Source organism: Elgaria multicarinata, chromosome 7, assembly GCF_023053635.1.
Source record: "Elgaria multicarinata webbii isolate HBS135686 ecotype San Diego chromosome 7, rElgMul1.1.pri, whole genome shotgun sequence".
NCBI lineage: Eukaryota > Metazoa > Chordata > Lepidosauria > Squamata > Anguidae > Elgaria > Elgaria multicarinata.
Genome location: NC_086177.1, coordinates 46782713 through 47359428, shown reverse-complemented (window position 1 = coordinate 47359428; position 576716 = coordinate 46782713). Strand labels below are relative to the sequence as shown.

Below are 576716 nucleotides of genomic sequence, written 5' to 3'. Positions count from 1 at the left end.
TTTGGCAGTTGTGCACAAAAAAGTACATACTGCAAGGGAGGGAATTAATGCACAAATTTATTTAGCGCATTACTGTGAAGGAACCACCAGGCTTGACTCAGCTATTTGCCGGCTGGGGAAAGGGGGGTCTGGCTCGGCCCCTTCACTGCCACTTTTTAACCCTTTAGGAGTCTAAGCTCTCAAGGAATGACACCACACAGGAGATAGGGACCAAACACTTTTATTCTTCACACAAACACACTTCCTTAAGGGTCCACACATTGAAGGTAAACACGTAAGAGGTTTTGGAGAAAAACACTGAGAAAGGAATGACACACTCCAGATAGCAGGGACTAATACCTCACCCTTTTCCACACTCAGACCAACTGGATTCGCACTCACTCCTCACTAACCACCCACCAGCCGTAACTCCGGCAAGGTCCCTTGCCCACTTGTATCCAAACCGATTCTAAAATTAAACAAACACTTAACACTGCAACTCAACCTCTGTTGCTCACTTCGACTCAGCTCCATGCCACTCGAATTAGACTCCTTCCCTCAGCGGCCATGTGGGACTTCTGCCATCCAGCCAGCCTGACCTGGATGCTCTTGCTCACCACGCACACACCGGACTCCTGACACCCACAGGAAAGAGACCAGAACCTTGGGTACCCAAGTTTTTATCTCTTTCTGGGACCCCTTTGTCACCAGACCCACCCTGACCAATTGAAACCCCCTAGCAACCCACACCTCACCCAAAGGGAGGGGAATACTCCCAGACATTGAACAGCTGCAACTTGTTACTCTCCCCTGGTACCAGCCTGGAGAGGCGTTATCAGATGCCAGACGCTTCTTGCAAAAGTGCGGCCTTGGCATTTAGCTTGCTACTCCCTTCTGGACACAGAGAAACCCATTTCCTTCTCTCCGGGATAATGCAAAGATGTTTTCTTAAAGGGACCATGGGCCCAACCCATGACAATTACTGCGAAGGAAAGTTCTGCTCACTTTTATTAAAACACATGAGCTTTTGTTTACAATAGACTAGTAGTTATTCTGGAAAAAGATTTTTAAAACACTAAAAAGCAAAAAAAAAAAAAAGCTTTAAGAACATTGTGGGGCCATTCAGAAGACACCTTAAACCATGGTGAATAAGGCTTTTTTCTTTATTCATCGTGGTTTAAGGTGTCTTCTGAATATAGCCTTGCTTTCTGGCTTAACCACCATTGTTAAAACCATGGTTTAAGGTGTCTTCCAAATAGGGCCTGTGTGGGTCTGGGAAACCTTGCTTTCACAGAGGTCATCAGCATTATCCAATCAGATGCTTGTAATGGTGACACTGCCAACTTACAAAATTGGACAGCAATGAAGATGTTAACTGGAAAGAGAAGCAAATCATTAGCTGGTTATCAGTTTGAGGATAATTTAAGGTGATAGTTTTGACTGGGGTTCAGGCACACTCAAGGAAACGATTGTCATGTGACAGTAGGATTTTCTCAAGAGTGGCGCCTAAGGCCAGTTATTTTTTTAGTATTTAAAAACTGACACTTTAATTTATCTTGTTTTTTAGGTTGGATAGCTAAAATATGTCAGCCCTTTGCTGTGTTTACTACTGTGCAGCATTAACAAATGGGGGTTTTTTTTCGACAGTACTGCCTTTAAAGAGCTTTAAAGCACTTTGAATATGTTTTGAAAACTGTATATGCAATGTGTCCTGGGCCCCAACAGTTGTCAAAACTGTTATAAAACGCTTTAAAGCACTTTAAAGCAGTAGTGTAGATCCTGCCCTGCTTTTCTGCCTGCTATGTGTCTGGTTTTTTAAAATATTGCTTTTTATGTACTTTGAATGACAGCCACCTTGAGAGTTTGATATGTTCCAACAGATGGGCCAGGAAATTAAAATAAATAAATATGAACAGTAACATCCCAATTGCAGCATGTGTGGTCTGAAAATAGTAAAAGAGGCATGCTGGAGAGGAATGTAAGCATCCCAAAATGTTAGAGAGGTGCACCTTTGCTACTGAAGCGGAAACAAAAAGTCAGTAACTTCACAAGCCTTACCTTTAGCACAAGTTGAAAAAAAATGTTTTTGTTTTATAGGTATCTGTGAGAGGTCTGAAAGGAAAGGATAATGGAAGACTGCCAGTGTGTGAATCAGAGAACCATGTGACAACCCTCAAAGTGGTGGGATGTAAAATGACAGAAGACTGACATGTTGCCTAGTTACCTTGATGCATTAGCAGCTGCTGTCAGTTAAAATACGTTATACTAGGAAAATTATACAATTAGAGTAGCAGGCAGAAGCATAGAATCTTGCACAATCTTGCCCTCCAGTAACATGAAGAAAAACATAATTCTCTTGACATGAAACAGCTGTTTTTCAAGGGGTAATAATTCCAAGTTACTATCTTATGAGCAGCCTCTATTTATTTGACATTTTGTTCGACAAAATTAGATTTTGTTTTTAATTGCAACTGAACACCCCCAACTTTATCTTTGGAATACGTCTGAACAAGTGAGAATATTTAAGTCTTTTTGTATATAACCACACCCTATTTTCCTATAGAATGGAAAGAGATTTCCATCCAATATTGCTGCTAACAGTACCCTACCAATTCTATGATATTTTGCAAAAGTCCCTGTTTACATACAATAATTAGTATTGCTGTATGTCATTATATTGCTCAGCTGCTGCCACAAATGAAGGTGCTCCCATTTTATTTCCCTTTCTCTCTCTCATTTTCTGACAAGCTATTGGCCAAAATTGTTTACTGCAGAACCTGAATCTGACTGGTTGTCATCTAACTTCAACTGTAGCTTTGTAGGCACATCTAGTTTCTGCCATCTGTTCTTTTCAGGTGGTCGTAAAATATCATTTGTGAAATGTTCTTTCTTTTCTGACACCTCAATGAATGAGCTTCTAACAGCACTCAACTAGAAAGTCTTCTTTCTGGAAACCAAAGTGCACATCTTGCCCTTCTCAGCTGCTTAAAAAGGTTCATGGTTCCTACAGCTTTCTTCTTTTTTTTAACAATCATGTGCTAGCAATGTAATAATAGCTACAATGTTTGATAATTTCTTAGTATCAACAGAAAAATCTCAAAGAGCTAAAGTAAATGCTTAGATGGACTTTTTAATCAGCTGATAACATTATCAGTGTGACTTTGTTGGCACATGACCAGAAATTCCAACAGTCTTATTCATTTTTGTTGTCAGCAATTTCATACTTACAAGTCAAACTGTTGCATGGCAAAATATCTCTATGCAATTTATAGCCACAGTCATTCCAATAAGTGATGGTAATTTGAGGTCGGTCTGGGGGTAGGGATGTACAAGAATTTTGTTTTAGTTTATTTAAAATCTGAATGCAAGGACGAACACATTTTTGTGTGTACAAAGCTTGCATACACCAGAGTTTGCAATCACATTTGCAAAATGCATTCAAGAAAATGCACATTGTGGGGGACAAAAAAAAGAGCAATCAAATTTTCAGACTTTGGTCCATAGAAGAAAGATATGCATTTGGATGCACATTTTTTAAAAATGTGCCCCAAAATGCACACTTTCCCCATTCAAACAAAGCTTCCATTCACAAATTGGAATGAGGTAGAATGAGCTTCAAGGTGAAACTCAGAGAACCATAGTGATCTCAAGCTTCACTGATTGTCCCATCCTTAGTCTGGGGAAGTTGAAATATGACATTAAGGCCAGTGAGGGCAGCCAATGTGGTGTAATGGTTCAAATGTTGGACTGTGACTCAAGAGATCCAGATTCTAATCCCCTCTTGCCCATGACACTCACTGGTTGACTTTGGGCTAATCACAGATTCTCAGACTAACCTACCTCAGAGGGTTGTTGTGAGGATAAAATGGAAAGCAGAAGGAACATGTAAGCTACCTTGTGTTCCTTACAGAGAGAAAAATAGTAGGATATAAATGTAATAATACTGGAATGAATGAATGAATGAATGAATAAAATATTGCAATCATTCCCAATGTATATGTGGTGGGATTGAACAAAACTGTTTTCTGCCAAACATTGATGTGATAGATCGTTTTCATCTTTAAGAACTAGGTTAATCAGGTGAGGCTAGATTACTGGAATGCATTCTACGTGGGGCTGCCTTTGAAGATTGTTCAGAAGCTGCAGCTTGTGCAAAATGTGGCAACCAGATTGATAACGGGGATCAGAAGGTTCAAACATGGACCGACTCTGGCCCACTTGCATTAGCTGCCTGTATCTATCTGAGCCTGATTCAAGGTGCTAGTTCTAACTTATAAAGCCTTACACAGCTGAGGACCACAATATCTGATGGAATTCCTTTCCTGACATGAACCTACCTATATATACTATGTTCAACATCTAAGGTCCACCTCCAGGTGCCGTCTCTGAGGGAGGCTCGAAAAACAGCAACAAGGGAGAGGGCCTTCTCTGTGATGCCCACCTACCCCCATTACAGAGAGATCTCCCTGATGAGGCCCAAGTGGCACCAACATTTCTATCTTTTCAAGTTCAAGACTTCTCTTTTATCAGGCGTTTAGCAACATGTGATGAGCTTCACCATTCCCAGAGCTGTTTTAGGTTCAGCTGACAACTTGAAATTGTTTATCGTTTTTTTAGATCTAAGTTTTTGTGTGTTCTGCATGTTTTTATAGTTTTAAATTTGGTATATCATTTTTAATTGTTTTAATCTTATGTAAACTGCCCATAGACCTTTGTCTATGAGGCAGTTTAGAAATGTAATAAATAAATAAATGAATAAATCATCATCACCATCATCATCATCATCATCATCATCAAATAATAAATTTCTAGCCTAGCCTAGACATGCTAGACTTCCTGACATGCTAGTCTTCCCATGTGTGGTGCCCCCACCTACCCAACAGGGCAGTATTCAATCATAAGCAGACATCCCTCCTCCTCACCCAAACTGAAGGAAAGATTTTACCATGTGATCTGCTAATTGTGTGGGCAAAACTAAACTCTCAACTAAAGGGAGCATGTCTGTAATTTGGAGCATGCACTGATGCACATGTGAATTTCCGGAGTGACCAGCTCCAGTCCAGACACTTCAGTTATTCTGTGTCTGCAGAGATTTTCTGTCCCTTAAAGTAAATGAAGAAGGGTTTGCTAGACACTGGATTAACTGGTGATGATGTATTTGCTTATGCTGACACTACTCTATTGAGCATTTTCATAAGAAGCGATGTGTTAATTTTCAGTCATTTTCCATCTAGTGAGAACACATTTTTGAAAACCAAGATGGCCAGAATCTCTTAAAAAAAACTTAGATTTTGGATGATTAAATAATCTGAAATAATTGCAACAGCAGCAGCAGGAGAATCCTCCTGACAGCTGTTGTCCTTATGTCTGACCTGCTGGCTTCTGGCTGGTCACTGTGTAAAATAAGATACTGGACAATATAGTCTTGAGGCTCAGCACTGGGCAAAAGGCAGGATACAAATAATAATAATAATAATAATAATAATAATAATAATAATAATAATAATAATAATAATAATAATTCCTTTGGTCTGATAAGGTTTCTCCTTATGTTCTTAATCATAATATTTTGAAAGATTATGGAAATAATATTTTAAAAGAATTTCATTAATATAATCTTATGAAACAATATTCTCTAGCCATTTGCAACTCCTTTCCATTTTTAAAATTTCTTATTAAAGGCTATGACTTTGGCATTTCACTCTGAATCTCAGTATGCAGTGAAGAAAATGGAATAGTCAAATGTCAAATCCCATGTATATTTCTAGACTGAGAGAACATTACAATGAAAATACTTTTTCAGTACCTGTATATAATTTAAAACTGGGTTAGGGAACAACTGCATTTTAAATTTGGCATTAAAAAATACAATAAACCATGCAAAAATTGAAGGCATTATTACTTTGTATTTAAAAACAACCCAACTTTAAAATTAATTTCAAGAGGAAAAAGTTAATATTTTTTCTGTTAGACCACACACATCCATTTAAAAGTTATCTTTTAAGAAACATTCACATTAATACGAATAATCAAATCACTGTACAGCTGTGCTAATAGCAAAGGAAGCACAGGAATTGAATACTGATAGCAATAGTTTTTCATAAAAGGGAAAAAAGTTAAATAAGGATACATTCCCAATATTTTAAAATATCAATTTAAATGCAAATGTGCAATAAAAAAAAGACTAGCTTCCATCTAAGGAATCATGGAACGTGTTCACTCAAGCAAATCACATGTAATAATAAGATACCACATTTGTGATGGGTTCTGAGATGGATTTAACTTGAGAGGTGGAGGTGTTTAAGATCCAGGCACCAATTGGTCACCTTTTAAAGCCATTATATTGCTGGATAAGTCATAGACAATGTTGATATTGAGTCCTTTCTAGATATCAGAAACGCTGAAAGAACCAGATGATTTAGAGCAAATGTTTTGGTTGCTATGTGGATGCTTCTGAACAGTGTCACTTACATGATGGTGCGGTGGCTCAGTGCTAACATACCTGCTTTGCATGCAGAAGGTCTCAGGTTCAATCCCCAGCTTCTCCAAGTAGAACTAGGAAAATGTCCTGTCTTGAAACTAAGGGTGTATGGATTTTGTTAAATCCATTCTGTCTGTGTTTTGTGGACTGTTGGGCATTTTTCATTCCATCTTTCATTCATTGACGGAATCAGTTTTTCAACCAGAATTCCATTTGACTTGCACTAATTCACATTAGTGCTAATGTGCACTTGTGCAAATATGCAAATCCACATTATTTACTATGCCTTAACTAATGTGAATTGGTACGTTCAGTGTGCACTGGCACCAATTTGAAATAGCACAAGTCCTCACCAAAAGTGAAAACTGGTCCGCAAGTCCACGGAATCCATGTGACTCAGAAAAAAGCCTGTCTGCTGTAGAATCTGCAGGTCCGATTCATAGAAATCAGAACTCATTTGAATCCATTGCCAATTTCTCTGACATCCTTACCTGAAATCCTGGAGAGCCACTTCAAGTCAGTGTTGACATACTGGGCTAGATGGACCAATGGCCTGACTCAGTATAAGGCAACTTCCTATGATTATGGCCATATCCTTGTAAATGTTCGTGTCTTGTTGCAGAATTACCAGGGCATGAATTCTTACAATGAATTGTATCCCATGGTGGCTTTGCAATTCTGTTCGCATAGAATGGGAAAGCGGACTTTTGTTGCAGCCCACTGCAAGTGGTCGCAAAACAAGAACAAGAAGGCAGGCACAGAAAAAATCAAACAAGTATTTATTTATTTATTTATTTATTACATTTTTATACCGCCCAATAGCCGAAGCTCTCTGGGCGGTTCACAAAAATTAAAACCACAGTAAAACACCCAACAGTTTAAAACACAATTACGAAATACAGTATAAAAAGCGCAACCAGGATAAAACCACACAGCAAAGTTGATATAGGATTAAAATACAGAGTTAAAACAGTAAAATTTAAATTTAAGTTAAAATTAAGTGTTAAAATACTGAGTGAATAAAAAGGTCTTCAGCTGGCGACGAAAGCAGTATAGTGTAGGCGCCAAGCGGACCTCTCTGGGGAGCTCGTTCCACAACCGGGGTGCCACAGCGGAGAAAGCCCTCCTCCTAGTAGCCACCTGCCTCACTTCCTTTGGCAGGGGCTCACGGAGAAGGCCCCCTGTAGATGATCTTAAGGTCCGGGTAGGTACATATGGGAGGAGGCGTTCCTTCAGATAACCTGGCCCCAAACCGTTTAGGGCTTTAAATGTCAATACCAGCACTTTGAATTGGGCCCGGACCTGGACTGGCAGCCAATGAAGTTGTAAAAGGACTGGCGTAATGTGAATATAGTAGGATATATAAAAACAGTCACAGCGCTGAATAATAACCAAACACTTTATTGTTATTATGAAACTATACTATTTCCCCATGTAGCATTTATGTAATATTTTAGAATGTCCAAAGCACCTCACATACGTGTCACAGTATTATTCTTGACCATAATATGGAAGTCTGATTCACCACATGGATCAGACCTATCACTATAGGTTGTATCCAATGGTGGCTTCATGGAAAATACTTCTACTCATGAAGGCAAGACACCAAATTTTCACTGATTGGGGACTGTCCAGAACACTACAGTTCTAAACTTATGGATTTAAAAATCATAATCAGATTTTAAAATGTGGAACATCCAGTCGTAAAAATGCCAGCTGAAGCCGATGTTCAATACCAAAACATTTCACAGTTTAAAATCTGTTTATAATTTTTTTAATCTATACATTTGTAAACTGGATGTGCTATCGTTGGTCATTTGTTTTGTTTTGAAATACAAAAATAGGCAAAATCAAATAGAAAAGCTGAATGTAAACTATAAAAACAACTATAGAAACAGGTAACACCAATAAAACCTACAGCCTACATGGAAAAGGCAGTGAAAACAAGTGGGTCTTCAAAGCCTACCTCCAAAAAGGGAGCCTGACAAACCCCAGATGGAACCTTATCCAGAGGCACAGGACCACCACCAAAAAGGCCCTCTCCCTTTTACCTATCTAGCAATGGGTTCAAAGGCTTATCTTCAAAGTGGCAGGACCAAATAAAAATATAGTACCATGTTAGGATTCTACTGAAAAAGCAGAGCTTAGATCAAATCAATGGACATTTCCCCCCAGGTTTATTTTCAGTTGCATCTTTCTTTTCTTTTTTGTAATGCGGGTCATTTGATATTATTTTGTGTACTGACAATATCTCTGAAATTATATTACAGAGTCTACTGCTTTGACATTTTCATCAAACCAGTAATAAGGCTTGCATATCTTAAAGAGCATATGTCTTTAAAATGATGTTCCCAGTAAAGCAGTTGCTACAAGCTGTTAATCATCGGTTAACAATGCAGCTATTGCTGAAATGTCTCAAGGAAAAGTTCAGTAATAATTGATAAATAATATATTGGTAGAGAGAACATATTTCAGCGGAATTGTTGATGATTGGAGCAATCGAGCAACTACTGTTCCTGATTTACTTTGCTTCTGCGTGTGGAAGCTATATGGAGCTTTTCAGTTGCTGCTGATATATGTTTCAGCACAAAGTCACTGTGCTAGCTATTAAAGGCATTAATTGCTTAATTTTGAATTTTCTTAGTTTACTGGCAACTGCAATCCAATCTTTAAAGTTAATATTTTGGAACTCAAGTGGACTTTAGGATCGCCACCTTAGAACAGCCAGACTGCAACACTATACAGCTCTAAGTCCCATTGGTTTCAGTGGAAGTACTAGATTGGATATTCATTAAACAAAACACCTACGGTTTATGAAACAATGTTAAGGCTCTAGAGCGTTCAACCAAACACCAAAGAGCAAGGAAATTGGGTGTTAAGGCTCACAAGCCTTAATGTTACATCCTCCCTAAGGAGGCAGAAAGTGCAAGTGAAATTCTCATTCTTCCATGAGGACAGGATGAAGAATATGATATGCAGAGGTAACTGTGGGGTTGTGGAGAACTGACGATGAACAACTTAGGGCCACCTACTTTTCTTTCTGTCCCCATAGTTCCCTGCAAGGCCCAGCCAGTAAATTAAACCAAGGAGTGGAAAGTGGGATTCCATCAAGGAGAGATCTGAAGACCAGGTTGTCATGATTCCAAAGGAAGATTGAAAGAGATCTCTCCTAGAATCCAGGGTATAGAATTCAGCAAAGTCCAAGTGGAGAAAATTAATCCAGGCAGAGAGTATAGAAAATATTTTAAAATGAAAAAGTGCTGTGAAGCCCAACCTTCACCAGTGAGCAAAAATTCCAGGAAAATTGGTGAAAAAATCTTGATCTTATGAATGTTAGAATAACCAACCCCCCAATTACCCCTTTATAATGGTAGAATGCTTCCCTCCCCTGTCAAACTTTAACTAAGGATGCATGGTTGTAGTCCTTAAATATACTTTATGTGCATTTTGTTCGATATATTTTATACATATATTTGCATTACTTGTATTTGGGTAAAGACAACACATGTCACACTACTTCAGTGGTTGAAAATATCCAGGTGTTCTTGCTTACATTTTCACACCAGCCTAGCATCGTGGGGGTGGGGTGGGGAGGAACATGTTCAAGCTTTCAAACACATATCCAACAAATGTGATCTATAATAAAACAGGCTTCTGAACACAAATGATGATGAAGAAGGAATTGCATGTAGTTAAAAAACAAAACAAACAAACAAAATGCAACCAAATCCTGAACTGGGGCTGCATGCACAATGCACCTTACTAGATGGGGACTCTATGTACAGACACCAACAGATGTTCAGTGTTATCAGTTTGACAGTGCCAGTCTAGCAGGAGTCTCCTGACACAGCAAGAGCCAGGCATACAACTTCAAGGATTCAATATGGGTTGTAACCAGCAATAAAGCCCTTGGATGAGACCACTCCACCACATAAGGATCTCTGGATAGTGTCCAGAGGGTTTACAACATTTCTGAGGTGGGGGGTTGGCATGGGAGTTGGCTACTGTTGCAAATATGTTGTAAACAAAACCCCAATAGAGACCTTCCAGATTTGTATCAAAGTGGCTGGCATAATAGTTTCTTCTATGTTCAAATGCAATTGCAGTCTGGCAATGAAACAGCATTTACTTTCTACCTTTTATGTTAACTAAAATAACAAGGTTTGGTATACATATAATAAGATGTTTGGGATTAATTCCAACTTGCATAGAATAAAAAGATGTGTTATGCACATCAGCTAGTATAATTTGCTTGTTCTCTGGGATGCATTATGAAATATTGGGGGGGGGGAGAAAATGCATTGATGACAAAAATAATTTATTAATTAAAAATAAAGACCAAACTCTCCTCCTTCTCCTCCACCTCCTCCTCCTCCTCCTCCTCTTCTTTTTAAAGGAAAGTTGTTCAATATATTGTAAAATCAATTTTCAAAGTTATAGGCAATTTTCTCTCTTCTAAAATCTGTACTTTTGTCTTAAGACTTATTTGTGCAAGATAAATAATACTTTCTTGAACTTTGGACAGAATCCATGGGTGTACTTACACACACACACACACCCCACACACACACCAATTCCTATCTGCCTTGCCAATTCCCTTCTGCAAGTGTTGGGTCCCACCAATTGTGCTGTTCAAATTGGACCCAACACTTACACAAGGGAGATTTATTGCTTCCTACGGGAAGCCGTAAAACTAGTGGAAATGTTTATTTGTAGAAGGGGACAAGTTGGCAGAGCTGCTTTATGCAAGCTCCATTGACCTGCCTCCTTCCAGAAATGAGTATTTCCCACTGTTTTTAGGTTGCCCCGGAAGTGCTAAATCACTGTTGCACAAGCAGTGGGAGTCAGTTGCACAATGCAGTTGAAGGAGCTGAAGAGAATTAGTGGGGGCATAAGTGTTCCATTGGATTCTGACCTTAGTGTTAAAATTTATGGCTAAGTCTAATAACAATGGCTAGTGACTAGTAACATGCAGAAAACAAAGAATCCACAATGACTCAAGAAAGGGGATAAGAGTGCATGTTTCCAGCTCCACACATCAGGACAGATGAAAAGCACATCCCTTTCCAGACCATGCACTATTCACGACAGTGGCTGCACATGACAGATCTTTACCTGACCTGCTCAACCTATCTGTTGGGTGTGGTGAGCAGTGTCTAGTCAGCATCAGAAATTATACAAGAAGCCCTGATTCCTAAATGTAGATATTTTAGCCAGTAATTCCCTGTATGGACCATTTTGTTGCATGCATGGATTCCAGTCCAGCAATAGGCACATAAAGATGTTTCTCTAATACAAAATTTGTAACACAAAGATATTCTACAGTGCAGGAACACCTAAGATAGATTTACTGTCCATCTCCTTCTGGATGAAACATGAAATCAAATCATCCTAGATAAAAAGAATTGTGCTGCCATCATAGAATAGCGTGTGTTGAAAACTGTCAATGCAATGTGACTTTTTCACCATCAGTTTCTCATAATGAAGGGTTTTTTATTGTGAATGTGTCCCCAAGTTGTCAGCTTTATTTTTAAGTATGTTATGAAGAATAATGTAAAAACCAACTATTTGACAGAATATACACAACCCAATCTGAGCTTTTGCAATAAGATATACAACATATTTAAATAAAGAAATAAAGAAATGTGAGCATGTGAAAGTTTTGCAATGAGATAAGACAGGGAAAAGTGACCTCATAGTGCCTTTTTATGGATCATACAAGATGATATAAGCACAACTTTCCTAGATCAGAATCCGTGCAAACAAAAGGTTACCAAATAGTCCATCTTGATAACTGATCAATTAGGGATCTTATTATTGGAGTTAGCACCTCTGTGCAGTAGATACACCCAAATACATGCATGTAGTCTGTAGAGCAGGTGTGGGCAAGCTTTTGGGGGCCCATGGGCATCCTTTTTGGCCCATGGGCACATTTGTAAAAAAAAAAATCAAACCTGTGGGCACATTTGTTGGTTTGCGCTGTGGGCATTTACTTTTGGGATCCCTACTTTTCTTGTGCCCTGTCGTGATCAGGCCTGTTCCCCTTAGTGTACGGGGAGGGACTTTCAAGCTATCAATCGGAATCAGATTCTGAACTAGACACCTACCAGCTGACACAGGAAGTGGGGGAGGAGGTTTTCCCAGGCTCTTCACCAGCCAGGGAAAAATATTCACCGGACCTTATCAGCGAAAACCTTAACAACTCGGGGTCTGTGAGAGCTCAAGAATCCTCTGAGGAGGAAAGGATTTCTGAGCTGACCGATCTTAAAGTCCGCAGCAGATTGAAACGGGTGGAACTAAAAGAAGGAGAGAGGCAATCAGCTCACCTAGCTTCGTGCCAAAGGCTTCTTCAGAAGGCGCCTCCTTGAAGTTAAAGAACTCAGCGAAAAGACCTTCCCTTTTTGCTGAAAGCACAGTTTTGCCTAGAGGAAAGTTCCTAGTGTTTAGACTCTCTTCAGGTGCAAAGAGATGTTAATTGGCTGAATAAAGTTTTGTGGATTACATGGCAGACGTCTTTATTGTCTTGCATTGAGTGGGAAGGCTTTGAAACACGACATGCTCAATGCTGTCGATGCCCAATTTTCTTCCCTACCACTTGCCTAGATTCCCAATTTTCTATCTTACCCCCTTTTTCTTTTTCACCACCCTGACTCACCTTCCTCACCCCAGCCCATGCACCTTTCCTAGCCCCTAACCACAAATCCCACCTCCACTCCCTACTTCACCTAGATCAGGACTTCATGCTTGCTTCTTGGGGCTTCCTCACTGCAGAGATGAGGCTTTGGTACTGGAAATGAGGGAGATCACAGTTTGAGGCTAAGGAAGATGTGCTGTGGGGAGAGTACAAGGGGTTTTAGGAGGATCTTCCTTTCTTGACCTCTGCAGTAGAGCAGTTGCACATCCCACTGATACATATGTGAATTACTGAATTGTCTTTTGCTATGTAAATTTACTCAGTTATTAGAGTGATAAAATAAACCAATCCAATGAATTAATTCTTCTGTTCAGCCATTATTGGCATTTAGTAATCCTTTCCATGTATAGGAGTATCATGTCTTTCCCACAATATTTTCCCTAGAATTGTAGACTACTCTTGATTAGTCTAAATTGTTTGGCTTAAATAGCAGAAATTTATTCATTGGCTCAATATCTCAAACAACATTTTGCTTCTCCACAATTGGCACTGATGTTGCCCATTGGCTTTGATAATGAAATTGTACACCTGTTCAAGAATAAGCACCAGATTGTTAATGATTCTTGGCCCTTTTGCTGTCAGTAATTTCCCAACCATATTTCTCTCCAAATTGGTGGTGCGTTTTTGTGTTTGTCAAGAATTGTGAGTCAAACATTTCTAAGACATACCATATAATTCGTTACTTCCAAGGAAATATATATATACGATTGCACTGTAAATAACCTTTCTTTTAGTAATGAAACATTAATAAAATTCAATTTCATTGGCAATATACTTCATTGGGAATGTGCAGTTCAGGATTATTTATTTGAATAATTGCACTAGTGTAAAGCCCCTCCTGAGGATCAAGGTACTAATATGGGGAGGGGGGATGAGCACAACATCACTGTTGGCTCTAGTGGATTGAGGCCCTGATTCATTTTCCAATTTGTGTAAATGGATCCTTATCCAGCTAGAAATATGTGCACGAACCTGCTTTCACATGAACCATGTCAAAAGGATTCCATAAACCTTGGAACTAGTAGTACCCATTCAATCTCAGGTTATTTAAATAATACCACACACCCACACATGTCTCCTCAGAGATAAGTGCCATTGAGTTCAGTAAGGCTTTCTTCCAGGAAAGTGAGTATAGGGTTGCAGCCTAATTCTGGCTAAATTGTTTATATAGGTCTTTAGATTGTGGTATGATTTAAGATATAAAATGTCTTCCCTTCTCATTGTTTGCTATCAGTAACAGAACCCAGGATGATTAAATATGTCTAGTAAACCCAGACATCATAAAAATAAATGAGGACAACTCAGCATGACAGTTACATTATGAGAAAGACTATTCTCTCCACAATAAACTTTTAACACGATAAAGAGACTCTTCATCTTCACATCTTATAGGCTAAAAAATCACTAACAAATAACTGAAATTAAACTTAAATGTAGAAAGTTCCCATTGTCTTGCTATGCCTATTTTATTTTATTTTAAAGCAGAAAATATTTTTTCAGGGTTGCAGTCTGCCACTCCAATTTGGGAACAAATCGCTATGGAGGCATAGAATGGGCAAATTTATCTTGCAGACCCAATTTGGATCAGAGCCATAGCACTTTGGGGGATGGGGGGGAAGAAGAAGAAGAAGAAGAAGAAGAAGAAGAAGAAGAAGAAGAAGAAGAAGAAGAAGAAGAAGAAGAAGAAGAGGAGGAGGAGGAGGAGGAGGAGGAGGAGGAGGAGGAGGAGGAGGAGGAGGAGGAGGAGGAGGAGGAGGAGGAGGAGGAGGAGGAGGAGGAGGAGGAGGAGGAGGCACCATTGACTCCAATGGAGACTTCCTCATGCACGCACACACCCATAGTTAGTGGTAGAATTTGGGGGAAATGGGTGGGGAGATGTTTAATTCCTAGGGTGCCATGGTCAGGGCCATGTACACTTACACAGGAGTCAGCAAAACTATCACTCATAGCTACAGTATGCATGATTAGGAGAACGCTCAATTTGGCCAAAGCTACAGTTTAAATACAGTTTTGCACAAAGGAACATTGTTACTTACAGTGCATATTTACATAAAGACTTGGAAGGTGGAATCTGGGATTCAAAGTGGAATCTGGGAGAGTAGGTTTGTGTAGTATGTCCACTTATGCAATAAAAAAATGAAGAAATGCACTGTAAAGAAAAGAGGACACAAATATGTATGAGCATTTCTGGAGAAGGGAAAGAAAGCCTTCTCTCCACCCCTTCTCCCAGTGACCTGATACAGATGCCTCTTTCTTCACTGCTAGCAGTAGCAAGAAAAGAGTGGTTTATAAGAGGATCTCTGGGGGAAGGGGTAGAAAGTACAGGTGTTGTGGAATTTAGCAGTGGTGATGGAACCCTCAGACCAAGACTGTGCATCCCTGGTCTACACTGAAAGCAATTCCAGGATTTCAGACAGAAGTATTGCCCATTCCTTACCTAAAGATGCCAGGGATTGAACCTGGGAGCTTTTGCATACCTCTGATCCATGATTCATTCCAATTAAGGACCGTCATCTGTTGTTGTTGCTCTTCTTCTTCTTCTTCTTCTTCTTCTTCTTCTTCTTCTTCTTCTTCTTCTTCTTCTTCTTCTTCTTCTTCTTCTTCTTCTTCTCCTCCTCCTCCTCCTCCTCCTCCTCCTCCTCCTCCTCCTCCTTCTCCTTCTCCTTCTCCTTCTCCTTCTTCTCTTCCCCCCCCAATGCTTCAGAAACTGTGGTACATCATGTTAGATCATAATTTCAAGTGAGGCATTGTGGAAAACATTTCAGCCCACTCGTTCCAAAATAGCCTCTGCTGCCAGCTCATCACAGTAAGCCTGCAGCTACAGAGAAAAGGAGAAGAAAAGTCTCAGTTTGGTCAGTTTTGACCATGTGGAAAACAGTACCAGAACTATGTCTTAGAATCACTTATTGATACTTACTCAAATTGTTCTGTCACTAATGATAAATACCATTTGTGGGATGATAGATAAAATTATTAGCATTGGTAATTAAATTGGCAGCTCTTTAACATTGCTACTAAATGGCATAATCCTGAAGAGGCAATATGCTTCCTAAAAGAGTTTTTAAATGTTTTACAAATATTTGAGAGTAGAGGAGGAAGCATAGAATAATGACACGAACACAAGAGCTTGGATAAACTAGGGCCTCTTTATTTAAATATTGGTAATTCAACCCTCCCAGGATCTGCACATGAAAGTGCAGGAATAATTTCTTATCTCAGGCCACTTGCCTATAATAAAGGATGATCCACTCTCCAAAGCAAGGAGTCGGCCAAGCCGGCTCCTTCCTTATTTGACACTTTGCAAGCGTGGGGAGACCGCCCTACTAAACCCCTGCCCACTGCCATAGCAACAGTGAGTAGGTGAGGACAGGAGGGTCTCCAAAGGCATACCATATCCTGGCACTGGGGCTGCATAGCCCCCAAGGAGCAGGCCGTCTGGTTATGCCAATCACCATAAAGGTGCCAGAGTGCTCACCGTCCCTATCTAATATTTATTTATTTATTACATTTTTATACCGCCCAATATCCGAAGCTCTCTAAATAAATAAATATAGCCAATTCCCGCACATATCCCTGCCACAAATCAACCTAATTAATCACCCTCTCACATAAGACCTGCAGTATGGAGTAGGCAAAAACCATAAATGGAAAAAAAATCCGACTCAGCCCTCCCTCCAAAGAGAGCAACTGGCTAATCCCATACTAGAAGAAGGTTGAGTGGGTGGGTGGGAGCCAAAATTGAAAGAGGCCGATGCCTTGGGCATGGCTGCCTTTTATAGGGGCAGCCCCTGCCCTTCCTCATGCGGTCCCACCTGGTACCACGTCGGATGCCTTTCTCCTGCTCCTCCCCCGCCTAAACGGCTGGTTTCATGCCCAAACTTTAGCTGGGTGGAAACCGGATTTTCAGTAGGCCTCAGAAGGGAAGACATCTCTATCTAGTAAACGCCTCTAGCGAGGCAGTGCCAGTGTTTCTATATATTCCAGAGAAACACATAGCCCTTTTGTGATACACTGTGCATTTTCCAGCACCAGAACTTCAGTTGTGCTGGCAGCAGCGATAAACCTACAACCACACAGGACATTTGGCTGGAAACTTACCATTTTTCTCTGTGCGTGATTTCTCGATCTAAACTGTAAAAACAAGGATCAAAAACCTAAAATGCCTGGGAGAAGATGGATGTTTTCACCTGGCTTTGAAAAGATTACCATTCCATGAGGAGGCCTTCAGTAAGCAGGGCACCACAACAGAGAACACCCTCTCTCTGAACATGATTCAGCAGGGCACCCAGAGGAGGGCTTCCAAAGATGACCTAACAATGAAAATATGACTGATCCAAATATTTCAGCTAATTGAAAATTACTTGGGTGCAAATCTATGCATGTTTAGACATAAAAAAGTCTTACAACCCCCAGAAATATGTTGACAATTCTTTTTTTTAATTGGTTCCAGAGAATAAAAGATGTAGAATTATTATTTGTTTTAATCCCTTATGGACTTCAAGGACATAATTTAAATTTAGGCCACAGCTAGACCTAAGGTTCATCCTGGGATCATCCAGGGTTCACCCCTGCCTGAGCACTGGATCCCCTGTGTGTCACCTAGATGAACAGGTTTGACCCCTGGACGATCCAGGGATAAACCTTAGGTTTAGCTATGGCCTTAGTGAGGAGAGTCCATGCTACAGTTTGCATTAAAATATTCTGGTTCTGAATTCAATAAATGATTGTTAATTTTGTCTGGGGGATCTTAAGTACATAAGAACCCTATTGGATCAAACTAAAGGCTGGTCTAGTCCAGCATTCTGTTTCCCACAGTGCTCTTCCAGATGCCCTCAAGAAGAACATGAGCATAGTGTCACTTTCACCATCATGTTCCACAGCAACTGATGTTTGGACCTCAACTTCCTCTGATACAGAAGGTAATATATAGCCATCATGACCAGTAGCCATTTATATCCCCTTAGGCAAGGTATAGTAATGTTCATCACTATATCTTGTGGAGAGAATTCCATGGGTTAACTATGCACTGTGTGAAGAAGTACTTCCTTTTGTCTGTCCTGAATCTTCCACAATCTGGCTTCATTGGATGAGCCTGAATTCTACTATTATGACAGAGGCAGAATTTTTTTTATACAACTTTATAGAGTTGTATAAAATGCATAATTTTATACAACTCTATCATTTGCCCCTATACCTGCCTTTTTTTTCTAAACTTATCAGCTCTAAATGTTGTAACTTGTCCTCATAGATCAAATGCTGATGACACCATGATAAATCTATGGCCAGTGGAGACTGGTGGCTCCAATGTCAGGAGGGCAGAGAATCCACTCCAGGTTTCAGTCAGAACCAGTCAGGTCACCATAGGTGTGGTCAAGGGGTGTGCTGGGTGTGCTCAGGCACACCCTCATGTCTCAAGCAATAAGCATCTCCTCAATCCTCCCCTCCCCTCCCCTGCAATGGTCCTTCCACAGTCAGACAAGCCAAAAGTGTAGTAGGGCATCAGTGTCTGCAGTGTTGAATAAATCATTGAATAAAAAATGTCCTTTATGATGGAGTATTCAATAAGTGTTCACCTTTTTTTAAAAAAAAAATATCCTTGGGTGCATACCCTAATGCAATGCGCTGCGCATGCCTACGAAAGTCACTTTGGATAGCTTTTTTAGAGTTCTGACTGGTTATGATTGAAACCTGGAGCAGATACACTGACCCACCCACATCAGAGCCCACCAGCCTCCACTGTCATGACATAAGTGCATAAGCAGTGCTAATTTGTGCCAAATGTTACTAAGCAATACTGCCTTTCAGAAATCTTTGCTAATGATGTCAAGACACCAAAGTTCTTTGGTTCTATCCAGACAGACAGTGTGATATGGCTTAGTCCCAGGTAAGTGTGTATAGGATGGCATTCTATGTCAGTTCAAACTAGATCTTACTGAAATCAATGGAGCAAATTAGTAATAACTTGAGTCAGATTGATTTCAATGAGAACTAAGCTCAGCCAACATTTTCGATACTGTGCATATCTTTAAAGTCCTAAATGGCTTGGGACAAAGACACCTTACAGACATACACTCCTACCTATCTGCTAAGGTCACTGTGTGAGATACTTCTGTGTATCCCACTACTGTCTGAAGTACAATTAGTGGGAACAGATTGAGTTGTGACACCCAAGATATGTAACTCCCTGGCCTGGGAGATTAATGTAGCACCCATAGTAGCCTTTTTGTTGGTTTTGTTTGTTTTAGCAGGCATGGCCACTGTGTAATTCTCTTCACCCCTTCAGGGATTATGACATTTTTTACCTGTATGGTTTTTAAAAATTATTTTAACGTATTTTATGTTGTATTAAATTTTATGATGTTAACCATCTTGAATACTTCGCTTTTGACTTGCAGATGTAGGATCTTAAAATCCCCAAATAGATGCATAAAGAATAAAATATGACAAGCAGACAGGAGATGTCAGCTGTTCGTATGTATAAGTTGCATTCTTTGTTTTTGTTAGAGAAGCCATTTGAACAATGATAAATTAGCATTTTTGTTTTTGTTTTTAGGCAGTACAGATGGCAGCTTTAAATACTCAGCAAGTTGAGAAAATTCAGATCACATTTCTGGTTTTGGGTAGGGGGGAGGGGAATAAAAGATGTGCACATCTTCATATGGAAAGGATGCGTGTTCACCTAAAAAATAAGGCACACTACCCAGCCTCTGTTCTAGACAAGATTGGGATTAATGACTGGTTTTAAATTAGTTTCTGTAGCAACAGTAGAAGACAGTCAAGATGAGAAGGCTTGTGCTTATTAAAGACAGGCAGTGAGGGAACAAAATTTTGTCATTCCTTCCATGTTTAATCCGTGTGTGTGTGTGTGTGTGTGTGTGTGTGTGTGTGTATGTATTGATTGCAGTGATGGGGGCAATGCCATTGATTATGGCACATGAAATGTTACCTAAAGGCAAGCAGCAGAGACTAATGCACTATCAAGTATACCTTGCTAAGGAGACTGTGTTTAGAATTAATATGTCATTTACGGAGGGAAATACCAACTACGCTCTTAATGAAGCAAAGGAAATAGCATCTAACATGTTAGATTGCTGTCAAGCAATTGAACTGTCTACTCACCTTTCTCTGTACCTTGAGAATTTGATGCACAGTGTCGATTCCCTCTCTGAGAAAAATCCTGTAAGTTATCCTTGGGGTTTTGTTTTTTTTAAAAATAAAAACATAGGTCAATGCATTTGCCAGTATTAAGGGTTTTTTTCTTAAAACTGTGACAAGATTCCCTTTGTGACACCTCCTCCACCTTTACTGTGAATGCTGATAATTTCCAGATTGCCACTCTTGGGCAGGATCTGCACTACTGCTTTAAAATGGTTTAGAATGGTATTGACCACTGTTGGGGGTCATGACACACTCCATATACAATTTAAAGTGTTTTCAAAGTGTCATATCCTGCTTGGTGTAGATCTGGCATTGATATCCATTTAACATCACAGCTACTGATGAGGGTAGAAGCTGAAATGTTAGTTGTATATATACTTCCTGCCTCTCCGGACACACAAACAGGATGGCAGGAAAAGTCTTCTAGAGCTTCTACGAAGATTTTGTAGGTACACAAATGACTTGGGAGTGGGGAGCGAAATGTTATGCTTGGGGGACATGGCTAGTGTACAGAGCAGTAGCAATACCTTCCTGTATGCATATACAGCACTTCCCATTCAAATTATGAAATGATTTGGCACTGATCCATTGCCAAAGTACAAAATACTCATACAGTGGAATATTAAATGTTATATACCTTGCAAAAATATATTATTTGAAGTGTTGTTTATGTTTATAAGACACAGAATAATTTAATTGGGGCTCAGTTTGTGTTTTGTTGCTTGGTCAAACTTCATGGGGGAAAGGGTCTTTCCTGTAAATTTGAAGAAATTTAGTTTTTATGCTACCATTTCCCCCTTATTTTTCATTTGGAAAATCTTCTCTATTCTTACTGGTCAATGATAAACCATCCTCTGTAGTACTGAGTGCTTCTCTGGCAACCTACCAAATTCCCAAAGCCCACATGCAATTTGCATGTAAATGTTCATTAGAATTTAATCAGGGAAATGCACACAGGTTTTCTGTTTATTAAGTTCTATAAAGAACAAACAGAACTGTTGCAAACACACAGAAAGGCAAATTATGTTTGAAAACCTTCAAGAGGCATAGACACTGGAGATAGACAACCCATCTTATAGTTTGGTTTGCTGAAAGCACAATAGACATGAAAGGCATGGTAATGGGCAGAACAGTTTGAGAGTTATCATTAGAAAAGTTTTTTGTAATTAGCCTTTCGGACTTTAAAATGTAAACATTTGCCCATCATACCAGTGTAGTGTAGCAGTTAGAGTGTTGGACTGGGACTGAAGCAATCTGGGTTCTAGACGCCATTCAGCCATAAAGAGGACTTTGGGCCAATCACTGGCTCTCAGCCTAACCTACCTCATAGGTAGGAATAGCTGAACTTTCCCATCATTGCCTTATGTGCCACTTGCCGGACCCCCACTGCCCATCTCTGTTTCGTGCAAGGGGCAAGCTGTTTGTGGGTGCCCAGCGAGCAGCATGGAGCATCCCACTGTCCCACAAGCCGCCATTTTCAGGAAATCAAAGGTAAGCTGAGTCGGGCATGCTCAGGGGGTCCATGGACTGGTGTCTGGGGGGCTAAGGGGATGGATGTCTGCTAGACTGCACCCCCCTGGATAACATCCCTACTCACAGGACTGTTCAAGAGGAGGATCATGTACACTACCGTGGGTCCCTTGGAGGAAAAAAGTGGATATAAATGTCACAATGATTTTTTTATTATTATTACTGCGCCTCCATATGGTAAAAAGAACCATTTGTTTCCCAATTGTTTGTTGGGATGTGGTTCTGCTGTCAGCTGGTACTTCTTTACAGTGTAATGCAAAGGGGGTTCAAGATTTATCACCTTATCCGAAACCCTGCTGGCTCATGCTGGTCAGGTTGGAAAGTGGAGAAACTTTTTTTTTTTTTTTTTTTTGGTCTGTTCTTTTCCCCCTAACAGTAGTTTTGCTTTAAAAGCAATCCCTCCCATTGGTTAAAAGGACAAGTTGTGCCCCAGCTCCAGGCTGGTCCAGCTCAGGGTCCCAATCCTTGGGCCCTTTGGGAGAATGAGGGGAATTTGGAACCGGATGATCCAAGGCCACCTCCACCACACTACCCCCAGACCACCACTTAGCAGTTTACATGGGGACACCTCTACCTCAGCCTACCCCCCTTCAGCAAGCTAGATCTGGAGTTTAGGATTGCTCTGTTAGGAACACAATAATAAAGGCCAATTCAACCATGCAGAATCAACTGAAACATGGTGCAGCTCTTCCTCAATGTGCAGGCTACAGTTGAGGGACTCTGTTAAACAACAACGACAACAAATTGAGGGGAATAATTCTACCGTGATTATATATATTTTCATCTGCAGGATTTATTTTTATTTATTTTACAAGGGAGGACAATCAAACCTGCAGTCCTCCACCTGCATACTAAACCTTTGCACACCAGCTGCTTGCTGCCAGACTACCAGCTTCTGCCAGAGTTCTGCTGCAGAGGGAAGCACACCTAAGCCTCCACACACACACACACACACACACACACACACACTTTTAAAAAAAAATCTGAAAGGCGTGAAGAAGTAGCAGCAGAAGCACTGATGCAGCTATTTCAGCACTGAAGATGCATATGGCTGCTGAGTGAATTCTAGCACCCCACGTAGGCTTAGAGATAGTAGCATCACTCGGCTGTTCCAAGTACTGCTATCTACTCAGCACCTCCACATTAACAGTCCTGCTGCTGCTGCTGCTGCTTTTTGATCCCCTGGGTCCCCTTTCCCTAGTCAATAGCACTCCGCAGCAGAACTTGGAAGTCCACAGCAAAGTGCTACATGACCCACTGCAGCTACAAGCCAGGAAGATGCTATTTACACATGCCTTAATTCAGGAGGGGGCAACTGCAAGGGTGTGTATCTGGGGGGGGGGCATTTTTGCCTCAGGAACCAATCAACCCCCTCCCCCTGCACAGGCTGCACCCACCCACCCCCACTTCCTCACATTTCTTCTTTTTTTTATCTGAAAAATTGACTCTGTAGCATTCCATAGTGCAACAAGGGTTTTGTAGCACCACACCGCACACTTGTTCTTTCACTTCATAGAGCTGCTTTTGTGGTCTAGTGCTTTTGCACTCTCAGAAGTCCCATGTTTCAGAAGTCACATGTCTCAGTGGTCCTTCGCGATAGAAATTTACTGGAACTTTATGCTCACAAAAAAGAAAATTACTTCAAATCAGCAGCACCTTCACATGTAAACACCAAGGGGTTTTTTTGGGGGGGTGTCGGTGGGGGGGGGGGGGTTGAACAGTGACTTGAGTGAGGTTTTCTGTCACTACGCCCTGCTCTATATTGCATTTTCAACTGCCTGCAATTTCTTCTTCTATAGCCAATCTTTTCTTATTTCTCATCTCTTAAGATATCTGCCTTTTTTCTTCTAAATATATATATTATTTCTAGGCAGCCTTTAAGGACAAGAACCTTTTGTTGTTGTTTTAAAAATAAAACCAATAATATTTTATGAATAAAAAGCAAGTTAACTTAACAGAAAATGCCCACTGAAATGACAAAATAAGTATGTTTCTCTGCTGCACAAAGAGATCCTAAAGGCATTCAAGGAGCAACATGAAAATGAGCTTGTGGGCTTGAGAGAAGGCTTGCATTGCCAGGCAGTTAAAATGGTTCAAGGCCCACTGGACACAAAATGCATTGACTTAGAAAAAGGAACCCATCACCCCTGCCTCCACCACCACCACCACTACGCACATATAAACTTCATCTTCTCTGTCTAGTTAAGAACACATGGTAAAAAGTCTGGCTACAGCTAGATATTGCAGGGATTTCAAGCAGTTGCTTTTAAACATAAGAACACTAAAAAGGAAATCCGTTGAGTATTTTGAAAATTATCTCCGAATAAATGGCTGCTCAGCCAAGTGTTTTACCAGCCAGAGAGCCAGATACAAACCCAGAGGCAATTCTAAGGGTGGCTTCATAATTGCTTGAAAATTTTGCCAAAGGGACAGATGCTATTTGTGGAAATGCCTCTGTTCAGAAGGTAGCATCTGGTTCTCTTTCATTCTCGGTAAAAACACCACATGAGTTGATGAAATTTATTGGCTTCATTTTTTTTAAGCCCCCTTCATATTATAGGCATGGAGCTGGAAGGAAGACATCATCAATCTACCTAACTCCTGCTTTAGAGAGAATGCCTTGCATCTAAAGTACTCGCCAAATGTCCCTGCACAACTTGTGGAGTTCAGGGGGGGGGGGGGGGGAGGATTAAACAATTTTGCCTTCACCTAATACACTCTCTCTATATATGTATATTTATCTTTATTACCACTTAGCAAATCCATTTCCTGTCCTCAAAATTACTATGTTCCTGGTCTGGGAATTGTCCTACTGAGTTTCAAAAGTAGTTAGAACATAAGAACCTAAGAGCTGTGCTGGATCAGACCAAAGTCCTATCTAGTCTACCATTCTGTCCACAAGTAGCTGACCAGCTGCCTTTGGGAAACCCATAAGTAGAACATGAATCACGGAATAACATTGGGCTGGCAGAATGCATGATGTTCAAGTTTGCCAGGATACTGTGAACATCATCTTGCTGCTTGTCTCATGCCCGATCCCTGTTTGCATTTGTGATTGCTGCTCACTCTGCATGAATGAAAAAGTTGCGTAAATTGCACTGTGGGTGAATGGGAGATTTGCGCGAATTCTCTAATTTACACAAATTTCCTCCATAAACTAAAGCAAGGCTAATTCCATCTAATAAGGAAATATTCACAAATGAGGAAATGAGGAAATCAGGAACAAGAAGAACAGAAGCACTTAATTGAAAGTTCATGAATATTTTCGGCAGATGCATGCTCGCATTCACATTCAGGACTTCCCACTCAGGTTTCCCAGCAATTGGTGCACATGGGTATACTGCTTCTGATACTGGAGGTACCATAGTAAATCATAGATGATATCATGTAGTTGGGCTTCTATTCTTGTCTGTACCCAAAGGAACTTTATTGGTATGGAAGAGACTTCACAGATGATAATGTGCAAGTGGCAAGAAATAGGCAGACAGCAGTTCTAAAGTATAAGTAGGCTACAATTTTTATTTCACTGATCGCCTGTGTTATAGGCGATCAGTGAAAAGAACATTCCACCATGTTAAGGCCGAAATTGGGGGTGGGTCATTCTGACGTTCATAAAATGGAAAATGTTTCACCAATCTTTCTGAAACGGAGACCTGCCAGAAAGAAATGCTGTTCTTACATACCCTGCGTGTCTCAAGAAGATTTGTGAAATATTGAGGGCAGGATGGCAGTTCAATGTACCAAAATGGGGAAAACCTCTCTGGCTCAAAATGGCTCTTTTCTATTTCCGGGTGGCAACGATTTTTTTGCTCACTAAAAGCTCTGAACTGGGACCCTTACCTTTCAAACCAGTGGTGGGATCTTGTCCCCCTGTCCTTCTAGTTGGTGGAATGGCTTTTCTTTTTTCAAAATTCGCTTCCATGGTTTTTTAATGAATATTTCTTTGCCCCATTAAAGTGAATACAGACTCATAACTCCTAAATGGAGCATGCTCAGTAGCATCACTCTCCCCCTCCCTCCTGTCTCAAATAGATTGGAATGTTGGAAATAAGATGGCTGCCTGGCTGAAATAAGATAGCCGCCTGGCTCATTTAGGAGCCATTTCTTTCTGCAGATAAGCCAAAGCCCTGTCTGGGCCCTCTCCACAGTGCTGTGGAGGCCAGGGAGGAAGAGTGAAACTATCTGCCATGTTTGGAGGGAGGCCCTTCCCTGGCCTCCAAGGAAAAAAGAAAACCTGGCTGGCTCAGGTAGGGGTTTGATAGACTTTGTTGTGTGTCTGTGATTGTGAAGAGGGAGGGGTGTGTGTGTGTGTTTGAAATGCTGGTGCATCCTTCTTAATTCAAAGTAAAGAATATATGGCAAATTTTTCTTTGGGGTGGCAGTTCCTCACCCAAGCCTCTTAAAGTTTAAACTTTATGGAAATAAATATTCAGACTAGGAATGAGAGGAGATTAATCCTGGCCTATCTGCCATGAGTTTAAACTTCTTCAGGTAGTGCGTGTTTCTTTAAAAGGTGCTGAACTACATTTTAAGCTTTCTTTTATAGATTTGTGTGTGTGTTGGTTGTACATAGAAAATATTTTCCTTTCTCTGTGTACCTGCTTCTTATAAGCTAAATCTGCTGCTTTATGTTTGTATGAAAGGAAAATGTTTTCTAAAATATACATCCATGAATCTTATACCCAAAACATTACTTCACATCAGAGAAATGGTTAAGGGACCTAGTTTTTGAAACTACCTGGCACTCTCCAGTTGCTGTAGACTTAGATTCACAGAATCATAGAATTCAATGCCCCTCAGTAGTTGCAGTAGTCCAGGGCATATAGTTCTCTTCATCCTCCTCTTCATTTTATCCTCACAATGACCCTGTGAGGTAGTGTAGGCTGAGGGAAAGCCGGGAAGGAGGGGCATAAGGAATTACATTTATATACCGCCCCATAGCCTGGGTGTATTTATTTATTACATTGATATACTGCCCCATAGCCAAAGCTCTGCAATAAATACCTAAATGTGTTGTTAACAATGATCTTCAGTTATTGACATAGCAAGAAAATACAAGCAAGGAAGCAACATTTGGTGATGCCTTTCATCTGGAAGTTATGTGATATGTGGGTTATCAAGCAGTTATATGAAAAATGCTAGATACTCTGATCCTTGGTTTAAGTGGATTCTTTAATGTCAATATAGTAAAAATTATAAATTTTAGTGAATTTTTTTAAATAATTACACTAGAGTGTCATAATTTAAATTTTTTAAATAGTGTAAATTGGGAAATTATTTAAAAAATAATTTTTTCTCCCCTGTGTGGGTTCTTTGATGTCTACTCAGGGTCCCACTACAGCTGAAGCTTTCCCCACATCCCATACATTTATACGGCTTCTTTCTTGTGTGGTCATCCGTTACATAAAGCCATGAAATTCAATAAACAAAAAACCGACGGTTTACAAAACAACGTTAAAGGCTCTACAGTTTTCAACCAAACTCCAAAAAGCAGGGAAATTGGGAGTTAAGGCTCACAGGCCTATAAGGCCACATCCTCCCTAAGGAGGCAGAAAGTGCCAGTGAAATTCTCATTCTCCCAAAGCAGATATAAACCATGAGGACAAAATGGAGAATAGGATATGCAGAGGTGACTGTGGGGTTGTGGAAAACTGATGATGAACAACTTAGGGCAACCTACTAATCCTTTTTTGTTTATTTATTTATCTATTTAATACATTTCTATACCGCCCAATAGCTGGATCTCTCTGCTCTTCCCCAACCTGGTGCCCTCCAAAGGTGTTGGACTACAACTCCCATCATTGCAAGTCAGTATGTCCCATGGACAGGAATGCTGCAACTTGTACTCTCAAACATGTGGAGAGATGACTGTGGGGTTCTGGAAAACTAATTGGGGAATGCTGTTCTAGAGCAAGGGCAGGCAAAATGTAGATCTCTAGATGTTTTGGCATTCAACTCATAAAAGTCTCTGTCAGCATGGATAGTGATCAAGAATGCTGTGAATGCTGTGACTGCAGAGGATTTTTCTTACGTGTTCAGCAGTGGGAGATCAAAGACAGAGCTACCACCTAATAGATTCATGTGTAAGGAAGGATTATTTTAAAAACTATTGATGAAAATGATTTTTGTCCTCACCGTAACATGGGAGTTGCAGCGCAGCACATCTGGAGAGTACCAGGCTGGAGAAGGATGGTTTATACTTGGATCCTATATATGTCTTCTCAGAAGCCAGTGCCACTGAGTTTACTAGGGCTTCCCCCCAAGTGGTATAGGATTGCAAACTAATCTCATCTGAAAGGAGTTCAAGACACCCAAACTAATCCTTTTCTGTTCCTCTGTCACTCTGATGAGATGATGTATTGTGGAGGGATTGTGGGGAGTGAACAGTATATTTTGTATGAACACATTTTAAGAAAAAAACATTGTTTCTTTGAAGGGCAGGGTAAAGCTGAAAGTGCCAGCCCTTGCTCTGGTTCTACATCTCCAACAAATAGTGCCCCTTCTGTTATCAATCGTGCTGCTCTATGCGAGATGTGTGTGAGAAAAAAATATTGCACAGCCCCTGTATTTGGTAAGGATATGGAACAGCATTCCCTATCCTGCTGTCCCAGCTTTTTGTCCCAGTATGGGACATTCTGACTTGCAATGATGGGAGTTGTAGTCCAACACCTTTGGAGGGCACCAGGTTGGGGAAGGGCTGCTCTAAACAAAAAAAGAGAAGTAGGTGGCCCTAAATTGTTCGTCATCAGTTTTCCACAACCCCACAGTCACCTCTGCATATCCTATTCTCCATTCTGTCCTCATGGTTTATATCTGCTTTGGGAGAATGAGTATTTCACTGGCACTTTCTGCCTCCTTAGGGAGGATGTGGCATTATAGGCCTGTGAGCCTTAACTCCCAATTTCCCTGCTTTTTGGAGTTCGGTTGCCATTGGCCATGCTTGTTGAGACTGGTGGGAGTTGAAGTCCACAACATCTGAAGGGCATCAGGTTGGAGAAGGCTAGCCTAGAGATATTCTTAAGCAGCAGGTCACATTCTAGACCACACTGGTTGACATCTGGGCTACCCTGCTTGAAGGAAGCCTTGACCACATTGGTTTGAGTCTGGACTGTCACACCAGCCCTCCAAACACAAGCCAACTTGCAGTCCTTCTGTGTGCTATGCCAGAAAGCAAATATGCAGATTCACGGTTGAAGATTTTGAGGACTCTTATAAACCAACCAATTGTAAATTATTTAATTTTTAAACTTTTACTGCAGTAACTGCCATTTAGATTTTCTGCCTCAGGCACTAAAATATCTTGGCCTGTCTTTGAGCATGAAATATAGAATATGTTATTATACCCATGGGATATCCTGAAATGGCTTTTGGATGTCCTCATATGGCATATTGTCAATTTAAGTGTGCATTTTTGGAATTCTTTTGGCTGGCATTGATAGCAATTTCTAGTTTGTTTTTGCTTATAGCAGCCTTTCAGAATGCTTTGCTTTTCAATCTAGAGCTTGACAATCTTGACTCTTTTAGCTTTTCTGTTTATTTATTTACCAGATTTTCTTCAGACCTCTATTGTTTCTATGAGACTTGAGGGGTTGTTTTGTTTAGTGGTGGCGGTTGAGTGTGTGTGTGTGTGTGTGTGTGTGTGTGAGAGAGAGAGAGAGAGAGAGAGAGAGAGAGAGAGATTGTTTATATTATGAAAATCATCTGGGTTTATTTTTTCGGTTAATAATTTAATTACTAAGAATCTTGATTTTGTTTGGGATTTAGGCTTCCTCCTGTGGCACAGCTGAAGGGCCGTTAGACTGCAGTAAAATAGGGCAATAGAGCAGAGGAACACTTATACTGCAATTTTATACACATTAGGTCAGATATAATTCCCACTGTGTTCAGTGCCATTTACTACCTGGTAAGTATGTTTACGATGGCAGCCTAAGAGTACAATCCTGTACCTGTTTATCTAGAAGTAAGCCACAGAGGGCCAAACTAAACATTTTTTAAAACTTTTTTTTTAATTATTTACCTCAGTTTTACTTACCTTCAGGTGAGCATGTGTGGCCCCATTTGGATCAGAACCACAGTGCTTGGGAGCATGTGTTAAACCTTCCCGCACCCACATGTTTTTCCCCTGAAATTCCCCCATAGGGGGGAATAAAAAAAGAAAGAGAAACCTTACATTGAGTCCAATTGAGACTTTTTTCTTCTTTCAAATCCCCCACTCTAGGGCAGGGAAATTTCCGGGGGGTGGGGGGAAACACAGGGGAAGATTTAATTCCCCTTCCCAGAGCACCATGATCCCGATATGAATCAGGGCCACACATACTAAAGGTAAATAAAGGTAAATAAAACTATGTGCGATTAGCTTGTCCCTGTATTCAATAGGACTTTCTCTATGGTAGGTGTGTAGGATTGCAACCTTAATGGAAGTAATACATAGAAACAAAGCAGTTGTAGCAAGCCAATCTCCAGTGAGGCAGATGTCAAAGGATGCTGTAGATCCTTGCCCCAAAGATCCTTGCTATCTTCTTGCACAGGTTTTCCCTGAGGTGTGACGTAGCCAGTTGGAGTTATAATTTTATTGCTGAGTATTTGATTGTTATGTTTTAGTGTTGATGTGGTCATTATGTCCATGGCTTTGAAAATGTTGTAGGAAAGTGGTATATAAATTTGCAAAATAAATAAGGGAAGGATTGTATTGCAGTGGTAGAGCGCACACTTTGCATGCAGACAGTCTCAGATTCAATGCATGTGAGGCTGGGAAACTCTTGTTTGAACCCCTGGAGAACTGCTGCCAGTCAAAATATACAACTCTGCCCTGGTTGGATTAATAGCCTGACTCAGTGTAAGGCAGCTTGGTCATGTTTGTTCAGCCCTGGTGCTTGTTGTTCACTAGCAATTTTACACTACTTGCTATTTTCAGTCAATTGCATCTGTATAAATACTGCTTATGGATTCATCTCCCTGATAAAAGATGGTCTTCTTTTCACTTGTAAAGGATGACTTTTTTTGTTCTTATTTGATTGTGTTGGATAACATTTTATCATATTTTTTGTATTGATAGTCCTTGCTAAAGCTATAATAAATCGAGAGGAGCTAAAAGAAAGGGAAACATCTGAAGACACAAAGCAGAACTTGCCCATTGCTAAAGCATTGACCTGGGCAGAGGGCACTGGAAATGTTCATAAGAATTTACAGGCTATGGAAGATATGCTTCCCTTTTTTGTAAGTTGTCCATCATAACCATGCAAAGCACTCCAGAGGTACCTCCAACAAACAAGGCAACTGGAAGAACTCCATCCACATGTCCATACACTATATTGTATTACAGGGATTTTGCTCTGAGAAGACATTGCCTTGGGTTTGGGTTAATATGTTTATAGAGCAAGCCTTGTGATCCACCAGAAATCAAGCAGAAATAATGTCTGGAGAAAGCTTGACTAAAAGCCAGTATGCTATCCAGTACACATGAGATCACCTTCAATGTTACCCTCACAGGAGTTTCACACACCACCACTGAGCATCACATTGATGTTTATGATGCTAGGATGGGAATTTCATTCTGTAAAATAAGTCTATGCTCCAGGTGAAAGGTTAAGAACTCCCCCCCCCCAACATTCCTTCATGGCAGATTCTACGTGCATCTTAGACAAAGGAAAAACTTTCAACCAATCAGTGTTGAATGTAAGCTGTGATGTATGAATTGTATTCACCTTACCTTGTATTGGCAATGTAACCTAATTTGTTAACAGAGCGTGGACCAGTAAAGTCCATTAGAGATAAGAGCACTGACCAATTATGTTACTAACAAGTGATGTAACCAGAGCCTATATATTCCAGAGGATCCCTTTGTTCGAAGAGCTCTTAATTTGCATTTCCCGCTGGAGCTCCAATGTTGCAACATTTACAAATAAACTTTAACTTGCATTCTCCAACCCGGTGTGTTTATTGGCAAAGTATACACTGAAGGAGTGGCCTGTCCAGCCCTCGGTTTTGAGGACTAACATCAGGAGATTTCAAAGATATAGCATAGAATAATCCACCCCATCTATATATTTTTCTGGTTTATACAATACACATTCAGTGCTGTAAGCAACTCATGACCAGGATATTTAAGAGATCGTCTGCCCACCCACCACCCTACCTGCTTGTCAGATCCTGCACTCATGACAAGATACTCTCCACATATCAGAGGGCTAGTCCATGATGGCTCAAAACAGGGCCTTTAGTGTCACAGCCCCCACGCCCACTCTCTGGAAGTCGCAACCAATACAAATTAGACAGGCCCCAACCCTTCTAGCTTGTGGGTGCCTACTAAAAAACTTACTTGTTCCAACAAGCTGTTCCAGAATGGTGACCTTGTTTTCCTTATTGCCATGCTATTGTCTCCTCTAAGTTTTATACAGTATTTAACTGTAATTTTATTGTTTGTATATTGCTTAGAATTTTCTTTTGGATGCAAGTGCTTCATGAATATCACAAATATCATAATATCCTTCCATGTGACCAAGACAGAAAAAGCAAAATTGCTTTCCCCCTTTCCCTCCTCCCTTTATATAGTACTTCAGCATGTAATATGAACTCTACCAGCAAACTAGGGCATCTCCTTTAGGACAGGCACTAGGCAAGATAAACAGTAATCTGGTTCATTTCCAATCTTTTTGGGGAAAGACTTTGGGATTAGCGATTTGTCTTCCCAAATAAATTGTAACTAGTATCTGTTCAGAAATTGCTTCTTCCGAATTTTGAAGCATTTCTCAGCTAGGGTCAGGTTTGCCCTGGCCTATTCCTTAATGGTTTATTACTTCTTTAATGCTAAACTGCTGAGTTTACAGGCCATTTATTCTGCAGCCACCATTTCCCCTTTTGATGTAGTGGTGGTAATATCACCAATTTTGAGGTAGATCTGTGTTTACTGTTCTTTTAAGTTTTTAAATTAAGTACAAGGACCCTATTCAGAACTGGGACCTGAGTCTGTGTACTCTTCTTGAGCTATCACCTACAAAATAAATGGCTTGGCTTGAGCACAGTGTCTCTCCATTAGCCATTAGACCATTTCCAGGACAGACACAATAAGATTCCATTAAAGTGCTCACCTAAATAGGGTATTACAGTGATAATATATAATGCCAGCAGAGAAGCCATAAAAGGCAGAGTTATTTCACTCTATATACAGGGCATCTTGAAGAAAAACCCGTGCCAAAGTCATTCTGCAGCTGTGTAATGCACTCAACAAATTCTCAGGAAGACGTTCAGAGATTCTCAGTCTTATCGTCACCGTAAGCATCTCAAGTTAAATACTATTTTTTTGTTAGTGCAATTACATAACAAATGACTAGACTGAACTCCTGCATGTGCTGTTTCATTAAAAACATTAGAGGCAAAGAAATTCATCAGTCAATTTTCCTTTATCCGCTAACAAAGAAGGCTTTTAATTCAGAACTATAAAATGAAAATTTGTATTGGATAATCTGTCTATGCATTTCTATTAAAAGCTAGTAGCATTTCCCTTCTAAAAGTATACTTTTGTATAATGTCTACAATTCTGGAATTCCTTAATTTTTCACACTTGATATTCCATTAGAAAAACCTATTTGAAATAAGGAATAGGGTAGCAAATATATATCACATTTGTGATTTTTGCTAAGATAAGCAAATCGAATATAAATATTTATATTGGGCACTTCCCAAGTAGCTGCTCCTAGAGCTTCCAATCCAAAGATATTCCATCTTTTTATCCTTAATGGATTTTCTGCAGAAAGAAAAAAGTCTGGAAGAAGTGGTGGAAAAACACGGAGAGCTACAACTGGAAAACGATGTTATCTTGATTCCCTTCCCACAAAGATTCCCCATCTGGAAACACACATTCTTACAAAATGTTTTTTTTAAATGTTTTAATATTTTGATATTTTCATTGTTGTATTTATTGTTTCAGTTGTCATTTTATTTTGTCAGTTCTTGTTTTAGGGATGTTTTAATCATGTATATTATGTTTTTAATCAATTTTGGTGTTTTATATTCGCTGTTGTTCCCCACCTCAATCCAAGTGGAGAGGCGGGTAAGAAATATATTATTATTATTATTATCATTATTATTATTATTATTATTATTATTATTATTATTATTTTTATTATTATTTTAAGTTTTTATTTGGGGGCTTTTAAAAATGATTGTTAGGCAGCTTATGCCTTTAATGAATAAATAAATAAACATATGACACACACAGCCCAATTTCTCTAAATGGATTATATTTGGCAATGCAAATTACAGGAGTGGGAATCCCAATCCACATTGGTGATGCAGGGGTGGTGGTGTTTAGTGACCCCTACCAACAATAACAACACTACCACTATCCCACAATAGAGTCCCAATCCAGATGGTGATCCTTGTCCTTACTTTTGAATAAGGGATGGGGTGTAGGGAAATGGGTTTGCTGCTAGGGCCTGGGCAACTGACAATTCTTTCTAACAGGAAAGAGGGAGACAATTATTATTATTATTATTATTATTATTATTATTATTATTATTATTATTATTTATTGCATTTTTATACCTCCCAATAGTCAAAGCTCCCTGGGCAGTTCACAAAAACTAAAACATTTCAAGATCCATTTTAATAACAGTAATAATAACAATGATAATGCTAATAAAATGCATTTTTAATCTGGAAGGCGTTATAATAGATAAATGAAATTATTTGTAAGTTAACTTATAAAAGGTAAACTAATGCTTTCTGCTGTTGGGTGATAAGCTGCAGAATTGATCAAAGTGAAAGTGATTTTTTGAGATGATTATTTTTCTGTAAATATCCTTTCACCTGCATGCCCTTGAATCACTAAAAACTTGTATTTTGCAGCTGGAGGCTAGAGTTATCTTGATTATTTCAGAGATTCGTTACGCCGCTGACTCCCCACGGTTCATCAATTTGTCGCTCGATATATGGGATCAGACAAATGCTGCACACATTTTAGGACACATCAGAGCAAGTCATGTGGAGTGTGACCAGCATGTTTCATAGCAAAAGCCAGATGGCACTAATGTAGAAAGACCTGACGGAAAATGATGGTGATTTAGAAGAATGGGGTAACTTTGAAACACAATTATCTCTGCATTAATACAATATTTGTTTATTCTGTCTGTAGAATATCTTCCAGGACATTTACAGGACAATCCTACACATGTCTACTCAGAAAGAAGTCCCATTGTATGCAGTGGTTTTACTGCAAGGGAAGTGGCTATAGGATTGCAGCCTTAGGGAACACTCCTAAGCAAGGCCGGCATCAAGGGTAGGCATAGTTGGAAGCCTGCAAGAGCTCTGTGGAGTTGCTCCTCCTCTTAACCATTGCAACCTGCTTTTTTGTCTGCTCCAGCCCAGTAAATGATGGTTATGAGAACACTGCTACTTGCTTAGTGGTAATTAGTAGTAATGATGACAAAAAGAATGAGAAGCAATTGCAGCTGGTGACAATGGTGATGAGATGGTTTATTGCCCAAGAGCTTGCTAAAACCAAGTGTGTATTTATACTAGGGATGTGCTCTGCTTCTCTTCGGTTCAGAGAAGCAGGAGCGAGGCAGCCTAATTCGCCTCTGGAAAAGGCGGAGGCGAAGAGAGTCAGGGGGGCTGCGGATCGAGGTGAAGAGGATCGCCTCAATCCGGAGCTTCGCCTTCAGGTAAGTGGGGGGGAGGGGGACTAATCTGGCGCTGCCAGCGCCGCCATCCTGGCGGCGGTGGCGGCGGCAGCGCCAGGTAAGGGAGCAGGGAGGAGGGACGCTTACCTTCCTCCATCGCGGGCTTCAATTGAGGCCCCGGTTGAAGCCAGAAGTGAAGGCCGAGGCCTCTTCCGGCTTCAACCGGGGCCTCAATTGAAGCCCACGACTGAGGAAGGTAAGGGGGTAGGGTGGGTGGGTGGCTTATCTTGCGCCACCGCCGCTGCCAACATCCATATAGTGACGGTGGCGAAACCGGATCTCGCTCCGCAGAACGGAGCGGGAGACGGGCGGAGCAGCGCGAAGAGGATCGGGCCACGAAGCGGATTGGGGGGTCCGTGCACACCCCTAATTTACACCTGTTTTTTGTTTTGCGCTCATAATTCCTCAAGCACAGAATTTTCTGGGTGCTTTACATGACATCATCTTCCTGCACTTTGCCCCTTCTTATCCAATGCTATTTCAGAATGAGAAAAATATGGTATTTTCTCTGGTTGTGCCATGAAAGTGCCAGCCTGTGTACTTGTACCATGGCAAAATGAGGAGCTGTGTGTAGGTGGTTGCAGGGGTATGGTTATGATGTCGATGGGAGTGATGTTGACAGAGTAGGTGTCATCCCACCACACCTGCATCCTTCTGCCTTCTCATCATTCCATATTGTTTACCAGCCCAATGGAAACCCGATGGGATGACATGATAGTATCGTGATGTTCCAGCATGCCACCATGCTGTGATGCCATAAATACAGAGACATGGCTTTTGGTTACATTCTCTGATAGAATGGCTGGCACAGCAGCATTCCAGAGAATGTAGCCAAAAGACACATCTCGGGGGAACATTTGTTTGCTGGGGTTAATGTCCATCCATACTGTGTGGCTGTGTCAATCATAATGCAGCGACCAGTAACCTGTGAGGGGAGAGAAAGGGGCAGGTACCACAGAGATAGTTGCTGCATGATTACGAGATGATCCTCCCTCCATGAAAATATAATAAGCAGAAAGTAGTAAGATAAAAATAGCCAGTGTACAGAGGCTGTGCTTGAAAAAGTAAAAACAGCAGTACAGTAGTGGGATAAACTGATTGTCAGCACTGAGTTCCAAAGAAGGGTAGCTGAAGGGCCATTGGTTCCCCTTCTCCATAGGCAGAGTTGGGATGTTGAGAGGTGTAGAGAAGGACTATATTATTGTTGTCTTTTACAGTGCCTAATGTTTCCTAAGAGCTGTACAAATATTTAAAAATACAGTTCCTGCCCACAGGATTATAAATATAATGGACATATTATAAAAGGAGAAGAGGGCGGGGGGGAACAGGAAATCAGTCAAAGTCTGGCACTAGTTCTTAAAGTTGCATAACGGCTCTTGAAATGATCAGCTAGAGTGGCAACAGCCCAGGGTAAGGAGAAGCCATATGGCAGCTGGTCTCTCAGCTGAGGTGATGGAGTGGGGCCCATTTCCCCAATGTTTCCTCTTCTGTAACCAGCTGCCAACAGATGACAGTTCAAGGAGGGAGGAGGAGCCAAATGACATGCTTATAATGAAATATGTAGGGGGGAAATGCAGATATAACTGTATCCCACTTTTCGCTTCAAGATGAGTTTGCAACACCTTTTTATCTTGACAGTTGTTTGATATATTTCTTTTTATTGTTGCATTCCTACTTTGACCTTTACTATTTGAATATACAAATATTCTCCTTTTGGTATTGTACACAATTTAGGTGACATTTGTAGAGAGTGGAATTTTAAAAAATTGGAAATACATAAGTATTTTTATTGGGTTGGATCCAACTTCATCACTGGGTCTGCAGAACAGATACCGTTGGCAGAATGGGATTTCCACCTCTTCTCCTTCCCCCTGCAGCTCCCCTGTGCGACCTCCAAATCTCATCCGGGGAGTCATATGAATAAAATTTCAGGCTGTAGCCCCAGTCCAGTGACTCTAATATGATCATGGACCATGTGAGAGAACAGGATCTTTCCAGAATTTTAGGTTGCTGTCTATGGGTATAATCCAAGTTTTCTTCTACGGGAATTTTCAACTTCTCATGTGATGTGCTACTTGATTGACTACTTCATCCACCATGATGACACCATCTGGAGATATCCACTTAGAGCTGTGAAGGCCTGGAAAACACCCAGAAAAAAATTCCCCCAAAAGTGATCCCTCCTTTTTCCCTTGAAGATTTTGTTTTCCCCGACCAAAAAAAATGGAAAAATGTGGGGTAGGGGAATGAAAGAAAATGGATTATGTTTTATTTTAGCATGATGAATAAAATGTTTAAGACAAGGTGTTCATATATTTAGTTCTCCAAATGGTTTCTAAAAACTATGTACACTATCAGATTATTACAATTTCTATGCACCAAGGACAAGCAAGTCCTATGTTGCAAAGTGAGACTACAACTCTCAAATGCAAGAGCAAGATGTATTTCTGCCTTTAGGGGGCACTGCTATTGAATCAGAGACTGAAACTGATAGTGATAGCTATAGCTCAGAAAATGAGTCTGATTAAATTTTATGCATATTCATTGAATCCTCCCCCCCCTTTTTTTCCCCCCTCAGTTCTTTTTATGGGAATGAGTGCTTTATGTCTGCTTGACACTGTTGAGGACTAGCAGAGACATGAATAATTTTCTTTATTACTACTATTGATAGTTTCTTCTGTGTATGGTTTTGTTTTGTTTTTTAATTGCCTGCTCCTCATAAACTGGCAAAACCAAAGAGGTTCCTTACAGTTCAGGAGCTTGTAGCTCTATTTATTATCAAAAAGAAGTAAAAAAAAATAAAAAAGTAAATTCAATTTGTAATAATTGTTTTAATACACTGTACTTTTAATATAACAAATGTGATAATTTTATGTCAAAACAACTTGTACACAATTACATTTTATGTTCCTAAAGTAACAACGTGACTTTCGATCTGTAAAAAGTGCTACTATAGCATATATATATATATATATATATATATATATATATATATCATATATATATATTTCAAAAAACAATCTGCTTTTTCCTGGGGGGGAAATGGGGGGCAGGTTTTTTCCCCATGGCTTCATAATTTCCAGAAATTTTACATTTCTATATCCACTATCTTTTTGTTTTTAAGGAGGGGAATGTCTATGGAGAAAAGACAATTGGGGGGGGGCAGTTGCTGCCCATAACAGACATTGATAGGCCTGGGCTCATGGGCCCCCTGCACTGACCCTAGTTCCTAGTTTCCTGGATCTACCCCCCAGAACCTTGTGTGTCCATTGGTGCAAATAAAAGGATTTTTTTCTTGTCTTATTTGGATGAGAAATTAATTGAATGCCTTGGCTTACTCTGAAATGTAAGTAAAACCTAGTAATTACTTATTGCATTTCCATATATAGAAATAAATCAATATATACAAATTTAATGCAGATTTCCATTCTATGGGCCCACATTACAAACCTTTTACATGCCTAAGAACAACATCCCTGCTTCCCATGGCCTAGATTTAATTTTTCATCAGAATTTCTTGCCTTAGCTAGAAGCTAGATATCCAAAATGTAGATAAGTTAAGAGAACTTGGCTTAAATATTACCAGTCTATAATGTTATATTTTATTTTTATTATTATATGACTTTAGCAAATGCTCACTCACTCAGAATGTCACTATCTTCATCATTGTCATTAATCAGTCAGAAACGGTTCTGATTAACTGAAAAAAAATAGCAGTCCACCATTCAAGTTATTCAACAACAACAGTTTATTGCAGTCAATAGACCATTCCAGCAAATGAAAATTTTACATACAAGCAAACTGAACATACCATTAACTATTAAAAGTCAGGCGATCATAGAAGATCTAAAAGAAATGGCCAAGTTCAAAAACTTGGCCACTTGCTCAGTGATTGATTTGTCTATATTACAAAGTAAAAGAGACGTTAATAATTCAGTTGGGTGACCAGGATAAGATTGTAAAATAGGGTTTAGAAGATCGTTTCTAGCCCCTAGATAAAATCTACAAAACAGTAAAACATGAGATACAGTTTCCACTTCACTATTGTTGCAGGGGCAGCATCTGTTGAGCACTGGAATTTTATTAAATCTGCCCTCCAGAAGTTTGGAGGGAAGGACATTAAGTCTGGCTAATGCAAATACTCTCCTGTATTTAGGAATAGTCAACCAGCGTAGATGTGGCATCCCATCTTTACAAAAAGAAGCTATTGTTATGAGCAACAGAAATCCACCTTGCCATGTGATTTGTTATCAATAAAGTATATTGAAACCCTATAAGTAAATATAGATGTATTTTACTAAAGCTTTAGAAACAGCATTAAAAACCATGCAGCATTTTAGTGATAAACCTGAGCCATCCTTCGACATTTGCAAGCAGTCTTCTTCTTCTTCTTTCCCCCCACAAGATGCTGAAAATGAGTTTTTTAATAACGTAAAAGACCTTGGGACTCAGCCACTGGGCAAATGCTTAAAATTACCAGGAGCATAATGTTCAGGGGAGCAGACGTTATTATAATAAAAATGGAAACCACAGCAGGCAAAAGAGCTTCTGAAGATGCCATGTTCCTGTTATTCCCCCTTCTGAACTCCTAATAGGTAATGAGAGGAAGGAGGGGAAAGACGTATTAATATTTAATTAGTTTTGATCCTGAGAAGTACTTAATCTTGTGCTAATGAACATATTGAAGCCAATTAACAATCTCTCTGGAACCATGCACAACAGTCCTTCAAACGCAGCTCTATAAATCTTTCGCTTATATTTGTCATGGCCCACACTGTGCCAGTAGTTTCTGAACAGATATCACCAATATTTGGGATAATCCATGGGAATTATAGTAAAAATCAAAACTGCTATAATGTGCTCTGGATTAATTATAACCAACACCATTTCCCCTCATGTTTAGCACCTGCATGTGGTACTCACTATGTGTTTTATCTAGAATATCCATGCTAGCAGTTATTCAATGTTATGTACATAAAGTTCTACGTATTCAAAACTGTAAGGTGTCAAAGCACTCAAACAAATAATAGCCACCTAAACCACATGATTAATTTCAGTGCCCATGAGAGGTGTTCAACCTAAGAAATGCCCTGTGCAGGTGTTCAGCCCATATACATGAGCGTTAAATGTATAGTGTTGCTCAGGGTATGCATGTAAGCCCCACTCCCAACTTCCCTACATGTCTGGTTGCTCTGTTGATCTTCAATGTTGAGCATGAAGGTCTGTAGAGGGGTTATAAATGCACCCTGATAAGGCAGGGTTCCCAGTCGCATTACAGGAAGGCCTATCAATGTAATCATCAGAACATGTTTACAATCCCCCTGCAGACCTTGGCATTAAACTTGTAAACATGTAAAAGGAAGCCAGGTGCATAGAGGCATTATTGCTTGCGTGCCCCCACTCCCACCCCGGCAACAAACACTTTTTTTAGCCTTCAAGAATGCAGGCTACATGCCTGCATAAGATTATAGTTAGGTCAGAACTCATCATGGTTAATTCCTTGGAGGTACTTCAAGCATTATACAGAAGTGGCAACAGAGGAAACAAAGGTGACTTGTGATTCCTCTTTCCTTGCTTGGTGTGGTAGGGTGTTGAAGCTTCACATGATGATGGACGTTACACATTGTAGTGCTTAGTACAATAGATACCAGATAAAGCATTCATGCTTCTCCTGTTTCTGGTATTGGCACCAGAATTTTTAGCCCTCTTGAGCAAGACACTCTCAATAGGCCTCCTCCAACAGTGAGTCAACCTTCTAACTGCCATTGTCACCAGGTCCTTTGCTCCTCTTCCTCTTTCTCATCATTGCTACCATTTGCATCCTTGACAGGCAGAAAGCCAGTGAGCAAGTAGGCACTGGGTATCTACTGCTCCTCCTTCTCACCACCAACATTGTCTGGCCCAGAGCAAAAGACAGGTGAACAAGTAGGTTGCAATGGTGAAGACGAAGACCAACTCCAGGGTGGCCTTGTCAGTGGGCCCCTGGTGGCGTATGGGTCCTCACCAGGTGCCTGAACATGCCTAACCTTGATGCCAGTTCTGCCTGTTATCATTTCTCTGTAACTTCCAGAGTTTCTGGAATTTGGAATTTGGAATGAACAGCAGGGAGGAAAACATTTTATAAAAGTCCTGCCACAATGGAAGAGCCACAATGATAAATACTCAGCTCGGTTGACTAATGCTCTGATGCCATTAATGACTGTTTGCTCCTTCATGTATGCTCCTTTAAAGTCAATATTGAATAAACAAAAAGGCCATACAGCATATAAGTCTATACAGCATTCGACACAGCACCAAAATTAGAGTGACCATATGGAAAGGAGGACAGGGCTTCGGTATCTTTAACAGTTGTATAGAAAAGGGAATTTCAGCAGGTGTTATGTGTATGCATGCAGCACCTGGTGAAATTCCCTCTTCTTCACAACAGTTAAAGCTGCAGCTGCCCTGCCCTATTTTGTATCTGTTCATTCTATTGGTGTTTTTTTTCTTTTAACATTTAAACTGCATGTTCTCCATCAAAGTTTCACCAATCATTCTGAAACGTTCAGAGTATTTACAATGAACACCTTTTTCTGGCATCTGAAAATTTCAGAAAGTTTGATCAAAGTGATTCCCCCCCCCCCCAGCATCATTTAACAAAGTGGAATCCATTGTTTACTAGTGATACATTTTTGCATTTCTTCTTAAAGAATCCTTCATCAGCTGCCATGACAGAATGAAGGAAAATGCATAGAATCAGAGTACAGCTCAGCTTCATTATTTTCAGATAAGCTAGAAGAGACCTACAGCATTCGAATAATCAGGTTGGCCATATAGCAGCCCAATCTAGAATCCATTGAAGTAGAAATACTTGAACTAAGCTAGTTTACTCTCCCTAGAATAAATAAGCCTCAATCAATTTAAATCCAACTGTTTTGTTTCCCTTGATGGTGGATCTGGCTGAACCAATACTGTTTCCCCCGTGTGGCCACATGAAGGATCCACTGGATTTAGTTAAACTATGACTTATGATACTTTAAATTTGGATAATGGTAAATATATTATTCTATATTTACAAACAGAAAAAATATGCAAGTATGCTCATCCTACTGCTCCCAAGACAGACCTCTCTTTATTATGCAGCTGACAAACAATTTGCATAATCAAAACACACTCTTAGATTCAATTACTTGTTTCCAATTAATATTCTGCATAACAAGGTCAGCAAATATAAGCATGTTCAAAGAGGAGCATGTTAAAGGAGGAGCTGTTTTACATAATAACAAAAAATATTCAAAGCAATCATAGTGTAGAATCTGACCATGATGTGCCTAGGTCTCTTCATGATGCATATCACTTATGACAGAATGGAATATCATAATCTGTAGATACTACAGTCTGAAAAGGGGGAAATAAAGATTTGCAAGGAACAGACAAACAAATATATGCCATTGATTATTTAATTTGTTTGTGCCTCTAAAAGAAAACTTTTCAAATAAGATTGTACAAGATGGTTTATGTACATTGAAGTTAAAACATCAGAAGATATCAGTGAACCTGTTAAAGTCATTAGACAAGCACATCTCTGCTGCATGGGTACAATGGGCTCTATTTTGTTTCATAAACGTATAGTGGTCACATAATCAATATGAAAAAAAATGTTTAAACACTATTGTTTTATGCAAAATCAAGCCTGCATCTGGAAGAATGCTTAATTAAAGACATCATTTTGGGAATAAATTTGATTGAGCTGAGGTGAAAGAAAGTTTACATAAGATTATTAATTTATTTATAGATTTTTATCCCACTCTTCAGCCAAAAAAGCTCCCAGAGCAGCTTAAAAAGGTAAGAAATAAGATGAAAGATACCAGGGGAAAGTCAAAACATCATCTTTACTTCTCTAAGCAAAGTCTTAATGGTGATAAGGAAATCTGAAAATGCCCCTGTTGAAGCCCCTCAATTTGAGGTGAATAAATTGCTCAAACACACTCCTGACACTTTCCCTCTAGCCCCCACCTTCATGCCTTTAAAAACAAGATACAGAAAGCCCCAAGGCTATCTTGATCTCTTGGCTACCAGGGTTACGTGTTACTTTTTGCATGAACACTCTGCTTGTGTTTAGGAACTAGGCTGAGGAGCACGGAGATGCACACTGTTTAATTTATTTACCATCTAGAGCCCTCTGACTAGGCATTTCTGAAGGGTCAGAGCATACTCTAGAATTCCTATTTCTCCTCAAGGTGCTTATCAAAGAACAGAATACAACATTTTGTACCAGTCATAGACTGCCAAAATTTATTTATTTATTTATTTATTTATTTATTACATTTTTATACCGCCCAATAGCCGAAGCTCTCTGGGCGGTTCACAAAAATATGTTTATGTAAGAATGGGTTTCTGTTTATGGAACATGTATGGGACTTGTGATCAGTCAGGAGGGAGGAGGGGAAAGTATGACTTTGTCAGAGTAACTTTGATGAGTATAAATGTATGCTCTGAGGCTTCAGTGGCGGTTTGCTGTTTTGGTGGAATCTGCCATGTCTTGAAGCTATTTGGTCTTCGTCAGCTGTGCTGATTCTGTTTTCCATGGCAATTACAGTGCTCAGCATGTCCCAGCTTATCGCCCAGCACTGTGTTTGATGTTATTGACTGCGAGTGGACAAAAATCTCAGAATTTTTTTTAAGTTTTGAGGTGTCGGGGCCTGAAGAACCTGCCATTCTCAGCCCTACGATGGACAATTAGATAGGGCTTGACTCTGAATGTTTAAATTTGTAGTGACGGCAGGTCAAAGAAGAAGGCTCGAAGACAAAGGGCTAAAGTGTCCGATTTTTCTAGTTTATGTTCTTCTGCTCTGAATTTGTTTCACTGTCGCTCCTTGTTTTGATTCTTCCTATTGGATTGTTAGATACCAGCAGTTTTCTCCATTTTTCTTTTATTAGAGCTATCTGATTTCTACTCTCCTATGGTTTTGCTTTGGGGCCAGCTGCGCCCGGTGGCGGACTGGACAGTTTTATCCATTACTGGTTTGTGCTATTGGTTTTATTTTCTGGGTATCATTCAACTTTTTGTTTTGAACCCCTACCTTTCCATTTCTGTTCTCTCCTTTCCTCATTTAATGGTGCGCTCCCGTTCTGTCTCTTCTAATTTAATCCCAATTTGGTGCCTTCCCTCTTCTCAACTCCCATTTCTCTGTTCCCTTTGGAACTGTCGGACAATTACACCGAAGGCTGGTGCCATTCATGATCTTTTCATTTCTCGTCCTTTGCATCTTCTCGCTTTAACAAAAACCTGGCTCCCCGCCCACGACACTGCCACGCCAGCTGCCCTCTCGTCTGGAGGCCTCTCCTTTTCTCATACCAGTCACTCTGAGGGTCATGGCGGTGGCGTGGGCCTTCTGTTATCTAGGCAGTGCCGGTTCCAGCCCTCCCTCATCCCTTCTTCTCACTGCTTCTCCTCTTTTGAGTCACATGTAGTGCAGCTCTTTGCCCCACTCCGTTTGCATGTTGCTGTTATTTATCAGCTTCCTGGTCCGCTATCAAAATTCATTTCTGATTTTGACTCATGGTTATCTTTCTTTCTTTCCGATAACTCTCCTACGCTTATTTTGGGTGATTTTAATATTCATGTGGATGATCCTCACGACTCTGCTGCTTTGCGTTTTCTATCGTTAGCTTCCTCTTTTTATCTGAAGCTTTGGTCTTCTCTGCCTTCACACTCTCTGGGGCATTGCCTGGATCTTGTTTTTTCTAGGAATTGCTCCATTAATAACCTCTGTACTGTAGAGTTTCCTCTCTCTGATCATCATTTGGTTTCATTCTCGCTTACTCATACTCCCCCTCCCTTGCTGCCAGTCTCTCGTGCTTGTCGCGATCTTCAATCTATTAACTATGACACTTTTTCTCTGTCTTTATCCTCCTCTCTGCTTTCTGTTACCTCTGCAGAGTCCCTGGATTCAGCTGTATCTCTTTTCAATTCCTCTCTATCCTCGACTTTTGATACCTTTGCTCCTTCTTTGACACGGCTGGTCCGTCCCTCTCATCCCCAACACTGGCTTACCAACTACCTTCGCTATCTTCGTTCCTGTTCTCGGGCTGCTGAGCGTCTATGGCGGAGGTCCAGGGATTGGGCAGATTTTATTCACTATGAATTTAGGCTTTCTTCTTTCTCTTCTGCCATTTCCTCAGCTAAACAGGAGTATTACTCCCAGCTTATTCAGTCGAATGCAAGGAACCCTAATCAGCTTTTTGCTTCTTTTAATTCTCTCCTGAAGCCCTCTTTCCCATCCTTACCTCCTTCTTTAACTGCCACTGATTTTGCTCTTTTTTCAATTCTGAAATTCAAACACTTCGTTCCAATCTGGCTAACTCTGCTCCTTCTTGTATTCCGGTCCCCCTATCTTCAATTCCCTCTGCCACCTTCTCTGAGTTCCCGCTGTCTTCGGTTGATGAACTCTCAAGAATACTGTCATCTTCCAATCCTTCTACTTGTTTCCTTGACCCCATTCCTTCCTGGGTTTTTATTAAGCTTACTTCTGCTATTCTTCCTTCTCTACTTCACATTGTTAACACCTCCCTGGCTTCTGGTTCATTTCCCTCTGTGTTTAAGCATGCTACTGTTTCTCCTATTCTTAAAAAAACATCTCTTGACACGCTTTCGCTCTCTAATTACCGCCCTGTCTCTTTGTTGCCATTCGCCTCAAAGATTCTGGAATGGGTGGTTTACTCCCGGTGTCTTGACTTTCTCTCTTCTACCTCTTCCCTTGATTCTTTTCAGTCTGGTTTTCGTCATTTGCATTCCACTGAGACCGCACTTACTAGGATTACCAATGATCTTTTTCTTGCCAAGTCTAAAGGCCTTTACTCTGTCCTTATTCTTCTGGACCTTTGATACGGTCGATCACGATCTCTTGTTGAGCTCCTTTCGTGACCTTGGCTTTTGCGACTCAGTCTATGACTGGTTCGCCTCTCGTCTGGTTCCTTTCCCCTTTCAGTCGGAATTCCTCAGGGCTCTGTGCTTGGCCCATTGTTGTTTTCCCTTTACACATTATCCTTGAGTAATCTTATTCATTCCCATGGCCTTCAATACCATCTATATGCCGACGATACTCAACTATATCTTTCTTCCCCAGATTTGTCGTCTGATGTTCAGGATTGTATCTCGGCCTGTCTCGCAGATGTTTCTGCCTCGATGCTGCGGCGCCGACTGAAACTGAACATGGCAAAAATAGAATTGCTAGTTTTTCCTCCTAAATCTCTTCCTTCTCCTTCCTTCTCTATCACCATTAATAACGTTATGCTCCATCCTGTTGAGGAAGCTCGTAGCCTTGGTTTTATTTTTAATTCTTCACTTTCCTTTTCGTCACATATTGAGGCTGTAGCTAAGTCTTGTCATTTTTTCTTGTACAACATCACTAGAGTTCGACCGTTCTTATCGGTCTCTTCCACCAAGACCCTTGTTCATGCTTTGGTTATTTCTCACCTGGATTATTGCAATCTTTTGTTGACCGGTCTTCCCTCTTCTCATTTGTCTCCACTGGTCTCCATTCATCATTCGGCAGCTAGGATTATTTTCTTGGCTCATCGTTTTGATCATGTCACCCCATTTTTAAAATCCCTCCACTGGCTTCCTGTCTCTCATAGAATCCAATTTATTTATTTATTTATTTAATTACATTTATATACCGCCCCACAGCCGAAGCTCTCTGGGCGGTTTACAAGCTTCTTCTTCTTACTTTTAAAGCCTGTCATAATCTGGCTCCTCCCTACCTTTCGTCCCTTATTTCACTTCATCGCCCTGCTCGTGCCCTCCACTCCAATAACACCTTTTCTCTTACCTGCCCAGGAGTTCCACATCTCTCGCTCGTCTTCGCCCGTTCTCGCTCGCTGCCCCCTATGCCTGGAATTCTCTTCCAGTGCATTTGCGGACCACGACGTCAGTTTCTGTTTTTAAATCTCACATGAAAACATTTGTTTTCTCGAAAGCTTTTTAACCATAGCATGGCCATACTAGTCTGTATTTCATTTTAATGTCCCCTACCCCTATTGGTTTTTCCCCTCCCTCCCCTGTCTGTTACGGTGATTTTAGATTGTAAGCCATATGGCAGATTGTCTTGTTTTGTTTTATTCTGTACAGCGCCATGAAAATTGATGGCGCTTTATAAATAAATAATAATAATAATAATAATAATAATGCTGAATATGGATGATGGGCAGAGAGTTTTCACCATCGGTTTGTACGGGGTGAGGGCTTTCTCCTATGCGCATAGTTAATAAAGAATCTCTGGCCTTAGCTAGATGTAAGATTTATCCCGGGGTCATCCCAGGGTCATCCCTGTTCATGTAAATGACACACGGGATCCTGGGAGCAGGCAGGGATGACCCCGGGTGTCTGGACTGGTTGTGAAGTCATTCCTTCCCTATCAGGTTAGGGTAATTTCCCTAACAGTGGCAAACTTTATTTCAATTATACACGTTTGTCCTGATCCAGATTTCTATCTTCACATAGCTCCTACATATACTGGAATGTTCATTCATTTTCAGTGGAAAGATACAACTCATACATTGTGCAATTTAGAAATGCACACACAAGGCCCATTCGGATAGTATAGATCTAAGCCCTGGTATGGCCTGTGGCACAGTGTGTGCAGGGATGGTGCATTGAAAATATGGCCTAGCTACAACAACATTGCACAGGCAGTTACTGGATTATTATCTTTTCCTGTTAACTGACCACACAGTTTTGGCCTTAACATATAGGATTTATGTGTCACTTGGATTTGTCACTCTTGCATAGATGCCCATGTATAGCAGAGGCAAACTTTTGCACCAGATGGAAGAAAGCAAGGCTCTATGATGATGGATGAGTTTCATGTGAACTCATGATTTGCTTCTTCCAGTGAAATGAGCAGAGAACTCCTTATGGACAGGACAACATTATGTATATCCAAGCTTTGGCATACATTAGGACCAAGCTAGATGAAATTTGAGAGATCTGTGATAAGATTCCCTGGCTTTTTAAAAAACAAAAAACAAAACACAGGCTACAGGGTGTGACCAGAACTTGATCAGGGCTGTGGATCTGTAGGAGAGGGGGATTTAACCATTCCCTGCACACCATTTTCCCAATCTAAACCCCCATCAAAGTTCACAGCCAGGACTTGCTGCCACTGCTGCTGCCACTGGGAAAGGCTGGGGTGTAAGTAGCCATGGCCACATGGCAGGGAGAGGAGCATGGACCACTGCCATGCAGGGAGGAGGAGCATGAGCCGCCACTGCTCCTGTGGCTGGGGTGGGGGATAGGAGCATGAGCCGGCACTGCTGTGGGTGGTGGGGAAGGGAAGGAAGGAGTGCAAGCTGCTGATGCCACACAGCAAAGGAAAAGATGGGCATGAACCACTGCTGCCACCCCTTCTCTCTTCCCCCTTCCCACATCCTCACCACCTCCGCCACCCACCTTCACCAGCCACCCTCATTCTGAGGGGTACTTCACGAGAGTGAGGCATTGGCAAGGAGATGGCCCTGGAGACTGCCTGTTCAATGTCAGCACAGGTGACATTGTGGAATTTTAGTTCCATTTTCCAGTGGAATTTTAGGAAGTTTTTAGGATGTTTCATAATGTATACTATGTTTTTAATTGTTTTATGTATTTTGTACTTATTGTTGTTCCCAGCCTCGATCCAAATGGAGAGGTGGGTAAGAAATTATTATTATTATTATTATTATTATTATTATTATTATTATTATTATTATTTCCTAGGCCACCCACCTCTCAGCAATGCCTTACTCTAACAAATGACACCCCAGAGTGGACAATTGATCCAGGCGATCTCTGTTCCTTTGCTGGAGCAGAGGAATAGCCAGTGCAGCTCTCCAGAATGGCTGCTCACCTATGCCTTACTCAGCGCAAATAAGATAGAGTGTCAGCTGCTCTAGAGACCTGCAATAGCTGTTTTCCTGCTGCAATATTTACAACAGCAGGAGAGTGGCCTACGGGGCTCTCCCGAAGGGGTGGGCAAACTCACCTGCACTTGTCCCAGCGGGCACTTGCCCCACTGCCACCGGGCCACACAAGCCTCTTCTGAGACTCAGCTTGGCCTGGTGAGCACTCAGCAGCCAGCCAGCCGTGCATTGAAATTGCAGCAACAAGGAGAATTGAGACATATTGTGAGTCTATAAATTGCGCACTTCTCCTCACACACACACCCATGCCAATGGCAGCCTTAAAGTCCCCATTGACGCAAGGGTAAAGGTGAATTCAGGGTCTGTCGGACTCCTGGACCCAGTTGGGCACTCGTGGCATCCCTACTCCCAAGTGGCCACCCATTCTCTGCATCATGTTGGGAGCCATAGAGCAGTAATGGCACCAGGACCCATGATGGCAGGGTGCATGGGATCCTCTGTCCTTCCTGAACTGCCACCTGAAGCAAGAGGTTCACCCGGCTTTATGGGAGGGCCAGCCTAGACACAGCCCTTTATATTTGTACTTTTTGTGTCTTCCTCAGTAGGTGAAAATAATGCAGTGGAAGGGTAAATTCCCCTATCCCACACACTGATTCATAACAATGATGTATAACGCTGCTCTTTGGGTGAGAATGAAGTCGAAGTCTTTCTTAAAGCGTATGAAGTGACAGAGGCTTCTGTAACAACCAAAACATTTTAATATCAAGAGTGGGGTTGCATTGTTAAACTGAGAATAAGACTCTGTAAGTCACACTGATATTCCACCAACCACTGAGATTAATAGCAAAGTGTCCGTTGACTTTTAACACTCAGAGATCAAGCCCTGGTAGCAGATTGGTTTGATCTTGAAATAGTTCTTTATTTTAGCTCACTGAGGTCATTGGCTTGTCGACACAAGAAAGCTGAAGTATATTAAATAGTTTTTGAGCCACTGTCTGTCTTCCTTCTCTTACTCTGTGCCCTGAGGTTCTCTGTCTCCATTAATTGCTCTCATTATCAAGGGAGTATTTATGCTGAAAAACTGTCTCTGGCATGTGAGCACATACGTCTTGTGTGCCAAAGGCTGCTGTTCAAGTTTCGTAATGTAACCAGATTAATACAATAATTTTCATTAACTTTAACATTTGGGATGTTCAGAACTTAGTTGCATCTTAAGGGTGATGATGTCTAACTTTTTTGCACTGCATAATTTGTGAGCAATAAGATTATTATTTTTAAAGACACAGGGCAATGCTGAGGCTAAAAGGATTACATTTTTTTATGGAGAAGATCCTGACACTGATGTGCAGGTAGTCACATTTTCCTATATAGCAAAGAAAGAAAGAGGGGAATCTTTCCAGTTGAGAACAGATAGTGCCAATTGCAGCTGCTAAAGTTTTGTCCTAGATTAGTTTAGCTGAAGCAGTGAAGACTATACTCAAGGAGGATATTTGAGTATTGTGATTCAACCAGGAGCTCTTAAAGCTAGAAACCATAGGGCTCACGAACACTCTAATTTTCTTCTCCACCTGATTAACCATGGGAAATACTTGGCTATGTTTAAGCTAACCTGAAGAGCTGTGTGGTGTAGTGGCTAAAGTGTTGGACTGGGAGTCAGGAGATCCGGGTTCTAGTCCCCACTTGGCCATGGAAGCCCACTGGTGACTTTGGGCCAGTCACAACCTCTCAGCCCAACCTACCTCACAGGGTTGTTGTTGTGAGGATAAAATGGAGGAGGATTATATACGCTGCCTTGGGTTCCTTGGAGGAGAAAAGGCGGGATATAAATGCAATAATAAAGTTGTATCAAGAAAAGTATAGGACTGTGAGCTGGACTGTACAAAAATTTACAGCCAGAAATTATCTCCACAACTCCAACAACACTTTAGCTAGTCACTCTGATCACAGGTATTATTATCCATGTAGAGATTATTTCCCTGTGGGAGCTACATTCAAAGGATGGTTCTGGACTGCTTCTTTATAGGAATAATCTAAAATTCAAATCGATCAGATTCCTTTTGATGTGATTTCAATGAGTCCAAGGCCTTAGCTAGACCTACCTTTTAATCCATGATGGAAGAGGGAAGATCCCGCGATGTGGTTATTGTGAGATCCCTCTTCCGTTTACACATGAGGCGCGACAATCAGCCATTTTTTTAAAGCGACAGGAGTGCACGAGTGCTTGAGCACCGAAAGGTAAGTGGTTTTTTTTAAAAAAAAATTAATTTCCCCGCTCCCCCCACCCTACCCCCAATGGGCGCAGCACTCCTGAGGAGCGCTGCACCCCGTGCTCAGCTTCTGGCTCGTGCGGAGCCGGGTCAACCCACAGCAATGGGCCACACATTCTGCAGTCTCAGGCTCATCCTGAGAATGCGGAAAAATTGGGCCCAAAGTGGAGGGCTCTATCCCAGGGCAAGGGAGGGATCATCCCTCCCTCATCGCGGGATCCCTTGTGCGTCATGTGGACGCACAGGGACGATCCCGGGATTTGCCCTGGAATAAAGCCCCGTCTAGCTAAGGCCTAAGAGTTAAACTGAACATGTATCCTAAACATGTGCTTGCCCTGTTCATGTATAAAGTGGAAGTGGGGTCTACTCATTACATATAAAGTAATGTGGAGGGGGTGAGAAACTTGTCCTCCTGCTGCCCCTTACCTGGCTAAAATCAGTCCATATATTTTAAGCAGTTTTCACCCAGCCTACCTACACTGAAGGTCTAGGGTACAGCAGGGGAGGGTTTTTTCTTTCCCCATGCATTAAATCTATGGTAAGGCATTGAGCTGAAACAAGACAGGAGTTTCACTGGGCCTGTTCAGAAGACACCTTAAACTCTTCTGGTTAAGGCTTTTAGTTAAGCAGCAGAGTTTAATGTGTCTTGTGTGATGCATTTTGCTAAACCCTGCTCACTCACTAACCACAGTCAGATCGTTTGCAGCAGGGTTAGCGGCTCAAACTGTGGCTTAAAGTTTGTGGCTAGCGCTAACCCCAGAGAACCCCAGTTTTGCTAACCACAGAGACTGAAGTGTCATCTGAACAGGTCCACTGTCTTTCTATGTAGGGAAAGAATTTCCTTCACAACTCAGAATTCCTGATCACAAGTATGATGACCCAGTGAAGTAGACAAATTCCTGGTGGAGAAGGTTATCAATGGCTACTAGTCTTGATGGCTATATACTACCTCCAGTATCAGAGGGAGTAAGCCTATGTAAACCAGTTGCTTGGGAACATAGGTGGGAGAGTGCTGTTGCACTTGTGTCCTGTCAGCAGATGGTTGGTCATTGTGTGAAGAGAATGCTTGTCTAGATGGACCCAAACGTTTAGAGATCTACCTTGGTCTAGTGCATTGCTTGGAAAGAAATTGCTGATTTAATTTCTTCTTGTTTCCTTCCTCTTTTAACTGCTTTCCCCCTTCCTCAACAAAGTGTAATTTTGTTCCAATGTTCATATAATCGTTGTGTTTCTAATTTGGGATACATTTCCAGGTCAAAAAGGGTTTAAGAAATGGCAGCAGGCCAAGAAAAATAGGAGATAATCTTAAATGCTTTCAATTATTTTTATTCTGTATGTATATATATATATATATATATATATATATAGCTACATTTGTGAAGTGGACTCTGTAGTATAATTTTAGCATCTCTGAGGCTTCTGATTCCACAAAAACTCCATGGGGAAAAGCAACTTTGAGCCAGAATGTACAGGTTGTATTTTAATGTGAGAAACTGAATAATTACGGCCTTTCCTCTGCACAGAACCTTGCAGAATTTTAATTAGCTTTAGTTCACAGGCAATGGCAAGGCAATCTGAAATGTATGGTGGTTTCACAGTTGCCAACTGGCTAAGATAACGAGTTATAATTAACTATGGTATTTGCAACTGTCATTCTACAGAGAGAATTGTAACAAAGATCACAAATATTCCAGTGAGGCTATTATTTTAACACTCCCCACGTCCTTGCTTCAGTCTTTCACAGGGTCAGTTGCAAGCTGTCTTAAAAGTCATATATTTTACAACTAATTTTTATGCATTTATCCCACAATTTATCACCTGCTAGTCAACTAAAGGCTCTCATGGCAGCCAATTAGTGATTATGCAAACCCCATGCCACCCCCACCTGGTTAGGCTCATGCCTAGGCTCAGAAAAGAGAACTACTTTCCTTCAAATTTGGGAAATAGCTGGATTAATTCCAAGTCCAATTACAAAACAAATCTGAGCTCCTTGTTCCCTCTGTGATCTCACCGGAAGGGCATCGTGGTCTAATCCTTCTCCAAACCTCTCCAACAAGGGACTTTTTCAGTAGTAAACATGTTTGCAATTTCAACCTTCAGATAAATACAGATTTCTCCAGAAATGGCATGTAGATGACAAGGGACCTATGAATATTCAGGTATAAAGCACCCAGAGAGCTTCTGGTACTGGGTGGTCTAGAAATATAAGAAATAAATAAATAAATAAATAAATAAATAAAATTCAGAGAGCAGCTATTCTTTTCTCTGAAGTTATCATCAGTGTTTGACACTTTTTCCCCATGCCATGCTTTTAGACACTCAAATATTCATTCTAAGAAAAAAGTAGACTTTTTTTTAATATCAGGTGAACAGGGAGGCCATGTATGTCTCTCAGTACATTTGATGACCGAATCGTTTCTAAGTGGGTTTGGTGGCATGAACTAATGTCTTCAAAAGACATTTTCTTACCACCTGGAAAATCATACTTTCACATTTACAAGTCAAGTATTGGTTAAATGGCATTAAGCCGTATATGGATATTATCACAACATTCGGTGTATATACATTTGGTGTATACTATTTGATTATAATAGTTGGTTTACGACTAGAAACAAAGTGGTACTGAGCACTGGGAGACTGTGCACTAAAAAGTCCCATCAAAAGTTATTTGCAATAAATCTCATGAGATACAAAGTGACTCTAAGCCATGCTAAGTCACGGTGGTTAAGCATTTTGAGCTAAACATTATGGCTTAGAGTATCATGTGAACCATTCCTAACCTTGGTGGTTACATAACTATGATTTAAACACTCTCACTAACCATTTTCTACAAAAGGTTTAGTGGCTTAATCATGGCTTAGGCCTTAGCTAGACGGGGTGAAATCCCAAGGCGATCCCCGGGATTGTCCCTGTGCATTCACATAATGCACAAGGGATCCCTGGATCAGGGAGGGATGATCCCTCCTTTGCCCTGGAATCTCGCCCTACACTTTGAGCCTGGTTTTCTGCAGTCCTGGGCTGAGCCCAAGACTGCAAAATGTGTGGTCAGGCGTCATGGTTTGTCATGGTTCCTCGCAGTTCCTCACGAGGAGCCGGGACCTGCAAATGGGGCGCAGAGCTCCTCAGGAGCACTGCACCCATTGGGGGTAGGGTGGGGGAAGCAGGGTTTTTTTAAAAAAAAAAACAACACCTTACCTTTTGCACACGAGCGCTCATGCACATCTTCTTCTTTAAGAAAAAACCAAAATGGTGGGCGCAACACCTCTCCCTCTGAGGTCATCGCATGCCATGTGTGAACAGAGGGGGAGAACTCACAATAAAAATATCACGAGATCGTCACCCTTCCATCCCGCTAGACCAGTAGGTCTAGCTAAGGCCCCTGTGTTGTGTCTGAACAGACCCACTGAAAAAGAATGGCTTTTATTCCATTTTAATGTGCCTTTTTATCAGTTTTATAAGTCATGGTAAGAATTTATCTTAATTATGTTCATTGATTTTCATGGGACTTACTTCCAGAGAAGTATGCTCACGATTGTACCTTTCAACTAAAATAATTAGGCTGTAATCCTATGCATGTCTACTCAGAAGTAAGTCCCATTGCGTTCAATGGAGCTTACTCCCAGGTAGGTGGGTCTAAGATTGCAACATAAGTCTACCTTGCTTTGTGTTTAATATATTATGCTGCATAATTCACATTGCTCTTTAACTGTCATTTCTTAAGAGCTCACTTCCCATAGTAACATGAAATTTTAGCACTGGGGGGTGGGGAAGTGATTAATTATTGAACATTCTTCTGGGAATATTAACCTTTTATGGTTTGCAGGGAAGAGCTGGGCTTATATAGAAATCTCATGTGTATGTATTGCTTCTCAACACTTCTGCACTCCCACTCCTACCCTTGCCTTTCTACACAATGGATACTCAAGGTGACTTATAGTACACTGAAGAGCTGAGAATAAAACAGTGTCTAACAATGAGACCCAGTGTGGAGTAGTGGCTAAGGTGATGGACTGGGAGTCAGGAGATCTGGGTTCTAGTCCCCACTTGGCCATGGAAAGCCACTGGGTGACTTTGGGCCAGTCACAGACTCTCAGCCCAACCTACCTCACAGGGCTGTTGTTGTGAGGATAACATGGAGAGGAGTAGGATTATGTACACCGCCTTGGGTTCCTTGGAGGAAAAAAGGCAGGATATAAATGTAATAAATAAATAAATAAATAAAATACAATTACATAATACAAACAAGCCCTTCCAAGAAGCAACAGCAACGCTCACACACTGGCTTTCAAGCCAACATATATGGCAAACACAAACTATTACAGTATATAAACCGCAAGGATTTCATACAATGTATTTGGGGCTCTGGGCATAATCCTGCCCAAATAGCAAACTAAATGTTGCACACCCACACATGTAACAAAAGTGTTGCCCCCCTCAAGTTATTTTATCAGGGGAAAAAGCAGCTGGGGAAGCATGAGATTTTGAATGGAGAAAATTTATTTATTTATAACATTTATATTCCACTGAATATAACAGAATCTCTCAGTGGTTCACAACATTAAAACACAGAATTAAAACACTTCCAACAACAATAATGGAATGGCCTAATTAATTTACTTACGGCCCAGGGGAAAAGTCTTCAGGAGGCATTGAAAAGATGCCGCATTTTCTGCCTCCCAAACGACATGAGGGAGGGTTTTCCAAATGGTGGGTGCCGTTACAGAGAAGGCCCACCACCTGGGTACTTCATGGTGCCATTCCGTTCATTTCAGAATGACCAGCAAGACCTCCTCGGCTGATCTTAAAGGTTGCCTGGATATGTATAAGGGAAGGTGGGGCATGGCTCAGTGGTAGAGCATCTGCTTTGCATGCCGGAGGTCCCAAGTTTGATTCCTGGCATCTCCAGGTAGGGCTGGAAAAACTCCTGCCTGATACCCTGGGGAGCTGCTGTGTTGATGATACTGGGCTAGATGGACCAAGGGTCTGACTCAGTGTGAGGCAGCATCTTGTGTTCCTTCTGTTCCTAAGGTGGCCTGCTAGGTATCCTGGTCCCAAGTTGTTTCAGCTAGGAAAAGAGCTGGGAAAGGGTTGCTTAGCTTTCTCCTGCCCATTGTTTCCCAGTCTAAACTGCCCTCCATGCTGCTTTCCCATCCTATGAACAGGGCTGGCCTCTGTGGTGGGCAAGCTGGGTGGTTGCCGACAGCGGTGCCAAGCTGAGCTCAGTGGCTGTGCTTTTTATTTTTATTTTTATGTACTGTCTGCAGTGAATTAGGGTGGGGAAAAGCACCCCCCCTTTTTTTTAAGGTTCCACAGGTTGTTTTGGTACCAACTACAAAAATGATCCTCATTCAATTAGCTTCAAAGTACGTTTCTTTTTCAGTTTCGAGTTTGATGACATTTGCACTAGGTAAAAATCAGTGGAACACAACTTTACTTTGAGGCAACATTACCGAGCACTTGGTACTTCAAATACTGTAAACATTATGAACGCCGTATAAATGAAAATGAAATATGATGGCATAGGAGTGGTGTGAGTCTAGGCCATCGGGGAGGAATCCTTAGTGAGTGGGAAATGGAGATAGCCAGTAGCGGGATACAGCCAGAAGACCTGTGAGGCTGAGCCCCAGGAAGTAGAAGGGAGCTCTGCCAGAAGGGTTTTGGAATTTGGAGGAGGTTCTCAGGAGAAGCACAACCCAATCCCTGTTCCCTTATCTCTGTGTAAGAAAAAACGAAGCACTACTATCATTCTGTTTTTATTCCAGGGCCAGGAAAAGCTCCAGGCATGAATTCTCAGATATAATCTGTGCACGCAATAACTTTAGCATGAGGCCCCCAGCTTTGTACATATATGCATGGGTCCTTGTAGGGCCCCTAAAAACACACTTGCACCAGGCCCCATAAACTCTCTAGGTGGCTCTGCAAAGCTGTCCAGGGGACACACACACACACACCAAAGGCACTCCTCACCCAGGGTGCTATTCATCCTAAGACTGGCCCTGCTTGCATTTGGCAAGTCCAAAAGGAGAATAAAGCAGTTTGGAGGCTGATCTGAAAGAGATGGTGAGTTGAGGGTTAAGCACAGTCTTTTCCCTTCATACAAAATTTCAGCTTACCAAAGCTGCTTTTCCATTAGGACACCATTACACACATTTGAGGCCAGTGTATGGTTTGCCAAAACTAGATACTTTAAAGTTCCATTCATTTCACCGGAGAGGTAATTACATGCTTAGCCCTGAGATCTTATGCACACTTAATCCAAACAAAGACCCATTGAACTCTAAGTAAACATGAATAGCCAATCAAATCTTTGATTCAAATCAATTGGATTTCAAAATGCTGAACTTTGCATTGAATCCACTGTTTTCAGGCATTTCTCCATGGTTTTTAAAAAATTATACCCTGAAGTTTCAAAACCTGTACCAGTCTTTACTGCACCTTACATTTCCTTGCAGCATTTGTACACACTGAGTTACGATAAGGAGCACTATAATTTTCACTTCCATTTGCACAGGAGAAAAAAATAGTCTAAGGATTTGAAAAGGGAAGACAAAGAGTCTAGCATTTCCTTTTGTATCCAATTAACCTTTAATCCATTAAACCTCTTTACAAACTGTGAGGCTGCCAACTTAAATTTATATACCATGGAAATCAATTGATTTCTTAGGAAGGAGTCAGATAATTGGAAATTGCATGGACTAGGACTATTTGGCCTATCAGGCAACAGTGAGTTACAAACATCTTTGAGGGGAGACCTAGAGAAATGTTATTATCCTGAAAAGAATGGCCCTGATCCTATCCCATCTGAGCAGCTCCTATGGCATCTTAATTTGAGTGCCATACTGTTTGCCTCCAAAACAAGGGGGCGCTCAGCCCCGAGCCAAAATCCAGCCCTCCTTGGGTCCTGATCTAACCTTCTAGGGCTCCTCAGATGGTCATACCCCATCCCTTGGCCTCAGCCCCTTTCCCTCAGCCAGTTATCATGTTATTGTTTCCAGCTTTTGTACAGTTTCCTCCCTGTTCTAAAATGTCCCTCCTAAGAGCTTTAGGAGGCGTAAGAGCTTTAAACTTCGAAACGTTGACATGTTTTGGTATGTTGGACCCACCATGTTTGCCTTTGGCCCTACCCCTTTGCCTTCAGCTCCACCCATCTCTTGCATATGGCCTCCAAGGATTCTCCAAAACTGAATTCAACCCTTAGGCTGAAGAGGTTCCCCAGCCCTGCTCTAAAGGCATGGGGTAATCCTCTTGGAGGATAATATTTCAAATACATTCATGAACAAAAGTGCCAAATACATTTTGATTAGTATCTTCTTCAACATCTATTCCTAACATTAACAACACCCATAACTGCAAATTTCATCTTCTGGCAGTATTCAAAGATTTAGGTATCAAAGCGTTTTATGATCCAGATTTCTGCAGGATCCCTTTTCTGACATAAGTGGAACCCTTCTGCCCACTTCAATCCCTTCAGTCCCCCTAAAAATGCTACAAAGAGAATCAGGAGGCCACACTAAATGGGGTGGGGAGGAGCAATCCCAAAGATTGGACAGGGGGTAGCTCCTGGATACAACCTTTTAACTCCCAGTACAAAAGAACAATTCACAGTTTAAAAACCTAGTTTACAAATTAAGGTCAAGCCCTTGGGTATTTAAAAGTATAAGAAAGCATTCGAGTGGGCAAGCATTAGCATTGCAAGTGAAAAAAGAAGAATAGAATAAAGACACAGACACCAGAGCTTGGGATAAACTACAGCCTCTTTATTTAAACATTAATGGAAATTTACCCCTCCCTGGATCTGCATGTGCAAGTGTGGGAATCAATGGTTCCTTACCTCAGGCAACCTGCCTGGCTTTATGGATGAGCCACTCTTGAAATCCAGGTGTCTGGTAAATCTGGCCCCTTTCTTATGTGACACTTTGAAAGTGTGGGAAGACCACCCCACATCTCCCCCACATGGTGCCTCACAACTCTGAGTAAGTGAGGCAGGAGAGGTCTCCAAAGGCAAACCATATCCTGACAAGGGAGCCACACAACCCCTCTAGGAGTAGGTCCCCCAGATATGCCAGTCACCAAAAAGTGCCCGAGTGCTCACCGTTCCTATTCTGATATAGCAAATTCCTGCATATCTCTCCACCGAAGGGATGGATATTGATCAGGGTCCCTGGCCAAGGTCTAGAGATCAGCACTGGAGGTGATATCTCAGATTCCAAGTCTGTCTGGATTTAATGTGATAACACAGCCAAATTAGTGTCTGCCCTGGGGGTGGGGGTGAACATGCGCTGAGAGGGTACCTGCAGCAGGATACCTCTGTTGGCCATACTGCCAACAGGGAGTACGACTAGGGTCTCAACTTAACTGTGCTCTGAAAATCAACAGACCAGAAGAAATGGTGAACCAGCTCCAAGCCCCAACTACGTGAACCCCAAGGTCCCCTTGATGACAAACTAGCCAACCTACTGTGCGTGGTGCAGTATATTCCCTTGTGCCCTGATGTCATTAGTGGAATGGGGGTCCTGACTTCCACCTCCAATGCAGTCACCTGATGCAGGGCCATTGGTATACCTTAGCTGAAACCTGAGCCATGTTGTCATTGATGGAAGGAGATCCTGGACTGGATGAGCTGAAACTAAAAGTCATAGGTTACACTAAGCCTGTCTCCAGGTCTCCCTAAGTATAACATAGGGCCTTGCTAGACGACGGGGTAGCCCGGTGCGAGCGCTGGACTGGCCCCTGTGCATCCTGTTGACCCACCAGGGATCCGGGGCTCAGGCAGGGGTAACCCTCCCTTGGCCCAGGATAACCAGCACCATTTGTGGCCTGGTATTTCCCGCGGTCTTGGGCTGAGCCTGAGACTGTAGGCGTGTAGCCCATTCTGACACTTTTCCCGGCTACCACATTTACTCGCAAGTAGCCAGGAAAAGCAGTGGATGGCACACAGACCTCTGCAGGAGCGCTGTGGCCATCAGGGCAGGGTGGGGAGATGGGGGGTAAACGGAGCCAGGGGGGATGGGGGGGATCGGAGATCACAGATGGGGGGATCAGAAATCGTGGGGGGGGGATCGTGGCCAGGGTGGGGAAATTGGAGGCAGGGGCTGCAGGGAACCCTTTAAAAAAGAAGAAGAAGCCTACCTTAATCGATGGTGTGCTCCTGCACACCTGGCCCTTTAAAAATAAAAAATGGCAGACGCAATGGGGCTTTCCTGCAGCCCGTAGTGTCTGACATTTAGACTGGGGTGACAGCCCATGCTACTTTTAGTGCGGGCTGGCCCCTCCTCCCAACCAGATTCAAAGGTAGGTCTAGCAAGGCCCATAATTCCCTGCTAGTGTAGATTACAAGTCTCAGCATTCCTAACCATGGGACATACTGACTTGCAATGATGGGAGTTGTAGTCCAACACCTTTGGAGGGTACCAGGTTGGGGAAGGGCTGCTCTAAACAAAAAAGAAAAGTAGGTGGCCCTCAGTTGTTCGTCTTCAGTTTTCCACAACTGCACACTCACCTCTGCATATCATGTTCTCCATCCTGTCCTCATGGTTTATCTGCTTTGGGAGAATGAGAATTTCACCGGCACTTTCTGCCTTCTTAGCCTCCCTAAGGCTTGTGAGCCTCAACTCCCAATTTCCCTGCTTCTTGGTGATCGGTTGAAAACTGTAAAGCCTTAAGGTTGTTTTGTAAACTGTAGGGTTTTGTGTGTGTGTGTGTGTGTGTGTGTGTGTGTGTGTGTGTGTATGGAGCAAGACAGCCCACGGATGACAGAACATGCTAGGTAGCCATATAATGCTGAATGTCAGTTGGGGAAGCTATGAAAGAGGGAGAAGAATAGAAGGCCTAGGCCAGATCTACACGTCGTTGCGAAGGCGCCTTTTTAAAAGACGTACCTAAAAGAAGCGCCTCTTTCTTTACTATGTGTACTGTGAGCTAGGCAGCGCTGCCTGCGAAAGAATCTCTACCCCATTCAAAGACGCTGCTTGGGCCGCTTCCCCCTCGCATGTTCTTCCATTCGAATAATCCCCCCTCCCACCCTGCGGCTCTTCTGGTGCATCCCGGCGGCGGCGGCTCCTCCTGCAAAACACTTTTCTCCCTCTGTGTGTTTGTATTTGCGTTTGTGTGCGTGTGTGCGAGCACACACCGAAGACAGTCCCAGGGAGATGACACCGCAGGGGAGAGCGAGAGGCAGGAGCTGAACTCGTCCACCACGTGCACGCAAACGCAAATACAAACACACTGAGGGAAAAAGTGTTTTGTAGGAGGAGCCGCCGCCGCCGCCGGGACACACCAGAAGAGCCGCCGGGTGGGAGGGGGGATTATTCGAATGGAAGAACATGCGAGGGGGAAGCGGCCCGAGCAGCGTCTTTGAATAGGGTAGAGATTCTTCCGCAGGCGGCGCTGCCTAGCTCACAGTACACACAGTAAAGAAAGACGCGCTTCTTTTAGGTACGTCTTTTAAAAAGGCGCCTTCACAACGACGTGTAGATCTGGCCCTACTTGAATTCTTTTAGTTTATAGTATCTTGGTCAGATCTACACCAAGCAGGATATGACACTTTGAAAACAGTTTGAAAACGGTATCGGGAGTGTGTCCTGGGCCCCAACAGTTGTCATTGCTGTTATAAACTGCTTTAAAGCGGGAGTGTAGATCCTGCCAGATACACTGCTTGTTGCAGATCCCACTCACTATTATTTTTACAGTGCCTGTTCCGTTTCAGAATATGCCCATCCTCTTGCTAAGAATGGCAAGGAAAAGGCAAGCAAAAGGCCCACTCCTACAGAAACGCACTGAGGAGTAAATCCTATTGGACACAATGGAACTTCCTTACTTCAGCATTTTGATCGAGAGGATGGTGCTGGGGAAATTTGAACACACTGCCAGAACCAAAAGCCTGACACATTTCCCCCTCCAAAACAAATTCTACACTGGGTGTCTTTTGACTGCTGTTTCAAAGAAAACAGAAGTCTGCCAAAGTGAGTTGATTTGTTTTCAACCATCTCCTCTGTTTAATTTATTGAATTTTGTGGAGTGACAGATAGGTTTATTGCAGAGGCACCCAGCAAGTAGAAAATGAATCGACTAACTGACAGCCCAGAGAATTCTTTAGCTTGCAGAGGATGTGCAGCGCTCAGCTTTAGTTCCCTTTGCCAGCTTTGTTTCAGGTCATGCACCAAAGACTAATGGGCATGTAGAAGATAATAAGTGTTCTCTCATTTTTGTCACTTTTTCTAAGAAAAGGACATAGCAGCTGGGGGGAAGTAGTGATAGGCAAACTCCTCTCAGCTCATTTTCAAATTCCACTTTTTCAGCCCTGAGGACCACATGTGATGCTGGCTTGGCACACATACATGTACACACACACACATGCATGCACACACAGAGATGCATACTTGCACATACACTTGCACACACATGTACATATACACACATTCCTGTGATAGTAATACAGATTGACCGTTGCTCACTGCTAGCAGTGGTAGGAAAAGAGTTACCTCTATGGAGATACCTGGGCAAGGGAGATTAAAGGAAGTGGTGGAGATTGATGGAAGGAATTCAGCAGTGGTGATACACTCGATACATAGTAAAGTCTTGGGGGAGTTAAAGTGTTTTTAAAAAACAGGATTTATGAGGAGTTCCAAAGGGATCTCTCCAAGCTGGGAGACTGGGCATCCAAATGGCAGATGCGGTTCAACGTAAGCAAGTGTAAGGTGATGCACAGGACAAAAAACCCCAACTTCACATATAAGCTGATAGGATCTGAGCTAGCAGTTACTGACCAAGGGCCTTGCTAGACCTACCTGGAAATCCAGACTTCAGGTGCAGCGAGCCTGTGCTACAATTAGCACGGGCCGTTGCGCCTATCCACACATCACACACGACGAAGCCCCACCGTGTCCACCATTTTTGTTGTTGTTGTTAAAGCGGAGGGATGCGCACGTGAGCTAATGTGCAAAGGTAAGTCCTTTTTTAAAAAAAAACTCCACTCCCCCCTTCCCCACAACTCCCCCCCCCGTCTCCTGGCCCACGATTCCCCCCCATCTCCCCTGGGCCGCAATCCCCTTTGCTCATCCCCTCCGCCGCTCGTCCCCTCGTCCCCTCCACCACTCGTCCCCTCCACCACTCATCCCCTCCAATTGCCCCTGGGTTCCCATCCCCCCCATGTGAACCGCCCAGAGAGCTTGGGCTATTGGGCGGTATAAAAATGTAATAAATAAATAAATAAATAAATAAATAAATAAATAAATAAATAAAATGTCCCTACCCTCGCCCTGATGGCCGCAGCCATCAGCCTATGGAGCGCTGCAGCCTGTTCCGACGCTTTTCCCAGCTACTTGCAAGTAAATGTGGTAGCCGGGAAAAGTGGGGGAACGGGCTACACACCTGCTGTCCTGGCCTGAGCTCGGGACCGCGGGAAGAATCACGCTACAAGTGGTTCCGGTTAGCGCTGAGCCAAGTCAGCTCGAGCCCTGCCTGAGGCCGGGATCCTCTGTGCGTCACTTGGACACACAGGAACGAGCACGGGACGAGCACCACACTAACCTATGGTCTAGCAAGGCCCCAAGAAAGAGATCTTGTGGTCGTGGTGGACAACTCGATGAAAATGTCAACCTGTGTGCGGCCGGTGTCGAGAAGGCAAACTCCACGTTAGGCATTATAAGAAAGGGAATTGAGAATAAAAATTGAGCTGGAAAAAGTGCAGAAAAGGGCAATTAAAATGAGCAAGGGACTGGAGCATCTCCCCTATGAGGGAAGGTTACAACAGCTGGGATTGTTTAGCTTGGAAAAAAGGAGGCTAAGGGGAGACATGATAGAAGTGTACAAAATTATGCATGGTGTGGAGAATGTGGATAGAGAGACATTTTTCTCCCTCTCTCAAAATACTAGAACCCGGGGTCATCCCATGAAACTGATTGGTGGGAGATCCAGGACAAATAAAAGGAAGGACTTCTTCACACAGCACATAGTTAAATTATGGAACTCACTACCACAGGATGTAGTGATGGCCACCAATCTGGAAGGCTTTAAAAGGGGGTTGCGTAAATTCCTGAAGGCAAAGGCTATCAATGGCTACTAGCCCTGATGGTTGTGTGCTATCTCCAGTATTCAAGACAATAAGCCTGTGTGCACCAGTTGCTGGGGAACATGGGTGGGAGGGTGTTGTTGCACCATGTCCTGTTTTGTTGGTCCCTGGTCAACTGTGTGAACAGAGTGCTGGACTAGATGGACCCTCAGCCTGATCCAGCATGACACTTCTTATGTTCTTATTGCTACCACTTGCTTGCTTAGCAGACAGAGAACCAGTGAGCAAGTAGACAGTGGTATTGGCGGCTGTTCCTTCTTACCACAACCATTGTTTGAGCCAGAGCAAGAGGCAGGTGAACAAGCAGGTTGCCATGGTGAAAAGGAGGAGCAACTCCAGGGATTTCTTGTGATTGGGCCTCTGCTTGGTTTTGGCCCTCAGCAAGTGCCCAGCCATGTTTACCCTTGACACAGGCCCTGGACCCAAATACTTCATCAAGATCTTCAGAAGCCAGGCGTTCCAGCACAATCTAAAGCCCAGCTTTGTACATTACCATTTAAGGCTGTTTTCCCATGCTGGATCCCACACTGCATCAGAAAGAATATGATGGACATGTGGTACTGGTAGCAAGTAGCATGTCGATATTTTCCATGCCAGCATAAGCAGCACTGACATGTTGTACCATTGCAGCCAGCCATGGATGAGTCTCTTTGCCATAGCAACCATAAAATATGAAGTTGGTTGGATATCTGTGTAGGTGGAAGAATCCAGGGGTTATGTTGGTACAAAGTGAGGTGCTGGGATCCATATATTGATTGAAAACAGGGCTGCCCTTGGGGAATCTTAAGGCAAATCTACTGCACATAATCATAGAAACTGGATTAACTATGGCAAAATTGAATTCACTGCTATGTTTTTTAAGACTGCCCTATTCTGTAAAGAAACAACAAAACACCTTGACTTTTGTCCCAAATGACCCAAAGGGTAAGCATTTCCTATTGATTTATGCTACCTTTTTCAAGAACATTAATTTTGTTTTCCCGCATGTAAAAGTGGTGTTTGAATTTCCACTCTACCCTGTTTTCCCACCAGCTAAGAGAAGAGAACAGAAAATTAGAGAGTTTGTTTTGTAAGCAAACAGCATTGCAATAATGAGATAGTTCACTTCAGGGCATGATGACATGGTGACAGCAAAAGCAGAATGTATGCACCAACATTAGTCCAAGAGTTAGTATTGTATAAATCTATGCAGAACTTTCAATTAGTTCTCTCAGTAGAATGCATAAATATATGCATACGCATGCTGGATGGCATACAAGACAATGAAACTTTCTCTCTCTCTCTCTCTCTCTCTCACACACACACACACACACAGGTTTGTATCTTGCCTTTCTGCTAAGGAAAATGGCATTCAAGGCAACTTACAATCATAAATAAAACCTGAATAGAACAAAAAACAACCCATTAAAACACAGTTATACACACATTTAAACACTCTCTCACACACATAATCCACACAGACTAAAATAGCGTATTGTTTTATATGTGCTAAATGAATTAACCATTAAGTTATCTTTTGCCCCATTCAGTAAAAGCATTACAACTTGTAAGATTCTCCCCCTTCATTTTATTTAATAACAGTTATCCAAATAATCCTGGCTGATATTAAGTGTATTATTTTTGAAGGCTGTTTGCTAAATAAGAAGCCCTTTATACAGCAGAAATATGTAAGGCTATTTACTTTAACTAATGCAAGAACCTTTCATAGATCGTGGTGCTTCTTTCTTCCTTAAGATAGAAAATCGAGTCCAGATGACTTTTGGAAAGTAATCACTCTCCAGTGGAGCAGAACTTTCAATATAGATTGTGTCATCTGTGGCACAAACCTATACATGTTTACTCAGAAGTAAAGCCCAGAGTGTTTGGTGGGGCTTTCTTACTGGAAACTGTGCATCAGATTGTAGCCTTCAATACTTATCCCATAGAAAACTGAAGAAGAATAATCTATATTTATTGTATCATGTTGATTTTAGTAAAAAAAAATTATGGTATTTTGTGTGCTTTTTTGTAAGCCACTTTGGGTTTTATAAAATAGGGCAGGGTATAAAATTTTAATTAATAATAAATATTTTTCTTTCAAATAAGTGGTTAAACTCACCAAAAAATTGATAGAAACTTGTTTCTCGCCTGCCCAAGGGCCTCTACTTCCCTTGCTCGGCTTCGTCCATTCTCTTCTGCTGCCCCTTACGCCTGGAACGCTCTTCCAGAACATTTGAGAACTACAAGTTCAACCGCAGCTTTTAAAGCTCAACTAAAAACTTTTCTTTTTCCTAAAGCTTTTAAAACTTGATGTTGTGCCGACTTCTACTGTTACTTTCTACTGTTAGTTTTACCCTACCCTGTGCCTGCTTACCCTACCCTGTACCTGTTTGCATTCTCTTCCCCTCCTTATTGTTTTACTATGATTTTATTAGATTGTAAGCCTATGCGGCAGGGTCTTGCTATTTACTGTTTTACTCTGTACAGCACCATGTACACTGATGGTGCTATATAAATAAATAATAATAATAATAATAATAATAATAATAATAATAATAATGTTTTATTTATGAATTCTGATTGAGAACTATTTAGCACATTATCATTTAACATGAGAAGGCATTATAAGGCTCCCCCTTAATATCAGGCTGATTCGAAACTGAGTAATGGGGAGTTCTCTCGTCACTAATCAGATGTTGTTGATTTTCCTGATAAGAGACCACCTTATTTGCTTTAGGCCAAAAAAATGGTGTACTTCTTCCATTGCTGTTTATAAGGAACTGGTTTTGGAGCTAGTAGTAGCCTCAGCTACTGACTGAATGACAGAAAATTAATGGGACCTAGAGAACTTACAACCTTGGGGCCACTTCTGATGTTACAATTTACAAATGTAAATAATCACACTGTGATTCAAGTCATTCTTGTGATGTAAGCAAATGTTATACTATAGCTTTCCCCAAACTTCAGAGCTGCTAGATTTCAACTCCCATCATCCATAGCCAGCATGCCCATTGAGAGTTGAAGTCCAACATATCTGGGGGGCAACAGGTGAACAAAAATGTATTGGAGAGCATTTGGCAAATGCTTCTCTGGTTTCTGATTTATTTTTTTCCTCCTGGTTTTTAATGTTGGTGCATGCATGCTTCTCATTCTGGGATACACACACTTGATCATATTGCCTTCCAGGATCTATAGTTCCAACTACCAGCCATGTTTAGGGGCAACTTGGGAAATCAATCTTTGCCCAAACAGACACACATGGGAACAAGAGAGGCTTATGAACCTTGATGGAGGATGGACAGCAACCACATAAAACAGGGGTGGGAAACTTGTGATCCTCCAGATGTCTTGGGCTACAACTCCCATCATCCTTCATCACTGGCTAAGCTGGCTAGGGCTGATGGGAGTGGTAGGCCAAAATATCTGGGTAGTCATAAGAAGATAAGAAGAGCCATGCTGTGTAAGACCAAGGGTCTATCTAGTCCAGCACTCTGTTCACACAGTGGCCAACCAACTGTCAAGCAGGAACCCACAAGCAGGACACAGTGCAACAGCACTCTCCCACCCATGTTCCCCAGCTACTGGTATATATAGACTTACTAACTCTGATACTGTAGGTAGCACATAGCCATCATGACTAGTAGCCAAGTTGCCCACCCATAACACCCACAAGTCACCCATCCATAACATAAAACATTTGCAAGAAACAACCAAGAGCATCCCCCAATAGGAAATGTATTTATCAAACAGATGAATGGATGCCTATGCATAAATACCCCAGCCATTTTTGACCTTGTTCCCTGCTCCCTGATTGCCCTCTGTTCTGCCCATTTTGCTTCCAGCTCTGCCCACTGCAGGAATGTAGCCCCCAAGAGCTTACTCACAGAGTGGATGCAACCCTTGGGCTCAAAAGGATGTCCCTCCCCTGAATTGCACTCCTGACACTTGGGCCACAGCTAGACCTAAGGTTTATCCTGAGATCATCCAGGGTTTACCCCTGCCTGAGCACTGGATCCCCTGTGTGTCACCTAGATGAACAGGTTTGACCCCTGGATGATCCAGGGATAAACCTTAGGTCTAGCTATGGCCTTGGAAGTGCTTGGTCATATGGGAAGAGCCTCTGAATGGCCCCTTCATAACCTGGTACAGCCCAAATTCCCAGTAGGATGATGCCAACATGGGAAGAAGCTGTGTTGAATGATTAGGAAGGCTGCATTTGACCACAACACAAGAAAGACAGAAGGCAACCAAGGATAGTTTGAATGACTAACAATTTGCAATGAATTATATGTGAGAAAAACCTGTTCTCCAGAGCTACCAATGTCAGTGACAACCTACCAGGGTTTTCTGTCATAAGGTTTTAGAGTCACATTACACATTCTAAACCTCTTTCAGTGTAGTTCTTTTAAATAAAAATGTGCTTGACAGTTTCTTTTACTTGCTCCTGTTTGTGCTGAAATGGAAGATTTGCAGATGATGAGAGTCTGTGCAATAAGCAATTGGTAACCACTCGGATGTTCTGTTTCTTTGTATGAGTTAGGTTTAGCCTTGGAAATCAGAGATATGGCTCCACCAGCTCCCTTCTGTGGTTGTATTTTCGCTTAACTGCAATATATTTCTTCCAGATTCCTGAAAAATAACTGTTGACCTAACTATCTCAGTTTAGCCTTCACGCCAAATAAACTGGTTAAGCTATTGAGACAGACTCCACTGACTAAATTGCTTCTGCCTGATTATGTTGTTTCAAAATTCATCCATATGTCTCAGAACAATGTGAGGAGCTCTCAAATTCTGTTCATGACCACTCTGTACAAGACCTGCAGGATGTAGTCCAGTCTTTCCTCCCCAGGATTTCTTCTTTGCAGCCAGAAGGAGTGGATATCCATCTCCATGGTGAGGAGTAGACTGCACCTCACCAGGGAGAACTCTCACTGTGTGCCACATTCCAGTACAGTGATACCTTGTGGGTACATGGTTTTCATGTACACAAATTGCTTCTCAACCAGAGGCTTTTCAATTCATATCAGGTGGTGGAGATGAATCCCTCATGTGTTCAACAAATGCAGGAGAAGTTCGCAGGGCTATATGAGATAGTGCCTAGCCCCACCATTTGCCATCTGGCCATTCTGCACATGGGAGAGGAGGTTCTATACACATTCAGCTCTCCTCTGCAAGGGAAATGACCTAATTGGTTTAGGATCCCCTTTTGCATGGAGGATGAAGACAAGCTGAAGGGGGTTCAGAGGAGGGCAACGAGGATGATCAGGGGTCTGGAAACAAAGCCCTATGAGGAGAGACTGAAAGAACTGGGCATGTTTAGCCTGGAGAAGAGAAGACTGAGGGGAGACATGAAAGCACTCTTCAAATACTTGAAAGAGTGTCACACAGAGGAGGGCCAGGATCTCTTCTCGATCATCTCAGAGTGCAGAACACAGAATAATGACCTCAAGTTATAGGAAGTCAGATAATGGACATCAGAAAAAACTTCCTGATTGTTAAAGCAGTACAACAATGGAACCAATTACCTAGGGAGGTTGTGGGCTTTCCCAAACTAGAGGCATTCAAGAGGCAGCTGGACAGCCATCTGTCAAGTATGCTTTAAGGTGGATTCCTGCATTGAGCAGGGGGTTGGACTTGATGGCCTTATAAGTCCCCTCCAACTCTACTATTCTATGATTCTATGAACTCTGCATGCTAACATGTAGAGTGTCTTTTCAAGCATGAACAGACGGATATTGGGGGCATGGCTGGCACATGTGTTGGTGACAGGGATATGTCATGGTCCTGCTCTACCCTTAACATGCTAGAGTGTCCATATGAAAATTCCATAAGTAAAGGGGTGGACATGTTGAGCTGAGGAATCCTGAGGAAGTGAACAAGGAATCCTGTAGACCAGGCATGAGCAACTTATGGCCCTCCTGGTGATGTTGGTCTGCAACTGCCATCAGCCCTAGACAGCATAGCCAATGGTGAAGGATGCTGGGAGCTGTACTCCAACAACAACTGGAGGGCCACACATTGCCCCCTCCCCAGCTGTAGACATGCAGTTTTCAGTTCACATGGAGGATAAAATTAGGATAATTGAATATATAACTGATGAACATGACACACTTTTCCTATAGTATTTGTATTCTTATGTTAGCCCTATTCAGGTGTTCTGCTTCAGTATTTAATTAACATGTGACAGGAAAGAGCAAGAATGAGCATCACTGAAAATGTTATCCTTCAAAACATGGAGGGTGACAAGGATAGCAGTGGAGGCAGGCAGAGCCATTATGCTTGTCCTCTCACTGCTCCCCTCCATTGCATGTTCATTAAGGCACTGAAGCAAAATGCTTGAATAAGATATTATAACTCACAAATGTGTCTCTCTGTGTGTGTGTGGGGGGGTGTATATCAAGCCTTGAAAAAATCTAGACTTAGAAATCAGTAGAGCTGAGGAAAAACTGCAATCTACAGCCTTTATTTCCATCCCATTTCAAACTATCCTAAGAACTGGAAATGTATTTAAATTTTTGGTTTGAAAACAAGAGTGCCCAGGGTCAACCCATGAACTGCCCAGATGTATTTTTCACATTTTGTCCTATGCACATACACTATACATTGACCAGCTCCAGCTTTATAAAAATCAATGATTTCTAAAGAAGTGATGCAAATCCAGACTGATGCTTCCTCTAGATCCATCTTTTCCCTTTCATACCCTTGAGAGAAATGCTTGTCTTTCAACTTCTAAATGAAAGTTCAAATTCAGCTTGTCTAACCAAGTTCTAGCACTTGATATGAAATCCTTTAGGAGAAAGAGGGCTTTTTAATCACAGAAAAGAATATAATTTAATTTGTTCCCTTTCTTTTTGCAGGCAGAAGTACCATGCTGAAATGGAACTGTTGATTCAGAATGATTTGGACATTTTAAGAAACCTTGCTAAATGAAGTAATTGAGAAAATCATGCCATGGCTCAGGGGAAGCCATTGATATCAGATTCTTGAAGCCAGAGTCTCTAATGGGCTACAGGCCTCTCTTTAGTACAGCCAAAGTTCTCTGTAAGTTTGTGTTCCAGCAAGCCTTGGGTTGAACAGACAAGCAATTTGGCCTGCTAGAAGGTTGTATTATAAAACTTGCAGAGCCTTCCAAATTCCATTCAGCCATAGATCGTTTTGAGCACAATTTCTTTATGTTGCTTCATTCCACCCCACCAAACTGCCTCCTGATAATTGGTGAGATTAATTGGTGTTGAAGAAACAAAACTCAACACCAAATGTAATTTTAGTTTCAAGCCTATAAGCATTCCTGGCACAAGAAGTTTAGCAGCGATGGTTTGGTACAAATTAATGTATGAAAGAATAAGTGTGACAGTGACTCTCAACTCTCCCTTTCTGTTCCTTGTCTTAAGTTATTAATGTTTTCCCCTCTTTAATTTGGCTTTCCTGTTTAGTATGACTAACTTAGCAGCTGTTAATAAGTTAGAAATTAATGAATGATATGCCTTAGGAATACTTGAGTTTGATCAACATTCTTTACTCTTTTGATCTACCTTTTAAATTTGAGTCCAGAAAGTTTAGATGTTAGGACAGGCCCACCACACATGTAAAATAATCTGCTATTAAATCACATCCATAGGAGATATACTTATTTGTTTTATACATTGGATTAGATCCACTTTGGCCATTCCAATCCAAAAGGGTCGATTCAAGGAAAGCACCAGGATCCAGCTGGAGGAAAAGGGATGAGGATGAAATTCCCCCTTCCCCTGCAGCCCCCCAGAGCAGCTTTTCAGGACTATACGGAGATGGAGGAATCGTGAAGATTGCACTCCCACCCACTTCCTCCACCATGACTGGAACCCCACTGAACGCTACTCTTTGCAACTCTGGAATACATGCTACAATGCATGGCTGTATCCGATGTATGGTTGGAAACTATGGGTGCTTTTAGATGGAGGGGTCCTAGCTCTAACAATTAGAAGGCATTTTACAGCTATTTTGCATTTTCTTCTTTAACAGATTTTCCATGGTTTTTAAAAAAAGATGGAAGAAGTAGTAGGAAAATATTGGAAGTCTGTAAGTGAAACATGTCAATGGCCTTAGCTAGACCTAAGGGTTATCCCAGGCAAATGGAGGGGTCATCCCTGCCTGCTCCCGGGATCCCCTGTGTGTTATTTGGATGCACAGGGATGATCCCAGGACAATCCCAGGATATAGGCCTGGTCTAGCCATGGCCAAAGTCTGGACCACCCCCACCCCCCACCCCATGAATTTCTGTGAATAAGGGCAGTAGTACAGTAAAAGCCTCTCTGGAAACACCCCATATGCATAGCATTCATTTTGTGAATGATTCGCAGCCTAAAGAGTGACGATGGGCATACATGCGATTCACCCTAGCTCGGTTGGAGTGAACTGAATATATTCTACGTTGAATCATTCTTAGACAATGAAATAAAAAATAGTAAGATTTAAGACAAAATAGGACAGCCAAGTTTTGTCACCGTGCTATCAATGGGGCTTAGGTACAGCTACCACAAAGTGTCTAAGGTGGGCGGCTTCTGTGTTTGTGGTGTGGGAACTGCTAACATTAGCCTTTTTCTACACCATAAACACCATAAAGATAATGTCAGAAGCCCTGGGCACATGGGAGGCCATGTTGCAGAACCAGCCCACTACACTTTCCCTCAGTTTACAGATGAGGAAGAGTAGCATGGAAAATTAATAATAATAATAATAATAATAATAATAATAATAATAATAATATATTTATTTATTTATTTATTTGTTACCCGCTTCTCCCTCCGGATCAAGGCGGGGTACAACACAAATGCAAATACCACAAAATAAATATAATTAAAACATTCAAAACTAATATATCATTAAAAGCAGCACATTATTAAAAGGCATCCTAAAATTCAACTGGGTAGGCCTGCTGGAAGAGATCAGTCTTTACGGCTTTCTAAAAATCCGGAAGACTGGTAAGTTGACGAATCTCTCCCAGCATTTCATTCCATGCTGGGAGCAGCAGAAGAAAAGTTCCTCTGGGTAATAGTTGTCAGCCTTGTTTTTGTTGATTGGATTAACTTCTTCCCAGAGGATCTGAGTGTGCGGATCGGATTGTAAGGGAGAAGGCGATCCCGCAGGTAGCCTGGACCCAAACCATGTAGGGCTTTAAAGGTGATAACCAACACTTTATACTTTGCCCGGAAACTAATTGGCAGCCAGTGAAAAGATTTTAAAACTGGTGTAATGTGGTCACCCCTAGGTGTACCAGTGACCAACCTGTCTGCCATATTTTGAAATAGTTGAAGTTTCCAGACTAGGCACAAAGGTAGCCCTATGTAGAGTGCATTGCAGAAGTCAAGCCTTGAAGTTACCAGCGCGTGCACTACCATCTTTAGGTCTTCCAACTCTAGGAAGGGGTGCGCCTGGCATATCAGTCGAAGCTGATAGTAGGCACTCCTGGCCATCGCATCTATCTGGGCTGTCATTTGGAGCAACAGATCCAGTCGCATCCCCAAGCTGCGAACACAGTCTTTCAGAGGGAGTGTAACCCCATCCAGAACTGGTTGACACACCTCCAAACCCAGGTTATGGCCTTTGACAGTAAGCACCTCCGTCTTGCTGTCAATATCAAATTGAGCATGGGTCCTGCATTCTTTGAAGTATACAATGCCCTTTTTTACTTGAGTGTGAAAATGGATACCCTGGAAGCATCTGGGAGTGTACTGCATTTCATTCTCTATGCATTATATACTCCCTTTTAAAATTTCAAAGGTCTCATGTAAGTAAATTGTGTATTGCAGGCCTAAAATTTGCCAGTGAATTTTCTGTAGCAAAGATTATCTTCATTCTATGTGGGTCATTGCATGAGGATATCTACATTTAATTGTTGTTTAAATGCTAATTGGTCTAGGAGAAGATTTATAATTGCATTTAATTTGTCAAGTGCTGCAATGTAATTTATATATTAACACAGTCCTTGCCATAAGGAGAGATTATTAATTATAGCACAGTAGGTGGGCTGTGGAAATTGCTGTGCCCTTTTATACATTGATGGTGTTATAAAAATGCTTTATCTGCCAGCCTAATTTCAATAATCTGATATTGGCTAGTAAAATACTAGCATGCTGCAGGCATCATTTTGTTGCTGAATTAATATGAATAAAATGACGATGTCAATAATGGTTATAATTTTAACTCTTATAAAGTTGGATAAAACGTTCTAAGGACAGTTAGTGAAGGCTTTTATTGTGCAAGCATACTCTCTGGTTCACAGAATTTTTCAGTGTTTGTGTGTGTGCGCATTCCAAGCAATGTTATCTTCAGTTTGTAGCCCCTCCCCCTTTTTCACACCATGGCCAGATCTACACCAAGCAGGACATAGCACTACGAAAGTGGCATGAAACCAGTACATAAGAGGCAGGAGGCACACCAAGCAGGATATAGCATTATGAAAGCAGTATAAAAGCAGTATATGGTATGAGTCAATGGTCCCCAACAGTTGTCAGTGCACTTCAATACTGCTGTAAAGCAGTAGTGTGGCTCCTGCCTCTTATATACTGCTTTCATACCACTTTCATAATGCTATATCCTGCTTGGTGTAGACCTGGCCCGTTTCTTATCTCTTTTTTCTAACCAGAAATTTTTTTTATTTATTTATTGCATTTATATACCGCCCCATAGCCGAAGTTCTCTGGGCAGTTTACAAAAAAAGATGGAATAACTGCTCAATGCCTTTTGATGTTTAGCTTTCCATGTGAAAGGATCCTATGTATGTAGGGAACCTCTTTGGGCCCAGGAGGGGGAAAAATCATCAACATAAATACCAGTCCATGGATTGTTACTCAGCTGAATTTATTGTGAATGAAGTATGTTTTATAAACCGCCCAGAGAGCTTCGGCTCTGGGGCGGTATATAAATGTAATAAAATAAATAAATAAATAAATAAATATTGTAAACATTTTTTCTTACGCCTCATTTTCTTTTAAAAGGAATTGTATTTGTTTTGTCAAATGTATTTTTTATCTTATAAATTAATATTTTTTAAAAAAAAGTTGTATAAAAGGAACTATTTTAGCAAGCATGCTTTTTTCTATCACCATGGTGCTTTATGGGAAGACATTACACAACTGGTGGAATTTTTCCTTCTCTTCAGCTCTTAAAATACAAGAATCCTCTCAGAGTGCCCACTGACTCTGGCCTTAGCTAGACCTAAGGTTTATCCCAGGATTGTCCCGGGGTCATCCCTGTTCATGTAAATGACACACAGGGGATCCCAGGAGCAGGCAGGGACAACCCCAGGATGACCCAGGTCTAGCTAAGGCCTAAGACCCTTGGGGTCAAAACACATATGGGAGAGGAGGATACTCAGTGTTTGTGGACTACTTAGTTTTTATTCTAATTTAGTGTTATGTGTGATCAAGTATCTATTATCACTTTTTTATGGATTAGTTATTTCACTTCAGTATGCACAGCTCCATTTGAACTTCATATTATTCTAATTTTCTTAAATCCATTTTTTTTTGTATTGACTTTGGTTTAAGATACCACCTTTTATAATATTGGTGCTTCTTTGGTTCACACCACACACACTGGAGCCAAAATATAAATGTCCCAACATATTTCTTTGTATGTGGGAGGCAGGGAGGAGGGGGAAGAATTGATACCCAAACTATTTTAAAGGCAAAGAACCATTGAATATACCAGTACAATAGAATTTCCCTTCACCTTACCATAGAAAACAGATTTAGGCTTTTGCTAGACCTACCTAAAAGTCTGGTCGGGAGGAGGGGTGAGCCTGCACTGCAGCTAGCACGGGCTGTCGCCCCAGTCTATACGTCAGATGCAACAGGCTAAAGGAAAGCCCCGTCGCATCCGCTTTTTTTTTTTTTCATTTTTAAAGGGCCGGGTGCGCAGGAGCGCAAGATCGACAAAGGTGAGGTTGTTGTTGTTGTTTTAAAAAAAGGTTTCCCCACTCCCCCCTGCACCTGATCTCCCCCCCCCCCGGCTGTGATCTCCCCCCTGGCCGTGATCTCTCCCCTGGCCCCATGCACGGCTTCTCCCGGCTACGCCCTGTGCATCATCTGGATGCACAGGGGCGATCCCGGGTATCAGCCCAGGCTAACCTCTCATCTAGCAAAGCCCTTATACTCTGTAGCAAAATATTTAATACACTAATAATGTAAATTATCTTTATTCTTTTTTCCCCCTGCTTCTTTCTTTAACTGATTTTTTTTTTACCTTAACCATGTCTCTTCAGTAACCAACTTCTTACAAGGGAATGCAGGATTATGCTAATTCTTATCAGGATCCCCCCACCTTCACCCCACTTCTTCTGTTGGGTCCAACAGGAATTATGTAAGCATAACTAAGAGTAGAAGTTGGATACATTCCAGTCTAGAAATAAGATGGCCTTTTGCCTCACCAGTGAAATTAAGTTTTTCTTGGCTATAAACTACTGAATAGAAATCCTAAGGTGTTATTGGTGCAAGATGACGTTAGTGATTCTTGCTCTCATTAAAAGAGCTTATAGTCCAAATGAGCTACAGAAGTCAAAGTCAATCTTGCCAACCTGGGGTTGTTGCAAGGTTAATGCACTGTTCATTAGGATATGATGTGAAGATTATAAAATAAATATATTGGTATTCTATGGCATTGGCATGACCATATTTTCTAGGAGAATGCCTCCCTGTAATTACCTGTATCCAAGTAAGCACTGAACTAAGATGAAGACCCCAGAGGCAGAGTTTCATGCCTGACCTGAAATCAGCAGTGCAACACTGAATGCACTTTCTCTGCTTCCTAAATTTAAATTGAAGTTTCACGGAAGTTCATTCATAAATGAGAGATGCTTGTAGGTAGGTAGTGTTGTCTGCAGCTGAATTCTATGCAAATATTCTCTACTATCAAATATTCTTCTTCCTACCAGCTGTTTCAGATCCTCAGCCTTATATTCCCTACACACACACACACACACACACACACACACACACACTGGCTGTTTGTTTGGCTGACCATATGGATGTCTAACTAGGGTTCTAATCTATTGTGTTTGAGCTAAAGTCGAAGATACCAAAGGCAAATTATATGTGAATTATCTGGTTTTAGACAAAGCAGTTCCCTGCAGGGGTGTTTTGCATAATGAAAACAACAATGTAAATTCAAATTGCTCCAACTTTAACACAAGGAATTGTGTGTGGTGTCTAGAATATGGATAGGGAGACATTTTTCTCCATCTCCTGTAATACTAGAACCTCAGGTCATCCCATGAAGCTGTTTGCGGGGAGATTCAGGGGAGATAAAAGAAAGTACTTCTTCACACAGTGCATAGTCAAATTACGGAATTCAGTACCATAAGATGTAGTAGTGAAGGCCATCAATTTGGATGGCTTTAAAAGGGGATTGGATAAATTCCTGAGGGAGAAGGCTGTCAATGGCTACTAGTCCTGATTGCTATGTGCTACCTCCAGTATCAGAGCCAGTAAGCCTAGTATATACACTAGTTGTTGGGGAACATGGGTGGGAAGCTGCTGTTGCACCATGTCCTGCTTGTGGGTCCCTAGTCACTGGTTGGTCACTGTGTGAACAAAGTGCTTGAATAGATGGACCCTTGGTCAGATCCTGCATGGCTCTTCCTATGTTCTTAAGGAATTCTTTTTTATTATTATTATTTTGGAGGGTTATCTTGTGGGGGGGAAGATAAAAATATATATTCAACATTAGAAGACCTTCTAATAGATTATATCTGTCAAAAGGAAAACATGGTGGTTCATACCTTGTCTCAGTGGTCAAATATCTGATTAAAAATTCTGGGCAGCTTGTTTAAAGAAGGATGGAATTTTCGGCACTTAATTGCTTTTACCAGATGCCATCTGTTCAATGATTTCTGACCTTTCTTTCTAACTTCAGTCTACATGGAGCATCCACAGGTGAGGCAATTAGATCATAGATGTTTCATGCTGACAAAACAGCCCAATTAATGTCTACCTGTAGAATATCAGGTGGGAAAAATTGAAAGTGATGATACCATGGCCTTATGTAACCTTTGTTTTGGCATTTGATACACTGAATGCTTATCAATGTCACATATTCAATGGTAATGGAAACAGGGGTGACTCCAGGTGGGAGCATTGCACCTCTTTCAACCCAAGGGCCAAATTAAATTTTGGAGAAGCTCTTACTGGCCAAATTCCAGTGGTGGGCAGGGCAAAAAATACCAGCATATTTTATCTTAACACTCCTACTGCCACTGACTAAGCCTTAAAACAGGCATTTCAATGGAGTAAACTCACACAAGAGTCTACTAAATTATTCTTCTACAGAACCTAATTTGCCCTGAACAGTTTCATTATGGAATTTTCTTTTATTTAGAACTAGTGAACCAACCCAGCTTCACATGGGTTGGAATAGCCCTTTATTTGATGTAGGCCTTAGCTACACCTACCTTATAGTCCGCGACGAAGGAGGGGAGATATCGCGTTGTGATTAATGTGAGATCTCTCCTCTGTTTACACATGAGGCGCGACGACCTCAGGAGGAGAGGGGTCACGCCCGCCATTATTATTATTTTAAAGAGAAAGGAGCGCACGAACGGTCATGCGCTAAAGGTATTTTTTTTTAATTAATTTTCCCGCTCCCCCCACCCTAACCCCAATGGGCGCAGCTCCGGGCTCTGCATGAGGAATCGCGCGGAGCCAGGTCAAACCGCAGCAATGGGCCACACGTTCTGCGGTCTCGGGCTCAGCCCGGGACAGCAGAAAAAGCGGGCCCAAAGGGGAGGGCTCTATCCCAGGGCAAGGGGGGGATGATCCCTCCCTGATCCCAGGATCCCCTGTGTGCCATGTGGATGCACAGGGACGATCCCGGGGTTTGCCCCGTGATAAAGCCTGGTCTATCTAAGGCCATAATGAAGCCTTAAAGAAAAGTTTTGAAGCTCTCAAAATTGGAACGTTGTGCACTCCAGGTCTGAGTGAAGCCACTGCTGCTAGCACCCCTAAGCATGGCCCCTGCCAAGGTGCCCCCTACAGACTCCTGGGGGAGGTGTCTGTCCACTTTATTCCCCTGAAGGGTGATGCCTCACAGTAGGGGAGGGGTCAGCCATACCATTCAGTCCCTAGGATTTCTCCCTTTTGGCTCCAATTTGTATCAACTGGAAACCTAGTCTGCCTCCTAGTGACTGAAGTTGGTACACACTGACATATTTAAATTAATTAACATTAATTAATCTGTTTTAAAAACAAAATCACACCCTTCGTATGCATGCCAAATTTCAGGTGGCTAGATTTCATTGTCTTGGCCCTGTGGTACTGACGAGCAGACGTACATCCTTTTTTATTATTATAGAATGAAGTTTAAAATGGAGAAAACAAAAAGAACACAAATAATAATACAATCAGATCACTAAAGAATTTTTGCCTGAATATGGAATTCCAATGCATGTAGATGCCACAGGACTTCATGCACAGACACACGCCCAACATCCCTAACCCCACCCATTCCAGACCCAATGTTCTGTGTTGAGTGGCAAGATCTGAAGCAGGTTTCTCTACAAGTTTATCTTAGAAACCTCTCCATGCTCAGGAATCCTGCTCTATCAGGGGTCCTGACTGCAGGAATACTTCTATATGCATTCAGTCAAACATACATAGAAGCTCCCATCAGACATTCCCGCTCAACGTGGGAAATCCCAGAGTGGACAGGATGGTGTATGGGGACAGTGCTGGCATGCAAGAGCTAATTCCCCTACACAACGTGGAATAACCTGTTCAGGCATAATACATGATCAGAGCTAAACCCATGTGCCGATTATAATCCTTAGTACGTTATGGATATGTTTGGGGGACAACTAGAGTAAAGCAGCTTTAAGAGAAGGCCATTATCTAATGGAAGATTGGATATATGAAGTGTGTGTGTGTGTGTGTGTGTGTGTGTGTCCTTAATCCTTCTAAAAAAAATTCCAATGCTCCTAAAAATGAGAATGTTCAAGAGACCTTTTAAGTGAGCCACATAGTTGGTCTCTATGCATATGTGTATATAGCAGCACTTGTACAGGTATGACCTGTACAACGTCTCCATCTTTCCCATAAATGAGCAACAACAGCAAAATCCTATTGAGCTGTATTTAGAACTGGGTGTCTTAAATGATGCCAGCATTAATTCCACATTATACCTTGTCACCAGCGACTTACTCATTTGAAATTTATGCTAATAACAAAATGATTAAGCGACAGTCATTCAGATTCATTATCACCCCGCACAATCGTTTTCCCAGGAGATACCTCAGTAAAACAAATACATCAGCATGTCACAATTAACTAGCGTGTGCTTGTCATAATATTTGCACTTCGCACAAAATATTATTTATTTATTTATTTTGCCACATCTCAGAGTAAATAAATATTTCATCATGGAAATGCAATAAAGTTCAGGGCAGACTTCAGCACAGAACATATAAATAGGAGTTAACAGAAACTACTTTTAAAGGAATAGTTACACATAAATGTGAATGGTGAAATCTGTAGCTATGTATTAATTTAAGGATTTGGAACACACTTGGTCTGAGCCACTCCATGAAGCGGAGAATGGCCACATGTGGAGAGTTTCCCATAAGGCGTAACAGAGGCTGTCCACAACCAGTGCTCACTTAAAGGCATCCAGTACACCAGGCAATAAGAGGGAGTGGGAGATCTGTGCTCACCTCCCATTTCCCCATCTAGACCCCCATGTCAATTGATCAAGGAAAACAGCTTGGAGATAGCATTTCTTGACCAAGCAGTCGGGGAATGACTAGACAGCAACCTGGAAGACATGCAGAGATCTTTCATGAGAACATCAGAACAGAGGAAGTTGCCTTATACTCACTCAGGCCAATACTAGTCCAGTATTGAATGGTAGCAGCTCTGTAGGGTTTCAGGCAGGATTTTTTCCTGCCTTACCTGGAGATGCCAGGTATCAAATCTGCATGCAAAGCAAGTGCTCTGCCACTGAGCTATGGATCCCCCATTCGCCATACTGGCCAGGTGTGCTGCTTGGACACATACCTTTAAGCATGAGCTAAAATGGAGGACTGGTAACAAGACTCAGATGCGACCCTTCTGCTGTGCACAACTCCTGCACCTACAATGGACTAGATGAAACCTACCTTGATTCATGTATATATTGAATATATTGCAATATCATGTTAGAAATATATTTTTCAACAACAACAACAACAAAAAACCAACCCAGCCAAATTATACATATATTTGAAATATATACATTGTTGGCCAAATTAATATCCCATGATATCCATGTTGTTTTCTAAATATTATATCTTTACTGTAACGTCTCAAACAAAATGTGGACAATAGTGGCCACCGAGTGTGTTTATAGCTCAGGTATGATTTGATCCAGGGACTTCCCAGTTCACATTATTACATCCCAATCCTATAGACATTTACTTGGAAATAAATCCCACTGAGTTCCATGAGACTTGCTCCCAAGTAAGCACACATACAACTGCAGCTGGATCCATGATGCCATACCAGGAGTGCTTTCATACTAGGGGTCGCCTTTTCCTTTAGTGCTGGCATCATCAATATGGGGGAAGTGGAGACAGCATAACAATATCCTTTGTTTCTGATGGTTCATTGTGTTCTCTATAGCTTCTCTCTTGGCATTTCTCAATCCTCAGGCAGGATTCCCTTCAGCCCTCGCCCACCTTACTCACACCTCCACCTGCGTAATTTCCCACACCTTGCCTGGGATTCCAGCCCTGCTCCTGTTGTCTACCTCTGCACTCACCCTGCAGTGCTGAACCCCTGAGGAGGAAGCAGGAAGCTGGCATAGTGGGAGATGAAGGGACAACAGATTTCCTGCTACAGTGAGTGAGACATTCCTCCCAATGTGTAGTCAGCGGGAAATGGAGAGGATGTGCCAGTGAAGGCAGGACCAACAGACATGGGCCCATTCTCCCCCTCAGGCAATGTTAATCAAGTGAAGGGATAATGCCCAAATAGGATCATCATCATCATCATCATCATCATCATCATCATCATCATCATCATATTCCAACCAATAACCAAAGCCTCTCTGGGTGGTGTACAAAAGATTAAAACCTTAAAAATACTATATAAAACATAATATAAAACAATTTACATACAAAACAATTTTAACAGTCAACAATAAAAATAAATAAATCCTAGGACTGGTTAAAAACTTATCATATGGCATCAAATTCCTGGAAGTAACCTGGCTCCACAAGGATGACAGTGTTACTGCTAGGCTACCCTCAGTGGGGAGGGTGTGCCAAGGAAGGCCCTCTCCCTGGTTGCCACCCTCCAAAATTCCAAATATTGTTTGAAAAGTCTGCCAGAGGGAGTGGCCAGATCTACACCAAGCAGGACAAGTCTACACCAGGCGATATCCTGGGGATCACCCCACAATCGTCCCTGTGCATCCACATGACGCACAGGGGATCCTGGGAGCAGGGAGGGATGATCCTTCCATTTCCCCGAGATATTGCCATACCCATTTTTTGTGGTGTTTTCCGTGGTCCCTGGATCATTCTGAGACCACAGGACATGTGGGTGGCCGTCCTAGTTTTGTCCCGGTTCCTCGTGAGTAAATGTGAGGAGCCGGGAACCAGGCACAGGGCACGGAGCTCTTAAAGTGCTCCATGCTCATCGGGGTGGGTCGGGTTTTTTTTTTTTTTTAACACACTTACTTTTGCGCTAGAGTGCAGGTGTGCTCCAGGTCCTGACTTTTTTTAAAAAAAAATGGTGGGCGTGGTGACCTCCTTCCTCCCTGGATGTCACAAGCCACATGTGAACACAGGGGGAAGATCTCACGATCAGCATATCATGAGATACTCCCCCCTCCCTCCCAGAACACCAGGACATGTAGACATGCCCTTTGAAAACAGTTTGAAAACTGTATCTGGAATGTGTCCTGGGCCCCAACAGTTGTCACTACTGTTATGAATCATTTTAAAGCAGTAGTGTAGATCCTGCCAGCATTTACACTTATGACTAACTACTCCATTGGGCATATGTACACCAGCCCTATATCCCAGGGTAGTCCATGGATCGTCCATGTGCATCCAAACAGGGGATCCCAGGGGCAACTCAGAATGACCAAAGACTTTCCCCGGGACATAGGGAACTGTGGAAAACTCATTTTTTCTGCAGTCCCAGGACCATCCCGTGGAGCGCATACTGTGTGGCTGCTGCTCCCAGGTCCTCTCATCACCCCTGTGTGTAGCAGGGACCATAAAATGGGCACAGAGCTGCATGGGGGCAGTCCATGACCATCGGGTGTGCAGAATGTTGAGCGCATTCAGGTTTTTTGTTTTTTGTTTTTGTTTACAACAACAACTGCGCTCCTCTCCCTCTTCGAGTTTTTTTTTGAAAGAGTACCCATGACCCCCTTCCAGGAGGTCGCACAACTGTCAAGACACTGGGGAAGGATCGTGGAAACCAGTAAGTCTGCGATCCTCCTACCTCCCTCCCTCTACATCCTATGGCGTAGACATGCCCGTTGACATCTAAAAATCACATTTACATCTACACAATTGGTTGGAATGGCTTAGAGTATGGGTGGGGGACCTGTTTCACTCCAAGGATTGAATTTATTTTTTGGAGAAGTCCAGTAGTGGGCAGGGCAAAGCCAAAGAGATGGTGCCAAAAGCAAAAGAGTTAGGCTAAACATGCACAAAATGCCAGCATACTGTAGCGTAAAACTCTTACTCCTAGTAACTAAGCCTTAGGAGAAGCATTTCAACTTTAGAAAAATCACCAAATTATCAGCCATTGGGGGAAAGTGAGTAGGGTCAGAGGAAGGGAGCACAGCCTTCTGGGGGAATTCAGAGGGTCAGCTTTGGACTTTAGGATAACCAGATGTGGCCTCCAGGGCTGAGGTTTCCAACCCTGGTTCAGAGTTGGTTGATTCTCAAATACAAAAGTAAGCCTGGATGCAGCATTTCACTGGCATAACAAATGATGCAAGAGGTAGAAAAATAGTGAAACTGTATAGTACTATCAGTCAAGGGTTTCTTTTTTTACTGTCCCCATTGCTCGTAAATGATGTCTATCTCTATGATATCTATTTCCATAGCTCAGAAAAATAGATGGTACTTTCAGAAAGCAGATGGGGGGGGGGATTCAGTCAATGTATTTACCGAGGAAGATGTATGCTATTCATGAGCGTGTTTCTTTGGCTGTGAATCTACACAATATTTTTGCCCCGCAAGCTACTTTCCTACCAAAGTGATTCTGATTGAGGCCATTCTTAACCATGAGCTGAAAAGCTGTGAGAAGAGATCTGTGTGATAAGGAGAAAGCAGAAAAGAGAAAACAGTGACACCTGCTTCATACATTTCAGGATAGTGACTAGAACAGTTTGAATAAGCAAAGGCTGAATGCTTTACGGGAGATAGCACCGACAAAGGTTATCTGCATGCTCCACACATCAAACATTGATTCTACTGCATTTAATTTATGTAGGAAAAGTGTCTCTTTCAGCAAATGATTTAGCACATCAAAGCTTTTGTTTCAAAGTACAGGCGGGCTTTAAAATGTTGGAGCAGGTTGAGTATCTTTGCTTACTACCGTTTAGAAGAGGTTTTCTTCATTTTTGACAACCCTTCCTCCATGCAAGTCTCCAGTGTGGTGTAGTGACTGGGAGTCGGGAGATCCGGGTTCTAGTCCCCACTCGGCCATGGAAACCCGCTGGGTGACTTTGGGCCAGTCACAGACTCTCAGCCCAACCCACCTCACAGGGTTGTTGTTGTGAGGATAAAATGGAGAGGAGGAGGATTATGTACGCCACCTTGGGTTCCTTATGAGAAAAAAAGGCAGGATATAATAATAATAATAATAATAATAATAATAATAATAATAATAATAGTAATAATAATAGTAATAATAACAACAACAACAACAACAATATCATTGTATACTAATTGTGAACTCATGTGCTGAAATATGGCCACAATGTAGCCAAAACAGGACTACTGTGAAACAAGATGGAGGTATTGGCATGCCTGCGGGAGCTCTGAGATTTGCAGAAAGAAAGAAAAAACTTAAGGGGGGAAACGCACCTACCCCTAAACTGCCCAATGAGGACTGAACATGCTCAGTGGACACAGGAGGTGTCTATACCAGCTGTTTATTCCAGGATTGTATCACAGTCATCACCAACGGGCCACATGACGTTCACCTGCTCCTGAGGTGATCTCGGCTCCACCTCTCAGTTTTCCCAGAATATCGCTGACTGCTTTTGTCACTTTTTTCCAGCTGTCTTGCGTCCATTGCGAGGAATGTTTGTGGTGTGGGGGCCCCTTTGCGAGGTCGTTGCTGTTCACCATGAGTTCTGGGATCAGCGAACAGCCAATTAGCTGTGAGGGGCATGTGCAAGGGTATTTGTGTTTTACTGCCGAGTTGTTGTTGTTGTTGTTGTTTTAAAAAAAACATATCTCTGCACAAGAGTGAATATTCGACAGAGTTCCTATCCCCCCCCCCCCATGTTGCTGTGTATCAGCACTGGTGTGCATCCCTTACGAGTATTTTTTTAAATACTCTACAGGGTATGCCCTCCCCCTAGCCCCACCCACTTCTACTGATACACATGCCATAACAGGGCACACATGCTCCCCCAATGGCACTCCTGTCATTGTGGGAAACTTCGCTTGGGTGTGCCCCATGAGTGCTGATCACGGAAATGGCAAAACTTGCAATCACCTGTCCATCGTTGTGAAAGGGTTGTAGGTGTAGAAAGGGCCACAGTGTCTGTTGGGAGAGAAGACATGGGAAGCTAGAGACGGGGGTGGGGGCAGGAAAAGCAATGGAATGGAATGAAAGCGGTCATGGCTGGCTGGTTGGTTGGCAGGAACACAGCTTAAAATTGAAAGAATAAAGTGCATATTAAGTTTGGTAACTGTACACATTCATATATAGGCATAGGAAATGTGCCCCAATTAACAAAATTCCATGTTGATGTTGGAGAATGTGAATTCATTATATGTATTGCCAGTCAATATTCATAGTCTCCAATTACATGTGGATTGTAAAATGTTTAAAATACTCTGTTTATGCATGTGCACATTCAGGATCATAACTTGTAGGTCATGCATATTGACCAGACAATGTATAAAATTCCATTTATGCTGCCACTTCGCACAATTGCTAGTGTTTAACTCAGGCCACAAGGTACATATTAAGCAGATTTTCTTATGGTTGGCATAGTTTTGTAATGGACACGGCTGCTCTCGAGGATACTGAATCAAATGGAACAGAACAACTTCATCGATTCAGACCAGTTTTGTACATTTAATTTGACTCCAACAGTGCCAGTTTAGACACTGAAGGATAAAGTGAGATAATCCTCCATGCAGCAGAACTACTTCCAGGTAAGTAAGAGACCCTGTACCTTTCCCCCTGCTGGCTTGAAAACAACTGGGGGTGGGGGCATTTTGATCAGAAAATGGCCCAATGGGGAAAAGTTAAGTGTTTCCTTTCCCTGCCACTGAACGAATCAGATTCACAACCCGCTCTCCCAACAGTTGCGTCTCAGGGGTGGGGGATCAGTAATGAAATAAACATGACTTCAGCAATCGTGTGTGTTAAAACAGAGATGGGGAAACATGTTGGACTGAACGTTGTTGGACTTCAACTCCTGTTGCCTTACTGAGCCTTGGGGGCTGTCTATATGTGGGGAAAGCCCTGCGGTGGCTCTGGATCTGCCCTGCATTGGTTAGACAATACAGGCACAGCTTCACAGCCACCACAGGGCTTTCCCGCAATGCTGCATTTTGAAGAAGTCAGTGATTTACACCAACGTTTTTGAAGGGAGCAATGTCAACACGGAGGTTCCCCGGTGTAATGTAATTCCACAGCCAATCCAGGGGCAACCCAAGGTGAAGCCTGGTGGAAGGCAACCAGCAATTGGTTGCCTTCCACCAGGAAGAGGGTGGGGACCCAGATGTCCTCCCAGAAACCCTGCACTGCCTCCTCGGCATCTGGATTACCAAATGCCTCCCCGGAGAGGGAAAGTGTGGGGCTTAAGAGGGAGCTGGCACCAACCCAGCATTGTGAAGATAGCCCCTGGTCGTGCTTGCTGGGGCTGATGGGAGTTAGAATCCAACAACGTCTGGAGGGCTATAATTTTCCTGCCCCAGTATTAAAAGGTCCACACATCTAGTACTGACAAAGCAAGGGAATGAGATGATGAAACCAAAGAAAGGGAAGGAGACACTGAATCCTTCAGCTGTCTTACTCCCCATAGGGTCTGAGATTAGAAGTTATAACTTCACTAAAAGAAAAATGGCTGGGGAGAAGCAAATGGCTGGAGAAGAAGGTCAGGTGATCCTCTTGGCCAGCACCCACTTCTTTTATGCTTTAAATCACTCCCATCCAGTTATGGATCTAAGACTGGATCTTGGCAAAATCCAGAGACCTGCAGCCCAGCCCAATTTCCCACCATATTATTATTATTATTATTATTTATTTATATAGCACCATCAGTGTACATGGTGCTGTACAGAGTAAAACAGTAAATAGCAAGACCCTGCCGCATAGGCTTACAATCTAATAAAATCATAGTAAAACAATAAGGAGGGGAAGAGAATGCAAACAGGTACAGGGTAGGGTAAGCAGGCACAGGGTAGGGTAAAACTAACAGTAGAAAGTAACAGTAGAAGTCTGCACAACATCAAGTTTTAAAAGCTTTAGGAAAAAGAAAAGTTTTTAGTTGAGCTTTAAAAGCTGCGGTTGAACTTGTAGTTCTCAAATGTTCTGGAAGAGCGTTCCAGGCGTAAGGGGCAGCAGAAGAGAATGGACGAAGCCGAGCAAGGGAAGTAGAGGCCCTTGGGAAGTAGAGGCCCTAAAGTGGGAAGTTCATGTGGCCGGTCTATGACTGGGAGGCTTTCCACATAACATGTACTGTTATGTCTTACTGTATTTTGATACCCATACGTATAGGCATGCTTATTCCTGTAGTCATGATGGTGCTATGATTAAAGTAAGTTTAAAATGCAAAACTACACATGCTCAGGGTATTCTTTTTATTTAGGTTGTCAAATCCGTTTTGTTGCTGCTTTTGTTTTGTTCTAAAATATTGGGAATGTAGAAGCAGTTTTATCACAGGGAACGGCAGTTGGAGGGGGGAAGAGAAATATTAGTTGTGTGTTTCACAACTGAAGTAATGTAGAAGGCTATCTAAAGTGCCCCCCCATAAAGTGCCCCCCATAGCTGATGGCTATGTGCTACCTCCAGTATCAGAGGCAGTGTGCCAGTTGCTGGGGAACATGGGTGGGAGGGTGCTATTGCACCCCTGTTATGTTTGTGGGTTCCTGTTGGAAAGCTGGATGGCCACTGTGTGAACGGAGTGCAGGACTAAATGGACCGTTGGTCTGATCCAGCACAACTCTTCCTATAGTCATATTAATAATGCCTATTGTGCTGTGGGAAGAGCAGACCTAATCTGTGACACACCAGTGCTCAACGAATAACTGTTTATTTGTTACAAACTATGTGAAAATCCTAAGGCTGAAAAGAGTGCGAAATACATATTATCTTTTGTGCCTGGGCCATTCCTCAGTCCTTGAGATGATTGTTATGTAGCAAGAGGCTACTCTCAGAAAACAATATGTAAGCATGCCTATATGTATGGGTATCAAAATACAGTAAGACATAACAGTACATGTTATGGGGAAAGCCTCCCAGTCACAGACTAGCCACATGTCCTTCACACAGATGTAAGTCAGCAGGTTCTACATTTTCTTCCCTTGGCAAACTTTTCCACAGCCATATGCCTGCTGTGTCAACACACTTGCTATGCGCTTCACATTTCAGATTCTGGAGAATGTTAACATGGGGTGCCAGCTGACATTCCACCTGAACTGAAAGTGAGCTCCGGGGATAGCGGAGAAGAAGAAAAAGAAGAAGAAGAAGAAGAAGAAGAAGAAGAAGAAGAAGAAGAAGAAGAAGAAGAAGAAGAAGTAGTAGTAGTAGTAGTGTTGGCATCACCTCCCTAGAGCACAACTTCTTCTTCTTTTCATTCCAAGGCCCAGAGTTGAAAGAAGCACTTGGCTAGGTCGGTTCAGCAGCCTCTGCCTGCTGCCTGCCCTGTCACCTGGAGGGGGTAGTTTGGAGGGGGTAGTTTGGAAGGCAGTGTGGCAGTTTGAAGAGGGCAACTAGAGTGACAGTTTGAAGAGAGTGCCATGGTAGCAGTTTGGAAGAGGTTGGAGGACACCTTGACTGGCATCTTCCTGAACCTGGCACCAAGACTGTTCAGCACAACACAGTAACTTAAAGAATTAGCCTACTAAACTGGAACAAGAGTAAACAAGAGTAACTTAAGTTCAATATCACCAATAAATAAATAGAAATTAGCTCATACTAAGGCACAACTGCTTGAAGATGTTCGTGGTAGTGTGTGTGGGGGGGGATGTTAGACACTTTCAGTTGTTCAGATGCAATGCATGTAAATGAGTAAGTGTTGATTTATTGGGCAATTTAGAACTACTTCACAAATAAATTAAATCCATCTTACCAGACTTCAAGAAAATGAATGACTAATACATAAATGCACTTCCGTGTATCTCAATGGCATTTCTGAGAATAATGGGAGAGATTCAGATGTAGGGGCAGCTTTATAAATGAGATCAAAGCAGCCTCCCTATGACATATACTGGGGAAAAGGAGTCCAACCTTACCTACGGTTATATATTTGCTAGAGTATATGAGATAATAAAAAGAGCCCTGCTGGATTAGGCCAAAGATCCAACTTGTCCAACCTCCCATTTCCCACAGTGATCAACAAGCTGCCTCTGGAAACCCACATGCAAGGCATGAGGGCAGTAAACCCCACACATTTTTGTTTCCCAACCACTAGCAATTCAGAGGTGTGCTGCTTCTGAACGTAGAGGTAGCAAACAGGATTAGTAACCCATTGATAGACTCATCCTCTGTGAATTTGTCTAACCCCCTTTAAAAGCTGGGGGTCAAGCTACACCTCCACTTCTACGTTTTGTTGGGCCTGTTCAGATGACACTTCAGGCTCTGTGGTGAGTGAACCTGCGGTTCTCTGGGGTTAGCACTAACCACAAGCCATGGTGTCACATACAATGCTTTAAGCCATGGTTAGAGCGACTATCCTGCTACAGACAGTCTGTGGTTAGTGAGTGAGCAGGGTTTAGCAAAACGCATCACACACAGCACCTTAAACTCTGCTGCTTAACCAGAAGCCTTAACGTTAAGCTACTGAATGACAGGCTAGGGGTGAGGATTATGTGAAGTGAGAACATATCCCTGAAGTGATAGCACAGACCTCAGGACCATATTGTTACTTCATGTAGGAAGAAAAAGAAGCCAGGGCAGATAAGACCCCTGTCTCTTTTGCACTGCCTTTGTCCTGGGCACTGCTTCTCCCCTAGTGAAATCATGCAGTCCAAAAACAGCATATGAAATACTTGCTATTTGTCCAGGTTGATCTTCCCCTAACCTTGCTCCAGGCAGGAGGTAAGCTTATAGATGCTGCCTAAAATCATCTGACAGACCGGATGGTCCTGACAGGACATTACTGCATTATAATATCCCCTATAACTCTATTAATTTCAAATCTGCAGCACATATTTGTTCTTAAAATCTACTAATGGTTGAAATTATTGCATCAGTTGATGCCTGAATGCTTTTGAGAGTTATTCCATATAAAGCTATAATTGGCCAGTAAATACCACAGTGAGAAATGTACTCTATTATAAGAGGCTCTACTGATGATGTCTGGAAAAATTATTTTAAATATGAAATGGAACTCTCTCAAATCACTCAAAGAGCTTTGCAGGAGCCTTGGCGTCCTTGCTGTTACCATGGAAATGAACATAAGAACATAGGACAAGTTGGACTGGATCAGACCAAAGGCCAATCTAGTCTAGTATTCTGTTCACACAGTAGCAACTAGATGCCCAGGAGAAGCCCAAAGCAGCACAGTAATGCAATTTAGGGGCGGGGAGATATTAAGGATGCCACAGTTTGCTCAGGTGTGAGAAAATCTGTGATACAATAAGAGCACAAAAACTGAAATGTACCTGGGATTCTTGGTGAGGGGGTTGATGCCCACTACACTACTCCTCACTAATAATGGAAATAATTTACAACAGAGGGGAAATACAGGGAAGCAAAGGAAAGGCAAGCAGTTCAACAAGATGCCACACTTCATCCACCAGGAGGTTTACCTAGGAAACACACAGGTTTGCCATACAGAAGATATAAAATGGATGGGGGAGGGAGGGGGAGGAGGAAGAGGAGCCATGCCAAAGGTTAGTGTGGACGAGGCTGTACATTTGATGATCCAGCAGCCAAATTCTAGTTATAATTTAGTTTGCAAGATCATCTACATGTCACTGCAAGAGCAACTCTACCATTCAGCAGAATGGGGCAGCTGACTCAAGCAATGTGCAGTAGTGAGGTGCTGGTGGACACAGAGCTATGTGTGTCATGTGGTCTGCTAAGTTAGCCTGCTGCTCTCAGGCGCAATGGAGGAGGGTGTCTCATTCAGATGCCAGTCCAGTCAATTTCTGTATGAGAAACGGAGAGAGGAAACATCATCTTGGGCATGGCTAGATGGGGTGATATCCTGGGGATCATCCCAGGGATCATCGCTGTGCATCCACATGATGCACAGGGGATCACAGGAGCAGGGAGGGATGATCCCTCCCATGGCCCAGGATATGGCCCTACACATTTTTCGTGGTTTTTCCCGTGGTCCTGGGATGACCCAGAGAATGCGGGACGTGTGGGCAGCCATCCTGGTATAGTCCTGACTCCTCACGAGTAAACATGAGGAACCAGGAATTGGGCACAGGGCACAGAGCTCTGCAAGCGCTCCATGCCCATTGGGGGTGGGGAGGAGCAGGGTCAGGGCCTTTTCTTTTTCTTAAACCCACTTACCTTTGTGCTGGAGCACTAGTGCACTCCAGCTCCTGTTTCTTTTTTTTTAAAAAAAAATGGCAGGCGCAACGTCTTCTTCCTCCTGGGACATCATGTGCCACATGTAGATGAGGGGGATGATCTCACGATCATCACATCGCGAGATCATCCCCTTCCACCCCTCTCGTCTCGGCCATGCCCCTTGTCCTTTCTCTCAGGCAGCAAAATGTCTCCAACTGGCTCTGCCATATAAAGACTAAACCAACCTGTGCCTAGAGCTTAACATCAGACCTTGACTTGGAAACATCTATTCCCCCAACACACAGCATGCATGCGCGCTCACATTACTTGAGAAAAAATGTGCACACACACATTACTTGAGAAAAAGTTATTTGTAACTTGAATGATCATGTACAACATAGTGAACATTGGCTGGCCCTAATTTTACTATCACTATGACATCCTTAATAGTGATGTGTTGTGAGTGATATGTGTCATGAGTGATATGATGTGTCATGAGTGATGCTCATGACATATCACTCTAAACTACAATAAACAACCAACTATCTGCATCCAGTTTATAAGTTTATAAACAAACAGACTTTGAAATGTCTGGGCATAAAATGCCAGGTTCAGTCACAAATGAGAGTATATTTTAATAACACTTAGGGCACAATCCTAAGCATGTTTAGAGAGAGAGAATCCTACAATTCCAAGCATGACCCATTAGTCTGCTAAACAGACATAGGATTATGACCTTATAAACTGAGCCAAAACCAGGAACAGGCCAAACCTCAAAGGTTTGATACAGAGAAGCCTCCAAGAAAACTTAACAGCTGTCAGAGTTGGACACATTGTGCCGGACCTGCCTGAGTGAAAGCATGCCTGCTGGCACTCCTAGGCATGCTAGCTGTGATGGTCCACCCCAAGAGTACCCTGAGGGAGGGATCTGTGCGTTCCACACACCTCTTGATGGAGTTGCCCCACAAGAAGGGGAGGGTGCAGGCCTATACCATGGCCTACTAATCTTATTTGATAGTCCAGAACAGCTAGCTTCAAACTATGCTTGTTCTTTTTTATACTTTCACATGGTGGTGTTTTTTTTTCAATAATTGGGGCTTGATTTTAAAATAAATAAATAAATAAATAAACTATGTCTGAAAAACATAGATGTTGTCTCACTGCAGCACTGCATCATGAGGCAAAGTTCAGTTAAAATCGATCAAATGGCATTGAAGCAGTAAATTTTTAGAAATTTCAATTTTATTTCAAGATGGCAGTTGAACTACTCGCTGTGCCTAAAACCATCCCAGATAGAGGTAGAACAAATCCTAAAAGTTTCATAACAATCAGACATAAACTTTTTGGGGCCATTGAAGATATGCAAACAAACACTTCCTTTTATTTATATAAAGAAGAAAACTATATTTTAAAGTCATTCTAAAATGATATCAACATCCTAGTCTCTCCTAGAGGTTCCATCAACAGATCATTGCCTACCCATGTTGTACTCAGTAAAATGTAAATCATTACTACAAACCATGTGCTGAGAACTGTTATTCCACTGCAACCTTCCAGTAGCTGTCTCTTAGGCCTTAGCTAGGCCTACCTTTTATTCCACGATGGTGGAGGGAAGATCCTGCTATGTGATTATTGTGAGATCCCTCCTCCGTTTACACGTGAGGCGTGATGACCTCAGGAGGAGAGGCATGGCGCCCACCATTTTTTTTAAAAAAAAAAAAGCAACAGGAATGCATGAGCACTTGAGCGCTGAAAAGTAAATTTTATTTAAAAATAATTTAATTTCCCCGCTCCCCCCCACCCTACCCCCGATGGGTGCAGCTCCCGGCTCCGCGCAAGGAATCACGAGGAGCCAAGTTAACCCACAGCAATGGGCCACACATTCCACGGTCTTGGGCTCAGCCCGAGACAGTGGAAAAAACGGGCCCAAAGTGTATGGTTCTATCCCAGGGAAAGGAGAGATGATCCCTCCCTGATCCCGGGATCCCCTGTGTCATGTGGACGCACAGGGATGATCCCAGGGTTTGGTCCGGGATAAAGCCCCGCCTAGCAAAGGCCTTAGTTTCTAGCTCATAAATAAGGCTGAACTTTCAAAAATGTATGATGAAGTGTACAAGGTAGAGGAAATACATAGAACAGAGCTACAGTTATCTAGATTCATGTAACCATCTATTAGAACCTTTATAGCCACTGAAAACTACCCACTGATTTTTTTCTAGTTATATATTTCATTTCCAACATAAAATTAAAAAAAATCTCCCTTATTTTGATAATGATTCATACTCTTCTGAAAAATAAAATATAAAAACCATTACTTTGCAAGCAAAAATATTCTTGCACTTGGGGGGAAACACAATCATCTGCTTCTATCTGCAATATAAGGTATTTTTAAAATGACTCAAGTATAACACTCTCGGATTTAGAAGAAATGCACAGGAAAAGTCACTTGTGTGGGCTGTACTTAATTGGATCCGGCCGGCGAAGGGATGAGAACAAATAGACACACAGGCATAGCTGGGATTATTATTATTTATTATTATTATTTAATTATATAGCACCTTTAATGTACATGGTGCTGTACAGAGTAAAACAGTAAATAGCAAGACCCTGCCGCATAGGCTTACATTCTAATAAAATCATAATAAAGCAATAAGGAGGGGAAGAGAATGCACCAAACAGGCAGTATAAAAGTCAGAACAATTCAAGTTTTAAAAGCTTTAGGAAAAAGAAAAGTTTTTAGCCGAGCTTTAAAAGCTGTGATTGAACTTGTAGTTCTCAAATGTTCTAGAAGAGCGTTCCAGGCGTAAGGGGCAGCCGAAGAAAATGGACGAAGCCGAGCAAGGGAAGTAGAGGCCCTTGGGCAGGCGAGAAACATGGAATCAGAGGAGCGAAGAGCACGAGCGGGGCAATAGTGAGAGATGAGAGAGGAGAGATAGGAAGGAGCTAGACAGTGAAAAGCTCTGTAGGTTAACAGGAGAAGTTTATATTGGACAGTAAGAGGGATGATAAATTATTGACTTATATGGATAGGCTTGGCAGCAGGATAGGGCCTGGATCCTGCCATTGGCCAGCCTTCCTGCTGGCTGATTCCCCTTCCTGGCCCACATGCCAGCAGCACTGGTAGTGGATGGAAGGGCCAAGGGCAAAGACTGCTAATGTGAACCCCTTTCCACCCTCACGGACGTGGCCAACTCACAGCCCCCGTGCTGGTCTGGTCTTGTTTGTTTGTTTGCTGATTTCTCCCTCCCTCTTTTCATAAAAACAAGTCTGGATCAAAACCATAATCAAGGGCTTCATCCCACATACTCATTTCCCTTGAATTATCCCCATAGCATAAAGCTGTTGTTGTTGTTAGCTAAATCACACCCCGGGCGGCAGCACTCCTAAGATCCTTTGCATACCAGAAAAGGGTTTAAGGGGGAGAAATGTAAAAAAATTTACAAATCAACAGATGGCCCAATCTGATTCAAATTTGGTATGCTTAAAGCCCTCCTTAATATCTATTACTGAGCCAATTTTGATGTCTTTATCTTTAAAACCTATGCAGATGTAAGCATTTATTTAATTTGTACTTTAAACACATCAAATCATTCTCCTGCGCCCCCAGTGGCCACTCGAAGAACAACAAAAGATTCGCTCCTAAAGAGGTAGCAAAATTGGTCGGTTCTTTCATATATGAAACACAATTAAAGCAGGATGCATGGGAGTACTTCACAGTCAAAGCAGAGTATAAGCTGGAAAATTTCGGAGTCCTTTGCACGCAATTCGCAGTGATTGCACAGTATAACCCTGCGGTGGTGAAGCTACAAATGTACACACTTGATGGAACAAGCTCCAACAGTGATCCCATTGGTTCAAAATGCTACATTCAGAATAAAATAAACATTTATTTTTACTTCCTCTTTTAAGATTTCTTCAAATTTTAATTCTAAGATGTTTCTTTTTTTAAAAAATAATCTTATAGGATTTCATTTGTCATCTCCCATGAAAACATTCCTTTTTATGTGTAAGCAAGAGTGCTTGTACATAATTTCATTCTTAGCCTTCTGTAATAAAGTAAATAATGAAGTCACATTAAGGTGAACATAAATTAAGAACAATGAAATGCACATTACAAAGATCAGCCAGACAACAGTACAAGAGAGTAATGAATGTAGAACCACTTTTTAAAACTGAACCAAAAGGAGAAACCCTAGTTTATCATGCTTTGTAAACTGATGATCTCATCTAGATTCTGAAGCATATAATAAACTTCTCATGAAGGGTAAAGGAGAGGATTTTTTTTTAATAATTCAGAGGAAAAGATAAGAAGAAGATAATGAAAATTTTGTGTGTGGGGTTGTGGAAGGTAGAAATGCCATTGACGTATATCCATACACATTTTTAAGAAAGACTTAATGCCGGGTAACTAGTAGTTGACATGCAGTGAAATTATATAACCTGTACAACAACTAACTATCCTGAATAGTGAGGGGGGAATTGTGTGTAGAAGACTGAAAGCATTGAAAACTTATAAACACTGCCCCTACACACTAACTGTTATGAAGGTGACAATACAAAAAACATCTTGTTTGAAACAAACCCAAGAAAACGTTGAACCAGCTCTACTGCTTGCTGCATAGCATGTTGAAAAGCAACCTGGCAGTACAACTGAGAAATTAGATAACATGACATGTGATCACCTGAATGCAGGTTGCACATGGTCTTGGCCAGATTTTCTTTCCATACAGCTGACTTTGAAAAGGGCCTCAACAAAATCATCCAAAGCAAGTGATTTTAAGATTGCAGTGTTTGAAATCTGCAGGATAGTCATTATAAAATGGAATCAAGAAAGGAAGCTGCACTGTTTCTTCACATGATGCACAGGGGATCCCGGGATCAGGGAGGGATCATCCCTCCCTTGCCCTGGGATCTTGCCCTACCCTTTGAGCCCAGTATTTCCGTGGTCCTGAGCTGATCCCAAGACCTCAGAATGTGTGGCCAGGCATCGTGGTTTGTCCTGGTTCCTGCGCCCATCGTGGGAGGGGTGGGGTGAGCGGGGAAAATATTTTTTTAGAAAACCAACAACCCTTACCTTTTGCACACGAGCGCTCGTGCACATCTTCTCCTTTAAGAAAAAAACAAAATGGCGGGTGTGATGCCTCTCCTTCTGAGGTCATCGCGTGCTGTGTGTGAACAGAGAGGGAGATCTCACGATAAAAATATCGCGAGATCTTCACCCCTCCGTCCCACTAGACTGGTAGGTCAAGCTAAGGCCTCTGTTATTGTTTCTATTTCCTAGTCTCCACTTTTTAAAAAACAACAACATTCCATTCCAATTTTTGTTTTGTTTTTTATGTACAGGAAGGACAGTAACTGGCATGAATAGGAGAGTTTCTTTTGCTTCCTCATATTGTACTATCGTATTACAATGTTGGCTCCCTTTTTGCAAGACCATACATTTAAAAAATAAGAAGGAGGAAAAATCAATTTTAGCTATTTTGCTAAGAAGTAGCACTTGTATTCATTAAGCAATAATTATATAAGTAATCAAGGAATCTATATTAAATTGTTGGTTAGGGTTGTAACAAATTGACCAGTATTCTAGAGACAAAACAATAGATTTACTTATTTTGAAATATGTGCTTGATGATCCCTGCTCCCCCTTCCCATTTAATTTCAATACAGATAGAAGGAGTGGTTATACAAGACCAGTTTAATTAATTAGATCAAAATTAGAATTCAGGAGGTGCAATGTTAGGCTTACAATAACATTAGTGGTAATTAATCTCCATCAGATATGTGCTCCACTTGAAAAAGGTTGTACTTTAATTATCAGGTTAGTAGTGCAGTTGGTTTAATAGCTGCTTTGGAAATATTTACCCCAATGGAACAATATCAAAAGTAATATGATTTGTGTGCCAGATTGTGCTAGTTCCAAAATAAAGCCAATGTATTTGCTAATATTTATCACTGTCCGTTTTAGCACTTATTTTTAAATGGTTTCTGTTGCCCTAAATGTCTTTACATTTGGAAAGAAAATATTAATTAGAATTTAATATTTTAAAAGAATTAAACCTGGGTGAAATTCTGGGTGTGTGTTTTTTCCAGGTTGCTTTTCCATGACATGTATTCCTCTTGAATTATACAATGCTGCTGCTTTGGGTTGTTATATCCTTGTCCAGAGATAACGGTGTATTTGGTTATATCTGTTTGCAGTGTTTATTAGGCACCTTCCTAATAAGAATTCCCCATGTACAAAATAGGAAATAGCTCACTTGATGCTTCAGAAGCAAATCTAAGATTTCCAGTCAGAAGTAAGGCCCATGAAGTGGATACAGAATCACAGTCTTAGATATATAAAAGATCATTTGGCCGTGCTACAGTGAACTGGCCTTTTGCAAAAAATAAAAATAAAAAATTGGAATGTAAATATGAAAGAACAAAATGAATGTTATTAAATAATCTGGCTCTCTTTGTGTCTTTTATTTCCATATCAAATATTTGAAATCAGAAGTTTTGGATGACAACTTACAGCATTCCTGATCATTGGTCATACTGGCTGGGGCTGATGGGTGTTACAGTCCAAAACAACTGAAATGAATCAAGTTAGGGAGGGATGCTCTAAAGTAAAACTATAATTTTGCAAAAATGATATAGTAAGGTCACATCAGTATTTGTTCTATGTAGCAGGAAAGCTTATAGGAAACTTATAGGAAGTAACATGATACAGTGGTTAGTTTTGTGATTGTTTTAACATTTGTCAAGACTGTGGCCATAGCTAGACCTAAGGTTTATCCCTGGATCGTCCAGGGGTCAAACCTGTTCATCTAGGTGACACACAGGAGATCCAGTGCTCAGGCAGGGGCGAACCCTGGATGATCCCAGGGTAAACCTTAGGTCTAGCTGTGGCCTCAGTCTCTCTGCATCTTGATGACATTCAGTGTTAACCTGAACTGGAAATGGAAGCCATCTTCTTGACACAGTAGAGAAGTCACAAATGAGGTTGCATCCTCTCATCTGGCTTTTCCCCTGCAAAATAATATCTGGACAAAGCTGATAACTCAATTTCAGGGCTGGTTGTAAAGGAAAAATAAATAAACATATGTTCCAAGTGTCCTTGTTTTTTGGTTCCTGCCCTGATAAATCTCAGTCCTGGTTTGACACTATTTGTTTATAAGATATTTGTGGGTTGCCTTTTAGGATAAAACTCTCCCAAAGCAGCTGCCAATTTTAATTTTATAATATATAAACAAGACAAGTATATTTGTCTTCTGAAGATGCCTTGTTTAAATGTTAACAATTTAATGTGGGTTACAAAAGTAGCGTTCTTCAGGCTTGACCTCTAGAAGTTAAATCGCAGGATGAAAGAGTCTTTGTAATGGTGATGGTGATGATGATAGTTTGTAATGGGTTAGAGCAGACTTTAGATTGAGAAAAGGCTTCTACTAAAAGAGAAGGGAAGGCATTTTTCATTGATTCTTCCTTACTCTGCAACTCCCAATGTCACCTACCAGAGTGTATTGGCAAACATTGCTTTGACTCCCCCTTTTTATAGCACAGAAGAAGGCAACTTGTGACCCTCCAGATGTTTTGGCCTACAACTCCCATGATCCCTCACCTTTGGCTAGGCCAAAACATCTGGAGGGCCACCAGTTGTCCAGCCCTACTATAGCAGGAACGTCTCTTCAGCAGGTTTGTGCTCAAAGGAACTCTGGATCCAACCCAAGAATATTTATTTATTTATATCCACTTTTCTACTAAAAGTACCAGAGCAAAAACAAAACAAAACAGAATAATAATAGAACACATAATATAATCAATAAACAAATAACGACAACAAACCAACAATTTCTCAAAGCAAGAACAAAAAACATACCATACAACCAAGAAACCCAACAGCAGCAAGAGTAAAGGATGTTACACATTAAAGTTGGCAGCACTACAACTAGCTATTACACATTAAAAGCCTGCCAAAACACGGTGACTTCAATTTCTGGCAAAAGACCCACAAAGGGAGAATCTGACAAATTTCAATTAGAAAAGCATTCAAGAATCACGTGGACACGTCACAGAAAAAGGGACTGCTGTTCACACTCATTCCCTATATTCCTGAGATGGTACCAAGAACAAGGCCTCTGATATGGATCTTACTTTCTGGCCTGGACTATGAGGAAGGAAGTGGTTCCTAAGGTAACCTGGTCCTAAGCCATTTAAGGCTTTGGAGACTAAGGGCTTTGCTAGACGTACCTGTTAATCCAGGCGTGTGGAGTGGCCAGCCCGCGCTGCAGCTAGCACAGACTGTCACTCCTAGCTAGATGTCAGATGCGACGGGATAAAGGAAGCCCCACTGCGTCCGCCATTTTAAAAATATATTTCAAAGGGACTGGAGTGAAGGAGCGCAGGAGCGCTCAGGTAACTGATTTTTTTTAAAGGTTTCCCCACTCCCCCCTGCCCCAATCTCCCTCCCCCCTTGGCTGTGATCTCCCCACCCTGGCTATGCTCTTCCCCCCATCTCTCCCACCAGCTCTGGTCTTCCCCCCCATCTCTCCCACTGGCTCCGCTCTTCCCCCCATCTCTCCCACCGGTTCGACTCTTCCCCCCCCTGGCCCCGATGTCTCCCCCCGTGATTTTCCCCCCTGGCCCAATGGGCACAAAACTCCTGTCCTTCTCCCGGCTACTCACGAGTAAGCTGCATAGCCGGGAAAAGCCAGGGAATGGGCTGCGGAAATACCAGGCCAAAAGTGGTGCCGGTTATCCCAGGCCAAGGGAAGGTTGATCCCGGGCTGACCCCTGGATCCCCTGTGCATCATCTGGATCCCCTGTGCATCATCTGGATGCACAGGGGTGAGCCCGGGTATCAGCCCAGGCTAAACCCTCATCCAGCAAAGGCCTAGAACAAATAATTCACAATGAGCACCATACTTCAAGAAGGATGCAGGCAAGCTGGAGCAAGTTCAGAGGAGGGCAACGAGGATGATCAGGGGTCTGGAAACAAAGCCCTATGAGAAGAGATGGAAAGAACTGGACATGTTTAGCCTGGAGAAGAGAAGATTGAAGGGAGACATGATAGCACTCTTCAAATACTTGAAAGGTTGTCACACAGAGGAGAGCCAGGATCTCTTCTCGTTCATCCCAGAGAGCAGGACACAGAATATTGGGCTCAAGTTACAGGAAGCCAGATTCCAGCTGGACATCAGGGAAAACCTCCTGACTGTTAGAGCTTTACGACAATGGAACCAATTACCTAGGGAAGTGGTGGGCCCTCCCACACAAGAGGCATTCAAGAGGCAGTTGGACAACCATCTGTCAGGGATGCTTTGAGGTGGATTCCTGCATTGACCAGGGAAGTGGACTCAATGGCCTTGTGGGCCCCTTCCAACTCTACTATTCTAAGCTTCTGAGCGTTCTAAGCCCAGAAGCTGATTGGAATCCAATGGATCTGACATAACATTGCTATGATATGCTCTGACATGTAAACACCAGAAAAGTATAGCTGTCACAGTTTGGAGGTTCTTGATTTTCTAAAGGAAACCCAATGTAAACTGTATTACACTAATCCAGTCTTGAAGTAACTGAAGTATTGATGGTTGAAGCCAAGTATGCTTCCTCTAAGAAAGGCTGGGGTTTATCAGTGATGCCCGTATAAAAGACAGTGCTATCAACTGCCACCACCTGAGCATCCACAGAGAGTGATGGCTCAAGGACTATCTCCAAGCTGTGTACCTGCTCCTTCAAGGGAAGTACAACCCTATCCAGAATAGATGGAACAAGGGAATTTTCTGAGTGAATTTTCTAAAACAGAGCTACAGCAGAAATGCCGGATTTTGCCTTTCAGGCAGATGTTAAAAGCACAGCAACTGCCTATAAAAACGTTATAGTCCCAAGATATAGGAATTTGAGATGTGACATAGGTAACCTGTTCTGACTTAACCACTACATGAGAAGTGTTAGCGTGACAAAATACTTTTAGACATAAAAATGTCACTGCCTGCAGACAGTCCCCCTGCAGTTTGTAGAGATGGAAATACACACAGGTGCAACCCAACTGGGTACTCCGATGAGCGCAGAACAATGTCAAATTGCTTATTATCTATTGAAAGCTGTAAAAAGGAAACTGAGGCCACATGTGGTGCTGGACATTTGTAAAGCACTTGCCTGCAGGGTTCCACATTTAAGAGGTTCTTCTTAATCCATGTGCCAGTGTTTGCATAGCAACCTGTTTGGTTTCCAAGCAATAGATCATTGGTTTGTGAATGCTGTGCAAGTTCGGTCTGGTGCATGGATCGTTTCCTCTCTTTCCAATGCTCAGGCATGAGTGCTATTGTTTATGTAGCTGAAATAGTGCCATCTACACACAAGATGGAGATATTAAGAAGCTTGGGGAAACCTCAAGGTTTGCAGAAGAACAACAACTGTTGTAGGGGGAAACCTAAGGGGGAGGTCCACCAAATTAGTCCAGTGAGGAATGTGTGTTTTCAGTGGCCATAGAATGATGATTAATAATTGTGGGAGTGAGGGGGGTGGGGAAGAAACCAACTAATATGAAATCAACTACTGTGGAGGAGGTCATGGCTGGCTGGTTGAAATATTGAACCAGAACACTCCACATACAACATTTGCTTGCAGGTCCCACTTGTAACCTTTTTAATTTTGATGCTAGGTGCATTGCCGTGCCTTTTCGGATTAGCACTCGCTGAACATTTCATCTAAGCACAGGCCACATCATCAGTGTAAACTCATCAAGACTTCTATAATGGGAGTGTGCATGCAAATGTGCAGACAGGCGATTAAAATGGAGATTAGACAAAGTACCAAAACTATACCCAGTCTGAAACTCAACTAAAAGTCGTTTAATAAATTATCAAATGATGTATATGAAGATATGATTCACCACTCTTTACACTAAATGCTAAAGTAGGAAATGGAGCATAGAGAACACAGCTACGCACATCAAGTTGATCCAATTGGTGATGAATGATTTGGACAGGGGCTGGGAACACCCAATGTTTCTGGCAGTCCAATGCTATACATGTCTCCTTCAAAGTAAGCCCCACTGAAGTCAGTGGGACTTACTCCTGGGTAAATGTGTATAGAAAGGCTGTTGAACCTCTTTCAGCCTAAGGGGTGAATTCTGTTTTGAAAAAGTTCTCACGGACCAGAGTCTGGGTGGGGGAGGGGCAAAGCCAACAGAACCAGAGCCCAAATACCAAAAATAACAGCATGTTTTAGCTTAAAGCTCTTATTGCCAATATCTAAGCCTTAGGAGGGGCATTTCAACCTTTTAGAATGGAGGAAACCCCTTTTAGAAATGGGGGAAGGGCTGAGGCCCGGGGTCATCGGGGGAAATCCAGAGGACTTTATTGGGATCCCAGGAGAGCCAAACTCCTGGTACACAGGATTGAAAACTAATACAAGCAAATTCCAGAGGCTACCAGAAAGGGCGGGACTTGGGAGCATACTTCCCCCCCCCCCTATTCTCCCCTTGTTTGGAATTGCATAGGGGTGGGATGCTTGAGTAGGCTAATCTGTGAAATGACACCAGGAAATGTGAGATGTGAAACCAAACCCCATTTATTTATTTATTTTATTACATTTACATACCGCCCCACAGCCGAAGCTCTCTGGGCGGTTTACAACAATTAAAAATGGTAAACATTAAAAGTATACAAAATTTAAAAATCATCAAAAACATAAAAAACAGTATAAAAACAACATGAGAGACAGCCCTAGATATATACTGAGGACCAGACGCAAACTTAGCTTGGGGCAGAATTTCCAGTATAGTCACACAGTACCTAAACTGTTTCTATGGTTACAATTGTAATATAAATGTAAAATAACAAAAGCAGCAATCATGAATTATTCATGTTTCTGAAGTGCGTGGAGATTTATCAAGTGTACGAAGGAGAATGTGTGGGCACAAAAGGCAATGATCAGTACATTAATGGCTAAGTAATGACAAAATACAGGGTTGACACCTGAAAAGTGAAAATCGCCATGTTCACGTGGAAAAGGAACGCTGTGAGCTGCTGCCTCTATCTTTATGACCAGGCTGGAGAAACAGGGCCCAATTCTATCATGTGCCTCTGAATCCAAGGAGAGGAGGAGCAATGGATGAAGTGACATGAGCATTGTTCCATCCCGGGTGCCACTTTTGAGAAGCTCAGTCAGTTCATCTACACCAAGCAAGTGTAGCATTTAAGGAAGTTATTAAGACTTATCTCTTCCAGCAGGCCTATCCTAAAACATTTTTAGGATGTTTTTAGGATTTTAATAATGTGTACTATGTTTTTAATCAATTTTATGTATTTATACTTATTGTTGTTACCCGCCTCAATCCAAATGGAGAGGCGGGTAAGAAATAAATTTATTATTATTCCGGTATGAAAGCATTATATAAAAGACAGGAGCCACACTACTGCTCTATAGTGGTATTGAAGTGCACTGACAACTGTTGGGGCCCATTGACACATACCATATACTGCCTTCATGCCACTTTCATAGTGTTATATCATGCTTGGTGTAGATGTGTCAATGGGCCCCAACAGTTGTCAGTGCACTTCAATTCCACTCTAAAGCAGTAGTGTGGCTCCTGCCTTTTATATACCGCTTTCATAGTGGAATATCCTGCTTAGTGTAGATGAGCCCTCAGCAGCCCTATTTAGGCATTTGCCTGAATGTGTGATGGCTTAAAGTGGGTAGAGTAATAGGGGCAGACATGCTGGCCCAGTCCCCATTGACCATCTTTTTTACTTGAACTAACAGCAGCTTTCCAGAGTTTCAGGGCTCATCTACACCAAGCTGGATATTCCACTATGAAAGTGGTATATAAAAGGCAGTGGTGTTTACGTGCCCTGCAGGATCTACACTACTGCTTTATAGTGGTACTGAAGTGTACTGACAACTGTTGGGGCCCATTAACACATACCATATACTGCTTCCATACCACTTTCACAGTGTTATATCCTGCTTGGTGTAGTGTCATGGGTCCCAACAGTTGTTAGTGCACTTCAGTACTACTATAAAGCAGTAGTGTGGTTCCTGCCTTTTATATACCGCTTTCATACTGCTTTCATAGTGGAATATCCTGCTTGGTGTAGATGAGCCCCAAGTTGGCCTTAGTTGTGAGGAAAGATGTGGGGAAAGACCACAAGCCAGGATATTTCAAATTCCTCCAGAAAGCTGCAAACAGAGAGTGGGCCACAGGCATATTGCAGAACTTACGTTATACAGGCTTGATCTATACCCTCTTTTATTGGTGTATATTAACTGAATTGAGTCATGAACATCACATGCATGAATAAAGAACTGTGTCCAGGACCCATCAAACAGCTGACAAAGAATCATACAAAAGCTACGCATAGTGGCAAACAATACTTTGAAAAGGACACCTACCCCAGAAATACGAAATCTTATCAAAAGTAGAAAGGACAGCTGGTCTTTAATGTATTCATCTCTGATTTCTGATCTTCAGTGTCAGCCTGAATTTCCTCACTTGTAGGATTTGTGTCACTCTTTTAATGTAGAAATAGCTTAGTTTTTGCATTAATATAACAGTGGAAAGATCACACCCCTGTCTCCATAAAGCAGCTTATTAAGTATGCAAAGACCTTTATGCTCTGTAATAAATTTTAAACTGAATTCTATATTACAAGTATGATTTAAAGGTTCAGTGAAGGTTGCCATTGAAGATGAAATGTGTTAACAGCCTAGCCTTTGAGGTCTGACTCATATGCAGTATTTCTTAATGCACTGTACTTAAATTAGAGCAGTAAATGAATAAATATTTTACAGCATCAGCCATTATTTCCAAGGGAATATTTTAAATGGGGTTCCCACTACGTATCCATAATCTATCTGCATAATAAATATTCTTTCTAAAGGAATAAGAAACGGAAAGCCATCATATTAAAGCAATGCAAATATGGAATTATACCAGCTTTCAAAATGTGAATGTGCATTTTTCATACTTTAGCAGTGATCCACAACCTAGTGAAATCAAAACAGTAAAGCTCAAGCCAATTTAGTCTAGCTTGGGACAACAATCTGAATCTCAGAAGCCATTTTAGCTGCGTCAGTGAAGAGAATCATTGGCACTCTTTTGCAGCTTCAGCTGACAGCTTTTACTTGGCAAATGGAACCTGAGCCTTGCAGCTTATTCCAATTTGCTATTTGAAGATATAATTCTAAGATTAAAACAAGGACTCGGTTTGTGAATATTCTTGAACTTTCAGGGGCCCTACTTCTTTGAAAATTCTCAACTATACGACAAAGAAGCATCAGGCACAGCTTCCCCCATCACTGCAGGCATGACTAATGAGGGGGGTGGAGGGGGATAATCTTGCAATAAGATGATCGCAAGATCCTCCCCCTCAGTCTACACATGGCGTGCGACGTCCCAGGAGGAAGAGGACATCGCGCCCACCATTTTTATTTATTTTTTTAATTGAAGGAAAGTGCAGCTGTGCACCTGCGCAAAAGTGAGTTTTTAAAAAACAACAACACTGCTGCTCCCCACCCCACCCCCGATGGGCACAGAGCTCCTGAGGTGCTCCGTGGCCCATGCCCATTTCCCAGCACCTTGCAGTTACTCGCGAGGAGCCGGGATGAAAACAGGATACTAAGCCACACCTCCCGCGGTCTCGGGTTCATCCCGAGACCAGGGAAAAGCTGTGATTAAAGGATAGGGCAATATCCTGGGGCAAGGGAGGGATCATCCCTCCCTGCCCCCAGTGTCCCCTGTGTGTCATGTGAATGCACAGGTATGATCCCAGGGCGATCCCTGGGATATCCCCAGGTCTAGACATGCATCTCCATATTGAGCAGAGCTGTGCCTATGATACTACTACTAGAGATTATCTACTCTGGAAAGGCACCAGAATTCTGGTGAATTGATTTGGACACCTCAGAGCAGGTCCTTGCCCAAGATGTCCTCAATGGGCCTCTTCTGTCAGTGAATCTACCTTCTCAACACCATTGCCACCAGCTGTTGTTACTCCTCATCCCATTTCACATTGTTATTTGCTTGCAGAGAGCCAATGAGGAAGTAGGCAGTGGCATCTACTGCTTCTCTTTCTTTCCCCCACTGTTGTCTGGGCCAGAGTTTGAAGCAGGTGAACAAGCAGGTTGTAATGGTGAAGAAGAGACATAACTCCAGAGGGCCCCTGCTAAGGTGTGGGCTATCAGCAGGATCCCAACCATGCCTACCTTTGACATCTGCCTCAGAGAAACAGAACTGTCTTCCCACTACAAATGCAGGAGCCCTTCAAAGAATTACCTCTCCCACACTCCCATGCCCTAACATGCTATTAGTCAATGTGATGAGCTATTAGAAAGGAATGAGTGAGGGGGAAAACCCTCCCATTTCCCTCCTCTCACTGGCTGCTGCACCACCACTGCAGATTCAAGGGAAGGGAAGAGGGGGCACATCTGGAGGTGGGGTTGTGTGGTACAACTTTTGGAGGTTAGGAAAGATGGCAGAAACAGTGAGAGAACTGGCATTTTTCACCAGCTTGGATTTTAATCTGTGCCAAAGAAGAATTTTGGGTACCTTTCCTCCTATTCTGAAGGGCAGGGTTCCTGAAGTTTGTTTCCAGGTCTGAGCCATGTAATGTTTGCTGGTATATCTAATTCGGACTAATTTCTATTCCTCCCTCCACTTCCATGCACTCCTAAAGTCCAATGAGCTTCATAGATTTTTGTTTTTGTTACTAGCAATGGCACAAGGATATTACTCTGCAGGCGTAATTTTTTTCAGCCTCCATTTTGTATTGTACACTGCCACAAGGCCATTAGAAGCAACACTATTTCAATTAGTGGAAATGCTTCAGGCACAGGATTGCTGTGTTAGATGCCGGATCTACACTACTGCTTTAAAGCACTTTAAAGCGTTTTATAACAGTTTTGAAAACGGTATATGGGGTGTGTCCTGGTCCCCAACTGTTGTCAAACTGTTATAAAGCACTTTAAAGCAGTAATGTAGATCCTGCCTTGGTTACATTTCTTGTGCACCATGCTATAACTTTTACATTAGTCATAATAACTATTTGGCAATATTGTTATTATTATGTTGCATTATGCATTAGTTCTAAATTTGTAGTACAACTTCTATGAATCTTTGTTCTCCTATCTGTATCAATAATCATAGACAAGAATGTGTTAACCTAGGGTCTTTTCAGACAACACACAAAGCCATGGTTGAGCCGCTAACCCCTTTGCAGCAAATGGTAAGTGAGCATGTTTAAACTGTGGTTATGTAACCACCATGGTTAGGAATGGTTCACATGACATGCTAAGCCATAATGTTTAGCTCAAAATGCTTATCCACCATGGCTTAGCATGTCATCTGAACAGGGTCAGAGTGTCTGAATAACTTAATGGCCACATAAATTAATCCCGGGTCAAAATATTATTATTCCAAGGGTGTGGTGCTTATTTTTCCAAAGAAGTCATTTTTATTTATCATGTTTATATCACACTTTTCTTCCAAGGAATTCATGGTAGCATACATGGTTCTCCCTTATTTATCTTCATAACAGCCAGTGAGCTTCATGGCAGAGTGGTAATTTCAAACTCTGTCCTAGGGCTTTGCTAGACAAAGGGTTAGCCTGGGCTGATACCCGGGATCGCCCCTGTGCATCCAGATGATGCACAGGGGATCCTGGGTTTAGGCAGGGATCAACCCTCCCTTGCCCCGGGGTAATGGGCTCCACTTGTAGCCCAGTATTTCTGCAGTCCCAGGCTGAGCCTGGGACCACGGAAGGTCTAGCCTGTTCCGTGGCTTTTCCCGGCTAGGCAGCTTTCTCGCGTGTAGCCAGGAGAAGCCGCACATGGGGCAGGGGGAGAGATTGCAGCCAGGGGGGAGGTCGGAGCCGGGGGGGCAGCAGGGAACCCTTTTTTTAAAAAAAAACTTACCTTTGGCGTTCCTGTGCTCCTGCGCACCTGGCCCTTTAAAAATAAAAAATGGTGGACACGACAGGGCGTTCCTTTAGCCTATCACTTCTGACGTGTGGATTAGAGTGACAGTCCATGCTAGCTGCAGCGCAGGCTCGTCCCTCCTCCCAACTGGACTTTCACGTAGGTCTAGCAATAGGCCTAGTCTGATACCCTAACCCAGAGGTGGGGAAACCCACAGGTTAGATTTGGCCAGCCCGTCATTCCCAGTCTATCCCACCAGTTATCCCATCAGGCCATGCCCCTTTTCTCAGCCACACTCCATCACCTGTCCAACAGACCTGCTCTGCACCTTCCTCTTTCTCATAAGCCTTGCCTTGATCTCCAGAACTGCAACCAGTGAAACCAGTTCTGAAATATGCCTCATATTAGATGGATGGATTGGGGCAGGAGTTGGAGTGTGGATAGAGGTGTGTGAATGCAGTGTTGATGTGGCTGTGCCCCTGGCTCACTTTTTGGCTTTGGGCTTCCCACATTTGGCTTTGATCTCATCCACCACTGGCATGTGGCCTCTGGAAGACTTCTCATGAGGGAAGGTGGAAAAATGTTCCCTACTACTTCTCCAACCACTGCACTATAATGGCCACAACTTGCCAGTATGAGTTATATTGTCTGAAATCAAGAAAGCAAGTTATGTAATTGGTCATGAAATAATCCTGCTCTGGCCTCAGTACATAACAAAACTGAATAAGATTATTACTCCTGCACAGCTTAGTAACCAAGAAAAAAAACTGGCTTTAAAAATCCCTATCATAATGTAAGTTAAATAATATTGTTTCCCAGCAACACGCAGGATGCTTTGAAGAGCTTTATCTAAAAAGAGAGACCTCTACTTCCATACACAAAGAAATGTGTGTTAGTAGAACGTTGTTAAAAGCATAGTGATTTTGCTGGCAAAGTAAGTTTGGGACTTCAGCCAGGGCATAATAAATAGCTTATTGTCTTGTTTTACGGAAGAATTTGTCAGAGTAAGTGAGCCACTTACTCTGGTGTAGTCCCATTGAAGCTGACATTGTCCCTGATTCAATGATCAATGCATCAGTCCTTTGGATAGTTAGTTCAACTAACTCTTCTGAATCTTTGTCAAGTTGTATGTCAGGTAATCTGGGAAGCTGGACAAGGAATCTTTGCATAGTTTTCTTTAATACACTGGCCTTGCCCTCTGACCATTAAAAGCTCCCCCCAACAGCCCAAACTTATTTTTAAAAAAACCTCAGTTAACTGCTACTACCCCAACCAACTCCAAGAATTGCCTCATCTTTTTTAAAACAGCAACCACATGATGAAAACCAATGCAAAATCTAGTAACATAACCCAGCATGCAATGGGAAGACAATAACAGAGGAAACCACAAGGCACCATGCCTCTACTTTCCATTGTCAAAATGACATCCAGGTATAATGAAAACTGCAGGCATAGGGCAAAGATTTAAAGGCCCCTACCTATAGTCCTGATCCATATGAGGTCGCATGAGCTAGGTTTTGAGGGGGAAAGGCGGTGGGGGGCGGGGGACCCAGCTACAGTATCAGGTTGTTTGTCCATTAGGGAATTTGGAAGGTGTGAAACTGGAAAATACAGGTGGGGAGATCAGGTCCTCACTCCCCCTTTATGACAGTGGAAAAGCAGTACAAGGGCCCTGACCCTTGCTCTTATTTTCCATATGATGGGGAAAGTACATGCAAGTATTGTGTCTCATACTAGGCTATGTTCACACATTACACTGAATGTGCATTAACATCCTTTAATGAAGTATTTATAATTCCATTTCATATAGGTAAACCTGCAGGAAATGTAACTCTACATTTCCTTTTTAAAAATGAGGGGAAATTCAATGATCAAAAGCCCCAGTGTGTTAAGACTACAGTTAAGGCTATCTCATGTTGGCTCAAGCTCCACAAAGCCAGGAAAATGGAAGCTAAGGCTGATGCCTCAACTGATGTGCCCCATGATTAGTCATGATGCTGTGCAATGTCAGAAATTGTGCTTGCTTAATACTTACCCTTCATGCACCCGCACTTTTCGTTGGTCTATCATCAAGCCCAAATCCAGATGGGGAAGATGGAGTCCCTGGAATTAGCAAAGATGCCCCATGTTGACCTGATCCTATATATATATATATATATATATATATATATATATATATATATATATATTATATATATATATCACATTACTGCTAGAAAACATGTCCAGTGAAGAATGTTGAAGGAATTAGCTATGTTTAGCCTGGACAAGAGAGATGAAAGGAAGACATGATAGAGTATTTCAAATACCTGAAGGGCTGTCATGACAGAGGGCAAAAATGTGTTCTCTGATGCTACAGTGCAGGAGTAAAGTTAAAGAACAATCCTATCGCCCCTAGACATCATCTGACATTGGAAGGGGGAATTGGAGATCCAACTGTCCATCCCTGATGGTGTGGGGAAAGACACAACAGCTGGCCTCCAAAGTCAGAAAACTGACTTGAGAAGGGGGGAGAAGGGGGTGTTATGGTAGATGGGGAGGAAATCCTGGCCTCCCCCTCTGAAGCACCATTGCTCAATTGGCAAAAAAGCCAATTGCCACAGTTGTACAATGCCACAGTTGGACAATGGGGAGGCACAGATCGGCTCCGGTGCTCCTCTGACCATGCTGATTTCAGTCTGGGAGGGAACTGGACACATGGAAGCCTCTGAGTTTGGGGACTTCCATCTCAAGAGGTCGCTACTCATAGATTGTGGTGTTTAAGTTACAACAGGGTAGGTCCTAAGGGTAAGAGCATTTGGAAAATAGAACCAATTACCTAGGGGGAACATGGGCTTTCCCTCACTGGAGATCTTCAAGCAGAAGCTGGACAAACATCTGTTGGGGATGCTCTTGGTCTGCATTTCCTGTATTGAACAAGGTGCTTGGACTAGAGAAACTCTAACTGCATAGTCCTAGGCTTCCCATTCCCCATAGGCCAGATATATTTCTAGCCAGGCCGGTTCCCACATTGGTACTGAACTACTCCGTCATGCTAATTCTGAGAACGTGTCTTTACATGTATTTAAGGGATGTAAGCAATTCCATAAAATTGCTCTTGTTTATAATATGGTTAAATTCACACATTCTGTTCTGATGGTACTACTCACGAACCTGAGTTCTCCTGTTGTCTCACTCAGCCTTTTCAATAGTTAACTTAAAAGTAAAACTGCAGGTTAATTGGATATACTGGCAGCAAATCTTCCAGAGAACCTAAAGTCTCTGGACACTAATTTCAATTGAGTTAAATGTCTTCTGCAGTCGCTTCTTGGGAGATGAGAAGTCTCTGCTTGCAAAAAGACAAAACAAAATAACAAAATAACACCCTCAAGGTCATTGTGTCACATTGATATGAAATGCAAATATTGTTTATTTCTATGATATCCCTGAGATAAAAGAGCTTGCTTACAAATGAGTTTTCGGTTGTTCTTTTAAACCACAATAGCCGATTTCTCTGGAAACTGAGCTGTTGTTTGCAGCAAGTAGGCACAAGCGGAGTCAACAAAGGTAGAACTGGCACATTAAAGTTTTCTGAAGATTTATTTTTAAAGAAGTGGCAAATGACATTGCGTAATTTCCTTTTGCTTTCCTGCAAACAAGTTTGTTTCACATTAAAAATACTAATGTAGGAAAACAGCAAAGAAATGGTGCCAGGAAGACTAAATGAAATGAAATGGTTTGGACTCCAGGGCTTGATTTATTTAGAGATTAATGCACTTCTTGGGACCAGAGCCCTGAACTTAACAATGCTCTGGAGGCATATGTTAATGATCTAGTAAAACATCTCCTGTTGTGTCTCAGTGCTGTGTTTTGAAAGATAATCGAGTGCACACATTCTTCTCTGAAATCTGTAAGATTATTAAGGACGTGTTGACCTTGAAAGAGGTCCCTAATCAAAAGCAGCCTATTACATTTATTTTTAAAATGAACAGTAACACTATCCCTCTAATCTCGTAATTATGTCTGATGAAACAGAAGGTTTTACAATAACATTGTACAGGGAGATTTTAATTTTTCAGTAAATAGCACAAGGAAATGTTAAAAACAATACAATGGGTTTTATTTTAGTGCTGTCTCAAAACTGCTGTTAACAATTTCCATCTTTTTAAAAATCTTGTTGTAGCCTTCCCAAAAGTGTATTTTTTTTAATTGCCCTGTTTTAAATAAGCAATGGCGCTACCATGAGGCGCTCTGCTGTTTGATGCTGTTGCGTACATGTCAATTATATGTAAAGTGTTGCCATTCATTTATAAACAGTGCCATTTTTCAGTCTATGTATGTCAGTATCTTGCTCAATATTGTTATTCATTAGCATATTTTAAAATGCTGCTCTATTTAAGCAAATTTAATGTTGTTTACATGGATTTAGCTTACCAATGGCCTCCTGAGAAATACACAGGCACACTAACAATGCAACTTCATATGTGTTTGCTCTGAAGTAAGTCCATTAAGGACAGTGCAATTTATTTTTAGCTACCTGTACAGGATTCCAGACTTTGTGAGTACTCTTGGATGTTAGCCCCAAGATGCCATTTTGTCTATGAAATTACCTGATTTTGTTTTGTTTTTTAAAAATAACAATGCTATTGCAATTTTCTCTTGCTGTAAGTTCCATGGTACATATTTTTATTATGTAAACCCACTACTCATTAGTAAACCCACTTAGTGAGGGCCAACACATACATTTCTGTAAAACTATATCTACCAGCCCCCCCCCCTTCATTTTACTCTACTGTAGACACAGGGGCCCCGATTGGACCATAGCATAGAGGGTGGGTTGTCTTTTAAAATCTAGATCAGGGGCCCTGCATCTACTCTAGAGTAAAAATGAATAAAAGACAGAGCTGCTTGATACAGTTTTAAAATAATGTCTCTTTTGGTCCTGAGATTAAGGATTTCTAATACAATTAGGCATCATATGTGTTAAAATCAGCTGACTATGAATATGAGCTTTATTCATTTCCTCATTCCATTTATGTCTTCTTGAATATTCATATAAGCACACACATGGGAATGCATGAGTAAATTTGTGTGTGCATAATTCTAAAGATCTCTAAGGGAAGCGGGCTAAGATGTACCTTAAGTAACAAGAATATGCATCTGAGAATGGATTTGAAGTACCATTTTCTTCTTCATTACATAATATCATTTTCACTAACACAGTAATGTTTTTATTATGGAATGATATTGTTAACAACATGTGATGAAACATTGAAACATTGTAGCAATCATACTCTTAAAGCCCATCAAAACTAATAATAATCCTGATATGCTTAAGTGAAGAAGGAGTCAACTTCACACCATACTTCTTTAGACATCATAACTGCCTGTGGTTCCTGACAGGTTCTGGCAGCAAAAGTCACAGTGCAATCGGATAAAATTAATTTATCCTAAATCAGCTTTAGATGGATCATCTGGAAAAGCAAATTGCTGCTTCAAACGACCAACAGAACAGGGGAAGAGACAGTGATATGATTGATGAAACAGAGCATTTGTGTGAGAATTTGTTAACCCTATGCAAGCGTTACAAAATTGAAAGCATGCAGAAAACATTGCATCAGGCATGGACACAGCTAAAGTCTTTATTCAGACCTTCTCAGTCAATACAAAGACGTTAGGCTCATCTACACCAAGCAGGATATAGCGGTATGAAAGCGGTATATGGTATGTGTCAATGGGCCTCAACAGTTGTCAGTGCACTTCAATACCGCTATAAAGCAGTAGTGTGGCTCCTGCCTTTTATATACCACTTTCATACACCTGCTTGGTGTAGATTAGGCCATTGTGTATTAATGGAGCAGGGAAGGTGCCCATGCCTTTATCTCCCCTCCATGCTTTCAAATTTTGTAACACCTGCATAGGAATCCTGTGATGCAATGTACAGGCGACAGCAAAAAACATTTGCATATCAGAAGCAATGCAATTGATTTTCCTATTTACATTTTCTCTGATGGGAATGGAATAACATCTATTGTAAATCAAGTAAGCAGATGATAACAGTGTAAATAACCCATCAGAGACAGAAAAACATGACAGTACTGCAGTAGAAGAAATGTAATGCTTGAAATGATAACTTGGAAAGCTATCATTTACATACCTCTCTAGGCTAGTGAAACGGCCAGCATTCAATTTCTGTAATCATGCATTCTAGCAAAGTTTCTTGCTTTCCCCCATCAAAAGTGACTTTTAATATAAAATATGAACATTTCATATATATTTTAAAAAACATTGGTAGTTTATGTATGTGTGTCAGATATTCTACTCCAAGCATTCTGGAAACTGAATGTCCACCTAGCACTGATGGAACATCCTTCCCCAAGAAGAATAGCAGTTCAACGTACCTAGAAGAGCATCAATAAAGAGAGCTTTGGCTATTGGGTGGTACAAAAATGTAGTAAATCAATAAATCAATCAATAAACAAATCAATTAATTAAAGCACAGCTGTTTGACCCTGTTGCCAGGCAGAGCAATCTTAACTACCTCAGCCATTCAATGCAGGTTTAGCCGAGGTGGAAGTGCCTCTCTGTTAACAAAGGATGGGCAAGTCTACCCTAGAGGCCCCAGTTATGCCCATGGGAAGCTCTGTGGGAATAATAGTACTATCAATGGTGGCCATTGGTAGGCTATGAAATGGAGGATTCTGGGGGGATGAGCAGCATAGACCAGTGTTGGATCTGCTGGATCTAAAGCCACTTTATTTCTAGAAAGTTTTCAGGATAATCTCCCATGCTTTCCTGAAGCTGGCATAACTAATTCTACCCATCCACCTTGGTTCCCCTTATATGTCAGTTCCAGTGAGAAAATTTGAACAAAGAACCATGTGAGACAAAAAAAAGTGTAATTCTATCTACCCACACTGCCTCCTGCCCTGGCGGATGCAAGCTGGCAGAGTGAATGGCCTGCCATTGTGCCCTTCCCCGACCCAGTATTGCACTCTTATTTCCTGTGCATTTAAGGACCTACTTCTAGGATTCCCTGCCATTTATAAAATGCATCATATAGACACTTGCATGGTACTTGAGTGGACTGGGAAGAATGTATGAAGTGCCAATTGCCCTTCAATGTGTCCTTGTTCAACTGCAAGGATCAAAGAAAAGTCAAGCATTCAATGAGAGATACGTCAGAGTAAATCCCATTGAGGTCAATGGAGCCTTGGCCCATTTGGGAGCTGGGCCAAATGTGGTTCCCTCTTGCACAGCAGCTTACATGGGTAAGTCAACAGATTGTGCTCTTAAGTGGCAAAACACTGTAGGTGATAAAAGTGGGGGGATTGGGCTGGAGAGAGCAAAGACAGCTGTTCCTGCTCCTCTTGTCATTATGACTGGTGCAGTTAAACGTTTTGATTGCCATGCCAAAAGAGAATTACAGAATCGGCCCTTTACTGTAGTTGTCTGAGGTTCACCGGTGTACAGACTGATGCTGTTAAACTGCTATAACCCTGCCACTTAAAGCACATGTATGGCATGCTTTTATTTGTTTGTTTATGCCCTGTGCATACTGTGGAAATGTGTGCCAGGGAACAGGCCAAACGTGGTATCTTGGAGCGCAAGTGCCACTGAGTAACTAGCCTACACAGATAAGTTAACAGATTTTGCCCTCAAGTTAAGCCAATGAACACATCTCAAGGGTTGAGGTGGTTGTTAAATTACTGAATTGTAGATTCCCGTAAATGCGGTGTTACCATCAGATTAGAACCTCCCATCCCTTGCTCATGAAGAGTAAAATCCCTAAAGTATCCTTATTTTAACTGGTTGGAAGTATTTGCAAATATTGCTGCACCCAAACTCAGTTTTTTGAGCATCTTGAAGATATAAAGCTTTATCACACCAGCGTTATACCATGCAACCGCTGTGAATTGCGTGCAAAGGACTCTGAAGTTTTCCAGTTTACAATCTGCTTTTACTGTGAAGTACTCCCATGCATCCTGCTTTAATTCTGCTTCAAAGGCAAAAGACCCGCCCTCTTTTGCTACTAGTTTTGGAGTGAATTATTTGTTGTTTTCCAAGCGGCCACTGGGGGCGCAGGAGCAGGATTTGATATGTTTAAAGAAAAATTAAACAAATGCTTACATCTGCATAAGTTTTAAAGATAAAGACATCAAAATTGGCATGGTAATAGATATTAAGGAGAGCTTTAAGCATCCCAAATTTGAATTTGATTGGGTCATCCATTGATTTTTAATGATTTTTTTACATTTCCTCCCTTAAGCCCTTTTTCTGGTATGCAAAGGGTCCTAGGAGCACTGCCGCCCGGGGTGTGATTAGCTAGAAACAACAACAACGGTGACAGCTTAGCACAGTAGGGGATAATTCGAGGGAAACAGGTACATGGGATGAAGCTAAGATACTCACAAAAAGCTGGACATTTTTCTCCCTCTCTCAAAATACTAGTAACAGGGTTCATGTTGATCTCATGAAGCTGGTTAGTGGGAGATTCAAGACAGATAAAATTAAGTGCTTCCACACACAGTGCATAGTAAACTATGGAATTTGCTACCACAAGATGTAGTGATGGCCACCAATTTGGTTGACTTTAAAAGGGGGTATTCCTGGAGGGGAAGGCTATCAATGGCTTCTAGTCTGGATGGCTATGTGCTACCTCCAGTAGCAGAGGCAGTAATCCTATGTACACCAGTTGCTGGGGAAGATTGGTGAAGGGTGCTGTTGCTCTCATGTCCTGCTTGTGGATTCCTAGTCAACAGCTTATTGACCTCTGTGTGAATGGAGTTCTGGACTAGATGGACCCTTGGTCTGATCCAGCATGTCTTTTCTTATGTACTTAACTCAAATGTGTTCAAACTATTCCCAACTTTAAAATGGGAAAATTGTGCCTTTGCAACACATTAAAAACCTTCATCTCAAACATATAACAAAACGCTATCTTGTTTTCTACTCAGCATTCTTACAGAGGTGTCTGTACATTTTTATGGGAATCAAATGAGCTAATCATCAGCTAAATTGCATATCAGAATTGCCCCAAAATAAAATCCATGTACACGCCCTGTTGAGAGCAGAATGGCCTCCAACTGCATGACAAAACAGATGACACTCTAATGGTGCGCTGCAGGGCTTTTTAACCTTTGTGGGTCTGAGACACATTTTCACCTGCTGTTGTATGACTGAACACTAATGAGCCATGATTATAAGGTGGTTGGGATGACGCATATGTCACATTTAAATGCATAATTTTCTATAAATGCATCAACAACTGCAACAAATCATTCCAGGGACTGGGGAGGAAGCAACCTAAGACAAGAAAGAAAAAAATGATTACAAAGAATAGGAAAAAACTTTTGAAGTATTCTGAAGAACAAGAAAAGAAATTATAGTAACCTTGTATATATGCGCATAGGCCGTAACTAGACCTAAGGTTTATCCCAGGATCATCCTGGGTTCGTCCCTGCCTGAGCGCTGGATGCCATGTGTGGCACTTAGATGAACAGGTTTGACCCCAGGACAATCCTGGGATAAACCTTAGGTCTAGCTACGGCAATAGTGTCTCTCTCTCTCTCTCTCTCTCTCTCTCTCTCTCTTATTTAGCCTTGATTTGCAACTTCATTATTTGGATAAGTCTAAACTGAATGGCAATTATAACAATACAAAATCAGAGCAATATTTAATAATCTATAATTTGATAAGTGTATGCTGTCCTATTTATGTGTCAGATACACAACAGCATCTATGTGTAGCCATCAACATTTCCATCGTATTTAAAATGAATTCCCAATGCACCCCCATCCTCACATTCACACAGTTAGCTTTAATGGGAGCTGCAGGGATGGGGGTGGGGATCAATGAAAATTGCCTCCGTCCCTGTGCCACCAACTGCACTCCTCCACCTGAACAGAAGCTTTCTGTGGATGGAAAAAGCCCTTCCATCTAAGGAAAGCATATTCTGGATCCAGCCCTTTGCACTTTCTCTGTACTCTTTTGAGTAATAAAGAATGTCTTATGATCAGATGTTGCAGAAGTTCATAACCGCTATGATAAATGCACATCGTTAATATTGCTGGTAAACAACCTTTTAGAATAATAACATGCACAAAAAGCTCCACATAAATGTTAAGTTGTCTAGAAGGGAACTGATTTTGAGTAACAAAGTATTTACCAGTAAGGACTGATTAACACATGCATGCCCATTGCTTATTATTTAACTCAGCCTTCCCCAGCCTGGTGCCCCCCAGATGTTTTTGACTAGAACTCCCAGGATTCCTGACCATTGGCCATGCTAGCTGGGGATGATGGGAGTTGGTCCACATCACCTGGGGAGCACCAGCTTGAGGAGGTCTGATCTAATTATTCAATGACTCACAGTGGGATGTGTGAACTGTTCTATTTGAGGCAATATGAGGCTTTTTGAAAGTTTGGTGAAATTTGTTAGCGCAGTGGAGGCTGGTGGCCCCCATGTTAGAGGGGTGGTGAATCCACTCTGGGTTTCAGTCAGAACCACTCAGAACTCTAAAGGAGCTATCCAAAGGAGCTTCATACCTTGGATAGCTCCTTTAGAGTTCTGAGTGGTTCTGATTAAAACCCAGAGTGGATTCCCCCTGTCCCCCTGACATCAGAGCCGTCAGCCTAGGCACATATACCAAATGATCACATGTTTGCCAATTCAGCATGAAAGCAGGAAGCATTGCCTTCACTCTGAATTTGCTTTGTGACATAACCATATAGCCAGATTTCATCAGCTACATGCCATCATGATGTCATCACACTGACAACATGATCCATGATTGGTTGGGATTATTTTCCATAAAGGAAAGCCCCTGGTTGGTTTAAACACACACACACACACACACACACACACACACACAGCTAGCTGCTGGCAATAAAAAAAGATAAGCAAGTTTCCCACTTCCAAGCCTACCTCCCACTTTCTCCAAAGCAATATTTTCACACCAAAAATGCTTGCACATGAAGATTAGACACAGCCCTATGCAATGCATCTGTTGCTGCATTGGAAGATTTTAGACAGCAGATAGGAAAAACAAATGATTGAATGCTTGCCCACATTTTTTTTTAAAAAAAGAAAACATGTACATTGATGGTGCTATATAAATAAATAAATATAATAATAATAATAATAATAATAATAATAATAATAATAATAACTACCTGCACATATAAAACCAGCTTGTTACAGAGGAGGTTCTAGCTTAATACTCCCTGGAAATGCTAGTTCTGAATACAGAGGGTGCTTCTTACATGAGGAAAAATTCACGCATTCAATGCTTTCAAATGTGATACAGTCCAGAAACAGATACATCGCATGTACTGCTACTGACTGCATGCTATATATCATTGCAGCACAGAACAGTGAAAGTGGGGATTCTCCTGGAGAAATTAAGATTTCCTTCAGGACACCCCAAACATTTTGATTGAAGAGCAAGACTGTTCTGGACCTCCATTACTGGATGTACCAGCACAGATCAGTGTGGGCTGAATTGACCCAACAGATGTGGATTACAGCTATTAGAAATGCTGAGCCAAGACTTCTGATCCTTCAAATGACAGTACCCTGGAGATCCCTGAAAGGCTCATATACATGGCCTTTGCCCTAGAAATATCTTCCAAGTTATCTTATCATATACATATAGTAGCACAGTTCTGTAAGAGTAGTGCTCTGTTCATACACAGAGAGCTTTGGCTATTGGGCAGTATAAAAATGCAATAAATAAATAAATACTATTGCACTACAGAGAAAGCAAAGCTTCACTTCCTATATGCGAGAAGGACTTGTGATCGCACATTATTATTTTTGCAGTGCTTTGCTATTTTCCTCTGTGTGAGATATTTTTCAGTGGATATGTATGCAATTTTCAATTCACCCTTTTCTAAGGAGCAAAGGTTGTGGTATAGGTGTTAAATGATCTATTTCAGACAGAAAGATGGAAAAACTGTGAGAAACGCTAGTTTTATGCTTAAACTAGACTCCTTGATATCAGCATACTCTCTCACTAAATTAACCACTGACCTTATTAAAACATGATGAGGAATAGAGATCGGAGGCTGTTAATTTAAAACTATAAAAACAAACAAGCATTAAAATGGGGGGGGGGGGTATGTGACAGGGAAGGGGTAATATATCCAGGAGTCATAAATGATCAGTTCAGTATCTGCAGCAACTATAACATAATTCTGAAAATACATTTAGAACACCAAATACTAATTCTTCAGAAAATAGTTGAACATTATTTATTTGTTACATTTATGTCTCCAAGGGGGAATCCGCACGTCGTACCGAGACCGCTTCTAAGCGACCCCAGTGCGGCCCCAAAGCGATCATGTAACTTGCCTGGAGAAGAGACGAGGAAGAAGCGTCCTTGCTGCCAGCACCGCCAGCGCCACCCAATTCCCTCCTCGCCGGCCGGCGAGGAGAGCTCGGTGGAAGAAGGCGGAATGGAGAGCGGAAGAAGCTCTCCACCCCGCTTTCTTCCCCCGAGCTCTCCGAGCCGGCCGGCGAAGAGGGAGTTGGGTGCCGGTGGCGCCGGCAAGGACATTTCTTCCTCGTCTCTTTTACAGGCAAGTTACACAATCGTTTTCAGGGTGCACTGGGGGCGGATGGAAGTGCCCTGAGAACGACGTGCGGATTCCCCCCAAGGAGCCAAAGTGGTGTATATGAGCTTCCTCTTCTTCATTTTAGCCTCCTTCCCTCAATCTTTCACCGATCTTCTTAAGTTATGTATTATTATTTATTATTATTTATTTATATAGCACCATCAATGTAAAACCAGGATTTCTTTCTGGCACGTGTAAATTTCAGGGAGATTGGTGAAACATTTTTGATTTTATGAATTTTAGAATGACCAACCCTCTTATTACCCTTTTAGAATGGTAGAATGCCTTTCCCCCCTGTCAAACCTTAACTAAGGATGCATGGCTCTGTGTCTTTAAATTTGCATAGTTGTGTTTGGAATATAAGCAAGAACTTGGAGGGACAAATATACATTGAATAAACAAGACATGATTTACAATAAATGTCAGATATGTCACCAGGTAAAGAAGAATTTCTGACTTTTTATATATACAAAGCATTAAAAAAAGCCTTTCTTTTCATCCTAATTACAAATGTACCCGCTCAAGCCATCTATGCTTGACCAAATTCTTAGGTGCATGAAAACAGTAAGCAACTTTCTTAGCATCTATTTTCTGACACCCGCCAACTTATGTCAGCACAAAACCAGCATTCTCCAACTCTTCTTTCTTACCAACAATCAATAATGGATTTTTCCCTTTCTCTTGAAATGTTTCAGCGCTTAGCTCAGAACTGAAGAAAATGAAGATTAAAAAAGGTACCGTTTTATTCTCTTCTTGCAAGTTTTATTTATTTATTTATGAGACACTCTGTGACAAAAACGTTCTCAGAGTGATACATAATAAATTAAAAATTAAGCATAAAACATTACGTGTGTTAGTGTGCAAAGATGTGTACGTGTATCGACACAGATACTACAACACAACAAACATGATAGTGATCCCATATGGCTAAAAAACTTAATATAAACAGAGTCTAAAATTTACAAAACTTCAGTAATATCAACTGAATCAAAATATTGCAAACACAGAATAAAACATTTTAAAACCTAATGATCTCTACCTGTACAATGGAGTTTGTGCTCCTCCCCTCCACTACCCACTAACTGCATATGACAGGATGCCCTCAAAGAAGTGTAGATGTGTGTCTGCAGCTATTTTATAGCACCCCTTTACCCACATGCTGACTTATACACTATGGGCTCATCTACACCAAGCAGGATATTCCACTATGAAAGTGGTATATAAAAAGCAGGAGGCACACCAAGCAGGATATAGTGGTATGAAAGCAGTATATGGAATGTGTCAATGGGCCCCAACAGTTGTCAGTGCACTTCAATACCACTATTAAGCAGTAGTGTGGCTCCTGCCTTATATACCACTTTCATAGTGCAATATCCTGCTTGGTGTAGATGAGTCCATAACATTCTAAATAAAAATACATTCAATTGTATTAGATTTTCATTTGTATTAGAGTTTAGGAGCTGCCTTTGCAATTCCAGAAAGATTTCCAAAGTTATATGTGATACGGGTCAGATCTACACCAAGCAGGATACAGCACTTTAAAAACGGTTTGAAAACTGTATATGTAATGTGTCCTGGGCCTGAACAGTTGTCATAACCATAATAAACCATTATAAGCAGTAGTGTAGATCCTGCCACATATGGGAACAGAATTTGGGGAAATTTAGAAGTTCAGGTTGCCAAGTTCCCTGAAAGGCGTTGTGTTCTGGGAATTTCTTACGGGAGCCTCAGCTAAACCTAAGGTTTCTCCCGGGGTCATCCTGGGGTCATCCCTGCCTGCTCCCGGGATATCCTGTGTGTCATTTACATGAACAGGGATGACCGCAGGACGATCCTGGGATAAACCTTAGGTCTAGCTAAGGCCTATATATATTTGATTTCAGGGCACAGAGCCTCCCAAGGTGGTCCTCAAAATTAAAACATCATAAAACAATTAATTACTTAATGTTGTTCATACAACAAGATAGCCCACCATGACTGTGCATGTGAGCCTCGCCTGCTACCATTTTAAATATCCAACACCCATTCATGGGTTGTCACGCCGTGTGAATCCAGTGAGTTTGGGTTATGTGAGGGTTAAATAACCCTGCATAATCCATGGTCTGTTTGTTTAACCCTTGCATAAACAATACTCGCTGGATTCTCATAGCCTGACAGCCCCTGGGCAGGAGTTGTATATGAAACCTCGTCATTGGGTAAATAACCAATGACAAGCCTCAGGGTGTCATCCAGACACAGTCAATAACAACTCTAAATTCTAAAAATAGCAGTACTTCACACTTCAACAGATCACAGACTGAAACAAAATGCCTTCAGAGTCCATTTAAAGGCCCATACAGAAGGGTCATGAATACTTCTAGGAGAGAATTCCATAGGTGTGAGTACATCACCAAAAAGACCTTGTGAATGGCACCACCTGGCTTGATGGACCTAATCAGTGTCTTCCCTACAAGAGCAGTTATAATCTCATGCCAAGAAATTTCCACAATATAAATCACATTCCAGACAATATTCTCTTATACACTATACAATATCTTATATTATGTTATATATACACCAAAGCATTGGAAGTATGTTAGAAAAAGTTAGTTTAAAGAATTATCTAATTCCATTCAAACAAAGGAAAAAATATGGTATAAAAATGTAAAGAGTTGATTTGCTTCATCACACACTTTAAATTCTCCTTGCCAGCGCTGGCTCCGGTTCCTGGAGGGTGCATGAGCAAGACAGTCTTAGTGGGCCCCTCTCAGTGAGTCTATCTGCCCACCAGCATTATCATCAGCTGCTGCTCTTCCTCTTCCTCATTATTGCCACCACCTGCTTGTTTGGCAGGCAGAGAGGGGATGAGCAAGCAGGCAGTGGCACCTACCACTCCCCCTTCACTCCACCACTATTGCCTGGTCCAAAGCAAGAGGCAGGTGAACATTCAGGTTGCAGGGGGTCTTGTCAGTGCCCCCCCCGATAGGATAGGGCCCTTGGCAGATGCCCAACTATCCCGACCCTTGGCAATGGCCCTGATCATGCTGTCATTTTTATAGTTTGCAAGCAGCCTTAACTTGTCTCTGCCCTTTCGCAATTTGTCAAAGGAGTTTGGTCCAGTAATATTAATACTACTCTTTGATGTGTGAACGTTCTAAGAAAGTTTCCAGGTGGATGACCTGTAGTCTGCTCAAAGAGAGATCAGACAGGATGCCCTCAGGTAATTGTATATGTGGGTCTACAGCTACATATCTTGTAGCCTAGCTTTACCCAACTGCCAGCTGATTCAATAATGTTTTAAACACAAAAACATCTGTATCCACACAAGCGCAAAACTACTCTGAAAAACTACTTTATATAATATTAGGTGGTGCTGAAATATCACCTACATTGTTGCACAAGCACTTATTGGAATGTTTCTAAAGGTAATCCTACTCAGAGTAGAGCCATTGACATAAATGGAACTTAAGTTAAACTAACATTGGATAAAACTTCTTTTGGTAGGATTCTCCACTTAATACAGCTAAAATATGAAAATATATCATCCAGTTTACCACAAATAAAATCAAGGTGCATCATGGCTAAGGTGCAGGAAATCTTTATATAACACACACACACACACACACACATGCACAAGCTAAATGAGCTATATTGACAACAGGGTGTGACATATTCTTCAGCTACATTTGCAAAGCTATGCCAAATTTCTAGATGTAGGCAGGGTCTACACTACTGCTCTAAAACAGTTCATAACAGTAGTGACAACTGTTGGGGCCCAGAGCAGGATCTACACTACTGCTTATAACAGTTTGTAATGGTTATGACAACTGTTCAGGCCCAGGACACATTACATATACTGTTTTCATAACATTTTTAAAGTGTTATATCCTGCTTGGTGTAGATCGGCACACTCCATATACACTTTTAAAAACATTTTCAAAGTGTCATATCTTGCTTGGTATAGATCTGGCAGTAATTGCATGTGATTTTAATAAAACTGGGAAGTACGAGATTGGTTTGTGGATATATACTGGACACTTCTGAATGGTTCAAGAAGAGATGAAATGGAACTGTCTCACAATTCAGAGAGAATGAGTGGCCTTGATGACAGACCCCCTGGGTGCAGATACCAGGTTGGTAAATAGGTAAGCAACAGCTGTCAACAACAATGGCCAACTTGATGTTGAATGAACATGCTGGCCTATCTTATATTACAGAGACCAGGTTGGGAGAGACTGGGGTGGTGGTGAATCTCTCCCAGTTTTGCCAACCTGGGTTTTCCAGGAAGTAGCAGGCAAGACCTGAAAGGTGGGGAGGCAGAGTTGTAGTGGTCTGACATGATTCTATCCCCAAAACCAGGAGTCCAGTCCCACATTCTTCCAGCTTTGAGTCTCTGAAGAAACAGAATATGGATATGATTGATGTATCTCCCTTCCTGTTATCCAACTGTCTCCCTGCCTAAGCTAGTAAGTGTAGTTTCAGTTGTGTTGCAGGAATCACCCTAGCTTGCTATGTTAGGAGAATGTCAACATATATGCTGCATGGGGTAATGGTGATTTAGGTGTTCTGTTGTCCTGGTCAGATCACCAACTGGTGGGGTTTAGACTTACTGGGACTCAGAGCCTCTGCAGAGCTGGGAGAACAATTAAGCTGATTTGCCATAGGAGGCTGATGAATCCAAATGATTTCTGAATAGCTTTGGAGATTTTCCTGCCACATTGGCAGACAATGCAGTCAAAGCCTCTGGAATGGTGTCATGGCCTAGGCAGTTAAGACAATCATTCTGAGTGCCATCTCCCACTAAGTAGAGCCAAACAAACTCTTTGGGTTTGAATTAAATGAGTGCGATGGATGCTAGAGCAATGCTGGCAGAAAATATGGAATGAGTCCAAAATGAGCACAGGCTAGAACCCATTTGAAGGCCTACTCCAAAGAAGTGGTGGTGGAAAAGAAATCATTATTCTCTGCCACCATTGTGTATGCACAGAGTTGTCCAATGGAGCTTTTTTGGGGTGGTCAAAAGACTATTACATTCTAGATCACAAGAAGAAAATGTAGATCACTCAACAGGCCTTTACAACCATTTCACTCAACACGTTGTAGATAAAATCAGAATCTATGCTGACGTGGATGCCATTGTTGGTATAGGTCCAGTTGATATAACATTGGCCTCTGTTTGTCCTGCGCTAAGGGATACTTTTCAATATGGACAAAATGTTTGGAGAGATGAGACCTACTATGTGTGTGTTTGCCTTTCTTTCCTCATAAAAGGGCAGGGGGACTTGCCAAGTAGCTAAAGGTACTGGTGAATGTTTCTTTACAATAGGTGTGATTCCATTATGCCTAAAAGAGGTGATGGTATGACTTTCATTAAAGTAAAACAAAAAACAAAACAAAAAACACCTCCTGAAACCATGATGTTGGATCATTTGCAACCAGTCTCCAATATTCCATTCTTGGAAAAGGTGCTGGACCATGTGGTGGGATCTTAGCTCCAAGTGCTTCTGTATGAAGTGGATTATCTGGATCCAATTCAATCTGTTATTAGCTAGTTATGAGATAAAGATTGTATTGGTCACCTTGTTGGATGATCTATGGCCACAGCTAGACCTAAGGTTTATCCTGGGATCATCCAGGGTTCGCCCTTGCCTGAGCACTGGATCCCCTGTGTGTCACCTAGGCCGTACTAGACCTAAGGTTTATCCTAGGATCATCCCGGGTTCATCCCTGCCTGAGTGCTGGATGCCCTGTGTGGCACTTAGGCCACAGCTAGACCTAAGGTTTATCCTGGGATCATCTAGGGTTCGCCCCTGCTTGAGCACTGGATCCCCTGTGTGTCACCTAGATGAACAGGTTTGACCCCTGGATGATCCAGGGATAAACCTTAGGTCTAGCTATGGCCTTAGATGAACAGGTTTGACCCCAGGACAATCCTGGGATAAACCTTAGGTCTAGTTATGGCCCTAGATGAACAGGTTTGACCCCTGGATGATTTATTTATTTATTTATTATATTTCTATACCGCCCAATAGCCGGAGCTCTCTGGGCGGTTCACAAAAATTAAAAACATTCAAAGTATAAAACATCAGTATAAAACCATAATATAACATACAATATAAAAGCTCAACCAGATAAAAACAGCAGCAATGTAAAATTACAAATTTAAAACACCAAGTTAAAATTTATTTATAGGCTGTTAATGCTGGGAGAATAAAAAGGTCTTCACCTGGCGTCTAAAAGCATATAACGTAGGTGCCAAGCAAACCTCCTTAGGGAGCTCATTCCACAGCCGATGTGCCACAGCAGAGAAGGCCCTCCTCCTGGTAGCCACCTGCCTCACTTCCTTTGGCAGGGGCTCGTGGAGAGGGATCCAGGAATAAACCTTAGGTCTAGCTATGGCCTATATCATGTGCTGTGTAGGGGTTTGGTTTCCCTGTTGGTTCTGATGGACCTCTCTGTAGCTTTCACTACCATCAACCATGGCATCCTTCTGGACCACCTAACTTAGAGGTAGCATTTTACAGTTCTGGTCCTTCTTGGAGAGGTGATTTTTGAAGGTGGGACTCCTGTTCAATCCATGATCATTGCCCTATGTTGTCCCTCAGGATTCCATCTTATCCTCATGCTATGTGAAAATGCTTGGAGAGGCTGTCTGGAGTTTTGGGGTTTGCTGCACCAGTATATTTATGACGACACCCAACTCAGTCACTCCTTTCCATATAAAGCCAAATCTAATAGTTGAGACTATTCGATAGGACTGGCTTTGGAAGCATATGATTCCCTTGTTTATTTTCATTTGGAGGTGGCAGATGTTGATCATATTGTCCAGGTATGTTCAGGTCAGGAGAGGCATTCCATCAGGTATTGCAGTCCTAAGCCATGTAAGTGTTAGGGTTAGGGCTTTATTGATTAAAACCAGCACCTTGAATTGGGCTTGGAAAGATTTGGGAAGCCAATTCGAGCAGGCCTGAATTGTTATAACATCACTGGTTACCGGCCTGTTTCCAGGCACAATTGCTGGTTATGAACTATAAAGCCCTACACCAGCCCTATACCAGGTCTGGGGCCCAAATCTGCCAGTGTTCCCTTTCCCTTCTTCTGGCCCCACCCTCTTTCCACCAACCACCAATCATTTGGTGAGTCCCTGGATTTTGTGTGGTTCTTTCCCATTCTAAATATTGAGGTGCTTCTCCTAAAGCTTACTTATTGGCAGTAAGAGCTTTAAGCTAAAATATACTGGTATTTGGAGGATTTTATTTTTGGACCCATTCCTTTCCTTTTCAGCCCCCCCACCACTAGAATGTAGCCCCTGACAGCTCCTTGAAAATGGAATTTTGCCCTTGGGCTGAAGTTCTGCACCCATGTCCTAAATTCTTCAAAATATTGCCTCCTCCCATATAAGTTTTTGGAAAGGCTCTCTGTTCTGTCGTGTCATCATTAGAAGGACATTTGGCAGCAGTGCAGAGAGGGCCTTTTTGATAGCATCTCCCAGGCTCTGGAAGTCCTTGCCAAGGAAAGATATGCTAGTCCCATTGTTGTTGTCTTTCCACCAGTAGGCGAAGATGTTTTTATTCTGACAGGATTTAAGGAGATGTTGCTGATCGTTGAGCACTTTTGTAGTGGGGGGAAAAGGTGGGCTATATATTAAATAAATAAATAAATAGTCACTGGATATGACTGAGACAAATACAAATAGATGACACAACCCAGCAATTCTTGCTTCTCCTCTACTCAGCCCCCATCCCCAGCTTCTTCAAAACAATCTAGTATTATCGCAAAATTCTTTCTCTCTACAACTGCCTTCAGCAGCATTATAATTAAAGACATTCTTATGGCTACAGTAAATACATGAGCTGAAGTTACTTAAGAGTTCCATGTTCCGACCTTAGAAGGCTTCATACATTTTGTTGTTTTTGTTTAATTGATGGGGTGCTTGAAAGTGTTTGGTGAAGGGAACTAATATGCATCCATGCATACATCTAGCTAAATAACTAACTAACATCAAGACTGAACTCTCAAAGGAAGCAACCATTCAGCTTTCTTTGGGCACTTTTTTCTCCCAGAGATCGCTAGCCCTTGTGTGCATTTTCTGCAGATTTCCAATAGGGATTTAATTCACTTCCCTTAGCATAGTGAATGACTCTGAATCTCTTGCTTCATAATTCTGGTCCAATATCTATTCAAATCAATGAGACTCTGGGTACTTCTATGCTACCTGTTTTGTCTGGAATTTTGTCTCATACCATTTGCTCACTCATATATTCCAGACAATGTCCCTCCCAAACCATTGCATTCCTGTTTCTCATTAGCAATGTTCACTCAAGCTTACCCATATGTACATCCAACACATGGAAAAGAATCAGGGCTATGCTTCTCACTACCAAAAGCACATATCCCATTGGTCCTGCCTTTAACACCTATGCTGTCAGTGTGATGTTTGAAACGCCAGTCCATACCTTTACCACTGTGCATAGGCTTTCCACACAATTAGGCACCTCAATAGCACAGGTTTCCTGATCATGACTATGCAGTGGAAGCTAAAGAGGAATACCTTCTTTCCAATATTGGAACACATTTGAACACCCAGATGTTTACTGGATATATTTGATCAGATGTACATATTCTATTTTGGCGATTTATGCTGAAATCCTTCACCTCCTTACCTAAAAGGATGCTCCATTGAACTCAATGGGGTTTCCTTCTGAGTTGATATGCATGGCCAGTGTGATGTAGTGTTTACAGTGTTGGACTGGGAGTCAGGAGATCTGGGTTCTAGTCCCCACTCGGCCATGGAAGCTCATTGGCTGACTCATGGCCAGTCACAGATTTTCAGCCCAAACTACTTCACAGGGTTGTTGTTGTGAGGATAAAATAGAGAGGAGGAGGAGGGTTCCTTGGAGGAAAAATGGCAGGATATAAATGCAATAAAATAAATAAATAAACAGGATTCTACTGTTTTTAGAAGATTCTGTGATCTTGCATCGGTAAGCATGGAAATAGCTCATTTATTGATGTTTTTCTTGTTGTTCAACTTTTAAAGGTACAAAAAAAAGCTGATGACTTTTTAGGGAGAAGGAATGACTCATTTGGGTGAATGATTCTTATGCTTGCAGTTACATCAAGTTGCAAGACCTATCCCTAAAACTGGTGCACAAATTTAAGAAACAAAAATAACACACACATACCTAGGTTATACATCTCCAGGACCATTTACAATTGCTGATTACTTGCTTTATTATTGGTGGCCCATTTGGTCCACCCATACTTATGGTTGGAAACACCATTTTGTGCAAATTTTCAGTTTGGGGGGCAGCTAAGCTCCATCTTGTCCATTCTGCCCCAAATTTTGCACATTGATAGTTACAGTAATTTGCTAGCGGATTAGCTAGGTTTGATGCATAACTAAATTTATTATGGGATGTTATAGGAAAATTAATTACCCCCATGTAGGGCCTCATGGACAGAAGTGAGTGCTATCCTTTGAAACATAGGTCTGTAGGGAGTTCTTCTAGTGCATAGGGTATGTGTGAAGCATTTAAAAAAAAAAAAAAAGAGTGAAAGGGCCTGTCACATGAGATGTGGATGGAAAGCTGCACAATTTGCCAGGCTGGGAGAGAACAGGCCAACTGGAGAATGGTGCAAAAGCAAGGAAAACCCCGTGGGGGAGTAAAAAATAGCCAAAGGCAAGTGTGGAACCAAGTAATCTTCAAACATAAATATTAACAAAAGTTTTATTGAAGTGTCAAGGTGCCTACGCGTTTCGAACGCAGTTGCGTTCTTCCTCAGGGCTTTATAACATTCATGAAGTTGTCTACAGAATGCTATAAAGCCCTGAGGAAGAACGCTATTGCGCTCGAAACGCGTAGGCACCTTGACACTTTAATAAAACTTTTGCTAATATTTATGTTTGAAGATTACTTGGTTCCACCCTTGCCTTTGGCTATTTTTTACTCCAACTGGAGAATGGGCCATATTTCTGCCAGTCCTTGACCGATCTTGCTGGATGCATAATATCTCACAGGTCCAAGCTTTCAGGCTGTTGACTGATAGGTCTCTGAGCCCTGTGGTTCAACAATCACGTACACATCCTAATGGGAAGTCATTGAGTTAATTGGATAGTGTTATGCATGTGCTTATCACTTCCATAGAAATTACCGGCACTTTAATGTGCTTAACTTTGGCTGCTTTGTTCCTGTTTTTATATGGTCTTCTGTGTATATACTGTTTTACGGTTATGATGTGGTTTTATGATTATGATATGGTTTCATGTTGTGAGCTGCCTTGTAGGCTCTAGTGGAAGAAAGATGGATTACAAGTTTTCATTCAAGGTGATGTACATACCTATCAACTTGACATTTAGTTAACAGAGACATTGTTGCTACCTTTTTGGCATCACAGTAAAAAAGTCTTGCTGCATCCCTATCAGGATACTCAAGACTTCCTCTCTGGAGCTGGAAGAAATGAAGATTACAATCCTATGCACACTTTAGCCTCTGTGAGGTGACTGACACTTACTTCTGAGTAAACATGCAGAGGATTACACTGCACATCTCATTCTCTATCAGCCCAGTCCTCTCTACATGTTTCCTTAAAAATCCCCTGTGTTTATTGAGGCTTGTGAGACTGCAATCCTATATCCACTGCCCTGGGAGCGAGCCCCATTGAATCAAATAGGGCTGACTTTTGAGTGTGCGTGTGTAGGATTGCCCTGTTAAGTCTCCTACCTGAGTCCTGTTTACTAGAGAGTAAACCCCATGGAAACCCAATGAGACTTATTTCTCAGTACATAGATTGGGACTGTGTTACATATTTGAGGCAGCGGCATCTGCTTGTGGCTATCGGGGCATTGAGCAGTAAATATACAGGTAGAAGGATATGACTTTGTTTGGTCTCCTTTGTACAGAAGTCTCGCACAGAGCGAAGCAAATAAAGCAGATCGAGCGAGCTCTCCTGCTTTTGAAGCCAGGTCAACTGACTGGAGAAATGCCCAGGGCAGAGTCCCACAGGAGGAGTCTGACCTGGCATCGAAAGAAGCGACTCGCTGATAGACGAGACTGGGAGTGAGGGAGGGAGTGAGGGGCTGACTGTTGCAGAAGCAAGTGAGGTTAGGAAAGGGAGCAGCAGGGAACTGGAGAGGGTGAGGTGAGGTGTGAGGAGGAAGGCAAAGAAGAAGAAAGAGGGACCGGGTGGAAAGCCCTCCCCCCACACCCTCTCCTCTCCCCTTCCCTTCGGAGGATGGCGCGGCGCGAGGAGCGCCAGAGCCTCTAGGTGCCGGCAGAGCAGCGGGAGCTGCGGAGGGAGGGAGAGGCGGGAGGAGGGCGAGCAGCGCGCGGCTGGAAGAGCGGTGGAAGGTGCTCCTTCACTGCTCCAGGCGGCGGCGGCGGCGGCGCGGCAAGGAGCCGCTTCCCTTTTCTTAGCCTTTCCCCGCCACTGAGGGAAGAAGAGCCGCTCGCTTGATTGCTTCCTCCTCCGCCGCCGCCGCCGCCGCCGCCACCGCCGCTGCGGTTCTGGCGCTGAGCGCGGCGCCCTGCAAGGGGAGTGGGCGGGCTGTGTTGGGCCACTGTGTGTCCGGCACGCGCAAAAGGACCTGCTCAGCTGCTGCTGCTGCTGCTGCTGCCGCCGCCGCCGCCGCCGCCTGGATGCCAGAGGCTCTTCGGGAGCCGGCGGCCGAAGGTGCTCAGCGGCAGCTGGAGGAAGAAGGAAAACGAGGAGGAGCAGCAGCAGCAGGAGAAGAAGAGGCGGCGAAGGAGGAGGAGGAGGAGGAGGAGGGCGACGACCCCAGGCACGGAGCGGGGCCGCCGCAGCCCCCTCGCCCTGGCCATGGCCTCCAACTTTAACGATATAGTCAAGCAAGGCTACGTGAAAATCCGCAGCAGGAAGCTCGGGGTGAGTGCGAGAGAGGCGCCGCGCGCGCTTTGTCCTGCGCCGTCCCCCCTCCCCCGTCCCCCGCTACGGTTCTCCTCGCCGTTGTCTGTCAGTGCCTGGTCGACGGAGTTGGAGGAGGGAGGGGGGTCCGTCCTTGCGAACAGCCTCCTCTCTCCGGTGCCTGTAATGACGGTGGGCAGGCAACGTGGGGGTCAGGCCGGGGGGCGTGCAGGGATTGCGCTCGGCGCGACCACTTGTCTCTGGGCTGCCGCCGCTGCTGCTGCTGTTGCTGCTGGAGGTGGCGGCGGCTTTAGACTTTTGTTTGCCTCCACGCGCGCCTGCCTGCCTGCCTGCCTGCCTGCCTGCCGCGCTGCTGCTGGTGGCGGCGGTGGTGTCCTTGGCATCGCGCTCCCGGGAGGGAGGCACGCGAGCAGCCCGGTCCCGGTCCGCTTGGACGCCGGACTTCGTCCCGGTCGGGTGCGGGATTGCAAGCCTATTCGAGCGTGCATATAGACGCGATCAGGCTTGGAAGGAAACCTGACGGAATCACTCCCGAAGAACTGCTGGCCACTTCCCACGATGTGATTTTTTTTTATCAATCAATCAATCAAAATTCTCACGGCACGCGTCGACGTGCATCGAAGGAGTGACAGAGACCCACCACGTATTCGTCCCCTTTTATCCATCTTTGTAGGCTGCAGTGCAATCCCAGACACGGGGAGTAAGCCCCACTGAATACAGTGAAACTCACTTCTGAGTAAATATGCATAGGATCCATCGGTTAAGCATGCATGCTTCTCCCGCCCTCAGTGTAGACACGCTGGCTCCTTTCCCTTAAACTGATGACAAGGGAACCTTTCCCTTTAAGCGCCTTTCCCAATCCTCATCTGCTTCAGTGGGAAGCTATTAACAGGTTGGACTGTGAATGTGTCGAAGGTCAGGGCTCTGTGTAAACTTCGGGCAAAAACATTTTATTTCTTAAAAACAAATCATGCCCACCCAGGCACCCACACAGATGGGTGGATAGACAGACCCATCAGAAGGAAAGCCTGAAAGTATTTAAGGTTTGAACCTAGCGCTGAGCGGACTGAGAAGTAGGATGGAGATGAGGAAGTAGTGCAGGAAAGGAGGAGAAAATATACAAAAGTATCACCTGGGGGAAGTGGTGACAGTTATAGGTTTATACCAATTCCTAATTTAGGTACGATGCTTGGTTCAGCATCATTGGTGGAAAGGTTGCAGATTGTACTATACTAGGAGATGGATAATAGTGCATTGGGCAGATGGTCAGGAGAGCAGAGCGATGGTTGTGGCCCCTTGTGTCCAAGCTAACTGAAAGATCTGTTGCAGATCTATTGGCTTTAAAGGGAAGGCTGGAGTCACTTGGAAACGTGGAGGCATGAGAGAGGCAGGATTAGTACTGAAAGAGGACCTGGAACTTTTGGACACTGCCAGATGCCTCAGAAATGTTGCTGTTGTCAGGAGTTGACAGAGGTGATTGCTGGCATGGAAGCCTGTTGGACACCATCACTCTACCTGCCTGGTTTCGCTCTAGAATAGGGAGTCTTTTAAGAATTTGTTGGAAAGGGAAAGAGACACAGAACCGTTTCTTTACAACTAGAGAACAACCCACTGAGATTGGATACTGTTCAATGGAACCAGCCTTGAGTCACACAATGAAGGCATTAGCCCATGCTGGAAGGACAAAACAGTTAAAATCCAGGATGTTTTGTGATAACTTGGGAAGCTGCTTCCTTCGTGTAGTAATAGAATCTTCTACTAGTTATGAATACAGCGTCTTAATGGTCACTAACATCCAAATAAATGGTCATTTTCTTGTTCCCAGTGAACTGCATATGGATAAAGTGGTGATGGTTGTTTTACTTCATTTGTGTTCATTCTTTGCTTGGAGAGGGTACATATTCCAAACTGGCAATGCATGTTAGATTCTTCTGTGTCCAAATTACTCCTTCCTCCCCCCTCCCTCTGATGGGGAGGAGGTAATGTACTTTGATAAACGAGTCTTTTTAAATGACACCTCCTGTTCACTACGCTAACAGGTTCTGGTTTTGATGGATCGCTCATGATTGTCAAAATTGATTAATCTTATGCAATTGCTCTTTTAATCTGAGTTAAAATTACATGCTAGATATAAAGTATTGCAGTAGATAGAAAAGAAAAAAATAGTTTATGTTTGCCTCCTAATATTTCTACTATCATATGTTGACTTCGTTAATAATCATAACTGTTTTATGATGCCTCCCTTACTAGCTAAGTTATGCACTGGAATGAAAAGTTTTGGGGAACTCTCAGAGATGGGGTCCTCCATATATCAGAGAGTTCCTTAATAAGAATAATCAAATAAACAAATCACCTGATTAAAGGGCATTGACATGTAAGCCTGCAAAAACAGGGTACAATTGAAAATGTGTATTATTGTAATGTTCAAATACAAATGGCATCAATAATCCACACAAAGGCTTATACCTTCGTTCAGATGAGTTTTGAATTAGGTTAGTATATCACACGCAGAGTGCTGAATTCAAAGGCTACATGGGTTTGACAAGAGTTGTCAATTAACCCTTTCCCTGCTATCTTTCACATTCTTCATACTGTATATCAGGGATGTAGAACATGTAGCCCTCCAGGTTTTTGTTTAGATTGCAACTCCCATCAATGATGAAGGATGATAGGAGTTGCAGTCTAACAACATCTGGAGGTCCACATGCTCCCCATTCCTACTCTGTATAGCTTCCCAGGCTATTAGCTCTTTCATCTCAGAAGCTCTGTTATCTCTTACACTTTTCACTACAGATGCAGCCCACCCTATTACTGTATGCCTCCTACTTTCTTTAATTATCATCTGGAAGCATAACTGCACACACTGCCTGTCACAAATTTGGCTTCAGCTGGCTGATTGAAGAACATGTGGGTGAGATTCTATAATGCAAATTTGGCAAAATAAATCAAGATGACAATTGGCTGCTAATGACTGCTTGTTCCTGTGATGCTGATGCTTCATGACTTAAATTAGGATCTAACTCCCAGGACTAGATGAGCCTTTCCCAACCTGTTACAGATGTTTTGGACTTCAACTCCCATTAGCCCCAGCTAGCATGGCCAGTGGTCAAGAATGCTGAGAGTTGGACTAACACCACCCATTTCTTCTGTGGCATGTGTATGCAAATAAGGGAAACTTAAGCTAGAGCTGCTTTTTAATACTTTTAGTACTACTGTTGTGCTGTGCACTGTACAAACACAGAAATAACACTTACATGGGTTGGATCCCAACTAAATTAGTCATACATAGGTCCCATTGAAATCAATATGAAAAGTTAGTCGTAACTAAAGAGTGATAGCTCAGTCTGGATCCAACACTATGTCTAGAGGTTTTATAATTCAAGTAGGGTTGCATTTGCTCCTGTGGATATGACCAACTATTACAGGATACAAATACCTGGATAGCACCTGTCAGCAGTGCAGAAAAGGGCAAATAAAATGATAAAGTGACTGGAGCAACTTCCCTGTAGGGGAAGGTTACACCTGCTGTGATTGTTTAGCTTGAAAACAGGGTGGCTATGGGGAGACACGATAGAGGTGTAGAGAATGTGGATAGGGACACATTTTTCTCTCCCTCTCTCATAATAGTAGAACCCAGGGTATCCTATGAAACTGATTGGTGGGAGCTTCAGGACAGATAAGAGGAAGTTGTACTTCACCACACAATTCCATATTTAAACTATAGAATTTACTTCCACAAAATTTAGTAATGGCCACCAATTGGATGGCTTTAAAAGGGGGTTAGATAAATTGCTAGAGGAGGAAGCTATCAATGGCTACTAATCTTTCCAGTAGCAAAGGCAATAAACCTATGTACACAAGTTGCTGGGGAACATGGGTGGGAGGGTGCTGTTGCTCTCATGTCCGGCTTGTGGGTTCGTGGTCAACAGCTGGTTGGTCACTATGTGAATGAAGTGCTGGACTAGATAGACCATTGGTCTGATCCAGCATGGCTCTTCTTATGTTCAGATCATGTGGGTCAGTTGCCCAATGGGATGTGTGATCAGTTTGGGTATGGTACAGTCACATGGACTGGCTGACTTTTCGGTATGCAATCCAGAAAGTTTTTAGAGTAATAGGGATTAACTATTCTAGAACAGTTGAGAAGAGTATTATTATTTATTTTATATATATATATATATATATATATATATATATATAGCACCATCAATGTACATTATTAGAGTATCTTATTGGATGACGGTAACTTTTACGGATGTAATCTATCTATCTTCTATCTATCTATCTATCTATCTATCATGATCCACTGGAGTCAGGAATGTTTTCCCCCTGTTCATACAAGTTCTTCTATTTCTCTGGCCACCAGAAATTATCTCAATCAGGGATGAAATGTTGATTGTAGTGTAGTGATCTGGCTTGTTTCTCCCTTTATTTCCTTTCCTTGCCTCTGTCATTTGGCTTGTTGTATGACTCATGTCAAGTGGTTTCTTCCCATTAGTAGAGACACCATTTCAGGAAGTGAAAGGGGAATTCTCATTAAGATTTTAAGCCCACTCTGGGATATATTTAACAATAAAGTGCAAGGAAGTAGTGTATTTTAAGACCATTTGTTGACATTAGTTTTAAATATTTTACAACAATGACACAGGTCAGTTATCCCATTCTTTATAAAACCAACAACTAAACAGATTTGTGTCACAATAGTCAGTATATAAAACAAATGAGCTAGCCAAAAAGATAGGTTCTCCTAAATAATACATAGAAATCTGGACCTGGTATGAACCTAAATGGTGTCCCCATTTAGTAAGTAGCAGTTGTCTGCTTTTAGCACATTGTGATGTGGATTGTTTTTGTATTTATGTTGATCTGTAGAATACTGGTTGCTGGATAAACCTGCTCTGGTAAAAACATTGTACTAATTGGCCTTTCTCTTGGTACTTTCCAAATCTATGATGATTGTTTTTACAACACAGGCCAACACTTTCAGGCCTCAGGGTCCACTGACAGCCTTGTTTCTGGGTAGGAATTGGTACACTGCAAATTCATGTTTTGAAACTGTTAACTCTTATTAATTCTGTATTTTTAGGGGATTCTGATTTAAGATCAAGCAAGAGATGTGAATTTATATCCCAGTCCTAGTGAGCATGCTGAGCAAAATAACAGTTTTTATTAGGTAACAACTTTTAATATTTCCTTGCTCTGCATGAGGAGGACCTATAACAGACAGCAAGCTGCATGCTTAAGCTGAAACCGTTATCTCAAGGAAGTATATATATATTTATGTGAATGTGCTCCCTTCCAAGACAGATAAGAGAGAGGCCATGTGAAATTTTAAATTCTACAAGTGGCTGGAAGCTTATCACAGTGCTAATATATATTATCACTGCCCTGGATGCTGTGCTTTTCTTTGTAGAAAGGCTGTACAAGGCTGAAGGAAGAATAATCATAAATTGACCTTTGGGACATTTTGCTATCTTGACAGGCTGTTAATTCTGAGAGAACACACTGTGGTTGCTGGAATCCCAATTACAGACTATTCCTGTACCACCAGCACAAGATAATTTTTGCAACTTAAATCACAGTAGATAGGATTCCTGGTGCTATTTAGATGGATTGACACCACACCAAATATAATATTTTACCCTGAATTTCAGTGTCAAACTATGTATTGGGAAGTAATCAGTAAATCTCAGCAGGTATTAGAAGGCTAATATTATTATTATTTCTCCTTCATGGAAGCTTGATGGCAAGGCCAGGATGATACTAGCTTAATTAGTTCAGCAGACCGATGAAAATGTGGAAGATTTTATTGGGGAACAAGTATTTTGCTGTACTTCATAAAGCTTTTTAGCTAATATGACATTGGTGGAGTAAAGGAAATATTTGGGCTGTACTGAATATTTATTTATTGCATCAGTACAATAAGAACTGAACTGACTTACAATTTGTAAGGCTTTTTTTAAGGATGTAGAGAGTTCTGGTACACCAACCTATACTTCTGAGACCTAATCCCACACATATATACATGATGTACATGCGTGCACGTGTGTGCACTTACACACACAGGATCACTTATGTGGAAGGGCAATAGTTCTGTGGCAGAGCACATGCTTTGCCTGCAGAAGCCAGGAGAGCCGCTGCCAGTGAGCTAGAGATGGACTAATGGCCTGGCTTGATATAAGACAGCTATTTGTGTTCTTATAACATGAATCGCTCGTACTCTTAACATAAGATGGATACATACAATTTCTTCTCTCAATTTATCCTCATTGTTGGAGCCCCTGAATATATATATATCCAGAATTATTAGGAGGAGGGCTTTCTCTGCTGTGGCACCCCGGTTGTGGAACGAGCTCCCCAGAGAGGTTCGCTCGGCACCTACACTGTTTTCCTTCTGTCGCCAGCTGAAGACCTTTTTATTTTCTCAGTATTTTAACACTTAATTTAACTTAAATTTAAACTTAAACTTTAAACTTAAACTTAAGTTAAACTTAACTTAAATTTAAATTTAACTTAAATTTAAACTTTTCTGTTTTAATCTCATATTTTAACCTATATCAATTTTTGCTGTGTGGTTTTATCCTGGTTGTGCTTTTTATATTGTATTTTGTATTTGTGTTTTTAAATTGTTGGTTGTTTTTATGTTCTTCGTGGTTTTAAATTTTGTGAACCGCCCAGAGAGCTTCGGCTATTGGGTGGTATAAAAATGTAATAAAATAAATAAATAAATAAATATTTAAGAAAACAAATGAAGAGGGCTAGGGTTGTGTTCATAATGAGCAGTAATACTTATGATCCAAAATGGCATAATTAGAACATTGTATTCCTTTTAAAAAGAGAGATTCCATTCCTACAAACAACGTGACAATTTTTTGTTAAGTTCTACATTAAGAATCTTTTTCTTTATTTTTCTGTAAATAAGATCTGAGGTTAGTAGCCATTCATTCAAAGGCTCATGCAAGTTTTAGTGTAAATCTCAGAGAGAGAGAGAGAAGGAAGCCTTTTACTCTCTTTTGGCAGTTGGCCAATCCATTATAGAGATTCTTTCAGTGGTTTTGTTATATTCCATTTTATGTTATGGCTGAGTAAACCTTGGCTGGGAATCAAATTAAAGTTGTTCTGATCTAATGCAACCCATAGACTAACAGATGTTCACTTGGGTGAAAAAGTGTTCTAGAAAAGTATGGTTAACTTTCTGCAAAACAAGTTAAAAGAAACTAATTTAGTACCAATAGAAGCCCAAAAATACTCTCACTCCATTGTTTTGTTCTAATGTATAAATCTTAGTTTTAGAGGGGGAAAAGTCTGAATTGGAGAAATGAAATGAGAGCCACACTTAATCATACTTAGTCATTATTTCAACTAGTCTATTATAATTTAAGTACCATTGATTTCAATGGGACTGCTCTAACTAAGTCTGGAGCTATTTCTCTGTCTTTTGGAAAACACAATAGGATTCTTATTGTTGTTGTTGTTGTTGTTGTTGCATTTTTGAGTCCTTTATTCCAACTTTACATTTAAGAAAGAGAAAATATTGTATAAATTCCAAGGTAGGATTTCAGATATTTAATTGTGGAGGACCACAACAAGAAAGATAGAGATTTTGACAGTATACCTAAGGTGACCATATGAAAAGGGCGACAGGACTCAAATACAACTTAAGAGTTGTATTTGTAAAGGAAGGAACGCCCAGCAACCCGCTGGCTTCAGACTGGATTTAGCACGGACCCTTGGTTTGGACACTCCAAGCTCACACAGAATGAGGTTTAAGACCATTTATTCAGGATAAGGGTAGGAAATACATGGGATTCAGCAGAATAAAACTTAGTTACATGCATAAAGTACCAGAACCCAGAGTAAGCAAGCTAAAAACTAAAACTACAGATCATACATCACCCAGACCAGACTCAGCCGACTCTTCCCTGTTCTTTTCACAGGGTTTCTTTATACTATCCTTTTCACTCCATTCCCCCGTCCCTTCAGCTTTGATGCAAGGAGTTACTTCACACTTCAGCCCGGGATGGCTATTCACTCAAGGCCACAAGACAGTTACAATCGGATGGCTCCGTCTTCTCCCCCTCATGCAGCTGGTCTGGATCTTATCTCCCCTCCTATTGAACCATAAAAACCGTAAAATTCATGCATCAAAAAACATGCCAGTCCCAAGATCCGCTTAACCCTTACAGTATTGAAAAGGGAATTTCAGCAGGTGTCATTTGTATATATGAGGAACCTGGTGAAATTTCCTCTTTATCACAGCAGTTAAAGCTGCAGGTGCCCTGCCCTCTTTTAAATCTGGTCAATCTAGTATAGCTCCTGCAGCTTTAACTGTTGTGATGAAGAGGGAATTTCACCAGGTTGTCCATATATACAAATGACACCTGCCGAAATTCCCTTTTCTATGCAACTGTTAAAGATACAGGAGCCCTGTCCTTTTCATATTGTCATGCTAAGTATACCACCATAGAGAAATGTGTGGTCTGGCAGAACAACTCCACACAATGATGGAGTTTTTAAAGAAATCCATGGTGTGCAGAGGAGAATTCCTGCACATCCATTGTGTGGCGTGTTGTGTGGTGGGCTCTGTAGAGTTTTCCATTGCATTGAGCTGACTTTTCCCACTGGCTACAGAGTTCCCTGGCAAGAGCAGCAAAAAGAGTTAGTGCTCTAGGAGAGCCACCAGGATTGTTTTTTTTTTTTTTAGCAATGGCTGATGGGATACCATCGGGAGGACCAGGGAGCAGAGAGGGTGGAGGAACTGTCAATCAAACTTCTTGGTAGCCCACAGTCACACAATGGTGGAGTTAGAACATGTTGTGAGGGGGGTACCCCCTAAAAACTCAACTGTTGAGTGGAGTTTTCACACTACATTAACTAACATGTCTGAATTGAGCCAGTATCAGTTGGGGCCTGCTTTAGGCATATATAAAATTATATTCTCAATTATTAGATAATTGTAGATTTGTAGATAATTGCCCTTCTCCAAAGAGCTATGTATGCTCAAGTTTGTATGCATCTTGTATGTATGAGAGACCATACTAAATTCTATCGAAGAGTGTGCATGAATAAATATTTCTATTCTTTCATAGAAATGAAGGGAGAAGATTATCTGGATACGGACATTGAGCTCTCATGGCTGGATTGCTGACCTGGACATTACGTTCAGAGGACGCATAGAAAGATTTAGGACTATATATGTGCAGAAAATTTATGTTTGAATTCTGCTTCTCAAATGTACTGCATTACAAACTTTGACACTTATGATCTGATAATTTCAATTTTAATATTTTTTTGGAAAAATTTAGATTTCTATGCTTTAGAATTGGACCCAGACTAAGGCCATAGCTAGACCTAAGGTTTATCCCAGGATTGTCCTGGGGTCAAACCTGTTCATCTAAGTGCCACACAGGGCATCCAGTGCTCAGGCAGGGATGACCCTGGGATGACCCTGGGATAAACCTTAGGTCTAGCTACAGCCTAAGTCATGCTTAGAAGAGATCTATTGAATTCAATGGGACCTAAGTTACTCGTGACTAACTTTTCCCATTGATTTCCATGGGTCTACTCTAAGCGTGACTTAGTCCATATACAAGTCATATATTTTGAGTCAGTAAGTCAACTGAATAGTTAACTGAGATATATTTCTGCATTAATGCAAACATGAAGCAGCCTGTGCTCCAACAATTATATTAGATCTGGCTGAACCTTCTTTGAATAACTTCAAATTGTAATAGTTCATTTGTGAATGGAAAATGCCCATGAGCACAATCCTGTACATGTCTATCCAGAGGCAAGTCATATTGAGTTCAATGGGCTTTACTTTTACGTAAATTGGTGTAGGATCGCAGCTAGTCTTGCTTTTGTTTTCCATTTTTTTATAAACCTTTCAGACTCAAATTTATGCATCACAGTATTACACTGTACTAGTTCTGTTTCTATTATCTAAAAGTTTCTTATGAGGGATTGGTTTCCTGTGTTCTTGTACACAAAGCTCTAAAGGATCAAGGCATTTTTGAAGTTCATAGAAGAATGTTTGACTCTTAATTAAATATAGTCACAAATGTAGTTTGGTTTTTACTTCTGTCTGTTAATTGTATCACAATCTACGCTTCCTTTTATTGGCATGTTAAATGAAAGATTTCTGCCTAATGAAAATTGTCACAGAGGGTTGTATCCATTGTTAGCCTTACTTAGAGTAAATCCATTGAAATGAATGGGACTTAAGTTAGATTAACATTAGATACACATTAGATACAACCCATTGTATACAACCCCGAGTTCTGAATAATCCTTATTTTGTGGTATGATGTGTTGAGAAACATTGGCCTTGATGTCTTGGATAGGCTGTCTGGGTTGGTGTGAACAAACACAACTGCATGTTTTTGCCAAATCTTTTGAAGAAAAAACATTTACAAACTGCTGCAAAAAAAGGGGGACAGGATGAAATTAGTTTTTAAAATAGGAGAAATTGGCATGTACTGAAATAGACAGATTTGTCAGGCCCTTTGCTGGAGACACAGGTGGCCTCAGCTTATCAGCTCAGGCTAATATACCAACAACATGCTTATCTGGACAGAGATAGCCTAGCTACAGTTATCCACGCTCTGGTCATCTCCTATTTGTATTACTGCAATGCATCACACATGGGTCGATCTGCCTTTGAAAATGGTCCAGAAACTTCAGGTCGTCCAAAATTGGGAACTGGCTGATACAGTCTCATTATGCCAATTCTTTGTGATCTGCACTGGCTTCCAGTCCATTTCCTACTCTTAAAATAATTTTCAAAGCCCTTCTTTGGGTGCCTCCACCAAATGACATGGGTAGCTCTTCACTGTTTGTGCCACAGTTGTGAAATGCCCCTCCTCAAAGAGTCTTAGTTGGTGCCAGGTGAATATCTTCTTATTTTCTCAGGGTTTTCAGTTTTAGAAAACACACTCAAATGCCTCTTAGATCTTGGACACTACCATTGCGGGGGCAGGGGTGTTGACAGAGTTTTAACTTATTTTTTATTGTGTTTTTATTTTCTACTTATTTATATTTTATGGTTTTAATTTTGTTTTGGTAGCACAGTTTCTTGTCTTTAGCTTATTTTATCCTGAATATTTCATCAATTACCCTGAAAGGAGAAATAACTAAACAACAATCAAGCTATATTTTTCTATACTTGGATTACATTGTGTTAGCCTTAATCACAATAATGTATGATCGCTATGCTTATCTGAACATGATCTTTTTGATATCTTGGGTTATTCTTGTCTTCATAAACAGTTGTGCAGAAAAAAATGTAAAATTGGTAGCCACTGTCTCATAATAGTTCAAAGAAGCAAAACAGACATTATATTTTCAATGCAGTATTTTGAATTCCTTTGGGATTTGGATTTATTTATATTTATTTATTTATTTATTTATTTCATTTATATACCGCCCCATAGCAGAAGCTCTCTGGGCAGTTTACAAAAGTTAAAAACAGTAAACATTAAAAATATACAAAATTTAAAACCATCAAAAACATAAAACAACAGTATAAAAACAACATAAAAACAACAGGATTGCTGGATTGATTACAGAGCATACAATTGCTAATTCAATCAGATTAGTAATCATGGGGCAATCTGTTGAGTGAGGTAGTGTCTTATATTTCTAATGTATTATAATAATGGTATGAAATATTCTTGTTGCCTTTCAGTTTTCCTTATTGTCACTCCTAGAAAATGTGGGACATTTTTTTAAAAAATGACCTAACTATAATCCCATTAAGAGTTTATGTACTGCACAATATCATTGTTGCCATTTTCCAATTTTGACTATTAGTTCTTTTTTGTCATATGGAAATGAAGTGCAAATTATTCCTTAATTATCCTTGAATCTGAACCTCTGCATGGAGTTGCAGGAGTAGATTTGAAAGAAAGATTTAATGCAAACCATATAGATTTGTTATCTAGTCATTATGCAGAACACAATTTTTGAAACACAAGCTCATGATTTATTGGCTATGTACTTTAAAGTTTAGATTCCTTTGTAAATAACAATGCCAATAAAAACCTTGTTTTTGGAAGCATTTTGTTAATGTTCAAGTCACACTTTTAAAATCTAAACTTTAAATTGATTTACATGAATAGGAAATATATTTATGCTACAATCCTATACATACTACCCTAAGAGTATGTCCTATCAAACTGTACAGGACTTACTTCTGAATAGACAGGTATAGGTTAGCTCTGATGATTTTAAACCAATTTCAAAGCTTTTTAACTGTTCTAGTCAAGAAATAATGAGACTTGGGCCACAGCTAGACCTAAGGTTTATCCTGGGATCATCCAGGGTTCACTCCTGCCTGAGCACTGGATCCCCTGTGTGTCACCTAGATGAACAGGTTTGACGCCTGGACAATCCAGGGATAAACCTTAGGTCTAGCTATGGCCTTGAAGTTCTATGAAGTGGGGAAAGGTATCCGTGTGTGTGTGTGTGTGTGTGTGTGTGTGTGAACGTGTGTGTGTGTGTGTTCAAATGTGTGCACTTGCATTTGTGTTATAGTTTCTCTCAGTACGTGTTTACCTTGCCAAGACAACATTACTGAATTAGAAATGATAGCAAAGATGTGCTATGCACTAAGCTAAGGAGTAATTCCTTTCTTGCAGAGCCTCACTCTTTTATGTACAGCTTTGGATATATCTTTGTTCCTAGTGACCATAAACCATAAGCATATCTGCTTGAAGTGCTGTGTTGGTGGGTCTGCAAGACCATTCCAGTGCAGTGTTCTATAGAATCATCAAGGATGTAGAAGAACAGATATGCCCTACCGTAAAACACTTATTTGCTAGTGAAAAAATGTCTGAATTTTGTGGTGTTGGTTTTATTGGTACAGGTATTTCCAATCTCACACATATCTACAATGGAACAAGCAAACCCCATTGATTTTATTGAACTTACCTCCAAGTCAGTGCATTGATATTTGAAGCCAGAGATCTAGTTCCTATGTCACTTCAAGCAGAAACAAGTAGAAGTGACTTACATCTCTGTATCTGCTGTAATTTGTGAAGTGGGATCTCTACATTTCAATTCTGGAGATCATTGACAGGTAAGACTGCACACATTATAATATAAGCAGCTAAAGAAAAGTGAGTCATTTTTTTTCCTTTTCCTACTTCAACGTAACAAATATTGAGTTGAGTTTGAATAATAGTTTAAGGTGTAGCAGAAAGTCAGAAGGGAGGATGTGCAGGGATTGGCAACTTGTGCCCCTCCAGTTGTTTTGGCCTACAACTCCCATGATCCCTCACCATTGGCTATGCTGGGTAGGGCTGATGAGACTTGTAGGCCAATACATCTGAGCATTGGAGGGAAGTGATGGGAGATACTGTAGTTTCTGAAATTCTCACTTCTTTTGGAATCTAACACTATATTTGTAATACAGGGTTCTCAAACTGGTCGAGGAAGGCTGCTTAGTTGCAATTTATGAACTGTACAATTTAACTGGGCTGCAGATTAGTTTGGTCTATGATACAGCAGAACTCTTTATCTGCAGTTATCAACCCAGAGCCATAGGAGGCTGCCTTCGGCCAGATCAGCGTATTTGCCCTTTGTGCCAAATGGTGTCTTCTCAGAATGGCAGCAACTCTCAGGGTTCTTGGCAGAGGTCTGTTGCAGCATGGGCTACCTGATCTGGAGGCACCAGGGACAGACAAACATGTTTCCTTTGGAACTGCAGGCAATCTAACTGGCCATTTTGAGGGCCTTTTCCAGTCCATGAAAGCTTTTCTTCTTATGCTGATGGTGAGTGTATGTGTGTCAATTGGGTGCCATAAGCATCCATTGCCTATGTTTGCATCTTACTGTGGCGATTATTACAGAATGTCGATGGAGCTCAAGTTGTTCATTGTCAGTTTGCCATGCACACGTTCAGTCTATGAAGGCCAAAGCAAAAGCAGTTGCATGGATTGAATGAATTGTAGTCATGTAAATTGGTTTTAGTAGTACTGTTGCTCTGCTTTGGATTAAGTTATGTGGTAATTTATTTTGCACTTTTCTTTAAAATAATAAACAATATCCTTCCATCAGTGATTTGAGCATGAGTTTGACTTGTTGCCAAGCAACATGTTTCTTTCTCATACCAGTTTTTTTTAAAAAATAAGCATGAAATATATGTAAACATAATACTGGAATATAAAAGCAATAGATTTATTATGGCATGCATTTTGTGTGTACACACAAGAGATAGCTCATGATGCCAGCTGTAGTTTTTAAAAAGCGTCGAACAATGTTCTAAGATAGCTAATCCTCATTGCCATACCCCCATCTTGTGATTTTTAAACATTTTGTGGTTGTTTCAATTTCTGAAATACTGGGATCTTTACAGTGCTACAATATATGATTTAATTGGGTTTGTTACATTTGCTTATTTCACTTAATGTAAAAGCAGCTGGAGAACTTCCAGAGCAGAGGGGAAGAGACTAAGGGCATGGCTAGACGAGGGGGATGATCTTGCAATATGATGATTGAGAGATGGTCCCCCTCATCTACATCTACATGTCAGTCTCTCAATTAAAAAATAAAATAATCTTAAGAAATGCAATTAAATTCAGGAGGGGCAGGGAGTTAGGTGGAGGGATGTTGTGGGCGTATTGGTGCTGATGGGCACAATCCTGGAGACCTCAGCATTATCTGTCTTTGTAGGTGAATGAGTCCTGATTTCGTTATTTCTTTTTAGCAGTTTGCTGTTAAAGATGTGTAGTCAACTGAGTTATAGTATTATGAGAAAAGGCTTGCAGCATCATGCCTTTCGAGATGCCCATCAGTCACATAAAACTTCTCACTTATCAAAAGTATCCCTGCAATGTCACATTATGAGAGTGTTACATCTATTCTTTTATTATTTGCAAGCAGGAAAATAATTTAACCAGTGTTAAATGGAAGTCCCTTTCAATGTGTCAACATTAATTATGCTTAAATGTTTTAATCAAAACGGCAGCTTTTGTTAGCATAGTTTGCCTGCCTTTGTGTGTGTGTGTTATTCTAGAATTAGAGGTAGAAATAGGGAAAATACTTTAAAAGCTCATAGTACATAAGCCTGCTAGCATATTCATTATTGCAGAAACACAACTAGCTTAATACTATTAAATAATACTCTTGATATTTAGTGCTTTTTAGATTCACATGCTATGCATTTGCACAGCAACAGGAAATATTGTGTCAGCCTGAACCCATAAATTGCTTAGCTTTAAAAAAAAAATGTTTTGGTGTTAAGCATTGGGCCATGTTCTCATGCAAACCCTCCTCCCTTCACACACTCCATTTAATTACTGGTTTGAGGTAAACAATAGTTTGTCATTCTATCTGAACCAACAAACTTGGCTTTGCATTTATCTTCTGAACCAGGATTGTAAAGTATGCTGTGAAGCTGGCTTGCAACCTTGGTTTGGAGAGCAAGTACGAATTCTATCTTCCCAGAACAGATATAATAACAAACTATGGTTTGCCAAAAACCGGAAAGTAACATTGTAGAGTGCGATTAGGAGGGGGCAAGGAGAGAAAACATGAGACCAAGGCCTAATCCACACCAAGCAGGATATTGCACTATGAAAACGGTATGAAAGCGGTATATAAAAGGCAGGAGCCACACTACTGCTTTATAGAGGCATTGAAGTGCACTGACAACTGTTGGGGCCCATTGACACATACCAGATACCGCTTTCATACTACTATATCCTCCTTGGTGTGGCTCCTGCCTTTTATATACTGCTTTCATACTGCAATATCCTGCTTGGTGTAGATGAGGCCCAAGAGGTTACATGTAAACCAACCTGTGTTGTCATTGGCAAAATGGAGTATTTGTCTGTTTGTCTAACTGGAAGAATTTATGAACAATAATATCACTAATCCTAATACAGGTTCTGTATTAGGATTAGTGATAGGACTGTTACTATTTATATTCTTCTATTTGAAATGAAATATTTTTTTCCTCCACTTTACTAAAAAAAAGATGAGAAGTAGGAGAGGGTTAGGAATAGCGATGTGTAAAACAGCAAAACCTGCACTTGCTGAAGTTCTCTGAATTCCATTTTGAAGCTCGTTGTGACTTGAGTCTGTATCAGATTGTGAACTTCATTTCTTTCTTTTTGCATGAAAATCCATGTGTATTTTCATGCATATCTTTTTATTTGAATACATCAGTTGTGTGCATCTTTGAAATGTGCACATTCTTCTCCCATTGATTAAAGTATATTTATTCACCTTTTTAAAAAAACATGCATTTTCATATGCATTTTTCAAAAGTATGTATACTGTTAAACACTTTTTGGTCCGTGGATCACATTGCAAGCACAGAAATGTATGGACTTTATCCATAGATTGCGTCTTAACCCTTGTTGTGAGCATAGGCGGGAGCACGGAATAAAGACACGGACATGAGAGCTTGGGTTAACTAGGGCCTCTTTATTTAAATAATCATCTTAATCCCTCCCTCCCTGGAACTGTGCATGAAAGTGCGGGAATTAAATCCTTAGCTCGGGCCTCTTGCCTGTCATAAAGGGCGAGCCACTCTCCAAAGCAAGAAGCCAGTACTCCAGCTTCTTGCTTATGTGACACTTTGTAAGTGTGGGGAAACTGCCCTACGACACCCCTGCCCACTGCCATAAGGGACAGCGAGTGGATGAAGACAGGACGATCTCCAAAGGCACACCATATCCTGATGCGTGAGCCACATACACCCCAAGGAGCAGGTCCTCTGGATATGCTGATCACCACAAGGGGTGCCAGAGTGCTCACCATCCCTATCTAAAACAGTCAATTCCTGCACATTCCCTGCCACAGATTAACCTAATTACATACCCTAACCGCAGTAACACCACCAGTATGAAGTAGGCAAAAACCATAATGGAAAAAAAATCCTACTTAGCCCTCCCTCCAAAGGGAGCGACTGGCTAATCCCATACTAGTAATGAGGTGGGAGGGTGGGAGCCGAAAGCGAAAGAGGCCGAGCCTCGGGCGGGGCAACCTTTTATAGCTGGGGCTCCGCCCTGGATCACGTGCCTCACGTTCCTGAGCCGCGTGAGCCGTCTTCTTCCTGCCCCACCCCACTCACAACTGCCACCTCTTGCTCATGCCGTTGGCTGGGCGAGAAGCGGATTTTGTTTCGGAAGGTGTGAAATGGGTAAATCCTGATCCAAAATGAGCTGAAACTAATTTCTCAATCCATCCCTAATTGGGAAACAAGAATGAATTAGAAAATACTATTGTCTCATGATATTTTAATATTCTTATACCAACTATTGGAATCTTATAATATATGATTTGATATTAATATTTTAATAATCTGGCCCTCATTATTGAACTTTTTTTTCTGACTGAAGGAAATTCCTCAACTGCCACAGTGCCTTTGTGACTTTTATTGTCTAATCAAAGGAAAATCAATCAAGAATCAAGTTAAATGGATGTAGTAAATTAATAGGGAGTCCGGTATTGGCAGAATGTTTTTAACTTAAATTGATTTAAACAGTGGATGCTTCTATTGGTTTGCTGTAAGAAAATCCCTCCATGGAATTTGAACTTTTCAACTGCTGCTTAATTGGAAAACTCTGTTAAAAGATTTTATTTAATAGAAATACTCAAAGGGTTATTTGTGCTTTTTTATATTGAAAGTATGATATGTGCACACATAATGTAATTGCCAAATTAACATTACTAATGTTAATTTGTCTCAAGAACTTTAAATCAGAAAATATGATATCACTTTGCTTAGAAAATCTTTCTGCTTTAATGTTGCTTTATCAAAAACCACAAGAGAAATACAGACATATTTTTGTTGGTTGCACATTATACGTTTGACCTACTGATTGCTTTTGCTTCTATTTAAGTTCACTGTATGGTAAGTAGAAATCAGGAAAGGCTATGGTTGATGGAAAAGCTGATTATATGAAACCATTAACAACAATTTTTTTTAAAAAATGGAAGAGTTTCTTGTTTGATGATACATTTTTCTGAATTGTATTTAGTGTCTGCTATTTTTTTTAGTGTTGTCTTCAATCTAGAAGTTGAACAGAATTAACAGCACTTATTTTGGCTGCTTTTCCTCAAACAGCATATAGGAGTTAAACCTGTTTCTATGTTGTACCACATCAAACTGAAGGAGACACTCACTTGGTTTAATGTTCATCCATACAAGTTTGTTTATGATGCCACGCACCTAGAAAATTAATATCTGGGAGAAAGCTAGGTTATATCTTATCTCAGTTATGTGAGATCCTACCTGCAGTCTGACGTGATGAAGTGATGTAATCCAAAATTGACTTTCCACCTCTTTTACTGGTTTATGAAATCTATTGTTCCACAGTTGTGACAAAATACATGCATATACCTGTCCTCGGGAACTCCTGAAAAGATTCGCCACACGGTTTAACTTCTGAAAATCTACAATTATTGACATCTTCAAATAATTGCAGTATGTTGGTGATTATGAATTCAGAAGTCATGCAGGTTTTCATCCAGATCTGTGCAATGTGTTTAGAAACTAGAGCAAAATAATTGAAATTACTACAACCCCTCAGGTTTTGATGAAGGAAAAGTTTGGAATAATCCTTTCAAAGCTTAATGTGGTCTCTGTGACTATCGAGCATTCCCCAGCTGGGTTTGGATATAATGCGGAGAGTTCCTCCCACCTCAGCTTTGCTGGTGGCTAGGGTGGCATTTTTTGCAACCGGGGAAGAGATGAGAGGGCCAGCTCCAAAGCTCATGCATGGGTTAAGTGCTTAGGGGGTGGATCTGCACAATTCAAAATACCACTCCTCCTTTATTGCTGTCTCTTTCACTCCGCGTCTTGGCAGGAGGAGCATTTTGTTGCTAGGACTGGGAAGACGTGTTGATGGGCAAATGAAAGAGGAGTGATTTGGTCTGACATGTTGCAATGCAGGGTTTGGGGTCTTAGTACTGCAAAGTAATGGATGGGGCCAGGAGAAAGATCAACATGTATATGAAAAGGGATCTGCAGAAGGTTTTAAAGGAATGTTTGGCTTGATGGGGAGTATGTAGCTAAGAAGAGGTTAGTTCCTTCGTATGCCAGGTGCAATACAGGATTAAGGGAAGGAAAACCAAAAGTGACATTTAGTGAGCTTCTTGAGGCATCTTATTTTATTTATTTATTTATTTATTTATTTATTACATTTTTATACCGCCCAATAGCCGAAGCTCTCTTGGCGGTTCACAAAAATTAAAACCATAATAAAAGAACATGTTAAAAGCACAAATACAAAATACAGTATAAAAAGCACAACCAGGATAAAACCACGCAGCAAAATTGATATAAGATTAAAATACAGAGTTAGAACAGTAAAATTTAAATTTAAGTTAAAATTAAGTGTTAAAATACTGAGAGAATAAAAAGGTCTTCAACTGGCGACGAAAGGAGTACAGTGAAGGCGCCAGGCGGACCTGTCTGGGGAGCTCATTCCACAACTGGGGTGCCACAGCGGAGAAAGCCCTCCTTCTAGTAGCCACCTGCGTCACTTCCTTTGGTCTGGGCAGGTACATATGGGAGGAGGCGTTCCTTCAAATAACCTGGCCCCAAATCATTTCTAAATGAACTGAGGTTTCATCAGAACTGCCAATTTCAGGGCTATAAGGCCAGAAGGAGTGGGGAACAGGTCCTCCATTTAGGCTTTGCCTGTTTCACTCACAGAAAGCCAGGAGGTCCAGGGGTGGTTGAGTGGGCAGTCCTCCTTCTGGCAGTTTAAGTCGTGGGCTTTGACAGATTTTGGGTAGGTAAAAGTATGTACACTGAACCTGAGTCTGGGGTGCTTTCCCAAGAACATCTTAGCCTGATAGGGAATCTGGACCAGAGAGAGGAAGTTACAGGATTTATGTTATACTATTTCCCACTGAAAATTCCCTAAAACCCAAGGAAGTTGTGTCTTGTCTCTTTAATATGGGGGACACAGGTGCAATGTTAAGCCATAGTTTGTTTAGCTTAGCTTTGGCTTGTTTGTATGTCAGCTAACTTTGATTTGGGCTAGATCTACACTACTGCTTTATAGCAACATTGAAATGCACTGATAAATGTTGGGGCACATTACACATTCCATATACCACTTTCAGGGGGCTCCATCACACCTATTTTTTTCCTCTGGTTTGTCTCTGAGTTTTTTACCTCCATTTATAACTGCTGCAAGGTCTCCCTCATACATGGTCCCTTTCATGTGGGTTTTTGTTTGTTTGCTCTTCCATTCCACCCCGTTCCTTCTCCTTCCACCTCCAGTTCATTGGTCGTGGTCCTGTGATGGGTGTGGGCTGTTTCCCACCCTTGCTCTGGCTTTGTTATCTAGCAATTACTTTTAAGGTTTCACCTGGGTTCTGTTTCTATGGGCAATGGGGGGTGGGGAGCGGTTGGAGCACTAAAAAGTCCATTCAATCAACTAATGAGTCTCTATGACGACCATGCTGGAGGAGGAGAACCGCCCTGTCCTCCCCTTTAGTCATCAAGACTCCATTAGCACATGCCCTCAACAAAGGAAAAAACAAGAGGGGAAAATAATCCAGAGTTTCCCCGCACCAAAATAAAATTCAACAAGCGGGGGAAGGGGCGAGATGAGTGCAGGACAGGGACACCATCATGTGAGTGCCGCGCTGCAAATCCACATACCAGGAATAGCGAATGTGCAACAAATTGCTGGTGTGACGGAACTCATAGTGTTATTTCCTGTTTTTTTTATTCCATATTATCCAAAATACCGCAACAAATGTCATTGTGTGGCCTACGAGGTGTAGATACACAAGTGGGATATAGTGTTACCATGATGGGATCGCAATGATTTGACACAAGATGAAGATCTGGCCCTGCTTTGGGCCAATGATTATTTATTTATTTATTTATTACATTTCTATACCGCCCAACAGCCGGAGCTCTCTGGGCGGTTCACGATTAGGAACTGCTAGCCATCTTCCTACTGCACTTATGAACCATGGCACTTAAATCCATAATATTCACATCAGACTATAGATTTTTGAAGGTAACAAGGTGATGGAAACACCTCAAAAGCTGTATTATTTTGGAAAATGGCATCCACAAATATATGCTAACCTGTACATAAATCCATCCATTTTCTTGATTCATTACCATGTCTTTTATGTTATCTGAGTGAAAATTGCCAGCAGTAATGACTTTACTATGGAAAAGGATGATGATGTTTTCATTTTGCAAGGAACTCAAGGTAGCTTAAAGGGTCATCTCCATTTTCTGTCCTGTGATTTAGGTTAGGCTGAGAGTCAATTACTGGTCCAAAATCACCCAGTAAGCTTCATTGTTGAGTAAGGACTAGAACCCAGATCTTTCGAATCTCAGTGTAACACTTCAGCCATTACACCACACTGTCTCTCTATTACAGGGACAATATACTGTTTAAAGTTAGCTTGTGAATCTCTGCTTGCGGTTTACTATATATCCAAACTTAGCATGCTATCTTAATGTTGCATTACTCCATCCCATCCACCTCACTACAAACATGAGATCAGAGTGGTTAGACATTGAAACCATTCATGTACCTTAGAGAGTTCTTCTACCTATTTCACAGACCTCTCAGTCTGTCCTTTGCAATTGCTCTTTTCCCTGCCTGTCTCCACTCTGACAAGCTTTCCCTTTCTAGTCTGGCTGCCTAGCTCTGTAGAAGCCTGTGAGGGAGAAAAAAATCCATATCTAAAAAGGATTGTATGGTAAAACTACATGCAAACTATGACAACAGTTTAACAGATGCAATTTCACAATTTGATCTAAAGCTTCCCCAATCACTGCCACCCCTCACTTCCTGCCAAATCCTGTTTCTGCAACAACCTACCCATCACTGTTTTATCCTAAAGACCCAAGTTATTGCTGACACGTGGGGCTCATCTACACCAAGTAGATATTCCACTATGAAAGTATGAAAGCGGTATATAAAAGGCAGGAGCCACACTAATGCTTTATAGTTGTACTGAAGTGCACTGACAACTGTTGGGATCCATGACACATACCATATACTACTTTAATAGTGTTATATCCTGCTTGGTGTAGATGTGTTATGGGCCCCAACAGTTGTCAGTGCACTTCAATATCACTATAAAGCAGTAGTGCAGATCCTGCCTTTTATATACCGCTTTCATACTGCTTTCATAGTGGAATATCCTACTTGGTGTAGATGAGCCCTTGTTCTGCTTGTTCAGTGTTGGTAAAGAGTGGCCACAGTGGGACAGATATTTTGAGGGAGGATTAGGTTAACAGGAGCTTTAGTACTGTGTGTTGCTTAGTGGGAACATGAGGGGTTCAGAGACTTGACAAATTTGTCTGAGGATCTGAGAAGAACATTTTTGCATCTGGCCAATAGCAAGAGAACTGGAGATGCAATGCATACTTGCTGGTCCTCTGTTGTTGAAAAGTATTTTGGTATTGCAGCTGAGTATTTTCAGAGGAGGTGGGAGGACAGCAAACCTACATTAGGTGAAACAAACCATGGTTTCTCTGATTATCTTCAAGTGAGTTTCTGGCTATTTCAAGAAATCATGGCTAAAGCGAAGTATGGTTTAGCTTTACATCTGAATGTAGCTTCTGTCACTTGGAATTACGGGATGTCCCTGTGCATAAACACACCAAGTTGCACATTCAAATCTAAAGTCATATGTCCATTACTATATATGTTAATTCCTCGGACTTAAGAAACTGACAGTTGGTATAAGCCTCAGAGCAGATACTCAATCTCACATATACAAGTCTATTTTGAATGCTATATTCAATGGAATTTTATTCACAATTACAACTGCTGTTGAATGTGGCACTTCCTGCTTGCATATGGTTATTAATATTTATGACCCCAGTTAGCATTAAAAAAGAAACTTCAAATATATCAAAACCTCAGGGTAGTGAACCTGAGCTGGTCCTTTCCTCCTCCATGTACATTTCACAAAAGCAGTAATTTACAAGGTGGCTTACAGAAACCTGAATTACTTCATTTCTTCTAAATTAAAGATAGTCAAATATGTTTGAACATTTAATTACCCACAAGAACAAGAGGAAATCTGCAGTGCAGAATAATTGTAGATGCCATGCTTTTGCAGACTTCTGTAATCTAACATGCTTCAGCAGGGTGGGTGGGAGGAGGATGTATTTTTTCTGTTGCCAGGATACAGACATCCAAATATAAGCAGATGTGCTATTGTGCTGATATCATAGGAAACTGCCTCTAGACAAACAGTTGCTACAGTAAAGACATGAAATTGTTCACTCTCTCTAACTCCTCTCTTGATTTAATCATAAAAATGTCCCTGGTTATATTACATTATACTTTAAGGATAATCTATAGGAAATGAGATTTAGACGCATGAACCACATGGCCAACATAAAATTGTTGTCATAATGTTGTCATAACATTTTTTTCTTGCTATTGTGATAGCAACTTTTACAATTTCTTAATGGAGGGTTAACCATGTCTTGAACCTTGAGGAAAAGCCACAGCTCAGTGGTAGAGCTTCGGCTTTGTATGCAGAAGATCCCAGGTTCAATCTCTAGCATCTCCAGGTAGGGCTGGAAAAACTGCCTGAAAACCTGGAGAGCCACTATCAGTCAGTGTCAACTGAGCTGTCATCATCATCATCATCATCCTGCCAGAGCCCTGGAGCAGCCACCAAGAAGGCCCTCTCCTGTGTTCCCACCAGGTGTGCCTGTGATGGTGGTAGGACTGAGACTAGGGCCTCACCTGAAAATCTCAAATACAGGCAGGCTTGTAAGGGAGAATACGGTCTTTCAGATAACCTGGTCCCAAGCAGTATAGGGCTTTATAGGTCATAACCAGCACTTTGTATTGTGCCCGGAAACAGACTGGAAACCAGTAAAGCTGTTTTAAAGGAATTGAATGTTCCCTGTAACAAGCCCTGGTCAACACTTTGGATGTAGCTCTTTGAACCAGCTGAAGTTTCCAATCACTCTTTGAAGAGTGCATTACAGTAATCCAGTGGGTTGGGGTCGGCTTCCTGGAATAATGTGAGTGTATGACAGGCGGCTCTCAGGGTGTCCTGTAGCCAGTGCTTTTTAATATATGAAAATGCATTGTGGTGCGAAGGTCGAGAATAAGGAGACGCGACAATAAATCAAGAGATGAGACAACTTTACAGCTGGATTTAAACAGGGCCACATTTTATTAAATGATCTGCAAGAGGAGCTGCATCCTAACGGGCATCCAGTATGACCTGTTGCCAGGCCCCTGAAGTTGGGCGAGCCATTCATGGACCAAGGGTAGCCGCTGCATCTTTCGCCTTCCCCCGGGCCTGCCCCTTGTGGGGTTGAGGAACCTTCCTTTGTCACGCCCTAACTCACGCCATCCAGCTCTGAGTGGGTGAGTAGAGTCAGCCCCAAAGGTAAGTTGTATCTCCCAGGTAGGCCGTGGGGCTCGAAGCTGGGAGCCTCGGACTTACCAGTCACTGTGAACAGTGCCAAGTGAATGCTCACCATTGGTAGGACTGAGAGTAGGGCCTCACCTGAAAATCTCAAATACCGGCAGGCTTGTAAGGGAGAATACGGTCTTTCAGATAACCTGTTCCCAAGCAGTAGAGGGCTTTATAGGTCATAACCAGCACTTTGTATTGTGCCCGGAAACAGACTGGAAACCAGTGAAGCTGTTTTAAAGGAGTTGAATGCTCCCTGTAACAAGCCCGGGTCAACACTTTGGGTGTAGCTCTTTGAACCAGTTGAAGTTTCCAATCACTCTTTGAAGAGTACATTACAGTAATCCAGTGGGTTGGGGTGGGCTTCCTGGAATAATGTGAGTGTAAGACAGGCGGCTCTTAGGGTGTCCTGTAGCCAGTGCTTTCTAATATATGAAAATGCATTTGCAAAAGGGATTTCTGCCTCAGAGATAATACCTTTCAGTCTATCAAGAAAAATCTTGTAACTACAAGAGCAGTTCTGCAATGAAACTCCCCAAATGATATATTATGGGATTTCATCCTTTAGAGGTTTTCATGGAAAGTTCTAGATATGCATTGGTTGCAGTTTATCCACTTTTAGAAGAGAGGAGTGGATGGCTTGATCCTTTGTCCAAAAGTATGGTTGTGTAAAATATTATTATATCCTAGCTTTTGTTCATTTGAGCCAGTTATATTATGTTATATGAGAAGAAACTAACATCAAACTGATTTGTGCATATCACTTTGTCAGGACTAGTTCTGAATTCTTCCTTTGTATTTCATTATTTGATAAAGCTGTGCATATAAAATGTTACGTCTGTAAATACTGTAAAATCTCACACAGTACATTGCACTTCAAATTTAATATTAAGGTTGGAATCAGTAGCACACTTCTATGGGTGTAAGACCCATTCAAAACAATGACTAGGTTCAGACAACACTCTGCAGGAACCAAATTGCAAATGCAACCCCCACACAGGGGTTGTTGTGTCATGGAAATGTTAGAGTTGTTTAACCCTTGCACAACCCAGACTCACAGGTTTGCATGACACGACAGCCCTTTAACTGGGGTTGCATATTCAAAATGGCAGCCACAGACACCGCAGCCTCACCGTGGGTTAAATAACCCACAGTAGACTGTCGTGTTAATAATAATAATATAATAATGTATTTATTTGTTACCTGTCTCTCCCTCGGGATCGAGGCGGGGTACAACACAAATGCAAATTCCATAAAATACATATAATTGATTAAAACATTTAAAAGTAATAAATTATTAAAAGCAGCACAGTATTAAAAGGCATCTTAAAATTTAACTGGGTAGGCCTGCCGGAAGAGATCAGTCTTGACAGCCTTCTTGAGTGCTAAAAGACTGTCAAGCTGATGAATCTCTCTTGGCAGGCCATTCCATAATCTGGGAGCGGCAAAAGAAAAGGTCCTCTGGGTAATAGTTGCCAGCCTTGTTTTTGTTGACTGGAGTAAATTCTTCCCAGAGGACCTGAGTGTGCGGGTCAGATTGTAAGGGAGAAGGCGATCCCACAGGTAGCCTGGACCCAAACCATGTATGGCTTTAAAGGTGATAACTAACACTTTATACTTTGCCCAGAAACTAATTGGCAGCCAGTGAAGAGATTTTAAAACTGGTGTAATATGGTCACCCCTAGGTGCACCGGTGACCAACCTGGCTGCCATATTTTGAACTAGTTGAAGTTTCTGAACTAGGCACAAAGGTAGCCCTATGTAGAGTGCATTGCAGAAGTCGAGCCTCGAAGTTACCAGTGTGTGCACTACTGTCTTTAGGTCTTCCGACTCTAGGAAAGGGCGCAGCTGGCGTAATGGCTGAAGCTGATAGTAGGTACTCCTGGCCGTCGCATCTTTCTGGGCTGTCATTTGGAGCGACGGAGTGTTGTGCAAACAAGGTCAGGGGCTTATTTCTGAAGGAACGTGTACAGGATTGCACTGTTCATAATATGAATGTGCACTTCATTTGCCTTCTTGTCTTCCTTTCCTATGTTTCTTTTTAAAATTAGGAATCCTGGCAAAGTTCTACCAAGCCAGGATCGAAAAAGAACTTCAGGGACTCATAAAAGCCCACCTCAAAGGAGAGTCAAGCTTTTAAAGTTTCCTATCTCTATTTTAACTTGTTGAATTACTTCAACATATTAGATAATTTTTAAAGAATAAGGTGCTTGAATGTAGGCCTTCTTTAAAATGCATATGTTGATCAAGAAAACATAAAGAATTCCAGGATAATGTGTTATATGTGGTAGTCCTGGTGGTAGCAACCTTATTTTATGGGGCTTTGAAGTAATAGGCACCATCCAATGGTTCATTCTGCAAACTCAAATAGTGCTAGTGGAGTTCTGCTGTTTTTTTCTCTGTTGCACAAGCGGTTGCTTATTACATTTGTGCAACATGTTGTGCAAGCTGTTGCAAAATTGGTTGCACAAGCATAATGCACAACTGCTTGAACAAATGTAACATTAGTTGGATTCTTCTCTTGCACATAGTTCAGAACCTAGTTTCTGCTAGCACAACATTGTTTGTGATGAAGGAATGACACAGTTGGATACTGCCCATAGTTCTAACAGGGTACCTTGAAGTGGAGAAAGAAATTAACTTGTGTCAAAAGTGGCATTTTCTTTATATTGAAAGTGCTTATTATTTTCTAATTTTTATTGAAAAATTGTGAACTTTTGAGTTCTTTTGGGGACTTAAACCACTGGAGGATGAATAATCAACTGTTAGTTATCCTTCAGTGTTTTTCAGAAAGCTTAATGAAGAACTGGAACCTTAGTTTCCCAAGGTAGCTCTTACACAGATTGAGTAGATGTTGAGAGTTGGATGCAAGAGAAGACGAACAAACAAGCATAGATATTTCTTTTTGCATGGGAGATTGTAGTTGAAGTCATTGGTGAAAAGTCAGATATATTGCCATATATAAGAACTATTAGAAAAAAACTACTAACAGGAGAACATGGACAAATGATAATAAATTAAAGAATTTAAAATGCAAAAAAGGCCATGTGCCCCATTGATTACTTTTTACAATATTGGACTTGAACATTAAATGTTGAAATGTATTTCTGTTAAGCATTTTTTGTGACAGAACTGAACTCTCATTACTTCATATGCATAGAGTGACAATATTTATACGAAAATTGGAATGCAATAATTTAAAATTGGAAACAAAGGGCTCAGTAGGCACATGTGGGTGGAATTGCTTGTCCTTCTGTTGAAATTCTCATTGTGGTAGCTCTGCTGAAGAGGCGAAATGCTCATATTAAATATAAGTAGGCTTGTGTCATCAAGAGTGGGAAGTGCTTCAGTGGAAATGTCATAGAAAACTCCTGCTTGTGTGAATATATCTCCACTTTGGTTTTCAGCCAAGATTTTTATGTCATTTTATCTCGGATGTCTCGCTGCCTAATATCCGTTGTGTGCATAATTTAAGTATGCGTCCATTATTGTGCATTTCATATAAGTGGATAGAATTAAAACAAAAAAGGCTTAAACTCCGTGTTTTTTTCTGCTATCTTTCCAAAGGGGTTTGCCTATTAATCATTTTCTTTAACTCAAATGCATGCCATTTTAGAGCTATGTAGTTTTGAAGGTGGGCTTAAAAATAACTGTTCTATAGTATATGGAGCCATTGTGCCCACTAGCAGATATGGCCATTGTGTAGCTAATTATTTTCTACAGTATACTAAAAAAAACACCCCACTCTCTTGTGTTCTTAAAAAATAATAAAATATAAATGAGCAGCTATTCATTGGAAGTATTTGATTCAAGTAAAATGTCTAATTAAAATATTAGAGAGCTGGTATAGCGAGGTAATAATAGACTGAGCTACTAATTGGGATGTCTCTGATTTGAATTTTGCATCTGCCACGTACTTGGTAGATGTACTTAGGCATGCCACTCTCTCCAAACCTTAGGGTAGACCTCCCTCCATCCGTGATATGTCAGATACTAACTTACCTCACGGGATTGTTGTCAGAGGATTGTATCTAGATAATACATGTGAACTGCTTAGGGCTGGCTCACCATTAGACAGAGTGAGTTGGTCACCTTAGGCAGCAAATGCTGGTAGGTGGCAGCAAGGTGCCAGAGGAGAAAACTGTCCACTATGCGACCTTCTCTGCACCCCCTAAGCTAACCTGCTCTCTTCAGGTGAAGTGGAGGATGCTCTCACATCATCAATATAGAAGAAAGTTTCATCTGCCAATTCAGTCAGGTTTTATATCAGGAATGGGAGGGGGCACCATCTTGTCCTTTGCCTCAGGCAACAAAATATCTTGGGCCAGCCCTAGAAGTGCTTTGTGTACTTGAAAGTGCCATGCAAAAGTAGTCAGAAGACCAGCTGCCTGGCAATGGCCAGCAATGGAAGTCCGCTTCCATCACAGTCTGAGCATGACCCAGCTGTGCAGCGGGAACTGTTGTGCAGTATGAAGCTAGAGAAGAAAAAGCTCAATGGCAAGAAATACAACCGAATAATCCTGGTTCTATCTGGACACTATTATTTCTGTTTCTGGGCTAGATTTGTGTGTGGTTTTATTTTGAGAGTCTTTTGTAAACCATTTTGAGAGCCTTTCAGAGGTATACGAAAGGATATATTCAGTCTAATTAATTAACTAATTATAATAAATAATCATAATCATGATTATAGCTTGGGTTCCAGAAAGGCTTTACAAAGAATGCAAAGAATGGTTATTAATTCCCACTCTCCTTCCAGTAGGGCCCCTCATGGGCTGGAGAAGCATGGGGCAGCTGTTTCATTCCATTGGCTCCCAAGACGTTCACCACAAACCAGGGACAACTCTGCTGTATTATTACTTTGTTTTTGTTTGTTTTTGGGTATCTTTTTGTTTTTTGTTAGTATTCTAAATTGTAAACTACCTTGAGTACAATTGGTTGAAAGCGGTATATAAATGCAAGGAGTAAATAGAAGGCCCCTGACCTTTGGTAAAAGGGGCACAGGGGTTGCCACTGGAACAGGGAACTGAAAAGCCTGTGTTTGTGTGTGTGGAGAACAGTGGATAGTACTTTCAATCCCAGTAATTAATTCTGTTATTGGCATCAAGACAGTATTTGTTAAACAAATATCATAATCGGGTTTAATAAAAATAATTAAAAGGAAACCCTATAATTTGTGGGGTGGGGGGTGCCATGACACAGGCTCTGAACACCAGACTTCACGGCTGCCACCACTTATTATGGGGCGACACAGGCTCTGAACAACAGACCCGGCCGAGGCTACTCTCTGCTCAAGCCAAGCACCACTGCTTAATATGCCTGAGGCAAGGGATAAGAACCACCTTCCTCCAAACTATGTGGAGAAAGGGGTTTAAATTGGAGAAGGATTTTAATATATATAATAATGCGCTGTGAGTTATATCTGCTGAGGTGAATGATTGTCAGAGTGGGTGTTAAATGTGTAAACTTAAGATGATAAATGCCAAACAGACACGTGGGATTTTTGTGGTAGTTTAAAAACAAAACAATCAAAATTTATTTTTAAAAGTTCACAAGCTTTGTTTCAACTAACAACATTTAAAAAACTTTTTGAAACCTTTCATACAATCCTGTCACTCCTTCACATACACGCTTTCCTTTTTCTCACACAATCACTCTTGAACTTTCTTTATTCTCAGTATTGATTAATATACATCCACTACGTGCACACCACACTCTAAAGACACCACTCACTACACTGACCCTCAAACTCTCCAGACCCAAGTACTCTGAACACAGAGAGCACTACAGACTCTAAGAGTACCTAACAAGTCTTCCTGAAAAGTTTTCTCAATCCCCCCAGTCATGCCCTTATATATCACTCCTCCCCCCTCCCAAGACATTCTAACTCCACCCACTCAGGCCAACATTCTAAAAACCACAGACTTACAAACTGCAGACATACATTTGGAATTGACTTGTGGGGTGTAACGCCACAGGGGGGAATATACATTAGAATGCCCCAGTTAGAACGTGATTTTTTTCTGTTAAACACCCAGATAATTGGCCAGTATTTCAGGTAGATATATTTCTTCTTAGACTTAAATATTTACTGCAGTTCTTTGCCATCTTGGTTCTGCAAATCCTTTAGAGACAGAAAGGAAGGCAAAAATTGAATAGAGCAAGAAATAAATGATATCCCATAGCAGCATATTTTTGATAAGTTGTCAAGTATGATTTAATCGGTATGAGCAGCTCTTTGAAACACAAATGTATCTCTTCTACAGTGGATGTCATTGCCTATCAAAAACTCCATCTATCTGAGACATTTCAAAAGTGCTGATCACTGTAGTAAGTAGGTGCTAAATCTCCCTGTGTTTCTAATGTATATGTATGCATCCACATAAAACAAAGCAATCTAGCAGTGCCAGTCTTCCCCATATCAAATGATCAGAAGGAGCTGTGTACTGTGAGTCTGCAGGGTCTGGGCCGTAATTCCTAAGCCACTCTAGTATTAAAAAAGTAGTTTTGAAGTGTATACTGCTGGGAACATTGAAGTAAAGTGAGAAGGCTGTGTGTCATAAAGGGCTTAAATCCCTTCAAGGATCTAGCCATCTGGGAGAGGCCTGAAAGCAGCAAGGCTAAAACATGCTAAAAAAATATCAAGTGGAACCTCAGAAAAAGAAGGTAGGACTGGGACAAAAACTATATACAAATTGAAACAGACAGGAAGAAAGGATGTATATGTTGTGAGAACTTTGAATTTAGGCACAGGGCTCCCAGTACGCATGCAAGTATAACTCTTCCCCCACCCTTGGTAAAAATCATTTTGTTTTTATTTAAAACATTTCAATACCACTTTTCTATTAAAAAATCCAGGGCAGTTTAAAATAGCGAATAAAACAGGCTGGGTTATTCGCAAGCATACCTCATTACGAGGGGGTTTGATGGGGCTAAGGACAAGATCTCCAGGAGATTGTATGACTGCGGTCTCCAGTCATCACTGGCTGTTGTCGAAGTGAGCCACGATATACAAAAGTATAATTACTACCCCGGGAAAGGCCCCTTTATACTTAACCTCTCTTACTTCATATGAGCTGAGATGGTTATTCACCCGGTGCAAGTTAAATTCACTCCAGTTGATGGAGGTGAAGGCGCGTTATAGGAACCGTCCAAGAGTAAAAGCGACTGCCCAGCTGGTTTTCCCAAAATTGAGGATATGACACATTTTCTAGTCAAATGCCCAGTGTATGCGGAATTGAGGAAGCAATAGCTTGAGCCTTTAATTCCCAGGTTTAACTAGATGCCGCCCAAAAAGGCAACTCAAATACTTCTGTTAGGCTCTGATCATTATATATCATTTAGGACTGCAAAGTTTGTACATCGGGTGCTGGAAGTGCGGAAGCTCCTGACTACCTTATAGGATCAAATTATATCCTGTTGATATCATATGTTGGTTAATATAGTTAACATAAATATGACAACCTGGCTGTCTGTAATGTTATTAATGATTGTATTACTCTTTCGACTGTGGTGAGTTGGCGGCTGGGTGTGCAATTATTTTGTTTGTATGCGAATAGCCTACCTGGGTAATATGCAATAAAGTAAAGTAAAGTAAAGCAACATGGGGTGCAAGATAACCCAGACCAGATTACTTTATCACAAAAAGTAGATTTCTTAACAAGGACACACAGAATCCAAAATTGTAATTAATTCAATAAAGTTCTAAAATGTTGCTTCTAACTTCTGAACCCATGAACGTGCTCTACTTGGGATAAGAGGCACATAATTGCTGCCAAGAGCCATTCTAAGAAGCAACAGTTGTTAGATCAAAATGTCTCTTAGGCCTTAGCTAGACCTACTTTATAATCCAGGATGGAGGAGGGAAGATCTTGTGTTGTGTTTAATGCGAGATCCCTCCTCCGTTTACACGTGAGGCGCAACAACTTCAGGAAGAGAGGCGTCCCGCCTGCCATTTTTTTATTTTTTAAAGGAGAAGCAGCACACGAACGCTTGTGTGCTGAAAGTAAGTGTTGTTAAAATTTAATTTGGTTTCCCCGTTTCCCCCCACCCTAACCCCGATGGGCGCAGCTCCCAGCTCTGCGCGAGTAATCGCGTGGAGCTGGGTCAAACCATGGCAACAGTCCACACATTCTGCAGTCTCGGGCTCAGCCTGGGACCGTGGAAAAATTGGACCCAAAGGGGAGGGCTCTGTCCTGGGGCAATGGAGGGATCAGCCTTCCCTGATTCCGGGGTCCCCTGTGTGTCATGTGGACTCACAGGGACGATCCCGGGGTTCGCCCTGTGATAAAACTCAGTCTAGCTAAGGCCTTATACTCCTGGCAGAGGAACAGCATGGACTTGAAGGAACATGGCTGTCTAGCCCCTGACTAGAAACTGGATACTACTCAGCCAAAAGACAAAGTTCTCTTCTGATAGGAACATGCCTGTGAAATTGTCACAGTGGCAAGCCCTGCTTCAGGATATTGGGCAAGGCTGAAACAAAGAACCAATCTGATTACAAAGTGTTGCCCCATAAGAAGGAAGGCAGAAAGAAATATTGGGGTTTGGGTGTAACAAAAGAGATAACTTACACATGCATATGCTTTTCCTATAATATATCCTGTAACATCTCATCTTTGACAGTGGCGTTTGGACATGTTTTAGGGCAAGTAGTTGGCTGAAAGATGCTACTTATACTTGTTAACATGTTATCTTGAAGCTCCAAACATCCTATGCTAGCTTGCACTGGACAAAAGATGTTATTGGCAGTATTGTTTGAGACAGGTAGGCATAGGTGGGTTTGGATTTTCAAGAATTTCATTTTGATTTGTTATTGACCAGACTTGTGAGTGCATTTTTCAGCCAAAGCTTGCATGGCTGTCTCATTCGTTGGAGAAAGAGTTTAATGAAATTGATGGCTGGAGTTCTTGGACACAGAATGCTTGTAGGTAGAACCTTGGTCTGATCCAGCATGGCTATTCTCATTTTCTCTCTGTGTGTGTATGTTTCTTTGTCCTGGATGTTATAATTCAGTAGACAGGATTGGATTTTTTTTTAAAGAAACATCCTTCTTCCTGTACCCCTTCTGCCTTCTTTCTACCAGGGGTAAGTGTACAATTAAATAATATTTTTAGTCTTTAGGTTTGGCAGCGTAAATCACACATCTAATAAATATCAGCTGTTTTGGGAGATGGACTAGCTATAACAATATAAATAGATGGTTGGGCGTTTTTTGTTTTTTTTTTTTGCATTTGATGCTTTAAGCCTGTCTTTCTTTTTGTAAAGCCTACAAAAATGTCAGGGGTGGCAAGAAGAATACCGCACTGAAAGCCTCTTATTTTAATATTGGTGCTGACCCTTTCAAGGCGAGAGAAGCATTTCTGTCATTTAAATTGGTCTTAATCTTTGAATATTATGTTTCTGTTGAGTCTAAAAAATGTTTACTGTTGACAACGAGGGAATAAGTGTTCATATGCCTGGAAAAGTATGATATGCAGTCAGTCTTATCTGCAGTTATTCAGAAATAGTTTCCACTGATTCCAATGAGGGAATCAGCTTAGGTAAGCCAAGGATGGCAGCCTTCTATTAGAATTGTTGGGACAGTACACTTAAAAGTAAAAAAAGTGATATATGCTTACTAACAGCTTTCTATAATAGTGGTCTTGACATTCCATGAATCTTGCACCTTTTTATTTATGGTACTTTTCAAGAAGCTGGCATCATAGTTCAGGGGAAACTGTGAAACCATACCTTTATTTGCAGTGGCTGATAATTTTTGATAATTGGCTTTTGAAGTTAAAGGTAGGTGCCTAGAAACCAAAGAGAGAGGGTGGGGGGTAGGCTCAGTACAGCTATCATGTCAAACTGTGGTTCTTTCTAATCATAGTTATAAATTCACATCACAGCTTGAGCTTCCAAACATACAACATGAAAACCATGGTTAATAGCCACTTGCCTGCTCTCATTTTGGCAGAACAATGGCCATACTTATGGTTTATAAAATCATATATAATAGCAAATCATAGCACAAATTGTCCTTTAGCAATCAGCTTCAAATGAACATTTGATAACTTAAGTTTTGATGTAAAACAAAGAAACTGCAGTTTGGTGTAATATCAAATGTCAGTGTTTCATTTGTCTTTCAGCTGAATTTGCAAAAGCTGAGTCACTAAAAGTCAAAGAATATATTTGTAAGTTTTGTTTAACATTGGTTTTATTACACAAATTTGCCCACATTTAAATCTCTTTTGCTACTGATTTGTGGGAAAGTGCCCCTTTTCAGGAAAGTAAAAAATGGCAGAAGCTGTTTTAGAAGTGTAGTAGCCTAAAAGAATATAATTGGTCTAATTTGTTGTTTTGGTTTTGATGATGGTTCCCATAACACCATTAAATAGGACAACAAATGGTGTAACAGCCTGCATAAAATGCAGGCTGCACAGTAGTTTGATTTTTGGATGCTACATTATTTCAGACGGCTATTTTAAACAAAGCTGGGGGCTACTTTCTGTTTTGTAATTCTACTTCTTCACGTTTATCTGTTGGGTGAGGAGCAATTACAGACTGAGCTCTTTGAATAACAGCTTTTCAAGAGCATTTTGCTTAAATTATTGCTAGACATAGTTGTTTTAGCCTTAGCCCTAGCAGCACCCAATGTCACGGGTATTTTAGACTATATTTGTTCAGTAAATCATCTTGTATGGTGGAAAAACTCAGACTTATTCAACCTCTATTTTGATTAAGCCTCTACATATATTGCCATGGTTGTATTTTTATACTGTTTTTGTAGAGCATTTTATGCAAGGTATTAACTGATTAATCCTCCTGCTTGAAGATTATGAAACCCTCAAATCTGTACGCAATTCAGCAAATCCAGATTAAAAGCTTTTAAGAACTTAGAATCACAGATCTCTTGGGGACTTGAACAAATATCCATTTTCTGTGTGAAAGAATCCAAATTATTAAACATCATCATGTGTGTTTAAGTTATTTGAACCAGGAGAAATGATTAGAGGTACTGGCTGTTTTGTTTGATCAGCAGCTTCTTTTCAGGACTCATTTTATGGATGGCGGTGCCCCCATGACATCTTCCATTTCATGCATAGCAGTGCATGAGTAGGACAAGCATTTACAATCATTGTGCTTTTTTCAGTCCCTTGCTCAGTGGGGTAGCAGGAAGGTAACTGCTAATTTGATTACTAACCTGTGCTTTGTTCTTTTAAAGGTGGTACAGCAAGGATTTGACTTCAAATTCTCACAAAACTGTTTAGCCATGGATATGGGATACTTGTTGTGAACTGGCCACAGAATGAAGAATCCGGTTGTTTGATCTAATTCCCCAACCAAGCTTTCTTCAGATGTGTTGTTGGGCTACAACTCCCAGCATCCACCAGCTAGCCATGGTACCTGGGGGATGCTGGGAGTTGTAGTCCAACACATCTGGACTACTATGAGTACCTTGTGTCATTTTTTGTGTGCTAGCTCTGGACATGCAGTCTTGTATATGTTGTATACATCTGGATTTGTAGGTGAAAGGTAGGAATGTGTGATGCTGGGGATTCTTTTTGGTTTAAGCCCAATGGGATTCTTCAGTGTTTCCATTCTAGTAAGCAAGGGCATGGTGTAGCAGATTTTGTTTTCCTGATTCTGGAACTTTGTGTGTTTTTTCAGGTTCTGCCATTTGTACAAATTGTAATTTGCACAAATTTTAAAATTTGAGGATTTAAAAATTGTGCAAATGGTGTCAGTTATTATTATTATTGGTAATTTTGTGCAAGTGTGCATGATTGAAAATCCACCTGTCTGTTATGGAGCCCATCTCATAAATATCCTTGTTTCATCATCTCCACACACTGCATTGTTTAGCCCATCAAAGTGATATCCCATACTTGTCAAAGGACTTGTCCATTTATTACTCCACTTCAGCAATTCCCTGGAGAAGGAGAGGGGAGAAATTCACAAGTTTTTGAACCATGAATATCTATTTTAAAATGTATAACTACAATGGACAATTTAATGTGTTCATGTTATAATTACAGGGAACACAGTTGTGTTCCCTGTAGTTAAGGACTGTGAATAAAACGAGCATTCCGCCATGTTAAATAGAGTTACTGGGGGGTGGGTCAACCTAGCAGCCTAAAATAAAAAAATATTTCAGCAATCTTTCTGAAACGCATTACTGTCAGAAAGAAATGCTGGCTTTACATACCCTGCGCGTTTCAGGAAGATTGGTGAACTATTGAGGGCTGGATGAGAGTTTAAAGCAGAAAAAGGGGGGAAGCATGTCTGTTTCAAAGTGATCAGACATACTTCCGGGTTGGCGACCATTTTTTTGTGCACTTATAGCGCTAAATTGGAAGCCTCCCCATGCAATCCATTAGTAGGATTGCATTGCCCTATCCAGCCCATTGACCTGGTGCCCTTTGGAGGGCACCAGGTTGGGGAAGGGCTGCTCTAAACAAAAAAAAGAAGTAGGTGGCTCTAAGTTGTTCGTCATCAGTTTTCCACAACCCCACAGTCACCTCTGCATATCCTATTCTCCATCCTGTCCTCATGGTTTATCTGCTTTGGGAGAATGAGAATTTTACTGGTACTTTCTGCCTCCTTAGGGAGGATGTGGCGTTAAGGCTGGTGAGCCTTAACTCCCAATTTCCCCGCTTTTTGGCGCTTGGTGGAAAAGTGTACGTCCTTAACACTGTTTTATAAACCGTAGGTTTTTTGTTTATTGAATTAATGATTTATAGATTGCAGTAGGACTTTGCTGTTAAAATGAACATAGATGTCATTTTGCTACATGTATTTATTTTTTTACTCCACTGCTATCCTGACTTACTTCCATAGAATTCAAACAAGCATAAATAGGGTTCCAGGTAGTCTCCCACCAGGAGACTACCAATCCAGACTTGCTTAGCTTCAACAATGTTTGGTGCATCATGTGTATTGAGATTATGCTCTGGAATTATATATTCAAATTACCAAAATGGTGGCTTTTTCATGGAAGGAAAATTATTTTCATTATGCTGTGGATGGATATTGCTTTCTCTTATCAGTCTTGGTTCCAATCCACAACTGCATTTCTGTTTTGTGAATTCAAAAGCAGTAAAAATAAATTAATTGGTGCAATACTTTGCAATACTTCACCATCTTGGTAATGATGCCTGACCTTCCAAACTGCTTCCATTAGTTGTTCTTTGGGCACTAAGGAGCTACATGGCTCTTTGTCAAAAACAATAATGGGAAAGGGCATATTGAACTAAAGATTAGTCCTTTATCAAGCATAAGCTGTTTTATGAAAAGGTTCCAACTGCTAGCCATGCAGATCTTCTGACATCTGTGCTAATGGTTATGAGTTTCATCTTTATATGGCCTATCACCATGTTTGATCTCTCACTTTCTCTCTCATCTCTGTGTGTAATATTTCAGTTATTCCACAGCTCTTTAAGAGATGGCTTCTGGAATATTTATTTATTTATTTATTTGGGAGCTGGAGAGTTTAACGGGAAGCAAGTTTACAAGACAACTGACATGATGTATGTTTGCTTTGTGAAAGAGGGTAGACAATAGTAATAGCTCAGCGAGTGCGAGGAGGCCCAGTGATGAAATGTGACAGGGAAAAGAAGTCTTTTAGCACACACACAAGTTAAGTACCCATGTGAGTTTATCAACAGGGTGAGGAGGCCAAGGCAGTTGACGTTCTAATAAATAACTATAAATAAATCCCCCACTTTCTCTTAGTAAATAACAGTTTTCCAAGTAAACAAACCCAATAATAAGCATTTTAAAAAGTTATGAAGGTAGAAACTAACAGGGGTGTGGAGGCTATCCAGTGTATTGAGAGGTTTCAATGCATTGATGAGATTGTGGCATTGGGGAACAAATTATACAAGAGGGATGGGCTCCACTTGAACCAGAATGGAACCAGACTGCTGATGCTTAACATTAAAAAGAGTGGCACAACATCTTTTAAACAAGCTAGAAAGCACCCAGGTTTGGTTGAATCATCCCTAGGGGATTAAGTAAAATGTTTCTAATTTCCCAAATGGAGATGGGGAGGTAATAGGCCATGAGCACACAGTGAAGCATAACAGCCAGTCAAAGAGAAAGATGCACACGTCAGAGACATCTGGGGAAGGACACCTTGAATAAGTGTTTCTATGCAAATACTAGAACCAAGTCAAGATGGGAGAATTGCAATGTCTGGTATAGAACTTAGATATAGTAGGCATTATAGAAATCTGGTGGAATGGAGTGAGGGATTTGGTCATCTCGATATAAACTATATAAGTAGGAATGGAGGAGGTGTTGCTGTGTATGTTAGAGGGCATAGTATCAAGCAGACTAAAAAACCTAAAGGAGAGATTCCTTCACAGCAAGCTCCAAAAGTATTTTAGTACTTGGGGCACGCAGACCAGAACATGTAGGCACTTTGCAAAGATAATGGACACCGGTTATGAAAGTTCTTCTGCCAGCTCCTTTATTACTCTAGGATGCAGTTCATTGGGCCCTGGAGATTTGAACTCATTCAAAGAAATTAAGGGCATGTCTACATCAGGAATAAATCCTGTCAGACTAATTTGATCTCATTTTTTGATCGGGTAACCTCCCTTGTGGACTGTGGGAATGCTGTGGACGTAATATATCTTGACTTCAGCAAAGCTTTTGACCAAGTGCACCATGATATTCTGATTAACAAACTAGCTAAAAGTGGGCTAGATGGAACAACTATTAGGTGGATGCACAGGTGGATACAGAATTGGACTCAAAGAGTGCTTATCAATTGTACCATCTCAAACTGGGGGGGGGGGAGGTAAGGAGTGGTGTACCGCAGGGCTCAGTCCTGGGCCCAGTGCTCTTCAAACATTTTTATTAATGATTTGGCCGAGGTGGTGCAGGGAACGCTTATCAAATTTGCAGATGACACAAAATTGGGCAGGATAGCCCTGGAAGACAGAAACAAACTTCAAAGTGATCTTGATAGGTTGGAGTGCTGGGCTGAAAACAACAGAATGAAATTTAATAGGGATAAATGCCAACTTCTACATCTAGGAAATAGAAACCAAATGCACAGTTACAAGATGGGGGATACTTGGCTCAGCAATACTACAAATGAGAAGGATCTTGAAATTGTTGTAGATCACAAGCTGAATATGAGCAAACAGTGCGATGTGACTGGAATAAAGGCAAATAGAGAGCTTCGGCTATTGGGCGGTATAAAAATGTAATAAATAAATAAAATAAATAAATAAATACTGTTTCGGGCTGCATTAATAGAAGTATAGCTTCGAAATCGCGTGAGGTACTGTTTCCTCTCTATTTGGCCCTGGTTAGACCTCATCTAGAGTATTGCATCCAGTTCTGGGCACCACACTTCAAGAAGGACGCAGGACACAGACAAGCTGGAGGGTGTTCAGAGAAGGGCAACCAGGATGATCAGGGGTCTGGAAACAAAGCCCTACGAAGAGAGACTGAAACAACTGGGCATGTTTAGCCTGGAGAAGAGAAGTTTGAGGGAGACATGATAGCACTCTTCAAATACTTGAAAGGTTGTCACACAAAGGAGGGCCAGGATCACTTCTCAATCATACCAGAGTGCAAGGCACAGAATAATGGGCGGTATGACAATGGAACCAGTTACCTAGGGAGGTTGTGGGCTCTCCCACACTAGAGGCATTCAAGAGGCAGCTGGCCAACCATCTGTCAGGAATGCTTTAGGGTGGATTCCTGCACTGAGTGGGAGGGGGGTTGGACTCGATGGCTTCCAACTCTACTATTCTATGATTCTATGACCATGCCTTATCCCAGGGATCATCCCAGGATCATTCCTGTGCGTCCACATGACACAGTGGATCCCGGGGGCAGGGAAGGGATAACTGGGACGGCTTTTAGCCTGATTTTTCCCATAGTCTCGGGATCGTCCCGAGACCACGGAACTGTGGGCAGCCGTCCCAGCTTTGTTCTGGCTCCTCATGAATAAACATGAGGAGGCAGAAACCGGGCATGGGGCACGGAGCTCTTCAGGCTCTCCATGCCCATCGGGGGTGGGGTGGGGGGAACAGGATCACTTTTTATTTTAAAAAACCCGTACATTTCCAATGGAGCGCACGAGCACTCATCTGTAAAAAAAGAAAAGAAAAAATGGTGGGTGCGACATCCCTTATTTCTCCCGGGATATTGTGGATGCCATCTGCACAAAGGGGAGGATCTCACAATCAGAAAATTGTGAGATTCCCCCCTCCCTCCCAGAACGCCAGGAGGTGTAGACATGCCCTAAGTGTTCCTTGACCATTTGTTTATCAATCTCAAACTTCAGTCCTTCCCCTTCAGCTTGTACTTCATTTTTGCCAGGGAGGGGGTGTCATAGACTTGCTTTTGGGAGAAGACTGAGGCAAAGTAGGAATTGAGCACTTTGGACTTTTCTTTGTCACCTGTTAGCAATTTGCCATCCTCATTGAGTAGTTGAACCACCATTTCTTTCCTCTGTCTTTTACTATGCTTGTACCTGAAGAAAACTGTTGTTGTTGTTTTTAGCATCCCTCGCTAGCCTCAGCTCATTCTCAGCTTTGGCCTTGCTGATATCATTCCTGCACTTCTCTGCTACTTGTCTGTACTCTTCTTTTGTAGACTGGCCTTCCTTCCACTTCCTATATGTGTCCTTTTTTGTTTTCAGGTCATCTCTAAGCCTTTTGTGGAGCCACATTGGTTTCTTCTGTTGTCTTCTATCTTTTCTCCTTGTTGGAATTGTTTGTAATTGTGCCTTTAAAAATTCTTTTTTAAAAAACTCCCATCCATCTTGGACTCCTTTTTTCATTAGGGTCACTTGCCATGGGACTTTACTTATCATAGTTCTGAGTTTATTAAAATCACCTTTTCTAAAATCCAGAGTACGCATATGGTTACACTCAGCTTGTGCTTCCTTTAAAATCAAGAACTTAAGTATGACGTGGTCGCTTACTCCCAGAGTTCCCTGCCACTTTATCCACTAAGTCATCCCTATTAGTCAGTATCAAGTCAAGGATAGCTGGTCATCTAGTTCCTATCTCCACTTTCTGTAGAAGGAAGTTATCAGCCACACATGTCAGGGATTTCTTGGAGGGGCCACATTTATTTATTTATTTTATTACATTTTTATACTGCCCAATAGCCGAAGGTCTCTGGGCAGTTCACAAAAATTAAAACCATAATAAAACAACCAACATGTTAAAAGCACAAATACAAAATACAGTATAAAAAGCACAACCAGGATAAAACCACACAGCAAAATGTATATAAGATTAAAATACAGAGTTAGAACAGTAAAATTTAAATTTAAGTTAAAATTAAGTGTTAAAATACTGAGAGAATGAAAAGGTCTTCAGCTGGCGACGAAAGGAGTACAGTGTAGGTGCCAGGTGGGCCTCTCTGGGGAGCTCATTCCACAACTGGGGTGCCACATCAGAGAAAACCCTCCTTCTAGTAGCCACCCGCCTCACTTCCTTTGGCAGGGGCTCACAGAGAAGGGCCCCTGTAGATGATCTTACGGTCCGGGCAGAATTTGTCTCCCAACAGTTATTAGGGTAATTGAAGTCCCTCATTACTACTACATCACACTTCCTTGAAATACTGGCAATTTGCTTATCAAAAGTTACATCCTCATCTTTTCCTTCATGCTGTGGCCAAACACATTCTTCCCAGCCCTTGTGAGGTGCAACCCATCCCTTGCCAGCAGTCCATCTTCCATCTTCCAATTCACTTCAGAATCCAATATAAACTTCTCCTGTTAACCTTCAAAGCTTTTCACGGTCTAGCTCCTTCCTATCTCTCCTCTCTCATCTCACACTATTGCCCCGCTCGTGCTCTTCGCTCCTCTGATGCCATGTTTCTCACCTGCCCAAGGGCCTCTACTTCCCTTGCTCGGCTTCGTCCATTTTCGTCTGCTGCCCCTTACGCCTGGACATTTGAGAACTACAAGTTCAATCGCAGCTTTTAAAGCTCAACTAAAAACTTTTCTTTTTCCTAAAGCTTTTAAAACTTGATGTTGTGCAGACTTCTACTGTTACTTTCTACTGTTAGTTTTACCCTACCCTATGCCTGCTTACCCTACCCTGTACCTGTTTGCATTCTCTTCCCCTCCTTATTGTTTTACTATGATTTTATTAGATTGTAAGCCTATGCGGCAGGGTCTTGCTATTTACTGTTTTACTCTGTACAGCACCATGTACATTGATGGTGCTATATAAATAAATAAATAATAATAATAATAATAATAATAATAATAATAGAGTAGCGTAGCCCGTGGTCCCAGAATCTGAATCTCTCATGTCAGTTCCACCTTCGTAGCCAGTCGTCCACCCGGAATATTTTCCTTTCCCTTTTTCCCCCACAGTGGAGAGTGTTAGATGGACCAATGGTCTGACCTGGTACAATACAACTTCTGTGTTCCTAAATACATATCCCGCTTAGATATAAACTCATCTATTTCAGATAAAGACAATTGAATAATCCATTAGTAATTCTGATCTCACAAACATGTTTTGCTGAAGTATATGGATTTTGTTTTTACATGTGTGATTCATAGCCTGTTTACTACACAGCAACCTGAAGAATAGAAAAATGTTAAGGAACTACTGACGAAAAATGTCAAACTTCTATCTTGTATTTCTGCCTCTTGTGGCTTCCTGTCAGTTTGATTACTGCAAATCTTTTTATCTACAGAATTGCTGACTACTTTTTCTGTATTTTCTCTAGGATAGTTTCATCCTATTCATGCTAAATATTGAGGAAAATAACACATCACACAATTTCTGTTAATGGTGAATGCAGTTCAGTAGAATGAAGCCATGTCATTGAAACAAAAATTTAAAATACGGAATAATTTAGGGTTTGAGAAAAGAGTTATTGCTTGATTCTGAGTTTTACTTTGTTTAGCACACATCTGCACAATCTGTGATCCACAAAGTAAAACACAACCCACAAGACATGTATGGTAGCCCACCAGGTTTCAATAAACTTCCTGCTTTGGTTGCCTACTTGGGATTGCAAAAACAGGAGAACTGTCAAGTGCAAGGTAGGTCATGGTGCATAGGTCATACACTGTGATGGATCATAGTATGATTCAATGTGTGATGGATCACACATTGTGTATGACAAAATTAGTTCATTCCTCCTCCCTAAATTCCTTCAAGGCCAAAGTTAGGAATATATACTGGCGGGGTGGGGGGGAATCCTAAGAAGTACATCAGCAGGCAAGTGTTACATCTCTTTTCGGATCATGAATGCACATCTTAATATTCCAATATTTACTGCAGGCAATGAATTTGACTCGGAAAATTATTATTTTTCTTTCATGTAATTGCTGCAATATGGTGAGACAATATGAGTGCTACAGTTATATAGAGTTCCTGTGATTCTCCCCTCAAGTGCAGGAGGCAAGCTAGCTTTGGGAAGCCCCTCCCCCTTGGGGGCAAGGAGGTTGTTTCCGTTTTAGATCTTCCCAGAGGAGGCAGGGCCTCCCCCAGGTTTGCTAGCTTTACTTCCCAGTTTCTCCTCCTTCCCGCACCAGTTAGGCAAGCTGGGGAGCAGGTAGGCCCATCTTTGGGCCCCTTTGGAGATTCTACCCCTTACACCACTGCAGTGCCAAATGGACGTGAGGCCCCAGTGGAGAGAGCAGTGGCAACAGCAGCAGTGTGAACGGGCACGGTAAGGAAAAGTCCTCACTTTCCCTCCCTCACCACCATCAGATAGGCCTGGATGTGTAGAAGCAGGGCACTCAATGAATAGCTACCTCAGGCTCCAAGGAAGTCAGCCCAGTCAGGGGTCTTTTCTTGCTCTCGTATGCGAGAGCCCAGAGGTGGCCATTTGAGGGGGATGCTTGCCAGCATGACCTCGCCCTCTATCTCTCCAATGCTTCCCCAGGGAGTGGAGTGGCCCATCTGACCCCTTTGGGGATTACTGAAGAAATCGATCTGCCAATATGCACATATTGGTGACTTGGTTAGGGGACAGATGACCTGCTGAGCTTCTCAGGCACTTGGTGGGCCATCCTGCAGCTCACGCTGCTCAGCAGGCACCTGCAGCAACCGGATGAATGTGAGTCCTTCTGTCCATCCATAATAGTTGGTCATTCCTAGAAATCTCTGGACTTCCTTCACATTTGGGGGTCATGGCATGTCTCAAATAGATCTTACTTTTTCTGGATCTACTTTCAGGCCCTTTGAGATCAGTAATTGGCCAATATATGGTACTTCTGTGACCCTAAGATGATGATGATGATGATTTTATTATTTGTATCCCGCCTTTTGCCCAATACTGGGCCTCAAGATGGTATTACAAAGTTTAAAACATACATTTTAAAACTTAGGAAAAGAAATGTAAAAAAAAAAAGTTTAAAATACACAACAAAATTATAAATCAGTAGGGGGAGAAAACAAAACAAACAAAACAAACAAACAAGGGGACAGGCCCTCGCAAAGGAGCCTGCCTCTTAAGCTCCCAGTCCCAAAAAGTTGTTGAGCCTGAGTCTGCTAGGAGGCAGTTGGAAGGTTCCGCAGACTAGGCAGACCCCCAGGGCAGGACAACAACAGCTAAGTTTGAGCTTGTCCCTATTCAATTTGATATTCCTTTCTCTGCATCTTTACAGAAATGCTATTAGTTTGTGATAATAGTCCTGCTGTGCTTTATGTAGGTCATCACCCTCTCCCACTATCAACAAAGCAAAAAATATTACCTGAATTCCTTTCATAGGCAGGCATGAAGCCCACTGGTATTCTTAGCCAGCAATTTTCCTCAAAGGGTGTGGTGAATGTTGTCGAATAACTAGATTTTTTTATCAAGCTCAATATGCCAGAATCTATTTGTAACATCACAGGCGGAGAATACTTTTGCTTTTGACAGATCTGGCAATATTTTCAATAGTGACCAAAGGAGAACAACAACTTCTTTATGTATGGGCTTTGAATCTATGCATAGTCTCAGTTTCCCTGATCGTTTTTGGATCACCACCAGGCTGCTTATCTATTCTGTACTTTTCTCTAATGTTTGAATAATTTTTCATTGTTGTAGACTTTGCAACTCTTCTTTCAGAGGTTTTACTTAAGCTACCTGTACTTTCCTCTTAGGTAACTTAATTGGCTTCACACTTGTATCAATTTCTAGTTTATAAACTCCGTCTAGCTGTCCATCTCCATCACAGTGTGTTTACCACTTGATCTGTTAGTCTCAAGATGGGCATGACTACACCAGTCGATATCCAAGGTATCATCCCGGGATCATCCATGTGCATCCACATGACGCACAGGAGATCCCAGGAGCAGGGAGGGATGATCCCTCCATTTCCCCGGGATATCTTGGGACACTTTTAGCTCAGTTTTTCCCGCAGTCTCAGGATCATCCCAAGACTGCGGGAGGTGTGGGCACCTGTCCCGGTTTCATCCCGGCTCCTCGCAAGTAAATGTGAGGAGGTGACAACCAAGCATGGGGCACGGAGCTCTTCATGTGCTATGTGCCCATCAGTGGTGGGGTGAGGGGAGTGAGATTGGGTGTTTTTATATTTTTAAAAAACTTACTTTTTCATCAGAGCGCACATGCACTTATCTTCTAAAAAATATGGCAGGCGCAACATCCCTCATTCCTCTGGGATGTCATGCATGCGTCTGTACAAAGGGAGGATCTTGCGAGCAGAATATTGCGAGATCCTCCCCCCTCCCTCCCCTGGTCTAGACATGCCTGATGTCTTCATATTCACTGTCATTCTTCATATTTACAGTGTGCACTCTAGCTTTGGTCTTTTTCTGTTTTGATAGACACTTGGGCCTAATCTACACTAAGCAGCATATTGCAAAATGAAAGCGATATGAAAGTGGTATATGGTATGTGTCAATGGGCCCCAACAGTTGTTGGTGCAGTTCAATATCGCTGTAAAGCAGTAGTGTGGCTCCTACCTTTTATATACCACTTTCATAGTGCAATATCCTGCTTGGTGTAGATTAGGCCTTGGATGCATAGTGGTTAAGTTTGTCACAGTTATGGCATTTCTTCCCATAAACTGAGCAATTTTTGTCTTGTGGGTCATTCCCACCCACCCCAACCCTAGTACTTGCATTGCTCTTTGGTGTCCACTGTTGTCCTTACATTAGGTTTCTCACTCTTTTTTCTGTACTATATGTACAAGTTCCACTGATTGTCCTTCCGTGTCTCTAATCCCATCTTTGGACAACCGAGCTGCCCTGCAAATCTCCAAGCTTTTCCTCCACAGTCGAGTCTGCTTCCCTCAGCAATCTCTTTCATAATTGTGTGTGCTATTTTCCACACACTATCCAGTCCCTTGTTAAGGGGTCTTTGATAGCCAAAATTGCAAGTAGGTGCTAACATCTTTAAACTGGTGCAGTGTTCCTCAATGCCTTTCCCTATTGGTTCTGCATGAAAAAAGCTATATCTTTCAACTGTGTCATTCTTTCTGGGGTTGCAGCGGGCATCAAAACAACCTATTATTGTAGCTAAAAATTGTGTTCTTGGGGAATATTTGCACACAGTGTCTCACTTATTTACCTCCCTCTTTCTCCAATCTAATATAGAAACAGTTACATTTCCACATACTCCTGTTTTATCTGCCATTGCAATATCCACACTAAAATCCTCTTTCCACTTCTCCAATGCCTGAGCTAAATTCTGAGCTTGCAGCTTTAATGTGCTTGGTAGCTTCAGGCCCTCCATTTTCATCCTCTCTTTCTTTTTTTTAGCTTTGCTAACAGTTTGTTCTGCTTCTTCTGTCTAGCTTTCAGTCACCACTGCCTTCTTGTTTAAAGGCACCCCACAAATTTAAACATGCTCTTTCTTCCAAACAAACCTAAGTTTATTTAAACAAAGCCTTTTCTACAGATCTTTCTTAGGCTATGGCCTCTCTCTCTCCTTAGGCCTGAGGCAATGGGTGTTGTCCTCAATGTTTCCTGATTCCTCCCAGGAAGCACAATCCTCTCAGGCTGAATCCACCAGTTATTTCACGTTGTTCCCTTGTGGTGATGTCACTGCCATATATTGTTGGAAAGAGGAGGGATCGGTGCTGCAGAGGGCCTTACTATTCTGGCCTCCCTGCTCCCTACACAGTGTATACATCCAATAGAATGATATACAAGCATGCCTCAGCAGATAGTTTAGAAATTACAGGTTTACTAAACCAATAGTAGTTTTCCATATTTTGCTCAGATATTTACACTAGGTATGGAAAACAGATTTTAATATTTTTAAAATATGTTTTACTTTTCTATGGACAGTGATATCATATTTGGGAGTGATTACATATCTTGCTAATATTGAGCGAACATTTGAACAACATGTAAAATGTAAATGTAAAATGAGCAAATGTCAGTTTTAAGTGAACTGGAAAGTTTTAATGTCAAGTCTTAATGCATGTCAAGACTTAAAATTAGTATTTCCTCAAACAATTGCCTTCTCTAAATGGGCCTTTTCATTTACAATATAACTTAAAATACATCATTTAAAAGGCATTATTATATTTCATGTGGATACAAGGGGCTATTTCACAAAATTCCTTAAAGAGCATGGTTAAAAACGGTTGAATAAAAGTTTTTATAGGAATGAATTGCCGGGACCAACATCAAATTAGAATAGTGCTGTTCAGGGGGCCTCAAAGGCAAGAACACTACTCCGGCTTAGTTCAAGTATGCAAAATTGGGCTTGGAGCAGTGGACAGGCTCAAGAATAGTCTAAAGCTTGGAATCACAATGCTCAAGAGCTCACCACAGAGTACTGCAAGAGGATTTGCTGCTACGACACAGATTTGAAGTTTTAACTCATGCAGGGGACTCTGAGGAGCTATCCTTTACAGAGCAAGGTTCTACAAAAGGAGGAAATTTATCTATGGCTGAAACATAGACAGACACACCAAAAGTGGAATAGATGAGACAAGAAGCCAACAGCAATACATCAAGTATGTCCATAAACAAGTGTTGAGTTATACCCACCTTCAGAGTGGAAGTCACCAATCAAGCAACTGAAATACATAAGAAACATGGTTTGCCGAGCACTTATTCATCTTTAGAATTTGACAATGTATTGACAGTTTAGTCGTCTCCTCTAATTATCTCTTATAGGCTTGAAGAACATCTTGGTTTTTTCCCCTAATTAGAATGTCACATTAGTGAAAATATTAGTGTGGCATTATGTTGGGTAAAGTAAATGCTGGTGAAATATCAGTATCTATCATAATGAAAATTTCTGAGCTTGATACTTTCTTGGAGATGCCCTGTCTACAAGTTGCTAGCACTAATGCTGTCTGACAAGTTCACAGCAAGTTGTGTTATGTCTTTAGGCTTTATGCCAACAATAATGTCATCTCACTCAGAAAGTCTCAAGATCAAAGATTAAACTGTTGATCATTACAAGCTATTGTTTTACATTTTTAATTGGATTTCAAAAAATAATATCCTACCAGGAAATGAGGTTGACAGATGTTTTCAAATGTACTTTGAGCTACCTGTACATAAAATATGTACTAGTAAGGTATGAGTGTACTTTAAAAGGTACTTTGTATATGCGCTTTCTCCTTCCGTCCTGGCGGAGAACAGACAACAGACTCTTTTTGGTCTCAACCATTGTGTCAATTCAGTCTTAACTGAGAATTAAAGGTAGTGGTGGTATTGGAAAACTGTAAAAGATTTATAATCATTGTAGTAGCAAAACCCGCATTATTTTCTACCTTTCTTAATTTTCTTGTATGCTCTACATAAAATCTTGTGGCAAGGATCTTTGAGAGGATCCCACCTTTAAAGGACCTAAATATAATTTTAAATAAAAATGAAATAATAAATTTGGATAGCCAACAGATAACATCTTTTGATTTATCATGATTTTCAGGGTAAGAAATGTGACTTTCTGCTGTGGCATGAGTAGTTGCTAGAGGAGAGACCAACCTTTGCTAGGGAGAGACCAACTTCTTTCATGCTTCATAATTTATTTGTACACTTACCTAGATTCAAGCAGGAGGGAGAGATCAAATACAGGATACTATTTGTCTATCTGCTGTGTTTGGTGATGTGGCTATGGGAGCAACTCTGTATTTTGCATGTTTTCCTGTAATAATTAACTCTTCTGAGATCGTTCTCTTAGAATAACAATCCAAATAATGCGACATTCGTATCCATTAATTTCCTTGGATTTTGGTTATAGGACTACAATTACCACTGCCACAAATGCCATGCCTTGATTTGGGAAGACTTCTTGTAAGAATAACTGAAAATCCATGACTTAGAAAATAGAATTAGATTTAGTGGGATTGATGCAGAATCTGCCTTCCATAGACAGAAGAGTTCTACTCATGAATGATGCCTCCACCTGATTTTTGGGTATCCCTTTTCTCCACAGCACACATCACTCTATCTAGTAGGGGGCCGTGACCCTCTGTGTATCCTTGTTGTGGGGCTACAGGGCTGCTATACGCAGGAAGGGATAAGGATGTCTGATTACGATAGCCCTAAATATAGATATAACTCTAGTATCAAGAAATACATGGAAGTTCTGAAGAAGAGACTAGATGTGGGAGGGTGGGAAGGAAGCTCTGTGGTACAGAGTACATGCATTGGATGCAGAAGGCCCCAGGTTCAATCCCCACCATCTCTAGGTAATGTCTGAAACCCTGGAGAGCCACTGCTAATGAATGAAGACAATAGTGAGCTTGATGGACCCAATGGTCTGACGCAGAATAAGGTAGTTTCCTAAGCTTTGCATAAGCATCTGGTGACTATTACAAGCAGAGATCTTTGGATCCCAGACTGTACCTTTATGATTCCATGGTATTTATTTTCATAGTGTAATACTATCATTGCACTTTAAAGTATAACACTGTTGTACTAAAAAACCCTCTAAATAAATTATTAATAGATTGTTAACATGGCTCGCTGTTTTTACTCCCCTCCCACTACTCTATGAAGCATATCAAAACTTCTGGGTTCTCTTCTCAACTCAATAGTTTGCATTCAAACCAATGAGACTCACTCTCATGCACTGCAGCAGGCCTGATTGGTTGATTATAGTTGCTGAAAATATGAGATAATGTGAAAGTGAGACGTGAGTGATTGTTAGAACGTTGGCTAGATAATGATTCTGTCTACTGTTTATGAGAAAATGCCTTTTCATTTTCCCCTGTTCCACTGATTTTGAAATATGAACATTGTAGACTATTTATCTTGAATATCTGCCAGACTCACAGAATGCTGGCCTCTCTTTGGATTGTGTGTGTGTGAAAGAGACAGAGAGAAAGCATTAGCATAGTGCTTCACAGTCTAGTGTGTAGAATTTGTGTAGTTTAGTATATAAAAACATAACTACTTTTGTATAGTCGTTGACCTTTTTAGCAATTTAACCGTTGACCTTCAGTATTCAGTTGGCATGTGGCCCGATTACTTCATCATCTTCTAATCAATGCCCAAGCAGAAAGCAAGAGTTTTCCTCACTAACATCGTCTTGGACTTGTTTGTGCTTTTCCTTCTATGGACTATGCATTCAGTTATCATGTTGTTAAACAACTACCAACTCTCCTGAAATGATTGACTTTCCTGATTCTTCCTTTCAATTACTTTTTAATTAATTCTGTCTGTTTTAAGAACTTTCTTTATTTTTTGATTATGACCATGCTAGATTTTCTAGCAACTTTAAACTTGCATATCTGTTGAATTTGATAGTGCTGTATTTATGATTCCTGATCAACAACAATTATATTAAATCTTGAACCATGAGACCACTTATACTCTGGTTGGTTCCATGACCAGCTATTTGGAGGCAGAGGTGGACAAGATTGAGGTTTGTAGGATTTACTTTGGTTTTTGCTAGAAACCCAAGGTCTACTAACTAGAGTCAGGTGCAAAATTGTGGCATAGGGTGGGAGACATACATGAAGAATTAAAGAATAGGGTGTCTCTGACCTCATGCTCTGTAGAGAACTGAGCTTACAATTTTTTATTTTATTCTATTTTATTATTACATTTATATCATGCCTTCTTTTTCTTCTTGCAAGGAGCCCAGGGTGGCTTACATTGTCCTCCTCCTCTCCATTTTACAATTTTCCACATAGCTGTTCTTGGTTTCTCCCAAACTTTTTTGTTTCAGTAGTCTAACTTGGGGTAGGGGGGTTGTCTTTTGGTTGCTATGGTTAAAACTTGGAAGTTCAAAGGTTTCCTAGAGTGGGTTTCCAGGATCTACATCATGTATCAGTCATGTTCTTGGAAATGGAACATTACATTTTGTTCTCCTTTACAGTCTTTTGTTCTGCCATTTCAGTATCCCCACACACATTTAGTTCTAATTCCCAGTGTTTCATACCTTACTCTAATCTGCATGTATAATAAAATTACTCTCCAGAAAATGCTGCTTTGCAGAGAGAAATATTTTTGAAATGAGTATTAGTGTTTTGCTTTGGCTGTATGTCAAAGTTTATTCTTATTTCAAGCTAAAACGTCGCAAAGAATGAAGTTCCAAATTGCATACTAAAGAGATATTTGTAACCCAGGCAATGAGTTTTACAAATATTACAAATTCAGAAATGCTTTGAAACAGATACTGTTAGAGATACGATTTTAAAAAAATAGATTCCCCTGTTAAATACGTTTGTCATATCAAGAATGAATTGTTATATATTAATAATTACCAGTCTAAATAATTTCTGCCTTTTTGCCATTTTTAAGTGAGACAGATAATTAATATTCATTGTTTCTGACCTTTGCATGGTGCCACTGTATATTCCCATAAAATGAGAACAGACCTACTTCCTATAGAACAACTGTGAGTGGTTGAGTCTTGATTTGTACCTACAAGCCGCAGTGTGTGTTTGTTCCATATGTGTGCCTAATGCTGATATGTACTCAGTTTACTGAAGTACCTAATGCTGGGTTATATTTATTTTGATATAAAATCTCATAGCTTTGCTGAATGTTTACATTGTGAGAAAGAGACCAAGAGTGATTTGAGATCTTGTTTATCATAATCAAATGTAAGGGCTTTTGTTATACTCTAAACATTTTATTTTGGTATTGTAGAGAAAAGTATGTTTTTGAGGTTAGTAAATCAGAATTCCATAAGCACCATGCAGGCAGGATGATGATGATGATGATGATGATGATAATTTCTTACCCTCCTCTCCATTTTGATCGAAGCGGGGAACAGCAGCAGATATGAATTAATCATAATATGTATTGTTAAAACATCCTAAAATCATTCTAAAAACATCCTAAAATTCCACTGGATAGGCCTGCTGGAAGAGATCAGTCTTAATTGCTTCTTGAATGCTAAAAGACTGTCAAGCTGACGAATCTCTCTTGGCAGGTCATTCCATAATCTGGGAACGGCGGAAGAAAAGGTCCTCTGGGTAATAGTTGCCAGCCTTGTTTTTGTTGACTGGAGTAAATTCTTCCCAGAGGACTTGAGTGTGCGGGTCGGATTGTAAGGGAGAAGGCGATCCCACAGGTAGCCTGGACCCAAACCATGTAGGGCTTTAAAGGTGATAACCAACACTTTATACTTTGCCCGGAAACTAATTGGCAGCCAGTGAAGAGATTTTAAAACTGGTGTAATGTGGTCACCCCTAGGTGCACCGGTGACCAGCCTGGCTGCCATATTTTGAACTAGTTGAAGTTTCCGGACTAGTCACAAAGGTAGCCCTATGTAGAGTGCATTGCAGAAGTTGAGCCTCGAAGTTACCAGTGTGTGCGCTACTGTCTTTAGGTCTTCCGACTCTAGGAAGGGGCGCAGCTGGCATATCAGCCGAAGCTGATAGTAGGATGGTGTTGAGAACATTTTTCAGTGGGACTCACTAATCTACCCTATGCATCAGCTAGGGTGGCTTTGCTTGCTCTTCACCTTCTCCGATTGGGTGGTGGTGCGGGGCAGGCAAAACTGAGCTGGCCATGCCCTTCCTTTGTGCACTGTTTGCCATTCCAATTAGGGGTGGCAAGACAAGAGAAGGGACTTGGCCAGCTTTGCTCGTGCTTCTTTTTCCACATGTGGGGAATGTGAATCAAGAGCATTGTTTAACAAGAGACACTTAATTTACAGCCACCTAATTTACAACTGAGAGGTTTTTCCTTTAGTGAAGACAGACTCACTGTTTAGTTCCAGATGGTTGCAGATATAAAGAGTTTTCAGCCAGAACGTGGCAGCTAGAGGTCAAGACAATTTCCCCCTATGGCTTGAGAAGAGGACAGGAGGTTGTAAAAGAATCATTTGAGATACCACAAGTCCTTCTGAGCTTAGGGATGTTTTTGTCATGGCTTCTCCAGATAGAAGATGGTATTGACAGGGTTTTGTGAAATTTACAGGAAATAAAAAACAAAACAAAAACATTGTGACCAAATGGAATGTTACAATGTGACTTGCTGAAAATGGAAAGGCAAGATGGTGGTTGTACAACAAGGCCATGAATGTGTATGCTATTGGTGATCAGCCCAATCATGTGTTGTAGTGACGAGTTTATTGCAACTATGCAAATTCCTTGTGGAATCTTAAGTCCATGAAATATATTCTTTATACGTTTCAGCTACTCCATGTGGAAAGGGATTTCCACATATTACAACCTCCGCATCATCATCATCATAAAAAAATATTATTTCTTATCCATCTCTTCATTTTGATCGAGGTGGGGAACAACAATAAACAGTAAAATACATAAAACTGAATTAACACGTAATATACATGAAGGAGCTATTGTAACAAAACATGTTTCATAACCTATATGACAGAAGGGTCTGTGAGATTTTAGTTGGTCCATAGTCACCTGATAACAACTTGAAGAAAATTCTGGTGAATAAGTCTTGACGGAACAATTTCTGATGTGTCATGGATTTTAAGACTTGCTGTAACTTGGGCCACAGCTAGACGGGGCTTTATCCTGGGGCGATCCCCTGGATCACCCCTGTGCATCCACATGATGCACAGGGGATCCCAGGATCCTTGCCCCGGGATCTCGCCCTCCAATTTAGGCCTGTTTTTTCCGCAGTCTTGGGCTGAGCTCGAGACCGCGGAACGTGTGGCCTGGTGTCGCAGTTTGTCTTGGCTCCTTGCGATACCTCGTGAGGATCCAGGACCCACACACGAGGTGCAGAGTTCCTCATGAGCTCTGTGCCCATTGGGGGTGGGGTGGGGGGAGCAGAGAAAGTAATTATTTTTAAAAAATCACTTACCTTTTGCGCACGAGCGTTTGTGCGCTGCTGTCCCTTTAACAAACAAACAAAATGGTGGGCACGATGCCTCTCCATCTGAGGTCATCGCGCACTACGTGTGAACTGTGGAGGAGATCTCGCGATAAAAAAATCGTGAGATCTTCACCCCTCCATCCTGCTAGACCACTCGGTCTAGCTAAGGCCTAGGTCACAGTGATCCCTGATAAAATCACAACTAAACTTCTGCAATTTGATGTGCATGGGGCTGCCTTTGAAGACTTCCCAGGAACTTGTTAGTACAAACTACAGCTGTTAGGGTTACTACTGGGATCAACTACAAGACATGCATCATACCAGTGCTTAAACAGCTGTGGTGGATGCTAGTGCATTGTTGGGAAAAATAATTAAATGAACTAGTTTCTTAAATGAATTGAAATAGGATGTTCAAGACTATTCTAGCAACACAGTATGGCTTGTACAAGTAAACTAGGAGTTTATGAGATGTATGTAAGTAGTGGAGGTATATAATGAAAAGGTTGTACATGTTCTGTTTTTCCTGAAGTTATCTTTCCTCTTTCCTGAACCTTTATCTATTATTCTCATGTGACACATTTGCTGTCACATAGCCATGACAGCTTACAAATGATGGCTTCACTTGTTTCTCAGTACTAGGCAGACATTAGATCTTGTTGACCTTCAACAATACATTTATGCTCTCTGGAAAAGTCCCTGCATTAACTCCCTTTCAGAAAGGATTAATGAAACTAGCTTGTGACATTGCTTTGGAAATAAATTCATGTTTAAGCTCCTGCCAGAAAATTCAGATATGCTTCACTTCCTGCTACTTTACACTGATACAGAGCCTTCCCCCCCCCTTTAACTCACATGCCAGATGTATGTTGAAAATGGAGAAAAGGCTTTTGTATTTTATAACAATCAGGAAAAGAACAAATGAGGCATGCAACAAAATGTTGCAGTGTGGAGTCCTTCTCAGTCTGCTAGTCAGGCATGCTTTGTCCGACCCTTCCATACTCCATTCTGTTCCTATTACCACTAATTTTTCATTCCCTCCCCCAAAGATGCTCAATATTCTGTGGTCACTTTAATTGATTTCAGTGGATCTTTTCTAAGTATGACTACGTCTGGATCCAAACCATTAAAATTATTTACAGATAACTATGGTCTGTGAGTATTGGCTGTGTGTAGGTAAACTGGTTGTCCTTTTAACTTTTTTCTGTTTTATTGTAATCACTGTTTTCCTTTGTTAGAGTCAATAGTGGCCTTTGGTTCGCTTTTTAAGTACCACAGTCCTATTCTGTATGGGTTAACTCATACTCTGTATGTCTTTTTTGCTAAGTGTAAGCCGCTCCGAGAGCCTTTTTTGGCTGAGGAGCGGGGTATAAATATGATAAATAAATAAATAAAATAAATAAATATGGGAATGAAGGCCATCATATGAAAGTTAATTCTATTCTATGGATGGAGACTATCCAGCCCCACTTAGCTTTAAATTAGTGCTTTGTTATTGCTAGTTTATTCCTATGAGATAAAATGGCATTGGCGGTTTGTGCCTCATCAGTATCACATAATTACTGCTATTCAATTTGTTCTCATAAGAACATAAGAAGTGCCCTAATGCTGGGTCAGACCAAGAGTCCATCTAGTGCAGCACTCTGTTCACAGAGTGGCCAACCAGCCATCGGCCAGGGACCAAGGTGCAACAGCACCTTCCCACCCATGCTCCCCAGCAACTGGTGTACACAGGCTTACTGCCTCAAATACTGGAGATAGCACACAACCATTAGGCTTCTCCACTTCTAAATTCTTTCAAGCACACCATTATTAACCAGCAGGCCCCCATCTCCCCCCCCCCCAGTTTCTTCAGTGTGCCTATCTGAGAGGTCTGGTCTACAGCTTCATATAAAAGTATTTAAACAGCATATTTATGAAATTCCAATTTTTTGCCATGCTAAACATCAAGTGTTTGTCCTTACTCTGGTCAGCTGTTGCTGCCTCAAATAGCTTTCTGGGCTAACCTGTCAGTGTGCCCTTCTCTGATGCTGCCTGTACAGAAAGAAGTATGGTTGGGTTGGATCTCTCACAAGCTGAAGTGGCTGAGATTGTGTTCTCATGGCTGGTCAGTCAATCCCTGCTGCTTCTTAGAGACAGCAGAAACATTTGGGTGGTGGGCCTTGGGTGGGAGAACAGTGCTTCTCTTGCTGTCCTGCCAACATTGCTATGTTTTGAGCTTAGAGTAACTCATTATAGTGACAGCAATTTGCATGAAATTCTGCAGTATGGGAAGGGGCTCAGTTTCTCCATTCTGAAGCCCTTCACCCAACTTGTTTGCTGCAGATGCTACTTTCACCCTGCAGTTTGATTAACTGGGCCATTTTGTTTCTATCATAAAATGTTCTATTTTGAAGGACTGCAAAGAATTGTGGCTATTTCCCCTCTTCCCCAAAATTACACCGTCCAACCTTGAAAGTCCAACAGTGGGGAGACAGTTTCACACCATCTTTCACTTCCATGCCTCCTTTCAAATTCAGGCCAGATAAGTGGTCCATTAAAAGTGGGGCTCAGAGTTGAGCGTACATTGGACTACTAAAAGAAGCAAACCTTTACTAGCTTATCAATACTTTTTTGCTACTCTGGTTACTCTTGGTTTCCTTTCAGTTTGATGAAAATTGCTGCTGTTTCAATTCTGTTGACCAGGTTTGAACATAAGAACAGCCTACATTTAAAAAAAAACCCACAATGTGGATTATCATAAACTAGACAGAATGCTGGACCATCCATCTGCAGTTTATTTAGCATTATGTGTGAACCAGGACCTCTCACCCCAACAAGCTTGATAGAGCCCAAGAACAAGCTATGAATTGTTTCTTCCAACAAGCTATGAATTACTTCTTCTAACATAATGACCCTGTTCAGATGACACACTAAGCCATGGTTAGGCTGCTAACCCTTTTGCAGCAAATGGTTAGTGAGTGTGTTTATACCGTGGTTATGTAGCCACCATGGTTAGGAATGCTGAACATGACACACTAAGTCATGGATCACATGACATGCTAAGCCATAATGTTTAGCTCAAAATGCTTAACCACTGTGTATTGTCTGAATGGGGTCATTGTTAAACAAACCATGGATGGAAGGGCTGTGGGTTGTTTGATCAGCATACACCAGCCCAAACATTTTCCTGGCCATTTTTTTTAAAAAAATGTGAGTTGTTGCATGTGAACTGGTGTCTTTACAATGTATGTGTTTTTTAATTGATGGCAACCACGTTGAGTGTTTATTTATTCAAAGCATTTTACCTAGCAGCTCAGCCAAAAAGATTCATTGGATAAGCTTTTTGTAAAGATGTAATTTAAACAAAACATCTCTCTCTCTCTCTCTCTCTCTCTCTGCCTATTCAAGCAGTATGAAGCTAGTGTGTGAATATTTAGGCCTGGGAATAAGAATAGCAAAAGCCTAATTATTGAGAAATTCAAGCTTGAGTCACAATAACTCTTGATTTTTTTATCAGAACATTTTTCTGTGTTCTGTGTCCTTTTATGCTATTTTTTTATCAACTTTTGGTAACAGACAGAAGATATGAGACTGCATTAATTTAATTTGTACTAAAATTTAATATTATAAAGTGCTGATCTTGCAAGTTCACAAGGGTTTGTGTAGTAAGAGATTGTGTGTATTGAGAAAATAGACATTCCTTCTACACCTGCTCTCTTCAGTCTTTCAAATTACATTTCATTCAAGTGTCCCCCTAAGAGCTCCACAATGAGAGCATTTCTGCCACAAATAAACTGCTAGAGATAAGAAAAAGATGATCTATTGTGATTAGCTTTGGGACTAAGATTTTTTTCTAAAATATTACCTTAGTAATTAAAATATTACAATTTTTTTTGCAACTGAATTTACCCAGTGGGATGATTTCAGTATACAACCTACACTAGCTAATTAATTTAGTTGCTGAAGGATTAAAAGAGTATTGAAGTGTGTTAATAAGTTAACAACTTCTGATAATGACCTGTTCCCTGCTGACATACCTCCAATATTATTATCACTTGTAATAATTGAATTAAAAGAAATCAAATATATACTCTAGAGATTAATCAAACAAAGTTATGATTAAATCACTGACAAGCTTCATTTCCACACACACATCCTTCTGCCTCTACATTTCGGTTTGGTTTATTTATTAATGTGTGTTGGAGTTTCTTTCTGGAGGTATCTGTATGTTACAGCAGCACATAGAAAGCAAAGCATTCTGTCAAACAACTTGGATGAAAATGGTCTCTTTTATTGTAAGCAGGTGCCCCATGAAAGGTATGCCAATATTGACAAGGGATTATTTAGAGATCAATTTTATAATTAAAGTGGGTTTTCAAAAACAAAAGTAGCATGACTTACTGATAACCTCTGTTGACTGGTCTCAGTTCATGGCATTATTATCAGTTGCATTAAACAAAAAGAAAACTGTGTTGGAAAGGATCTGGCAATTGTGGAACAAACAAAAAGCAGTCGTGGCTTCCTGATATCAAATATATTTTACATCGAAGTGTATACTTGTGGTCACCTACAAACATTTACTAACTGATATCATGCCACAGTCTGGAAATATCACTTTAGTTGGAGCTAATCGTTCTATGAGGGTAGCAGAAATATTTATGGACTACATTTTCATTATTTGCTGCCCTTTGGCTGGTGTATTTAGGATGCAATCCCATGCATGTTTAGGCAGAAAGAAGTCCTACGACTCCTCGCACGAGGCCCCAGAACCTGCCCTAAGATTCTTGATGTTGTACCGGACCTCTGGAGAACTGTAATCAGTCTCGCCTGTCTTGTGCAGTGTCTCTATGATTGACCTGGTCTTCAGTATGGATTTTAATATTTTTATACAGAACTGTAAAAGGGTTTGTTCATACATATTAAAATATGTTTTAGGCATATATAGCTGAATTCCTGATTCACAGCTAGATACTGCCATTGGCCTCCTCTTCAAGAGTCTTTTGGGAGTAATGAGAAGGGAGCAGTGTCCTGTGTAGCCCATGGAGGGTAGTATGGGCATGTATAAGCTCTACAGCTCTGTTTACTCATGGAGATTATGCTTCAGTAGCAGAGTAAGCCATAGCTATCTCCAGCCTGTTTCACCATTTTGAACAGAGTGTGATTATGTCAAAACATAACATGTTTCAAATATGTCAAAACATAACATGTCTCAAAATACAAATTCTTGTATTTATTCGAAATAGGGCTCAGACCTCTTCAGTTCCATTTGGAAATGGACTTGATTCAGTACCCAACTAACAGCTAAATGGGTCCCCCTGCCTCCAGTCCCTTTATTCCCAAACCTACCCTTGCAAGGGACCCCATCAGCAGAAAAGTCTGGCAGTCATCCTGTCTCTAGGCATTTGATGCTCCTTAACCTGCCTTCTGAAGAGTCCACTGCTTCTGGAAAGTATTGGGAATGTAGTTCCCTATGTTTATTTCAGAAAACATTGGGAAGCACAACTCCCGTGCTTCCCAGTAGCAGTGAATGTGCTAGCAAGCCTTCACAGAAGCATCCAGGTCTTATCTATGACGCTTCTACTGACTTTGGGATCTTATGGGTGAGACTGAGACGGCCACTTGCTCACCTGGGCTTGAGCTATGATTTAATTTGGGTTTGATTTGAATAGACTCCAGTAGAGATGCCCATCATTAGTTGAACACCATTTCTTTGAACTAATGTGTTGCCCGGGAAGTATTCTTCAGATTTTGCCTGAGAACATTTTAGCAGAATATTCACTTAGTTTAGTGACAATGGTGCTACAGTATGTTGTGACAGTACAAGCAACCTATACATCATCTGTACGATATGGCAGCAGAACACATATTATACCTTCAGCTTGAATGTTTGCAGAATATGGCATTAGTGGCTGTAAGTAAAATACCTAAATACCAATACAGATTTTGCAGCATCTTTCCAGACTGCATTGCCATGCAGAAATTGCCCATTACTATGTAATAATACAGATTGGGAGCTGAAAATTTATTTGTGCAAGCCAAAGCTGGCATTCTTCTTTAAGGAGGGGTGGAATACACTCTTATTATGTCTTCAGACTGGTAAGCTGGCAACAATATCAGTTTTACAAGTTGAGATTTCCTCTTTTTCAGTGAAAGATACTAAACAAAGTGCCTCTCTTAAACTTAGAGGATATTTGCAGTATCCAAGTTTACATTAGGCCCAAGTAAATTATGTTGCACTAGCGTAAGTGACCTTTAGCTCACGTTAATAGTATTAGCTGGCATAATCCATTTCCTTAAGCAAGAATTCAGAGAACTGTGCAACAATTCTGCATTCCAAAGGTGTATTGCTTGACCAGCAGTTTTCTCGTTGCATCTCTTTCTCTTCTGTTGGAAGCCCTGAAGGTATACCTAAAGTAGCTTCTTAGGGCATGTCTACATCAGGGGAGGGCTGATCACGAGATCCTTCCCCTGGGTTGACATGTGGCATGCCACATCCAGAGAGGAAGCAGGGCATTCTACCTGCCTTTTTTTTAAAAAAAAAAACCAGGAACTGGAGCACATTTGCACTCCAGCGAAAAAGTGAGTAAAAAAAAAAAAAAAGCCCCTACCCCACTTTCCACCCCCAATGGCTCTAGACTCCCCCTATCCTGGCTCCTTCCCTCTGCTGACCTCCACTACTCATGGGAAGGAGGGAAGAAGCCAGGATGGGTGCCCACACTACCCATGGAGGGAAAGGGCCTGCAGATATCCTGGGGAAATGGAGGCATCATCCCTACCTGCTCCTGGGATCCCCTGTGCATCATGTGGACACACAGGGATGATCCCGGGATGATCCCTGAGATAAAGACTGGTGTAGACATGCCCTTAGATTCTATCATCAAGAGTTTTAAGTCCTACTTGAAGCTGAATCAACTCAATGAAAATGGAAGAGGAAAGAAAAGGGGTATTGATTTCTCGTGCATATCATGCTAAATTAGTTTAACACAATGTGCACACATAACATATGCCTTTTCTTTGGCTTATTATTGACTGCCTTTGTAACTATAGAAACACTAAACACCAAAGATGTGAGAAATCAGGGGACAATGTATATACCTTGTAGTGTTGTACTTGTGTTCATTAACAGTGTATTTTCATCTTGTTTAGTGGTAGCACGGATTCAACCCAGGTTCCATGTGACTGACATGGCTAATAGTTGTTGGTAGGTCTATTTCCCCATTACATTTTCCAATCCTCTTTTGAAGTCAGCTCAATTTACCCTTTCCTTTCTCTTTCCCTACTTTTCATGTGACAGTGAGTAATCTCACCATATAATTGTTCCTAACTTTAAATTGGGGCCGGGGGGGGGGGGGATATACTGTAGGCTTTTAGTGTTGTTAATAGTCTGTTTTAACATCATTGCTGTTTGTGTTTTCTATGGTATAAAGTAATAAATGCAGAAAAAACCTATATTTTTTTAAAACCAACTTTTTTAAAAAATAATAATAATTATTAATAGCTAGTGTTGATGGAACAACTCCTACTCCTGTTAACGTCATATACAGTTAGTTTCCAAAACTCTTCTTAAATGTTAGTCTTTTTAAAATGTGTTAAGTGTGATTTCGCTTTCAATATGACAGAATTTTAAATGGGTAAATAACATTCTTCTTCCAGGAGTCAAAATCCTCCCACATAGTATTAAGCTTCCGATAAATTAAACTGTCATATTATCTTGTTAACCTTTTCCATCATCGTGATTCTTCATCATTGGGGCACTGTTATTCTAAATATAAATATCTATTTAGTAGTGCTGTGCTGAAAATTTGGACCATTCAATTTTTAACATTTCATGGGGGATGGGGAAAAATGAAAACTCTGGTTTCAAGAGTTTCAAGAGACTAGGAGAGGTGAAAATTTCAGAGAATTTTCTCCTTGGGGAGGGGGACAGGGTTTCTACATTGCTTTGTAATTATAGGAAATTTCTTTGTTTTTTTTGTGTTTTTTTGTAAACACCCTTGGCACTTGCAGTTGCCCAGGAGTTCTTCCTGAATGCCTACTGGAGAGGGAGAGGTCACATGGTCTCCAATAAGCATTCATGAAGAACTGCCGGGTTCCTCCACGTGCAGGGGCTGGTGGTTTTCGTTTTGGTTTTTTAAATAAAAACATAGAAAGAAGACTCTTAAACAACCGGCTATATTTTTTAAAATGTATGTGGAAAAACTGTCCCTCTCCCCAAGGAGAACATTCTCCAAAATTCTCTCCCTCCCTGCAAAAGAGGCATTAAAAACAATGCCTCCTTCACAGGGAGGGAAGAATTTCTGGAAAATCGGGTGCAGGATTCGGCACAACACTAATATGTAGGCCACCCTTTTAATTTGGGTAAGTTATATAATAAAATATTTTGTGTATTTCTCTCTTTGAATGAATGAGATTAATGGTATATAGATAATAGTTTCGCTCTATTCTGCACTGGTCAGGCTGCATTTGGAGTACCTTGTCCAGTTATGGGTACCAAAGCTTTAAATACGTTGACAAACTTGAGCACATCTAGAGGAGGATGACCAGGATGGTGAGCAGTTTATAAACCAAGTCCTATGAAGAATAGGCAAGAGACCTGGGTACTTTTAACCTGGAGAGGATACGATAAGAGGAGACATGATAGCCATCTTTAAATAATTGAAGGGCTCTCACATAGCGGTTGGGACACAGGATCAGAACAAATGGGTGGGAATTGCAAGGAAGAGTATTTGGCTAACAAGTAAAAGACATTTCCTAATAGAAAGAGCTATTTGACAGTGGAACAAATTGCCTCGGGAGGTGACGGGCTCTCCTTCACTGGAAATACGTTAGCAGAAGATGGATATCATTCTGTCAGGGATGCTGGGGTTGCAAAATTACTGGTCTGAGTATGGCATCCAATGGTGAGGAATACTGTGGGTTGTAGCCCCAAACATCTGGAGGTATCAGGTAGGGGAAGGCTGGAATAGGAGGTTGGGTGAGATGACTTCCATGTTCTCTTCCAGCTCTAAAAGTTATATGATTCTAGGGCCCTTTCTACACCTAAGGATTATCCCAGAAAAATGGAGAGGTCATCCCTGCCTGCTCCCGGGATCCCCTGCATGTCATTTGCATGCACAGGGATGATCAAACTTTTTGAAAAGGTTTTGAAAAGTTGTAGACCTTGCAGAGACTGAGCAATCAAGAACTTTGTGTACCACCATTATTTAGTTAACATAATGTAGAGGCAGCTGTACTGATTTTCAAAAAATAATTAATTTAGTGGATACGCTCTTAAATGGAAAAAGGCATATGTGCATTGCCTAAAATATGTTTGTCTTTATAATTCTGGAAATATTTTATCCAATTTAAGAAAACTGAAGGGCTACTTCTCAAGCTACATTTTAAAAGATATGGTTCAAGTATACTCTCTAGGGTCCTTTGTTATTTGCACTTACAAAATAATAAAGTGTGGGAAGGATAATACATAGAACTATCTGGACATGTTGTCACTCTTGGATTTGTATATGCTATTGTATACTAGAGTTAGTCATGTCAGTGCCCCTGTGACTCCAAAAGACGAGGTGAGAAATTGTCTCTTGCGAGCATGTCCATTCTTAGTCACTAAGCCCCTTGTTCCAGAGAAACAAGAGAAAATATCTGCCCTCAGCAGGGGGGTTTCTTTCTATTTTGTTTCTTTTAGCAACAGTTCCCCTGCTGCCTCTTGCAAGCTGAAATGGCCCAGGAGTGTGATTTCAGATTTAAAGACCCACTCTTAGTTATAGTAAAGATTATGGTGCAAAGCTGTGTATTTTAAGAACATCTATTGGGGTTACTTTTTTATACCATTTCTATACCTTTATGATTATAGGAACTTATAAATAGGGGGTGAGTATTCAAAAGGGGGCTTGAAAATGCAAGGCCTTCTCTGCCCCCCCCCCCGCCATGCTCTAGTTCAAATAAAGATGTGCTAAGTTCAGTGTGGGCAAAGGGGCACTGCTTGAACATACCTGGCTAGAATTGGGACTTTCCCCTTCATCTGCTCTTCCTTATCCTGCCCCCAGTCCCCCCCCCCATCTTTCCAGTGGGGAAAAAATCCTTACTAAGATGATGGGTGTAGCAGGAGGCAGAGAGAGTATTAGGCTTCCATCAAAGAGAGGAGGCCACATAGGAGCTCTCTTTGGCAGTAAATAATCTTTCCCTGCCGAAGGTGATGGAGCTTTACTGCATGCCCCTTGATTCCTCACGAGACATGATGCTCCATTCATCCTTTGCTGCCAATCAGAATACTCAGCAAGAGCCCACACTGGTTGCAGAAGATGTGCAGGACGTCATATCCTACTAGGAAGCAAGAGGATTGTCATCAATCCCCATGATTCCCAGTGGGAAAAGCCTTGGTGTGCCATTTGCAAGCCATGCAATGCTGTGTGAGGGGTCTCCTGTGCTCATAGGGACTTTTCTGTCACCTGCTATGGCTAAATTGGGGTCTTCAGATATTCATATTAAGCACTTCAAGGCTTTCCAAATGACTGAATGGAAAAATCTCAATCTATATTGGGGATAAGGAGGTGGTAGTCCCTAGTTATAAATGCAAACCAAACAACCTCCATTTCATTTTAAATCAAAGGGATTTGTGTCTTTAGCGAGCTTGCCTAGTACATTGGCCCATTTAACGTTTGCAAAAAAATAATTAAAAAACCACTCTATGTGCAAAACCTGTTCTGTTTTCCTCACTGGCATATTAGCTTTCCCCCATCTCAGCAGTGCTTTAATCTCTGAAATTAATCTCTGAAACCTCTGAAAAACAGGAACAACTTTTCCTCTTGGAACATGTGTTCTCATTGTATTTGTGCCATTTTCTTGTGGATGTGGGAATGGGTAGGGAGTAGGGATGTGCTCCACTTCTCCTCGAACCGGAGAAGCAGGAGCGGAGCGGGTGGCTTCACCTACCCTTAAGGCGGAGGCTAAGAGGATTTGGGGGGGGCGGAGCATTGCGGAGCGGATCGAGGTGAAGGCGGATCATTCGCCTCGATCCGGAGCTCCACCAAAAAGGTAAGTGGGGTTTACTTGGCCCTGCCGCGACGGTGGCAGAGCCAGGTAACCCCCCCTCCTCTCCCTTACCTGCGTCCGTCCGCGGTCCCTCGGCTTCTTCAGTTGAGCCCGCGGCTCAACCAGGAAGTCTAGGCTGCACTTGCGGCCCAGACTTCCTGGTTGAGCCACGGGCTCAATTGAAGAAGCTGAGGGACCGCAGACGGACGCAGGTAAGGCCCCCTCCCCCTTGGTCTCTGCAGGTAAGAGAGAGGAGGGAGGGGGCCTTACCTGGCGCCACTCCCCTCCACTGCGGAGCTCCGAAGCGAAGAGGAGCGGACTATGGGCGGAGTGGCGCAGAGCGGAGCGGGCCGATCCGAAATTTCTGGATCGGCCCACGGGGCGGATCGGGGGGTGGTGTCCGTGCACACCCCTAGTAGGGAGTACAGTACATTATCTCAATGCATAAGTGCATTTCAAGGTAAAGCTGGTGATCCAGGTTTTCAGTATTCTTCCCTTCCTCCCTTCGACTGTTGCTCGTTCCGCCTTTTCATAGCAGGCTCCTGCTATTGCCATGTGCACTTTGGCTGTGTCTGCAATGCTTCTACTGCATTCTGTCTATCCCGCTGTCGCTCCAGACACTGCTCTCAAGCTCTTTTCAAGAGGACCTGCCCTTTGGATAATGCGTAAGCAGCGTGTCATTGCATTTTCACAAAACTGAAGACTTTTTATCATCTTACATGCAGATAAGCCCTACGTTACAATATTAACTACTTTGAACATTTTTATTTGTTTCCATTTACCATATTTTCAAGAACAGTTTTTTGCCTTGGGATATTAGCAGAAATCTGGTTAGTTTTGCAAAGACTTATCAAGAAATGCATGAGAGATTGCATGTGACGGGAATTAAATCTGTATTATTTAAGAGAAGCTATAAATATTAATTCCATTTCATTTTAAGTAAGCTGTTCCTGTAGTAAGAGTTTTCTTGAAAGAGAGACAAGCCGAAATACTAAATCCTTTGCAAAATCTTACCCATTTATATTGGCACTGATTAAGCCTCTTGTGAAAGAAAGTCTTTTGAGCAAATCCTCCACTTAATTTTTAGTCAAGGAAACTTACATAAGTCAACAAAGGCTAGTGAATACTGAAAAAAATATACATTTATCACTTGCCTTTGATCTGCAGTTTCTTGATAAGTCATGATATTAATCTTCATGATGCAAATAATTTTATAAATGAATATTCAACTAGTGATACTGGTAATTTTGGAATTTCAAGGGCTCGGAAATGAACAGTTTGGAATGCTGAAGCCCACACCCCTTTGGCCTTGCTTGTGATGGGCTTGACACCAGCCTTGGTACCAGTATTCCTTGTTTCCACACCTGCCCCATTTTCTTTCCCACTGAAGCTTATTTGGCCGAAGTAGCAGTAGCTATGGGGAGGGTTAATGCTGTGGCCTCCGTTATTTTATTTTATTAATAATGCTTGAATACTGCCTAATATAATAAAATTTCAATTATGACCTAGTATGCACCGCAACAATATCCTGGATGCATTATCCAAGATAAATGAAGTTGCCATAGTAATGCCAAAGTCTGGATCATAATAGCTCTCCCTTTTGGATTGTCACAAGGGTACTATTTCATCCTTTCCCCTTTTTCTCTTTTTTATTTTGTTTGTTTTTTGTTTTTTTGTGTGGCTGTTTATTTTGCATGTTTACTTGGTTATTTAGTGTAATACTTGTCTGTGCATGGAAAGTGTTGCAGGGTGAGAGTAGGGATCATCTGATGATAGTTGTGTCTGTGTACTGCCCCTGAGGTTTATGAACTATTGTCTACCCTGGGTGAAGGACAGGAGAAATGGGCTTTTTGTGCTAGTGCTGCTGCTTCTGCCCAGGGTAGAAACCTGTGGTGGCTAGAAGTGGATTCCCTCTGGCCCCAAGGCTTGTCTGGAAGTTGGAGCTAGTGCAGAATGGAGTAGCTTAGCTGTTGTCAGGAGCTGTCCCTTTTCAGCATGCAACTCCCCCCTTTCAGCATGTAACACTTTAAGGATCTCTTGTCTCCTTAAGAGTTCTTTTACGTTCCTCTTCTCAGTAACATGGGGTGTAGGCTGTAGATATGGGGTGATTGGCACACTGGGCACTTTAACGTAACAGTTTAGGAATATATTAAAGTGAGCAAATTAGAATTTATTCAATAGAACTGAGTGATACAAAGACATTAAAAGACAATAAAAGTTGCAAAACGCAAGTTCTTTTGCCCTAGGTGCATTTAGGCTTTTCCAGCTGCTGCTGCTTCATGCTCACATCTTTTCCTGTTCTCTCGCTCGCTCGCTCTCGCTCTCTGGCTGGCTTTCCCCCCTCTTTTTATACCATCTAATCACAAAACAGAAAGTACTGTTTGAACCTTGAAGAAGTAAAACTTGACTGGAGAAATGAAACTTAACTGGAGAATAAAACCACTCCTCTCAGGAATACTCCCTCACAACCGAATAACTCCAGGCCTCTAGGCCTGAGCTTATTACCTTGGCTCTGTAAGTCTCAAACCTTCATAGAACACCTTTTCTCTTATCAACTGAGGTCATCAGGTGGGATATTCTTGATGGTTCTGCATAGTCATATCATCCAACTGGAATCCACTCAGCGGCTGAGTTTGTATGACACACTAATCAACCGGGGGGGGGGGGTTTAAGAGGAACAGAATGGGAAGCAACCATTGATTAGCATGTTGTCCAAACTTGGCCAGAGTAGAGCCTTCAGTGTGGTGGCTCCCTTTCTGTGGAACTCCTGCCTTTGGAGGTCAGGCAGGCACCGCACCAACATTGTGTTGTCTTCCATACCTGCTAAAGCCTTCAAGAAGTCATCTGATAACCAGCCACATTTTTATTGGTATTCTGTTTTTAAAAACTCTAATGTGTTGCTTTATTGTTTATTGTTTTAGTATGGTGTTTTAAATTCTTTTTATCATTGTTCACCTCTTCAGAACCTATTTAGATGTGGAGCGGTATATCAATTTTGTAAATAAATGAAAATAAATAAATAATGGAGTGTCCACGTCTTGCTCTTTTGCCATGAAAAAGGAAGATGGGGGTGGGGTTGTGGAGCACTCACAGGGAGTTGTGGTATGCACTCCAGTCCAATGTGCTCCTCATGATATGACTGTGAGTATTATGGGCTGAACTTTGGTATGGACTTAAATAAAATTTAATTTCTTTTTGTCTGTTTGGGTCCCCACCTTTGGTCTTGATTATTATTTTGCTTAAGCTGATTTCATTCTAAATTGAAGGATCTTTGTGTATGTTGGGGGCGGATTTGCCCATCTGTGATTACTCCTTGTTTTCATTTTAATACAAAATTATGTGTTGAGAGTCTTGCAAATACAAATGTGAGAAAATCTATTCAGCTTCTTTGAATGCATCTACTTCTCCACGTATTTCTATTAATATGGAATTTCCTAAGCTGGCCTAATTCAGGTAGTTTAGGTGACTCCGAATGAATTTTGGACTCACACTCTGCCTCGCCTGTTTCTTCACATTCTTCAAGCATCAAAGGAGAATAAAATATCCACTTTAGAACAAACCACAGTTACCCATGTCTATATGTTAAACAGAACTGTAGTTTATTTTAAAGCAGCCTTTCCCAATCTGGTTCCCTCCAGATATTTTGGACTATAACTCCCATCAGCCCCCAGCAACATGGCTAATGGTGAGGGATGATGGGAGATATACTCTAAAACATCTAGAGGCCATCTGGTTGGTGAAAATTGTTCTAAAGTAAGAGCAGAAGCTTGTAAACAAAGTAAGGGAGGATGCATTTATGATAACCTAAACCACGGTTTCTTTCCCTCATCTGACTTACTGACCTGGTTTGCACAATCATCGCAGCCCTCCATGGCATATTTAAACCACAATCAGCCATTATGTCTGTGGGGCACCAGGTTGCCTATTCAACCCTCAAATAACCTATAGACTGTTATAAGGTTATTTGAGGGTTATTTAATAATAATAATAATAATAATAATAATAATAATAATAATAATAATACATTTATTTCTTACCCGCCTCTCCCTTTGGATCGAGGCGGGGAACAACATTAGAACAGGAATCAGTAACTTAATCAATAATTTAATCCTCAAACAACTCCTGCTGCCTAAGTTTTGATGGGGGTGAAGATTCAAAACTGGCCACCCACACCTGCTGCAACCTACTGTAATTTGTGGTGATCATGTGAACTGGATCACTTAGTGACTCAATTTGCATGATGATTGTAGCTTAAACAAGCTGTGGGGACTTGCTTAAGCCGCTGCATGTGCTGGGCATAATTTGCTTAATTACCCACTTGGGCATGGCTTGCTGTGTCATCCAAACCTGAGCAGCACAGTTTGTTTGAGGGGAAAACAACCCCCAAGTAACTCATGCTCTGTTGTGATTGTGCTGGGCGGGCGGCACCTAGCACATGATAGCAAGCATCATAGCCACTGTGGCTTGTTTAGCTGCAGTGATAGTGTGAAGCAGCGGCAGTATATCAATTAAGTTTGTTTAGAGCAGCCTAAAACATTTCTGCTGCCTGGGGTGAAGGTCATATGCCCCCTCTCCTGATTCCATCTACGAAAGCTGACTGGACTAGCAGTTGGAACTTACTTCAATACTGGGAATAGGACAGCGTTTTCCATCTCACCTGAGGGCATCAAGTTAGCTTAGAGGGCAGAAGGCAGGCTGCCTGAAACACACGTCTCTGCCCTCCAATAAGAAACAGCCAGGGAGCTACTGCTATTACCCCATCCACAACACCTAGCATATGCTGCCTGAGGCAACTAATGATAGGGCTGTCCAGAGGTGGGTGTTGTTGTTGTTGAGAGGGGTTGCATAGCTTTAAGAAATCCTTACAGATATGATCTCCATACAATAAATAAATCTGCAGTGCCAGGGATAAAGATGATGAAGTAGTTCTGTTATGATATTGATGTTAATGCTGGGTTGCTGCTGAGCTTGTAGTAATTGTTTATTGTTTGGGAATATGAAATAAATAATTGTTCACCCTAAGACATTTTATGAAATCAACAGAACTTACAGAATTTTTTCATTGTGAACAAATTTTGGACTATACCTATCCTGTTTTAAGTTGTAGCAATCAATCATCATTATTCAAAATATTAACATGGACTGTCGGGCTCCAATATTATATACAATCATTTGGAAACTCAGTAGGATTTATTCCTGACTAAAATATATATATGTATAGAATCAGCCCTTATGTACTGGACTTTTCGGAAACAAAACAGGTTGCAAAAATTAAATATACTTCTGTTCAAATCTTTACTACTTAGAAAATCCAAGCCAAAAAAGGGGTACTAAAGATTTGTCAAGGTATGGCTCTTTTCCTTCAAAATAAAAAATTGACTCATCCCTGCATTAACTGCAATGCTCAACTTTCGCTAGGAGATCTAAGTGTTGCTTCCACAGCAACCGTCACTACTTCATGATGTTTCTGAAGCATGATCCAATAAAAGCTTGAAACAGTTCAGCCTTCTGACTAGAATGATAATATGGCAGATCAGTTCTGCTGCTTCAAAGTAAAAAACCAAAATAGCTCACCCAGCTGTTACAGCAGCAATATTTGCATGTAAAGATAAGCCAGAATTCTGGAGAATCCAGGCTTATTGACGGTGGCCCATTTGGTCCTGCTTTGCTCTCCCCACTAGTGCAACCACTAAAGAAACAAGGTGCTGGTTTTTCATGTGTCATCAAAACCAGAGCTCCTGGTTTGCTGCCCAAATCAAGCCAGGAGTCATAAATGGAGAACAAAACCTAGTTTGTGATTATGGCTTGTGAAGGAAGCAGTTTAGTGTATTCAGACGACATACTAAACAAAAGTGTTTCTTGTTTGGTTAGCGATTTATGCAAAGATTCAAAGCAGGAGTGAATTTGGCTGTGTTCCATCAGCATGCAACTCGTTCATGATAAGCCAGCACCCATTTCACAAAAGGCAAATGGATAATGCTCAGAGAAACATGGACCCAGCACAGCCCTTCCCCTCCAGTTCCTATATCCGCCCCTACCCCAAATGTTCTCTACCATCCTCTAGCTTCCTTTTTCTTTTTTCTGGGTGGCTGGGCATGCCTCAGAACAAAGCACTGGGCTGCAGGCACCCAGTGTTTTTTACTTCCTGTGGGCCAGAGGTGTTATTGGGAATAACAGATGGTGCTGGAGGCTGGCATTTCACTTCCCAGCATGCAAGCTGCTCAATTCAAAAACCAAGAAAAATCAGAAGTGGAAGGGAACCAAGTGAGCACCAACAGAGGTGTTCATGGGCACCACATTGGGAACGCACACATTTTTTTACACAAGTGGGGCCTGCAACAAAATATGGCTGTGGATTCTCACCTTTTACAGGAGTTCACCCTCTTCAAAGTTTGGCCAGCCAACCTTCTCTTCCTTTAGGATACTTTAAGCTGCAAGGAGCTAAAGCAGGAACTGTGAGGAGCAGGGAAAGGAAAGCGAGAGAAATTTCTTGGCTGGCGGCTGGCTCCTAGCTCCGTCCTGGGGTGATGTTGGGCTGAGGTGGTAGGTGAGGAGCTGCTGAGGGTAATAGTGAGAATTTTGGGTGCAGGCAATAGAATGGGGCATCATGGAGCAAAATACATTGGTGAGCTGAGAACAGGACGAATCCAAGCTGTTTGAGTGATCTCTGGGAGTTGGAGAGAGAAGGGGTACTTAGGCTCCTCCTAGCCACCAACAGCTATTTCTCAGCCACCCGAGAGTTTTAACAGGAAGATTAGGGGGCAGCCCATAGGAATACCCAATTAGGTTTAGAGAGCACAAGGATGGGCCACCTAAGGCCCTTAGTCTACTTGCAAAAGCCCTCTGCATGCTATCAGTTTAGACCTCTTGGGCGGAAGAGGGAGAGAACAATGTGCATAATCTCAATCAATCAGTGTGTGTGTGTGTGTGTGTGTGTGAGAGAGAGAGAGAGAGAGAGAGAGAGGGTTCTCCCCTCTCACTCTGGGCTTAAGCCTCACCTGCCACCAGCTTCAACGCCATCCATTTAACACTCAAGGAAATGCAGCTTTCCACAGAGAAAAGGCTCCTCACCCTTGATTTAGGCTGAGCAGCTTGCCTTCCTTCTATCCTCCTCTGCTATCATCTCTTGCTTGTCCCTTGTTCTTGCTCTTCATCTCTTTCACAGTCCTTTCTATTTCAGCCTCCATCTCCTCCTGTCCTTCTATCTCTTCATACACAGTTAAGAGCCAGAGCAGCTGTTTTGCCACAAAGATCAAAATGTAGATCATGTTGTGAGTGGACAAGTTTGCAAACAAGCCTCATCTCTACATTCACTCCTCGTTCTTTCCCATCCTCTATCCCCTCCATGAGCACAAAATGCAGTACTATATGGGCCTTTGGTCTGATTCAGCACAGTCCTTCTTATGTTCTTTATTTTAAGTTTCATTTGAGTTCATCTCACCGAATCATAAAACGGCATGAAGGAGTTCAACTACCATTTCAACAGATTTGTATTAAGTAATGAAGGCCTGCTGATACAGTGAGTTATCAAAATATGCGATATTTTCATGGTATTCTATTTGTCCATTTATTTTCTCCTTGAAAACTAATATTGATATTTTGAATGATAATGAGTAAACACCATATGTGATGTCTACAGCTGGTGTCTTCAAAAGGTTTGTATGTTCACAGCATTGTTTTAAGTAAAAACAGTAAACAGCTGATTCTCAGTCTGCCAGAGAAAAGGAATGATGTGTGATCAATGCAGTACTGTTGTTTCCTCTTTTCCTCTTTTAAAGTCTTCCATGAATAATGTCCAAAGTGAGGCCACATGTGGGCTGCATTCTAAGAAACAACTGAAGAAAAATATTTACATAATGAGAAATGATAGACACTCTGCAAAACGTTTATTTGCCTTTCAGACATAGAAATATTGCAAATGGGAAAAAATATACTTTCAAATGTACTTAAAACATTGGCATTTTAATTTATAATGTTGTAGTTTTATTATATTATCATTATTAATATTATTTTACCAAAATTATTATCACATTGTTAGCTGTAATTTTGATGCAGGATGCCTGGCACATGAATATTTAGATTAAAATGAACATCCTTCATTTATCTTAGCATCAGCTAAGGATAGTGTGTCTCCTCTGAATGAATGCTTGGAGGCAGTAATGGGTTGGATGAGGAAAAACAAACTGAAGCTGAATCCAGACAAAACAGAGGTGCTTGCTGTCAACGGATCTGACCTCGGTTTGGAGGTGTGTCAACCAGTTCTGGATGGAGCTACACTCCCCCTGAAAGACTGTGTTTGCAGTTTGGGGGTGCTCCTGGATCCGTCGCTCCAAATGACAGCCCAGATAGACGCGGCGGCCAGGAGTGCCTACTATCAGCTTCGGCTGATACACCAGCTGTGCCCCTTCTTAGAGTCAGAAGACCTCAAGACAGTAGTGCACGCACTGGTAACCTCAAGGCTTGACTTCTGCAATGCGCTCTACATAGGGCTACCATTGTACCTAGTTCGGAAGTGTCAACTAGTTCAAAATATGGCAGCCAGGTTGGTCACCGGTACACCTAGGGGTGAGCATATTACCCCAACATTAAAATCACTCCACTGGCTGCCAATTAGTTTCAGGGCAAAGTACAAAGTATTGGTCATTACCTTTAAAGTCCTAAATGGTTTGGGTCCAGGTTACCTGTGGGATCGTAAAAAATAGCCAAAGGCAAGGGTGGAACCAAATAATCTTCAACAATAATATTAGCAAAAGTTTTATTAAAGTGCCAGGTGCCTACGCGTTTCGAACGCAGTTGCGTTCTTCCTCAGGGCTTTATCTAAAAAACAAAGAAGTCCTTTTTATCATAATATTTACAATTAGAGGCATTTTACAAGTATCTGTACCTTAAAAAAATTTTAATATCTAGTTAGAAAAACTTTAAAACAATATGTATAACAAGACATACAAATTGCAATCAAAAAGGTGTAATACATCATCATTCAGCTAATTAGAGTATCTATGCAAAATATACCAACCAGGAACAAATCATCTATGTTACAATAACAAACAACAGTATTTACTTACAACATTCGTGAAGTTGTCTGCAGAAGCTGCTAGACTAGCATGATACAGGAAGAAGTCAGAAACTTCAACTAGTTCAAAATATGGCAGCCAGGTTGGTCACCAGTGCACCTAGGGGTGACCACATTACACCAGTTTTAAAATCTCTTCACTGGCTGCCAATTAGTTTCCGGGCAAAGTATAAAATGTTGGTTATCACCTTTAAAGCCCTACATGGTTTGGGTCCAGGCTACCTGTGGGATCGCCTTCTCCCATACAGTCCGCCCCACACACTCAGGTCCTCTGGGGTGAACTTACTTCAGTCAGCTAAAACTAGGCTGACATCAGTTTCCCAGAGGACCTTTTCTTCTGTCGCCCCCAGATTGTGGAATGGCCTGCCAGAGGAGATTCATAAAATTAACTCTCTGTGTGATTTTAAGGCAGCTTTAAAGACTAGCCTTTTCCGGCAAGCCTATCCAGATCAATGTAAAATCAAGAATTTTTAAGATGTATTGATTCCTGTTCTAATGTTCTTCCCTGCCTCGATCCAAAGGGAGAGGCAAGTAAGAAATAAATATATTATTCTCCTCCTTTTCCGCCTCAAGACAGAATTCCCAAACACAGAAATGTTGACAGTGAGGGCTGCATTAAAGTGCACAAATTGCACAATGACCAAGTGAGTTGAGGAAGGGCCTGATTCAGTGTGTATACATGGCAACATGGTGCACACATGAAGACTGTATATGCTGCATTTCAAAATGTACTTGAATGGTAGATGTTGGTTAAAATGCCTGGACATCTTTGAAAATCTTAATGTATTTAAATATTTGCATCTGCATCTGTATATTTTGATGAAGAAGCTCAGCAAGCTTCACCATCTGTGCTTGTTGAATCTAATAAGCCACATCAGTGACTCAGTGCCTGAAAAGGTCATGAGGCTTTAAGCATTGTTTTTGTTCTGTTTTTTGACTGAGTACAACATTTTCAGACAGAGCAAACTGCCTGAGTCATTTAAAAACCTATTATATTTCAAATCAATTTTGCAGTGTCACAACTAGATGAAACCTCCCAAATTGAGGCTTATTTATTAAAGGCTTCTCTCCTTGGTAGTTTGTCTGTAAAATCTTGATTGCTTGTCAAGACGGAGAATTTTCTGCAGGTGGTTATACACTTGTCCTGCAGTTTGGAATAATGTGAATAAGGTGAGCCAATTCATATTTTAGAACAGGGTTGTAGAACCTCAGGCTCAGGGGCCAAATCCAGCTCACCTGGACCCCCAAATCTGGCTTGTATATTAAACCATTAATATGCTAAAACCAGTATAGAATTTAAAAACAGTAAAACCAATTAAAATGATGTACGGGCTTTTTGAATTTAGCTATCAAAGGCTTTGTTAAAAAGCCATGTCTTAACTTGGCACTGAAATGAAGCCAGTGCCAGTCAGGCCTCCAAGGGGAGGGAATTCCACAGCCAGGGTGCCACAACAGAGAAAGCCCTCTCCCATGTCCCACCATAGTGTATGTCTCACGTTGGTAGGACACGGAGGAGGGCTCCTACAACAGATCTTAACTCTCATGCTGGCATATATAAGGAGAGGCGCTCCATCAAGTATCGAGGTCCAAAGCTGTTTAGGGCTTTAAATATTATTACCAACACCTTGAATTCTGACTGGAAGCATATAGGCAGCCAGTGCAATTCCTTTAGGACCGGTGTTATATGGTCTTTGTCGGATGTACCGGTCAGCAATCTAGGTGCTGCATTTTTCACTAGCTGCAACTTCTGAGTTGTCTTCAAGGGCATGTGAGTGCATTTGTTCCCCGATTCTGGTTCCGCTTAGGGTGACCATATGAAAAGGAGGACAGGGCTCCTGTATCTTTAACAGTTGCATAGAAAAGGGAATTTCAGCAGGTGTTATTTGTATATATGGAGAATTTGGTGAAATTCACTCTTCATCACAGCAGTTAAAGCTGCAGGAGCTATACTAGAGTGACCAGATGCAAAAGAGGGCAGGGCACCTGCAACTTTAACTGTTGTGATGAAGAGGGAATTTCTCCAGGTTCCCCATATGTACAAATGACACCTGCTGAAATTCCCTTTTCAATACAACTGTTAAAGATACAGGAGCCCTGTCCTCCTTTTCATATGGTCACCCTACGCTTGCTGGATAGCTATTTTGAGTATATTGCTCTTATTACAAATACTACGGTAGGAGAAACAAACCCAAAATCTTCTGATATGCATTTTGCTGCAAAGGTAGTCATACATGTTATTTTCTGCTGAATTAACACATTGGTCTTACCCCCACCACCCCTGCTTTTTTTTTTTTTTTTTACTCTACTAAAACTATTTTACTGCCATACAGAATTTTATGACGTTTCCCCCCAGCATTCCACAGTGACTTGGAATCTTCTGTGCTGCTTGTAATGCATTTTTAATTTATTCTTGTGCTTCTGGGCTGAAAAGTTCTAATCAATAGCTTTGTAGAGTTCAATGCTAATTGATTTACTGTTCTATAGATGGAATGGAAGGCAGTGTGAAAATTCAATATTGTTTTTGCTGGATAAAGGTAACTGTTGGAGTTCATTGCAGATTGCCAGTTAGCTCATCTTGGCATTACTAGTGGAATAGGTCTAGATTTCCATGGCTTACTGAAGGTCAAATTGAATATTTTATTATAGTAGAATTAGCATGTTGTGCAGGGAAGAATATGGAAATATTTGTAGGTAAAATATCTTTCAAAAAGGTAAACTGTTTTCATCTTTTAGGGTTAAACAAATGTCTGCTGAACAGATGAATGAATATTAGCCATATAGCTAAATAGAAACTTCAACTTCAGATCCATACACCTCTTGTTACCAGATGCTAGGAACAAACAATGAAGTAGCTTTCATTGCCATGTTTTTGGGCTGGATAATGAGGGTTGTTGTTCCATTTCACCAGTACTGTGTGTACCCTGTAGTTTTAGGAATCCAAATGCTGTGCCAAGATAATCAAAATCATTTGCCAAGAACACAGGCATTCAGAAATCGCAATGAATTATTCTGATTAAGCATATTTTAATATATTTGCTTAATGTTCTTTGGCTTTCCAATCTAGAATTTTGGAATTTTGTAGTAAAGATGTGAAGGATGGATGGTGGGAAGGGAACATTTTAATAAGTGAGGTGTAAAAGAAAAGAGAGGTTCTCTTGGAGAAATCTGCTTTTTCTGCACCAGTTTCAATTGGACTTCAGGATGGTAGCTGCCTTGGTTGTGTTGGTAGATGGCCTTTCCAGGAGGTCAAAAAAAGAATGGGTCTCTTTTGATTCTTCTAGGGCTTTGCTAGACCTGCCCGCTTACGCCGGCAGGGAGGCGGGGCCAAGGCGCCCTAATGTTAGCGCGCCTCGCCAAGGCTTCCAGACGGCGGAGCCGCAGGGAGGACGCAAGCCCTGCGGCGTCCGCCATTTTTTGTTGTTGTTGTTTAAAGGGGCCATGAGACAGAGGAACCCCTAGTTCCTCAGTTAAGGCCTTAAACTCCTGCATAAGGAAAGAACATTGATGGGATTTAGAAGGTCTGGTAAATAAAAAATCATCAAAGTAATGAAAGGTGTTTCCTAACCCTGTTTTTGCATGCAGGGCCCATTCTAAAAAAGAGCTGAACTTCTCAAAGATGGCACAGGATACTGCACATCCCATTTGTAGGGCCCTGTCTACGAAAAACTGAGGAAGAGCCCTCTATTTAAAGGCTCTATAACTCCTCCCCCCCATGTGGCACCATACCAGCACCAGCCAAATGCTGGCAAAGCACATCTCTGCTCTCCCCCACCCACAAACACCTCCCCACGCCCAGGCCATGCTGGGCGTGGCAGAATGGCTATTCTTTGGAACAATTATTATTATTATTATTATTATTATTATTATTATTATTATATTTATTTGTATCCCGCCTTTTGCCCAATGCTGGGCCTCAAGGCGGCCTTACAAAGTTTAAAATATACATGGGGGGGGGGGAAACAAAACCATAAACAATTAAAAAATACACAACAAAATTATAAAACATTAACATAGATGGAGGGCTGGATTATTCTCCAAAGGCCTGCTTGAACAAAAAAGTTTTAGCCTGCTTCCGAAAGCCCATCAAGGAGGGAGCCAGCCTAGCTTCCCCAGGAAGAGAGTTCCAGAGCACCGGAGCAGCCAACGAGAAGGCCCTCTGCCATGTTCCCACCAAGCGTGCCTGCGAAGAAGGTGGGACTAAAAGAAGGGCCTCTCCAGAAGATCTCAAAGCACGGGCAGGCTCATAAGGGAGAATACGTTCTTTCAAATAACCTGGACCTGAACCATATAGAGCTTTATAGGTCATAACCAGCACTTTGAATTGTGCCCGGAAACAGACTGGAAGCCAGTGGAGCTGTTTTAACAGGGGAGTTGTCTGCTCCCTGTAACCAGCCCCGGTCAACAATCTGGCTGCAGCTCTTTGAACCAGCTGGAGTTTCCGAACACTCTTCAAAGGCAGCCCCACGTAGAGCGCGTTACAGTAATCCAATCGGGATGTAACTAAGGCATGTGTCACTGTGGCCAGGTCCGACATCTCTAGGAACGGGCGCAGCTGGCGCACTAGCTTTAACTGTGCAAATGAACTCCTGGCCACCGCCGAAACCTGGGTATCCAGGCTCAGGGCTGAATCCAGAAGCACACCCAAGCTGCGGACCTGCGTCTTCAGGGGGAGTGTAACCCCATCCAACACAAGCTGAATCCCTATTCCCTGATCTGCCTTTCGACTGACCAGGAGCACCTCTGTCTTATCTGGATTGAGCTTCAATTTGTTCGCCCTCATCCAATCCATTACTGCCAACAAACAGCGGTTTAGCACAGAAACTGCTTCCTTGGAATTGGGTGGAAAGGAGTAGTAGAGTTGGGTGTCATCAGCGTACTGGTGGCACCGCACCCCACAACTCCGGATAACCTCTCCCAACGGTTTCATGTATATGTTAAATAGCATGGGGGACAAAACAGAGCCCTGAGGGACTCCACAGGCCAATGGCCAAGGAGTCGAACAGGAGTCCCCCAATACCACCTTCTGGGTCCGTCCATCCAGGAATGAATGGAGCCACTGTAAAACAGTGCCTCCAAGACCCATCCCAGCAAGGCGGCCCAGAAGGATACCATGGTCGATGGTATCGAACGCCGCTGAGAGGTCCAGCAGAACCAGCAGGGACATACTCCCCCTGTCCAGTTCCCGGCGAAGATCATCCACCAAGGCGACCAAAGCTGTTTCTGTCCCGTAACCAGGCCTGAAGCCAGATTGAAATGGATCTAGATAATCCGTCTCATCCAGGAATCCCTGGAGTTGGGAGGCCACCACACGCTCCAATACCTTGCCCAAAAATGGGATGTTGGAGACTGGCCGGTAGTTATCCAATACAGTGGGGGCCAAGGAGGGCTTTTTCAGTGTGGGTCTTACCACTGCCTCCTTCAAACAGGCTGGGACCCTTCCTTGGCGAAGGGAGGCATTGACCACTCCACTTACCCACTCAGCCAGTCCCCCTCTGGCAGCTTTTATAAGCCAGGAAGGGCAAGGATCTAGTATACACGTGGTGGCTCTCACCAATCCAAGGACCCTGTCCACATCATCGGACTGTGCAAATTGAAAGGTATCCAATAATACTGGACAAGCAGGTGCCAAAGTTACATCCACTGGATCTGCATCAACAATAGCATCCAAGTCAGAGCGGATCTGAGCGATTTTGTCTGCAAAGTGCTGGGCAAATTGGACAACTTGTTGAGAGATGCTTCTTTTCAGAAGGTTGATGATGAAGGCTTTCTGACCTGTTTTACTGCCACTTACTTTTTAAAAATAGTTTCCATTGTAGTTTCATTTTGTTATTGGTGTTTTGATTTTATATTGCCTTGTTTTACTATCTTCTATATATTTTATCCTTTGAATTGTAAGCTGATTTGAGGGGGTGGGGTTTCTTCAACAGGAAATGGTTTTTAATGTTAGGTGGTGGTAATTATATGTATACTCTTTGTAGTAGATTTTTACTACTATGCTTGGAGATTTTTTTAATTTTAGGCAGTATGTAAATATTACTAATAAATAAATAATAGTAGTAGCAATAAATAAATGAATGGTGTTTCTGAAATTGTCTATTACTAGTAAACTTCAGTTTTGCTTTTGCCAAACTGCAGTAATCTTAACTTTCCAAGCCCTAAAGTTTATTAAAATGTAAAAAAAAAAAAAAATAGCCGGAGAAAAGTAGGCAACCTATTTTGCATATTGCCAGAAATGCTGAAGAGAGCCATCCCATTTTTCTGTTTATCCAGGAGGAGGAGGAGAATGCTGGCAGACAAACCATTGTGACGGCTTGAAGAAGCTTGTGAGGGCTTTGTTAAGAAATCCATTTGTTTTGATTTCGACAAAGGTTTAAGCTGCAAACTGTAAATATCTCACAAAAGGAAGAAAATTAGTTAATGGAGTATATTAAAACTCAGATTGGCCATATTTTAAAAATAAAATTTTCCCTGAATTGTAATTTGGGGTTGAGAAAGGTGTGAAATTGATAACAGTATACAGTTATGTAGCATCATTTATATTCTAGAGAGGTGCATTGTCTCTTGTGTTTGCAGTGTCTCTGGTGGCTTCATCATTCTTATACTTCCTGGAGACATATGGAGTAAGAGAGTTATGTATACTCTTTGAAAACCTTTGCCTCCTCTCTGCTTCTGAAACCTGGCTAGAAATAAAGTTAATGGCCTGCCCACAATGACAGTATTTCTTTCCCATTTCTATATGGCAACAGCCACAAATTACATAGCTGCTCCTCTAGAGCTTAAAAAAACCAACAACAGCAAAGCTCTATTAAATGATAGCATTATGTCAGGGGGAATGTATACGCTCAATAATGAATTTGCAGAATGGCATAAATAACAACCCTCTTTGGCAAGGTCCATGAATATCAGTTAGAAAATATGTTGCTGCTGGATATTCAGGAATATATTCATGCCAAGTGCAATGAACCATTTGAAAGGGAACTTTCATTTAGAAAACAAAAAATATTGCAACTGTCCCTTACCCGGCATATGTGTGTTATTTTTGCTCTTTCATCAGTTACATTGAAAGCCTACTCTTATGACCTTCCCAACATATGACAGCTGTATATTTTTTAGTTAACCCATACTGGTTCCATTCACCACCTTCACACACTTAGTCAGCTATCTGAATGGTAATGCTGTGCAATCGTTTGTAAAGCCAAGTTGGAGTGGTGTGCTGATTTTAGTATATGACATTAGGATTCTTACAAAGGGCTCAACACATGGCAGATATGGCTAAAAGGTGGTATGGGTGGAATAGAGCTGTTCACAAGCAGCCTCTTAAAAATATTGGGCAGAGAAATTGGGGGACAATTTCACTAAATATCTTCAGGGGGACTCCAGCACTTTCTCACAGGTAGGCATCAACATTGGCCAAGTGTTTTCCGACGTGTATATGGATGGAGATATGGCACTGCCACTGGAAGTGGCAACATCATATGTGTTGGCAGCCTGGGCCCCTTTTTGCATCCTCCACAATGTCCCATATATCTAGCATCACTCCAGGGCATATAGGGGAGGGAATACTGCCACCACAAAAAACCAATGGTGAAGAAAATGTGGAGAAAATTATGGCCACAGCTAGACCTAAGGTTTATCCCTGGATCATCCAGGTGTCAAACCTGTTCATCTAGGTGACACACAGGGGATCCAGTGCTCAGGCAGGGGCGAACCCTGGATGATCCCAGAATAAACCTTAGGTCTAGCTGTGGCCTGAGAGAAGTGTCCTTTTGTTTCTAGGAGGTAAGAAAAGATAAATCTCAGGAATTTCTTGAAAGTTTTCTTTCCTCAGGAAAGGGGCTTCCATTTTTCTGCCTCATTCTCAGGGCAGTTTATAATTTATTTCGAATATGTGCTGGTGGTGTTTTTGACCGTAACTGATTCCTGTGAGGTGGCTGAGGGTACTTTCTATATTATTCTTTCTATTACGCATATCACCATTACTGTACAGTCTCCCAGGCTGCCTGCACTTCCTGATCTGAAAAGATGCTATGGGGGGAATAAAATTCCATGATGTCTTTCCCTGGGCAGGAAGTGCAGGAAGCCAAGGAGGCGACAGACTGTCAGAGAGATGATTGACAACGAAAGACAGAACACACACACACTGCTCATAAGTCAGGTAAGCACAAGAACCCTGAACCAAACCTATGAGACTTTTCCCAAAATGTTTTCTCCTTTGAATTTCTTTTTGAAACCAATTTCTTTTCTATCAAATTGAATGAGAATAGTCTAAATTCTTATAGGATAAATTTTCGGCACAGCACTAGGATCGAAAGCCTATTCCTGGCAGATGGCAGAAATGACATGTTCTGCTTTCCAGGAAACACTTTCTCCTGTTATTAGTCTTTCATTTGTGCTGGAATGGCTTCCATGGGTTCTGGAAAACTGCAAAATGCTTGGAAATAGGACCATAAGAGAAACACCTCCATCCAGCCTCTTCCCTAATCAAGAACTACACCCCAATCATACATTACACTACTAGGATGGACAGCATTATTCTGGCATGATGAGGAGTCACAGTGTGAGCACCTTTCAGTGTGGGAGGGATCTGAATGCCAGTAACATCCCTGCTGAAATGTTGTATCTATTTGCCAGTGAAAAGCACATACTTTACCAATTTCAAAATCTGGACCAGTTGGGTCCAAAACACCCTGATAGATAACCATTCAAACAACAACAAAGACTCTGAATTTAAGTAAACCCTATTAGATGCTTTATTTAGGGGAGAAATACAAAATTGAATGGTCAGCATAGTGGCTACAAGGGACAATAATTTCACCAAAAAGTATGCAGACCTCTAACTAATTTATCATATTAAGCCTGTTAATATAAAGACTGTCTAGTTTCTCTCCAGTAAAAGGAGTCTGTGTGGTTCTCTTAGGATGGAAACACTTCTGAATAACTGCTGGGTTTTATATTTTCAAAAATGGAGGATGCAACATTTCCTCCTTTCTTGAGCCCAGCATCCTTAGAGGCTGCTTCAGTTCCAAGCTGTAACCATCTACAGACCACTCCTGCCCAACTTCATCTTGGAACTCTGAACATGCTGGCACTGTGACTTCACCATTGGCATCCCCCCCTTTTTCTTCTTCTATCCCCTCAAACCTGTTTTTGTTTGTTTGTTTGTTTTGCAATATTTCTTGAAGATTTTGAAAGCTGTCACATTTTTTGGCGATCTTTTAGTTGGCATAGCAAACGTATTAGGAAACAGTGGTTATTTGGGCAAATTTGAAATGTAATAAATCAACAAATTAGACAAATTTGTGAACCGCCCAGAGAGCTTCGGCTATTGGGCGGTATAAAAATGTAATAAATAAATAATAAAAGTTTTGGAACTATACACTGAAGTTTCAAATATAGCAATAGTTTGTAGCTGCTGTATCAATGTTTGTAGCCCTACTAGCTTTTGAATACAGACTAAGGGCTCATCTACACCAAGCAAGATATTCCACTATGAAAGTGGTATGAAAGCAGTATATAAAAGGCAGGAGCCACACGACTGTTTTATAGTAGTACTGAAGTGCACTGACAACTGTTGGGACCCATGACACATACCATATAGTGCTTTCATACCGCTTTCATACCCGAATATCCTGCTTGGTGTAGATGAGCCCTAAGAGTAGTACACACATAATACTGTAAGTTCAAGCCCTTGGGTTGATTATGAGAATGAAAGGAATCTGGAGTTTCAATTAACACTGTGTCATAATACTGATTTTCAGTCTTGAAGATAAAAATAATATTGAATACCTGTAACTTCAAAGTAATGATATTTATTTCTCTAGGGATATTTGGCTAGAGCAAGCTGTTGCAAGCACATCTCAATACAAACAAGTTTTACACACTAATAGAAGGGAAATGTTTCAAAGAATGTAATTTTACATGACTGACTTTCTTAATAGAGTTGCCTGCAGGGAACTTAAACTCCCTACCACAACCAAACTTTAGGCGACTTTTAATTCCTGTTGCAAATGTTTTTGGTCAGATGCCTCCCACCCCAACACTAAGGGTACAATCCAAAATGTAATAAATCAGTATTTTTTCATTGGTTTCAGTGGATCATCCCTAAATCAACATATAGCTAATAATCCAAATTTAGACTGGAATCCTATGGTCCCAGAGAGGATTTCTCAGGAGCCATAGGATTTAATGGATCTCCCTGTTTGAGGGCAGAGAAAGAGGTTCATCCTTAGATGCTCCCACCCAGCCCCATGGAAACTTCTGTGGTTCTTACATCAGAGCTCTGACATTGACATTGGAGAGGTACAAAAGGAGGTGTGTACTAGGCCAGTGGGTGCATGGGAAGAAGCTGTGTATCTGCAGAATACACTGCTCTCCTGGCCCCCACACCTGCTCTCCCAACTGACTCCTGACCTATGCCAGCCCTGGAGATTAATTCTCTTCTATTGATGTTGAAGCCACTGCAACACAACTGTTCTCAATAAGACTTCAAGGATGCTGAGAATACGGATGGCTCAGCAACGATAGCCTTGGAAGAAACTACATTGCAGTGATCCTTTGGATGTTACTAAGAACAATCTGGAAACAACCATGTTCCAGTGGCTTCCATGCTGTCAACTGACCACAGTTCTCCAGTCTTTTCTCTGAAGAAACAAGTTTTGATGTACTGTCTTCATGTGGGGGGCACTTCAAAACCAGTAACTCTCCACACTAAAACTGAGGCAGTTAATCCCCTGAGATGACTATACAAGCCCTAGTGAGTGTTTGAATCCTTGTGGGGAGGGGGGAGTTAGACATCACGTTTCATTTGCATAGCATCCATTTTTTGGCCACTGAGGTATTAAACCTTGACTTGACTGTATCTTCAAAGTGCAGGTGAGGCTCAAAAAATTGGAGCCCTTTCATTCAAAAGATAAATACCCTCCTTCTCTCCTCATAAAACTAGTGTGTCAGAGAGAAAGGTAGTCTAGAACCTCTCCCTGACATCTAATTTTCTTTGCACTGGGATATTTTTTCTTTCCCTCTCCTTTTTGTTATGGAAGAGCATTCGTCGTAAGCCCTCACTTGCAATCTGAAATAATACAGGCCTGGCAGATATACCATCTCAGTGAGGATGGCAATAGTTGGTCAATGACTTCCTTGTGTGAAATGTACATTTTCAGATTCAGCAATATGAATATGACACACTTTCATACAAGGATTTATTTATTTTGTAATTAACACAATGGCCAGTGACAACATTGAGGAATATGAGGGTGTGTAATATTCTTGGTCTTCATTTTTTTTCTTTCAAAAATATTCTTTATGAGTTTAAGTAGTGGAATCTTGCCCAAAGCCTTGTATAAGTAATAAAATATTATTACACATCTGCACTTCTACTGTATACACCAGGAATGGACAACTTGTGGCTCTCCAGATGTTTTGTTCCAGAGCTCCCATCTGTCCGAGCCAACAGTGATGGATGATGGGAGTTTAAGACCAAAACATCTGCAGGAGCAACTAGTTGCCCACCCCTGCTGCTATACACACTTACCTAGGAGTAAATCCCATTGGACTCACTGGGACTCATTTCTGAATAGACACGCGTAGGATTGTATTGTTGATTTAATAGAATGTTGCTCAAGCTAGTGGTTAGTGAGCACACTGTTTTCTTATTACTGATTGTTTTAATGGTGCATGATTATTCTTGTTGAGCCATAGTGGCAATTTAGCACCATAATTCGATTTGAGGCTCAACCCATATGATCCATTTGGTATGTTTGATTGCTTAGTAAATTAAGGAACAATTTGATTAAGGATGTTCTATGATCTTCCTCTTTTCTTTTAAGAGGCATACCCATGTTCCCTACCCTATTAAGCTAACTGTTTAGTGTTCAACTACTGGAGGCCGATGGATTGAATCTTATCCCCAGAAAAGTGTAAACTGCTCCCCTTGCTGTCAACCTAGAGCCAAAAAGTCTGTGGAGAAAGTGGTATCTGGAACTTGCACATAACCTGCTTTATGAGGGCTACATTGAGGTGCTAATCTTTTACTACCATTCTCTTCTTAAAGCAGCCCTCCAGAAAAATGAGTTGCTGAACAAAGTAGTATTTAATATGGAGAAATCAAAAAAGCCTAGAGTGCAGAGAAAGAATTCTATGCATGTTTAGACGGAAAGAAATCCTACATTCCCCAGCATTCCCCAGCCAACCATGCTGGCTGGGAAATGCTGGGAACTGTAGGATTTTTCTTCCTGTCTAAACATGCATAGGATTGCTCCTTAATATGCTTAGTCATGGTCTCCCCCCCTCCCATATATCTGAGAAGTTAGAGGGTATTTGTTTTCAGTCTAGAAAAGGAGAATTAAAGAAGGGAAATTAAACTGCTGGGATGCATTTATTTAGGGAGCCATTTGGCTTTTATTGGAAAGAATTTCCACCCAATTTAACAAAATAATTTTCTTTACAGAACTGTAATTGGCAATTAAAATTATGTTGGATAGACACTAGTACACATTCCCTGCATAAACAGAGCCAGGGAAATAGGCTTTGCTCAGAGTGCCTTTGCACGGAGCGCTCAAGTGTCAGCTTGATGGTCTTCAAAGAAAATAATGGGGAAATGAGGCTATACCTTTCAAATAATTGGCCTTGTGAATGTGGAGGCACAGCAAGCAAGAACTTAATCAAAAGTTAAGATAAAATAACCTCATTGGCACAGTGCATAGAGTGTAAACAAGTCTGGATGGCTTCGATTTGACAAACTGCACTATTATAACAGCGTTTGTGTCATTTACTCAAAAAGTAAACTGAAGTGAAAATAGCCTCTTTTAGACTGGAAATGGGTAGTTCTTTTATTCCTGTTTGAAACATTTTGCCAATTCCATTTTTCTATTGTCAAAAAAAGCAAAACAAAACAAGATCCTTCACAGAAGGTTAGGGGATATTGTGCTGAAATCTAAAATGGTGTAAATATTAACATATTCCCATCCATTCATCTTGAGTTGCAATGGGAGCATTTTCTTCCAAAAGAACTAGATAAGAGCTGTGTCTTTACATTTTAAATATATTCATGGTTTGGCACAGAACCAAAACCCAAATTAGCAGTCCTTAATCCAAGATATGTGTAAGGTTAAATATACTTACAAGAGTATCACTTGCAAGCATCATTCTTTGGGCCCAGTAGGAACTTCTAAGAGGGCCTCTGTGCCACAATCTCTTGTCTGTCTGCTGTCATTAACTACTTCTAATTCCCTTGTTAAGCTACTTATATTTCTTGATATCTGACTTGTAGTTATAGTCAGTCGCAGCAAGATGGCATGTCTGTATATTAACTATACATGCAAGTGATAATGGCTCTTCAAACACTGTTCCTTGACTCTGAGGAAACTAGTGTCAATTCTTCCATACATTCTGGAGATCAGAGCCCTAAGGAAGAAAGCAGGTATCTTGCAGCTATGTCATTTTCCTCCCATTTTTATTCTAGGTTCAGGATTGGGACCCTGGTGTTGAGGTCGGGGGCTTTAAAGATCTGGGAGAGTATCCAATCCTGCCTGTCCATGTGTGGGACCCACCAATGTTTTTGTTCCATGCAAGTCCTGCCATTCCATTGCACAAGCGCCCCCCCCCCCTCCCAACTGCTTGCGCAATGGTGTTTAGCGCTTCTGGAAACAAACTCCAAAACTAGCAGTTGTTGCTGGAAGGGGGAAGGTCAGCGGAGCTATCAGCTCTGCCAACCTGCCCCATTTCAGAAACTAGCATTACTACTCAGTTCAGGTTGTCTAAATAACTGTTCCACAAGCGGTAGGAGAGTTTGCACAGCAGAATAGGTGAAACCGGCCATATGTCACCATTAGCTACTGATCTCCTGAGTCTTTTCTAGAGTAAAAATGGGTGGTGGTGGTGGGAGAGACATAGGGATCATTTACACCAAGCAAGATATTCCACTATGGAAGTGGTATATACAGCTGTATTGAAGTGCACTGACAACTGTTGGGACCCATTGACACATACCATATACTGCTTTTATACCGCTTTCATAGAGTTATATCCTGCTTGGTGTAGATGTGTCATGGGCCCCAACAGTTGTCAGTGCACTTCATTACCACTATAAAGCAGTAGTGTAGATCCTGCCTTTTATATACTACTTTCATACCACTTTGATAGTGGAATATCCTGCTTGATGTAGATGAGACCATAGCTGCTGGGCACTTTGGCCCTAAGACATTTACACTTGGGAACAGATCTTTCATTATTTTTTACTGCTATTTCAAAGTGGCACATTTTTGCCTTAAGTTTAACGTATGTTATTGGTTGCATTTTAATTTCTTCTGATTACAATGGCCTGGTTCAGACAACACGCTAAACCACGCTGCTTAACCACAAAATGGTTAACAGAATGCATTGACCTTAATGCATTTCATTAACCATTTTGTGGTTAAGCAGCATGGTTTAGCAGGTTGTCTGAACCAGGCCATTATAGCCAACTTTGAGATCAGCTATGCAATCTTTTAGCAAATATGCATTTTTTCTGATGCCGAAGAAACAGAGAACAAAATCAAGCTTGCTTCTGACTGATTCAGGGATAATATGCTCAGAACTGGATTATCGCTCGCAGAAAAGGAAACAGCTCCGTCATGTTAGGGCATCATTGCTGGCAAACTTTTACAGAAAGCTGTGTTAACAATTGCCCACATGTGTTCACTTTTATGCAGCCACTAGGGTAATGTAAACTGGAGCATTTTAACATAGTGACTTCTAGTGTCTAATACTCTATTCATGAAGCAAACGAGTAAACTGAACTTGTCTAATTTAGTTTACAGCTTAAGTATGGGTGAATTATATGCAATCTGTCAAAACTGCCCAATTTTCCATATTCTTCTTCTTATTTAAGATGAAGCATATATTGTTCATGATAGAAAGAGAACATTTCACAGGTTATAAATAATGCATCTGTACATAATCACAAATACTCTCATCCTTAATTATAATGCTATGATCTCACATTGGTTGTTAAACTGATTAAGCTTAAAAGAAATACAAATTAAATCAACCTCAGTGGTATGTAATTTAGAACGTAATATTCTGCTATTTAAATTTGTTTTCTTCTGCACTCTTAAACAATTTGAAGATGAAAATGTAAAGATAAAATCCCCTTGTCTGTTCATTGCAATGATCTGTGTCTTATCTTTCTTAAAAATCTTTATTATTGAAGGCTTTGGGTGAAAGTATGTGCAAAAGGAGAGAGACGGTGGCTCTGGTGCTGGTGAAAAGATTCTTTATTTTTTATTTTTCTTGTTAAAAAGGTTATTTTAAAAAACTTCACGACTAGCCGAACGTTTTTTTAAATAAACCTTTAAACAAGAAAAATAAAAAATAAAGAATCTTTTCACCAGCACCAGAGCCTGTGTCTCTCTCCTTTTGCACACACTTTTGGTGCTTCTCCCTCCAACCCATTTTTGGGTGAAAGTATCCTTATGCTGTAATAGCATCTTAGGAAAATATATTACATATGTGATTGCAGTTGCCTCCACCCCTGCTCCCTGATTAAAATCTCCTCGCTGCTATTTATCCTGGAAGGGACGGTGCTATTTGTGTCATAATAACTTCTCTGGGTCCAAAAGCATTTGTGTGTGTGTGGAAGGGTGACTTTCATCAGGAAAGTGACATGGGTTGAAATTCACATGACACTACAGTCCACCATGGGTTATTTAATGCATGGTGAGACGGCAGTACATGCATGGCATGTGCAGCCACCATTTTGAATATGCAACCCCCGCCTTCACTTGGCACTTGTCTTATCATGGAAACTCAGTGAGTGTCGGTTATGTGACAGTCAAAAATCCTTGCATAAACCATTCTTAAGGGGTTTGCATGATATGACAACCCCCACGCACCATAGGTCATTGAGTGTTAAATAACCTATGCTGTGTGCTACAGCGTGCCATCCAAACACATAAGAATGATTGCACTTGTATATCTTGGGTGTGGGTGTGCAATGACCATGGGGCCCTAATTTGTATTGGGACCATGTTGCAGGGGGCTAGAGATAACTCTTTTCTTATTTGGCCCTTACAAACCTCAGTGTGAGGATGGGGTGTTGGGGAAGGAAAGAGGGAGGGAGGGAGGGATTGCTTTAGTTTAATTTTACCTTATTTTTGCAAATCGCTTTTGCTTCTCTGGAGCTTTTAAGTTGTCAGTAGAATGAAGTACCGTACAATATCACTTTAGACTAAGGCATTGTGGATGCTCTGTACTACAAAGAAAAGAGGAGTAAATTATATTCTATCCAAAGAGAAGAATTATTCTGATTTTGCATTCATGAAATTAAACAACAAAAAATGAGCTTTGTATCCATCGAATTTGTATCCTACAAAAGTCACTGAAGCTAAATGGTTACAATGCTGTGCTAGTTCATGATACAGGCAGTGAGATTAGAATGTGAATAACTAGGTGTTGGAGTATTGCAGTGGACAGTAGTCTTCAACCTTTTTAGACCAGGATCCACATTTAGGCCCAACTTGTATAAATGGGATCCATTTTTTATTTTTACCATATTATATACTAGTGAATGGACCAGGCTTTATGTGTTTGATATGAAGCCTTTAAGCAAAGTTAAGCAGCTGTCACAGTTGTGCAGCCCTATTGTCCCCTGAGGGAGGGATTGGGGCACTCTATCTACCTGAGGGGTGTGCTGCTTACAATAGGGGGAGAAGGCAAGCTTGTAACTCTGTCCCTCGGGTGCCTTCTCCCTAGCATCAAACTGAATCAACTCCTAAGCTATGCACTGGTTTGAGAAGTCTGCCACCTAGTGACTGAAGATGGTATTGCAGATTCTGTAGACACATTAACTTCAATTATTAATGCATTTTAAAAACCAAATAAACTTGCACACCTCCAGGATCCTTTAGTATGCATGTCAAGTTTCAGGCATCTAGATTTCATGATCTTGGAGTGATGGAGCCGAAAGAGACAAAATCATCCATATAGTTTGTGTGTGTGTGTGTGTGTGTGAGAGAGAGAGAGAGAGAGAGAGAGACTTTCTTTTACTTTCTCCCTCTGCTTCTGCAGAGGGAGAAAGACAAAAGAAGATGGTAGTTATGTACCACCTTATGGGACCCAGTCATGCTTCACCTGTAGAAGACTAATTTATTGGAATATACAGTTTTTAAAACCTTAAGTTTCATATGAATGTAACTCTGCAGTCTTTGCAAAGCTGAAGAGATTAGCTTATGAGAAGAAGCTCTTGAAGCAGTTGTACATGTGCATCATTTCTGGGGCATTATTTGAATGCACAGCTTCATGATTTCCACAATAGTCTGTCTGTATGCTCAGGTGCTAACTTTTCAATGCTATGCAAATACCCTCTTATTTTCCCAAGCCTCTGGCCAAACATTTTATGTTTCTTTTTAAAATTACGTTAGTTAGCGTGTGTTTTTTGTAGTGTACTCTGTGTAAGCCACCTTAGAAATTCTATTTGAAATGTGGAATGTTAATTGATAAAGAAATAAAAACAAAATGCATCTGATCATTCAGCAGGCAAGGTAACCATGCACTGAACATGACAGGAATGCTAATCATGAAGTGATGAGATTGAGAGCATGGGAATTACTGCCAAATGGTGTACTCAATCCCTTGTAGTGGCTATTTGGGTCTTGTGCAGTGACTGTGGCTGGCAGGCAGATGAGGAGATCTTATAAAATAAAATCAGTGGAGAAGCGAGAAGAAAAATATTGGCTAGCTTATTCTGTCCTCTCTGTCCTTCAGAATGAGTCATTGCTACATTTTGCAGGGCACGGTGAGAGAAAACAGCATTTTCACACTGCTGTCTCTCAAGTAGTTTGGGTTGTCCTTAACTTGTCTGCCACTTGAGAACTAATCTTTCTTAGTCTTTCAAAGCATACTTCCACAATATAATTTCTTGTCCTTGCATTTGCTTCATCTGAACCCTCTGTAACCCTTCTTCTTTCCTTGTTAACACCTACACCCCTCTCGCCAGATCTGGTTCTAAGTAAAATGTTCTTCATGTTAACTTCAAGGCACACAATATTCCTAAAAAGCAGAATATGTTTTCTTGTCAGATAATTAATTCTATATTTCTTCATACTTACTTCAAAGAAATCTCAACCTGATGAGAGGCACTCTTATGCCAATTCACATAGAAAGTAACATCTGTGTGCTGCACTGCATTTATTTGAATGCAGAATCTTTCTCATCTAACCTTCCTTTCTGGTAGCAAATCCATGGGATGAAGGACATGCCACATTCAAATCTGAACTGTTGTTACTTTCCCTGAACACTAAGAGAACATTGGTGAAACAGAAGAAGGTGCGTGTGTGCCACAGAATCTTACTGGATTGCAATTTACCTCTGCCTCCCAAATTTGTGACTGAACAATCCCAAAGCCTAAAAAGGCATTACAAGGTCAGTTCTCATGGTCAAAATGCAAACTTTATAATTTCATGCACTTCTGAATACCAGTGGTTTGCAAGACTTGCAAACTGTGCCGTGACTAATGAAACTAAGTGAAAAGGGTGGCCATGGGTCAGGATTAGGGTGGCCATGCACCTTACTTTATAGAGGAAAGTCCTCTGTTTGAAGGCATCCTGTATTAGGAGATCTCTCTCTGCACATCTGTTTTAAACTGAAAGAAGGGAGAGCAGAGGCCCTGACATTGCCCATCAATGGTTAGCACCATTGACTGAGTAGGTACATAAGTAACCTGTTCAGTGGGATGTATTGTATTTCTATTTAAATTATGGTAGTTATTTTTACATTTTCATCTATATATATAAATTAAAATATGTAGATTTTATAGAAATCTGTGCCTGTGTCCTCTTTTGGTGGTGGTGGGGATTCATTTTCTCTGTGGCCAAGATTTCTCTTGATTACCACACAGAAAATTGCCTCTCTCTCTCTCTCTCTCTGTAAGTAAACAGCTGCCACCCAGGGCTGCACTTTGTCCCTTCGAACTTCCTCCTCTATTCTACCACTTGGGCTCCCACTAAACTGTCCAACAGTTCAAGCTCCATGTCGGTGGTGAATACACAGACAGCATCTCCTTTCCAGTATCCCTTCCAGTGCCACCCAGGCCTAAATTTTACTTAGCTAAAAATAAGATTTTCTGTGTGGCAATCCAGAGAAACCTTAGACCAAACAACCAGCATGACTACTTCTTCAAATGTGATTGGTTGTTGTACATGTTCAGATCCAATTTTTTAAACAGATCAGATTTGGGCACAATGTGTAATGAAACGTTAAAACTTAAATCATTCCATGTTCAAGTGCAATGCAAATGAGATATTCACAAGATATTCACAAGATTTCAGAAAGTAAAGGGTTATAGCAACCAACATCAGAGCATGTACAAAATGGTGGAGTTTAGATGATTAGTCATACAGACTCTGCAGGCTCAGAACATATAAATGAACATATTTCATAGTTTGAATTATCAAAATAATCAAATTTGTTAGATCAAGGTCCAAGATCCTTACATTTTCAGGAATAACAAATGTAACAGACTCGGTCTGTGAACCATTCTGAGTTTCAACGGCATCCCTAAAATTAACTTTTGCTGCAACTTGAGTTTTATGGGGGATTTTTGACTTGGATTTTTGACCTGCAGTATTCACAAGTAACTACACCACAGGGCTGCTGCAAACAACCATTAACAGTGTACTACATTAGAGGATTATTGTATACTATTCTCTCAGACTAACCTACAATGTGGGAATAAAAGCTGTAGATAACACTACAGGGGTTTCAAATTCAGCCCCATCTCCAACCTGCAATAGGTGTCTAGTACCACTGGACAACAGTGTGAAGTTGTTGAAAACCAGTCAGGAATTTGCTATATCAGAACAGGGACGGTGACCACCTTCTGGTAATTGGCACGTGCGGAGGTCCTGCTCCTCACAAGTTTTACGGCTCCCATGTCAGGATATTATATATTTATTTATTTATTTATTTATCATACTTATACCCCGCTCCTCAGCCAAAAAAGGCTCTCAGAGCGGCTTACACTTAGGAAAAAAGACAGTCAAATATACCTTTGGAGATCCTCCTTCCTCATCTACTTATGGCTCTGAGTGGGGATGACATGAGGTGGTCTCCCCACACTTTCAAAGTGTCGCATAAGACAGAGGCCCGGTTTACCTGACTCCTGCCTTAGGAAAGTGGCTCGCCGATAAAGACAGGCAAGTTGCCTAAGATAAGGACATTCCCACACTTTCACATGGAGATCCAGGGAGGGGTTGAATATCCTTTATTGTTTAATAAAGAAGCCCTAGTTTATCTCAAGCTCTGATGTCTGTGTCTTTATTTCATGCTTCCTTCTCCACTCACAATGTTGAAAACCACTCAGAGCCTCAGAGTATTTAGAGTCAGCTTGAAAATTTTACTGACCTGTGGCTGAAATTGATCTTATGGACTTCATGAACTCCATCACACCAGCAATTTAATGCACTCTCGCCATGCCTGGTGTACAGAATTACAGCACAGTGTTCACACGATGCCGTGCCTGTCCTACTGACACCCTGCCTCTTCCCCAGCCTTTTCCGTCTTTTCCTAGAACGCCTAGAGTCTGGATTATTTTCCCTAAGCACGTTTTCTCTTGTTGGGGGAATGTGCTTTGATGGGAGCCTTGCTGTTGGCTTTAATGGATTGCATCAGGTCCTGGCAGGAAAAAGCGATCTCTCTCAGCAGCCAGCTCCAAGCCTCAATAGAAAAACCAAACCTTGCATCCCAGGCTTGAAAGTGTTCTTTAAAATTGTACAACACCCAATCTCTGCAGAGACAGGATTGTACTCCCTTGATGCCCCCAAAGAGCCAGACTAAAGGGTCATTCCATTTCTGACAGGCAGAAATGCGGTCTGGTTGAAGTACTCATCTGACAGGACCTGTCTTGTTAATGGGGAGGAAAGAGCAACCAATGAACTGGAGAGAGAAAGAGAAGGTGTGGGATGGAGTAGAAGAGCAAACAAGTGAAAGAGCATCAGAGGTAAAAAACGTGGAGACAAAGTAGGGGGGAAATTATGAGTGATGGAGCCCTATATTATGCTTACAAAAAGCCTCACAAATTGTTGAGGGAGGATGAAAATAAGGGTTTGAATATTTTGGTAGTAAGACTTGGCAGTAATTTATAATAAAGCAGTTGTTATAGATAAATGGTTCAGTAATTTTTAGAAAACAGTCAGAGTTTATTGCTCCAACCATTTTAAACTTTTTAAATGGGGTAATATGTGCTCTCTAAGAACCTGAGTCGGGACGGGGGTGGGGGGAGAATCTAGAACATACTGGGAGAGAAATATATTAACATCATTCAAAATTATTCTTGCTGTTCCTTGATATAAAGTACAACATCACGAAATGCACAGCATAATGCTCTGTAATGTTAATCTGAATCAGTTCTCCGCCCTTCTGTTAAAAATACCTTCTAATTATGTCAAGTGAAAATGTATTGTGATAACTTCCATTGAAAAGAGAACCAGTAAATACATTACTAAAACCCTACAGTTAGTTCACTCAATCATGTTTATTCATTCTGTTCTGAATGGGACATGTAAAAGATGTTTCAGTATAAAGGGGATACAATTAGAAAGACGGGCTGGCTCAAAGGATTAGTCATGGGATATTGAGCTTTTTACATTTAGTTTTCTGGGGGAACATCCAGCCTATAGCTTTCTGTTGAATGAAACCTCATTAGTGTTTCATGGCACTTGAGTGCTCCATATGATTTGAAAAGGCCACCTCCATAGAATTTATTATACACCAGTGTCTTAATAATTGTAATGCCTCTGTCCATCCACAATACAAAATGAGAACTATGAAGGTTCCCTGTATCTAGTCTCAGAGCAAATACTATGTTCCAAATTCCAGAGATTAAGGGATTAAATTTATTTATTTATTTTTGCTAGGGAGAAGCCTTTAATTATCTGCAGGCTTGAAATGATAAAGCTCTCTTAAATGTTTACCATTTAAAATTTGGTAGATAAAAAAAAACTACTTTTAAAAAGAAAGGGCTATATTTTATATATTTTTTCTTCTTTTGACTAATGAAAATATATCTGATTGTTCACTGTTCATATTACCTGTTGGAAAATACATTTTGCCAACTATGGTTTAACACAGATTGTATAATAATCACTTTCTTAGACCTCATCTACACCAGGCAGGATATTGCACTATGAAAGCGGTATGAAAGCAGTATATAAGAGGCAGGAGTCACACTACTGCTTTATAGCAGTAGTGCACTGTCAACTGTTGGGGCCCATTGACACATACCATATACCACAAGGTGTGGGTCCTGCCTTTTATATACCACTTTCATAGTGCAATATGCATAGTGCATAGTGCAATATCCTGCTTAGTGTAGATGAGGCCTTATTTTTGGAACTGGGCAAACTACATGTACTTCCCATGGGTTTTGAATGACGTACCAATGAATGCTGAGTACATTTATCTGATCACAGAAAGTAACAGTTTACACATCAAAGACCTATAGCAGGGAACAGATTGTATAAAAATATATTTAGCATTTAAAACAGTTTTGCTCAACCCCTTAGAAATGATACGTGTTCCTTTCATTTTGACTTATTATCAAGTTATTTACATCTCAAATGGAAAATGGCTACATTCCACCAGTCCATAGTTAAGTTCTAGAAAGTGTGGAATGGATTGCAGCCATTGCTACTGAAATGAGGTGAACCAATCTATTGTTAAAATATTTGAACTGGTGCACAGTATACGGCTCCGCATCCCTGTAGGCAGGTTTTAATGGGATGTGAGTTGTATGCACCAGTTTGTTAGATAGTAGATCGGACTAATTTCTCTAGGCAATGGCAACTTTTATGCCTTTTCTTCATAAAGTCCTCTGCTGACATCAGAAAATTACCTGATCGGTTTGGCAAGCTGGTCCACATTAATGGATCCTTACATGGACATTACTGCCATGGGGCGCCATTCCTTACTTAAGGCAGCTCTGTTATGTTCACTGTCCCTTTAAATCTAAGAGGCTGGTTAATTTTCTGTTGACAGGCTTGATAAGCCATGTTTAGGGGTAGATTTATTAAATACTCAGAAGAGCAAGTAATTTTAGAGTGCTATTTTTAAAACTTTGGTATAAGAAGAAATGCATTTGCACTGTGCCATTCTGCAACTTGATTTGCTTTATTTATTGATGCACTTAGATTAATGTGTTGAGGTCACAGGCATTTTTTTTTCATATAGGATTGTGGGTTGTAAAATGAAGATTAAGTAGAAGGCTATTAAAAGTAGATGGTGAATGATTAATGTCTCAGAGCTTGCTCTTGCATACTATGTATTTGGACAAATCTAGGACAGCGTTCTAAATAGCCACCGTCCATTTGCCATTGCGGTCTTTAGTCTGAAATGTGAAATCCCAGCATTTTCCCACCTAACTCTATGTTAGCACTGCTGCTGCATCATAAACAAGGAAGTTGCTGTTTGTGCTGTGAGAATTCCAATAGCAATAACCGGGGTGATTGCGGGGGGCGGGGGGACACAAAAAAGTCCTACAATTCTCAGCATCCCTCCAGCCCACTGTATTGTTTGGGAGATGCTGGGAATTCTAGGCCTTTTTTCTATCTAAACATGCATAGGATTGTTCCCTAAATTGATACTGATGGCCAAACTAGATGATGCGATTGCATTTTTTCCCTTTGAAGTAATAGCAGTGTGTGTGTGTGTGTGTTCAATCATGACTGGTACATGGTGCATGGGGATAAAGAGTTTACCTTTCCCCTTGCTGTGGTACTAACAAAACTCACACCCACCTGAAATTGCTATTTGCCCTGGGAGGGAAGCTGCCATTGGTGCCAATAGCAGCTTTCCTTTTGACATGAATAGCTGCTTTAGAGGGAGGAATTTTTGTCAGGATATGCATGCTATAGTTCAAATCCTGACTGGCCTGACACCCTGACCCTCCACCACTGCTATTGCTTAAAAGAAAAGAAAAATCTAGATGCTTTGAATGTAATCACTCATTTAACATATTATCTTGGTTGGCTGGGAACATCACCTAAGAAGTCAATATCAATGTAGGTTTTTTTAAGGCTCTTAAAAGATTTTCAGTCAAAATTTCTACAATAAAAGCAAGGAAAATGGATGATGATGATGATGATATTTATCACATCTCTAGTTTTAAAACATTTAACTGCTGATATCAATCCATATTGGTGAAAGCTATTCATGGGTGGACATAGTTGTTCTTGTAGTGATTTCTCACATTTAGTCTGATATATTTTAAAACCCAGTTAAACAGTCAGATAGGAGGCTACGAGAAAATCAGCAATTTACAAACATTTTCCATTACCCCCCCCCCAATTTATCAAAGGGGGGAAATGAAGAAGTCTAAAGCAGGGCTTTGGTGTCATGAATTTGTGAAGATTTATTATCTAATCACAATTTATGTTCAAGTATTAAAGATTTTTTGAATCTGAATATGAGTAAGCTTTCAATGGGATTACATTTTCTTAGGAACATAAGAGAAGCCAGCTTGACCAGACTGAAGGTCTATCTCAGTGGTTCTCAACCTTTTTTGCTCCATTTCCCCCTTTCCCCCTTGTTCAGAGTATAATTCCCCCTCCCAAAATAGTCTAACTCAAAAAGTGCATTCCAAATAATATGCATATAATGTTGAAAATCTTTTATTTTTTCTATATTAGTCCCATTTAAAGGGGCTATGCAAAGCATCCCTTTTACATTCTCAGCTCCCATGCTTTGCATTGCCCCTTTAAATGGGAAGCTTGAAACTTCTAGGATTGCGAGGGAGGGAGGGAAAAGAGAGCAAAGGCCTGGCTTTTGCAGATGACATGACACTTTTCTGGGACGTTTTTAATAACATGTGTAGGAAGATATAATCTACAGGACATCATACTTTACTGAATAGTGGTCCCGATTCGCCCCCTGGAACCCTAAAATTCCCTCCCGGGGGGGAATTCCCCCCTTGTTGAGAACCCATGCTCTATCTAGTACAGCATTTTGTTTGCACAGTTATCATCTAGATATCTGTTGGAAGCCCACAACCAAGGCATGAGTGCAACAGCACCCTCCCACTCATGTTCCCCAGTAACTGGCATACAGAGTCACATTGCTTCCGATACTGGAGATAACTTATAGGTATGATTAGTAGCCACTGATGGCCTTACCTATGTATTTGTTTAATCCCCTATTAAAGTCATTGATGTTCATAGCTGTCACTTCATCTTGTGGCAGCAAATTCCACGATTTACCTATGCTCTGTGTGTGGGGAAAATACTTTTATCTGTTTTGGATCTCAGATTCTAGTATTAGGAGAAAAGGAGAAAAAAATCTTCCTATCCACTTTCCCACACCATGCATCACTTTATACTTTTCTGTTGTGTCTCCCCTTACCTTTTTCTAAGCAAAACAGCCCCAGACACTGCAGCCTGTCCAAATAAGATGTGCAAATAATTGCAAATTTAATAGCTCAATATGGTACTTGAGGTATTGCTCTGAATTTGAAACAATAGTTACAAGTAAATTATCCAGGGGAACATTAAAATATATAGGATACTGGCTAAGTTACAGGTATAGAAGAACTCATACCAGGGCAAATGACATGATAAGCTGCACCCGGCGAGGGTAATTAAGAAGATCAGCGGGCACACACAGGGTAGTTAATATGCCACAGTTTGGAGAGATCCTTTTAGAGTTCTTTGTAACCCCTTTTTGTTTTAACCACCCTAAATATTTTGATGTTGTCAGCAAACATGGTCACCTCTCTGCTCATCCTCAACTTCAGGTCATTAACAAGTAAGTTAAAAAGCCCCAGTACGAATATAGAGCTTTGAGGGACCCCGCTGTTTACACCCCTCCATTGTGAATATGTTAGGACAGTTGTAGTTTATACCACAAACAATTATGACAATGTCTCATACTCTTTTTTGAAATGGATGTATAATTTGTGAAAGCTGTAAGAATGCAACAGCTGTCTCTTTAGAAAACTTAATGTTTCTGCATTTAACCCCTCTCCTGCTAAGATGAGTGCACATTTTAAAAGAATCATACCAGAATTTAATACGTAAATACATTTCTAAATATTTACTGTCATTAAAAAAGACACTGAAGATAACTAGCAATATATCTGTAAGAAATACATGTAATGGCACTGGCTCTGGGTTACATATTTTTACATGTAATGGCATGTACATACATGCAATGTCATATACATGCACATACTGGTAATGGCAAATACATGTAATAGCATTGGCTTTGGATTTCACGTTTACACCCAGAGACTGATGGGAAGTCACCTCATTCAGGTAAGGCATCATCAGGGGTCTTCAGGGGTCACTAAGGGCTCATCTACACCAAGCAGTTATTCCAGTATGAAAGTGGTATGAAAGCAGTATATAAAAGACAGGAGCCACACTACTGCTTTATAGCAGTACTGAAGTGCACTGACGACTGTTGGGACCCAGTCATATACTGCTTTCATACCACTTTCATAGTGTTATATCCTGCTTGGTGTAGCTGTGTCATGGGCCCCAACAGGTGTCAGTGCACTTCAGTACCACTATAAAGCAGTAGTGTGGCTCCTGCCTTTTATATACCACTTTCATAGTGGAATATCCTGCATGGTTTAGATGAGCCCTAAGTTGCATATGGTGGCATCAAGAACCAATATGGATTGAAGGCAATTTTCTGGATCTGCCCCATGCACTGGAATCTAGTATAGGTTTGCATACATGGATATCACATTTATAGGATGACTGCTTCTTCTTTGGCTCTGAAGGAAGGAATAATTACTCTTCAACCATATAAAGAATACCCTGAATTCGTGTTGGTTAAACAGTTGGTTGTTTTTTTTTCTGATATTACATCTTCGTTGGTTCTAGTTGTATCTAAGAGGCTTGTACTTGAGAAATATATCACACAGAAAAAGCATTTTAAATACAAATTCTCTCTCTCTCTCTCTCTCTCTCTCTCTCTCTCTCTCTCTCTCTCTCTCTCTCTATCTCCTAGCTAAATAATTAATAGAAACACCATGTTGCTGAATACCATTTCCCCCTTGGTTTTCTAAGAACAGGGAAAGCAGCCAGATGGAATTTACATTAATAAGGCTGGTTGTTCAGAAGAAATACCTAAATGTAAACAAGCTTAAACAGGCTCACAGAAGTAAGACTAAATGGAATGAGTAAAAGCAAGAGGCATTAAATTCATGGTAAATTTGTATGGACATGGGAGAAGAATGAAATTAAATGGAACATTGCCAGAAGTACATACAATGGAAAAACATTTGATGATCCATTTTCTTATTTCTCAGAATTCTTAAGGCTGGATCAGATATTTCAATGGGCTCCCAAAAAATCTCTGTTAAATGTGCATCTGAACAGTTACTGCTCAAAGCGGTTGGCAGTTATTTCTTTGACTTGAGTCGTTGTAATAGAATGTCTCTTGTAGCTGTAGTTGTGGCAGGGAAAGTAGCCATTGGACAACAACCTATTAGATAGGATGACCATATGAAAAGGAGGACAGGGCTCCTGTATCTTTAACAGTTGCATAGAAAAGGGAATTTCAGCAGGTGTCATTTGTATATATGAAAACCTGGTGAAATTCCCTCTTCATCACAACAGTTAAAGCTGCAGGAACTTTACTATAGTGAACAGATTTAAAAGAGGGCAGGACACCTGCAGCTTTAACTGTTGTGATGAAGAGGAAATTTCACCAGGTTCCCCATATATACAAATGACACCTGCTGAAATTCCCTTTTCAATACAACTGTTAAAGATACAGGAGCCCTGTCTTCCTTTTCACATGGTCACCCTAGTATTAGACACAATGTGCTTGGGGGGAAATATTCTGTTTATTTAAAAATAGGTATGTACATCATCTTATCTTGTGCGTGCACTATGTGTGCACTAAGAACACATATAGTGATATCATTTCCCTATTGCATCATTTTGACCTCAGCCCTTTTTATCACAGTTTAAGCATAAAGCATGCTTTTACTTTTCATGATGTTTCTTAAAACATTTGGAATAATGGTAGAGTAGCAAAGGAAGAGTTTCTTTCCTTCATTTCTAATGCAGTGGTATTTTATACCTTTCTTCAGCATTGAGAATTTTAAATCGCATGAAAGTATAATGTATCTTGCCTTAAATGCAATGTGGGACTGGATGATGTTTTAAGCCTTAGAAATGCATACTGACTCATACTGTATTTAAGACCAGATATATTATATTTGTATACTTTAAGGTTTGACAGTAAAGGAAAATGTGTTTGGGTTTGTTTGCGGGGTGTGTGTGTGTGTTTGCAAAGAATCACAATTCTATTATTGACCACAACATCTCTGAATGATTACTGTCTACCAACTCACATTTGTAAGATTAAAACTTCCCAAAGACCATTGGCATAATAAACTGTAAAAGAGAACTTCAACATGGCTAGATAGTTCTAATGAGCAATACATAAGTCTGTAGGAGATTTTGGCAACTTCTGCTATTAATGTAACCCCTCTCCTGCTAATGTTACTAATGTAACCCCCAGACAAGGATGGGAACGCAATTTCTTTTTATTTTGTTTAAATAATTGACCTTTGTTGGTCAGTTATTCATTGTGTTCTTTCATGCGTTAGAGATAAATACCTTTTTATTTTCCCAGCGTTTTAGCATTCTAGTCTTTTAGCTTTGCTGTTTTAAATATGATACTGTATCTTAAATCTCTGCATTACTGCTAGCTTTTATTCTGGTTGTATTTTTATACTGTAGTTTTAAGCTTTTATATTTTATGTTGTATTTAAGCTGTACTTTGTGGTTTTAATTTTTGCGCACCACTCAGAAAGCTTCAGCTATTGGGCAATATAGAAATGTTAGGGTGACCATATGGAAAGGAGGAGATGGCTCCTGTAGCTTTAACAGTTATACTGAAAAGGGAATTTCAGCAGGTGTTATTTGTATGCATGCAGCACCTGGTGAAATTCCCCATTTGTCACAACAGTTAAAGCTGCTAAAGTATAGCTAGAGTTACCAGATACAAAAGAGGGCAGGGCTCCTGCAGCTTTAACTGTTGTGATGAAGGAGGAATTTCACCTGGGCAGGATCTACACTGCTGCTTTAAATCGCTTTAACGCAGTAGTGTAGGCATGCATACAAATGACACCTCCTGAAATTCCCCTTTCAGTACAACTGTTAAAGATACAGGAGCCCTGTCCTCCTTTTCATATGGTCACCCAAAGAAATGTAATAAGTGAATAAATATTGTATTTGTTGTCTATAAGCTCATTCGACTATGCACAATAATTAAATAAAACAAAGTTAGAAAGAAGAAAAGGAAGAAAACCTTTGTGCTTACATCTATTCATATGAAGGCTTCCATGTGATCGTGAACCCTGCATGAAGGCTGGATCCCTGCAGATGTCCGTGTTGTATGTGCAGATACTGGAAGGCAAGGCTAATCCACTCATGTGATAGTGGTCATGGGGCTAGTTGGCCCAGGTGCACTCCTCCCTCCTGTGTTGTCATGTGAGGGAGAAAGTCTGAATAAGGTCTCTATTTTAGACTCTGCAGGCTGTGTTTAGAAATATAAGAATAGTTATCCTTACGTTGTCTCAGGTTGGAACTGTCTGCCTTTCTTCTTCCGGAAAAGGAAAAAGAAAATACAACAATAATCAAGACAAGACCTTTTATCCTAAGATTTTTGAGTTGAGTTCTTTTTATGTGGGATTATTATTTTATTTTACTTTTTCCAGCCTTCCCTGTGACTTTATTGATAACTACTTTTTGGTGTAAAATACACATCATCTTTGGAAGCTTTTTCCGTAATACTGCCTATTGTGAGCCAGTTGACTCTTGCTTTATAAATAAAGTAGCTTAAAAGACACATCAAAAAATCTGATATGGTATTAGACTTTGAATATAGAGATGAAGCAGTGACATTCATGAATGCAGTGATCCCCCTGGGTCAAATCCTCTGTCTCTTATCTTTTCCTTTTCAGCACTTTTGATATCAAATTGGATCTGAATTCTAAAAGGCATTCCTCCAGTTGTGAAGGAAGAATGGGGACTAAAGCAAAATTAACTTCCTATCAGTGATTAAATACAAAACATTTATTAGAGAGCACTAGCAGGTCTTTTCCTTCTGATTTTCTGATTAGTTGTAAAGATACTGGCAGTTGTTGCTGCTGCCAAGTATAACCTTACAAGATCATCCTAATTTAGGGTGACAATATGAAAAGGAGGACAGGGCTCCTGTATCTTTAACAGTTGTATAGAAAAGGGAATTTCAGCAGGTGTCATTTGTATGCATGCGGCACCTGGCGAAATTCTCTTCATCATAACAGTTAAAGCTGCAGGAGCCCTGCCCACTTCTTTATCTGCTCACTCTAGTATATCTCCTGCAGCTTTAACTGTTGTGATGAAGAGGAATTGCATAAGGTGCTGCATGCATACAAATGACACTGGGGCAGGATCTACACTACAGCTTATAATGGTTTATAATGGTTTTGACAACTGTTCAGGCCCAGGACACATTACTTATACCGTTTTCAAACCGTTTTTAAAGTGTTCTATCCTGCTTGGTGTAGATCTGGCCCTGCTGAAATCCCCTTTTCTGTACAGCTGTTAAAGATACAGGAGCCCTGTCCTCCTTTCCATATGGTCACCCTACCCTAATTAAGTCATGAGACAATATATTCATGGGATGAACCAGGGCCCCCACTTTATTAGTACTAATATCTGAAAATAGAAATTAACTGCTCCTCCGCTATCTTACATTCCCTCACAGTGCGAACACTGCTTTTAAAGATGGTGGCTAGGATTACTTCATGTTGGGACTGTGTAACTCCCACCCTGGTTCCAAACAATGGTCTATCCCTATTCCTCACAGCCAACACTCCTAAAGAATTGAGGGAGATGCAATCAGCATTGTTCTACTCAAGCCTTTCAGCCTTTGAGTTGAATAAAGCTACCTACTACACTCTAGGAAATCCCCTCATTCCATTTTGTTGCAGAGCTGTTATTTGGACAGTTTGGGAGAGAAGAAAGCTGATAAGTCTAGTTATTGAAACATACGCTAAAAGTACTTCATGTAGTGCTGCAGGCTTCAAAATCACATGGGGATCTATGCATGTGTAAACAGTGCAGCGAGGGGCTGGCAGGAGATGTTGGGCCAGGACCCGCGAGTGGGGCCTGTTCTCCCTTTCATGCCGCTGTAAGTACGCAAGGGAAGAACTACTGAAAGAGGCTCAAGTCTTCATGGAAAGAAATGGGCTAAAAATGAAAGTAAGACAAATGATATTTTTGATCTTCTACCAAGAATTGAGAACATTAGGGTCATTTAGAGCTTTCTCAGCCTACAAAGCCATTTATGAATTGAGGGCTATTTGACTTCTGGTGTTAATAAACATTCTTCTTCTTTAAGCTGAACTAAATCAGTTGCAACACCACCTTATCTCACCCTATAGCTAGCTTTCATATTTGGTTTTCAATTTCAATAAAAAGTGTTCAGGATTCAAAATGTTACTGTAAGATTTACTAAATCCCATTGTAAGCAGTCACTATTTCCACCTATCTTGTCACTCTACACAGCTGAAGATGATATGACAGTAAGAATACTGACTGTGGCAGACAGGTTCAGTTTGATAGCATTGGCAGAAAGAAAGTTAGGTGTTCAAAGCACTCTAATACTAGCTATTGTTAACATCAAAATAAGTTTATTGCTCCTAGAGCTCATTTTAAGCTTGCAACTCCCTAAATTAGAGCAGTAAAAAATGATTGAATTTTTGTCCTTCGGTGGCATAGAACAGGTGGCTGTAATTATTATTCCATTCAGAATCTCTGCTTTGGTTTAAGATATTCTGTTGCATGGTTTGGATAATGTAATATTTATTTTGACAAATCCCTTTGCTCCCAACACACAATACTTGAGATTTAAGTAGATAGCTACCATCTTTCAGCATAAATATTATGTTTTACTTTGCATGTGAAGGTTAGAATTTTCAGTTCTAAAGACTCAAAGGAGAAAGCGGATTCTCAATAATTATGTGTTCTCATAGTATGACACACACTTCCATTGTGGTAAACAACATTTAGCTTGTCAGATAACAGGTGCCCAATATCATGCAAATATATTAAGCGTTATAATAGAAAGTGCCATTTCACTAGAATGAAAATGGTATTGCAGAGGGAGAAAATTATGGTATTATAGATGGAAGGAAGTATGCAAAACTCAACCAGTGTGGTACTTTGATGCTAAGAACATTGGAATTTTCTTTCGTTGTGAACACTGTAATTTAATGTAAACATATTTATTTTCAGACAGACAACTATTGCCAAAGAAGAAGGAAAGAAAACTCATACGCAAATCACATTAGAATTTGCTGCCTTAGAATTCCCTGAACTAGCCAGGTTGCAATCTAGAGAACGTTGGTGTTCTGTAAAATTCTCCAAGGCAGCCACATCTTTTCACCCCCGCTCCACCCCTGCCTTGTTGCTATTTCCCTTTCCCTCCTCTGATACAATTTGCCCTTATACAAATAGATGGTGCGACCACACTTAGGCCATAGCTAGACCTAAGGTTTATCCCTGGATCGTCCAGGGGTAAAACCTGTTCATCTAGGTGACACACAGGGGATCCAGTGCTCAGGCAGGGGCGAACCCTGGATGATTCCAGGATAAACCTTAGGTCTAGCTGTGGCCTTAGAATACTGTGTACAGTTCTGGTCACCACACCTAAAAAAGGATATTATAGAGCTGGAAAAATTGCAGAAAAAGGCAACTAAAATGATTCAGGGGCTGGAGCATCTCCCCTACGAGGGAAGGTTCCATCAACTGGGGTTGTTTAGCTTGGAAAAGAGGAGACTAAGGGGAGATGATAGAAGTGTACAAAATTATGCATGGTATGGAGAATGTGGGCAGGGAGACATTTTTCTCCCTCTCTCAAAATACTAGAACCCAGGGTCATCCCATGAAACTGATAGGTGGGAGATCCAGGACAAATAAAAGGAAGGACTTCTTCACACAGCGCATAGTTAAATTATGGAACTCTCTACCACAAGATGTAGTGATGGCCACCCATTTGGATGGCTTTAAAAGGGGGTTGGATAAATTCCTGGAGGCAAAGGCTATCAATGGCTACTAGCCCTGATGGTTGTGTGCTATCTCCAGTGTTCGAGGCAATAAGCCTGTGTGCACCAGTTTCTGGGGAACATGGGTGGGAGGGTGCTGTTGCACCATGTCCTGCTTGTTCATCCCTGGCGGATAGCTGGTTGGCCACTGTATGAACAGAGTGCTGGACTAGATGGACCCTTGGTCTGATCCAGCATCAGGGCACTTCTTATGTTCTTATGTTCTTATAATCTTGTGCTACATGTCAAGAGAACCAATGTGCCATTGGAACCCTTATTTTATTTTATTTTATTTAAAGGAAATAAATGTGAAATGCCCCTAGTAATTTTTCCATACCCTGCCAGTCCCATTGACTTAATTCAAGACTGTCAGGTCTGATTTTTAATCTGGGATGAAACAATCAGAGAGCCAGATGTTCCTGGATGGCTGTTTTATTGTTGTTGTTTTTCCTGCCTAAAGCAATAAGCAAAGATAATTTTGCAGGTTGAGGTGGGAGGAAATCACTGCTCACCAATTGAAAGTTGCAAGAGTCATTGGCACTGTTATATTGCAAACATGATTATTCCTAAGTGACTTCTTTAATCTTCCACATCAGTCAATGCAATTATCTTTCCAAATACTAAAACTGATCAGAGTAACAGGAGCATTGTTAGTTACAAAAGCAAAATACAATGGGAGCACTTTGAGATGTTTTATATTTCTCTGTACTGATTTCAGATTAGTATGTCTTACCTTGTTCATTCTTTTAATGCCCATCTAGTGGCAGTGCTAATTTTAAGTATAGTCTCTCTCTGTGTGTTAATATCAATTTGAATTGGAAAATTTGTACTTTGTAGTGACCTCAGATGTTTGCCTTGAAACAGTTATAAAGGAATCATGAGTGATGAATCACACTGTTGATGCTGCCCCTCCTTATGGATCCCGTAGAACGGTGTATGGCACTTCGGGGAGAGACGTATTCACAAGATACACGTTCTCAGACAGCAGCTTTTATAGCTTCACACGAGCTGGAGTACCTTCTCCAAGACATTCCTAGCAATGTGTATTCTATATTTTAAAATCCAACAAAAACGTTTACAATAAGGGATACTCTGCAATATAAAGATAATTTCCTCAAGTAGAGAAGCAATAAAGCAGCCTTCATACAGGATTCAAATGGATGACAAAAAGACTTTTTCTCTTCCACACACATCCTCACACACAAATACATGTGATAATTTTTTATTCATTTCTTCTGGTTTTCATTGAAAGCAAACTGTTGTTTTATTACTCAAATGGCTGCCCACAGTGAAAACTAATGGTCTTTTGTTGATTCCTCCTGCAATACCACCTGCATTTCATTTCATTGGAAGAACTACAATTGTATCATGATCACTTTGGCACCGTTTCCTCAGTTGGGGTAAACTGTTATTCTAATGCCTTTGTATCATCTTCTAGCTAGACAAAGCTTTGGAATGCAGTGATAGTGTGGTAAGGACACAACCCTATGCATATTTAGACAAAGAGCCAGTTCGCACGATTATGTGCAGCATGTGCTGGTGCTTGCGGGCAACCATTTTGAATATTTTATGCCCGACGGCATGCATTATGCAAAAGTTAATCCTTGCACAACTTCCGCCACATGAGATTTGCACAACATGACAAGTTGCGGCAGGACATTGATTAAGCAAAGCGCACCTAGCATACATTGTCATCCACGGTGGGCTGTTTCGATCATGCAAACTGGGTCAGAAAGAAGTCTGTGCTGGCTCGGGCGAATTCTTGCTGTTGTTGGTCTTTTTTCTGTCTAAACATGCATAGGATTGCACCCTAAAACTATTTATGTGGTTGCAGAAATAATTTGGTGATGTATTTTAAGTCCTCTAATTGGTGATCTGAGAGTTTTGCTTGTAAGAATCAAAATGAGCAGAATTAAAATCAGAAGTTAGGGCGTAATCCTATGGGTTTGTTGTAAGCCTCCACACTCCTTCCACTCAGTATTTTTGCTAGATAGGCTTTTTTGCCCACCTAGCTGAGGTGTCGGAGAGTGGAAGGGAGGCTGGGGAGGCCTGTGGATATGGTGTAAGCAGTCCCCTTCTGTTCCCACCCACGGGTACGCTCTGAGGTTGCTTTTGCAACCTTAGACAGGCAGCTGGCACGGTTCTCTCTGTGCCAGCCTCAAGGGGAAGGGGGCTTAGAATCCTGGGCCCAAGCTGGGGCTGAACATGCTTACAATAATATTAATATTCTACTCAAAAATTAGTTGAGCATTTCACTGTGATTTGCTCCTGTTTAAGTATACATATAATTCAAAGTAGCTCTGTAATGGAAATCATCCATGGGTGGTTAATGTTAATGGGTGGTTTAAAGCAAACAGGAAAAACTATGGTCTGTATCTTTTTGTGGGGAGAGGGGAACCCAACCTGAAGAGGTACCCCTCCAAAAAAACCCCACCTCTAGCCCATTAATACTGAGCATGTTCAATTGCCACGGAATGTTGATTGTCACTTGAAAAAGAGAAATAGAAAACAAGAAAGAAAGGGAAAAGAATATCCTAGAGAAATGCATCACTTGCTGGCTGGAACTCTGAATGGGCAGGGCCGGTGCTACCATTAGGCCAACTAGGCGCAGACCTCAGAGGGGTGCAGTACTGCGCTTTAAGGGTCACAGTTTTATACAAATTAGCCGTTTTAAGAAAAAAAACATAAAAAAAGGGAAATATAATAGTTCAGAAACTCTTCTTAAACAGCTGAATCGAAGTTGGCAATTTGGGGCGTGTGTGTGTGCAAGTAGCTTGCCTTGCCTAGAGCACAAAATAGTCTGGCACCAGCCCTGTGAATGGGAGCATCCATGGGGCCCTACTTGTTCCTTTCAAGTAAAGATGCATTGGATTGGGCTGCATGTGTGCTACAACAATATTTTCGCAGGAACAATAATTTCAATGCTAGGCATAAAAAAACTTGCAGTAAGCATAGTCAAATTAGTTATGCTGTAGTTTTTCTTTTGCCTCTTAAAAGGCTGACACTGAATTCTTCCACGGTTTCTACTACATTATCTGTGATCTCCCACACTATCTGATCTGTATTTGATTACAACCAATTGCAACTAAAAGTAGGCCAGAGATAAAAGAATAGCTAACTGTTCCTGAATTATTAAGTGGGTTTCTGTGTGACAACAAGATGTCTTGTGTAAAATATGCATTGATTCGCTAGGTATTTGTGGTGCCTGTCACCCGGTCTTATTATTTATTTATTCCAGTTTACAAGGATTTCCTATTCATAGTTTTATGAAGCTTGAAAAATATTTGGCACATATTTTTCTGCTGAAATCAATAAGGGTGCACTTTCACTAGACGAGGGACTTTGCCTAAATGCGCACAGAGACCAAAAAAATCCAAATATATTCAAAAGAAGTGTAGATCTGCTTGCAGTAATAAATAAAAATTAACGTCCATAATTTGCATAGGGATGCAGGTGCATCTGAGTGTGGCTGGTTTATCCACACTGCATTATTTTCAATGGAATATACAATGGATGTACAATTAACAAGTGGACAAGCAGCTATGCACTGTCCATTAAAAGTGGTTTCTTTGCGTCATTTATAGCCTGCCTTTCCTTCAAGGAGCTCACCATAGCAAATAGCCCCCCCCTTCCCATTTTATCTTCATGACAACCCTGTTATGTAGGTCATGTTGAGAGATAGTGATTGGCCCAAGATCACCCACCATGGCTGCGTGGAGATTTCAACGTGAGTCTCCCCAGCCCTAGTCCAGTACACTTAGGGCATAGCTAGACCAGCTGATAACCTAGGGATCACCCCAGAGTCATCCCTGTGCGTCCACATGACGCACAGGGCATCCCAGGAGCAGGGAGGGATTATCCCTCCCTTGGCCCAGGATATCGGCAGGCCCTTTAATCATCGTTTTTCCGCGGTCTCAGGATTATCCCGAGACTGTGGAACGTGTGGGTGGGTATTGCGGGTCATTCCGGCTCCTCGCGAGTAACCACGAGGAGCCGGGCACAGAGCTCCTAAGGAGGGTGGGGGATTTTTTTTTTTTTTTTAAAAAACCCCTCACCTTCTGTGCAGGAGCATTCGTGCAGTCCACCTTCTTTTTAAAAAACAAAATGGTGGGCGCGACATTTTCATCCTAGGATGGCGCGTGCTGTGTGTAGACAGAGGGGGAGATCTCACGATAACCATATCATGAGATCCTCCCTCCTTCATCGCGCTAGACCCGTAGGTTTAGCCATGGCCTTACATGACACACTGGTTCTTGATTCATGCTGGAAGTGGTTAGACAACATTTGCACTTGGATGCATATGTGAGTGCAGATGCTGTGTAGCCACGATATTGAAAACAATGCAGTGCAGATGATCTATTTACCTAGATCCAATTCTATGGGTTTGCCTTCGAACATGTGCTCTTAAGATCGGGCATTCATTGAGGTCATTTTCATGTCTGTGGTCCTTTAGGCTGTGAAATACTTGTTCTGTCTGAACCTGAAAGGACTGGCTGCCATCTGGTAGACTGTCCTCTTGCCTGATAGGCATGAAAGATTGAAATATGGTTGCCACCTGGCAGGGACTCCTCTTGTCCACTGGCTCTATAGAGTTGGTGGCCAAGACAACCCAGGTGTATACTTTGACCTGGGGTAAGATACGTCTGCCACCAGGCAAAGAATTCTTTTTCCAATATAGTTTTGTGGAGCTAACAGAGCTGTATTGGCTAAGGCTGAGAAATTTTTACTACATTTCCTTATGGTTTCTGCCCCTACTTTAAATTGTTGTGCAAGCAGTGGTTCTTGTGAGTCCAAAGAACCAACAAAAGTAGAATGGGCCTATTGGATACTGCCCATTTTATTGTACCATATATTGTACCACATACTGTTATATATTATTTAATAAATAATCAGGATTCAAACCAGATCTTGCCGGTGCTTAGTCCCAGTAGTAGAGACACGTGAAGTAGTAATAAAAAGTGTCTTTGAATATATGGAGAAAGCATCTATCAACACCACTGAGTAACTTTACTACATTTTTCATCTGGTATTGGGGGGCAGGTGTTATAGATCAAAAGTGTTATTGGTAGAAAGTATTAAGCTTCAGCATTTCTCATTTTAAGAATTAATTGCTGGAATGTTTATGTTTATATGTATGTGAGTTCTGGAATTTTTATGCCACCTTTTTACTAGGAAAGTATCCCAAGGTAGCTTATAAAAATTCACAAAAATACACTGTGTGTGTTTCATTTTTGTCCCAAGGGTACATAACAATTTTAACATATAAGTGAAATATCAACAATGCACAATACATGCAATTTGTTTTATAGTGTTTGTCAGATATACTAAGATATGGAAGACTTTGATATGGGATACAAAATTGTAAAATTTATTTCATCTTCTGTTGCTACCAATAACGTTCCTGTTTCAATTTCCAGTGTTACTAGCTATTATTCCTTCCAGAAAACATTACTAGTGTATTTGGTATGTGGAGGTTTCAGTAGTTTTAGTTGCATGGTAGGTTCAGTTGCTCAGATTCCATGACCTGATTCACACATAATGGACAATCATGGGTTAATTGCCGATATCAAATGGGAACGAGCGCACTGCCTCCAGTGTGCACATCACTTCCACTTTTAATTAACAACCTACAATCACTCTGTTTATAGGTTGTTAGTGTGACATGTGAACCCAGACACTTTGGGTTGTTTTAGGGTTAAATGACTCTGAATTAACCCAACAAATCATAGGTTAACTCTTGGTCATTTAAGCCCTAAACAACACAGAGTGTGTCCAGGTTCGGATGTCATGCTAAAAACTGACATACAGGGTGGTCGTAGGTTGTAAATTGAAAGTGGAAGTGATGAGTGCACCGGAGGCAGTATATTTGGTCGCTCCTGCTCAACAACCCATGAGTTGTCATGATGTGCAAAACAGACCCATGTTTCTATTCCAGTAAACAGATAAATCTGGGATTTAGGGGCAGTATCCAACAATGATATTCCGCAGACTCAAATGGCACTAGCGGTTGTGCGAGCAATTGTTGCATAATGTGTTGTGCTATGCATTGCAGTGGGTGCAAACAGATGCATAACCAGTTACACAAGCAGAATGCAAAATGGTTGTACTGTGGGTGGCACAATGTGTTTGCACACGTTATGCAAAAACTGCACAACCATGCTTGCACATAGTTCAGAAACTAGTTTCCACTAGCAGCATTTTTGCTAATGGAATGACACAGTTGGATTTTGCTTTAGGTCCACCATTCTGCCACTGACAGCCATCCAGCTCTAAGGTAGTGGTATACCATACCATACTGATATTGCTCAAATAATATGTCTGTTAAGAATGTGGTTCTTAATGGGCATAATTTCCTGGCATTTTGCAACTTTTGTAAATCGCCCAGAGAGCTTCGGCTATGGGGCGGTATATATCAATGTAATAAATAAATAAAAATAAATTTAAAAATTGATTGAACATGGAAAGTCTTTAACAAAGCATGTTAAACCAAAAGTTGTTTTGTTAATTGCAAGGTGTTTTTGTTTTTCACATTTCTCAGACTCATCCAAATAAACATAAGAAGTGGGCCTTGTTTGGTTAAAAAGGATGGAAGTGGAGTAAAAAGATCAGAGTTGACAGCCGTGAGATAGATTAACAAAGAGCAAACACAGAATTCCAATTCCTTAGAGATCTATGACATAGAGAGGACTGTTGTTACTCAAGGATCAGAAAGTGAAACCACTGTAAATTAGGTATTCATTGAACGAGCCCACTAGATATCAAAGAACATGAAGAGCAGTACCTCTGGGTATTCACTTTCTACTAGTTTTCCTGGAAATTTGCCATGTTGTAACATTATTTCTGGGAGACAAACTCATAGGGTAAAGTTACTGTTACTGGAAGAGCTCTAAGTAGTCTGCTAACACAATTCCGATTTCATCCGAACAGTTGCCTAGTCTGTTGAATAAAGCCCAGAAGTAATTTATATTCTGTTAGGGGCTGGGCTGTTTTTTAAAAATACTTAATTAAAATAATTAGCACTCTGAAGATGGCTTGTTAAACCAACTGTGAATGATGAAGGGAGGAGAATATCATTTTTTAAATAATTCACTCCATATAGCATTGATAGAAGTTATTTTTAATAGCTGAGACTTGAATCTGACTATGCTATTCATGTCTCAAATGAACTTTAGATTTCGTTTTATATATGATGATTTTTGTAAAATGATGTCAGAGGTGGGAAAGATACATAAGATATTGCTTTTGGGTTTTATGTTGTCAAGTATTACTGGTTCAGGAAAAGTGAATTTTAAATGGGGATGGACACAAGCCTTATTTATTGGCTTATGTATGTTTACATAATGTTGAATAGTTAAATACCTTGTAAATGCACATACATTTTTTTCTTCGCTCCATGCCTTTTCTTTTGTGTATCTTTTTGCAAGTGACTAGGCAGCTGCTGCCACATTCTATGACCGAAGAGGAAAACAAGAAGGCACATCAACTGGGGGAGAGAAAGCCTTTCCCTGTCCAGCACTGGCAGTCATGCTGCTTCTGCACCAGGTCTCTAGTGACATACACAGGCCAATGGCATCCTTCGTTCATGGTAGAACCAACTGCTTGAGTAGAAATGCTCATTTCTGGATCAGGACAGGACAGCAGACCTCCTTTCTGTGAGCTCACTGACCTACCCTGTTCCAGAAATTAGCATTTTCATTCATTTCTGGTTGCTTTAAGAACTGCTAGTTCCCTGATTGTACTAGCTGTGGGTCCTGCTGGCACATGAGCAGCATTGGCTGTTGTCCTGAATGGGGGCAGTGGGGAGAGAGAATGAGCACATCATGTTTTCCCCTATGCCCATACAGAATAATTTCTGAAAGAGTCTATACATGTACAAACTGTATATATGTAAACTATCAAGATGTGATTAGGAACCCTGGAAAGAGCATATAGTCCAACATGTTGATTTGGAGTCTGAATTCTTCATTGGCATTATATATTCTGTAGCATATTGCATACATTCCTTCTCTCTGTACTCTGTTTATTTAAAGGGACAGTCCTAACTAGATAATCCATGATGGTGCAAATTCCCATAACTATTTACTTAATTAAAGACAGTTTCAGCCGATTTTAACTGAAATTGACTACCACAACACTGGACTCGTGTGTGTGTGTGTGTGTGTGTGTGTGTGTGTGTGTGTGTGTGTGTGTTCCAATTTGTAGCAGATCTGCAGACTCACTATTATTATATTGCAATTTTTGTAAATGTGGGAGACTATGTATAGCCTTGGTTTTGAGGTGATCAACATACTACTATGATGTCAAGAGGGTTTGAACTGAAGACTAACTTAATACTGAATGGCTTAGTAACTGTTTCAAAATGTTGCATAATGAAGTTATTATGTGGTGATCAGGTTTGCAAAAATGCCTAATGATGTAATTTTTTGTTGTCCCACCCCCCCACAACAGGGAGAAAAAGCTGATAAATCTGAACACAGATGTAATATAAAAAAGGGGCCCTAAGGCCTTATTGCAACCCTTTATTTTTAATGATCTGTTTGTTTCAAGTCTTTTAATATTTTCCCACTAGTCCTGCTTCCTATTCTTGTAACTGGCTGAGGAAGTTAACAAAGTGTTCTGTTTATTTAAAAGTTTTTATACTGTCCATAATGAGATTTCAGCATGGTATGTTGCATAAAACAAGTACAAAAACAAGAAAGGAACAGATAAAACTTTTTAAAAGATTGATGCCCAATTAAATCAGTACAATCAGGTGCAGGCTGGTGGCCCTGATTCCAATGGGGTTGTAAATCCATTCTGTGTTTCAGTCAGAACAAGCCATAACTCTAAAGGAGCCATTCAAGGTGCTAAAAATAGTTTGGGGTTAGGGTTCAGCACCTTGGACAGCGTCTTAGAGTTCTGACTGAAACCCAGAATGGATTCACAACTCCACCAGAATCAGAGTATTTAAAAGCCTCAGTAAACAGAAATGCTTTTGCCTAACCGCAGCAAGCGTCTTTCCATGGGGCATTCAATAACCAGGTTGCCACTGCTGAGAAGCTTCTCCCCCTTTGTACTTCTTACAAAAAGATATATGGAGAAGGCAGAAGGACTTGACGGCACATTAATATGGGTGTTGTTCTATAGCTAGATATCTGTTTTGGAAGTGATGCAATGCCAGGGACTTTCCCAGACATTATAGAACTAGAATAATATTGGGCGAGCAAAGTCAATGGGGCTGGAGAGACTGTGGGACTTAAGACAGAGTTTGCAGGGCCAGCCCAAGATATTTTGCTGCCTGAGACAAAGGACAAAATGGCACCTCTCCTTCCATGTACAGAAGCTGACCATACTGGTAGCTAAATCTTACTTCAACACTTGTGAAGGGACAGAGTCTTCCATCACACCAGAAGACAGGAGGATAGCTTACGGGGTATAGGGTAGTCTGCATGGCACACATAATTCTGCCCTCCATCACTTTGCCATCGCTCCTTTCCCCTGATCATCTGCTACCTGAGGCAGTTGCCTCACTCTGCCTAATTATAGGGCTGGCCATGGGATTTTGATTAGATGCCTGGTTAATCTGGTAGGTCAGTTGTGAAGGCAGACTGAGAGCACAGTCAGCGCTACACGAGTCTCCTGTTTAAATTAGTCTGTCTTCAGCCTAATGGCTAAGCTGAAAGTGACACAGCAGATCTGTAATCAGGATCTCATGTGTCTATTTGTTTTTGAATTCAAAGCAGGGTGTGGGGAAGAGATCCAGGCTGTGTGCCAAGAGACACAGAGTTGAAACCTTTCCTCCATCTACAGGCTGTATATACCTAATGAAAACCCTGGGGTGGGTGCGCAGTGGTGCAGGGTCGATTATATGATGCAGAAACCACCATGCAGGCATCCCGGGGTTTTCCCCTGAAGCTCCAAAGTAAAAAAGTTAGGGATTTACCTCAACTTTTTTGTCTCGAACGCTGCGAGGACTGTGCATCGCCATCTGTTGCTGCTGCTCTGGGGTTGCATCAGAGTGTGGCTGGGCGGATGGTGACCCCTGATGGGTCGTCATCTGCCTGGGGAGGGGAGGAGCCAGCGAGCCGAATGGCTGCTAGAATGCCCCTGTGCGGCCTCCGCGGGGATAATGGGGCACAACCCTGCAGAAGCAAAAGTGTGGGGTTTGGGGGGAATGAGGTGCCAAATTGGCATCATAAAGACAGATTGTCCTGCTTGATTCTCCCCCCCCCATCAAATAATATCTTAAAGGGGGATTTAAATTGGTGAAGTTCCATTAGGCATAAGGGCTATCCCCTAGCTCTGTGGTCCTGAGCCAATTTGGATTCCCTGGGGCTACTTTGCACTTTAAAATGGAATTTGGAAGAGCTGATTCATGGATGTCCTGCATCATATCACAAAAGCTCCCTGTTGTGTGCAATTCTGTGGGTTATGATATACTTGTTTAAGAACCAAAGATTGATATAATTCCTTATTTTTTTATGCAGATTTTCAGAAGATGTTGGTTGGTTTTCAAGAAAGCTTCCAGTAAAGGACCTAGAAGGCTAGAAAAATTTCCAGATGAAAAGGCAGCATATTTCAGAAATTTTCACAAGGTAGGTAATATTGCCCATGTAGATGCAGTTTGTAAGCTATTGGGAAGAAAGTTGAACAAAAGGATATTAATTATTTTATTTATTTCTGAAGCTGATGAAGTTGACAGTGATACTTCTTGATGGTATCATTGTAGATTCAGACTAGATCTATCTTTCTAGATTTACATCCACATTTAATTTCTTTGCTTTTTAGATTCATATTTGCTATGAACATGTGAAGGTAATGTTCTGAAGATGCACAGAATAGGATGATTTCCCCCCAGTCTTTACCAATTACATAAAATTCAATATGAAACCTAAATAAAAGATGCTTGAATGTCTGATGCAAGAGGTTGACAAGGATTTTGAAGAATATATGTGTGTAAACTTCACTGTGCCACAGTTTAGAATTTAGACACTTATTATCTGCCATCGGTTGTTCAGTACATGATTACATATTATTTCAACAGAGCATTTCCTTCCACTCATACCTCAACACAACACCTGTAATTGATTCAATCTTTAATGTGGCCATCTTGAGACTGTGTTTATTGATAGCTGCTAAGTGCTCTGAAATTCCAATACTTCTTTGTACCAAGTTACAGTGAGGTAATTCAGCCAAAGTACACAGCATAATTACCTGGTACAGCTGCCGCAGTATTTAAGCACTTCAGATTACCGGTGGAGGGTTGCATGTTTCAATACATCCCCTTTGAAAAGCTCACTATATATAAAAGCTAATATACACGAGAAAGGGCTCAGCTAGAACTATTAATTTTTATATATATAGAGGACCATTCAAACACATGATTCCCTACCTCAGTGTTTCTGAAATTGTGACTGGAACCCACCAGTGGGTTTCAGTCCTGTAGACTGCCCAGTGCCTTTTTGCTGGAATGCCCTGGGCCATGGCTGCACCATGAACACTGCAAAGGCAGGTGTGGCAGCAGGAGCAAGGGTAATATTTAAATAATAATAATAATAATAATAATAATAATAATAATAATAATAATGTTGATAAGAGAGGGAAACTATTATATGAGGACTTTGAGAGGCATGTAGCAGGGGGGAGGAGAAAAACAATATAAAATAAAGTTTTCTTTAGAAAGACCAGGGATCCTTAACTGTTTTGGGTTGGTGGGCACATTTGGAAATTATTATTATTATTATTATTATTATTATTATTATTATTATTATTATTATTATTTGTATACCTCCTCAAGGGGGCCAAGTTGGAAACTGTCATACCACTCTCACAACATGGCTGCCATGAAGGGGCATGCTCATTCATAAAATGGCTGTCTTAGTGGACAAGCCTACTGGGAAATGAGTGTCAGAAGCCACTCATTTCCCAGCAGGCAAACTGGTGAGACTAATCGAAAAGTAACTATCAAGAATCTAAGTACAAGGCAGAAGTGGGAGACTGAACACCAAAATGCACTCTTTTGAAGCCATATAAAGATGGAGCACAGCACTTTGCTTTCCTGCATGGCAACCTCCCAGTTAAAAACAATTCTAATAAAATTTAAATCAGGAGAGACAGGGAGCCTGTGAACATAAAATTTAGATTTGGGGATAGGATGAGACAGAAATATATAAAGAAATATATAAATTATAGCATTAATTTAATTATGGCAGAATTGTTTCCAGGAGGTAACATGGTGGGGTTGGTGGGTTCTGTGACACCCTGTGGGATTTATATTATAGGATTCAAAAGGGTTTCATCTTAAACCCCATGCTTTTAAATATCTGTATGAGGGACATCTGGAGATTTGGAATGAGGTGCCATCAGTATGTTGATGACACTGAGCTCTACTTCTCCATGTCATCTGAGTGAGGTGAAGCTGTGATGTACCTGTATGTGGTAATGAGCTAGATGAGGGCCAATAAACTTGTAGCTGACAAACCATGGTTTAGAAGAATAGCCCTTACTTCACCCTGGCTTGCACACTCTCCTTCTTTCCTGTCTTCCTTCAGTTTTGCCATGAGGAAGAGCTGGGAGTTTTCACTTCCATTTTGGATTAACTTCAATTTATAATGTCAATTGAACACTAAACTGTGCTTAATCTTAATTAGGCTTGTTGGAAACAAGCCAGCTTCATAAGTTCACATGGTGTGAAGCTGGATTGTTTCAAACAAACCATAGTTATGTTAGACCACAGTTTGTTGGGTTCAGAAGACATAACAAGGTGCAGTTAGTCAAAAATAGAAGGAAAAAGCTTCTGAATTGCTCCTTGTGATCACACTGAAGGAGGAGAGGGAAAAGACACAAGGCCAGGGGGAGTCTAGGTCACCTATTTTATCATGACACCTGAATATAGCCAGTGGGTTTGACAGAGATTATCTGAATTCTAAGTCCTCCCTTGGCCCCAAACCCATTGTGGGATCTCCCCTTCACAAAGCCATGCCACTACCTTCAAAAGAGTAAGGAATTGAAAGATAGAAGGATACTCTTCAAGTAGATGCATATGTAGGTCTGATCTAGGATGGATCACTGTACTTAATGTTGTTACTGGATGGCATATAAATGTTGTTTATCTATAATAATGATAATAAATAGGCAACTCCAAGTGGTTTAAACACACTTTAAACACACTGTCCAAATGTTTTAGGTACAAAATGATACTAGGAACAAAAAAGTTTGAGAAGTAGATAATGGCGTACTTCAAAACATCATCAACAACATGACTAGTTCTGTATGCTCAAGGGAGCTTTCAGTTTGTGCTTCTAGAGAAGCAATAAGACACATACCTCAGACACGCATGGCAAACCTCTTTTGAAACTTTGGAGTATTTCAAGGGAGTTTGTGATATGTGGTATCTGCCACTGGAAGTAAAAAATTCTACTGGGCATGAATGATCACACCTAAATTAACTCTTTGGGTGCTGAGTCAGGTTCCTGTTGCATTAATGCTACAATAAAACACAACTAAATGTATTTACAACCAGTATTTTTATGGTTAAAGCAAGTGGCATGTTGATGATAAGAAAGGTCTTGTTGGATAAATAAAACTAAATGTCTGTTATGACTACTGCTCTAAAACCTGTTCATTTCTTTGAAGTTATTTACAGAGAGAAATTTAAAATTCAAATCATTTGCAGATGGAAAAAGTTATTAAAAATGCATTAGGGTTGAAAATGGATCTGTACACACTGATAACATATTCAAAACAAATTTATCCCTTATGACAATTAAAGTAAAAGAATTTTCACACCATCAACCAATAAATCTCATTTAATTTGAAAGCAGGTGGGGAAAAAAAACAATTGAAAGTGCTTTTACTAAAATAGACCATTAATAGCAATTAAAGTAGAAGTTGCCTCAAACAAAATAAAATTTAAACTCATCAAGCATTGTTAACTCTTTCCAGTTGCATCTTTCAGATACCATGCTTCATTTTATCGTTGTCCTGGGATGTCTTGAATTTTTTGTTACAGTGATAAATGTGCCAGGAGGACTTATTTATTTATTTTATTAATAATGCTTATATACCAATTTATATAATAAAATATCTAAGTGGTTTACTTGTAAATATTAAAAATCTTTGTAAACCACCCAGAGAGCTTCGGCTATGGGGCGGTAGATAAATGTAATAAATAATAATAATAATAATAATAATAATAATAATAATAATAACAACAACAACAACAACAACAACAACAACAACCTCTAAAATGCACTATTACAACAATTTCAACAATGATAACAATAAAAGTAATGCAAGGAATTGTAAGATATAGAGGCATAAGCATAATTACAATTAATTACAATCCAGACAAAGTCTGGGTGAGAAAGTGCATTTTCAAAACTTACCACATTTTCTGCCTCTTGAACTACATGGAGGAAGTGTGTTCCAGAAGGTAGATGTTGTTACTGAGAAGGCCCGCCATTGAGGTATTACATGGTGACATTCTGTTGGTCATGGAACAATCACCCAGGTCTCCTTAGAAGATCTTAAAGGTCAGCAGGGTCTGCTAGTTGTCCTGGGAAGACAGTTTGGTCCCAAATTATTTAGGCTTTGATTGTTGACAACATAACCTTGAATATGGCTTGATAATTAATAGGCAGTCAGTGTAGTTATTTTAATGTGAACATGGCTGGGTGTCCTACTGAGCACTTTATTATTATTATTTATTATTATTATTTATTTATATAGCACCATCAATGCACATGGTGCTGTACAGATAACACAGTAAATAGCAAGACCCTGCCACATAGGCTTACAATCTAATAAGTTGTAGTAAACAATAAAGAGGGAAGGAGAATGCAAACAGGCACAGGGAAGTGTAAACAGGCACCGGGTAGGGTGAAGCTAACAGTATAGAGTCAGAACAAACTCAATATTTGAAGGCTATAGGGAAAAGAAAAGTTTTTAGCTGAGTTTTAAAAGCAGTGATTTGAGTTTCATTGCTGTATTCTTCACTAGCTGCAGCTTCTGAACCAGGCAGAAGGGCAGATCCACATAGAGTATATTACAGTAATCTAGTCATGATGTTACCTGTGCATAAATCATAGTGGCTAGGCTATCCCTATCCAGGAAAGGATGACTCAGGAGCATAGGAAGGTGCTGTGAGGCTTCCGGAAGAACTGTGATTAAACAAAGGCACAGTTCATTGAATTCATGTAATTTCACAGTTAACAAAAGCACTGTGGCCACATAAATGCAATTGACATAATCGTCTTGGTTAATCAACAGAGCATGAAGCCAGCCATGCTCTGCCAGAAATCCCACGTACCCCTCAAGTGCTCACCTTGCAATTATTGTTCAGTTTACAATAGTACACTAGTACATCAGAACTGGTAATATTTTAAATGCAAGGAGGGGAATTTGGGCTTTTGTAGACTATTTAACTCAGATCCTGATTGAAACTATTGTTTTGTTCTTAATTCAGTCTAGTTATGAACTTCAAATAAGTGGCTTGCTCTTGTCATGCTTGCTAAACATTTGTTAATGATTGTAGTTTGTTTCACAGTTGAACACACTAAGAATGCAGATTTTGACAAATGTCCAGGGTGGGGCATGTTCCTTTATGTTGAAACATTACTGATTGTTTATTTATTGTGAAATATAATGGTTAAATCCATGCTAAAGGGGGCTAACAGCACATAAAAATGATGAAATATAATAAAATAAAATACAACCCAAAGACGAGACAGGTAAAATATCAATAAAAATAAATGAAACCAATTTCAATGTATCTTCAATATTTCAAAGTCAGCTTGCCAAAGACTGTTCTGAATAAAATGTCTTTGCTTTTTGATGGAAGGTTGTCAGAAGAAAGTCTAGGTCAGGCTCCTTTGAAAAGGAATTCCAGAGCGTAGGAGTAGTCATCAAAAAGGCCTTCTCCTGAGATCCTGCCAATGGTGCTTGAGATGTTGGTGGGAAAGAAAGAATGTCCTTTCCTGAAGATATTAAAATCCAGGCAGGTCCATAGGAAAGAATGCAGTTTTTCAGATATACTGGTCCTAAATTGTGTAGGGCTTTGTAGGTCCTAAACAGCACTTTGAACTGTGACCAGAAACATACCAGTAGCTATTGAAGCTGTCATAAAACGTGTAGGGGGAAAATATTGATAACCTTTTACTTGAGAGGTACTGAACATAGGCTGCCTGGAAGTAGAAATCCCTGCAATAACTTTCATCAATACCCCCCCCCCAAGATTACTCCCCACAATAGTAGGTGAAACTTCTAGACATAAGTACAGAATGACTGACTTTACTCAGACTCACAGGCCATAGCTAGACGGGGCTTTATCCCAGGGTGATCCCCAGGATCGTCCCTGTGCGTTCACATGAGGCACAGGGGATCCTGGGATCAGGCAGGGATGATCCCTCCCTTGCCCTGGCCCTACACTTTAAGCCCACTTTCTCCGCGGTCTCGGGCTGATCCCAAGACCGCGGAATGTGTGGGTGGGCATCACACTTTGTCCCGGCCTCTCGCAGTTACTTGTGAGCAGCTGGGACCAGCGCACAGGGCACCCATCAGGTGTGGGAGGAGCAGGATTTTAAAAAACAACAACAACACTTTCCTTCTGCGCAGAAGCGCTCGTGTGCTTCTTCCTCTTAAAAAAAAATGGCGGACCCAACATCCTCTCCCTCTGAGGTCGTGGCGTGCCGCATGTAAACAGAGAGGGAGTTCTCACGATAAGAATATCGTGAGATCTTCACCCCTCTGTTGCGTTAGACCAGTAGATCTAGCTGAGGCCATAGATTCAATAAAACTGTTATAACTTAAAAACATTTATTAGACAATTTAAAGAAAGTTAGAAAAACAGACAAGCCTCCATTCAGCAAAACACACTTTCAGATTCTAGTAGCTTTAGAAGACAAAATCTTGCTGGACAAACACAGACAAACACAGCTCCAATGACAACACCAGTATTGAACTCTTCCCCTTCTCAAGAAAGACCATGGTCTTAAGTCTAGTAACTAGGCTCAAGCCAGTGCTGAAAAGTCAGCTTAGGTCTTGATGGTTTGAGAGAAGAAAGAAGAGTATCTGTATACTCACAAATTCTGCCATCACTCATACTGACTCTGCAAAGGAGTTCTTCTCCACAGAGGGACTTCCATTTCTTCCATGCAAAACCAAGGAGTCACTCAGGCCTACATGCTAGGCTGAAAGCAACATCCTGGATGTCATGCCTGAAGGAAAGGAAAGACATCTTTCTCCTCTGTGTTCAGACTTAAATACCCTTCTCAAAGACAAAGGCCTCCCTCCTAATACATATTAATTCATGCTAAAATATCTTATTGGTCCACATCATCAATTTAGATCATTCTCCTCCCAGAATGTTCCATCCCTTCTGACGTACCTGTTTATCTCAAAACTGGACATTACTTCTGCTTTTCATGTATTCAGTTGTCTGGTTTACTTCTCTGTTCTTCTGGACACTGGGATTTTCTAAACTACAATTCTACATTTCCATCACCCTGGACCTTTCACTTGGTTCCTTTAACAATAATACATACAGTTGGTACAAGTCAGTAGTTCTTATGACTAATGTCTTTGGGCAATATCAAACAATATTACATCAGGCCTTATCTAAACGAAAGCGTCTACCTCTTGATACAGTGTTTTATGTGTGTATGCTTACTTTCACCCTTAGTATTAAAATACTACCCCATCACTTATGCATCCATTTAAACCTATTCTTTGCCCCCAAAAGCTTCTTTCTCTATGCTATGCCAACAATCCCTTATAACACATATTCTTACACATATTCAGTAAAATTGTAAATGAAGAAAAAATCCTTCACATGGGAGTCACATACTACAAATATCCAGCCTCAGTCAACAGTCTGGTTGCAGCATTCTCAAGCAGCTGAAGTTTCCAGACACTTCAAAGGCAGCCAATGTACAGCAAGTTACAGTAGTCCAAACAAGATGTAATTAAGCCATGTGTCTCTGTGAGGAGACATGAACAATAAGCGAGGAGATCTGGTGTTGATTTGAATGTAGGTCCATAGTCAAGTAGATCAAGTGGAATCTTCCAGTTCCACTGCACTACCTTTGGGAGAAGAAAAGAGGGCACGCTATCTCCTGGTCCTGGAGTGCAATTCTAGTTGGTAAATATTGTTTTAATAGGAACATTTATGGTGGAGGGGGACCATCCTGCTTGATGAAATTTTATTCCTGTGTAATCACATTTTTATTACCATCAACCACTGTCAAAAACCACATTTCAAGGTCATATGTGTAGCAGATCTGGTTAAATAGCTGTTTGCAAATAGCATTTAAACTATACATTGTATTTTGAGATCTAAACACATTTCTCCTTTCAGTTTCTGGAAAAGAACTAGATATATACAACAATCATATGGTAAATGTTGGCTTTTCAACTGCACTGTTGGCCAGGCAAGAGTAACCTCACTATGCTGGCAACCTTTATGGATTAGGCAGCAATTCTTCAATTCTGGCAGCATTATTGCACTGTGTTTCAACAGACAAAGTGAAATAACTTGTCTTGATGAGCTCTGCCTTACTGACTACGAAAAGCTACCCAACATGCATAATTTGTCCTGATCAAGCTGGTTGGCAGTCTTGGCACGTAGAGACTGTGAAATGCTTAATGCATGTGCTGAAATAATATAAATAATAGAACCCGTTAAAATGAGTTTTTCCATTTAAATTTAATATAAAATGCAGGTTAAAATGCACTCATGGATATGGTTTCAACTAGGCCAAAGGCTGACAACTTTTGTTTGCACGGTACCATGAGATGACAGTCGTGGTCACTGTGGGCTTGTCTACACATGCCATTTATCCAGAGGTGATCATTAGGTCATGCCTGCGCATCCAGATGTTACACAGCTGATCCCGGGTTGAACCAGGGACGAGCACTCAGTTCTCCCAGGATAGCTGGGACTGCTTTTTTCCTGTTTTTTCCCCGCTGTCTCAGGACCATTCCGAGCTCCATGGGCAGTGTGGCTCTCCCTCCCGGGGTCCTCCCTCTCCCCCACGAGTAGCGGGGCTCAGGAAATGGACACAGAGCTGTGCGGGGGGAGTCCATGGACAACAGGGTGAGGGGGAGAGCATTTTTGCCATCTTTGGGATGGGGCTCAGGTTTCTTCCAGTGCCAAGTTTGTTGGGGGTTTTATTTTTTTAATTGTTCCTTCGCACAGGATCGTGTCTGCGCAATTCATGTCTGTCTCCTCTTTTTTTTAAAAAAATGGTGCCCTGGAATGTCCCTCTTTACTTCTGGGACAACTCACTGGTGTGTGGCCCTTGAGGGATGATCCTGGAAGTGGAAAACTCTGTGATCGTCCCACCCCACTCCCCAAAGGGCTGCAGGTATAGATGAGCCTTGTGTAGTACTAAAAACCTCTACATCTGTAATATTAAACTGTTCAAACTGGAGCGAATAAGTATGAAATAACTTGTTATCCAGAACCATCATTTGTGCATCAAATAAGTTAATATGGTTTGGTTTCTCTTGTTGGTGGGCACATGGATAGTGGTCAACATTCCCATGCCCCTTACCTTTGATTTTCAATTATGAGGTCTTGAAATTACTTTTTAGTGTTTGTTTTTTGTTTTTTCCAGGATTTGCTCCTTGTTTGATATGCTCCTCTTTTTCAAGATAGGCTTTTTCAAGACAGGCATACAACAAATAGGATTCCATGTTATGCTTTGATTTTCTGTGTACTAATTTCTGTCTGTATAAAGAGATTGTGAAGAGCACCAGGCAAGGGAAACTTCCTAATGGCTGTTCAAGCTGCAAGTCTATGAGGAATAAGCCTCTCATATTTCTAATTAAGTGATCCAGATCAACAGTTGGGAAACAATTCATGCAAGAGTGGCTTTCATCTTTCTAGCTTCCTCCATCTTTTACATAGTGGTAGTGAACTTTTCATCCTTGTTCTGGTGACAAATTCCAGGGAGATAGCTATATTAGTCTAACGGAAACAAAGAATCTTGTGACACTTTAATGACTAATAGATGTATAATGGCGTAAGCTGTCACAAAGTAAAGTCCACTGCATTGAATATGCCACAATTAAACTGTTGATCTTTAAGATGCCATAAGACTCCTTTGTTCATCCTCTACCTGTATATATCCAGTCTTACTTTTTGTAGCACATTTCTCAGGATTTTGTAGCACATTTCTCACATTTCTTCTTGCCTCAGCAAGCTTTATGTGGTATGAGTTCCCTGAATAATACAGACACATGGTCTATTTTAGCATGATGAATAAAATGTTAAGACAAGGTGTTCATACATTTACTTCTCTAAATGATTTCTAAAAACTATGTACACTATCAGATTATTACAATTTCTGTGCACCAAGGACAAGCAAGTCCTAGGTTGCAAACTGAGACTACAACTCTCAAATGCAAGAGCAAGATGTGTTTCTGCCTCTAGAGTGCACTGCCATTGAAGCAGAGACTGAGGGCCTTGCTAGACCTACTGCCGTATCCGGTGGTGAGGAGGGGCCAGGCCACGCTAGAAGTAGCATGGCCTGTAGGCCCCGTCTACACCTGAGGCGCGACGGGGCCGAGGGAAGCCCCGTCACGTCCGCCATTTTCTTTTCAGTTAAAGTGGCCGCATGCACAGGAGTGCACCAACAGCCAAGGTAAGGGATTTTTTTTTTAAAAAAAAAAAATAGGGACCCCTGCCCCCGATTCCCCCCCACAACTTCCCCCGGCCTCCGATCCCCCCCTGTCCCCACGTGCATGTCTCACCACCACCCCGTCCCCAGCCGCTCTGTCCTGCTGCCGCCGCTGTTCCCAGCCCCTCTGTCCCGCTACCGCCGCCGCTGTCCCCAACCGGCTTTTCCTGTTGTCGCCATGTCTGGCCTGTGATGCCTGCTCAGCATGCATCACAGGCCAGACATGGCGACAGGAATCACCATATCCTGCAGGCTGGACATGGTGACAACAGGAAAGGGCAGTTGAGGACAGCAGCGGTAGCGGCGGCAGTGGGACAGAGCGGCTGGGGACAAGGGGGGTGGCAAGACATGCACATGGGGACAGGGAGGGATCGGAGGCCAGGGGAGGTCAGGGGGGAATCGGGGGAAGGGGGCAGGAGCGCTGCAGCCCATCCGCCGCTTTTCCCGGCTACTTGCGCGTAAGTGCGGTAGCCAGGAAATGCGGTGGAACGGTCCGAACACCCGCAGTCCCGGCCTCAGCCCAACCTGAGGCTGGGACCGTGGGAAGAACCATGCTACAAGTGGTTCCAGTTAGCGCGGTGCTAGGGCGGCTCGAGCCCTGGCTGAGGCTGGAATCCCCTGTGCGTCATTTGGATGGACAGGGACGAGCACGGGCCTCGCACCGCGCTAACTCCTGGTCTAGCAAGGCCCTGAAAATGATAGTGATATCTAGTTATAGCACAGAAAATGAGTCTGATTAAATTTCATGCATATTCATGGAATCTTGGTGTCTCCCCCTTTTTTTCTCAGTTCTTTTTATGGGAATGAGTGCTTTATGTCTGCTTGACACTGTCGAGGACTAGTAAATAATTTTCTTTGTTACTAATGTTGATGTTTTCTTCTGTGTGTTTCTTTAATTGTTTAAAGAAACTGGATAAACTGGATAAACTAAAGAGGTTCCTTACCGTTCAGGAGTTTGTAGCTTCATTTGTTACCAAAAAAATTAAAAAATTAAAAAAGTAAATTCAATTTTTAATAATTATTTGAATTCACCATACTTTTAATATAACAAATGTAATAATTTTATGCTAAACCAACTTGGCCATAATTACATTTTATGTTGCTAAAGTTAAAAAATGACTTTCAATCTGTAAAAAGTGCTAATATTGCATTTACCCCATTTTTTCTGAAAATTTCTGTTTTTTTCTGGAAAAAAATGGAAAAACAGTTTTTTTCCCATGGCTTCAAAATTTCTGGAAATTTTACATCTTTAAGGGTGACACGATTTCCACATACCTTTTTTAAGTGTACCTGGTTGCTGAGGTTCCTTCCTATTTTTTAGTTTTTCAAAAAAAAACATTTTCCCCATCCTCCAGCATTTGGATGAGCCCAGCAGTTCTAAGTGAATGCCTGTTGGAGACCATGTGACCTCACCCTCTCCAATAGTCATCCAATAAGCAATCCTGGGCTCCTGAAAATAGAAGGGTGTTTTTTTAAAAAAAAGGATGAAAGAAGACCCCTCAACAACTGGTTACATTTAAGAATGTATGTGGGAAACCTGTTCCCCTCCCCAAGGAGAAAATTCTCTGAAATTCTCACCTCTCCCAGCCTCTTTTGCCCTAGTTTTCCCCACCCCCATGAAATGCCGAAAATGGAATGGTCAGAATTTTCAGCATAGCTCTAATTTGTATCCAGGTATCCATAATAGATTAGCCCAGTGGTCCTAAAGATTAGCCCAATAGCTGTAACCAATAATAATCCAAAGTACAGTGTACTACCAAATCAAACAGGAAGGATCAGGGTGTGGTCATTCTACAGGTAACTTTAGGGTTGAATAATCTTTTGTTGGTCTGTAGGCTTCATTGTCAAATATAACTTTTATATGCAAATGCACATACAACCCCATGAGAATCAGCTTGATTGGCAGTTGTGAAGAGTGCCTCTAGGACACATCCATATTAGCCTGCTTTGTGAGATTTAATCTGTATTCTAGGTGTATTCAAAATTACGTGGTTCCTTCCCATTTTCCTGCAGACTGATGAAATCACAGGACCGTGCAGCAACAGAAATCATGGATCACTTCTTCACCACATTGTTGCGAGTGGAGAAGGAAACATGGAATTAAGACACAGACACCAGAGCTTGGGATAAACTAGGGTCTCTTTATTTAAACAACAAAGGAGATTCAGCCCCTCCCTGGATTCACATGTGAAAGTGCGGGATTCTGTGGCCCTTTCTACACCTAAGGATTATCCCAGGAAAATGGAGGGATCACCCCTGCCTGCTCCCGGGATCCCGTGTGGCATTTGGATGCACAGGGATGATCCCGGGACGATCCCGGAAAAAAGGCAGGTGTAGAAATGGACTGTATGTCCTTATCTCAGGCAACTTGTCATTATAGGCGAGCCACTCTCCTAAGCCAGGAGTCGGGTAAACCTGGCCCCTCTCCTATGCAACACTTTTGAAAGTGTGAGGAGACTGCCCCACCACCACCACTCAAAGCCATAAAACTCTTGAATAGATGAGGCAGGAGGATCTCCAAAGGCATATCATATCCTGATTTGGGAGCGGTAAAACTAGCGAGGAGCTGAAAGAACCAGAGAGGCCGATGATCAGGCGGGGACAGCCTTCATAGGCTCAGCCCCGCCCTTGCCTCATGTGGCCCCCTTGTGACTACATATGAGGCCTTTATTCCCCTCCACCTCACCAGCAACAACCTCCCTTCCCACCCAAGCTGTGCCGGCTGAGCGGGAGAACAGACTTCCTGTCCAAAGGCTTATAAGAGCCAGGATGTATGCTCAGAGCTATAATATAATACAACCTTACTGAGTCTGTTCTTTTTTAGATGTACATATGTTCTGTTTAAGATACCATCTCAAAAATTACCTGTACACAGCATGTTAACAAGTTAGGGAAAAGACTGGGTTTCTGTAACACAGAGTTTTTGGACATAAAAGAACATTCAAACATGGGAACATTTTTTTTTTAAGGGCAGGGTAGAAACAACAACAGCAGTTTCATTATGTTCCCATTCTTTAGAAAAATACGAACAGGGAAAGTACTAGGGGGGAAAATGTAAAGACGTCTTAATAAATAAGGATTTCTGGAAAATCTCCCTGCATATCATCATATAGCTTTAAGCTTTTTATCTACTCTATAATATCCCCAGTGGATACTGGCCAAAACAGGAAGTACAGGAAGAAAAAGGCCTGTGGCTGTCTGGAGTCTAGTGGCAACACATTCTGCAGCTGCCAAACTTCAATGAAGAAACACCGTTATTAAGCAATTTTTGTATTTTAATTATTCCTTGGTTTGGGAACTCTGGTTTTGTGTTTTTATCAGCAGATAACGACAGCCAGACATTCAATGTACATCTTCTTCACTCATTTGAAAGGTGTGAATGTATGTGTGTTGTTTTTATGACTGCCACAGGTTTCACTAGTTCCGGATCTACAGTTTTTAATGCCACATAATTGGTTATTAAGTTTCCTTTCTGTCACATAACAAACTCATCTATCTTTTTGAATTGCCTTTTAGTGGAATGTAAAAATTCTAGGAACTTAAAATCCTGATGCATATAATTTGAAAGGCTGTAAAATAAAACAAATTGTGGAGATCCTATTGTTCTTTTTTATTTTTCTAGACAGCAATAAAGATTATTAGCACTTATTATTAAGGACCGACTTTCAAACTCCCATATTCTGTAGTTTTTTGGCATCCTTTCAGACAGTATTCTGCATGTCATCACATACATAGCACTGTTCGCATCTTTATCACAGTGTAGCATGTATTTGGGCAAAAGGCGGGATAGAAATAATAATAATAATAATAATAATAATAATAATAATAATAATAGCAGCAGCAGCAGCATGTTGGATTAAGAAGTGGGAAATCTAAATCCTCACTTGGCAATTATAACTGTAGGATAGCAGGCAGTTCTGGCTAGAATGCAGCCAGAATTGGAGCCCAGCATTGCTAGGGAGCTCCAGAACCAATTTGCTGTAATGTCTAAACATTATGCATTTAGGTAGGGTGACCATATGAAAAGGAGGACAGGGCTCCTGTATCTTTAATAGTTGTATTGAAAAGGGAATTTCTGCAGGTCTCATTTGTATATATGGAGAACCTGGTGAAATTTCCTCTTCATCACAACAGTTAAAACTGCAGGTGCCCTGCCCTCTTTTAAATCTGGTCACTCTAGTATACCTACTGCACTTTAACTGTTGTGATGAAGAGGGAATTTCACCAGGTTCTCCATATATGCAAATGACACCTGCTGAAATTCCCTTTTCTATGCAACTGTTAAAGATACAGGAGCCCTGTCCTCCTTTTCATATGGTCACCCTAATTTAGGAATTGTCAAAAGCAGAATTGTTTTGATCAATCCTGAGGCAATCCTCTGGGGGCAGAGGAGATGGCAAATGTGAAGAGAGTTTTTCAAGGAAACAGGCTGGGTGGGGGTGAATAGCAGCCCCACATGGGTACAATTTGTTGATAAAGTAGCGAAAACACCAAAGAAAGAAAAATTGCAGGCAAACTTCTTAAATTTTAAGGCAACTTGCACTTCAGCTTGTCCCACATCTGGTTTTGTATCTAAAGGAAGAAGTATGCCAAGTAAAAGTGACAACGGATGACATTTTAGAATTAAAAAATACCAAGTCATATGCCAGATGGCTTTTATCCAAAAGTTCTTAAAGAACTGAGATGTGAATTGCTGAACTATTAACTAAAATATGTATCGATCACTAAAAGCAGCCTCCATTCCAAAATTCTAAATTATGACCATTTGCCAATATGCACCAATATTTAAGCAGATTTGTTGGGTATCCAAGAAATTATTACATGTCTGCCTGTCTTCAGCCCTAGGTAAATTTATGGAATATTATTAAGACCAGAGTTCTTAAACATATATAAAAGCAAGTATTGCTAAAGAAGAATCAACCTGGCTTTTGCAAAAGGAAGTCTTGAGGTTATTAAACTATTTTGACAGAGTCAACAATTACGCATGATTTAATCCACAGTTATTGTATAACTGGATTAAAAATTGAACTAATATTCCCTTAATGAGTTATTCATATGAAGGGGGCTCCTCATGTAGGACTGGTGGCCCAAACCCAGCAGTACATGGATCTTCAGATGTCCACACAGATGTCTGAATAGAGGATGCTTACATGTGTAGGATTCCATGTGATCTTAAACCCAGCATAAAGGTGGAGTGAAGAATCTATGTTCTGTTGGGGCTAGGATCAGCAATGTGCCGTTTCTATACATGGAGCTTTCTTCACATGAATAATGTGTGAATGAGGTAAAGTCTTATACCAAAAAATCCTAATAAAATTAATGACCAAACTACAGATACTGATAGATCTATCATGGCTCTACCAGTGTCACTTGCAGTTTGGCCTTTTTCAGGTATGGAGTAGAGGGACATGATCTGTTATGACAGAGACAGTTGTAAGAATAAATGAATAGATTTCACAAAGTAAACAAAGGGATTCTACAAGGGTCTGCATTAGTACTTTTGTAATTAACAGAATTTAAGACTTGAAGTCCTCACAAGGTAGTGAATAAACAATATATTTGTTCATAAATGATTTTGGGTTAATAGACACTATTCTTTTAGGAGAAAGATCGATAGATAGATAGATAGATAGATAAGATAGATAGATATGAAGTATTGGCTATGTCTATCTAGTAAAGGCATCTTGGGATCCTAGTAGCAAGCTCAATGGAAAGTCAGTGAGGTACATAATGATTAGGAAATCACTTCTAAGCAACAGTCTGATGATATACAAGTAAAAAAACATTGGGGTTTCAACCCAAGTAACTATGAATAAGCTTGCAATTTAATTATTAAAATAACTGGGTTTGCGCGACATGCTAAGCCATCATGGATGACTGCCCACAATGGGTTTGCATGTTATGTGAACCAGGTGGGTCATTTTTTTTCCCAGTCAACCCACCCTGAGAACCAACAGTCTGCAGTAGGAGTTGTTTTACCCACAATGGTTGGTGTGTCGTGTGAACCCAGACATGGCCAAGCACTGTGGGTAAGGGCATCGGTCAGTGAGGCACTCGGCAAGAGCAGCAGAAGCCCCTGCCGCTCATGCTGAGCGAGCTGCAATCGCCTTTCACGATTGCAGCCAAGCAGTTGTCCATGCCAGTCACAGTCCGTCTAATGGTGTCCAAATGACCTCTTGGAGGGGCTTTCATCCCCGCCAATCCCCCTTTCCTGATGCTGATCACGATCGTGAATGCAGTCAGAGCGCTTAAAAAAAATATCCCAGCCCCGTTTTGCCCATAAGTGGGGCTTGGAATTTTTTTTACAAAAGCACTCCTTCCCAAAATTCAGATGATGGGAGGAATCCAGCCCTCCATCATGGGCTCTTGGGGCAACAGGGCCCATGGTGTGGTGTTGGATTACCCCATCCAATTATTTTGGGAAGAGGTGCTTTTTCAATTTTATTTTTGCAGCCCTGTTTGTATGCACAAACGGGACTGTGATTTATTTTTTTTAAAGCGACCCTTCCCAAAAATTGGATGAGGGGGGATCTAACTCCCCACCATGGGTCCTGTTGCCCCAAGGGCCCATGGAATCCCGATCCCATCCAATTTTTAGGGCAGGGCACTTTAATTGCCCATGCAAGCCAATGGAAACCCCTTCCCAAAAATCGGATGGAGAAGGGGCTCCTAACTTCCACCATAGGCTCTTGGGGCAACAGGACCTATGGTGGAGGGATAGTTTCCCCCCCTTATCCAATCACCTTGATAGGCTTGTATTGGGATTTAAAGCACCCAAGTGAAAAGAGATCTTTACCCTGAACCAGGGATGGCTGTGTGGGAAGGAAGGATAGGGCGAAATCCTGGGGCGATCCTCGGGATATCACCCCATCTAGCTATGGCCTAAGAGCATCTGGCAGTAGTGCTGAAATAAATGGTCTTTTAATTAGATCCAGCATTGCAGTTCTTAAGTTCTGTTTTTCTTTTTGGGTTCCTGATGTACCTTGTTTTGGAAAATTGGAAAATATTTACTATTAGTTTAATTAAATAATTTCTCAATTTATAAAAAAATAGCTGTCTAATATAGCTTTCATTGCTGACTGAAATGATGCTTTAAAAGCTTTTGATGCAGTTTATTATATTTCCCGTGTTTCAGAGTATTTAGAGATTATGATCCAATCTTTCCCTGTTCTCTATTCCAGAGAGAGAATTTACCTCTATTAAATTTAAAGGGAGGGGGTATAAAATGGATTTGAGCAGATAATTTTGTGCTCACAAATGGATACGTACACTACTCCCATCTTTTTTAGCTGATAGAAATATTTCCTTTAAAAAAATAAGTGAGACTGTTCTACAGGGGATAGATGAAAGACTGCTGGTATTACATACTGCTGTGTCTGCCTGAACTTTGCATCCCATAACTGATTGATGAATATTTAGTTGCTTTATCTTAGCTTGGAAAAAAAGGAAAGGAAATAAATGCTTCCAAAGAGAACTGGTTTCTGACCTAGGTTTTTGAGTTGTGACCTTTGCTCCTGTCACTGTTATGCTTGCTGTCTTCCTTCCTACCCAGTTTGTAGCCCAGCTGTGCACTTGGCATTTATGGTGACATTTCTCTGGCTCAATGAATCCTTACTCTGCCACTGTTTGGTATGCCATAGTTGTTTCCTCTCTGAATCCAACGTTTCTCAAAATACAGAAATAACACCCCCCACCAACAATTTATCTACTCTCGGCTGCATGTCTTTTGGATTATGTCACCTAATATTGAATACATAACTTCAAATTGTAGGTATATGAAATTATATTTCCCATAAGAAATTAGTTACATACGATGATTCAAATATGTTACTTGGTGCTAGTAGGTTAGCTCTTACATATTGGTTTAGATTTTGCAACATCTATATTCACAATAAATGAAGTATACAGGACATTACATCACAGGGACATACATTGCTGCTCCTGCTTCCACTACTGTTCATGAATTGTGATGTGACAGCAGATAAGCCTATGCATAAAAGGGGATTTGGAAAGAGGGGATAGACAGAAAAAGGGAATATGGACAGATACCTGTTTTATTAGTTCCATCTGCCTGTTTTTATCATATTTTCCTCTATCTTTTGAAATTTGATTGTATTTGATGTTAGCTGTCCTGAGTGGTGTGTATGCACCAGAATGGTGGGATATACATTTATGTAAACTTTATATTGAGTAAATAAAATAAATATAGTAAACATCCCAGAAAACCTTAACAGAAGGGCCTGGTTTTCCTGTGACCATTCTTCAAAGGAAGGACTTATTTAGTTCTTTCCCCCACCCATATAATTGAAGCAAAAACATTTGCAGTTACATTATTCCTTCCCCCTTGTTCTTAGAGGAAAAGCATCTCCTTTATTGCTTTAAAAGCTGTGAAACAGCAGCTACCCTGAGGCAACTCTGACCTTTCTTCATCTTTCCACAGCAGACAAGGGAGTAATGGTTCCCTAGTTCCATTTTACCCAGCAATATCTCTGCTCAAGCCAACTTTATGTAGGGCTATGATGCCTTTTTCAAGTCCGGAAAATGCACTTTCTGCAGAAATAAACATGCAAGTTAAATGGGAAGTTGTGCTTTCAATAGAAAGAGTTGCAACTGGGGGCATTTAACCTTAAACAATAATTACGTTATTTAAGTTTAAAGGACACAAGACTTTCAGTGCACTTTGAAATCCGTGCTGCCAGCATCATCATGTCCCAGTGACTTTCTGCAAATACTCTACCTGAGTGAAGCAGGGAATATGAGTTTAGGTTTGAACAAGGGATGGTTACGCCCAAATTACTTCTCAGCCCTACTGCTCACTTGGGTGGCCTTGGGCAAAAAACAATTTCTGACTCTAACCTATACCATGAGGCTGTTTTTTCAAGGAAAAAGTGATATGATATATTGTAACATGGCCTTAAGTCTTGTTGATCTGATATACCATAAAACTGATCTGAGTTTATTTCATTATATCTCTTGAAAGATGGGGCATGAATAATGTGGGCTTGTTCATACATTATTCCAGTGACATGGTTGCAACCATGACGTTGAATGATTAGCTGTCTTCACGTGGTTTGAATGGTTAGAAAGCACTGAACCCATAGCTTTTAAGCTACCCTGTCTTGGAGCAATTCTAGGTAAGTTTTATATCCTCAACCAGGCATTAGGTAGAATGAAAGAGAAGGAGGAGAGAGAGAGAGCTTCCAGTAATGCCTCTTTTATACTTGAACAGTTCCCACCCTGGTAAAAAGATCACACTTAATTACTTTAAGAGCTGGGCTAGTCAGGACTGGCATCATGTACATGAGTTGGATGTTAACAAAAAAGCCTTTTAAATAGAGACTTCTAGCAGAGCAGTTACAAAGAGATCCATTGCAAAATCCTAGTGGGTGATAAATAGCATGTATACTTATCCTGTAAAACTCCTTTAACAGTATTACTTGCTCTGAAAATGAAGTCTGACTATTTAAAACAGCATCCAGTAGCATCAAGCTGATCTTAGAAATCTTGGAGAATTCAGTCCAGAAGCAGAATTGTGTCTTAATAAATGGCTAAATACAGAAAGTATTGTGATATATGGAAGAAAAATGTTAAGCAGAACTGTATGTTGGAGGCCTATGCTTTCAGTCCATTTTAAATATTTAAGAAGCTAATTTTAATCATGCGCTCATTTTTAAAAGAAGGGAGGAAACTGTTTAAGGAATTTATCTTGCAATCCTATAAATGTTTACTCAGAAGTAAGTCCCATTAAGCTCAGTTGGGCTTACTCCACTGAATTTACATGGATTGTGTAAGATTACAGCCGTAAATGTGCATAAAATTAAAATTAAACTTCTGCAAAGTGCTGTTGAGATCTGAAGGCTCATGTCTTTGTAGGATTAGGCTCCTATGGAAAAAAAAACCCACTGCGTTGTGTATGGGAAGCCTCTAGAGAGACTGGAAAATATATTTCATTGTAACCAGGAGGGGAAACAGCAGTTTTGTTTTCTATAATCCCCTCCCGGCCACATGACCCAGGCTGTTTGCCAGTCGTTGGCTGGCTCCAGTGTCTCTTCTTGGCCCCACCTGCAACAGCTCCCCCACTCCCAGGCTATGCCGGGCATGGCAGGATGGCATTTGTTATGTGCCAGGACCAGGTTAATGCCAAGTGTATACTTAATATCCGCAACCCTATTTTCTTGGCTAATCCACCCCTGACACTATGATAGTTGCAAGTGGAGGAAGGGGAATAAAAAGATGAGGCACAAAGGTATGGTATAAAATTGGGCCACATTTATTCAAATTAGATCTGCAAAGGAGTAATTGGGTGGGCAGCTAAACTCAGCCAGCACCTAGCTAGGCTGTTATTGGGGAAAATGTTCCATTCCTCTCGAGTGACACCTGCCATATCACCACCAACAGGACTGCCCCTTATGGGGAGGGGAGGCCTTCCCATATCAACCCCTCCTGGGCTGTAAAACAACAGCAGGGTGAGGTGAGTTGGCCTCACAGGTAATCCTTATTCCCCCACTGGGGCCATAAAACCTTCAGCAGGAGACCCTCAGGGCTCACCTGTCACCATCACATTGCCTCAGAATGTGATGGTGATGATCCCTGAATTCCCTCATCATGCCCACTCCCACCAGCCGCAGAAGGACGACAAGCCTATTGCTTAGTTGTTCACCCTCCACCTGCAGTGAATCACTTCTCTCAGGCCCCTTTGCAGAACAGACATGAATAGGTCCTTGCCCAAATTGGTCAAATGGACCCCATTCTGTCTGTAAAGCTCCCTCCTTGTCTGTGACATCTCAGGGCATAAATAAATAATATTCTATCGCCATATACAGAGGAGTCCTTGGCGATCACTATTTACCTAATTGTGGGTCTAACCCAAGGCCCGCAGGTTCCTGCCGTCAGGCTGTGCTCTCCTGCCGCATCCTGTAGCTTCAGAAGCCACATTCCGAAGAGGCTGGGGGCAGGGCCGAAAGAACTAAAAAAAAGCCCAGAAACCCTCTCCCTAGCCAGTGGCCCCATTTTGCCTCCTCCAGTGGGGGCAAGACAAGTGTCTCGTTCTTCCCCACCCAACGCAATCCCCCCTCCCCATGGCTAGGCAAATCAGACACATAGTAGGGCACTTGTGTTATTTCCACTTCCCTTCTTCATCATAATTTGAAATGTACATGTGAACCAATGGATATGTAGAAAGACAGAGCTCTGCTGATCCCACAGTTAATATATTATTAAAAAAAAATATTATATATAATAATAATAATAATAATAATAATAATAATAATAATAATATTCCTTGGCTTATCTTTATACTTGAAATATTTTGGATGAAAGCCAAACTGGTTCAGGCTTGGATGTCACTAGAATTACCAATTCACTTTAAAGTAAAAGAAGCCCATGCAAAGGTCCGTGGTGCTAATAGGCATGATGGATGAACTATTTTTTTTCTTGCTGATGCTTTAGGGTTTTTCAGTATGGAAACCTATTTGTGCTGCTTCTGCAACAGATTTGCCAATTTGGGATTTCAGACAAGTGCTTTGTACTATGAAGATATTCACAAAACTAGAGCAAATGAAAATGTATAGGCTATCTGTTCTTTTTCTTGAGATTGTACTGTATAACAAAATAAATAAATCTGTGACAGAATTCTTTATTATTTTATTTATTTATTTATCTAGAATGCACTCCTCTTAGAGCTGTGATTGGGCCTGAAAGTGTTCAGGAAGGGGTTTAAGACATGTCTTTTTAACTTGGATTTTTAAAAGCTGGGGCTTTTAATGTTGTTTTCTGTTTTTTACTAATTTTTATTTGATTACTGCCTTTCTGTTTTGATTTTTTTTTTTTTTTGTAAACCACCTTGGTGAATCTCAGAAAGGTGGTATAGAAATACAATAAATAAATAAATAAATAAATAAATAGTATTCTTCAACAGTTCTCTTGAAGGAGTGCAACATCTTTACCTCAGGCTTACATTTGGAGTCCCTAGGTGTGTTTCTGGAGCTGCCCTCAACTGGACTAAGCACATTAAAATGCCAAGCTTGGATATGTACCATACACAATTGGCTCCGCTGCCACCTAGTGCTCACCCCCAACTCCTTGGTTACCCTCTGAATCTCACTGGTCTAAGACAGTGGTGCAAAACGTAACCTCAATAGGGCTATCCCCCTCCTTCCTGCTATCTCTGGACATGGACAGCTCTAAACAGATCACCAAACAGAGACTACTGGATATAGACCATCAGGAGTTCCGGGGAACTGCTTGGGGACCATGCTCCCCCCAATCATTGGGTCTCCCAGTCCCTTCTTACAAAGATGGAATGCCATACCTGGGATGGTTAACCATTCCAAAATACAAGAAGGCATTCACCCTAGCGAGATTCAACATCCTCCCCTCCAAGCTGCTGGAGGGCAGATATAAGAAAATTCCATCCAAAAATAGATGCTGCCCATTTGAGGTGGAATCCATTCCACATGTTATCTTCCATTGCAATTTTTACCAACAGGCAAGGAAAGACCTAATATGTCCTATCACGCAATGTTTCCTGGGATGCTCCCCCGAGTCACTTCTGATTAGTCTACTCCAGGGCTCCAGCAAATCTGCCATCAAGCAGGTGGCCAAATTCTTGAATTTCGCCATCCGCACCAGGTCTCTTATGGATGTCTGATTGTGTTTTAATCCACAGATCAGCAATTTCATCATCTATACATTCCTTCCCTTTACATCATGCAAGGCCTTAATAACCCTATCCTGTTCCCTTCCCGAATACCATAAAATAACAATCTAGTATCTTTAGTGGTTTTGTATTACTCCCCCTTACTTCCTTATCCCCACAGTTATATAAATGCACTGCTTTATATAACTGTGTATCTTCTTGTTTTATATTGGTCTGTTGACTGTAAATAAAGAATGAAGAATGAATGAAATAAATAGTATTAACATTTATATATTTTCTCATCTACTAAACAGCAATCAATGGTTATAGAATGGCTATTCTATAAGCAATTTTAATAGGATGAGCACTAATACTTATGTAGGCACATGCACTCACCCATTCTCTCTCTCTCTCTCTCTCTGGCCTTAGCTAGACCTACCTTTTATCCCACGACGGAGGGAAGATCTCGCATTGTGTTTAATGCAAGAGCTCTCCTTCATTTACACGCGACGCGCAATGACCTCACAAGGAGAGGCGTCGCGTCTGCCATTTTAATTTTTTAAAGTGGAAGGAGCACACAAATGCTTGTGCGCTAAAGATAAGTTTTTTTGTTTTTTTAAAAAATAAATTCCTGCTCCCCCACTACCCCTGATGGGCGCAGCGCTCCTGGCTCCACGCGAGGAAGGGTTAACCTGCAGCAACGGGCCACACGTTCCACGGTCTCAGGCTCAGCCCGAGACCATGGAAAAACTGAGGCCAAAGTGGAGGGCGAGATCCTGGGGCAAGGGAGGGATGATCCCGTCATGTGGATGCACAGGGACGATCCCGGGGTTCGCCCTGGAATAAAGCCCCGTCTAGCTAAGGTCTCTCTCTCTCTCTCTCTCTCTCTCTCTCACACACACACACACACACGCACACATTTGTGCACTTTGTTTGTCAACTTACATTTAAGTCAGCTCCAGTGGTCTTCAGAAAATGTGGCAGCTATGAACGACAATGGGACATTTTGGGGTTTGTATTTTTCATCCTGCTATTTATAAACCAGACTGAATTCTATATCTCTTCATTTTAAGGTAACTGAGCTGCACAACATCAAAAACATAACCAGACTGCCTCGAGAGACAAAGAAGCATGCAGTGGCAATTATCTTTCATGATGAGACGTCAAAGACATTTGCCTGTGAGTCAGGTAAGCAATTATTACCGCATCTTCAGCCTGAGTAAATTGAGCTGCTTATGAGACAATGCTTCAGATGGATTAAGATACAGCATTTAAACGGGGCCTTATCTTAATGGGAATGTGCAATCACATCTTCTTCTACTTTTTTTAGCATGCAGAGCTAGATAGATGTGTGTGTTTCTGTTTTTAAAAGACTAGTTTCTGCCATTGCTTATTTTCTGTCTGTTTTTGGCTCCCGGTTGGATAGAAGACTCGTGAGGCTTTCAGCTAAAATTCCAGAATTGAGTAAACAATGCCTATGGGATGTTATTAAGACAAGCAGTGACGTGAGTTCTCATTTTTTTTGCCAAGTATTGCTATAGGCACTTGCTAGGCTAGTATTAATCCTGTCACTGTAAGAAAGCAGCTAAGAATAGCTAAAATTCCAGGACACATTGAAGTTTAGCTTCACATGGTTTGTGTGGCTAGATCAGTTGTTCAATACTAGGAGTAAAGTTTTGATCTTCTCTTTACAGTTGGAGAAAACTACTTCTCATTACAGAGAAATATTTTTGATTCAGTATTCAGTATTCTATAGAAATAAATTCAATTATTGATATGCAGATCCAGTATTGTTATTAATCTTTTTTTTTTACTCTTTACAACTATGTTTACATATTTGTTAATAATATAAAAAGAGCCCTGCTGAATCAGACCAAAGATCATTCTAGTGCTGCTTCCTATTTTCCACAGTGGCCAACCAGATGCCTATGAAAAGCCCACATGAAGGCAATAGACCTCTCCCACTGTTGTTCCCCAGCCAGGGTGGTATAGTGGCTAGAGTGTTGTACTGAGAGGCCATAGCTAGACCTAAGGTTTATCCCTGGATCGTCCAGGGGTCAAACCTGTTCATCTAGGTGACACACAGGGAATTCAGTGCTCAGGCAGGGGCGAACCCTGGATGATCCCAGGATAAACCTTAGGTCTAACTGTGGCCAGAGTTGGGAGATCCAGGTTCTAGTCCCCACTCGGTCATGGAAGCTCACCGGGTGATTTTGGGCCAGTCACAGACTCTCAACCCAACCTACCTCACAAGGTTGTTGTTGTGAGGATAAAAAGGAGAGCAGGAAGCCGCCTTGAGTTCTTTGGAGGAAAAAAGGAGGAATATAAATGTAACAATAAAATAAAAGTTGTATTTAGAGGCATTCTGCCTCTTATCTGAAACTAGTATATAACTATGATAACTATATATCATTGATACCCTCCATGAACTTTAATGCCTTCTAGGTTGGTGGCCATCATCACATATTAAGTAACGGAATTGCATTGTTCAACTATGTTCTGTATCCTTGATTATTTAGCTTTATTGGATGACCCCAGATTCTAATATTATGAGAGAGGGAAAGAATGATTTCTGTCCAAGTTCTCCACACAACGCATAATTTCTCTCATGTTCTCCCTTATTCACTTTTATATAAACAGAGGCCATGGCTAGACCAGCCGTATATCCCAGGATTGTCCCGGGATCATTCCTGTGCATCCAAATGACACACAGAGGATCACGGGAGCAGGCAGGGACTTTGCCTGGGATAATCCTTAGGTCTAGCTAAGACCTAAGTCTCCTGAAATGTTGTAAGTTTCTTCATAAGCAAGTTGCCACAGCCCTCTGATCTTTGAAGCTGAGCTTCAGCTATGGTGCACTATAGAAATATAATGAATGAATGAATTTTGGTTGGTCTTTTCAGCTCTACAATATCCTTTTTTGATATGCATCAACCAGAACTGTACACAGTAGTTTAAGTGTGATTCCACTATATATTTGTATAGAAGCATTATGATGTTGGCACTTTTATTTTACGATCCCTTTTCTAATATTCCCTAACATGGAAGTCAGCTTTTCCATCGCTGTGACACCAGGTTGAGCTAACCACCTCAGTCCCAAGATTCCTTTCCTGGGGCTTGTCTACACCTAAGGATGTAGAGGGAGGGGGGAGGATCACAGACATACCTGCTTCCGCAATCCTTCCCCAGTGTCTTGATGGCCATGCGATGTCCTGGAAGGGAAGAGGGATGTCGTGGCCACCATTCCTCCCCCCCCCCCCCCGGGAAGCTTCAGCTGGTACAAAACAGGGCAGCCCGTTTACTAACAGGGACTGGTCGGCGAGATCATATTACGCCAGTCCTTTTACAACTTCCTTGGCTGCCACTCCAGGTCCGGGCCCGATTCAAAGTGCTGGTATTGACATTTAAAGCCCTAAATGGTTTGGGGCCAGGTTATTTGAAGGAACGCCTCCTCCCATATGTACCTGCCTGGACCTTAAGATAATCTACAGGGGTCCTTCTCCGTGAGCCCCTGCCAAAGGAAGTGAGGCAGGTGGCTACTAGGAGGAGGGCTTTCTCCGCTGTGGCACCCCGGTTGTGGAATGAGCTCTCCAGAGAGGTCCGCCTGGCGCCTACACTGTACTGCTTTCGTCGCCAGCTGAAGACCTTTTTATTCACTCCGTATTTTAACACTTAATTTTAACTTAAATTTAAATTTTACTGTTTTAACTCTGTATTTTAATCTTATATCAATTTTGCTGCGTGGTTTTATTCTGGTTGTGCTTTTTACTGTATTTTTTATTTGTGCTTTTAACCTGTTGGTTGTTTTATTATGGTTTTAATTTTTGTGAACCGCCCAGAGAACTTCGGCTATTGGGCGGTATAAAAATGTAATAAATAAAAAATAAAATAAAATAAATAAAATAAATGGAGACAGACACAATTGTGCTCCAGCACATGCAAGTTTTTTTTTTAAAGAACACCTTTGAACTGTTCCACCCACCCACCCTCGATGGGGACAGACAGCCCCCACGCAGCTCTGTGCCCATTTTAAGAGCTCCGCTACTTGCAGGGAGGGAGAAGCCAGAGCAGGTGCCACACCATCTACAGTCCTTGGTTTGGTGCAGGGACCACTGGCAAAATCGGAATAACCGAGGTCTCAGTTATCCCAGGAAAATGGAGGGGTTGTCTGTACTTGGCCCCGGGATCCCCTGTGCATCATTTGGATTCAAAGGGACGATCTAGGGACAACCCTGGAAAAAGGGCTGGTATAGACATGCCTCAGGTCAATCATTACTCCTTCAGCCCCTATCAGTTTATATGTAAAGTTAGGATCCCCCCCCCCCCGCATCACTTTACACTTATGTAGATTGAAGCACATTTGCTATTTTAATGCCCATTACCCCAGTTTTAGGGAGATCCTTTTGCATCTTTTGACAATCTCTTCTTGATCCTCTTATTCTCATCCTCTTATTCCATGACTGCTTTTACTCAGGAGCCTTTGGTGAAGGACTTTGTCAAAAGTGTTTTTGAAATTCAAAGTAAACACTGGCCTGGTTTGGAGATAACAATAAGCCAGGATTCCAGGGGGCCCTACCTTATTATTTATAAGCAACATCCTCGAGCATACTACTTGATCGCTCTCACTGCAAGTGGGACCAGCTAAACAAACAACAGGTCTTCTGTACATGGTTCATTTAGAGTTACATACAAAATGGAAACTCTGGATTGTCTCTCTCCCACCAAGCCAGAGTCATTAGCCATGGGGTGGGGGGGAGAGTTCCTGGTTTGCACATAACACTAAACAAACCACAAACAGAAGATCTATGGTTTGTTTAGCTAGTATGCATGATTAAGTGGAAACTGGGTTAACATTTACTGGATCACCCTATCCACATGCTTTCTGACATTTTGAAAGAACTCTCAAAGATTGTTTAGACAGGACAAAAGCCATGCTGATTGTATGCTTGATCATTTTATTTTTAATCATGCTTCTCACCAATTTACCTGGAATTGGCATTAAGCCAACTGGCATGTAAATTCCTGGATCCCTTATAAATATAAAGCACCTGCTACGAAAAGCTGCTCCATCTATAAATGTCTTATAAATGTCAAATGATATAAGACACTAGAAATATGCCAACCTGGAGACTTTGGCAATTTTCCAGGGAAAGTAAGATATTTAATACTACAGAAGGGTAGTGGTACAGAATGATATGTGCAGGCATAACTAAAAATGCAATAAGAGATTGTACCAAAGCACCAAGATGAACTTGGTTTCTAAGATTAGGCCCATTTCAGTTAGGATTTTATTGGCATTGAGTCCAAAAGACAGTAATTGAAATGATATGAGGAAGGTGAAACCCAATCAGTGATAGGTTTCCTTTCCACCTTGTAGGACTTGCCAGTCATAATTAATTCAATCTTCCCTGAATTCTGTTACATTTAGAGCTGAGTTTAATCAGCAAATTAATGCCAAACATCTTGTTATCTCCTCACAATCTAATACAAAAGGTTCATATATAGCTGAACAGAAGAGGAAATAAGAAGGAATCATGTGGAGCGTCATAGAAAATGTGTGAAGCGCAATTATCCATCACCATCTTCTCAAGCCATCCTATTAGTTATTAGCAGAGCTACAAGCACATTATTAGTAACATAAAAATTATTTGAGCAGTTATTTTAGTAATGGAAGTTTATAACAGCTTAGAGCTTTTATATTGGGGTGTGTGTGTGTGTTTATTTAAATTCCATATTTTAAGCATATATTAAGCAAAGAAACAGAAAATTAAAAAGTATAATTAGTTACAAGAAATAAAACAGACAAAAATAAATAAAAGTATGTTTCTGTTTTATCTAATGTGTTACTGCATTAGTTTAAAATTTGTCTTTTTATGTCCTTGTATTTTATAATCAAGATTTTATTTTTCAGTTTTACAATTTTATTGTTTTCTACATAGGAAGGAAAAAAACATAACAGAACATCACACACTTAACTAACAATACAAAACAATATAAATTCAATAAACAAAAAACCTACGGTTTACAAAACAACGTTAAAGGCTCTACAGTTTTCAACCAAACTCCAAAAAGCAGGGAAATTGGGAGTTAAGGCTCACAGGCCTATAATGCCACATCCTCCCTAAGGAGGCAGAAAGTGCCAGTGAAATTCTCATTCTCCCAAAGCAGATATAAACCATGAGGACAGGATGGAGAATAGGATATGCAGAGGTGACTGTGGGGTTGTGGAAAACTGATGACGAACAAAGTTTTCCTTTCATACAAACATAAAGCAGCAGATTTAGCTTATAAGAAGCAGGTACACAGAGAAAGGAAAATATTTTCTATGTACAACCAAAACACACACAAATCTATAAAAGAAAGCTTAAAATGTAGTTCAGCATCTTTTAAAGAAACACACACTATCTGAAGAAGTTTAAACTCATGGCAGATAGGCCAGGGTTAACTTCCTCTCATTCCTAGTCTGAATATTTCTTTCCATAAAGTTTAAACTTTAAGAGGCTTGGGTGAGGAACTGCCACCCCAAAGGAAAGTTTGCCATATATTCTTTACTTTGAATTCAGAAGGATGCACCAGCACTTCAAACATACACACACACCTCTCCCTCTTCACAATCACAGACACACAACAAAGTCAATCAAACCCCTACTGAGCCAGCCAGGTTTTCTTTTTCCTTGAAGGGCCTCCCTCCAAGCAAGGAAGATCGTTTCTCTCTTCCTCCCTGGCCTCCACAGCACTGTGGGGAAGGAGAGGGCCCAGACAGGGCCTTGGCTTATCTGCAGAAGGAAATGGCTCCTAAATGAGCCAGGGGGCCATCTTATTTCAGCCAGGCAGCCATCTTATTTCCAACATTCCACTCTATCTGAGACAGGAGGGAGGGGGGAGAGTGATGCTACTGAGCCTGCTCCATTTAGGAGTCATGAGTCTCTTCACTTTAATAGGGCAAAGAAATGTTCATTAAAAACAATGGAAGTGAATTTTGAAAAAAGAAGTTGGCTGTCCACCAACTAGAAGGACAGCGGGACAAGATCCCACCACTGGTTTGAAGGGTAAGGGTCCCAATTCGGAGCTTTTAGTGTGCAAAAAAATAGTCGCCAACCTGGAAATAGTAGGCCATTTTGAGCCAGAGAGGTTTTTCCCATTTTCGTACTTTGAATTGCCATCCTGCCCTCAATATTTCACAAATCTTCTTGAAACGCACAGGGTATGTAAAACCAGCATTTCTTTCTGGCAGGTCCCCGTTTCAGAAAGATTGGTGAAACATTTTCCATTTTATGAACATCAGAATGACCCACCCCCAATTTCGGCCTTAACATGGTGGAATGCTCTTTTCACTGATCGCCAATAACACAGGGAAACACTCCCGTGTTTCCCTGTAATAGTAAAAACACATACACAAAACATATAAGGCCATATTCCATTTAAGGCATTCTTCATGGCAGACATATGGGCTATCTGTTACTTCACTTTAGTCAGCCCAGTGTTGTGTATTAAGACCACAGATTTTATGTGAAAACCGCAGACATATAAATCATTCTTTTGCAACTCTTGCATATATTCTATCAGAGGTTTCCAGTCCAATACAAATGAGGTTGTTAATTTTTCTCTTACTAGCGCCGTAAGTTTGGCCATCTCCGCCAACTCCAAAACCTTAAGCAGCCATTCCTCCGTTGATGGTACGTGTGTATTTTCCAGTATTGTGCATAGAGTAGTCTGGTGGCTGTTGTCATGTACAAAAACAGTGTTCCTCCTTTTTCTTTAAGTTGATCGTCCATAAGTCCCAACAGGAATGTTTCTGGTTTCATTTGTAGATTTGTCTTTAATATTTTTTGCATTAACAAATGGATCTGGGTCCAAAAAGTTTTTGTTTTCTTACAGGATTACCACATATGGTAGAAAGTTCCTTCTTGTTCTTCACATTTCCAACAGTCTCCCAAGGCACCCCTATACATTTTTGCTAATTTTGAGGGAGACATATACCATCTATACATCATCTTGTAAAAGTTCAAGAATTTTAGAATGGTATTAAAAAAAAACAAATATTACTATTATATTATATTCTAACACTGGCATTTATCTACTTACGTTTTGAACGTGTTATTATTTGAATGGAGTTGTAGAACGATTTTGATAAATTATTGTAAGTACTTTTCTGTTTATTAAAATAAATAGAAAATAAAGGGGGAAACATTAAAAAAAAACTAACTGTAAGAATTCAAATTTCGTCAAGAGATTTTGTTCTGGATGTGGAAATGTGTTTCACGCAACTGGCTATGTAGATGGAAGGTGCCTCTGTATTGTGACCTTCTTCTTAAGACAATGGGGAACCATAAAGCGCTCCAAGCCTGGGACTGCCTTCCCACCAGCACTTACTCCCTCCATCTGATCTTTCTGCTCTTGCTTTGATCTTTCCTCTGCTTGATTTTGCTCTCTCCTCCTTGGTTTCTGGAATGCAGTTGGTGCTTTTGCCATGTGTTCCAGCTTCTTCCTGATTTCAGCTGACCTTGGAAATGCTCTGCCTTACTGTAGAACTTTGGTCTTTTTTGGTTGGGGGCGGGGAGTTTTCTTTGCTTTCTGTAGCTACGTCAGAGCTCTTCCCTAATCGCCAAAGCTCCTACATAACTTCATAGCGTCATGCTCAGTCCCAACATTTCCTCAGTCAGTAAATGCTCAAAGAATGAATGAAAGACTTATTGAATGCAGGGAAAGTGGGAGCTCATTTGTTATTTCTGAGTAGCAAATGAGTGTTATGTCTTTAATTTTTGGATATGTGGGCTGAATGGGGATGCTTCTCTATGGAGTTATTTCTGTATTGCTCTGCTATTTTGCCAGATTTTGGGTTTGAGGGAGATGGGGGAAGCCCTTTCCTTTCTCTTCCATTGACTGTACCTCCTAGGCTGGTCTACTACCTTGCTGATTATGTGGGCATGTTGGGGAAATGAGAGGCTCTCCACATCTGTCTCTGACACAGTCACGAGTCACCCAGCAGATATTTGTGCTGTCTGACCGTTCCACCAGCATATTCAGAGCCCTCTGGGAGGCATATGTGACTCCAGTAGGTCAGGGGTCTGCAAACTTTTTGGACCTGTGGGTGCATTTGGAAATTTGAGAAACTGCTGTGGGCAACACCACAAAATTCCTAATCAGAGGGTTGCCACTTTGGCATCTATCTTTCGTGTCTATGTATCTTAGGCTGTGTCTTATTCAGCAAAACCCCTTTTTTGTGTGTGTGTATTGGCATTTAACAGCATATGCTGAGTTTTTTAACTGACCCCAGAATAGTTGTTTTAAGTAGATATTGTCTGTTTTTATGTTTTTAATGTTGTTGTGTGTGTTTTTAAATTATATATTTGTTTTTAATGTCCAATGTTTTACTCTTTGTAAACCACCCATAGAGCTTCGGCTATGGGGCAGTATATAAATGTTAATAATAATAATAATAACAACAACAACAACAACAACAACATTGGAAGGATAAACATTTACCTCCTAGAATGCAATGGATTGAGAACCTTTCAACATTTTCAGTATTTAAAATGGTGGCATATTAGACGTTACCTTCAAATGGATACTTTTTGTTGTAGCCCATGTATAATTGCTAGAAAGTTGTATGCATTTCATACAAATCCATGCATGTATACTAAAAATATATTTTTAAATAAAATAATGATGGTGTGTCACTTACATCACTTCCTAATGCCCTTTCAGCCAGTCTCTGGGGAAGTTAGGGCTGGACCCTTAAAAGATTCCCTCCCCCCATTTCCATTGTTTTCATGTATCAAGGAATACAATCATTTCTAGAACAGATCTTGTGCTGCTTTTATAATTATTCAGCTATAAGTAATAGTATACTTTTAAGTTCTTGCCTCAGTGTATTGCTGCTTGCACTTGGAAAACCAGCCAGAGAAACAGATGACAGATCAGTTTGCAAAGCCAAAGTAAATCTTAGGGATATAAATGGCTAGGGAAGGAAGCCATCTAAGTAGCAAAAACAGTATTGTCAAAGTGCTCCCAATGGGCAAGATTGTGCTAACTCCCATAAGGTAACCAGTGTTTCAAAGTGTGAGAGCAAATAGAGTAATTCTTCACTGATATGTATCCCTATTCACAGATAAGCTAAATCCATGGACTCTCCAAAGAAAATTGGTCAAGCACTATGTTATTCCAAGTATCTTCCAATGACCATTTCATTTCATTTTAAATCCTTGTAGCTCATAACAAGTTGGTATTTTTTTCCAGAAACACCATGGGTGTTTATAGCTGAAGATCCTCTTGGAAGTAATTTCCAAAGTGTGTTTTGTTGGGTTGCTCAGGTTAGATGAAGAAGATAAAACTAGCGTTCTTAGGAAGAGGGTTTCATTGTGGCCCGATTGACACATTACCTGTGGGGTATTATGGTCTTCTGAAAATCACTTTTCTGTACCCTCCTTCCCATGTTGCATCAGTATCTTACAAAAGGATAGGTGTAGGTTGTTTAGATCTCATGGGTGCTTTACTGCATTCTTCATCTGGGCAGCTATCACCACAAACACACATAATGCTCAAACATAGAGTTATTTATTTTCAATTTTCAGCATTTCTATCTTACCTCTCTATAAAAATATATGCAAACCAGCAACTTTGTATTATACAAGGGCCATAGAAATGACTGTTCTAACACACATTGGCAGGTGATATCTTGTAAAATTCTTCTTACTGCTTGCTAGGATAATACAGAGAGCGATGTCAGTCTTGAGGATTTTTGCATAGGCTCATAGGAAAAACTATTTCAGCATATAAATCGACTCTGGTGATGGTTGACCTTCTCAATTCCTAATAAGTGCTTTGCATCTGATCGTAACAAACTTTTTTTTCTTACTTTCAGATTATTCCAGTTCATTAATTAGAGCTCCCTTTTAATCTGGCATCTTAACATTGATTATTTAAATAAATTCCAAATGGGATTAGTTTAGTTTATTAACATAAAAATGTGTGTTTAGTGGGATGACATCCAATTCCCTTCAGAATCCAATATAAACTTCTCCTGTTGACCTACAAAGCTTTTCACTGTCTAGCTCCTTCCTATCTCTCCTCTCTCATCTCACACTATTGCCCCGCTCGTGCTCTTCGCTCCTCTGATGCCATGTTTCTCGCCTGCCCAAGGGTCTCTACTTCCCTTGCTCGGCTTCGTCCATTTTCTTCTGCTGCCCCTTATGCCTGGAACGCTCTTCCAGAACATTTGAGAACTACAAGTTCAACCGCAGCTTTTAAAGCTCAGCTAAAAACTTTTCTTTTTCCTAAAGCTTTTAAAACTTGATTTTGTTCTGACTTTATACTGTTAGTTTTACCCTACCCAGTGCCTGTTTACCCTACCCTGTGCCTGTTTGCTTTCTCTTCCCCTCCTTATTGTTTTATCATGGTTTTATTAGAATGTAAGCCTATGCGGCAGGGTCTCGCTATTTACTGTTTTACTCTGTACAGCACCATGTACATTGATGGTGCTATATAAATAAATAAATAAATAATAATAATAATAATAATAATAATAATAATAATATTTATCAACATTTTCAATGAAGCCAATATTTTTTATTCTGATCTATAGCTAAGATCTGCAGTGTTCTCAGCTTTGCAGCTGCTCAAAATTAATTATTGACCTGTGTAAAAGTGAAGACTATCAACACTTCACAGCATTTGTCAAATATTTATTAATAGTAAAGTTAAATTATCAGTCTAGCTGGTTGTAGTAACAAAACACAAACAAACACGATAATGCTGGGTGCAAAGAACCAAAGAAGTCAATGGACCATGTAATAAGAATGGCAGATAGGAATTCAGAGCTCTTCATACACAGCAGGTATCTTGAGTGTGGGTATCCCTTCCATAGAAACAGTACAAATTACTCACTTTCCTTAACATCACCACAAATTGTATCAGGGGTAACAAGTTTTTGTTTTAAAACTTTACAAACCTGCATTTTAAAAACATCCCCCCCCCCCAGTTAGAACCTTCCTTGTTACCCAGAAAACCGTTGGGCTTCTCTCCCTCATCATAGCTATAATTCTTAACAAATCATGTGGATTTGGGGGTCATTTTGGCCCCAACTGTAGAGACTATTCCACTGTTTATCAGTAACAACTGATAAACAATTAGTTACATTCAGTGGAGGTGCCAAATAGGTAATCTGATTGTGCACAGTTAATTTTTGTGAACCGCCCAGAGAGCTCCGGCTATTGGGCGGTATAGAAATGTAATAAATAAATAAATAAATAAATCTGGAGAGATTTGCTATTACCAGTCATTCATTACTCATGATTGTTATAGTTGTGCTACTGTTATAATTATGTTCTATGTATGTTAATGGCACCATAAGTTTGAAAAAATGTGGGATCAATAAGACACCCACACACACACACACATAATTTGTTTTGTTTTTGTAGTTTACAGTATGGGGCATTATTGACCCCAATGACTAGGGCTGTATAGATTTTGTTAAATCGGTTCTGTCTATGTTTTGTGTATTTTGAGGCATCTTTCATTTCACCATCTGCTCATTGACAGAATCATGTGTTTTTTTAACCAGAATTTCATTCAATTTGTGCTAATGCATTTTGATTAATGCATGCTAGCACCAATCCCTCCAAATAGTGAAAAACCTGTCTGCAAGCCTGCAAAATCCAGATGACTCAGAAAAAGCCAATCCACAGCAGTATCTGAAGGGCAGGTTCCTAAAAATCCAAAACTCATTTGAATCCATTGTATATTTCTCTGACATCTCAGCAGTGACTAAACTATATTGTTTTACTGGAACAGGAAAGTCTCAGTAACTTGCAGATGTGTCATGCTCAATAACCTCCACCAGTTATTTTATTTGTATGGCTTGCTTGGGGTACATTTGATCCCAATACCAGATGGGTACAGTCATATACTTTTTTAATTCATAGGAAGATTAAATTCCCCATCCTTTACATTTCTGTGAATGTGCCCTTTCTTTTTATAATGAGCCTTCGGGTATGGCCCTAATAAAGTGCTTAATGGTAGGTGTTAGTGCATAAATATTGTTTAAAATTGTGATAGCTAGAAAAGGTCCTTTTATAGCTAGGTCATGACAAAGATAATTAATCACTATGATGTTATGAGGGCGGGATTATTATTTTTAAGAGAATGGTAGTACTGTTGTATACTGAGTAGTAAATATACTCCATCCTCCCCTGATCTAATCATATTTGGTTCATATTGCTATCTGAGAAAGCACTGCCATTTGCTTTAAATGTCCAAATATTTCTCCATTGAGTTAATCAGTTTGGAAAGCTGGGCAAAAGTAGTTTTAATAGATCCAGACTTTGACAGGGTCAGACAGTAAGCCTGGAGGGAAATTACTTAAAGTGGAACGTAGAGTTTTATGATGAGGTGTAGTTGTATTGCTGTTTATGCCTGGCTTATGGTTTTGGCCAATTTCTATGGTAGTCAGCTTTTGATTAGCTTTATAAAAAACTTTTGTGAAAACAATGGGGAAAGATAAAAATTAAATATGTTAGTATGTATCCTTCTCAAATTAAATGTATGTATGCATGTATTTAATAGACTTATAACATTTAGGGTGCAATCCTATGCCAGGAAACATCCTAGAGCTACCAGCATTTCCTCAGCATTCTGTCTAAACAGGCATAGGATTGCACCCTACCCTTATTAAAATATCTCTAAGCACTTTATACGAAAAAGACAACATTTATAAAAACATTAAAACCTAGTATTCAGTGTTATTTGGGTTTCCTGAAAATGCTGAATAGGAAAATATTCAGTTTGCACTGGAAGATGTTCAAATGCCCTACAACAGGGATGGGCAATTTGTGCCTCTCCAGATGTTTTGGCCTACAATTCCCATCATCCTCACCATGGAGGCTAGAGCTAATGGAAGCTGTAGGTCAGAAACCACCTCGAGGGCCACAAGTTTCCCACCCCTTCCCTAGAGAGATCTAATTTAGCAGGTTCGTTTAACTTGTATTTAGTAAACAACAAAATATGTACTGTGTTAATTTTTGTCTCAATACACTATGAGTATTTGACTTGAAATCTTTGAGGTGACAAATTAAAGTATGCTTAATGTAATAAATATGGTATATTACATAGAAAATTTTATTGGAATACTTGCAAAAATGTAAAGACAACAGCATGTCCTTCCCTTATATTGTTTAATTTAAAAAAGAAGGATGCCAAAAACTGTTGACACACTAATTTAATTTTAGCAACTCAAGGAAATGTGCCTGATATGCTGACAACCACTCATCTATTTCGAGAAAGTTCAACTCTCTTCTTTTACAGTTATTGAGGCACCTTCAGTTTCACTGTCACTATTTATTCATTCCATTTCACTCTGAGACATTTATGTATTTCAATGATATATATGTACTCTCTCACATACTTGCTAAGCATAACAACAACAACAACAACAACAACAAAACCTACCTGAAAAACATTAATTACAATTTTGAAACTGCCAAGCTTGCCTAATATTGTATTCATTTTTACTAATAAAATTACTAAGAAATTTTCTGTGTGTGAGGGGAAAAACCTCTGGAAAAATGTCCATCCCACATCACTAAATGGAATAGTTAACAAATAAAATGGGTATTGTAACCTTTCAGAAAGCCATTCTCCATGGTGCCACCCACCATGTGGAAGATTACAGCTATAGTTTTATTATTAGTTTATTTATTTAGTTTATTGAGTTGAGTTGAGTTTATTTCATTGAATTGACTCATAGTGCCATAGACTGTTCTGGGTAGTTCCCATGCTTGTCATGCTCAAGTATTCTGGGATGCTGGAAGCAAACTGTAGCTGTCACTACAGCTAGGGTAGCATAAGGTGAAAAAGCATGAGCTCTGATACATAAGCTTCTACCCAAATTTCAGATCTATGAAGGCACTTTCTGGTTTCTGGGCAAGGCAGTCTTCTCTCAGCTGTACCCTGCCTTCCATACTTATTAGAAATAGCTAAAGAAGTTTGTTCCTTTCTGGTAAAAGGCCCTGAAGCCTTTTACCAGAAAGGCTCCAGTATTACTCTGGATCAGTAAAGTATTATTTGAAAGCCCATAGTATAAATTAATCTATTTAATTGATTAAAAAAAGTTTAATCAACTAAAAGGGTGTTCCTGTTTAATCAGGGAACAGATATGTGCGCGCGCGCACACACACACACACATCTGTTCCATGACACATACACACATGTGCTTATAAAAGCACATTTTCATAGAGGTATTCTTTTAAATACCTCTTCTAAGGAAGTACCTGCTATGGTATCATCTAAAAATAAAGAATATATGCTTCTTCCTTCAGAAACACACACACACACACACATTTAACCAATAATTAATTAAAACATATAATTAATAAATTGAACATTTTAATTCAGTTTCAGCCCTAGTTTAATACATAAATCTGATGTTTTATTTAGCCATGCACATTGTCCGTGTACAATTGGCTGTGCATATTTAAAGATAGAATCCGAGGTTTCCCCAAAGCAACCACTTATAGCCATCATTCTCAAAAGACAAATAAAGATATAATATATAAAAATGGACTCACAGAATCTCATCTAGCTGTGTTGTGATCCTAGGTTAGTAGATGTGCAGAAGTGCATACTGACAAACTGAACACTGGTGTGTCTGTTTTGTGCCTGCCTACTTGCTTATTTGGCTTTTCTCCCCCCCCCCCCCTTTAACCACTGGTTTTGCCTCATCCATCTCCAGCTGAGAAAAAATAACAATGCCCTGGCTGAGGAAGGAGCAGCCATTCCAATTGGAAGTGATGGGATCAGGCTTGTCATGCCCCAGAGTTGTGTTGAAGGCTTGCAGGGATGCTTCCCCCAGTACTTTTTTTAGCAGGAACACTTGACATCATCTGCCACTCTCTCAGAATTTCCTGCCACCTCCAAGCAGACTTCACACTAGCTGGGAGGAAATGAATTTCCCAAGCAACAACATATGGTTACCTGTTGTACTGCAAAGTGTTTTGAGATGGTTTGGTGTTGCATGGGCAATTAAGACCCTTTAGCACTACAAGAGACCTGCTCCTAGTGAAAATGAAAAATGATAGAACTGGTTTGTTGATATAGGCCTTAGCAAGACCAGGCTTTATCACGGGCGAACCCCGAGATCATCCCTGTGCATCCACATGATGCACAGGGGATCTCGGGATCAGGGAGGGATCATCCCTCCCTTGCCCTGGGATAGAGCCCTCCCCTTTAAGCTCACTTTTTCCGTGGTCTCGGGCTGAGCCCAAGACCATGGACTGTGTGGCCCATTGCCGCAGTTTGAGCACCCATCGAGGGTAGGGTGAGGGGAGCGGGGAAATTAAGTTAATTTAAAAACAAAAACAAAAACCTACCCTTAAAAATTAAAAAATGGCAGGCACGACACCTCTCTTCCTGAGGTCGTCGCGCCTCACGTGTAAATGGAGGAGGGATCTTGCGTTAATCGCAACGCGAGATCTTCCCTCCTCCGTTGCGGACTATCAGGTAGGTCTAGCTAAGGCCATAGATCAACACAGCTGCCTGAATTTTTAGTCTCTCCTTTGTGGTGTGGCTACAGGGACTGTTACGACGAGTGCCTGCCTGTCAAAATCCCTTATTGCACCTCTGCATGCCACCCTTGGGTTTGGGAAGAGCAGGTGATCCTCTCACTTGGAGGGAAAGTGTTTCCTCCTGTCTTGGGCATTGCTTAGCCAGCCTCACATTTCACTATTTGATTTGCCTGTTTTCAGTCAGTCCTTTCAACTGTGATGCTAGGAGAAGGATGCTATGAGTCTTGCACCTCCATACCTCTCTCTTCAGTCTATTGCAACAGAGAAACTGAAAACAAGTTTTATTTAGGAAAAAAACCCAGATATGAATATTTATTCATTTATTTTATTCATATCCCACCTTTCTGCCTAAAACTGGCGCTGAAAGCAGGCAACAATAAAATCTAGATTAAAAACAAAATCTTAATTGAAACAGCATAAAAACACATGAATTAAAAATACAACAACACATTACCAACATTTTTTTAAAAAAAAACCTTTCGCAAAAGACTAGCATAGATGCCAAAAGCCTGCCTGAATAAAAAGTCTTTGCCTGCTGGTGGAAAGACAGCAGAGAGGGGGTCATCCTAGCATTCATTGGCAGAGGGTTGGAGAGCCTAGGAGTGACCACCAAGAAGGTCCTCTCTCAAATCCCCACCAAACACACTTCTGATGAGTGCAAAACTGAGAGAAGGACCTCTCCTGAAGATCTTAAAACCCAGGTAGGCTTGTAGCAGGAACTGCAGTATTTCAGGAAGTCTGGTCCCAAACCGTATAGGGCTTTATAGGTCATAACCACTACTTTGATTTATGTCTGGAAACAGACCAGAAGCCCACAAAGCTTTTGTAACAATAGAGTCACATGCTACTTGTAAACAGTCCCAGTTAACAGTCTGACCACAGCATTCTGGACCAGCTGTAGTTTCCAACACTTTTCATAGACAGCCCCATGTAGAACATGACCACAGTGCAAATGGGATGTAACTAAGGCAGGCATGACCATAGCCAAGTCTGGCATCTCCAGCAATGGGCACAGATGTGCACTAGTCTCAGCCATGCAAGCACATTCCTGGCCATTACTGAAACCTGGACATCCAAGTTCAGTGCTGAATCCAGGAGTATACCAAAATGTCAGGCGACTGTAACCTCATCCAGCACAGTTTGAATCCCTATTCCCTGATCTGTCTTTTGACTACCAAGGAGCACCTGTCTTGTCTATATTAAATTTCTATTTGTTTGCCATCATCCAGTCCATTACGGATATCAGACACTGATTTATTTATTTATTTATTACATTTCTATACCTCCCAATAGCCGGAGCTCTCTGGGCGGTTCACAAAAATTAAGAACTAGAACAGCTTTTTTTTTATTTAGATGGAAAGGAGAGAACTCCAAACAACCTCCTCCCAGATGTTACATGTACATGTTAAATAGCATGGGAAACCAGATGGATCCCTGAGGCACACCACAGGCCAAGGGCCACAGTATTTTAACCAGAATCCCCCAGCACCACCTTCTAAAATCACCCTTCCAACAATGACCAGAGCTACCATAGGACAATGCCTCCTGACCGCATCTCATACAAAAGTCTCAGGCCTTAGCTAGACCTAAGGTTTATCCCGGGACCGTCCTGGGATCGTCCCTGCCTGCTCCCAAGATATCCTGTGTGTCATTTACATAAACAGGGATGACCCTGAGACGATCCCGGGATAAACCTTAGGTCTAGCTAAGGCCTCAGATGGACGGCATGGCCAATGGTAACAAAAGCCACTGAGAGGTCAAGAGGGATACACACCCCTCTCCAGTTCCTAGCACAGATTTCCCACCAAGGCAACCAAGGCAGTCTCTGCCCTATGACCAAGCCTGAAGCCAGATTGAAATGGATCTACAAAGATAATATGCCTCATCCATAAACCCCTGGATATATAAGAATAAACATAAGACAGCATTTAAAGTAATATACAAAGTAAGATTTAAATACAGTTTTATTGCCCATATTTTGTTAAATATGACCAGGCCAATTACTAGCAGTGATTTGAATATGTAGTGCACGTAATACTATTCATATTTACCATGAGCAATTGCTTTTAGCAGAGAAATGCACCATTGCTTCCAGTATAAGAAGATTTATATGTGCAAGTGAAACATCCAACAAAATGTTTCAGTATGGAGTGTTCCTATTCAGGGTTCCAACCACTCATGTGCTCTTCTGGAACACTTCATTCCATTCCGCCTCTTCCTGGATTCTGTCTGGACCCCCACAACATGCACACTCAGGGCAATATCCAGTGCTGTTATTGCACAAACTCAAATAACGCTAGCAGAGCCCTGTTGAATCTTTCCTTTGTGAAAGCTCTTGTGCATTATGCTTAGGCAAGTGCAGTTGCACAAATTTAACTTTAGTTAGATTTTCCTCTTGCTCATAGTTGAAACCTAGGCCTAATCTACACCAAACAGGATATTGCACTATAAAAGCGGTATGGCAGCGATATATAAAAGTCAGGAGCCACACTACTGTTTTATAGCAGTATTGAAGTGCATTGACAACTGTTGGGGCCCATGACACAGACCATATACCGCTTTCATACCACTATATCCTGCTTGGTGTGGCTCCTCCCTTTTATATACCACTTTCATACCACTTTCATTGTGCAATATCCTGCTTGGTGTAGATTAGGCCCTAGTTTCTGCTAGTGCAATGCCATTTACACTAGTGGAATGACACAGTTGGATACCCTCACTATTCTGTGTTCATGGACCATGTTCAGTCTGCATTGTGCTGTTTCTTGGTGTATTGGAAGCTGCCCCGTTAGTTCTTTTCGTCTAAAGCTTTGTTGCAGTTCTGCAAACATTGAGGTTTCCCCATTAGCCCTGTTTTGGCAACATAGCCCCCAGCACGCTGCACCTAAGCTCGCTAATAGAAGAAGTGATTGTATTGTGTGTTAGCATTAAATATTCCAGTCATTTTAGCAAACTTTCAGCCAGTAAGAGCTGCAATGTTTCAGAAATGTCCTAAAGTGATTAATCTATTTACAGCTGCATGTACTGCAAATACAACATAAATAGCCAAATGCAAGTGAGACCAAACAGTGACAGAAAACAGAAAATGAAAAATAGACCTGGTATTTCAGGTTAGGTGCAGTAAATTACCATGTTATTCATTGAAATCTCTCCAGGCCCAGCAGCTCATACATCATCTGTCAATGGGCTAAATTCCATATATAAATGTATGTCATTTTTGTGTGCTGTCTCTAAATGTGCATTATTCTCAGAGGTGGCTTAGAGTTGCACAAGTCATGTGACTGCAATATGGCTCATACTTGCACAAATCCCTCTAAAGAGCTAACCTACATTCCAAGGAAATGAGTAGAGATCCCAAGTCTAGAGTTGTTTTCTAATTTTACATAATATTTCCACCATTGGTGAAATAATAATTTGAAGGCAAAGTATTATCCCAGCAATGCCACTTTTAAGTCAGTGGGGCTATGCAAGCACTCGTAGTTATGAATCATAGATAGATAGATATTGAGAGTTTACCAGGAACGCCACAATTTAAAACCCACAAATACCATTCTTGGATGTCCTCGTAACTATTAAAAGCAACCATATTGTTACATATTTATATTGTAAACCTTCAGATTCCCAACTTTACTCAACTACAAGTCCTCAAACCCTTCTAAAAAAACCCATAATATATAGTTTGGTACTTAAGATTAAATATATTTTGAAATGACGCTATTGTTGGTCTATCTAGTTTCAAATATATATACATATACATGCACATTCTTGGGATCAAATTCGTGTTTCATGGCTTGGAAATACTTAACTATTTTGACAGTTTGTTGGGGCTGCCTAAAGGTTTGCTTTGAGTAGGGAAGACAACTTTTCAAATGCCTGTTGACTCTCCAGGAATCTTCCTTGGTGAAGCTTTGTTGTATGTATCCTCACACAAGGTCAAATTCACACACACACACACACACACACACATTGTCAAAAGCTGACTTTACACTGAAATCAATGGGGCAGTCATATGTAATGTTTATTAGAATCCAGATATGTAGTCTTATGCTTACATATGTTACATATTTTCCATTCAGTTAGAAGGTCAGAATATTGAAGTCTTATTATTTGTTATTACATTTTGCCTGAATTGACATGCACAAGTTCAAGTCCCCTGGATCCTTGGGCTTTTAAAAAGGGAAACTTTGCCATGTTCTAAAATTTCTTAACTGCAGGGATCTGCAAAGCAGTAAAACTCGACCTGGCCAAAGTTCACCGAATTCCATCTCAATGCTCATTCTGACACGAGTCCGTGAGCAATATCCAACTGTGGTATTCCATTAGCACACATGGTGTTATGCTAATGTAAACTAGGTTCTGATCTATGCACAAGAGAAGAATCCAACCAAAGTTGCATTTGTGGATGTTTGTATTTGTACAAGCAGTTTTGCATAGCTCTTGTGTAACCCATTGTGCCATCCGTTATACTACATGTTGTATATTCCCATTGTGAAACCAGCAGGACTGTGGAGTTGGCACATAAAACCTCTGACTCCTTTATTCATGGTGACTCCGACTCCTTTAATTATATATCAATATAGGAAATAAATTTCCTATATATTTCCTATATCGACTGCAAGCACACAACTTTTTAGAACCCTAACCTGTTAAAGCCCTTGTCTAAAGGCTATAGCTAAGACATTCTGATTTTTTTATTTATTTATTAAAGAAGCCCAAAAATGAAAACAATGAGGTTATATTTTTATTTATTTATTTAATTGCATTTTTATCACCCCATAGCCAAAGTTCTCTGGGCGGTTTATCAAAAGACTATAGAGTATAAAGTAATAGGATATAAAAGAAGGAAACTATAAAAGAAAATCAGCAACAACTTTCTCTACTAGTTCAAAAATCTAAAGTATATACCTTGATATCAAAGTCAAAACTACAAAAAACTTTAAAAAAACCAATTGAACACCTAAAACAACTTAACAAATGACCATTTTAGAAGAAATGAACTCAGTTAGGTGCATAAGTAACATAAACCTTTTTTGAGATTAAATCATCGTTTGAATGAATGAATGAATGAATATATTTTATTACGGTCATTGACCAATACCAACAGTACATTTAACAAACACTCTATACAAAATATGTATCATAATAATTTGAATATAGAATTCAAGTGAATATACATTTAATGAAATAAACATTATATTGTAGAAGATTGAAGACTAACATATTGCTCTTAGAAACAGAATTGCTTCTGCCAACACTGACTTGGGTGGGTGGCATTGCTGTTACAGTTCTAGCTGTATCACAAATAACCACTGGATAAACTAAAGTCAGGTTTTCAGGGACATATCACAACTCTATATACAATTTAAATTTATTAGGAGTTGGAGTCAGTACGTTTTTACCGACTCCAACTCCAGTAACCCAATTTATTTATTTATTTATTACATGTTTATATCACCCAATAGCCAAAGCTCTCTGGGCAGTTCACAAAGAGTTGGAATCAACCCAAGAGTTGATTCCAACTCCGACTCTGACTCCATGGCCACAGCTAGACCTAAGGTTTATCCTGGGATCATCCAGGGTTCGCCCCTGCCTGAGCACTTGATCCCCTGTTTGTCACCTAGATGAACAGATTTGACCCCTGGATGATCCAGGGATAAACCTTAGGTCTAGCTATGGCCTAAGACTCTGACTCCCACTCCACAGCCCTGGAAACCAGTTACACTTTATGCAAAGCATTGTGCAACTGCTCATATAACCGGTTGCGCAAGCGTAATGGGTAACCACTTGTGCAGTGGAGCTCCTCTAATGCTATTTCAGTTTGAGGGATGTCACTGTTGAATACTGCTAAAAAATAGTTGAGTTGCTATAAGGCCATCAAGATGCTCAATACAGGCATCTGATTGTTTTGTTTTCTTCTTCTTGCATGAAAATGTGAGTGTATTCCTGTGTGATTTCCCCCTCACAAACGTACACATCAGTTGTGTGCATCTTTGAAATGTACACATTCTTCTCCCATTGATCAAAGCATATTTGTACTTATTTTTTTCAAAAAGTTCACATTTTTAATGGGCATTTTTCAAATACATGCATGCTTTTTGGGGGGTCTGAGAATCAACTTGCAAGCTCAAAAGTTTACAGACTTTGACCATAGATTGCGTCTGAGTCTGTGTTTGTTCGGGAAAGTGCAAACTGCGTAAACCCTGATCAGAAACCATTTGAAACTAATTTCTCATCCATCCTTACAGTTAAAAGAGAGAAACACAAAGTGCAAAACAGAGCTTTTTGAACCACTGCCACTATTGTGGCAAACTGCATACTAAACATGGGAAGGATGACTGGAACACACTGTGAGGGTGCAAAAGTGCAAAAAGCTCTGATTTGCACATTTTGCACTACTGCTAGGAGAGATCACTCCAAAGCAGTGGTTCTCAACCTTCCTAATGCCGCGACCCTTTAATACAGTTCCTCATGTTGTGGTGACCCCCAACCATAAAATTATTTTCATTCTTCTCTACACGATCCATTGTCATGGGATGGTTTGCTAATGAAAATAATACATAACAATAGCTTTAATAATACAAAAGATGATACATGACATAGTTCAGTCAATACAGTTTCCTAAGACCATCGGAAATATGTGTTTTCCAACGGTCTTAGGCGACCCCTGTGAAAGGGTCGTTCGACCCCCAAAGGGGTCCCGACCCACAGGTTGAGAACCGCTGCTCCAAAGGCACCAGAGAGAATGGCTTCAGCGCAAAGGAGTAGAACCTATCTCGCCTGGCTCCCTCAGAGCTTGCAACCACAACCCCCAAGGACTTTAGCTGAAGCTCTGCCTATTCTTAAGCCAGTTCCTCAAGCAGCATCCATCAAGCAGTGTTGTGGCCTACCCTCCCATAGAAGCAGGGAACAGTTCGAGAAACCTAGTCCCTGCTCCTAGGTTCCTCTGGTTGTGCAATCTCTTGTAGGAGTTCACAGAGGCAGCCAACAACGTTGCCTATTGCCTTCTGCACAACAAAGATCAGAGACACCCTTTGCCAAGCTTATAAAAATAGTAACAGGAATGTGCTGAGTATACTAAAATAAATAAATAAGTTGTGTCATGAGCAGAAGCAGCCTTATGCTTGGTATATCTGGTCCAAGAACCAAGTACTGCAATATAGGATTAGGGTCTTTGTGAGAAAATTAAGATCTAAGGACCTTACAACATCTGGGAGTTGTGAATATGGAGCTGTATAATATTTAAACTTTTAAACAAAAATATTGTGTTCTATTCCATCAATAGAGGGGGGGAAGGGAAAAATAGCTGAAGTGATGCTTATAATGAAGTAAATTTAATGCCTCTTCAATAAAACCCAGTAGCAAATCTTGTTCTACAGACAGGCACATGGATGGAGATTTCCTTTTATTTTACTTACCGTCAATAGAAAAACACATATTCCAATTACGTAATTAAGTTTTAACATATCTTGTACAACTGATTATAAGTGTGTTTTGTGCAGTTCAGTATAATTTATGTTCTCACACAGTGCTGGTTATATATTAATCAGTGCTAAAAGTAGACATAACAATCAGTGCAAAAAAGCACCAATTAGATTTTTATCACAGTGACCCTGTTCAGACTACACACTAAACCACAGTGGTTAAGCATTTTGAGCTAAACATTATGGCTTAGCATGTTGTGTGAACCATGATTTAGCAAGTCGTGTGAATGATTCCTGAGCATGGTGGCTACATAACCACAGTTTAAACACACTCACTAACCATTTGCTGCAAAAGAGTTAGTGGCCTAACCATGGCTTAACACGTTGTCTGAACAAGCCCTACTGCTACTTTCCCCCATTGTAATTTAGAACTGTTGTCTGTAATTTCATTGTTCTAATCTAATTCCACCACCACTCCTTTAGAAAAAAATCTACTTTGCTTCTATAGTTTAATCTGAGCAACAAAGCTTCTTATCTATGAAGGATATAGTAAATTGAACTATGTCAAAATCCAGTGGCATCTGCTACATCTGTTAAAAATGACAGGTTGGGAACTTTGCTTTGTTTATTGAAATAAACATCAAAAGAGAAGCAGCCTGACTCCAAATACATTATGATTTACTAATTATTTTGGATATTATTGCAATAACCACAAAACACACACACATAGACACACAACCCTACAAATACCCCTCCCCCTCACTCTCTCTCTCACACACACACAATATTGAAGCTTGAAAATAAAGAGAGCATAATAATAATAATAATAATAATAATAATAATAATAATAATAATAATTCTTACCCGCCTCTCCATTCTGATTGAGGCAGGGAACAATAGTAAATATAAAATACATAAAACTGAATTAAAACATAATATACATTGTTAAAACATCCTAAAATCATTTTAAGATCAGTCTTAATAGCTTTCTTAAATGCTGATAGACTGTTACGTTGACAAGTCTTTTCCGGCAGGCCATTCCACAGCCTGGGAGCAGCAGAAGAGAAGGTCCTCTGGGTAACAGTTGTCAATCTAGTTTTTGCTGACTGAAGTAGATTCTTCCCAGAGGACCTGAGTGTGCAGGACGGATTGTACGTGAGAAGGCGATCCTGCAGGTAGCCTGGACCCAAACCATGTAAGGCTTTAAAGGTGATAACCAACGCTTTATACGTCGCCCAGAAACTAATTGGCAGCCAGTTAAGAGATTTTAAAACTGGTGTAATGTGGTCACCCCTAGGTGTACCAGCCTGGCTGCCATATTTTGAACTAGTTGAAGTTTCCGGGCTAGGCACAAGGTAGCCCTATGTAAAGCGCATTGCAGAAGTCAAGCCTCGAAGTTACCAGCACGTGCACTACCGTCTTTAGGTCTTCTAATTCTAGGAAAGGGTGCAGCTGGTGTATCAGCCAAAGCTGATAGTAGGCACTCCTGGCTGTTACATTTATCTGGGCTTTGGATCCAGAAGCACCCCCAAGCTACGAACACAGTCTTTCAGGGGGAGTGTAAAGGGCTTTTTCAAAGGATTAAAAATATCCTGCATCCTTCTATGAGAAAATTAGTGTCGTTGACATTTCCACAGCTTCTATTCTTTCCAGTGTGGTTTATCCTGGTAGATTGTACCTATATCACCATATCCTATGTTTACTCAGAAGTAAACCCCATTGATTTCATTGGTGATTAATCCCAAATCAATTTGCATGAGTGAAACATTTCAGTGTGGTCCCTGGATGTTTTACTCAGAGGTTCAGTAGGCCAAGCAAATGTGCATAGGATTGCTTTCTTAAACGTTTTAATATAAACCAAATATAAGATGTTTAGGATTGTACCCAAGGTGACGCTAGTGCAATGTCTTCTGGTCCTGAAACTCTGCATTACCTGAGCAGGACTCTGATTCAGGTTGCCCCACTTCAGCGGAACCCTCAGGACCCTCTGTCATACTTCCCCAGCCAGAGGACATGGCTCACTGATCCTCTATGAGGCTGACTCCCCTGCAGCTTCTTCTCCCCCTCAGCCGTGCATGAGTGTTAGACTGTAGAAACAAGCACCAGCCCTTTAAGAAGTACAGTCAGCATCCAGTAGGGATTTACCACTGAAAGACCAGGCTCTGCCAGCATTGTTAAGGCTGACTGCTGTCTTTTGCTGGGACAACAGCTCCTTATGGGAGAATACTCCAGACAGCACTTCCTGCACTGTAGTATCCAAGGTTATGCAATGACTCTTGCCTTGCCTGAAGTGGCCCAGAAGACAGTGAGCACTGTGTTGCTGTTTACTGGCCCTGGGCCTCTTGTTTAGTCAGGGCAGTTAGTGGGAAAAGTACTAGAGTTGACCCTGTTCTACTAGCACTTGTGCATCTAGCTAACCTAGGGCCTTGCTAGACCTGCCGGATAATCCGGCCGGGAGTCGGAGCGACGGCGCGCTGCAACTAGCGCGCGCCGTCGCCCTTTTCCACACGTAAGACGCGATGGGGCGAGGGGAAGCCCCGTTGCGTCTGCCATTTTATTTAAACCTTAAAGGGCCATATGCGCAGGAGCGCACCGCTGCCAGACAAGGTAAGTTTAAAAATAAATAAATATAGGGTTCCCCGCTCCCCCTGCCTTTGATTTCCCCCCACACAATTCCTGATGCCCCCCCTGCCCGCTCGCTCACCCGTCCTCCCCCCTTCCCCGATGCCCTGTCCTTCTTTCCCCATCCCCCTTCCCCGATGCCCTGTCCTTCTTTCCTCCCATCCCCCTTCCCCGATGCCCGATGCCCTGTCCTTCTTTCCTCCCATCCCCCTTCCCTGATGCCCGATGCCCTGTCCTTCTTTCCCCCATCCCCCTTCCCTGATTATTATTATTATTATTATTATTATTATTTATTTATATAGCACCATCAATGTACATGGTGCTGTACAGAGTAAAACAGTAAATAGCAAGACCCTGCCGCATAGGCTTACAATCTAAGCCTGATGCCCCCCCTGCCCGCTCGCTCGCCCTGTCCTTCTTCCCCGATGCCCTGTCCTTCTTCCCCCAACCCCCTTCCCCGATGCCCTTGCTTCTTCCCCCCATCCCCCTTCCCCGATGCCCTGTCCTTCTTCCCCCCCCTCTCCTGCCAGGTCTGGCCTTTCCCCCGGCCCCTATCTCCCCACCCCGGTGATTCCCCCCCCCCCGGCCCGATGGGCACAGCACTCCTATGAGCGCTGTGCCCAGTCCGTGGCTTTTCCCAGCTACTCGCGAGTAAGCGAGCAGCCAGGAAAAGCCACGGCCCCTGCTAGACCGCAGGCCGGGGCTGCGGAAAAGCCGGGCCATAAGCGAATCCGCTTATCCCGGCTTAAGGGAGGCGTAAACCCAGCCTGACCCCGGAATCCCCTGTGCGTCATCTGGATGCAGAGGAGGGAGACCGGGCCTCACACTCGCTAACGCCTGGTCTAGCAACGGCCCTAATGGAGTTGTAATGAATCGTGAAACCATTTCTGTAATGCCTTGTGTAATGGCTTGCACAAGCAAAATCAAAGTACTGGATTTGACACTTGCACAAGGATGAAAAGCCGATTCCTGCCACAAAGACTGGAGGTGCAGCATATTGCCATGTTCCTTCTCCCTCCTCCATGCATTCAAGTATCCCCCATTTGATTGTGTGAACAGGATCTGTCATTTCTTTTACACACTGTTCTACACAGGGTAAATTGAAAGGTAAACCCTGTGCAGGGTAAAGGCAATTTAAATAAATGTTTCAAATCAGCAAGATTTTATTATTGTTTTATTTATGGCACTTCTATACCGCTTAATATAATAAAATCCTTAAGCAGTTCACATATAAATATTAAAATCACGTTTAAAATACATTGCTAAAAACAATTTTAGTACAGAGCAATTCAAGGAGCAGTAAGATGGAGCAGCATGATTAATTACAATCAGTTACAAGCCAGTGAAAGCCTGGGTGAACTAATGCATTTTCAGGTGGAGTTTGAGATATGCCACTTTTTCTACCATCTGAACTGCACAGGGGAGGGTTTTCCAGAGTGTGCATGCTGTTACCGAGAAGACCGGCCATCAAGGTATTACATGGTGACAGTCTTTTGGTTTTGGAATGACCAGCAAGGTGTACTCTGACAATTTAAAGGTCCGCTGGGTATATATAAGAGAAGGCAATGTGGTAGCTATCCTGGTCCCAATTCGTTTATGGCTTTGTTTGACAATAACCTAAGTTTGGAAATGGCTAGGTAGCCAACAGGCAGCCAATGCAGTCCTTTTAACACAGGTGTTGTGTCAGCATGGCCAGGTGTCCCAGCAAGCACCCTAGCTGCTGCATTCTGCACTAGGTGCAACATCTAGGTGCACAAGGGCAGCTCTGCATAGAGTGTGAGGTTACCAATGCATGGATCATGGTGTCTAGGTTGTCCACATACGGGAACAGAGGAGTTGGTGCACCAACTGAAGTTGGTAGCGTTGGTAATTAGTGTACTGGGCTACCAAAGTCACTTGGCCTCTAGTATGAGAGATGAAGCTAAGAGCAGCCTTAAACTACATACCTGTGCCTTCAGAGGGAGTGCAGCCAGAACAGGCAAACAGCCCAACTTCTGGACCTGGGAACTCAATCTGACTTATCAGGATTCAACTTCAGTTGATTGTTACCGGCAGGCTTTGCGTCTGTTAATCTTACTATATATATTTTGCATGCTTTCCTCCCTCCCACCCCTAGACAAGTTTGATAGTAGAATGACTGGAAAGGTGTTTTTTTCATCAGGTGAAAATGAAATGCTTATCATAGGTAGAAAGAGTGTAAATATTCATATTCGAGAAAACACCAGATTCAGAGAAACAGAAACTGAAAGCTCAGAAATGTCAAAACGTAAGAGCTGGTAGTTAGGTTTGAGATGAAAAACTGAAATGAATATCTAATCTTGATTGGTAGGTACTGCAATTTGTGTGACTGACAGAGCCATTAATTTATTTTTATGAGATTGTAAGTGTAGGTTTATCATGTTTATGTTGAGATTTAAATATAAGTATTTTGTTTTATAAATAAGAGGGAATTTAGTATTTTATTTATGATTTGTATAAAACAGTCCAGGATGGATTTTTTTTTAATCTATCCTGGTTCTGTGTGAATTTAAAAATTTGAAGAGTATACCTTTTCAATCCTAGACAATTTGTTGTAGAAGGAACTCATTTTGTATGAAAGAAAGTATTTTATACATTTAGGGTGCAAAAATGTCCTAAAACTGCCAGCATTCCCCAGGCAGCCATATTGCAATGTATAGCAGTCATTTTCTGTCTAAACATGCAGAGGATTGCACTCAAAGACAGCAATCCTATGGTCCCAGGAGAGCTTCCCAGGGACCATAGAATTTTTTCGAACCCCAGTCTGAGGCCATAGACACCGCTATGGCCTCAGCAGAGAGACTCTGGTCTGTGATCTCTTTCCTCACTCCCTTGCAGCAGCCACAGAAAGAACTGTGCTGGCTCCTTTCCAAGGTCTCAAAAACAACCTCAGAGAGGTCTGAAAGGGGGTATGCCAGTGGGCAGGGTGCTGAGGAAAGAGAGGGGGACACAAGAAGTCAAGATATGAAGAATCCTGTGGCCATTCCAACACTGCATCTGCCAGCACACCTCCTGTAGATGAGCGCAGAAGCCCATCTACAATAGCACCACAACAGCAGGAGCACAGAGATGTGAAAGTTACCTCCATTGCTCCTCTGCCCTGCCAGCAGGAGCCTAGTTGGTCATTGTATCCACAGAAGCCTCTGAGTTCAGAAGCCTTAATTGGCTGCAAACCATAGGATTGCACTCTTAGTTGATGATTTCATACAAATGTGCAAAATGCACATTTTTACTTAAAAGTTTGTTCTAAATGTATGTTTGATTTCCTAACACATTGCCAGGATCAATATAGCATTAATATATCACTGTTCTTTGATATGTTTCTCTATTTGCATGCTATATATTCCACATACCATGCAAATATTCTATATAGATCTTTGTTTTCTGATACACAGATTTATTTGGAACCATCTGAAAATATGACATTCTTATGTTGGTAGTTTTTGATCCTTGTCTCTGTTCATCTCATGCTATTGTACTTTAAATACTGATCCAATCCTTCTTGTCAAGAGAGATTAGTAGATTTTGGCATTCCATGGGATAAGATGACATTCACTGGTGCCCCCTTTTCCCAGATGAGGATGTGTTCTTTATCCCCATCAGCCATGTATTAATCAGGTCAGATAACAACAGCTGTCTGACCATCCTCTCAAGAGACCAGAGCTCCTGCTCAAAATTCTGTCTGTATCGAGAAAGGAACTGTTGCTTTGTGCCCAGGAGGCTTGTGGTTTTATTGCTAGAGGGTGAAAAAGCAGAGTTATGTTTAAATTTAGCATCACCAATGGGCCAAGCCAGATCTGATTAACTTATGTCACCTAGAGGACTTTCTTGTAAACTTTCTCAGCTCTTTTTGCTGGACTCTCGGATTTACACCAGAAAGATGGATGCAGGCAGATTTTTTAAAAAATTGATTCTTGTGGCACATTAGATAATCCAAGGCAGAGCATTTGGGGTGGGTGGGTTGTAGGGGGTCACCAAATTCAGTGGAATGACTAGGTCCAGACACACACACACACACACACACACACACATATCCAGTGAGGCCAGATGGCAGCCTTGCACAGATACATCTAGTCCAGGGGTAGACAGTCCTTTTGGGCCATGGGCACATTTGGTAGTCTGAGAAACTGTCCTGAGCACCACCACAAAATGGCTGCCATGATAGGCATGGCAGCAATGGTCAAGTAACCTAGCCCCAAAGACTGAATATAAGGTAGAGGTGGGATCTGCGCCCCAACACATTAAACAATCCTTTGAATCCACAGTTTTCAGCAACAACAGAAACCTATTTCACAGCAATCACAGCTGCCAGTAAGAAAATGTGTTTCTTTTTAAAAAAAAAAAAAAGTGGGGGGAGGGGGGCACCAAGAAAGGTGTCTGTAGATACATTGGTGCTTGTGGGTACCCGTTTGCCTACCCCTGCTCTAGTCCATTGAGTCATGAATGGAGTGCGAGCTTTTGTTTTAAAATGTTGCATTGAAATAGTAAATATCAACCTCTGACTTAGGGTATAAGGAAATGGTTAAAGACAAGGGTAAAATGAAATGATTTACTGTAATAATCAGTACCAGTGGATTGATTATTTATTTATTTATTTTTAATATGAATGAAACATCATTCAGCAAAAGGTGTCAGGATGGTGAACATTAAATATAAGTGGTCGTACAACCACAAAATGCAATAAAACTACTAAAATGTCATCATAGAATAGCATTAGAAAGCAGAAAATTACAATAGAAGAAACGGAACCGCTTAAAATGTTTGGGCAAACAGAAAGGTTTTGACCTGATGCCAAAATGATTGTGAAGTCAGTGCCAGTCACGCCTAATAGTTCAGCTACTTAGTGAGGTTTTCCCTCAACAACAACTGTTCTCACAAAATTTGGAATGGAGATGTTTTTAACCGCCTTGTCCACATGGGCAGCAGAAGAAAAGGTATAATACAAATTCTTAATTGTTGGTTTTATTGTTTCCAAAAGTGAGAGTTGGAAGGTTATATTGGAATTCATGGCTGCTTTGAATCCTATGCTGTGTAGAACTAAAGTAACAATGCTTGTGATAAGTTGTCTGGACTAGCGGGAGTGATGGACAAAGCGAACTTGTTTTCTTCTTGTTCTAGTTTCTCCTTGTAACAACTCTTTGACGTAGATTGCAACTCTGAGGCTTTTATTTCCTTCCTCCTTCTTCATTGGTAATAAGTGTTCCTTCGCTGGAGCAGAGCAACCATAATGGCTGCACTCAACCTTTACTTCAGAGACTGTTTTCCCAGCAGCTACGAACTCTCAATGCAATGGGGTTTGCTTTTGAATGTGTTTGTGTATTGCTTTCTACAGCACTTGCTTTGCATCAGTTACACCTTGAAACTACACATTGGTTCTAGTATGTTTTGATAGTACTCTCCATTTTATTCTAAGGGCGGGTGAATTGTGTGTCAGTCTTACTTTATTTTTAGTGATTATTTTGTTGGTTTGTTTAATCAGTCAATGAAGCTGCCTTACCCGGAGTCAGGCCATTGGTTTGTTTAGCCTATTATTATTTACCCACGTGGACAATATCTCTTTCCCAGCTGTATTTCCTCAAATCATTTAACTGGAGACGCCAGGGATTGAATCTTGGGCTCTCACACATGCAAAGCATATGAGCCAAATATTATTTGACATTTGAGTTCTCTTGAAAGAGAAGATAAAAGAAGTATTAATAAATAATAAATACATCAAAGCCAAGGCTGATTAAATCAAATAAATCTAGTTTATAGTTTGCCACAGCTCACGTAAGAATGAGATTCTGCTATCAGTTAAAAATTAGGTTAAGTAAATATTGACTGCAAGATTTTTCTACTTAATTAAAAGATGCATTGTATAATGAGATGGTTTAAAACAAATCTCTAGAGCTAATGATTGTTTATCACAATGAAACAATGGAGCTTAATCCCATTCTGGATGGGATAACTTTCAATCTGAGTTTTACAGGCAAGTAATTGCTGGTTGGTGTAACAAGTAGTTTCGTGTTGCTTGTGATCGATTCCCCTCTTTCCTCCCAGTTTCCAATTTTAGAGACTGATGCCTTTGCCATGAAATCTTGACACTTGGAAGATTCACACACTATTTGGACACTGCATTGAATCTTGCTGCATATGCACTGAATCTGGATAAATCCGCCCCCGGCCCAGCTGATACGGCTTGTGCGGGAAAACGGCCATTGTGGGTGGGGAGGAGTGGAAGAAAGGCCTTGTGTGTTCTACTCACGTGTGCCATGTGAGGCTAGGGCAGGGCTGAGCTTATAAAGGCCAGCCCCACCAAGCATCGGCCTCCTTTGCTTTCCGGCTCCCACCCTCCCTCCCTTCTTCTAGCATGAGATTTAGCCAGTCTCTCCCTTTTGGGGAAAGGCTGAGTAGGAATTTTTCCTCCCACTGAATGGTGGAGATGTTTTTGCCTACTCCATACTGGAGGCTATTTTGAGGAAGGTGCATAAATAGGTTCATTTGCTGTAAGGATGTGTGGGAATTTGCTGTATCAGAATAGGGACGGTGACCACTCTGGCACCTTTTGGTGATTGGCATATCCAGAGGTCCTGCTCCTCGCGAGTTTTACGGCACTCATGTCAGGATATGGTATGCCTTTGGAGATCCTCCTGCCTCATCTACTCAGAGTTTTACAGCTCTGAGTGGGGGTGACGTGGGGTGTGGCTCGCCCATAAAGTCAGACAAGTGACCTGAGATAAGGACATGTAGATTCCTGCACTTTCACGTACAGATCCAGGGAGGGGTTGAATCCCCTTTTTTCTTTAAATAACGAGGCCCTAGTTTATCCCAAGCTCTGGTGTCTATGGCCTTAGCTAGACTTAAGGTTTATTCCGGGATCGTCCTGGGGTCATCCCTGTTCATGTAAATGATACACATGATATCCCAGGAGCAGGCAGGAACGATCCCGGGATGATCCCGGGATAAACCTTAGGTCTAGCTAAGGCCTGTGTCTTTATTCCATGCTTCCTTCTCCATTCACAATTGTTAGATAACTGTTACGGAACCACATTTGAAGTTGCTATATGGTGAGATTCTTGTAGACCACAAGTACAGAAACTCAGGTTCAGGAGCCAAATCTGTCTCTCTGATGAGCCTAATCTGCCCCTCTGAAATTCCCCAGAAGGTCATGCTGTTTCCCTCAGCTAACCATCGTTTAGTAGTTTCCTAGCTTTTCTATCATTCTTCCCATTCTAAAATAATGAAATGTCTCTCCTAAGATGTAGTTATTGCCAAGAAGAGCTTTATACTAAAATGTGCTGGTATTTGGGGGTGGGTGGGTGGACCCTGCCCCTGCCCCTCTTGCTTTCAACCCTGCCCACCACTGGAAAGTGCCCCCTAAGAACGTCTCCCAAATGGAAATGGCCCTCAGGCCAAATGAGGTTCTGCACCCCTGCTGTCAAGGTCAAACACATGACAGCTATAAAATTTTAAGCAAACTTTCAAAAGGACTGATGGAATTTGATGGCTGAAACTTTATAGGAGTCGGGTAAACCCCACCCCAAACACTCAGGTCCTCTGGGAAGGTTTTATTCCAGTCAACCACAACTAGGCTGGCAACTGTTACCCAGAGGACCTTCTCTTCTGCCGCCCCAGACTGTGGAATGGTCTGCCAGAGGAGATTCATCAGCTTAAAGCTCTCTTAGAGTTTAAGACAGCTGTAAAGACTAGTCTCTTCCAGCAGGCCTACCCAGGAGAATTTTAAACCTAAGAATTTTAAGATGCTGTGATAGTTATTTTAATATTGTATTGGTTTTATATGCTCTTTTAACTAATTTTTTGTATTATATTGTGTTTGGTGTTGTTCGCCGCCTTGATCCAGAGGGAGAGGCGGATGATGATGATGATGATGATGATGATTGTGGCAGAGTCCATTAGACTTCAATCTCCTTCAGATAATTTAGCTCTACAGAAATCACACCCTACCTGACAACTGCAAATGTGACTGCAGAATGGGGAAAATTCTGTACCTGGTCTTATGCAGTACAGCAACTGCACCAAAATATATACATTATGTCTGTGTGGAAGGGGAAGGAGTAGCTCAAGAATCATTTTTCCCCAGGAAAAGCCATTTTAGGATGGGGGTATTGGGAGTAGAGATCAGGAGGTGCTGAAGTCACACCTGTTACCTTGCCTGTTTTTCAAATCAGATCCCCAAGAAACTTAATTATCCATGGAATTGAAAATGCTACTTTTTTTGCAGCTGTTTTATAACCCTGGGGTGCTTAATAGAGTATTTTATCTATCATGGGTATTGAAGCTAACTTTTTTCTTACAGCTGACCTATGTGGAAGTCTGTCAATTAAACTCAGTTTATTTGTTTTTTTCTATTTCTCTAGATGTCATACAAACCTAGTACATTGCATGTGACCTGTACTTCAGGAACATCCACTTATTTACAGGATTCAAGTTCTATATAATAATATCAATAGCAAAACTGAATGTGAAATTGTTTGGGAAGTTTACTGGTTTACTAGTTTACGGATTTCTTTTATAAATAAGGCAAGGGGCTCTGAGGTGCCCTTTGTTCTCAGTTTCAAATGTAAATGATTTTTTTGTGTATTATTCTTTTTTATAAAAAAGACAGAACTACATTGAAGTTGACAAGGAGACAGAGGATTGGATCCAATGCTGCCTTGCGCAGGGAGCCCAGGCACACTGCTGGCAGTGCACATGTCTCCAGTCCTATGCATGCACAGCCAGGGCATGCATCAAAACGAGTGGAAATGCTAGTTTCTGGAAGGGATCATAGAATCATAGAATAGTAGAGTTGGAAGGGGCCTGTAAGGCCATCGAGTCCAACTCCCTGCTCAATGCAGGAATCCACCCTAAAGCATACCTGACAGATGGTTGTCCAGCTGCCTCTTGAATGCCTCTAGTGGAGAGACCACAACCTCCCTAGGTAACTGGTTCCATTGTCGTATTGCTCTAACAATCAGGAAGTTTTTCCTGATGTCCAGCCGGAATCTGGCTTCCTTTAACTTGAGCCTGTTATTCCGTGTCCTGCACTCTGGGAGGATCGAGAAGAGATCCTGGCCCTCCTCTGTGTGACAACCTTTTAAGTATTTGAAGAGTGCTATCATGTCTCCCCTCAATCTTCTCTTCTCCAGGCTAAACATGCCCAGTTCTTTCAGTCTCTCTTCATAGGGCTTTGTTTCCAGACCCCTGATCATCCTGGTTGCCCTCTTCTGAACACGCTCCAGCTTGTCTGTGTCCTTCTTGAATTGTGGTGCCCAGAACTGGACGCAATACTCAAGATGAGGCCTAACCAGGGCCGAATAGAAAGGAACCAGTACCTCACGCGATTTGGAAGCTGACACTGCACAAGTTGTTTCAGAAATGGTTTCACAAGCCCTCGCTCAATTCATTATTATTTCATTAGGTGTTGCACTGTTTGTCCACTGGTTGTGCCAGTTGTTTGGCTAACAGTTGCATGAGTGAAACAATGCTATCACTTATACTTTTCCCACCCACATCGTGTTTCCTCGTCTTCTTCTTTGCAAACTTTTGATTGTTCGTTTTCGTGGTTTTAAAAAGCATGAATATGTTTGTGGGTGATTTGCCCACTGCCAAGGTCACTGAGCTGTTTTTGTATGCTGCGCTGAAACTTCTGAAAGGCCCTGGCAAAAAAGTTGCATCAGCAAAGAAGATATATGCTCTTCCCACTCCTATTCAGAGAGAAAACAATGTGAGGGCTTCATTTGGGGACAAGAGATAAGAAGGCATCATCCATCCCCATTGCAGTGTTACTGTTAGCCCAGTTGCTGTAGCAACAAGAACATGTTCTCTTTTCACTCCCTCATACAGAATGGGGGCAACACAAGGGCTTCATTTGCTGTCAGTGTGTTGCCACATAGCCAAATGTGTTGTGATCATCATGCTGGTTTTGTGAACCTTAATTTATTGGGAACATGTAGCCAGCAAGAATGAGACACTTTATAAAAAGGAAAAGGAAAAGGAAGTAATAGAAAAGTGACTGAGCAGAGCAGTGAACAGTCGTGCAGATATTGGGGGATTTCCTAGCCATTCAAAAGTCCCTTTTCAAGTCACAAAAGTGTCCTAGCAACATTGTGGTGCAGCACTAATAGCAATCAGCAGCCTGCTTCTTTATCCAAAGTTTTCCTGAAATGTTTGGTGAGAGGGGGCTCTTATTAGTAATTTAGAACCAAGAACTGTGTTTCTGATTTCTGCTGATGTCACTGTTGTCCTCTTCTACTATAATATAGAATCATAGAATAGTAGAGTTGGAAGGTGCCTATAAGGCCATCAACTCCATCCCCCTGCTTCAATGCAGGAATCCACCTTAAAAGATGGCTGTCCAGCTGCAGCTTGAATGCCTCTAGTGTGGGAGAGCCCACAACCTCCCTAGGTAATTGGTTCCATTGTCGTACTGCTCTAACAGTCAGGAAGTTTTTCCTGATGTCCAGCCAGAATCTGGCTTCCTGTTAACTTGAGCCCATTATTGTGTGCCTTGCACTCTGGGATGATCGCGAAGAGATCCTGGCCCTCCTCTGTGTGACAACCTTTCAAGTATTTGAAGAATGCTATCATGTCTCCCCTCAATCTTCTATTCTTCCAGCTTAACATGCCCAGTTCTTTCAGTCTCTCCTCATAAGGCTTTGTTTCCAGACCCCTGATTATCCTTGTTGCCCTCCTCTGAACCCCCTCCAGCTTGTCTGCATCCTTCTTGAAGTGTGGTGGTGTGGCTTTTCATAGAGGACAATGAGGTTGGCTATAATCCAAGCACCTTTCAGGAAGATAGTGTAACCAGTCCTTCCCAAATAAGGTTGAAATTTTCCATTTAAAGGAGTCATGAATACTGGACAGGGAGGTCATACAGAAGGACGTTAAATTAAATTAATTGGGGAAGGACTGCTGCTGAAATTAACATGTAAAAGACCTGTGTATTAGCTATACCAATTTTGGTATATTAATTTACCCACTGCAAGTGGGCTTCAGTGAAGTGGGGTTATTGATTTCACATTCACATGCTATGCTTCCCAAGGCACCGGTCCAGAAAGTTTCCTGAGAATGGTTGCATTTACGTAGCTCATTGCCACAGAGGCTACAGCCCTGGGTGACATATGGAATTTCTGTCAACATTGACTTGAAGAACTAGAAAAGACCAGATGATTATCTAGCAAACAGATGATTTGTTTCTGTTCTTGCCCCTGACATGCTTCCTCACTATTCATTTTTTGTTTTTACATTTTTATGTATTTATTTTGCAAACATATCTATTTTGTAATGCCTATGCAATGACCCAAGATATCTTGCAACATTGGCATGATACCTGCACTGGCAAAGCATTCTCCATCTTGTTTTCTCATTTGCTTATACATTACTTCGTAGCAAAGGATGCTCCACACATTATTTCATATTTGAATAATCAATGTAAATATTTGCAACTGCATTGCAACTACACCTTTCTAATGAGAAACTTAATTATGTTTTGAAAATGTCATGAACCATTAGTCTAAGAAAATATAAGGCAGAATATGAGTCACTTGAAACATCAACCAAATATCCTCTTAGGATTTGAATATTTATGCCTCAGACTTACGTAGCATCAAACAAACATTCTATTCATTAGTCTGTGTCATTTAAAAGTAGTTTCTAGGGAATGAATAGATTCTTCATGGCTTTGGAATAGAAATATCTAAAAAAAAGTTAGGAACTTTTCAAGCAGTCACACAATTTATTTATTTATTTATTTATTTATTACATTTTTATACCGCCCAATAGCCGAAGCTCTCTGGGTGGTTCACAAAAGAAACACAAAAGAATGTTCCCCCCCCCCATTTTTCTACCTTCAAGGAACTTTTTTCATCATTGATATATGTCGCATAGAACATATATCAATAGAATAATATCTAGATTATATTATTATGATAATTATTATTATTTAGTTTGGTACACTATCCAATTGGCAAATGCCCTTGGGGATGTTTACAGTCATAAAACCAAACAACAACAATAACAACATAACTTAAAAGAAATAAATAAAAATAAAATTTTAACAATAATAATATCAAAATAATAAACATGAAAATATAAAAAGATATTAAACACAGTGAAAACACTGAAAAGTTAGAGGTAATATTAATAAAGCAACAGACTAATCACTGTTTAGCATGTCAACTAAATCCTAAACTATGGGTAATTTTAACTATGTTCTATTTAAATGAGCCAAATTAATAAACCATGGTTTGAAATTGGCTTGCTTCAAACAAATCATAGTTAAGATTAAACATAGGTTGTCAGGTTCAGGCTGCATGACAAGCTACAGTTAATCTGAAGCAGAAGCAAATGCTTCCAAATTCCTACTTGCAGCTTACTTTTGTTGCATTAAACTGTGGTTTAATGTGATGTATGGATAAGGCCAATGTGTATGACACATTTTAGCCCAAGTCTTAGCTTGACAGATAAAGTTCAAATGACATTTCACTATCATTAGCACTGATTTGACACTTTGTTTCAACAACTGTTGAACTAATATCATTCTTGCTTTTCACAATCAGCAATTTCAAACCAGGGGCTTCTTTAAACAAGCATTTTATAGCATGCTCATGACTGGCCACTCACGGATGTTTGCGGGTCATTCTGACAATGCCATTGGTCTCCTGTGCATCTCCCGCTCCATTTCCCAGTTTTATTGCTAAAAAATAAACCTCAGAAAACCTTTGGGGATATATCAATATTTATCAGGTTTTCCCATTCAACTGCATTGAGCTGTACAAGCCACATGGTCGCTGCTCTCTTCCTCGTGTAATTACAGCTCATTGCAAATGCAGAAGAGAAGCAGAAAGCAGAGCCGTGGTAAGGGAATGGGATTCTGCCCCCACCCTTCGTCTGAGGGAGCTCCAGCATGTCAAAAAGCTAGGTTGAAAAATGGAACTTCTTGAGTATTTGTGCTTTTAACTTAATTCTTACTGTAAAAAAATCCCCAGTAACCAAAATAAACAAACCAGCTCTGCTCTAAATGAAAATCACTATGTAACTGACAAATGTACTTGTCTTTTGTATGGTACCCAGTAAATGAAGTCCATTTTCTGAAACAACAGTAATACTTCCAAACTGCTGTCTTCAAAATCTCTCCATCTTTATTAAGGTGACTTGTTTCAGCAGTATGAAGGCTTTTATGTTTGCCACCCACAGAAATGGGAGAGAAAGAAGCCTCAAGTCAACATTGCAAGATATATAGTTGTCTGTTCCATCAAAACTAAGGGTGGCTTCACAGATGTCATTTTTTCTTCCCCCCTGCATATTGTAAAATCATCTATATATGCATCTGATTTTACACATTAACAGATATTTATTTATAAGAACTCTGTGAGCTTTATTTTTGTTTTTTAATTCAATGTTTTGAATACAACAAAAGATTAAAGTTGAACTTTTATAAGACTCATACCATCAACACATGGGGTGGAGTATGGGGACATGAAATTCACAATCTTTCTCTCTCCACCAGCCATTCAGTCAAATGTAATGTTGAAACTGCACATTATGACAAAAACACCTTAGGTCTTTTGTTCAGTTCAGCTGGAGGCTTCTGGGGTTTCCCCAGGACTGAGTAGCAGTTAGGAAGGAAAACAGACATATGATGATCACTTTTATTCTAGAAGTAGGCTGAGGTTTGGATTCAAGCAGTTCCAAACTTGATCTGGATGAATGGACTACAGGTATTATTGGACTACAATGAAGGTAAACACAGAATTCGTGGGGGAAATATATGGTTATTAAATTGTCCTTACCATGAAGTTGTATTTCCTTGAGTCCAAAACAAATACATAAGAAAGGTGATGATATGCAATTGCTTTAAGTCTTAACCCCCATCCACACCGCATGATGATTGGATTCCTGTAATGTGGGGCTGCCTTTGAAAATAGTCCAGAAACTGCAGCTGGTGCAAAACAGGGAAGTGATAATTTAACTGGGGAATATTGAACATATTGCGCCAGCACTGTCTTGCTTGCAGTAGCTTGCCGTTGGTTTCAAAATGCTGATTTTGTCCTATAAAGCTCTTCACAGCTTGGGACCACAGAACCTGATGGAGCGCCTCCTCCCATATGTGCCCATCCATGTCCTAATGTCAGTGTATCCCCTCATTCTGAAGCTCAGAGGTTACTTACTGGACAAAGGGTATTCTTGGTGGTGGTCTCACTGTTATGAAATGCTCTCCCAAGGGGAATTCACCTAGTGCCATCATTGTTTTCTTTTTATCACTAGGCTAAGACTCTTTGAACTGAAGTCAAATTCATGCCTCTCATTCACTAACCTGTTTCCTTCCCACAGAAATTCAGGGACATCAATTTATTTTCTGGATGCAGTGTCTTCCTCAACCCACCCACCCACACATTAAAGATATTTGCTGTTTCAAAGATGGAGAATTTCTCCAGAAATTCAGCAAAAAATCTGTTGGGCATTTTGTCATTGATATACCCATATTTTAATTCTTCGCCTAAAATTATATGTTTGTGATCTATATTCAGAGCATTTAGATCACAAACATACAGCCCAAGTGATCTGGACACGTATATGCATGCACATACACACACACACACACACACACACACACACACACACACACACACACACGTAGCCTGCATCCCAGCAATCATACTTAAAATTGGGGGGGGGGGAGCTGCTGTATTTTATTTATAGTGGTTTCCTTTTCCCTTGAACAACCCCCTAACATAACTTCTGTATGTTAGACCAGATTGTAAGATAGATCTGCAGATTTAGTGTGGTTAATGGAATGCTCCGCTTCTATTTAACTTGCAAAAATACCCATAGATATCTATATAATGGAAATAGTGAATAGCAAACTGGGGTTTTGTCACAGTACCAAATAGAGAGAGAGAGAAAACCCTCATTCTGTGTCTTCATAAGATACCCAAATTTATACAGGTATTAGAAAGTAGCCCAAATGTATAGTTATTCACAAGCTGACCTAAAAGCTTAAGAAAAAATACTGGGAATAGCACCTGCGACTTTTTGTAACCAGGAAACCTTTTCAGAGGGAAGGTTTGCAGTGTGGCTGCAGATGACATTCCTTATACAAGTGAAACAACCAAAATGGAGCCAGCTGTCTCTTTATATTTCATCTCATGTTTTAGACCTCTCCAGAGCAGAACATCATGTCTGAATATTATCAATGTTTTTTGGTGGGTGGGGGTGGGGGTGCTAGCAGCAACAAAAAATAAGGCTTGAAATGTGTACTTAACCTAGGGTTGTATTCAGTGTTAGGCCTACTTAGGCCTCATCTATACCAAGCAGGATATAGTGGTATGATAGTGGTATATAAAAGAGAGGAGCCACACCAAGCAGGCTATAGTGGAACGAAAGCAGTATATGGTCTGTGTCAATGGGCCCCAACAGTTGTCAGTGCACTTCAACACCGCTTTAAAGCAGTAGTGTGGCTCCTGCTTTAGATATACTGCTTTTATACCACTTTTATAGTGGAATATCCTGCTTGGTGTAGATGAGGCCTCAGAATAGGCCAATCGAAATGAATGGGACTGAAGTTAGACTAATATTGGATACAACCCCTAGGCTCAGTTCTGTAGTAGTCACTGATAATTAGTCAACACCTACCAAACAATGAAGCTATCCATTTCCAAAGGAAGGACATTTAAGACCAGTTTTGGTGCTGGGTAGAACAATCCAAAGTGGGTTCAGAGAGGGGTGGAGCAGAGATGCACCACCATATCCCAAGTCCTGTCAGCTCATACTAGCCAAGGCAGATGGTGTTTTCCCCCACCTCACCCCACTAGGCCATCTCTAGCTTGGCATAACTGAAGGGCCCAAGGATTGAATCCTTCAGGGGATCTGGGGATTTTGATCAAGCATATTCAAAGCCAATGGTGCCCTGCATCCAAACACCCCGTTTCAGGACCCTCCTCATCTACCAGCACTGCCAGTGGTAGTAGCTGCTGGGAGGGACAGAGCCCTCGCCTTGCCTGAGTGGACCTTGGAAAGCCACTTAGGATGTACTGTGCTGGGCTAGATGGACCATTCCATCTGATACAATACAAGGCAGCAATCATACATTCCTACAAGGACGTAGCCAATAGGGCCTATAGGTCTCTCCTGGTCCTTCCCAAGCATTGCCAAGTGGTAACTTTTGGGGATAGTTGTAGCTATGGAATTGTTTAACTGCTTATTTTTCTGTTGCCCGTACATTAAAGCTAAGGCTGAGTCAAAAATTACAAAGTTGTCTTTTCTTTTTACCATTCGTTGAGTGGATGGAGGGGCTGGGAGACGACAAATTAATTTATTCAGACTTTCAAGTAGTGTAAGCGACAACGCAAAATATCTTCCCTGTCCCAAGAAAGCAGTAGAAAATGAGTCCCCATTTTCACAGGAGTAATATTTTAGAAAATTTGAGTTGGGAATTTTGGTCCAGGCTTATGTAAAACCAACGTGTAAATATCTGATTTTGTTGTTGTTTGCAGCTACAAGTATTAAATATAATTTTAAAAAGAGTTACAGCACTATCTTGTTTCTTGTAAAGGTAGGAGCCTGTACTGAAGGGCTGGGACTGGGCTGGGCACTTGCCCCCTTTCTTCAAACTTGTTTCTGGGCATGCACAGAGTGCTTCCCTCTCCTCCCTCTCAAGGGTGAAGGCTGTGTGTGTGCTTCCCTCAGTTTCTGAGAAAACAGCACTATCAGGACAGGGCGCCTTTGAGCATGTCCAGAGTTCAGCCTCTCAAAAACACGCTGTTGTATCCAGTTATGATTTTAAAACCACACAGTTTAGAACCACGCATGGCAGGTGGGAGGAGGCACCGCAAATGGATACAGCCCATTTATGGTTGTTTTCTTTTATGTGGAATTAGGTTGACTGACTTTAGGAATCACAATGGCCGCCAAAGGCCAGTAAATTTGACCTCCCACCCAAGGCATGCTGGGAGTTCTGCCCAAGGCATGCTGGGAGTTGTAGGCGTAAACCTACTTTTTTATTAAATTCTTTAAAAATACTTAAAACCCCAAAATTCATGTTTTTAGATTTTTTCTGATTCATGTACACAAGGACCTGTCTGGGTGAACAGCATTAAGGCAGTACCATATATGTAAGTGAGTAAACATTTTGGGACATTCACACATACTGTCCGCTTTTTAGGTAGAGATCAACTTCAAAGAAATAGAGAATTTGGAATTTAGAATAATCCTTGTTCCAGTAGTATAGATTTACATACACATTCGTCAAAGCTTCCAGAAATTAACAGATTTAAACAAACTTAGCAGTGTTGTAGAAAACCTGGATTCAAAATATATATGGATATTGGACCAGCTTGAATGTCTTGGTATTACATGAGTGAGCTCCAGATAAGTTATTTTCTTACTGCAATTTACATAATAAGGAGGGTTTTAGATTACCCTTTTCATGTGCATGATGGAAAGATCCACATGCTGTTCCCAAAATGTCTAATGTATGATATTCTGATAGTCTTGTTCTGGCTAAATTATGGGGGTTGTAGAATCCAGCACAACTAAGTGCTCCTTCAAATAATGCATTATAGGAGGGAAGTAGCAAGGTTCTTTTCTTGAGCTTGACTGAAACTACTCATTTGTTTGTTTCTGCATTTGTTTGTTTGAAAAACAACAAACCTTAGCATTTAGCACTAACCCTTTCTCTTCTTCTCCCCATTATTATTATTTCACCCACATAGCAAACCTGTTCAATATATCTGGTGGCAGGACAATTAAAAATGTCATAGGGAGGTTGCATGTTCTCACTGCGAAATTCATCTGGCTAACAAACATTGATAGTGTGAAATCATCTTCTGAGAACAAAAAATGATAAGTCTTAATAGCCCAAATTATCAGATTTCCAGCACAGTGAGCAAACTACAATTAATTTTCGCTTGCTGTTAATCAATTTAAAATCCACTTGATGTTTTTGACAAAAAGAATCATAAATTAAGCCGTGTGTGTGTGTGTGTGTGTGTGTGTGTGTATGTGTGTGTGTTTACTTTCTATAAAGTTGAAGATTGTTCAGTTATTAACCTGTAAATGAAATGCTGCAATCAGCAGCTACTTTCTTTTAAACAGAATTAAATTCTGCAGTTGCTTCGTGGTTATTCTTGATTGTTCATTTATTGGTTGTTCTTGTTGTTTTTCTTTCAGAGCTTGAGGCAGAAGAGTGGTGCAAACATCTTTGTATAGAATGTTTAGGGACCCGGCTTAATGATATCAGCCTTGGTGAGCCTGATCTACTTGCTGCTGGAGTTCAGAGAGAGCAAAATGGTAGGTGTTTAGGTCACCTGTTCACATCTATTTAGATTATTCTAAATATTCTCATCTCAAAATAATAATAATAATAAAAAACACTGTCCATTTGCAACATTGTTGGATTTTTATTTATTTTTGGGGCTTTTAAGATTATTATTTTTAAAAAGACTCTGATAAGATCTCAATATGGGATTTGTAGCATTGAAATGCTACGAATCACTAGCTCACGTATGCATATTTGCATATTTGTTGCACATGAATATTTTATTAAAGTTGCATTGCCTCATGGGATTTGTAATGTTTATGCTGTGTGCATTACTGTTTACCCAGTTTTGGTACCAAAGGAGACATTGGCCTTAGCTAGACCTAAAGTTTATCCCGGGATCGTCCGAGAGTCGTCCTTGCCTGCTCCCGGGATCCCCTGTGTGTCATTTACATGAACAGGGATGACTCCGGGACGATCCTGGGATAAACCTTAGGTCTAGCTAAGGCCATTGTGGAGGAGATCGGTTGGCACCAAGGATTTATTCTGATATTCTGTAGTGTAAATGGAAAAATGCTTCCTGGGCGAATATATAGTGGAATTTAGAAAGCACAGGGGATTTCAGTCAGGCTTTTCACAGTAATATTTGAATGGCATTGTTGGACCTGATTTCTGCTTTTGGCATACTTTAGAGGCAGCATTCCCAGAAAAGGCCTGAGTCAACAATATCACAGCTAGCAGATGAGCAGTGATGGAAGCCTACCTGAATATGTCCCACAATTCTTTGTTGAGCTCTCCAGAATTACCACCATATTTGTCATCAGGAACCCACTGATGATCCAGGCTAGTCAGATAACACTGTCTGAACATGTTTGGACAGATATTTGGATTGATGCTTCATTGCAGCATTTGACTATACTGATGGTTGACATCTAATAGAAATGAACATAATTAGCTAGTTTATTGTCCTGTAGTTAATAAATGGGATGAAACAAACAGGGTCTCCATGCAAGGTGCATCCATAAGAAACCAAAGAAGCCTAATTAGCAGTATCACTTAAAATGTAAGAAGTGAGTGAAATTGATGTTTCAGTAATATTCTGCAATGAATCATTAGGTACACTCCTTCAGACACTGCAATTTCGATAAATATTCCCAAATGCAGAAAACTGCATTTAAATTAGCAGAGCTAAAGCTGTCACCCTAACTATAGAAAACAAAACAGACATTGTGGCGGTACATAGCAAGAGGACATGAAGTAAACTGTTCATTAATAAATTGGTAACTCAGCAAAGATATGCACATTCTCCTACAAAGCCTTTAATCCAACAAAAGGAGTTTTCTATGACCATTCAAATGTGCAGCAGAAAGACTGAGCTCAAATTTTCCACAATGAACATATCCTTGATAGGTTAAAAGCCATTTTGAACATTCTTACCATCAGTAAATGTGTTGATTGTTAATACAACCATTCTCAATACCAGAGCTCCAAGGCTCTTATGAATACCAGTTGATGCCCGTGTACACCAGTTGCTGGGGAACATGAGTGGAATGGTGCCGTTATACTCACATCTTGCTTGTGGGTTTCTCCTGGGAAGCTGGTTGGACATTGTGTGTTCAAAATGCTGGACTACATGGATCCTTGGTCTAATCCAGCCTGACTCTTCTTATATTCTAATGTCCTTCTGTTCACCCACAGAAATAGACCCTAAAAAGTTTCTAGTATCCAATTACAAAATTTACACATAACACCAATATCTGCACTTAACCATTAAAGGCATACACAAAGCTCGCTCACAGCTCACAGACTGAAAGCCCTTAGTACATAGGGATGGCTGGTCTTTCTGGTACCAAACACCTGACTGTGACCCTGCCACGCATGTAAAAAATAATAATCTAGTCACACACCCATCTTTCTCCATGTGTGGTGCTAGCATGACAAATAGCTTGATAGGTGCTAGCTGTCACTGCAGTGTTCCCCCCACCCACCCCGGGTCAACATCACTATCATATTTTGCATATGCACACAGAGCAGGCAGGTACAGAACAATGTCCATGTAAAAGATAATGGAGGGGAAGGCATTGGAAAAGCCTGCCTGGGGTGACTTTACCGGCATTCTTCTCAATAAGCAGGAAGCTTGGTTGTTGTTGTTGTTTAAAAGAACAATGGATGCCACATTGCCCTGCAACCTCCTTCCCAGTTGGAACAAAGTTGGAGGGCAGCGGTTAAATGGGTGCCACTGGGCCACTTAGAATTGTTCAGGATATGGGTCAGGCAGCATATGAAAATGGCTGTGGGAGTGTCTAGGGAGCAACTTGGCAATCCCCCCCCCTCTGCTTTTTACCCACATTATGCCATGGATCTTCCCCACTCTTCAGAATGGATGAAATGAATGAATGAGTGTGTGCCCTTCTCGTTAGCAAAGTGTTTTTCCTCCTATGTTTTCTGCCCATATGAGCCTCGTATGGCGCAGAGTGGTAAGCGGCAGTTACTGCAGCCAAAACTCTCCCCACAGCCTGAGTTCGATCCCAGCGGAAGCTGGTTCTCCGGCAGCCGGTTCAGGTCGACTCAGCCTTCCATCCTTCTGAGGTCGGTAAAATGAGTACCCAGCTAGCTGGAGGAAAGGTAAATGCGACTGGGGAAGCCAATGGCAAACCACCCCGCTACAAAGTCTGCCAAGAAAACATCAGCGAATGCAGGCGTCCCTCTAGGAGTCAGCAATGATTCAAGTGCTTGCACGAGAGGTTCCTTTCCTTTCCTTTCTGCCCATATAAGAAGATCCAGCCAGACCTCAATGCAAACTTATTTTCTTCCTTTTATTTGGTAGAGAAGTGGGGTAGTTGACTGTTATGGCTGTGAGGCATTGCATTTTTCTAAGGCCTCAGCTAGACCTATGTACGGGTCTAGTGCAGTAGAGGGATGAGGTTCTCGTGATATTTTTATAGCAAGATCTCCCCCTCTGTTTACACATGGCGCACGATGGCCTCGGAGGGAGAGGATCTCGCACCCGCCATTTTTTGTTGTTGTTAAAGAAGAAGAGCGCATGAACGGTTGTGCGCAAAAGATGAGGTTTTTTAAATTTTAAATTAATTCCCCCGCTCTGCCCACCCCACCCCCAATGGGCGCAGAGCTCCTGAGGAGCTCTGTGCCCCGTGCCTGGGTCCCAGCTCCTTGCGAGAAGCCAGGACAAACCGCAACGCCCACACACTCATTCCGTTCGTTCATGGAAAAATTGGGCTCGAAGGGGAGGGTGAGATCCCAGGGCAAGGGAGGGAACATCCCTCCCTGCTCCTGGGATCCCCTCTGCGTCCCCAGGATTTCACCCCGTCTAGCTATGGCCGAAGATATGGTGGAAAAATTTCTAAGATTTTGTGCAGGATGTGGCACTTGTGAGTCATTTCTTTCTATTTTATTTTCTGAGCAAGGCCAGATCTACACCAAGCAGGATATGGCAGTTTGCAAAAGGATTGAAATCTGTATATAGAGTGTGTCCTGGGTCCTAACAGTTGTCACTACTGTTATAAACCGTTTTAAAGCAGTAGTGTAGAGCCTGCCCAAGATGTGGCAATTATGGGGTCATATCTTGCTGCTGTGTAGGGCTAAATGTGTTTGTGTGTGTTTCTTTGTGCATGTTTGGGCTGACGATGGGTTGCAGAAAAAGTAGCTCTGTTTTTTGTTTGTTTTTGTTTTACAATTTATTTGGGTTTCTGATTGCCTGGAGGAAAAGCAATGGATGCCTTGGGCGGATCTACACTAGTCTTATAACGTTGCTAGTGTCTGTTTCTAATGTTGTTATCTGTATTGGTTCTCTGTATCACGGGGCACACTAGCGTTACTTACGTTTAGCTGTAACGTTACTGCAGGGCACACTGTCCAATCGTTTCCATTGTTCTTCCTCTTCTCTGAGAGTAGCAGAGATGCTCGGTTTGCTCCGCCCACTTCCTGCCTCGTTCCTAGCCAGAAGTGCAGGGCAATAGTCATAAGCACACACAAACCTCCTCCCAAAACATTTTAACACAAGTCCCAGGGAATAGCCTGAATGCATAGGAGCCAGCCACTTTGCTAAAGAAATCCACTGCAATCTCTTCACCTGTGCAAGACACATTTAACGGATAGGAGCTTGTGCAGAAATTCCCAATGAGCTGTGGCCATTGTTTGTGGCCAAACCCATGTATAAGGGGTAGGTTTTAAGTGCAACATTGTAAGAGGAGTCAGTTGGGGTTTAAAAATAAATAAATTTTATCCTACCTTTTTCATTCCCTATTTGTCTGGTCTGGGCAACCTGTTCTGGCCTAAGAGAAACCTTGGCAGTATATCAGAAGCTGCTCCTACCTCTTCTACCTCTCCCACTTTATCAGTCTATTTGCACATCAAAGCAGTTCAGTGATGCAGCATCTGGTTTACAGCCTAGCTGTGCTTTGTATCCACTTTCCCATCTGGAATGATTTATGCAAAGTGATATGATTAGAATCTGAAATCCTTTTGGCTTCCAGTTGTTTTGCTTTTGAGGTGAAATAGTATACATAGGTAGAGGATTTAAAGAGAGGGTTTGAGGTGGAGGCTTAATGGATGTTGCCAAGTTTTCTTCATAGTCAACGTGCTTCATACAAGAAATATTTCCCTTTTTAGTCTATGCTTTTAGGATCATTTTGCCTGAGCTTTTTTGGTCAGAGTGATGGACTTGTGCTGTCTGAGGCTGGCCTCCAGGTTTGAAGCCAGAACCAGATTTAAGAGGGTTTTCAGGATATCACGCAAACATGCATCACATTTTATTTATGAAAAATAAATGTATATAAATGTAGGTTTCTTAAATATAGCAAAATTTATGTGAGGAATAATTCAGAAAGGGAGAGAAATTTAGTCCAGAATTAGACCACAAGTTGAGGCACTGATCCAGGCACTGGTCTATACGCTGCTTCTCCCCTTTCACAGATGAAAGATGGAATGTATTGTTCAGAAAGAAAGAAAGAAAGAAAGAAAGAACCGATCATTACACTTTGTGGCACCCATGACAATCCTTTCATCTGTTGAGAAATCACTCACTCAGTAGCCAGATTTGAGGGACAAAACAGACGTAACATTATATGCTCTTTTAACTAATTTTATGTATTATATTGTGTTTGGTGTTGTTCCCCACCCCGATCCAGAGGGAATGGCGGGTAATAAATAAATATATTATTACATTATTATTCATGGAAACAACATTTTTTAAAAAATATTTGGGGAGACCACAGTGTGGAGAAGCGCCCTTTAGTGTCAGCATTATCCTCATCCAGATTGGGACCAACACAGCTTCTCCTTACATTGTGAAGCAATCTCCCATTGTTGCTTTGTCTTTCACTTCAGAACAAACTGAATTTTCTTGTTATGTACAAACTCCGGGAACCATGGTTTGTTCTAATCAAGGTCAGTTAACTATGTCAAAGAGTTTGATCCTAATTTTTTTTACAAACTTCCCCATGCCTTTATGTTATTTATATATTTATTTACAATATTTATATACTGCTCCCCATTCAAAATTTCAGAGCGGTGTACAAGATAAAATACAATAAAAACAGAATAAAAGACCTTAAAAGAGATTTGTAAAAGGTAAACTGTGAACCGTGGCTGGTCATTAAGGAAAGTCTTCCTGGAACAATGATGTTTTCAGGAGGCACCGAAAGGAATACAAAGTTGGCGCCTGCCTGACCTTCAAAGGCAGGGAAATCCATAGGAGGCAGGCCATCACACTGAAGGTTCTTCCCCTGGTGGACTCCAGTTGGAGGATGGGTCTATGTGGAACTACCAGAAGCATGCCCTCGGATGACCTCACTGACTGGGCAGGTTGGTAGAGGAGAAGGCCTTCTCTCAGGTAGCCTAGTCCCAAGTTGTTTAGGGCTTTGACCACAAGTACAAGAACCTTAAACCTGGCCAGGTAGCAAATAGGCAGCCAGTGCAGTTCCCTCAGCAGAGGAGTTACATGCTGGAAAGGGGCAGCTCCAGACAACAACCGAGCTGCAGGATTCTGCACTAGCTCCAGCTTCTTGAGCAGCTTTAAGGGCAGCCCCACATAGAGAGCATTGCAGTAATCCAATCGAGGTTACCAGTGCTTGTACCACCGTGGCCAAGCTATCCCTGTCCAGGAGAGGCCGTAGTTGGCGAACCAGCTGAAGCTGGTAAAAGGCACTCTGAGCCGCCATGGCCACTTGAGCCTGCAGCAACAAAGATGGATCTAAGAGTAGCCCCAAACTACGAACCTGATCTTTCAGAGGAAGTGCAACCCCATCCAGAACAGACAATGAGCCTGTCTCCCGGACTCTGGAACCACTCACCCACAGGGCTTCCGTCTTGCCAAGATTCAGTTTCAGTTTATTGGCCCTCATCCAATCCGTTACTGAGTCTAGGCACTGGTCCAGGACCTGCACAGCCTCACCTGATTCAGCTGTCACAGGGAGATAGAGCTGCGTGTCATCAGCATATCGATGGCATTTAGCTCCAAATCCCATAATGACCGCTCCCAACGGCTTCTTATAGATGTTAAATAACTTTGGGTACAAGCTCAATTGCCAAGGAGCCGAGGAGTGGTCACCCAATGCAACTTTCTGAAAACGCCCCCGTAGGTAGGACTGGAACCACTGTAGCTCAGTGCCTCCGATGCCCATCCTACGGAGTTGATCCAAGAGAATACCATGGTCGATGGTATCAAAAACGGATGAGAGATCGAGCAGGATTAACAGGGTTGCACTCCCCCTGTCCCTATCTCAATAAAGGCCATCCATCAGGGTGACCAAGACTGGAATGGGTCTAGATAATGAGTATTCTGCAAAACTATGGTTTGTTCTGAAGTGAAAGGAGAAGTTCAAGGCTCGCCATGATATGTTTATGATCATCTATGTCATAGATTATGTGACCATCTGAACTGGGCTAGAAGTACTGCATCTGATTAGGTTTGCTAATCAGCCATTATTTTCCTGGTCTTACAACTGAATTCACATTGTGATATGTAACCAGGTTTCAGAGTCTAAAAAGTTAGTAACCTTCAGAGTAGCCCTCACAAAAATATTTTGCTTTCCATCTATCAGATTTGACAGCCGGGATCGTGGGGTGGGGCTGCAGATCCTTTCCCAGATCTACCATATTAGGCCTGGGTTCTGTCCAAGAAGCCAGTTTTAAAATTAAAAGTTAGTAATTGGTCTGAATTGGTCCAGGGGAACATTGTACTCCCAAACAATTCTGAAATAGTCCAAAAAAACAAGTAGATGGACTAATTAACTGTCTTTCTCTCCCTCTGTCTGTGGCAGGGCAGTTGGCTCTTGATATATACTACCAAGAAAGGGGATGAATGGCATTTGGATCATAGTTAAACTTGTCTATTCTCAGATCATTCAATTCTGTGGTAGTTGTTTGTTAAAATATGTTTTCTTATCAAATACTTCTGAATATTTTTTTTTGTTTCTTTGTGCATGCATGCCTATTAGCATTACTGAAAATAACATGAAACAGAATACCGAAGGATTTCTACAGAATCTTTTCATGCCTTGCATCAGTTGTTGACAATTATTCATTGCTATTCAGTATCTTGTTATGTGAAACCATTCTTTTCTGTTCACTTTTTACTCACTAGCTCCCATTCGTCTAAGCTGCCAATGCATAGCCTTTTTGTCTCCAGTTCTGAGTAATCACAGTTAGTTCCAATTCTTTGCCTTGCAGCTGATGTTCAGTTTAATCAGGAACATTTCTTCTTAATCCATGACACCTCACCTTAGACACTGACCTCCAATGCAGAGCAGACAAATGTCTCTTGACATTTTGAGTATATCATGTCTGCTGAACACCCTCTTTCCAATAACATTCTCAAATAATTCAAGGAAGATATGAGTTTTTCCTTTCTGTTGAACTTTCAGAAGGTTTCGGCTGCTTTTTTTCCTTTTGAATGTTAAAAAATTGATTTCTTGTACTCTGCAATAAATCCTAAACTTGTTTAGTATTATTTCTGATGAAATTTCTGTAAATTCAAAGCACTGTGATGTTTTGGCAAATAAAAGTTTAAGCCTTTTCCCATTAAGTCACACATCATTTTGCATCGACATGGAAGAAAGATGTGAATGAAAGCAAAGTGTCTAAGAGAAGAAATACATTGCCTACGCCTCTACAAACTCTCCTTGTACAAAGCACAAGACTTATAGATCAGGTTTTATGTACAAACAGCAAAATGGAATCATTCATGAGTAAGTGCTGCTTCACATATTAAACTGACTGCCTTTCTTATGCATTCAGTTACATACAACACATAGCCAGCTCCAATGAGCAGTATGACATAACAGGAAGATACTCACAGAATGTCACAGCTCAGGTTCTGTGGGAGGGGGTCTGAACCATTCACAATTCTGAACTGCAATTGCTTGGGTGTCCTTCCTCCCAACATTAAATGGCTCCCACAAATAGGCAAGTAGCAGCATCTGGGATGGCAAAGCCAACTAGGAGTCACAGCAATCACCACTGTGAAATAAAAGCTATGAGATTGTTGGCAGTACATTATCCATTCACCCAACCCTTTGCTGAAATCCTAGCATTCCACGCAAATGTATTTCTTGTTATAGAAAGAAAGTTCACAGGTATATGATCCAGCTTTTGTTCTTGTACTATGCTCTAGTTTTGGACGGTTTAACTTACAAATTATTTGTCTTTCATTTATGGCATTTCACAGTAAACATCACTGCATTAGCTTTTTATACTAGCAACAACCTTCCATATAAAAAGTGAATATTAGGCATTGTCTGCACAGCTGTATTCCTGAGCATTATTATAAATGGTGCTGCTAGCTTAATGAATATCCCTTATAGTATATATGGAATATCTTATAAGGTATCTATACAATATCTTATATTGTATATGAGTGGTAATATTCAGATTAAACTGCATTGTCTGCATCCAAACCATCATGCAACTAGTTCTCCATGCCAAAGGATGCTTTCAGTTTGTGTTTCTCAGAGGATAGCATATTCATGCAGCACAACAAACGTGTGTGTTTTTAAAACAAAACAAAACTGAAGGTTGTTCATGATATGGCATCTGGATGGTTGAAAGGAAAAGTCTATTGGACATGTGTGCAAGCCTTTGGGTGTGCCTAAAAAAGCTCTTTGGATCCTGCCTGACTTGTCATATTTAAAATAGTTCTGGATTTTACTGGACAAGCAATATTCCACCATTTCACAGCATCACAAAGTATATGTAAAATGAATTTTCACATTTCCCCCAGAGTCTCCTATTTATTGATCTGGTTGTAGTTTAAGCCCACTGTTGTATTTTTTTCTGTTCCCCCTTTTACTTGTTCATTTTACACAAACAAGTTAACTTAGCAGGTGGTAGATAATCACACCTCACAAGAAGCAGCCAGTTACCAACATAAACTGATGCTTGCGGGTACAAGGAAAAGAAAATGTGCATTAAAGATGGGACATTTGAAGGAGCAATAAACAAATGTGCTGAAAACAGTGAAAAATGGAACTGTTTAATATGAAATCAGAATATCCTACACTAGAGACATAGCCTTCATCACTTGGAATTTAGCCCTAAAGTACTTGTTGCAAGACTGACACCCATTAGTGAGATTAATGAGAAATGCAGCCTTCGAGGAGAGGATGGATAGTTGTGACACTGAGTGATTCAGCTAAGGAGCCATCAGTGGGACAAAATTAAATGGACTGAGACAGAAAAAATATTGAGAATGACAAGTTTACTTATAGCCATGTGGGATCTTTAATCTTACGATACACAGAATAGTTATTTGTCCACAAAAATTCCTCAAGCAAACTATTCTCAATGTCTGTTCTCTTTGTATCATTTTGTATTAACTATCTGGCTTATTACCAGCTTGTTCTTCCATCACCATGTCAAAAAGTTTAATTTAAAGATAGGGTTGTATGGAGGGTTGCTGTACATAAGGAGCAAAAAAAGTGATGTGCTGTCTCCATATAATTTTGAAATGAATATACCAAATTGTAATTCCTTTGTAATCCTTAGTATTGGTTTTACTGCTTCTGTACAACAACCTTATAGCCACATCACAATGAACCATGGTTTGTTAAACTGTGAGTTGTTGTGAATGAAGTGGGAGGAAGTGAGCATGCTAGTTCTCATTGCCCAATTGCTCCCACTGCAGCTGGGTGGACCTAAACGAACCAGGAATATTCTGTCCCTGAGTCGTTTATTGTGACATGTTAATCTGGAATTGTGGGTTGTTGTGGGAGAGACCATCCAGAAATGGAACCCCAAAACAAACCATGGGTGCTAACTCTGGTTCATCTCTCCCCTAACAACCCTCAATTCCAGGTTCATCCCTGTATTGTTTAGTATAGTGGTAATGGGCAGGTACCTGGCGTTAATTGAAGAATCCATTTGGAGGAAAATGGCTGTAATGAATGGCTGTGCAGGGTGGCTATAAGTGCTGGATCAGAGTCCTATACTGGGTGAAACCTGTAGCTGAGATGAAGCAGTGGAACCCACAGTAGTCTGTCAGAGGCAAAGTCAATTGTTCAGTCATTGGCAAAGCCTGCCTTTGCATTTTGAGCACTAATGCCATATTTGCCAACAGCAACAACTTTTATTTTTGAGCACATTAAAAATATAATTAAATAAAAATAAAAAAATAAAGCAAGCCTTTTTAAACAACTGTTCCCCCAACACTTCCAACTTGCATTTCTGTTGAGAGTTCTGAGAGCCAAACACCGACACCACTGATACCATCTGCCTGATGAGGTCTACAAGAAATAAAGAACATCCTGTTGGAGAAAGAATGCAGATGAAACTGTCATGAAAACTTCAGAATTAAGATGTTTTAGGGTGTTTTAATTGTTGCCCAGATTATTATGTTTTGAAATCTTTTTGTTGAAAAGTAGCATACAGGTACTAAAATAAATAAATGTTAAATCCAATAATGAGCAAAAAAACCATTATTGGCTTGGGGAAACATTTAGATAAAAAACCTTTACAACATAAGATATTCTTTAGATTTCATAGGACCATAGCTCTGGTTAACATGCTGGTTCTTACTACCAATATTCCTACATTCAAAGGTTCTTGGACTCATGCTTGCCTGCATTTATATTAATAAAACAAAAAACCTACAGTTTACAAAACAATGCTAATGTCTACAGCTTTCAACTACAAACCTTAACATCGCATCCTCCCTAAGCAGGCAGAAAGCGCAAATGAAATTCTCATTCTCCCAAAGCAGATAAACATGGTGAATATGATATGCAGAGGTGATTGTGAGGTTGTGGAAAACTGATGACTAATGACTTAGGGCCACCTACTTCTCTTTTTTAAGAGCATTTTCTCATGTTGAGAGATGCAACCCAACACATCTGATGGGCACCAGGTTTGGGACCGCTATTCTAGAGCAAGGGAGACAGAATGTAGATCTCTAGATGTTTTGGAATTCAACTCATAAAAACCCCTTACCAGCATGGGCAGTGATCAGGAATGCTGGGAATTGATGTCTAAAATACCAGTATAGATCTATTTTCTGCCCACATTTGTTCTAAAGTATGATGTTTTCCATCATTAAGATATGTCATCCATCAAGGCACTCCAAAAAGTGCATTACTTTAAATAGACTGTCTTAAACCAAATGAAGCAACAATGAACAGACAATTCTTCAGATGTTAAAATTAGTTTTCAACACATGGTATACATTTTCTGTTTATTGGATATAAGTGTGTCTACTCACAAAAGAATTACATGAATTCCTTTTGGATGTAACACTATGCCCCAAAGTTGGAAAAATTTAAGGGATGTCAACAGATAGCATGAGTGACCCTTCTTCCCCATCTATAGCAGTGAGGATCAACTAGATGAGATGTGGAAAGTCCATGATTGGGATCCTCTGTGTTTTTTTTGGGGGGGGGGGGAATAGCTGATAGGAAAGAGACAATTTCTATTAAAACTGCAGCATGGGGGAGGATTATATTGAGGGGAAACATGATAGCACTTTTCAAATACTTGAAAAGCTGCCACACAGAGGAGGGCCAAGATCTCTTCTCGATCATCCCAGAGTGCAGGACATGGAATAATGGGCTCAAGTTACAGGAAGCCAGATTCCAGCTGGACATCAGGAAAAACTTCCTGACTGTTAGAGCAATGGAACCAGTTACCTAGGGAGGTCATGGGATCTCCCACACTAGAGGCATTCAAGAGGAAGCTGGGCAACCATCCATCAGGGATGCTTTAGGGTGGATTCCTGCATTGAGCAGGGGGTTGGACTCAATGGCCTTATAGGCCCCTTCCAACTCTATGATTCTATGATTAACTCTTCTGCATTGTTTTGTTGATTAACCCCCTGCTCTTAAGATGCTGCAAAGGAAAACTTACAGGCACTATACTTGTTTTTTCAGGTTTTAAAGTATGCGTATACATTTGTTAATGAAATATGTTGCGGTGTTTTTTCTTTTGCTTTGAAAAAAATAGATCCATCATATTAAAGAAACTTAATAAAAATAGCTTGCTAATTGAAAATATTAATGCAATAAGAGGAAGCTATTGATATCTTTTCATAAAGGTCACTGACAATTGACGATGTTTAACTATTTCATTATGCCGTTGAGCATCTGCTATTTATGATAAAGAGGTATCAGCTGTGTTTCCAGATGTACTATGAATAAAACACAGTCCTGTCTTCTGAGCAAGTTGCATTGTATTTAAATGGGTTGTGTTATTTATGTACTTCTGTCACTAAACAGAATGTGTTTTATAGTCATTATTCAAGCTAGCTCACAATTTTCACCAAGAATTCGTTATTTTTTCTCCCCCCTACCTTAGAGCGATTCAACGTATACCTTATGCCTACACCAAATTTAGATATTTATGGTGAATGTACCATGCAGATCACACATGAAAACATCTATCTCTGGGATATCCACAATGCTAAGGTGAAGCTGGTCATGTGGCCTCTCAGTTCTCTGAGGAGATATGGGCGCGACTCAACATGGTTCACTTTTGAATCTGGAAGGTAAGGAAAAAATAGGATGAGTAAATTTGCTCATGTAGAATTGTGTATTATTGGCAGGGTCAGTCTTAGTATGTTCCAATGGGACATACTTCAGATGGCATATTCAACAGCATCCACTGTTTTCCTGCCTCCAGCATAACATCTCTGTCTGGGGTGGGGTGGAGGGTGTTAAAGAGCTCCACTTCAAACTTGAGGTTCTCCTTTGATTTTTCATTTCAAGTTCAAAAATGTCCTTTTGGGTGGCACTGCATCGTGATCCTAAACATTTGGGTCTGTTTATCTGTCTGATGTCATTACAATATACCTGAAACATTCAGCATAAGGTCAGTGTTTATGTTGTGTTGGCTCTCGATTTGTTATATCCCATCCTGAAACTGAGCTATGGATGAATAGTCCCATTGGAATTATTGTGTAAGAAACGTAATCAAAATCAAGACTATGCTATCTATGGACACTGAACTAGATTTAAATTCAGACAGAGAGTATGTTTTACATTACTAATAAAAGCATGGCTGAGTGGCACAGCCAAAAGAATAACAACTCTCATGCTAGTTTTGCGATTCCAACCCCCACCCCCATTTCTTCTTCTATGAATATTGGTTTTGACATGCTATAATTGTGTTCAAAATAATGCAAAACCTGCCAAATAATCCCCCACTGCAGTTGCTAACAAAATTCTGCATTTCACAGGTTATCAACCTGGTACTGGTCTCGTTTCATATCCTTAGCTCCCTATTATTTAGGGTGACCATATAAAAAGGAGGACAGGGCTCCTGTATCTTTAACAGTTGCATAAAAAAGGAAATTTCAGCAGGTGTCATTTGTATATTTGGAGAACCTGGTGAAATTCCCTCTTCATCACAACAGTTAAAGCTGCAGCACCCCTGCCTAGAGTGACCAGATTTAAAAGAGGGCAGGGCACCTGCAACTTTAACTGTTGTGATGAAGAGGAAATTTCACCAGGTTCTCCACAAATGACGCCTGCTGAAATTCCCTTTTTGATACAACTGTTAAAGATACAGGAGCCCTGTCCTCCTTTTCATTTGGTCACACAAATTATTATTATTATTATTAAATCTCTTTTCATTTGAACAAATATCTGATGTATTCATTTTGTTATGCATAACAGTTATGAATACATTTTGTTATGTATTCATAACTGTTATGTATTCATAACAGAAGATGCAAGATCTCAGGGTTACATGAAGAAAAAAGTTCAATTCTATTCCCCTGCCCCTGGCTGATCTGACAAATATCTTTTATTTGCCTGCCATTAGTCTGCTGGCAAGTTTTGGATAGAGTACAATGCAGTTGTTATTTTAACTTTAAAACAGAGAGGTGGAAAAGACTCTTAAATCTTTGTCATGGTTGAATGCTCAAGAAAAGAATTCTGAATCTACTAACCTAGATTAGTGTAAAGTACTTTAGTTCATTGATACAGTTAATGCTGTCATTTTAGTAACAGCTGCTTGTCTGAAAATCTGCTGAGCTTGAGACCTGGTCTTAACCATACACTACAGGGAGGTGGGAATGAATTGATGATAAGTCTTCTGAGGTGGTGGAATGGATTGTACCACTTCACACTACAGGTTGGCTGAAATCACATTCTTGAATGTTTCACTACGTGTAAAAAAAAACCCCAAACATCTCCCTGCAACTGTAAAACTAGAACAGTAGGGTATGGGCCGGACTTCAAGCTTTCTTGCAGTGATTTTTATAATGCAGGACAGTATTCAAACTGGGATCCTGTACTGAAGTGGTACAGCCGTCTCTGCTATGTCCTTCTGCATAAGCAAACCAGGTTTAAATTGAGCTAGGAAAGTTCATTTGGTTGGTTTGTCTTTTTGCTGCAGACTACATATACATTTTCTTAATTGTTTCCAAAGAGATTTTTCCCATTGTTTGAGTTAGATACATAGGATAAGACTCTCCCCCGCTCATCCTCTTAATGTTAGAAGCAGGTCTACTGAAAGGAGTAGAGGTCTCAGTACTCTCCCATAAGCTACCTCTTCCCATCTGAACCCCAATAAACTTAAGAGTTAGCTCAAAGGGCACTGGAAGTGTTTCTTTCTAATCAGGAAGGGAGTGGGAAGCCCCAGAGAATACGTTCAGTACCTGTCTCGCCCCCAAACAGAGGAGGCTATGTTCCATAGCATTGCCTGGATCAATGTCAGGTGACATCATAACTTTCTTTAAACTGAAAAGCAGCAACAAAATATGAATCCAGTTAGAAAGGTGGTTCAGGCTTGTGCACTAAAAACGTATCAAACATTCTGAAGAGCATGTGGTACATCCTCAAGACTGCACCTCCTCAGAATGCATTTACAAATGCAGCACGGAATTTAGCTCCATTAAGCTTCAAAACCAAGGAATTTAATACAGGCAGCAATATGTTTCAAAGCTAGCTGCAAGATAGAGTTCAAAATATTTATACATGAATTCTGCATGACTAAGTCCATAGTCATTTCAATTCATAGTCAATGGTAAATAAATTAAAGGTCAAATCATTTTCCTCTTTCCTTCTCTTGTCCCGCTTCATTATGGTTTTCCATCATCAGTGGAATTCATTTTCATCTTAACAGTCTCTTGCTCACCCTCCCAGTTCCAGCTGTATTTTATTCCAACACATTTGGAATAAGACTTTTTAAAATAAAAACAACAACAACCTAATATAGTGTGCTATTTATTGGATCACAGGATTTTGTAAAACCAATATCTTAAAAGTGTTGGAAAAAATGTTCTTATTGAGAGAAGATTCTCCTAGACATACAGGTCTTATGAAACTAGAAATAGTTTTTACATTTCATTATGTGAGTGGGAAATCTAAGCTTTTTACATAAGCTCTTAACAGAATGTTGTGCCAGTCGTAATAATGTACTAGTTGTGATATTTAGAACTTATTTAGCAGTTTATTGTGTTCAGTTTAGGATATCAGCAGTTCTTATAATTTCTCCTTCTCCTATCCCATACTGACCCAGAGGGTCCCCCAATCATTAGATTTGGGGGACAATCAGGATACTGTAGTAGGATGGGAAAGGTGAGGAAAACACTGTGAATGGAACTCTGTTCACAAAAGTTAAGATCAAAGCCTGTATTTTCATATGTGGTTTTCGAGTGATGTTGCTTAACTTTTTTGGCTAGTCACTTTCATTCAGTTATTTGATTATCAATGAGATGCCCATAAAATAGTGGAAATATTTCTGGAAACGTGTCCATGAAGATGGACTGCATGAGTTAATGGAGGGTCTTCCCTATTCCAAACTGCCTTACCTTTCTTTAACTTGCATTCTGTTTCCAGAAGTCTTCTTCTGTTAATCCTTCTTCTTCCAACTCTCTTTCTTCCTTTTTGCCGCATTGCCTTTGCTTCCTTTTCTTGGACCCCTGCTGCCCTCTTTCCTTCTCCCCTACTTCCTTCTTCTTTCCCAGGCTGCCCACGTGGTACTGGTCCAGCTTCCCTTTTTGGCCTTTCCATATTTACTTACCCCTAGTACAGCTCCTGATTAATTTCTGGACGTGATCAGCTTTCTTTTCCAAGATGTTATATAATGTTTTTAATCTCCAGTTTCAGAATTGGGTAGCAAGTAGTTCCCTTAGAATTGCAGAACTGGCTTTAGGCTCCAGCAGATATGAGCTGTTTAAGCTGAGCATGCAGACATTTCAGTTGCTTGCTTCAGCTGTTATTATTATTATTATTATTATTATTATTATTCAGCTCATTTGTCAGTTCTTGGAATTGGAATCATGATGTTAAGTATGAGATTAGGGTTATAAATAGGTGTATTGGCTAGTGATGTCAGAAAAGCACTGGAACTTGAATCACCCATCCAGCCTTTATTTTTATTTTTTTTTATAAAATTAATAAATTTAATATTTATTAAACTCCATTTAACAAAGCAGTTTTTAAAAAAGTTAAAAAAATATATAAAAACTTACAAGTCAGACAGCGTTTCTAATAAATACACAAACACGATTTCTGTAGTTGCCGAACCGAGCTTGTTTCCTTCAATTTACTGTGGTCAGAGGAAGATCTGTTAAACCAGAGTTGGATGCCACATCTATACCATTGATGTAATTGAGAAAAGGAGACCATATTTCATTGAATGGGTCATAGCTAAGTTGGCCCGACGAGACTCTGCGGTGGTAGGTTAATTTTTCAGAGCAGGCTATATCCCACACTTTCTCTTTCCATCCAGTGAGTGTAGGGCCCTTCGGATCCTTCCAGTGTTCGGCTATTTCTAAACGAGCTGCCGTAAGGAGGATAAATAAAAGACATAATCTTCCCAGAACCAAGCCTGGCGCTGCTGTCCCTGCCCAATGCTCTAAACCCCTCCCTTACCCATCCAGCCTTTCTATGGCTTTCACCTCTCTAGCACCTAGAGTGAATTTGAGGGAATGTCTGAGGTGCTTGGTCACAAAGATACAGAGTCAATGTTTTGTTTCATCTGAGCTTTCCAATAGCAGCTCCTCTGCCCAGGCCTTTAAAGTGTCAACAAAGGGGACAAGCAGGCTCACCCTCACATACATGTTAAATTATACAGATCAGCAGATAATAGGTACATTTGCTTGCCTGGCTTCTATTTAATGGAACTTCAAAGGCAGACTATAAACTGCTAATTTATAATTCATCAGTTAGTTTGATTCTTTCACTTGAAGCATGAACAAAGGCTGTGGTTCCCTATCCCACTACAGATGTTAATTAATTTAGCACTACTAGGAGGATTTTGTTATCACCAGTTACAGTTGGTCACTGCGGTTGTTTTGCATATAGCTAAGCTTTAATTTTTTACAGGATGTACTTTTTATGTTGTATTCCCATATGACCCATGATATATGTCACACACACACATACACACACACACACACACACACACCAACTGAGGATAAAACATTAGGCAGCTGATGAAGTAGACTGTGATGCATGAGAGCTTATGCCACAATAATTTAGTTTTTAAGATGACTTTGTTCTGACTTTATACTGTTAGTTTTACCCTACCCAGTGCCTGTTTACCCTACCCTGTGCCTGTTTGCATTCTCTTCCCCTCCTTATTGTTTTATTATGATTTTATTAGAATGTAAGCCTATGCGGCAGGGTCTTGCTATTTACTGTTTTACTCTGTACAGCACCATGTACATTGATGGTGCTATATAAATAAATAAATAAATAATAATAATAATAATAATAATAATAATAATAATAATAACACAACACTTTTTCTTTTCTTTTGGATGTAACAGATTAACACAACAGGGGCAGCTACAGAGAGCCCCCCACCCCCAGACAAGTCATTCTGCCTGTCCCTATTGCAGGGCACCAAGAAACCCCTAATTTGATACAGCGAAGCCTACAAGCAACCGTACATAACCTATTTCTTCGATTCTAAGACGCACTTTTTCCCCCATATAAACATCTCTAAAAATGGGGTGTGTCTTAGAATTGCGGGTGTGTCTTAGGTGTTGTTTTTTTCTGTTGGTGGTACTGAAATTAGTGTGCGTCTTACAATCGATGGCGTCTTACAATCGAAGAAATACGGTAACTTTCCAGAGTAGACCAAGCCCTGTCTGAGTGAGGCCAAGCTGCCTGACAACCTTAGGCACAGCTCCTTCTATGGGGCACATCAATAGCTCTCTGAAGGAGGCATCTGCCCACTCCTTTCCCCTGAGGGGGGGTGTCCCACAGCTGGGAGGAGCTGCAGGCATCTAAATATGTTCAACAGACTCCTCCCTCAATACATCAAAGTGTATTGATTCCAAAGCTATGCGCTGATTCAGGAAGTCTGCCACCTAGTAAATGAAGTTGGTAGTGCAGCTTTCAAATATACAGACACATTAATTAAAAATTAATGCATTTTAAAAACAAAATAACCCTGATGTGCACACCCCTATGGCATAGGGGTGTGCAGCAGATTTCATTAGGGTGTGCACCCAGGGATATATATTTTTAAAGGTGAACATTTATTGAATACTCAGTCATAAAGGACATTATTTTTATTCATTTATTTATTAAACACTGTAGACACAGATGACTTACTCCACGTTTGGCTTGGCTGACTGTGGGAGAGCGGTTGCAGGTGGGGGCGGGATGAGGAGATGCTCCTCAAGTCCCAGCATTGGTAGAGCTTTGTGGTGGCACTGGCCTTTTCATTCCTGCTGTTGGGAGCAATGAAACTGCCTCAGAGGCAGCGGTTCTTTGGTGCGGTGGTGGAGCAGCTGGAAGGCCATTCTCACTGCATCTGTATCCTTACCCTTCAATTCAGTACTTATTGCTTGGGACTTTAGGGTGTGCCTGGCCATACCCAGGACTCCCCTTTGTGCACGCCTATGCCCTAGGGTCCCCTTAATATGCATGTGGAGCTTCATGTGTCTGTGTTTTATATTTTGTGTGCTATGATGCTGACAGACACACATCCTCTTTTATTATAATAGAAAAGTAGTGCCCAAAAGGCTCACTTTCTCCTATCAGTGACAGAATAAGCCCGGAAGAAAAGTGGATGTGGGAAAATACAGACCAATTATCTTGACATAGAAAACCATGTAAAATTTTATAACAGATTATTTCTAGATGCTTGCAGTCAGCTGCAAGCGTCTAGACATAACACATTGATTAGTAGGAGCATGCTGGGATGTTCTGTCGGCATGTTCTTTCTGCCTAAATTGTACATCAAGGAAATGTTTGGGTAAGAACTCTAGTTTGTTTCAAAACATTTTTCTTCATTTTTTTCTTATTGTAATAATTTAGTTGGTTAGTACTAGCTAGATAACAAATGCATTGTATCACCTAAATTAACTTCATCACCTTAATCAGACTTATTTTAAGATGAGAACGTTACTGTAAAATATCCATTTATTCTCTCTCAGAAATCTAACACATGGAACGCATCTTACTCATTCAGAAATTCACTGCTCCCTCTGAGCTCTTCTAAACAAAATGTCTGGTGCTGCCACTACAACATGGCTACCCTCTAAAAATTGAAATCTATATCTTCCTCACACAAATACGCCAACTTGCCAAGAAGAAAACAAATGAGTTTATTTACCTGTCAATGTAGCAGGGATAATGTTCTTGTTAAGAGGCCTTCCCCAACCATGCTGGGTGGGAATGATGGGAGTTTTAGTCCATCATAACTGGAGGGCATCAGATTGGGGAAAGCTATGTTCTGATATCACAAAATAGGATGTAACATAACAAATTCCAGATTACCTAAAACATTAGATTGGCACTCTCTTTGAGGGGCTGGATGATGTCAAGAAGGTATGACCCTCCCCTCCAGTAATGTCATTGACAACTCCCCAAACAGTTTTTTTTTCCGTGTGCAGAAAGCAACTTGGCCAGACCCCAGTGCCTCCTTCCCACCCTGCTGACATCCCAAATGGGATATGAGAGGGGCAAAAGGGACTGGGCTGGTGCTTGCAGGAGCCAGTTCCTGCAAGTGCCGCCTGAGTCGAGCGCCTACTTCCTGCCCCAGTTGTGTCCCAAACAGGATTCAGTTGGTGCTTGCAGGAGATAAGGAGACCAGAGTTAAATGCTATATAAGATATAGGTGAAGAGAGATGAGCCATTTCCTGGTTCTGAGCCCAGAAGCTGGGCTCAGAACATAAAAGTCTTCTTCAGGCATTCAAAACAAACTCAGGGGGAAGCAATAATTTGTTGGCAGACTTCCCCTCCCCTTTCCCAATTTACATGCATTAATTAGAATGTCTGACCCACTCCTACAGCCATGGACGGTTCTCTGCAAACCTGCAGCTGCACGTGTGGGCCTTCTACCAACATTACAATGAACATGCAGAGGTTGGGGTAGGAGCCCCCAGCCCACATTTTGAAGGCCTGCAGACTTCTGCCTCTTTCTTTTTCAAACTATATCTTTGCTCAAAGCAGGAATCAATTCTATTCTTGTGTCTTGCCTCCAAATGTGTCTAATTGTTTCGTTTCCACCAAGGAAAGATGGTAAAATTGGGACCCTAAAAATAGGCACAAAAATGTAAATTACAGTTCAAAATCATAGTAACCATGTATCTGAAGTCAACTTGTGCTTTACCTTATAGAGATGCAAAGAAAATGTTTGCAGTTGACTGAATCTAAGTTAATGAACTGTTATCCACAGCCCAAAATAACATACCAACCCATAACCATAAGTCTGAGTTGTTATGTTTAAGTTAAGGAATAGATATTTGGTTCTAAAATCAACAATAACTGATAACCAATATGTCATAGATCTTTCCCTTGTCTGCTTTTGCTCTGGGATTGTCTCAGGTGATAACAGGTGATGATTAATCACATGATGATTGATGACAGCTGTTTCTCACATTCTTGGTGCCAAGTGATAACTAATATTATCAGGTGACTTGTGATGTGTGAACTCATGCAACAGCTAAATTAAGTATTTAATGTAAAAGGGGGCTAATGTATGACATCCAATTTTAGACCCCACAGACCTGTGTCCAAGAAGTAATTTCAGAAATACTGTAATTTCAGCCAACATCAAACATTTTTAAGTCTCACCGATTTTAATTTGAGAAAGTTAAGCATGTGTTTAACCCGGTTTCCCCCTTTGACATCAACGTAAAGCATTAATTCAGAGTGGTTTCCTTAAATGGTTCCAAAATAAGCACTAGAATTTCCCACATTAGTAAACTGAAAGAAAAAGCCAACATGAAAATAATATATGTTCGATTTTAAAATGTCTGTCTTATATACAATGGGTCAGTTCAAGATAAATGTGTGTACACCTGGGCTGGCAAAAGCTGATTCCCACCCTCCTCCCAAAGCATCTCCTCTCCCAAAGGCTGCTGAATAGTGTGAGATGAGACTCAAGGACTGAGGGAGGAGGGTGAATCTCTAAAATTCAGGCAGAAGCAATCTCTGTGACTGAGGTTCCTGCTCCTAATGAGGCCTGCCTGGTGGCTACTTAGCATTCCTTTCAGTGCCTGGCAAAGTTGTCCCTCATTCCTTCCGCATGGTTTTTGTAGATACAATGATAGCTACTGCTTTCACATTTCTTTTGAGATTTTCTGCCTTTTATACTCCAGTATCAGAGGCAGAAAGCATGTTGCTGGGGAACATGGGTGGGAGGATGCTGTTGCACCCATGTCCTGCTTGTGGGTTCCTGGTCAATAGCTGGTTGGACACTGTATGATCAAAGTGCTAGATGTGATGGACCCTTGGTCTAACTCAGCATGGGTCTTCTTAAGTTCTTATTCATTTATTATTTTGCATTTATTATGTTTGTTTCCTTTGTTTAATTGGTGTTTTAACTGCTTAGCTTATCTCCTTTTGATAAAAAACACAGTGGGAATTTCATTGAAGGTTTATATAGACATAATTACAGTAAAGAAACAAACTAACAACAACAAAAAAGAATTAGAGGAACCATTCTTAAGCATCCTCAAGCCTGAGGGCTTTCCTCATAAATAAGATGGAAAGAACCTTCCCTCATCTCTGATCTCTTCCACTAGCACTAACATTGCTCCACGGGCTGCACTGTATGTGGCCAAGGACCTCATGTGGTCCACAGGCCATGGATTGTGCATTTCTGGTTTAGATGCTCCTCAGGTTTCATTAAGGTTATAGAAGCTTCTTAAGATCTTACGTTTTCTGCCTTAATTCACATTCATTAAATTGGAAATCAGCTCAAGGAAACAAAAGGTATGCACTTTCATTACACAACACCATTATGGGCATCATTGCTGGAGATGTTTTGCAGCAATTTATCATTACAGGGTCATCACATATATACTGTGAAGGTTGCAAAGAGACCAGATGCACAAAATAAACCTGCAGGCAAAAATAATGAAGTATGAAATAAATAAAGCATATATGGAATACTATAATAACTTAAAGATCTGAACCATACTGACAATTTATCTACGAAGCTGCTTCTAAATATCTGCATTTGTACAAATGGCAGCAAAAAGTTAATTTGAGCTTAATTGTTACTTAATGCACTTAGGATGTAATTCTATGCCTGTTTAAAGAGAAAACGGTCCTACAACTCCCACCACTCCCAGCATAGCTGGCTGGGGCATGCTGAGAGTTGTAGGACTTTTTTCTGTCTAAACATCCATAGAATTGTGCCCTTAATTAGTGTTGCTTAGGGCTACTTAATAGTGAGGGACAGTTGCATCTCAGCAAAATTAAACAGCAGCAACAATGGAAAGACGATCATGCTACCTTTTTATATAAAAAAGTAATATTTATTTACAATGCAAAAGGAACAGGAATGCAATTGCTTTTTTTAAAAAATGACTAAATAAATTGCAAAGCAATTATCTGTGGCTTGGATCCAGAGAGCCCTTCAAAAGAACAGCTTTGCATGAAGCACTTCTGCTCACACAAGAGGGGAGGGTCTTCAATCCTCCACTGATTCCTTCCTTCCAGATGCATTCCATTATGGTAGTATCTCCAGTCCCCAGAAGGGTCTTTGGCAGGGGTGGGGGTGCTAAAAAGGCCTGTTGTAGCAAGGAGGTGGCATATGGATCCACGCCTATGAAAGTAATTGACTAACAATGCCGACTAGATCAAAGCTGACAGCAGGCACTGCACAAATTCCCTAGCAGAGACCTTTTCAACAAGCTTAGTCCTGTCTCCTGTTACCATGGCTATTGTAGGTAGTTTGCCATGGGTTACCAATCACGGTGAATGTTAACTTTAAGAGCTGCAGACAAAGAACTGTAGATTGCAGTAACACCATCCATTCTTGTGATTTAAGCAAAATGTAACATCAACCCTAGGGATAATCGCATAGCATTTAGCAATAATTGCAGCACTTCTTAAACTCAGGCTCACACTTTACATTGTTTTAGCATACATATATGACCATACTCTTTTATGCACTAATAAGAGATGTTTCCTTATGTTGTGTACAAATATAGTATTTTGAGGGATGCTTCTGATGCTTGTTCAAAAGCAGTATGAATGAGGGTTGAAATACAGTGCCTGCTCATAGTCAACAATAGGCTGGGAAGAGAGATACCTCCCAAACATCTTTTTCCTTTTAGAAAATACTAGCTGGATGGATTTCACCTCACATTCCAGGTCTCATTGCTATATTCAGGAAGGAATGTTCCCTAGGTCAGAGTAACACTCGCTCATCTCCTTGAGACGTAATATAGAAGCCCGTCACATTGGCTTAGCTCATTTGCTGGAATCATGTTGGTATGCCTGAGCCATGCTTGCTTATGCTCCTTGCTTGTGGCACACTGTGGTGGAAAATAATGTGGAGGAGTGGAGGTTGTGGGGAGGGAGAAATGCACAGAGAATCATGCCTTGGGTACAGGATTGAAAGCCTCTCAGTGGGCATCTATCATCTGTAGCCGGTGTCTGAGATTGTCACTCCTGGAACTCAGACATCTGCAGACATCTGATAGCATTGCTCCCATAATATGCAAGGAAGTTTTAAAGTAATTGCTGATTCCATTTACCATCGACACCTCATCCTCAGCTACAGAACTACAATATGATACCTAGGTATCTTTTGCTTTGTAATGAACGTATCAGATATGTAGTGGCAATGCCATGTACAACATTATGTTTAAAAATATTTTTTATCCTAGCAAAAGATCATGGCATTTCACAAAGAAAGAATTGGAATGGGAAAAGGTAGTCACTACCTTTTCAAGGTGGGGGACGGGGAACTAAATATGTCATTTCAATGGCAGAAGCATCTTATTATTATTATTATTTATTTATATAGCACCATCAATGTACATGGTGCTGTACAGAGTAAAACAGTAAATAGCAAGACTCTGCCGCATAGGCTTACAATCTAATAAAATCATAGTAAAACAATAAGGAGGTATTTCACTTCTAAGCTTGTCATACACCACTATGTTTACCATGTTTTCCCCACACCACCCTAAAGAGAGCAAATATAGGACTCAAGTGAAACCAAAATCTGGTCTAGCAAGTTCCCACACTCTATAGGTCCGTGGACTGTTCGCAGACAGGGTTCAAACAGGATGCAACTTCATTAATTAGGATTATGTCAAAGCTGAATTATAGGCAGTGGTCTGAGATTAGCTGAGAGGCAGGATTTGTGCAAGGGATGAAGTCAGAACCAGAGAGTACGTCAGACAAAAGAGCAATCCAGATGTCAGGATTGGCAGCCAAGCCAGGAGAGAGAACCAAAGAGTAAGCGGGAAGTCAGGACTGAAGAATAACGAAAACACCAAAGCTCAGGAAGACTGTGTTGCTCAGGCAAGGCTCAACTGGAACAAGAAACCCTTTTTAATTACATCCTGTTCAGGAGGATCCAGTGGTAACCCTTGATAGGTGAAGTCAGTCAAGGATCTGAGGCTAATTCATTGTTTATGCAAACACTATGGTTTGTAATTTGGTGGCTGTCCACACAGGGATGCCTCAGTCAGTTCCCAAAGCTATCAGTTCAAGTCCAGACAGCTTATTACAGGGCAGGAGCAGCCAGAAGTAGATAGTTAATTCCACACTTTTATCTCCAAGCAGCATGGTAGGCTTTCTAGTGTAGTTACAGTATGCCTTCCTTTTGGATTCTGATCCCGTTTGGCCTTTGATCACTTTGACAATGATACCTCTTCAACTTGCTGTTTGGATCTGAGACCAGTAGAAAGCTAATGCTATCTCCAGTCCTATATGGAAATGTGAACCTATGAGCTCTGCTTTGCTCCCAAATGGATTGAAGAAACAAAAGCCGTTGCCTGCTCTGGCAAATAGAACTTGATATGTATTGTAGGTGGAAGCCAATCACTTTTCTTTGCCTCATTGCATGACCTTTTGAGTTACTCTGCAATGGGGTCCACATGGAACTGGTTGCTTGACTATAACAAATTTGTGCTCAATTCTGATGCTAACACCATGGTTTAGTAAAGACTGGTAGCAGTGAAATTATAACATGCAAGATGACCTCTTGAGACCATAGACTTCTTCATAGGTCCGACTCTAATGTCACTACAAAAATCAAAAGGTTAGAAGGGTTCCCTATGATCTGTATCTGTCCTGGAAAATGGACGTGGGGTTTCATTTCCTGTTGTAGTCGGTAAAGTCAGCCTTTCAGAAACCTGTTACTTGTTAACATGAGCTGCTGCTGATCTTTAAAACAAGTTAATTAGCTATTTTTTTCCATTGAAAAGGATGCAGGGTTCCCCCCCTCTTCTGAGAAATATCACCTTTGAAGAGTGTGTAATATTAGCTCAATAAATGACTATGCCAGCACAAGATGTAAGCTCAAATTTTGGAGTGTGGCATTTTCTCCTGTGTCCTAGAAGTTGGAGGCTGCTAATAACTAACCTCGCTGAATGAAAAGCTACAGTGAAACAAATAAGACCATATGTAATCTCTCTGACCTCATTTTCTCTTGCTACCACTTGCTGGCTTATAAATCAATGATTTGCCGTTGTATTGTACAGCATGTCATTTTATAGTATGTGTCTGGCAAAAATTATGGTTCAACATGATTGTGTTTGTGTGTGATTTAGCTTCTGTTAAGCCAGACAAGGTGTACTAAATCATATGTATAATTCATTGCATTGCACTGGGTTTTATCAATCTGGAGGATTAATTATCTGACAACATTTTAGCTTGCTTCACTGCTTGCATCTCTGGGAAAGGTGGATGCATCATTAAAACTGCATAGATAATTAGCTTCACCATCCTGCTTTTGTTTGTGTGTTTATATTATTATTCAGTGCAGCATGTAACATAGATAAGTTGAATAAGGCTTTTTAATGAATACCTGATGGTTCTTTAAAAAGCCCTCCTCAGTGTATTTTTGTGGTTTATTACAAATTTGCTGTGTTTTTAAGGTAAACTTAACGTTGGGAGGTAATGGGTTCTCTGAACACTTCATTTGTTCATAATCATGCGGTATCTGCCTTTCCAGTCAATCAGGGAATAGTGCAGTTAGCACAGTTTATTTTGGCAAAAAAAAAATTAAAATGTTAGGGTTTCAGACTCAAAGCTCACGTAGCATATTTGCCAAAGTGCAGGCAACAGTAGAACAACAGTGAGGTACAACCATGTCTAACAAGCTGTTCCACAAAAGTACTTCACTGGATTCAATGTTCTGGGAATGTTGCTGGGCAGCCTAACACAGAAGTGGTTTTTTACTCTTCTTTCTTTAAAGTATTTCTATACCACCTTTCTAAAAACAACCAAGTTAGTGTTTAACAATTCAAAAAACAATACCAAAATTGACATGATTAAAATAAAATAAAAAGTGACATCCATCCTAAACTATTAAAAACAGCATAAAAAAACTAAAGCAAGAAAAAAGCTAAAGCTTAAAAAATGTGTCTTCACATTCCTTCTAAAAGCAGAGAGGGGACCAACTCCACAGGTAGCATGTTCCAGATTGTGAGTGATGCAGGAGAAAGCCCTTTCACATGTGTGCATGCATCAAGTAGACCTCTGTAAATGATAGTATCTTTAAAATGGCCTCTCCTGCAGATTTTAATAAGTGGACAGGTGCATAACAAGACAGGTGGCGGCTCCTTAGATAGCAAGGCCCTAATCCATTTAAACGTCAAAAGTTAAAACCAAATCCTCGAACTGAGCCTGGAACACAACTTCCAATTAGTGCAGAGCTTTCAATACTGAAGTAATATGGTTGTTATATTGTGCAGTGGTTAGCAACATAGTTGCCACATTTTGCACCAGTTGAAGCTTCTGGAAGTCTTCAAGGGTAGCCCTACGTAGAATACATTGCAGTCATCAAAATCCGGATATAACCAGTGCATGGATAGCTGTTACCAGATGAGAGCAACTCAGGAAAGTCACAACATTTGTTTCTTTTAGACAAAGAAAAAACTTGGTCCTTGCAATGGTCAAAGTATGAAGAAGGTTTCAATGCAAAATGTGCAGTTCCATGAAACAGCACCATCTTACAAGAACAGTGTGTACTAACTATAGTTAGCATTAAAAATATAGTCAGACAACACAATATAAAAGTATACTTTGCATCCATTAAAGAGAATGGAAAATACTCTATTAAAAGTAATGGGATATCATTTTTGTTGCTGCCCTGTGATGCTTCAGTTCACTAACTGAAGTGAGAGGATAAACAGGACAGCCATAAAGGAAAAGAATGAATTTCCAGAACACTATTAGCACAAATTAAGAGAGAGAATGAGGAATTACATTCAAACAGGAGTAAAATCTTCATTATTATAAAAACCAAAGTACTTTGTGTGTATTTCTTAGAGAGCTTATTGGTTGGACAGAACCCATTTTAGTCATGGGAACTCTTGATTTTGTCTACTACAAGCAAACTTATTGGATGGTGGAGAAGAACGGCTCCAGTCTTTTCCCTTCCTCCTCCTCCTCCACGTATGCCAGGTTTTTCTTGTGTCCATCCTCCTATGTAGTTGATGAATCTTGATATCAAGTTCTGGATGTACTTTTCACCAACTGTGGTCATGACAAAGATAACTTCCATTGTCTGCCTGGGCTTTCACTGTTCAAAGAAGCTACTGTTGAAGCTGTCATGCTTTATTCACTGTGGCCATATTTGGTGTGAAGTGCCCCTTTTGGCAGGAGGGAAGGAGACTGTGGCCATTGCTAGACGAGGGTTTAGCCCGGGCTGATACCCGGGCTCACCCCTGTGCGTCCAGATGACGCACAGGGAATCCCGGGGTCAGCCCAGGCTAAACCCTCCCTTGGCCCAGGATAACCAGCACTGGTTGTGGCCCGGTATTTCTGCAGCCCCGGGCTGAGCACGGGGCTGGAAAAGGTCTAGCTGGTTCCGTGGCTTTTCCCGGCTACACGGCTTACTCGCGAGTAGCTGGGAGAAGCTGCGCACTGGGCACAGTGTTCCACAGAAGCCCTGTGCCCATTGAGCCAGGGGGGAAATCGCAGGGGGAGAGAGATCGGGGCCAGGGGGGAAGAGCGGACCCTGTGGAGAGATGGACAGAAAAGCGGAGCCAGGAGACATTGGGGGGAATCGCAGCCCAGGGGCGATGGGGGGGATCGGACATCATGGCTGGGCGGGTGGGAGGATCAGACATCGCGGCCTAGCAGGCGGCCGGCTGGGGTGGATTGGAGAACACGAGGGGGGGAAATCGGGGGCAGGGGGAGCGAGGAACCCTTTTTTTAAAAAAAACCCGCCTACCTTGTCATTGGTGCGCTCCTGTACACATGGCCCCTTTAAGGTAAAAAAAAATGGCCAACGCGACAGGGCTTTCCTTACCCCATTGCGTGTCACGTGTGGACAAGAGTGACAGCCCGCGCTACGTCTAGCACGGGCTGGCCCCTCCACATGCCGGGATTTAAAGGTAGGTCTAGCAAGGCCCTGTGTCTTCCCAAGTCACTTCACAGCTTTGTGGAACATGGCAGGGTCCCCCAGGAATGCTGTGCTTGGAATGAAAATTGACCTCCAGATGATCTTACAAAAAACAAAAAGAAGACTAGAAGTTGGTCCTTTACCTGAGAACAGCACTTTACTTTTTGCCGTAGAAAAGTGGCAAAAAGAACATAAAAATAAAAAAGACAGAAGAAACTTCCTGTTGAGAAGCCAGCTGTACAGTACAATAAACCCACAACATTTGTATAAACAAGAATTGTTCCAGTCCAGTCCAGTTGGATTTGCTTTAGTTTTCCTACCTGGTTATCACCTAAAGAGGAATGTGTGTGTTTAGTTTCAACTGTCCCAATTACTTATTGTTGCACCAATAAGTTAGATGTTGAACTACGCAACTCTGAACTATGAATTTATAAACTGAAACCCAGAGAATAATGGATTATGAAAATCACAGAAACAATAAACAAATTTAAAAAGTGACTTGATTCACCTATTTTTATCTTTATGGGTTTTGTTTCGGTAATTTCGAACGTGCATCGCGTGAATAGAACTTCATTGTGAAGCTTTTATTCCCTGTAGAGTACTCCTTGATTTTAATAGAACTGTGAGTCAGCCGAGGCTAACTATATCAAACGTTCTAGAGCAGACCAAACATATCTGTGTTTTCTTTCTGTTGCCCTTTACTTAGTATATGTTCATCTTGTTGTTAATCTTCACTCTGTGCCATTCCTGATTTACAGGGCTTCTCTGCTTCTTCTATGACCTTTTTTTTTCACCTTTAGGGCTTGTCTACTGTCACAAGACGCTGCTTTGATTAATTGTATTTCCTGCCCAACTTCTGCTGGCTTCAGTCTTATCTTTATTTGTTAACCTTTACTAGCTTTTTATTGTGAACTTTTACATGCTTTAACCTTTTCTTTATTGACTATCCCACCCTTCCAGTACAGCCTCAATGCACTGCATTTTATTTTTCCTCGTATGCCTCTGGCTTTTCCTGTCAATGCAGCAGTATAGCACTAGTATAATTGTGTTTCCACAGCAATGTAAGTGGAAAAGTTCCAATTAGAACATTTTCTACATTGGGTGCTGGATAATATAACAAGGCTGAAAGCTTTCCAGCAGAGAAGTCCACCGAAATAAATGGGAAATAAATGAGACAAGAGCATGAAGTACTTTTGTGCCACCCGTGATAATTTTCATAGAGCACAAAAATACTTCATGCTCTTGTCTCATTTATTTCCCATTTATTTCATTATCAGTTGATAAATAGTTTAGTCCATAATTCTTTTATGGAAATGAGTGTTGTTGGATCTTGTGCCTTTGAAGACTTCAGAGATGTTTCCTGATGGACTGTGGCCATAGAGTTTGCTCATGCTAAATCCATGCCAACTCCATTGATCTTTTTTTGTAGTGAATGGATCAGCTCACACAAATCTATGGGGACGTGTCTAGACCTCCCGGCTTTCGGGGAGGATGGAGGGGGGAGGATCTTGCGATATAGTGATCATGGGATCCTGCCCCTCTATCTACATGCAGCGTGCGATGTCCCAGGAGGACGGAGAATGTTGTGCCCGCCATTTTGATTTTGTTCACAAATGAGCGCAGGAGCTCTCTTGCTCAAAAAAACCCATTCCCCCACCTCACCCCCGATGGGGTGCTGGGACAAACCGGGCCAGCCGGCCACATGTCCTGCGGTCTAGGGATGAGACCGAGACCGTAGAAAAAACAGGATTAAAGGGTATGCCAAGATCCCAGGGAAAGGGAGGGATCATCCCTCTCTGCTCCTGGGATCCCGTGGGGGCTCAGGGATGATCCCCGGGCGATCCCCGGGATATCAACAGGTCTAGACATGCCCTAGGACAGAGCAAAGCAAGCTCAACCTTCTAACTTCCAAACAGAAATGTTTCAAAGTACTGGCCTGAATTGTAAGAGGTGAAATATCAGAAATAATAAATAAAAGTTTAAAAAATGACTGAAGAACAGAAACATGGAAGGACAGGCTGGATATTTTTCTCCTGTTATTTGGCAGAGTTTATGGCTCAGACTAGCAATAAAAGAAGTATTTTGACTAAGACTTTTTCTGTAGTGCACAGTGTTTGGTACATTTATAAAACTTTTTTAAAAAACTTGTCATTTTAAATGTAAAGGTTGACTACAGCAGGCAGGAGAGTCTTTGTTAAGCAAATGCTCAGTGTGTTTTACATGATCCTAGGCATTCTTACTTCGAAGGAAATTGCACAGATTTCAATGGAGCTTACTCTCAATAGTTTCCAGACAACAGTTTTTGACTGCATTCGGACAACACAATAGTCAATGGTGGGTTAATAAGTCAACTCCATGGTTGGTTATTGAGGTGCCTGACACACAATATGATAAGTAACAGTTGTTCAAATAATCAACTCTGCACAGCATTGGTTATTTGCGTTGGTTATTTCAGTCAAATAACCAACCATGGTATTAAAAAGTCCCGACAGACATCACAATAAGAATCCATTGATTATTTAACCCACAATTGACTAATTAACCCACCGTTGGTTATTGTGCCAACCGAACCCAGGCTTCTTCCTTTTAACAGAGACCTTGGACAGTATCCAATTGTACTCGTACTGTACATAGAGTAGACCTATTGAAGTGAATAGGCATAATCTGGGTAGGATGACCACTGGATACTGCCTCTTTTCTCAATTTTTAAATAAAACATTTTGGGCTGTTCTGGTTTCAAGATAAACCTTGGGTATGAAATAGCATTAAAAGTATTGCTTTTCCAACCCCCATAGGCAGGGCATTGATTTTGCTTGAAAATTCACTCTAATCTAGCCTGTGAAACATAATTCCACAAACAAACTTGCATTGCTACATGATTCCTATTTATTTATTTATGTCTAAATGTATACAACAAATACATTCTTTTTTCACTTTTGTAATGAAATGTATTGGACAGGGAATTAAAATAGTAATCTTCCTGGCCATAACCCATACATTTCTCACATTTGGGTTATGTATGATCAATCTTATATAATATTTGAGCTATTAGTGAAAATAAATATTAGTATGTGCAGAGGTGAAAGAGATTTGGAAAAAAAAGAATGAGATTTAAAAAATGAGCAAAAATGAAATCACAGGCTAGTGGTTGCTGCTGTTTCAGTTTCAGTTTATTTATTTCAGTCATGGACTAGTACAGCAGAAAACATCATCAGTAATAATATTTTTGAAAACCCGATAAAATGCATACAATAAAATACATACATAAAATACATACATAAAAACACAGCAGTCTCAGCCTAAATCTAAAATGTTATTGTTCAGCAATAAAACTCTTCAATTTCCGTTGGCTTATGGCAGCTGCACTAAAACTGGCCACTTTCAGAGTAAGTATTAGGTAGTAATCATCTGATGTAACAGGGGGTCGTTGCAAGATAGGGTTTATAAATGTTTGGCGCAAATCCTGGTAAGAGGAGCAATACAGCAGAACATGGCCTATTGTTTCCACTTTACACATCTGACAGGGGCATACCCATTCTTGGTAGGTTATATTTCAAAAGCTTTCATCCAAAAGGGCTGAAGGCAGAACATTGAACCTGGCCAGAGTGAAAGCTTTCCTGAATTTAGGAATATTCAAGTACACCAGATATTTTGCATATGCAAATGTCATCCCATTATCTAAATTCAGGGTACCTTGAGGTCAAATTCAAATGATTTTGCAATTCCATATCCCAAATATGCTATTGAATTGCCATTTTAGCTTTTTCATAACCTAAGAGCAACTAAGGCATTGGGTGAGGTTGTTGCTGCCTGCAATAGGGAAACAGTGATCTGCATCAGGATTGCTGGAAGGAGGGTGAGGTTAAACTCTCTCCTTCTTGCCAGTCATCCTGATGTTTCATGCAGCCCCAGAACCAAAAAGGTTACTGACCTAAATTTGAGTGTAAAACCATAGGTAAAAATGTTTACAGGCAAGTTGTTTAACCATGTTGGATAAAATAGTTAATTTGGCCAGAACAGGATAGATTATTCTAATTTCTGGAATAACAAAGTTGGAAAATCCTCAGCAAGAACAAGGTAGTTCTTGCAATGGTTCCTGCAGTGCCAAGCAGGCATTAAAGGAAACTCCTGTTTGTGATGACAGTGGCAATAGGAGCAAATAGCAGGAAGTTCCCTGTCTCCTGGCTACCATACCTGAGGGCCAAACTAGTTACAATGCCATGCACTGAATTATCAATTGTGTGGATCATTTGATTCCAGTTAACAGCCACAAGCGGGGGAGGGGACATCGGGATTAAGACCCAGAGATTGCAGTCTTTAACTCTTTGCCTCCCACTATAGTCCTGATCCAAATCTCTGCTACCGCCACTTGCTCCATTGAAGCTTTCTTTCCAATGCAAACAGGCAAGGGGAACTATTTCATTGGGACTCTAGTGGAGGACAAAGCATTAAAGCCCCCTGGCTCTCCCACCCATTGTGATCTGGATCAGGGCCTCCACAAGTGCTGTTTACTTAAAATAATCATGCATGCAATTTAGGATGACCATATGAAAAGGAGGACAGGGTTCCTGTATCTTTAACAGTTGTATTGAAAAGGGAATTTCAGCTGGTGTCATTTGTATGCATGCAGCACCTGCTGAAATTCCCTCTTCACCACAACAGTTAAAGCTGCAGGAGCCCTGCCTAGAGTGACCAGATACAAAAGAGGGCAGGGCTCCAGCAGCTTTAACTGTTGTGATGAAGAGGGAATTTCACCAGGTGCTGCATGCATACAAATGACACCTGCTGAAATTCCCTTTTCTACACAACTGTTAAAGATACAGGAGCCCTGTCCTTTCCATAAGGTCACCCTAACAATTGCTATAGGTCTTAAATGATGTTCCTTAGCGCATGTTTGCTAGCTTCAGTTGTCAGTACAACTGTGATGAGGTTGCTATATGTGAACTAACTGGCTTGCAATAGGATTAACTGGGATGGTGGTGTAATGAATGCTCTTCATGCAATTACCACAGAGCAAGGCTACACCACTGCCCCAGAGGTCACAATGTTTCCCCCATCCCCACTACCTATAAGTTAGGGTGTGAATGTCTGCAGGAGGAAAGTTACATGCAGAGGCTTCCCTGGGAGCTGGAACCTAGGAGCTCTGAAGAACCCTACATAGATCTGTGTATGTGGTCTTTTCCCTTGTAGACTTCTACACCTAAGACATCAGGACAAAGGAAGCTGTAAAGCCGCAGAGGCAGAGGCAGCAGTACAGACCCATTTTCCATTATTCACATGAAGACACCCCCCCCCACTCCATGCATGAAAGGGGTTGTTTAAACAGAGCTATTCAATTCAAATGATCTGATAGGCAGACAATGTATTCACATCATCACCAAAAACATCTTCTTAAAAGCACAGCTTTTCCTTCTTTAAAAGCACACTAGAAATGCCAGGGGAGTATTTCTAAATGCATAAAAATGTTAATGTTTGAACATGCCTATGTGTATGACATCACTGTGAACTTACAAATGCAAGCAATTATTCGTCTGTTATTAAAGCAGGCTTAAGGTCAAGATTACTTTTGCTTATGCCATTAGGAATTTACCCTTTGGCAAAATAATAATATCCTACACAAGCTGGTACAGTAATTCCAATAATAATAATAATATGAATACTGGGATAACTCAGCTAGGCACTTTTAGTTTATTTTGTAGTTTTAAAAAAAATCTTTAAAAAAATCTTTTCCTAGGATGTGTGACACGGGAGAAGGGCTGTTCACCTTTCAGACAAGGGAAGGCGAGATGATCTATCAGAAGGTCCATTCCGCAACACTGGCAATAGCTGAGCAACATGAAAGATTGATGATGGAGATGGAACAAAAAGCACGGGTAAGGACCTTTCTCCAATATTGTAAAAGACATTTGCTGCATTAGGAAGGCAATAATTGTGAGATTAATCAAAATGAAGAGTTAAGAAACTTAATGCCATAGCTGCATTAACAAGATATTGAAAAATTGTTAACATTAGTTATTTTAGACCAAATTCTCCCCAGGAATCAATATTTTGCACATGGCGTGAACTCTGATAGGTGCATGAAAGCATTTCCACGTACCCAGCAAGGTGTTAATGGCCCCATTCAGAAGATGCCTTAAACCATGGCTTTAACCATGATGGTTAAACCAGAAAGCTGGGCTGTGTTCAGAAGACACCTTAAACCATGGCTTTAACCATGGTGAATAAGGCTTTCTGGCTTAACCCCCATGATTAAAGCCGTAGTTTAAAGTGTCTTCTGAACGGGGCTGCTCTTTCTTCCTAATGAGATGCACGTGCGCATTCACACGCGCGCACACACACACACTTTCCTAACGCTGCACATTCATTGCAAACTAGTTTAGAAGCTCCCAAGTAGGAAACTCCTTCCTACTTTCATATGCTCTCCTAATTAATAAGTACGAAAACATTTCTGTGAAAACAGATGTGCACTAGCTTGGAACATGGCCAGTGACTGTAAAGATGGTATGAAATGAAGAATAGTATTTCCTTTCAAGATTTTACATTTATGTTCTTTCCTTTGGTGGATCACCAGTTGTGCAGACCTAGACTGCCTTACCTATTCATAAAAGAAGAACAAACACATGGTATCAAAAACAAGAAAAGTTCTGTATACCTTTAACACAAAGAAATTACAGACAAGTGCCACAGTACATTTCTTAGCAGGATGGATTTGTTAGTCTCTAGGGTGTCGTAAGGCAATGTTATGTTTGTATTCATTTTTATTGCGGGTTTTTTTAAAAAAATAAATAGCATTTTGAGGTAGTTTAAGTGAAAATTTGCAAGTCATGAAGAATTCTGATCATAGCCTTCTGATTCACTTTCTCCTTTACTAAGGCCACTTTCTTTTGTGCGCCAGGCAGCCTTTCAGCAAATTGAGAAGGTGTGATGCCTTTATGGTTGACTCACACAGGCATTTTCTCTCCCACTAACTTTAGCTGAGTCCATTAATTCCAAGAGAACAAGGAGATTTTCAAAGGAAAACCCCGTTTAGAGGAAAGTCAATATTCTCAGCACAGCCATACATTCACACATTAAATTACATTTGATTTCTTTGAGAGTTTTTTTCCCCTCTTTCTAGCTTCCAGGCAATGATCTAAAGGGCTGCTATAGGAAGGAGAGGAAAATGTGGTCAAGTACCCGTTTCAAGTCTCTTCTCTGAGAGAGTTCTATTTCAAAGAAGCATTTTGTACAGTACCTGTAGACATGTGGAGTTGCCCTTTTTCTGCTGAGCTTTAATTTGTCCATACATTCCACCATATCTCTACTGTATTATGTTGGAAAGTATGGTCTGAAAGTAACAACAGGAGGATGCAAGTACACTTTAGTAACATGTGTCAAGTAATGGGGCTCAGGTTAGTAGTTTGCATATTTATGACACAAAACGTGGAAGTTTGGGGTGGATTCCAGGCTACAAAGGGTGCACTTATTGCCTTCTTCCGTTGCTTTGCTACCACTAGGAGTAATAATAACAAAAAAGAATTTATTTCTTGCCCGCCTCTCCACTTTGATCGAGGCGGGGAACAACACTAAATATAAAATAGATAAAACTGAATTAAGAACATAATATATATTGTTTAAAAACATCCTTAAAACATTCTAAAAACATCCTAAAATCCCCCTGGATAGGCCTGCCGGAAGAGATCAGTCTTTATAGCTTTCTTGAATGCTACTAGACTTTCAAGTTGACGAGTCTCCTCCTGCAGGCCATTCCACAGTCTGGGAGCAGCAGAAGAGAAGATCCTCTGGGTAATGCCCATCAGCCTGACTTTGACTGACTGATGTAGATTCTTCCCAGAGGACCTGAGTGTGCAGAGTGGATTATATGGGAGAAGGCGATCCTGCAGGTAGCCTGGACCCAAACCATGTAGGGCTTTAAAAGTGATAACCAGCACTTTATACTTCGCCAGGAAACTAATTGGCAGCCAGTGAAGAGATTTTAAAACTGGTGTAATGTGGTCACCCCTAGGTGTACTGGTGACTAGCCTGGCTGCCATATTTTGAACTAGTTGAAGTTTCTGGACTAGGCACAAAGGTAGCCCTATGTAGAGTGCATTGCAGAAGTTGAGCCTTGAAGTTACCAGCACGTGCACTACCGTAAGTGAGAATTTCATTTCAGTTAGGTTCTGATAAAAAATTAAGTCCTCAATATTGGGGGAGGGGGGAGAATTTGAGGTTGGGCTTTTTTTTAAAAAAAAATGAATGTAGGAGAAATGAAAACTGACAGATTTATCCATCCAAGGGCTTTTCAGAGCACTTATCTCTTAAAAGCCTGGGTTTGAATCACTGTGTATTCAACCATATTTGCGGTGCTGAATAAGGGTTGCCACTTCTTCTTTTTCTGACAAGTTCCTCATCTTTAATAGCTCTAGGGTAGGCAGGTAAACAGACAGGCAGGCACATCATAGACCTCTCCATAATGGGAATAGTCCTACAATTTGGCTGGTGCAGATGGATAAGAATTTCATTTCAATTTATATTTGGTAAGAATTTTACCAAAATTTGCAAAGTCCTTCGTGTTCAAGAAAGAAGGAACTTGTGATTTTAAAAATCTGATTGTGGAGAAAGCGAATCCTACAGGTTCTCCCATCCAAAGCTAGTATATTAAATGGTAGGGAAGCATAGTTTTGACCATAAGCCTCATGTGTTACTTCAAATTGAAGTAGTATTTTATGATACTTTATGTCATTCCCCTAGGTGAAATATCCTGGCAGCTCACTAAGAACTTTAATATTAGCAACTACTCCAGTTCACAATCATAACAAAATACAATACATATTCAGATGAAGTGAAAATAGAGTGAACTGGTGTTTCCTAAAAGTATGGAACCCCACTATTATGAATAAAATTACATGTCATATTCATGTACTGGAAAACCAGTTAAAAAAAAACCCTGAATAAATCTGCAGAAACATGGACAAGTCCTAGAAGTTAATGGAATTGAAAACAAGTTGGCATTAAGGATAACCCTTTCTCCATGTTATAAAGTTGTATTCCTTTGCATTGTTATGCTTATTATGTATTTAGCATTCCACATTTGTGTATATTCTGTTTATGTTTAGTTATAGTCTTTTTTGTGTATGACATGGTGAATTGTGTTTTATGGTATATACAATTATACTTTTTTTAAAAAAAAAAACTAATCACAATCATGTTGAATAGAACTGTAGAGAAAGAAAATTATCTATCCCAGTGGTAGGATAGGCAACCTGATGACCTCCAGGTATCTGGGACTACAACTCCCATCAGCCCCAGCCAACATGACCAATGGTCAAGAATGATGGGGAGGTAGTCCAAAACATCTAGAGGCACCTAGTTGCCTAACCTGGAAGTTCTATTTGATTTCTTAACTTGTCTGATATTTTGCTGACTGGTCTTCAGACTTACCATTCCGACCGCAAAAGCTCCAAATTTATTTTAAAGGAAGGCTGAAATCTTTATCAGGGCTTTCAGGCAATAGAAAAATGCCTTGTGTGCTACAGTGGAAGTCTGCATGGAATGCATATGCCCTGTGTTCCTTACTCCTGGCATAAGTGTTACTTTAGATTTAATGAAAACTGAAGGAGTCACTAGAGAATGAACCAGGCTAAGAAGATTATATTTTCAGTGCATTGTTTCAAAATGAGAGTTTGCTTCAGAGCTTTGCTGAGGGGAATGTACTTTGTACATGCTCAAGGGCATTCTATTTTTATTAAGGTATCATATCTTCTGGATTAGGTGATACAAGGAAATATATGCTTGTCACTGACGCCCTGTGCTGTAACTTATGTTTGTATCCCCTCAGTTAACCTCATGGCTGACCTGTAATAAAATATGTTTGTTCCAGCAACTATTCACCCTGACAGAATCTGTTTCCATAGAAGTGGCTAAAGGGCAAGTTTCCAACGAATCCGAGGGGTTGAGTGGGCTCTCCCATTGCTCACTTCGTAATTCAGATGGAATTGTGTTGACAAGATAGCATGAGCCCTTAACTTTTCCCCCTTCCTTTATCATCCTGCTCTGCTTTGTAGCTGGCTTTATTAGTGTTGTGAGGAATAATAGCAGGAATTGTAGTAACACTAGGGTTGAAAAGAAATCTACAGTTGTTACTTTTCCTGTAATACCTGCAATCAGATAATTTCTGTAACGTTCTCCATATATATGCCCAGCTCTTGCCTATGTATATTTCACAGTCTGTAAGAAGAAAAAAATCTGCATAAAGTGAAGCTCTCCATGGTAACAGGTGCATATATTTTTATTGGGTGGTTGAGGCTCAAACAGAATGGCACTGCTCCAAGGATTATTGAATTTAAATGAAGCAATATTCTTTTTAAATAAATACACTAGCCTAACATTGTCATCGATGGACAGAAAAGGGCTTAATGATTTCATAACTTAGGGAAATGTGACAATGGTATACCATATCCATTATTTAAAGGCCATGGAACTTATGCTTGAAACATTGAAGGGACAGTCTTCATTGAACTGAAGACAGTCCAAGTGCAAATGTTTTTTTCTGAGGCCAGGTAGAAGCTGGGAAGTTGATCTCTGAAAATTGTGATATACAAATTGGGGTCCAGACTCACAAATGGGTGATAATCATTTCCTCTCTCTGGCATGGATTTTCCCCGCTCCCATTTCTTGTTTGCTGTAAGTGTGGTTTCGTATTATTTCTGTACTGAAACTAACTATTGTTCCCATTTCAATTAGAGATTGAATTAGTGATGGGTGAAAAACCCCAATCAGACTCAGAATTATATTGATCTGTTTCAGCCAAACCTGAAAGACAGTTCAGTTCTTTGATACTCTATTCCAAGACTGTTTGAGACTCTGTTGCATTCCTGATGATATCACTAATACTGTAACAGAGTTTGATTTAGAGTTGGGCCAAACCTTTCAGCCCAGCATTTTTTTTTGACCCACAAAAGTGAGAGATGATTTTTGGACCCACTAGTCTGAGGCCTACCCAATACCCCCTCACCTTTACCTGCCTGCCTTTCATCCTTCCCCATCCCTTCCCTTCTCTACATTTACCCATACTCTTTCCCCAAGGGATATTGGGTAAGGTAGGTTTCCCAGCATGCCTTATATCTGGCACACAATTATCACAGTTTGCCAATCATTAGAGAGAGTGGGTGAAAGAAGGAGAACCTCCCATCATTTACTGCCAGAACAGCAAAATGGTGGGATAGATCTAGAAGGGCATGTCTACATGATTCATTTATCCCGGGGTCGTCTTTAGGTCATCCCTGTGGGTCCAAATAATGAACAGGGGATACCGGGGTCAACCGGGGATGACCAGAGTTCCTCCCCCCCCCCGCCCAAGTCCCGGAAAACCTATAGGTGTAGACATGCCCTAGAGTGTGCTTGGATGATTATGAAGCAGTGACGATGGGAAAGAGGGATTCGTTGTAATGCTCACCTCATATCGAGGTGAGCATTACAAGATCACCTGGATTTGTTGTACAACTTGTGCTTAGATAATAATTCAGAACATCACAATAGCAGGTTCAAACTATAATGCAAACTGGAGAAGGGGGGGGGTGAAAGGAGTATCCATTCCTGAGGCTGGATTTTGATTTGCAGTCTGTAGTCTGCATCAGGCCATAGTGGGATATAGTTGACTGCTGCAATTGAATCAGTCTATATTTTAAAGCACTGTCAAGCCATCCTTTCACTTCATATAAATCATGAAAGTTGGAGAAACAGGCAGACATACCTAGATTTTATAAAATGGAGATTTAAAAATGCAGCCGTAGCAGCAGCAGCAAATGGTTGCACTCAATTTTGTTAGCTTTCATTGGATGCAGAGAACTAGAAATCAGTCAACAGGTGCCATTTTGAACTTCTGTGCAAACAAAAGTAGCATCCTAGATTTTGATTTTTTTAAAAAAATGTTTTAGTTTTTTAAAAAATCTTTTTTATTCTGATACTGTTAAATTTAAACACTAGAGAGTTGTATTTTTATGTACTGTCTGGGCCAGAATCTTCAGCTAATTAAACAAACAAACATTGTTTCAGAAGCATCCTTCCTCTATATATTTTCTCCAGAGGAAGCAAAGGTGTATCAGCACACACATTCCGAGTCATGTACAAGCTCTTCCATGTATATTCTGCCTTGGGTTTAATCTGCAATGACATTTTTCCACAAATAATGATGTCATTCTTTGCATGTTACGCATACTCCAAAGCTTTATCAAATAAATATGTGTCTGCAATACTAGGAAAAACATGTTCTCCACCTCCTATACAACATGCCATGTTTTGTTTCCATAGTAATAAATCACTCACTTAGGTCTTGGGTGAAATCTCAGATGTATGCTAGATGATCATTTACATTTACATCCAGTGTTGGTAATAATATGGTGCAAGAAAGTGAGTTTTCCTGTGTCAAAGGCCTAAGGCAAGATTACAGCTTTCTCCTACCCAGGTGGTGATAGACAGTCAATGCATTGATGCAACAAATTCAGTAGTAAATGTAATACACCAGTAAAAAGCCCTTTACACACAGGTAAGGATTTGCTTATGTCTTTGGCAGCAATGTAATGCCTAGAAACAGCTATTGGGCTATGTATTATACTACATAATATTTTACATAATATACTACATAATATACTACATAATTATACTACATAGTATTTTACAGATTCAGGAATTTCTTGACAATTGAGCATGTTTTAATTATGACTGCTTTTTGGATGTTGGTGTGGATGTATTTTGGTAGACCCAGTTTCTGAAGGTTTTCTGTATATTTTTTGATGTGATGCCGGTGACTGATGTGACTAACAGAATAATTGTGACCTTTTTCTGTTGCCATAGTTCTTTGACTTCTTCTTCTTCTTCTTCTTCTTCTTCTTCTTATTATTATTATTATTATTATTATTATTATTATTATTTTGCCCAGTCACAAATGACTACCATGGTGGGCATGAGCAGTCACAAAACAGCCGCTTCCCAGAAAGACAAACTGGTGAGGCTAAAATACCGTAATATATATTGTATTTAAAGTCTTGACCTGGTGCCGAAAAGATAATAATATTGGCGCCAGATGAGCCTCGTCGAGGAGACCATTCCATAATTGGGGGTCCTCTCCCTTGTTGCCATCCTCCGATTCTCAGTTAGAAGGATATATAAAAAATAAAGTAATCAGAAGGGGCAGAGGACCAGGTGGGCACCAATGGAAGTGGGACTGGGTACCACATTGAGGATCCCAGATAGGCACATAGAGGAGGACTAGTGCTGTCAGTGACATTTGTATGTTTCATATCATCTAGTTCAGACCTAAGTATTCAGATACATCCTTGACTACAACAGTATTACTAGCTGTGTGGTTCTTTGCATCCCATCCTTTCCTGAGTTGAATTAATCTCAGTTTACAGCTATTTAATGGGAACGAATTCAGATCAAGACAGGACGAGATGCAAAGAACCACACAGGATGTGGTACCTGCCTAAAGGTAACATTATTTTAAAAGCAGCTCCTCATGCCAGATAGCAATCAACTTTGGGAAGTGAGAAAACTTTCAGGAACAGTTTGTGACATGCCACATGGGCTGCTATTTGAACAAAAGAAATTACAAAAATTCTTCTGGGCAATAACAAGCTCTTGGGCAACTCTTAAGTTGGATCCCATCCATGATATTTCCTTAAAACAGGAGTGGGCAACTTGTGGGCCTCCAGTTGTTTTGGCCTAAAACTCCCATCATCCCCCACCATTGAGTAGGCTGGCTATGGTTGTGGTAGGCCAAAAGATCTGGAGGGTCACAAGTTGCCCATCACTGTCTTAAAGGATACTTGAGTCCATGGTAGTTTGAAGAAATCATCTTCTATATGCAATAAATAAATGGCAAAGTATGCCCTTAGTTGTACCTTTCCCAGTTTGGGAATCTGTTGCTAATTTGATAATATTTTGGTGTTTTCAGATTCATGTGATAATAAATATTAGTATTACATGTCAGCCAAAATGGCACTAATGACTTGGTGAGTGGGCACATTGTATTCACCAACTTTGGTATAAAACGCTCTTAGCACTGAGAAACAGCAGAGCAAAACATTCTTTGCTGTTGAGCTGATAGACCGGCTGTCATCACAATGCTTTCAAAAGCAGGATGCTTTGTAACAAACTAACAAGAGCAAAAGGCAAGTCCCTGCCCTGAGACTCATCATCATCATCATCATCATAATATATTTTTATTTCTTACCCTTCTCTCCACTTGGATCGAGGCGGGGAACAACAGTGAATATAAAACACATAAAAACTGATTAAAACATGGTATACATGATTAAAGCATCCTAAAAACATTCTAAAATTCCAATGGATAGGCCTGCTGGAATAGATCAGTCTTTATTGCTTTTTTAAATGCTAAAAGATTGTCAAGTTGACGAATCTCCTCCAGCAGGCCATTCCACAGTTTAGAGACTGGGGTGGGGGGTGAACGGAGAGAAAAAAGGTTAAATGAGAGGAAATGTATTAACATATACTTCATTCAGATGGAGAGGAGGGGTCAGGAGTTAAGCCAAACATGTGCCAGAGCCAGAGCAGTTAAGTGTCATGGCATCAACACAGCTACATCAGGACAAACACAGGCACTTGAGAGTGTTAGCGTATAGCACTTCCTTGTCCAGTGACTTCTTCTAACGCTTAGTCCAAAATCCTTTTAAGTAAATAAGCATAACTACTCAGTGCAAACTTAACAGGGCGGGGAATTGGTACTGATCCGATTTGGTTCTGAGATAGAATTCTGTCTGTCACCAGATAAAGTCTTCCACTGCTGCTTTTGAAGAAAGTTCTTGGAGGTTTTTGTTTTTCTTTCTTAGAAAAGGGTCTTTTGATCTCACATAACATTTAGATAATGTCTGAGATCAAATAGCCTTTTCCGACAGAAAATGAAGCTCTTAAAACTTCAAAAGCAGCCCTGGAGGTTGAGATGCTTTCCCCTTATTTGAAGTGAAACCCAAAGGGCATCTGTGAGCAGCACTCCCAGGACGTCTCTACTTTTACAGGCCTTTCAATACAGGGTCTAATAAAAACTTGGAAGTGAGTCGGTTATACGAAAACATGTTGCAGTACAGGAATACAAGCGGGTGGCTATAAGACTGCATCAGTGGATACGCTGTGCACATTTTGTCATGGCAGAAATGGTGTATCATGTTCAGTTGCTTCTATTGCTTTTTACTGAAAATAAAGTTCAAAACATTAAAGAATGGCACATATTGCCAAGCTTTACATTCATTTTTTTTTAAAAAAAGGATCAAATACAAGAAATAGGAACTTTACAAAGCTCGACAAACCAAAATGTACTGGGTCCAATCTAACTGTGCCTGAGATTGAGCCTGAAGCTGCACGCAGAGGTTTCTTTAAACAAAACAAAAAAACAGCAATCAAAGTTATCAGCTTATGGCTGTGGATAGATCTAAGACGGCTCCATCTCAAAAAGGTAATTGAAAAAGGTGCAAAGAAAGGAAAACAAAATGAAAACATGGTTGGGGTACGATCCTTACGAGGAACGGCTTAAATGAGTTTAGCCCAACTTGGTGCCTTCCAAGTATTTTGAACCACAACTCACAAGATTCCTGACCATTTGCTACACTGTCTGGGGTTGATAGGAGATGAAATCCAAAACACTTGGAGGGCACTATATTGGGGGATGCTGGATTAAATCTTTGGACTTTTTAGTTCAGGGGGGAAAGGAAACAAAAGGGGAATAGGGCAAAAGTTTATAATTATTCATGATATGGAGAAAGCAGCTCTCCCATAATATTAGAACTTGGGGTTGTCCAATAGACAGGCAAAATGAAACACTTCTTCACAGAAGGCATAATGGGTTGAATGCAGATTTAGTCAAATTTCCAAGTAATCCATTGAAATTAATAGGACTTAAGCAAGTGATGACTAACTTAAGTCTCATTGATTTCAGTAGATCTATTTGGAGTTTAATTAAATCTGGATCCAACCCAATGATTTTATGTAATTCACTGCCGCAAGATATGGCAATGGGCAGTGGCTTATAAGGCTTTGAAAGAAGATTAGACAAATTTATGAAGCATAGCTGTATCAGTATCTATTAGATGCAAGATTCCACGTAATCTCAGTTGAGAGCCAGTAAGACACTGAATACTAATTGGGAAGCCACAACAATGATATGACTGCTATATTAGATAACCCTTAGTTACTCTTGTGATTATTTTTTCATTTATTTCAGGTTAAGAAGATATATATATATATATATATATATATATATATATATCATTCTTCAGCAAGTTCTAAGGGTGTATTACAAAAGAATTTAAAATTATAGTAAAACCACTTAAAATAAAAACACATCAAAAGAATAACATAAAAGCAGCTAGCAAAAATAAACACAAAGCAGCATAAAAGAAATTCACAGACATAAAACAGGTCAACTTTAAAAAGCCTGGGGAAATAAAAAGGTATTTGCTTGGTTCCCAAGTGACATCAAGGATTTAAGTGTGTCTCTCCAGCTCCCCATATTCGTAAGGCCTATTTTTGCATGTCGTTCTTCATCCAGTTAGGATTATCCCGGTTGTGCTTTTTATACTGTATTTTGTATTTGTGCTTTTAATCTGTTGGTTGTTTTATTATGGTTTTAATTTTTGTGAACCGCCCAGAGAGCTTCGGCTATTGGGCGGTATAAAAATGTAATAAATAAATAAATAAATAAATTGTGCACAGAACTGGCGACTGCACTTAATTGTTACATAAAATGAAATATGGACAACCATTTCTTTATTCGAAAAGCAGAGTTTTTTCTTTTTAAAATGATCTGATAATATAATGACCAACAAATACCTGACAAAAGAGCTAACTGTCCTCAATTGTGTATAATAATCAAATGGAAAGTGCTCTTAATGCAAGTGTTTGCAATTACAAATCACTTATTCCAAAGTCGTTACACTGAATTTAATAGCATCGCTCTCAGGTGTCTTATGTGTAACAATTGTTATAAATGTTTATTTCCTCTAATGCAAAACAATCAACTAGAATATATCTAAAATGGACAATAGTTCCATATATTAGTTAAAGCTTCATAATCTAGTGTTTTCTGAAGACTAGTGTGCATCACTGTCATGTACAAAGAGCACTGTTCATTATGTCCCTTTCTGACATGTCCCTGTTGTCCTTTAATCATTGTACAATAGCTGCTGTAGAGGGGCCACTTGAGAATTAATGCTGTTTTTCTGAATCATTACCTCCTAATGAGATTGCTGCTTGCAAACCCATGAACTCTGCACACAACATTGCCTCTTAGAGTAGCTGATTCCCAATTCTGTTCAGCCTTATTCCCAAATCCAGCTGGGTCTGGTTTGGGGAGGAGAGACAGATTTATTTTCTTGGCACAAAGAAGAGGATCAAGAATTTTAATAGTACCAAACATTTAATTGGAAACTTCATTTGCAATTCTAGAACCAGCCACAAATAGATTCACCTGAGATATATTTCAAAGATTTCTAGTAGTTAACCGATATTGGATATCTTCCATTCACAGAAGGGATGTTGATGTAGCCAAAGCTTCTGAAAAGAGAATGGGAAAGGCAGTTTTCAACAGCTCCCCCACATCCCTTGAAAAACTGCTGTGGAGAGTTGGAGGAACCCTGAAACAACAAGGTTCTGTTCTCAGGAACCTCTGCTGGATCAAAGTTGTTCTGCAAATAGAAGAAATCCTTCCATGTACAGAATGGCTCTTTAGTGTATCCAGTGTCAAGCAGCTGTTATTGTGCTATCCCCATCAGCTTACTATCTGTTTCTACTTGCTTGATTGCTACTAGAAGCAGAAAATAATAATTTGTACACACTCTTTCTTTCAGTTACTTTGTAATTTTATTTACTTCTCTGGCATATCTGCATATTACTTGCCTTCACTCACCAATAACTTCTATAACTTATTAGAACTCTGAACATGTGGCCTCTGTTTTACTACTGATGCAAAAGCCTTGAATTTAGAAATATTTGTTGTGCAAAGTATTAGATTAGTCTCTCTGACCCGTTAGCATGGCCCAGGACTCATACTGTAAACCACACTCTTTGATTGGGAATTACTCTGGAATTGCAGTTACGTCCTCATTATGTATTTGCAAAGATGGCACCTGTTTTCATTCTGAGAACCTAGAAGAGGTAGGTGACCTGGTACCCTCCAGGTGTTGAACAAGGTGTCTGGTACTGATAGGAGTTGTAGTCCAAAACATCTGGAGGCTACCAGATTGCCTACTCTTGACCTAGGATAATCTGTATTTCATGCTTCTATTGTCATGTCAGATATTTGATTAGGTAGTTTAAAGATACCCCATTATTTAAGTTTCCTACGCACTGAATATTCTAGTTACTTGTCCAAATGAAGTTTTGTCCACCTCTTCTCCTTCATTTAGTTGAACACAGTAGACTTCTGCCATGATATGCCATCTTGACTTTTTTCTCACATTATCTTAAATCATTTAGTTGCATGATTATATCGTTTCTGATATTCTATTGATATTCTATTGTCTGTCAGGGGTAATACATAGAAGCAATCCTCTGTGCACTCATCATGAGCTGTTTCAGGAACCACACATATATAACTGTACCAAAGGCATGGTTCCCAGAGCTGTGAATCCAGCAATCGGGGTAATGCATACCATTTCCAATACTGGATTGGACACTGGTCATACAGCTCTGAATAGATAATTCAGAGCTGAAGGGGAAGTGTGGATGATAATTTGTCATCCTTCCAAACAGTAGTTTAAATCCAATGGTGGCATTCCACTGATGGAACTGCTTCCATCAGAGTAACTGGGGGGAGAGCAATTTCCCCCTCCCTCTACATCCCTCCACACACCATCAAAAATCTTCTCAGTAAGGCTGGGGGGGAAACCCAAAGCAGATTTCCAGGCACCATGGAGGGCTGTAGGAGACAGGAGAAAGTCCTTTGCCCAACGGACTGGGGCTGGCATGATGTTGGATTTAACCCAGTACTTTCCAGCTTAAGCAGCTAGATATGCTAGCATCCTACTGCTTCATGGGGGCATTTCTCTCTTGGATAAGGGACAAATTCAAAGGGGAACAGAGTTTAGTCTTCCTTAACTCCCTATATGTAGCTGATACTTTTAGCATTCTTCACCATTTGCTACTGCTGCTACCTCTACTGGTCAGTTCTAGAATGGAAGCAGCTTTCTCCTTACGAAGAACCACAGTCTTGTGCTGTCTTGACATTAACCACCTCCTGCCTAGCTGAGCTTTGGTACCTTCTGAGAGAATAGCAAAGCCACTTAGAGTATCTCATGACAGCGAGAAGCTTTGCCAAATACGCTGCTATTACTTTCCATTTGCTTACCTGCTTGCTTGTCCCTTAAGACATAATAGCCATTACAGTTCAATGCACTTTTTAAGAAGATGAGTAAACGTTCCGTAATGAAAAATTAAATGTTCAAAACCAGCAATGGGTTGCCCACTTGAGTTTCAGGAGATAATCTCCAGTACTGCTATACACAATTAAAATTAGTCAATTGTGAGTGAAATGCGTCCATTTAAGAGGCTGCTCATTATCATAATGCCTTGAAACATGAAGGGCAGGTAGACTGGAGAACATGATTTGACATGTTTTCTTCATCTTTGCAGCTTCAGACCAATTTGACTGAACCAATGACATTACCCAAGTCAATCTCACTCCCTCGTAGCGCATACTGGCATCACATCACTCGGCAGAACAGCGTGGGAGAAATCTACAGTTTACAAGGTAAGACACTGGAGCAGTGGAATGGCATGTCCATTAGCTCCCCTCACGTTGAGCAAAACTCATGCAAATTGGTTTCATCTGCGCCGGCGGTTTTCTCTCCATTTCAATTACTAAGGCTTGTCATCAAACTCAGTAGGGATCATGAGATAGGCTTTCTCCCCACCCACCTTTTAACTTCATAGTCTAATAGTGAATATTATTACCGGAAAGCTTGCATGGGCTGAAAAGTCAATTTGACAGTTCAGTTTTTAAACAGAATACATGTATAATGAGTGGCTTCTCAGAATCTAATGAGAAAAGGTTGTGTGGATTTTCCCAGAGGAGAACCATTTTCGGTTAAAGAAAATTTGATTTTGTTTAAACTGGCACATTCCCCACAGAGTTTTTGCCATTTCCCAGTGGCCAATAAATAGGCTATTACCGGTAGTGTCTTGTCAAGTTTAGAAGGAAAGATAGGAATGTTCTATATATACAGCAGAGGTGTCTCTGGTGAAAGCCTAATATCAGCCCGGAGGATATGCGTTTGGAAAGGACATTTTTCTCTAACATTTACTGAGACCTTGACAGTCAGAAGGCACTAGGGGCCTAGGCAGAAGGGAACCTAGCAAATCCACCAGGTCTGCTTGAAACTCCTTGGCAAAGAGGCATATGGCAGCCAGTTACTTTCTGTGAGTGTCCTTCTCAGTCATCCACTCCCAGCTGAAGCAATGTTTTATTGTGCCAGAAGGTGTGGAGGGATCCCTGGCTCATTTTCTCCAATGATGCTGAGGCTAGTGGATTACTCTGAAGGTTACAGATAAATCATTTGCATGTATCTTCATTTGGCCAAGCCAGATTCAAATAGTAAGAATTTACAATATGAATTTTCCCCCAGTAGCATAGGTGGGCATAGGTTGGGCTGAATGGAATGTTCTATTACTCTTTATCTACATAACCAGCACTGCATATACTGCAGACATATTTCTCCTTTCTTCCAATTTTCTGTTTATTCTTTTCTTTTTCTCTACAACCGTGCCATCTGTAATATCTGACTAGAGGAGTTGGTCTTCCTGGTTTATTCTGAGGCATCCTGTCATACTTTCCTATCAAGACTTCTGTCTTGGTTTCCTCTCCCTTGGGAAGTTGATATATCAACAGCCCAATTGGTATCTGTTCCAAATAGGGCTGGAAACAAAAACAGGAAAAATCTGGGAGTGAAAAACATGGAATTTTTTCCCCTAAAGACAAAAAATCCCTGGGGGTGAAATGTGAGGACCTCTCCACTTTTTCCTGTTTCCCCCAGTTTGTTTTCTAGGCCTTCACATCCACATCCCTAGTCCCAAATCTATCTCCTTTCTCTTTGACTCTCTTAGCCATAGACATATACTTATTCACATGCTAACATTTCTACAACAGTAGCGTTCCTCTGGTGTAGTTGTCACATTATCTTAGTATGTCTGGCTATGTGATTATTTGTAGTAGTTGAAGGTTGTGAAGCTATTATTATTCTTATTTGTCAAGAAAGGATGGGAACCACATGCTACAAAAAAAGTGTGCCAGTGTCAAAAACAGTGTCTCTGAATCATAGAATCATAGAATAGCAGAGTTGGAAGGGGCCTACAAGGCCATCTAGTCCAACCCCCTGCTCAATGCAGGAATCCACCCTAAAGCATCCCTGACAGATGGTTGTCCAGCTGCCTCTTGAAGGTCTCTAGTGTGGGACACCCCACAACCTCCCTAGGTAGCTGATTCCACCGTCGCAGTGCTCTAACAGTCAGGAAGTTTTTCCTGATGTCCAGCCGGAATCTGGCTTCCTTTAACTTGAGCCCGTTATTCCGTGTCCTGCACTCTGGAAGGATCGAGAAGAGATCCTGGCCCTCCTCTGTGTGACAACCTTTTAAGTATTTGAAGAATGCTATCATGTCTCCCCTCAATCTTCTCTTCTCCAGGCTAAACATGCCCAGTTCTTTCAGTCTCTCTTCATAGGGCTTTGTTTCTAGACCCCTGATCATCCTGGTTGCCCTCCTCTGAACACGCTCCAGCTTGTCTGCATCCTTCTTGAATTGTGGAGCCCAGAACTGGACACAATACTCTAGATGAGGCCTAACCAGGGCCGACTAGAGAGGAACCAGTACCTCACATGATTTGGAAGCTATACTTCTATTAATGCAGCCCAAAATAGCATTTGCCTTTCTTGCAGCCATATCGCACTGTTGGCTCATATTCAGCTTGCGATCTACAACAATTCCAAGATCTTTCTCGTTTGTAGTATTGCGGAGCCAAGTGTCCCCCATCTTGTAACTGTGCTTAGGGTTTCTATTCCCTAAATGTAGAACTTGGCATTTATCCCTATTAAATTTCATTCTGTTGTTTTCAGCCCAGCACTCCAGCCAAACTCTCCTCTTTTGTAACAGCCTGTGTCATTAACAATCGTATTAGATACTTCAACTTACCCCATTCCACACTAAGGGTGTGGGGATCAGGGACATGCACAACCTGATAAAATAAGGCCATGTTATGAAAGGTGAGAAATTGACAGAAGGTTACCTTTCTCAGCAATCATTTGTTTGTTTAGGTGTATAATTATGTTCAAATTTAATAGGCAAAATAGTGCTGAGAAGAAATGGACCCCTCCCTGTCTGCAGAGTATGGAATTAGGGACATTTAAGGAATTTTGCATAGTGGGGAAACTGTTTGCTTCACTTACCACTGGCATTACTCACACTCCCCAGTATTACTTCTATGCTGTTCCTTCTATGCTTCCTGTGCAGACAGTGGCTCACTTCAGACAACATGTTAGTCAACGCAGTGTGAAAACTCCACTTACCAGTTGAGTTTTTAGGAGGTACTTCCCACACAACATGTTCTAACTCCACCATTGTGTGACTGTGAGCTACAGTCACACAATGAGTAAAATCCATCACAATGGATTTTACACAATGAGTAAAATCCATCACAATGTTTGATTGACAGTTCTTCTACCCTCTCTCCTCCCCCGGTCCTCCTGATAGTATACCATCAGCCATTGCTACAAAAAGAGCGGCACTCCCTCCTTTTGCCGCTCTTTTCAGGGAACTCTGTAGCCAGTGGGAAAAGTCAACTCAGTGCAACAGAAAACTCCACAGAGCCCACCACACAACACAAAACACAACGGTTGAACAGGAACTCTCCTCTGCACAGAATGGATATTCTGTGTGGAGTGTTTTCCAGAAAAACTTCCAGCATTGCATGGAGTTTTCCTGCCAGACAACACATTTCTCAACAGTGGTGTAAAAACTCCCTGTGGGATTCTAAAACCACCATTGCAAAACGTGTTGTCTGAAACTGAGCCAATGTCAGAGTGAAGGCAGAAGCAAGAAGTAATTCTTCTTGTCCATTATCATGAATTTTCTGTGTAGAAAGGAAACATTGAAGAAATGATATGCTCTGATCAGTGCTGTTGCTGTGTGAAAGGGGGAGCATAATTTCATAAACCTTTTTAAAACAAGGTTCAAGTCAGAAAAGTTCCCAAAAGAACTCATCTAAATGAGAAAAAATAAACTGCCTTTAGTACCTGATTCTAGCAGATGTTGGGAAGATGAATTGCAGTATTAAGGGAATTGGAAATCTTACAAGTTAACAAAATTACTACCTGAGAGGAACTGCTGTTTAGAAGTTAGAGTGAAATCTGCATGACAGTTATTATGCCTTACAAGCATGAATTCAGTGCTGATAAGCTACGTTGTGCTGTGTTAACCGTGTATTGAAAATCTGCAGTGTTTATAGCCTTTAAGTTATTAAGGAACATATTAATTTTATCTGTGTGTTGGCTGGCCATTTCTCTTCTGTACTCTCACTTGCTTCCTAGATGTTTTAAAATTAAAATCATCAGCTCTTCAAATAGAAGGTTGAACTACAAACATTGCCTCATTGATAGGCATTTACATGACCTTCTATATTTAGATACACAGTACTATGAATCATTCATTCAATAAGAAGACATATGTTATTTTTTGGTATTTTTATTTAAAGTTAATCATAGTACAGTCAGTGTTTTAGCACCCTGCCATGAGTCAGATTTTCGTGCCTAACTTTAACATCCAGCTAATGGAAGATTACTTTGGCATGATAGATTAAAAAAACTAAAAACTAGCCATCTCTAGACTCTGCCTCACCTTTTGGCCCTGTTTACATGTGTGTCTGTGTTGTCATTCATAAATGTAGGATGTGCATAAACCACTGGTAGTCACAAATGACTGCCAATTTATGCATACATAAATGACAGCATAGAAAATGTGCACCAGTTGACTATAAAGGGCCAGTACACATGTTATACTTATCTATTTCTAAACTGCCCCTCATTCAAAACAGATTACAGGGTAGCATACAAGACATTAAAAAAAAATTACAAAGAAAACCGATGCCAGCACAGAAAAGGCCCACTTCGTACGTAATGTATTTTCCTACTGATGGTACTTGGAGAAGGGCCTCATCTAAGGTGCTTAATGAACAGGCAGGTTGCTCTTGGAAGAGCTGTTCCCTCAGGTATTTGGATCCCAATCCCAAGGTAATTGTTTAACTATGGTTAACTATGGATCTCTGAATGTGAGCACCAGCATGTGTCTGCTGAAAATATTTGCAAACTGCTAAACACGTTCTTGTATTCATTTTATTCCCAATTCCCAGTTTGATTTGTGCAAATTTCCTCAGTAGACTGAATCAGCCTCTATGGAGAAAATATGTGCACATTTTGCAAGGTTTGCACAAATTCAGGGTATTTGTGCAAAACTCGCATTCGATCCCTGCTCTATTTGTGCATTTTTCCTGTTCATCTGAAGCAAGCACCAAATGCATATGTGAATGGGAATCAGACACAAAATGAGAGGCAAGACAATGTCCAGAAAAACCTAGCGACCTCAAGCATTGCTCATTTGCCCATCTCTAGTGGTGACAAAATTCAGTCATCCTATGTACCTTATCCCCAAACTCAGTCCATCTCCCAGCCTCAGTCATTTTGGTGGCTTGCCTGGAGTCCCCTTTAGTCTGAAGGTGCTGTTGATGAATGCCATGTAGGCCAACAGAAAAGGTTGTGTCATATTTGACCTGACAGCTGACCTAGCTTTTGTCCACAAAACCTGGCTGGATGAAGGGGAAGGGTTAATGTCTCCAAAATGTGTCCACCAGGGCTTCCTAGGATGCTTTTAGGATGTTTTTAACAGTGTATACTATGTTTTTAATCAGTATTTTATGTATTTTATGTTTGCTGTTGTTCCACGCCTCAATCCAATCGGAGAGGCGGGTAAGAAATATATTATTATTATTATTATTATTATTATTATTATTATTATTATTATTATTATTCCTATGCAGCTCCAAGCTCAACCAGAGGGGTGGTAGCCATGTTCTATAGGGATTCCATCTCCCTGGTCAGATACCCCATCTAACAGTCAGAAATTTTGAATGTCAGTATCTAGTGTTGGGCACCTGAGACAGGATTGGGATTCTGCTGGTGTACTGCCCATCCCTCTTTCTAACAGTCTCCCTGCCTCAGCTGACTAAAGTTGTCTAAACATATTATTCAGCAGCACCCCAAGGCTTGTGGTGTCTTGGGACTTTAAATATTCATGCTGAGGTTACCTTGTCAGGAGTGGTTCAGATTTCATGGTTGCCATGTCAACTCTGGGCCTGTCTCAGATAATATCTGTCCCAACACTTGCGGCAGGGCAGATGTTGAACCTGGTTTTCTGTGCTGGATTATTATTTTTTTTTTAAAAAAAGTGAGTCTATTGGCATGGTCAGATCATTATCTGATCCATTTTAACCTTTGGGCTACCTGTAACTTCTGCAATGGTATGGAATCAAGTTTCATTGTCCACTCCTGGAGGCTGATGAATCTGGGTGGATTTCTGAGGTGTCTTGGGGATTTTCCTGCAGGCTTAGCTGGCGATCCTGCCAAGGTGCTGGTCACTGCTTGGAATCAGGCGATAAACCAGGCTATCAAATATGATTGCTCCCAAACCTCTTCAACCTAGTCATAGAAATGTGTCAGCTCCTTGGTATTCCAAGGAGCTGAGGATGATGAAACAACTGTGGTGAAGATGATTAAAGCACAAATGGCAGAAGACTGATAACAAACACAATCTAACTGGGTTGCAGCTGCAGTTGTGCGATGTAGGTTTTTTCTTATGGTGGTGTTTGTCGTTTTTTAGAATGTTTGCTGTTTTTATTACCACATTGATTTTCATTATATGAATCTTACCGTTGTATGCTGCGTTGGGAGGGCTCATGCCTTGGAAGGCAGCCAAGAAATATTTGAAATAAAATAATAAATAAATAAATACTCTGCAACATCATTTGGAGACTATGCACGTTGGGCAATGTGTGAAATATTCTGTTTAAGCTGTCTGTTTACATTCTATGCCTTATTGTGAATGTGAAAAAATCCCATTATTTATGCACATTCTACTCTCCTTGGCCATGACCTGTACCTATATGCTGAAGGTATGTTTATACAGTGTATTTGAAAAGCAGGAACTGGTTGTTGTTGTTGTTGTTGTTTTTAGAAAATATGGTACATATGGTTTACGTTGCCCAAGGGAATGCTTAACTGCTTTTGATTAAGCTGGAGCAGTGTGAAATAAGAAGAAAGAAAGAAATGTTTGTTTCGCTTTTTAAAATCCTTTTTTCTAAAATTAAACTCAGCAGGTGGGTTGCTCGTGAAAATATTTCAAAAGACAGAATGCATGTGTATGGTGAAACATGTGGTTTTATATTCTGAATTCAACAGATAAAGTAATGCACTATGTTGTTGTTGGTTTTTAAAGCACACCTCTAAAGTAAACATAATATGTGAGCACCAAGGCAAGTTAAATTGTTTTATGTCATCACCCCCAGCAGTCCCACCCACCAATGCATTTTTTTAGTAAAAAAAATAGTTCAGTGTGGTGATGAGGAAATAAGTGGCCCTCTTTCCCTGATTGGAAATTGGCTATGAATTTAGGCTGTAATTTTATACACCCTGACCAGGAAATAACTTCTATTGAACCCAAACAGTCTGAGTAGATATGTATAGGATTGCACTGCTAAGACACAAGTCCTTTAAAATGCAAGGCTCAAGCCAATGATTAACGGATTTATGATTCTTAGTGCAATACAGCAAATAAATATATCTTGTTGACATATAAACAGTAATAACCCCAACACACCACTTATATGTGCCAAGACTACATATTTTATTCTACATTACATTAATCATGTAATGGAATCCTTTTTTTTTCTTCCTGTGTAAGAAAATGTTGAAGTGCAACCTCAAAGTTTACTTAAGTACAACACACAGGTTTCCCTACAATGGTAGTTTAATGGATAAATCTGTTGACCTTTTTTACACTACAACCAAATTTGCAAGTTATTCAGTATTTGCTTTCCTGCAAATACTGAATGCATCATAGAGGTAGACTCTGAGATTGCCTTTGAATAACAATGAACCAGCTTGAATGCCATTTTCTTCAATGAGTGCAGTAAAAAGCAGAACTAATATATCTCCATAGCCAGCTAGCTGTTGCACTCTCTCCTTGTCAGATCCTTTCAATTTTTCTCTTTAATGTTTCAAATTTGATATTACATTGTTGACTTCTTTGGCAGTGCAATCATTTATAATGCTGAAGCTGACATGGGGTGGGTGGGGGGTGGAGCAAGGAAATGGTCATCTACAGCCTGCCAAAGTCCCAATTTTCTTAAATTGCTGATTTCCCTAATCCAAACCCAACTCTAATGGAATAAAGGAGATAAAGTAATGAAAAAATAATTGTTGTACATAATCAGAGCCTCTATAGGGCACAGTTCAGTAGAAAGGTTTGCTGCTCTGTGCCCCAATAAAATGTGTGAAAACTGCACAAGAGAAGTAGAATGTCTGTGCTTCTCTAGAACCATCCGGGGATATTATTTTAATAGTGCATCTTACTAAAAAAAAAATGCAAGCAGATAGTTCTCATGAACAAAAATGTGTTCAAGTTTGTTCTTTTAAAAATGATCCATTCTCTGACTAAAACATAAGTAGGAAATCAGTACCACAGAGTTCAGTAATGGACTGTCATTTCCCCATTATCCTGTTGAATGGTTAGAAAATGGATGGCTCTAAAATACCGGGTATGAATAGTTATAGTTGGTTTTACTAGCAACTAAATGTGCCAGTTAATGTGCGTATTCCATGGCAAATGTGTCCCATGTTGCCTGGGGAGTGCTGGGAATGGTAGTCCAACATGGAATAGGCATGGATAAATGTCATAATTTGCCATCATTTTTTCAAGAAATAGAAGGAGATAAGATGAACAAGGTTATGAACTGTTTTCACTGAACAGTAAAATGCTAGTCGATGACCAGTCTAGCCATGCATCCACTAAATATCATGGAACATAAGACTGGGCTTGGTGCAGTCACTGTGTAAAGAGACCCCTTGAGCCTCCCTCCAGTACTGTAAGCCAGTTCTCCATTCTGTGGCCACCAGGACCACAACGCTCCAGCAAAGGTTTGTTGTGGGATTGCTCCCTTGTGGCAGGGATGTTGAGCACAATACGAAAGGAGACAGAGACATCACCAGGCACATATATTTCTACCTAATTCCCATCCACTTAATATTGTTGCAGAACTACAGTGGCTTTTTCTTGAACTCACTCACTGAAACAAATTTCCGTCTTTCAAAATCCTTTTGAGATGCTGCGTTTACCACATTCAAGAAGTACAAGATCTGGTGGTTCTTTTCTGCAACATCCTGATTCTGAAAGTCAGAATCTTCCAGCAGTACCCTGTCTCCAAATTAATCTTTGCTGTAATGTTTCCAGGGAAGCATTATTTTCCAAGTGTCTAACAGTACAATCCTAACCCCTTGATGTTGACAGCTGGATAAGGTGTACGTGGTATTCTTTCACTGGGGGGCAGAAGCTCCATTGGCAGGGGGGAGGCTTCCACTGTGCATACAGAGAACTCTGGAGGTGGAAAGTTACCACCAGTGGTTTTCCAGCTAGCAGTGGCTAATGGGAACCCTGAAACAGGTGTTCCAGGGTGTGGCAGGAGTCAGGCTTGGATCCACTGGATCCAAAGACTGAAAAACAGCCCTCCCCTTCTGCCTTGGCTGGCGTGAGCTGGCAGGGCTTAGGATGGGGCAGTGATTCTACTGCTCCTCACTAAGGATTGTTCTGCCCACCAGCATTTAGCCATCATTAAAAACACAAACCGACAGCAAATGCAGTGCCAAGTGGCATAATCCATTCTACGGAAGTTGTTTTTCGTGGAAAGTTAACCCATGGAATTCTGGTGTCTTTTGAAAAATGTAAAAGATGTCTTGATGATTTGGGTCACGTTTAGTATATACATTAGGTTGAGGGAACTCAGGCTGATATTGCAGCCAAATTTTAATTCATTCTATTTCTTTTGATTAGAGTACACCTTAAATTCTTTAACACTTCTCTGTGTATTTGTAAATAATGAACGTTGGACCTACAGTACTCATGCCATTAATGTCTCTATGCAAGCAGTGGTATATGCCTAAAACAAATTAATAACCAAAATATGGTAGAAAAAATATTCCTAGACCTGTGTGAATCTTTGAAGTTTTTAACTTACAGGCAGAATCTAGCATACAGCCACCATTTTTTTCAATCTCAATTTGTATAGGTGAATTCTGCTATTTGGTCCATGCATTTTACTCTGCCAAGATTCTCCCTCGCTATCTAACACATAGCCTGCCTAGCTGTTATTAGCAGCAAACCATATACCCCAGTAAAAAAATCCTCCAGACAAATAGGAAATCATGTGAACATTAACTTATTTGCCAATCCCCTGCTGGTTACCTAGCTGCTCACTCCATCCAGGTTTGTGCTAAAATACTTGAGTGCACTGTAGCACATCCCATGAGCATTGCCTTGTCAAAATAATAAGTGCCACCAGAAGAGGAGAAAAGCTAGTAATTCAAGTCCTGAAGGTTCACTGAGAAGAAGAGGAATTCAGATTCTATACTGCTCTTAGCAAACTCAGCCCCAAGCCCACAGTACACTGCCATCTGCATGATGAAGTCAAATGAGGCATACTACGTAGAGAAGAGGCCAGGGTCAACTGTGTCCTTCAGCAGCCCTTCTGTTTCCTTTCAGAATGTTCCATTATACCACCCATATTTTTGTTCTTCTTTATAGAACTCCTCATAGCGGGAATGTATATTAGCTTTTATTTCTAGTCTAGAGGAGTGGTGTGTATAGAGTATTGTTGATCACATACACATTAATAAGTGGATATAGATAGATCTATAGCAAATAATAAAGATTATGGGCTGCCAAGAATGAGTTGAGATGAGAGATCAATGATTAAACATTTCCAGGGATTTGTTTATTTTTTACAAATTAATTAGCAACTATACATGGCTACTTTGAAGGTTGGGGAAGTAGAACTCTGGTGGAGGGCTTTAACAAAAAATATGAAACTCTAATACTTCTGTTACCAATACACATAAGATTGTTTGGATTTAAAGGTATTAACATTCAAGGAGATAAAAATATAAGATATGAATTATTTCAGTTAAGTGTGTGAAACCCTGATTTTACAAAGCAGAAGGAAAACTCATTGCAGAATCATGTCTAGCTATTTAAAAAAGCCTTCAGTTACAAAACATTAAAAAGCTTGCCTGAGTCATTCTGCTCAGTCCTTTTTTTAGGCTTACCCTGTGGGCATTTCCTTTGTGCATCTATAGTTTTCTTCAAATTAAAGTGTGTTAAAGGAATTGTAGAGGCATTAATCATTTTGGCATATCAGTATGTGTTTGAATTGACTCTGTTAAACTTATTATTTCATTTTACTATGACCGTGAAACAATGAAAATAATATAAGGTATTACAAGATGGCCACATTCAAACATCACAATAAACCATGGTTTATCTTGATTGAAAACACGGCACAGCAAGCCCCTGGCTCTCATGCTTTCCCCTTCTCTTCTGTTGTGGCCATATTTCTGAAGCTTTTGCTTCTATTTTTGATTAAGTGCAGCTTGATGAAATCAACAAACTAAGGTTAATTTTAACAATGTTTTTCTTTTTTTAACAGTCAAACTGCAAACCATTGATTATGAAACTGGCTTGTTTCAACAAATCATAGGCTACAGCTAGACCTAAGGTTTATCCTGGGATCAACCAGGGTTCGCCCCTGCCTGAGCACTGGATCTCCTGTGTGTCACCTAGATGAACAGGTTTGACCCCTGGACGATCCAGGGATAAACCTTAGGTCTACCTATGGCCATAGTTAAGATTAACCACAGTTTAGCATTCAGACATGATGCTAAACTATGGTTAATCAAAAATGTAAATGATCTTCTTGCCTTATGACATCCAAACATAGCCTTTATGTGTAGGGCACACTGGATCATTCAGTTCTTCCTTTGCTAAATTAATGCCATGTGGCTGGCTGATGCAAAAGGCCTATCTTGCTATTTGCACTGCAAAATGGATCGTCAGCGTTTGTAGTTCAGCAAAGCAATTTATAGGGATGTTTCAGGGTTAAGATAAAGATAATAGAAATGGTCATTATAGTATACATTGAGCCTAATGTTAGATTTCCAGGAGCACTACCAAATGCTTCTTGTTGATTTCGCTCTTAGGGGAATCATGAACTGTGCAGTTCTTTATCTGCTTATTTGAGAACTTTAAACCTGCACATAGTTTATCTTTTCAAACCATTTCAGTGTTTTGCTATGTAATTTCTAGATATTTAAATGCCAGTATGAAGACTAAGGCATAGTGAAATCTTAAATTGTGTAATATAATATTAACTCCAATATCTTTTCTTCATCTTTTTAATACTGCATTCACTACCATGATAGCTGAACACATTCCTGCATTTCTTCTTAATATTGAACTCATTGTCCAGTGCACATTCATAGGCTGATTATTATCTTTGTTACTGTTAATATGTGAAAAACCTAAATCCATAAGATCATACATGTTCATGGGTAATAGTCTATCAGTGGTATTCATAATGATGGCTATATGCAGCCTCCAGATTAAGAGACAATATGCTACTGAAAACCAAATGCTGGGAGACAACCATGTGTTGAGGTCCTACTTGTTGGGTTGCCAGAGGCATTAGGTTGGCCCCTGTGTAACAACCATATTTAATTCTGTTGGATCTATTTTATTTAGTTCTTATTTATTTTGAGTGTGACAAACCTCTTCTTTGTGACATAGCTCAACACTATCCCCTAGAATGCCTGATAAGTTGGCACTCTGCTGGAAAGCCTGCAAGGCTACTAGGCTACCCACTGTGCTCTTAGGATTTTTATAAGGCGTTTCTTAACTTATGTTGGTAGTATCCAATGGGATGCTTACCTCCACCACCACCACATGCACACCACTAACTCTCTTTGTGACCTCACTGATTCTCTTGTGCAAAAGGTCGATCCTTCTGATTCCATTGTGCAAGTGGGACTCAAGTCTTGTGCAACAGTGTTTTAACACTTCCTAGAAGAAGCTCCAAAATGAGTGGAGAACAGTTACATACAGATGCAGAGTGAAAATTTACAAAGAGAACTAGTATAGTTTGCAGCAACAATAAAAAAGGAATGTCTTAAGGAGGGGCATTTCACATGTGCTGTGGCAGAGAAGCACATTAAGTACAATTGAGCTGGCCTTCCTCTCCATCCCACTTCTAAGTTTATTCTCCAAATGGTGGTACAGCACATCATCTGTTCTGTTTAAATATTTATTATTCATTAAGTACCAAGAAACCAGAACATTACAAAACACACACACACAAAGGATAGGTTCTGTCCTTTAGCTCGCAATTTAATTTAGGCAAACACCAACAAAACAAAACAATTATAAACAAGGAAAAGACTTGGAAATTTAAGAAGGGGAAGCACCAGCTCACTTATGCTTTCAATCTTGCCATGTCTCAAAGGGCTTGAAGCAATATGAACTGCTAAAAGGGGCAAGCACTTTAATAGTATTATTTATTAAGTGTGATGACATGATAAATGGATTGTGTATTCAGGTTTGATCCGAGATGCAAATGTGCATGAGAAAGATTGAAATGTTGTATGTACAGTTGAGAACATTGATTTGTATCCAGAGATGAATAATTGTAAGGAGGTTATTCTACTGTATCTCAATTGGAGCATCTTTTTCTCAAATCACTTTTACCTCTGCTTGCTTTATTTGTTCGCTTGGCTGATTCTTTTCCTAAGAGAAAAAGAAACTATTTCATTCTTAACAACATTGGTAATCACTCCTGTTCTATAAGAACTTAATTTTCAAAAGTACTGGGTTTAGGTTTTTTTGTTTTACCCTCAGGTATATTTTCAAGAATAATATCAACAAATAGTATCTGCTATAAGAGTTAAAAGATAAATCTACCAAGAATGCCAATCTGTTTTGTCATGTTATGTTGCTTTTCCGTTCACATAGAAGCCTGTCAACAGTGCTTCTTTTATTTCTGATCTCATGAGTAAGGTGTATCATGAAGGTTAATGTGTATTGTTGAAAGCCAAAAATGGTTTTTCAGTTCAAGGAGTTGGTATACAACCAGTCCTGGAAGGAATTACACTTCCCTTGAAGCAATAGCTTCCCAGACTGGGCGTGCTCCTCAATCCAGCCTTGTTGTTAGAGGCCAAGGTGACCTCTGTAGCACAGGGTGGCTTTCAACAGCTTCAACTGGTGTGCCAGCTGCAACCTCTCCTGGGCAGAGATAGTCAGTCCATAGTTATCCTTGGCCTTCTAACATCCTGTCTGGATCACTGCAATGCATTATATACCTCTGAAAACGGTGTGAAAGCTTCAGTTCATGCAGAATTGCCATGCAGAGCCCCTGCCAAAGGAAGTGAGGCAGGTGGCTACCAGGAGGAGGGCCTTCTCTGCTGTGGCACCCCTAATGAGGTTCGCTTGGCACCTACATTATATGCTTTTAGTCGCCAGGTGAAGACCTTTTACAGTCTATAAATAAATTTTAACTCAGGGCTTTGCTAGACCTGCCGGGATAAGCCGGCAGGGAGGCAGGGCTACGGCGCGCTGAGTTTAACGCGCGCCGCCCAGCCTCCTAGACGGCCGACCCGCAGGGATGACGGAAGCCCTGCAGCGTCGGCCATGTTTGTTTGTTTTTTAAAGGGGCCATGTGGTGCCCGAAGCCGCCGGAGAAGGTAAGGGTTTTTTTATTTAATCCCCCCCATCCGCCCCCCTCGCCTTCTCCTTTGTCGCCCTCCGCCATCCCCTCACCATCTCCTTCGTCGCCCTCCACCCCCCCTCACCATCTCCTTCGTCGCCCTCCGCCATCCCCTCACCATCTCCTTCGTCGCCCTCCGCCCCCCCTCACCATCTCCTTCGTCGCCCTCCGCCATCCCCTCACCATCTCCTTCATCGCCTTCCACCATCTCCCCCCCCCCCGGATCACCCACCCCCTAGCACGATGGGCACAGCGCTCGTATGAGCGCTGTGCCAGGTCCGTGGCTTTTCACGGCTACTCGCGAGTAAGCGAGTAGCCGCAAAAAGCCGCGGACCTTCCCACACGTTTCGCAGCTCCGGCCTGAGGCCGGGGCTGCGAAAAAGGCGCGCCATAAGTGACTTTGCTTATGGCGCGTTGGAGGAGGCCTCACTGCGGCCTGAGCCCGGATTCCCCTGTGCGTCATCTGTGCGTCATCTAAGGCCTCGTCTAGGAAGGCCCTTGGTGTTTTAAATTTGTAATTTTGCACTGCTTCTGTTTTTATCTGGTTGAGCTTTTATATTGTATTTTATATTATGGTTTTATACTGTTGTTTTATACTTTGAATGTTTTTAATTTTTGTGAACCGCCCAGAGAGCTCCGGCTATTGGGCAGTGTAGAAATGTAATAAATAAATAAATAAATGCAGCAGCCAGGATTTTGACTGGCATAGCTCACACAGATCATATTTCTCCAATCTTAAAAGAAATCCACTATTCGCTTCTAAGCCTTGTTCAAAGTGGACCCTGTGATGACCCCCCCACCTTATGCTGCTTCTTTATTCCTTTCCTGAACCAAAGGACCCAGCGCAGGTGCAGGTGTCAAGCAGTCTGGAATGCTGCAACCGTCCCTGTGTCATGCCTTTCACTTCTTAGGACCCACAGCTATGCAGTTCAGCACCCTTACCCCAAATTCTCATGTACCCTTCCCAGGTACTCCAAGGACCACACAAGTTATAATGAAATATAATTTATTAACAAGTAGTGCAGGTACAAAAGCTTAACGGGTTCCTCAGTTCTCAAGCATAATGGTAATAAAGCACAATGCGTAATAGTTTCAGTCAGTTCTTTCTCTTAAACGTTTCACAATATATCTTCAGATTCTCCTGCTTACTCTACCCCTACTAGGCTACATTATTCTCTTCCCCACACACTAATCCACTCAAACGACAAAGCACACAGACGACCCTTCCTATCTCTATCTCTATCTCTATCTCAATCTCTATCAATCTCTCTTCCAAACTCCACTACAAAACTCATAACTCTCATCTGTCTCATCTCATATCCATCACACCTTCTGTCCTGTCAGCAGAAGCATATATACTCACACAGTCATCCAACTCCTCCCATTCCCTCACGCCAATCCAGACTCTCCACACAAACATCTAATCAGCACTCTCCTTCCATCCGGCACTCACTCCCCTTCTAAGGCTTTATACTTACTGATCAGCTATAAATATACAATGAGTACCTTCTTTAAACCTTTTCATCATTCTTATTTATTAATAAACCTTTATATTGTACATCACAGCCTAATGCAGTAGAACATCACAGACCCCCAAGTGCTGGATTGGATAGAGCTGTCTTTGAAGTCATTTTGTAAACTTCAGCTGATGCATAATGAATCCACCCAAATGCTGGTGGGGGTGAGGTGGTCACATCATATGACACCTATACTGCACAAGTGACACTGGTTATTGGTACATTTCCAGGCCCAATTTAAAGTGCTAGTTTTGGCCTTTAAAGCATTAAACAGTTTGGAACCAAGATACTTGGCCTTCACCCATATCAGTTTGCCCACACTTTAGGATCTGCAACAGTGGTTTTTCTCAGTTGCCAACCTTTGGGGACAGATAAGAGGGGAAAACATCAGAGAAGGCCTTTTCCTCAGTGGCCCTATGCCTCTGGAATGGGTTGCCACCAGGTGTCCATCAGGCCCCATCATAGCAAGTGTTTAGGAAGGCCCTGAAGACTTGTTTGGTCCGGCCGTTTCCAGAGTATGTTTGTTGGTTGGTTGGTTATTTATTTATTTATTACATTTCTTTATTTATTACATGCCGGAGCTATTGTTACATTGGATTGTTCTGGGTTTTAGCTGTAATTGTGTTTTACATATCAATACTGTTTAGGCTGGATGTTTTATCACTGGTGTTCGTAGATATTATTATTATTATTATTATTATTATTATTATTATTATTATTATTGCTTTATCATTGTATGGGACTTTATTATGTAAACTCCCTTGAGAGCACTTTTACCTTTAAAGGTAGCCAGGAAATATTTTAATATGTACATACATACAGGCATACATATCTCAAGGAACATTTCCTCTCATATCAACCTGCTCACATGCTAAAGTCATTGGCCGATTCTCTTCTCCAAAAACACTCCCATCCGAGGTGAAGTGTGTGTTTCAGTGATGGAGGCTGCCCTCTCCTGGGAGTTAGGCTGTCTTTTAGGTGCCAGGCAAATATGTTTTTGCTTAGCCTTACACTTTCTTAAGTGTCTTAAACTGTGGCTTTTAATTGCACTTTTATCTGCTCATTGCTTTGTATGTAAGTGTTACTTTACCCATTTTAAGTTTTGTAAACTGGCTTGAAATCATTGATAAAGCATAATTATATAAAAGTTTTAAATAAATAAATATGGCCTATTTTTAAATGAGGTTTGTGTATTGTATTGTATTATGAGGCTATCTGATGAAGAATTCATTAGATTTTATTGTTTCCTGGGCATGGGCTGATGTCATCAAACCAGGGAAGAACATACAATGGATCTCTGAGTTTTCTTTCATAAACTTTAAATCATTAGTTTTAATTATAAAGAGCATCCATATATATATATATATATATATATATATATATATATATATATATATATTTCACATCAGTATGACTGTATACATTTGTTCAAGTGAGTAGTTACAGGCTTTAGCTGGTCTTTTCCACTGCTGATGACCAATATATAATTCATTAGTGCCTTCACAGTCTTTGCAAGGCTTTTATTTGCAGAGATGCTTGCTCTGTTATCAGTCAGTAAGTTTTTGATGTCACAGATGGTTTGCCCTAGATGAGATGACCTGTTTCAGGTTAGGAAATGGAAATCTATCATCAATCTTGTTGATTGTCTCATTATTCTCCATTCATCAGAGCAGTATTTAGTTCTGAGAAATAGCTCTTCAGGGCTCTCACTCTCTCTTTCTCCCCCCTTCCCCCCATTGTGTATGTGCCTTTTTTATGCCATAACTGATATAATTTATTTTGTTTTTTCTGTGCTCTGCTTGCCAATGTATATTTGAACAGAAACTATTTTTAATCCTATATTGATTCTTTAAGCAAACTAGAATGTGTTATAATGCACTCCCCACCACATTCACAAGTACTGATTGTATTGATCAAACGGATCTCCCTCAAAAAGCTGACAAATTAATCTGGTTCACACAACACAATAAGCCACCATGGGTTGTCACCGTGGTTTGTTTGTTGTGACATTAGAACCCAGAGTGCTTTTTTTTTTATCATGCATTATTTTCCAGGCATAAGCCACCATGAGAACCCATGGCTTGTTGTTGGGTTATCCTGGGAGGCTTGTTGTGACAGCCGAACCCGACAAGGTCACTTCATCATGGGTTGTTGGAAACGGCTAGAGAGCCGCCCAGCAAGAGCAGCAAAAACCTTGCGATGCCTCATGACCTCACTAGGGCCACCACCATCTTCCCTCAACCCTTGTTAGTGCCCTCCGTGCTCCAAAAATTGACAAGAAAGTACACCAGGGAGTATCCCAACCGTGTTCACAACCTTTTTATTATTATTATGGTCATATGCAAGTGCACATATCCGAAAGTCTGCATCTATAAAATTTGCATAATTTCCTTCACTGATTTACTGCTCTGCCATGAAAAGTGTGTATATTAACTTATTCCACTCCCAGCTCTGCCTTGAAATTTGCATATATTACTTGTCTGCCTTGAAATTTGCATATCTTTATGGATCCCTGCCATTGCTCTGTAACCCATATGTATATCTGACAGTTAACAACCGAGACAGGTGAAGAGAAGCAACGGCATGAAGGGGGTGGGGGAGCCAAAAGCAGTTGGAGGCTGCAGAAGAAGGAGCTTTTCAGTTGGTTTAATTACTTCAGTAGTAGGTGAAGCAGCCTTTAAAAAAAAATTCCTGTTCACTTCCAAGACAAGTGCTGAAGTGGAGGATGAAATTGACAAAGACATTGACAAGAGGGGAATATCAGAATCTTTGGCTAAATAGCAGACAATCAGTCTTGTTCTCCTAGAAGAAATTGAATAAAATAAGTAAAAAATTTAAACTTTGCATTACTGCATTCTTAAGGGCTCAGAAAATTATATGCCTCTGCCAATTTTATGCAAGGGAGGGAGAGTTTCCCTCCTGTGACCAGCAACCCCTGTAGACCAGTTGTAGAAAGGGTGCTGACCTAGGGAATGAGGAAACAGGATTTCCTCTGCAAAGGTGTCTGAGATATGTACTGGGAGTGGGCAGGAGGAGTAAGGGGGGAACTATCGATGGCAGTCCTCAGTGTGCCCAATCATCTGCCGGGAGTAACATGGGTTATTGAGCAAACAATTCACTGTGGCTTATCTTCAGAGTGGCTTAGCGAACGTGTGAACTCTTCCATTGGCATCTGTTTGTGCGGCCCCACAGCTGCCAATGCATTATGGTTGGTAGGTTTCTCGTGCAAGTAAGGGATTGTTCAAGTACATTTTAAAAAGCACAGGCCTTCTTTGTACAACTGCAATCCTGTCCTTGTTTATTCAGAATTAAATTCCCCTGTGTTCAATGGGGCTGACACCCTAGTAAGTGCATTTAAGACTGGAGCTTTTGTGAAACTGTTCTATTTATAAGGGATATTTACATAACCTTGTTTATTGAGGGAATATTGCTCAGAGACTAGGTTTACAACATGCTGGGATGCGGTGTGTGAGATGCATGGCTATATGCAATTTCAGTAAAAAACTAGGAAATAAAGAATAATTAGAAAAATATACAATAGATACTGTGCAGAAAATAATCTTTTTGGGAATATCAGGAAACTGTCAACCATTCACAACCCCTTTCTCAATGTCATCATCTACCATGAAATTGTCCCAATCCTATACAGTCCAGAATAATACAGAGTTGGCAGATGCTGTTGCATTAAAAGTCAGAAATACAATATTCAAATTCTTAGGCAGCAGGAGGCCATTATTTCTCTGAAAACAGTTTTTCAACACTGGGAGCTCTAAGGTTACTGATGCATATAGTCAAACAGAAATGAAAATTAGAACTCTGACTTTTCCACACTTCTAGCTTGTAGAAGCATTTACTGTCTCTCTCCCACACCCATACACACACCCTATATCATTAGGAGAGGATTTTCAGCTTCTACACAGGAACTGGGACCCCACCCACACCGCTTCAAAATGGCCAGTTATAACAGCTGTTCATCTACACACAGCATGTTCTAAGGACATGGTACTTCCTAAACTTTATCATGAGGCACCTATGAAAAGCAAATGATGTCTCTCTCTCTTCCACAAATTCACTTGCTGCCAAAAACATTTTAGTGGTCCATTATGCTCTGTCCTTGAGTACTTTGCATCTCCCTTTTAGCTGTTTCCTGTCAGATCAGTATGCTATTTATTTATTTATTTTATTGCATTTATATCCCACCATTTTTCCTCCAAGGAACCCAAGGCGGTGTACATAATCCTGCTCCTCTCCATTTTATCCTCACAACAACAACCCTGTGCGGTAGGCTGGGCTGAGAGTCTGTGACTGGCCCAAAGTCACCCAGTGGGTTTCCATGGCCTAGTGGGGACTAGAACCCAGATCTCCCGATTCCTGGTCCAACACTTTAGCCACTACACCACACTGGCTCTCTTAAAGAACAGTACCATTTTCTGTGGTGCAAGTTCAGGTTGTTGAGGAAAGAGCAGTTATGTTGAAAACTGTCTGGAAGGGTGTGTGTGTGTCTGTGTCTGTGTGTGTGTGTGTGTGAGAGAGAGAGAGAGAGGCAGAGAGAGAGAGACAGAGAGAGAGAGAATTGCAGCTGTGTCAAAAATTAGATCACTGCCAAAACATTCATTATACAATTAGGTCAGTGGTTCATGTCACTGTTATCATTCTCCTGGCCTACAAATGTAGCAGCTTGTTCCTTACTGAGAAAACTAGAACTTCAGTCATAATTATTATGAACATGTTTCCTGACCTGGATGCTCACAAAGAAAAAGAATTAGATCAGTCTGGATCCCTCTGAGCTGTTAAGATATGAAATGTAAGTGTCCTTGACAGGACTTTGTTAAAATGTGTAACTTGCTCTGTATCTCAGAATAAAGAAGAATGGCAGAGGAGAAAGTTTACTTCCCAAGCTTTGTGGAATATTAATGAATGGGCTTCATAATGACAGCATCCATAACAGCTCTTATGAACAATTACTTTATAGTGTATATTTTCTTGTTTCTTTCTATTACACAGGCATGTATCCCATGTAATGCAGAAAATATAAACATATGTGAGTAAAACATCTCAGTGTTGCTAGATTACCTATGTTTGTGCCACCTGAGTAAGAAATAAAAAAGGTGCATTTTGTGAATAGGATATTTTAAAAATCAGCCTCCCATCTTTGCTTGTTAAGGAGTCACATCTGTTTCAAGTGTTCCAGTCAAACATTTGCAAAGGCTCCAAGGTCCTCACCTCCCTGTTGCCCCAAATCCAAAATTTAACCTGTTTGTCCAGTCCCCAGCAGGAGAAAGATGCCCTACTGAGACCCTGGAAGCACCCCTGCTCTAAACAGAAGGGCTGGGATTGCAGGGACAAGAAAGGGGGAAGGCGCCTTGCGGGATCGAGGTGAGCATAGCCCTGCTTGGAGTCTTCTGGGAGCAGCACTGTGTTCGCCTTGAACCTAGTCACAAGCATTTCAGCAGCGGTGCTCACTTCTGCGAGGGCCTTTCTCATACACTCAAGACATCCCTGTTTACTGGAACTGAAGAGGGATGCAGTGTATTTATTTACGCCTGGGTTGCTAGATGCAATACAGAGCAGAAGTTTTAGGTCTTCAGTTGTGGCAGGGATGAGAAGATTTGAGGAGGTTTGTAGTCTCCTGCAGTGCTTGGAGAACGTATCTCCTCCACTCCAAAAGGAACATAAATTTGTCCTGCATTCTAACAATTTGATTAGAAGACTGGTTTTTGTGCCGCACTGTATTTTCTGAAAGGCTCACATGGGATCCAGATATAGACATACGTAGAATATACCCATTAAAAATCAGTGGGACTTAAATTAGTCATGCCAACACTACATCCTATTGATTTCAGTGGGTCTGCTCTAATATGAGTAAGACCGGGTCCAACCCATAGTGTAGTAAACTGAGATATACAATAATAAACATTGATATCATCCTCATCATCCAAGATTTGTTTTGTGTGTTTTTTTGTGGGGATTTTTTTAAAAAAGCTGCAATACAAATGGGACCTGAGACAAAATTTTGCATTGGGGAGAGCTCTCATTCAGGGTCCTCACCAGCCATGGCCCTTTTCAGAAGCCTCCATTCCACCACCAGTCCTGCACGCACAGTTTTTCATTCCCCCACTCCCCAGCAGTGGGTCAGCATCCGCATTGGAATGATGTGTATTCCCCACCCAAGGGTGTGCGTTTTTTCCTAAAGAGTGTGGCAGACTCTCATTCTAAATGTTTGTATTCTGCTAAGGAATTTTCCATAAACACATTTGTATGTTGCATCACAATTAACTTGAACGTGGTAAGGTGGGGGAGATGTGGCTGAAATAAAACATACTTCAAATGTTTAGCTTTGTTTGTGTTTTGTTAAGCTTTGGTTTTGATACAACACTGCATATCTGGTTCAGTGAATAAAGAGAAGTCCTGGATGAGAGGCATTCACTGTGGATTTCAGTGTCAGAGGCAGCTCTGTATATGTGCAAAGGCAATGCACCCCTAACACTGAAGTCAGCAGGAAAGTCCTAGTGTGCGTGCATTAATGGAAGGCTTTGTGCACATCAAGAGCATTTGATCATGATTTAGAGGTTTTCATGGCGCTTCTGTTTTACCACCGTGGGCATCTTTTTATAAAAGAAAGTAAAAGTTCTCTGCGTTATTTTGTTTTATATGCATCTTCATCATCCTGAAAATAGTAAAATTGAAATGAGATGATACAACATCCCCTGAAGTGCTGTAAGATTATAGCCAGTCATCAAGGTTTTTTTTAGACTTCAGTCATAAATGCCGACAAAATGTGCTTCTTGTGCCGGCTTCACGATGCGACTTGATTATAGCTCTCGGAGGGCTGAAGTAACAAACTGCTTAGAAAAAAGGTAGCCAAATTTTGCCCAAGTAATGGTCATACTGGAAATTTATGAGAAACCCCAGGGAGACATACTAAGTTCCTTCAGATAGAGCCAATAGTCTGCGTAGCTCAAGAGGGTGCACTGCATATTGGTTACAATAATTTCCGTAGGTTTCATACGAACAAATAAGCAGACTTAAGCCACATTACAGGACTCTACGGATTCCATTTTCTGTTGTTACATATTTCGTGTGCCAGCAACCTGTTAAATCACTTATAACAATAAAAGCAAATGCGTTTCCACCCCTGAAAATTGCACAACCAGTATTACACAGAGGGGGAAACAATCGCTATTGCCTGGCTGTAAATTTTAGCATGTGTAATTTTTTTAGAAGAATGCAAAATAAGCAAGAAACATTTCCGTGGTGCAGCACTTCTATAAAGATTGCATCTTTTGCCACTTTGGGGAGGACTACAGTAAACACAAGTCCACCAGGCAACATATGCATCTATTTAGTAAGAAGGCAATATATTTTGTACGTATTACCTTGCAGTGCATATACAGGTTACAGGACACGCAAGTACTTGGTCCGTTTTGTCCCTGGGGTTTACCAAGGCTACTTGCAATTTTGACCTATTACAGATGAATTAGCGAATCATGGAAAATTGGGCATCTTCTGTCACATCTTTTCCTGTCACATATGTTGTCTGCTGTATATGTTCAGTACTCCCACCTTACCCAAGTCAAAGAGACTGGAGTTGTGTACTGATGGGTGATCAGGAAAATAACTCTGAAGTAGCTGGAAGAGAGGCACAAATGACAATGTAGCAACATTTGCCTATTCATTTAGAAGTCAGCTGTGTGTGGGTGTGATTATTTATTTGCTTATCCATTTACACTTTTGCTATATTCAGAAGATTGGATAAGAGCATTTTAAAATCATAGCAAGAAATTATAGATAGAATTGAGGAGGGTTGATAGATTGCAGGTTTGTAACATGCTTCGTCTTGATGGCATGTTTCAGTTTTGCTTTCACATTTGCTGCTGTCTCTTTATCTCCATGGTCAGTGATGAAGATTCTGCCATTTTCCCATAACTTTGCCAGCAAAATCAGACAACATAATTATGGGGTTAAGAAAAGAAAAGGTTAAGTCTGCCATCATGTGCAGGAATAAATCCCACTGAACACAGTAGACATACTTTGGAGTAGCCATGACCTGGGTGCTATAGTGCTTAGCTTGTCTTCTGGAACTGGTACAAGGTTGTCCACCTAAAACTCAGTTCTACAGTTGGATGAGTCACCTCTGGGCAGTCTGCATTTTGTGATAGCTCACTTTCTTACAGATAAGCGCAGTTCAGCAGAAGCCTGAATGGAAGGATGTAATTTAAAGACCATCTGTCCTTGTAGATAGCAGGAACAATAAAGAAAAGAAAACCTTCAGCAAATCAACCCAAACAAAGCCCTTTCATTTGGGCACCAATTTTATCTGGCAAAGCTAACTTTGACTTTGCCAGGGTGCGGGTGAGGGGTGAAGTGTGGATAGCCATAACCAATATATTTATTGTTGTACTTTACATGTCTTGGCACAATCTGACTTCAACTAGGATGCTTACAGGTGAATGTGTTTTGAATGGCTCCTGCCCACAAACAAGGCTGACAGTGCTAAAGTGACCCCTGGTGGTAAAAATCTTCATAGGCAAGCTGAAATCTGTGTTACCATGCGAAGAGGAGTGGTGTATAACAGGACATTACTCCCTCTGACCGTTGGTTTTCCTTTCCTGAAAAACTAAAATTTATTCCATGCATTTCTCCTTAGCATTAAGACATGATCCAAACAAGTTAAGCATTTTTACATCCCATTGATGCCTGAGTCTCCACTTATTTCAGTGGCAGAGATGTAAGAATTAGGGATGTGCTCCGCTTCTAATCGGACCGGCGAATTAGAAGCGGAGCGAGGTGCTTTGCCTCCCCTTAAGGCGGAGGTGAAGAGGATTGGGGGACCGGCAGAGCGTGGCGAAGAGGATCGAGGTGAAGGCGGATCCTTCACCTCGATCCGGAGCTCCGCCGGAAAGGTAAGTGGGGTTTACTGGGCCCTGCCACTGTCGCTGTCGCCCATGCGGCGACAGCGGCAGGGCCCGGTAACACCCCCCCGCCCTCCTCTCCCTTACCTGCCTCCATCCGCGGTCCGTCGGCTTCTTCAATTGAGCCCGTGGTTCAACCAGGAAGTCTGGACCGTGGGCTCAATTGAAGAAGCCGACGGACCGCAGACGGAGGCAGGTAAGGCCCCCCTCCCCCTTGGTCCCTTACCAGGCTCTGCCGCCGTCGCTGCCGCACGGGCGGCGACGGCGGCAGGGCCCGGTAACCCCCCCCGCCCTCCTCTCCCGGCCTTACCTGGCACCACTCCCCTCCACTGCGGAGCTCTGATTCGGAGCCGGAGCTCCACGGTGAAGAGGAGCGGAGTATGGGCGGAGCGGAGCGGGCCGATCCAAAATTTTCGGATCGGCCCGCGGGGCAGAGTGGGGGGGTCCGTGCACACCCCTAGTAAGAATGTTTGCTCCTATGTGGATTATCTGATTTTCCCCCACCCCCACCCCCACTATTAAAACATTTTATTTCTGAACTTCTGAATTTTCTCAAAGGACAACTATGTGGAATTTTGACAGGCTTATCCTCCCCACCCAGCACCCCAAATGAACCAAATGGTGTGTTGTTGTTGTTGTTTTAAAAAGAGTGCTTTAATGAGAGCTGTCATACATCTTGATGTACCAGCAAAGAAGCTATCAGCAGAGAGTTCTCAAAAACTACCCTATCAGTGCATTACTTGTAGCATTCTGCCAACACCAGAAGGCGCTTCAGAAAGATGGCTAGTGGCCGGTATAACCACTAGCAACCACATGGGCTGCAGTGGGAAAATGCACCATCGTCACATTGTACAAATGGATTGGATTCTGAAAATATTTTGGGCATAACTTCTGCTATGTTCATTCCAGGCCAGGGCAACTTCCATGAAGCCACACCTGCCAAGATAGAACTTGATATTAGTAATAACTTGTTATATAGACTGTGCACTCCGGGCCAGCATCAAGGGTAGAAATAGTTGACCATCTGCCGACGGTTTGCAGCCCAGACAAAAACTCCGTGGAGTTGCTCCTCCCATTCACTATTGTTACGTGCTTGTTCACCTGCCTCTCACTTTGGCCCACACAATGGTGGTGCTGAGAAAGGAGAGTGGTAGATGCCATTGCCTATTCCAGGGATAGACAGAAGGTAGAACTCCCAGAAACCCCAGCCAGCATGGCCAATGGTCAGGAATGCTGGAAGTTGAAGTCCAAAGCATTTGGAGATCTACTTTCTGCACACCCCTGCTCCCTGGCTTGGTGTCTGTGGTAAGCAGGTGGTAGCAATGATGAGAAAGAGCATGAGGAACAATAGCAGCTTGTGACAATGGCGATGAGAAAGTAGTCTCAGTGAGGGAGGGGCCCCATTAGTGGTGTTTTCCCCTCAAACTCCTAGAGCAAACACTGTGTGCAATCACATGCATATCATGACACATGTTTTGCTTGATATTCAGCTATAGCTGCATCAGTACAGTAATTTTCAGTGTTGTATAGATCTGCCAGGCGCTGGGATAATTCATGAACAAAGCATGATCTGTTCCTCTCATTTTGCCATTGCCCTAACTGAAGGCCCTCCATAATAGTGGCATTTTCATCTCATTTGAGGTGGTACTCTGCCTGAGAAATTACTATAATGGTTCTTCTTCAAAGTTAATAATCTTTAGTGATTGCTTATCCCTGCATAGCATTACGTTGCAGTTATGGCTTGTTGACTATAAAATTTCCGCCCGGGATGCTATAAGGAGACATCCATAATAAGGTGCTGCTGCTTCAGGAGATGCAAAATATATAAAGTAGTGTTCCTGGTTAGGTATGTGCTCCTGGCTAGGTGCTCCTTGGTAGGGATATTCCTTGCAGGGCATCTAGTCCAACCCACTGCTTAATGATTTCGCTATCTGAAGCTTTTGAGGGAGAGTATAACAATACAGTAGCATGCCCCAACTCCGTAAGACAACTCTTACATGAACATCAGAATGTCTTTTACTGCTATGCCATGGATGGATGTGTTGCCGTTTGACAGACAGCTGGATCAGATTAACAACCGCACTGGTGTAGGTTTTGCAGAAGTATATCAGGTTTGTGTCAGTGGTACAGTTTAAGAATGACAGCCATAGCTCTAAAGAACCAAGGGCCTCCTCAGAAGATTGTTAAGGAACTGCTTGTTCCTGTGGTCAATCAAAGGCTGTGTCTTTCAAAGCAAGACAGACACAAAAATAATGGATTCCTAATTCAGTGCATGACACTGAATTGTGGTCTGGTCCAAGTAGTAGGGACAAAATAAATGTTCGTTAAAACACCCATGCTAGCTTTCTCTACTCTCCTGTAAGCAGATGGGTGGGGGAGTAGCATAAATCCTCCTCTTGCCCAGCTCTGTAGTCTCAGTCTGAATTGGAACTGCACATGCTTATCAGACGGAAGAGAAAACTAGCATGAATTGCTCCACTATGTGTGCTTTAATAAATGTTTAGCTTGGCTCTTAATTGTAGTGCATCACAGAATGAAGAAAGAACAATCATGAGATTCTTCTGTGCAACCTGCTCATATCTGGTGCATGTTTAATCAGTGGTGTGTGTGTGCATAGGGTAGTCATAAAGAAAGGAAGGAAGAACAGAGATAGGGAGACCGACCAGATTGTTTTTCCTTGCTTGTTTTTCCTCCGAAACCTTCTCCTCATCTCTCATTCTCTCTTACTGTCAATGATGTTACGCTTACTCCGGTCAAGGAAGCTCGTAGCCTTGGCTTTATATTTGACTCCTCGCTCTCCTTTATTCCTCATATTGAGGCAGTAGCTAAATCTTGTCGTTTTTTCCTGTATAATATTGCCAGGATTCGATCATTTTTGTCTGTCTCTTCTGCCAAGATGCTTGTTCATGCACTGGTTATTTCACGGTTGAACTACTGCAACCTTCTTCTCTCTGGCCTTCCTTCTTCTCACATCAGTCCGTTGGTTTCTGTTCACCACTCTGCTGCAAAGATCATCTTCTTGGCTCGCCGCTCTGACCATGTTACTCCACTTCTGAAATCTCTTCATTGGCTTCCAATTCACTTCAGAATCCAATATAAACGTCTCCTGTTAACCTTCAAAGCTTTTCACGGTCTAGCTCCTTCCTATCTCTCCTCTCTCATCTCACACTATTGCCCCGCTCGTGCTCTTCGCTCCTCTGATGCCATGTTTCTCGCCTGCCCAAGGGCCTCTACTTCCCTTGCTCGGCTTCGTCCATTTTCTTCTGCTGCCCCTTACGCCTGGAACGCTCTTCCAGAACATTTGAGAACTACAAGTTCAATCGCAGCTTTTAAAGCTCAACTAAAAACTTTTCTTTTTCCTAAAGCTTTTAAAACTTGATGTTGTGCGGACTTTATACTGTTAGTTTTACCCTACCCTGTGCCTGCTTACCCTACCCTGTGCCTGTTGGCATTCTCTTCCCCTCCTTATTGTTTTACTATGATTTTATTAGATTGTAAGCCTATGCGGCAGGGCCTTGCTATTTACTGTTTTACTCTGTACAGCACCATGTACATTGATGGTGCTATATAAATAAATAAATAATAATAATAATAAGAAGAAGAAGAAGAAGAAGAAGAAGAAGAAGAAGAAGAAGAAGAAGAAAAAAAATAATTGTCAAATATATAGTATATTGTCCGAAATGACCAAAGTTTATGACAGAGAAAACAGCCAGTACTTTTGTCCTAATATAAATGATAAAATGGAAAATATAGCATAGATGCCCCACTGGTGGCTGGTGGCTCTGATGCTAGTAGGCTGGTGAATCCGCTCCGGGTTTCAGTCAGAAAGATTTAGAACTCTAAAGGATAGCTTCTGCACCTTGGATAGCTCTTTTAGAGTTCTAACTGGTTCTGACTAAAACCTGGAGAGATTCACTGCCCCACTGGCATCAGAGCCACCAGCTTCCAATGTCCCCACCTAATAAGTGATGTTTGAGAAGCCTGATTTATTTTATGTCGTTTCAGAGAATTTGAATTGTAAGGTACTTTGGAAGTCATCTAGTCCAACCCACTGTTTAATGTAGGTTCTCCAATGCAATATATAACCACAGTAGTCCAGCCTCTGCTTAAATACCTCCAGCAAAGGAGAACCACCACATCTTGAGGCAGCCAATGTTGAACAGCTTCCACTCTTAGAAAATTTCTCTGAATGTTTGACAGAAATTTGCTTCCCTGTGGTTTCCACCTGTTGGTGCTAGACCTGCCCTCTGGGGCTGAACAAAAAGGATAATATCCTGACTGGGGGGGGGGGGGAATAGAAACGAAAGATCAGAACAACTGCAGATTTTACACGTGAGTAAAAATAATAAAACAACAACATATATAAATTATTATACAAATTTATAAAACACGTCTTAGATTGCACTCCAGAAGGTACAGATAAAAAAGTACTACACACTAAAAAAACACTGTAAAAAGTAGCACTGTACCCATAAAACACTACAAAACGTTTATAAAATTTAAAAACCATGCTAAAATTGTATAACAATAGGTATGAGTAAAACCAGTCTTTATGTCCACTACGTGAAAATATTCAAAGAATTATGCAGACCAAGTGGATCATGTCTCTATCCTACTGAAGTGTCAGATTACAAAGGTAATCTGTACATTTTAAACCATTTTGTTTGCCAGTCTCGAAATGCAATTTTAAGCTGTTTTGTAAATTTGTGCAATAATTGATGCATCTTGTCATTTCATTACTGTTACTCACGTGTAAAATTTGCACTTGTCCTGGCCTTCCGCATCTTTCTGCTCACTCAAGCACCAGAGAACAAGTGTGTTTCAACTTCTCCGTGGCAGCCTTTCAGATATTTGAAGTTAGCTGTCATGTTTTCCGTAATCATCTTTCATCCAGGTTAAACATACCCAGGTCTTTCAAACATTCCTCACTGGACATGATTGATGTCTTTGGTACCAGACAGTACTAAATAACTCAAGAAACCATATTGTTTTTGTGCCATAGATTTATGTACTATAGATAATCATATAAATAATATGCTTCAAGGAAAGCTATGATTATATATATATTTATTTATTAATACGACTGTCTTGGTATTCTAGTTTAGAGGAAGGGGGAAATTATTTATACAGCTCCATCAATGTATATGGCACCTTGCAGAATTTTATAAGCACAAAAGAGGCCAGGTCTCTGCCCTGAAGACGTTTACAATCTAAATATTGCCAGAGTGGGGGGAAGCAAGGAGAGCAAGGGACGAATGTGAATTGATGCAGTTACACAATTGTAGGCTTTGTTACAGAATGTTCAACTGCATTTGCTCCAATTTTAGCCTCAGTGTGTATCTGAGATAGAAAACAAAATGTCATACCAATTATATCAGCCACAGATAGTGTAAAGAAAGCTGGCTCCTGTGTGAAGTTGTGGCTGGCGTCTCAATTATTGGATTAGGCAGAGCTTGCTTCAAATGCCTCTTTGCTCTGTTGTTATGCTTGTCTATGCAGTGGCTTGAGCATACTTAGAGGTGAGTCAAGTGTGACTTTGAGTAAACAGACATTGGCCCTGTTCAGAAGACACCTTAAACCACGGCTTTAACCATGGTGGTTAAGCCAGAGAGCTTGGCTGTGTACAGAAGACACCTTAAACCACGGCTTTAACTATGTGTTATGAACATGGTCCGACTTTCTGGCTTAACCACTGTGGTTAAAGCTGTGGTTTAAGGTGTCTTCTGAACGGGGCCAACGCCTTGAAAGGTGTGTTTCCGATTGCTAACAAACACTGTGTGGCTCAGCCATGGAATGCCTTTTACCATCAGTTCAGGTTGTGTCTCTTAAAGTAGCCTTTTCCATCCAGATGTGTTGGACTACAACCCCCAGCATGCCCCAGCCAGTGCAACAGGTTGGGGAAGACAGCCTTAAAGGCTAACATTAATATGCACTCTGAAGTATTGGGCAGTCCCTGCATTTGGTAAGGATATAGAACAGTGTTCCCCTACCTGCTGCCCTCCAGACGGTTGAGACTACGTCACAGCATTCCTGACCATCGGACAGTTCTGACTTGCAATGATGGGAATTGTACTCCAACACATTTGGAGAGCACCAGGTTAGGGAAGGGCTGCTCTGACCAAAAAAAGAGAAGTAAGTGGCCCTAAGTTGTTCGTCATCAGTTTTCCACAACCCCGCAGTCACCTCTGCATATCCTATTCTCCATCCTGTCTCCATGTTTATCCGCTTTGGGAGAATGAGAATTTCACTGGCACTTTTTGCTTCTTTATGGAGGATGTGGTGTTAAGGCTTGATAGCAAAAGGAAAAATGAGTTTTCAGGATGCAAAATGTTTGTTTTCACAAAACCCAACGCGTTTCAGACTGTACTTTATTCAAAGGCCTTCCTCAGAGGGCTGTAAAATTAATAATACAATAAAACACGTTAACATAATACGTTATGTTTTGGTTAAGCACATTGCCACAAGGGCCTATGCCTGTATGTAAGCGTTACAAAGTTTTTAACATAACCAGGTGCCACTAGGGCCTATACATCTGCAGTATTATTTAAAATAATATAAAACTAATAAAAGTACAATATACAAATCCTTCCTTGCTAGAAGGTAGTGTCTGCAGAATTTCTTCTAGCAAAATAATTGTCTCCTTTAATCAACTGTGGTGACTAAAAAAAAGTAATCTTCAAATCCATCCTCATAATCTTAGTTCATTTAGTCAGGGGGTGGGGAGTGGAGGTGGGGGCTCTGCCAGGTGTTTCCATGTAGTTGTGATAAATCCAAGTTCTCATAATGAGACATTGCTGCTATTGTAAGGGAGTGACTGCAAATAGTTCCTAAGTCACAAGGGTGGTAAAAATTCCAGATCTTCATTCAGGCCAATCAGATTCAGAGTTTTTAATTTCAGAATCCACTCTATTTCCCTTCTTAGGCCTTAGCTAGACCTAAGGTTTATCTCGGGATTGTCCCGGGATCATCCCTGTTCATGTAAATGACACATAGGGGATCCCGGGAGCAGGCAGGGATGACCCTGGGATAAACCTTAGGTCTAGCTAAGGCCTATGTAACTGTTTGTCAGTCTGTCCAGTGCCCAAAATTTTAAATCTGCATAGGAATGCTGCTGTTCTGCAAAATGGTTTACTAATGGAGCACTTGGCCTGTTGTTGTTTTATATTGCTCAAGTGCGTCTTTTTAAGGGGTTTGATTGTTTTCCCTATATAAATCTTAGGGCATTTTACACTGGATATCATAAATGACAGAATCACTGCTACAGGTGGTGAAATATCTCAAAAGATGTATCTGCTGGTCAGAGGGATTTGTGAATTCTGTAGTTTTGCAGGTATATTTGCAATAGCAGCAGTGGCCACATGGTTGGTGACCCTTAGGCATGGTGGCACTTGGTAAAATATTGGGTAAACTTCTGTCATGTTCTTTAAATTCATCCTTTATTGGTAAATTTCTTATAAAGGAGACAATTGGTTTACCCTGGCACTCAGGGATACGTTGGACTATACGCTGGTGTCTCCTTATGCTTCCTTACAAGTGGTTGGTTACATAATCAAATGTTAAGCTGCAGTTGATTCCGTCTGGAGGTGTTAAGCTCTGCTTGTGGCTTTTTTCCTGCTTTTGTGAGGCCTTGTGTGATTACAGCACAGGGATTCCCTCTTTCTCTTAATTGCAAAGACAGTGTCTGGGATTCCTGTCTGAAATCGGATGTCTTGGAACAGATACATTTTAGTCTTAAGAACTGTGCATACGGGAGGTGTTGATTTAGGCTACGTTTAATTGTCAGAATTGTTGTTAGTTTTCCCCCATAGAAACAGAGAAACCAAATTGCAAATAAGGCTGTTGAAAGCGTACTAATTGGGAAGCTCACTGTGCTTAAAAGTAAGATTGTGTTTTAATGTTATACTTAGTAGTAATGAGATCACAGTTGTGATAAGTCCAAGTTGTGATAAGTACTGAAGTGCTGTGTTAATAGTGAGTTCATCTTACATATAATTACATATCTAAATACCAGGGTGGATAAAAATCCATTGTTATTTTTTTAAAAAAAATAAAAAATATTGGATTTTTTAAAATTTAAATCGGATTTTTTTAAATAAAATGCTTTTTGAGGGAAAATCTATCTAAAGATAGTTTTCTATTTAAGATACATTATAGTCCAAAGGTTATTCATCATGAAATAAAGATTAATTTTTAATTATGTAGCATGAGGCTGTATATTCATGCAATGTTTAAATTTTTTGGTAAATGTATTCCATTAATCCATTCACAATGTCATGCTCTTCCAGAGGTTTCTGTAAGATTATTGGGCAATTTTTCTATCTAGAAGATATTATCACAGATACTTGGTTTTACAGTTCTCAAAACTGTGAATTTGTGTCTGCAGAGATCACAATCCCATTGTTCCTTTGCAAATGTATGTACACAGAATCAATCCCTTACCTCTTAAGTGCTAAGTTTCAAAAAATTCAATGAATAGAGTGCACTTTTTTGGGGGGGAAGTCACATGATTAAATCGAATCTTTCTGAGTAGTGATTTAAATCGTGATTTAAATCAAATTGATTTAAATCAAATCCACCCTGCTAAATACATTACTTAAGTTGGGGAGAAGATATTGCTTCATAGTCAGTGAATGGCTACTTTATAAATATTAACTACAGCCTGTCCTAATAACAACCCTCAAAACCATCCTCCTACCGCAGCCTTTTCAAATAGATATTCTGGTTGTCAGTGGATTAGAGAAAGTATTAAACAGATAGGGCAGCATGTTCATTTGCCACTGCTGAGGAAAAATCAAAAAAGACATATTGGAAAGAAGCAGGTGGCAAGGAAAGATGTGGATGGGTTTTAAAGACATTTATTCTCACAAGTGGAAGGCTTTCTTCTTAAAATTACGACATTGTCTTAGTTTATAAAACAAATTGTGGGTCTTTTTTGTAAAATAAATCTCTAAATTTAAGCAAAAACTGCAAGGCAAGAAGAGATATGTAGCAAAACCAGATATAGCATAAGACTTATTTCATTAGCAATGTTCTCCTTCAGGGCAAAAACCTGAAAAAATATAGTCGCATTATATTTCCAGAAATGTAGTTGTCTTTTAAAACCCACTGCAGCTTGGCTTCTTCAAATGTCCCCTGGAAGGCACATTCTTTGTCTGTTATGCTAAGAATGTGTTAATTCAGACACTTTAGCTTGCCTGTGCAAAGTGTCAAAGATGCTGGTAGTTTGCATGCATGTCTATAACCTTGTACGTGCTTCTGAATGGAATTATTTCTTTGTAACAGTAAATTAAAATCTTGAATGCTCAGAATCAGTCCGTATTTCTAGGTGTGCATGGTGTTCTAGTTCGTTCTTCCAATCTGCTTGTCACAATAAACTGTTTAGAGCTAATAGGTCTCATGACTGGCTTTTAGTCTGCCTGAGTTTTCTGAGTAGATTTACTACTAGGTTTCCAGCAGCATCATAATATTTTCTTTGGTACCAGATGAGAAAAGACAATTTAATGTTTTGCCAGAAGAGGAGGAGATTGAGGTGGGAAATGAGAGCAATCTTAAATGTCTGAAGGGCTCTTCTCTGTTACCCCACAGGGCAGGATTAGATCTAAAGGGCTTAAGCTACAGGTGGATAGATTTTGGTTGAATGTTAGGAGAACCCTCTCTGATAAGAGCAGTTCAACAATGGAACTGATTGCCTTCCAGAGTTGTGGCTCTCCCTTGCTGGGCATCGTCAGTTTCCTGCACCAAGCAGGGAGTCATATCTGACTTATGATCCTGTGATAATATTAATATATAGTCTTTTTTTATAAACTGCAGCTGACCCTAATTACTAGGGGTAATGCCTAGATTCTGATACTTGTCCTACTAAATGACTGTCCCTATAATTGCCTTGTTTAAAATGTGTTAGTTTTGAGTTCTTCAACTCAGGTTTTTTTTTTCAGGAATCAGCTCCTTCCCCAGCTTCTCTAGATGCTAAATCTCAGAGTGGACACTAGATGTGCCATCATATGCTTGTGCATGAATACTAAGAAGCTATGTGATGCACAGCCTGCCATTTCACACAATGCAGCATCTGAGTTATACTTTGAACCATTGAACTGATAGGCAACTCCAGAGTAAATTAATGCAGCATACAGAAAGCAGAGGCACTGAGGGCCATGATTCGAGGTATTAGAGTGTTACAAGTTTTTATTTGGGGAATATTGGGAGATTTTTTTTCTTACCAACAACATTTTTTTTAGGAAGTTTCAAAAATATGTTCATAAAGTCCTTGTTCCACATATCCCTACAAGATGTAATATTAAAAGGAGATGGTTGTGTTACATTTTCTTGTCTGTATATGTAACTGAGCCTGTGACCTCTTATTCATTAAAAAATGTACAATATTAAAGGGGAAACAGCTTTTGAGTTATGATTTTATTTTTATGCACTCTGTAAAGGCAGACCTTTAACATATGTAAAGTCATAATCCATGAGAGCTAACTCTTGCAGCCACTTTGAGCTGTTACTGTGTAATTGTGCTTTATATGCTCATAAAAATAGCAAATTAATTTAATATTATCATGGCTCTTATAGTGCAAAACCTAGAAACAAAATGAGAACCATATCTACAGCCTCTTATTTCGCCCTAAATAAAATAGTGCCTTGTCTTTAAGGTGCCACTGGACTCTATGGCAATATTGTCCTAGTGTAGATATAAAATGAATTCACTAATGCTGGGGTTTCCATCTCTCTTGACACCCTCCAAGCTGTCTGCCTCTGATTTTCTTAAGATGATTTTTAAAAAAACTTTATTTGGGTTTATTAGTTTCTGTGTTTTGGAGCTCAGGCGCTAATTCTACCTTACATTCAGCTTCATGGGAAAGTTTCTTTTATTTTAGTCTCACCAGTTTGCCTTCTGGAAAAAATTAATGCTTTGTGACCATGGCAGCCATTTTATGAATGGGCAATGCCCCCAGCAGCCATTTTGTGAGAGCACACATGTCAATGTCTTAAAATTCCAAATGGGCTTAAAAACCCAAAAAGTTTGGGGACCTCTAGAGCCAAAGTAGACATGAAATGGAACCTGCACGATTGGGACACCCAGCTTATTTTATTTTTCAAAATAAATCTGGCAGCAGTGTGTGTGTGTGTGTGTGTGTGTGTGTGTGTGTGTGTGTGTGTGTGTTAATTATATCAGAGCTGCAGTGCATAAGAGGGAAGCTTTAATCTCATAAAGCTGCTATTAAACATGGAGAGGAACTCATACAGGCATAAATATATATTTTCTCTCCACAGCTATGCATGTGTGGAAAGGTCTAGATATTCCCTCCTCACACTGTGCAGCCCCAATCCAGATTGGAGCCCCTACAGGTACTTTTTGAAAAAGAAAAAGATGCTAGGAGGTCCAAATCACGAAACCCTGTATCACATCTAAGCCGTTGCTAGACGAGGTGTTAGCGCGGTGTGAGGCCCGGTCTCCCTCCTGTGCATCCAGATGACGCACAGGGGATTCCGGGGTCAGGCCGGGCTAACACCTCCCATAAGCCAGGATAAGCGGATTCGCTTATGGCCCGGCTTTTCCGCAGCCCCGGCCTAAGGCCGGAGCTGCAGAAGGTCTAGCAGGGTCCATTGCTTTTCCCGGCTGCTCGCTTACGAGTAGCCGGGAGAAGCCACAGACTGGGCACAGCGCTCATAGGAGCGCTGTGCCCATCGGGCCGGAGGGGGGGGAGATAGGGGCCAGGGGAAAGGCCGGGCCCGGACCCGGCAGGAGGGGGGGAAGAAGGATGGGCAGGGGCACAGGCATGGCGGACGGGGGATGGGGGAAGAAGGACGGGCACGGGCATCGGGGAGGGGGAAGAAGGACGGGGGACAGGGCATCAGGGAGGGGGGGAAAGAAGGATGGGAGGACAGGGCATCGGGCATCGGGGAGGCGGATGGAGAAAAGAAGGATGGGGGACAGGGCATCGGGGAGGGGTGGAGGACGGGTGAGCGAGCAGGCAGGGGGGCATCAGGCATTGTGGGGGGGAAGCAGGGGGAGCGAGGACCCTATATTTATTTTTAAAAACACTTACCTTATCCAGCAGTGCGCTCCTGCGCACATGGCCCTTTAATTTAAAAAAAATGGCGGACGCAACGGGGCTTCCCCTTGCCCCGTCGCGTCTTATGTGTGGAAAAGGGCGATGGCGCGCGCTAGCTGTATCGCGCCGTCGCCCCGACTCCCGGCTGGATTATCAGGTAGGTCTAGCAAGGCCCCTAGTCTAGCCAAAATACATCACATACAAGATCATTTAAATTATGTATGCTAAAACTGGATTGAAAGCTTCTGTAATATCAGATGTTCCCATGGTGAAATAACTGTTTTTCCAGGCAAGGTTTTAGTTGACCTGGCAATCAATGCAGTGTTTCCTGTGTGGATGGAATTTCTCTGAGCTCTGCAAGCATGGGATTGAACCTGGGGTCTTCCATCTTCAAGGTATATAGTTTATCATGGATCTATAGGCACTTCTTAGTGACCCTGTATGGACAACACACTAAGCCATGGTGGTTAAGCATTTTGAGCTAAACATTATGGCTTAGCATGTCATGTGAACCATTCCTAACCATGGTGGCTACATAACCATGGTTTAAACACACTCACTAACCATTTGCTGCACAATGATTAGCATCCTAACCATGGCTTAGTGAGTTGTCTGATAAAGCTCTGAATCTAGGAAAAATGGAATAGCCATTATGTGATGCAGCATGGGACATTCTGACACGAAATGAAGATTAAATGGGATGGTTTTCATCATGCAGAATCAATAATCAAGGTGGTTTAGTCATTATTGGGCTGAGCTCCATTATAATAAATTCTAGATGTTGTTTCAGTAGAAATCATTTGTGCATTATCATTAATGGCATTGTTATCCCACACTTCAGCTGTTTCAGCCGCAGTCTGACGCATTCAGCTGAATACACCACTTAGCTTTGTACTCCAATTGATTTGGCGTTAACTAAAAGTGAAATATGGTTATTATAGCTGAATTACTTTTGGACAGTCTTATTTTCCAAGAAGACAAACTGTAAATGCAACTGTTTCTCATTGTGACTTTGGGGGATTGTTTGCTGTTTTCCTTCTTCTTCATAACTGATTTTGTGCTCTTTAAATGAGCATTTCTTTAGCTTTGTTTGCTGTTTATACTGGAAAACCAAAGCTGGCATCCATAAAGTTTATTGTGTATTTTCGCAGTGGTATATTGTTGTGTATAGCAAATAATGGATTACCATTTTCTTCTTGCTTACTATTTTCTAATATATTAAAGCTGTATTCCAGATCCTGCTATTCTTTGAATAGGAAGCAATCCCAAATTTGAATAATGCTGCCTGTATCATTTCTATCCAAAAGGTTGCTTCCATTCATAGAGCTACTGTAAGCTATGCAATCAATATCAATGTTTACATTTTTTTCTAAGAATTCTTGAATTATCATATAAAAAAAAAATAAACAAGATATGTCTGAAGAATGATCAATGAGATTTTCCAAAGTATCTAACTACTCAGCAGTCAAACCAAATGCCTTAAGTAATTCATGACTGATTGGGGGATGCTGGGAGTTGCAGGACTTATTTCTGTCTAAACATGGTGTTTGAATGTATGCCCTTCAAGGAGCTCATGGTGTCTATGAGTTTAAAAGCTCTTTTGTTTTGTTTTTGAAGGGAAACCATTTTCTATAGCCAATGTTTTATGCTTACACTTTACCCCTTCCTTTTCATCTACTTTACTGTTAATCTCATTGATTATTAAATGGGATTTTCATGACATTATTTTGTTTAGAGGAATACAACCCAAATAAATAGCATGATAAGCACATACACATTAATTTCATCAGGTCTACATAAAATATAGGAATATTCCTTCTGTATTTGCAGAGCTTAGAAACCTTCAAAGGCAATAGTAGACTGCAGGAATTTCTTCAATTGGAGTAGGTACTTATGTGTAATTTCTGTCTTTGAAAAAAAATTCCCTAGTTCATTGGCTCTTAAGGTAAATCCTCTTACTTATTCTGAGTCATCCTGCTGACTTTTCTAAATCCAGTTTTACATTTGTGATCCAGCTTTAAATTCTGCAAATTTTAATGAGACCAGTCCCTTTTATACAGTAATGCTTAAGGCAGAAATCTACATGCCACTTTCTGAGTAACTCTGTTCATTTCAACAGTACTGCTCCCAGGGTTTTAGCAGGTTGAGCCAAAGATACAGGGAATGAAAATGCCTTAGAATAGATCCTAATCTACCCAAAAGGTAGATTTTGCCACTGAAATACTATTCACTTACCCTGGCAGACTTCAATCAGAGGTTGCTTTTCCAAGTAATAAAGAATGCTATTTACGCAAACCAGTTTCCCTGTTTGCAGCAACAGAATCCCTTTGCTAGGACTAGCAAGCTACTAGCTTCCTAAATTTTTACCATCTTTGGAATGTGGGACAAACTCTTTCATTCTTAGACACATCATTTTTGTTATAAGTGAATGTTATAGAGAAGCTCAGCCATGATGGCTTTATGTACAGGTGTCATTTGTGTTTTATATTTTTGTTGAACTCACTTGGGCTAAACTATCCATTATTATGTTTTGGAGGAAGGCATAAAGGCTGCCAGTTAGGAGAGCACTGGAAGTTAGCATGGAACCTATTAGCTAATTACCTGTATGTGTTCTCTATTGGCTACATTAAAAGGAGTTGCCCCCATAGGAACTCTAAATACATCCAATGCCTACCTGATTACCAAGTCACCACCCAGCCAGACAATCCACAAGGGTAACTTTAAATAGGCCAATCAAGACCCTTAGCTAGAAACACGGCCCAGGTCTGAAGCATTCCCACCCCAAGATAGATGTGGCAGTTAAAGCATTACCTGGGCATCCTTCAAGATGGCCCTTTGTTCTGTATGTCTCTAATTAATTACCTCCAAGATTTGTGGCTTTTGTAATACTCAGTCAGCTAACTTTAATTCAGTCAAGTAGCCAAGAACCTTCTCAAAACTCCCATTTATTTCCCAGAGTAAAGTGACTCACCCCTGTGTTCTACCCCATCCTGAGTCCAGACCAGAGCCATTGATCCTTGTGTGCCCTTTGTTTTGAACTCTATAAGTCCCCTTGAGTTCAGTCACTCAGAATGTTCTTTCACTGTTCTTTCATCATGAGAGTCAGAAGGGTGAGCATATGAAAAGGAGGACTGTATCTTTTACAGTTATGTAGAAAAGGGAATTTCAGCAGGGGTCATTTGTATGGATGCGGCACCTGGTGACATTCCTTCTTCATCACAACAATTAAAGCTGCAAGTGTATAGCTAGAGTGACCACATACAAAAGTGGGCATCAGTTCCAACCCTTAGGTGGCCCATCCCGTGCCATTTGCACTTGAGCTTCCCCTCATACAAACTCACAAGTCCTCTTGTGCCATTTCCGTAACACCCCCCCCCCCTTATTTGGCAAGTGCTAATTCTTGGGTTCTATCTTTCTCTAGCTCTAGTATTGTTATAAAGAGTTCTGTGCTGTTCTCTGTGTTAGGGCTTTGATATACCAATTAAGAGTTTCTTCTCTCCTGTAAAATACTTTGTGGTGCGAAGGTCGATAAAGGAGACGAGACAACAACAGCTGGATTTAAACAGGGCTACATTTTATTAAATGATCTGCAAAAGTGGGTGAATCCTACCGGGCATCCAGTTTGGCCTGTTGCCAGGCCCCTGAAGTTGGGCGAGCCATTCATGGCCCAAGGGTAGGCGCTGCATCTTTCGCCTTCCCCCGGGCCTGCCCCTTGTGGGGTCGGGGGACCTTCTTTTGTCACGTCCTATCTCAGGCCGTCCAGCTCTGAGTGGGTGAGTAGGGTCGGCCCCAAAGATAAGTCGTATCTCCCAGGTAGGCCGTGGGGCTCAAAGCTGGGAGCCTCGGACTTACCAGTCACTGTGAACAGTGCCAAGTGAATGCTCACCATTCCCACTCCCACTGCAGAGGGCCCAATGGAGGGAAAGAGAGGCCTTGCGACATCTCTGCCACTGGCCCTGGTAGGTTGTTACTCGCGAGCAAGAAGGGGAGGATCAACAGACCCTCTCAACAAACCACTGGGAACGTCGCCTCGCTGCTGCCGAAGCTGGACCATTCCCTGCGTGCGCTGGGCTGCTTAGGCCAAGAAATGGGTATCCCTTTTCCATCTGCTGCTGCTGCTGCTGCGGCCTATAGGCCGAAGAGATTGTTGCTCCAAAATTGCTCAAGCCCTTTAGCTGCTTCTGCTGCAGGGAGGAGAGATTAGGCTGAACAAGGTAAGAGGCTGCAATATCGTGGCTGCAGCCACGCCTCATGCTCCTCGCGAACAGTCAACAGCCGAGCACGCTGCTGTTGCTCGTAAGCCGCGCAGCAAAGAGGGTGAAGGGAGGGAAAGCCCGCAGTTTCTGGGCTCCTTAACCCCACCCCCCATGTGGCACCATACCAGCACCCAGCCAATGGTGGCTGGGCACATCTCCTATCTCCCCCGCCCACAAACACCTCCCCATGCCCAGGCTATGCCGGGCGTGGCAGAATGGCCATTACAATAAATTGTATGTTATTTATTTAAAATATTTCTAGGCCTCCTTTCAGAACGGGAGCCCTCCAAGGGCAGTTTGCAACCACAAAATTCATTATATAAAAACTGATGCAGTAATAAAATAGCCAACATCCATAAAAAGAACAAAAACCAGCATAAAATATCTGGCCTATGCAGTGCTAAAAGCCTAAAACACAATTGCAACTTGTATGGATCTATCTTGATCATAGTTCTCAAGTTAATTTGAAGAAGCTATTCCTCCATTCATTGGAGTACAGCACATAATCTGCTGTGTGCATGACACACCTGTGGGAAAGTTCCCTATATGTCTGTGTTTGTTGGACACACATGTGAATTGACATACACATGTAAATGAGAACACCCAGTAATAGGATCAGCAAACAGACAAGCTATTGAGGATTACCCCATCTTTGTTTGTTTTTCATTTACAGCAAGAAAACCATGGGATCTAAGGATCAGGTTTTCTACATGCTTGAACAGAGTACCCGGCATGTATAGATAGGGGAAGCAGTTGGGAAGTATTTGCACTATGTTTAATTCAGTATTAAAAGTACTGATTGCCTGGAACCAGACATGAACCATCCTCATTCCTAATCCCCTTTGCATAAGGGGTCATGCACTAAGGAAATAGTGACTCTTCTCCACTTGAATGTGGTATGGGCAGCGCAAGAGCATTATGAAGAATGGGGCATCCCTGCAGATGGCAACATTAAATTGGAAATTAGAAAGGTTGATATTGCTTCACTGACCCCTTTGCTGAGCCATCGTTCAAGTCTCTTATGTAAGTCTTTTATTTAAATTGTGAAGCTAGCGGGGAGCGGGGGCTGAAGAACCTGCTGCAATCTTCACTTCTTTCTTCATCCTCTGTCTGCTTAGCTGCTGATATCTGTAACAAATTACTCAACTGCTTTTTTTTCTCTTTTTTTAATTCCTAACACTAACTAAAGACATTTATGACTAGAGGAAAACCACTTCAGGGACTTGCCAAAGCTTGGAGTCCTTGCAAAACCTTTTCATCTGAGAAGTCATTAGTGTCTGGGGAGAAGCATGAGATACTTTTAACTGGTTTCCTTCTATTAATGCTTAATGCATATCTGCATCCAACCACTTCCAGTCCAATCTGTCAGGCAGCACAAAACTCACCATGTTTTCTTGGAAACACATTGTAAGGGTTTGTTTTGTGCTGCTGAAATTATTAAGGTTGTTGTTGTTGTTTAAAGAAATCTATACATTTGAGGTAGATGGTTGTATGTAAATTATGTTGTTAGCTGCCTTGACCATCTTGGATCTCGGAGGAATAGAATTATTTTACATAAACACATAAATAAGCCCCTATTCAGTTCAGTAAGACTTATAATAAGGTTAAGAATGCTTAAAATTACAGTCATTCTTCTTCTGGAATATTTTGTGTACTCTGATCCCGGGCCAAGTCCTTTGTAATGCAAGTGAAAAGCACCACCTTTGTATTTCACCAGCACCAAGGACGTATCTATTGGTCCCCTTGGTCGGTCTGCATGGGGGAGGGGGGCAGGAGGCTAGGAAGGAAGCAAGTCTGGACAACAAAAGGGCTCTACCACATCCTTTGATGAAAAATAGCCCTTCCTGCTCGCAAATCACAGGCCACAGTAGTCAGTGCATACATACATCTGCCATAGAAAGCTCACAGCAGCTGAATGTGGAATCAACACACACACTAGCTACTAGGCGTGGGGAGAAAGGAAGATTGATAGATTGCTAGTAGTTCAAGCAAATGCTTGCCACTAATCCAACCAAAGCCCATGCTGTTCCGTTGTGAGCTACGTAGATCATTTCCCAAATAGTCACAATCTTGTGGCCCCTGCTTAAAGTAAGGGGATTTGTTGTTTCCTCCAAATCCAAGGGGTTGATAGCAGCAAATTAGTTATTTATTCAATTCATACCCTGCCTTTCCATCCAGAAAAGGGCTCTCAAGGAGGCCACAATTCCCTATAAGATCAGGCAAGGGCGGGGGATGCCTTGGTTGGGCAGCAGCCCAATCGCTGCCTTCCAGCTCAGACCTCCTGGTCCCAGCTTGTGCTCCACCACTAGAGCTTTCACAGGTTTCCATTATTTAAGAGATATTTGCCATTAGAGAAGAATATAGGGCCAGGAGGTTCTAGCGGGAGGTTCTAGCTGTTTCCATTGCTTCTGCCATGTAATTTAATTGCAGTCATCAGTAAGTAAATACAATACTTGTATTTACTTTGTGAACCGCCCAGAGAGCTGCGGCTATTGGGCAGTATAGAAATGAAAGAAATAATAAATAAATAAATAAATAAATAAATAAATAGCATATATTTAAAAAAGGGCAGATCTATACCTTGGCCAGATCTACACCAAGCAGGATATAGCACTATGAAAGTGGTATGAAAGCGGTATATGGAGGCAGAATCCACACTACTGCTTTATAGCGATATTGAAGTGCACTGACAACTGTTGGGGCCCATGACACATGCCATATACCACTTTCATATCCTGCCTGGTGTAGTTGTGTCAATGGGCCCCAACAGTAGTCAGTTTACTTCAGTACCACTATAAAGCAGTAGTGTAGATCCTGCCCTTGTGTCAAATCATTATGAATGTGGAATAAAAAAGCAGGAAATAACACTATGAAAGTGGTCTACGGAATGTGGATTGTGCCCCAAAAGTTATCAGTGCACTCCAGTACTGCTATAAAGCAATAGTACAGATCTAGCCACAGAGAACCTTTTAGAGCATTTGGTAAGGGCATATCTGGTTAATTACAGTGGCACGATCTGAGCAGAAAGTGAACTATCAGAAAAATAAATCAGAAATCCATCACTCCGCATAGGAGGTGCCTTTTGGACATTACTAGAAGTCATTTTCAAGGATATAAAACAAAATTGTCTTCCTAATCTGTTTAGATGTGAAATCAGCAATATATTGATTCATATAATGATTTCTTGTTAGATTGCTAGAGCTTGGATTCTGCTGGGCAATGCTGCTAAGCTTTTTGTTTGTAGTTTTATGTGTTTCTTTTTTCACATCTCAGGTCATTCAAAGTCATTCCAATACTTATTTTCCAAAACTGTCTTTATACTTCCTCTTATTTGTTAGTACTTATAAACCCAGGTCCCTTAGGCATTTCCTCAAAAGGGCAAATCATTATATTCCTACCAGAGTGTTCAATAATTGTCTTCCTCTTTTCCCTTTCATGGTCCTTTTAATCAGATTTTTTTTGTCTGTGCCCTCCTGCCCTCACCCCCATTCCACCTGATTGGCTTTAGCTCAGAATAAAATGTCAAACAATTGTTTTAATGAAAAAGGCCACATTTTCGTTCTTCTTTGGGTTGGATCTGCCTTTTGCAAGAAGAACAACTCTGCTTGTGGAAATTCCCTCTTTTGGGGGGATTGCTTCCCCACATATGACAGAACACCCCATTCAGCAGGGTCACATGAGTTTCTGTATAGTATTAGATCCCATGGTTTTCTTGTTGTAAATGAAAAACAAACAAAGATGGGGTAATCTTCAATACCTCATCTGTTTGATTGATCTTATTACTGGGTGTTCTCATTTACATGTGTATGTCAATTCGCATGTAAACATGTGTGTCCAACAAACACAGAGATATAGGGAATTTCCCAGAGGTGTGTCATGCACACAGCAGATCATGTGCTGTACTCCAATGAATGGAGGAACAGCTCCTTCAAATTAACTTAAGAACTATGATCAAGATAGATCCATACAAGTTGCAATTGTGTTTTAGGCTTTTAGCATTGCCTAGGCCAGATGCTTTATGCTGGTTTTTGTTCTTTTTATGGATGTTGGCTGTTTTATTGCTGCATCAACTTTTATATAATTGGTACTTTCCAATCCTGTAACATAGAGCAGGACCGGCCTGCTCTATGTTAGGCAGAGTGAGACAACCACCTCAGGCAGCAGATGCTGGAGGGGGGACAACAGCAGCCACTCCCCACCCATTCCTCTTGAGCTCCCCCTGCCCAGCCATTCCCCTCTGTGTTGCACTAACCTACTGCCCTCCAGTGTGATGGAGGTCACTGGCTCATCTCCACCATTGAAATAATATTCAACTGCTGGTCCAGTTTGCTTCTGTACATGGAATTGTGCAGGGGGAGATTTTGTCCTTTGCTTCAAGCAGCCAAACATTTTGGGGCAGCCCAGGTATGGAATAGTAAGTACAGTACAATATTTAACATCACTAAAATCAACTTTCCTACCAGATGATTGCAAAATATTAAATATAACAGCATTTTTTAAAAAAGTCATGTTTCAGGTGGTTAATTACATACCTGGTAACCTCATCTCAAAAGGAGATATCACAAAAAAGGATATCACAAAAAGGGAAGCTATGAGTATCTTCTTCTTCTTCTTCTTCTTCTTCTTCTTCTTCTTCTTCTTCTTCTTCTTCTTCTTCTTCTCTCTCTCTCTCTCTCTCTCTCTCTCTCTCTCTCTCTAGTCAAGGGGGGTTGTGGGGAATGATCTCATGATATTGTCATCATGAGATTGTCCCTCTCTACACCCGAGCACTCGAATGGAACCATGAGTATGGAGAATTTACCCCAAAGGGAAAAGATAAGTGGAAATCAACAATGAACTGCCCCGTGTCACCCATGTATGTTTAACTGTGATGCCCTGTAGCTTTCTCTACCTGTGGATAAAGACCCTTCAGAATTCTCAATAGACAGAACCAGACCAATCTAACATGGTGAGCTTAATGTCGTTCACTACTCACAGCACTAAAAGAAACAAGGAATTGGAACACTTTCTTTACAAGGAAAGGCGAAACCATTCAGGGTTTTTTAGACTTAACCCTCCACCGCCACCGCTGCCAAAGGGCCAGTTCACACTATATACACATCACTTGATTATTCTGTACCAAGCAGAATGTATGAATTGACTCTGCCTTGTCATTGATATTTGTGATCCATAATGGCTCATGTACATTCAGGTCACCATTTGATGCTTCAAGAAAGGATTGAGGATATTTACCAGATTTCAGATCTTATTAAGTATTGACTACAGCTGCAGTCCAAAATCCATTTGGGGTTGGGGTCTAGAAATTCATGAGGAAATAGCATTCCCTTGTGCTGCCCTTCTGACTGTATTGCTCTGAAAACTTTCATATTTCTTTGCAAACTAACTGTAAATGCTTTTTTAAAAAAATGTCCTTAATAGCAGGAATAATAATTGATTTTTCAGAAATAAATGTTTTGTTCTTCCCAGTGGAAATTAAGTCTGGCCACAAGACTCTTGGGTCTATTGTGTCACATTTCTTCACAAAGCTGCTGCCCCCAAAATAGAATCTGATGCACTTCTGAGACACACTTGCCATAAAAACATCAGCAGTGCCATCTCCGTCTGGCCCCAAATATATAGAAACTTTCAGTGACAATGGAAATATCCTTGGAGGGGGGGGGGATAAAGATTAAAAACTATTAACAGTTTTAAGAGATTTTCTGATCAAATGGATCACTTTTACAGTCCAGTGGCATCTAATTTAGACAATAGCCATGACACCAATCGCAGCCTTAATCTTTAAATGTCCATTAATGCTCTCCTTTCAATTCCCTAATAGCATCTGATCCACCTCAATTCCCCATTGGCTCAGTTGATCCTACAGCTTGCTTGCTTTTTCCCTTCCTTCCTTCCTTCCTTCTTTCTATAGCACTCCCAATAGTTCTTCCTCTTTTGATGGCCAGTTACCTTTAGCTATGCTTTCCTCCTTTATACTGTATTTTCTGGCGTATAAGACTACTTTTTAACCCAGGAAAATCTTCTCAAAAGTTGGGGGTCGTCTTATACGCCCAGTCGTCTTATACGCCGGGAAATACGGTAATTTACAAGAGAAAGAAGTATAGAGGAAAAAAGGAAAGGGTGGCAGTCAAGAGAGTATTAATTAGGAACGAAACCCTGCCACCCCCAATCTAATAACTAATTATACATGCAGGTTGAGAAAACATTGCTTTTCTCTGGGGCACTATTTTCAGTGAGGTATGCACCAACCCCGAGATCCCTTTCCTGGTCGATAACCTTCAGCTCACATCCCAGAAGTATTTACCGTATTTTCCGGCGTATAAGACGACTGGGCATATAAGACGACCCCCAACTTTTGAGAAGATTTTCCTGGGTTAAAAAGTAGTCTTATACACCAGAAAATACAGTATTTATTTATTTATTTATTTATTACATTTTTATACCGCCCATTAGCCGAAGCTCTCTGGGCGGTTCACAAAAATTAAAACCGTAATAAAACAACCAACAGGTTAAAAGCACAAATACAAATTATATATAGTTAGGAATTATTTTGCATCAACATGCATCCCTTTACACTGAACTACATTTGCCATTGTAATGCCCATTCCCTTTTTATCTACTTTTGTCTGTCTTGTTGGTATGTCTAATTTATAAAAATCCCCAGAGGGTACCGCATTATTAATCTGTTGCAGCCAAAACAACAAAATCTTGTGGTATCTTAATCTGATGCAACTGATGAAATGGGCTAAAGTCCACAAAAGCTTATGTTCAAATGTGTGAACAATTTATAGTATGCTATGATACTTACACATAGTATACATTTGCCTCCCATCGTTTGCTTTTCAGTTATCAATGCATATATGTATGATTAGATTAATTTTAAATATGAACTTTTACTTCTTCAATTTATTTTAAGTTCATGGTTTGAAAATAACTGACTTAGTAATGTTGGCCTCTAATGCCACATTCACAGTTTTGTATACAGTGGCAAATTCATATAACTAAACATTAACGTTTTGCTATCTGGGTCTCTATTGAAAAGAGACATGCTTGACCCAAAGGCATTCATTGTTGTGTTTTTATTTGTTGTATTACATATAATTCCCTCCCTCAAACAGTCATCAACATAGGATCAATTAGAAGAACATTTGGCTCCCAGTTTCAGATGACAAATTGTTGTTCTCAACTGGAATTAAAATCCGATTTCTAACTCCTGTTAAATTTTTGACAAAGCCTAACTGTCAAAGAAGCTCATGAATTTTATTCCCTGTCTGTAAAAAAAACAGTCATATGCATTATTTATAAAAAGGCTTGACTGCTAGAAGAGAAAATCCTACACTGGGAATTAACTCTTACTGGAAATAATTGTAAGGCACCTGTTGCTAGATTTGGGTGTTTCTCTCCAATATGAATTGGGAACTGATGGGGTGGGGAATCTACAGGTCACTCCTAGGATTAAAAGGATGAAAGAATATAGATTCTACTCCTTGTCAATGAAGGCTTAATTTGCAGGTTGGGAGGGGGAAAAGGAGGTTCAGATGCAATTCTTGTCCTTTCCTTGTAAAACTTCTATAACATTTTTCTTCCCATTGATTTCAGTAGGAGGGAAATTATTATGCCAGCCCAAAGACTTGCACAACATTAATGCATTATTTGGACTGTCTTAGCAGGGGAAAACAAGAAAGCTTTGGATCTGGCAGATGTGGACATGCCCAAATTTCCCCTGGTGGAACATTTACACTGCCTGATTCACTCCAGTTAGGCTTCTAGTTGCAGGGAGGGGGGAAAGAGGCTGAATGTGTGAAAGTGTTGTATGTCTGTTGGTATTATATCTGTGATGGCCCCATTGAAACATGCAGATATTAGAGTCATCAAGGGACGGCCGTGCATCTGCGATCCAGCAAACAGGGGGAAAGCAGTGAGAAGGTGTGAAATTTGTCAGTCATATAGTGTAGCAAAATCAAGTGATTTGTGACGATTCCATATCAGATGCCTTCCTTTTCGTCCCAACCATGTCTCTATTACCATCCAATTTTACAGAATTTGGGTTTTCTTTTTGACAAATGGCAAAAACACATCACTCAGTTTGAGTCTGTTAACTCCTTAGGCTTATGCTCTGCCCTCCAGATGTTTGGGGCCATGACTCCCACCATTCCTAATTGTTGGCCGTGCCTTTCTGACTGGGGCTGATGGGAGTTGGAAGTCTAAAATAACTGGAGGGCACCTGGTTGGGAAAAGCTGGTTTAGAGCATTCCGGTAAGCAGCATCTAAGCTCTTTCTGCTTAATATTATGGCTTAGCACGAAAGAATGTTGTGTGATGACCTGTGTTGGCCTCTTTAATATGTGCATTTGTCTTTGTGACCTGGAAGGCATAGAAATAAAAGCTGCCTTGTTTCCTTGATCTTGTGTATTCCAAATAAAATGTCAGAATCAAGTGTCCACTGGGAAATCTTAAAAGAGTCAGAATAAGATGGGGATAAGGTTTGCATCTTCAGAAGGACACTGTCAAATCTGAAATAACAAGCACAAAAGTGCAGGTCAGGTGACTTCTTCTTAAAGAAGATAACATTAAGTTCATAGGGCATTGTGATACAGCCTCCAGTTCATTATAAGCACATCATGTGGAAACTCATGGGTGAGTAATGCCAGTTAGGAGTAGCTTATCAACAGCCAAAGGAATTCCAAATAAATAAATGTATATATTGACGCCTTCATGTTTATTACTCATCTGCCAGTTTAAATTTAATGCAATTTAATACAGAGGCTTCTTGAAACTGAAAGGCATCTAAGCCATGACATTTCATTCAAGGTTTCAAAAGCTAGTGTCAATATAACCCGGCTAGTAAATTGTGAAGTTATATGTGCATTCTCCCTTTGCATGCAGTACAGTTGATTGTCTGATGATTACATTGTCACTGGAAATGCAGTCTGTGGCTTCACTGCCTGGTCCCATTACTGTTTTTCTTTCATGCTGTTGCTGCTCATAACATTTCTTGATTGGTCTCCTTCTGTGGGATTTGCTTGGCTTGTGAAACAGTGGATTTAAGCAGCAATAACTCAAGAAGACCTTTCCCCAAGGTTGTTGGCCATGCTGTATTTTTCCACTATCTTGGCAGGATCAAGATGGTCACAAGATGTTTGCAGATCCAACAGTACTAATTTAACCTTTGGTAATTTTATTATCTGAATGCAGGAGAAACAGAATACTAATATTGCATTGGAATGGCTCATCATTGTGCTAATATTTCCATCCAAAATCATCCAAGCTTGCTGCCAGAGATCTCTTTGCTCCAACCTTAATCAGAGGGAGGGGAAATTATGCCAAGTTATATGGCTCCTTTTTGTTCTAAGCAAAGTGTGAAAGACTTGCAGGCAGGAGGTCACTCACTAAGGCTGAGCTTATAACAAAGAGACTGGAAGAATCTGTACAAGTGGTAGACATAGGGCTCCCTCACACCATTTTTTTCCTCTGGTTCGTCTCCGTGTTTTTTACCTTTGTTTCATAAGTGTGTCAGGGGCTCCATCACACATGGTCCCTTTCACCTGGGTTTTCGCTTGTTTGCTCTTCCACTCCACCCCACCCCTTCTCCTTCCTCCTCCAGTTTATTGGTTGTGGCACTCTGATGGGTGTGGGCTCTTTCCCCTGGGCTTTGTTTCTGCAGGCAATTGGGGGGGGGGTTGGAGCACCAAATAGTCCATTCAACTGACTAACAAGTCCCTACAATGTCATGCTGGAGGAGGAGAAACCCCCTACCCTCCCCTTTCATCAGCAAGACTAAATTAGCACATGCCCCCAACAAAGGAAAAAGTGAGAGGGGGAAATAATCCACACTTTTCCTGCACCAAAATGAAATGCAACAAGGGGCGAGATAAGTGCAGGACAGGGAGGACATCATGCGAGTACCACACTGCAAAACCACATACCAGGAATGGCGAGTGTGCAATAAATCGCTGGTGGGATGGAGCTCTTATCTTCCTTCCTTGTTTGCAGTGCTGTGTGTAAAAAAAAAATGGAAAAAAGTGGGCAGGACCATCCAGACTGTCTCTCTAACCTTACAGAAACAGGTCTAAGAAAAGAGGTCACATCTAGGATAAGTGCTCAATTATTGCCTTCACATGTAACATAACTTACCTTACTGTATTCTTATTGAGCATGGATGAGACTTTTGATAAGTCAATTCAGAATCTGCGTGATTTGCAGCTCTTAAAATGCAACATACGCTACTCCTAAAGGCTGGTCTTCTTTCCCTCCTTCCTTCCAGGTCACAACCTCGGCTCAACAAAGGTGGCTCGTGCACAGACATTTCCCAGCTACACCTCAGAGCAGGGTGAGGAGCACGAGCCACGCCTGTCACTGTCTAGCAGCTATGGATTCAGCTACAGCTCAGGCCTCATCCAATGACACATACCTTGTGTCCGACCAGATAGACAGTCTAGTGTGGAACCTGCCTGCAGTTCCTGGAAGCCACTTGTCCTTTCCTATGTGTCCAGAGAAGACAATCTGTAGTGAAAACTGAGGACATAAGTCTCCAGGCTGGGTGACAGTGAAGGTGAAAGCTTGGATCACTGCTTCCCCAAGGCAGAATCTAAGTCTTTTATTTATTTAAATTTTATATTTGTTTTTGTCCATATGTTGTGTTTTTTTTTTAAAAAAAAAAAAAGAAGAAAAAAGAATTCCCTTTGAAATTCTGATGCTTGGCAGTTGAGATTTCTGCATGATCCAAGATCTGCTGTGGAAGGGTTGAGTACTGTTTACATTTTCAATGCGAGGTTTCAGCCTATCAATCAACCCTGTTGTTGAGTTTGCTCATCCACGACAGTAGCCACCTGTATTTCCTAAGCATCAGCCTTCCAGCTGGGGTCATTCTTACAGAAATGTTATCAGATAAAGAAAGAGCTTTAAAGGGTACTTCAGAAGGAAGGATGTAATCCTGCCATCAGTTATGCACAGTTTAGTCCCATTGACCTCAGTGGGATTTATGCATGAGTAACTTTAGGACTGTAGCCTGAAGTTGCAGTTCTGAGAAAGAGCCAGTGACTCTTATTCAGATTCTCATAAATACAGTTAACACACAGGATAAATAGATAAATACTGTCAATGGGATGGCATGGTGATGCTTAGTAGCCTTTCAGAAATTAGATTGTGTTGTGTATTAAGAGGTCATTTGCCTAGAATATTTCCCACACTGGATTTTTATGCCCAAATTCTGCTCTTATCTGTGTGCATTCTGAACCTAATAATTAATCCACAGCTTCCCATTGGGAACAGTGATCATATATGTCAAGGGAAGACTGTGTCATAAGGCATTGTCAAAGTCTTCCCATTGTAGATAATATTTAAATAGTGAAGTCTGAATTTATAGTCAGTATACTTTTAACTCTGTATACTGTGCAGGTGAGAATTGACGCCACATTGCTGGATGGCAGCCTCATGGTCCATAATTTTATAAGGCAAGATGCTTGGCTGATAGAATAAGTATAATTTCAAATTAAGTCCTTATTGTTGAAGTCTAGTAGCTACCAGTATGGATCTATTCTCCTCATCAGCATTAATTTTTTTGTTCTAGGTTCCTTTTCACCTGTGTACAGCCATAGATCAGTCCCAATTAAATTTCAAATCTATTTATCTCCTTGGGATGTTGACCTTTTAAATGTCCCCTTACAATGGACAATTACATGAAGCTGAGTTGTGCAGAGCTGATGCTTCAGTCTTGTTGGACACTTATTGGTCTGTTGTGTCAAAAGGTTGTAGTCCTTTCCTAAAAAGTGGGGGGGGGATGAATGGTAGCACCAAAGGGTAGAAGAAAATCAAGAGGAAAGAACCTCAACAAGTGCTCAGAAACAGTATGTTCAGAAGAAATGCTGTTGCCCAATTTGTCCATCCATGTCAATGCATTCTTCAGGGGGAAACATTTATTTATTCAACTCTGTCTCAAGATAATACTGCTTTTTGCCATCTGGTAGAATTTCAAATATTGTTCCAGATTTGGCCATAACTGGCCCCATATCTGTCTCCTGTCATGGTATTATCTTTACAAATAAATATTTTTGAAATTTAGAAGCTGCTTTTCAGCCCCGCCCCCCCCCCAAAGCATCCATAATCCAATTAATTACATCACCATAAAAAGAGAAACATGTTAAAAGCACCACCTACAAAAGCCCAACACAATTCATCATTCAGGGTGCAAAGAGATTTGACCATTGCTATAACTAGAAGGACCTGTGTGTCTGTTTTATTTATTTAATAATAGGTATTTTATCTGCTTTTTAAACATGTTCCTAGAAGAGCTTACAAAGTTACAAGATACAACTACATATGACAAGCAGCAATTCAAAACAAGTTTCAACCCACCCCCCAAAAAACGAACCAACTAAAATAATTTAAAATGCCTGGAAAAATAAAAGGGCCTTCACCTGGTGTGGGCAGGTGTCTCTGGAAAGAGCATTCCAAAATCAGGGCACCATCGGTGAGAAGGCCCTCTCTCCTTCAGTGGCACAGCAATGCTAAGGTGGTTCTCCACTGAGGATCTTAATAGCCAGGCAAACAGATGTGGAGACAAGCTCAGATTACCTGGTCCCAATGTGTTTAAAGCTTAAATGGCCAAAATTAGAATTCTGTCTAGTGTACCTGGATTGGTGTACTCACCAAACATTTTTCAGAAGGACAAGGGATATAGAATAAGGACCACCAGCTTTCTGTAAGGGCAAGCAGGGATCATTCAGGGTTCAATTTGTTTAGGTTTGAGTGGTGGTAACCAGCACTTTGATCTACTTAACTTTGTTTGTTAGCCTCGTTCATAATGGAAGCTTAAGCTCGAAATAACAAGTACCTGCCGCTGTAGTTTCTGAACTGCAGTACCAGCCCTCAGTCTAGAAGTGATCCTTTTTCTGCCCTTTCCCACAATCCAGTTCTATGTGAATTTCCACTGCTGGATGCTACCCATAAAAAACCCACGTGGTACTCAACTACATTTGGAAATGAACATGTGAATGCCCCAGTAACTGGAGTGCAATTTGACTAAGATCTCAACTTTAAGCTGTTTGAATAGCAGGATTCAGTTCTGTAAATGGCAAAGTAAAGATCTTCGCGTTCATCCGGGATCTGCCTTCCATTGCTGGAAGGGCTTCACTCCCGGAAGATGCCTCCACCCAGTTTTCAAAGTTCCACCTTCCCCCATAGCTCACCCCATTCAGTAGAATCCCCTGACATTTCTGTGTTAGCACTTGAGGGGAGGGAGGGACTGCCATGGGGAGAAGAGGGTGGGGAAGTCCACTTCCACTACCCTAGTTGTGCATGACTGAACCTGGATCTATCCCATTACCTATTATTAAGGAGGCCTGAGCTACTAATCATAATGACTTACGAGTAAGCCGCATAGAGAGGTAAGTGTTTGTCCATTTCAGAGCTGTTACAGGAAACCCACTGCAAACTAATGCGACATGTTAGAAATCAATAAATTTCTAGACACAAAGACAAGAGGACAGAGACAATGAAAAACAGAAGAGCAAATTTGAAAAAGGAATTATTCTACCCTGTATCCTTCAATCTCCACAAAGGTCATTGTAATGAATGTGCAGGGAACAATCCTCATAAATACGAGAAACCGAAGGGAAGAAAATTCACTATGAGCCGCAGAGCCTTCTCCCCCTCCTCACTGCCCCTGTAAGACCAAGTTTTATCTATTGCCATTTGAAGAACGGAAGGAAAGATTTTTATAAATGGTGTGAAAGGAATGTCTGCTTTGATTAAACATTTATCGATACATTAGGGTGGGAGACTTTCCTTCCCCCAAGCCATTCCTGCCGTCTAATAGATTGCAGGCTTATACACCTCAGTGAACAGCTGCTGAATGAAACCAGTGTGTGATCTGATAGACTTAATCACGCCACCCCACCCCTGCCTCTGCCACTAACTTTTCCTTTATCTCACTCACCATGTTTCCGCTGCCCAGAGTATGCAGCTTCCTCTGCAGAGAAATGAAGAGCTCCTCACCACCACCATTGAACATTACTGTTCCTGGTTGTTGTCCATGTGCAGCCAGTCTTTTTGTGGAGCTGTGATCCATCCACATTTGTCAGTATAAATATGAAATTACATTCATACCTGGCATGTGAGATTTCCCCTCCTGTTCAAAAAATATCCTGTATAAGGAAAGAGAACTACAACTGGTCCAATGCTTGCATAATCATAAGCAAGATTTTACACCAGGTGAAAAACTCCCCAACTTTTCACTAATGCAATTATTAGCATGTACTGGGAAATTACACACGCTGCCTATTAATTTAGCTGCTTCGGAGTAAGCTGTACAAATAGTTTATATGTCATTGTATGTTAATAAAATGTTATGCACGTGTGCATTCTTGGATTTTAAAAAGAATCCACTTCACACCCACCCACCCTTTAAAATGATTTTATGTTTCAGAAATAGGAGTGCCCATATCCATTATACTCCAGTTTTTTAAGGAATTCCAAGTTGCTGGTGTTTCTTTCATTGCTGGTAACCAATAAGGGTCTGTTAATGAAAGAAAAACTGTCCATTATAGTGTATTCAGTCTATTAATACAGTGTATTGGGCATAACACTGCAATCCTAATATAGTTTACTCAGAAGCAAGTCCCATTGTGTTCAGTGGGGCTTACTCCCTTGTAAGCGTGTTTAGGATTTCAGCCTAAGTTTACATTGCATAAATCCTGTTAGTCTGTGCAATTTAGCCTAATCCCGTCTACCCACTGCTCACACTTTTAAGGTTAAAGCAGCTCCAGTGCAAGAGCATTAAATTTTAGCTACAATCCTGCGAGAAAAACAAGAACCGTAAAGCAGGAGCATAAAAATGTAAATATCACTAATGCAAAGCTATTCACGAGTGTGAGTGTGTGTGTGTGTGTGTGTGTGTGTGTGTGTGTGTGTGTGTGTGTGTGTGTTTAATAGCCCTTCCAGGAATGCTTTAATTCACTCTTATTCGTAGCATGTCCTGTAGGAGTGACATTTCACAAAAGCATCTGTGTGCAAGTCCTATAGGTTCCCCAAACAAACATTCCTTTCGGTCTCTTACGTGAGTTGTATGCTAAAAACTACAAGGCCTTTCAGAAGCTTGTTCAAACCTTCGAGATGAATGTATTGAAAAAGAAAACAAAATATGTGCACCAGGATTTAAATGTGAAGGATGAGTAAGATAAAGCAACAGCACATATCGCAGCTATCTTTAGCATAAATCTTGCCATTTTAATGTGAGTCTTCTAGGATGCACAGCATTGCATGTCTAATGCAATTTCGCAATTTGCCTTTTCCCCAAGGTGAATAACGATTCTTCCACTGCAAGTAGCTTGCCAAACCAGCTGATCAAACTGCCATTTGGCAGACGGGTAGATACAGCTAAACGGGCATACTGCTACAATGTTTTGGATTTATCTGCAAGTTGATTCTATATACAATATATTCCAAAGGGATGCACCCATAATTTAGGCGGCCACGGTTATTTTCAATAATGGCAGCATTTTCGTAACTGGATCTGTTGATATAATAAAACCAAATTATTAAACCAATGTATTACAGTATATAAAGGCAAAAACAGTATGATTATAGTATACCTAAGAGGTTTTTAAATCTACAAGGTCAAGCAGTGACAGCATTTCACCATTTCTTGTAAATCATACAGAGGATTCTGTGCCCAATGCGGAATGCACCAGTATACTCCAGATTTATGCTGCAATCCTACACCCATTTAAGTGGGAGTAAGCCCCGTTGGGCAGAAGGGGACTTGCTTCTTGAGTAGACAAGCATAAGATTGCACTGCTAATGGCTCAGCAGACAGGAGTTGAGCAGCCAGTTTATGGAGCAGTCTGTAGAGGTGGCTGGGATCTTCCATTGATCCTTCAGCTCAGAGTCCTAACCTTATTGTGATCTCAAGGCAATCCCAATAACAGCATTTAAATGGAAGTCTTATGAAAGAGATTAAGGATCAAACTACGTTACTTTAAAGACATGCTTTCCCCCCTTTCTTTATGCAAAAGTAGGTGCAAGGAACCCTGCACATTGAAACAAATGGGACCCTTTGGGGTAATAGGTCAAGAATGCAGTGGGGGGAAACCATTACACCCTCCCTAGTCCGCCAACATTAGGTTCCCTGTGCTCGCATTTTCAGTAAACACTGGGGGTGGGGGGGACACACACTTGCTAGCTTTGTCTTCAAAATAACGTGCAGCCTGACTCTAATTTATTTCATTTGTTTTTAATAGTCATAACAGTCACACATATAGAATTGTTGGTGTAGAAAAAGGACTTGGGACGGAATATAACCTGAGAAAAAAGCCAGGAACAATAGTTATGTTTGGTGAACTAGTTCAAATGTGTGGTTTTCTCTTTATACTATGAAGTGTGAGTAGTGGGAAACTGGTAGGTGTAACACAAATTCACTTCTTTTCTCTTTGCCTTGCCTGATCCTTGCTGTTATTTGATTTGGCCAAATCGTTAAAATGTCAACCATCCCTAATTCCTCCCCACCGCAGGCATCTTGTCTCCCTGGTAATTTCTGAAGTCCTAAGAGAAAGCTGTAAGCAATGTGGCCATCAACCAGAGCCTGCCCTCTCCTTTCCCATGTCAATTTGCTTCTTTATCAATTTCACTGCCCTTGGTTATAGTAGGTGTTGTTTTTTTCCTTTGTGAACTTTGAAGGGGCAGATTCTCTCAGAACCCCCAATTTTAACATAGTTAACCATTTCTGGAGCAGGGGAACCAATTGTGATCTATATATATTTCTGTGAGAAGCAGCCTCCACTTGTATCATGGATAGAAATTAATAAGTGGGTATGGGGCAGAGGTGGTTTTAGTGGCTTAAAATGGCATTCAGCTGCTGTTCACTGATGCTCTCTTTTGACAGAATGGTACATTTACTGTTGTTTCTTGTTCTATTAATGGAAAGAATTAAATACACTGCTCTTCTGCTCTGTGTGATGTGATGATCCAGTTTTCCCTGTGAACCAAAGCATTTATGAAATTTGAATTAAACCAGATTAAACAAATACCAAGACGTGCTGTATAATTCCCCTTCACCCATCCCCAATGAATCTGAAACGTTTGGGGCAGAACAGAACACTTAAGGATCAGACACATGAATAAAAATATAAAGAATGTTTACTAGGTACATAACAATATAATTAAAAAGTACAAGAGCTAATGAAGTCCAAAGTAATCCATTTCATCATCTTTTTCACAACATGTGCATTTTGTTCCAATGGAAAGCTTGTCTACTCCCAAAAACAGAAACATTGCATAATATTCAACATTTCAACTGGGTAGCACCCAAATTAATAGGCATAACTCTTCTGAAGAAGGGGAACAGGAAGTGGATATCACCAGCAATACACTGATCACTGTACCGGTACAGTACATTTGAAAACAGAACAAGACATTGGCCTGTGCCATCAGGATAAACTGGCGGTTTAGTGGAAACAATAAGGTACCAGCTACATCAGCACAGATGTAGGCAACCCTGTCTGCCGTGATCTCTGCATGCCCTCCCTTCACCTGCCACTGACAGCCCTCCTCTTCCAGATCTTCAGTGTGATCAACAGGAGCAACTTCCATGAGAAGGTGAGAAGGACCAGGTGTCATGCCATGGTATGACCTGGCCCACAGTTCAGTGTCTAACTGGGGGTGGGATTTTTCTGGAAAATTTCAGAACACACAAATCTCTGGAAGAATTTCCGATACCAATTAGAGTCATTTGCATAGGATATTTTCCAGTTCGTTTCAGAAAATGTTCTGATGCCCTAGAGCAGGGATGGTGGGCTTGTGGCCCTCCAGATGTTTTGGCCTAGAACTCCTATTAGACTAGCCAAAACAGCCAATGGTGAGGGATGATGGGAGTTGTAGGCCCAAACAACATCTGAAGGGCTACAACCTGCTCACCCCTGCTCTAGGGCATCAGAGTGTGATTTAATTTAGCATGTTTATTTTACTTGTATTTAATGAACAACAAGGTTGGTAAAATGGACCCCTTGTTAATTTTTTGCTCCAGTCCACCTTAAGAATTTTATTGGAAATTATTGAAATGGAAGCACACTTAATGTGATTTAAATATTATATTACATAGTATTGGGGGGGAATTAAAGACAATAGCATGAAAGGTACTAAAAATTGTTAACAATAAATTTTAACAACCCAATGCTGACAACCACTCATCTAGAACTTTGAAACTGCTAAGCTTGCTTAGTATTGTATTTGAAATTTGCACCTATTCATTACTAATGAACATATGAAATAATAAAAAAAAACTCCCCTGGGAAAATAAAGCACTGTGTCTAGCATGGATTACAAACGGCAGGGAGGGGGTCCGCATTTGTAAACATGGAGATCTCTAAATTCTGCACTCTCCGTGTGGAACTAATCAGTGGGATCATTCCCACTGTGGATTTCATAATTGATTTAGCATTGATGAGAAGTGTGCTCATGAGTCAATAGTGCAAATTGTCGTCGTCCCCTTGTAATATTGTGCGCCATTTAGAATTAATTGATAATGCATTTGATAAATCAGGTATATTTTTGTATATCCTCGCTGACATAATAACGTTTTGTGGTTCACGTTTCAAAACATTTGCATTTCTTGAGTTCTTTGACTGGGGGAAAAAGGTATCCCTTGTAAAATACACAGATGTTTGTTAAGGAGGTCACAACTGCAAAAAGAAATTATGTTTAATCACATGATGATGATGTTGATGATAAAGTAAAGAATTAAACTCTTCAGATCGAGGTGCATAAGTTTGCTGGGGCAGGGGGTTGCTTGTGTAAGGTTTTCGTCTTATGGCTCTTTCGGATGTCACTGAAGCATAGGAAACCTGCTAGAAGTACATTCCTGATCCTGTCTGATCAATACAAACGAATAATGCCTTTTGGAGGCTGTACGTAGAATACATCTCTAGCTGCAAGCAACTAATCTCTTGACTTCCTTTACCCAAACAAATTGAGCTAAGGCTTAGTAACATGTCATCATGTTCTAGAAGAAAATAGCTCTTAAAAAACAAAGCAACACTTATCAGTAAATAAGCTCTCTTACGTGTTCTAAATATAAGATTACCATCTGTGCTGCAGAGAGAACCTGAGAAATCTACAGCATGATGGCAAAGAGATTACTCCACCCTAACACACTGATTTCAGCAGATAACATATCAGCTTTGCACCTATGTGTATCCAGTGTTTGAGCTGATCCTAACAATGGTAATATCAGTCTTTTCTGACCCCTAGATCTTCTTTTCCAGTTCCTTAAATTCCTAACTTGTTGTGATGAAACTAGGCCAAATTGGCACCTTTAACTTCTGTCCTGGGCGCACAAGAGCTGCCTTGAGAGTAGAAACTGCATTTGTGCAACCATATTAATTTTGAGTGGCCATATCCGGGACTGTGTGTATTCTGCAGTTCTACAGAAGTGTCCACAAGACATAAATCATGGCAATAGGCATAACATTTTCCTGCTACTTTCAGATTTTTTAAAAATTATTATTCTAGTTCTTAGGGTTGCATACTTGAAAGTGAAGGGACAATTTTGCTGGAATGTCAGAAGCCAGAGAAGTAACTGAATAAGATTTCAGTGACTGGACAAAACCAGAATGAATGCAATTATGAAAAATAGCCAAAAATGCATAATACGTTTTGCAAATTTCCTAACTTTGCATAATTCAAACAGCTTGCAGAATTCAGGTTTTCTCAGTACAGAATTATGATTATATGGGTACAGGGTTTCATTGCATTTCTTATAGGGCTTTTCTACGTGAAGCTTTTAACCCACCACTTTACCAAGGCTTCTGTTTCTGGATTCTTTGTGGGATTAAGGTTGGGTCCTTTACAAGTGTTTCCCCCCCTCCCCCGGAAGTTTTTCTTTCTTGGCCTTTCTATATGTTATCATACATGACCACTATGTGGCACTGTAGTATAGTGGAATTGTACAAATACATGAGGGGTTCTTGCCACTATTCACAGGAATGCCAGACTTTCATTGTAAAGAAAAAAATGCTATAATGGTTGCAAAACACAGGAGAGGCCATGGAGGATGACAATGGAGTGTAAAGCAACTGCAAACTACTATGAGTGAAGAATCATGAGCACACAATAAACGCCTCGTGTAGATAGGTTCCTAGAGTACACACAGCCTTAGAGTACACATTAACCTCATATGCCAAAGTGGCACATGTTCACCATATATGAACCTCAATAGAGGCTTGTGCAAATAGTTATTGTCATCAGAAATGCTGCTCATGTGCAGTACTATTGCTAAACATAAGTGACACACCCTGCGTCTGGCTTGCCTAGCCGCAGGGGGGGGCTATTGCAGTGGGGGGAAAGAGTGGAACACATGGCTTGCCCCCATTGGTGTAGGCAATGTGGCACCACAGGCTGAGGAGGAGTCTTTGGGGCTTTTCTGCCCATTGGCCCCTACCCTCACCGTCTTCAGATTGCAGCTCCCTCCCTCCCTGGATGCAGTGTGGGCTTCTTCTGGTCAATGTTTGGGGGCCAAGTAGGAATTTTTGGTTCTTAGTCAAAGTGGCCTGACTAGGAGTCTTTTTGCCTACTTCACACTGTAAGTGGGGTGGGAGTGCCTTAGGCTAACCGGGATGGTGTGCATTCTGTGACACCTTGACAGTGACCGGTGATTCCTGAAGGCCTCCTGCTGAGGGTTTTATGGCCCCAGTGGAGGGATAAGGGTTACCTGTGAGACCCACCTATTGTTTTACGGCCCAGGATGGGGTGATACAGGAAGGCCTCCCTTCCCCAAAAGGGGCAGTCCTGTTGGTGGCGATCAGCTGTCGCCACTCAATAGGAATGGAATGTTTTTGAACGATAACAGCCCAGCTAGTTGCTGGCTGAGTTAGCTGCCCGCTCAGTAAGTCCTTTGCAGATTTAATTTGAATAAATGTGGCCCAATTTTACACCATACTTATGTGTCTTGTCTCTTTATTTCCCCTCATCTACTCACAAGCAAATTTATATGTGTTAACCATGTCTTTTTGATTGTCTTGGAACTTGTTGAACTTTTTAATCTCTTAGTAGGAATTCAGAATTCAAATAAAAATTAACAAGATTTGAAGTGAAAATTGGCAATCCTCTAACACCGGGGTTGTGTTGATATTCATGCTCCCTTTCACCCCTCTTAAAAAGATGGAGAACTTAAAGGATATGTAAGTCTCTGCTTTTCTTAACTGCTTTGTTCTATTCCTCCATGCTTTAGATGTCTGCAGGAAGTGTGTGTGGACACACACGGACAAGGATTGTTCTGTTTTCATAGTTTTCCACATTCACTCATGTACCATTATTGTTAACATCTATTTTTGTCATAACTAAGCCTTACAATGATTTATTCTAATTGTGATCTAGAATTTGCCAGTAAGAGGCCTTGCATTTTGGTTTTCCCCTGTGCCACAGAAAAGCAAAGACTTGACATATGTAAATTTGCTTTCCACTTCTGAGGACAGACAGGAATGTTCTGCTAAGGCAGAAGGAAAGCTGGTATTTTTGATTTTGTGAACTAAATTGTGTCCAGACATATATATCTGCATCATCAGTAGCTAGCAGCAGCCGCACAACACAGTCAGCCTTTAAAGTAATGACGGGGGAGGTGCTGTTTGATCTACTAAATACTTGGCTGTAATACAAATTCAGGCCTATTTTCAGTCTCCCATCAGTGCACCTATTTTCAAACTTGGAATAAGCACAAAGCAGCTCTGCTGACACGCACAGTTGCATCACAGGCAATTTGTCTCCCTTGAACGACCTTTTTCGTTTTTTACCTCTCAGCCTGTATAACTAACATTTTCACACATTTTTATTTTATGTGGGTGAGGAATTTCTTCAGTCCTGAATGAATGAAAGGGAACTGGAGAGGCGGGGGATGGGGGGAACCACATCAGCTCACTCGGAATGTCATTCCAGAGGTAAGTCCAACACACGCCATCGGAGCTGCTCATTCACGTAGAAGGCAAGAGTTCACACTTGCATATTCTGTTTGCGTGAGAAGCCTCTGCAGTTGATGTAGAATTGTGTGTCTGGTGTTTCAGATTTTGTGGTATTTTGATCTCTGCTTGCATTTCCTTTGCTGCAGCAGCATGATTTTCTACACCTCTGTGAGGGCTAGGAAGACAAAAAAAGTAGATGGAAAATGGCTATGGAGAACAATGATTCAGCAAAGATGACCACCCTCTGAAAAGAGATGCTCTCAAAACTGGCCAAGTTGAAAGTTGCTTCTTATGTCGCATTTTAAGGCACAGAATGACTTCCGTGACAGGTTGCAATGTCTATGCAACTTGCATCTCTGTATTCTGGAAACAGTTTTCAGATCCAAAGATAGGGAAAGAGGCAGGAGGGATGGACTCCAAGGGACTCATCCAACCCCCTACCCCAAGCCAGAAGCCTCCACGCACCAGCTAGTTTACAATGTCCACAGACTAGAAAACAGGAACTATCAAGTTGCCTTTTGGAATAATGCATGAAAGGCACCGTTGTATAAAACTGCCCATATAATTCAGTCTTGAGCTAGGGCTGCACTAAATGTTCTTTGTTCCTTGTCCTGGAATCAACATACTTAACCATACTTGACATAGCAAAACAAAATACCCAGAAAATACTCATCTCGCCAAACATTTGTGTTGTTTTGATGCTGCTTGGTATTCTTTTGTTCTCCTGGCTCCTACTTCTCTGCACTCTTTTCCCTATTTACTTTCACTGTCCTCAATCTTACTGGCAAGAGAACAAAAGGGTCCTGGAAAAGCATCGTAACAACATGAATATGTTTGGAACGAGTCTGTCAAAATAACTGTTGAAAATGGGAACATTTTGATAAAAAAAAAAGAAGAAGTCCCAATTGTTAATGTAGTAGTAGTGGTGGTGGTAATTTATATATATATATAAACACTTAAGATGGTATGGACAACTTATGGCCCTCCAAACATTTTGGCCTACAACTCCCATCTGCCCGAGCCAGCATTGCCAATGGTGAGGGATCATGGGAGTTGTAGGCCAAGACATCTGGAGGGTCACAAGTTGCTGACCCCTGGCCTAAGATAAATTTTGTGCATTCATTCATACAAGTCATTTGCATGTTTGAATGACTTGCACCATCCCGTGCCTTTAAAATGTAACAGAAAAAATGATGTCTCAGAACCCCTGACCCTAGCTATTGAACACCATTTCCTAGTGATACTTCAAATCACCGTACCCAAAAGCTCCTTTACATGTCCTCCATCTGTCATTGTGCAGAAATCAACAGTGCCTAACGGTGCCTCAAGAATGGAAAATGAGATGTCCGTTGTAACTAACTGATCCCCCCCTCACCCCACCCTATAATGGAAATGAAAAGGCTGAAGAAAGAATGCCAAATCCTTTGCCCCTCAGCCTAATAGAGCCGTGCAGATATGCCCCAGCCAAGCATCAAAAGCTGAGTGTTTAAGCACATGATAAGATGAATAAAAAAGGATTAGCTCAGCCAAGGCTTGCTCTGGAGGGATAAAACAACAATGCATGACATTCTCTCTGTGACCCACAAACACCAGTTAATTATGATGCCATTCTAGGATCAATACCTGGTCTGTGAGGATCTTCAAACAAAATTACCTCTGGTCAGTTTGAGGTCAATAAAGAGTGTTATAGGTTTGCTATCATGCTTTTCAAACAACTGTTCTCCCTTTCAAAGTGTTACTCCTAGTGTGAAACAGGTCAGCTGATCCAAAATACAGGGTTCTGTTTTTGTGATACATAACGGTATTCTAAACAGGGTAGCTACTCACAGAGCCCCCTCCCCCACTTCTCCCAAATATTCTTAATAAGTGTATGGCTTGACGGGTGCAGAAAATGTGATTTCCATGTGGATTGGACCCACTGCACATAGTGAACATCTTCCTCAAGAGGAAATTCTCTAAAGAAGCAAGGGTGTCTCCAGTTATGCTTACCTGGATCTGAGAAGTATAACAGATTTCCATCATCGTGGCTCTTTTCCTCTTCTTTCTGTGACACACAGAAAGAGTGCTGTTGTTAGTTATACTGCCAAGGCCAGGTATTTTGAGAATTTTCAAATGATGACATGGTGTCTGAAAGGGGCAAGCTCTGGGCAAAATCTGTTTTAAAAGTATTCCTAATTCTTCATTCATTTGCCCATAAGCTTTCAGTTCTATTCTGTACCTCTGAAAGGCACAAAAGTATGTCCTGTAAAAAAGTGGCTTGGATAGGATTACCAGATCACTATCCAAAAGACCACTAGTAAATAGAAAAATGTACACCAGGGAATGCCTTTGATCCTGGGGTTTAATAAATGCTACCTTCCAACCTCTTAATATAGAGCAGGGCCAGCCCTACCATTAGGTAGAATGAAGCAACCACCTCAGGCGGCAGATGCTGGAGGGGGCAAAAGCAGCCACTCTCCACTCATTTCTCCTGAGTCCCCCCTTTGTCATGCCCTGTCTTGGTGGAAGAGCTGTGTGCGTAACATGGCTTGTGGAGTACCCTCTGAACTAGCTTGCTGCCCTCCAGTTTGGTAGAGGACACTGGGCCATTGCCACAGTGGAAATAAAATTCATTTCCCAATCCAGTTTCCTTCTGAATGTGGAATATGTATCGGGGGAGAGGTACAAAAGCTTTGCCTCAGGGAACAAAATATCTTGGGCTGGGCCAGTCCGCTTGCAACTGCTCTCAGCCCGCTAGCACCTGCCTCCCTATTGAAGAATTGGGAAGTATTTTTCTTGGGAGAAATCAGAAAGATCTCTCTCTCTCTCTCTCTCTCTCTCTCTCTGTCTCATTTCTCTACCAATTATGAACAAGGCCTGAGGCCAATAACTTCCAAAGAGTGGAAAGGGAATATAACATTCACCTACACTTTTCTGATCACTGCTTATATGAAAAACAGCACTAATTTAACCTGGCCATGGACAGAAGAAGCTTTAGAAATCACGTCAGTGAACAAATATGAGGCATGTATTTCTTGTCCTCCTCCTACAGAATACTTTGCTTACTTTTTGTAATGAAGAATCGTCCCAACAATGACCAGGATTACTATTAAAAGTGAAGTGGCTGCTCCAACAATGTAATACAGATGATCCTTAAAAACTGAAGTGACTAAAAAGAAAGAATGGTAAATATTATCAGTATGGCTCAGGGAAAATAGGTTATTTCTGTTAAATGTATTTGTTTATTAAATTTATGTCCTGGCTATCCACCAAAAATAGCATGAAAGGTGGCTATCTATCTATCTATCTATCTATCTATCTATCTATATGATCTTAATTAAAAACATAAAAATAATTAAAAACTAACAATGAAATTATAGACACAACGGATCCAACCAGTTAAAAAGCCCTGAACTCATTAAATGTTCAAATGTGTATTTGCAGTTTTTTATTTATTTAAATTAACAAACACACACACTTTAAAAAACCAGTTTTTCATTTAAGTGTGTGTGTGTGTGTGTGTGTGTGTGTGTGTGTGTGTGTGTACATACTCCCCACCCTATTTTGACTGTATGGACAAAATCTGTTCAGATATCCTGAAATCCAGAAGCCCTGCTGGAATTCACATGGAGTGGAACAAATGTAATGTTGGAATCTTGTAACAATTTCTGAAAGACGATGAGGAATTCACTTATCTCACCTGCTCTGGTGTATTATAACATGGCAAGCTAGTATAACAATCCTAAGCAGTGGAGAACTCAGAATAGTATACTGAAACTATTGTCTAACTTGAAGAGTTTAATTCTGGTTCATTGGGCTACTTCCCAAGTCAAAGCAATCACTTCATTTAAGAACGTCCTATTCTAACAACTTTAGGGGAAAAAAAGGCTAGACAAGGAGGCTAGCTCACATTAGCTGCCAAACGTGAAGTGCTCATGCTTGAATGGGGCTGCAGAGGCTTGGACTCTCAGAGGATTTTTTAATTTTATTTTTTTCTTCTCCCCTAGAAATAAGAGGCCATTTTGCAGAATTTTCTCCAAATTTCCTACACCACTTTTTTTTTTTTTTTGGCTGCCTTAATCTCTGCTCCCTGCTTCCCTATTTCCCTGGAATGGTGCCATGTATGCAAAAGGACATTTTGCAGAATTTTCTCCAAATTTTCTTCACCTGTGCGTGTGTGTGTTGGCTGCCTTCCTCTGCCTCAATGCTGTGGAATTATGCCATTTATGGGCCATTGTGGAGGATACAAAATGGCAGCCAGGGCGTTGACACAATTGATGCTGTTGCCACTGTAGTTCCTCCAATATCTCTGCCCACAAATACGGTAGAGAATTTTGAGAGACACTTTTTCACAGCTGTATAATCAAAATGCATTGCCTATGTTGATATATGAGTAAATATGGCTCTGCACCCTTCGGCGGTCTGCCTATTGTACCACACTCATTTTGGAATGTGTCTGTCATTGACCTTAGTACTCTGCAATAGAGATTGCACTCTGGAAATGAACGAAGTGGCATTGAAGGCAAGGAAGACAGAGTCATTCAAAATATCAATTTTCTATCACTGATAGGATTAAAAAAATGCTCACTATCTTAGCCTCATTTCAAGAGGTTTCAGACAAAGAACACACACACCACTCAGTATCAATAACCTTCTCCAAGCAAAAAGGAACCCCGTTTCCCCTTCCCCAGGATTGTCATCTGGGGAGGAGAGCAGGATATTAAGCATCTTGGATCTTTGTACTGTAGACAAATATTAAAGCCTACAATTTTTTTATTATTAAGAGATGGTATCTGAAGTCTGGTTCAGAAAATACACTTCTGCAGCTATCTACAACACCTACATAAAGGTTAGTTTCTTTTTATATATATAAAAAAAAGGAAGAAGGCATGCTTTGAGATAGTCCATCATGTGGCTTACATGTAGAGATCAAAATCTCTATGGTTCAGGGAGGATAACAACCCTCTCTAAAGGCCTTATCACATTCATCCTCAAAAAAAGAAAAAAAAAGCTAGGTAAAGCAGATTAATAATATTCCCATACTGCTGTCTGAGAAGTAAGGTCAAGAGGTAGTGAATGTAGATTTCCTCAAGACCATGTTCATGAACGTAGAACTTGAATATTTCGCTACCTGAACAGTGTGAATCAAGTACAATGTCCACTGAAGTAACTCTCAACCTAAAAAGTTGGGGCATGCTGCATTCATAATCTTCGCTAATTGGTCAGGAAGAATTGGCATTCCTCAGTTGTATACACAAAATCGCTTCTGCAGGTTATCAATCCTCAATTCATTTTTTAGAATGGATTTGCTACCAGGAAAGAGCAGATGCTCTTTGTAAACTGATACTACAGAGCTAGTACACAACGACAAGGCTGTTGTGTGGGTGGTTGTTGCACCATGGGTTGCTGCATTGTGTGAAACCAGCTCCATTAACAAACCATGGTTTGTTAGCCATGAAGAACTCACAAAGAAAACCCATGGTTTGTTGTTGGGTTGTGAACTCTATGTTGTTCATGGTTAACAAACCATGGTTTGTTAGCATGGCTGGGTTCACAGAACACAACCCACAGTTCAGTGACAACCCATACTTAATCTTGAGTGTGGGTTGTCATGATGTGTGAATCTAGTCAATGAATCTGCCCCCACTGTAATCGAAGCTGGAGGACAGAAGCCTTTCAGTAGAGGGCATGCAACACTCCACTTTTCAGCAGAATCTGAACTAGATCTGGAAAAAGCTTTGGGTGCAGGTTGTGTTATATTGAGGGGGGGGGCTGACTGGTTGTTGCTTTCCCCTATTTGCTTCAGGACCTTTGCAGCATATGACAGTTCAATGATGTTGCCTGTGAGCTTTGCTCACTCCCGGCATCCTATCCCTAAGGATGCAGCAGCTGGAGGGCGTCTTAGCCCAACCTTCACAATATCTGTGCTGGGCTTCAGAGCCCTAGCACTGCTGTTGATTGTGGGGGGTGGGGGTGCAATAGCACTCTGCAGCCCAATACAGATGCATCAAGGAGGCAGTTAAACTGCCATGTCCTTTGCATCAGGCCAGCCATCTGCAGCACCTTTTTCACTGAGCACCTGATATTCACTGGTGGGCCACTGTTATCTGGCTAGTAATGCCTGGTCATGGGGGCTCCAGTTCAGGGTAGACAACCTGGCACCCTCCAGATGTTTTGGATGACAACTCCCATAATCCTTCACCATTGGCCATGCTGGCTGGGCCTTATGGGATTTTGCTTCAAAACATCAGCTCTATTTAGTGAGTGATGCTGCTTTTGAGCAAGGGATTATAGTGCCTGGCCTCATAGTCCGTTATTTTTTTATTATTATTTAGTTCAGAGACTATGACTCTAATTTATATCATAGAATCATAGAATAGTAGAGTTGGAAGGGGCCTATAAGGCCATCGAGTCCAACCCCCTGCTCAATGCAGGAATCCACCCTAAAGCATACCTGTTATTGCTTGAAGCTATATATATAGCTTCAAACGATAACAGTTCTTGGGAGTTCTCAGCTTCTTTGTAGTGGCTGATGGACTCCTGCTATTTGTGCATCTTCAGTATTTCAAGTCTAGCTTAACTACCAACTGCAATGTAACAGCCATGATTTCCAAGAAACAAGATGTACAAGTCAGGCACATAGCTTGTCTCTTACATTTGCCCTGTCTTCAAGGGTGGGTGGGGGCGGTGGGGGTGGGGTGGAATAAGCAGGAAGGGACTATTAAACATGTTTTGAAGCTTAGTTTTATTTTAAAGCCTTGGCCAAAAATGTAGTGGGTTTGATTTGATGTTTCCTCTTCACAGGATTCCAGAAATTTTGTGTGTGATTGGTTTCAACCTTCACTGACCTGACTGCAGGTCTATGGTAGAAACATTGACAGCCTTGACAGTTACAATGCAGTAAAACCTAACAAGTGGTTTGAACTGCTTGTTATGTGCTTTGCCACAAAGTGGTTTGCAATGTTTGTTAAGTATACACACTGTGCAGGAACAGGCCTGTGACAGTGAGAAACCACAGAGGCGCATCAAGACCAGGCAAAGGAACTTCGTGCCCAAACAGACGTCACATCTCTGATGTGGTTTCCTCCCACGTGTTTGTTTTTCCATTAAAATGTGTCATGTGAGGAGATTTCAAACATGCTGCCATTTCACCTGGAGTTCTGCTCGCTCTCCTGTGCCTGTCGCTCAAGCATAAGCATCCAGCATTACATCCGAAACCCAAGTGTTCTCTGCAGCCCTGGAGAACTTGCAGCTTCGTGTGGTTTACATTACAAGTATTTTTGAAGAGTAAGCGTTCAAAACATGGGGAGAGGGGAAATCCTTTTTAACAAATTCAAACTGACCAGCGATCATGGCACCAGCAACACTGGGAAAGCCAAATCTAGATTTGCTAGATAGGATGTTGAAATCCAGGGTATCCAAAGTAGTGTTTGCAGAAAGGACATACACTGCTGGACCATATAAAACAGAGCTGTGACCACGACCCACAATAGATCTCTTGGGTTTTAAAGCAACTTTTTCCAAGCTAGAGTCCCCAGCTGTTGTTAGATTACAATCCCCATTATTCCCAGCCAGCACAATTAATGGTTAGAGATGATGGGGCTGTCGTCCATTAGGATCTGAGGATCCTAGCCTGGAAAAAGCTTCTTTATGGTAACAGAAGACTCTCCATTAATTTAGCTGCAACGTACTAACATGGCTCTGGAATATATGAGCTAGAGTCAGGATGATAGCCCAGTGTTAGATAGTAACAGTGCTGAAAACCCAAGGAGTCTGCAAAAAACTTCAAAAGTCTCTCTCTCTCTCTCTCTCCTTGGCAAACACAGAACAATGCAACAAATTATACTCAAGATAAATGAGATACTATATTCAAGATACTTGGAGGAAAAACTAACTTCATATTTTGAGTGTCTGAATTCGGGTTGGGAGTTTGGTTTTAAGGAATAATTTAGATATAGTGGGCATAATGGAAACCTAGAAGAATGAAGAGAAGCAGTGGAATAGTCACCTCTGAAGGACAGATAAGAGGAAGTACTTCGTCACACAGCATATGATTAAATTAAATTATGGAATTCACTGCCACAAGTTGTAGTGATGGCCACCAACATGGACAGCTTTAAACAGGGATTATTAAGCAGATCTATGAAGGATAAGGGTATCAATGGCAACTATATATTACCTCCAGTATCGGAGGCAGTATGCCTCTGTATACAAGTTGCTGGGGAACATGGGTGGGAGGTGCTATTGCACTTACGTCTTACGTGTGGGCATAGCACAGAAGGATGTTCTCTGTGTGAAGAAAATGCTGGACTAGACAGGATTATCACCCTCGGTTTGCTTAGCTGGGCTGCTGACTGCTTTCCTCTTTACCAGAACTGCTAGTTGAGATTTATAGAAAATGTGAGAGTGAAGCGGGGGGTGGGGGGTGGGGAGAGGAGAGTAGTGGTTTGGGTGGAGACATCCCCTTTAAAACTGGAGACAGGAACAGTGACTTTTCTCTGGACAAGCTTGCAGGTTTGGGGCAGGCCTATTCAGCTGTGGTGGCAGCTCTTCCGGACAGCAGTCAACAGAAGCACAGCAACAGGAAGAGAAAGCGGCAGAAAGGTTTGCCAGAAGAGCCAAACCTCAAAGGCAATGAGACTTCACATGAACGAAAGAGAGAAAGAAGGGAGGGAGGGGAGAACAGATATTTCCCTGATATTCCTTTGCACTCCTGGGCTGGAACAGTTAGTTGCTATGCATGCAGAAAATCACAGGTTAAATCTGTGGCATCTCCAGGTACTCAAAAGGGATCTCAGGTATCAGGGGAAAGATGGTTGCCTGATATCTCAGGAAGTTGCAGCCAGTCAGAGCAGACAATACAGGGCTAAATGGGCCACAGATCTTGCTTGGTATAAACTGGCATCCAGAAGTACAATCCTCAGAACTTAGGGATGCTGAGAGTTCCTGGCTCCTCAATGTTTTAAATATTTTAATGTTCAATACTGTATTATTTTGATACTTCCATTGTTACATTATTTTTGGTTATGTTGTTGCTGGTGATGCTGTTGATGTCTTGGTTTTCCTATTGTAAACCATCCTGAGGGCATTTGCTAGTTGCACAGTACATAAATCCAACAAATAAATAAATAGTCCAATGCATCTGGAGGCTACCAGATTAGGGAAGGCTGGGAGAAGGCATTTTTATAGGCCCAAATATTCTTTTGCATTGCATCCGAGCAGGTGCATCTACATGAGAAAGTGGGGAAAGCCGGGCCTACAAACACGTGGTCACATCTGTTTCAGCCCATCCTTGATTTCATCTCTAGATTTCAAAAGGTAGGACTTCAAACACTACATCTTCAGTGTGACTTGTGTACACCAACATCATTCAACGACACATATTCTGTTTTCTTTCCTCTCTACTTCCAATTATGTAGGGAAAGTAGCCTCTAAAAAACTTTCTTCTTTAGCTCCAATCTGCCCTCTTTCTTTCCTGCCTAGTTTTTATCCAGCCCAACTATGATTCATGGTTTCCTCTTTTGACTCCCCAATTCTTTTTAACACAGATATTTTGTACTAGGCAATGGGCAATTTGGCACACATTTAAATGATCAATAATACTAATAGAAGTTCTGCTAATGAGCAACAGCAATTCTTAACTTTTCTTTTACACAGTTAGTACCATAACCCTTCCTTCAACTTACCACTACCACTGCCACCGACAGTCAGTTTTATCCAGCCAGTTGCATTTTTTCCATTTCTTCCAGTGTAAAAACAGCGGTACATTCCAGAGTCAGAAACTGTGATATTATGGAGTACAATTGTGCTATTTGTTTCGGTGGCACAATCCATCTCTACGCGATCTTGGTAATCTGAACCACAGATTAGCATATTAGAATTATCACATTGGACTATGAAGTCCATGCAGTCTACTTGGATCCTTTCCCATATCACTTGATTCACTACTATGTCAGAGTCAAAAGTATGTGTAAAGGTGACACTTTCCCCTGGTTCAGCAAAGATCTGATGATTTGACGAGACTTGAGGTTCAAAATCTCCTGTATAAAAAAGAAAATTGAGAGAGGGAATGAAAAAAGCTATTTGTAATAACAGGTGTAACAATTATAGCTATCAACATATCAAACAACCCACCCACCTCCCCACACACACAATAGGTTATTTCTTGGACAATGTCAAAAGTTCCAAAAGTGAAAAGCTATCTATAACCACTAAATCAGCTAAGAATTAAATCTCAAAGAACCGAAGCGAGTCAAATTAAAATTTTGATTATTTGAATAATGCATTTCCTCCCCCGCCCCCCAAAAAAACTCATCATTGTTCATTTCAGGGATCCCCACCTTGTTGGGTCAGTGGGCTTGTTGGAGAGATTTTGAGAGTGTGCAATGGGAGGCTTGACCATTCATAACATAGCTGCCATGGTGTGCATCACCAGTCACTAAATACAGGCTTCCCAAAAGGCTAATGAGTGATGCCAAAAGGAAAGTAAACTGCCCAGGAACCGACATACAAGACAGAAGTGCAGTCTGAGTTCCAAGACACTAAGCCACTCTATTAAACCCACTGTTTTCTGCTCCATTTCACAATAGGCAAACTGGTCATGCTCAGAGAAACACATGCACAGCATGGTTAAATCTCCACCTCCTCTAGTCCCCCCCCAAAATGTTCTGTACCATCCCTCGGCTTGCCTTTCCTTTTCTTTGCACTGGGCTGCAGGCACCTAAAATGTCCATTTTCTTGGGAATAAAGGATAGTGCTGGAAGCCAGCACTTCGATTTGCAGCAGGCCAGCTGCCCAGATCGAGAAAAAATCTTCAAGAAAAATCAGAAGGGGAAATGAACCAGGCTGTGCCCTCTCTCTCCCCAGGCCAGAAGCAGCGCCCTTAACTACTTCCTGGTTCCTCCCAGGAAGCACAACCTGCTCAAGCCGAATCCAGCAGTTGTTACATTATTGCTTGCTTCTCTTTGAATGGACTCTGGTCTCCTGGAGCATAGAGTCTCCTGCCATAAAGGGCGAGAGCCGGAGGGGCACAGCAGCAAGACTGCAAACTGGTTCTTAACTTTCTTCATGCAGATCTGTGTTGCTCTCATGGAAAATTGGGAAACGTGGATAGCAATTGTAGGCCCTCCAGTGAAAACGATGTAGTACAGCCCGCAGCCATCATCTGAGCTACTTGGCGGCACAATGTCCTCTTGTGGCACCCTTATAGGAAGGTGGTGTCACAGAAAGACATCTTGAGCTTTATCTTAGCATAAGCGAAGCCATATTGATACTGGAGTTGAACTGTTCATAAAAAAAATCTTGTACGGGTACAGAAATAACATTCGAAACATTCAGCTCTTAAGAAAGCTCCTCTTACAAGTCAGACAGGAAAAAGCTGGCTTAACCACAGAAATGTCAGGAACTACTGATCAGCTAACTTTCCTACTGAGTTAGCAGGCGTCCTCTGCACGTTCTCAATTGTTTCATGCTTACATGACCAGAACTGGCTAATAAAGCAGCTGACAAACCCAGCAAGCCTCAGAGGAGGGTGCTCCTTGGCAGAGGTATATCTTCTCTCCATTGCAATGTGACTTCCTTTCTATCAATAAAGGTGTGTTGGAGCGTAAGAAGCGTCTTTGTAATGATTGGGTCACAACAGTGGGGGAAGCAAACATTTTAGCTGGATCTTCTGGCACTTGGGCAACTGCAAAAAAAAGCAACAACTGAAGGAAGCAATAAGAGGGACTCACTAGAGCTCAGAATTGTAGGAAATTCATGCCACTTCCTACCCCCTCCTCCTCATTTTCTTGCCAATTCAAATAAACCAGCTGGACAATCCAGAACTTGGCCTCTCCCCACAGCTAGTGGTGCAGCTAGAGCTGGATGTCAGGGCCAAGGTCCAGGACCCCCCTAAAATGACCATCAGGAGAGTGTCAGGATCAGCGGCATAGAGACCTGGCATCAGCACCTGGGCTGGCATGGTCATGCCGCCCGAGCTAACATTGGTCCCTGCATCCTTCCTTATTTTTAGAAGCATCTTATAGTCAAGGGCTAGCTGGCCTGTACATAGTTACAGATGCTCATTTTATTTTATTTTATTCTTCAAAAACCTTTCCTGCCCCCCCCCCCACAAAAAAACATCCTTATCCCCAAGTAAATGAAAAATGAATTTAGCATCAAGGCAGTTGAAACAAATTCCAGTTTATTCCTGTAGTCATGACGGTGCTATGATTTAAGTGAGTTTAAAATGTGAAAATGCACATGCTCAGAGTATTTCTTCTTTTAATCAGAATTTGCAGGCATTTCCCACACACACCCCACCCCAACATATCAGGACTGAAGAACCAGCCCTAAAGCATGGTTGGGGTGAAAGAAACGTTAGTCGTGCGCTACATGTGACAGTCTAAAGAGGGGACCCCTAGCTGCACCATTAACATTGTCATCAACCTTGGCCCATCCACGCTATCTTCTCTGCCAAGCGATACATTTCTCTGGTGCAGGAAGCAGTATCTTCTATCTGTACTAGCACTGGTGTATGCAACACCTCCACCTATTAGAGTCTTTGCTGATATAGCAGACTACTCATTGCAACGTGTCAGCAAAGCACCACTACCCAGTGCAGACTCCATTGGTTTTATTTTAACTAGCTTCAATATTCAAGACTCTTAAACGTTAATAAGTGTCAGTCCAACTAAGGGATTATTCTAATTTGAAGATACCAGCTTTGGCATGAGCTTCTTTATTATTACATCACAGCAGTCCATATGAGCTTTTCAGCACATTTTATAGTTCTTTATTTCAGATTAGAAAACTGGCTCTTTTTTCTGGCTTTCTTTTCTGCTAAATGTAGGATAATTAATAATGAGAGTGATTCTTTCAATTATTTTAATTAGGCATGTTGGCATATCCTCTTTTTTTTTCTTATTTGGAAATCCATAGTTATCTAGTCCTCCCTTTTCTGTCTATAATGCAAAGAAGGTGTGAAATGCATCATTCTGCATTCTTCCACACGCGTCTAGCTTAAGTGAGTTAAAAGTCCAAGCATTCCAGAAATACACATTTAAGGCTGGATGTTACATTTGTCTCACTTGCTCCATCTTTATACAAAGGTGCTAGAATCCTGCTTTCATTCTTGTGCTACACATGTGCAGGGTTTTTTTTTATCATGGATTTCTGTATCTAAATAATGAAAACTTCCTCAACAATATGCACAGAGAGAATAAGAGAATCTAGATACTTGCATACTACTTCATAGCTCTAAGGTTAAGAGCAAATTATCACTGGACAATATCATAAAAAATGTGTTTGCAGTCGTTAAATCATGTTAACATGGATAGAGTCAATAATAATAATAATAATAATAATAATAATAATAATAATAATAATAATAATAATAATTTTATTTCTTACCCGCTTCCCCATTTTGATCGAGGTGGGGAACAACAATAAATATAAAATATATAAAACTGAATTAAAACATAATATACATTGTTAAAACATCCTAAAAACAACCTGCTGGAAGATATCAGTCTTGATAGCTTTCTTGAATGCTAATAGCACACACCACCTATTATAATTTTAATATGTTGCTAGGTCATGCATTTCTTTTCTAAAGCTGAAAGTCAGAAGTTCAGAATTTAACAGCTCAATTATCTGTCGTACAGAACTGAGATCACTAAAATGATGGTTCCTCATCCTAAATCCTGATCAAGGAATGTGCACCCATAAATAGCTTGTTCCAACAGCCAGTGCTATATCTGTCTTCAACTGCAACTGGCCTCTTACCCTGCAGATAGTGGGACTGTGGAACAGCTGCAGGAATAAGATTAGGTTCTAATGTGTCTACTTCTGGCAAAACAGAAAAGACAATAGAGAAATGCCCTAAGAAATAGGGGGCGTGAGGAATCTCCTTTTATCTTCTTTCCTGTTCTGCTCCACAAATAGACCCTGCTAGGAATATATTTTGCAGCCACTAAGGCTGAGCCTAGGTCCACTTTGCACATCACAAAAAGCCTGGTTTTATTTTACCCTGGGTTGTTATGAACATGGCAGACTGCTTGAATGCTCCCACTGCGAGCGGGAATGGTTGAACAACCCAGAGATGCTCTGTCCCTGGGTTCTTTGCCATGATACGCGAAACAGGCATTATGACTTGACTCTCGCCTGAAAAGCTAGTGTTGGAAGCCAACAAATGCGAGCAAGTGGGCAGCAGCACACACCAGCACTCTGCCGCCTTAACAACCATCCAGGTTGTTGTTGTTGTTTTAAAAAAGTTTCGTTTTAGCATAAGAACTGGGCCATCACAACAGACAGCTCTATAATAATAGAAGAGTGTCTGTTTTTCATTCATTGGACTATTAGAGCTCAGGTTTTGTTTCTTCATCAGCAGATAGTTACAATAGCAAGGATGTTCTTGCAACTTGTTCATTACTCATTTGAAAGTATGCATGCCATTTTTATGACTACCTCTCACAGGTTTCACTATTGCCAGATTTATGGCTTCTTAAGCTACAGATTGGCTCTTCAATTTTCCTTCTGTCATGTAACTACCTCATATTTCTATCATTTTAAACTGCCTTTTAGTGAAATGTAACAATTACCATGACTTGAAATGCTGACACATTGTACATAAACCATAGCTTCATAAAATTAAAGGGGGGGGGGATTATATGAACATACTACATGTAGTACTTTGATTTTCTACATGGTGATAGAGATATGACTATCATTAGCACTTAAGATCCATCTCCATACCACCAAATTCTGCCATTATTCCAACAGTATTAAATCTCCCATAATGTATATAGTACTTATAGGGTACGGTGGTGCATAACTGTGTTCAGCATGATGCAGTAGTTTATTGTAGTTGAGTGAACTCAAGTTTCAAACCATGTCCAGCTGTGGTTAACGCTAACAACATGCAGAATGCTTGCAGACTACACTTTTAACCCTTTTGTGGTTAAGTTTTCCTTAACCACATGCTAACTACAAAGTGGTTAGTGGTGCACCTGATTCCTCCAATTGATCCACCCTGTATCCAAGCAGCCCTAGCGCTAGGAGCCCTGGCAGTTACAGCCCTCATTTTAGAACTGCGACAATGGACTGGATGAGGGCTAATAAACTGAGACTCAATCCAGACAAGACTGAGATGCTGTTAGTAGATGATTCCGCTGAACCGGGGGGTGTTCTACTGGTTCTGGATGGGATTGCACTCACCCTGAAGGAGCAGGTTCGTAGCTTGGGGGTTCTTTTAGACCCATCATTGTCACTTGAGGCTCAGGTGACCTCAGTGGCACGGAGTGCCTTCTACAAACTCCGGTTGGTGGCCCAGCTACGCCCCTATCTAGACAGGGATAACCTGGCTTCAGTTGTCCATGCTCTGGTAACCTCCAAGTTAGATTACTGCAATGCGCTCTACGTAGGGCTGCCTTTGAAGACGGTTCGGAAGCTGCAGCTCGTGCAAAATGCAGCGGCCAGATTGATTTCGGGAACCAGAAGGTTTAGCTATATAACACCTGCTCTGGTCCGCTTGCACTGGCTGCCTGTATGTTTCCGAGCCCAATTCAAGGTGCTGGTTTTAACCTATAAAGCCTTACATGGCTTGGGACCACAATGCCTGATGGAACGCCTCTCCCAACGTGAATATACCCGGTCACTACGTTCAACATCTAAGGTCCTCCTCCGGTTGCCTACTCCAAGAGAGGCTCGGAGTGTGGCAACGAGGGATAGGGCCTTTTCGGTGGTGGCCCCCAGACTGTGGAATGATCTCCCTGATGAGGCTCGCCTGGCACCAACGCTACTATCTTTCCAGCGCCAGGTTAAGACTTTCTTCTTTGCCCAGGCATATGGCGCCACATCCTAATTACCCACATGTTTAGTTTTTAATTGGTTTTTAATGCTTTATGTGTGTGTGTACTGTGTTTTAGAGTTTAAAATTTTGTATACTTGTTTTTACCTCAATTTTAGAATTTCTGTAAACCGCCCAGAGAGCCCCGGCTATGGGAGCGGTATATAAGTGTAAAAAATAAATAAATAAATAAATAAACAAACAGGTACCAATGAAATAAGCAATTACATGCATGCATCACTCCATTTAATGAGCGGTTCCTTTGTTTTCCGCATCGCCATGCCTTCTATACTTCTACAGTCATCACAGGGGAGGCGGAAGCCTTCCGGGACAGCTGCACTAGCTGCGTCATCAGGCAGCGCCGCCACAGTAATCAGAACCTGAGGGGTGTAATAGCGCTTCAACGAAATAGGAGAAATGGATGGGAGGCCACTCAGTGTATTCACAGAACAACAGTTACATACATGGCATTTTTTCACAATAACTATTGTACAAATGGGAAGAAGGAAGGTATACTGAATAGTCAAGCTCCCACAGGCATCTGAAGATTAGGCTAGTGATGGTAATGTAGGTCTACCAATTAGCAAACCTACAACAATCCAAGCTCCCTGAGTCAATAATCATAAATAGAAGTCATTATCTTAAAATTAAGCAGAATCTAAAAAGTGAAACTCAAAATGATGTTAAAATCTATACCTCCCACTATTGATTTAACCCTCAGCTCTAATTAAAAAAATGTCCTTTGATACATCTTAAGTGTTCTTATGGTCAAGATTCAAGCTTTAGCAAGTCTCCAACAGAAGGGATTTTTGTAACTACAGGACAGCCATTCATTCTGTGTCCTTGACTTATTTACTTAGCAGATCAAATCTAGTGCTAAGCAAATGCTTTTAATTGGCCTGATATAAGATAAGGAAGCTTCTTGGCATATTGGACTGCTACAGCCTTTTTCTGAAAATCCAAGCATCAGGGCCAGGCTAGATGTATTATAGGAGACCTGTGATAAGGTATCTTGTCTTTTTGTCTGCTTTGTGTTTTAAGCAAAGATAAAGAAGTTGGGAGATGAGATTATGAATCTGCTATGCCACATTCAGCTTGGTTCAGAGTAATGGTTCCAATGGATCTTCTATTCAGCCTCCTGTCTGAAGATGGTTATCTTATGCCCAAAAATTCATTAACACACTCCTGTCCCCTTTGCTTTTGAAAACAGATAAGCAAAGTGTGTGTGTGTGTGTGTGTGTGTGTGTGTGTGCGTGTGTGTGTGTGTGTGTGAGAGAGAGAGAGAGAGAGAGAGAGAGAGATCGAGAGAGATCCTACAACTTCTAGGTGTGTGTTTTTTCATAATGATTAGTCTGATTCTACATCCTTAATTTCACATCTTCCTTTTACAAATGCATAAAATCTCACTCCAAACCTTCATGCTACCATGGATGGTCCCCTTCAGTTATCTCATAACCATATGTATAAGGTATGGTATTGTGTCAAACATCTATTATCTCCTATTACTGGTTCACAATTACTTTCAGAAATGAGAAATTTACACCAAACACCACATGAATATTTTTGGTTACACAAGAGTATGTACTGCTCTGTACTGAGAACAAAATTGTCACGAGGTTATCCCATGTCTTCTATTGGTTACTCTGGGTTTCTTTTACTTGGCAGAAGCAAGTTATTGACCACAATTGAAGAATGAAAGGAGACTGAATTAAACACATGACAATTATTACATCTGTCAAGCAGAAGAACAGTAAGGAACAGGTTTGACACCGACAATCTATATAAATAAAAATGAAAAAGACCGTTCGTTACTGTCGTTATATCTCCGAAAGTTCTTCACCGATTGCTTTGAAATTTTGACACAGCGTTGCGTTCGAATACGCGAGCGTTGTTATGTAACTATGTTCTATATGGGGTCAAAGGTTTGTCTTAAAATCGAAGAAATAGGCCTCCTCAAAACCAGTCCTGCTGATCATTGTGACATCACCAACCAGTAGGCCAATCCGCTGCCTCTGCCTCCTCTCCTATTTGCATGTACTCTCGCAATTGGCTGAGTGAATATAGATGTCACACCTGTGACAGTTACACGTTCTGAAGAAAGGTAACTGCCAGGAGTTTCCAGTAACCTCCTCACCGTAAAAACATGCTTTTATAGCTCCGAAAGTTCTTCACCAATTGCTTTGAAATTTTGACACAGCGTTGTGTTCGAATACGCGAGCGTTGTTATGTAACTATGTTCTCTATGGGGTCAAAGGTTTGTCTTAAAATCAAAGAAATAGACCTCCTCAAAACCAGTCCTGCTGGTCATTGTGACATCACCAACCAGTAGGCCAATCCACTGCCTCTGCCTCCTCTCCTATTTGCATGTTCTCTCCTATTTGCTCTTATAGGTCATTGTGACATCGCCAACCAGTAGACCAATCCACTGCCTCTGCCTTCTCTCCTATTTGCATGTTCTCTATTTGCTCTGATAAGTCATTGTGACATTGCCAACCAGTAGGCCAATCCACTGCCTCTGCCTTCTCTCTTATTTGCATGTTCTCTCACAATTGGCTGAGTGAATATAGATGTCACACCTGTGACAGTTACACGTTCTGAAGAAAGGTAACTGCCAGGAGTTTCCGCTAACCTCCTCACCGTAAAAACATCCTTTTTAAAAAACCAAACAATTTGCTTTACTTCATCCAAATAATGCCTCACAGAAGATCACACTTAGGTCGTCATACTCGCAGAGCGGAAGCACTGCAACGAGAAATTGGAAATCAGACTGAGGAAGAACGGGCATCAGCAAATGAGAAAAAAAGAAAAAGAATGCCTCAAATACGTGCCAAGGAACCAGGCAAGCAACGTTCAGCCAGACTTGAGGATGCACGATTGCGAGCACGGCAATCGCGTTCTACAGCTTCAGATCTGCTTTGTTCTCAACAGAATGAACGCGACAGGCTGAGAGTGGCTGAAAGACGTCAACGAGAAACAGCACATCAACGTCAAACACGACTCCATGGTAAACAATCACACGATTACAATCGCCTTGCATTCCGGTACAACCCAGCTGATGATTATAGTTTGAGGCGGCATGTTCTCATCGGCACTATGACTGAAGTGTGTCCTTATTGCAGGGCTCTTAAATTTAATGGAGAAACAAAAGGAATGTGTTGCGCTGCTGGAAAAATGAAACTGCCTCAACTTGGAGAACCACCAGATCCATTACAAACCTTGCTTGCCGGATATACCGCAGAATCAAAGCATTTCCTATCTAACATCAGGAAATACAACTCATGCTTCCAAATGACGTCGTTCGGCGCAGAAATCATCACAGCTCCATTTATGCCAACTTTCAAAGTCAAAGGACAAATTTATCATAAAGCCGGCTCCTTCCTTCCGTTTCAAGATAGTCAACATAAATTCCTACAAATGTATTTCATTGGTGATGGCAATGATGAATTGAATGCACGCTGCGGAATTTATACCGGCATAAAAAGGTCCGTCGTTTCAAAACTGCAACAGCTACTTCACGAAAAAAACAATTTAGTACATTTGTTCAAAACAGCAATTGACATGATGCCATCTGATACACACAAGATTGTTATTCATGCTGACAAAACGCCTGCTGGAGAACATGTGCGAAGATTCAATGCTCCAACTATAGACAAAGTGGCAATTGTTATAGTCGGAGATCAATCTTGACAGGACCTTTCAAAGGTGAAGATGTCCTCATTCCTCGCATTCCTATGATTCCAACAGATATGTCATTTCAATTTAAGAGATTGCAATTCCCAATTCAATTGGCGTTTGCAATCACCATCAACAAAGCTCAGGGCCAATCTTTAGAATTGTGCGGTTTAGATCTAGACACAGATTGCTTCTCACATGGACAATTATATGTTGCGTGTTCTAGAGTCGGCAAACCAGACAATCTCTATATCTACACAGACAATGGAACAACTAAAAATATTGTATATCCACAAGCATTGTGAAATTAAACATATTAGAAACATCCGCTTTGTCTTTTCTTTCTTTTCAATTTAACCAGACTGAGCCACAGCAACGCGGCTCCTCTCCTATTTGCATGTTCTCTCCTATTTGCTCTTATAGGTCATTGTGACATCGCCAACCAGTAGGCCAATCCACTGCCTCTGCCTCCTCTCCTATTTGCATGTTCTCTCACAATTGGCTGAGTGAATATAGATGTTACACCTGTGACAGTTATACGTTCTGAAGAAAGGTAACTGCCAGGAGTTTCCACTAACCTCACCGTAAAAACATCCTTTTTTAAAAACCAAACAAAATGCTTTACTTCATCCAAATAATGCCACAGCAACGCGTGGCAGGGTACAGCTAGTAGGAGATAAGAATCTAATCCTGTTGCATTTCAAGAACTGGGCAGCTAATTATTTTTTAACCTTCATGTCGGCATGGAGGATTTTTCTATCACTATGAACTTTTCTTTGTATACTTTTCATTGGGACTTACTGACAAGTTCAAGTGGGGACTCATTGTCTAAAAACAGTTTTCCCCAACCTGGTGCCCTCAAGATACATTTGACTGCAACTCTCATCATCTAAACCAGCATGGCTAATTACAATTCTGGCAATGGGAAGTGTAGTACAAGACATCTGGAGGACACCGGACTTGGAAAGTCTGGTGTAGAACTTCAATTATCCGAAGTCCAGAATGAGAGGTGATGAGACTTTTAAACTAGACTGGAAATCACTGAATAAAAAGGGTGCAGTTAACAGAGACTTCCCATTTAAGGATTGGTAACACTCACATGTCCACTTCTATAATTAAATGCTCCTAGCAGATGGAATAATTGGAATGGATAGCTAGTGCAATTCACCTGTAACAGCTAAGCAACAAAAAAGCAATCATCTTAGTTTTGCTATTTTTCTTCTTCAACTAAAATAGCTTTGAGATGAGACGCATCAAGTCATGGATTCAGTCAGATTTTACAACGAACCATCTACGTTCTCTGAATTACTGGCTAATAATACTGGAAAAGAACCACAAGCCAGTCTTGAAAGAGCAAAGATGCTTATAGATTAGACCAATGGGCCAGTCATTATAAAATAGACATACTCATTTAAACTGAGGTGTAAAATGTTCATTGTTCAAGAGGATATGGGAGAAGAATACACTTTGGATTTTCCATCTCTGGGTGAATGCAGTAGCCAAATAAAAGGCCCCAAATGCCATAAAAAACTCCTCAGTTTATGTATAACTCCTCAGTTATTGTACGAGCCAATATGGCTACAAAGTTATCTTAAACCAAAGCATACACATAGTTATAAATGAAAGAAAGAAATGGAAGTATTGATTTCCATTTTCATTCCAATCTATCCCAAAGTCACAGGAGATAATTAAATTATACATGCAAATATATGTGACTAAACTAATAACTGTTTTTGTTTTGTTTAGAAAACTCGTTTCATGATGAGGCAATTCAGATTAATTAGAGAGTTCTTAATGCATGTTCATCCTTGCGAACATAAATTCAGAACCACATGATGGGAGTGGGGCAGTCACTTGCCTGGGGATGGGTTTTTTTGTTTTGTTTTGTCTTTTATTTTATTTTTAAAAAAGTTTATTATTTATTTATTTATTTATTACATTTTTATACTGCACAATAGCCGAAGCTCTCTGGGTGGTTCACAAAAATTAAAAACCATGAAGAGCATAAAAACAACCAACAAATTTAAAACACACATACGAAATACAATATATTGTTGTTGTTTTACCTCTGTCATATGCATGTTGTGTTCTTCCTTCATTTCTTAAATTTATATATTGTTTAACTGGTGGATGCCCTTATACACCCCAACAATAATAAAATAGCAACCAAAACAATAAACAATAAAAATATCAAAAGATGAAAATACTCACATTAAAAATTCTAAAAGTATTAAAGGGATAGTTTAATAGTCAGTGCCTCAGGTTCGAAATTAAATGTCTTCTGGAAGAGGAAGGTCATAACCTGGCATCTAAACATAGGAGGTGGATCTCCCTGGGAAGCACAGTCCACAGATGGGGAGGAGACTCCAGAGAAGGCTCTTTCCCTAACATCTGCCTGCCAAACCATGGGGGCAGGGGGGGAGCACTGAGAAAAGAGCATCTGACAAATATGTAAACACTCAGACAAGTACATAGGGGATAAAGCACTCCATCGGGTAGACGGAGCCTAAGCCTTGAGACCCAGTATTGGGCAAAAGGTGGGATACATACATACATACATACATACATACTACTACTACTACTACTACTACTACTACTACTACTAATAATAATAATAATAATAATAATGCCATTTAGGGCTGTAAAGGGACTTGGAAACTGACAGGCAGCCAGTGCAATTGACACAGCGCTGGAGTAATATGTTCAAAAGGGCCAATTCCATTAATCAGCCTCGCTGCTCTGTTCTGCACAAAATGAAGTTTCTGGACTGTTTCCAGAGGTAGCCCCATGTATAATACATTGCAATGATTTGTGCGGGAGTTCACCAGTGCATGGCTACTGAAACCATGTGGGCCCCAAGTGATGGACCTGGATGTACAAGCACTTCCCAGACTATGAACTTTCTCTTTGGGTGACCATATAAAAAGGAGGACAGGGCTCCTGTATCTTTAACAGTTGTATTGGAAAAGGAATTTCAGCAGGTGTCATTTGTATGCCTGCATCACCTGGTGAAAGTCCCTCTTCATCACAACAGTTAAAGTTGCAGGAGCTATACTAGAGTGACCAGATACAAAAGAGGGCAGGGCACCTGCAGCTTAAACTGTTGTGATGAAGAAAAACTTTCACCAGTATTTTCTCAGTATTTTAACATCTAAATTTAAACTTTGCTGTTTTAATTCTGTATTTTAATCCTATATCAATTTCTGCTGTGTGGTTTTATCCTGGTTGTGCTCTTTATATTGTATTTTGTATTTGGGTTTTTAGCTTGTTGGATGTTTTATTATGTTCCTAATGGTTTTAATTTTTGTGAACCACCCAGAGAGCTTCGACTATTGGGTGGTATAAAAATGTAATAAATAAAATAAAATAAAATAAATATACAAATGGCACCTCCTGAAATTCCCTTCTCTATGCAACTGTTAAAGATACAGGAGCCCTGTTCTCCTTTTCATATGGTCATCCTTACTTTTGAGGGGGAATGCAAGTCTATTTCAAGAAGTTTGACCGCCACTTAACTTGATAGATGAACCACCTAAAATTGGAGCCTCCATTCTGTTTAGACTGAGATTCAATTTGTTGGCCCTCATCCAGCTCATTACCCAGTCCAAGCACTGGTTCAGGATAGTTGCTGCTTCATCTGCATTTGATGAAAAGGAGACCTAGGAACCGTCAGTGGCTGCTGGACAATGGGTGGTTTGCCTCTGAGCCACTGTCATCCCAGTATCAAGGTAGGCGTGGGGCTATTCCCAAAAAGGCCTGCTTTACTTTTAACCATGAAAATTAATTACTCCTGTTGAGATACATTTAAAAGTTGTGCTGATCAATAATTTAAAAACCATTTAGAAACCATTTTGCTTACCTGATTGAACAACCTCTATTCTCTTTTCCCAGTGTCCAAATGGAAAGGTCTGAAAGGAACATACATAAAAGCCGGTATCTTCCTCGATAACGTTGCTGAAAACCAGAGACTTGTTGTTTGTGGTATCATTACTAACACGGACTCTGAGCTTATATTGGTCTTTAATATATAAAAGATGAGGCAATTTGAAGACCACAATGTTTACTTTGTTATTGCCCTTTTCTTTAATCCATGACATCTGGGATACGTTTGCCGTCTTTGGGTAGACACATTCTAGAGTCATAGCATGGACAAGTTTCACAGTTGAGTCCACATATTTTCTTTTCACTGTGACAGAAACACAGCCTAAAAATTAAAAAAAAATAGTGTTACCTTCATTAAACAATGAACCACAATAACACAAATGACACCTGCACATTTACTGATTGAGCAAAATACTTCAAACCAAAACCCCTTATAGTGTAAACACAAGCCCAGTGATACGATTACTTGTAGGAAAGGATTATTTGGCATGACTTCAGCTGCGATCCTATAGACACTTACCCAGGAGCAAGCCCCATTGAACACGGTAGGATTTACTTTTAAGTAAGCATGTATAGGCTGTTTTACATATAGAAACAAAAGCTATACTTGTACCTTTACCCTGAATAAATTACTTAGAAGGAAGTCCAACTGATTTCAATGGAACCTAACATTTTCTTGCTTAGGATCAGCATGTAAGAAATTAAAGAAAGTAAAAGATTACACCAAGTATGTAAGGGAAAAAATTATCTTACTTTTATATGATTGTAGAACAGCAATAATGAAGACAGCAAGGTAATAATCCATCTCCAACAATCCTAAAAAGACGTGTGATAAAACTTCATGCAAATGTCTGCTATTTCCTGGCCACATGATGTGACTGGTTGTATTTATATCCTCCTGGCATGAATAAGCAAAACAAAAAGGGTTGTCTCTCTTCTAAGAACTGCAGGAGTGTGTCTCTGAAGTGACTACACTATACTCAGTTTTCCACCTATAACAACGGTGTCTGTACATCTACATGGCTTGCAATAATTCTGTGGCAATCTGAGACACTTGATGAATTTACAGTGCAATCCTAGGCATGTCTACTCTGAGGCAAGTCCCAGTGAGTCCAATTGGACTTACTCTCAGGTAGGTGGATATAGTATTGCAGCCCTACAATACTTTCCTACTCATTCCAATTGCTTGGTTCATTTTCAATAGTATTTGGCACAACTCCTTAATCTTCATCCCCTACTGAAACTATGTCTAAGTGAATACAATTTATTCACCTTTGCCCCTGTCTCTATTTTCCTCCTCTCCTACTGTTGGCTCTTCTGTGTCACATTTTAGATGTTAAGCTTCTCAGGGCACGGGCCTGTCCTTTCAAAGCATTTTGCATGACAAGGTACATATCCTGACCTCCCTTTAGGGTGACCATATGGAAAGGAGGACAGGGCTCCTGAATCTTTAACAGTTGCGTTGAAAAGGGAATTTCAGCAAGTGTCATTTGTATGCATGCAGCACCTGGTGAAATTCTCTCTTCCTCACAACAGTTAAAGCTGCAGGAGCCCTGCCCTCTTTTGTATCTGGACACTCTGCAAAGAGCTTCAAGGCAGAGCAGGTTAAATCAAAGCCCAAATCAAAAATAATAAATGCACATTCCCCCTCCCTGAGATAAACAGACCTCCCTGCTATAGAAACCTGTTTTCCCTCCCCTTCCCTGGCTGACCATTCCAATGCCTTGCTTGCCACTCGAGCACACTAGCAAAAGGCACCCTAATTCAATGTGCCCTCATCAGTTGAGTTGAATCAATAAAGCCCAAAAATATTGTCTCAAGTGAGCAAGCAAGGCTGTCACTGAACCAGAGACAAACATATTTACTATGCATTTATTAGCCTCAAATGGAATGGATGTCTTGCACAGAAGACTCCCCTAACGAACAGAGGGTTGTTTCAGGGCTTTGAATGTTACGATTTAACTCGATTCTTCAAAAAATAAATAAAACACAACTCTATTGAAAATAGCCTTTATAACTCTCTCCTCCCACACACACACACCAGCTAAAAACACCACTTGCTTAGATTATTTAATCCCAACCTACCTTGCATTACAGCACACTACAAATGATGTCCATATTTCATGAAACACAGGGGAGCATGTTCTTCTTCTCCCTTATTTGGGAATGTTATGTCCGTTTCATCTAACTGACCATTTGCCACATTTGAAGCATTTCCCTCCCCAAAGAAAGGGATGCCCCTATCTAGAATGGGAGATATGTACAGTTGAATATCACATCCTTGTGTTATGAAATCATGCACAGTGAACATGATGCTACAGCTACTCTCCTGCCACAGGCGGTTCTAGCAGTTGGATTATATGAATGACTGTGCAGACGTGATAAGAGTCTCAGCACTATTGGTGATGCTGTGCTAACGGCCCTTTGAAAATCCTGGCTTTTACCTATAAAGTGAGTATGCTGTTCAAATCCTAAGAGTAGGTGGAAACCACAAACCTAATTCCTGTGGGGCGGCGGTTGTAGGGACCTGCCTGGAACACGTCTTGGAAATTAATTTGTCCACAGCTATGTATAATTCATGCAACTATAAAATACTATGCTGTTAGAGAGAAAATGTGGTGGTTGTGGTTATATCGGAGATAGTTTTCAGATTCTTATTAAGCAAAGGGAGTCAGCCAAACCAGTCTTCTTCGGCGTACATCCCTCGTCTATAAAATGGGACTAGTAAAGGGAGCAAGACAAAGAGTTCAGTTTCCATGTTAAACCATGCTAGTCATATTACCTCAAGGATGACATGTACCACTTTGTCAACTTAATTTAAAATCAGTATATAAACTGTCACGAGTAACATTTGCCTCTGTGGCAGCCTCTTTCTAAATGGGACTGCAGCAAATTGCACTTTCTTCCATCAGACATATTATCCGAAGGCTGCAAAGCATTTTGCCAACATAAATTAAGCCTTGCAACGTACCACACTGAGAGGTACATAGTTATTTTGATTTAAAGAGATGAGTAAACTCAGTACAGAATGAGCCAGAGGCAGAAGCAGCATGAGGACCCGGCTGTAACTTACCAAGCATTAGAAACTGCACAACATTTCACCTGCTTACCCTATTATTTGTCTTTTATAGTCCTTAAATCAGATGGCTACCCTTGCTTTTAATTTCTCTCTGAAAGTTCTGATTAAACCTAGCAATGAGTCCTGATTGGAGGCTGCAGATACCCGAAGAGAAGGAAAGCCTATTTATGGCTTGAGATTTACTTCTTCCATTTGCAGCCCCATAGAGACTGCATTAAAATTTCTGTTTGATAAAAGATACGTCATTGCGTTAAGCAAAGGACATTAAAAACATTCTTTCAAAGTTACATGGCAAGATGACTTGCTGCTATTTTGCTGACAGAGATCTCGTTCCTTCCCAGTGACACTGATCATGTGAAATTTTTGGAAATCGTTTTAGTTTAGATCAGTTTTGTTCTCAAAGACAGATGACTGGATTATTATTTTTTAACAATACCTCTTGATTTATTATTATACCCAAAAGACATTTTTTCCTATTGACTTTAAAGAAAGATGCCCAGTCTTCAAAAGTGTCTTCATCGGTTGCATTAAGGGAGGCTAAGATTCAATAGTATTGCTCTATGCACTCCTGATACCTCTTTATTGGCATAAGCTGTTTTGTTTTAACATCCACATTTCCGATAAGATGCTGAAAGAATAGTTAGCATATGGAGGAAAGTGACAAGAATGATAAAAGATTAAGTTGATCATGGCAGGATAGAATAATCTTCACATGAAAATCTGTAGTATTGTTCTACACATTCCTTATGTCATCATTGAGTTGATGTGTTTAGACAGCTCCTAGACATTATGAGCACATAAAACATAGGCTATTACTGACAGATACAAATGGGATGGTTGGATACTTTCTGTATGTGAAGCAGCATTGGAAATCATATGTGATATTTAATTGCTGTGTGATGATTGTGTGTCAACTAATTTCATGAACTCGTCTTCTGGTTTAAAACATTGTTTTTATCCCTTTCAGTGGGAAACATTTAGTTTGCTCCACTGCAATAGCAGATAAATTATCTCCAGATCTGTGGCTTTCACCTAGCAAACCACAGGCATAACTTTTATTTCCACAGTGTATGGAAATTCTGTCAACATATCAAATGTAGCTCTCACCCCCGCCCACAATAGTGACAGCACTTGCTGTTTTTCCTAAGTTAGGAACCTGATAACAGAAGTTACCGTATTATTTTTGTCTCTTTTGTTTTGTTCTGCTTTTGATTGCATCCCCCCCCCCCAAAAAAAAAAATTTTTTTAGCATTCCATATTAAAACAAAGCACCCTTGGGTTTAAGACAGGAGGTAAGGTATGTGGGGCTGCCTTTGAAAATGGTCTGGAAACTTCCGCTGATCCAAAATAGGGCAGCAGATGATTAATGGGGACTGGCCAACATGGTCATATTATGCCAGTACTTTCCCACCTGCACCTGTTGTCAGTCTGTTTTCTCTGCCTGATTCAAAGTGCTAGTATTTACCTTCAAAGCTTTAAAGGCTTAGGGCCAGGTTACCTGAAGGATTGTCTCCTCCCATATACACCTGCCTTTACCCTAAGATCAACTTCAGTGGTCCTTCTGTGGGAGTCCCCCCCAGAGGGAGTGAAGGAGGTGGCTACTACGAAGAGGACCTTTTCTGCTACAGGACTTCCCCCACCTACGTTGTGCTTTTTTTACCACCAGGTGAAAACCTTCTTATATTCTCAGGCATCTTAGATTTTTGGTTTTTATTTTAAATCTGGTATTGTATTTTAAATCTTTGCATTGCAGCTATGTTCCATTTGGTTATTATTATTATCCTTATACTGTGGTTTTAAACTTTTATTTTTTTATGTTTTTGTTGTTTTATCCTCTTGTATTTTATGGTTTTCATTGTTGTGAACTGCACAGAGAGCTTTGGCCATTGGGTGGTATAGAAATGTAACAAATAAAATAAAATAGCACTTATAATTTTCACTTCTGGCTGAAAAACACAGAACTGGAAAGTCAAGGTCCAGGCTTTTGCTACCACAGCCTTCCCCAAGCTCGTTTCTTCAGATGTGTTGGACTGCAACTCCCCGAATTTTGGCTAGAAATGGGAGTTGCAGTTCGAGTATATCTGGAGGACAGTAAGGCTAGTATAGGATTTGTAAACTTTAACATTATACTCTCTTGCCAAATGATGCTTTATGCAACCACACTTTGCAAAGGTCTTTTCAAGTTTACCCTTGGCCTGGGCTATGCATCCATGCAGAAGCAGCTCTCAAAACACTCCTTCCATCCCATGCTCATATAATGGCATTTCACACATCCATGAAATGCAGACTGCTCTCCTACCTCAGGGACAAGCATAAATGTCCAGAAAGACGTTCTACAGGTGCAGCAGTTTCCCTAAACACTTATACATCTGTACCTGAAATATTTCTGCCCAAACCATAGCATGTCCCCCCAACCCCAAATGACACCAAATATAGAACAGTGTACACACATTTCCTTCTTTATAACACTACTAGTTTATGTGTCAACTATTTGGACGTTGAGCAAAATACCTGAGCTAGTTTTTGTTGGAGATGGAGAGGCCAGAATGCAGCAAGTCTTGCTACCGACACTAGATGGCCTATTATCTGGATACATTTCAGCTGGGGTTTAGGCCAGTTTTGGTCCAGAAACATCTTTGGTCACATTGGATGATTACTGATGTCAGGAGAGAAACAGGGGAAGTGTGACCTTGTTGATTCTCCTTGATCTTTCAATGACTTCTGATGGTATCACCCATGGTATCTTTTTGGGATGATTGTCTTGAGTTGGGAGTGGGAGACTGAGGCATCACCACCCTCTTGATGCTACCTCTAACCTCTATAACGCTGCCACCACCCTCCTCCTTTTAAGAGGCAGTGTGCTAGTGTGTATATCACCAACCTCTATCTTACTTCCTTTCTGGTTCTTTTACCCTTTCTTGTAAACAAAGACCAGGTTTAACATAGCAAAACAATATTGAATTTTTTAAATATAAGAATAAGGATGCTTCGATATAACTTAAGCTTCATGTTATTAAAATAAATGTTATAATGCTTTATTAACTCCTTTCCTAATAAACAGATTTTAAAATATACCTCCCTCCAACTCCTAGGAAAATCTAACCATTCACACACAGAGACCAAAATAAAATACAATTTCATCACAGAGGATGCTGCCTGGATGGCCAACTCTAAAAGGTGGTGTTTGGGAAATCTTGCTCAGCCTAGTATGGGAAACTGCAGGGGTCAGGTTTGTCCCCCCAAGCTGTTCAATACATGAAACCATTGAATGTAGTCATCTGGAGTTTCAGAGTGTGTTGTTATCATGTTGATGACACACAGCTCTATATTTCATCTTTATCAGGTGAAATTGTGGATGTGCTAGATTGGTGCCTGACTGCAATAATGGATTGGATAATTAACAAACTGAAATTCAATCCAGACAAGATAAAGATGCTATTATTGGGTGGTTCTTCTGACTGGATACATGTTCATACTGTTCTAGATGGGGTTGCATTCCCCTGAAGGAGCAGCTTCATACCTTGGGGGTTCTTTTGAGACATCTCTGATACTTGGAGCTCAGGTGGGCTCAGCAGCACAGAGTACCTTCTACCAACTTTGGTTGGTGGTCCAGCTACAGCTTAGCTTAGGTTGTCTATGCTCTGGTAACCTTCAAGTTGGATTACTACAATGGACTGTATGTGGGGCTGCCTTTGGAGACAATTCAGAAGCTGCAGCTCATGCAAAATGTATCAGCCAGATTGATAACAGATCCAAATATAGAATATAGATTCTGGATGCTTGCACTTGCTTCCTGTATTTTTAGGTGTGATTCAAGGTGCTAGTTTGACACTTAGAGGACTATGATACCTGACAGTGTGTCTCTCTTGACATGAACCTCCCCAGACACTGCAATCAACATCTGAGGCCTTCCTTCAATTGCCTACAGCTATACGAAGTAGGGCTGTGCTCCGCTTCGCTTCTTAGAACCAATAGTGGAGCAGCCTGATTCACCTCTGACAAAGGCAGAGATGGATCGGGTTGGGGGAGCTGCGGATCGAGACGAAGCAGATCCTTTTGCCTCAATCCAGAGCTCTGAAAAAGGTAAGTGTGGCGGGAGGGGGGCTTACCTGGCGTTGCCGCAGTCCATGCGGCAACGGCGGCAGAGCCAGGTAAGGGGGGTAGGAGGGGAGGGGGGCTTACCTGCCTCTGTCGCGGTCCAGTGGCAGCTTCAACTCAGGCCCAGGCCTCAAACAGCTGTGGCCTGGTCTTCCTGTTTGAGGCCTCGGCCTCTGTTGAACCCGCCCCTGGACCATGATGGAGGCAGGTAAGTGGGGAGGGGGGGCCTTACCTGGCTCCGGATGCTCAGATTTGCTTCAAAATGGGCATGAATGTGGATACATGTATAAGCTCTCATGGTGCCAATTTTGAGGTTTCTAACGTTAAAAGTAAAAAAGTTATAGGTGTTTGATTTTCAATGCAAGTCTATGGGGGGGAACACGGAGCTCCAATCCAGATCCGGATCCCCACAGCGGATCAGAGCATAGCATAGGCGGATCAACGCGGGGCGGAGCGGACCCAATCTGGAAGTTGCGGATCGGGATCCAGAGTGGATCGGGGGGTCCGTGCACAGCCCTAATATGAAGATGGACAAGCAAACATGGATTTTCAAATGATGTTTACTTTTGTCATAAAATTCGGATGGGAAACATCTGAGACCTGATTTCCTACTGGAGAATCAAAGGAAGGGTAACCAACTATTATAGGATCCTTTCAATCAAGGAGCACAGCTCTAGCATTATTTTTAGAATGATCTGTATATTAGCGTATTTACACACCAGAGTTGTCAAGTCTCCTTCCCTTGGCCATTTCCATGCCATACTATTTCCGCATTAAATTCTTTGAAAATACCGGTCTAGTGCTGATCTCTTACGGAGCTTCCCAGCATTTGACTGGTGAGCAATAGGATACAATAGTTGAGTGCAATAATCTAAGTATAGCCTTTTCCTTCTCTTTGGATTGGTCACTCTGCGGTAGCATTCATGACGCAAGTAATAACACAATCAACCTTTTCGTACCATCTTTATTTATACAAGCTCAAACATTGTGGAGAAAAGTATATTTACATAATTACAATTTACATAATTAAAAATCCATTCTATTTTTCCATCTGCCACTTGTAGCACCACAGTATTGGAACTGTGTTTCTAGAAAAATGAATACATTCATTGTAATTTTTTTTGCACAGAATCCTCAAATATTAATCCAAAGAATTAACATTCTTCCGCAATGGCGAATTTCCTCAGAACGATCAATTTAAAACTCTATTTGGTTTCTAGTGCCTTTCACAGAAACCAGTCCTATGACATGCACTGCATTTACATTGCATTTGTTAAGTGCTGAGAAGCTGCATGAGGGTTTCCAGACATTTTAAGTGATAGGCATTCTGCTGGCTTTCTTGTTGCTGTCGGAGAGCTAAAAAGGGAAGGAAATGTATCAAATCTTAATATGTGATAAATTGCAAACTGTGCCTCATAACTAAAGATAAAGCAAGTCATCTTTGTAATAAAAATGCAGTTCCTTCTACCATTTCATAATTTTGTTAGTAGCATCAGGATTGATGATTCATTATTAAGTATTTGATTTCAAAAAGCATACTAGGATAATTTTTTAACAGTAGCATAGGAAGCTGCCTTATACATTGTTCCATCTAGACCAGTATTGTCTACACTGACTGGCAGCAGTTCTCCAGAGTTTCAGACACAATCATTTACAACCCTACCTGGAGATGTCAAAGATTGAACTTGGACTCTACTCCCCTAAGCTACAGCCCTTGCCCAATTGCCCAGTACTCTTGGATAATTTATATACCTAACACTAGAAAATGTATTTGAGTAGGTGAGGAACATTCAGGTGCCTTCCTCAAACTCTTCCTCAGCTCTGCTTCCAGGTGTGCACTTTATATTGGACAAAGGGTAGGGGTCCTTGGGTCCATCAATCTAGGTTGCCGGAAACTGGCTGAAATTACCGTCTTTACCATAAGCCTTGCAGGCTTTTTCTTTAGCTAAATATCAAAACTCCAAGCAAATAGAACTAATCTACAAATGTGTGTGTGTACTTTTTTGATTGGAGAACTACATCACAAAACTTGGAGAAGTTTGAAAACAGAAAGAAATTTGTGATCCAAATTGCATATTAGTTCAGCAAGTGCAAATTAAGTTCATTCTTTCTAAAACACGAACTAAATGAATTTCTCCCTGTCCCTGGTATAAGCCCAGTTACAGGATGAAATACCTTTATTAAAACTAGTTATGTGGTGAGGTGCTCATCTGATCATTTTGCTATTTATTCAGCTTAAAACAAAGTTTGCAAATTTATTATATAATTGCAAGCTGATCAGTACACTGAACAAGTGACATATGGCACAGCCTTGGCAAAGTCAAAAACTTTTAAGTCCTATTTATTTCCATGAAACAGACTTAAGTACATCTCAATTCTTAACAGTTAAATTTTGGCTGGACTGTGCCCATAACAATCACACAGGCAATCTGAATGAGGATGGATTTCAACCTACATCTGGCCCTGTACAAAAGTGTATATAAGATGATTTCAGAAGTGGTCACCTCTTGTTCACATTTTGTTTTTCAATAGAATGCATGTGCACCTGCATCATTCTAACTGCTAGGAAGGTAAAAATCAGTAGAAAGATTTCCCTTAACACGACTGGAGAAACCGCTTGTCATATGGTTGATACACAATGGGAAAGGATACTTCTAGTCCAAATTATAATGCCCAAGTGTATGGATGGGAAACCTGCTGGATCTTCTCTCACAATAAAATACTTAATACGATCACGAGATGCATGGAAGAACTTTTAAAAAGGATAATGTTGACTACATTTTGGCTTTTCTTAAACAATGTGGGACGGCGAAAATATACGCAACATTCAACTCTTGACAACCCTAAGCTAGGTACTGCTTTAAAAACATTCGTTTTTGAAAGCACATATGGATTTCAAAAGTAGAATATAGAGCTTATAATGTTTCAGGAAAGCTGTTGACATGCTACAATCCTATGTACATGTTCTTGGGAGTAAACCCCACTGAAATCAGCGAGACTTACTCCTGAGTATTCATGCTTAGGATTGCATTGCAAAAGAAGAAGAAGAAGAAGAGCCCTTCTGCATCAGTCCAAGGTTCATCTAGTCCGACATTCTGTCCACACAGTGGCCAACCAACAGCCTGTTGGAAACCCACAAGTAGGCCATAAGTGCAACAGAGAACTTCAGCTAGTGGGTGGTATAGAAATGTAATGAATAAATATATAAATAGCACCCTACCAATCATGGTCTCCAGCAAATGGTGTACATAGGTGTACTGCCTCTGACACTGGAGTAAATATAGCCTTTGGAACTAGTGGCCATTGATAGCTTTCTCCTCGAGAAGAGGATACTTGTTTGTTGTTTTCTTGGGCAATGTTGAATATTACTCATCTCTTCACAAAACTATTATAGAACCGGCTGCTATTCCTTTGAGATGGAAACTAAGCCTTTTCTATGAAAACGTACTTTTCTTTATTGAAATAAAGGCTTCATCTATTCTTCTTTTGATTGATGGATTCTTCAAAGTCACTTTTGCCTGTAGCACAAAAAAAGAAAGAATAATCCGACGACTTTATTAATTCCCCCGTGCTGATGCTCAAGACCGTTCCTCCTCCTTGCACTCCTTTATTGGCAGCAGGCCACAAGGCTATGACATTCAGATACTGAAGAACGCAACATGTGAGCATACCATTGTGAATAGTGCTGTGGGGTTTGGGGGAGGCAGGGGAGAGGAAGAAGACAGAGGAGTTCAATGAAATATGGCAATAAAAGGAGGCACAATTTCCCAGAACATGTCTGTTTGCAAAGCTCAGCACAACAGAAAGCTCTCACTTGAATATTAAGCTCCTTATGAGCGACACACTTGCCAACTTCTTATGGAATACAATAGTGGTAGAACAAGCATCAACTGCCTGTTGCATGGCAATAAACAGCATATTTTAAAGCCCATGCATCACAAAACCTACACAATAATTTATTATGCTGCCCTGTTCCAATATTAATTTGATGCATTCATGTATCTCATAGCACCCATGCAGAAGCTGGGAGCAGAGAAAGAATACACATTTTAAATAGACACACCGTGACATGTTTCCTTCTTAATAAGGTTAAGAGCTTCATTAGCTAACAGGTTTCAGGACAGAAATGTGTTCAGAATTCGGCAAAATTCTGTCATACTCCAGCATAAAAAAGAAATAGTACCCAAATCAGTGTTCTGAAAATAGGGAGCATCTTGGTTCTCACCTCCTCCAGCTTACGCTGAAGCCTTTTAAGGTAGTAAAAGCTCTGACAACAACTGCTTAAGCTTTGTGATGATACAGAATATCCACAAAAATTCCGGCTGCTCAAGGAACAAGGTTGACCGTGACAAAATGTTCCTAGAACAGCTTCTATGAAAAGAGAGCTTTCATTTTGACTAGGATTAAAACATCACAAAGGCTCTAGAACAGCCTTCCCCAACCTGGTGCAATTGTTTGGACAACAAGTCCCATCAGCCCTAGGCATTGGGTATGCTGGCAGGAATTGATGGAAGTTCAGTCCAAAACATTTGGAGGGTACCAGGTTTAGAGAAGCTGCTCTAAGAAAAGAGGAAGAATAGGCAGTGCGATACAGAAAGTTCAGAGAAAGGCAAATAGAAGACAAAGGCTCAATTCACACAACACTCTTCTCTACTCAGTCGGAGCGGATACTCACCACACAACAAGTTCCAACTCCACTGTTGTGTGGGTGTGGCCTGTGGAGTGGAGTAAAAGTCAATGCAGCATTTGATTGACAGTTCCTCCACTTTTTTTCCTCCCGGTCCTCCCAATGGTATCCCATCAGCCATTGCTGCAAAAAAAAAAAAAAAAAAAACCAATCCCAGTGGCTCTCCTATAGTGGCACTCCCTCCTTTTGTCACTCTTGGCAGAGAACTCTATGGCCACTGGGAAACTTCACTCAACTCAACAGGAAACTCCATGGTGTTCTTCACACAATGGTTGTTCAGGAACTCTCCTCTGCACAGTGTGGAGTTTCAGGGTGGAGTGTGTTGGGTTTTTTTTTTTTAAAAAAAACTCCACCATGGGGTGGAGTTTTCCCGCCAGACAACACATTTTTCAACAGTGGTGTAACAACTCCACAGTAGAGTTCTAAAACCACCAAGAAAAGTGTTGTGTGAACTGAGCCAATGAAACCTGAGGAAAGATTCATGGGAGAACAGAACAATATAATTGCCAGAGAGGGGTCCTGTGCCTTTATGCATAACAAACAAAAAGCCTCTATCTCTGGACTCCACCTTCATGAACATTGTGGTCTAGTAATCCCAAGGGGGCTGTGAGGCAATAGCTTTGGGTGCTGAATATCATATATTTGCTTGAACTAAGATCAGCCAATTTTGCTTTAAGCTTCCATTTTTAATTGATTTATGCAGTGCTGTGTTTGACACTCGTATTGACCATGCTAATGGAAAGGCAGGATATATAATGCAATACAAAAATAAAAACGACAATGCTTGTGTGCAAATGTGTCAGAAAAAACACACACTCAACAGAGAAAATACTAACCTTCTGATAATTGTGAAGCAAAGCCCAAAGTGCAGACGCTCCTATTCTTTGAGCTACAGGGCTATCACTTTCCAGACAGGCCGATAGCAATGCAATAGCTTTATCTGTGAGGAAGACAAAAGACCACACATGTACCTAAGAATAGGCCATTATATCACAATCGCAGCTTTGCCAATGCATCCCTGAGGGTCATTTGTTTCTCTTTCTGTGATAAATATTACAACAGTACAGTAGGTTTATATAAATCAAAATAATTTAATTTCAACTAACACTTATGGCTTGTTCCATTAAAAAGCGCTCCTTGTAAAAAATAAACCTAGGAATAATAAATAAAGCCAAGACATTTCAGGTATCTTAACTTATAGGAAAAGTATGCCTTTTTTTTAGTTGGTAGAAAGGGTGTTGTGTGTCCTGATTGTTTTTGAAGTTTAGATGGCTGCTCTGGACAAGGCATGATGGGAGGTGTAGGCATTTCAGGCAAAAGGGAAAAAAAGTGGTTTATCACGAAGCTCTAATTTAAAATACAGTTCTTATTAACACCATTTCCCATTTATTCTAACAAAACAATTTACTAACTCAACCAAACTAAAAAAAGCCGGCCATCCTAAAGATGAATAAGCTGCAGACAAATTTGTTATTCATCAAATAATTTTTATAAATATTATTCACAGACCTGAGCAATGCTGGGCATATCAGCTACTACTTTAGTAAAGGAGAACAAGGGGGTGAGAATGAAGACACCGGTAATTGTTACCCATCCCCACAATTAAAATATATTACTTGGCTTCTCACACTAGCTCTTCTGGCAGTGTCTCCAAAATGTACCTGCCACTGCTTGAGGCCGCCCATTAACATTTTGTTCAGAAGACCACCAGATAGATTATGCTCCACTTCAATTATATTCAAGGAAGATGATGCAGTTGAATAGCGATTGCTTAAGGAAGGGGTTCGAGCACTAAGGTAACTCGTAATGGAAACGGATCAGAATTCTTTTGGAAGGCAGTACAGCTTCTTTATTCGCCCTAGAGAGAAATCTTGCCACAAGTAAACACTGTATTTTGTTACATTCAGCGTATATACTCCTCGCTCACAAAACGTGTGCAGGTTTCTTATGAATCCATTTGAAGAGGTGAAACAGCTGGGACCTGATTTGCAAGGGGACTTGGAAGAAAAAGCAGTTTCTCCCATAAAACAGTCACTTCTTTTTAAGGCTTCAAAATAATCTCATTTTACTAAAATAAAAATAAGACTGATATGAGGAGGGGAAGGTGAGAGGGAGAAGGCCCACCCGCTTCACCAACCATACCATGTGCCCTTTTTGTTCAACCATGACACGCCATTTGCTTCACCACCTATGGCAATACAGGAGCTAGTTAAATGCTGCTCCAACTTTGATATTTCACACCAGAAAATATACATGGTAATTATGCTGCTCAGTATGCTGATGATATGAAGATTTGTTTCTCCTTTTCATCAGATTCAAGCAAAACTGTAGCCCCCCTTACACATTACTCACATGAAAAATGTCGGTATGTTGAAAGGGATAGCAGAACTGTGCTGCTGGCCTCAGTCCTTATATTGAACAGCTCCAGTCTCACCCCACTAGGTTTGGATGTCTGAGCTAGGAACATTACCACAAGAGCCAGAGTCCCAATCATGTATGGTTCCAGCTCCCATTGATAACTGCATGCACAGGCTTCTTCCATTCTGATATCAACTTACAAAGTATGGATCCCCCCTGCATGTAAGTAATGTGCAAAGGACTAGGGAAAGTCCTGAATCAGTATCTGTATATTGATTCCAATGTCAAGCCAGACAGAAGTTCAATTAGCAGGTGATTCATCTAACAGGACAGTAGTTTTCAACCTGTTTGGGATTACATTTCCTCTAAAGAACCAGGTTCACAGTCAGTACTGAGAGATACAGCATTGTCACTGCAAGATGTAGTGGATTCTGTAGCACACAGCACTTTTTACTCGCCAAGGCTGATACGTCAGCACCAAACCTTCCTGGCCACCATTATCCATACTCTGGCAACCTCTAGATTGGACTACTCCAGGGGTAGGCAACCATTTTGGGCTATGGGCACATTTGGCAATTTGAAAAACTATTCTGTGCACCACCACAAAATGGAGGCTACTCGGAGGCATGGCAAAGGACAAGTAATCTGCTGAAAAGGCTGAGTACAAGGCAGAGGTGGGGACTGAATGCCAACACACCAAACAACTTATTTGAACCCACAGTTTTCAACATCAACAGAAAGATTTCACAGTAATCTCAGCTGTCAGTCAGAAAATGTGTTAATTAACAAAAACAAGTAGGAGGGATAGGGCACTTTGGTGGGCATCAAAGAAGGACTCTGGGAGTACATTGGTGCCTGCAGGTGCCACATTGCCGACCCCTGGATCACTGCAATGCACCGTATTATATATGAGTCTGTCTTTGAAGACATCCCAGAAACATCAATAGTACAAACATAGCTGCTAAGCTTCAAACTGACTGTCTATAAAGGAACATAAAGATTGATGAAAATGTCAACCCAGTGTGCGGCCGCTGTAAAGAAGGCAAACTCCATGATAGGTATAATTAGAAAAGGTACTGAGAATAAAACTGCCAGTATCATATTGCCTTTATACAAATCTATGGTGCAACCACACTTAGAATTATGGAATTCATTACCACAAGATGTGGCGATGGCCATCAATTTGGATGGTTTTAAAATCCAAATTCCTGGAGGAGAAGGCTATCAATGGCTACTAGTCCTGATGGTTATGCACTACCTCTAGTATCAGAGGCAGTAAGCCTATGTGCACCAGTTGCTGGGGAACATGGGTGGGAGGGTGCTGTTACACTGTGTCCTGCTTGTGGGTCCCTGGTCGACAGCTGGTCAACAACTGTGTGAACAGAGTGCTGGGCTAGATAGACCCTTGGTCTGATCCAGCATGGCTCTTCTTATGTTCTTATCCTATTTTGCTTATGCTTAAAACAGCTATACCGTTAGGCACAATTCAAAGTGCTGGTCGCTACCTATTAAGCTATAAATAGCTTATGGACCAGCTATCTTTAAAAAAACCCTGTCCTTTATCACTTGAACCTGTCCAAAATCATCATTCTTCATCAGAGCCCTTCCTCTGGGTCACCTTGCCACATGAATATAGATCTCTCCCCAGTCACTCCCTGCTTTTCTCAACTGCAGAGCCTCACATGGGGAATGCCATCCGCAGAGAAGCTCATCTGCTGCCGACGTTGGCATCTTGTTGGTGCCAAGCAAATACTTTTTTCTAAAAATTGTCCAGATAGTCTAGCATGTTTTATAGCTGGACATAATTGTGTTTTAATACCTTTGGGGTTTTTTCACTGATTTTATAGATCCTGCTCTACAATTTTATATTTCCATTTTACTGAGCTTGGTTGTAGATATTTTATTTTAAGATCTACGCAGCCCAGAGTCTTGTACAGAAGTGGGGGTTTATAAATCTATTAAATAAATTACTGGGCACAGTGCTAAAACATGTAACCTGTTAACTTCAGTGTGGAAACACCTTGGCCAGCTCCCTGAGTAAACTTACAGGATGTTCTCAAATGGGAATTCCAAAATATTGTATTACCATATGGATCAAAATTAATTTAAATATATACATTAATTAATATATAAATCACGTTTGCTCATATAAAAAGCCTTACATATAAAGTGTTCGTCAACAACCTACAGTACCATGAGATAGCCATAGTGCACCTTGGCAACAGTCTAAAAAAGGCAATCAGTATTTACCATTAGCTAGTATCTTTGGTTTGTTGGCTGGGCTAAAGCAGGTGTTGTGCAGAATCAGAAGGATTATGTTTGGATTACTTCGGTGCTTGAACTTGGCCATCTCTATAAGTTGATCTAAGCTACCATTCAGCTTCACAATCATTTGCTGCCCATCTTCTCCAAACGATAAATTCAACAGGAGCTTTAGCCAAGCAACAGCCGGCACACCAAGGCTTTTATTTCCTCCTTTGGGCAATGACAGTGACAAGAAGTTCTGCAGGAAGTTATTCTGGAGTATGACAGAAACAAAATATGCATTACTAAGTAACATCCTTCCACAGTTCTCCTACGGGGGGAAAAAGTTTCCTACAAAAGTCCCAATTTTTTCTTTGAAAACACTGAACAAGACATTGCGTTCTGAAGTTTTGACAAATTAGCTGAGCGGCCCTTCACATTGTAGCATTTGGTTCCCATTAACACATTGCTTCAGCCTGATCACAGCCTCAATTGATGATGTCGGTCTACACAAAACATGTCATTTGCCAAAACGTCCTGTATTTATGAAAAATTCAACACTACCCCCAAACCGGAATGCTGTTTTCACAATTTCAATAATTCAGTCAGCAAAAAATAACATACCTTATCTTCCTACACTGATTAGTCAAACCAGTTTATGAATAGTAATCAGTAAAAGTAATTACAATTGGACATGTTATTACAAAGTTATATTCAAGTTGCAGCCCAGTGTAGATGCACATAATTAACAGATAATTAGTAACTAGACTGAAACATACAGGCTTAAATCCAAACTACCAAACATAGAAGGAGAACAAATATGCATGAGTTCTTCCATGAACTCTTGAACAGGCTAGCGGAAGACTTCTTGCAGTGCAGCACAATGCTTGGGGGCTGTATTATAGTATGAAAAACATAGTCAAATAAGGAAAGATAGAGCATATAAACTCAAGTGTGCCTCTTCTTAAAGAGCTTCGTCTTAAGAGCTTGCACAAAATCTTGGGTAAATGAAAGACCTAATTTAGAGTGAGGGTAACTGTCTTCATACAGCCTTTTTCTGTAAGATCAGAAGAAGCCTTTCCATAAATAGAAGAGGCTGCCTGCAAGGTGGAAGGGGACCTTTGGATCCAAGCCACAGCATTTACATCCCGAGTGGTAAACCTGTGACCTTTCAGATGCTGTTGGACTCCGACTTCCATTAGCCCTAGTAACCATAACTAAAGGTCAGGGATGATGGTACCAGTAATGCATCATCATCTGCAGGACCACAGGTTTCCCATCCCTAATTTACACACTTGCTGCAAACACAGCCAGTGTGCTTTCTGTTTGGCAGGCAAAGGCCTCTTTATTCTCCCAGCTCTTAAGAGTTTTTACTCTTTAAGGGTGCAACCCTATGCAAGTTTAGATGGGGGAAAGTCCTACTGGGAGATGTAGGATGTTTTCCCCATCTAAACATGCATGCACATGCGCCTTAAGTCACTGCACATTTTTAGCTTTCTTACTTGCTTTTTATTGACTGGTTGTTTTATTGCTGCTGTATCTTCCTTTATGTTTTTTTTTTTAAATTTAAAAACCCCAAAATGATTGTTCAAGTACATTGCTTGTAGTGGTTTATTAGCTGTTCTCAATGCAATTTTGCCCAAAGTTGTGGAATATAAATTTAATAATAAAATCAATCAATCTACACACACTGGCCTTAAATATTCAGCAACTGGTTTAAAGTAGTTTTAACCATTGAAAGCTGTAAAATGACAACACAAACTCATCAAGACACAAAGAAGATCAACAATTCCTATTTCTACTCTGCTTGCTGTCTAAAAGGAACAGAGGTTGGGAGACTGGCTTGTTCCACCCATTGCCTTCTTTCAAGAAGTGGGAAAGTCATAAGCTCCCAGAAGAGGGAGGGAATTGTCTTAATGATGAACTGCTTTGAGAAAGTTTCCGACAGCGTTCATCAGACATTACGCAGGAAATTACTGCGCTATTCAAAGAAGAATTATTGCATCAAAACAAACCAATCATTTCTGGAGAAAGGCACATTCCATGCTTTTCATTTACAAGATAACTGCACTGACATGAGAAAAAGATGCAGCAAAGATCAGAAATAAAGATCAGGGAATTGAGAACCCACCTTCCCACAAAGAGCAATGCTGACACATGACAAAGTATATTTTGCAATGTATATAATTAATGTCTAAATGTACTGGAGCTGTATGCACAAATTATACTTATAATCTTACTTTAAAGCATACAACACTGAGAGCTGGCGATGTGGCACAGAAGCAGAAAAATCAGCTAGGCGAACAGGGTGCACCATTTAGACATTTTGACTGAATAGACAATAGGTTGGCTGATGAGAGCATGCTTGTCTGGTACTTCGGCATTTGCACCCATTCCTCTATGCAACTGATGTCAAACTACACATACTTAAAGGCACTTGCTTTGAACAATTTGAAGTCAGGGGCCACAATCCAGAGGCACTGCTACAACCAACATTAATTTATTTTAATATAGTATAGTGTGAAGATTCAGATAGCAAAAACAATAAGGGCAGGATAAATTACAAGATGGAACACATTAAATTAAACATTTATAGGTATAATATGCATATATATATATATATATATATATATCAGTATTCAATATCAGCACACTGCTAGTACAAACCAACTCGAGTGCAACGTAGTTAGCACATCCTAGGGAAGGGGAAAAAGTGGTGATTTGCCACCGAAATTTGGCCCTTTGTCTAGGAAGCGCCAATAACACTGTGCTAGCATTTGTTTATGCTAGCACAATGGCATTAGTGGTAGTGTTACTGGATCCTGCATATCATTGGATTCTAGAACATAAGAAGTGCCCTGCTGGATCAGACCAAGGCTCCATCTAGTCCAGCACTCCGTTCACACAGCGGCCAACCAACCATCAGCCAGGGATGAACAAGCAGGACATGCTGCAACAGCACCCTCCCACCCAATGTTCCGCAGCAACTGGTGCACACAGGCTTACTGCCTCGAATACTGGAGATAGCACACAACCATCAGGGCTAGTAGCCATTGATAGCCTTTGCCACAGGAATTTATCCAACCCCCTTTTGAAGCCATCCAGATTGGTGGCCATCTTGTGGTAGAGAGTTCCATAATATAACTATGCAGTGTGAAGAAGTACTTCCTTTTATTTGTCCTGGATCTTTCTATCTACAGTATCTATCTATCTATCTCTGAACAGAAGCTTTTCTTAACAATATATTTGTATTTTTTTCATACATTTTGCCTGCATTTTGATACTATGATTCAATACCATCATAAATCTCAATCTTCTGTTCACATTTTTCTCCTTGAACTACACCACTTGGGTGTCTTCATTTCTTTACTTGGATTTGCGCAACAGCTACATCTCTTTCTCAACTTTAGAAATAAATTCAAGACAGTTCCTGCCTACCTTCTGAAGAACCCCTTTACAGTCATGAGATACAACTAGGTTAGCCAGTAGATTAAAGGTCATCTGCTGAATTACACTGTTCTCAGTTGGAGTTTGAGATGCTAACTTCACAATGCTATGCATTAGCGAGTTCCCAGCTGCAGTTCTTTGGGCTGTTTGAAGGGGAGACAATCCACCACTGGATACACACAGAGAGCCACAGCCTTTAAAGATTGAAGCATAAGAATTAGGAAAAACATACTTTATAGTTTCCATATAGATAAGCATTTTATCAATTTCATTTTCATTTATAAAGATATATTTTTAAAAAAGTTGTAAGCATATAAATAACCTCTTAAAATGCTATTTAAAACTGCCTTGTTTTATTAGCTTTATTATTACAAGTTGATTAGAGAAGAAAAATTTCGTTTCAAGCTTCTTCGAAATATGAAACATATTAATATTGGGTTAGTATAAATAACCAGAAATATTAAAGATTAGAAGATATATAGATACATTCCTTTACAACAGAGGATTAGAATTATATTTGAAGAATTGTTCATGTATAATAGGCCTTATGGCACAATCCTGTCACACGCTTTTGCTTATTTACCTTTTGCTTACCCTATTTCTTCGATTGTAAGATGCCATCGATTGTAAGACGCACACTAATTTCAGTACCACCAGCAGAAGAAAAAAAAACCTAAGATACACCCGCGATTCTAAGACGCACCCCAGTTTTAGAGATGTTTATATGGGAAAAAAGTGTGTCTTAGAATCGAAGAAATAGGGTATATATCTTTCTCCAGCTGTAGGTATTAAAAATTCAGATAGTCCATGCAGTGAAAAAAGCCAAGTTTATAGAAAGAGATTGTGTGTGTTTAACAGCTACTTACAAAGAAATGGTATTCATACACTGAGCAAAGTGCATGCAGTTAGAATCCAGTTATTACATATGGGACCTGCAAGAAAATGCTGCTATATTTCTTCACCTCCTAAGAGCAGTAGCCTTGTATAGGACTCCAGCCAGCCAGTTCCCCCGAACATGACATTCCACTGGTTTTCGTTTTCTACTGACACTAAACATTCTGCGGATACTGAGTGTACTTATCTGTTGTTTTGTTCCCTTAGGATATTTTAAATGACCTTTTTCTAACTCCTGCAAACTTGGGGGTTCCTGAACAAGCTATTATCTCCTGTTCCCTCTTCTGGCTCTAATCCTGACAGCACTCACCACCTGAGTGTGCTATTAGAAGCAGCAATTCATGGTTTTAGAAATGCTGAATATATAGCAAGAAGGGCTTTGCCACACACAACACACAATTATAGAATCCACTGTCACAAGATGTAGTGATGGAATTAGACATTCAAGAAGGATGGATCTACCAAAGGCTATATACTTTATATTTATAAAACACTGTCGTAAGACATAACAAGCATTAATAATTTTCTACCATCAAATGTTGGAAATCTAATCATGTAAAGTAATATTAATTAAAAACAGAGCCACTAAGGTATGATTTCTTTAAATGACTGCAGAACTTTAAAGTGTACAACAAGCGTAGGGCTCTTGAAAATAACCTTAAAAGTCATTTTTGAGGATGGAAGCTACCTACATCTTCTTTGTCACCCTATATGCAATTGATCTGGCACAGGTGCTAGCCTTTAAAACACTGATCCCAATACAAATTTTTTTAAAGAGAGCTTCGGCTATAGGGCAGTGAAAAATGTAATAAATAAATAAATAAATAAATAATAAACAAACATGGTATCATGGCATTAATGTGTTTGGCCATATCTCCTATGTTTAGTCATAACTTTGCAAATAACAATCCAATCTGAAAATTCAGTACATCAGTTATAGGAAATGACTTGGCTAATAAATATGTGAGGGTTAAAAAAGCTGTGAGGGACAGTTGAAATGGTATGCCATTCCATGGCCGTGTTGTTGCCAGAATTTTTGGTATTTTTGCTTGAGTACTTATAGCACTTATCACCAATCAAAAATAGATTTCCACTGCTATTATGTTTGGTAGCACAGCTCCATACCTTCAATTTGACGTACAGTATGTCCAATTGGTTCATTGTTTACAGAGCTGTGACAGTTTTTCTGAAAGTAGCCTGACCAATCCCATTCATGAGGTCTTGAAAACGACCTTGAATGTTATTCTTTTCAGGGTGGCATCCACCCACATCATCTTTGTTAGCTAAGTATAACTGACCTGGCATGGAGTCACTGCTCTTATCATGCCAACTCATTCTCTAAAGCACTTTCTAGATGTTGGCTGGCCTAATAGGGAGGGGAAAAGACAGCACATATATCCCTTCTTCCCACCACCAGAGCAGTAGCAAGGTAAACTGCTGGACATTTGGAAGATAAGTGGATGGGTGGGGAAGGAATGGAATTGAGTTCTTCTCCAGATTAGATTAAAATGCAAACCAAAGAAGAACTTGTGGGTAATAATGCTTGCCTTATATTTGAGGTAAGAATTATGGAAACATCTCTAGTATTAACGATTTCTCATCAATGGATTTTTTTCCACAGTAAAGTGCATACATATGCTGGAACCATGAAGAACCATACATTCAAATTTGATTGAATGTATGAATACAATTGCAGACTTCGGATCCTAGCTATGGCTACAAACCTAAAAGCTATTGCAGTCTTGTCTAAGTCCTTGGGCTAGTTGATTGATTCTTTTCTTTAAACATGCCATGACATATTACAAACTGCTTTTCAATGTCCCCTTAGCTTATAAATAGCAGATTATGATGTGACATATAAGGCTGCTTTTTGAAAACAATAGCCCAAAGCCTGCCCCAAGCACGCAGAATTTTGGGCATGTTCTTTGGATCATCATCAAAATATATAATTTAAACTGATGCCATGTTTTATACTAACAGGAAATTAAAGCTACATATGTAATGATGCACAGAGTAACATATCTTCAGAATCAATTCACAAGAGAAATTACAGCTTTCACGAACATATGTCAAACTATTTTTAAATACAAAAACTCATTTGCCTTCCATGACAACTTGTCATGTTTAGAATAACATTTTACATTTCCCCCTATTATGCTTTAGGTTTAGATATACTCCTACAAAAGAAGTTGTAAGTAGAAATAGAACCATTAACCTCATAACTACTAATCATATGTTAATACAAAGAATTTCACCACTGGGGATAAAGTCACTCATATATTCACATACTGTAGAGTTAAGTGAACTAGCCACCCACATTAGAAGCTAAGCGTTGCTAGGTGAAATAGAGATCACTTTATCAAAAAAAAATTGTCAGAAACTTTTGTAACTTTTCTTTCTTTGGAGGAACAATACAGTACTAATGGCACTGTTTTTTCCTTTAATTTAAGGCTGTATCCTGGTGGTGTGGATATAATGTTAACACCAATTGCCTGATATTCCATACAGGTGCAGTCACTGTACATATCAAAGAAGACTTATCGATGAAGCATACATTTTAATTGATAGGATGAAACTATAAATGCCATGTAGAGAACACTGTGCTGGTATTACTATTTACAGCCTACACCTAAAATGTTGGAAATACATTTGCTTGGAGGCGGTGGGGGGATGCATAAAGAGAACTGAAAGGAATGCTGTCAAAGGATGAATACATTATATCAAAACATTGCTTAAGCAGGTAGGCATGCATGGTATATCAGTTTTCATTCATATTTGAAAGGTAGGTGATATGAGAACATTCATTTGCACAGCGCAAGGGATAGAGAATACAGAACAAATGCTAAATGTAGGTACTCATGTCCTTTTTCTTTCATCACCGTAGCTTTCAGTTCAATTAATGCATTAGGGCCACTTGCAATATAGGAAATAATGTCAGAAGCGTCTCCCACCTGAAGGATAGTTTGCAGTGTAGACACAAAGCAAATGCAGAGCTGTTTGCATCAATGAGTCATCCATTAAAAGCCACGGCCACAGAGAATGGAAAACAGAGGTAAGGTGAGTTCCACGAGCTGCTGCCTGCCAGACAGGGACAAGAAGACAATATTGAAAACTGCTTTTAGAAGTAAAATTGTGAGTGAAACTTTAAATCTAATGGCTCAACAGCAGCATGACATCGTCCTTAGAGGGGGAAAATATTGTCTCATCTTGTGAGTAAGGAACATGGAAGACACTATTTTTAAACTTAGCGCAGCGTGAGGATGCCATTTTGAGGCACTTACCAAGCTCAAAAACAATGTAAGTCAGCCTTCCCTAAGGTGGAAGAGAATCAGTGGGAGTGTAAGTGCCCCATTAGATTATGCCTCTGGTGCCCTCCAGATTCTTTGGACTACAATTTTCAGCATCCCTGTCTATTGGCCATGTTGGCAAGAACTGATGTGAGTTGAAGTCAAAAACATCTGGAGGGCACCAGAGGCAGAATCTACCTTTCCATTGACTCCTTTCCACCTCACCAATTCCCTTCTGCAAGCTGTGGGTCCCACCGATTCTGTTGTGCAAGTGGGTCCCCCACTTCCGTGAATTTTTAGCGCTTCCTAGAAGAAGCCTTAAAATGAGTGGAAATGCTTGTTTCTGGAAGGAAGCAGGTCAGCAGAGCTCCCTTATGCAAGCTCTGCCGACCTGCCTCATTTTGGGTTGCCCTGGAAGCACTAAATTGATGTTGGACAGGCGGTGGGGGTCACTTGCCCAACAAAACTGGCGGGGCATAAGAGAGGCAGCATAAGCCTGCCACACTGGATTCTGTCCCAGATTTGAGAAGGTTGCCACCGTAAGGTATAGATGGAGATTCACAATCAATGATCAGCCCCTCCCCCACCCCTCATATCATTGCAAGTTGAACTTTTCATAGTGTGGAATCCCCTGGACATAAAGCCAGGAGCACGATTATTCCTCACACTTCTCTCAGCAACGGTATCCTCCGTGAGAGAGGGCCCCACCCATACTGAAGTCGCATGTTGCGCGTCTCCTTGGTTTCTTACTTTGCAGTATTCATTCCGAAAGAAGCAATTTCTTAGGAGCTGCATGACAAGCTTTAATTCTTTGCTGAGGTTATCATCCTAGTGGAACAAAAAATGGTTTAGTTCCATATCAACCCAGAATTGACTGTAGGTGACATATGTAGCACTTCTTGCTCCTGGACTTATTTTGCCACACTCCAATTGCACCTGACCACCTTACCTTTCAAGCGGCTGACATTCTAACTGCTCTGCGAAAAAAATATTGAAATTCAACTTCCACCTAATGTAGAGACGTATTTCAGTTCTATCACACATAAAGGAACAGAGATACAATTCATGATCCATAATAAATGTTAGGTTTTCAATCACAGCAAATCTATGGGCCGATAATAAAAGGGATTGCTCTCAAAAGAGCAATGAGATGGGTTGAAGTGAGATGAAGAAATGCAGGTGGGAGTGGGGGAACTCATGCATCGTGATTGCAAAAGGTTCAGCAGGTTTGCCCTTCCATATGAAAGCACATGTTAGCGCAAATTCCTTTGTAATAAAGCAGTTTTATTTTTGAATACTAAATATGAACTATAAAGATCCCTCAGCAGAAAGCCTTCTCCGTGAGCCCCTGCCAAAGGAAGTGAGGCAGGTGGCTACTAGGAGGAGGGCTTTCTCCGCTATGGCACCCCGGTTGTGGAACGAGCTCCCCAGAGAGGTCCGCTTGGCGCCTACACTGTACTGCTTTCGTCGCCAGCTGAAGACCTTTTTATTCACTCAATATTTTAACACTTAATTTTAACTTAAATTTAAATTTTACTGTTTTAACTCTGTATTTTAATCCTATATCAACTTTGCTGTGTGGTTTTATCCTGGTTGCGCTTTTTATACTGTATTTCGTAATTGTGTTTTAAACTGTTGGGTGCTTTACTGTGGTTTTAATTTTTGTGAACCGCCCAGAGAGCTTTGGCTATTGGGCGGTATAAAAATGTAATAAATAAATAAATAAATAAATAAATAAAGTATTTGCATATGCATACAACTGGGTTTCATCACAATGTGACCCAGTTCACATGATTACTGGCACCCATCGTGGCTTAAATAAGCCACGGTGGGTCCCAGCCGCCATTGTGAATATTCAAACCCCTGTGGGTAGTCGCCATGGCTTATTGTGACATGAGAACCCTGGCAGAACAGCTTGTTACCAGGGTTAACAAGACACCCCAGAGCCCTACTGCAGCCCATGAGTTCTGCAGTGACTTGTTACCCATCACACAGGAGTCAACAACTGACTAGACACCACCTTGAAGCATATTATCTTTCCTAAGGTTGGAATCTTAAACAGACTTACTGAGGAATAAGCACTATTAACCACAGTGGGACCTCCTTCTGGGTAAACATACACAGGATTGTGCAGAACAATCTGAACAGAAGGAACAAAGGTCAGAGGATTCCATACTTTTAATATCCAGTTTGTAGAATTTATTTACCCTTTTCCTTTGGATTGCTTTTCCAGGCCTCAAGGAATCAAGGTTCATTTGTGCATGAATGTGTTTCATCTGCTCCAAGCAGGTCTCTATGAGATTAGCTGTAATGAAAAATGCATTTTATTAAACCGCTTGTCCACACTGAAAAAATAACTGCCAAATGTGCAAGTAAGACATTAGACACTGAATATAAAACTATTAAGGGAACAATCCTAGGCATGTTTAGACAGAAAAAGTCCCTACAACTCCCAACATCCAACCATGGCTGGTTGTGGGATGCTGGAACTTGTAGGACTTTTATCTGTATAAACATACGTAGGATTGTGCCTTAAGTAACTTTTTTGCCTTTATATGGTGCAACCCTATGCAAGTTTAGACAGAAAAAAGTCCAGAATTCCCTAACCAGCCATTTCTAAACATGCATAGGATTGTGCCCTAAAGCTCTTTATATTATTGAAATTGAATTATCCAAATGACAAGCATAAGCATCCAAAGCCTAATTTAAATTTGAAGATACTATGTTCAAATTTAACTAAGCAATCACTCCCTTGAATAGTGAACTCAGCGCCCCCGTGCCAACAGAAGCAGAGCCAAAAGATGACGGAGCTATTAGCATATGCAGAGGATGCTTTAAATATCAAATCAAAAGGGGGGAACCATTCCAAAAAGCAGCCCAATGTGAATTTAGCCATGGAATGTTGAGAATCAAGAGTAAAAGGAAAATGGAAATGTAACGGGATGGAAAATAAATTGCCTTCTTAGAGCCCCTAATAGCGTATTGTAGCCTTGCTCAACCTGGTGCCCTCCAGATCCTTTGAACTACAACTCTCATCAGCCCCATCCAGCACAGCCAATATCAAGGATTATGGGAGTTGTAGTTCAAAACATCTAGAGGATACCAAGCTCAGGAAAACTGGCTTATAATATTCTGGAGAAAGGCATGACTGTTGAACTGCACACCCTGAACAACAGCAATCCTATTAAGAGATGAGGATACACTTCAAAGAGTTTGTTACATGCCTCATTGTTTAACTTGGTAGCTTAACACAGTGTCTTCAATGTCTAGAAAACTCAAGTGCCACTAACACACAGTAAGCCCAAGAAAGTCACTGAGGAGACAGAACTGGGATGGGACCCCCATGCAACTCAGAGCAAAAATAGATGTGATGCTATTCATATCTTTAGTCCTGACATTCAAGGTATTAATGAATACGGAGGCAGTGGGAGGGGGAAGAAACTGATCAGGGTCTTGGTATGGGGGAGGAGGCGAGGGGCAGTCTTGATCAGAATCTCTTTCAAGCCACACCTATGATTCACAAGAGGATCTAAACTACATGCTGAGACTTGTGTTGGGTAGAGGTTTGTTATTTGGCCAAAATAACCAACGCAAATAACCAACACTGTGCAGAATTGGCTATTTGAACCACCACTGGTTATTGTGTTATGTGGAGGGCACCGTTGGTTATTTCCTTGGTTATTTTGTCAGTCACAGAGTCGCAAGGCAAGAGTGGTCAAAAGCAGTGGCTTCTGCTCTAGTCTAGCTGGCAAGACAGTTTTGGCAGCAATGGTTGATGGGATATTAGTAGGAGGACTGAGGAGTGAGAGAGGGTGGGGGATGAGTGAGTCACCTCAGTATGGACTAATAGTCAACTCAACGGTGATCCTAATCCACATGATGGTTGATTATTATCATGTTGCGTATGGAGTACCCTCGAGATAAACAACTGTCGAGTTGATTATTACCCCACCGTTGACTATCGTGTTGTCTGATAGTCAGCCCCAAGTATCAGTAACTCACCTGTTCAAGGGCATTCTAATGACAATGCATTGCTGCTCTCACCATCTAGGTCTTTATGGCTTGTGTGTCTATGTCATATGGGGCAGGGAAGGGTAGGAAGAGGGAATGAACACTTGATATTATAAATGCAAAAATATATGAATTTTCAGCTTTTTGTAAAAATGTGTGTGCTTCACAAGGCAGTACTGGCTCAAAGTAGGTCCACCTTGGGAAGATGGCAGAGCCCGTTTAGTGGTATGTAGAATAAAAGCAGGCAAAATGGTAGTCTATATTTAATTTTGGATTGGAATGTAAGCAACAGCCTACAATCTAATTGCCATACTCTTTGCATTTATAACTTTGACATGTCGTAGAAAGTAGACCCGAAAACACCTGCCTTACGTAGGACATGTAAGGGTGTTGCAGTGTTGACAAACCAACTTTTCATGTTTATTACACAGTAAGGGCAACCTGATTTAAAGCATATTGCTGAAACATGACAGGAGCTACCTTCCAAAGCACACTTCTGGGCACTTTTACTGACAGCCAAAAGGGGAAGCAAAGCACTTGCAGCAACTCGTTTCAGCACATCTTGAAAGGATTTGCCTTCATAGCTCTACAAATAAAACAATATTGGTCACCAAATGGAAATATATATATAAACGAACACATACTAGAGAATTTTCCACAGCACCCATCCACAATTTTCACTTATACATGTCTTGTTAAGAGTTTGGATTTCAATTACACACTTGTATCTCTTTCTTAGGGCACAATCCTATGCCTGTTAAGACATCAGACATTGTATTTAAAATGATTAAAGGAACAATCCTATGCGTGTTTAGACAGAAAAAGTCTCTACAACTCCCAGCATCCAGCCATGGCTAGCTGGGGAATGCTGGAAGTTGTAGGACTTTTTTCTGTCTAAAAAGGCAAAGGACTGTGCCCTTATATACCCTGTATTAGAAGGGGACTTTTAGGGGAACATCAGACATCACAGAGGTATCTTACCCATGTGCAAGAGTGTGGGGTGTGCGAAATTCCTATAATGTAACACACAGCATGAGCAGAAAAAGAGGGGGTCACTGAACTATTTCCTGCCCCACACCTTCCCTCTCAAAACACCTTCTCCATAGCTGTTTTTCTCATTGCTGGGGTTATTCTTCATATCAGAGCCCCACCAAGAGAAAAACTGCAAGGAAGAAGTTACATTACCAGATATATATGCTTTGAAATGAAATAGTCCTCTTTTTATCATTTGTATGAACCTGAGAATGAGAAGTGAATGAATTTCTTGAGAGGGCATTCTGCTATAGATGAATAAGTAAAGACATTTGGGAGATCACACAGTTTCATAGTTTAAATATTCAAAGCTTTTACATCAAGATAAACATTACAAAACAAGAGAGAATAATTGTGGGGTCAGCAGAAAACTGTGTAAGATAAGAAATGTATGAGATGAGACATGGCTGAAGACAATTGCATATTTCAAAGAGGCAGATGCCCAATTCCACAAAGCCAGGAACAGCCCCTCTGGCAGATGGCTACAGGACACACCCTGTGCAATTCCTGAAGACATCCCAAGAACAGACCACTGATCATTATAGAACTGACCACTGCCATTCTGACTAGGATCTGGCAGCTTGTGGTCAGGGTAACAAACGGTGTGAGATAAAGAACGCTTGGGCAACCCATCTCTCGAAGAGTGTAAAAAAAGTCAGGGAGAAGAAGCATCTTTGGGCAAAACCTTGGCAATCCAGGAGTCGCATGAAACTTTTGCTACCAGCCCAGCTCCATCCCTTCTGTACTCCTAGACTGGTCATCTAGGAGATCACATTACGCCATTCCTTTTCCGGCTTCATTGGCTGCCAGTCCAGGTCCGGGCCCGATTCAAAGTGCTGGTATTGACATTTAAAGCCCTAAACGGCTTGGGGCCAGGTTATCTAAAGGAACGCCTCCTCCCATATGTACCTACCCGGACCTTAAGATCATCTACAGGGGCCCTTCTCCGTGAGCCCCTGCCAAAGGAAGTGAGGCAGGTAGCTACTAGGAGGAGGGCTTTCTCCGCTGTGGCACCCCGGTTGTGGAAAGAGCTCCCCAGAGAGGTCTGCCTGGCGCCTACACTGTACTCTTTTCATCGCCAGCTGAAGACCTTTTTATTCTCTCAGTATTTTAACACTTAATTTTAACTTAAATTCAAATTTTACTGTTCTAACTCTGTATTTTAATCTTATATCAATTTTGCTGCGTGGTTTTATCCTGGTTGTGCTTTTTATACTGTATTTTGTAATTGTGCTTTTAACCTGTTGGTTGTTTTATTGTGGTTTGAATTTTTGTGAACCGCCCAGAGAGCTTCGGCTATTGGGCGGTATAAAAATGTAATAAATAAATAAATAAATAAATAAAATTCAGAGTACTAGATTCAGTAACTATATTCCTCCTCCACTGTGGAGAGAAAGAAAGAAAGAAAGAAAGAAAGAGAGAGAGAGAGAGAGAGAGAAAGCAAGAGAGAGAAAACACATGTACATGCACAAGCTATTTTCAATTTTGTATTTAACAAATGTGGTGTTCCTTGCCTTTTCCTCTATAGAAGAGTCTCACCGATTTTTTAAAGTAGGGCTGCATACAAAATGCCCCCTTGCTTTATCGCAATTCAGTGGCAACCCCATTCTAACACATGGGTCTGCAAGTTGCCATATCTAATTTTCCCCTCAGTAATATCTGCAAATTAACCCAATACCTCCTCAAAAGAGGCTGGAAGAACAGATACCTTCCACTCTGAAGTAACATTCATTTTTGCTCCCACTGATAAGTCATCATCACCTTTTCACTGACTGGTTATCTTTTTGTCATGATGACTATCAATTCTTTCAACTTCGATGCTTTCAAGCTATTTTTCCTCCTCACAATATATAAAAAACAGGCCCTCTTTTGTCTTCTTTGTTCTATGTACCTGGTTCTGAAATTTGTGTCTGCTTTGATTTTGCTACTCTTAACTCCTTTCCCTGCAATTATATGCCTTTAAAAAAGTAGCAAGTGAATTCAGCTGCTCCCATAGTGTTATGTGCCCTTTTCTTTCACAGAGAGATAGAGTTATTACCAAATTGTCAAAGAGCCTGTCAGTATGACAGACTTTATTTTCATTCCTCCCCAAAATCTCACTCTCGACCTATGACTTCTCTGCCTGTTCCGCCACAGTGCCTTCCGTCGATCTGCTCAGATGCCACCGTGAGTAAGCTAGCCACAATTTTCTAGGCAGCTACAGGGAAACTGCAGCATCAGATTTGAATTCTAAGACCCACAAGCTCAGAAGAGGTGATGTTAATCACAGGCACCACAATCATATGGTGGGAAAAGATCAAGCTTTTGGTGAGGTCTTAAACTGGCAAAGGCCAGTCCCAACATGTTTAACATTTATGGCTGTGTGCAGTTTTGTCTGTTCTTCATTTCTTGATATTTCACATAGTACTCTTGCTATTTCTTGCTCTCCCTTTATTTTTACTGGAATTTCCCCCTTACAGTAGGCTGGTTCAAATATAATTTGAAGCCATAGCAACAAATGACAACAAGCTTTGGGCTCACCTGTTCCCCTCCTCCTCCACAAGGAGTTTGGAAGCTTTTGCTTCCATTTCAGATTAAATGCAACTTGCTGCGTCATCCAAATGTGGAAAACTCTTATTAGTCTTAGTTGAAACAAGCCAACTTCTAATCAGCTTATGATGTTGCCCTGTTTTAATGAACCATAGCTTCTGACAAAACACAACAGTTCCATTAATCTAAAATGGAAGTGGAAGCTTCCAATATCTTCAACAACTGTGTTATGGAAAGAGAGATGGGAGAAGGGGAGGGCACAAAATCAAGGCTCATTTTCATAGTTAAATCATGGTTTAGTGTTATGACAAAATACAGCCAGTGTTTCCTCTACAAACCTGCTGTTTTCTTTTCTTTGCTGGGAGGGAAGGGCATTTGTATGAACCTATTAATGATCCCTGTGTGAACTCTAGCCCATACACACAGGGGAGGGATTAGGACACTTCACTGACATAGGACACTGACACGTGAGGTTTGATGTTTTCATAATAGCCCAACATGTGCAGGTTCTAGCCATGCAGTCTCTACATTGTCAGATTCTTGCCTGTGGGTGAAGCAGCATGAGCCAGATCCCTGGCTGTGGCTGTCGACTGAACATTTGCTCAGGGCTCCTTTCACTCTCATCTTCCAGTTCTTTTCATTCAGGCTATTCCTCCCCGTCGTCTCCTTAATTGCCTTTGTGATAAATCTACTGTTCTTGATTTTCTCCTCTGATACATTCATTCTTTTGCTTTTTACTGAAACTTGGATTTTTTTTTTCTTCTGAGACCATTATCCATGCTATTGTATCTAGTTTTTTTTCTCCCTTACAATTTCAGTTATGGTGACAGATCTAGGTTCCTTTCATGCTATCAATTTAATATTTGAGTCACTATTTGAGATGCCTCTCCCAGATATCGCTTTCCTTCCTTCTTATTAGGGCTGAAATCTTGGCTCTCCTTTGCTTCCTCTCAGTTTTCCATGAAAAAACATATTTTGAAACGTGCTGGGAAATCCAATAACTAATTTGTAAATAAACCGTCTTGCACCAATTATCCACCCTATTTTCATTCTTCTGCTGTGTCATGTTGTCCTTCTGTTTGCATTTTTCAAGTGGTAACAGAGCAAATAACAGACAGCAAGCAAGGAAATAGTTTTATATATACATTTCAAGTAGTAGGGAATAAGTAAGCAAGCAAGCAAGGAAATACCTAGATAAGAAATGCATTCCCAAAAGAGTACAATGATCCAGACCTGCAGCTAGAATACCAGTTTCCATTAAAATAATCTGTTAAGCACCTTCTCCTTCGGTATAATTAAGACCATCATTAGACTGAAGTTGGCATATGGGAATGGGTCATTATAAGGCTACAGCATCATTTAAACTGAATGGAAGGAAGCGTTAGCTGTTCATATTATCAGAAAGAAATCAGAAGATGAGCAAGCTTGAGGCCATAGCTAGTTGATGAATGCAACATCTTAAATGAGATTCACTTATCAATTGGCCCTAGACAGTAGCTTGTCTGGTATATTTTTCAATCCTGTAGTTGTGCAGTAAAAGTAATACTTTCGCCAGAGTCATCAGCTACAGAAAAAATCAAGGCAAGAACAAAAGACTCAAAAGAAATTATTAGAAGCCTAATATAGTTGGGCACAGAGGGGGGAAACACAGAACTATGGGTAACTGACGTGGCAAAAGGACATAATACCAAGGCATGAAGTGCTTCAGTATTTATTGCTAGTCCAAGGCTTAAGGTGAAGATTTAGATGACAGTAGATCATTCATATATATATATATATATATATATATATATATATATGTGTGTGTGTGTGTGTGTGTGTGTGTGTGTGTGTGTGTGTGAAAATAGAAAAATAAAATACTTCAGGAAATGAATTTCTGCAAAGGCATTGAGTTTCTGCAAAGACGTTGATCAACAGTGGATAAGAAGATTTCCTTATCAAGATCTCATGAAAAAGAGTGCTTCAAAACAGCTATAATGTCATTAACTGCTTAGACAACACTATGACTAAAATGGTATCATAATATATCTGATGCCAAGAGTCTTGAGAGTTATAAATAAATAAAAATATTTAGAAGAGAAAGGCTTCAATATTTTGTATCACCGCATATTGAGATATGGGTAAATAAATCTGAACCAACCACTTTGATGCTTCTCAGCAAAACTCTATTTCAAAAGAGAAAGAAAATGTAGGGATTCCAGAATATACTTACAGTTTAAGGGTAGTTGAGATCTATCAACACCCACTGAATGCCAAAGAGTGCAACATAAGGACCCTGTACAGAATAACATGCTAAACCATGATGGTGAAGCATTTTGAGCTAAACATTACGGCTCAGCATGTCATGTGAACCATTTCTAACCATGGAGGCTACATAACCAGAGTTTAAACATGCTCACTAAGCATTTGCTGCAAAAGGGTTAGCAGCCTCACCACAGCTTAGCATGTTGTCTGAACAGGCCCAAAATCTGTTCCCTGTGTTGTCCCCAGAATAGAAGTTGTTCTGAAAGCTTGATTCTGACTTAGGCTGCAGACTCATGCACATTTACCTTCACTGATTATAGTAGGACTTACTTTTGAATAAACATATATAGGATTATACTGTAAGGGTAGTTTCCAATGCTGCTGTTCCTCTTATGCATTTACATAGCACTAATATAAACAAACTCTATTGCTACACCAACAGCGTAAGCTGGTGCAACAGATTCCCCAGCTTATGTTATTCACGTAGCACTAGAGGGGGCTCACGCTAGCTCAACATCAATTATATAAGCAGAGCAACAGTGTTGGATACTGCCCTACATTATGGAGAATCCAACACTCACATATTTCAGTACGATAGCTACAAGCAGAACAAGAAAGAAAGGGCATAGTAATAATAGAAAAAACAATTATCCTGGATCAGTTTTTCTCTACCAAATATAGCGTTAGGAGAGTTATTTTGTACTCGACAGTAAAATATATAATTTATGAAGTTCCTGGGTAGAAAATTTAGAAAGGCCTGATATGCATCTCTTGAAGCAACTTATAGCATTATTTTCATACTAGATGCCACTGCCGCTAATTCTTGTTTCTCCCTTCCTCAACAATCCCTCCCTCCAGGGCTGGCATCTGCAGCTGGCAATGTTGGACAGTGCCAGGGTCTCAGCACTTCAGTAGCATTCCATTGCTGAAACCAGCCCCATCTTAATTCTTTTCATGGTTTGGAATGCTGAACAGTGCTAGGTAGCTGGATTGAAACAACCTTTTAATTTCCCACAATAACTGATTTAGCATCGCTTTTAGCATTGTGGGAAATTAAAAGGATGACTAACTCCATCAGGGCCAACTAACAGAGGAGAAGCCCAGGACACAATTGTCCCAGGGATTCCTCAAATCTGAAGCCATCCCTAACCACCACAACTCTGGATTACTGCAATGCGCTTTATGTGGGGTGCCCTTAAGACTGCTCTGGAAGGTGAAGCTAGTGCAGAATGCAGCAGCTCAGCTGTTGTCAAGAGCTGCCTCTTTTCAGCATATAACTCCTTTGCTGAGGGAATTGCACTGGCTACCGGACCAGGTTCAAGGTTTTGGTACTAGTGTACAATGCCCAAAATAACTTTGGACCAGAATACCTGAGAGAGCGCCTTCTCCCTAACCAACCTGCCTGATCACTGAGGTTATCGGAAGGCATGCTCCTGGTGTTCCACATGGACCTATAGCCCAATTGGAATCCACCAGGAAAAGACCCTTTAGTGTAGTGGCCCCTTCCTTCTCTGTGGAACTCCCCGCCCCTGGAGGTCAGGCAGGCGCCAACACTAGGCTGATTCTGGCGCCTCCTGAAAACAACTGTTTCGGAAAGCCTTCCTCAACTGTCCAGCCACTCTTTTTCTGGTTCCTTTGTTTTTAAACTGAACAATTTTAATTAGCTTTTTTAATCTTCTTTCTTTTACTGTTTATACCTCTGTTCACCGCTCTGGAATCTGTGTTAGATAGTTGAGTGGTATAAAAATACTGTAAATAAACAAATAATAAACTCTATTGCCCCTACTTTTCTCTCCCACCTTCCCTCAAGAATACCCATAACTCTGGCTGCACTGCTTTTCTCTGTCAACTTCCCTTTGTTCCAGCTTTTCAACGACTCTAGTTAAGCGGCAACTTCCTTTACCTCCCCCTGCTTGGTAACACCATGGAACAAAGGAAATTATCAACTGTATCTGCCAAAGTCTTTTTAATTAAGGCAACAATCCAATGCACACTTACCTACAGCAAGATCCACTTCCAAGTAAACCAGCATATGACTGGGCTGCAACTTTCTTAAATTATCCTGGGAGCCGTGCTGCATGTGGTTCATAGTTCAGCTACACTTTTTACCACCCCCACCACCAAACATTTGGGAAATAATCAAATCATCATCGTCATCTACATATAATAGTGCTACATATATCTTGCTTACTTTGAGGGAGACATTGCACAGTAACCATTAAGACTGAGAAACAGTGCACTGCAAACAGAAGATAATAAATCTCTACCTGAATTAATAATTCACAAAGTTTGGTTACAGATGGTCGGCTCCTCTCATCTTCATCTAGGAGGAAACCCACTGTTGGGTGGTAGCAAGCGTTGTCTTTATTGCTGAGCTCTCTCTTTCCTTCTTCAGAAAAAAGGATGGCAAGGAAGTATAAGCAGGTCGTGTACAAGTTAGGTTGTCTGGTGGAGAGATGCACGCATTCACATACTGTATCTAAAAGGTCAAAGAGATATGGATTTTATAGTGCAACATTTGCACAAATAAATATATCAAACTACGTAATTGGACATTAATTTAAAAAGCATGTGCCGGGTAATTTGGTGATCCATATTGCATATTAAGCTTCATTCGTAACTCTTGGACTCCAACATATGCTGTTAGCAACCTGAAAAACTTGTCCAGAGGAATTGCTTATCCAAGTCTGCATCCCATCAGGGTAATATAAAAGCCAATTATCCTGGGATAGGCTGAGAAAATATTTCTGTATGTTTTAGATCTAACAGAAAAACTGTTAAGCATCATGAAGGGAGGCAGTGCAGTGCAATGGACAGATCAAAGGTAGGCAACCCAGTGTCCTCCAATTGTTTTAGATTACAGTTTCCATAATTCTTGACCATAGACCATGCTGGTTGTGGTTTATGGGAGTTGCATTCCAGAACATCTGGAAGGCACAAGGTTGCCTATTCCTGGGATGCAGTGTTGCCCTTACACCAAGGTGATCCAAGTTCTAAAAGTTACAGGAATGCTGTCATCCTTTCCAATTGATTAAATGCGGGTGGCAATGCCCATTTAATCCCTTCACCATTTAAGACCACACAATATCACTGTAAAAATGGAAATTCTTAGAGCAAATTTCTGTTCTTTGAGCATCACGGACATCCCACACCTTGGGCTGGCGCCTCCTCCTGGACCAAACAGACTGGCACCTCCTCCTGGACCAAATCTGATTCTTACCTCTTTATGGGGAGGAGGTATCCTGTTCCCCAGACTGGCATGGAACAGCAGGAGCATCTTCCTGGCCGGTCTGGAGCATCTTTGGAATCTTGTCACTCAATCAATTATTTATTACCGTCACAGACCAACAAAAGGAATCCTGTCAAGGTTGGCCCAGGCTGCTTTCTAGACCTGATCCAATTCAGAGAAGGTCCTGAGGTAAACACTGTCTGAACTGCTTTAGTGTCTAATTATCTAGCTTTGTCTGATCATCCTTTATTTTTAGCACCCAGTGAGCCTTTCCTACAGAGTAGAAAAAAGGCACACTTGCTTTGGCAAAGCTTCTACCTCTTCCTCAGAAAGCTCCCCAGACTCCCTAACCTTGGAATCCAGGGAATTGACTGAAGCCTCAGGACTGAGTGTGGCTTTGGCCTGATCCCTTTTGCCTGCTTCTCTTTTTCCTTTGGGGTTTGCTTTTGTCTGGTACTTATGATTTCTAGAGTTATGACAAGGTGAATGGAAGGGTGGGGGCAGAAGATAATTCAGCTGGATTTGGTGCCAAAGCTGTGCTGGGCCCTGCAAGCCTTCTCTGGCCTTGCCCTTCAGCAGTGCTGGAGTCAGAGCTCTCCATGGTTTCCACCATCTGTGATGTAGCCTGTTTCTGCTCCCTGTCCTGTATGGAAGAGGAAGTTGGGAGAGCTTGTGTTGACAGCATATGCTCCGATCAGCCTAGATGTGGATTTGGCCTCTGTGAACTCGCTGTACTGCAAAAGCTTTTTTCAGGCCCAGCACAGCCAAATCAGTGCTTCCTGTGGCCCCAAACAGGCTGCACACCGTGATTGGTGCTCTGGCGATTGGTGGTCCATACTCTGGCTGTTCAGGGTGGGAAACACAAGGGCTCTATATGAACCCCCTGTCTCATCTGCAAGCTGGACTGATGGCATTGGTGGAGGGAAGTAACAGCGAGATGGGGAAAAGACAAGAAAGGAGAGAGAGAGAGAAATACAACCTGAGAAGATTTCCAACCTGACCAAACCACTTTGCTCACTAGGCAGGGCCTGCCTGGAGGAATGGACAGCCCTTTCCACTGGAGAGGCAAGAATTAGAAGTGAACCTTGCCTACTTGCTCAGGAAGGTTCCGCACCATCTTAAGGTGTGGAATGCTCTTCATGAGACTCAAGAAAACAGAAAACAAACACATCGCTACTTTTTTTAACAGCTAAGAAACACTTCTGTGGAACCCTGGAAGACACAGACAAAAGTTATAAAGTACAACATACAATGAAATACTACAATGTGTAACTGCTACACTCACACCTTGGAACATTTAAAATTATGATCACTCCCTGCTTCTTTAGATTTTGCAGATATTAAGGCAGTTGAAAAACAGGTGTTACCTATTACTGTTGTCCAATGCTTTGCAAGGGCTGCAGTCACAGATGGTAGCGTGGTATGGCCACATTTTCTTAACAGTGTAGCCAAAAAACTGAATAAGTCTTCCCAAGTTTGGTGAACTGCAGTTGATAACTCAGGCCCTGACAATTCGATATATGAATAAAAATAAAAATAAAGAGTGAACGCAAGTATCTATGCGGCTTACAGTTAAATGAATGTCCATATGGCAAAGTTAGATGCTATTCCTAATGTCATACGTTATACGTCTGTAGATAACTCATATATTACATTCAATTATGAATGGCACAATTAAAACATCAAACTGGACGACATCTGTCTGGATAAGTTTCCTTTTACATACAATCTCTTTATATTTAGGAGAACATTTAATTTCATGCTGATGGGCTTTCACAAGTTTTAGAAGAAGTGAAAGGATCCTGAGAATTTGCATTTGCAATCCGGAGGCCACAAGAAACTTATAGCACAATCCTATACATGCCTAGAAGTAAGTCCCATTGCATTTAATTGGGTTTACACATAGATAAGGTGGGTTTAGGACTGTAGCCTTAGACTCTTGATGCCAAAGTACACATCTGAGGAAGTTGGAAGTCACAGAAGCATATGAGATTTAAGATACTGCTGTGTCCTGAGCAGGACCTACAGCGGTGTCCACAATTGTGGACACTTTTTGAAATTTTCATGTTTTGCAGCTTTGCATGCTTACAGAAAATGTTCTGTTTCACGAAATTCAAATGTTTATATATCAATTGAAAGACCTGATTCACATAATACAACAATCCTGCTTCTTTCCGGGGTGTCCAATCAACTCTTTTCTTTGGTGCCATTGCTCTATTTATGATGTACGTATGTACACTTTTAATTTGAGAAATACTTCAAATTAAAAGTGTTAATTTTTAATCTCCAATTGCGCTTCAGTTACAGAACAAACAGCAAAACTGAGTTCCACCAACTTGAAACATGATGTATCGCAGCTACTGCCATATGAGTGGTCCCCAGAACAAGGACTGTGATTGGCCAATAGGGTTTGCAATTCCAATCCACTTCTTCACTCAATCACACCTGTGTTTGTTTTTAGACTAAAGTAAGCATAACTTTTTTGTACTGCAGGTATTTGCATTTAGTTTTTTTGGTATTGAATTCAGCATTAAATTCTCTTTCAATTGATATATAAACATTTGAATTTCGTGAAACAGAACATTTTCTATAAGCATGCAAAGTTGTAAAACATGAAAATTTCAAAAAGTGTCCACAATTTTGGCCACCACTGTACTCTACTGCTTTAAAATGGTTTATAACTGTAGTGACAACTGTTGGGGCCCAGGACATACTCAATATTCAGTTTTCAAACCGTTTTCAAACCGTCATATCCTGCTTGGTGTAGATCTGGTTCTGGTCTAAGCTGTAACTAGTAGCCTCTTATGCCTATTTCTGGTTCAGTAACCCGAAGTAAGGAGGGGGAGCAGGGACAACAGCCATGTACAATCTGTTTTCCTGGAATCTAGGGGAGTGCACATGGCGATGATGTCATCACCACTGCTAAGTCCTGGGAGACTCTACAAACAAGACTGCAGGGATCTGAAAGCTTTGTAAGTTAAGAAAATCACCACAATTTTGAGATAATCAACTGACACATTTCATGTTTCAGTAACATACATTACCTAAGCCATCCTTAGAACTAATGGAAAGAACCACAAAGGTATTTTCCAAGAGAGGTATCAATAACTCATCTTGCATCACAAGACGAGTATCTACCAACAAGCATGACCGTAGGAGTTGGGACAATGCTGAAACAAACTGCAGCAGAAACAAAATCTGTTTAAAAAACACAAAACAATTTGGTTCAGATATAATTGCAGAACATTTGTGAAATATTTTGAGGCTATTACAGGGCATTTATTTGAACTAGACATTACCACATCATTAATGGGCTTACAAGTTTATAAGGAAAGGTCCAAAATGAAGATATTAGGATGAATAATACATGAATAACGGCATTATTCACTGAGAACTAAAATATATGTATCTTTTCTTTTCTTAAAGCCAACTTCTATTCCACAAAGGAAGCAATGGAGCTTCTTTGAAAATACTAGGACCTATATATGTACAAAATACATACTTTTAATCTTATTTCCTTAGTATAAAGTATCTAGAATTTTATGTTTGTTAATGTCCTGTTATTTTAGTTACTGCAGCACTGAATTTTCACAATGTTACATTTTCAGTAAAAAAGAAAAAAAAGGGGGGTGTACTGAACAGGTGCAAAGAGGCTTCTAACTTAGTCATCTTCCTTTTTATTTTTTGGACCACTTACCAGCCCTAATATGCTACCTTCCATTCTGAAGAGCACTTTCTTCTTTACACTATAATCCCCAACCGGTTGGGAATCACATAGCAAACTTCTCAACACCACATGCCCAATCAGATTTGGTCGCATAATATAAACAAAACATTTCCTTCACTTTGGATAGGTGTGCACATGCAACTCCCCATGCCCCACACACCCCCTGGCCATTATGCAAGACGACTCTCCTTGTTTTGCTGCATCACTCTGGTAGTTTTATTCCTGGAAATTCTACAAGACTTTTGCCCATTTTGCCCCTAATCACATAGTTTACACATGACCAGCTGGAGCAAAATGTTGCTGAGGGTATGCATTAAGACAATATTCGCATATCTTGCATTAGTTTCATGGGATGTGCATTTGAATGCACATATATCCATATTCTGCTCCAGCTACTTGGCATATGAGAGAATTGGAAGAGGGAGCAATAGCCCAACTGCACTGGAAAAACAGATTCCTGACACTGTCCTCTTGAGAACAGTTTTGCACCCTTTCACAAAAGGAGTTATAGAAAGAGTGCCACTCAATTCCTCACTAGTTTTCACATTTTTATTGTGCATCCATCGCTTATATGCTTAAGTAGGTGTATCCAAAGGATATATATTAAAACAAAATTTTAATAGAAAAAGACTAAAAACTGTATTTCTCATGTTATTTCTGAGAAGCAAAAAGGTTGATATGCTGTTAAAACAGCTGATAAAACTGCAGTTGATATTGCATATTATTGATCTAGCTCACACTTTATCTTTCCTTTCATTCACAAAAAGGTTCACACAGGGACCTGATCAAAGAAGCTTTGATGCCACTGCTCTGTATTCAGTTGCTCCACACAACTCTGTTACTGGAGTTTTTCAACTATAGAGCACCTGACACAGGCTCCGAAGTTTCTGAATAATTGATGGAGCTGAGATTAGAAGACATCTAGACATGCAATCATGCTAGCTCATTCCTTCCTTTGCCAGATTTGGTAATGCTTGACACACACACACACCACAGAGCAAGTAAGGAAGCAATCACCTGTATTTTTTTCCGGTGCAAAACCATTATCTTTTCCCTGCTAGTAGAAGTATCTTTGGCAACATAAGCCGACAGTTATCAATACATAATTTAAACCTCAATTTTGCAAAATCTGGTTGAGTTTTGTTCATTTTTTAAAGAAATAATTTGATTTTGAGTTTATGGTAATAAAAGATCATATGTATGCTGTAGTCTAGACTCCCAAAAATGGACCAAAATGTTTCCTTTCTAACAAGTTGTAGCCTTTTCTTACTAAAACCTACTTTTGCACTTGAGAAGCCACATCCTTTTTCAGAGTTCTCAAGAAAAACAAGCACCTATACTACAGTTTTGCTAACAGACATCATAATTAAACTGAACCAGAAAAATCCCAGATCACTGAATCTACCGAAAAATAAGAATCCACCTTTCAGTAATTAAACAGTCATACATGTAACAGATGTACTTCAATATAATGGAATTGAAAACAAATATGTGCACCACTAACCTGGATTTTTGCATACTGCATATGAGATGGCTGAGGCAGAGGCGCTTTCATTTCCAAGACACATCTCTCTATCAAGCCAGAATTTACCATACTAAAATAAATCACAGGTAACTGTGTCAGGGGAACAGACATGAACTTAAAACACAGAATGTAAAAATGTAGTCTAGGCTGTCTGCATATTTGAAAAATATGGGGAACTATAGCTATTCTAGAAGCAAGCTAGAAGCAAAACTCCATGTGAACATTACAGCCTGATCCTGTGAAGAATCCAGTGATTCAAATTCCCTCCCTCAAAGAAAAGGTATGGGGAGGAGAGAACAAGTAATACAGACTTTAACCTGAGGACCACAGTTTATATGATTGTGAAGGTCCTGAGAAAGACATCCAGGGTTGAACGCAGAGTTTTGCCCCATGGAGAAAACAGCAGATAGGACAAGGAGAGAAGGTATGGGATTTCTCATTAGGATCACAACACAGAGAGGGCCAGTGTGGTGTTAAGAGTTGGAAGACTTGGATTCTAGTCCTCACTCAGTCATGAAGCTCACTAGGTTACTTTGGACCAGTCACTGACCATCAGTCTAACCAACCTCACAGGGCTGTCGTGAGAATGAAATGGAGAGGGTGACCATGTAAGCCACCTTGGATTCCTTGCAAGAGGAAAAAAGGTGGGATATAAATGTAATAATAAATTTAAAAATACTAAAAAAAAACCACCCTGTTTTGTCTCCTTACTGTTGCTCCATACAAAATGATAGCCCCCCACTCCACAACTGCATTTTGTTGTTGTTTTAAATATAGGAGCCTAACTATAAATTTCCTGCGTAATTTGTAGCTGGGCTCTTATTTAATTTTAGCAATGGTAGGCTATTTAAGAGTCCCATTTAAATTAAGATCCTCAGGATCTCTTGAGTTCTCAGTCAAAGAATATTGATCCTAGAACAACTGCCCTAGATGTCTTTCACTGAAGGGGACTGCAATATATTGCTATCAGAAGTAGGATGTTGTTTCCTTGGAGACGAACTGTAAGCTGCCATGGTTCAGCCAGGTTGATAAAAACTGCAGCACTACCAGCACAAAGTAATCTAGCTATTGCGTCATTCTGTGGTTGATGTGAGCTTGAACTGGGAACTTCCATGTTTAGACTTTTAACCACTATACCAACACCAAGTAACAACCCTCTATACCTTAAAGCTTCCCATACCACAAGTATCTAAAAACCCTATATATTGGTTTCCTACATGACCCATTGCTCCTCTTCTAAAAAACCCCATAACTCCTTCTATGTCCCCAAAGCTTTTCCCCTTATGCTATGCTAACAAGTCTTTATAACCCCACCCTTACACATATTCAGTAAAATTGCAAGCCAAGAAAAATCCCTTCACTGGTATCCACCAACCTCATTTCTCCAAGAGGTGGGAAGCATAACAGATGAAGAGTGTAGGCCCTGGACAGGTTCCTATAGGAGGAGTCGGACTCTCAAAACTCCTGGTACCAAAGCTGTTTAGGGCTTTATAGGTAAGAACCTTAGAGTGGGCTCAGAAACAAATAGGAAGTCAGTCAAGTTGTTTAAAATCGGGTATTAAATGGCCTATAAAATGCACACCAGACACCAGTTTGGCCGTCACATTTTGCACTAGCTGTAAACAGAAGTATATTTCTTTTTCTTAGTGTCACTTGAAGAAATAACTTCTTAAATGCCCAAGTAAAAGTAGCGAACTATTAGATGTTCCAAAACTTCTCCATGTTTTGCGAGAACAGATGGCTCTCCTGCTTGATTTAAAAGTTCATTTTGAATTCTCAGAATACTCAGCAATTGATCAACATCTGTAACAAAGCTTTTGGTGACATTTGTCCCATTCAGGCTCTTGCCAGTAGTTTTTGATCTCTTACCTACTGAGAGCAGTTAGTGTATGTGCTCGCTGAAGAGCAATCCCAGTGTCTTTTGGAGTGACAATCAGCAGGTTGTCCAGCAAGCTGCACACAGCTGAGAGGAGAGGAGGTGTGACCACTGCACACTGATTAGGTCTAATGATAGACTGTAGGGAATCATGTGGACTTGAAGATGCTGTTGTGGTTGTGTCACTCTGACCTAGAACACAACATTCAAAGAAAGTACAAATGTTTAAGTAATCTCTCAGTACTTGGAGATAAAGTACTGAGGTTTACTTCTCATCTAGACATGAATAAAGGAGGACTGGTCAGTTTCATTAGCTACATGGAACTCCACAAGTCCTGATGCATCTGTCGATTCCACACACATTCACAAATAGCCAGATGCACTATTGACAAAACTGAGTTCTTCTCCATTGGGACAAATAATATGAGAAGATATAGCAATCTAGATAAAAGGCATCAAGCATTGTGAGTACAGGTCCAGACAGGGCTTTTGACAACTAGGAATGCACAAAATAAGGGGTAGAGTGTGAGAAAATAATGTGTAGCTCTTAAAAATGTACCTACCGATGAGTGCAGTCCAGAAATATTGAAAATAAACCAATGTATACACCAAAATTTGTTTTATATTCTTCCCACCTTGACACTGTGAGAGTTACAAGGGTGCTATTAGGAATAGGGTGGGAAGGAAGGCCCACCTATCTCAGAAACCCTCACATATGTGTAAGTGGCATTGTGGATCATGGCCAAGATCAACCAGTTTTTCCCAAATGAATTGCTTTCGTAATGGTTTCAGAATTGGCATACCTTGAGCTGTGAGTCGATTAGCTGGCACTTCACGAATACTAATTGGTGGCAAGGTGGATGCTTGTAGTTCCACCCCACATCCCATAGATGGTGATGCTGAAATGATCTAAGAAGAAGAGCAGCAGACAAACCAATTAACTGTCCTTTGTTAACAAATGATGTCTTTACAGACAATCCTCGTTAGCTAGAAACCAAAGTGCACCATGTGTAAACAAAACGCACTCTCAGCAGCTAGTAGAGTACTTTTGATTGAACATAGTAAGTTCGGTGCAGGGGACCTATGAAGCCATAGTGCTTGAGGCCTGTAAGGCTCGCTCATGGGGGAAAGATTCCTGTGTGCCTGCTTAGGCGATTTTTGGCAGCAAAAGCAGAAGTAAACTTTACTACTCTCTTCAGGCAGAGATGGCAGCAATTGGGGGTCAGTAATGGAGAGCTGACTATCACATCTCTAAAAAATTTAAATGGGGAAAGAAGAGGAAAGACAACCTGCCTGAAATAAAACATACAGTAAGATAGTAGGCAGAAACTGAAGGAAAAAAAGCAGGAGAAGGGCCTCCCAGTTAACTCAATTCAAGTGTGAGGACTTCACAAAGCTGGCCAATGAGCAAAACGCTCCTTAGAGAAAACTCCTCCACAATACTGCTGATGGCACGGGGTTTGCCTTACCCAAGGCATGGCAAGAGAATCTCTTCGGCCTTAGCGGTAACATATTCCTGATTCTGCTCTATGTAAGTACAGAAACCATATCTATGACTGTGCAGAGACGATACAGATTTTTTTTTTATTGGCACCTTTGGATTTGGTTTTCTCAGACCTACATCTCTTTAATAAGATATACTTTCTTTCTTTTTCTTTGTTACCCCATGTGAGAGTGACCCCCACTTCCCTCAACCTGTAGAAGGAAGGAAAGGGTCAACAGGCTCTAGAAAATCCAGCAAATGTTGCTGGTATTCAAGTCTGATGAGCCTCATAGCCCCCACCCAAAGCAAAGTACTCTCCAGAAGAGAGGACTCCACCCCAAAAAGAGTATCATTGCATCACAGGAACCGATTGCATGAGTAGGGAGTGGTGGCCAACTTGGCTTCATTACATCTCGGTTTTATTCTGGTTGTACTTTTATGTTGTGGTTTTAACCTTCCATATTTTATATTCTATACTGTAACTTGTGATTTTAACTTTTGTGAATCGCCCAGAGAGCTTCAATGGTATAGAAATAAATAAATAAATGGCAGCAGCGATCCAAAGGCTCTTGGACAGAGGAAGGAAGAGCTAGGAGCTGATGTTCAGAAAGTAAGTAAGATCAGGGTAACAAAAATGTTTCATAAAGGCAGTACTACAGACCAGCCAATTCTTAGAGGATTTGACAAACTGTAGGAAGAAGGGAACAACAAGCCCACCTGTGTCTACTGATCTTTGGATTACAGCTTATATATAAAGTAATTACTTCTATAAGTTCAACAATTATTAAAAATCCTAGTATTGCCCGGCACCAATTTGTGCTTTTGATAATTTAGGCAATTAAAAAAAAAAAGAATTGAGAATTTTCAAAAATTATTAGTAGAAAAGACCTACTGCTAGAAAACTTCATTGATGCCTCCAGATTCTTTATTCCTAAATTGAGCTGTCCAGTTGCTGCAGATTTTAGGGCTCAAGAAAAACAAGCTCTTGGGTAAGTAAAAATCAATAATAATTTCAACTACTTATAGAAATATAACTTGCTAGCTTCTCACACCAGCTAAGCCCTTTCCAATAATGGCTTCCCAGTGGGAAAGAGGTTGAATGCAGACGTTTTCTGATATCTGAACTAGAACTCTTACAATAGGCATGTAAATCCCATTCTGTAGTGGTGGAAAAGAATTGCCTGTAGGTAAGCAGGCAGAAAGGCTTTTCTAAACTGGGTGAAAATGTGTTCTTTTGTTTTTTTCAGTCTGCTGCTGATGAAATGACGTATTAGTGTGCATAAGTATAAATTGTTTGTAGAAAACAGCAACACAATTAAGTCATTTTCAGAATGAACAAACTTTTAGAAAAAGATAACACTTCCCGTGTTTTCTTTTTCTTATGCTTAGGAACATAGGAAGCAGACTTATACTGAGTCAACCCATTGGTCTATCTAGCCTAATATTAGCAACACTCAGTATTGGGAGCCTTTTATGGGTGAGGAGTAAGGTAAAAATATGATAAATAAATAAATACTGAGTGGCAGTGGCTCTTCAAGGCGTCAGGCAGGCCTTTCCCCCCAGCACTATCTAGAGATGCCATGGTCCAAGCCTGAAACCTTCTGCATTCAAAGCATTTGCTTTACCACTGACCTATGGTCATACAATATATTTAGCATTCCCTATTGAAAACAAATTGTTCGCTGGAACAAAAAACAAAAAAATATTAAAGCCTAAAATGAAACATGAAAAACACAGAAAGTACAACAGAGTCCCAGTTCCTTAGACTATTCAATTAAACTAGGTGTACTTCTTATTACACTAGTATTTTTTAAGGTTTGAACTTACCACAGTGTCAGATGTTGACTGGGAACTTGGAGATTGGCTTTGACTAGACTGGATTCTCAAAAAAGAGAGAGAATCATCAAAATCTGAGGAACAAAAAGAGAGAAATCCAGCTTTTTCACAACTCATTTGTCACCTCTTCCTATCCACTCACAATTTCCCTTCATCTTCTTGGAACGGGGAACAAAAACAAATACATATATACATACACACTATGGACAAAGTATTCATTATAGGCCTGTTCCATATTTGAACACAACTTCAGAACATTTGGGGGAAAATCTAGGATGTCTCACACCATATTCAGCATAGTATGAAACAGAATTAAGCACAGAAGAATACCATGTTAATGCAAGGAATAGGACCACTACTGTAGATCATTATGAGCCATTTAACACACGCTGCCACTCAAACATAGCACAGAATCACAAAGACTACGGAAAAGGATTGCTTTATTGTAGCTTAGACTTTCAGGCTTCTGTATCAGACGACTGAGGGTAGTATCCTATTGCGCCCATGTGCTTGTGGGCACAATAGGATACTACCCTCTTGCACACTGGGGCTTTAGCAGTTCTCAAAGTAAACTAAAATGAGTTACTCATATCTAGAATGGGGCAGCTCAGCCAAGTTCGCAGAAGGGAGCTCTGCTGACTTGTCCAGATATGCAAACAAGCATTTCTGCTTCTTTATGCGGTTATTTTTAAAAAACACAAAGGCCCCATTGCGCAAGTGGTGGCACAACAGAGCCAGCCTAACTGGAGTGACTCTGAAATGGCGATCAAATTTCAATCATAACTATCAAAATGCTTATCCTATTAATCCTATTCAATCATAAATATCAAAATGCTTTTTCCTATTAAATATGACTGGTTTGGTTCCAAAGATCCTGTTGTACATGTGGAAAGCAATTGTACCATGCACTGTACCATGCACATGTTTTCAGTGACCTGTGTTTCCCGTGAAGCGTTGCCAACCATTTCCATAAATTGAAAGGAGAATATTTCATAATCCCAATATGGAATTCCTCACAACACATTACTAAGACAACCACTTAGAAGACAAAAGTAAAATGCTCGCATGATCGTAACAGCCCACGTATTGCCTTTTTCAGTGTCATTTTCCCATCGTACTAAAGATTCATGCTTTTTGAAGTTCCAATTAATATTCTATACATTCCTCCTGTACCCCATTATTATCCCTTCACAAAGAGAGGGAATGAATTATCCAATAGAACTTTTTTCCACCTCCAAAATCTCATAACTGTTTCTTGGATACTGAACTAGATCACGTGATACATTTTTCCAAGAGACTATTTTAACTTTACTCACAAAAGGTAATAATTTAGAACAGTCACACTGTTTAAAACATCAGTTAAAAGTAGAAACTGTATCGACAACACCTAGAACAACTGAAATTCAAATGTCATTTACCATTTATACTATTCTTTTCTGCTGCCAGGCTGTCTTCCAAGGAACAATTCAGATCAAATGTATACCGACCTAGGTAGCACTCATTCACCATCTCATTCAACTGTTCATAGAAGTGGCAGTGATATAACAAGGCCTGCAGGGCAGGTTTCCCAGTCAGAGATAGACCAGATTCTTCATCATGCACACAAGGCCCCTGGGAGGAACAGGGGGGAAAAACACCTTGTCAAAATGTTTCCTTACAGAACTCGTTGTCAATCTACGGGGCACACACCTTTCCCATCAGAGTAGGTATGATCAAGGATCTGTATGTCATGATCGCATGGAAATGCTACATTATCCAGTTTATTCACAGACTTTAGCTTCTTGAAAACCTCAGCTTTCACTTTTAAAAAGCAACTTTCTAGCCCTTATTATTGCTGAGATACTGTATGCTTGACAGTGTGTGAGCAATGTCAGGTGAATCTCAGAAATCGGATGAAATTGCTGAATTAAACATCATCTGAATAAGATTTCAACTCATTGTTGTTAATGAATAACAATAGCAAGACTTGAGCAAAATAGTAAAATCTGCAGAAATGTTCGACTGTGTAAAGGAAAACAAGCAAATGTGGGTAATTTACGGAGTTTGCAGAATTCATCTCATCTCCAAGGCATAGTGCTGTTTTCCCCAACCCCACTTTTTTGTATACGGAAAACAAAGTCCTGGGTATGAAAGACATGCCAAAAATACATGAAAACAACTGAGTAAAATGTGTTTGTTGAACTCAGTTGGCATGCACTGATTTTTGGCACTTTACGGGACTTTGGAGAAAGGGAGGGAGGTCACAGATTTATTGAAGTGCCATTTGTTCTTTTCAGGTTTTGCTGAAAAGCTTTACTTATTTCCAGTATTTTTGTTTGAAATTAAACACTATCAACATCATAATTAATCCAATCATTCTGTGCAATTTTTTTTCAGTTCTATCTTACAGGAAGACAACCCACACGCAGAAGATATCAGCGATATGCATTGACTGAATCAAGCATGACAACTGCCTACTCTGGGAATTTCGCAGATGTTAAATGAGATGACATTGAGTCAAAGTTTTGATATTCAGCTGTGTTGATGCCAATTTACGATTTCTATGCCTAGCACTTCACAGCCACAGGGGTGTCCTAAAACCCACTGGAGTCCGTCGCATGTTATAGTCTTGTGTGCAGAGTGACTTCGACCACCTTGAAGCCACATAACATCTTGCAATCTGATGACGGAATTGCATATGCTGATTTACTGAGTGCAAAAAACATTTCATTTTCAAGAGCAGGGAAGCTAAGATCAACTGATATCAACAAAATATCCACTCTAACAGTAAAGCATTAATTTCTTATTATTTTGGTACAAATAGTTTTTCTTTTTTCTTTTGCAACTACCTCCATTAAGATAAACACTGTTCAAACTGGTTTAAACAGATAATGAGAACTGTAACTTAAAACTTTTTAGGCAAATCACTGCATGTTTTTCAATCAAACTTTAGTCTTATTCACTTAATACTGGCATGAATAGGGAAAGTGTAGTGAAAAGGATAGCATTTGTGGTACACCAATTTTGTACCACAATGCTCCCACCATTTTCTGTTCAGCAGCTCTTCTGAATTGTGGAGCCTAAATTGCATGGTGAGCCTATTCAAGTACAGCTTATCCCCTTAAGTTATTCCAGACAACAGCAGAAGGTTAGGTGTGTCTTTGAGTACAGTACACATGAATAAGGCTTTTGTCAACTTATTTGAAGAAATGTTGCATTTTCTCAATACTGGTGACAACTTAAGGATTCAACAACTTCAGACCAGGATATCTGAGAGAGCACCTTCTTTTACCTTGCCTTGCAAAATCATCTTGCACTATAAAATAATGATACACACCATTTCTTTACAACCATGGTACTTGCAATCAATACCTTCCCAGATGAACTGTCTGAGTAAAATTTGTATACTTTGTATAATTGAAGAGCTGTAACACTATACAATGTTTAATGGGTTAGAAAAAGATAACATATTGGGTGGGTACAAACCAGGTCATTGTGAAAAGTGCACATACCAACCTCCCCCACCCAAACCTCATCTATTGCAGAGAAAGGCAACAGAATTATCACCAATGAGTGAGAGCTTACCAGAATCCAAGCTAGTTTTTCATGCAATCAGACCTCCATTTGAGAAAATCCTATCTCTGTTCAACAGTATCCCTTTAAAGTATTTGACACACATTTTTCAGAGCTACCCTGGTTCTTCTGCCAGAAGTAGATTCTAAAGATACAGTTCACATAATTATGGAATTCGGAAACAAGACTGAGTATGGCTGGCTCAGCTGGGCTTCCTCAACCTCCTGAGGAAATCTGTCCTAAATCACTCCTGCCAAGTTCATCTCGATATCTTGGCTAAACACACAATGATATCTAGGCTACTGAGGTGTGTTTCAACTTGCTAGTAGCCATTTTTACATTGAGGCTTGATCCAAAAAATGCAATTCCTCATGCTAAAAGTATCTTCTGCTCGCAGAAGGATCATTTTACATCTTGCCCTAGAGCACTGAGCGAAAAAATGAAACAAAATCCAAAGATGTTCCTTCTCTTTGCAATACCTACACAAGTGAAGATGAGAACTGTTTTATAACCTTTCTATTATAATCCATTGTGAACTCTTCTGTACAAGTGTTTGTGGAATTCCACTAGTGTCAACTTTCCTTCCGCCCACTGTTGGTTGGATCCATTCCATTTAAATATTTTTTAAAAAATAGATTTACTATTGAAGGTGTTCATGAAACATTTTTTAAAGTAAGTCACAAGGATATTAAAAGTTATTATGGTACAGCTTCAAAACTGACAAGCTCAAATAGGCAGCTTACCAAATTTTCTATAACAATCTGTGTTGGCATTGCTTTTACCTACAAACAGGTATTCCATTTCCCTAAATCATATTTCTTTGTCCGTGAAGCAGCTATATTAAGATGTTTTAAAATTAATTATTCAAACAACTCTTTAGAACATCAAGGACCTGCAAATTCCTGTCTCTACCTTTGAGGGGAACATAGCCAGGAACCAGAATAGTTGGACATCAGCCTAGGTGAAAATGCCAGCTACCAGGAAGACTGAAAACACCTGCCTACTGCAACACTGAATTACCTTCCTTGGGCCAATAACTGTAGTCACAGGTTTTGTTACAGAGCATAAGCCTGGTATACTATGGAGATGCCCCATTTCTACCATGGCAAGAGCTGCAGACCTGGAAAAGAATCTACACCAGCAAGACGATTGTGATGGCAACTTTAAAAGCCACTGGTCTCCCACCACCCTAGCGCCTACACAGAGTGTTCTAAGGCTGGGAGCAATTGATACCATCTGTTTAGAGCAGCAACAGTATTGGATTCAGAAACCTATGGCAATCTGGGGAAAGCTCTATGAAGGACATCTGTTCCCTAGTACTTCCCTTTTGCTGCCGCTGCCTTTGACGGGAACAGAGCCAGGAGCTGCAAGAGCCACTCACACCACCTGGTATTCTGAAGACAGGCTGCTTTAAAGAGGACATTTGTTTCTCTTTGCCTCAAGAATTCTCTCAGAGCATCAGGATAATATTCAGGCAGCATCTTCTCCATTGCCTGGACACACTTCATTAGATCCATCCTTCTGAGGACAATATCCATCCATAACTCAGATTTTACTATTGTGGGCCATTTTGAAAACCATGATGGTTGAAAAACAGTATACAAATATTGCAATATAAAGGGCATACAATAAATCACATGCATCAATTACCCAAAATTAAGCACAAGTCCATTATGTCAATGGGGAAAAGATTAGGCACATGCTTCATATTAAAGTGAATGGAATCAGGAATGATCTTTTGCTAGATGATGTGTTATGTTAATTTACAAGACATTTCTACATCCACTCTGTAAGGTTAGAATAACTTAAGATCTATGAGGTTTTGTCCAGTACACACAGAATACTTTGTTTAAGGATAAATATAAGTGTGTGTGTGTGTGTGTGGATCCTTTTGCCCCTCCCTCATTGATTTTATTGGAGATATAATAAGAATCTGAATTTATTTACACATCTAAATATATCTAAAGCAACTTGCACTTTTTCTTCCCTCTAACAAGGTAATAAAATACTGCACATAATCATACTGATGAACAGTGGCAATAGATCAAGTCAACTACTCACCTGCCAAATGGGGTCTTTAACCTCTTCAGTGGGCAGTGGGATCACCAATAGATTCTGAAGAATAAATGCAGCCTGCACAGAGAAATCAAACATCAACAGTGCCATCTGGCTGCAGTTAAATAACCCTAGCCAAAAAGCTGGCTTCAAATACATACTAAATCATTGTAAGTGCAATGACTATGTTCAAGCCACTATCATCCTTCTATTTTAATAGCATCCTCCAGAAACTATTTGCACTTTGATTTTTTCAGTGGGCAATTAAAAAAAAAGTAAAATGTTAGATTGTACTGGAATGCTGAGGCAGGAAAGAAAACCTTCCCATTTTATTTTTAGATGCAATTCTTATCCAGATTCTTACCCAGAACCTTCAGCGCAAATAACTAAAAATTCATTACAAAGAGAACAGCTGCATCATAAAACCTATTTTAGTACTGTTAATTGTTGATATTTCAGCCAATTCTCTCAATGTTGCCTTTCTGGATATTACACACACCTTGTTTGTTTACACAATATGGAACAGTTGACTTCCTTTACATTTAAAATAATAACTATAAGGACTCCTGTTGATTATTTTGATTTTCTCTCCTTAGTATCTAGAGAACATTAATTCTGAATCGCAAAAAGAGTGACCAATAGATAAAGACATTCTACTTTGAAGACTTTTAAAAAGAAACTACTACAATCTCCAGCACACCAAATCCAGCTGGGTGTACCTAGAAATGCCATAATAAAAATAGGAGTAAAGGAAAAAGCTTGACAAAAGCAAAATGGTGATTTTTCCATCTAGAAATTTCTCACGTTTCAAGTCAATCAAGACACTTTTCTTCTAGTCACTGCTTCCAGACACACCCAAAGACTGCAAGCTTTCTACTATTTTGCCTTGACACACTCAGAAGCAATCCAAATAGTGTTGGAATTACTTGATATCATACCGGAGAAATAAAAATCTCACTTTGCTTGTAAGTCAACCCCGTTTCACTGAGCGTAATAGAGCTGTGGAGAATCCTCAAACTACAGGACTTCTCAGTTCACATTCTAAAAGTCAGACATATTTTTACATACATATTTTACAGACATATTTTTACTAGCGTCCTAACCGATTAGCGGTCAGAAGAAAGAAGAAAAAAATCTCTACAGAAAACAAAGACAAATCAAAGACAACTTCTTCCTTAAAGCTTATCAAGAGATGGCCCATATTTCTTCTCGTTTTATCAGTCTGGCCTTGATGGTCAGCTCTTCTATCAGCAGCTGGCCTATATTTCTTCTACTTTATTAAGAAACCTCGATGGTTAGGCATTCCAAGAACCATTTCCTGCTGACGTTGCAGCTCGAGCATATACAGTACATACAACCACATACATTGTTTCAGTCCCATCAAGCTGTTCTCGCAATTTCACAGTTTTCTTTCAAGAATGAAACAGCATACAGAGGCCTACTGAGGCCTGGGGCGTTGTCTTTTCATACCTAATCACCCTTATAAATTTTACTAGTGACATTTAATGAAAGATACTGTATTGAACAAATGTTTTCCCAAAGGGAACAGAGGTCTTAAAGTTTAGAAAGTTTAGAATCATTAACTTAAGGAGCAATCCTATGTAGAGATCTGAAGGGCCGGAAAAAAATTGGAAAAATTCAGGGGGAAACATTTCCTGTTTTTTTGTGTGTGTGTTTTTCTGAAGCCTTTCCTCTCCACCCACCCACCCCCCAAAAAAAATGAAAAATTGAAAAAATGAAGAAAAATGCATTGTGGAATGTTTTATTTTAGCATGATGAAAAATGTTTAAGACAAGGTGTTCTGATATTTACTTCTCCAAATGATTTCTTAAAACTATGTACAGTATCAGATTACTACAATTTCAGGGCACCAAGGACAAGGAAGTCCTAGGTTGCAAACTAAGACTACAACTCTCACATGCAAGAGCAAGATGCATTTCTGCCTCTAGGGGGCACTGCCATTGAAGCAGAGACTGAAACTGATAGTGACAGCTATAGCTCAGAAAATGTGTCTGATTAAATTTCATGCATATTCACTGAGTCTTGGTCCCCCCTTTTTCTCAGTTCTTTTTTATGGTTTCTTCTTCTGGTTTTTTTTAATTGTTTTTGCCTGCTCTTCATAAACTGGCAAAACCAAAAAGGTTCCTTACAGTTCAGGTGTTCCTTACAGTTCAGGAGCTTGTAGCTCAATTTGTTACCAAAAAAAGTACAAATTTAAAAAAGTGCATTCAATTTGTAATAATTGCTTGAATATACTGTATATTTAATATACCAAATCTGATAATTTCATGCCAAACCAACTTATACATGATTACACTTTATGTTCTTAAAGCATCAAAATGACTTTCGATCTGTAAAAAGTGCTAATATTACATTCCCCACCCCAATGTTTCCAAGAATTTCCATTTTTTCCCTGAAAACCCCTGGAAAACCCCCAGCCCCTCACAGCCAGAATAGAGAGAACCATTTGGCTGCCTCTAGGAACTTGCAAATGTGAGCTCAGAGAGGAAGGAAAGTGGTCGATTCTGTGGGGGCAGAGGGAAGGAGACCAGGGTAAAGAAGCCTCCGTCCACCCCAGCCTCCTTCCCTCCCTCTCCACAGAGCCCCAGCTAAATGGGTGAAATCACCTGTCTAGTGAAAATGCAGGGTGAGAGGATCACAGAAGCGACAATAGCCTCTCCGTTCCCCCCACCCTGCGTAGCATACTCATTAGAGTATAACAGACATCCCCATACAATTGCACCCTAAATCCTAATAGTATCCTGACCACTGAAGCTTAAATGGAAAACATTTGTAAGTATTATATTCTTTCAACTGATTTTTAAAAAAAATGTATGTGTGATTCCAGCCAAAGAAACGTAATTACTTTCAAGACCCCTTGAATTCAATGGAGAGTTAAGCATGTTTTGAATCTCTTCAGTTAAAATTAATGAAGCTTCAAAATCTTTAACTTTGACTAAATCATGACCAATGTGATTGAACATTCCTATCAATTTAAAGCTGAAAGGACTCCATGTAGTTGAGTGCTTTATCACAGCTAGAAGAAAATGAAAGACAGATATTTCATTATAGGTTTAGAGGAGCATTTTGTACGTATTTCATTTAAGTTTCAAGATGCACCCTGATTCAGAATAGGGAATCTATTTGCCATCTGCATTCCATAACCCAAGAACAGATGGAACAAATTAAGTTGATGCAACACTTCTGAAATTTGCAGATGATTCCAAATTGAGAGGATGGCAAGTATTTTGGGGACAGGATAATAATTCAAATACAAAGTTAGAACCGGACCTAAGTATCACCTCAACCGTATTTAGGTTTCCCCTTGACAAAAAGAATATATCTTTCTATGTATCTTGTTTCATTGATGCCAAACTTCCTCCTCTCCATAATCTTTGGGGCAAATGTTAAAATGGAACTAGGAGAGGAGGGATTATATACATTTATTATTACATGCCATGTAATTTACAAGCATGTTAAGAATGCCATCATATGCATACTTATCAGGGAGCAAACCCAATTGATCACAGTGGGACTTACATTTGAGTATTAATTTCAGGGGATACAGCCCCACATGCCCCCCAAACTCTCTGGAAAGACTTTGCAGGGATGTGTGGTGGGGCTGAGATGGGGGAGAAGGACAAGTCAAAGACTGGTTGGGCATGCTGCCTTCCCAACTACTGTCTACAATCCAAGGGTAATAAAAGCAATATCTAATTAAAATTTGTCTTTGAGAAGACTATCACAAGACAAAATTTTAGAGAAAGCAGGATATGCCTACCTCTCTTCGGACCATGCTGCATTCGGTTTTGTCCAGAAAGATGTTAATCACTGTTCCCCATAAGCCTCCTGATATGTTCTGGCAGCTTTCAGCTAAAGCAAAGCAACCTACATCAAGTGACGTAAGTGCTGATCCTATTGCAAGTGAGGTGAACTTCACCTAGAAATAATGAGGTTTAAATAAATGTACACATAAAAACCCAACATGGCACTAACTTAATAGATGAAAAAAATACAAATTGGTTAAGGCCAATAACATGATTTTAAAATGTTTTGCCTCAAACCAGTTGTTAAAACAACATGACAATGTGTTTGTTGGTCTGACTAGCTTCTTATGCAAGTAATTCAATATTTTTCCTTGCCCAAATAGGAAAAAATAGCACCTTTTCCTACAGATTCATGTTTCTTCCAATCAGGTTGAAGTTATTCATTTTGGCACAGCAGCAAGTGTTTAAAGTTTTAAACAATAATGTCAGTTGGGACCATATACCTTCCCCCACCACTGCAGACTCAAACAAATTCTAATGACAAAACAGCTGAAAACAAATTATCATTATGTTTCAGTTGGGGTGCATTGAGGATGCACAGAACCAGCTGTACAAGAAAAGGCAAGGAGCTATTTTTCTTCACTTCAGGAGGAACCGTACATACCCATACATGGAACATTCTCTGGCCTTAAAAGAATGAACAAGGAGCCGTTAAGGTGAACAATGACACTGAACATCTACTAGTGAGAGTGCTGTCTTGCACTGCAGCAAAATATGCAAGATTCCCTTTCCGTCAATAGGGAATGTATTATAGCAGAAAAGGTGAAAGAGGCTTTTGTTCAGTAGTTCACATTTCTCTTGATGATCCTTACGCTGAGAAGGAAAAGAGGCTGTTAAAGGAGCTGATCTCCTAACTGCCATTATAAATAGCAAAGTACTATTGGAACAGAAGAGCTTATTTCATGCCAGCCCCTCCACCTTTCCTCCTTACTGAGGGGGGAAAAAAACTTTCTGCAATGATAATGGCTATTTCTCCCCAGCTGCAGTCTCCCCCTTTTCTCCCATGTGCAATGTGCGCCCAGAGGACAAACATTTTCAAGAACTAAACGCCTTTAGTCTTCGTTACCCATTGTTGTTATACTCCAGAGGTGAGCAATTTGTTCAGCACCGAGGGCCACATCAAAAATGCATCAGGAGCCAGAGGGCTATCGCAAATTTTATATAATTTAAATCGTTAGCTGCATGTAATTAACACATTTGCATAACATTTTAATGAATACCCACAGATGGCAAGCTACAGATGGCGGATATGCTGCACTTATTCAACAATGTACTTATTCATTCATTTCCCTTTGGCATATTTAAAATTGGACCTGGAGACCAGGCCTAGTACAGGTGAGTGCACAACTCATTTTGAAGATTCTTGGTGTCACCTTCCTACTCCAGATTTCTGTGCTGGAATGGCAAGATAATTCAGGAAGAGTGCTGGGCATGAGGCAAAGCAGAGCGAGGAGAACACTCCTTGTTCTCCAGCTGGGTTTGGCAGAATGAGCCAAGGCAGTTCCTCCTAATTTTTGCTTTAATTTTCAGATGGTGCGCCATCTTCTATGCTAATCTCTCTGCACAAAGCAAAAAGACCTTTCCCAATAGAGTACGCCATGATTTGCAGAAAACCTGGCCAAGGGCTTGCTTTGCACTGAGCATCCAGGGGCAGGTGGTTGCCAGAGCAATTTATGGTCACCACTGGCAACAGAGTCTGTGGACCTCCAATTATCCATCTGATCTAACTTGTATAGAGAAAGACATAGCTCATGCCTGCACAGGTTCTCCATCCTGGCAGGTGATAGATGCAGACCATGTACCATTTCAGGCTTTCCAAAATATTCAAGACCAAAAGAAACGAGTCAGCTTTGCAAACGTATCTTTATTAACAATTTTGCTATTTTATACTACTGTCTGCTTTATTTTATGGATATAAAGAAACAGAAGCCCTTGAATAATAAAGATTCATTTAACATTACCATCCCTAGGAGAATATCAAATACATATTGTGGTCACTATAGGACCCTACCTCTCTTGTCACTGTCCTCATGCTCCATCTCCATGAGAAGTCAGTTTTTTCCCTCCAACTCCCAATTCAGAGGTAAAAAGGGCAGCGAAAAGCTTGCTAGTTTAGCTGCTGCATGGGTCAAGGGCAAATCAGCAGTGCAATGACCAAAGCTTTCCTCCCTGACGTGGAGCTAGGCCTGGAAATCACCACACAATTGCTAGGGTAATCACTGCTCACCTCTGCAGCTTCTAGGCTGAGAGCAAAGTTGCATGCTTGGGACACCACCGAGGAAAAGTGGTACACTTGCCATGGGAAATTGTTGACGCTTCAAGAAGGTAACTCCACACTCACTTCAGATTTGCAATATTAAAAGTAAGAAGGCACAATTCCAAAAGAAAGGATTACACTGACCTCTGGGTCTCTATCTACCCATAATGGAATCAGCCAAGCCAAGCCTTGCCGAGAAAGAATTTGTTCTTCACTGTTATTGTATGGAAAGAACCAGAGAGATACCCAGTCCTAAAAAGAAAACATTTTTGTTAACAAATAAGGCACAAGAAGACAGTAGTTTCTACTCTAAATATAAGGGTGCTCTGAGCAAACCAAGGCCAAATATAATGTGGTAACGATAAGAACACTGGTATTTATTTATTTTTTGTCCCATGCAACATAAAGCTTTTATTTGAAATCTAACTACTTCATCAAAGTTTAAACCTTCTTGAGCCACAAGAATGCCAAGGCTCTGCTTTGGTTGGAAGTAATTGTGATCAGATTAGAGTGGAAATACAATTTAACACCAGGGGAGTACAGAAAATAAAACAGAAAATAAAAAGTCTGCACTAGGGCTTGGCTCAGCTACTTCCAATCCTACTTCCTCCAAGGTAGGAATGACACAGTTTAGTTGGAAAAGTGTCCATTATCCTTGAAGTGTGGCCTGTGCGTGGAATAGCTCTAGACCTGCACAGTGGAGTTTTATTTTTAAGGGGTGGGTGGGAAATCTGGCTGTGATGGGGACACTGCTACCCTTAAGCTGTTGTGCTATGTTTCCAACTTCCCCCTCATTTTCAATTCTTCTTCACATTTCTCCCTTTATAATATAATAACATTGCAAACAGATATATAGGTCTCTCAAGTAAGACAGTTAAAACTGACTGCAACCTCATGCCCTCTGAGACAAGGGCTACTTTTATTTCTCTTACCGTATTTGGAGCCTGAACCATCATTTCATGGGACAAGTGAAGCAAACAAAGGACGGTGCTCTTTGTGACACCTTTCCCCATGAAAGACATGGCGTTTCCTCCCCATTCAACATAGAAAGATGAGATGACCTGGAATGATGGGTAAAGGCATGGAAAAATGACATGAGAGCTTTACTACAAGCTATACTTTGATACATGTAAGCTGAACTGTAGACATGAGCTGCTGACCCTGGCCAAAATTACAAGTTCTTGACTTCATTATATATACATGAAATAGCTGTAATCTGGTCAATGAAAATTTCAGATATCATAGTAATAATAATTATAATAATAATATATTTATTTCTTACCCGCCTCTCTCTCTGGATCGAGGTGGGGACCAACATTTGATACAAATACCATAAATACATAAAACTGATTAAAACATATAAAACTAATACAACATTAAAATAACAGTCAAATATCTTAAAATTTGTCTGGGTAAGCCTGTCTGCTGACTAGAGTAAATTCTTCCCAGAGGGCCTGAGTGTGCAGGGCGGATTGTATGGGAGAAGGAGATCCCACAGGTAACCTGGACCCAAATCACATAGGGCTTTAAAGAGGTAGTATTTTTCTGTGAAAGAAATGCACCAGAAGGAATGATATTCTGTCTAAAGATTCTGCCCTTGTAATAGGTTTCCTGGTTCCTCAAGCTATCAAGTTTTCTGCCATACCTTTACCCATACAAAGCAGACAGGAAGCCAAGCTAGATGTTACCTTGACATTCTGTGTTACCTTCCTACATGGTTCTGGGGTTTTTTTTATTTTTAAGAAGCAGCCGCATCAAGCCACCAGTCTGAGAAGAAGAATGATGGCAGGGAGAAGCTACCTCACACTCTCCCTTCTGGTCATTTTCCAGCTCAAATTTGGCTTCTCTAAGCTGCTTTTCTTCCTACTAGGAAAACTTCAGGAAGCCCATAAATGGCAAAAAGAGGAAGATTTAAACAGCCCCTTTACTGGCCCAACTGAAACTTCTAGGGCTGCTTTTCTGGAAAACCCACACACACAGGAAAGAAAAGGAAACATTTGGGAAATCATCTCCCCTAAATTCAGATCCCACCCCCCAATTTTTCAAATGGGAAATTGTAAATTATGGGGAACACTGAACCTCTACCAAACTCCACCTCATGTAATATTCTCTTTTGGAATGAGGGAATTACTTTTTGCCTTTCTCTAGTGACCCCTGGTCTAGTTTGGAGATACTAGTTGCAAGTACCCTGAAGCTGCTGCCCTTGGCTGAGTTATGACGATCAGTGGGGAAACAATACAGTGTCATTTGTTTCCCCAGCTTGCACTGGTCACATGACCACAATCACTTAAATTGCCTGCACCACATTGCAGGTTGCTGTGTCATGGGAATCCAGCATGGGGCGTGCAGGTAGTTCATTTTCACCAACCCTACCACTCATTGTGCAAAGTGTGGATTGTAGGGTGCATGAAAATGAACTACGCCTGCATCACATACCAGGTTCACATGACACGGCAACCTGTGACGCAGCATGGCTAATCCTGGTTGTGTGACCAGCACATGCTTAGGTGGGAGAAACAACCAATGCTACATTTTTTTACATGTTAATATAATTTTATATGCTATGTAAGATAAATGTGCATTTTGTTATTAAAACCTTAAAAAAAGGTTAGGTTTGATAAGTAAATCTTGCATATATTTCAATTTCTCCCCAAATTTCCATTTCCCCCCCGCCCAAGGGACCCACCATTGCCAAAAGCATTTTTTCCACGCTTTCAACATTTCCAGAAAGGTTACATCTCTAAGTAAGAGACATGAAATCCCAATGTCATGTCCACTTTGGACCTTTAGTATTATCAGTTGGCTCTCAATTGCAACATAGCATTTGCAGCACCTTTTTTTAAGAGGGAAAATTTCTTCTATGTAATCTGTGGTCGTTTTGATTATAAATTGAAACATGACTTAGTCAAATGGCTCCACATTCTTTTTACTATTTCAGGAGCTGTGCTACAATTGAAAACTCTTCTGATTTAGTCACCAAATAGAAAAACATCTGTACAAGTGTTGTCTGGCAGCAGCAGAAGGGCTACTTCATCAGCTCTGCTGAAAGGTCATATCTTTCAGGATCCTCCACTCCCTGAACTGTTTCCCATTCCAGCTGGTTATCATCGAAACTATTATTTAACTTTAAAAATTGGTGCCTGAGTTTTCTTTCCCCTACCTCTTCCCTCCTCATCCCCTTTTCCTTTCGTCTTGTGTCTTTTAGATTGTAAGCCTGCAGGGAAGGACTATCTTGTTTTACTGATCATATGTGAGCTGTTTGGCTGACTGTGTCGCTTCAAAAAAAAAGTGCCTCCTCATTCAAGATTTCTGTTGGAGATAGAAAATTACCAATGGTAATAGTGATTTCTTTTATTTTTTAATTATTCTATCCTATAAGGCAGTGTATGAAAATGCAAGCTGCAATCCATTCCTGGTGCTTGTACAGGTGAATCGATTTGAGGATTAGGCTCACACTCAGCAATAATAAGAAATATGGAAATGATTCTAAATATAAAAATGTTGTCCAGATAAATAACTCCCACTGTGTTGAATGTGACTCCTACCACACAAAGGGCGCATTTTCCATAATCCATAATCAGAAAGAAAATCATGATGCATTGCTCAAAAGTAAAAACAAGGTGTCAGAAAACAATGTTTGGTGATGAAGATAATCATTGACCAGTTGCTAAAAATCACTAGGCTACAGTATTTAAAAGCATTATTTCAGTTAGTAAAAAAAACACAGAAACAAGTGAATAGGTCTGGATCCAGTGTTCCTGTAAGCGGAACTCCGCTCATGGAATACACCCAGTGAAAAATGGGGGAATGCCAATTCCACATACCCCCCCTCGCCCTACGTTCCACTGAAAAGTTGCTCTAGAGTGTTGGGAAATCCTCCAGGACAGTATGGTGCTGTGTAATTTACCTTCCTCCCTTTCTTCTAGAGGGATCCTCTGCTGGATCTTAATATAATGCCTTGAATACAAAGAGTCCATTCCATGAAAATCCAAGGCATTATATTTTGCTTCCTGATTACATTTAAACCAGTATTCATATAATTCACTTACCTCAAGAAGTCCTGCTAAGTATTTCTTGCAAATTGTGAATGGCTCCATTGAAACAGAGTATGAACTCCAACCTGGGAGTGCAGTAACATGAACCATTGCTCTTAATGTTCTTTCCAAGGAAGGTAATCCGTAGAAGTGAGGGACATCTGTTACTCGTAAATACTGCAGAAGTTTCAGGGCTAGTTCTGTTCGGAAATAGCCAGTAAGTTCTAGATCCTTTCTGGAGGAAACACAGAAGATTGATAACTTAGGCATTACATACTGCTTGATTTACAGAACAGCAACAGTGATATTTTTATCTATAGTTCATGAGATTAAATTCAGAATAGTTAAACAAAGCTAATGTACTAGAAGAAAAAGGAAGAAACAAGAACCTGGATCAATTAAAGAATCAAATTACTGTATTGCTGATTTATATGTGCAACCCTTTTTATATGTGCCAACATTGCTATCTTTTGTGAACCGTCAAGAGAGCTTAAGCTACTGGGCAGTATAGAAATGAAATAAATAAATAATCACTAACTAACTAACTAATTTTGGGGCCAGGTCAAGACTTTTCTCTTTTCACAGGCATTTAACAACATGTGATGAGTTTTAATCTATAACGGATTTGCTTTTATGGTTTGGCTGATTGCTCAAAGTTGCTTTTAGATGTATGTTGTCTCTGTACATACAGTCTGTTGTGTGTTTTAAAATTTAGCATATTGTTTTTAATGTTTTAATCTTTGTAAACTGCCCAGAGATCTTTGCCTATGGGGCTGTATAGAAATGAAATGATGATGATGAAGAAGAAGCAGAAGAAGCAGCAGCTATACCTGTCAGAAGCAGACATGAAGCTGAGCAGAAGTGTATTAAAGAAAGCAATCAATTCTTTCTGCAGTTGTTGTCTAACAGCAGTCTTTAGGTCATCTATTTCAACTTGTGCCTGGGATTCTGGCTGCACCACAAGATCTAGGAGAGATTTTGGATTCTGAACAGAAGATCATTGAATCATCATTAGAAGACAACTAATATTCCATTACCTATTCAACACAAGAGCTTGGAAATCAGGTTCACCACTTATAATATATAGTATGCTACTTTAAACTATAAACCAGGAAGCTACTTAAGTTCAAATTTTCTTAGCAAATTACCCAGAATGATCTGTACTGGAAAAACTGCATAATAAAGAAAGCAAGTTATTCAGTAACTATTCTTTTGCAGTCATGTGTAAATTTCAAATGACCAGATGGTGACAAACTACTGGCAGAAAATACACAGATTTATGAAGTAGCTTATCACCTGGATACATCTTTTTATACACAATGAGCCTTTCAAGGAAATTCTCTTTGTGAAAAAAAAATACACATTTATCAGTCATTCGCTGCAAGAGATGTAAAACTTTGGTCTGATGCACCCACACATTCCCTTGGACACTGTCTGGATCTTGTTCTCACTCGGAATTGCTCTATGTTGGACTTTTCTACTGCTCACTTTCCGCTGTCAGATCATCACCTAGTTTCTTTCAATATTACTCATAATCCTCCTCCTTCACGTCCCGCTTCTCGCTCTTGTCGTGACTTGCAATCTATCAATTACGAGGCTTTTTCCCAGTCCCTAGCCTCCTCCCTTCCTTCTGTCTGTTCGGCTGTCTCCTTGGACTCAGCTGTCTCCTTCTTTAATTCCTCCTTATCTTCAACTCTTGATAATCTTGCTCCATCTACAACTCGGATAGTTCGCCCTTCTCAACCCCAACCGTGGCTCACCTCTTCCCTCCGCTACCTTCGCTCTTGTTCCCGGGCAGCTGAACGCCTTTGGCGTAAGACCAGGGACCGGGCAGACTTTGTCCATTACAAATTTGTACTTTCCTCTTTCTCTTCTGCCATCTCACTGGCCAAACAGCAGTACTACTCAACGCTGATCCAGTCAAATGCTAGGCATCCTCAGCGGCTCTTTGCGTCCTTCAATTCTCTTCTGAAGCCTAATCCGCCATCTCTCCCCGCCTCTCTGTCTGCTAATAACTTTGCCTCTTTTTTCAATGCTAAAATCCAAACTATCCGCTCTGATCTGGCCAGCTCTGCTCCTCTTCCAGTTCCTGTTCCTCATCTGTCAGCTCCTCCTGCAAATTTCTCTGCGTTTCCTTCGGTCTCTGCGGATGAACTGTCTACAATACTGCGCTCTTCGAAGCCTTCCACTTGTTCTCGTGATCCGATTCCTTCTCGCGTCTTTATTAATCTTGTTCCTGCTATCCTCCCTTCCTTGCTACATATTATTAATCTTTCTCTGTCCTCTGGTTCATTTCCTTCTGCTTTTAAACATGCTACAGTCTCTCCCATTCTCAAGAAACCTACTCTTGATAGGCTATCTCTGTCTAACTACCGACCTGTCTCTTTGTTGCCGTTTGTTTCAAAGATCCTGGAGCGTGCGGTCTACTCTCGCTGTCTTGACTTTCTTTCTAGTAACTCTGCTTTGGATCCATTTCAATCTGGATTCCGTCCTCTGCATTCCACCGAAACAGCCCTTACTAAGATCACCAATGATCTCCTTACTGCCAAGTCTAAAGGCCATTATTCCGTTCTTATTCTCCTTGATCTAACTGCAGCCTTTGACACGGTTGATCATGATCTTCTCTTAGATTCCCTTCATGACCTTGGATTTTGTGGCTCTGTCTATAACTGGTTTGCCTCCTATCTAGCGGGTCGCTCTTTCAGCGTGTTGACTAATGGCAGCTCGTCTTCCTCCTTTCCCCTTTCAGTAGGGGTTCCGCAAGGCTCGGTGCTTGGCCCGTTGTTGTTTTCCTTATACATGTTGCCCTTGGGCAAGCTTATTCAATCTCATGGTCTCCAATATCATCTGTACGCCGATGATACACAACTATATCTGTCATCTCCGGAACTTTCTCCTGATGTTCACGATCGTATCTCGGCATGTCTTTCAGATATCTCAGCTTGGCTGCTTCATCGTCGCTTGAAGCTTAACATGGCAAAGACTGAATTGCTTGTTTTTCCTCCTAAACCTTCTCCTCATCTCTCATTCTCTCTTACTGTCAATGATGTTACGCTTACTCCGGTCAAGGAAGCTCGTAGCCTTGGCTTTATCTTCGACTCCTCGCTCTCCTTTATTCCTCATATTGAGGCAGTAGCTAAATCTTGTCGATTTTTCCTGTATAATATTGCCAGGATTCGATCATTTTTGTCTGTCTCTTCTGCCAAGACGCTTGTTCATGCACTGGTTATTTCACGGTTGGACTACTGCAACCTTCTTCTCTCTGGCCTTCCTTCTTCTCACATCAGCCCGTTGGTTTCTGTTCACCACTCTGCCGCAAAGATCATCTTCTTAGCACGCCGCTCCGACCATGTTACTCCGCTTCTGAAATCTCTTCATTGGCTTCCAATTCACTTCAGAATCCAATATAAACTTCTCCTGTTAACCTTCAAAGCTTTTCACGGTCTAGCTCCTTCCTATCTCTCCTCTCTCATCTCACACTATTGCCCCGCTCGTGCTCTTCGCTCCTCTGATGCCATGTTTCTCGCCTGCCCAAGGGCCTCTACTTCCCTTGCTCGGCTTCGTCCATTTTCGTCTGCTGCCCCTTATGCCTGGAACGCTCTTCCAGAACATTTGAGAACTACAAGTTCAACCACAGCTTTTAAAGCTCAACTAAAAACTTTTCTTTTTCCTAAAGCTTTTAAAACTTGATGTTGTGCAGACTTCTACTGTTACTTTCTACTGTTAGTTTTTCCCTACCCTGTGCCTGCTTACCCTTCCCTGTACCTGTTGGCATTCTCTTCCCCTCCTTATTGTTTTACTATGATTTTATTAGATTGTAAGCCTATGCGGCAGAGTCTTGCTATTTACTGTTTTACTCTGTACAGCACCATGTACATTGATGGTGCTATATAAATAAATAATAATAATAATAATAATAATAATAATAATAATAATAACTTGTGCCATAAGCATCAGGTTTATCCTGAGCACAAAATGCAACACTTTGTTGCTGGAAAAATGTGATCTTGCATGTTTGTTGTGACCATGTTTTGTGGGAAGTTCTTCTGTTAGGACAAGACCTTGTGCAACAGTTTATACAAGATCATTTGTCCTTCTCTCCGATTATGTATATTTGTTTGTAGTTTAAATGCTTGAAAACTTCACAAAACAAATTCTATCGGTTGGATTGCAAGAAGTTCACCCTTTGTAATGCATTGCAATGGGGTAACTACACACAGCCCAGTCATCAGGGTTTACCTTGCAATAAGGAGCTGTTTGTACTCCTGCCATTAGAGCTGGAATGCTTCTCTGGATTGAACCAATTCACTAGAAAGTTCTAGAGGGAATTACCAGCTCCTCACTATTTCTTTCTCGGTAACCTCTGTAGGAATCTACCTATTTAGGGACCCCCTGCATAAGCTGGGTACCTGATACAATGGCACTTTATCTCAGTGCAGAAACTAAATTATGAACATGAGAGCAACCCTACTAGATCAAACTGGATCAGGGGTAGGAACCTGGTGCTCTCCAGATGTTTTAGACTACAACTCCCATAAACCCCAGCTAGCATGGGCAATTAGATATTTGTCTAGTCCAGCTGAGACGTGAAAAACACTGTCAGCCACAGTGGATAGTATGGGGTTAAGATCAGGGGCAGGCAACTGGTGTCCCTACAGGTGTTTTGGACCACAACTTCCATCAACCCCAGTCAACACAGCTAATGATGAGGAATGATGGGAGCTGTCAGCCAAAACATCTGGAGGCTCACAAGTTGCCGACTCCTGATTTAGATGGATCAATTAAACTTACTCAGAATAAACAGCTTCATATGCTCAATGAAGCCAAGACAGAAGGAAATGGTAATGAGTAGCTGAGATACCCAAAGTACAACAAAAGCATGTTATTATTTACACTGGGGAAAAAACGATTAAATTGTCCTTTGGAAGTGTCTTACTAAGACATGACTAATGTTACTAGCCCTTACTAATTTGAAAATAAGTCTCCTGTTAAAATTCAGTTGCTAATCAGGTCCTTACATTCTTCAGGACTACGTCCAGGATCCATTTTAGGTGTTCTACCTCCGAAGCATCCTTCTGTTCCTTTAGAAACTTGTTTAGAAAACATATGACATCAGCCAGGAGTTTCTCATCTTCAGAAGAAGCTGGAAGCACCTGAAGAAATCTTCAGCACAAACAATAATTTAGTGTTTTTGACTGGTGTAACTTAAGCTTATAACTTGTTTGAAATTCGTACTTCTACTCTACAGGCGTGAAAGAGCAAGATAAATGTACAGCTATAAAGAAAACTAGTGAAAATGCTAAAACCCGAAGTGGCTGAATACAACAGATTTTTTTAAAATAAAACAGAATAATGACTTACAGTCATGAAATCAGTGTAACATTTTAGCAGGAAAAGGAGGCTGTTCATCCCTTTGTCCCCCTTTGCTTCCCAGTCCATGCATCCTTCTGCCTTGATCTCTGTGCGCTACACTATTGGCACAGGCAGAACAGGAATCACCAGTCTGAACTGTCTAACTGACCTAGGAGCCAAGTGGGCCAGACAGGCTAGAAGAAGAATGCACAACCAGAAGAAGGGCGAGCAAGCAGGAGAGCCACCCACTGCTCACCCCAAGACATCAGTGCAAGCTGAGCATCAACTATATGCTTGGGGCTTTGATGGGGCTGATTTGGAATGAAGTTGAGTGGGGTGGGGGAAAGGTGCTCAGATGGATGACTTCATTCTTCATATCATTTTGTAATAGTAGACATTATGGGCAGACAAACAGGAGAGAGACTGAGCCACACCTGCTTTGTAGTGTCTCATTCCATCCTCAAGTCATCCTATAAATATGAAAACTCCCCCCTCCTCACTGCTCAACACAGACAGGTTCACCACTTGAAAGATATTGCTCCAGTGGCAAATGCTTCGGAAGATTCCAAAGGGACTGGATATCTTTGAAAGTTTCAAAGCCAAATCTACTGTGACAGATGGCTTTGTAGCCAGTTATGTACCTTGCACTTACACACTGACCTGCTTAATGCTGTTTGCCAAGCCAAGCACTTCAAAGTGGCCCCACAAGGGCCACTGCTGCACATTAATGCCAGCCTGTCATTCAGAATATAAAAATTCATTCTTGTGACAGCAGCCCTAACTTCCTTGTGGGACACTGCTTGGATGATGGAATTAAGACAGTCTTGCAGTCCACTGGTTGCGTGTGTCATCTTCAGTGTAATAATATCCTCCGAGGAGAGCTTTAATGTGTCTAAAAATCTGAAATGAAAAAGGAAATAAAACTAACCAAGGATGGTTTTTAAAGAGAGACTAATTAATGAAGAAACTAAGGTGTTTTTTTCCCCCCTTTATCAAATGAATTTCAATATAAGCAGCATGTATCTTGTTTTAAAGCCTAGGTATGAAATATTACTACAATACCTAATTTTTAAAATGCTTTTCATTTGCCAACTACTGATATAGTCATCTTTCACAGCAGATTCCAGGATTTTTAATCAATAACAAAAGGAAGTTATGGGCAAAGTAACTCAGGCTCAGCCTGAAATGAGTCCAACTCAAACAAGTTAACATGGGCTGAATTTGAATTAGGCCCAAGTCAAACTAATCTAAACGTGGGTTGGATTTGGATTCCAAGTTGGGGAACCTGCCAATCACTCACCTCCCCACCATTTCTACCCTGCTTTCACAAACTTATCCTGATGAATGGAGGACGCAGCAAATGAGAAACTTTTTTAAAGTGGATGCCTCATATATGAAATCTGGGTAGTCCTATGAGTGTATGCTGAAATGCCATTGATGCCAGAAAGCATATTTTTCATGCTTCCCAGTATTAATGGACATTTCTGGGAATGCTTGTGAGTTTATCCCAACCTTAAACTGGAGACTCTGTTGTAGACAGGGCTTGCCACTGCCAAGTGACCCTCTCCAGAGCACATTTGCGGAAGGTGGGGTTGGTAGGGGAGAACCTACTGCTGGGTTTGATAGTACTGACAAATCACTTCGAAGTCAGTGCTGAAACTTTTGAGGGATCTATGCCCAACTCAGAGTTTTCCTAGGAGCAAGGAAATGAAGTTTTGGGGACACCTTTCTGAAGTGCCATCCCCCTTCTGACATTTGGCACTAAGGAAAGCTACAGTAAAGTAAGGAAATCCTACTAAGGAAATCCTACTAAGGATTTTATTGAATCCTCCAATAAAAAAGATTACTTAGACATTTATATTGTATTATATTGTTAGAATACGAAATTGGTCTCCCTTTTTAAAAAGAATCGGGGGAATATGCAAGTGGCTAGGGAAGGCACAATCTTCATAACAGGCAAAGCATTTATATCCAGTAACTACAGAATGGTGTTTGCTCTTCCCTAACACTATTAATATCAGAGGGGAAACTGCTGCCACCTTCCATCAGTGAGAGTCATGATACTGTCTTGCATGTGTTGGGGAAAGAGTTTTCCTACCTGTCTGGCAGACACAGAAGCCCCGATTAACAATTGTTGCTCTTAGGGAAGCTCAGCTTTTATGTTTATTTATGACAGCAGATCACAACTGTGTTTGAGAAGCCTACAACCTAAAAAGTTTCCAACTGTCCTAAAACAAATGGACCTAACATCCAGAACTAAGCTAATTTTGCTATCCCTCAGAAGATCAAGCTGTTACATTTATAGTAAATAAGAAGAAACTTTACATTGTGGATTGCAGTATGACACACCAACCACACCAACAGCATTCCTTAGAACATGATCTTTCTAACAATCTAATAGCAACCCTATTTCAAATTCTAGCACGTATAAAGGGATTCAGAGAGAGTTGTAATGCTATGAAAGTGAATAGCTTACTGTTTTGCTCCTGTCTCATAATTTGAGAGTTTTAGTAGGTTATCAACTCCATGGAACCAAGACAAGTTCCAAGCCATTTTAAGCATGTCTGACACAGGTTTCAAGGCCCAGAGTTCACCAGAAAATGGTAACACTACGGAATTAGGGCTCACAGCATGATAAGCAGAGACTCTGACAGGTAGATGATACCTTTAAGAGGAAAAGGAGAAACACTACGTTTTAAAATAGTTGTCTGTCTTCTGAGAAACTCCCAATTTGGAATAATTGTAATAATTAATTTACAAGTAAATACAAAAGGCTCAGACAAGACATTTGAAACATTTCTTGTGTCACAGTTATATCACTCTTACATGGGATTTACAGTGGCCTGGCTACTGCTTTACTTCAGAAATGCTATAGCATCAGATGACCCTATATCATTCACTAGGCCCTGGCTTAGAAATGACTTAAAGTAGAACACAAGGAAACATTTTGCAATTCCTGGCAATAACAGCAGCAAGGTCTTCAATCAACAGAATAATCTTGTAGTATGGGAATACCCAAAATTTTATACTGTGTGCATATCAGAAGGTTTGCCTGTACAAAAAGACTATGTTTACTTTCCCTTGTCAAGCTATTCATTTCAGCCTAATGGCTCGATAGGGCTTGAACATCGAAAAATAACACACATTCCTATCATTCAGATTACAGAGCAACAAAAGTCTGCCTAAATTGAAAGATCTGACAACACTTCTGAAAGATTCAGAAGCTTTGGGTGCTCCAACAGACTTCCAGGGGAAACAAAATTATGGGCAAGGCACTAGAAACTGCTCTAAATGGGCAAGCAGAAGATGGAGCTTTTGCTATGAGAATTAGTGATAGAACAAATGAAAAACATGTCGGCTTGGATGCTTTCACTCCATAAATGCAAAAGTTTCCATTCATGGAAGGCTAATTCCACTAATGGAGCAAAGAGTTAAAATCTCAGTCATTCAGGGGCCTTAAAAAGAGAACCAAACACAGAAGGATTCCAGTGGAAAACCTGGAGCTAATGTAATGAAGTCAGAGATGGGCCATATTCTGTAACAGCTCAAGTTTCTCAATTGTGAACCTACATAACTAGGAGAGGCTAAGCATTATCACGCTTAGGCCTCAAGGCCTACCAAATCTCATTAAGTGCTATCTAGGCAGAAGCTTTAAAAAGGGTGTTTGACTGACAGTGGAGAGATCAATATTTTTGCATAGGTCACACATTCTTTTGGAATTTTATTTATTTATTACATTTTTATACCTCCCAATAGACGAAGCTCTCTGGGTGGTTCACAAAAATTAAAACCATTAAGAACATAATAAAACATCCAACAATCTAAAAACCCAAATACAAAATACAATATAAAAAGCACAACCAGGATAAAACCACACAGCAGAAATTGATATAGGATTAAAATACAGAATTAAAACAGCAAAGTTTAAATTTAGGTGTTAAAATACTGAGAAACTAAAAAGGTCTTCAGCTGGCGACGAAAAGAATACAGTGTAGGCGCCAGGTGGACATCTCTGGGGAGCTCGTTCCACAGCCAGGGTACCACAGCGGAGAAAGCCCTCCTCCTAGTAGCCACTTGCCTCACTTCCTTTGGCAGGGGCTCACGGAAAAGGGCCCCTGTGGATGATCTTAATGTCCGGGCAGGTACATATGGGAGGAGGCATTCCTTCAAATAACCTGGCCCCAAGCCGTTTAGGGCTTTGTATGTTAGTACCAGCACTTTGAATGAACATTATACAATGATATTTCAAATAAACTACAAGGATTAGAAACATCTTTCCAATTTAACAGTATACCACAGCAGCAGTGATGTATCTCTGTTACAGATACAAAGAAGAAAGACTTACCGTCTCACAATAGCAATAGGCAAACTAAAGGGGAGAACGCTATTAGAATCACAGAGAACAGTATCAGCCCTATAAAAAAAAAATATGCATGTAAAAGATGTATTCTATGGGTTAATCAGCAATATGTGCCTTAAATATCCTGACATTTAAGCCTATGAACTCACTACTCTCATATTTATACATGTTTAAGCCCCGTTCAGAAGATCCTTAAAACTACAGCATTAACCATGGTGATTAATAGGGATGTGCTCCGCTTCTCCTCGAACCGGAAAAGCAGGAGCGGAGCGGGGGGCTTCGCCTACCCTTAAGGCGGAGGCGAAGAGGATTGGGGGACTCGCGGAGCGTTGCGGAGCGGATCAAGGTGAAGGCGGATCCTTCGCCTCAATCCGGAGCTCCGCCAAAAAGGTAAGTGGGGTTTACTAGTTGCGGCTTAGTCTTCCTGTTGGGTCCTCGGGCTCAGTTGAAGCAGCCGCGGGACCGCAGACGGACGCAGGTAAGGGAGAGGAGGGAGGGGGGTTTACCTGGCCCTGCTGCCGCCGCGGCCTTTGCGGCGACGGCAGCAGAGCCAGGTAAGGGACCAAGGGGGAGGGGGGTCTTACCTGAGTCCGTCACGGTCCATCCCAGCTTCACTAGAGCCCGCGGCTCAACCAGGAAGTGTAGGCCGCAATCAGGGCCTACAGTTCCTGGTTGAGCCGCGGGCTCTAGTGAAGCTGGGATGAGCCGCGACGGACACAGGTAAGCGGGAGGAGGGAGGGGGGCCTTACCTGACACCACTCCCCGCCACTGCGGAGCTCCGATTCGGAGCTGGAGCTCCACAGTGGAGCGGAGTGGCCCCCAGGTGGATCGAGGCGGGGCGGAGCGGGCCTGATCTGCAATTTGCGGATCGGCCACAAAGAGGATCAGGGGGTCCGTGCACACCCCTAGTGATTAAGCCAGAAAGCCAGGCTATGTTCAGAAGACACCTTAAACCATGGCTTTAACCATAGTAAATAAGGCTTTCTGGCTTAACCACTGTGGTTAAAGCTGTGGTTTAAAGTGTCTTCTGAACACAGCTTTGCTTTCTGGCTTAACTACCATAGTTAAAGCCGTGGTTTAAGGTGTCTTCAGAATGGACCCAATGATATTCAAGGTTTTCTGCAAGAACTTTGAAGTCTCAGGTTTGTGCCAGCAATGGGGGAAAGGCAGAATGGAAGCAAGAAATACCTGAAGTGAGGTTACAATGGCCACAATTTACTGGTTAGAGAATCTGAGGATCAGGCCACCTATACATGGCTCAGGTGTGGAACAAATAAACGCAAGGCAGTGGTGGAATTAATATGAACAGAAAGAACCCCAAGAGGTGACCACCATTGTGGAATTAGTATGAACAAAAAGAAAGTCGCCTCTTGGGGTTCTTTTTGTTCAGGTGTAGAACAGACAGAAAAGGTCTGTTCCAAGGCCCCATGCCCTGGAACCGAACAACAAAGCCAATTGGCTCCTGAGACAGGGCCTAAACTACAGCACAGCTGGCTGGCACCCAGAATACCAAGCTGCCAGCTGTGTGCTAGAGGAGGGTCTCTTCCTATTCCCTCTCATCCCCTCCCTCTACACTTGTTGGCCAAAGAAGGGCCCCCTCTTAAATGTGGATCCAAGGCTTATAATATTTATGAAAATATTAAAGGCTTAACTACATTAATAATAAAACCACACAATTCACTTCTAAATAACTTCTTCTATGAGAAGAAAGCAGAGATACCAATTCTATTGAAAGGAAGAACATAAGAGTGCAAAACAAATATATTTCTCTGGAAAAATCTGAAGAGGTTTACTATTAAATATGTTCCTTTATTGAAAATCTTACCAGAAAAGGCTTTTGCAATATCACAACTAGTAATACACAACATATTATCTATGACAATACATTTGACCTACATGATCAAAGGTGGATATGTACTAAGCTACTATAAAGAATTTCTCTTAATGTATTAGCAGTTAATGCAGGATCAGAAACATCTGGCACTGCTTTCAATTTTGCAATTTATTACATTGACCCTTCTTAAGTAGCAATGTACGCTGTGGAGTTGCTTTGGATAATGCAAAATATTTCATGTAATGCAGGCAAAACACTTAGGAAGCCTTGGATTAAGGCTTTCTAATATCAGGTTTAACATTAAGTTTATTCCCAGACCATGAAGTCATTATCCGATTCATTTTTATATAGATAGATAGATTATATACCCATTTATACATATTTGTAGATACATCCATCCTGGATCCAGAGCCTCCTTGTTTCTTTCCTGCTGTGCCACTTTACACCTACTTCTAGATTATATATAAAATGTAGAGGTAGGTATAAAGTGGTACAATAGGAAAGCAACAAAGATGGTCTGGATCCATTATGGAGGCAGATAGTCTTAAGATAAAATATTTAAATAAAATAGAATAGCACAGCTATTGACTAGGTCAAAAGCCAAAACGTTTAGCTCAAAGTATATTGTTTTTTAAATACTCTGTTGTTAGTCTTTGTAACACACACACATGTATATTCTTAACCTTCACCCCAGCAACTCCCAAACACACTATATTGCTCTTTAAATAGTGCGGGGTGAAGGTCAAGAATAAGTTCATTGTCGATGCTCCAACTAATAAATTTAAGAGAAAAATGAGTGTGCACATACATGCACACATATAAATCTAAATCAAAACTTTATTTATAATTTACATTTACCTTAGCTAGCACCGGGAACAACAAACATTTTGTTTGGTAAGGAAATAAAGGTGCATAAAACCAAATCACTATAGATTAGCCTACCACATCTCTTTTCTTGCTGCTTCATCAAACAGTAGTAGAGAAAGCAGTGCTGCTACTTCGCTCACAACAGCATTATAGTCTTGGAACATCAAGGAAACTAAAAACAGAACAGAGAAATTTAAACTGATTTTTCCAAGTATAAACACTGGGTAATAAAAACCTATCAGACTGCTGACTACTAATTTCACAAGAACAAGTTTGGATTTGCTTTTAAAATGGGATGCCTCATCAAGATATACTAGAAATATTAATCCATCATACATATCTGCAAACTAAGTAATGTACAGATATTAAGAGTTTGGGAAATAAAATACATATAATATTTTCTCGCCTAGGGATGGTTATATTTTCAACTGTTTAATTTGAGGTTCATTTAAGTAAGTATTTTTTTCCATTTGTTAAAATGTGTCTGGTAAGAAATTGCAGACCATCTGGAATTTTGGCCAGTTGTTTAACCCCTAAGCAACCCAGAGTACCTGGGTTCAGACATCATGCTCACAACCTATGACCAAGACCACTCGAAGGTTGTTTACTGAAAGCAGAAGTGAGGAGCACACCAGAGGCAGTGCACTCACTCCCACTCATGGGTGTGACATGCAAACTAGGTCACTAACTCAGCACTACAAGAACTATTTTAAATACCTTTAATAAACTAATTCTAGGATGTATACCTGCTACCTCAACAGAATGCCTGCTCAGGATAACAAAACCTTACAGAAAATAAATATTTATTTAAGTGAATTGCTAAACTAACCAGAAATAAGCCAATGGGATTTTAGAGCTACTGGATTTAGCTGCCAAATTAAAATAGTCACTTCCATTGTAAACTGTCAAACTACGTATGACTCACCAGGGCAAGCACTCTTAACTATTCAATATGCAGAATATTTAAAACTTTTGGAACTCCAATTCAACGTGCTCCTTTATTTTCTTCTTGATAGTGGGAAATGGACAGATTCAAGGACTATTATTGTAAGAAAGGGCTGTAGCATAGAGATGGAGCACATGCTTTCACATGCAGGATGTTTCAAGGCCAAGCAAGGATATCTTCAGTTAAAAGGACTTCAGGAAGCAGGGCTGGAAAGCACCTCTGACTGCCACACTGGAAAGCTGGCAGTCAGAATACCGGGCTATATGGACCAATGGTATGATTCAGTAGAAAGCAGATTCTTTTGTGTGTGTGCGTGCACTTGCACATGTATGCAGCAAGATCTATAAATATAGATCTACATACATGTGGACACTGCTTTTTGGTGTATTGCAATATTTATAGAATAATTTATATTGGAAAAATCTTTACACTAAAAAAATATGGTTAGAAAAAGTGAATGCTTCCACAAAAATTCTATGAAGAGATTGTCCCAGCATTAATATTATCTGAGGAACAGCAGTGCACTTTAGCAAAATCATTAAAGTTATACCTTACTGCGGCTTTTGGATTTTTTTCTAATGGTCCAGTAAGGCTACCTACATTTTTACGATACTTTTATGAATTTACCTCTAAGCAACATAAGCAAGACAGAAGGCTGGTAGGCCAATGCAAGACGTTTCACTGGGTCTGCATATACAAGTTTCCGTAAGAGCATAAGACATGGCAACATCATACAGTCCATAATCTGTCAAAAGAGAAGTAGTGAATTATGTTCTGCTGTTTGTAACTAATCGTGTTCATGAGGACTAAAAACGTACATTCAAAGGGCAGTATCCAACTGGTTGCAACCACTTATGTAAATTACATAGTGCTAGTGTAAAGCACTGTAACATAACGCCAACAGCTTTGCACTAGAGTTTACATTAGTGCAATGTAATTTGGGTTAGTGGTTGTAACTCACTGGATACTGCCCATTACATTCTTCAAAATATACATGTTCCCAGACTTGAAGAGTGTACCGTGATTTAGCATAGGGGTGGGGAATCTGTAGTCCTCCAGATATTGTGGGTCTCCAATTCCCATCAGTCTCAGCCAGGATAAGCAGTCGTTAGAGATAATAGAAGTTGAAGCCCAATATCATCTGGTTCACCACAGGTTCTCTAACCATGGTTTACTGCTATGTACACAAGCAAAACAGAGTGTGAGAGAAGCCTTAGACTCCTACACTCCCCCTTTACATCTCCTCCTTCTCTACAGCCAGTAGGGGAAATAAACCAGAATTCAGTTTCATTTTAGCTGTTTCCTGACATGTTGTTACATGTAAACAGGGAAATATGGTTTAAAATAAACCTGGATTGTATAGTAACTGTCTATAGTTTATTTAAACTTAGTTCACATGTAACAACAAGCCAGGAATTAACTAAAGTGATCCATGGTTACTTATTATTACAAACTGAGTGATGTTAGATTTAAAGAATTAGAGGCTAAAGTTGACTTCCACTGACCTATGCGTTTAAGCACACTCTTGAGATAAGAGCCAAACAACTCTCACTTCTTTTAGCTAATCAAGCAAAAATATGGAAGTGTCCTATTGTAGAGTGGAGCTGCATATCGTAGAGTACAGTTGCATATTTGAAGTATCAAGTGTTTAATTTCTACCCAAAATAATATTACTTAACATACAATAATCTGGAGGGCGGTTGATGAGAAAAGCATCACATCGTACTGTTTATATGGATTACCTTGCCATCCCGGTCAACACATTCAGTAAAATAAGCAAGTATTCTGTCTATCACACCCATATTTTTGATGATGTCATGCATTTTAGAATCTAAAAGAGAAAATAAGAAATAAGCTCTGTGCATGTCTATATACATTTAGCAACAACGTAATGCCTACAATAGTTAAGATACAACTTTCATAAGTGTCTCTTTTCCTCGCAGTAATTTAGCAAGAATGAGATGCTATAAGAATCACTAGTGGAACTTCCAATAAAATGTTAGTGTGGAGTTCTCCTGGTCAGAATTGAAGATACTCTGTTTCATTCCCACCCTGTTTTGTTTTCTGTCACCCTATCCCAGTCAGTCAGCATTTTGTGCCCACTCAGCAAAGCCAATCCTCATTGAGCTGGGCTTTTTTTTTGGGGGGGGGGGTATCCCCATAGGAGTTTCTTCTAACCATTTTTTTAAAAAATCCAACTGACTGTTGGATTTAAAGAATTAGCGGCTAAAGTTCCATGGTCCCCTGGATTTCCATTGTCTCCTGCCAATAGTCAGCATTCTGTGGCCACTGAGCACACTCAGTCCTCATTGGCCTGTTTGGGAGGGAGGCTTTCCCCCTCTGACATAGCTTTTTTCTTCAAGCTTCTTTTTTGGGGTGGGGAGGGGGGAGTTCTGCCTACTTTGGTGTTTCCACAGGCATGCCAATGCCTCCCTCTTATTTCTTTATGGCACCCTTTTGAATATAATCCTGTCAGCACTTGTCAGCTGAGTTCATTATTCTATAAACAATCTGATTGCCACTAAAAGCAGCAGCCCTGCTTCTCCTCTTCCGTCTCCCCCTCCTCCCAATGCCTGGTAATTCTTGTATCCCAAAATGTATGACATGACATCACCATGCTCATTTCATTGGCTGCTAACTCACAGGGTTGGGGAAACACCAAGTGCAGCAAAGTGATTTTAGACGTTTCAGCTCAACCAGGACCAGCGGCCATTTGCCTCCTCTCCCATCAGATCTCATTACAACTGCTTAATAAATGAGTATAACAGTTTATGAAGAGATCATAGAATCATAGAATTGTAGAAATGGAAGGAGCCCGCAAGCCCATCAAGTCGAACCCCCTGGTCAATGCAGGAATCCACCTTAATGCATACCTGACAGATGGCTGCCCACCTGCCTCTTGAATGCCTCTAGGGTGTGAGAGGCCATGACCTCCCGAGGCAATTGGTTCCATTGTAGTACTGCTCTAACAGTCAGGAAGTTTTTCCTGATGTCCAGCCGGAATCTGGCTTCCTGTAACTTGCGCCCATTATTCCATGTCCTGCACTCTGGGAAGATCGAGAAGAGATCCTGGCCCTCATCTGTGTGACAACCTTTCATAGTCCCTTAATTTGATTCTTTTCCTGTTTTCCCCGTTCTTTCCTTTTTATATTGTTTCTATTAAATTGTAAGCCTGCAGGACAGTGGTTTATTAAATAAAAATATCATCATCATCAAGTAGTATAAATCAGTGAGATAGTTTTTTAATGATCCCCACAGGTGAATACTTACAAAAACTTTGTCAGAAAAATAATTCATGAAAGACTTTCAAAAATTATCCTGGTCACTGGCTTACCGCAAGAAAAATGAGTTGCATGGATCATTTATCTGGAAATATTATACCGGGATTACCCATAAGCAGGAAACAACTCTGTGACCTATTGGTATATAGATGCTTGAGAGAACTTTACCTTGCATAATCACAGCTAATTGTTCAGCTGCAGACTTCCTCAAAACTAGATCAATAGTGTCAGAGATAAATATATTGTACAGTTTAACAACTGTTTCAGCCTAAAAATGAAACAAATGCATAAAGTTATTTATCTGGAATAATATTTGCCTTCGTCGTCCCCCATAGGGAGAGTGAGGGCAGCTCAATCCCAGTCTTCAGTGAAATAAGGCAAACTGCAGGACACTGCCAGGGATTGTTCAATGAGATGTTGTTTCTTTTTTCTCACAGGTAAGTCACTAGAGAGAATTCTTTTGATCATGTTCACAATATCAAGTCACAGTCTTATAGTATCTTTAGATACAGACAGACAGCATCCCTTATAGGGCCTGAATAGTCACAAATGTATATATTGGAAGGATTTTTATATTCTCATGAGTGTCTTTCCAAGAGCTTCTTGCTCATGTTTCTCAGGGGTCGAAGGGGCTCCCAGGAGTTCCTCTCTTCTATAACCTCATCCACGTTTGCAGTAGACAACCTTCACTATAATGCCATTGGGAATTATTTTATTTATTTCATGTCTATACCACTCAACAGTCAAAGCTGTCTGGGCGGTTCACAGTAGTTATCCTTGTTCCTCTATGACAGTTCCAGTCACCCTACGTTTGTTAGACAAACAGCTATATCACTGCTTTTTGTTTTCTTTGACTACTCCTGGTTACCCTCTCCTCTCGTTCTTGCTGCCCTCTTCCAGTACCTCACGCTGCCACTAATCCCCTTTTGCCTACCTTGCCATTCTGTTGGAGCTCTTTCTGTCTGCTTTCTTCCTTCAACCTCCTCACCCATTCTGGCTCTGATCACTTCTCTACTCGTGCTCTCATTTCCTTCTTCTCCACCTCCACTCCCTACTCTCGCTGTCTTTCATCTTCCCATCTGCATGACAATCATGGCTCCAACCTCACAGACCATCCCAGCCTCCCTAGACAACTTCCAGGTCAGCTCACTGGCCTCTGGTATCCAGGTGCAACAACAGGTGCCAGAGCCAGAAGTCAGCCCTGCAGAGTTTGAGGGAGATATAATGGCAAATCCCAGTGGCCCCTCAAAGTCTCATACTATAGGTACATTAAAAATGCCATTACAAATGTCTTACTACAGCTCAGCATAAAGCAAGTCTTATGAATTTACTTACTTTGTGGAACATGATGGCTTGAAATAAAGCTTGTTTAGGCCAGTTGGGGCAACTATGAGGCAAGAAGGCTGCGTATGACCAGAAGAACTTCCATTCTTTTCTCAACACCAGCTCCATCCTCCAATTATGTTGGAACCACTTTTGGAGTTCTCTCATATTTAAAAAGCCCAATATGACTTGCTAGCTAAGTTTCAATACTCGCAATTGCAGCATTTGTTAGTATCTAGGTTTGGCCCGGCGACTTTTACAGCAACCGAGTCTCCATCGTTAATGGAAACCTATTGAGGCTGGTCAGGCAACGAGACCACGATCCATGTCTATAAAGGCATATTATTGGTGAATAAATAAGATATACAGGGCTTTAAGCAGGAATGGAAGAGGGAGTTGGACAGTCCCATATTGCCTGATCAGTGGATTGCTGCTTTGGCATCTATACCTGTCACACCTATCTTAGATTGAGCCTTATTCAGCAAAAACATTTTTGGGTCTACTGGATGTTGCAACATCTCTTTAATAAGGGTTTGTCTAAGTCAGCTAATTGCTGGCTGTGCAACACAGCTAATGTTCCTTTTAAACATATGTTTTGGCAAGAAGTTGCTTCTTTTTGGAGGAGGATATTATACAGATAAATTTTGTACTGGAACAGTCTTAATATTTGCTGATGTACAAACTCTTTTAAATTATTTATCTGCTTCATGGAAATTAATGGTCAGCATTAATTGATTTTCTGTGTCCTTTTGACAGCTAAAAGATTGATAATACAACATTGGAAGGAAAAATGCTCACCTCCTATAATGCAATTAATTGAACTAGTTGCATATAGATGCCACCTCTGAATGGATATTTATATCTATTCACTGCTATGGATATATACAAATTCTTGTATGTATGTAAAAAAAAAAAAAACTGGGGAGAGAAAAAAGCACCTTGTCATATAAGACCTTGATTGTTTTGGAGCACAATCATATGGGATCACTGCCTATTAGATGTTAGCCTCTGAGCTTGGGAGGCTTCTGAAAATCCTATGCCTCACTGGGTTGTTGTCAACAAGGTAGGAGAAAGACAGAGGCGATTTCCCTGTCAGGGGACAGGGGGATGTTATAGGATTGCCTATAGCTTATTTTACGTTACTGTACTTATTTTACCTAGCCTACTCTTAAACTTTAAACATCTTCTTACTTCAGTAGTGTTGAGATCTTTTTACAGTAAACTAAATTTGTTACACCGTTAAAGATTGAGTTGTTTATTGTTAGAAACTAACTTGTCTAAGGCAATTGATGCATGACCCTAAATGTGCAAAATCTGAATCCAGTATGCATGGCCAAGACTGACAATTCACTGCATCACATTAGACCTTGCACATAAGCCTTGACTTAATTAAGTTTCTCTCAAATACCTTGAATCATTTATTGTTGAGGAAAATCTTTAAAGAATTTTCCAATTCAAAACTGAGACAGAGTACTTTTCAACGGTGCCATCAGTGCTGCATCTCCTTGCATAGTTCAGTGCTATCAACCCTGTTAAATGATTCCTGTGTTCACCTTGAAAACGGACTCTTTTGCATCATCCAGTTTGAGCTCTATAGGCTTTTCCACAATAAGTAAGTTGGGAATGCTGGAAAAGGCACTACCATGCAGTAGTGTGCGCTTCAGGTTTGCCTCTTCTTCAACCGTAAGATGAAACATTAAATGTTTCAGTGCCATGGAACGAACTCTGAAGAAATAAAGCAATGGCTTAGATTTTTCTCCTCGGAAACCTTTCCTGCTTGGTAACGCAGTTTTAAATACACACATGCCTAAAATCCAAAATGCTTTACACCGAAAGCCCTATCCTTTCCCAAATAGCTGGAATGTTTTCAGTCTGCCTGCTCTACAAGTTCTTGTCTATTTTAGTTTCTCCAAAGTCTTATGTATGAAGTAATTCCCGTTAAAGATTGGGAGTACAGATCAGCGAGAGATGGCTTGTCCAAAATCACTCATCGATCCTATAAGGTGTTTGGCTGAAGGAAGACATTTTGAATGTATACATTTCATCTGAGAGCTGGCTCCCAAATGAGAATCCTTATAAGCCTTGTGAAAAATCTAAAAGACTGCATAGACCAGTTATCAATCAATGCTGATTTAAAAACAGTTACATTAAATAGTTTTATTCCCAATATTTTACACATTGATTTCATTATTGTCCCCACAGAATCTCCTAATTTCTATGCCTAGTCTTTCATACTGAAATACGGATTTGACCTCTTCTTTGCTGATCTTTCATCTCTACCAGCCAAATTCTTCTTGTACACAGCTAAACATGTGTCCACACACTTCCAAACTAGTCTCTTTCACATTTTCTGCAGCTCTCTAGGGATATGCCTAATTAATTAAACCTTCATCTTGAGGATGCTATTTCACACTGAAAAGCTTCACCTAGGAGGAGGGTTGTCACTTGTACTTTATATCCTGCTCAATGTTTTTGAAAATAAGCCATTTGAAAGTCCATGGAAAAATTGCTATAGGTATGCCCAGTGTTACAAAAAATAAGTTTATCTTCAGAACTCTGGTCAACAGGCAGACCATGATGACACAGATAAAATTAACCCTTCTCATACACAGAAATTATAGTAGGTTTACTCACAATGGTTTTTTCGAGAACAGAAGACGCAGGGCAGCCCTAAGTCTAGTAGTTCTTGGGAGAATCCCTTCTTTTTCAGCAGTTGTTTCACTCAGTGTGAGGATGCAGTTACCCAGAGGTTCTTCAGTATCCGCATAACCCTAAGTATATATTTAGAGTACATAGACTATTCAAAGGAGATAAATGTCATGCACTGAAATAGTCTTCATGGTAACAGTAAATTAAAGACTACCTCAGTTATTGGCAACTGGAATTTGGTAGGCCAAATCCAATTGATGGGTGACTACCAAAATGCACACATACGCTCACACTCATCACTATGAACTAGTGCTGCGTTGAATTTTCACTGCAGAAGCTAGTCTTTCAGGAAAGTGTTATTTCAAACTCTGCTACTTCTGTACATTTATTATGCCAGTTCACAGCCATTGTTGCCTGACTGCCGGTTGTTTCAGTGGGCTGTGTGGAAAGTGATGCAATGCCATTCCATCCGGAATCCTGCCTTGTCATGCTGTGTTGGCAATTTCAATGCCCACCAGCACTGTGCAGCAAAGCTTTAACCCCAATTCATGTTTCATGGACAAGTGTGGTCACATCAACGTATCTGCTGTGAAATAGTCCCTCTATGTTTCAGCTCAACACAACTATTCTTATGGTCATAAAATGGCTTCGAATCGCATGTAAGAGGGACTTGGGCAATGATTCTAAGACTCATTATCCTGACATTTCTTGCTAGTTCATAAAAAGAATATCTATGGTTTTTCCCCTGAGCCATGATCAGGAAGGATTTAGGATGATTAGAGAAATAAGATTCTGTTCAGAAAAATGCCAGGTAATCCAGTTGGAATTAATCTTTTCTATTTTAAGAAGCCTGATGCCACTTGGTTCTCCAGCATTCATCCAGAACATTCAAACAAGTATATTGATTAATCCTCTATTTCCTATTTGCCTGGTTGCCATGCTTATATATTTTCCCTTTTTGTCTAATGTCAGTGCTGCTCCTATCGGCAAAGCAATTAAGCTTAGCTCAAGATAAACTGTGTTTCAAGAAGCTGAGATTACCTGAAGAATTGGAACAACAGGATAAAGGGCCTCAATAAACTTGTTCCAGGTCACTGCTGCCATCATCAATCGGCTCTGAAGAAGATACATCAGTACAAACGTGGCAGCTGAGCATACCTGTTTTAACGAGAGAAGGTGAGAGAGTGCAATAAAGACTGATCAAATCAATTTGTTGGTGTCAGAAAGGGAAATTAGGCTGTGCTTTGGCACTTAATGCCAAATAGTTTTTGTGCTTTGCAAAAAAAAAGAAAAAAGAATGACTGTGGTGAAATACTTTTGTGATTCTACTGCCTGTTAGCATCAATCTTCAAGCAGAATGTAAGAATAAGCTGCAAAAATTGCCTGGAGTGAAGAAACAAGGAATGGCAAAAATAACTTCCTCACCTTAAAATATTGGATACGTTTACATCCTATGGCTTGCTTCCCACTCCATGGTTTCCAAATGATCTTTAAGTGATTACTTTATTAAGGTTTTAAATATATTATTATTATTTTTTTTTAACAAACTATATTTAATAATTGGAAAACAGGTTTTAAGTATTCCATGTTCTTGTAGATTCCTAGATTATGCAATTTGGTTAATTAATTTTGATCATCTATTAATTTTGATATTATAGGAAAACAAGATCAATGAATGGAAAATGGAAAATGGTCATTATTTCACTTATGCCTCCCCCTGTCCAAAGATTAGAAATTAGAAAAAGAGAATGAGGAAGATTTTACAAAGAGAGATTTTTTAATACAAGAGACAAGAGCAATTATTACTAAAGAATTTAGGGAAAGAGAGAAAAGAATATATAATCTCAGATTACAAACTGAATAATTGGATCTTCAATATAAACAAACATGTTCCTTGGAGTTATATAGAAAATTGGAAGCATCTAGGAAAGAGATCTCCTGAACTGCTATCAAATAGAGAATTCTCTGAAATTTTTGAGATGGGAGTATATTTGGGAAAAGGAGTAAGCCAGATAAATTGTAAGCTGCTTTAATCAAATAAGAAACAGTGACAGGCTATGCTAACTCAATTAAATGATGGTGATAGGATAGTTTCTGCCGCGAAAGATATGGGTAACATGTGTACATTATTACAAAGAATTAGACACATTAAATATTCCCTTTCATTTGACAATAAGATTATTCTTTTTAGAGAAAATAAAATAAATGTCCCTCCTTGACTTCTGAGTAAGTAGTTAATTTGAAAAAGAAGAACATAAGTTGTGAAGGGCTTAAAGCATAACAAGACACTAAGTCCTGTTGGTTTCACAGCTGAATGTTACCAGATATTTTGCTACCCAAGTCTTTCGCTACTCATTATTTATTAGATGAATGATAGTCAATGAAACTATGCAGAATAAGGTGTTTCCAAAGACATGAAAAGTGTTTTAAAGCATTGTTATCCCTAAGCAGGAGGGAAATCACAGGATACCAGAATGATATAGGCATATTGCCATATTAAATCAGGATTTTAAGATTTGGAGCAAAATACTTGTGAACAGGTTAAGTAACACCATGGGTCACTATATAAAGGAAGATCAGACAGAGTTTATTAAGTGGTAGACCACATCAACTAACATTCGTAAACTTTTGAATTTAATATTTAAAATTAAAAAGCAGGACAAACCCTTGGCATTCGTTTCTAGATGCCGAAAAAGTATTTGATAGGGTGGAGTGGAGTTATCTTTATCAAGTATTATCAAAATCTGAATTGGGTCAGGAATTTATTGGCCGGATAAGAATGATATATACTAATCCTACAGCTTTTGTTTGTGTCAAATCAGGAAGTTTTCAATTGAAAAGGGGCATCTGGCAGGGCAACAGAGTTTCTTGGAGAAGCTATTCGTTTGGATCACAATATTTTGGGCTTAAAAGTGAAAATAACTCAACAGAAAATACACTTCTTCTAAGATGATTCTGCTTTAATTGTACTTTTGTAAGGTTTCTAGATATAAAATTACTTTAAATACCTATAAATGGATAGATTTAAGGTAGACAACAGAATATGGCTAAATTAGCTAAAAAGTACTTAATTTCATGGAGGGACACTCTAATAAGGTATCTCGGAGGTTTGGTTACTCATAAATTAGAATCATTGAAGAGTTGGAAAGGGTCTATAAGGCCATCGAGTCCAACCCCCTGCTCAATGCAGGAATCCACCCTAAATTAGAAGACATAAATCAATTTAACCATAATAAATTATAACAGAAAATTAAGAAGGATTTATCAAATTGGACTTGATTAAGAATCTTTGGATGGAAAGAATTTCAATTATTAAAATTATTGTTCTTCCCTGGATTTTAGTTCAATCTTTAAATATCCTGCTGCAAGTAAATACTGCAATAACTAGATGCAAAACCTTATCTTGGATTTCCTATGTGAAGGGGGAGTGGGGAATGTAATAATTACACCAAACATACTCTAGCATGCATCAAAGACTTGATTGGCATTCCATGTATAAAATCAAGTGGTCATGCTATGCTATTTAAAAGCATGGACCAAGTCTGTTTTGCCACTTTTGGAGCAATCCACCATATCCAATAGCCCCTGGGACTGGTGATTATTTTTCATTAAATCCACTGATGTTTACTTTATTATGTTTAAAATAGTACATGTAGAAAATATTGAACTAGTGTGCATTAATGACAGCTCATTTATTAATGGCAGCCCATACAGCTATTTCTCATAATTGGGAAAAAGTTAGAGAATGGATTAATAGAATATGGGACATGTCTTAGATGGTGAAATTGAAAGACTTGGTAAGAGTCAGAGAAAGAATGCAGCAGGACAATGCATTTATAGAAAGATGGAGTTTACTTATTCTATACTAGAATTATAGTGCAGTATTCAACAGGGCAAGTGTCTTGCCTTGTGACTGCTCATCACTTCTACTTTATTCGCCATGACAAGAGAAACAACCCAGAGTTTAAAACCAACAATAAGCCCATGCATATTCATTATGTATAAGCCAGGCCACAGTCTATGTCTCTCACCACAACACAGGGAGATAATTACACAGCTTGGGACCCCGGTACCTCAAATAACAGATTTTCCCTATCAACTTCCCTACGAACCTAGTTCATCTGCTGATTCTCTTCTGAATGCCTTTGGTGTAAAAGCATGGAAAGATAATTTTTGGTTGCAGAAATTAGTGGAATTTTCTCTCCAGAGAGGCTCACCTGGTGCCTACACTATTTTTAAGCAAAGATCTTTTGATTCTCTCAGGCAGTTTTAATCATTGATTTTGGTTTTTATACTGCTTTTTATTGGTGTAATTTTATAATCATATTTTTCATTCCTATAAGCCACCCTGGAATCTTTTGACACAGTATAGAAGAGTTTTTAAATAAATAGCCATTGGGTAGGATGAGTAGCAAATGTGTCAATCCAATTACTCAAATTTCAAATAGCACCTTTCAATTCTCCTTCCTTTACCACCATGAAGCCACCTTACTTCCGTATAGCTGCTATGATAGCAAATATGCCCTACCTGAAAGAAAGCAGCATGTAACTATGTGTAGCAGCATACTACTATTTTTGACATGCAAGTGGTGTCCGGTTTAAAAAGAAGCTGCCAATGGAGAGTCTCTGAAAAGTCTACAGATACTTATTAGCCCCAGGATTCTCTCTATCCACCCCGCAAAATAACGCTTCCAACAATAATGGGAGCTCTTAAGACAGCAAAGAATATAAATGAAAAGACCACGTAGTTAGGCCCCTTCTACAAAAGAAGGATTTGGGGGGGCCATGGGGGTGTGGGAGGACTTTCCTTCTACTGAGGTCCTGGTGATACACAAAAATCTGTTGTATTTTTTCCCCTTCAAAAACTTTCTATACATTCTCTGTCATTCTTCTGATTCTATTTAAACATTCAAAGGTAAGACTTGCTTCAATTCTAAGCAAATATGTTCTACTGAAGTCAGGAAGTCTTACATCGAAATAGATCTGTTCAGGGTGAAGGTCCACAAGGCTTAATCTGGGATTTAAAAAAGTTAGAGACCTTCAGTGTATGCAATTCCTTTTAACTCACACATAATATAATATACAAAATGCAGTACCTCATGTTGGGAGTCTTGAAGGCCAAAACTACAGATTTCATAGAGAACTTTGGGATGAAGCAAGAAATGTATTCCACAGCTGACTGAAGAAACTGGTTTAGAGATATTATGAATGCCTAAACATTCCTAGGAAGAAGAGGTAAGATAGTTAAGTATTGTACTGACAATATGTTTCTTGGACTATGCATAGTAGTTAAGCTATTTCCAACGAAGTAACGATATTAACAAAAATCGAGTGTTATGTGCTGGGTTGTTAGCCTTATTTATCTTTCTTAAGCAAGCAGCTTTTTATATACCCTGAACGAGAAGAACCATATAAAGTACAATTTAGCAGGAAGATGGGTAGAGAAGACAAAGAAAACATGTCAATATATCCTCTTTTCTCTGAAACTCAGCTAAATCTAAAAGTTTTCATGCATCATTCATACCAGGCAGGCTCATACAGCAAAATGCTGGGTTTTCAGCGTAACACTATTAAGGCAGATTTCCAAACAGACTATTCTATGTGCCTCCTATGAGATTACTAAATGGAAGAGAAAGTAACTTAAGTATAAAAAAGGGGGGAATCTTCGTTTTGTAGGAACTACAAGCCATTTTAAATGCTAACCTTAACAATTTTGAGGCAGCAGCGATAAGCTTCAGTTCTTATATTCAACAGAGGATGGGACAACAGATGGAGGAGCACCTTCTGACTCTCAGCCTGCAGAAATGGGCTGGCTTGGGCAGACTTCCAGCTATAAACAGAAATAACTCAATATAGAAGACAGAGTAATTGCTTTAAGACACAGGCAGCCAATTCCTTAAGCCTTGGGGTGCAGATATTCCTTAGCCAAGGCACTCAGGAGCTTTTGACTAATTCAGTTATTCGCTCATTGTTGTCATTACTTGTTTAATTGCTAAACCGTCATTTATAAAGTTGATATTGTGAGCTTATTTACCAGAAAGAAAAATCCAGTGGTCCTTACTTCTGGAGAAAACTGTTCCTGAGTAGACATGCACTAAAATGCTGATTCCTGTGTCCCATCCACCCATTTTCTCCCCAGTGGTCAGCAGGGTTTGGATTTGTAAGTTCCTCGGGGCAGGAACCTATTTTGTTTTGATTTTGGCTTAAACTGCTCTACAAATCATCATGTTATTTATAAAGTACTATAGATATACAAGTCAATCAAAAAAGAAAAGAAAAAAAAGAGCACCCAAAAGCATTTACTTCTTAAATTTACCCAATGACTGGGTTAGCATGGCCATGGGCCCAAAAGAACTCATAGTTGGTTTTTTCTCCACATTCCGGTCATGCGACCACATTTTAAACTATTACCTGTAATGCAGCATGTGTTGCCATGTCATCTGAACCTGCTGCGCAGCAGGAGTGGCTTTCTATTCACCCTACAACCCACAACCTGCAATAAGTGTTAGGGGGTGGAGGCGAAGCTACCCCTCGCATGCCAGGTTTGGACAATGTGGCAAGTCACGCTGCATGGCAGGTAATTTTGTAAAACATGGTCGCGCAAACAGCACACGCAAGGGCAGGGAAAGAACCAATAGTGGGCTCTTTCACCCCCACAACTATGCAAACCCAGCCAGTAAAATAAAACAATTTTAATTGAGTGTATTAAACGGTTCCATAATCTCTCTATGGGTTTTTCTTAAATCATGTAAATTGAGATGTCATACACTTACATGTCTGAACAAATGTTGATAACTTCCTGAAGTAAAATAAAATATTGATGATATGGAAGGCTTTTTAGGGCCTGTTCTGCCAGCTCCAGTAAATCAATAAGATTTTTTTCTCCCTAAAAAATAAAAGGCACAGATAGACACAATATCCAAAGTATGAAAAACAAAATAAAACCAAAACACCCATTTAAGCACAACCACTTGCATAGCAGAAAGATTTGGGGTGCTCTTCTAGCACTATTTGAGTTTGCTGAATGACATCACTGGATATTGCCTAAAGGGTTTGGAGAATGTTGCTGGCAGCTATACAGCATATTTTAAACTCGCCATATACTGACAAACCCATTAAGTCATTGCCCATTATCATGAAATATCCTTTGTTATATCTTACGAATTAGCCCTGTTGTGAACATGAAACAGCAAGCATATCATGTATTATGTCACACTTACAGGATAAAATTAAACAAGTTTTACTAGTAGAAGAAATCCATGTGACAACCAGGTAAGATGTCTCCCCATACCCTGCAGGAAGTCACCCACAGGTTTAAAGTATACAAACATGGCTAGGGATGAGAAGTTAGAGCAGAAAGCATAGTCCTTTGCCTCCTAGCCTTTATACAGGGACAGTGATGAATGGAACCTTTAACAGATATTATCCTATTACCCTCTGCAACAAAGTTCACAAAAGTATACACACATTACAAAATTTAGACCTAGAAATTCTGATAACTAAACTTACTCAGGCGATGTTGCCTACCTCCTTGTGGACATCCAGCATAAAGTTACAGGTGCACTCAATTGAATATGCAGCATCAGCAGCTTGTTTATAAATGCTGTAATTTTCCGAATTCATTTGTTCCAAATATGCGGTGACAGATTCATGAATACTTGGGTATTCCAAAGAGAAAGGCATGTCCAGGGAAAGGACAAATAAAGCGGTCAGCAAACTCTCTGGTAAAACACGGCTGGCCTTGAGAAAGAAAAATCAAAAAGGTTTAAAGAAAAGACTTGAAAATCAGTATAAATATTAGATACTCAGTTTAACTTTTCATTATTTGGAAATAATTTTAATAAACAAAGGGCAGAAGTCAATGAGGCATTCTGCCCTTCCTGATTCTCTTCTGCCCTGCCGTTTACACAGTGGCGATTTAGTGCTTCCGGGACTGAAACGAGTGGAAATTCCACAACGGAATTTGCAGGACCCACAGCTTTCGGATGGGAATCGGTGAGGGTGTAAGCACTGTGCTGGATTCTGCCAGCTCTTCAGAAAACCATGAATATTGAATCGGAGATGTTTTACACTCATTTTGTTCAAACTGATGGGCATACTGTGCAGAATCTAAGCCAAAATATATGATCCAGAATGCACAAGTGATCCAATAGGCTGAGACTGGGAGTGGGGGGGGGAGCAGCTGGGAGGGAGGGGCAGCATTGAAACATATAATTGCCAAAGCAATTCACATGGAGGCCTTAGATAAGTCCCATGGGTCGGAGGGCAGGCGAGCTGGGGGAACCCAGAGAGGAGACTGGGCAGCTCACTGGCACATGCGGAGGCCTCAGGTAAGTCTTGCGAGTCGGTAGGCAGGTGAAAGGGAAGGAGTGGCTGGAAGGGGGGGGTCCAATGGACTCCTGGGTCAGCCTCATACCCAGCTTTTTCCAGGCACCCATGGAAAAGCCAGAAAAGTATGATACTGAGCAATAAAGTACTAGTGTGCAGATGATCTGCATGAGTCAAGCTAGAATATAAAATAACATATAATATGTTATATGGAATGCGTGTTAAGGTGCCTTTATTGAGGTGCGTTTTTTGAATTGATATTCTTGTTAGTTACCTTGAGCTAACAAGATGGATAGACAAATTATACATTATAAAAAAGAAGTGATGACTATAGCAACTAAAGCCCCCATGGAAGAAAGTAACTGATTACGACTGCAGAATTTTTGTGAACCGCCCAGAGCTTCGGCTATTGGGCGGTATAAAAATGTAATAAATAAATAAATAAATAAAGGAGCTGGATCTATACATTATATATAGCAGTTGAATCTATACAATGACTAGCCAGTGCCTCTACTGTGCTTTTGCAGCTATACCAGCATCCATTAGCTAAGGATCTACTGCTCTTTACCATTACCAAGCGATATGAAAATGCAGAGGTAGGGCTACAACACAGCTGAAAATTTACTCAAAGTGGTATATATATGACCCAGTAGATTAAAAGGAATGTAAATTGAGGTGTAAATTTCTTCTCTAACCACCAGATGGCAGACACAACACTTAATCTCCATTTCTGGCTTCAAAACATAGCATGACATAATTTCTTTAACTCTAGCTATGTGCATAATCCACAACAAACAGAAAAGTCTGTCTGATTTACTTTGACAGTTTTAACTGGAAACAATATTGCATTAAAAACGGAACACTTAGAGCACTGAAACCAACCCAGTAATCCACTGATCCCATGATAGATGAAGAATATTGATCTACGTGTTGTTCAGGAACTAGGAACAATTGTGCTTTTATTGAGCTATTACATGTGAATTTGTGCTCACTGCTGTGATCTTACTTAGATCACCTGCTTCTTGGGATGCATTTTAACCAGAAGTGACACTTCAAGGAAACATTGTGTTCAGTACATTTTCCACTTTGTTTAAAATCCATGCACACCCACAGGTATCAGATGTGCATGTACACGGGCTGGAGACTTGTTATAAGGTGAACAAAGTAGTAAAGAAAGTTCAAATCTGATGCTATTTTTGTTAATGTTGTTGTAATAACATAATTTTTTCTGTGAGAAGTAAAACTATGTACTATTCGGAAATATGACTATGTTGCAACCACTACTGATCAGGATTTTAAGTGATGTGTGTGTGTGTGTGTGTGTGTAATTTTCACTAAGAAAATTACAACTACCAATTAAGAATGCAGGCTTCAGTTTTCCTAACCTACAATACTTTACCACTGAGCTTCTCTTCCAAGTGCCTCAATCCATTGGTATCACCCACATGTATACATCAAACTCATTTTGTGGCATAACCCAAAGAAAAAGTGGAAATACTAACTTCTGGATAGGGAAGGATAATTCAAGGCTTTTTGTAATCTACAAAAGGGATCTGACTAGCTCAACAAGTCATGTTGGCAGTTTTTGCAACTTCTGCATCTATGGTTCTGCAGCGTTTGTTTTAGACCAATTTGTTCTGCACTCCCAGATGTCCTGGAATACATGCTTAGCTTACAGGGTTGCAGCCTACATGTATTGTTGGTGTTCACATACATTTAAGGTAGACATCTCATATTTGTGGGGAGTGAAATTGGAGTACCCCATCAGTCTAAGCACTGGTCCGGAGTACCCTTGTCTAAAGACCTCCCTTAACCTGAGGATACATCTCATTCAACAAAACCTAGAGTTCCAGACTTATTGGACAGCACAGACAGCAACTTGCTATCTCCCTCTTGAAGGTGCTGGCAACGTAGGGTGGAAATTGGGTACCTCATTCATATGATGTGAAGTTGCCCAGTTAAAAGTTTTTTGGAGGGTGAGTATTGGTAAGTATTGGAAACTTCACCATATTTTAAACTGGATTCCCATTACTTTGACCTGTGCAGTAGGTGATGAACGCAACAGGAATGGCAAATGATATGATACTTCAACACTGGAAAGTGGAGACAGTGCCCGCCAAAGTACAATGGATTAATGATTTGCACTCCACACCTCTATTTGAGTCAGTTCTGTATTGATAGGGGACAAAGAGAACTAAAGCGATGCTTGGTCAGCTTTGCTTGAAAGTCATGTTCATGGTTTGTTTGGTTTTTTAGATGGTTTTTTCCATGTTTGTTTAGTATACATTGTTTCTTCTTCCAAACAATAACCACTTTCCCCTCTCTTTCCTGCATTGTATTGTATTTGAATTGGGTGTCTTCCACTCCTTTCCCCTTATTTGCGATTAACTGAAAACTTGAAATTAAAAATCTCCGAACCAAACATAACCCTTTTAAGCATCCCCCACAAGTAGCCTCTTGTGTACAGAAAAATCTCACCTTCTCTACAGGGAGAAGAGCTTGCAGTAATCGAACTGTGAAAAGTGAAACACTAACAAATGCAATTCTGTGGTGCACTGTCAAAAGTTCGGGCTGCTCTGAACTTGCATTACTGTTATGGTAGGAAATGGTTTCCCCCAATGAATCTAGGATTTCAAGCAGCTTTTCCTTCTGCAAATCAGAAAAGAAGTTGTCAAGTCAATGTTCATGAACAAAAGATGCCAGGAATATACCCAGTTACTAATACAAGTACCTTTAGAAGAAGGTAAAGACATATCAGTAAAATCCCTCCTCACCCTATTATAAATACATAGTATTTAAAATAGGGTGAGGAAAGAATCATTAACACACATTTCTTTAAAAGTCTTTTTCAACTGTGTCTTCATTCCACAAGATGGTTCAATACAGGTTCACAAGAAATTTACTATGGAAAGTGTCCAAGTGTGTCATTCCGCTGGTGCAAATGACGTTGCACAAGAGGAAACTAGGTTTGAATTATGTGCTAGTGGAGAATTCAACAAAAGTTACGCTTTCACAATCCATTGTGATACCACTTGCGCATACTTAACGCGTAACCATTTGTGCAATAGAAAGATTAATCAGAGCTCCATCAGCACTATTTGAGTTTGCAGAATGACACCTTTAGATACTGCCCTATAAATCTATTTCAGCCTCCCCAACTGTTACAAATCTATAAGAAACTGGGCTTCCTATACCTTTTGCTAGAGATCCACTATAGCAAGGCTCCCTTAGGGATGGCATCGCAGTTGTAAAAATCCTTTCCCTACACAAGCCCAGCAAAGGTCTGTGCTATCTGCTTTTCAAAGGCAAATTAAAACATTTGTCAAGCGGAGCATTCTGATGTATTCATCTATGGATGAATTTCTGCTTTAAGAATGTTTTCTTTCACTATTTGTTATGTTACATTGTTATAATTGAGTTTGTCAATTATATTAGCAAAAAAATGATTTTTAAAAAATCTAAGTCTGACAGTTGGAAATAGAGATCTACAGCACCGCTGTTAGCCCTGTGTGCTCTTACTCTGGTCTACTCAGGAAGTAGGGAAAAGGCAAGGAGCTCTAACAAAACAGGGGAGAATCAAAGAATAGTTGGAGCAAGTGGGGAGGCGCTCAGCCAAGGAAGACGGGAGGAGACAGGAGCAGAATTCATTCATGGAGAAGAGAAAGACCATGCTCAATTCTACCAATGGTTTTTCATGACATTTCACTCATATTGCATAGTGAGTGAATGTGATTTTTAAAAGTATATCTATAGATATCTATTTATAAAGGCATTAGTCTGGATATTAAACACACTTTTTAAAAACAAACTGTTGCCTAAATTCTTGACATGGCCTAGAAATTGATCAAATAAATGCAGTATATTTCTGATCTATTTAAACAAAAGCAGACTATTAAATATTGCTAGCTAAAATCCAAGAAATTTGATATTCTCACAAGTTCTAGCCCAAAGAGACTGCTGTCTTCCCAAACATCTTCAGACACGGCATCAACAATAAGCAGAAGGTCTTCAGCAAGCAACTCCAGAACTTGCATGGTTACTCTCCTACCACCTGAGAATTTACATTAGATGGGTATTAGAGTAATGAAGGGGCTTGCTATTAAAAAAACACAATGCAACAAAAGAGGAAGTATTAGAATGGAGGTCTGCACTTTTTTGGGGGGTGTGTGCTTTAATGCAAGTTACTTAGCATTACAACTTACTATGCTTAGTACCTAACACTAGCTCTAAAAATGTAATGGTACATTATTTATATAAAAATATAATTTGTGGTTTTTTGCCAAAGGAAAGGCTTTGAAAATCTTATATTTCTTACGGAGCCATCTCATGTCCCCTAGACAGCATCTGGGGGGGACAAAGGATTGTTTGGTTTCTTGGTTCTGAACTTGGAGCCAGGAATGAGTGTTCCTAGCCCCAGCCCTCTTGTAAGCTGGTGCAGAGAGAACTGCACCAGCTACCTCTCCACACTCAGAAAACGGAGGGCAGAGATAGGGAAAAGTGAGCATTTAGGGGGTTGCGAGGGGAGGAGATCAGGGCAGCTGCATTACACTGTTTCCTATGGCCACCCCACCCTCCTTCCCTGCTGCTAGATGGGAAAAATTGCCCGTCTAGCAGACATATGGGGCAGGCTGCTCCCGCTTTGCATAGGACAGGTTTGGAAGCTGATGGGAATCATGATAGGATTGCACCCTAATAGAATAGAAGATGGATATATAGAATTCCTGGACGATTACAAGAAAAAGGTAATTTAAAACCATGTATATATATACCTGTTCGTAGAAGAGGTACAGCATATTCCAAAACAGCTACACAGAATTGAGCAAGACTAAGCTGTTGAAATTGTAATTCCAAAGTGTCCTCATTTTCCAGTTCTGGCAAGTCAATATGACCCATGTCCAAAGGTGATGGAACAGATATTCTGGAATTTGTGTTAGCATGAGAACTGCTTCCGCTATAAAAAGCAAACAATGATAAAAGTATACAAGATAGTCTTACTACTTGCAAGTAGCAACCAGCTAGATGCATGGGAAATATGGACTGGCAAATTCTTTAGCTCTGGCCACACTGTGGGATACTATTTTAGTTCTAACTTCTTTATTTATAATGTGTTATAATTATTTATAAAGTGTGGCTGCCAGTACTATAGTACTAAGACTGTGAAACCTAGACACCTGAAACTGGACATGCATATTAAGGGGATCCTAGGGGTGTGCATCTTTAGGTAATTTGGGTTTTCAAATGCATTAATTTAAGCGCGTCCATGTGTTTGAAAGCTGCAGTACCATCTTCAGTCACTGGGGCAGACATCCCTAACCAGCATATAACTGTACTAATTCTCAACTTTGTAAAAAAAAAAAAGCCACCTGCCAACTTTCTTACCTGGAAGATGCTGCATCCCAATCTTGACCATCACCTCTAGGACGTTGACATGTACGTCCTATCACAGATGGTCGAGGACTACTACTTCCAGGGGATGGATTCTGAGAATGAGAGAGTCTTCTGGCATTGTGGCCATGTGACACTGAAGAATTCTGGGAAATGGTACCTTTTATAACAATAATTAGATATCAGTCTCCTTCAAGCCACAACACTATTTATTCTGCTGCATGAAAACAATCCAGTATTAGCTCAATACTCAAATTGTACTTCAACAAACCCTAGCAAGACTCCACTGTTTCTCATACTAGAAATTTAGCTAGAATAATTTTAATCTATCAACATTTCCTTCTGCTAGAACTAGGAAAAGCAGCAAAAAGGTGCTCAGAAATATATAAAGAAAGTTTTTATTGAATTTTGCAGTGAAGATTGGAGAGAAATAGTTGATCAGATGTATTCCTTCTGTATCTAGGGAAAGTATTAATGCAAACACGTGTGGGCGAATCTACAACTGATAAGGCACAGATAGGCAACAAGATCATATTAATGACTTTAACTGCAAATAGAGCTTTCATTACCACGGCTGCATCAGTTTCCAACATGAGGCAAGCAGAACAGAACCAATTATCTTTGATTGGGTTCGCACAATATGCCAACCTATCGTGGGTGAACACCTACAATGGCTTAGCGTGCCATCTGGACCCAAATAGCTTCCGGCAGGATGGTTTAAATTTCTCAAACAAACCACAGCAAGAAACAATGCTGGCTTTATATAACCTAGGGCAGTGGTTCTCGACCTTTTTTGCTCCATTCCCCCCTTTCACCATTGTTCAGAATATAATTCCCCCCTTCCCAAGATAGTCTCATAGCATGGCCCCTTTCACATTCTCAGCTCCCATGCTTTGCGTTGCCCCTTTAAATGGGAAGCTCGAAACTTCTAGGATTGTGAGGGAGGGAGGGAAAAGAGAGCAAAGGCCTGGCTTTTGCAGATGACATGACACTGTTCTGGGACGTTTTTAATAACGTGTAGGAAGACATAATCTACAGGACATCATACTTTGCTGAATAGTGGTCCCAATTCCCCCCCTGGAACCCTAAAATTCCCCCCCGGGGGGAATTCCCCCCTTGTTGAGAACCCATGTTCTAAGAGCTGTTTTACCCAGAATGGGCTGGCGTTTTGTTTGAACCCAGCACATGGGTTGAGGGAAGCGGCAAGTGAGACGCTAAACAAGAGTGGGAAAAACCTCTGCCACTCTTCCAATTGCGGGCACGACTGCAGGGTGGACTAGGACAAGGACATCCCCAAGCATCTATTTCACACTTAAAATCTTGGGGATCCCCTTGGTAAGTCTGTAATTTTAAGTACTTTTCATGCTAGACAGGTGGGGAGAAGTTCATCACATTCCTGACTTCACAATGGGATCCCCAGGAAGTAAAGGGTGGACCTGACTTGGGGAGAGGTGCACTATAACCAGGACACCCACAATTTTATACACTAGGGGTGGACAGAAAGTAGATCTCTGCCCAACTTGCAGTAGTTTGGCAAGGATTTCTGACTTTGATTTGTTTAACCACAGCGCAGAGTGATTATTTTTCCAGCTAAATGTGGCTGCTGAAATCAGGAAAGCCTGGTGTAATCAGGAGTGGAATGCTCATTCATTCTAGGTTATGTATTTCGCTCTGCTAGGATCTTGGTGTCTAGTAGAAGTCAAAGTAGATCCAACAGGACTGATGTTTGCCCACCTGCAATACACCATACCCTTTTTTCTGTTTTGGTGTCTATTGTAGCCACTGTCACATTTGTTTCAAGTTAAAATCTCAGAAGGATACCTAGCAGCAGGAGTTAAACAGAGCCTGAATTCTGAGTATCCATGTGTTCTGTCCCTTCACATCTGCTCTGCCTGGTAAGAGACATGTCGGCCAAATATTCCTATATCCCACTTCAATGGGAAAATAAAGCATTTGGTTGATGGTGAACGAATCAGTTTAACATCATTTAGCTAACCTATTTCTTCGATTCTAAGACACACTTTTTCCCCCATACAAACATCTCTAAAAATGGGGTGTGTCTTAGAATCGCGGGTGTGTCTTATGTTTTTTTTTTCTGTTGGTGGTACTGATATTAGTGTGTGTCTTACAATCGATGGTGTCTTACAATCGAAGAAATATGGTATATACAAACCTGTTTCAGTAGAGACAAAACTTGGATCTCTATGAAAATTAAGTCTGTTCCTTAAGAAGACACATAACTGCTGCAGACATAAGACAGCCTGTAAGGCCAAGCGGTGTTGTCCATCTCTCCCAAGAGCCAGCGTTGTTAGAGACAGAAGACTCTGAAGTAAACAAAATTGTGCATTATTGGCATAAAATGATTATGCCTGCACCTTAGATGGGATCAGAGAGTTAGTTTTTTTAGATATGTGCATGCATTTCTCACCCGCAAAATTGCAGAGCTTCATTCTTCATGCAGTACAGAACCTTTGCTTCTCTAACAGCACAATCCTATACAAATTTAGTCAGAAGTAAGTCCCACTATGTTCGGTGGAGCTTACTCCTGGTATGTATATTTAGGATTGCAGCCTAAATCCTTGTCTAAGATGGTTAAAAAAAAAACTGTCCTGGGAGTTTTACATTGAAGGAATGCATATAAATATACTTGGCATTAAATTACTTCATACCCATTTAGGGAGCCAAATTATTATTTTAAAATGATTTGGAGAATGATGTCAGACAACCATTTTTTGCTTTCCTGATATTTCTCAGATCACAATAGTTTGTATACCAAGGTAAATGTTACAGGATTACTTTACCATGTAAAAATAAAAAGAACTTCAAAAACAGTAACATTAAACAAGCCCAAACTCTGAATATACAATGAACAGAGTTCAAAAATCTCCTATGCCAGGGCAAGAGGGGGGCCAGGATATGTCTATTGAGATGAGCCAAAGGCTTCCGTCAAACCTAAAGCTAAAAGAGAAGAGGACACAAAAACTTCCCTCTTCCCCAGCACAGAGTAATAACAAGCCTCCACCTCCCATCTCCAGCTATAAACTGGAAAAAAGAAGCAGAGCATTGCTTTGCCCCTGTGATTCACCAGTGCTCCCTGTTCATTGTTCTTGACAAGTGCAGAGGCAAATCAAGGGGGGGGGTGTCTTGTTTTCTGCTTCCCACACCCTCCACCTGCCACCATTCCCACTTGGAACTGGAAATTTCACCCTAACTTGTGCTGCGTTTCAAAAAGGGAAATCCTGGCAACATTAAATTTTGGGCTAGTTAGTAAGACCAGTCAAAATTTGTTGACACTCTCCCCTTCCCCCAAACAATGAACTGTTTTAGTTAAAAGCATTTCTAACCTGAACAATCTTTGGCCGCTGGAGAAAGATCTCAGCAGGAAAGTCTTGCATGATAACATCTTGCAGAAGTTCACAAGTATTCCAAATTAACTTGTGATTTTTGCTTCTCAGTGAGCTGAAAAAGTACATTTAAATAATGGTAGGTGGAAACTGCATAGTTTTAGATTTGATTGTAGCCCACCCTTTCACCAAGACTCAAGATAGGTTAAAGATATTTTTAAAATAAAACAAGTTGCGGAGAGGAGAGAAGAAATGGAGCTTTTGCTAACCATTTCCCATACAGACCTAGAATAGCCAGACTCTTTTGCAACAACTTAGAGGACCCAGCTCTTATAGAATTTGCACTTTAAAGAAGCTCATGGAAATTGTCAGTCTCTCACAAGCTATCTTTGCCTCCCACAATTAATGATGTGACCTAGGAACCTAGAACTCTCAACAGCTACTGGTCTGCATAATGTCAACTTACCTCACTCCCCCAAAATAAATCCTTGACAAGATTATCGATTACAGGCGAAATGTATTGTCTGCCACAGCATAGAATAAAAGACACAGTTAATTTCATGTACCTTTCACTTGAGGAAAGAACATGCCTATCTGTTGTAGTCAAGGATAACCAAGGAAACATAGAAAACTTCAAGCACTTCGCTCCATGTTTTACTGTGGAAAAAGAAAAGCAGTTTGTTGTGTGCCCAACATAAAGGAAACACATATTTGTTCAGTGAACCAATGAATCTGATCCCATTTACTTTTTCATTGTGCAAAATAATTTCTAATATCACCAACAGTTTTAAAAGTATGTCTCAAAATAGTGTTTATAAAGCTACAATTCTTATATGTTTCTTTGCCTCTGAGCAAAGAAAAGGGAGTTAAAACTAAGAATGTGATGCTAGAAATTTGTGAGCAGATGGCTTAGGCCAGGAATGGGTAAACTGTGGCCCTCTAGATGTTTTGGCCTTCTGCTCCCATTATGCTATGCTGGTTATGGCCAATGGGAGTCTTAGACCAAAATCTCTGGAGGGTCATAAGTTGCCCACCTCTGGCTTTGGCTATTTACTTCACAGCAGTCTACAAGAAAGGTGAAGTGGGGAAAAAAAACCCCAATCCTTTTTGAATCAAAGTTAAGAACCAAATTATTACAGCTGATTCCACATGTTAAGTGTGATTGGAATTTAATAAATTGTTTTTTATTGTTGCAATAGAAGCATTTTTAAGTAGCTGGTTATTTCAAATTTATACTTGAAATTCAGTCCTCTCCTCTCATTAACCCCTTCTTAGTTCAATTTTCTATTTCTCTGCTTTTTTCTTAGGTCATCTACTTTTCCTTTCATTCCTTATTCTCCATCTGTACCATTCTTATAATCTTTTCCCCCTTTATCTTCACCCTATTTCATCACAAAGTTATACCTGACCCTCCATCAGTGTGATGTTTCAATCCCAGCCAAATCATCTATTTGGTCATTTGTTTTTTAGTCTTTAAATGTTTTAATATTTTAAATGGCTTAATTATATTTTTTAACTTTTGTATATTTCTATTTATATATATTTAATTATATATGTTTTAATTTTGTAAAGCTGCCTTGAGTCCCAGTATTGGGGGAAATGGGATACAAAATAAATAAATAAATAAATAAATATTTCCCCTTCCATTGCAGAAGATAATAGCTTTATTCCTCAAGAGCTTGGAATGATCATGAACATTCCATACCATCACAACAGGTCATCCAATCAGTGTTGGAGGTATCACTACCATAACTATAGTAAAATACAAATGGTTTCAACTATTGAAAAATTGAACTAATGTGGAAACTTTACTGCTTCTAGTGTAAACCAATAACACTGACATAGTGAGATAACAATTTTCAAACACATGTTGAATTGCATAGAATTGCAATTACCTACCCGCTGGCTGTTTGGGTGGTATTTCTGTTTCTTGTAAATGACTTTTCTCTTGTTGAAAGTATCCAGCATGAGGTTCCCGGGGCAATACTTAAAAATATAAAACTATAGTAAATAACAGCATTCCCTGTAAAATACAGTTTCACTCTTAGCTGTGCACTTTATTTGATTCCATCCAATTTTTTATTTTTATTTGTTTAAGTGTAGCTGTGCATCTTCCTGCCCCTTCCATTTTTGGAGATTTATATTCTCACATTGCTTTTTCTTTATCTGAAAGTTATTTAGGGGATCATCAATAACAAATATGAATGCCCTTAATGAAAGTGTAGTGTTTGGTTTGAGTAAACTGGCAGTCTTCAGTGTACTATATTTATATAGTACTATATTTACTAATAAATATAGTTGCCACGAAATGTAAACTTACCAGAATTAGCTGCTGTTGGCAAGGGTTGAGCTTGATAAGGCATTGCCTGATAATCAGAAGATATTTCTGAAGGCAGAACAAATAGTCCATCCAGAATCCCATCAATCACAGTCTGCAGATTTGGCTCCACATTTGGACGAAGTTGAGAGAAGAACTCCACTGCTCCAATTCCAACCAATTGCTCCACAGCAGATGGGTGCTAAAATTTCCAAAAATATAATAAGTTTAAAATGAACGAGAAATGTTTCTGAGGTTTTAGGAGGTAAGAAAGTATTTAATTCAAACCACCTTTCAAGACCATGTACATTGATGGTGCTATATAAATAAATAATAATAATAATAATAATAATAATAATAATACTCAGCTTTTCCCTGTGTGTAAATATAGTGTGGCCTGGCATATTGGTTCCCAGTGTATTTTTTCATTGACAACTTAACTATTGTCTTAAAAATTTTCCCATAAACTAAGTTTTTTTTTCCTTTTAGTTGTTTTAAGGTTTCTGTACCAAAGTAAGATTTAAATTAAGTAGTATAACATACAACTATTTTTAATGTCTGTATGGATGATAGTTAAGATAGAAATAGCGAACTAAGGGTTGTTGTTGTTTTAAATGAATACCAGTATCAGAGAAAGCCATACCTTCACCAAGTTGCTCACTAAGTTTAGAACTTCTTCTTTCATTGGTACTATAGGAAAGTTGAACCACTCTAAAAGACTGAAAAATAGCAGCTTTTCTTGAACCAAATCAGCATATGTAATCAAATTGTGATCTAATTTGCACAAAATATTCTTAAGAGCTCGTTCTCTAATCTCAGTCAGTTGATGACCTGTTCAAAAACAAAAATGGAAGACATTTCAAATTAAAGTTGCGGTTTACACTGTAGACTAGATGGATGAGTTCCCATGCATGCCTGCTGCTTTGTTCCTCACTTTTTCTTTTTTTAAAAAAGGCAGAATCTACAAGGTAACATGGAAATATGCTTTTCATGCAATTAGTCTAACTAACATAGATTAAGTCATTAAGCCTGAACAAATCAACCTTGGTTGGTGAACATATTCAGCTGAGGTTTTGCATTGAAAATTTAAGTTAATTCCCCTGGAAGGTCTACAAGACACATATCTGCTTTCATTTTCCTATCATAGTCACACATTCACTACACATACACAATCTTTACCATCAGCAGTAACTTGATTTGCTCTTAAAAGACACCATTCAGTTGCTAATCTTGTTTCAGAAGGGACAGAATATTTCTTGAGCAGAACATGACAGCAAGGGAATGTTTAGTGAGGATTTCTTTACCTTGTCACTACAAAACTAAGAAGGGGGAGTGGTTGCATAGAATTATATCAGCCTGACTGTATCAAGGAATGGAGGAGCACTGGGTCAGTACTTCTGCATTAAACAGCTGTTAAAAGTTTGTTTATTGCCATAACTCTCCCCTGGAAAAGCAAAGCCCACTAAGAAGCAATTTTCCAAAGATACAAAAGTCATCCCCAGTCCACACAGAATGGACTGGTCCAAATTAAGCCCAGCTTAATGACTACTTTACAGTTGTCACACTTTCAGTATATCCACATGGTCCAACAATATTTATAGCAGAGACGTGCACATATAAATGCTAACCAATCTGACAATTTGCCTCAGCAAGGCTTACTTTGTCTGAAACACATTATAATGTTTAATATTCTTGAGCTCACTAGCTATAAAGGGCAGTTTTGCCCCTACATATCTTAGAAAGAACCCTCTCCTACTTATGGTATTACAATTCAATTTGATCTTCATGCCAAATTGAGAAATATGGATATACCAGTATTCTTAGTGGCAGCTATTCCACGTTCATACAAGACTATTCCCACTGATGCCCAACCATCTTGACAGGGGTAAAATATTTTGGTTGTTAGAAGAATGTGTTGTCATTTACTTACAAAATTTAATATGCAGTCATTTACGTATGCAATCCCATACCCACTTATGTGGCACCAACAAAACCCAATGGGCCTTACCTCCAAGTTAACATGTATTAGAACAGGACTGTCAATTATGCACATACTATAAACCATGTTTTAACCACTCTGAGCTTCCAGATATATTGGAAAGTGCAAGGGGACAGGAGCAGGCAGAAGAAACATCATGGCCTGCTCCTGTTGGACTCCCTCCTTCGGGAGCAGGACAATCCCATCAGCCCTGTTCCCAGTCCACTTAATTTCTCTCTCTCTCTCTCTCTCTCTCTCTCTCTCTTCCCTCCTGGACTCCTTTTCCTTGTGTGTCATGTCTTTATTAGACTGTAAGCCTGAGGGCAGGGACTGTCTTTTTTGCTAAGTGTAAGCTAAGTGTAAGCCCCGCTCCTCAGCCTTTTTTGGCTGAGGAGCGGGGTATAAATATGATAAATAAAAATAAATAAATATATTATGGCCTGGACACTGTCATATAAACAGAACAGCATCACAAGACCAATACAAACATTGCATAGTATCCATACAAGTATGACTGCAGAAAGCTAGAATCCTATCTACATATTCACACAAAAATACCAAAAAAAGAAGGGGGGGAAAGAAACAGTTTGTTCTGAGGATATATTTGCTCCCAACTCAAAATCAAAACCCATTACTGAGCCAAGTCCTGATGTCAAATTATGGTTTTGAAATACTATCAGAACCTACATTTTGGTCAGCGGGTATGCATACAATTGCACCTTACAGCTTACACCTACTCAGAGTTAGGCATGCCAAAGCCCACTGAAACTAATGGTCATATATGCACCTAACTCTGTGTCTGTCATAAAGCTATTAGATCCTGCAACTATAGGTGAAGACTATAGTACATTTCATACAAAATAAGCCCTACAGAACTCAATGGTGGTATTATTATTATTATTATTATTATTATTATTAATTTTATATACCGCCTCCCATATCAAAAGATATCTCTAAGAGGTTTACAGAAACAGATTAAAATACATAAATACAAAATACAAACAAATATAACAATTCAAATGTTTAAAATATTTACAAATATTTAAAACCAAGCTAAAAGCACAAGAATTAATAAGCAACCAAACATAGCAACACACTTGAGTAAAGAAAGTGGTCTTTAACAGGTGACTAAAACATGCACCTCCCAAATACTGAGGGGAAGGGCATTTCATAAGGTGGAAGCCACCACAGAGAAGTCCCACTTCCAGGTAAACCCAGCAAGGCCTCCTCCAATGATCTTAGCAATCACACAGGTCTATATTGGGGAAGACAATCTCTCAGGTAACTTGGTTCCTAGCTGTTCAGAGCTTTATATGCTGAAAGCAAAACCTTGAACTTGGCTTGGTAGCTAATAGGTAGCCAGTGCAGTTACTTTAACACCAGTGTAGTGTGTGTTTAGCCAAGCACCCTCCTCAGCATCTTGGTCACTCCATTCAGCATTAGCTGCAGCTTCCACATAAAGCGTGTTACAATCATCTAAACGTAAGGTAAGCAACATATGGACTACAGTGGCCAAGCTATCACTCTCCAGGAAAGATCACAGTTGACATACCAACCAAAGCTGGTTATAGGAACTCCTTGCTACAGAGCTCACCCTGGCTTATAACGATAATCTAGGAATATCCTCCAAAGTGCAAAGTCCCCAATTCCTAGATCTCGGAAAGCACCCACCCATAGTCTCTCCATTTTGTTAGGATTCAGTCTGTTTGTTGGCCCTCACCCAACCCATCACAGCATCCAAGCACTAGCTCAGAACATGTACACCCTCTCCCAATTCACAGCATAATTTCCAGCGTGCCAAGGTACAGTCACCCAACATTACCTTCCAGAAATGACCCCACAAGTAGGAGAAGAACCTCTGTAACTGGTACCCTTAATTCACAGAAACGATCCAAAAGAATACCATGGATAATGGTATCAAAAGTTACTGAGAGATCAAGCAGGATCAACAGTCTCTCTCTGTCTTTCTCCTGAAAGAGGTCATCCATGAAGGCCACCAGAACCGGTACTATTCCAAAATGAGGACTGAACTCAGGCCTTAGTGAGACCTAAGGTTTATCCCGGGATCGTCCCAGGGTCATCCCTGTTCATGTAAATGACACACAGGATATCCCAGGAGCAGGCAGGGACGACCCTGGGATGATCCCGGGATAAACCTTAGGTCTAGCTAAGGCCCCAGACTGAAATGGGCAGAGATAATCTCTGTCCTTCAAGAATGCCTAGAACTTCACAAGCACCACTCTCTCAAGCACCTTGTCCAAAAATCAGGTATATCTGGCTAACATAGGACCGACCGCGCTGTTTGCTTTCTAACACATTTCAAGAAACAAAGTTGCCACTACTAAAGGAAAAGGCATTCACTTGTGCCTCCATCACCCTTCGCAATTCCTGCATTCACTGCTTTATCTTATATTGCTTTAATTTATACCCAACGTTATTTAGAAACCAGGTTCTAGCTAAGCAAAAACATTCAACGAATTCCTTTACAAGGGATATGAGTTAGTAGGGGTGGAGTGGGGCTAGAGAACATAAATCTGAATGAAGGACACAGAAAATATTATGGAAACATCCAGATTCTTACCAAAACTAAAAGAAAACAAACCAATCAAACATTTCCCAGATGCAAAAAACAAAACAAAAAACAAGTACATTCCAAACAGAGCAGAATTACCCCAAGAATACAAAAAAACAACCAGTTCCCCTGTAAAACCAACAAAAAAACAACTCTTCACTAGATAGGAGTCATGTTCGTAAAAGTGCCCTTGTAGCTGACATTATTATTATTATTATTTATTTATATAGCACCATCAATGTACATGGTGCTGTACAGAGTAAAACAGTAAATAGCAAAACCCTGCCGCATAGGCTTACATTCTAATAAAATCATAATAAAACAATAAGGAGGGGAAGAGAATGCACCAAACAGGCATCTCAGCATCTTGGCAGTCAGAACCAACAGCAATGAAAGAGGAGCAGAATATGCAGCCCAGTTCTATGAATGCACAGGCACTGTCTTTAATACGGCTTAACTCCCTCTTGCTAGACTACAACTGCCATCAGCCCCATCCATGAATTATGGTAGTCGTGGTCCAAATCATCTGGAGAGCACCAGGAAAGCTGCTCTAGTGCATGCAGATAGGTCTGTAGATGAAGGCTGCAATCGTATACACAGTTACCCGGGAGTAAGCCCCATAGAACTCAATGGGACTGACTTCCGAGTAGACAGAATTGAGCTGTCTGGACGCAGATACCTATGCAGAGCTGGAGCGAAGACCAATCCCCGGCTGCCCTGACTCCACTCTTCCTCCCCTCCCTTTAAAAAGAGAGCGCTTTGTGATCGTTTAATAGGAGAGGAAGGAAGCAACGTTGCTTGAAGTGCAAGAGGGTTTGCCTGCCTGCCTGCCTGCCTAGCAAAGGGGGGAAATCGAGCACTTACGAAGCTTCCGGATGAGTGGCGACAAGGACAGCTCCGCCTGAGACGGTGGTGCAGCAGCAGCAGCAACACCCCCAGCCATCGCTGCCATCTTCCCTCACCGGCCCAGATTCAACCGCCGCGCCGCGAGCGCGCTAGGATAGAGCGGGTGACGATCCCGCGAGAGCTGCGGAGCTGGGAAATGTAGTTCTGACGCCTCCTGACACTTCTTTCGCTTATGCGCGTTTAGACGGGGGGCGGGGGAGTCCTACAACTCCCAGCATTCCCCAGCCAGCCTGGCTCAACATGGTCACGTGCATGGCGTTATGGGTGGCGGAAGTGGAGCGTTTCCCTAGCTTAGCGTCCACTCTCGCGAGTCCTGAGCTGGGGCTTCTGGTTGCCTTGGAAACAAGCCACCCGCCCTTGTCGTTGTCTCTCGTGAGAGCCGGAGCGCGGGGGGGGGGGGGTTTGCTGAAGTCCCGCCACGCTTCCCGCCCTGGATCCTGTAACGGGCTTGTCGAGCTACGAGGGTGTTTCGAGAGAGGGAGGGAAACCTTAGCATTCGGCGGTGCTCCCCTTAGCGCATTCTGGGAGATGCAGTCCAACACATCTGGAGCGCCCCAGGTTGAGAAAGGCTGCTGTAGATGTTCACTCAGAGGTACGTCCTGGGAAGCTTGTACTGGATTGTAAAGTAAAGATAATAAAATCTAGAGCAATTAAAACCTCAGAAAAGCGCTTTTGGTTTTTTTTAACCCCATCTGAGCCTATTTTATCTTTTTTCTTTCTGTTCCATAGCCGACACACTTTCTTTTCTAGGTATCACCACAGCTCTCTTGGAAACCCTTCTCTCTACACCAAGCAGGATACAACACTTTGAAAACCGTATAGGAAATGTGAGCGTCATCACACAGGGGGAAACCTCGTTTCCTCACCGTTGCTTCTCCACCCCCGTGTTTGTCCCTCATTACTTCCTCTTTTGAAAGAGGAAGTAAACAAGTTGCATGTGGCCCATTCAGTGGGCAGTTTTGATCCCGCTGCTTCTCCTATTATTATTATTATTATTATTATTATTATTATTATTTATTTATTTATATAGCACCATCAATGTACATGGTGCTGTACAGAGTAAAACAGTAAATAGCAAGACTGCCGCATAGGCTTACAATCTAATAAAATCATAGTCTAATAAAATCTCCTGCACACAGAGGATAGCGGCAACTTCCGTTTTTAAGTTGGACTTACTAGGGTGTTTTGGGGGGGGCGCAGATAAGGCAGAAAGGGGCAGGAGGTGCATGTGCGCCTCAGCAGACATTGTCATGAGAGGGACCCACAAAAACCCATAAGTGTGCAGTAACGAGCATGAAATAAAATGCTTCTCTGATGGAGCTCTATGTCATGGGCCCAAACAGTTGCCAATACCATTATAAAACAGCAATGTAGGCTACCCATTTTGTTTCCACCATTACTCCTCTCTGCCACCCCTTTTCTCTATTTTTTCCTCCTCTTATCTCTTAACCCTCCCTGTATTTCTCTCTGTCCTCCCCATGGTGGCAGTTAGACTCAAGTTGGGATGTAAAGGTCCCATTTACACAAATTAGAGCTTTAAAAAATAAATAAGGGTGCAATCCTATGGACTTCACCCTCACTGCTTGGAAGCCCCCAATCCTGAAGGTTGCTGAAAATCCTTGGCCCTGCCGGGCTGAAGCCAGCAGGGCAGGAGGAGTGATGGAAGTGATCTTTGCCTCCCCATCCTCAGATCGCTTTTATTTTCACTAGTCAGGTTTTTCAGCCAATCTACTGCCGATCTACACCTTGTGTTAAATCAATATGATGCCATCTTGGTGACACAATATCCCTCTTGCACATTTATATCTTGTAGGACACACAATGACATTTGTTGTGGTGTTTTGGATAATGTGGACTATAAAACAGGAAATAACACTATGAAAAGCAGTATGTGGAATGTGCCCCAACTTCTGTACCGCTATGAAGCAGTAATGTAGATCTAACCATAGTGAAGTGTTTTGGAGAGAGAGGGGAAAGGAGGCTGGAGGAGGCTCAGGATAAATTGTATGCTGGCCTGTCCAGTCTTTTCTGCTCCGTGCCCGCGGGAACACCCCTTTCCCCCCTCTCCAAGGTTGGTTTTCCCATTTGTATCAAATAACCATATTTATGCAGCTTCTTTTGACACATTATTTTATTATATAAAACTGTGGGCTACTATGTGCCATTGACTAAGGCTGAAACCTAATCCTACCATTTGCAGATTTTCCCCATGTGACATTCTTTGTTTACAGTACAAGCCTTTGAAGCTGCTATGGTAGTCTTGAAGGTATGTAGGCAATGTAAGATGAAATATCTCAAGCTGACTGTAGAAGTAAGTATGAACAGAATCTCCAGTAAGGGGCATAGCTCTTTAACCCACTTCATATGTGGATAAAAGTCTTGATAGAGTCTGTGGTAGTCAGGTACTATTGGACCTCACATAGAATTGCCCTCCCTAGTTGAAGTATGTTTCTTAACATTTTTGCCTTTTATTTAAATAATGGCATGTAAACCTGGAGAAAAACACAGTGGAATTCCTCCCTGTATATCAATGGGCTGCTAAGCTTTTAGACAGCAAATGAAGAATCGTATAAAATAAGAGGTAGCCCATATAAAGTTGACTTGTTTTGGAAATTCTGAGATTTCTTTGATAGCTCCCACCTGTCTGCAAGTGGAACCTGGTTGTATTTTCTTATAATATGTAATTTTGGTAATATTGTGCACTACTCTAATTATTTCCTAATAAACTGTTAATTACAGTAATTAAGGATGCAATCCTATGTATGTTTAGACAGAAAAAAGTCCTACAAGTTTCAGCATGTAGATGCATGCAGATGATTAAGATGAGCCGTGCTGGATTTAGTCCAGCGTCCTCTTCACACGGCAGCCAACCAGCTGCCCATAGAAACCTACAAGGTACAAGTATTATGAGACATGGACAAAAATGACCCCCCTATCCACTTTCTCCACACCATGCATAATTTTGTGCACCTCTATCATGTCTCCCCTTGCTCGCCTTTTTTCTAAGCTAACCAGTCCCAGACGTTGTAAGCTTTCCTCATAGGGGAGCTGCTCCAGCCCCTTGATCATATTAGTTGCTGTCTTCTATTTTTTCCAGTCTAAGAATTGCACCCCAATAAACTGTTAATGAGAACGTTTTGTTGGTCTGTTTGTTTGCTAATTATGCAAATATGTTTTTGGAAGTGAAACTGCCTTTTGTTACTCAATGATTTCAGTTTCTTAATGTATACTAATGTGAAATATCTAACGTAGTGTGGAATCCAGTTATCTTATCCCACGGACAGAACAGCTTCTGTTTTGGGAAAAGGAAGAATGCTTCTCCCTCCCCTGCAGCCCTGATGCACCCACAAAACATGCTCCAAAGGACTCTCTGGAGAATATTTTGGAAGAGTCTTGGGGTTTTCAGAGTGGAGGAGAAAGTTTAATTGCAGAAGCAGAAGTCTATGATGTTAGATTCCACATGTTCTAATCTCTTTTAATTTTCAGAAACTCTAATAGAAGACATTTGCCATTGCTAATTTTCTAATTTTGTGAACAAAAGCATACTGAATATTTCAGGTTGATTTATATATGTTGGGTTGGATCCAGACTTAGTCATACAGTATGTAGAAGAGACCATTTGAAATCAGTGGGATTTAAAATACTCATAAGGTTGTATCCAACCAAGACATTGTGTTGAATAGTTCCTGATTATATATTGTTCTATTTTATACATGTTGCTCCTTATGGTAGATAATTTGTCTACACTGTTCCATTTTCTAGGCATTCCCTCAAAACAAATTCATCTTGCTCTTGGTCATCAATCACTATTCTTCACAGAAGCTACATGCATTAATTCAGTCCTAATAGTCTCTTTTCATATATCATTTTTACCATGATCTTTATCTTCTGTATCACACTTAACAGGAATTAGGATAGTCTTGTTAAGTATCATCTTCTAAAACTAAGCCAAAATATTTTGAACATACCCACATGGAACCCAGTGTAGATATAGTTAAGCACTTGTTGCTTTCAATAAGCAAGTTTAAGCATGTTGGAGTTTATAATTTTCATGATTGTACCCAAGGTCTTTAATTTTTGTTTCATATTAAACGTTCACTAGACCCAACTGATTATTATTGAAAATCCAAGGGAAACATTATCATACATTATTTTTTATTGTTGTCTGTTTATATAATTAAGTCTCTTTTTCTTCTATACTTTGTGCAAAATTACATTTCACGTGCATCTTTGTGTTCCTATGTTCTTTCCCTACTTTGATAATCTTTGTTTCTCTAACATTAAAGTCATATTCTAGTCCTTCTAGAGACTTTCTCTTTTAATATTTTACTATTCAGTTATACCTGTCTTGGTGTGCAAATTTTCTGATGATCCATGCGCCGCAGGCATGAAAAAATCATTGCACTTACTTAGAGTGAGTTTGGATTCTTATATTTTCAAAGTAGCATCACCCACGCACAAGAAGATAGCAGCAGGATTGGGGACGTGTACAGTTTGCAGAGGTACAATCTTTAGGAAAAATCTGTTTGCAAAACAAAATGGTGATCTGGCAAGATTCAGGGAGCTGTATGACAACTGCAGCAGTTTACTGATGGCATAGCTACAAAAATAGTTTTCTGAGAATTGAGATTTAACCTGTGGCACAAAACAAACATAGGTTTTTCTGTTGAACTTCGGACAAACAGCTGTTGTAGTAGCTGAGCCTACTGCAATGAAATACCATTTATACCTTTTGTTTCTACTTCCTGGTTATTGCATTTGAAAAAATGCTTTCTGTAAATGGCATAAAATAAAAAGCAGTGCAATATTGAGCAGAAGTTACTGACTTCCCCCCCCCCCCCAAAGGACCAGCAGATAATAATTTTTGTAACTGAAGCAGGGATGGGGTGAGAGACTCGTCTTTCTAGTGTTTGTTGTTTGACTCCATTGTCCCTTAGAAGAATGTTCGACATCCACTAATTGTCTCTTTTGTATAGCAGAGAATTTAGAAGACAACAAGGAAAAGTTGTTCAGTTGGCCCTTAAGGTTTCATCTTATAGGAGTGAAGGCACTGCAGACTGAATCACCTGATTCTTGTTAGAAGTAGCTGTTGCAGATCCACAGGAAGAAAGTTGCTGAACTGAAACAATATTATCATCTGGTATGGTAGCACATGACCTGACTTAAGAAAGCAAATGCTAATACAGTTTTAATACTCATCCATGCAATTTTGAAGTTTCAATACTAAAGCAGCAATCCAGGGTTCTTAAAAACAAAAACCTATTGTATTTGGTGACCTGTGACTCATGGAAAAATGTAGGCGCAGCAGCTTTCTTCTAAACATAACACTGGACATTTTCACACAAGGGGCGTAAATAGCTTTTCAGCCTCTCCTTGTTTTTTCTTGGAAAGATAGCAGAAGGGAGGCATTTGTAATGTGAGCGAACATTTTCTGGGTATTGCAGGTTTTAGATTCACATAACATCCAACCCTATTAAAACAAGCTTTAAGCCTTATATGTGAAAATACTCTGTTAGAGCTTTTCTTGTTTGAGAAAGAGTAATAGACATTGGCCTAGTTAAACTAATAAGCTGCATTATGTGAAGCAATATAAAATAATATCAAAAGTACCTGTAGTTTTGCAATGTTAGTCAAATTATGAATTATTCCCATCTATCATCTCTTTTTTGCCTTCCACTGGTATGCTTTTTCTCCATCTCTTTCCCCCTAGTTTCTAGCGTTATTTTGATGAGCTTGATGTGTGCTATGACTCCTTCTGTTTGGGAATCATGTGCTTTGAATGTACTTGCTGTCTTGAATATCTGTAACTTCTTTATCTACAGCAGTGATCACTCCTATTTTTCAAGCAGGAACTACTTTGGCTCCCTACGCTACCCCTGAGGCCGCTTGAGGGGGCTGCACAGTGTCCCACTGCAGCTAGCCAGTCATGTTGGTCTTTGTATCTTGGGCTCCTCCCTCACCATAGCAGACTGGCTGATTGCTCCTGCATTCTTTTCCCCAGCCAGTTTATTGCTGACACAGGCAGCAGGTGTCCTGACTCCCCAACCCTGAAGCTTCCTCCATTAGCCCAAAGCTTAGATGCTGCCCCCATAAATAAGGATGCAATGTGTGGGTTGTGCTCTTGATGATTGTAAGCCCTTTATGATTATCCAGTGCAGGGTGAGAGGAGCATCAGAGGTGATGTTCGCCTCCCCATCCTCCTGCCCTGCGTTTTTTTTGCTAGATGGGCTTTTTAGGTAGTTTATCTGGAGCATTTCAGAGGAACAGAAGGAGGCTGGAAGAAGCCTCGGGATAACTCATATCACGATGACCTCTCCAGTGTCCCCTTTCCCAACCAAAAAAATGCCCCTTTCCCCTTCTTTGAGATTGAGTTCCCAACCTCAGAGAGCAGCTGGCATGGTTCTTTCTGTGCTAGTCGAGGGGGTTGCTGGAGCTCCCATCTCTCCCTCCAGCGTCAGCTCACTATCATCAATCTTGAAATGGGGGATTCCAACTAACCTATGGCTCCTCAGACACCATCTAAGGGCCATAGGACTGTTTCCTCCAGCAAAAACTTTGGGGTTGTTCCCCACTTAGCAACCCACTCTCCTCCTTCCCTTCCATGCCCCTTCTTATAAAAGTAGACACACATCCCCAGTTTTGGGGAAAGTTTGCTCTCACCACCTCAGTTTTGACAGCTGTCAAAACAGATGCACCTTGAGCGATAGGGTGAGGGGAACGATGATACAGGCTGTCCTCACTTGTACCTCAGTATGTTTTCCATGTACAGCATACTGGGGTACAGGTGAGGGAAGCCAATATCCTTTGATTTCCCACTGTGGTGCATGTGTGCACCTGCAGAAAACCAAATTTTATTTATTTATTTTTTTTAAAAAAAATTGCACACATTCCCTGGGCATGGAGAAGTGCATTTTTTCCTGGTCGTGCTTTTGCGCAAAAACAGGCCTGGGATTTCAAGATTGGGATCTGAGCCAGAGAGAGGTGGTGAGCCACACTTGAGAGGATTGGGAGCTGAAAGAGGCCCTTAGCCTTGCAGTGAAGAAGTCTGATCTAGAGCCTCTCCCCCCATTCCCATAAAAAAATAATGGTCAAGATCCAAAGCAGTGTTTGTATAGTTCTGCTCATTTTAGATGGCTCTTTTCCTATGTTTCATGAGCAGCACCCACCCCCTTATACCACATATCAAATGACCTTTGAAACTGAATGGTTTTCAAAAGCAGCTTGCAGTGAGAGATGGGGTGTGATGATGAAAAGGGGGAAACATCTTTCTGGGCTAACTTCAGATGCCCAGTTGTAAGCATGCCTAGAAGAACTCGTTGGATTTTGGATGTTGTGAATAAAATCATTTTAGAAAGCATAATTAAGTTCCTGAACTAGCCAGGAACTAGTGTGCCAGTGTAGCCAGTGTAGAATCACTGTCAAAGAGTAATTGTGGAAATAGCTTCCCCCCACGCTTCAGCAAATAATGACTACGTGGCCCATTCAGTGGCCATTTTTATTGTGCTGCTTTTCCTGCACACAGCAGAAAATGGCGGCACGTTTCGCTTTTAAAAAATCGGGTTTGCCAGGGTCTTATTTTGTCACAGAAAGAAGACCAGAAGGATTGGGAGACACATGGGAGGCAGACATGTCATCAAAAGGAGCCGCAATTAACTGTGAGTGGCCAGTAACGCGCATGCAATAAAATACTTGTCTTATGATGATGATGATAAATTCATTTCTTACTCGCCTCTCCGTTTGGATCGAGGCGGGGAACAACAATAATGATAAAATACATAAAACTGAATTAAAAACATAATATACATTATTAAAACATCCTAAAAACATACTAACGAGTCTCGTGCTGATATTTTGCCCTCTGTTGACCTACTATTCATTTACAGAACCGAATGGGTTCACTGCAAAGCCATTTAGTACTTCCTCCACATACACACTGAGCAACGTTTCACACTGCATCCAGTGGTGCAGATTTGTAATTTTAGACCCTGGACTTAATGTCCAGTGATGCGTATTACTTTAGACAGCCATGTGTATTACTTCAGTTGTGAAGCAAACAAACTTTCTCTTCTCAAACACCTACCCATCCACTGTAAATGCTTTACAACTAATACTACATTCCTTATATGTTAGAGCAAAAACGTAACAAAAACACCTGTTTGCTAGCCCTGATAAAAAAGAAATACTCTGAGAATGTGCAGGGTTTTTTTTAATTCTCTTAAATCATAGCACCATCATGAGTGCAGAAATAAAATGGAGACTGTCCAGATACTAAACATATAGCTGCGAATAAGCACATTTTCGATGTTGAAAAGGATATACTTTTGAGATAAAAATAATAAAATGTGCATCTGTAACCATACATGCCTGGCTTCCACCCTCCTACCTATGAAATGTTATTTGTTTAGACAGAAAAAAGCTTGCTGGGGGATGCTGGGAGTCCTAGGAGTTTTTTCTGTCTAAACATGCCTAGGATTGTGCTCTGGAAAGAAGAAAGTATGCTGCAGTGACTAGTATTGGCCCCGATCGGCATGCAGGCACACGTGCTGACAGCAAGACTGTTTGCTGGATGGTTATTTGGGGTCCCTTGGGTTGCTGGGCTCTAGACTTTGGCCCTGGGCTCCAGCTCTAGCTGCTCGACTGCCTGCTTTGCAGGACTATGGGGGGCTTCTGAAATATTTCTGAAGCATGAAATAGAACACAGCTCCACCATCAGATGTGCACTAAATAATTTCTGTTGTTGGAAGCTCAAGTAGCCGCCACAGCTCGGAGTGCCTTTTACCATCTTCGGTTGGTTTGCCAACTACGGCCTCTCCTGGACAGGGATAGCTTGACCACGGTGGTACAGGCATTCGTAACCTCAAGACTGGATTACTGTAGGGTGACCATATGAAAAGGAGGACCGGGCTCCTGTATCTTTAACAGTTGCATTGAAATTGTAAGCCTATGCGGCAGGGTCTTGCTATTTACTGTTTTACTCTGTACAGCACCATGTACATTGATGGTGCTATATAAATAAATAATAATAATAATAATTTCAGAAGGTGTCATTTGTGTATATGAAGAACCTGGTGAAATTTCCTCTTCATCGCAACAGTTGAAGCTGCAGGTGCCTTGCCCTCTGTTAAATCTGGTCACTCTAGTATAGCTCCTGCAGCTTTAACTGTGGTGATGAAGAGGGAATTTCACCAGGTTCTCCATATATACAAATGACACCTGCTGAAATTCCCTTTTCTATGCAACTGTTAAAGGTACAGGAGCCCTGTCCTCCTTTTCATATGGTCACCCTAGATTACTGCAATGCGATCTATGTGGGGCTGCCCTTGAAGCTGCTCTGGAAGCTGAAGCTAGTGCAGAATGCTGCAGCTCGGCTGTTGTCTGGAGCTGCCCCTTTCCAGCATGTAACTCCTCTGCTGAGGGAACTGCACTGGCTGCCTATTCGCTACTGGGCCAGGTTTAAGGTTCTTGTACTTGTGTACAAAGCCCTAAACAACCTGGCACCAGGATACCTGAGAGAGTGCCTTCTCCCTTACCAACCTGCCCGGTCACTGAGGTCATCCGAGGGCCTGCTCCTGGTGGTTCCACCTAAATCCATCCTCCGATTGGAATCCACCAGGGGGAGAGCCTTCAGCGTGGTGGTGCCCCTCCTGTGGAATTCCCTGCCTCTGGAGGTCAGGCAGACTCCGACCTTGTACTCCTTTCGGCACCTCCTGAAAACATCTTTATTCCAAGAAGCCTTTCCTTAATATGCAGCCTTGAATCACTGTTTTTGCTTCTTTTAAATTTTGTTTTAACTGTTTTATTCTGTTTTTATTTTCATTTTATCTTGTACACTGCTCTGAAATTTTTCAATGGGGAGCAGTATATAAATATTCTAAATAAATAAATAAATAAATAAATAAATAAATAAATGGCAAACAAAATGTTACTCAGAAGTAACTACCACAATGGTGCTTACCATTCTAAGTAATGTGCTTAGAATTGCAGCCTTAACTTTTAAAACTGTATTACAGCAGTTGACTACCAATAGTTCTTCGTGTGGACCACATTGCATCCTTGCAGAGATACTACCAATAGAGTTGTACCACATCCTAAAGTAAGATGGCCTTTAGTTTGTATCGGCTGAATATTTTTTTAATGCAAAGTTATTTCCCTCTGCCAAAACTGCCAAAGAGCATTTGTCCCAGAAGGTGCAACGGAAAATGCTATAGTCGCCTTGAAAAGATAACTTTGTAGCTATTTGTCAGTAATTAAAATTAATGTCTTATTAGGAGCACTATAATCACATGGTGCTGACTGTGCCATGCCTTTAAACCAATGCTCTGTTTGTCAGTTGCCAGTCAGATGATGATTCAGCCGGACGCGTGACAAAAGAAGCTAGATCCAGCGGAGAATGCTGGAGCCATACAATTCCCTCCCCCAATTAGCTAGTTTTTACATTTTTATTTTATAATCTCAAGTTATGGTTGGCCACTAAATGTATAAAAGTCAGTGTAAGTTAAGATACAGAACTTTTTGATGGTAATAATATGGTATAAGTTTCCTTAACCATTTGTGGTCAACTCTATGTGTTCTGCTAAAATATTGATATGAACAAGTTAAAAAGCATCACACCCAAATTGTAGAATGTTCTCCCTTGAGAGCTAAGATTGGTCTCTATTCTCCCAGCTTTTTGGAAAGGAGTTAAAGATGCATCTCTTTAATTTGACCTCTTAAATTGTGAGTAGTGGTTTTAATGTTATTTAAGTGCTGCTTTACTGTTTTAATACAGTTGTACTGCTTTTATGTATTAATCTTATTTAAAATGTTGTACACAGCCTTAGTAACATCTGTGAAAAGGAAGTATATAAATATGAATAAATGCATGTTAAAAGTGGTTGGACTCTTTTGCTGCAATTGTGCACACAGGATTGGCTTCAATGGGATTTAAGCAGAGTTCTGTAGCCTGCCTGTACCTTATCATTTTCTTGTTTGATTTATGTTGGGAATTGTAGGGCTTTTTCTGTCTAAACATGAATAGGATTTTGCCCTTAATCATCTAAATTCTGTGGCAACAGCACTAGCTACCATTTAGCATCTAGATCTAATTCAAGATGCTTGCTTGACTCTGGCAGCCCTTCAAGGCTTGGGATATGAATATTTTATCTTTATTTATGTATGTATTTATTTTATACACTTTTATGCTGTCATTCAACATGTATCATTTCCCAAGCCAACTCATAGATATAAAACAATTTTTAAATATAAATATCTAAAAAAGAAGAAGAATGGTTGCAAATGAATTCATCTCAAAATTTATTCTAGCATAAGCTTTCACGGACTATAGCCCATGAAAGTCCACAAAAGTATATGCCAGAATAAAACTGTCAATCTTTAAGGTGCCACAAGATTCTTTGTTCTTTTTTCTGCCATTGACTAACATGGCTTCTGTCTGGAACTTAAAAAAGGTGGCAGCACATCAGACTAGCTAATCAATATAAAATAAACAGTATCACAATTTAAAATAAAGATTAGTCTTTTGAATACATACCATTCTAGTAGTCTTAGGCCTAATCTACACCAAGCAGGATATAGCACTATTAAAGCGGTATATGGCATGTGTCAATGAGCCCCAACAGTCGTCAGTGCACTTCAATACCTCTATAAAGCAGTAGTGTGGCTCCTACCTCTTATATGCCACTTTCATAATGCAGTGCCCTGTTTGGTGTAGATTAGGCCTTGGTCTGGATGAGACTACGGGCAAGAGTAACGGAGGTCTGGCAGAGAGCTTATACCATGTTTGGAAATGGAGCGCTCCAAAGTAATCCTATGTCAGAGATTCATACCCACCCACACCCCCTACCTGCCTCCTTCCCCCTACTAATTGATTCCACGTCCAGTTGGTCTTATTTGCCATACCATGTTGTGAGCAGAGCTGTTTGTCGAATGTAGTTTTAACATTTCTTTTATACACATCTTTGAGCTTTCATGCAATCCAAAACCTCCAAAGCTTAGTTTCAGTGGATTTTAATGTGGCATATGCATAGAAGTGAGGACTGGTTACACGATATAAATAACTGTTTCACTACATAACCAACTTTTTCTTACTTTGTTCAGCTGTTATACTCTTGATCATCTTTGTGCTCTCATTTACATTGTTCTTGCTAAAACAACAATCATCCCAGAGAGCTGAAATAGCATCATTGCAAATCCTTTGCATGACTAACAAAGACAAGTAGTGAATGCTCACAAGTGCTATTGTTTGTTAATTTGTAATGCGGCAATCACATATAATGGAATCTGACCTATAAGGGTAAGAGGAATTGCCCGTATGCCATTCCCAGAACCACAAACAAAAGATCTACACATAAATTGAGACTTCTGTTAAATGTCTGTTGCAAAAAGAACCGCTTGTACTATATTTCTTTGTTTATTTGGGGGGGGATTCCCTCCCCCTCCCCCCAAAAAACCCCTCAATTACAGTGTTGCAACAAACTTATCACCATTGCTTGTTCTATACAGAAAAATGTCTAACTTGCTGCTGCTTCTCCAGGCTGAAATAGGAAAAAAAGAAAGAAAGAAGAAGAAAAAAGAGCCCACGTGACATGACATGTACTGCCCATACAAGATAAGCTTGTTTGTCTTGCTATGGGTTTTTAAAAGGGGTTTTCACTCAAGGGTAGAACTAAACAACTTACATTTCACCAAGAGAGAACCAAGATCAATCACTTTTGTAAACTGCGGTGGGTTTTACAATAGTTTTCCTTATGACTCCTCTAATGGCATAATTCCCTCCCCTGCCAGCCAATCAGTTTGTCCACATAGGGGACCCAACTACATGTAAATCTGCTTGTGCTCTGAACTCACAGAGCATGTGCTTTCATAGAATCATAGAATAGCAGAGTTGGAAGGGGCCTACAAGGCCATCGAGTCCAACCCCCTGCTCAATGCAGGAATCCACCCTAAAGCATCCCTGACAGATGGTTGTCCAGC

At 40.7% G+C, this 576716-nt stretch overlaps 3 protein-coding genes across 4 annotated transcripts; 1 reads left to right on the top strand and 2 right to left on the bottom strand.

Annotated features, from left to right (window-relative positions):
* Positions 1-133607: 133607 nt before the first annotated feature.
* DOK6 (docking protein 6) lies at positions 133608-420352 on the top strand. Of its 2 annotated transcripts, XM_063130513.1 has the most exons (8): positions 133608-133983; positions 252145-252252; positions 276049-276163; positions 319746-319865; positions 332632-332821; positions 354800-354938; positions 368689-368806; positions 419953-420352. In XM_063130513.1, the coding sequence occupies exons 1-8, from the start codon at positions 133918-133920 to the stop codon at positions 420090-420092; spliced, it is 996 nt and encodes a 331-aa protein (XP_062986583.1). In that variant the 5' UTR covers positions 133608-133917; the 3' UTR covers positions 420093-420352. The 2 variants fall into 2 exon arrangements, with proteins under 2 accessions (XP_062986583.1, XP_062986584.1); XM_063130514.1 differs by lacking the exon at positions 252145-252252.
* An 11164-nt stretch (positions 420353-431516) lies between these two features.
* CD226 (CD226 molecule) lies at positions 431517-455865 on the bottom strand. Its single transcript, XM_063131293.1, has 7 exons — positions 455748-455865; positions 454972-455316; positions 445379-445441; positions 441298-441651; positions 434678-434780; positions 433622-433676; positions 431517-431807 (listed from the first exon to the last, which is right to left on the bottom strand). Exons 1-7 carry the CDS (start codon positions 455863-455865, stop codon positions 431664-431666), a joined length of 1182 nt encoding a protein of 393 aa, XP_062987363.1. The 3' UTR covers positions 431517-431663.
* Positions 455866-463118: 7253 nt separating this feature from the next.
* Positions 463119-563790, bottom strand: RTTN (rotatin). Its single transcript, XM_063130509.1, has 49 exons — positions 563706-563790; positions 558935-559122; positions 558295-558493; positions 557874-557960; positions 556541-556631; positions 555975-556089; positions 554804-554954; positions 552625-552790; positions 552015-552196; positions 551181-551296; positions 549724-549894; positions 546445-546657; positions 545691-545803; positions 544621-544747; positions 544014-544139; positions 539959-540075; positions 538903-539039; positions 537822-537993; positions 535114-535213; positions 533407-533495; positions 532292-532409; positions 530794-530890; positions 528003-528071; positions 526134-526322; positions 524318-524557; positions 523324-523468; positions 519136-519290; positions 518321-518540; positions 515204-515332; positions 514416-514523; positions 511969-512127; positions 508194-508265; positions 503999-504191; positions 502572-502654; positions 500065-500170; positions 499255-499453; positions 497365-497455; positions 495178-495331; positions 493501-493638; positions 491172-491383; positions 483580-483685; positions 481296-481393; positions 479839-479916; positions 478753-478879; positions 474899-475101; positions 471467-471734; positions 467695-467798; positions 465620-465689; positions 463119-463527 (listed from the first exon to the last, which is right to left on the bottom strand). Exons 1-49 carry the CDS (start codon positions 563782-563784, stop codon positions 463445-463447), a joined length of 6753 nt encoding a protein of 2250 aa, XP_062986579.1. The 5' UTR covers positions 563785-563790; the 3' UTR covers positions 463119-463444.
* Between the last annotated feature and the right edge of the window lie 12926 nt (positions 563791-576716).

Bases quoted from the DNA above. Each gene is read 5' to 3' on its own strand.
- CD226 (XM_063131293.1), bottom strand. From the start codon at position 455,865: ATGTGGCCAGGAAATAGCAGACATTTGCATGAAGTTTTATCACACGTC. The intron at 455,317-455,747 runs GTAAGATAATTT...TTTAATTTTTAG, and splicing joins TGTTCTACAATCATATAAAA to GCTGTGTTTCTGTCACAGTG. The intron at 445,442-454,971 runs GTAAGCAAAATG...CTGTTTTGCCAG, and splicing joins AATAGAGGTTGTTCAATCAG to AAGTAGACACATTAGAACCT.
- DOK6 (XM_063130513.1), top strand. From the start codon at position 133,918: ATGGCCTCCAACTTTAACGATATAGTCAAGCAAGGCTACGTGAAAATC. The intron at 133,984-252,144 runs GTGAGTGCGAGA...TTTTTTATGCAG, and splicing joins TCCGCAGCAGGAAGCTCGGG to ATTTTCAGAAGATGTTGGTT. The intron at 368,807-419,952 runs GTAAGACACTGG...CCTTCCTTCCAG, and splicing joins AGAAATCTACAGTTTACAAG to GTCACAACCTCGGCTCAACA.
- RTTN (XM_063130509.1), bottom strand. From the start codon at position 563,784: ATGGCTGGGGGTGTTGCTGCTGCTGCTGCACCACCGTCTCAGGCGGAG. The intron at 544,140-544,620 runs GTTAGCATTTAA...TCTTCTTCCTAG, and splicing joins GCTGCCTCAAAATTGTTAAG to GAATGTTTAGGCATTCATAA. The intron at 499,454-500,064 runs GTATGCCAATTC...GTTGTGTTCTAG, and splicing joins TAATCGACTCACAGCTCAAG to GTCAGAGTGACACAACCACA.